General features: G+C 48.3%; 13 protein-coding genes, 2 long non-coding RNA genes, 2 other non-coding genes and 1 pseudogene across 66 annotated transcripts; 10 read left to right on the top strand and 8 right to left on the bottom strand.

The window, feature by feature from the left end:
- Positions 1–5,370: 5,370 nt before the first annotated feature.
- ELP6 (elongator acetyltransferase complex subunit 6) lies at positions 5,371–81,518 on the top strand. Of its 4 annotated transcripts, none has more exons than XR_011563145.1 (7): positions 5,396–6,399; positions 9,949–10,027; positions 11,054–11,124; positions 13,723–13,841; positions 14,809–15,010; positions 16,728–16,821; positions 16,902–17,040. XR_011563145.1 is itself a non-coding variant. In XM_070777237.1 (7 exons), exons 1-7 carry the CDS (start codon positions 6,346–6,348, stop codon positions 81,479–81,481), a joined length of 768 nt encoding a protein of 255 aa, XP_070633338.1. In that variant the 5' UTR covers positions 6,217–6,345; the 3' UTR covers positions 81,482–81,518. The 4 variants fall into 4 exon arrangements, 3 of the variants coding, with proteins under 3 accessions (XP_070633340.1, XP_070633338.1, XP_019840482.2); XM_070777237.1 differs by lacking the exon at positions 16,728–16,821 and adding an exon at positions 81,386–81,518 and having other exon boundaries at positions 6,217–6,399; positions 16,902–17,048; XM_019984923.2 differs by lacking the exon at positions 16,728–16,821 and adding an exon at positions 18,283–21,148 and having other exon boundaries at positions 6,217–6,399; positions 16,902–17,048.
- LOC139178735 (U6 spliceosomal RNA) lies at positions 71,200–71,302 on the top strand. Its single transcript, XR_011563229.1, has one exon. It is a non-coding gene; the product is annotated as a U6 spliceosomal RNA (small nuclear RNA).
- On the top strand, positions 81,403–131,483 carry SCAP (SREBF chaperone). 2 transcript variants are annotated; one of them, XM_019984621.2, is made up of 22 exons: positions 81,403–81,605; positions 104,250–104,379; positions 118,108–118,265; positions 119,023–119,243; positions 119,422–119,527; positions 120,059–120,231; positions 120,611–120,737; positions 122,238–122,350; positions 123,298–123,392; positions 124,655–124,753; positions 124,913–125,131; positions 125,854–126,230; positions 126,725–126,913; positions 126,995–127,196; positions 127,275–127,390; positions 127,473–127,995; positions 128,076–128,161; positions 129,621–129,703; positions 129,806–129,972; positions 130,539–130,619; positions 130,804–131,010; positions 131,088–131,483. In XM_019984621.2, the coding sequence occupies exons 1-22, from the start codon at positions 81,484–81,486 to the stop codon at positions 131,331–131,333; spliced, it is 3,840 nt and encodes a 1,279-aa protein (XP_019840180.2). In that variant the 5' UTR covers positions 81,403–81,483; the 3' UTR covers positions 131,334–131,483. The 2 variants fall into 2 exon arrangements, with proteins under 2 accessions (XP_019840180.2, XP_019840181.2); XM_019984622.2 differs by having other exon boundaries at positions 127,476–127,995.
- Positions 131,484–131,734: 251 nt separating this feature from the next.
- Positions 131,735–152,665, bottom strand: PTPN23 (protein tyrosine phosphatase non-receptor type 23). Of its 2 annotated transcripts, XM_070777236.1 has the most exons (26): positions 152,487–152,603; positions 149,664–150,547; positions 145,534–145,608; positions 139,534–139,661; positions 139,271–139,347; positions 138,731–138,780; positions 138,513–138,644; positions 138,246–138,326; positions 138,025–138,156; positions 137,894–137,941; positions 137,509–137,565; positions 137,369–137,427; positions 137,143–137,222; positions 136,916–137,030; positions 136,762–136,827; positions 136,325–136,470; positions 135,826–136,137; positions 135,596–135,750; positions 135,356–135,507; positions 135,105–135,284; positions 133,315–135,016; positions 133,056–133,240; positions 132,865–132,969; positions 132,657–132,795; positions 132,468–132,581; positions 131,735–132,397 (listed from the first exon to the last, which is right to left on the bottom strand). In XM_070777236.1, exons 2-26 carry the CDS (start codon positions 149,679–149,681, stop codon positions 131,918–131,920), a joined length of 4,788 nt encoding a protein of 1,595 aa, XP_070633337.1. In that variant the 5' UTR covers positions 149,682–150,547; positions 152,487–152,603; the 3' UTR covers positions 131,735–131,917. The 2 variants fall into 2 exon arrangements, with proteins under 2 accessions (XP_070633337.1, XP_019840179.2); XM_019984620.2 differs by lacking the exon at positions 149,664–150,547 and having other exon boundaries at positions 152,487–152,665.
- A 2,797-nt stretch (positions 152,666–155,462) lies between these two features.
- On the top strand, positions 155,463–155,535 carry TRNAW-CCA (transfer RNA tryptophan (anticodon CCA)). Its single transcript has one exon. It is a non-coding gene; the product is annotated as a tRNA-Trp (tRNA).
- Positions 155,536–165,954: 10,419 nt separating this feature from the next.
- LOC109576025 (15 kDa protein B-like) lies at positions 165,955–168,767 on the top strand. The gene is made up of 3 exons (XM_019984315.2): positions 165,955–166,134; positions 166,830–166,931; positions 168,606–168,767. Exons 1-3 carry the CDS (start codon positions 165,955–165,957, stop codon positions 168,765–168,767), a joined length of 444 nt encoding a protein of 147 aa, XP_019839874.2.
- A 3,909-nt stretch (positions 168,768–172,676) lies between these two features.
- Positions 172,677–230,032, bottom strand: KLHL18 (kelch like family member 18). 9 transcript variants are annotated; one of them, XR_011563156.1, is made up of 14 exons: positions 229,856–230,032; positions 203,840–203,970; positions 201,069–201,209; positions 196,661–196,859; positions 193,853–194,013; positions 192,510–192,646; positions 190,770–191,007; positions 184,646–184,750; positions 182,770–182,881; positions 179,589–182,044; positions 178,907–179,000; positions 177,663–177,938; positions 176,358–176,465; positions 172,677–174,065 (listed from the first exon to the last, which is right to left on the bottom strand). XR_011563156.1 is itself a non-coding variant. In XM_070777249.1 (10 exons), the coding sequence occupies exons 1-10, from the start codon at positions 229,982–229,984 to the stop codon at positions 181,658–181,660; spliced, it is 1,740 nt and encodes a 579-aa protein (XP_070633350.1). In that variant the 5' UTR covers positions 229,985–230,032; the 3' UTR covers positions 178,773–181,657. The 9 variants fall into 9 exon arrangements, 3 of the variants coding, with proteins under 3 accessions (XP_070633350.1, XP_070633351.1, XP_070633353.1); XR_011563155.1 differs by having other exon boundaries at positions 178,899–179,000; XR_011563152.1 differs by having other exon boundaries at positions 178,907–182,044.
- A 61-nt stretch (positions 230,033–230,093) lies between these two features.
- Positions 230,094–266,981, top strand: KIF9 (kinesin family member 9). Of its 2 annotated transcripts, none has more exons than XM_019984925.2 (21): positions 230,094–230,454; positions 233,623–233,720; positions 235,471–235,636; positions 237,426–237,532; positions 239,841–240,065; positions 243,575–243,658; positions 243,771–243,863; positions 244,595–244,742; positions 245,817–245,881; positions 247,821–247,898; positions 253,291–253,359; positions 254,179–254,283; positions 255,516–255,571; positions 256,312–256,402; positions 256,877–257,010; positions 258,560–258,751; positions 259,885–260,099; positions 262,164–262,340; positions 262,640–262,755; positions 263,152–263,256; positions 266,683–266,981. In XM_019984925.2, the coding sequence occupies exons 1-21, from the start codon at positions 230,094–230,096 to the stop codon at positions 266,731–266,733; spliced, it is 2,736 nt and encodes a 911-aa protein (XP_019840484.2). In that variant the 3' UTR covers positions 266,734–266,981. The 2 variants fall into 2 exon arrangements, with proteins under 2 accessions (XP_019840484.2, XP_070633349.1); XM_070777248.1 differs by lacking the exon at positions 230,094–230,454 and adding an exon at positions 231,521–231,696.
- Positions 235,635–294,795, bottom strand: LOC109576332 (uncharacterized). 21 transcript variants are annotated; one of them, XR_011563170.1, is made up of 10 exons: positions 294,409–294,787; positions 282,699–282,838; positions 281,716–282,428; positions 257,762–257,944; positions 255,950–257,641; positions 252,881–253,063; positions 251,299–251,380; positions 237,271–237,352; positions 236,668–236,784; positions 235,635–236,382 (listed from the first exon to the last, which is right to left on the bottom strand). It is a non-coding gene; the product is annotated as an uncharacterized lncRNA (long non-coding RNA). The 21 variants fall into 21 exon arrangements; XR_011563158.1 differs by lacking the exons at positions 235,635–236,382; positions 236,668–236,784; positions 237,271–237,352 and adding exons at positions 241,510–246,053; positions 260,840–260,912; positions 262,608–270,451 and having other exon boundaries at positions 294,409–294,795; XR_011563175.1 differs by lacking the exons at positions 235,635–236,382; positions 236,668–236,784; positions 237,271–237,352 and adding exons at positions 241,510–246,053; positions 260,840–260,912 and having other exon boundaries at positions 281,716–281,815; positions 282,295–282,428.
- On the bottom strand, positions 238,179–239,600 carry LOC109575812 (SRA stem-loop-interacting RNA-binding protein, mitochondrial pseudogene; annotated as a pseudogene).
- Positions 294,796–294,894: 99 nt separating the features above from the next.
- On the top strand, positions 294,895–377,924 carry SETD2 (SET domain containing 2, histone lysine methyltransferase). 4 transcript variants are annotated; one of them, XM_070777246.1, is made up of 21 exons: positions 294,895–295,114; positions 318,405–318,420; positions 320,073–324,433; positions 327,243–327,374; positions 328,881–329,009; positions 332,010–332,133; positions 336,372–336,449; positions 338,195–338,292; positions 340,421–340,547; positions 346,774–346,908; positions 347,976–348,095; positions 349,715–350,377; positions 360,706–360,754; positions 361,939–362,122; positions 363,819–364,488; positions 365,794–365,928; positions 366,987–367,126; positions 369,951–370,062; positions 374,874–374,954; positions 376,655–376,756; positions 377,098–377,924. In XM_070777246.1, exons 1-21 carry the CDS (start codon positions 295,041–295,043, stop codon positions 377,257–377,259), a joined length of 7,692 nt encoding a protein of 2,563 aa, XP_070633347.1. In that variant the 5' UTR covers positions 294,895–295,040; the 3' UTR covers positions 377,260–377,924. The 4 variants fall into 4 exon arrangements, 1 of the variants encoding a protein (XP_070633347.1); XR_011563148.1 differs by lacking the exons at positions 363,819–364,488; positions 365,794–365,928; positions 366,987–367,126; ... (2 more) ...; positions 376,655–376,756; positions 377,098–377,924 and adding an exon at positions 352,964–353,246 and having other exon boundaries at positions 361,939–362,028; XR_011563150.1 differs by lacking the exons at positions 363,819–364,488; positions 365,794–365,928; positions 366,987–367,126; ... (2 more) ...; positions 376,655–376,756; positions 377,098–377,924 and adding an exon at positions 352,964–353,131 and having other exon boundaries at positions 361,939–362,011.
- On the bottom strand, positions 363,662–369,952 carry LOC139178689 (uncharacterized). The gene is made up of 2 exons (XR_011563178.1): positions 369,158–369,952; positions 363,662–366,905 (listed from the first exon to the last, which is right to left on the bottom strand). It is a non-coding gene; the product is annotated as an uncharacterized lncRNA (long non-coding RNA).
- Positions 377,925–380,264: 2,340 nt separating the features above from the next.
- On the bottom strand, positions 380,265–384,021 carry LOC109575989 (death domain-containing membrane protein NRADD-like). 3 transcript variants are annotated; one of them, XM_019984257.2, is made up of 5 exons: positions 383,754–384,021; positions 382,382–382,537; positions 381,255–381,438; positions 380,997–381,139; positions 380,265–380,899 (listed from the first exon to the last, which is right to left on the bottom strand). In XM_019984257.2, the coding sequence occupies exons 2-5, from the start codon at positions 382,422–382,424 to the stop codon at positions 380,580–380,582; spliced, it is 690 nt and encodes a 229-aa protein (XP_019839816.2). In that variant the 5' UTR covers positions 382,425–382,537; positions 383,754–384,021; the 3' UTR covers positions 380,265–380,579. The 3 variants fall into 3 exon arrangements, with proteins under 3 accessions (XP_019839816.2, XP_070633355.1, XP_070633354.1); XM_070777254.1 differs by having other exon boundaries at positions 382,958–384,021; XM_070777253.1 differs by having other exon boundaries at positions 382,650–384,021.
- Positions 384,022–384,177: 156 nt separating this feature from the next.
- NBEAL2 (neurobeachin like 2) lies at positions 384,178–414,585 on the bottom strand. Of its 8 annotated transcripts, XM_070777244.1 has the most exons (55): positions 414,326–414,443; positions 410,206–410,401; positions 405,482–405,570; positions 405,275–405,403; positions 405,092–405,173; positions 404,885–405,009; positions 404,632–404,714; positions 402,833–402,918; positions 402,458–402,740; positions 402,197–402,303; positions 401,629–401,709; positions 400,121–400,204; positions 399,620–399,718; positions 398,716–399,323; positions 398,501–398,633; positions 398,303–398,422; positions 397,782–398,103; positions 397,482–397,564; positions 397,288–397,380; positions 396,929–397,103; positions 396,668–396,801; positions 396,148–396,307; positions 395,832–395,934; positions 395,506–395,659; positions 395,241–395,399; positions 394,894–395,053; positions 394,634–394,719; positions 393,957–394,463; positions 393,148–393,326; positions 392,908–393,067; positions 392,534–392,671; positions 392,086–392,442; positions 391,850–391,999; positions 391,550–391,707; positions 391,271–391,395; positions 391,049–391,184; positions 390,405–390,565; positions 389,987–390,303; positions 389,791–389,886; positions 389,301–389,425; positions 389,078–389,218; positions 388,780–388,910; positions 388,571–388,680; positions 388,356–388,473; positions 388,137–388,234; positions 387,950–388,066; positions 387,272–387,361; positions 387,084–387,193; positions 386,797–386,969; positions 386,562–386,656; positions 386,203–386,319; positions 385,949–386,107; positions 385,724–385,872; positions 384,737–384,872; positions 384,178–384,660 (listed from the first exon to the last, which is right to left on the bottom strand). In XM_070777244.1, exons 2-55 carry the CDS (start codon positions 410,209–410,211, stop codon positions 384,556–384,558), a joined length of 8,202 nt encoding a protein of 2,733 aa, XP_070633345.1. In that variant the 5' UTR covers positions 410,212–410,401; positions 414,326–414,443; the 3' UTR covers positions 384,178–384,555. The 8 variants fall into 8 exon arrangements, 6 of the variants coding, with proteins under 6 accessions (XP_070633345.1, XP_070633343.1, XP_070633344.1 ...); XM_070777242.1 differs by lacking the exon at positions 410,206–410,401 and having other exon boundaries at positions 405,279–405,403; positions 414,326–414,585; XM_070777243.1 differs by lacking the exon at positions 410,206–410,401 and having other exon boundaries at positions 414,326–414,526.
- Positions 414,586–416,872: 2,287 nt separating this feature from the next.
- CCDC12 (coiled-coil domain containing 12) lies at positions 416,873–453,323 on the top strand. The gene is made up of 7 exons (XM_019984259.2): positions 416,873–417,039; positions 444,694–444,761; positions 450,447–450,526; positions 451,429–451,490; positions 451,715–451,749; positions 452,748–452,824; positions 452,921–453,323. The coding sequence occupies exons 1-7, from the start codon at positions 416,944–416,946 to the stop codon at positions 453,007–453,009; spliced, it is 507 nt and encodes a 168-aa protein (XP_019839818.2). The 5' UTR covers positions 416,873–416,943; the 3' UTR covers positions 453,010–453,323.
- Positions 453,324–466,450: 13,127 nt separating this feature from the next.
- Positions 466,451–488,165, bottom strand: PTH1R (parathyroid hormone 1 receptor). 3 transcript variants are annotated; one of them, XM_070776786.1, is made up of 15 exons: positions 487,966–488,105; positions 486,822–486,944; positions 476,045–476,147; positions 474,072–474,206; positions 472,366–472,476; positions 472,138–472,256; positions 471,858–471,952; positions 471,492–471,684; positions 470,898–471,051; positions 469,310–469,370; positions 468,905–468,971; positions 468,521–468,615; positions 467,758–467,899; positions 467,613–467,654; positions 466,451–466,983 (listed from the first exon to the last, which is right to left on the bottom strand). In XM_070776786.1, the coding sequence occupies exons 2-15, from the start codon at positions 486,894–486,896 to the stop codon at positions 466,606–466,608; spliced, it is 1,770 nt and encodes a 589-aa protein (XP_070632887.1). In that variant the 5' UTR covers positions 486,897–486,944; positions 487,966–488,105; the 3' UTR covers positions 466,451–466,605. The 3 variants fall into 3 exon arrangements, with proteins under 3 accessions (XP_070632887.1, XP_070632886.1, XP_070632888.1); XM_070776785.1 differs by lacking the exon at positions 486,822–486,944 and having other exon boundaries at positions 487,966–488,165; XM_070776787.1 differs by lacking the exon at positions 487,966–488,105 and having other exon boundaries at positions 486,822–487,227.
- Positions 488,166–506,514: 18,349 nt separating this feature from the next.
- On the top strand, positions 506,515–512,291 carry MYL3 (myosin light chain 3). Its single transcript, XM_019984906.2, has 7 exons — positions 506,515–506,720; positions 509,124–509,151; positions 509,295–509,444; positions 510,217–510,390; positions 511,588–511,665; positions 511,802–511,844; positions 512,044–512,291. The coding sequence occupies exons 1-6, from the start codon at positions 506,580–506,582 to the stop codon at positions 511,828–511,830; spliced, it is 600 nt and encodes a 199-aa protein (XP_019840465.2). The 5' UTR covers positions 506,515–506,579; the 3' UTR covers positions 511,831–511,844; positions 512,044–512,291.
- An 11,416-nt stretch (positions 512,292–523,707) lies between these two features.
- On the top strand, positions 523,708–544,411 carry LOC109576503 (putative serine protease 42). 2 transcript variants are annotated; one of them, XM_070776790.1, is made up of 5 exons: positions 523,708–523,905; positions 540,216–540,372; positions 540,724–540,986; positions 541,890–542,050; positions 543,548–544,411. In XM_070776790.1, the coding sequence occupies exons 1-5, from the start codon at positions 523,803–523,805 to the stop codon at positions 543,779–543,781; spliced, it is 918 nt and encodes a 305-aa protein (XP_070632891.1). In that variant the 5' UTR covers positions 523,708–523,802; the 3' UTR covers positions 543,782–544,411. The 2 variants fall into 2 exon arrangements, with proteins under 2 accessions (XP_070632891.1, XP_019840715.2); XM_019985156.2 differs by having other exon boundaries at positions 523,794–539,922.
- Positions 544,412–560,920: the final 16,509 nt, after the last annotated feature.

Here is a 560,920-nt window from a genome sequence, read left to right on the forward strand (position 1 = left end):
TATCCTGGAATGTGAAGTCAAGTGGGCCTTAGGAAGCATCACTACAAACAAAGCTAGAGGAGGCGATGGAATTCCATTTGAGCTATTTCAGATCCTAAAAGATGATGCTGTTAAGGTGTTGCACTCAATATGCCAGCAAATTTGGAAAACTCATCAGTGGCCACAGGACTGGAAAAGATCGATTTTCCTTCTAATCCCAAAGAAAGGCAATGCCAAAGAATGTAAATACATTGGACCTTATCAAAACTGTAACCTTTTTTGCTTCAAAGAACATCATCAAGAAAGTGGGGGGAAAGTGAAAAGACAACTCACGGTTGCAGAAAAATGCATAAATTTATTCCTTCAAAATGAGTATTCTCATACCTCAGAGACAGTGTGGGTTCACTTCTAGACCACTACATTGAAGTGAATATCACAATAAAGGGAGTCACATGAATTTATTTGTTTCCCAGTGCATACAAAAGTTTAGTTTACATTATACTATTGATGCTGAAACTGAAGCTCCAATACTCTGGCCACCTGATGCAAAGAGCCAACTCACTGGAAAAGACCCTGATGCTGGGAAAAATTGAAGACGGGTGGAAAAGGGGACAACAGAGGATGAGATGGTTGGATGGCATCACCGACTCAATGGACATGAGTTTCAGCAAGCTCTGGGAGTTGGTGAAGGACAGGGAAGCCTGGTGTGCTTCAGTTCATGGGGTTGCAAAGAGTCAGACACAACTGAGTGACTGAAAAAATACTAGTCTCTTAGGTGTGCAATATCTTTTTGTCTAAAAAGCCAACGACTTGGCAAACCAGAGAAGCTAAAGGACATGTTAAAAGAACAGAAGTACAGAATCATTTATTAGAAATTGTTCCATGATTTGGAGGAGGGTTTGTATGGAATTGAATGCTGTGAATTACACAGTGGGTAATTTTGTTTATTGAAGTATATTGAATTGACATGCTTTCTGTTGTACAGAAGTTATTGATCTATCTACATATAACTAAAAATAGATAAACGTAACTAGATAGATAGCTTTTTCCATTATACGTTATCAGCAGATATTGAATATACTGACCTGTGCTACAAGGTAGGTCCTTGTTGGTTATCTAAATTATACATAGAATAGTATGTTAGGGTGCGGCAGTTACATCACAGTACTTTGGGTTGCATTTCCTTAACTGTTAGAGATAGTGAGCACGTTTGGTTGCACTAAGCTTGGTTCAGCTCTAGGAGGGCCCCCACGCCCATCCCCCATCCCCCATCTGGAGACTGTAGTTTCTTCTAGAGGGGACCAGGCAACACAGGTCCCCAGGGGAGAGATTTGCAGCAACAAGAAGGGAACTAGACATGATTCTAATATCTTTAAAATAGATAGGTGTATATCTATATACACAGACACACACACACACAAACACACACACATACATATTGTGAATGCCAGCCTTCTAACTTATTCCTCCTTTCCACTTGGTAATCTTAAGTTTGTTTTCTAAGTCTGTGAGTCTGTTCCTGTTTTGCAAATGATTTCAATTTATATCAGTTTTTCAATTCCAACTTTAAGTAGTAACATGTGATATTTGTCTTTCTCTAAGTTCCCTTGGTATGATCGTGTCCAGGTGATCTGGTTGTCAGTTTTGTTTGCGTTTCTTTAATAATTAGTCATGTGGATGGAACATGGTATTCTGTGCTATTTTTTAAAGGGTGTGAGTACAGTTTCCCCTCTTGAAATTGAATTCTTGAAAATTCTGATTTTATTTTTTAATGTTTCTTTATTCATGTATTTGGCTGTGTGGGGTCTTAACATGGCCTTGGGAGCTGCTGGGTCGTAGTTCCTGGACCAGGGATGGAACCAGTTTCCCATGCATCGGAAGGAGGATTCCTACCCACTGGACCACAAGGGAAGTCCCAAGTCTGTCCTCTTTTGAATTCTTTTTCGATTCCCTGCCTTTTGACACTTCTTGAGGGCTGCTGTCTGTTACAGCCCCACAGGCTTTGTGAATATGAAGGACCCTTAAGCGTTGGTGGTTGTAAGGTTATTATTAGGAGAAATGTCTACAAGGCGGCAGCACTTCCTTATGCCCCACTCGAACTCAAGCAAGCGGAACTTTCGAAGTCGTTCCTGGTGTGTAAACAAGACTGGAATGTGCCAGCATAAACACCCAAGGGCTTGTATTCCATTATTTCTTTACCCTCACCTTTCTCCCAATGCCCTGCAAGGAATCCCAAACCTCTCTATATTTGTTTAAATACCAGCAGCAACTTTAAGGAAGGAGGCTGACCATGGGAGCGTCAGGTCCAAGAGATGTGGAGACCAGGTGACTTTTCAGACCTCTTCCAGGCCAGGGGGTCCAGCATCCTTTGGGTGCACTTGGCTTGGTTTACCTTTAGGGGCCCCCCTATCCTGAGATAGTGGTTTCCTCCAGAGGGGACGAGGTGCTACCGGGGCATGGAAGGTGTCGCTCGTTTGTGGCACGTTCTCCACTGCTCCCGGTGCCCCAGGACACTCCAGGCTTGAAACCCAAACCCGCTCAGGCTTTCTGGAGGTGAGCCAGCACAGGACACTGAGGCCTGAGCGGAATACAGTAGGTATTTCTTTCTTGTTTCCCTTTCTGTTTACAAATTTGGGCTTTATATTGGAGTGTAATTGATTTACAATGTTTTGTTTGTTTTAAATGTACAGCAAGGTGATACATTTTTATATATACAGAGAGCTGTTCTTTTATGGATTCTTTTCCTGTTCAGCTTATTGGCCAATGTTGTGTAGAGTTCCCTGTGCTCACAGTAGATCCCATGTGACTGTCTATTTTATATGTGAATATATATATATATATATAAGTTCAGTCACTCAGTCATGTCTGACTCTTTGTGACTCCATGGACTGCAGCACTGCCAGGCTTCCCTGTCGATATATGTATATGTATATATATATACACACACACACATATATATAAGTGTGTATCTGTGAATGCCAACCTTCTAACTTACTGCTCCTCACTCCCCTTGCCCCTGGGTAATCATAAGTTTGTTTTCTAGGGCTGTCAGTCTGTTGCTACTTGTAAATCAGTTAAATTTTATCAGATTTTCAAATTCACACATAAATGGTAACATGTTGTTTTTTTTTTCTCTTAGTTAACTTTGTATGATCATGTCTCGGTCATTGTTGTTGCTGCAAATGGCATCATCTCACCCTTTTCTATGAGTAATATCGCATTGTAAATATGGGCCATATCTCCTTTCTCCATTCCTGTGTCATTGGGCATTTTGGTGACTTCCCTGTCCTGGTATTGTAAATAGTGCTGCAGTGCTCCTTGGAGTACATGCGACTTTTTGAATGATGGTTTCATCCAAATAGGCCCAGAAGTGGAACTGCAGGATCTTAATGTAGCTCTGGTTTTCCTTTCCTATGGTGCTTCCATAGCACCTTATCAGCTATTTACATTCCCATACAGGTGCAGGAGGGAAGATTTCCTCTTCTCCATGCCCCTCTCATATTGATTTTTGTAGATTTTTGCAGGTGGCCATTTCTGTCTGGTTGGAGAAGACACCCAGTTGTCAGTTTCACTTACATTTCTTAAATAATTAGCAATGTGGAGCATGTTATCCTGTGCTTTTGTATTAAACAGTGTGAGTGTAGTTTCTCTCTTGCAATTGGATTCTTGAAAGTCGGCTCTGTTTTTTAAAACATTTATTCATTTGTTTGGCTATGTCAGGTCTTAGAGTAGCCCCATGGCATGTGGGATCTTAGTTCCTGGACCAGGGATTGACCAGGTGTCCAGTGCATTGGAAGGCGAATTCCTAACCTCTGGACCGCAAGGGAAGTCCCAAGTCTGCCCTCTTTTGAATTCTTTATCGATTCCCTGCCTTTTGACATTTTTTTTTTTTTTTTTGACATTTCTTGAGGGCAGGTGTCCTTTACAGCCCCGCAGGCTTTGTGAATATGAAGTGCCCTTCAACTGCAGTGGGCTGTCCTGGTGGCTCAGTGGTAAAGAATCCGCCTGTAATGCTGGAAGTGCAGGAAATGTGTGGGAGACACGGGTTCTATCCCTGGGGTCAGGAAAATCCCCTGGAGGAAGAAATGGCAACCTTCTCCAGTATTCCTGCCTGGAAAATTCTAAAGAGACAGGGGTAGCGGGCTATGGTCCACGGGGATCACAAAGAGGTGGACACGACTGAGCACGCCCGCCTCCTTGCAGATTAAGCTGCGTGGTTGTCAAGTTGTTCTGCGACGTGTCCACAAGGGGGCAGCACTTCCTCGTGCCTCACTCTGATAACTCTTGTCTTGTTCAGCCGCCCAATCTTGTTCAACTCTTCGCGACCCCATGGACTGCAGCACACTAGGTTTCCCTGTCCTTCACTAGCTCCAGATATAAATGATATGGAGAAAAATAAAAGAGGGGTGAGGGGAAAGGATAAGAATTGCTGGGGAAGGGACAGTTAAGAACTTAAATAAGATGCTTAGGGAAATTCAGTTCAGTTGCTCAGTTGTGTCGGACTCTTTGTGACCCCATCCATGGACTGCAGAACACCAAGCCTCCCTGTCCATCACCAACTCCTGGTGTTTACCCAAACTCATGCCCATTGAGTTGGTGATGCCATCCAACCATCTTATCCTCTGTCGTCCCCTTCTCCTCCTGCCTTCAATCTTTCCCAGCATCAGCGTCTTTTCAAATGAGTCAGCTCTTCACATCAGGTGGCCAAAGTATTGGAGCCTCAGCTTCACCATCAGTCCTTCCAATGAACACTCAGGACTGATCTCCTTTAGGATGGACTGTTTGGATCTCCTTGCAGTCCAAGGGACTCTCAAGAGTCTTCTCCAACACCACAGTTTAAAAGCATCAATTCTTCACATTCAGCTTTCTTTATAGTCCAAATCTCACATCCATACATGACGACTGGAAAAACCATAGCTTTGACTAGACAGACCTTTGCTGGCAAAGTAATGTCTCTGCTTTTTAATATGCTGTCCAGGTTGGTCATAACTTTCCTTCCAAGAAGTAAGCATCTTTTAATTTCATGGCTGCAGTCACCATCTGCAGTGATTTTGGAGCCCCCCAAAATAAAGTCTCTCACTGTTTCCGCTGTTTCTCCATCTATTTCCCATGAAGTGATGGGACCAGATGCCATGATCTTAGTTTTCTGAATGTTGAGGTTTAAGCCAACTTTTTCACTCTCCTCTTTCACTTTCATCAAGAGGCTCTTTAGTTCTTCTTCACTTTCTGCCATAAGGGTTGTGTAATCTGCCTATCTGTATATCTGAGATTATTGATATTTCTTCTGGAAATCTTGATTCTAGCTTGTGCTTCATCCAACCCAGCGTTTCTCATGATGTACTCTGCATATAAGTTATACAAGCAGGGTGACGATATACAGCCTTGATGTACTCCTTTTCCTATTTGGAACCAGTCTGTTGTTTCACGTCCAGTTCTAACTGTTGCTTCCTGACATGCACACAGATTTCTCAAGAGGCAGGTCAGGTGGTCTGGTATTCCATCTCTTTCAGAATTTTCCAGTTTATTGTGATGCACACAGTCAAAACCTTTGGTGTAGTCAATAAAGCAGAAATAGATGTTTTTCTGGAACTCTCTTGCTTTTTCGATAATCCAGTGGAAAATTGGCAATTGATCTCTAGTTCCATGGAGGCTTGGGGAAGGCCTCGCTGATAAACTGACATGTGAACAAAGACCTGAAAGAAGTGGCGTTTTTTGTTTTGTTTTTTCTTTAACGGCTGCAGCCCAGGGAGGGTAAACAGTGCAAAAACCTCAAAGAGAAGCAGGCAGGGCGTGTTCCAACCCTACTTGGTCAGTGACCCTACCCAGATAACCTGTCTTATTCCAAAACCTACCCCATCCCACCGTTATTCCTTTATCCAGCTTCATTTTATCCCCCACACAGAATTTTTCAATGTATTATAACATGTTTATTACGTCTGTTTTCTGTTTTGTGCGAGAGCGAGCGTCTTTGCCTGTCTGGTTCGCCCATTGCAGCCAAAGCCTTTAGTAGTGTGAGACACACCGCAGAAGCTTGACAGGAGGCTCTGGGATGAGAAGAACGCGCGGTTGAGGTAAGGAAGAAGAGACCCGACCTCCTGATGCCTTGGTTGGGGGAAACTCTCTGCGAGTGGAATACAGGTAAGAAGCCCGCACGGCCCAGCGTCCAGATTCCCCCGGCCTGGTGCGCGTCTCTGCGCATGCGCCGAGAGCGGCCGATCCGCGCGTTTCATTGGCTGCGGCCAGGGGAATTGCGCATGCGCACTCCTCCCGCGTGTTCCTGTGTGGTGGGTTTTGCTCTCCAGCCTCCGCTGTATCCGTGGCAGCCCATCTTCCCATCCGGGGCCCCCGTGCGTTCTGGAGCTCGGAATGTTCCCAGAACTCAATAACCTTCTCAACACCACCCCTGAAGGGGCGGAGCAGGTAAGAGGTCGCAAGGTCGAGGAGGAGGTTGGATTCTGGGAGCGTGGCCCAAGACCGGACACCCGGATGAAGCGCGCGCAGACCCGTGGGAAATCACGTGATGTCCGTGGCCGGGGGGTGCCTGGGAGTTGTAGTCCGCAGAGGGCCCGCCCCCAAGGCTGGGCTGGACGCTTAGGCCTGCGAAAGGTGGGCATCCTGCGCGTTTTCGAAGGTCACGTGCGCCCTTGAAAGACCGCAGCAAGCACGTTATACGTTTGGGTTGACTTAAGTGTATAGGCGACCCTTGTGCGTGTTCACCGTGGTGGGAGCCCTAGCGCCCAAACAGAGGTTGGTGGTGGTGGTTTAGTCGCTCTGTCCTTGTCCGACTCTTTGTGACCCCATGGACCGTAGCCCGCCAGTCTCTTCTGTCCGTGGGATTCTCCAAGGAAGAATACTGGAGTGGATTACCATTCCCTTCTCCAGGGGATCTTCCCGACGCAGGGATGGAACTGCCTGTCCCGCGTCTCTTGCCTTAACAGGCGGATTCTTGACCACTGAGCCACCTGGAACACCCACCCCCCCGCCCCGCCCACCATCATAAGGGAGCAACTTCCTAACGACCTTAAGCCCCCTCTGTCCCGGGAGCACTCGGCAGGTTTCAGCGAACACTTCTGCTCGTCTTCCTCCTCATGTTTTTGAACAGTGCTCTCTGAAGCTGCTCGCAGCAAACGTTTGATTGCACAACCCCGCCTTTGGCACCACAGCCTCCCTACTCTGTTTTCTTCGCTCTCTCCTTTCCACGGTCTAGAGCAACTCAAAAATGTTCATGCGTTAGTCCGAGGGTTGCCTCTCCTAGGAACATAGGTGATTTATTTCATAACTCCTGTCTTTCTGATGAAATGGTAAGCTCGTCCAGGCGGCCAAGACACCTAGTGTGTAAAGTCTTTTTGTTACTCCATCAGTTCACTTCAGTCTCTCAGTCATGTCTGACTCTTGACTACCCCATGAATCACAGCACACCAGGCCTCCCTGTCCATCACCAACTCCCGGAGTTCACTCAAACTCATGTCCATCGAGTCGGTGATGCCATCCAGCCATCTCATCCTCAGTCGTCCCCTTCTCCTCCTGCCCCCAATCCCTCCCAGCATCAGAGTCTTTTCCAATGAGTCAACTCTTCGCATGAGGTGGCCAAAGTACTGGAGTTTCAGCTTTAGCATCATTCCTTCCAAAGAAATCCCAGGGCTGATCTCCTTCAGAATGGACTGGTTGGATCTCCTTGCAGTCCAAGGGACTCTCAAGAGTCTTCTCCAGCACCACAGTTCAAAAGCATCAATTCTTCAGCGCTCAGCTTTCTTCACAGTCCAACTCTCACATCCATACATGACCTCAGGAAAAACCATAGCCTTGACTAGACGGACCTTTGTTGGCAAAGTAATGTCTCTGCTTTTGAATATGCTATCTAGGTTGGTCATAACTTTTCTTCCAAGGAGTAAGCGTCTTTTGATTTCATGGCTGCAGTCACCATCTGCAGTGATTTTAGAGCCCCATGAAATAAAGTCTGACACTGTTTCCCTGTTTCCCCATCTATTTCCCATGAAGTGATGGGACTGGATGCCATGATCTTCGTTTTCTGAATGTTGAGCTTTAAGCCAACTTTTTCACTCTCCACTTTCACTTTCATCAAGAGGCTTTTTTGTTCCTCTTCACTGTCTGCCATAAGGGTGGTGTCATCTGCATATCTGAGGTTATTGATATTTCTCCTGGCAATCTTGATTCCAGATTGTGCTTCTTCCAGTCCAGCGTTTCTCATGATGTACTCTGCATATAAGTTAAATAAGCAGGGTGACAATATACAGCCTTGACGTACTCCTTTTCCTATCTGGAACCAGTCTGTTGTTCCGTGTCCAGTTCTAACTGTTGCTTCCTGACCTGCATACAGGTTTCTCAAGAGGCAGATCAGGTGGTCTGGTATTCCCATCTCTTGAAGAATTTTCCACAGTTCATTGTGATCCACACAGTCAAAGGCTTTGGCATAGTCAATAAAGCAGAAATAGATGTTTTTCTGGAACTCTCTTGCTTTTTCCATGATCCAGCGGATTGGCAATTTGATCTCTGGTTCCTCTGCCTTTTCTAAAACCAGCTTGAACATCTGGAAGTTCACGGTTCACGTATTGCTGAAGCCTGGCTTGGAGAATTTTGAGCATTACTTTGCTAGCGTGTGAGATGAGTGCAATTGTGCGGTAGTTTGAGCATTCTTTGGCATTGCCTTTCTTTGGGATTGGAATGAAAACTGACCTTTTCCAGTCCTGTGGCCACTGCTGAGTTTTCCAAATTTGCTGGCATATTGAGTGCAGCACTTTCACAGCATCATCTTTCAGGATTTGAAAGAGCTCAACTGGAATTCCATAGTCCCAGGCAAATAGTTTTCAGTAAATCCTTGTGCATTTTAATTGCCCCGCAGTTTTTCTCTGCCCAAGCCTCCAGATGGCGCTGCTGACCTTGCCAGTTCCTACTTACTAGCACCTCCAAAGACCAAACCGAGGGCTACAATGAGGGATAGAAGTGGGCACCAGGAAATGACAGTGCCAGGGGTAAACTTCCGAGTCTGCTAGTGTAATATTTCATATTTTATGAGAGGAAAAAATATCAGGACAACAGAGAGATGACCTTCCCTATCACTGACAAGGAACAAAGGCTGACTGGAGCGGGACAGCCAGCCCCTGCAAAGGCCATCTTTGGAGGTCTTTCCCGGGCTCTCCACAATGAGGGCTCTGCCTGACGCAGTTCCCAAGGCCACTGGGAGGAGGACTTTGATCCCGGCTGTCTCTTGGAACAACTGCTTTCTCATCCCCTGCCTATGGGACAGAATTGGCGTAAGGATTAGAGTTAGGGAGGACATTGGATTAAATGACCTTTTAGAAGACCCCTTGCAATATGGAAAGTCAGTGATTTTTATTGGGTTCTGATGGTAAAATCTTACTTTGTTCAGGATTTAATTTTCTCAATGGCACTCCACTCCAGTACTCTTGCCTGGAAAATCCCATGGACGGAGGAGCCTGGTGGGCTGCAGTCCATGGGGTCGTGAAGAGTCGGACACGACTGAGCGACTTCACTTTCACTTTTCACTTTTCACTTTCATGTATTGGAGAAGGAAATGGCAACCCACTCCAGTATTCTTGCCTCCCCTGTCCCAGGGACAGGGGAGCCTGGTGGGCTGCCATCTATGGGGTTGCACAGAGTCGGACATGACTGATGTGACTTAGCAGCAGCAGCAAGACTGGAGAGGAGTGAGGAAAAGAAGGGATTTTGTTCTCCGTTGCCTGGGGAAGATGATAGCTTGAGATAGGCTTGCCCAAAATAAGTACGTTTAATACAGATCACTTTCATTGTTGGTTTTTCTATAATTTTTACTTATTTTCTTCTTTTTCTGGTTAAATACACAAATACACACACACATGAGTCTCCAGGTATAGAAATTTAAAAGTAGACACAATCCACTAGATTTTGACACTCAGTTGACCTCTTTCCAGGGAGTCTAATGCATCTTTTTGTGTTCTTCTTAACTTTTAGGAGAAGCTGACTCTACTCTGTGATGCCAAGACAGATGGCAGTTTCCTTGTGCACCACTTTCTCTCCTTCTACCTCAAAGGTATAAGACTATAGAAAAAGAAAATCCAAGGCCGGGGCGGGGGATGGGGGCGGAAAGAGGCCTGTTTCAGGTAGCACTAGAAATAGTATTAACTAGTCAGGCCTTTGGTGTTTGGGTAACCAGATGGCTATTTGTTAGTTAATGGGATTCATGGCCCATCTTGTTCCCACCTCTACCATACCAGCGACTGCCGTGTATTCACTGTATCCAGTATTGCCTTCCATTTCTCCACCCCCTGTGCAGGCACTGACTCCCTTAGGGCCTTGTGTGGCCTCTTCATTCTGTTGATCCTTGGGCCTTGGGTGGTTTGAAGTCTCGAGGCATCAACCCGTTAACACTTTGCTCTGGCAATAGATGCTTCCTAAGGAACAGAGGCGGGAAAAAAACAGAAAACAGCTCTGCAGTTCACATACAGAAATCGATTAGAAGAAAACAGCCAAATGAAAAATAAAGACTTAACTGATTCTCCTTGAGTCCCCACTGAGCCAGGCCAGGATACAAGGTTGACCTTTGGCACTCTGAGTTGTAATCATTTACAGCTTTGAAAGTGATTTTCCTTTCTAGATGGTATTATTGTCAGCTTATACAGAGCAAGAGCATCTACAGATAAGTTCTTAGAATTAATTAAGTTCATAAGGTAGCTAGAGTTTCTTTGTGTTCTTCTTATATCCTCGGGTATTAGACTGGTTTAAAAATTCAGTTGTATCTCTATAACCAACAAGGAGTTAGAAAAATACAGCTTTTTAAAAACTATAACGTATTTTCAGGGGAACAAACTAAGGTTCCTGGTGATACATCTCACAGGTGAAGTACATCTCAGAATCAATGAAATAAGATATTATTATTAATATAAGGTATAATTATTAATATGAAAAAAGTACATCTTCAAATCAAATTGAGTATGTCAGGTTGCAAGGCATGGGTTCTCTAGATCTGCCTCAGTTCTTTTGTTTCCAGAGGCAAGAAGTATCTGAGACTGATTGTAAATAGAGAGTTGGTTAAAAATCAGTTTATTTTGTTTTCCAGCCAATTGTAAAGTCTGCTTTGTGGCCCTCGTCCAGTCCTTTAGTCACTATAATATGGTGGGGCAGAAGCTGGTAAGTATGTTAGACCTCTGTGATGAGACCCCTGAGTGAGTGTGTGCGCCAGGCATACGTATGCTGTCAGGCTGGGCTTCCCTGTTTGGGTTGCAGGGAACTTAGAAAGCGAAGGACTAAGGAAATCATGGGATCCTGAACCCTTTATCTGAAGGGCAAGGGCAGCATCTCTGCGTGTTTTGTTCATTTGTCAAGTGTTTAGAACCAGACCTGTTATGGATTAAATCAAACCCTTCTCCACTGAGTCTGGACCAGTTAAGGTTTCTTCCTTCTCAGGGTGAACATTAATCTTGTCCCCAGTGGGTTAGAGATCACAGCTTGGTCTCTGCCCAGCTGAGTATCTCCCACTGTCTCTCCCTTAGTCTAGGGCTTTTGTCACACGCCCCTCACCTCATCTTGGTTTGCCCCTTGTCTTACTAAATGCAGCCATGCAAGAGTAAGATGTCTGAGAGGCTGGTGACCCTCCTGGCACCTCACCTGGCACATTACTTGTGACCTGTGACCAGGTGAATTTCTGGGGCTCTTGTTGTTACGTGTTTTTGGTTTAAGTCAGGCTCAGAGTGGGAGAGAACCAGGCCATGCATCAGCAGTGATCTTCGAAATGACAGCCTTACTGTCAGTCCTCTTCTCTGATGGGGGGAACCAGTGAGAGAGCGAGAGGGTTTCCCATGCTTTGCAGGGAAGGGAGAAGTTCCTGTGCCAGAGGTCAGAGCACAGGCTCAGGGAGCACAGTCGTGTCAGGAACACGGTTGCATTCCAGGTCGGTGAGGCGTGTGTTTGGCCCTGGCATCTGTGAGCTAGGATGAGAAAGGCGTGTATTCTCATATCTGGTTTGGCTGCTTTTCCTGTTACCTTTGACTCACCAACCCGGCAGGAATGGCATGCACAGCTCTGGGTGTGCCCAGCACTAGAGCGTGAGTTTCCGTCCTCTTGCTGTAGTGCTGTTCTTACATCAGTACAGTAGTCATGAGCAAGAGCAAAGGAGACGGTCAGGAGTCCTTCTCTCTGCCAGGAGGGCCGTTGTTGCTAATGGTGCTGCACAGTGAACACCAGTGTGTGACTGAGCGATCAAGGCCTGGTCTGGGGACACAAGGAGTCTGAGTTCTATGTCACCTGCTGCTTCTGCAGAACTGCGGGTTGCATGTCTGGACAGTGTCACCATCACGGGATGTTGAAATGCAGATTCCCAGGCCCTGCCCCTAAGGCTTCTAGCCCTGGAGTAGGGCCCAGAGATCGGTATTTTAATCAGGTATCTCAGGAGATTCTTGTTTTTATTTTTAATTTTTGGTTATGTTGGGTCTTCATTGCTGAGGGTGCTTTTCTCTTGCTGTGGTGCGTGGGCTTCTCATTGCAGTGGGTTCTCTTGTTGCGAAGCACAGGCTCTAGGGCGTGTGGGCTTCAGTAGCTCTAGTTCCCAGGCTCAGAGCACATGCCCCACAGTTGTGGCGCAGGGGCTTAATTGCTCTTGACACATGTGGGATCCTCCCAGTTCAGGGGTCAAACCCGTATCTTCTGCATTAGCAGGTAGATCTTTACCACTCAGCCACCAAGAAAGCCCTCAGGAGATTCTTAATTACATGGTTCATAAAGACCCATGTTTACGAAGCACTGGTCGGGAGCAGGGGTTGAGCAGCCACAGTCTGCACCCCCTGTTTTCTGTACGTGAAGTTTTATTGGAGCACAGCCACCCCCATCTGTGGCTGCTATGAGAGCAGAGTTGAGCTGTTGCAACAGAGACTGTCACCCCACCACCACGTTACTATTTACTTTCTGTTTTTAAATGTACTTTATTTTGTAACTACATGCCCTTAAAAAGGCAACTTTATATTACTATCATAAAGTAAAAAGCAGTACTAGGTAAAAAATAAGTATATAAGCAAAAGAAAGTAAGTTTTTTAAGAAATGTGACAAGTAGAGACTTCCCTGGTGGTCCAGTGGCCAAGACTTTGTGTCCCCAGTGAAAGGGGCCCGGATTTGATCCCTGGTCAGGGAACTAGACCCCTCATGGTGCAGCAAAAGAGCCTGCGTGCCACAACTAAGACCCAGTGCAGCCAAGTAAGAAAAGAAGAGAGTTAACAAAAAAAATTTGTTTTAAGAAAATGTGAAAACTACATGTAAATGCACATCTGACAATAGAATACGGGTTGTGTGTGGGGAGCACCCAGGGGAGATAAGACCTGGGTTCCCGTGTCAGGCAGCCAGACGCACGTCCGCGGGGCTCCAAATGGGCCCGGCGCCCTCGCACCCAGGGGAGACAAGACCTGGGCTCCCGTGTCAGGCAGCCAGACGCACGTCCGCGGGGCTCCAAATGGGCCCGGCGCCCTCGCACCCAGGGGAGACAAGACCTGGGCTCCCGTGTCAGGCAGCCAGACGCACGTCCGCGGGGCTCCAAATGGGCCCGGCGCCCTCGCACCCAGGGGAGACAAGACCTGGGCTCCCATGTCAGGCAGCCAGACGCACGTCCGCAGGGCTCCAAACGGGCCCGGCGCCCTCTCAGGAGCTGGCGTCCTGGAGTCGTGAGCCCCTTGGTGCCAAGTCCTCTCCGATGAGGCCCCCGCCAGCCCAGGAACTCACTCTGCTCTCCGTGGTCGGGTGCAGGGTGTCAGCCTGACCACAGCGCGGGAACGCGGGCAGCTGGTGGTCCTCGAGGGTCTCAAGTCCGCGGTGGACATCTTCTTCCGGCCCCAGGAGGAGCCGCACCCCCTGCAGTTCCTCAGGTCAGTCAGCCCGCAGGTGGGCCCCGCCCCGGGTCTCCGTGTAACCCCTTTCTCTCTCCCCGACGTAGGAGGGCAGAGCCGGCTGCAGAAGGCAGGCACTGCCCAGGTGTCTCGGCATCACTCAAGGTCGTCGCCTCTGTCAGAGGCTGTGTGCCTGTCCCGGAAGCTGTAGAAAGCTAAGGAGCCCACGAAGATGGGAGATCCTGCATGCTGCAAATAAGAACCAGCACAGCCAAATCAATAAATAATGTTAAAAAAAAAAAGGCCAAGTGTGTGGCCTGTGTGTGTGGCCTTGCACACAGCCTGTCCCGTCTCTGAAGCTGGTGTCTTTGAATGGGTGGGCCTGGTCTCCATCTGAGCCCAGATTATATAGACAGCATCATTCTACCTGCTGTTAGCGGGGTTTGGCCCTGGAGTGTGGGGCCGTGAGGCCGGTACCTATGCCCCGGGCTCTGATTTCTGAGCCCACCTCCCCACCACCCCCATTGCTGGGAGACCACTGCTGCAGTCACTGGGGAGGCGGAGGTAGCGGGGCCAGTAGTAGGTCAGACCTGGTCCGAACATGAGCGCTCAGGCTGCTGCTCACACCTGGACGCGTGAACTGCTGTTGAGCTTTCATCCTCAGTTATGACCTCCCAGGAAGGCCTCTCCCTTTAAAGCAGAGGCCTTAAGCCCTTGGACTGAGAGGCTGTGTGGGCCTCTGGGGGGTTTATTTCTGTGTCCCTGAGTTGCTAGCACAGTGCTCTGTACCCAGCAGGCCTCAGGGAATAGTTGAACTGAAATAAACATGCCCACGGGAGCGTGCCTTTTCTTTCCAGGCAGCTCATGAGCCTCTTGGTGCCAAGCACTGGACCCACTTTTTTCCCTCCCCCATCCCCTCCACCCCTCACCCCCCGTGCTGCTGAGTTGTCTCTTGAACATCTGGAGAGCACGTGAGCTGTCTGGTGACTTCTGCCCTGTGTCCCAGGGAGGCCAATGCTGGGGACCTGCAGCCGCTGTATGCATTTGTGCGGGACGCCCTGGAGCCTGTGGACTGTGGGGAGGCCGCCTGGAGGTGCCCGGTGCTGCTGGTGGATGACCTTAGCGTGCTGCTGAGCCTGGGCGTGGGGCCGGTGGCGGTGCTGGACTTCGTCCATTACTGCAGGGCCACCGTGTGCCGGGAATGGAAGGTAATCGGGCGCTGCACCCCGAGGTCCTGCCGTGAACCCCACGGGCCCAGAGGGCCACTTGCTGGCAGTTATCTCTTCTGTCTGATGGCTCGGGGCTTTTTCTTTACTCCGGCAGCCCCAGAAATCTTCACCCCATGCAGCCTGCACTGTGCTACCTGCCATTGCTAAAAAGTAAGATCCTGAAAACTGAAGGGTGCCTGGCCCTGACTGTAGTGGGGTTGGCCACGTGTGGTCCTGCGTCTGTCCCCGCTCTGCCACACGACAGTAACGCTCTGAGTGTGTTTTGAAGGTCAGTTAAGATAATAGATGTAAAACTGCTTTAAGGATTGTGAGGTGAAGGGACTTGCCTGGCAGTGCAATGGTTAAGATTCTGTGATTCCACTGCAGGGGGCGTGGGTTCGATCCCTGGTCAAAGAACTGTGATCCTACGTGCCACACAGTGTGTCCCAAAACAAAAACAATATGAAAATTGCGAGGTGCAATGCAGGGGTAGGGTGTAACCTTCATTGTTAAGTTATGAGGCAAAAATAGAGATTTTGCCTCATAGGGATTTTAGCAAAACAGTAACACCTGTGGTACCCACCTCCCAGGAACCAGACCGCAAGAATTAAGTGAGGGGGAGCTTACAGACATCAGCTGAGCGTGTGTCCCACAGGGCCAGGCTGGGCACAGGGCAGTGGGGACGGGGGAAGTGGATTAGTCAGGGTGTGTGGATCCAGCGGTGCATGCCACTCACCTCCTGCGTGCAGGGTCCTGCCTGGAAGCTGGATTTAGGGGACCTTAGGCCATCCTGCCTACAGTCGCAGGGCCGGGCGCCAGGGTGATGGGGAAAGAATGGGGGGGGGGACGTGTAAGGGGCCTCAGGACACAGTTCAGCGGGGCTGGGGGAGGAGTGAAGCAGGCAGTCAGTTTGTGCAGCTCAGCCTGCCGTGTGGCCCACTGTGCTGTGTGCAGTCGCTCAGTCGTGTCCGACTCTTTGTGACCCCGTGGAGTGTAGCCCGCCAGGCTCTTCTGTTCATGGCATTCTCCAGGCAAGAATACTGGAGTGGGTGGCTGTTCCCTTGTCCAGGGGAGTCTTCCCAATCCAGGGATCAAAGCCAGGTCTCCCGCATCGCAGGCGGGTTCTTTACCACCTGAACCACTGGAGTGGTAGCCTATCCCTTCTCCAGGGGATCTTCCCGACCCAGGAATTGAACCGGGGTCTCCTGCATTGGAGGCGGATTCTTTACCAGCTGAGCTACCAGGGAAGCCCCGTGTGGGCCACTATCAGCTTCTTTTTGTAAAAATACTTATATTAATTAAGAAAGTAAAACTTGGAAATAGTTTAATAGAGAAAGTAGTTTAATACTAAAATTTCAATATTTTTATATTATAAAGTTTTTAATATTTTAATTAAAGTTTTAATATTAAAATAGTTTAATAAAGAAAAAAAGAAGATATAAACAGGATATAAAGTCTACTGTAGCAAAAAGTAGGTCTCTCCTTCCCTCCCTCATATATCCTTCCGGAGCGTCTGAGCAGTCATAAATGCATTTGTATGTATGCTCATCTCCCTGCTTTTCTTTTCACATTCCGAGTAACCCACCATCCACACAGTTTGGTACTTCTTTTCATTTACTAACACACAGTGTGTGTTTTGCTGTCCACTGCCCCCGAAACAGAACACACTGATCTGCTTTATTCTTTTTCACGACTGGATGCTCTTCCTTGCTTACAGACAAACTGAGCTGGACGTCCAGGCTGGGTGTGCTGGTGAAGCTGTTCCAGCAGACGATTGCAGGCCCGAGCCCTGAGCCCAGTCCCGTGAGAGGGTGTGCAGGGCAGCGGAGGCTCCCAGAGACCCGTATGTCTTGAGCCTGGCGTCCCTCCTGACAGCCTGTATCTGTTGCAGGGAAACGTCGTGGCCCTCGTACATGACAGTGGAGATGCCGAGGACGAGGAGAGCGACGTCCTGCTGAATGGCCTTAGTCACCAGAGCCACCTGATCCTGCGGGCTGAGGGCCTGGCCACCGGCTTCTGCAAAGACGTGCACGGGCAGGTGCGCGGGGCCCTGGCTCACTGGGAGCTGCTCACCTCCTCTGTGCGCCCCACTGCCCCGGGACAGTGTCGGGCACGGGCAGGTGCGCGGGGCCCTGGCTCACCGGGAGCTGCTCGCCTCCTCTGTGCACCCCACTGCCCCGGGACAGTGTCGGGCCTTGGGGTAGTCCACTAGGATATGCCCTCGGGTGGGAGGGAGGTCTCAGAAGTTGTGTGAATGCAGATCCGAGTCCGCTCCAGGGGTTCTTGGCCCTGTGCACCAGGGCAGGTTTTGCACGGTGGTCATTTGCGGCCAGAGGGGAGTTCTTGGAGAGGAGATGACTGTCCAGCTATCCCCTGGGGAAGGCAGTAAACAGCAGACTTCTACCACATGGTCATAGCAGGCTCTGTGTATTCAGGCCAACACCATTCCTTTTCAAATGGAGACTTGGGAGGCTATTCTCCTGGCTGGCGTTACTGCCACCCCCTAACCCCACCACCGGGATGTTTGGAGTACTTAGGGGGAAGCATGGAGTCCTGCCTGTGGCCTGGAAGGGAGGTCAGGTTCTCCCCATGCCCAGGGGCTGCCATGGTTCTCTGCCTTCTGAAACTTCTCTTTCGGGATCACCCCAAAGCCTTTGCCACCTCTTCCAGGTTAACTTCGCGTTGACCACTTTTGACCCATTAAGGGTGGGTGGGAGTTTTGGCCCAGAGTCATTCAGAGTCAGGTATGGAAATCAGAGCATTCGAGCAGGCTCAGAGAGGCTGTGCTGGTGGTATGCCAGGCACACCCCGAGGAGACCCTTCCACTGGCAGCGTGTGGCTCTGAAGCCGCTCAGCCCCGCAGAGCGATGTAGTCACTCAGGACAAATGTCTAGTCTTCGGAGCCTCAGAATTGAGTGTGTGCATTCTATTGCATTGGCCTTCCAAGTTCATCTAGCCCAAAAGTACAAAACCAGGCTCACAGAAAAGACCGAAAGGAAATACACGAAAGTACTTTCATGGTTTTTCTCTGGATGAGTGTTTTCTACTTTTCTTTGTCTTCCGTGTTTTCCAGGATGAGCAAATATTACTATAGTAATGGAGGGGAAACCTCTGTTTTAGGTGACGGGTAGTGAGCTTTGTTTCAGAGGTTGGTCCCATTTACCGCATCGCACCTGACCTCAGCTGAAGGTCAGTGAGGAGGCAGACAGGGTTCACACTGGAGCAGGTACTTGGGGGGCTTCTCCTCTTTCATTCTTCTCTTCGTCACTTAGCTGAGGATCCTGTGGAGAAGACCACTGCAGCCCACCACCCCCCGGGATCGAAGCCTCACGTACCAGTACAAGATACAGGACAAGAGTGTATCCTTTTTCGCCAAAGGAATGTCTCCTGCTGTTCTGTGACCTGATTTAGGGGCGGCTGAAGCTACCTGGACTATTTTTTGGTGGTGAAAGATCAAGCAACTGAGCAGAAACGGGGTCCTTTGGAGCCTTCCTCATTCAAAACGCTTTAGCTCCAACTCCCCATTTTTGGTTGTGGTGACTCAAAGCCGGAGTGGGTGTGAACGTGCCAGCCAAGAGGCAGTCCTGGATGGCAGGTGTCCCGGTGACATCTAGGATAAGTGTGGCCGATACACAGTGAGCTCCCACCTCGTGGCTTCCCGTGGATGGTCACGTTTACTTTGACCTTCATATTGCAAGGGGATTTTCTTCTTCTTCAGTCCATTGAGGAAGCAGGCTTCGAGGGGTTTGGAAGCACGCTCAGCATCATAGAGCAGGCTAAAGATTAGGAGATTAGACTACAGATTGCCAACTGACCCGCGTGGAAACCAGAGGCAGGCTCCACCCTGTTCAAAGGTTAGCTCCTCTTATTTCTGTGGTTGCTGGGTTCCTGGCCCAGCATGCCGTTGAGGCCAAGCCATCAAGGCCCTGGGCTTGGCCACACAGGGCCCCCATGGGGCACAGGTTTGCATGGCCTTGGTGAGGCCGGGAACGAATGTTCTTGCTTCCAGGCAGGCTAGGACCTTGAGGAGGAGCCAGTGCCTCGCTCTCATGTGAAGACTGAAGGCGGGGAGCTCTCGCCCAGCATCCTGTGATCCACTTACCACACTCAGCCCCTCAGTCAAGGTCACCTCAGCCTGTTTTCTTAAAATGGGTACATTCTATTGTATGTATGTTATGCTATGAAGAATTCGACCTTAAGAAATAAGTAAATGAAAAAGATAACACTGCTTTGCAGGGACTAAGGACATTTTCATAACCAGTGTTTACTTTTAACTCAGTGTGGACATGAGTTTGAGTGAACTCTGGGAGTTGGTGATGGACAGGGAGGCCTGGCGTGCTGCAATTCATGGGGTCGCAAAGAGTCGGACACGACTGAGCAACTGAACTGAACATTTTTTAGCTTTGTAAAAGGGAACAATTTATCGCCCTGCTCCTCAAGTCGTGCTGACTATTGTGTAGGTTTTTCCATTGACACAGTAGCTGCTTTTCTTCTGAAAATATGGCATTTGATAGAATATTTTAAAATTACGAGTGTAAGTCACTTAAAGTAGCTATTAAAGAATGCCATTCTTTTATTAGTACGTAAATATTTATACACGCTTCATATGAGCTGCAGTTCTGAATGGGTAAGGCACCGCAGGACACTTTTTACATGATATGGTATTTCTTCTCTTGGTATATAAATATTTTCAGTAAACTTTTAATGTTTAATAGCTACTTAGCATTTTATGGTATCATTAATTTCTAATTTGCATAGCTATTCTCTGGGCATGTGGGTTCTGATTTTTGTAATTATAAATTACGTTGTTATGAATTTTATATACTATGCCTGTTTGGGGATTGGGCAAGTACTTGTTTCCTTAGAACATTAATCCATTCCGCAAATATTGAGCACCTTCTGAGGGTGTGGGGCTTTCCTGGTGGCTCAGATGGCAAAGAATCTGCCTGTAATGTAGGAGACCCGGGTTTGATCCCGGAGTCCGGAAGATCCTCTGGAGAAGGGCATGGCAACCCACTCCAGTATTCTTGCCTGGGAAATTCCATGGACAGAGGAGCCTGGCAGGCTGCAGTCCATGTGGTCGCAAAGAGTTGGACACGACTGAGCAACTAACACTTTCTGAGGGTGTGACAATGACAAAATAGGTCTCTGCCCTCGTGGAACTGACATTCCAGGGGAGGAGACAGACAACAGAATTGAGAATTAAGGGATGTAGAGTTAGACCATGATCAGTGCTCTAAATAAAGCAGAGAGGAGGCCTACGAGGGTAAGGAATAATGACATTTGAGAGCCTACTCCCTGAAGTAGAATTTATGGTTGAAAGCATGGGCCGGCCCTCAGCTGTCATCAAGTCGTTCCATTCTGGATGCTGGCACCAGTTACCAGTCACCTGTTGGTTTCCTCCACCAACATCAGGTTGAAGAATAGATATGATTTTCTGAATTTTCCCATGTGTATAGGATCTATTTCTCACCCTTAATCATTTACCATTTAAAAGCTGGTGTCAACCTTCTTTTTTATTCTTTGTAATATTGGGGGAAGTCAGATTTTATCATTGCCTTTGTGTATGTTTTTCTACATTCTGGTTTTTAGAAAATAATCTTCAGAAACTTTTTTAATATTCAGATACACATCAATTCAAGAAATATTTTTCAAACACCTATTTTATATAAGAGTTTAATAAAATAATGACACCTGCTGTACTTGAATGGGCATAGAAAATAGGAACTAAATGTGATGCAGTGGAGAAGGTAACAGGCCCATCAAGGCAGTTCAAGTAATGTGAGGCTTATAGGCTGGTGGTCTGAGGAAAGAGCAATTATTTACCCTGACTTTTTTTTTTAATTGAGGGGGCAGAGAATCAGGGAGGAATTTATGGAAGCAGTACTATTTGAACAGGACCTTGAAATGTTCTTTTTTTTTTTTTCTGATGGTATGTTAATTCTTCAGAATTCAGAAATTTATGTTTCTTCCTTGCTGGAATGAAGGTGCTATTCTTTGTTTTTTTCCCTACTTTAAAATATCAACAGTTTAAAAAATATGCTTAAAATTTAGACTTGTTTAGAATTTCTTACAGTGTTGTAATTTGTCTTCATGTTGATAGCTATTAATAAATAACCCAATAGTATTTACTAAGAAGTAATGTTCTTTTCTCTTTATGTAGTTGTGGTTTATTTATGTGTGAAGTTCATAAATGAACCTCTCTGAAATTTGTCTTTATTAACTATTGAAAGGTTAATGTATGTCAGTATCAAGATTCTTCATTATTGGGAATTCCCTGGTGATCCAGTCATTAAGACTTGGGGTTTCCCTGCTGAGGACCCAGGTTCAATTCCGGGTCAGGGAACTAAGATCCCACAAGCTGTTTGGTGAGGCAAAAAAAAACAATAGTCTTCACTTAAAGGATATTATGCCCACTTCCTGGGTTGGCCAGAAAGTTCATTTGCGTTTTTTGGCAACATCTTATAGATAAATATTGGTCCAGCCCAGTATTTAGCCAGATGAAATTTACCAGATCTTACCAAGGTGTAAAATATTCTTCAGGAACTTTTTCCTCTCATGTAAAAAACTGTAGTTGTTTGAGCATAGAGCCGTATGTGTCTCATAAACCATGTTGAGGAATTTGCTGCTTTTTATATGTTTTGAAATTCTTAGTGCTTTTTATTCTGAGGACTTGGACTTGGGTTGGTCAAGGTCAAGTAACTTTTTGGAGGTAATTTAAAACTTTTTCTTTGTTATTGGCCTTTATTTATGGCTACTTTTCTTTGTTGTATCAGTGCTAGTACTATTTATTTCTGAAATAGTTACCCATTCTATTTGTTTTTCTGGAAAAAGCATTTGTAAACCAGATATACAATAAAAGACTTGTATCTAGAATATATAAAGAATTCTTACAATTCAATAAGAAGACAAATATCCCAGTTAAAAAATGGGGAAAAGATTTGAATAGACACCTCACCAAAGCAGGCATAGGAATAACCAACATACACCTAAAAAGTTGATCAGCATCTTTAGCCATTAGGGGAATACAGATTAAAACCACCATGAGATACCACCATATTACCACTGAAACAGCTATATCAAAAGAAAAAAAATCTGACAATTACAACTGTTAGCAAGGATAAGGAGAAATTGGAATCCTCACATATGCAGGCAGGAATGTAAAATAGTGTGGCCACTTTGGAAAACATTGGGCAGTTTCTTAAAAATGTTAAATGTAGATTGACTGTGTGACCCAGCCATTGAGTTCCTAGGTACTTACCCGAGGGAAATGGAAACGTACATCCACACAAGCACGCATGTGAATGCTCACAGCGGTGTTATTTACAATCAGAGAAAGTGCAAGCAACCCAAACGTGCATCAGCAGATGAAAGGACAAAGTCTGATATCTCCATACAATGAAGTACTGCTTGGCATAAATAGAAGTGGACTACTGATACATGCTGCAACATGGATGAACTTCCATAACTCTGTGCCAGACACAGAGATTACATGTCATACAATCCTGTGGGATGGGGGGCGGGGCTGTCAGGGCGGTGAAAATGAGAAACAGCTCCACTGGGCTTCTTTTTGGGATGATGATAATGTTCTAAAGTTACATTATGGTGATAGTTGCACTTTACTAAAAATCTTTATACCTAAAACAGGTGAATTTTATGGCATTTAAATGATGGGTACTGAGGTTAGCATCCTGACTCCTCTTCACTGAGAGCTCTGTGTTAGTAACAAACAGTCCCCCAATCCTAGTGACTTCCATTACCAAACGTAGTCTTCACTCGCATGGCATGTCCAGGGGCTGCAGCTCATTGCTACAGTTCTGCTCCAGGGCCTCTCAGTCTGGGACCCAAGTGGAAGGAGCAGTCCCAAAGCAGGACTGTTGCTCTTTCGTCCCAAGGGAAAGAACAAGAGGCTGACCCACACAAGCAATGGCGCTTAAAAAAACTTCTGCCAGACCTGTGGAGGTCACGTTCACTCACACTCCATTGACCAAAGCAAGACATGGCCAGGGCTGACACTGAAGTTGCTCACCCTACTGGGAGCGATCACCGTCACTTAACCGTGGGCAGGGCTGTGTGTAGGATCTGTTCACAGAGAAGGGAACAATGAAGTCATTGACTACAGTCTCAAGTGACTTAACCTTGCCAGCCCTCAGTTTCATCATCTACAAAATGGGGAGATAAGAAGAGCCTGTTTCATGGCGTTTAAAACATTGTCAGGATCAAATAAGTGATGAAAGTAAGATAGCCCTGGCATGTGGTTTAAGCAGTAGCTGTCGCTGCAAACTCTTCCCTTACAAGGCCCTGCTCATACAACATCCCCTTGGTGGTCCCTTCTCTTTGGTGTCCTGCCCACCAACTCCCACCCACAGCACTTGAAAGCTCAGTGGCAAAAGTTCGACTTCGGGCTTGTGCAGATGGCCATTTGATGCTGCCTGTCTGTGACCTCAAACAAGTTGTTATGGCTCTGGGTGCTTTCATTTCTGTATCCTTAAAATGAGGCGTATGTACCTGACCTGCCTCTAAAGGCCATGGTGAGGATTTTATGAGGTAGTAATAATATTGTAAAGCCCGTCTCTGGGCTTTACAATCAATAGTTGTCACTATTATTGGCAGCTATTATGACCTTGTAATATTGCCTGTAAGGTTTTGTTTGAAGGTGTGCACTAAGACAGCTTCTCCAGTGCAGAGAATTAACTTGGATCCCTGTCTCTGACACATAGGAACTTGATAGTTAATAAAGGCATTGATTGAATATTAATACAACTTGGAGATTTTGAGTATTTTTAATGACCGTTATCATGGTTATTCAGATGACTGCTGGCTCTAAGAATCTAAGAGTTTTACCTGTGTTCATAGTGATGTAAGTTTTTTGGAAACCAGAGAGGTCAGTTTTCTTGGTTGTGTCTTGGAACCTGACTCTGAAGTCCAGGTTCCCTGAGGTTAAGTTCATTTTCCCGACTGCAGAGCAGCTGCATGTCAGACCCTTAACTCAAATCCAAGGATTCTGGTCCTAAAGCGGCCTTTGTGCTCTTATCACGTTGCCAGCTGCTATCACTAATGCTTAATTCCACGTGAGCATGATCGGTAGTGCAAGTGATTGCAAAGAGAGCACCGTTTCATCATGAATACCCTTCTCCGTGTCCATGACAGGCTGAGGTGGCCGGGCAGTGGGCTGGAACTCAGCCAGAGTCCTGTGGCTGTTATGTGCTTGATCAGTTACCAGAATGACCCTGGGCAAATGTCCTCCCCTCTCAAGGACGTTGTCTTCGTTTGTGAAATAGACCTAGCCCTTATTTTTCAAGATTGTCGTGAGATTTGGCTCCGCGTGGAATCTCAAGAACTGGGAACTGTTCTTCTGGATGAACTCTTCAGCTCTTTTTTTTTTTTAATTTACCATGGGGAGCAATCCAAAATAAGGTTGAGCTTTGGGTAGGAAGGGCAAGTGGAGCTTGTAGACCATTTCAGTAAAAAATGTTGCCTGCCATTGAGCCATCAGCCACTGCAGCTGCCTACCTCCCACCAGTAGTACACCCCGAGGGGCACTCAGGATGAAGAAAACCAGGTACTAGCCCTCATGGTTAAGATGCATATCAGTGGAATGATTTCAGGGAGCCCAGACTCGGCATCTTCCCATACTTGAGATGTCTGTTTTTGTGATTAGCAGTAGACTTTTGGTGTTTGACTACATGTTTTTTCTTTGTTTGCTGTGTATCCTGGCTCATCTCTTACCTCTTGGAAACAGTTCCTCAGAGCTATCTGAGAGGCTGTTTCCAGGCTGTAGTTAGTTGGCTGTCATGTCCCCAAAGAAAACACCGTTCTCACGTCTAAGTTGTTTGTTTGTTTTCCAGTTGACAAGCTGTTCCACCTGAGTTGTATTTAAAAATGAAAATCAGGCATCTGCAACTTACCTGGAAATGCATAAGAAATAAGATTGATAGGTGGATAAAGGGATGGTGTTTTTGGTTGTTTCTAGAAAAACGTGATACTGCTTGTGTGCGCTCAGTTGTGTCTGATTCTTTGCAGTCTCATGGAGTGTAGCTGACCAGGCTCCTCTGTCTATGGACTTTTCTAGGCAAGAATATTGGAGTGGGTTGCCATGCCCTTCTCCAGGTGATCTTCCCGACCCAGGGATCGAACCCACATCTCTTGCGTGTATTGCACTGGCAGGTGGATTCTTTACCACTAGAAAATGTTAATAGTTGTAGAATCTAGAATACATAGTTGTTAACTATATGGTTCTTTCAACTTTTCCCCATGTTTTTATAATAATTTGTTGGAGAAGACCTAAGATCATGGCCACTTTACGTTCAACTCCTTGGGGGAGATTCAAGAGTGGATTCACCCTGGACCCATGAGCCTTAGGGTCCCCAGAGGGACCCCAGTGGTTCTTGTGCAGTGGGGGATTTGGGGCAGTGCTGCAGGGTGCAGAAGCACTTAACCAAGTGTCAGTTCTGGAGTCCCTTGTTTTTTGGAAGAAGGCATATAGATCTTGTTGAGAGTCAGTTCCCTGTAAACTAAGGTTGGGTGAAATGGTTGGGTGGGGAATGGATGGGGAGGAAGCAGGGTGACAGGAGTACCCAAAAGACAGTCTAGTCACGTACATCCCTGTGGTGGGGCTTGTGAAAAGACGTTTCCAGTGCTCTTTGGAGAGAAGACTTGGGTCCCGTGGGCCTGGGGTGGGGCTCAGGAAGACTCTGACTTAACTGAACATTCCCCCAAGATTTTCTGCTGCGAGCCAAGTTCAGAGCCATATTCTTTGTAGGAATTTGACGGTGAAAGGAAGAGACTGGGACTTGGTCACGCAGGGTGACATCACTCGGAAAACGAAAAACACTGGATAGACTTCATATTTGTCAAAAGGAATGAGGCAGTGGAGAGCAAAGGAAGACTGGTGACAGAGAACTGAGGTGCCTTTTGCCCAAGGCTTCCAAGGGGCCCGGTCATGGGTTATAAAGGATCAGACGTAGAGCGATGCAAGCTGGGTAAGGGTGTAGGTCAGGCTCCCCTACACTGCTCTGTTGTTGCCCCTCTAAAAATAACAAAAGAATATTTCCTTTATAGAATAAACATTCTCTTTTAAAGCCAAAAGCCAAGTCTGAATACAGGGCAAAATGTTAAAAGGTCACTCTGGGCCGAGGTCATTGTCCCCATTTGTACGGTCAGGCCACTCAAGATGGCTGTTCTCTTGCTCTTGGTACATTGGCCCTGCCTGAGATATGCCTGCTTCACCTGTACACTGCTCATGTGCCTGACCTTCCTAGTACTTGCCCCACCCCAGCTGGTGATTGGTCTGATCAAAGGGCCCATCTGGTACATGCTCCTCCCACTGGTTTCCCTGGTAACTAATGAGCCCACCTGACATCAATTCCCCTACAGCTGGTCATCAGGTTCCCTTTCTTCCATGTCTGCTTGGCACTGGTGGGGTGTTGCTCCAGGACCTTGCTTTAGACTAGGTAAGCTCCCCCATCCTTAAAGCAGGGGTCCCCAACCTCTGGGATCTAATGCCTGGTGATCCGAGGTGGAGCTGATGTCATAATAACAGAAAGAAAGTGCACAATAAATGTAATGCTCTTGAATCATCCCCAAACCACCCCTGACCCCCACTCCCCAGGCCATGGAAAAATTGTCTTCCATAAAACCAGTCCCCGGTGCCAGAGGTTGGGGACCACCTCTTCACACTGTCGATGTCTCTGTTGCTGACTCTAGGCTCATTCTTCTGTCTTGAAGCGGGCAAGCACAGGGCTTGTAAGCCTGTGGGGGTGCAGCCCAACACCATTATTGTTTAATTTTGCCATGACGGCGGTGTGGGCAAGGAGGAAGGCAAGGTTTTGGAGATGTTGGTACAGGGTTGATGGGAGGGGGCATGACTGGCTTGTGAGGGGTGATGGGGGCTGGAGCTGCCTGAAGGGCTGCCACTGATTTTAGCCTTGGTGTGGTTACATCTGTCCTTTATGCAACCCCAGTGATGCCACCCTCAAGGGCAGGACAGGGTTCGTCTGCATGTCCAGATCGCTGCAGGGTGGGTGTGGGTAAACTGAAGGGAGTGTGCCCAGGGTAGCATGATGGGGTGAGGCTGAGCCTTGACACTCGAGACCTGTGTGTGGCGTGATCAGGCCAAGCTTCCCCCAGACCTGCAGATGATCACTACCCATCCCAGGAATGGACGGGCAATGGGTCCACTGGGACCTGTACCCTTGTCTCGGGTAGAGCCTCTTCTTGTGAGACCTGGTAACAAGACCTAGCTCAGGGTTTCTTGGAAGGTCAGATGCAAGGACTGTGCAAATTGCTCAGCTCAGCCATGTTTTCCAACCCAAATTCACATGGTGGGTGCACAGTGAGGCCCGACAAACAGAAATGTAGGCCTTTGGAGCAGAGAAAGATAGATTCCAAGGGTCAATTGAGGGGAATGGGTGACTTGTTCTTGAAAGACCTGAATGTCCACCATGGTTTTCAGGGTTTTATAGGCAAAACTTGGGATGAGGGCTACAGTGTGTGTGACTTTCTTCTCATTCAGTTCAGTTCAGTCACTCAGTCGTATCCGACTCTTTGCGACCCCATGAATCACAGCACACCAGGCCTCCCTGTCCATCGCCAACTCCCGGAGTTCACCCAGACTCACGTCCAACGAGTCAGTGATGCCATCTAGCCATCTCACCCTCTGTCGTCCCCTTCTCCTCCTGACCCCAATCCCTCCCAGCATCAGAGTCTTTTCCAATGAGTCAACTCTTCGCGTGAGGTGGCCAAAGTACTGGAGTTTCAGCTTTAGCATCATTCCTTCCAAAGAAATCCCAGGGCTGGTCTCCTTCAGAATGGACTGGTTGGATCTCCTTGCAGTCCAAGGGACTCTCAAGAGTCTTCTCCAACACCACAGTTCAAAAGCATCAATTCTTCGGTGCTCAGCCTTCTTCACAGTCCAACTCTCACATCCATACATGACCACAGGAAAAACCATAGCCTTGACTAGACGGACCTTTGTTGGCAAAGTAATGTCTCTGCTTTTGAATATGCTATCTAGGTTGGTCATAACTTTCCTTCCAAGGAGTAAGCATCTTTTAATTTCATGGCTGCAGTCACCATCTGCAGTGATTTTGGAGCCCCCCAAAATAAAGTCTGACACTGTTTCCACTGTTTGCCCATCTATTTCCCATGAAATGATGGGACCAGATGCCATGATCTTCATTTTCTGAATGCTGAGCTTTAAGCCAACTTTTTCACTCTCCACTTTCACTTTCATCAAGAGGCTTTTGAGTTCCTCTTCACTTTCTGCCATAAGGGTGGTGTCATCTGCATATCTGAGGTTATTGATATTTCTCCCGGCAATCTTGATTCCAGCTTGTGTTTCTTCCAGTCCAGCGTTTCTCATGATGTACTCTGCATATAAGTTAAATAAGCAGGGTGACAATATACAGCCTTGACGTACTTCTTTTCCTATTTGGAACCAGTCTGTTGTTCCGTGTCCAGTTCTAACTGTTGCTTCCTGACCTGCATACAAATTTCTCAAGAGGCAGATCAGGTGGTCTGGTATTCCCATCTCTTTTCAGAATTTTCCACAGTTTATTGTGATCCACACAGTCAAAGGCTTTGGCATAGTCAATAAAGCAGAAATAGATGTTTTCTGGAACTCTCTTGCTTTTTCCATGATCCAGCAGATTGGCAGTTTGATCTCTGGTTCCTCTGCCTTTTCTAAAACCAGCTTGAACATCTGGAAGTTCACGGTTCACATATTGCTGAAGCCTGGCTTGGAGGATTTTGAGCATTACTTTACTAGCATGTGAGATGAGTGCAATTGTGCGGTAGTTTGAGCATTCTTTGGCATTGCCTTTCTTTGGGATTGGAATGAAAACTGACCTTTTCCAGTCCTGTGGCCACTGCTGAGTTTTCCAAATTTGCTGGCATATTGAGTGCAGCACTTTCACAGCATCATCTTTCAGGAGTTGAAATAGCTCAACTGGAATTCCATCACCTCCACTAGCTTTGTTCGTAGTGATGCTTTCTAAGGCCCACTTGACTTCACATTCCAGATGTCTGGCTCTAGGTCAGTGATCATACCATCATGATTATCTGGGTCGTGAAGATCTTTTTTGTACAGTTCTTCTGTGTATTCTTGCCACCTCTTCTTAATATCTTCTGCTTCTGTTAGGTCCATACCATTTCTGTCCTCTATCGAGCCCATCTTTGAACGAAATGTTCCCTTGGTATCTCTAATTTTCTTGAAGAGATCTGTAGTCTTTCCCATTCTGTTGTTTTCCTCTATTTCTTTGCATTGATCGCTGAAGAAGGCTTTCTTATCTCTTCTTGCTATTCTTTGGAACTCTCTATTCAGATGCTTATATCTTTCCTTTGCTCCTTTGCTTTTCGCTTCTCTTCTTTTCACAGCTATTTGTAAGGCCTCCTCAGATAGCCATTTTGCTTTTTTTGCATTTCTTTTCCACGGGGATGGTCTTGATCCCTGCCTCCTGCACAATGTCATGAACTCAGTCCATAGTTCATCAGGCAGTCTATCTATCAGATCTAGACCCTTAAATCTATTTCTCACTCCCACTGTATAATCATAAGGGATTTGATTTAGGTCATACCTGTATGGTCTAGGGTGGCAATAAGGAGTTCATGATCTGAGCCACAGTCAGCTCCTGGTCTTGTTTTTGCTGACTGTATAGAGCTTCTCCATCTTTGGCTGCAAAGAATATAATCAATCTGATTTTGGTGTTGACCATCTGGTGATGTCCATGTGTAGAGTCTTCTCTTGTGTTGTTGGAAGAGGGTGTTTGTTATGATCAGTGCATTTTCTTGGCAAAAGTCTATTAGTCTTTGCCTTGCTTCATTCCGTATTCCAAGGCCAAATTTGCCTGTTACTCCAGGAGTTTCTTGACTTCCTACTTTTGCATTCCAGTCCCCTATAACGAAAAGGACATCTTTTTTGGGTGTTAGTTCTAAAAGGTCTTGTAGGTCTTCATAGAACCGTTCAACTTCAGCTTCTTCAGCGTTACTGGTTGGGGCATAGACTTGGATTACTGTGATATTGAATGGTTTGCCTTGGAAACAAACAGAGATCATTCTGTCGTTTTTGAGATTGCATCCAAGTACTGCATTTCGGACTCTTGTTGACCATGATGGCTACTCCATTTCTTCTGAGGAATTCCTGCCTGCAGTAGTAGATATAATGGCTGGTGATGAACAGGGTGGTGGTCTAGGATGCTTGTACTCAGCCTGAAGTTACTATCATCCACCTGGCTGGGGGCCTTCCTTCAAGCAGAAGAATTCAAAGGGTTTTGTTGTTATATCAATCCCTGGCGGAGGAACCGGGACTGTTTCCCTCTGTTTCTGCATTCCCTCACTTCCTGGGTTAGTAACTGTTTGAGTTTGCCCTTTGGAACTCAGGGAAGGTCAAGCCTTTTTCCTACAAACAAGAAACAGGGACACCACAGAAAGGCTTTTTTACCCAGGAGTGTTACCTGAAAACCGGGTTTGCCTCTTGGTATTGAGGCAACAGACACAACCAAGTCGAAGTTTGTGAGAAGGAATGTTTGATGATTACTTGCAGCAAGTAAGGAGAACACCAGGCATTTTTCCCAAAGCAGTGTCTCCCCAAACAGCAAAATTGGGGAAGGTTTAAGCTAAGGGTGAGTGCCAAAGAATTGATGCTTTTGAACTGTGGTGTTGGAGAAGACTCTTGAGAGTCCCTTGGACTGCAAGGAGATCCAACCAGTCCATTCTGAAGGAGACCAGCCCTGGGATTTCTTTGGAAGGAATGATGCTAAAGCTGAAACTCCAGTACTTTGGCCACCTCATGCGAAGAGTTGACTCATTGGAAAAGATTCTGATGCTGGGAGGGATTGGGGGCAGGAGGAGAAGGGGACGACAGAGGATGAGATGGCTAGATGGCATCACTGACTCGATGGACATGAGTCTGGGTGAACTCCGGGAGTTGGTGATGGACAGGGAGGCCTGGCGTGCTGTGATTCATGGGGTCGCAAAGAGTCAGACACGACTGAGCAACTGAAATGAACTGAACTGAACTAAGCTAAGGGTGTGTGCACGTGTGCTCAGTCATGTCTGACTCTTTTCGACACCTGAACTGTAGCCCACCAGGCTTCTCTGTCATGGGATTTCCAGGCAAAATACTGGAGTGGGTTGCCATTTCCCTACTCCAGGAGTTTTCCTGATCCAGGGATTGAAACTGCAATCCAAGCTTTAGTTGATTGATGTCAGGAGGGTCAACACCATTTTTCCATCCTTCATTGGGTGCAGGCCTGGTTCCTGCAGAACTCAAAGATGTATGGTTGTGTGTATCTCTTGAGGGGGAACTAGGTCTCTGCTTTATCCCTGGACTATTGATTGATGGGCTTTTTTCTGTTCCTGCATTTCTCTCTTCCCTTAAGATCATTAATTACTGACACATGTTCAAGAGCAAGCATCGTGGTGGCCCTTACAGGGCCCTTAAATCATAGGATTGGATCATAAAATGTCAAGAAAGCCACATCTGGTATTCTTTTTCCGGGCACCCCCTAACTTACCTGCTTATTGGAGGGCACCACAGGGTCCTGGTCGGTTTCAATCCCCTCTTTACTCTGATACTCCTCAGTCTCTAGGGAAACAGGCATCAGACAAGAAAGGGAGTAACATTTTGGCTAGAGAGGTTAATCATAAACTGCACAGAGAACTTGGTTTTAGGGTGACTTGGTTTCAAGCACCTGGCACGGAGTAAACGGTGGACATAGATATTGCTATTACAACAAAGTGTTCCATGTAGAAAATGGTTGTGTGCCCATGAGCAAATGGAAAAATCTCAACACCCTAATCCTTCACCCAGAGGTGTCCACTGAGCGCACATCAGCATCACTCTAGAATCCTTTCCTTGGATTATTTTTTTAAATTGAGCTCAGTCTGAACCTTCTCTTAAGAACATCTTTCCACATTAGTATTCATAAAACATCCTTTTAAAGAGAAGGATGAAATGGTAGGATAGCATAACCAACCCAATGGACATGAACTTGAGCAAATTCTGGGAGATAGTGGAGCCTGACCTACTGCAGCCCATAGGGTCGCAGAGTCAGACACGACTTAGCAACTGAACAGCAACTTCGTTTTCAAAACGCCTTAGAGAAAGTCACTTTCATGGACATAATTTGACCCAACTGCATTTGTTGCATACTTCAGCTGCCTTTTAATTTTTCGCTGTTATAAAACAGGGAACACGGGCGTCCTGTAAGTGTTCTTGCTAATATACCCTGGAATGTTCTGTTAAAAAGCTCCGGTGCTGTACTCTGGGCTCTGTCCCAGCGTGACGCTCTGCCTCGCCGGCCCCGCCCGGACATCTTCCCTACCAGGGAGTCGTACGGCCCGGCGTCCGCCAGGGGGCGAGCGGGAGTCGCGGGCGGCAGGGCTCGACCACGCATGCGCGCGCCGCTGGGAGCACGTGCGAAGTGCGGCGGGGGCGGGAGCGGGAGGGGAAAGGTAGGAGGTGAGAGGTGAAGGGGCGGAGAGCTGCGCGGGCGCCGGGCGGCGGGGAGAGAGAGACTGAGAGGGAGGAGTGAGGGAGGGCGCCTCGCCCCGGACCACGCGGGCCGGGAGCGCGCACGCCGCGCCCCGCCCCCGTCCTCCCGCCGCGGCCGCCGCCGCCGCCGCCACCGAGAAGCTGTTGCCGCCACAGGTACCTCCGCGCGCGTCCCCTCAGCGTCCGCCGGCCGGCCCGGGCCTCACGCTGCGCGGCCCGCGGGGTTCCGGGATGGGGGCCGCGGCGCGCCGGCGTGGGCGCTGTCCAGCAGCCGTAAGGGCCGCGCCGGGAGACCGCGCCGGAGAGGGGGCCGGCTTGCCGCGACCCCACCCTCACCGCGGCCGCGCCCCCGGCCGGGCCCACCGCGCGTGCCTGCCGCCCTCCTCCTCGCCCCCCGGCGACCGCTGGCCTGACCGGGGGTCGCGCTGTTGCGCCCCCGGGGCCCCGCCGTGCCCCGGGGAGCTGCAGGTTCTAGAACCTGCTTTTGGACTGTCTGGGTGTTGCGGGGAGGGGAGAGCACGCTGTCCGCACCTGTCTCTTCTGTGAAATGTGCTTGAGAGGCAGCACGTAGCTAGTTGCTTCCCTGGGTTCTGCCTGGTGTCTAGTTTTCTGTTTCCCTCATAAATCAAGGTGCTCACTATCGTTGCCTCTGTTTATACTCTGGGTGGGCTTATCACCCCAGTGTACCATGCAGGAGCCTGAAGTCAGGATAGTTGTCCAGGTGGACATGCTCTTGGCCGTGGTGACTTTCCCCGGTCGTCTCGCTGCCCGCACCGTCTGTGGTGATAGAGCTGGGCGACTAAACTCCTGGGGATTTTGCAATGCATTTTGTGAAGAGGACTTAGTAAAGGTTTCTTTCACGATGCTAGCTTTGAGTGTGCTTCTGACCCAACGTTTGTGAAGTTGGGTTATGCAGTGTCCTTATGGGGGTGCTGCCATCTTAGGGTGTCGAGCTAAAAACTGAAGCTTTTGTAAGGGAGTCAGGGGCAAGGGTGTCCGGTTGGGTGTATTTTTAGGTGTTCCTCTAATTGACGACTAGTCTATAATTTTATGTTGATGAGTGTTGTAGGTGTCTCACACATTTGCAGCATTTCCTGTGGGGGACATGCGATGTAAAAAAAAATGTGTATTATATCTCTACAGTTATTCTTTCGGTGGTTTGTTGAAGCTGAAGTAATTCTCATTGATTATGAGCTCCTCTGGTGTTTGAGAGACCCCGCTTTTCTTTTGCTGTCGTGGCAGAAACAGCACCTCTCCCAGTGGTCTCCGTGCGGTGGTCTCCATGCGCTGTGTCATTACTGGTTTAGGTCTCCCCCACCCCCGCCCCGCTCCCTCATCTAGATTCGCCTATTGTCCGTAGGTGGGTATGAAAACTCTACTACTCCTAGTTTATGACAGTGGAGGATGAAGATTGTGAATTGCTTGAAGAATTCAAGCAGTTATGAAGAAGTCACCTGTCCAGTTGGGAAATGAGCCGTACCGGTGGCGTTTGGTACATGGGCATTTATTAACATTTGATGGTAGGCTTTAGAGGATGCTTACTCTTAGTGTGCATTTGAATGTGTCCCAAGGACTGTGCAATAACACTTAGTTTATGTGTTATTCGCTTACCCTCACCCTTGGTGGCCATTTGGTTCCCAAGTGTTGGAGAAGGAAATGGCAACCCACTCCAGTATTCTTGCCTGGAGAATCCCATGGACAGAGGAGCCTGGCAGGCTACAGTCCATGGGGTCACAAGAGTCGGACACGACTTCGCGACAAAGAGAGAGTTAGTTTTCTGACTCTGACAGGCACTTCGTGTAGAGTTTGTATCAACACTCCCATTGAACGGATAAGAAGACTCCCCCCTCATAGAGAAATGGAGTTGCCAGGGTCACCCAGCTTGTCAGTGGGGATCAGACCTTCAAACCAAGTCTGCCCGACAACACTGCCTGCTACTTCCACAGGAGAGGGTAGAAGTGAAAGCTGCTCAGTCGTGCCCGACTCTGCGACGCATGGACTATCCAGTCCATGTAATCCTCCAGGCCAGAATACTGCAGTGGGTAGCCGTTCCCTTCCCCAGGGGATCTTCCCAACCCAGGGATCAAACCCACGTCTCCCATATCACAGGCGGATTCTTTACCAGCTGAGCCCCAAGGGAGGCCTTCCACAGTAACATATTCCCTTCTTGAGTTGGCTGCTGAAACAAAGTCCAGGTGACTTCTTTTGCCTCCTGAAGTAATAATTCTGGGTAAGATATTTTATTGAGCACTTGGGCTATCTAGATTCTCTGCTGATGCTCTCATGGCAGCCTATCTCTCTTAACCATCATAATAACCAGGAGAGATGACCCTGTTATCACCCTCTTTACTCATTAGTTTTAGAAACGTTATCTGACTGGCCCTGGGTAACCCAGTGAGTTAGGAGCCGAGCCCAGTTGCAAATCCAGGTTTGTTTGAAAACAGAGTCCATGCTTTTATGCCCTTCTTGCGTCTGCTGGCTTCACAGTCTTCTCCACTACCCACCAAATGAGAGGTAGCAGAAGACGATGTTGGGGTGAAGGGAGGAGCCCGGAGTCACAGGCTTGAGTCAGGGATGGTCGAACTTAACAGGAAGGAGATATTCATTTGACCTCTGTATTCCATAGTTTCCCCCTTCAGTGGTCTGGGACACAGCTTGCAGGGCTGCTGGGCTGTGCAGCTTTGCAGTAGAGTCCAAAGAGGGTGTGTGTATGCATCACGGGGGCACATGGGTCTCAGGGAAAAAAAATAAAGCCAGTCTTTTTATTTCAGCCTTAATTTTTTTTTTTTTTTTGTATTTTATAAATACAGTTGGTATTATCACAGTAATTCAGTTCAGGCACTCAGTCGTGTCCGACTTTTTGCGACCCCATGAACCGCAGCACACCAGGCCTCCCTGTCCGTCACCAACTCCTGGAGTCTACCCAAACCCATGTCCACTGAGTTGATGATGCCATCCAACCATCTCATCCTCCATTGTCCCCTTCTCCTCCTGCACTGAATCTTTCCCAGCATCAGGGTCTTTTCAAATGAGTCAGCTCTTCGAATCAGGTGGCCAAAGTATTGGAGTTTCAACTTCAACATCAGTCCTTCCAATGAACCCCCGGGACTGATCTCCTTTAGGATGGACTGGTTGGATCTGCTTGCAGTCCAAGGGACTCTCAAGAGTCTTCTCCAACACCACAGTTCAAAGGCATCAATTCTTCGGCACTCAGCTTTCTTTATAGTGCAACTCTCACATCCATACATGATTACTGGAAAAACCGTAGCCTTGACTAAACAGACCTTTGTTGGCAAAGTAATGTCTCTGCTTTTGAATATGCTATCTAGGTTGGTCATAACTTTCCTTCCATGGAGTAAGCGTCTTTTAATTTCATGGCTGCAGTCACCATCTGCAGTGATTTTGGAGTTCAAAAAAATAGTCTGACACTATTTCCACTGTTGCCCCATCTATTTCCCATGAAGTGATGGGACTGAATGCCATGATCTTAGTTTTCTGAATGTTGAGCTTTAAGCCAACTTTTTCACTCTCCTCTTTCACTTTCATCAGGAGGCTCTTTAGTTCTTCTTCACTTTCTGCCATAAGGGTGGTGTCATCTGCATATCTGAGGTTATTGATATTTCTCCTGGCAATCTTGATCACGGTAGTACATACATATAATTTTTGCACAAAAATTGGAGATATGTACACACATATTGGGGATATGTACTTGAGTTTTTGTTGTTGGGAGTTCATAAAAACATTAAGAACCCCCTGGTTTATTTAATACTCAGCATTTTCTGAATTCATAAAATATGTAATGTGTCATGCTAACCATTTGTTCCTAAGTTGGAAGTCTAGTGAAGTTCAGTGTAATTCTACATAATCAGGGTATTTCATATTAATAACCAAGTATAAATTATTTTAGAAATTGTATTCTGAGTGTGAAAGATTTGGTTTTTCATTAGCCTTTATGTTGCAAATATAGTAGTACTCTTTACCTTTGAAGCTATAGTGACTGATATAGCCCTTTAGAAGTTAAAGCTTTGGGAATTCCCTGGCTGTCCAGAGGTTAGGACTCTGTGCTTTCATTGATGAGGGCCTGGGTACTTCAGGAAACTAAGGTACCACAAGCTGTGTGGTGTGGCAAAAAAAAAAAAAAAAGAAAAAATTTTGTTGAACCTCTTGTGTTTTTTTTCAGAGTTTAACTTTTTAATTTTATATTGGAGTATAGCCAAGTAACAATATTGTGGTAGTTTTAGGTGAGCAGCAGAGGGACTAGCCATACATACATATGTATCCATTCTCTCCCAAACCCTACTCCCATTCGGGCTGTCACATATTGTAACATTGAACCGAATTCCACATGCTATGTGGTAGGTCCTTGTTGGTTATCTCTTTTAAATAGAGCGGTGTGTACATGGCCTTCCTGAAGTCCCTAACTTTCCCTTCCCCACTGGCAACCATAAGTTCATTTTCTGTTTTGTAAGAAAATCCATTTGTATCATTTCTTTTTAGATGTCACATGTGAGGGATGTCGTAAGATATTTCTCCTTCTCTGCGTGACTTACTTCACTCAGTTTGACACTCTCTAGGTCCATCTGTGTTGCTGCAAAGACATTATTTCATTTTTTCAATGGCTGAGTAATAGTCCGTTGTGTTTATGTACCACAGCCTCTTTGTCCATTCCTGTGTTGATGGGCATTTAGGCTGCTCCCCTGTCTTGGCTGTTGTAAGCAGTGCTGCAGTGAACACGGGTGCATGTATACTGTTAGCTTATGTTTTCTCTGGATGTGTGCCCAGGAGTGGGATTGCAGGTTCATATGGTAGTTCTGTTTCTAGCTTTTTAAGGAGCCTTCATACTGTTCCTCTTGTTGGCTGTATCAGTTTGCATTCCCACCAACATTGTAGCAGGTGAACTTCTTCTATTTTAAACAACTTAATTGAGTTTGAAGCCCAAGAGACTAATCAGTGTACACAGATATGGCATTTATAATAGTTGTAGTTGTGGTATTCTGCAACCTTAGAATATTTTCGTATCATCTAAATGTTGAAATTCTAAGCATGTTGATTCCTTATCACTTTTTACAGACTAGATTCTTTAGTTCATTCCACTGCAGTGGTTAGTACATTATTTCAGAATGAGTGGTTTCAGAATTGTATCTAATTAAATCTTTGTCATCTTCCAGCTTATTTCACAATTGAATAGATTAGTGTTCTTCAGGAGTTTAGGTTAAAATAACAGAATGGGTTTTGAGCAAGAAATGTAGTTTCCTAATTATATAAGCTGGTATTATCCAGATGAGACAGTATTACTCATACCTAGGTTCTCAAACTTAAGTGTGAGTTGAAATTACCTGGAGGAGTTGTTTTAACCTCACCTCCAGAATCTGTAGGTCAGAGGTAGACCCTGGAATTTGAAATTCAAACAAGTTGCTCAGTGGTGCTACTGTTGTCTTGCATGCTTAGTTGATAAGTCATGTCTGACTCTTGTGACCCCATGCACTGTAGCCCACCAGGCTCCTCTGTCCATGGGATTCTCCAGGCAAGAATACTGGAGTGGGTGGCCATGTCCTTCTTCAATGGATCTTCCTGACCCAGAGATTGAACTTGCTTCTCCTGTGTCTCCTGCATTGCAGGTGGATTCTTTACTGCTGAGCCACTGCTGCCTGAGGGAACCACAGTTTGAGAGCCCTGGCTCTAAAACCAGAGCACGAGGTCAGTGTTTTCATGTTTCACTTAGAATCTCATCAGCATCGCCTTAGTTTTGCCAAGCTCGGGCAGTCCTCTGAATTAATGATGACTCGACTTACCATTTTTCAGCGATATGATGGTGCCAAAGCAATCATATATTCAGTAGAAACCACGCTCCAGATTGTGAATTTTTAATCTTTTCAGGGCTGTGATATGTTGACAGCAGCACTCTCGTGATGCTGGACAGCGGCATTGAGCCACAGCTCCCAGTCAGACATGTACTCGTGTTCAGCTCAGTTAAGTCGCTCAGTCGTGTCTGACTCTTTGGGACCCCATGAATCGCAGCACGCCAGGCCTCTCTGTCCATCACCAACTCCCGGAGTTCACTCAGACTCACATCCATCGAGTCAGTGATGCCATCCAGCCATCTCGTCCTCTGTCGTCCCCTTCTCCTGCCCCCTATCCCTCCCAGCATCAGAGTCTTTTCCAGTGAGTCAACTCTTCGCAGGAGGTGGCCAAAGTACTGGAGTTTCAGCTTTAGCATCATTCCTTCCAGAGAACATCCAGGGCTGATCTCCTTCAGAATGGACTGGTTGGATCTCATGAGGGTGCCCAATGTACTCATGAGGGTGAGCAACTAATACAATTAGAGCCATTCTGTATTCAGACAACCATTTTTTCATTTTGGTATTTTGGTATTTTTCAGTATAGTATTCAGTAAGTTACATGAGATATTCAACACTATTATAAAATAGGCTTTGGGTTAGATGATTTTGCCCAACTTTAATGTCAGTGATCTGAGCACATCTAAGGTAGGCTAGGCTAAGTGATGACATTCAGCAGGCTAGGTGCAGTAAATGTAATTTCGGCATTGCAGTGTTTTCAGCTTAGGATGGGTTTATTAGCATGTACCTGGAGGAGGGCATGGCAACCTGCTCCAGTGTTCTTGCCTGGAGAATTCCACGGACCGAGGAGCCTGGCAGGGTACAGTCATGGAGTTTCCGAGAGTTGGACACAACTGAGCAACTAACACACACACACACATACACACGCATTAGGATGTGCCTCCACTGTAAACTGAGGAAGATCTGTGCGTATCTGGCTCTTGGTTTTAGTCCGTTTCTTTCTTATTTGTAGATAATGTCATAATTATATTCTCAACTGTAGTGCTGTTTCTGCTTTCCCTGCAGTTTCTAGGTTGAGGAATTAGAGTTGTTGTTTTAATTCGAATCACTCATCTTCTTAAAAATTGATAAGCTCACCCATATGCGTGCACAGAATTTACATTGTCTGGAATCCCAGTGGTAACCACCTGCAGGGTTCTTCTCAGGCTTCTTTCTTGCTCATTCAGAAGTTTTCTTTCTCTGTGTAATGGGTTCATACTGTTCTATATCCATTTTCTGTGTGAACATTTTTTTCATGTATAAAACTGTTGTAGAACATTTTTGATTTTTTTTAAAAAAACATGGGCTCTCATTTATTTTGATGTTTTTCAGTGGCTTTCCCTTTGAGCAGCCTTGTCCAGTCCACCCTGCTGCATGTGGCTGTGGGCTTTGTTTGCACCTTTCAGAAGACTGTGCTGTCACTCACAAAGTCTTCAATCATGGTCTCTCTTTCTCAACAATCTTCAGTAGCTCCCCACTCTTATAATCTGCCCCAGGCTGGCACATCCACCCCTTCTTCCCTCTGCCAGGCAGTGTTTATGCTGCCTTATCTTTATTTTTTTTGTAAGAGGCCACTTGGATGGAAGAATTTTTAAAATAAATTTACTCATTCATTTATTTTTGGCTGTGTTGAATCCCCTAGTTGCAGTGAGTGAGGGCTACGCTCCAGCTGCCACGTGCAGGCTTTTCACTGTGGGGGCTTCTCTTGTTGCTGAGCACAGGCTCCAGGGCACCCAGGCTTCAGTAGTTGGGACACATGGGCTCAGCAGTTGAGGCTCTTGGGCTGCAGAGGACAGGCCCAACAGTTGCAGTGCACAGGCCCAGTTGCTCCACGGCACATGGGATGTTCCCAGACCATGGATTGAACCCGTGTCTCCTGCATTGACAATTGGATTCTTATCTATTGAGCCACCAGGGAAGCCCTGTGCTGTCCCAGCTTCAGGGAGCGATTAGTTCTCATCTTTCAGGCATGAGACCTGCTTGGGTTTGACATTCATTCTCAGTTGTCCCCCCAGCAACAGTGACTGTTAGGAATATCAAGACGTGCCTTCAGCAGGCCCCAGAGAATGTTGCATCTCATATTCTTGTCAGGAGGATAAAAGCTGTCCTGAACTCAACTGTGGTAAAGGATGTCCGTGGGATTGTTCTGGCACAGGCTTCGGTGCACCTGTTCTAGGCAGTGTTTTGTCTTTGAATGAAACTGGATCATTAGCATATTTCTGGCCTCCTTCCGCTTCACACGGCCCCATCAGCTTGTGTTAAGAGCTGTATAAGAAGCCTCCAAGAAAATCTGTGAGTCCAATTAGAAATTTCCTTCAGGTCCAGTGCCTGGGAGTGGTCATGCCTCTTCTGAACCATTGGTTTGATTTTGTTTAAACCATACCTCGCTTTGCCTTGGTCCCTAGGGAGCTCATAGTCTCATTTATATTCAGAGTTCTCTGGCTTGTGCGTTCTTCTGGCTTATAACATTGTTTTTTTTTTTTTCTTTTTTTCTTTTTAATAGCTAGACATTTTGCTTTCTCTCAAATTTTACCATAAAAAACAAATTTCATGTCTTTTCTAAACATTACAGTGATTACATTCTTGTCTCCAAATCTGTCTTGCTATCCTATATCCTTTCATTTTTTTTCATATACTTGAATCCCTCTGAAGCCTGCTTTTGCTTGCCCCCTGCCATTTCCTCATTGTTTTTTGTTGTTCCAGTTTTCTCTTGTGGTAAATATACAAGTTTCCATATTAACCATTTTAAGTGTACAGTTCAGTGATATTAAAGAACATTTCTAAATTTTCGCAACATCACCACATTCTTTCTGTGCTGTGGATAGTTGTGTCTGACTCGGCGACGTCGTGAACTGTAGCCCACCTGGCTTCTCTGTCCTTGGGATTCTGCAGGCAAGAATACTGAAGTGGTTTGCCATGCCCTCCTCCAGGGGATCTTCCCAGCCCAGGGATCGAAGCAAGGTCTCCCGCATTGCAGGCAGATTCTTTACTTTCTGAGCCACCAGGGAAGCCCAAGAATGCTGGAGTGGATAGCCTGTCCCTTCTCCAGGGGAGCTTCCTGAGCTAGGAAGCGAACCGGGACCTTCTGCATTGCTGGCGGATTCTTTACCAGCTGATCTACCGGGGAAGCTCATTCTCTCTGTATCTCTCCTCATTTTGCAAAACTGAAACTCTATATCCATTAAGTAGTAGCTCATTTTCTCCCCTCCCAAGTACCTGGCAGTAACCATCCTAAATACTTTATATAACTATGATTTTGACTAAGTATATCATGTAAATGGAATTATACCCTGTTACTCTCTTGTGACTGGTGTGTTTCATGTAGCATAATATTCTCATGTTGTAGCATGGGTCAGAATTACTTCCTTTTTAAAGCTGAATAATATTCTGTGTATATCTCATTTGTTTATCCATTCATCTGTTGATAGACATTTTTACTGTTTCCACCTTCTGGCTGTTGTAAGTAATGCTGCTGATAACATGGGTATACAAACAGTAGTTCAAGTCCTTGTTTTCAGTTCTCTTGGGCCAGTATGGAAGTGGAATTGCTGGATTGTATGGTAATTCTATGATTCGTTTTTTTGGAACCATCAGACTGTTTTCCCCAGAGGCTGTACCATTTTACATTCTTGCCAGCAATACACAAGGGTTCCAGTTTCTTCACATCCTTGCTAACACTTGGTGTTTTCTCCTTTTTTTGATAGTAGCCATTGTAATGCCTATGAGGTGATTATCTCTCTTTGTAGTTTTTATAAAATATTTTTTTGATGAACAAATTTCTTAAAAGATCACTTAAAATCAACATAGAAAATGGTTGCATAGTACAGATCTCAACTATTCACTGAGAATACATTTTAAGAATAATTTTCTTTTATTATATATAAACATTTATTTTAATAATACTCTTTATCACTTTAACTTACATCATTCCAGTATGAAAATGTTTCATTGAAGAGAGAATATTTCTTCAGAACTCTAAATAAAGAGCTTTACCTATCAAATGTGCAGCCGTACAGTCTTTAGAAATATGTAACTGTTCATTTCACAGTAATACTTCCCCTTTAAAAATTTGTCAGTTCGTCACAGGTTTAAAGTACAGGGTGCCTAATACTCTGAAGGTATATGTAGTGTAAGTGAACCAAAGCTTTTCTCAAATATCAATTCTTTGTAAGTCCTACAAATTTGTGTGAACATATTTGTTGTATAAAATAAATATTTTTTCCTGTTTTTAATTTGTAATATTCTATAAAACTCAAACATTTCATATCTATCATGGGCAGCTTATTTTAGCATTTTACCTGTAAAAAACACTGATCTATATACTTAAAATGATTTCTTGAAAAAACATTTTATGTAATATAGTCCAGCATTTAACAAATAATACAATTAAAATTTATCCCTTGATTAGTATTCAGATTAAGAGTAACTTTCTTAATGTTTGCAAGTGAAGACTTATGACCTGAGATAGGATCCGTTGACAGCATCATACACTGATTCAGAAAGGTATCTTCAGTAACTAAGGTGGAAGTGGAAGTATACTCTAGAAGATATGAGCCTAGAAGAGAGCAGCATTTCTAAATCTCATTTTACATGTGTACTTTGAAATTTATTATAGCATAAGCAGTTTAACAATTAAATATCATAATCACAGAGCTGACCTTTTTTTTTTTAATATTCCTGAAGTTCATGTACTCAATTTGATCTTAAAACCTTTTAAAAGTATTCATAATTTAAATGGTAAATACTCATATGTATACCCATGGCTGATTCAGGTCAATGTATGGCAAAACCCACTACAATATTGTAAAGTAACTAGCCTCCAATTAAAATAAATAAATTTTTAAAAAATGGTAAAGACTGCCTTAAATTTGTGCTTATACAGTTTATAAAATGGATGAAAGAGACAACAGAGGAGATGTCTAATAAATTGAAGTAAGGTCGCAGCAATATGTATTTAAGTATACTGGCATCTGCTTAAATTCACAAAGAAAGAAATGATGAATCTGTATTCTGAACCCACAACCTAGTATCGATTGTGTGTGTGTGCTAAGTCTCTTCAGTGTGTCCAGCTCTTTGTGACCCTATGGACTGTATATAGCCCACCATGCTTCCAGCCAAGAATACTGGAGTGAGTTGCCACGCCCTCCTCCAGGGGATCTTCCCCACCCAGGGATTGAACCTGCGGCTCCTGTGGTTCCTGCATTGCAGGCTGATTCTTTACCTCTGAGCTGCCGGGGAAGTCCAGTATTGATTGTATATTGTCTCAAATTACTAGCCCCCTGCTTCACTTCACGTTGCTAAATCCTGCCTTCCTAAATGTTTATAAATGGTCAGGAGTCTGGATTGACACAGTTCAGTGGTGGGTTTTTGTTTTTGTATTTTTAATCCCAGCAGCTGTAGCACTAGCACTGTCCTGGGTTCAGAGCAAGTTCTGTTAATATTTCTGAAGTGTTTTCCGTGGTTGCTATTGACTCATTGTAATTTCAGTTTGCATTTCCCTAGTGATCAGTAATGTTGAGCATATTTTCATGCTTTTATTAGCCATTTGTATATCTTCTTTGGGGAAATGTCTATTCCAGCCCTTTGCCCATTTTTTAATCAGATCACTTTTTAAAAATTTCTATTTATTTGTTTTTAAACTTTTAACTTTGTATCAGATTTTTCTGTTGTTGAGTTGTAGGACTTTTCTTCATATTCTAGATATTAATCCCTTGTCAGATATATGATTTGTAACTATTTTCTCCCATTCTGTGGGTTGCCTTTTTACCCTTTTGACAGAATCTTTGTGTTTTTGGTCCATGCTGCACAACCAGGGGTTGAATCTGGGGCCTCGGAAGTGAGTATGCAGAGCCGTAGCCATTGGATCCCAGGAAGTTCTCTGTCGATAGTTTCTTTTGATGCACACAATTTAAAAATTTTTATGAAGTTCAGTCTGTTTACGTTTCATTTGTTCCCTGTGCCTTTGGTGTTATACCAAGGAATTGCCAAATCTAACGTGAAGCTTTTGCCCTTTATTTTCTTTTAAGAGTTTTTATAGTCTTAAGTTCAGATCTTTGATCCTTGTGTATTCATTGCTGCCAAATTTTGTAAAGGGGTACATTCTGAAAAAGCCTTGTACATTTCAAAGGACTTCTCTGCTTATTAATGTTTATTATCATTAAATTGAAATATACACAAAAGCAGAGAGTAGTGATCCATTGTGATGTATCACTTAGTTATGTCTCATCCTTACCGATACTTTTTTCTTGGCTACGCCACACAGCATGTGGGGTCTTAGTTCCTCAACCAGGGATCGAACCTGCACCCCTGCATTGGAAGCGCAGTCTTAACCACTAGACTGCTAGGGAAGTCCCTTTTATTTTGTGGGGGGTACTTTAATCATTGTGCATTCACATAACTCCCAGAACCAGACTGAGAAGAAATAGTGCATTGATTATACATATACAGAACATACATACAGTGTATGTTGCATATAAAGTAATACAGCGATTTCCCTCCAAATTCCTTAATACATTTTCTCAAATAACATGTCTTAGTTTTTAGATGAATTGCAAGCACAGTCTTGTGTCCTGACACTTGTTATTTTTCTTTTTTTTTTAAGAAATAAGAGCCGACCTATTGGGTGTGAAGTGATATCTCATTATGGCTTTGATTTCTGTTTCTATAATGATTAGTGATGTTGAGCAGTTTTATGTGCTTTTTGACCATTTATATTCAGTGTATCTATTGAAGTCCTTTGCCCTTTTTTTTTTTTTGGCCATGCAGCGGGCACATGGGATCTTAGTTCCCCTACTGGGGATCAAACCTATGCCCGTTGCATTGGAAGCACAGAGTCTTTTGGATCCCTAGGGAAGTCCCTACTTACCCATTTTTGAATCGAGTTTTTTGTTGTTGCTGAGTTGTGGCAGTTCTTTCTATATTCTGGATATTAATCTCTTCTTAGATATATGACTTGCAAATATATTCTTCCATTCTGTGGGTTGTTCTTCACTCTGTTGATAGTTTTCTTTGAGGTACAAAAGTGATTTTGTTATCTGTTGTTGTTGTTTTTCTGTGCTTTTGGTGTCACATCCACAAAATCCTTTCAGAATCAGTATCATGAAGGTTTTGCCTCTATATTTTTAAGAGTTTTATTAGTTCTAGTTCTTTGTTTAGGTCTTTGATTTTGAGTTAGTTTTTGTATATGATACAAGGGTCCACTTTAACTTTTTTGCGTGGGGCTGTCATGCTTTCCCAGCACCAGTTGCTGAAAAAACTTTTACCAGGTGTCCTGTACCTGTACCATCTCCTGGCTCTCTTTGGCACTCTCTCCCTCACAAACAGGGCTTCTGCATGTTTTGTGTTTGGAATGCAACCATCTTCCATGTGGTGTTTATATTAAAAGCTCTTGAGACAGTAATAAAATCTAAACTCATCACACCTTCACTTTTGAGAAAACTCTCAAGAAGCATGGTACTTTGCAGAAGAACACACTTCTCTCAGGAAGCCACAGGCAAGAGGCTTCCGTTCTGTGAGGTCTGGACATACCCATGTGTGGCTGAGAGCAGGAATCTGGTCCTGGCCGTACTTCTGAGACCAAGGCTGAGGGCACCCTACCTCTGGGCCCGCAGTCTTACAAAATGACAGGGCTGCCCTATTGAACTCCTGCGTTGTTTCTAGCTTTAAAACAGATTCTTTGCCCATGTTCTTAGCAGTCAGTTCAGTCCATTTGTTAGTCATTGCTGACTACGTCAAGAAGGAATGAAAATGTAGGTTGCTGGTGTTGTGGAAGAAAGTCTTCAGTGTATCTGTTGATGCTGAATTGTGCAGAGGGGTCAGCATCCTGTAATGGTTATTTGCGATGATCATCACAACTGTTTAATTTAGTCTTCCTTCAATACGAGTATTGCTGCGCCATCCCAACAATTATCCTAATTGTGGCAATATTCATCCTCTTGAATATGATGTTTTCAGGCTTCAAATTCTTTGAAATCAGCTTTCGTTCGTTAACTGAAACTCCTTTCTTTTTTCAGTACTGTTAATTTAAGTCTGCTGAAAATCCTTCCAGCTTATTTGGGTAATTTTAATGCTTAGAGAAGCAGAATTTCCTGTCCTGATCATTGATCCACTTTGCAAATCAACTTGCCCTCCAAAGATGAATTCTTTGCACCAGTGGACTAGTTTAGCACAGTGAACAGACCTATAGTGACTTTCCTCTCGGCACCAAAGGAGGTGCTGACCACTCTAGGGAACACAAAGGTGATTCAGCCGTGACCTCCCAGGAGGGACTGCAGTCAGTCAGGGGAGGCTGGGGAAGTCAGAATAAACACAGGGCCAAGTGGAAATACAGTTGCAGAAGCTCAGAGTAGAAGGCTGCTGCTCCTAGAAGGAGGCTTTCACTTTTTTTTTTTAGTTTTAGCTTTTCAGGGCAGTACTGTATTCACATAGCACAAAATTTAAAAGGTACAGCAGGGTATACACCAGAACGTTTCCCTTCCATCTTGCCCCTGTCCACCAGATCCTTTTCCCAGAGGCAGCCAGAGTTACAAGTTCTCGAGTGTCTGTTCAGGCCTGTTCTGTGCATAATACAGACGAATACACAGAGAGCTCCTTTCTTTTACATGAAAAGTAGCACACTTGCTCTTTTCTCTGTTTGTGATAGATCGTTGTCAATACGGAAGAGCTTTTTATTGTCTTTTACAACTGGAGAATATTCCATTGTCAGGATGTACTTTTATTTAGCCAGCGCTCTATGGATGGATATGTAAGGTGTTTTACATTTTGCTAATGCAGACACCACTGAGGCGCGTTCTGTATACATCGGTCCACGCATGGCCAAGGGCGTGTGTCCATTCACTTACCTGAGGCAGGAGTGCTGGGTGGTGAGTATGTGCTTCTGTGATTTTGACAGCTCTTACAAGTTAAACCTCCGTAGAGGTTTTGTCCATTTAGGCTCCCAGCCAGTGTGGCAGTGCCTGTTTATCCACACCCTCAACAACGCTGTGATATCTCACAGTTTGGACTTTGCCAGTTTTTTTGTTTGTTTTTAAATTTATATACTTGGCCGTGTTGAGTCTTAGTTGCAGCACAGGGGATCTTTGTTGCATCATATGGTCTCTCTGGTTGTGGCACAGTGGCTCAGTGGCTGTGACTCGCAGGCTTAGTTGCTCCAAGTCCTATGGGATCTAGCTTCTGGACCAGGGATCAAACCCGTGTCCCCTGCATTGCAAGGCAGATTTTTAACCGCTGAATCACCAGGAAGTCCTGATCTTTACCAGTTTGTTAGCTTAAAAAAACTAGATTTTTTTCCTCCAAAACGTCATAGTTCATCCTGTAGAAAAGTTAATTTAAGGTTTAAGGGCCATTTCAGTTTTCTGTGAAGTCAGTTTGTATCCTTGGCCTGTTTTTCTACTGGGCTTTGGTGTTTCTTAATTTTGTAAAAAAAATTATATAGGAAGAAACTTTGCATTTTGTCAGTGATAGGAATTGCAGTTATATTTTTATAGATTTTTAAATATTTTTTATTGATACTTAGAATGGTTTTGTCATGAAAAAAAAAATTGATTTTTAATTGACTTTTTAAGGCTTATGGGTTCTCTGTCATACATAGAAAGATTTTCCCTGGTAGAAGTGTATGAAAAATTATCCTGTGGTTTCTTAAAGTACTTTTTATGTTTCATTTTTTACCTTTTATCCATTTTTTACCTTTTTACCTTTTATGTTTCATGTTTTACCTTTATCCATTTGAAATTTTTTTAGTGTGAAGTGTGGGTCCAACTTAATTTTTCCCAATTGGCTGCTCATTTGTTGAAATACCTTTTATTGAACAATTCATCTTTTCCCCACTTCTTTAAATATCCTTCATCATTTACTATGTATGATGTACTTTGCCACATACCATGTATATTGGGTCTATTTCTGGACTTTCAATTGTAGATATTAATCCATGTTTTAATGTGTTGGTATCATATTGTTTTAGTTACCCTAGTTTTATAGCATATTTCAGTGTTTGGTAAAGTAAATTCTAATTCATTATCTTTATTTTTCACAACTTTCCTTGCTGTTTTTTGTTTTTCTTTATGAACTTTAAGACAAGTTTGTTTGTTAAAAGTCCTGTTTGTTTTTATTGGGACTAAATTACAGTTTTAGCTTAGTGTAAGAAAAGTGACATTTTGATGATGAATCTTCCCTGCTAAGATTACATGCCTTTCTCTCTGAGTTTGGTTTTAGTTTTGATGGATTTCTTAATACACTTGGATTTTATGCCAAGTGTATTCTCAGGTCTTTCTTGTTTGTTTTTAATGCTGAAGCATTTTCCCTTCTACCTACTTGATGATAATGTATGTGGAATTGTTGATTTGTATATATTAATTTTCATCATCTTACCTGATTTTTAATTAATTATGATAGGTCTTCAGTTGCTTCTCTTGGATTTTTTAGGTTTATAATATTATCCACAAATAAATGTTTCCTCTGGTTGTATACCTGTGTTTTACTTCTGTTGTCTTTTGTGATTGGTGGCACCTCCACAGCAGTGGTAAACACTGGTGGTGAGGCATGTGGCTTTGTTTGGCCTCTGACTTGAGTGGGAAGTCTTTTAATGTGTTCCCACTAGGCTTGACTTTAGCTTTGAGATTGAGAAGGATGTAAATATGTGGTTGATGTCTGTATCTTACTGTATATTTTTAAATGTAAATATGTATATAAATATTCAAGCTTTTGTCAGTTTAAAGTGTAATTAACAAAATTGTGTTTATTTAAAGTATACAACATGGTAATTTGACATATGTGTATTTTGTGAAATAATTACCACAATCAGGTTAATGAACACGTCTATCACCTCAGTTGCCTTTTCTTTTCTTTGTAGTGAGAATCCTTGCAGTCTGTTCTTTCAGCAGTTTTCAGGCACTCACAGTATTGTTTACTGTGGTCACTGTGCTACATGTTAAATTCCCCAGAGCTTATTCATCTTATCAGTGAAGGCTTCTGCCCTTTGACCAGCATCTCTCCATCTCTCCCAGGCCCTGGTGACCACCATTCTACTCTCTGTTTCTGTGAGTTGGACATTTTTTTTTTTAGATTCCACTTACGAGGGCGATCATACAGTATTTGTCTTTCTGGCTGATTTCACTTATCTTTGTGTGCTCTAGATTCTTCCACGTTGCTGCAAATTTCAGAATTTCCTTCTTTCTTGTGACTAGTTAATATGTTAATACACACAACCCTACCTTATCTGTTTATCTGCTGATGGACAGGTAGGTTGTTCGCATATCTTGGCGATTGTGAATAATCCTGAACTGAGCCTAGGCATCCAAATAATCTCTTCAAGAAATGATATCTTTGGATGTATGCCTGTAAGTGGAATTGCTGGGTCATACGGTAGGCTGATTTGTTTTTGTTTTTGTTTTTTTTTAATTTTTATTGGAGTACAGTTGCTTTATAGTCTTATGTTAGTTTCAGGTCTACAGTGAAGTGGATCAGTTATACATATATCCACTCTTTTTTAGATTCTTTTCCCATATTTAGGCTGTTACAGAGTATTGAGTGGAGTTCCCTGTGCTCTACAGTAGATCCTCATTAGTTGTCTGTTTTATGTATAGTGGTGTGTATATGTCAATCCCAATCCTCCAATTTATCCCCCTGCTCTTACCCTCTGGTAACCATTAGTTGTTTTCTACATCTGTAGCTCTCTGTTTTGTAGATAAGTTCATTTGTACCCTTTTATTAGATTCCACATATAAGCAATATTGTATGATTGTCTGACTTCACTCATTAGAACAATCTATAGGTCCATCCCTGTTGCTGCAAATGGCATTATTTCATTATTTTGAACTGAGCTAACTGAACTGATTATTCCATTGTATATATATACTACATCTTCTAAAACCATTCATCTGTCGATGAGCATTTTTACATCTTAAAATGGAAGCAACATGGTTGCTTCCATGTCCTGGCTATTGCAAATAGTGCTGCAGTGAACACTGGGATGCATGTATCTTTTCCAACGGTTTTTTCTTTGTGTATATGCCTAGGAGTGGGATTGCTGGATCACATGGTAGCTCTGCTTTTATTTTTTTAAAGACCCTCCATACTGTTTTCCATAGTGCTGTCCACTTTACATTCCCACCAACAGTAGGAAAGTTCCCTTTTCTGTGCACCTGCTCCAGCATTTATTGATTGTAGACTTTTTGATTATGGCCATTCTCACCCATCTGAGGTGATACCTCATTATAGTTTTGAATTGCATTTCTCTAATAATTAGTGATGTTGAGCATCTTTTCATGTGCATTTTAGCCATTTGTATGTCATCTTTGGAGAAATGTCTATGTAAATCTTCTGCCCACTTAAAGTATTTGTTTTTGGCTCCGCTTGTTGTTGGTTGCGGTGCAGGCTTTCCTCTGGTTGTGGCTGGCGGGGCTACGCTCTAGTTGTGGTGCGTGGGCATCTGCAGGGGCTTCTCTTGGTGCAGAGAATGGCTTCTAGGGTGTGCAGGTTTCAGTAATGCAACTTGTGGCTCAGTAGCGCTGACTCCTGGGCTCTAGAGCACGGGCCCACTGCTCAGGCACGTGGGGTTCTCCCGCACTGGCACGTGGGCTCTTCACCATTGAACCACAGGGAGGCCCCATCTTCTGCCCACCTTTTGACTGGGTTGTTTTTTGATATTGCACTTCATGAGCTGTTAATATATTTTAGAGGTTGATTCCTTCTTGGTTCCTTCACTTGAAAATATTTCTCCCATTCTGAGGGTTGTCCTTTTGTTTATGGTTTCCTTTGTTGTGCAAAAGCCTTTTAGTTTAGGTTCCATTTGTTTATATTTGTTTTTATTTGTTTTCCTTACCCTAGGAGGTGGATCAAAAAAGATCTTGCTGCAATTTATGTCAAACAGTGTTCTGCCTATATTTTCCTCTAAGAGTCTTATAATATCCAGCCTTACATACAGGTCTTTAATCCATTTTGAGTTTATTTTTTGTGTATAGTGTTAGGGAGTGTTCCAGTTTCATTCATTTACATGTAGCTGTCCAGTTTTCCCAGCACTCCTTATTGAAGAAATGGTAGTTTGGTTTTTAAATTTGGGGGGAATTTCCATTGTGTTTTCCATAATGGCTGTACCAATTTACAGTTCCACCAGCAGTGTACAAGAAACCCCTTTCTCCACATCCTTGCCAGCGTATATTGTCTTCTTTATTGAAACCATCCTAATAGTATGAGATGACGTCTTACTGTGGTTTTGATTTGTGTATCTCTGATTAATGATGTTGAGCATCTATTCATGTACCATTTGTGTATCTTCTTTGGAAAAATGTCTGTTCTGGTCCTTTACCCATTTCTTAATCAGGTTATTTTGTTTTTTGTTTTGCTGTCGAGTGGTATGTTTTTGGATATTAATCCTTTGTCAAATATATGGTTTGCAAATGTTTTCTCCCAGTCCATACATTGTCTATTCATTTTATTGATTGTTTCCTTTCTGTGTAGAGCCTTGTACTTTAATGTAGTATTGTTTTGGCCAAAAAGAAGTTTGTTCTGATGTTCTCATGATACAGAAAAACCTAAATGAACTTTATGCCAACCTAATACTTTTTTCCTGTACTTTTTTTTTTTTTTGGCCTGTGCATTGCCAGGACCAGTGTCAAGGAGCATATTCTCTATGTAACCTTCTAGGATTTTTTATGATTTCAGATTTTACGCTTAAGTCTTTGATCTGTTTATTTTAAGTTAACTTTTGTAAGTGGTGCAAGGGATCACCACTGACATAGGGATCCAGTTTTGTTCTTTTGTATGTGGATATCCTGTTTTCCAAACACCATTTATTGAAGAGACTGTCCATTCTCCATTGTATATTCTTGGTTCCTTGTCAAAGATTAGTTGACCCTACATGTATGGTTTATAGCAGAACTTAACTGCTGTGTTCCACCGGTCTGTGTTTCTGTTTTTTTATGCTAGTACCATACTGTCGGATTATTATAGTATATGATGCCTATAACTTTACTGTTCTTTCTCAAGATTGCTTTGGCTCTTTGGGATCTTTTATGGTTCCACACGAATTATAGGATTATTTTCTTGTTTCTGTGAAAAACACCAATGGAATTTTGATGGAGGTTGCATTGAATCTAGATTGCTTGGGTAGTATGGACATTTTAACAATATTTTTCCAATTCATGAACTTGGAATTTTTTTCTATTTATTTCTATCTTCCTCAATTCCTTTCATCAATGTCTTATGGTTTTCAGTGTACAGGTCTTTTACCTTCTTGGTTAAATTTGTTCTTAAGTCTTTTATTCTTTTTGATCATACTGTAAATGGGATTGTTTTCTTGTTTCTTTTTCTGACAATTTGATGTTAATATTTATTGGGTTGGCCACAAAGTTCCTTTGGATTTTTCTGTAAGGCGTTACGGAAAAGCTCGAAACCTTTTGGCCAACCCAGTAGAAATGCAGATGACTGTTGTATATTGATGTTATATCCTGCCACCATACTGAATTTATCAGTATGAATAGTTTTTTTTGGTGGAGTTTAGGACATATGATCATGTTATCTGCAAGCAGAGACAGTTTTATTTCTTCCTTTCCAATTTGAGTATTAAAATTTTATTTTCCTGCCTAATTGATTTGACTAGGATTTCCAGTCCCATGTTAAATAGAAGCAGCAATAGTGGGCACCCATGGGACTTCCCAGGGCTTCCCTGATAGCTTGGTAAAGAATCTGCCTGCAGTGCAGGAGACCCTGGTTCAATTCCTGGGTTGGGAAGATCCGCTGGAGAAGGAATGGGCTACCCACTTGTGTATTCTTGGGTTTCCCTTGTAGCTCAGCTCATAAAGAATCCACCTGCAGTGAGGGAGACCTGGGTTCGATCCCTGAGTTGGGAAGATCACCTGGAGAAGGGAACGGCTACCCTTTCCAGTATTCTGGCCTGGGGAATTCCAAGGACTGTATAGTCCATGGGGTGGCAAAGAGTCGGACATGACTGCACAACTTTCACTTTGATGGGAATTCCCTGGTGGTCCAGTGGTTAGGACTCCATGCTCTTAATGATGAGGGCTTGAGTTTAATCCCTGGTCAGAGAACTGAAATCCCACAAGCCACATGGCACGGCCAGGAAAAAAAAAAAGTAATGGACACCCTTGTTTTGCTCCAGCTCTTAGAGGAAAAACGTTTGGCTTTTCACCATTGATGATGATGTTAACTGTGGGCTTGTCATATATGGCCTTTACTCTGTTGAGTACATTCCTTTGTTCCCAGTATGTTGAGAGTTTTTTCTTATCATGAAAGGATGCTGAGTTTTGTTACGTTTTTTCTGTATTTGTTGATGATCATAGGATTTTTATTCTGTGACTGTGTAGTATCACCTTTATTAATTTGCAAGTTGAGCCATCTTTACATTCCAGAGTAAATCCTCTTGGTCATGGTGTGTGATCTTTTTTAAATAATTAACTAACTGATGGCCGTGCTGGGCCTTTGTTTCTGTGCTCAGTCTTTTTCTAGTTGCAGCGAGGAGGAGCTACTCTTCGTTGGAGTGCGCAGGCTTCTCATCGCAAGGGCTTCTCTTATTACTGAGCACAGGCTGTGTAGGTGTTCAGTAGTTCTAGCACTTGGGCTTAGTAGTTCCAGCACATGGGCTCAGTAGTTGTGGCACATGGGCTCAGCTGCTTCGTGACATGTGGGATCTTCCTGGACCAGAGATCAAACCCATGTCCCCAGCATTGGCAAGCAGATTCTTAACCACTGGCCCACCAGGGAAATTCTCTACCAGGGAAGTGTGTGATCTTTTCAGTGTGCTGCTGAATTTAGTTTACTAAGATTTTGTTGAGTTTTGACTCTCTTTTTGTCAGGGATATTGTCCTATAATTTTCTTTTCTCACAGTGTCCCCTGTCTGGCTTTGGTATCGGGGTAATGCTGGCCTCTTAAAATGAGTATGGAAAACTTCCTTCCTCTTCAGTTTTTTTGGAAGAATTTGAGACCGATTGGCCTTAACTCCTCTTTAAATGTTTGGTAGAATTCACCAGTAAAGCCATCTAGTCCTGGGCTTTTGTTTGTTGGGAGGTTTTTGATTTCTCATTCAGTCTCTTCTGGCTTTCCTGGTGGCTTAGATGGTAAAGAATCTACCTGCAATGCAGGAGACCTGGTTTTGATCCCTGGATTTGGGAAGATCCCCTGGAGAAGAGAATGGCTGCCCACTCCAATATTCTTCCCACCCCTCCCCGCCAAATGTCATAAATTTTTTAGGCAAAAAATCATAAGTTTTTAAATATATATAAAATGCATATTATTTATGTATACAAAAGCTTTTCTACTATGCTTGATAAAGGCTTGAGAAAGAACATCAAAAACAAAAGAAATGATGGAAAATTTGTAAAATATAAACTAAATGAAATGGGAGCCCTGAATAGAAGAGGTGAAACAAACTAGATAAAAGTAAAAGGTCATCAATCATATAGTCCAGTTGTTCTTAAACATGGCCGCTCATTAGAAAGGTATCTGGAGCTTTGGAGAGGGAAAAAAGTAATGCCTGGGCATTTTTTTTTTTTTTAATCCAAGATGATTCTGATATGCATTGGGTTTTAAAAAGTGATTACAACTTTTTCTATTGAATGATAGTTTTAGTGATATAGAATTCTATTATTTTTCTGTTGACCAATCATGATACAGTGGTATTATGTGAGTAATAGTTACATAATCACAATAGTAAAAGATTTTTATCAGTTTTCACAGTCAATAGCCAGACAAAGAATAAAAGGTAGTTGCAGTTGCAGGCCATAATAGGAACATGATTAACCTAACAATATAAAATAATTACCGGAAATAGAACTGCCTTATGATCCAGCAATCCCACTGCTGGGCGTACACACTGAGGAAACCAGAAGGGAAAGAGACACGTGTACCCCAATGTTCATCGCAGCACTGTTTATAATAGCCAGGACATGGAAGCAACCTAGATGCCCATCAGCAGATGAATGGATAAGAAAGCTGTGGTACATATACACAATGGAGTATTACTCAGCCATTAAAAAGAATACATTTGAATCAGTTCTAATGAGATGGATGAAACTGGAACCTATTATACAGAGTGAAGTAAGCCAGAAAGAAAAACAATCCAGGATTGTTTTTGTTACACAGGTAACAATAACCCTGTGTACGAGACAGCAAAAGAGACACTGATGTATAGATCAGTCTTATGGACTCTGTGGGAGAGGGAGAGGGTGGGGAGATTTGGGAGAATAGCATTGAAACATGTATAATATCATGTATGAAACGAGTCACCAGTCCAGGTTCGATGCACGGTACTGGATGCTTGGGGCTGGTGCACTGGAACGACCCAGAGGGAGGGTAGGGGAGGGAGGAGGGAGGAGGGTTCAGGATGAGGAACGTGGGTATACCTGTGGCGGATTCATTTCGATATTTGGCAAAACTAATACAATATTGTAAAGTTTAAAAATAAAATAAAATGAAAAAAAAATTAGTTAAAAAATAAATAAATAAATAAAAAATAAAATAATTACCAACAACTTGTGGGGGGTGGTCAAGCAGAATGATGTGGTAAGTGGAAGTGCATACATGCACATTTTTTCATCTGCCCAGCCAGTCTATGTCTTTTGGTTGGTGCATTTAATCCACTTACATTTAAGGGAATTACCCATATGTATGGTCCTATTACCATTTTCTTAATTATTTTGGGTTATTTTCAGTAGGTCTTTTCCTTCTCTTCTGTTTTCTGTCTAGAGACGTTCCTTTAGTATTTGTCGTAAAGCTGGTTTGGTGGTGCTGAGTTCTCTTAGCTTTTGCTTGTCTTGAAAGCTTTTGATTTCTCCATCAAATCTGAATGTGAGTCTTGCTGGGTAGGGTGTTCTTGGCTGCAGGTTCTTCCCTTTTGTCACCTTAAATAAATCTTGCCATTCCCTTCTGGCTTGTACAGTTTCTGTTGAGAAATCAACTGGTAGGTTGTTGTCATGTTTCCCTCGGGCCTTTTAATATTTTATCTTTGTCTTTAATTTTTGTTCATTTAATTACTATGTGTTTTGGTGTGTTCGTCCTTGGGTTTCTCCTGCCTGGGACTCTCTACTTCCTGGACTTGGTTAACTATTTCCTTTCCCATGTTAGAAAAGTTTTCAGCTGTTATCTCTTCAAATATTGTCTCAGGTCCTTTCTCTCTTTTCTCCTTCTGGGACCCCTATAATGCAAGTGTTGGTGTGTTTTAGGCTGTTTCCTTTTTTTTTTCATTATCTTTTTTATTCTGTTCTTTGGCAGTGATTTCCACCATTCTGTCCCCCAGGTCATTTATCCATTCTTCTGCCTCAGGTATTCTGCTGTTGATTCTTTCTAGTGTATTATTCATCTCTGTTTGTTGTTTGTTCTTTAGTTCTGCTAGGTCTTTGGTAAACATTTCTTACATCTTCTCCATTGTTTTCCTGAGATCCTGGACCATCTTCACTATCATTATTCTGAATTCTTTTTCTAGAATGTTGCTTATCTCCACTTCATTTAGTTGTTTTTCTGCAGTTTTATGTTGTCCCTTCCTCTGGGACATAACTGTCTGCTTTTTCACCCTGATTCACTTTCTGTAATGTGGTTTTTGTTCTAGCTGCTGTGGGATTGTGACTCTCTTGCTTCTTCTGTCTGCCTTCTGATGGAGGAGGCTAAAGGGCTTGAGTAACCTTCTACATGGGAGGGACTGGCTGTGGGGAAAAACTGGGTTTTGCATTGGTGAGCTAATCCAGTTATCTGCTGATGGGTGGGGTTGCGCTCCCTTGCTGTTAGTTGTTTGGCCTGAGGTGACCCAACTCTGGGATCTGCAAGCTCTATGGTAGGGTTAATGGTGACCTCCAAGAGGGCTTACTCCAAGGGGAATCTTCCAGGACTGTTACTGCCAGTGCCCCCGTCCCTGTGGGGAGCCCCTGCTGACCTGCGCCTCCACAGGAGACCCTCCAACACTAGCAGGTGGTTTTGATCAGTCACCTGTAGGGTCACTGCTCCTTTGCTGTGGGTCTCGGTGCATGATTTTGTTTGTGCTCTCCAAGACTGGAGTCTCTGTTTCCCTCAGCCCTGTGGAAGTCCTATAATCGAATCCCGCTGGCCTTCAAGATCAGATTCCCTGGGGACTCCCAGTTCCCTTTGTTGGATCCGCAGGCTGGGAAGCCTGATGTGGGGTTCAGAACCTTCATAACTGTGGAGAACTTCTTTGATTTATTGTTCTCCAGTTTGTGGGTCGCCCACCTGGCAGTTACGGAATTTGATTTTATCATGATTGCAACCCTCCTTCCATCTCACTGTGGCTTCTTCTTTGTCTTTGGATGTTGGATATCAGGATGGTGGGTCCTGCCAGTCGATAGTTGTTCAACAGCTAGTTGAGATTTTGGTGCTCTGGCAGAAGATGAGTGCATGTCCTTCTGCTCTGTCATCTTGAACCGGAAGCTGGAACTACCCAGCTTCAGTATTTGTGCCAGAGAATTCTGTGGACAGAGGAGCCTGGTGGACTACAGTCCACGAAGTCACAAAGAGTTGGACACAACTGAGTGACTGAAACTTTCTGTCTTCTCACTAGTAATCAGCCTGTTCAGATTTTCTATTCTTGATTTAGTCTTATTGGTCGTATATTTCTAAGATTCTATTCATTTCTTTTTGGTTGTCAATTTTATTGGCATCTAATTTTTCATAGAAGTCTCTCAGTTCAGTTCAATTCAGTTGCTCAGTAATGTCCGACTCTTTGTGACCCCATGAATCGCAGCACACCAGGCCTCCCTGTCCATCACCAACTCCCGGAGTTCACCCAGACTCACGTCCATCGAGTCAGTGATGCCATCCAGCCATCTCATCCTCTGTCGTCCCCTTCTCGTCCTGCCCCCAATCCCTCCCAGCATCAGAGTCTTTTCCAATGAGTCAGCTCTTCGCATGAGGTGGCCAAAGTACTGGACCTATGATCCTCTATATTTCTGTGATATCATCTGCTTTCATTTCTGATTGAATCCTCTCTTTTGGTGAGTCTAGCTAAAGGTGTGTCAGTTTTGTCTTTTCAAGAAAACGAGCTTTTGGTTTCATTCATCTTTTCTGTTGTCTTTTTAGACTGTTTCCACTCTGATCTTTGTTATTTCCTTCCTTCTAAGTAGAAGGCTTAGTTTCTTCTTTTTCTGGTTCTTGAGGTGTAAAGTTAGGTTGTCTATTTGAGATAGTTCTTTTTTCTAAGCATAGACCTTTATTATTATAAACTTTCCTCCTAAAACTACTTTTGCTGCATTCCATAAGTTTTGGTATGTTGTGTTTCCATTTTTGTATCATGATTTTTAAAATTTTTTAGATTGTCTTTTGATTTCTTCTCTAATCTATTGGTTCTTCAAGAGTTTGTTGCTTAGTCTCCACATTTGTGAAATTTCCATTTTTCCTCCTGTTACTGATTCCTAGTTTCACACTATTGTGGTCAGAAGGATGCTTCCTTGTTTAAGTGTTGCTGTCTTGGCCGTGTCCGCCTTAGCTGCTTCTGCAGGGCCTTGCGTTGCAGCGCCAGCCTCTGCCTCGTGGTGGCGCAGGCTCAGTGGTCGCAGCGCACGGGCTCAGTTGCTCCTTGGCGTGTGGGGTGTGCGTTCCCTGACCAGGGATCAAACCTGTATCGCCTGTATTGCAAAGCGAATTCTCTACTGGACCACCAGGGAAGGCCCTCCCTCATTCTTAATACATTTTCTAAGACTTGTTTTCTGGCTTAACTCAGGATCTATCCTGAAGAATGTTCCGTGTGCGCTTGAGAAGAATGTGTGTTCTGGTGCTGTTTGCATGAAATAGTTTGTGCCATGTATGTCTGATGGGTCCATTTGTTCTGGAGTTTAGTTCAAATTCAAATGCTTCCTTACTGATTTTCTGTTTGGACAGTCTCTGTTTTGTTGACAGTGGGGTATAGAGGTCCCCTACTGTTACTGTATTGTCTTTTTCTCCCGTCAGATCTGTTAGTATTTGTTTAACATATTTAGGTGCTCTGATACTGGGTTCGTGTGTATTTGCAAGTGTTACATCCTCTGATGAATTGACTTTGTTTTCATTATATAGTGACCTTTTTTGTCTCTTGTCCAGCTTTAAAAAGTATTTTTGTTTGTTTTGTTTTCGTTTATCTTTGGCTGCGCTGGGTCTCCGTTGCTGCACATGCTTTTCTCTGGTTGTGGTGAGCGGGGGCTGTGCGCTTGTCGTGGCGCATGGTCTTCTCCCTGAGGTGGTTCTTTGGTTGCAGAGCATGGGCCCTGGAGCTCACTCTTGGTAGTTGTGGCTCATGGGCTTAGTTGCTCTGTGACATGTGGGATCTTCCTGGGTCAGGGATTCAACCCATGTCTCCTGCCCTACCAGGCAGATTCTTTACCAGTGAGCCTGCAGTGAAGCCCTCTTGTTAAGTTTTTATCTGATGTAAGTATAGCCATTTCTGCTTTCATTTGCATGAAATATCTTTTTCCATCCCTTTACTTTGAGTCTTTTTGTGTCCTTAAAGCTAAACTGAGTCTCTTTGAATAGATATAAATATATTTATAGATAGATAGATATAAACATATAAAATGTCATCTGGTTACCTGTGCTAATAAAGTTTCTCCTTGATGATGAAAAAAAAAAGCTAAATTGAGTCTCTTGTGGGAAGCATATAGTTCGGTCTATTTTTTTTTTAAATCCATTCAGCTACTCTACGCCTTTTGAATAGATGGATGATTTAAAGATTTAAAATTTAAAGTAATTATTGATAGGTAAAGATTTACTAGGTCTTTTCGTTAGCTCAGCTGGTTGTATCTTTTTATGTTCTGACTGTTTTGTAGTTCCTTTGTTCCTTTCTTCCTCTTGATATCATTTTTTTAATTGATAATTTTCCTTAGTGGTATAGTTTTTTAAAAGTATTTTTAGTGCCTTAATTGAGGTAAAATTGTCATACAGTAAACTGCACAATATTTAAAGTACAATTTGATGAATTTAACATATATATATATACATACACATCCTGAAACTATCACTGCAATCAAGATAATATACATATCTATCACCTCCCACAAAAAAAAAAACAAAAAATAAAACCATCTAATCAGCCTCCAATGTAAAGCAAAGAGTTGTATTTTAACAATTTTGTTTGTTTGTTTTTATTAATTGGAGAGTAATTTCTTTACAATGTTGTGTTGGTTTCTGCCGTAAAACAATGTGACTCAGCCATAAGTATACACACGCCCCCTCCGTCTTGAGCTTCCCTCCCAGCCCCCCATCCCACCCCTCTAGGCTGCCACAGAGCACTGCTGAGCTCCCCGTGTTATCAGCAACGTCCCCCTAGCTTCTGTCTACACGTGGTAATGTGCATGTGTCAGCGCTGCTTTCTCAGTTTGGCCCGCCTCCTTCCCCCTCTGTGTCCACAGTCTGTTCTCTCTGCGTCTATTGCTGCCCTGCTAATAGGTTCATCAGCACCATTTTTCCAGATTCTGTGTATATGCATTGTTATACCATATTTGTTTTTCTCTGACTTACTTCACTCTTTATAACAGGGTCTAGGTTCATCCACCTCACTGAAACTGACTCAGATTTATTCCTTTTTGTTTATTTTGTTCCTTTTTATGGCTGAGTAATATTCCATTGTATATATATAGCACAACTTCCTTATCCATTCAACTTCCTTATCCATTCATTTTTCAGTGGACATCTAGGTTTCTTCTGTGTTCTGGCTGTTGTAAATAGTGCTGCACTGAGCATTGGGGTACATATGTCTTTTTCAGGTATGGTTTTCTCAGGATATATGCCTAGGAGTGGGGTTACTGGGTCCTATGGTAGTTTTATTTATTTATTTTTTTTCTTAAATAAATCTCCACACTGTTCTCCCTAGTGGCTATGTCCGTTTACATTCGTACCAACTGTGCAAGAGCGCTCCCTTTTCTCTACATTCTTTCCTGCATTTATTGTTTATAGATTTTTTGATAATGGCCATTTTTACTAGTGTGAGGTGATACCTCATTGTAGTTTTGATTTGCATTTCTCTAATAATGAGTGGTGTTGAACATTTTTTCATGTGTTTGATGGCCTTCTGTATGTCTTCTTTGGAGAAATGTCTGTTTAGGTCTGCTGCCCATTTTTTAATTGGGTTTGTTTTTCAGATATTGAGCTGCCTGAACTGCTTGTATATTTTGGAGAATCCTTAGTGGCATGTTTTGATCTTGATCTTTTATCTGTCTGCTCTAGTTTTCTGTTTTGTGATTTTTGTGAGGGTTATAAAAAACACCTTACAGTTATAAGAATCAATTTTAAGCTAATAACTTAACTTTGATAGCATATAAAAATTCCGTGCTTTTCTCTCTTCTTCCACTTTATGTTTTTGATATCACACTTTACATCTTTTTATATTGTATATTCATGTAGAAATTATTGTAGCTATAGTGACTTTTAATACTTCTGTGCTTTATCCTTTATACTAGAGTTAAGAGATAACATACCAGCATAATACAGTACTAAAGTCATCCTCAGTATGTAGGAGATTGGTTCCATGACACCCCCTCATCCCTTGTGTATACCCAGAATCCATGGATGCCTAAGTCCCTTGGATAAAATGGAGTAGTGCTTACCTATAACCTGTAAGTCATTTGTAGATTTCTTATAATACCTAATGCAGTGTAAATATCATGTACGTAGTTGTAAATGCTATGTAAATTGTAGCTGGAGTAGTGCATATTCAAGGTTTACTTTTTGGAACTTTCTGAGACTTTTTTTCCTCAAATATTTTCATTCAGTTTCTTTCAGTCTGTGAATGTGGAATTCTTGAATAGGGAGGGCCAACTGTATTTTGAATTTGATTGTATACTTGCCTTTACCAGTGTGTTTTATATTTCCTTATGTTTTCCTGTTAGTAATGTCCTCTCATTTCAGCTGGAAGAACTCCTTTTAGTATTTCTTGTAAGGCAGATGTAGTGATGATGAATGCTTTACACACTTGTCTGACTGGGAAAATCTTTTTTTTTTTTAATTTATATATTTCTTTTTTGCTGCACTGGACTCTTTGCTATGAGCAAGCCCCCTGGTTGTGGCCAGTGGGGTGCGGCACTAGCTGTGCTGGGGTCTCGTTGCCGTGGCTTCTCTTGTTGCAGAGCCTGGGCTCCAGGGCACATGGCTCCAGTAGTTGTGGCCGTGGGCTTAGTCGCCCTGTGGATGTGGGATCTTAGATTCTGGACGAAGGATCGATCCCATGTCCCCTGCATTGGCAGGTGGATTTTTAACCACAGGACCACCAAGAAGTTTCCTGTGTGGAAGAGTCTTTATCTCTCCTTCATTTCTGAAGGGTAGGTTTGCCAGGTAAAGTATTCTTGGTTGGCAGATTTTTTTGCTTTGTTTTGTTTTATTGAAATATGGTTGATTTACAATGTGGTGTTAGTTGCAGGTGTACAGCAAAATGATTCAATGTTTTTTAGGTATCTGTTCTTTTTCATTGTTTTCCCATTTAGGTTGTTTCATAGTATTGAGCAGAGTTCCCTTTGCTATACAGTAGGTCCTTGTTGGTTATCCTTTTTCAGTATAACAATGTGTACATGTCAGTCCCAAACTCCCTAACTGTCCCTCCCACAGCCTGTCCTCTCTGGTAACCATAAGTTTGTTCTCTAAGCCTGTGAGTCTATTTCTGTCTTGTAAATATGTTCACTTGTATAATGTTTCAAAGACTCTGCATATAAATGACATCATACCATATTTCTCTTACTCTGACTTACTTCACTTAGTGTGACACTCTCTAGGTCCATCCTTGTTGCTGCAAATGGCATTATTTCATCCTTTTTAATGGCTGAGTGATACTCCATTGTAAATATGTACCATATCTTCTTTATCCATTCTTCTTTTGGTGAACATTTAGGTTGCTTCCATGTCTTGGCTATTGTAAACAGTACTGAAAAGAACATGGGGAGTGCATGTATCTTTTCAGACCAGGTTTTCCCTGGATACATGCCCAGGAGTGGGATTGCAGGATCTTATGGTAGTTCTATTTGTATTTTCTTTAGGAATCTCCATACTTCTTTTTTCCATAGTGGCTGCTTCATTTTGTATTCCCACTAACAGTGTAGGAGGGTTCCCTTCTCTACACCCCATCTCCAGCATTTATTGTTTGTGGATTTTGATGATAGCCATTTTGACTGGTGTGAAGTGATATCCATTTTAGTTTTGATTTGCATTTCTGTAATTAGCGATGTTGAACATCTCTTCATGTGCCTCTTGGCCCTCTGTAAGTCTTCTCTGGAGAAATGTTTGTTTAGGTCTTCTGCTTATTTTTTGATTGGGTTGTTTCTTTTGATGATACTAAGCCACATGAGCTGTTTGTAAATTTTGGATACTAATCCCTTGTTGGTCACATCACTGGCAAATATTTTCTCCCAGTATGTGAGTTGTTTTTCATTTTGTTTATGGTTTCCTTTGCTGTGCAAAATTTGAGCCTAATTAGGTCTCATTTGTTTATATTTGTTTTTATTTCCATTACTCTGGGAAACAGATCAAAAAGATATTGCTGAGATTTCTGTCGTGAGAGTATTCTGCCTGTGTTTTTCTCTGAGTTTTATAGTTTTCAGCATCATGTTTAGATCTTTTATCCATTTTGAATTTTTTGTGTGTATGTATAGTGTTAATGTTTTAATTTTATCTTTTTGCATGTGAGTTGTCCAGTTTTCCAAGCACTGTGTGGACTGTCTCTCCTCCATTGTGTAGTCTTGCCTCCTTTGTCTAGATTAACTGGCCATGGGTCCATGGGTTTATTTCTGGGCTTTCTGTCCTCTTCCTTTGATCCGTCTTTGTTTTTGTGCCCATACCATATTGTTTGGATAATTATAACTTTGTAGTGTGGTCTGAAGAAAGGGGGCCTTTTCCTCCAGCTCCATTTTTCTTTGTCAAGATTGCTTTGGCTATGTGGGATATTTTGTGTCTCCACACAAATTTTAAGATATTTTGTTCTAGTTCTATTAACAGTGCCATTGGTAATTTGATAGGGATTGCACTGAATCTACAGATTGCCTTTGGTAGTATGTCATTTTAACAGTATCGATTATTCCAATCCAAGAACATGATGTATCTTTCCCTCTGTTTGTGTCATCTCTAGTTTCTTTCATCAGTGTCATAATTTTCAGAGCACAGGTCTTTTGTCTCCTTATTCCTAGGTACAGTATTTTATTCTTTTTGATATGCTGGTAAATGGAGTTGTTTCTTGAACTTCTCTTTCTGATCTTTCATTGTTAGTGTATAGAAATTCAACAGACTTCTGTGTTTTAATTTTGTAACCTGTAACTTTGCCAAATTCATTAATGAGCTTTAGTAGTGCTGTTAGAATTTCCTGTGTACAGTATCATGTCATCTGAAATAGTGACACTTTAACTGGTTCTTTCCCTTTTCCAATTTGGATACCTTTTATTTCTTTTGTCTTTTCTGATTGCCATGGCTAGGACTTCCAAAAACTCTGTTGAATAAAAGTGACGAGAGTGGGTATTCTTGTCTTGTTCCTGATCTTAGAGGAAATGCTTTCAGCGCTTCACCATTTAGTATGATGTTAGCTGTAGGTTTGTCATAAGTGGACTTTATTATGTTGAGGTAGGTTCCCTCTGTGCCTGTTTTCTGGGGAGTTTTTATTGTAAATGGATGTTGTATTTTGTCAAAAGTTTTCTTTACATCTATTGAGATGATCGTATAGTTTTTAGTCTTCAATTTGTTGATGTGGTGTATCACACTGATTTATGGATATTGAAAAACCCTTGCATACCTGGGATAAATTCCACTTGATCATGATGTATGATCTTTTTAATGTATTGTTGGATTTGGGCTGCTAGAATTTTGCTGGGGATTTCTGTGTCTGTTCTTTAGTGATCTTGGCCTGTTATTCTGTGTGTGTGTGTGTGGTATGTTTGTCTGGTTTTGGTATCAGGGTGATGGTTGGCCTCACAGAATGAGTTTGGGAGATTTCCTTCCTCTGCAGTTTTTTGCAACAGTTTCAGAAAGATAAGTGTTAGCTCTTCTCTAAATGTTTGACAGAATTCGCCTGTGTAGCCATCTGGTTCTGGACTTTTGTTTGTTGAGAGGTTTGTTTTTTTTTTTTCAAGGTAGACACGTTTCTTTTTCTTTCTCTCTTTTTTTTAATATTAATTAAAAAAAAAAATGGTAGCCATTATTCTTTTTTCTGACTGCACTGGGTCTTTGTTGCTGCACGTGGGGTTTCTCTAGTTGTAGAGCGCGAGGGCTCCTTTCTAGTTGTGGTGAGTGGGCTTCTCGTTGTGTTACATTGCGGTGGCTTCTCTTGTTGCAGAGCACAGGCTCTCAGGCGTGTGGACTCAGTAGCTGTGGAGCACAGGCTTGGTTGCCCCACAGCATGTGCAGTCTTCCTGGACCAGGGACGGAACCTGTGTCCCCGCATTGACTGGCAAATTCTTAACCACTGGACCACCAGGGAAGTCCTGTTGGGAGTGTTTTAATCACGGTTTTAATTTCAGTACTTGTGATTGGTCTGTTCATATTTTCTGTTTCTTCCTATTTCAGTCTTAGGAAATTGTACCTAAGAATTTCTCCATTTCTTCCAAGTTGTCCTTTTCATTGGTGTACGGTTGCTATAATAGTCTGTTTTTAAAATATATATATTATGAAAGTATAGTTGCCTTACAGTGTTTTAGGTACACAGCAAAGTGATTCAGTTACACATATATTCATATATTATTTTTCAGATTATTTTCCATTATAGGTTATTAAAGATATTAACTACAGTTCCCAGTGCTATATGGTGAACTTTTGTTTCTTGTTGCATATCTATTTTTTTAAATTAGAAATCTAGCATTCTATTCATACTGGGTCAAACAAGTGGAATAAAAATGTCATAAATTTTTTAGTTAGACAAAAATTCATTAGTTTTCTAAAATATATATTATGCGTGCTATATATGTGTGTGTGTATATACTACACTTGATAAAGGCTTGAGAAAGAACGTAAAAAAAGAGAAGGGATGGAGAAATTAGAAAACATAAAGGAAATGGAAGTCCTGAATATGAAATAGAAAAAGTGGAACAAACTAGATAAAAGTGAAAGATCGTCATATAGTCCAGTTGTTTTTAAGCACGGCTGCTCATCAGAAACATTTCTGGAGCTTTGGAGGAAAGAAACAATACCTGGACATTTATATTTTTCAAAAATGTAATTGTCTCTTATGATTCTTTGTATTTCTGTGCTGTCAGTTGTAACTTCCTTTTCATTTCTGATTTCGATTTGAGTCATTTCCCTTTTTTCTTGAAGAGTCTGTCTAAAGGTTTATCAGTTTTGTTATCTTTTCAAAGAATCAGCTTTTAGTTTCATTGACCTTTCGTATTGTTTTCTTCATCTATATCTTTATTTTATTAATTTTTATTGGGATATCGTTGCTTTATATCATTTATTTCTGCTCTGACCTTTATGATTTCTTTCCTTCTACTAACTTTAGGTTTTGCTCTTTCTCTAGTTGCTTTTGGTGTAAGTTTAGATTGTTTATTTGAGATTATTTTTTCCTGAAATATGGTTGTGTTGCTGTGAAACGCTCTCTCGGATTTGCTCTGCCCGTACCCTGTAGGTTTGGGACCGCGTGCTTTTGTTCTCCTTCATCACTAGGTGTCTTCTGAGTCCTCTTTGAGCTCTTCCGTGCCCACTGCTTGTGTAGCAGCGTGTTGTCTTCTATGTGTTTGTGTTTTTTATAGTTTTTTTTTCTTGTAGTTTATTTCTAATCTCATAGCGTTGTGGTTGGAAAAGATGCTTGATATAATTTCAACTTTCTTAAATTTACCAAGACCTGCTTTGTGATCCTGTTTTTGTTTTGTTAATAAGATGGTTTGTATTATTTTTTAGACTTCACATTTAAGTGGTATGATATAATACTTGTCTTTGTCTTCACTTGGTGTGATGTACTCCAGGTCCATCCATGTTGCTGCAAATGGCAGGATTTCTTTCTTTTTTTAATGGCTGAGAAATATTCCATTGTATGCATGTGCGTGGGTATGTGTGTATCACATAAAGAACACATATTCTTTATCCATTCATCTTTTGAGGGGTACTTATCTGTTGTACATAGTACTGCTGAGAACATTAGGGTACATCTGTCTTTTCAAATTAGAGTTTTCAGCTTTTCTGGATATAAGTTGGCAGATTTCTTTCCTTTTTTTTTTGCAGCATTTTGAATAAATCATTTCATTCTCTCTTGGCCTGCAATATGTGAGGAATCCACTGGTAGCCTTATGGGAGTTTCCTTGTATGTGAGCAATTTTTTTCTCTAGTTGCTTTTAAAATTCTCTTTGTCTTTGATTTTAGGTGATTTCATTATGGTGTGTCTCGAGATCTTTTGGGGGACCTATAAAAACTTGGATGTCTAAATCTCTTCACAGATTGGGAAGATCTCATCTATTATTTCTTTAAATAAGTTTTCTGCCCCTTTCTCCCTCTCTCTTCCTTTGGGGACTCCAATAATGCTTAGGTTGTTTCTCTTCATACCCCATAATTTGTGAAGGCTTTCTTCACTTTTTCATATTTTCTCTTCATTCACCTTAACCTGGATAATTTCAAATGACCTGTCATTGACTTCATGGATTTTTTTTCTTCTTCTTGATTAAGTCTGTTATTAATACTTCCTAGTGCATTTTCATGGAGAAGGCAATGGCACCCCACTCCAGTACTCTTGCCTGGAAAATCCCATGGACGGAGGGGCCTGGTGGGCTGCAGTCCATGGGGTCGCTAAGAGTCGGACACAACTGAAGCGACTTAGCAGCAGCAGCAGCAGTGCATTTTCATTTCATTCATTTTAGTTTTCAGCACCATGATTTGTGTTTGGTTCTTTTTATGATCTATGTCTCTCTGTTAAATTTTTCCTTTTGTTCATGTGACTTCCTTGGTGGCTCAGATGGTAAAGATCTCACCTGCAATGCAATAGACCTGGGTTCTGTCCCTGGGTCAGGAGGATCCCCTGGAGAAGAAAATGGCAACCCACTCCAGTATTCTTGCCTGGGAAATCTCACGGACAGAGGAGCCTGGTGGGCTACAGTCCCTGGGGTCACAAAGAGTCGGACACAACTGAGTGACCAACACTTTTGTTCGTGTATTATTTTTCTGACTTCATTGAATTGTCTGTTTTCTTGCAGCTCATTAAGGATATCTTTAAAACAAATATTTTGAATTTTCTGTTGGGTACATTGCAGATCTCCATTTCTTTGGGGTCAGTAATTGAAGAATTGCTGTGTTCCTTTGGTGTCATGTTTCATGGAGTTTTCGTATTCCGTGAAGTCTCATATTGCTGTCTTTGCACTGGAAGCCATCATCTCTTCCGGGCTTTAGGAGAGATACAACTCCTATCAGACCTGCTAGGGATTTCTCAGTAAATGAAAATGTCATTAGCAGCTACTCCAAATGCTTTTTTAATGGTTATTAAGTTTTAGAATCAACCTGTAGAAAACATATGGAAGATTTTGTAAGAGTTGAAAAAGTGAATATTACATATCTTGACGATCTGTGAAGATAATAAGCATTAAAATAAGTAAAATCGGAACTGCCTTCTGGTACTTTTGATAGGAATCCATGTATACCACTTCTGTAATTGAAAAGTAATTGCCATTGCAACTCATAAAAGGTCACTTGGGGGTGATACTCTCATTCTTGATCGAGTGATATTTAGATCAAATGGCTGTGTTTACTTTCATGGAGCTGTGTGCTTATAATCTGTGTGCTTTTTTGTAATATTTTATGCTAAACTTTAAAAGTTTACTTAATGTTGACTCAATAGTCATTATAAAAAGGTTACAAGTACAGAAAGTTGACTTAAACTGCCTCTGCATGTAAGAATATCACATGGAGAAAAACAACCACTGTTACCAACGTTTCTTTCCATTCTCTTGTTGTGGTTTTTTTTTTGACCACGTGGCATGTGGAACTTCCCCAGCCAGGGATAGAACCCATGACCCTGCATTGGACGTGCAGAGTCTTCTGACCACTGGACCACCAGGGAAGTCCTGTTGTGCGTCTTTTGCCTATATCCTTTACTTAATTTTTTTTCTGATTGGAAACGTACATGTTCTCTTTAGAAAAGTTGCTGAACACAGAAAGGCCATGCTTCTCACAATGGAATAACGATATGATTGACAAAATGATGCCAAGGACCATAGTATGGAAAGTTTCATTAATGGCAAAGAACCTGAAAATTTAAGATGTTTATGTTAAAAATGTAAGGCTTCTGGAATTTTCCTGGCAGTTCAGTGGTTAACACTCCATGCCACCCATGGAGGGTGCACGGGTTCGATCCCTGGTTGGGAATTAAGTCTGCATGACATGGCCTTAAAACAAACAAGTGAAAATGTTAGGGTCCTGATTTTGTTCAGCATGTAGTAAGCACACAGTACCCTGGGCCTCTGGCTGCATGTGTGCTAAGTAGCTTCACTGTGTCCGAAACTGTGCGACCCTATGGACTGTAGCCCATCAAGCTCCTCTGTCTGTGAGATTCTCCAAGCAAGAATACTGGAGTGGGTTGCTGTGCCCTCCTGCAGGGGATCTTCCCAGCAGGATCAAACCAGGGATCAAAATCAGGTCTCCCGCGTTATAGACGGACTCTTTACCATCTGAGCCACCAGAGAAGCCCAAAAAACTAGAGTGGGTAGCCGCCTGTCCCTTCTCCAAGCAAACTTCCCGACCCAGGAATTGAACCAGGGTCTCCTGTGTTGCAGGCAAATTCTTTACCTGCTGAGCTACCAGGGGAGCCCATTCTCTATGTATCTCTTACATCTCCTGCATTGGCAGGCAGGTTCTTTACCACTGGCGTCACCTGGGAAGTCCTGGCTAAATACAATTAAATGACTAGGGCCGATGGCATGGGCCAGCGATTGGAAAGGAAACTGTTTTTGTTTTTTCTCTCCATAGAGTATCTTCTAGCATGGACTCAAAGGTAACCCAGAACCTGGAACTGGACACTAGGTTTGGACAGAAGTTCAAGAGAAGCCTGTCTTTCTAGTCTGAGGAGTGAGAAAGGGACTTCTTAAGAGATTAGAGGGTAGGGATGCAGGAAGAAAAGCTTGTGTCTTGTTTATTTGTTTTTCTCCCCTCCATTTTCTCCTGCTCTTGTCCCCCATGAAATTTTGTGGTGGTGAAGGCAATAGTGACATTGGCGGCCAGCAGGGAGAGGAATCCTTCTATTTACAGGGATTGTGGTCTCAAGAGCATGAAGAAATTTGCTGATTTTGTTCTTAATCCTTACTACTTGACCCGGGAAGCTGTCACAGTTGTGGGAGGTGCTCAGCAGTAGAAAGAAATGAAATTCTTTCCTTTCTTGCCAGTAGACCCGCAAAAGGTCCTCTGGGAGCTGGAATGTCTTGGAAAGGTTGTAAAGAGGAATGTGAAAGTCGCTCAGTCATGTCCGACTCTTTGCGACCCGTTGGACTGGAGTGGGTAGCCTTTCCCTTTTCCAGGGGATCTTCCCAACCCAGGAATCGAACCCAGGTCTCCCTCATTGCAGGCAGATTCTTTACCAGCTGAGCCACAGGGGAAGCCCAAGAATAATGGAGTGGGTAACGTATCCCTTCTCCAGAGGATCTTCCGGACCCAGGAAGCGAACCGGGGTCTTCTGCATTGCAGGCGATTCTTTACCAGCTGAGCTGTCAGGGAAGCCCTGGAAAGAGGAAGGAGCTCAACAAAGTGAACCCGTAATACTGTGTATGAACTCCTGGGTTCTCCTAAATATTATCTGTGCATTTGATCCTAAACAGCACACCAGAGGCTAGACTGCTGCCCAAGTCATGTGCCGGAATCTGCACAGTATGCTTGAGACAAGTCAGAACGGTACCACAGGGGCTTTGAAATGATCTGATGTTGGAAGCACAGCCCAGGGAGAGTGGAAAGGAATTTGTGGATTGGACCTAATCAGGGAGATTGCTGCTAAAACAAAAATGTGCATTTGCTTCAGCAGCACATATATTGAAATTGGAACAATACAGAGAAGATTAGCATGGCCCCTGTGCAAGGATGACACGCAAGTTCCTGAAGTGTTTGCTATTTTTTTCCTTAAAAAACTAGGAATAGAACTACCATATGACCCGACAATCCCACTCCCGGGCATATACCCTGAGAAATCCATAATTGAAAGAGACGCATGAACCCCAGTGATTGCTGCAGCACTGTTTACAATAGCTAGAAGCACCTAGATGTCCACTGACAGATGAGTGAATAAAGAAGTTGTGGTACTTGTGTGCAATGGAATGTTACTCAGCCATAAAAAAGAACGCATTTGAGTCAGTCTTAATCAAGTGGATGCACCTGAAACCTGTTATACATAGTGAGATGGGTCAGAGAGAGGACAAATACCGTACATCAGTGCCTATGTATGGAGTCTAGGAAGATGGTACTGATGAACCTATTTGCAGGGCAGCAGTGGCTACACAGACATAGAGAACAGACTTTCGTGGGCCCAGTGGGGGAAGGAGAGGCTGGGACGAATTGCGAGAGCAGGATGGAAGCATATACATTGCAGTATGTAAAATAGTTAGCTAGTGGAAATTTGCTGTATGAGGTAGGGAGCTCAAATCAGGGACTCCGTGACAACCTGGAGGGGTGGGTTGGGGTGGGAGGTGGGAGGAGGTTCAAGAGGGAGGGGGCGTATGTATACCTCTGGCTGATTCATGTTGATAATGGCAGAAACCAACACAATATTGTAAAGCAAATATCGTCCAATTAAAAACTAAAAAGAAAAAAGCCCACCATTTTCTATTGGACTTGAACAAGATCCAGAATAACGTAGCATAGTATCCAAACATTCAAAGTTACTCACATATAAACAATCAGGAAAATCTTACCATCTCCTAAGGGGAAAAGACAGTCAACAGATGGCCATCATGACATAACAAAGATGTTGGAATCACAAAGAATTTAAACTGTAATTATTAGTTAAAACCTGGCTCTAATACTTGAGGGTGCACATTCTTTTTTTTTTTAAGTTTGTTTCTATTTGGCCGTGCTTTGTCTTTGTTGCTGCGTGGGCTTTTCTCTAGTTGTGGCAGGTGGAGGCTGCTCGCTGGTTGCGGTGCACAGGATTCTCGTCGCTGTGGCTTGCCTTGTCGAGAGCACAGGGTCTGTAGCGCACGGGTCGCAGTGTTGCGGCTCCCACGCTCCAGAGCACAGACTCCACAGTTGCGGCACGTGGGCTTCGTTGCTCCGCAGCTTTGGGGATCTTACTGGACCAGGGGTCGAACCTGTGTCTCCTGCATTGGCAGGCAGATTCTTTACCCGTGGGCTACCACGTTATTCCTCGAGGGTGAACATTTCTGAAACAAATGGAAAGATAGACACTTAAATTGGAAGTTCTATAAGTGAAACTATATTTAAAATTCATTGAGTGGACTTAGTGACAGAATAGAGATATATTAAGAAGTCAGTTAACCTGAAGGTAGAAGGGCAAAACGTATGTATTTGAACAACAGATTTTTAAAATAAACTGAAGAAAAATGAAGGGATCTTCAGGGGCCCATGGGAAAATAACAAAACGTTTATCTTTCATGTTATCAAAGTCTCAGAAGGAGTGGAGATGGAGTGCAGTAAAAGTGTGTGTGGACATTATAGGAAGAAAGAAAGATGTTTCTTATGCAGTTGACATGATATTCTACTTAGAAAATCCCAAGGAATATACAAAAAGACTGGAACTAATTATTGAGTTCAGCACAAATGCAGGATACAAGAGCAACATATTGAAATCAGTTATATTTCTTTGTACTAGCGATTAACACGGGGAAACTGAAATTGAAAACAGAACCAGTCAAAAAAAATTGGGTGTAAATCTAACAAAACATGTATAGCACTTGTATGCTAAAAACAGTAATGATTAAAGTAATACAGTAATGATTAAAGAGGGAGTTCCTGTGAGTGGTTAGGACTCTATGCTTCCGTTGCAGGGGACATGAGTTCAGTCTCTGGTCAGGGAACTAAGATCCCATAAGCTGCAGTGCTGCCAAGGGGAAAAAAAATCAAAGATTAAATAAATAGAGATATTTCCTTCATAGGTTGGAAGACTAAACATAGCAGCAATATCATTTCTTCTCAAAATTGATAATGCAAGTTTATTGTAATTCCTATCAAAATTCTAGCAAGATTTTTTTTTAGACATAGACAAGATTACTCTAATATCTATATGGAAAGGCAAAGAAACTAGGAAAGGTAAAACAATTTTGAAGAAGAATAAAATGAGAGGAATCTCTTTACCCATTTCAAGACTTCAGAGCTACAGTCATCAAGACCGAGTGGTGTTGGGGGAGGGACGGACGCACAGATCAGTGGAACAGTTTAGAAAACTGGGGTCGCAGAGAGTCAAACACCACTGAGCCACTAATATACAACAATTAAAAATTTTAGGAGAAAACATCAGAGAATGATTTTAGAAGTAAAGCTTGGTGAATAATTCTTTTTAAAAAATTTATTTTTTATCTGTTGTAGCATTTTAATTTTGTTTTGGCTGTGCTGGGTCTTCATTGCTTTGGATGGACTTTCTCTAGTTGCAGCGAGCAGGGGCTACTCTTTGCATGAGCTTCTCATCGCTTCTCATTGTGGTGGCTTCTCTGGTTGCAGAGCACAGACTCTCTAGAGTGAAGGCTTCAGTAGTTGGGGTGTGCAGGCTCTAGGGTGCGTGGGCTTCAATAGTTGTGGCATGTGGGCTCAGTAACTGCGGCTTGCAAGCTCCAGAGCGCTGTCTCAGTGGTTGTGGCCCACCGACTTAGTTGCTTCTCAGCATGTGGGATCTTTCCAGACCAGGGATCGAACCTGTGTCGCCTGCTTTGAAAGGTGGATTCCTATCCACTGCACCACCAAGGAAGTCTGGTGAAGAATTCTTATACATGGCACCTAAAGCATGATCCATAAAGGGGGAAAAAATAGGATAAATTAGACTTGATCAAAAATTAAAAGCTTTGGCTCTATCATAGAGTCTGTGAAAAGAATTTTAAGAAGACAGGTTACAGATTTGAAGACAATACTTGTGAACAATATATCTGGCAGGGACTTACATCTAGAATAACTAGAATATATTATATAAGGAGATCTCAGCAACTCCTAAATACCTAGTGGATCAAAGAAGAAAGTATGTGAGGAGTTAGAAAATACTTTTGAGACGAATGAAAACAAAACAAAAATTCACAAATACAGATGCTGTGGGATACAACTACAGTTGCGTTTAGAGGGAAATTTACAACTGTTAGTGCCTGTATTAAGAAAGAAAAAACAGATCAGTAACCTTAAGAAACTAGAGAAAGAAGAAAAAGAAGCTAGAAAAGATAAAAATAAACCCAAAACAAACAGAAGGAAGAAAATAATAAAGACTAGAGTGTAAACAAATGCAGAGAAACTAGGAAAATAGTGAAGTACATAAAAGCAAGAGTTTGTTTTATTAAAAGATCAACAGAGAATAAGAGGAAGCTCAAATAACTGGAATCATTACAGAAAGTGGGAACGGGACAGTACCACTAACCTTCAGTAATAAAAATGACTATAATACTATGAACGGCAAATATTATGCTAATAAATAAGATAGCCTAGGTGAAATGGACAAATTTCTGGAAACAAACTAACAAAATTTATTCAAGAAGAAATAGAAAATCTGAATAGACTTGACAGATAAAGAGATTGAGTTAATAGTTTAAAAACTTCCCACACAGAAGGAAAAAGCCCAAGATCAGATGGCTTCACTAGTAAATTCTGTCAAATCTTTAAAGAAGATTTAACTAGTATTGACTGGACAGACTTTTGTTAGTAAAGTAGTCTCTGTTTTTTAATATGCTGTCTAGGTTGGTCATAGCTTTTCTTCCAAGGAACAAGTGTCTTAATTTCATGGCTGCAGTCACCATCTGCAGTGATTTTGGAGCCCCCCAAAAATAAAGTCTCTTCACTGTTTCCATTGTTTCCCCAGCTATTGACTATGAAGTGATGGCACTGGATGTCATGATATTAATTTTCTGAATGTTGAGTTTTAAGCCAGCTTTTTCACTCTTCTCTTTCACTTTCATCAAGAGGCTCTTTAGTTTCTCTAGGCCCTTCACTTTCTGCCATAAGTGTGGTGTCATCTGCCCATCTGTATCTGAGGTTATTGATATTTCTCCCAGAAATCTTGATTCCAGCTTGTGCTTCATCCAGCCTGGCATTTCGAATGATGTTGATGTATTCTGCATATAAGTTAAATAAGCAGGGTGACAGTATACAGCCTTGATGCACTCCTTTCCCAATTTGGAACCAGTCTGTTGTTCCATGTCCAGTTCTAACTGTCGCTTCTTGACCTGCATACAGATTTCTCAGGAGTCAGGTAAGGTGGTCTGGTATTCTCATCTCCTGAAGAATTTTCCACAGTTCATTGTGATCCACACAGTCAAAGGCTTTGGTGTAGTCAATAAAGCAGAAGTAGATGTTTTTCTGGAACTCTCTTGCTTTTTCCATGATCTAGTAGTGAATGTTGGCAATTTGATCTCTGGTTCCTCTGCCTTTTCTAAATCCAGCTGGAACATCTGGAAGTTCACAGATAATGTACTGTTAAGCCTGGCTTGGAAAATTTTGAGCATTACTTTATTAGCGTGTGAGATGAGTGCAATTGTGCGGTAGTTTGAACATTCTTTGGCATTGCCTTTCTTTGGGATTAGAATGAAAACGGACCTTTTCCAGTCCTGTGGCCACTGCTGAGTTTTCCAAATTTGCTGACATACTGAGTGCAGCACTTTCACAGCATCATCTTTTAGGATTTGAAATATGTCAACTGGAATTCCGTCACCTCCACTAGCTTTGTTCATAGTGATTCTTCCTAAGCCCCACTTGACTTCACATTCCAGGATGTCTGGCTCTAGGCGAGTGATCATACTACTGTGGTTATCTGGGTCATGAAGATCTTTTTTGTACAGTTCTGTGTATTCTTGCCACCTCTTCTTAATATCTTTTGTTTCTGTTAGGTCCACACCATTTCTGTCCTTTATTGTGCCCTTCTTCGCATGAAATGTTCCCTTGGTGTCTTTAATTTTCTTGACGAGATCTCTAGTTTTTCCCATTCTGTTATTTTCCTCTATTTCTTTGCATTGATCACTGAAGAAAGCTTTCTTATCTCTCCTTGCTATTCTTTGGAACTCTGCATTCAAATGGGTGTATCTTTCTTTTTCTCCTTTTCTTCTCACTAGCCATTAGGGAAATGCAAATCAAGATCAAATAAGATACTTATACACTCCTATTAATCCTGCTAAAATAAAGAATAGTAGCAATACCAAATGCTGGTAAGGATGCCAAGAAACGAAGTCGCGTCTGGTGGAAGTGTAAAACGGTGTGGGTACTCTGGAAAATACGTTGGCAGTCTTAGGTTGTATAATACGTTTTATGTTTCCTAGCAGTTTCACTTCTGGGTATTTATTCCAGAGAAAGGAGATAGTAAATATTTGTGGTAAGAATAAGCATGATGGGTCCAGTGTGGCTGAAATTTAGGGGAGATGGTAAGGCTTTTCAACAAATGATCTTGGAAAGCTTTGAGACAGAGCCTGCAGTCTATGTCATTTTTTGCATCGCTTGTCCTACTCTCTCCTTGGGGCTTTGACACATTTATTTTTCTTGGTTGAGTGTTTAACTTTTGTGAGTTGGCTGAAGAGAATTTTAAATGCTGAAAGTTTGGTGAATATAGGCACAAAATAGACCATCATCTCTTTTTTTAAAAAATAATGTTCTATGTTAATGTATGTTACGTGTATGGATTTTTCTAAAACTTGAGCATCTGTGATCTGGTTTGGGGCTGGTTCAGAATCACAGGTTCGGCAAGCTCGTGACACAGTGGCACCCGTCTGCCTCCCCAGCCTGCCCTCAGGGACTCCTCCTGTTCTTTGTGCCCTTTGTCCTCTGAGCCAGTGGGTCTGACTTGATCTGGGCTTGTCCTCTCTGTAGACTTCCTCCAGGGCTGTTCTTTGTTCTGGTTCCAGTAGTTTTTTTTCTTTATACATACAGCTCTATGCTGCTGCTAAGTCGCTTCAGTCGTGTCCAACTCTGTGCGACCCCAGAGATGGCAGCCCACCAGGCTCCCCCGTCCCTGGGATTCTCCAGGCAAGAACAGTGGAGTGGGTTGCTATTTCCTTCTCCAATGCATGAAAGTGAAAAGTGAAAGTGAAGTCACTCAGTCATGTCCGACTCTTCTCAACCCCATGGACTGCAGTCTACCAGGCTCCTCCGTCCGTGGGATTTTCCAGGCAAGAGTACTGGAGTGGGGTGCCACTGCCTTCTCCGACACAGCTCTGTAGTTTCGGTCTATAACACTGGAGTGGGTGCCACTGCCTTCTCGGACACAGCTCTGTAGTTTCGGTCTATAACACTGGAGTGGGTGCCACTGCCTTCTCGGACACAGCTCTGTAGTTTCGGTCTATAACACTGGAGTGGGGTGCCACTGCCTTCTCCGACACAGCTCTGTAGTTTCGGTCTATAACAACAGAGCCCTTTGTTTTTGCTTGTAGCAGGGCCTCCCGTGAAGGCGTTGGACAAAATCATTTACATTTTTGTGTAATAGGTCCACTCAGGCCCCCAGGGCCTCCATCCCTTCTACGTATTGTGTCTATTTTTAATTTTTAAAAATTATTTCAAGTCACTATTTTTTATTTTTTTTAATTATGTTTTTAATTTTTTAAATTATTTTTATTGTGTTAAAGTATGTATAAACATAAGATTTGCCATGATAACTATTTTTAATTGTGCAATTCAGGGACATTAATTACATTCACAGTGTTGTGCAGCCATCACCATTATCTATTTCGAAAACTTTTCATCAAGCCAGAAAGAAGCTGTAATTAGTAACTTCCTATCCTGTCTGTCCCCAGGCTCCTAGTAACCTCTAATCTGTCTTCTGTCTCTATGAATTTTCCTAATCTAGATGTTTCTTATAAGTGGCATCATATAAAGTTTGTCTTGTTGTGTCTGCCTTATTTCATTTAGCATGTTTGCAGGATCTATCCATGTTGTAGTGTATATCAGAACCTCATTCCTTTCTGTGGCCAAATAACATTCCACTGTATGTGTACATATCACATAAAAACTGTTGTGTCTCTTTAAATTCGAGAAGCTGAGTTCAGAGTGTAGATTTTGAGCTGAAGAAATTTATAAGTGTGGGGCAATGTAGGAAAGAGAAAATTTCAGTTCAGGTTGGATAAATTGGGCTTTGGAATAGCTTTGTGTCAAAGTGAACATAGTGGAGGAAAGATAAGTTAATTCTCTTGCCAGGTCCAGGTAGGTGGGCTGTGTAAGGAACTAGAATTTGGACTTCTTTTTTTGTTTGTTTCATGATTTTGTTTTCCGGGTGCTATGAAAATGAACAATTCAGTTCAGTTCAGTCGCTCAGTCATGTCCGACTCTTTGTGACCCCATGAATCGCAGCACACCAGGCCTCCCTGTCCATCACCAACTCCCGGAGTTCACTCAGACTCACGTCTACCGAGTCGGTGATGCCATCCAGCCATCTTATCCTCTGTCATCCCCTTCTCGTCCTGCCCCCAATCCCTCCCAGCATCAGAGTCTTTTCCAATGAGTCAACTCTTCGCATGAGGTGGCCAAAGTACTGGAGTTTCAGCTTCAGCATCATTCCTTCCAAAGAACACCCAGGGCTGATCGCCTTTAGGATGGACTGGTCGGATCTCCTTGCAGCCTGAGGGACTCTCAAGAGTCTTCTCCAACACCACAGTTCAAAAGCATCAATTCTTCGGCGCTCAGCTTTCTTCACAGTCCAACTCTCACATCCATACATGACCACCGGAAAAACCATAGCCTTGACTAGACGAACCTTTATTGGCAAAGTAATGTCTCTGCTTTTGAATGTGCTGTCTAGGTTGGTCATAACTTTACTTTGTAATAAAGATGAATGGGAACTGAAAATGACTAAGATCATGTCAGAAATGACTTGGACTTGGTGCAGAATGAAGGGAGATGTTTTTGTTTCCTCATATTAGTAATTTCATGTATAAGATAACAGAAGAGGCCTGAGAAGAAGATTAGGATTAGTAGGATCACAGTTTCCCGGTGGACTTGGTTTGGGGACCTTTAAGGGAAGAGACGTGGGGCTTGGCAGAGGACTGAGGTTGGAAAAGCTCCAGCTTGTTCCTGACAGTGTCTTTCCACAGACAGGCTTCTCATTAGTGTTTGTTTCCCCCTTGGGGCAGGATGGAGGGTTAGGGGCGTGGGAGCAGAAAGGTCGCTTCCCCAGAGTCCTGGGTTATGCTGGTGGGGAGCGCAGCTGCAGGGTCCTTCTGCGGGCCCTGGCCTGGGACCTTCGTGAGCTCTGGGGCTGCAGGTGAGCCTGGGGAATGGCTGGGCTCTTGTCAGCAGCTCTGCTACTTGGGCAGAGCTGTCACTTGCTGGCTCCCCTGCCCGCTGCCTTTTGAGTTGACCCACAGAGGCTCAGTGTCATGTTTGCTTAGAAGGTTCTTGGACTGGAGGATTGCACGCATGCTTGTGGCTTGTGCCTCCAGGAAGGCTGATGGAGTGAATCCCTTCTTGTTAACTGGCTGTGGTGTGACTGCTCTTGCTTCTCTTTTCTGGTCTCACACTTCTGAGGCATCACCTCTTTGGCCTGGGTTTCATCAGTGAGCCAGATCACGCTGAGACACACGTCCAGCACAGACTGGAAAATAGCAACACGGAACAGGAGAAGTAGTTTTTTTTTTTTTTAAGAAATATGGTTTTATTTGTTAATGTAGTGGCTGTGCTGGGTCTTTATTGCTGTGCGCTGGCTCTTTTCTAGTCGCAGCAGGTGGGGGCTGCTGTCTAGTCGTGCTGTGTGGTGTCTCCTTGCCGCGGCTTCTGGTGCTGTGGAGCACGGGCTGTCAGCGTGCGCGCCTTCCGCAGTTGTGGCTCATGGGCTTTAGTACAGTGCTCTCGGTGGTTGTGGCCTGCGGGCTTCGTTGCTCCACAGCGTGTGAAATCTTCCCAGACCAGGGATTGAACCTGTGTCCCCTGCATTGGCAGGCGGATTCTTAACCACTGGACCACTGGGGAATTCCAGAAGTAGATTTAAACGTGAATTTCATTGGAGAGCTCAGCAGGGAAAGGAATTCTAGATCTCTGGGGCTTTCTGTTAGAATTTTATATTCTGATTTTTTGGGGTGTAAGTTTCTCTGTTGGGAAGCAAGGCACAGACAAAACAGAGATTTAATTGGAAGGATATGGGATGGCCGGAAGGAAGACCTAATGAGTCTTCAGAAAGGACTGGAGCCAGAGCAGTGCAATGATCTGGGAGCTGGAACCTCTCAGGGAGGATTCAGTACCGCCATGTCCAGTTTTGCTTCTTTTTGTCAGAAGTCAAAGTCCAGAGAGACAGACATGACCAGCCTGATGGGGGTCAGGGAGAGGACCTTAACTGACAGTCCATACAGGGTGGATCTTGTGCAGAAAGCTAGTGTTCTGAGTCGCGCTGGGCGCTGTCCCTCAAAGAAGGAGACAGCTTGGGCAGCAGGAGCAGAAGGGGCCCTCTGCCCCACATGTTCCCAGAGCAACGGGGGACCAGAAGCAGAGACTTCCACCTTGCAGTGCAATTTGTTTTATGTCAGGGGCCTAGGCTTTTTGGTGTTTTTACGTTGAGGGCTGACCTCACTGAACGTTCTTTATCAGTGAATCACTGTTTGTGCAAGAAATGTGTTTTTTGAGGGGTCAGTCCTTGAAGGTTTTTCCCAAGGATTTCTCTTGGTCTGGCCTTTGCACAAAGAACAGGGGGGAGGGTTTCCAGAAAGTCCATTTGGCTGAGAGCAGCTGAAGGTGCTGTCGATTACACAGGCATGCTCTCCTGTGCCACATATGAGAACAATGCCCTCTCGAGGGAGTGGCCTTTTTAAGACAGTGCCTAATGTGGAAGATGGTTGAGAGTTTGTTACTAGAACTAGAGGGGCAGTTTTTTGGTTTCTTTGGTTAGACTTATTTGGACACTGCCCACAGTCACTAGGAGCTTACCAAGATTATGCACGTGTGTATATGCATGTGTGGGCTGGAGTTGATGTCTCCAGCTCTTGCCTGTACACATCCTGATTGGGTCTCCACATCCCCGCCACCTCCCCTGGGTGCCCTAGTGTTCACAGCCAGGTATTCTTTGCTAATTTGCTTTTCTCCCTTCTTGCCAGGTGTCTGCAAATGGTGTACATTGTCAGTTCCATCCAGCGTGTGCCAGGCTGATCCATGGTCACTTTCCGGGATGGCAGCAAGGTGACTTCAGCTGAGGATGACCCTGACTGAAAGGCTGCGTGAGAAGATATCCCAGGCCTTCTACAACCATGGGCTGTTCTGTGCGTCCTACCCCATCCCCATCATTCTCTTCACGGGGCTCTGCATCTTAGCCTGCTGGTATGTTTCCAAGGTGCCCTGTATGTGGTGGGCCAGTCGACCTCCTAACCCGGACTGTTGTGTAGCCCTTGGACTGGGTCTTTTTACACAGTGGAACTTGAGGCTCATCCCGGCCCACCAGCGGGAAGCTCTAGTCCTGGGGTGGAAGCCACTGCACTAGAACAGTCCAGGCTCGCCCTAATTTAGTAAGTCGCCAGATTTGTTCATATTATTGAGAATTTCTCAAAATAACGTTGAGATGTTTCTAAGAAACTGCAGGATGAATAAAAGTGTGATCTTTTAATTTTCCTTCTCAGCAGTGGTAGCTTCCTTTTGGTATCTGGTTAAGAGCAGGAGCCTTGGAGTGTTGCAAGAACAGTCCACTTCAACAATTCTTGGGATACCATCAGTGTTGCAGGCTAATCCCAGGATAGGGTTTTCTACATACGGGCCTGTCATTGCCTCTCGCGGGATCTTTTGTTGCATGGACTCTCTAGTGATGTGTGGGCCCAGTACTTGCAGTGTGCGGGTTCTCTGGTTGTTGGACTTAGTTGTCTTGCAGTATGTGGGGTCTTAGGTCCTGGACCAGGGATCATACCAGTGTCTTCTGCATTGCAAGGTGGATTCTTAACCACTGGATCACCAGGCACCTCCCTCTTCAGTCATTTTCTTGTGTTCCTGGGGAGCCTCCTTCTGACCTGGTTGGTCCCTGGGCCCGCCACACTCACCAGCACTGAGAGCTGTGCCGCCCTCTCTCCATGTCTGTTGTGCTGTCCCAGGGCCCCGGAGAACCCTAAAAGCTGTGGCTGATGAAGACACTGTAGAAGGAGAGGCTTGATGTAAGGTGATAACCAGGGGTCCCCTTTGGCTTGCAAACACTGACAAGAAAAGAGCCCACCTCGTTGTCCTTGTCTCTGGGAAGAATTCTGGTTTCCAGATTCATTGCACATCTAATGTTTATAGAAGTTTACATTGCTGTGCTGGAAGAAAGATGGTTTGGTTGTTAATGATCCCAAGTTCTTCCTTAATTAGGACAAGGAAAGATGAGCATATTCTTGAGAATTTCCTGCTGGGCGCTTCAGCAGGTATATAATTAAACGTCTCGTTGATCCTCAGAAAAACCTTGGGAAATGGTCCAGTTATATTTCCATTTAACCAAAGGGAGGATGGAGGTTTAAAGCTTGCCTAGTCTACACAACCAATGAGCAGGGAACCGAGTTCAGATCCAGGCCAGGGATCCTGGTGCCTGCACCTGTGGCACTGTGTCCCCCGCTCTTGTCACTCTGGTTCAGTGTATTTGTTTAAACTTTGTTAATTTGTGTTGTACATGATAAGATGCTTGTGGCTTTATCCTGCACATGATGAATTAGGAGTGTTCTGAGAACCCAGCTCTTGGTTTTGCTTGTATTCTTTCCTTTAAGTCAGTTTACACATCTCTGTCTTTGAGAATCATCCTTTTCTAGGTCTGGCTCATGTGCTTGGACAGTGATTCTTAAAGCTGCTCTAGCATCAGAATCACCAGGAGGGCCGGTTAAATGAAACTGCCGGGCTCTACCCCAGAGTTTCTCGTTCCTCAGGTCTGAGTGAAGCCAAGAATGTGCGTCTCTAAACAACTTCCCAGGCCAGGGGTCTACATGCTGAGAACACTAGACTGTGTGTCTGTCTTGAAAAGTTCTACCACATCTCAGCTAAAAGTACTTTTTATTCTGACTTCTGGAGCAGTGGTTTGTGGGGACACTCCTGGTCGTTATTGCTCCTGTCGCCTTCTGTAGGGGTGGGTGGTGCCCAGCTCCCCTGTCCTACATCCTCACTTGTGTGATAGCCTCTGTGCATGTGCCTCTGCACCTGGGAGGGCGCTAGGTAAATCTATAATGGATGAGCACCCTGAGTTCAGCTTGTCTTCTCAGTGGGCAGTTGAAGAGGTAGTTGTGACTCCCTTTCCACAAGGACAGCTCTAGTAACAGAAAGGAAAGGATGTTTCTTCTTGCCATTCACCTTTGGAGGATTGGATTTGGCCAGCCGGGTCCAGACAGCTTCCCAGACAGGGAGTGTGTGATGGGGGCAGCAGCTGTGAGTGTAGCTGGGTGCAACTGGGATTTATCTTTGAATGAATAATTTGATATCACACATGTGTTTCAAAACAAATTGTCCTTGGATTTATGATAGGGGCCTCTGGTATGAAAACTTTCTGACCTTTGTGGCTAAGGTCTCAAGTATGGAAGATGCCGTGACTCAAGGTGAATTCGAATGGGGCTGGGGATAGGGGAAGAGGCAAATGTGATAGTATTTAGCAACCAGTGTAGCCCAGTTGCAGAAGAAAAGCAAAAAGCAAGGGAGAGAGGGAAAGGTATGCTCACCTGAATGCAGAGTTCCAGAGAATAGCAGAGAGAGACAAGAAGGCCTTTTTCAAAAGAAATAGAGGAAAACAACAGAATGGGAATAACTACTGATCGCTTCAAGAAAATTTGAGATATCAAAAGTACATTTCATGCAGTGATGGACATAGTAAAAGACAGAAGTGGTGAAGACCTAATAGAAGTAGAAGAGATCAAAAAGAGGTGGCAGGAATACACATAAGAACTGTACAGAAAAGATCTTATTGACCCGGATAACCACAATGGTGTGATCACTCACCTAGAGCCGGACATCCTGGAGTGTGAAGTCAAATGGGCCTTAAGAAGCACTGCTGCCAGTAAAGTTAGTGGAGATGATGAAATTCCAGTAGAGCTACTTAAAATCCTAAAAGATGATGCTCTTAAAGTGATCCACTCAGTATGTCAGCAAATTTGGAAAACCCAGCAGGGGCCACAGGGCTGGAGAAGGTCAGTCTTCATCCCAATTTCCCAAGAAGACAGTACTAAAGAATGTTCAAGTTCAGTTCCGTCGCTCAGTCATGTCTGACTCTTTGCGACCCCATGAACTGCAGCACGCCAGGCCTCCCTGTTTATCACCAACTCCCAGAGTCCACCCAAACCTATGTCCATTGAGTCGGTGATGCCATCCAACTATCTCATCCTCTGTCGTCCTCTTCTCCTCCTTCCCTCAATCTTTTCCAGCATCAGGGTCTTTTCCAATGAGTCAGCTCTTCGCATCAGGTGGCCAGAGTATTGGAGTTTCAGCTTCAAAATCAGTCCTTCCAATGAACACCTAGGACTGATCTCCTTTAGGATGGATTGGTTGGATCTCCTTGCAGTCCAAGGGACTCTCAAAAGTCGTCTCCAGCACCACGGTTCAAAAGCATCAATTCTTTGACACTCAGCTTTCTTTATGAACGCTCAAACTACTGGACGGTTGCAGTTATCGCCCATGCTAGTAATGTTATGCTCAAAATCCTTCAAGCTAGGCTTCAGTACTTGAATCAGGAACTTCCAGATGTATAAGCTGGGTTTAGAAAAGGCAGAGGAACTAGAGATCAAATTGCCAACATTCATTGGATCATAGAGAAAGCAAGGGAATTCCAGAAAAACATCTACTTCTGTTTCATTGAGTATGCTAAAGCCTTTGACTGTGTGGATCATAACAAACTGTGGGAAACTCTTCAAGAGATGAGAATACCAGACCTGTCTCCTGAGAAACTTGTATGCAGGTCAAGAAGTAACAGTTACAACCTTATTTGGAACAACTGATGTTCAAAATTAAGAAAGGCGTACGTCAAGGCTGTACATTGTCACCCTGTTTATTTAACTCATATGCAGAGCACATCATTCGAAATGCTGGGCTGGCTGTTACAAGTGGAATCAAGATTGCTGAGAAAAATATCAACAACCTCAGGTATGCAGATGATACCACTCTAATGGCAGAAGGCAAAAGGAACTAAAGAGCCTCTTGATGAGGGTGAAACAGGAGAGTGAAAAAGCTGGCTAAAAGTCAGCATTCAAAAAATGAAGATCGTGACATTTGCTGCTATGACTGCATGGCAAATAGAAGGGGAAAAGGTGGAAGCAGTGACACATTTCCTCCTCTTGGGTTCTGAAATCACTGTGGATGGTGACTGCAACCTTGAAATTAGAAGACAGTTGCTTCTTGGAATGAAAGTTATGACCAAGACTGTGTTAAAAAGCAGAGACATCACTTTGCCGACAAAGTTCCATATAATCAATGCTGTGGTCTTTGCAGCGGTCAGGTATGGATGTGCGAGTTGGACCATAAAAGAAGGCAGAGTGCCGAAGAATTGATGCTTTTGAACTGTGGTGCTGGAGAAGAGTCTTGAGAATGCATTGGACAGCAAGGAGATCATACCAGTCAATCCTAAAGGAAATCAATTCTGAATACTCATTGGAAGGACTGACACTGAAGCTGAAGCTCCAGTTCTTTGGCCACCTGATGTGAAGAGCCAATTCATTGGAAAAGACCCTGATGCTGGGAAAGATTGAAGGTAGAAGGAGAAGAGGGTGACAGAAGATGAGATGGTTGGATGGCATCACTGATTCGATGGACTTGAACTTGGGCAAACTCCTGGAGCTGGTGAGGGACAGGGAAGCCTGGCATGCTGTAGTCCATGGGGTCACAGAGTCGGCCTCAGCTTGGTGACTGAACAGCAGCAGCAGCCCAGTTGCAGTCAAGCTGGGCGGACGCCTGTCTTAGATCCCACAGGTGTGTCTGGCGGAACATCAGTCCTGGGAACGGGTGGGGGCCCTCAGGGTGGACTGGGCTGGTGAGAGGGAGTGGAGACTCATGTTCACTGAGCACTGGCTTCGTGCGCAAGCACTTCCACACATGCTGTTTCATTTGCTCACCTGACATCCTTGGAGGAGGTGGTTATTAGCTCCTCTGCTGATGATGAAGCTTGTACGGCGAGATAGTAAGTGGTGTGCTGCAACTGGCAGGTCTGTGTGGTGGATCCACATCTGTGGTTTCTCCACTTCACTGGGGTGATGTGAACTTTATGAAGAACACTTTGGTGCTGTTAACTTTCACTGCAGGGGTCTGCTCCTTGACCAAGAAGCTGGAGAAAGAGAGTCTCAGTTGCAGTGTGCCAGGATCTGCCTAGACAGAGGACAGAGAGGCTTTTTGAGGTAGTGGCCCTACATAATAGACGTTGAGGAGAGTGTATGCAGTTGAGTTTTATAGCTACCTCAATGAAGATGGCTGTAGTATATACCAAGAGCTGTGCCAGACGGTAATGCCGAACACAGACCCTCCCATAGTCTCAGCCTGAGAGAAACAATTGCAGTGCCACTGGATTTTTTTTTTTCTTTTAAGTTTGTGTGTTTATTATTATTTAAAAAATAATTTTTGTATATTTCTGTTGGCTGCACTGGGTCCTCTTGCTGCACGGGCTTTTCTCTAGTCGCTGTGCGCGGGGCTACTCTGCAGTTGTGGTGTGGGCGTCTCATTGTATGGGCCTCTCTCGTCACAGAGCACGGGCTCTAGGCGCGTAACTTCAGTAGTGCTGGTGCACAGGTTTAGTTGCCCCTTGGCATGTGGCGTCTTCCTGAACCAGAGATCAAACCCACGTGTCACGCGTTGGCAGGTGGATTTTAATCCGCTGAGCCACCAGGGAAGCCCCTGCAGGGTGGATCCTTAACCACTGGACTACCAGGGAAGTTCCTGTAATTTTTGTTTTTAATTGAAGGATAATTGATTTATTATGTTGTGTCAGTTTCTACTCTACAGCAAAGTGATTCAGTTATCCATGTATACATACTGTTTTTCATATTCTTTCCATTATGGTTTGTTACAGGAGATTGAATATTTTTCGCTTTGCTGTAGAGTAGGACCTTGTTTTATCTATTTTTTAATATGGTAGTTTGTATTTGCTAATCCTAAACTCCTTATGTATCCTTCCCCTTTCCCCATTGGTAACTGGTTTTAAATTTCTATGTCTGTGGGTCTGTTTCTGTTTGTAAATAAGTTCATTTGTGTCATATTTTAGCTTCCGCATATAACTGATACCATATAGTACTTGTCTTTCTCCTGCTGACTTCACTTCGTATGATCATCTTTGGGTCCATCCATGTTGCTGCAAATGGCGTTATTTCATTCCTTTTTATAACTAATATTCCTTTTTTTTTTTTTTTTAATGTGCTACATCTTCTGTATCCACTCATCTGTCCATGGGCATTTAGGTGGTTTCCATGTCTGGGCTCTTGTAAGGAGTGCTTCTGTGAACCTAAGAGTGCCTGTTACCTTTTTGAATTAGCGTTTGCTCCAACTATATTCCCAGGACTGGGATTGCTGGATCGTATGGTAGCTACAGTGGAAGTGAGAAATAGATTTAAGGGCCTAGATCTGATAGACAGAGTGCGTGATGAACTATGGAATGAGATTCGTGACATTGTACAGGAGACAGGGATCAAGACCATCCCCATGGAAAAGAAATGCAAAAAAGCAAAATGTCTGTCTGGGGAGGCCTTACAAATAAGGCCTGTGAAAAGAAGAGAAGAGAAAAGCAAAGGAGAAAAGGAAAGATATGAGCATCTGAATGCAGAGTTCCAAAGAATAGCAAGAAGAGATAAGAAAGCCTTCCTCAGCGATCAATGCAAAGAAATAGAGGAAAACAACAGAATGGGAAAGACTACAGATCTGTTCAAGAAAATTAGAGGTACCAAGGGAACATTTCATGCAAAGATGGGCTCAATAAAGGACAGAAATGGTATGGACCTAACAGAAGCAGAAGATATTAAGAAGAGGTGGCAAGAATACACAGAAGAACTGTACAAAAAAGATCTTCACGACCCAGATAATCACGATGGTGTGATCACTCATCTAGAGCCAGACATCCTGGAATGTGAAGGCAAGTGGGCCTTAGAAAGCATCACTACGAACAAAACTAGTGGAAGTGATGGAATTCCAGTTGAGCTCTTTCAAATCCTGAAAGATGATGCTATGAAAGTGCTGCACTCAATATGCCAGCAAATTTGGAAAACTCAGCAGTGGCCACAGGACTGGAAAAGGTCAGTGTTCATTCCAATCCCAAAGAAAGGCAATGCCAAAGAATGCTCAAACTACCGCACAATTGCACTCATCTCACATGCTAGTAAAGTAATACTCAAAATTTTCCAAGCCAGGCTTAACAGTACATTATTGGTGAACTTCCAGATGTTCCAGCTGGTTTTAGAAAAGGCAGAGGAACCAGAGATCAAATTGCCAACATCCACTGGATCATGGAAAAAGCATGAGAGTTCCAGAAAAACATCTATTTCTGCTTTATTGACTATGCCAAAGCCTTTGACTGTGTGGATCACAATAAACTGTGGAAAATTCTGAAAGAGATGGGAATACCAGACCACCTGACCTGCCTCTTGAGAAACCTGTAAGCAGGTCAGGAAGCAACAGTTAGAACTGGACATGGAACAACAGACTGGTTCCAAATAGGAAAAGGAGTATGTCAAGGCTGTATATTGTCACCCTGCTTATTTAACTTATATGCAGAGTACATCATGAGAAACACTGGACTGGAAGAAGCACAATCTAGAATCAAGATTGCTGGGAGAAATATCAATAACCTCAGATATACAGATGACACCACCCTTATGGCAGAAAGTGAAGAGGAACTCAAAAGCCTCTTGATGAAAGTGAAAAGTGGAGAGTGAAAAAGTTGGCTTAAAGCTCAACGTTCAGAAAACGAAGATCATGGCATCCGGTCCCATCACTTCATGGGAAATGGATGGGGAGACAGTGGAAACAGTGAGAGACTTTATTTTTGGGGGCTCCAAAATCACTGCAGATGGTGACTGCAGCCATGAAATTAAAAGACGCTTACTCCTTGGAAGAAAAGTTATGACCAACCTAGATAGCATATTCAAAAGCAGAGACATTACTTTGCCAACAAAGGTCCGTCTAGTCAAGGCTATGGTTTTTCCAGTGGTCATGTATGGATGTGAGAGTTGGACTATGAAGAAGGCTGAGCGCCAAAGAATTGATGCTTTTGAACTGTTGGTGTTGGAGAAGACTCTTGAGAGTCCCTTGGACTGCAAGGAGATCCAACCAGTCCATCCTAAAGGCGATCAGCCCTGGGTGTTCTTTGGAAGGAATGATGCTGAAGCTGAAACTACAGTACTTTGGCCACCTCAAGTGAAGAGTTGACTCATTGGAAAAGACTCTGATGCTGGGAGGGATTGGGGGCAAGAGGAGAAGGGGACGACAGAGGATGAGATGGCTGGATGGCATCACTGACTCGATGGACATGAGTCTGAGTGAACCCCGGGAGTTGGTGATGGACAGGGAGGCCTGGTGTGCTGCGATTCATGGGGTCGCAAAGAGACACGACTGAGCGACTGAACTGAGCTGAACAATTAGTGCTGTCGAGCATCTTTTCGTGTGCTTATTGGCCATCTGTATGTCTTCTTTGGAGAAGTGAATAGAATGCTTTTAGTGGTTTCATTAGATGCCCAGGCTCCATTCAATTGCTTACCTGTATTGTACATGGAACGAGAGACTTATTCAGCTTGATGAAGGGACTGCTGCTTTTGTTCCCTCTGTCTGGCTCTAGCAGCTTCCTGAGCTGTGTGCCTGTTCATCACAGGGTCACCCTGGGAGCCATGAATGCTCTTTCCTTTGGGAAAATCTGATGAAACTTGTAGCAAGTAGGCACTGTGGCGACAGGTGTCTGTTTACATTTCCTAGAGCTAGTTAGGCCACCAGGATGCCCAGTAGCGGCCCAGCAAGGCAGAGGGTGCTGTTGCTTGGGCCTGCTGTGGGAAGTGGTGGGTGCACCGTGGCATGAAGGAACAGTGTCTGGGTGCCAGGCCAGCTGGGTTGCCGTCCCTGTGGGCCAGAGGTTTATGTGGGGGTCAGTGTGTCACTTGTGATTCCATAACGTGCTGCTCGTGGTTACAGAGGGTGAATTTTACCTTAGAGAGCAAGTTGGAATCACCATGAGACCATTCCAAACCCCCTGAGGGAGGTGAATCCTGCAGAGTGTGTGGGTATCCGAGTGCAGACATGGCCCTTTCCTCCTCCCTTTTCTCTGGAGCAAAGCAGCCCCTTCAGGCTGAGACTGGACGTCTCGGTTGTGGTGGCCTCTGCTCTCAACCTCTCTCTCCCGGTTTTCCCATGATTGTTGTGGACCCTTTGCAGGTGGGCACTCAGGGGCTTATAGAGCAGGCTCCTTCTTTCTGTACCCTGTGACCACTCTGAACATGATTAGATTGTTTTCATGAATGAGAAAGAAATCTGAGTAACAGAAGCCAGGTCTGCACCTGTGCTTTGAGACCTGGGCTGGTAGGCTGGGAAGGACGTCTGAGCACCGTGGACCTGTGTCCCCAAACCCAGATGCAGGAGCCCAGGGCCCAGCTACAGCAGCCGCTCCTGGGTCCTGTTCAGCACTCCGAAGCCAGAGGCTCCCTCCAAGCAGAAGTTACCTCTGGCCCTGCACACAAACTCCGGAAAAGCTCTGAAGGGCTTGGAGGAGATCAAAGGCGCCCTTATCAACCCAGACTTCCTCAAACAGAAGAGAGATCAAGAGATCTCAGAAGTTTCCCTTTGTAGACTTTCACCGCCCCACCCTAGTTCTGTGCTGCTCTCCCCTGAGAAGGGGAGAGAGGAAGCACGTCTGACTGCTGGTGCCTCCGGAGGGGAGTCCTGTGCCACGCCCCCGCGTGCCATCTTTCTGGGTGCTCTTCCTGTGTGTCTTCAGTGTCGCCTGAGCTCCCATCGTAACACCATCGTTACCCAGTGCAGCATGAAGGTGCAGGGCTGCCTCCTCAAAAAGCAGGGGAAAGTACCACTAAAGGTGCTGCAGTACGCTCAGATGCGCGTGGGTGAAAGGCTTGCTCCTGCCCAGTTGCTCCTGCCATCCAGTGTGCTGTGGTGCAGCCAGCCTGGGATAAGCCACGGCCGACGCCTCACCCAGCTCCAGGACCCAGCAAGGTGTGCGCTGCTGAACACCTACTGGTTTTGGTCGGGCGCCTGTAGGCAGCAGCAGCAGCACATGGATACCTGGACTGGGAGGGGATGGCCAGATCCTGGGACACAGGTGAGCAGGGGCGCTGGTGGTCACGCACCTGTCCGAGGGTGGAGGGACCACCTGTGAACCTGTACTCCACATCATGTGCCGTTGTGATGGATTTGGTTTATGAAGCACAAATCAAAAGATAGATTTGTTAAGAATTTCTGCATATCTACTGCAGAGCATTAAACCCCAAGCTCCAGGCCCTTCTGAACGTGGGGCCTTACGCAGCCACATAGGTGCACACCATGAAGCTAGTCCTTGGTACAGCGTCTGGTAGGTTAAAAATCAGCCTGCACATCTTGAACATCTTCCGTGTGGCTGGTATGAGGATGCGAAAGTTAGAGGGACATGTTCCCACCTCATATATCTTACATTAATTAAGCAGGTGAATTGAGGAGCAGTGTCTGCAGGTTGTCGTGGGAGTGTAGAAGAGAGGTGCCTAACTGCTTGGGTTGGAAAGATGAGGTGGCCTTGAAGGATACACGGGAGTTTGGTCAGCATTTAGTGGGTAGAGGGCATGTTTTAGTTTGGTCTCCCTGAGACAAGGATTTGAGTGCAGCTTATGCTTATGTAACTTATATGCAGAGTACATCATGAGAAACGCTGGACTGGAAGAAACACAAGCTGGAATCAAGATTGCTGGGAGAAATATCAATAACCTCAGATATGCAGATGACACCACCCTTATGGCAGAAAGTGAAGAGGAACTCAAAAGCCTCTTGATGAAAGTGAAAGTGGAGAGTGAAAAAGTTCGCTTGAAGCTCAACATTCAGAAAACGAAGATCATGGCATCCGGTCCCATCACTTCATGGGAAATGGATGGGGAGACAGTGGAAACAGTGAGAGACTTTATTTTTGGGGGCTCCAAAATCACTGCAGATGGTGACTGCAGCCATGAAATTAAAAGACGCTTACTCCTTGGAAGAAAAGTTATGACCAACCTAGATAGCATATTCAAAAGCAGAGACATTACTTTGCCAACAAAGGTCCGTCTAGTCAAGGCTATGGTTTTTCCAGTGGTCATGTATGGATGTGAGAGTTGGACTATGAAGAAGGCTGAGCGCCAAAGAATTGATGCTTTTGAACTGTGGTGTTGGAGAAGACTCTTGAGAGTCCCTTGGACTGCAAGGAGATCCAACCAGTCCATTCTGAAGGAGACCAGCCCTGGGATTTCTTTGGAAGGAATGATGCTAAAGCTGAAGCTCCAGTACTTTGGCCACCTTGTGCGAAGGGTTGACTCATTGGAAAGGACTCTGATGCTGGGAGGGATTGAGGGCAAGAGGAGAAGGGGACGACAGAGGATGAGATGGCTGGATGGCATCACTGACTCGATGGATGTGAGTCTGAGTGAACTCCGGGAGTTGGTGATGGACAGGGAGGCCTGACATGCTGCGATTCATGGGGTCGCAAAGAGTCGGACACGACTGAGCGACTGAACTGAACTGAACTGAGCTTATGTGTCACACACGACTGAGCGACTTCTCTTTCACTTTTCACTTTCACGCGTTGGAGAAGGAAATGGCAACCCACTTCAGTGTTCTTGCCTGGAGAATCCCAGGGACCTGGGAGCCTGGTGGGCCCCCGTCTATGGGGACACGACTGAAGTGACTTAGCAGCAGCAGCAGCAGCAGCTTATGTGCAAGATGGAATGAACAGTGGTCAGCGGGTGGGAGAAGGAGCTGGAAGGGGAGGTACATTATCCAGCAAGTTTACACCACGGGCCACCCCAGAGTCACATTCGGAGACACTGAGGAACAGTGCAGGTCTTCCGCCTCAGAGCTCCCCCTCGGATCAGGGGAGCTGCACCCTCTGCCAGGTCAGCAGACTCATTCCCTGCAGGGCCGCATAGGAAGGCCACATGGAGCCTCTGTCACAAATTTTTCTTTGGTTGTTTTGTTTTATATGTTGTTGTTCAGTCGCTCAGTTGTGTCTGACTCTTTACGACCCCATAGACTGCAGCACGCCAGGCTGCCCTGCCTTTCACCATCTCCTGGAGTTTCCTCAAACTCATGTCCACTAAGTCAGTGATGCCATCCAACTCTCTTATCTTCTGTTGTCCCCTTCTCTCCTCCTCCCATCACTCTTTCCCAGCATCAGGGTCTTTTCCAGTGAGTCAGCTCTTCGCGTCAGGTGACCAAAATATCGAAGCTTCAGCATCAGTCGTTCCAGTGAATATTCAGGGTTGATTTCCTTTAGAATTGACTAGTTTGATCTCTGTGCAGTCCAAGGGACTCTCAAGAGTCTTCTCCAAAACCACAGTTAAAAAGCATCAGTTCTGCGCTCAGCCTTCTTTGTGATCCAGCTCTTACATCCACCATGACTATTAGAAAAACTATACCTTTGACTATACGGACCTTTGTCAGCAAACTGATGTCTCTGCTTTCTAGTAGGCTATCTAGGTTTGTCATAGCTTTTCTTCCAAGGAGCAAGGGTCTTTTAATTACATGGCTGCCGTCACCATCTGCAGTGATTTTGGAGCCTAAAAAAATAAAGTCTCTCACTGTTTCCATTTTTCCCCATCTGTTTGCCATGAAGTGATGGGACCAGATGCCATGATCTTAGTGTTTTGAATGTTGAGTTTTAAGCCAGCCTTTTCACTCTCCTCTTTCACCTTCATCAAGAGCCTCTTTAGTTCCTCTTTACTTTCAGCCATTAGGGTGGTATCATCTGCATATCTGAGGTTATTGATATTTCTCTTGGCAGTCTTGATTCCAGCTTGTGCTTCATCCAGCCTGGCATTTCGCATGATGTACTCTGCATATAAGTTCAATAAATATGGTGACAATATACAGTCTTGACAATATACTCCTTTCCCAATTTAGAACCAGTCTGTTGTTCCATGTCCAGTTCTAACTGTTGCTTCTTGACCTGCATACAGATTTCTCAGGAGGCAGGTAAGGTGGTCTGCTATTCCCATCTCTTTCAGAATTTTCCACAGTTTATTGTGATTCACACAGTCAAAGGCTTTTGCATAGTCAATAAAGGAGAAGTAGATGTTTTTCTGGAATTCTCTTGCTTTTCCTAGATCCAGTGGATCTTAGCAATTTGATCTCTGGCTCCTCTGCCTTTTCTAAATCCAGCTTGAACATCTGCAAGTTCTCAGTTCACATACTTTTGAAGCCTAGCTTGAGGGATTTTGAACTTTACCTTGCTAGCATGTGAAATGAGCGCAGTTGTCCAGTAGTTTGAACATTCTGTGGCATTGCCCTTCTTTGGGATTGCAATGAAAACGGACCTTTTCCAGTCCTATGGCCACTGCTGAGTTTTCCAGATTTGCTGGCATATTGAGTGCAGCCCTTTAACAGCATCATCTTTTAGGATTTGAAATAACTCTGCTGAAATTCCATCACTTCCACTAGCCTTGTTTATAGTAATGCCTTCTAAGGCCCACATGACTTCACACTCCATGATTGTCTGGCTCTATGTGAGTGATCACACACCTATGGTTATCTGGGTCATTAAGACCTTTTTTGTACAGTTTTGTGTATTCTTGCCATCTCTTAATATCTTCTGCTTCTGGTAGGTCCCTGCTGTGTCTGTCATTTATTGTGTCCATCTTTGCATGAAATGTTCCTCGTTAACTCTGATTTTCTTGAAGAGATCTCTAGTCTTTCCCATTCTGTTGTTTTCTCTTCCTCTTTGCATTGTTCATTTAAAAAGGCTTTCTTATCTCTCCTTGCTATTCTCTGAAACTCTGCAGTCAGTTAAGTATCTACCTTTTTTGCCTTGCCTTTCGCTTCTCCTTTTTTCAGCTATTTGTAAGCCCTCTGCAGACAGCCATTTTGCCTTCTTGCATTTCTTTTTCTTTGGGATGGTTTTGGTCACCACCTCCTGTACAGTGTTAAGAACCTCCATCCATAGTTCTTGAGGCACTCTATCAGATCTAATGCCTTGAATCTGTTTGTCACTTCCACTGTATAATCATAAGGGATTTGATTAAGGCCATACCTGAATGGCCTAGTGGTTTTCCCTATTTTCTTCAACCTAAGTCTGAATTTGGCAAGAAGGGGCTCATAGTCTGAGCCACACTCAGCTTCAGGTATTCTTTGTGTTGACTGTATAGGGCTTCTCCATCTTTGACTGCAAAGAATATAATCAGTCTGATTTTTGTACTGATCATCTGGTGATGTCCATGTGTAGAGTTGTCTCTTTGTATTGTTGGAAGAGGATGTTTGGTATGACCAGTGCATTCTCTTGGCAGAACTCTGTTAGTCTTTGCCCTGCTTCATTTTGTACTCCAAGGCTAAATTTGCCTGTTCCTCCAGGTATCTCTTTTTTTTTCCCCCTCTAGGTATCTCTTGACTTCCAATTTTTGCATTCCAGTCCTCTATGGTGAAAGTGGCATCTTTTGGTGGCGGAGGGGGAGGAGGGTGGTGTTAATTGTAGGTCTTCTTGGTTTTATCCCTTTTAAAATGTAAAAATCACTTTGAACTCACAGACCACATGAATACAGGACATGGACTGTAGTTTGCCGACCCCTAATCTGTACAATAATAACATGAACCACCAACTGGGCTGCTTCCAGCTAGCATTAATCCTCAGTTGGCACTTGGGGCCCGTCTCTGTGAGGCAGAGAGGCCTCCAGCAGCAGTGGAACACTCTCAGGTGAAGAGATGCCAGTGCTGGCAGCTGGAAATTGAGCCAGCATGTCCAGAGATCAGATGAGGGGGATCAAGGGTAGGGCAGCAGCAGGCCCTGGAGAGGTGTTGGGTGGCCAGCCGTGGGCTCTGCGGGCACAGCAACAGAGAGGTGTGTGGGCTGGGAGGTGGGGAGATTCAGAGTGTACTTGTACCTGATGAGGAAACAAGTGATTTCAGCAGGAGAAGCAGGAAGTCTAGCTAGACTAGTGCATTACTCCAAATAAGAGTTGATAGCTGTTGCTCAGTCTAAGGGGAGGCCCTGGAGGTGGTGAGATGTGGCCAAGTCTGGATGTATTTTGAAGATGGAGTCTTGGGATTTTTCTGAGCACCAGGTGTGGAGTGTGAGAGAGTGCAAGCTCAGAGTGCTTGGTCTGAGCAGCTGGATGGGTGGAGCTGAGACAGGAAATTCAGGGAGGGGTTTGGAGACTTGGTTCCTTCCTTGTGCCCCTGTAAGGTCAGAGTAAGCCACGACAGAATCTGGCTTACTGAAACGAGTTTGCAGAAGCAATGTGGGGTGGTGGTAGAAACCTCTAGTTTCTATCTTTGGTCTTTTTTTTCTGACCTTGATAAAGTGAGTGCTTTTGCTTGTAAAATTGCCCGACACTTTTTTTCCAAGCATTCCTTTTGGTCTCACATTTGGTAGCCATGGATGGTGATGATTACCTTGCATTTTGTATTTCTGTAGAATCTTTTTCTTGTGCTTATATTAAAAGGAATTTATGGTCATTTTTGAAAAAAAAAAAAAAACTGTAATACCAGATAGTATAGCATGATATTAAGAGAGTGGACTCTGGGCCCAGACTGCCTGTGTTCACATACTTGTTCTGTCACTTTCTTGGGGGAGATATAGCTTCTGCGTGCCTCATTGGGCTGTGGTGAGGCTTAACTGAGCAAAAAGATGGAAGGCACTTGGCACATCGCAGGTTCTCAGAGACGGAAAGAGGCAGGTTCATGGTCAATGGTAAGGACCGTTTTGGGATGAGTATGGGGCTTTTTGGTAGCTCCTAGGAGGGGAGGCCAGAGAAGGCAATGGCACCCGACTCCAGTACTCTTGCTTGGAAAATCCCATGGACGGAGGAGCCTGGTGGGCTGCAGTCCATGGGGTCGCTGTCAGACACGACTGAGTGGCTTCCCTTTCACTTTTCACTTTCATGCGTTGGAGAAGGAAATGGCAGCCCACTCCAGTGTTCTTGCCTGGAGAATCCCAGGGACGGTGGAGCCTGGTGGGCTGCCATCTATGGAGTCGCACAGAGTCGGACACGACTGAAGTGACTTAGCAGCAGCAGCAGCAGGAGAGGCCTTATTAACCTGGACTTTGGGGGGAGCGGAAGGACTTCCTGTGGAAGGAATACTGCAGCTGAGGCTTGAAACTGAGTTATCTTGAAGAAGAAGGGGCAAGAGCCAGGTGCAGCGCCTCAGAAGCAGAAGGGGAGTTGTATGTGGCTCCAGGACAAAGTTGGAGAATGACCCACCGTGAGCCATTTTAAGCATTTCAAGGTCTGTGGCTGTTTCCGAATAGATTTCATCCTAAGAAAGTGAATGCTCTGGGGTGTGCTGCCCTTCTTTTTTTTTCCTGCTAGAATGTTTTGTTGTTGTTTTTGTTTAGTTGCTAAGTCACGTCCAAGTCTTTGCAATCCCATGGACTGCAGCATGCCAGGCTTTCCGGTTCTTTACTATCTCCCGGAGCTTGCCCAAGTTCATGTTCATTGAGTCAGTGGATCCTATCTAACCATCTCATCCTCTGTCACCCCGTTTGCCTCTTGTCTTCAGTCTTTCCCAGCATCAGGATCTCTTCCACTTAGTCGGCTCTTCGGATCAGGTGGCCAAAGTATTGAAGCTTCAGCATCAGTCCTTCCAGTGAATATTCAGGGTATTGATTTCCTTTAGGATTGACTGATTCGATCTCCTTGCTGAAATGTTTAAACTCCTGGAATTCACAGATGTTTTAAATATTTCACATCTTGAGAAACAGGCTGCCTTCAGTTTAGTGAGTGTGTTTTGAGCAGCTACTGTGTGGAAAGTGAATGTAGATAAATACAACATATGGCCCGCCTTCATCTCTAGTAGAGCTAGAGCTCCAGCAGCCTTACCTCTGGGCCCTGGACTCCTCTCTACACCCAGGGCTCAGCCCAGCCCTTGTGCAGAGTTTTCCCCAACAGAACCTTAGCTAAGTCCAGAGACAGCTCTTGATACCTGCTTCCAAACAGGTGAACCTTATAGCTTTTGGAAGCAGCAAGAGAAAAGCAACTCTTCACATAAAAAGAATTTTCAATAGATTAATGGCTGATAGAAACCATCAGTTTAGTTCAGTCACTCAGTCTTGTCCAACTCTTTACGACCCCATGGACTGAAGCATGTCAGGCTTCCCTGTCCATCAGCAGCTCCTGGAGCTTGCTCAGACTCATGTTCATTGAGTCGGTGATGCCATCCAAGCGTCTTATCCTCTTTCGTCCCTTCTCCTCCTGCCTTCAGTCTTTCCCAGCATCAGGGTCTTTTCCAATGAGTCAGTTCTTTGCAGCCAATGGCCAAAGTATTGGAATTTCAGCTTCAGCATCAGTCCTTCCAATGAGTATTCAGGACTGATGTCCTTTGGGATTGACTAGTTTGATCTCCTTGCAGTCCACTGGACTCTCAAGAGTCTTCTCCAGCACCATAGTTCAAAAGCATCAGTTCTTCAGCACTCAGCTTTCTTTACAGTCCAACTCTCACATCCATACATAAGTACTGGAAAAACCATAGCTTTGACTAGATGGACCTTTGTTGGCAAAGTAATGTCTCTGCTTTTTAATATGCTGTCTAGGTTGGTAGCTTTTCTTCCAAGGAGCAAGCGTGTTTTAATTTCATGGCTGCAGTCACCATCTGCAGTGATTTTGGAGCATCTCTTACTGTTTCCATTTTCTCCCCATCTATTTGCCATGACGTAATGGAACTGGATGCCATGATCTTAGCTTTTTGAATGTTGAGTTTTAAGACAGCTTTTTCACCATGGAGGCATTTAAAGTCCTGAAAGGAAAAAACTCAACCAAGAGTTCTATCTTGTGCAAAACTGTACTTTGGTAATGAAGGAGAAATTAAGGCATTTTCAGATAAACAAAAGCTGAGCAAATTTGTTACCACTAGACCTGCCCTACAGGTTGAAACCATAAGAGAAAATAAACACTAGTAAAGATGATCAGTATTGCTGTGCTTTTGGTTTGGTTTGTAATTTCTTTCTTTGTCTTTTGTGATTTAAAGGGCAAGTGTATTAAGTGTAACGTAAAAGCTGTGTTGATGAGAATAAATGTATAAAGTGTAATCTGTGGCAGTAACAGTATAAAAGGGAAAAGATGGGATGTACTGTCAGAGTGTATACTGTGGATGCTAAGCTCTCAGTCAGTTGTCTTATTTTCACGATTGCTGATCCTTTCTTCTGTCTGCTCAGATTTGCTTTTGAACTCCTCTGTAATAATACTATTCAGCCTAGATTGTTACAAGGTTTTGTTGTCTTTTTTTAATTTTTGGCTGGGCTGAGTCTTTGTTGGTGTATGTGGGCTTCTCCCTGCACTGGGTTCTCTTGTTACAGAGCGTAGGCTCTAGGGCGCATGGCTTCAGTTGTTATGGCACGTGGACTCAGCAGTTACAGCTCGCAGACTCCAGAGCGTGGGCTCAGTAGTTTTCCTGCAGCATATGGAATCTTCCTGGACCAAGGATTGAGCACGTGTCCCTTGCATTAGTGGTGGATTCTTAAGAACCACTGAACCACCAGGGAAGTCCTATAAGTTGTTAATAGAACTCCCAAGGTAACTACGGACTTCCCTTGTAGCTCAGCTGGTAAAGAATCCACCTGCAATGTGGGAAACCTGGGTTTGATCCCTGGGTTGGGAAGATCCCCTGGAGAAGGGAAAGGCTACCTGCTCCCGTACTCTGGCCTGGAGAATTCCATGGACTGTATAGTCCATGGGGTCCCAAAGAGTTGGACACAACTGAGTGACTTTTACTTTCAAGGTAATCACTAAGAAAATAACTTCTAAGATATATAGAACAGGAAAGTAGAAGTCAATCAAAGTGGCACACTACAAAAAATCAACCCTCTCCCTGTTTTTTTTTTTTTAAAAAGCAATGGAGGAATTGACGAGCAAAAATCATTTGACAAACAAAACAAATAGCTGTACAGCATAAGTCAACCCTTCCCTGTGGGTATTCACATTAAGTATAAGTGGATCAAACTCGCCTACTAAAAGACAATTTGATTTTTAAAAGAATCTAGACTTCCCTGGTTTTTCATGGTGAAAAATCTGCCTGTCCAGATCTGTGTTTCTGTGCACACCTTTTCATGTCCATACGCAGGCTGAAAGCACCTTTTTGTTGTTGTTTTTTTTTTTTAATGCATTGCTTACTCTGTCTTAGTGTTATGCACGTTTTGTTGGTAAAGCAAAGCATGTTTGTTTAAACTTGCATTAATTTTTAAATCAACACTGATTCTGGACAGAGCTAACCTCTCAAGCTTCAACTTAATTTATATTGATTTTTTTTGACTTCCTAATGTACAGCAACCTGTGTCTTTCTTATAGGCCAAAAAACAAAATGTATTCAATGTAATACTATAATATATATATTTTATATAATACTATGTAATACTATAATACAATGTAATACTATAATTTGCAATTTAATTACAATAAATTTTTGATTTCCCAAATTAATTCTTACCATTTATATAAAATTATATTTTAGGCAATTTAAAAATATTTAGAAATAGTTTTATTCTCTGATACAGGCACTGTTATACTCCCTTCAGGAAAGAAGCCTGACAGTCTGACATTTAAAAGATATATGACTGAATAGAAACCCTATGAAGTTAATGGATTTAAATTTAAACCATTTTCAAGGATTATTTTTTTGGAAAGTTTTCTTAAGGGTCTGATTAATAACTGCTAATAAAAAAAATACCATTGAAAATTTATGAAAATACCGTTGAAAATTCTATTGCTCTCCACACATTTGAAAAATCCAGATCCAGTTATATACAGAATTCCTACTTTATTGCTTAAAGTGCCTTGGATTACCAGTATAATCCTTTGGAGTACCTGGGACCAAGGATCTGTTGCTAGTAAAAATAATTATTAAATTATCTTTATAACATTTTACCTAATTGTTTATTATTTAGAATTCCTTCTATATGTGAGGTAAAATTTTATAAATAAAATATTTAAATAGTAAAAGAAAAGAATGTGCCTGCTAATGCAGGGGACACAGGTCCGGGAAGATCGCAAATGCCGTGGGAGAATCCCACATGCCGAGGAGCAGCTAGGCCCACAAGCCACAACTGCTGAGCCTGTGAGCTGCAGCTACGAGGCCCACAGACCTAGAGCCTGTGCTCTGCAACAGCCATGAGAAGCCTGCGAATTGCAAAGGAGAGTAGCCCCTGCTCGCTGCAACTAGAGAAAGCCTGTGCGTAGCAACGAAGACCCAGTGCAACAACAACAAAAAAGGCAGCACGGTTTGTATATTTAAGAACAGTGTCTGCGTGCTCTCTGTTTTTGCCTGTGCTGGGTCTTTGTTGCGACACCTGGGCTCTGGGCTGCGGCACACAAGCTTCTCTTCTTGTTGCAGTGCACGGGTTCTAGAGTGTGTGGGCTCAGTGGTTGTGGCCCGCAGGCTCCAGTTGTGGTGCCTGGGGAGACACTGTAGGCATCCGCTACCCTTTGGACATTAGAACACAAAGAAGTTGCAAGTAAAAGGATGGAAAATGATATTCCATGCTAAATGATACCCAAAAGAGAGCTGACGTGGCTATATTATTATCAAACAACATTAAAAAGCTTATTAGAGATCAAGAAGGAGGACACTATATATTGATGATATATTGATCATATTGATATGCTGACACTATATATATGCTTCAGTATAACAGGAGGATATAATGATTATAAACCTCTTAACACCTAACAGACTCCTAAAATATATAAAGCAAAAATGGACAGAATTGAAAAGAGAAACACACAGTCTCCGTGACAGTGGATCTCCGCTTTCAGTGATGGATACAACCAGACAGAGTCAGCAAGGAAAATGGAGGACCTGAGCAACCCTGAAACCGACGGCACTAGTACCTGTTCTTCCCAAGTGAACACGGAACATTCTCCAGGCCAGACCCTGTGTTACATCACAAGTCTCAATAAATTTAGAAAGACTGAAATCATACAGAGGATCTGTTCCAGTGACAGTGGAATGAAACTAAAAATCGAGAAAAGAAGGAAAATTGGAAATACGTGGAAATTGTCCAGGTGGCCAATAAGCATATGAAAGATAAGCATACATTGTTTGCTGTATATTGAAACCACAGAGCTATACCAGCACCTCCTCCTTTGCTATGCTATGCTATGCTAAGTCACTTCAGTCGTGTCCGACTCTGTACGACCCCATAGACGGCAGCCCACCAGGCTCCCCCGTCCCTGGGATTCTCCAAGCAAGAACACGAGTGGGTTGCCATTTCTTTCTCCAATGCATGAAAGTGAAAAGTGAAAGTGAAGTCGCTCAGTCGTGTCCAACTCTTAGCGACCCCATGGACTGCAGCCTACCAGGCTCCTCCGTCCATGGGATTTTCCAAGCAAGAGTACTGGAGTGGGGTGCCATTGCCTTCTCCACCTCCTCCTTTAAATGGTTCCAATTAATTGGACTGACAAGATCAAGAGGTGGAGCAGTTGGAACTCCCATCGCACCGCCAGCGGGAATACAAATTCAAATAAGTACTTTGGAAATCTGGTGTAATCCACAAAGCTAAACATGTGTAGGCTCCACAACCCAGCCATTTCGTTCAAGGGACATACCTTACAGAAATGAGTGCTTACATAAGAATGAGTGTATACATAAACATTTCCATTATTTCTCTTCTTAATAGTTTCAGCTGGAAACAGCCAAATGTTCCTCAACACTAGAATAGATAAATGCACTGTAATATGTTCATTTGGTGGAATAGCGCGTATGCATGAAACAGTGCGTATATATGAAACTGCATGCACCAGTGTGGATGAATCCGGTAGATGTAAGTTGAAACAGCCAGTCACAAAGGAGTACGCAGTGGAATGGGTGATTTCAGTTATATGCCAGAAGAAACAAGCAGAGCTAATTTGTGATTATAGAAATTCTGATAGCGGTTTGTGGTAGACGATGCCCTTCACTAGTGCATAACGCCACCTTCTAAGGTTCTAAAAATATTTTGTAGCTTGATCTACATAGTGGGTACACAGGTGTATGTATGTGTAAATACTCATTGCACTCACTGTATGCTTAAGATTCGTGCGTTGTATTACATAAAACTTAATTCTCAGTTAAAAAAAATTTTTTTTTGACCACGTGTGGCATGCAGAACTTCCTCGACCAGGGATTGAACCTGCATTTACTGCAGACTCCGGAAGCTCGGAGTCTTAATCATTGGCCCACCAGGGAAATTCTAAAAAAAAAAGTTTTGAAGACATGAAGTCAGAAACAAAAGCACATCCATTTGCCAACTTTTTGATGTTAGTCCAAGCTTTTTCCTTTGCCAGTGGTGGATCCATTGTTTTCTATTCAGCCTGGTCTAGTGTAAACCATACCCTCAATGTGTTACACAAAATGTTATGGTCTGTCCTTTTAAACTGAAGCAGTTTTCGCAACAGTCTGAATCAGGATCCTTCTGGATTTTTGGTTCCCTGGTTTTTTTTTTTTTTCTTTTTTGGCCACACTGCCTGGCATGTGGAACTTCCCTGACCAGGGATCGAACCTGTGCCCCCGTGGAGTCTTAACTACTAGGCCACCAAGGAAGTCCTTCCCCAGTTTTTTCTTGTTGTCTTACGTGTATCCAATATGACCAGAAGTTTGTTTAGCATCTTGCCTTTATTACATTTCTAAAAATTTTCAGCCAGTAACCTATTTCATTAAGTAGTTTATGAATTGGGTTTCCTGTGACCAAAAAGGAGCTTGAAAATTCTAATTTAGAGGCTCCTGCGTTTCCTTGTAGCCCTGAAGTTTGATGACTGGTGTTTCGTACATTTGTGCAGTTCTCCTAGCACAGGAGGTGAGTGCAGCTGCAGTGATTCCCATGTCACTGTTATCTCAGCATGGATTCTACCTGCCATCATGTCCTGACTTTTCTCTCCTTTTTGTCCATTCCAGCTACCCACTGCTGAAGCTGCCCTTGCCAGGAACAGGACCTGTGGAATTCACCACTCCTGTGAAAGATTACTCGCCCCCACCTCTGACCTCTGACCACAAGCCTGGAGAGCCCAATGAGCAGCCAGAGTGGGTAGGTGCTCAGCATGTCCTGAGGAGCACCCTGGGCATTGGGTGCGGATTGGCCGTGGCAGGGGTTCTACGTGGAGTGAGGGTGGTCAGCTTCTGATGGGCGAATGCTTAACACTTGAACCACTTTATAAAGGCACTGAAAATATTTAGTTTACATTTAATAGTACATCCAGTCACACATTCCTGTTTTGAAAGGAAACACTAAATGGCATGGCAGGAAGGTGACTGTCCTGGAAAAGCTGGGTTGTGGTTGCCGTAGCTCCGGCTGGCTGGGTCTGGGTCCATACTGTGGGTACTCGGGCCAGGCAGTGCCCTGGCAAACGGACCTCTCCTCCTTGAGCCCAAGTGGTTGCGGGAACCACTGACTATCCCTGGAGAATGTTTTATCTTCCGAGTCCCATCACCATTTAATGTTAGCAGTGAGCGCTTAGCTTTTTCAAATCTGGTAGGTGCTGTTTTATCCTCACAGTGCAGTCAGGTAAAGCGTGCAGGTTCTGCTTGTTCGCCTGTTGGGCGAACTGAGCCGAGAATGGCAGTGTGCCTCAGTTTCAGTTCATTTGTCATGGGGTCAGCACTGGGTTAGAACTCCAGATCTCCTGACCTGAAGCCAGCTGCTACTTTTGAATCGTGCTGTCCTCAGCCAGCTGTCTCTGAGCTGAGCATGAATGCAAAACAGGAAGAAAACCTACAGGAATGCAAAACCTCCAGGTGAGGGTCTGGGCTGCGGGATGTAACCCGCGGGAACTCTGGACTCATTATTTGGAAACCTTACAGGAAATGATAAGCTCGTCCTGCTGGCTTGTACCTGCCAGCTGTGGATGACATGTTCTTCCCTCACGTGCTGGGCCCTGGTCCCATGGGTTGGTGCCGGGCTTGCTGAGTCTGTTGTTGAGGAGCAGAGCCCAGCTCAGGGCACACTGCTCCTCTTCTCCCACCCTCTCTGTGCCAGTGATTGCACATTCCTTCCTGTTGCCTTTCTGGGTAATGTAGCAGCCAGGTAACTTGATGTCAGCTTTGCTCTAATGTTGCTAAAGTAGAGATCTGGTTAGATAGGTGTGTGTTATGACTACACATGGTTTCAGGAGGAAGTAGAGAACACAGGCTCAGTGGTACTCAGCCACGAAGGTTAGGGTGAGCTGATGAGGCAGAAACCAGTTCATAGCTTCATGTCTCAGCTTGACACTTTGCTCATTGTGGGATCAAGCCTTTTGTCTCTTTTACTCTCTCTTAAAAAAGAAAAGTATTTATTTATGGCTCCACTGGGTCTTTATTGCAGCATGCGAGGTTCTCTCTAGTAGAGGTGCACGGGCTCAGTTGCCCAGCAGCATGTGGGGTCTTAGTTCCTCAACCAGGGATCGAAACTGCGTCCCCTGCATTGGAAGTAGAATTCTTAACCACTGGACCAGGAGGAAAGTCCCTCCATTAACCTCTTGATGGGGTTTTACCACATAATGGAGTTGATGGTTCCTGGTCACATTGGGGTAGTCTGCGTTTGTGAGTGTTTTGTGACTAGTAGAGTTCAGTGGGCCTGATGGTACAGCTAGGGGTCTATCCAAGGTCAGGGGTTCACTTGTTTGTGAGCCCTTTCCACTTCTTGATGTCCTCTTTTGGCCTGGGATGATGATAGTGTGGGGGTACAAAATAGCTTGAGGGTTTCTCTTTCTCACTGGGGTCTGCAGCCCCTGAAAGGTTGAGAAAGAGATGCAGGCCCTGGCTCAGTCACCTGGTGTCAGGCCTCTCTGTGGTCAGTTACCTCACCAGAATTGACTGTTGTAACAGTAAAGGTCAGCAATGCAGAACTTGTAAGGATTGCTTTAAGTATAAGGAACAGAAAACTCAGCCCAAACCTGGGGAAGTGAGAAGGGCATTTTGGGGTCATAGAGCTCACCCACAGGCAGGACTTACTAACCGACAGCATGGGTTAGGCCTCAGAAGGAGTCCATCCCTCAACTGTACCCGCTCCGGGTCAGCTCACTGTCCTCTTCCTAATGGGGGCTACAGCAGATTCAGCCCTGTGGGTGCCCGCTTGGCTCTGCATGGGATTACCTACCTGCTCCCACCCAAGACCCTGTGAGCAGGGAGGTGCTTTGCTGGTTGGCTTCATCACCACACTGCGGGTGAGAGACTGTTTCCAAAGGAAGATTAGGAAGTGCAGGCCCTGGGCAGCACAGCGCAAGCGCCTGCTGCTCACAGCAGGAAGCTGTGAGGTCCTTCATTCCTCATCCATTCCTTTATTATTCAGCACGTTTATTCCTTGTCTTCAGTGTGCCTGGCAGAATGATCGTGGGGACACATGGAGCCTCACTGCCCTGGAGGAGACGCACGGTGATTGGGAAGAGCACATGGAGATATGGGTTCTTTTGTCAACAGCACACAGGAGCCAGCCCCAGGAGCTTCCAGTGGTCAGTGCTGAAAAAAAAGATACATTTTGCAGCAAAATACATACATAGCTGAGTCCGTGTGCTTGAATAACTAAGTGGAGGAGAATAGACAGATCTGAGCAAAAAATTCTGAATTTATGTGGCCGCTCTGCCTTCAGAGAGGTGGAATCTAATCCCCTTCCTTCATTGTGGGCTGCGCACAGTGACTTCCTTCCAGAGAGTGCCAAGTGGAGAGGGGAGGAGAGAGTGGCTTTCCAGCGGAAACCCTGACAGATAGCTCTCGACACAGTGTTCAGGGTCACCATCAGCAGTGGCAGATCAGGTATGTACCTTGATGTGTGACGAGAAGGGTGCTTTACCTCTATGTTCTTCCTCTGCAAACACCGTAATCCCAGTCTGATCACGAGAAGAACATCAGACAAATCTGTGAGGAGTGGTCTACACAGTACCAGCACTCCTCATGACTGTCAAGGTCATCAGAAAAAGAGAGTCCAAGAAACTGTCCCAGCCAAGAGAAGCCTCACAAGACAGGACAGCTGGATATAACATGGTATCTTGGATGAGATCTCAGGAGAGAGAAAGGACATGGGGACAAGCTGAGGAAATCTGGTTTCCTTACTTTGCCTTGGTGATAGTTTCTCAGACTTGCCTTGTTCTCGATGAGCTTGACAGTTTCGAGGAGTGTTCCTCAAGCGGGGCTTTGTTTCTATCTCTCTAGACTAGTCTCAGCTTGTGGGGTTTTAGAAGGAAGACTGCAGAGGTCAGGTGTCATTCTTTTCACATCTGTCAGCCTCCTAAAGTATTTTTTTTTTAATTTCTGTAAAGTTTAGTCTTTGTGCTCTGAAGTTCTTGGCACCATCAGGGGTTTTCTTGTGGTTTTTTGTTTTTAGTCTTTTTTACAGAAATATGAAACATCTAGTTGTGGTTTTCTTTTTTGAGAACTGTATTTATTTCTGGTTGTGCTGGGTCTCCATCGCTGCGAGTGGGCTTCTCTAGTTGCCTCGAGTGGAGGCTGCCTTTTAGGCGCAGTGTGCGGGCTTCTCAATGTGGTGACTTCTCTTGTGGAGCACAGGCCCGAGAGTGCTCAGGTTTTGGTAGTCGTGCCTCTCGGGCTCAGTAGTTGAGGCGCACGGGCTTCGTTGCCTCGCAGCATCTGGAATCTTCCTGGACCAGGGTTTGAACCCATGTCTCCTGCATTGGCAGGTGAATTCCTAACTACTGGACCATCAGGGAGGTGCTTAGTTGTGGTTTTAAATTTGCATTTTTCAGATGAATATTGTTGAGGTCTTGTTGTATTTGCACATCTTCCTTTGTGAAGTGTTTCAGTATTTTGCTCATTTTGAGCTGAGTTGTGTGGATTTTTTTTAATATGCAAAGCTATTCAAAGAAGTATATTGATAATGGAAAAAGTGCAATAATCTAGATATCCTTATATAGAGAAATAACTGAATTATACTACACCCATAAACTTGAATGTACCCATTAAATAGATTTTTAAGCTCAACAAAGTAGATTAAGTAGGAAAAGCCGAAGATAAAACAGTATGTGTACTATACCAACCATTTAAAAAATACATGCATAGAAAAAGTATTAATTGCTTAATCATGTCCAAGTCTGTGACCCCATGGACTGTAGCCTGCCAGACTCCTCTGTCCATTGAGTTCTCCAGGCAAGAATTCTGGAATGGGTTGCCATTTCCTGCTGCAGGGGATCTTCCCAACCCAGGGATCAAAACCAGGTCTCCTGCATTGCAACCAGGGAAGCCCTGGTGCGTGGGAAAAAAACTAGTATCAAATCCATTAAAATGCAAACAACACTTACTTTTAGGTTGTGTATTACAATAGACTTGCATTGCTTTTACAAAAAGAAAAAAAAAAGATAAATTTTCAAAAAGATTAAACGCTAGCACTTTCTCTAACAAACTTTCCCTGTTTCTTGTTTAATGTATCTTAGAAAGGAGTTTGTACCAAGAGAATAGTTTATCATTCTTCTTAACAGGTTAAACATGGACAGGTACAGGTTTTCAGGGATATGTAATTGTAACTGGCATTTTTGCCTCTTAAGTGATTTTCCCTCCCCTTAGGAAAAGTTTATATTTAGAATTGTTGCAGGATAACTGTGATGTCCCTATTCTTCCCATGTGAAGCTTATAAGCCTTTACTTTTTAAAAATGTATTTTTAATTGGAGGATAAATTGCTTTACAGTGTTGTGTGGGTTTCTGCCATAATGTTAGTCACTCAGTTGTGTCTGACTCTGTGCGACCCCATGGACTGTAGCCTGCCAGGCTCCTCTGTCCATGGGATGCTCCAGGAAAGAATACTGGAGTGGGTTGCCATTCCTTTCTCCAGGGGATCTTCCCAACCCAGGGATCGAACCCTGGTCTCCTGCATTACAGGCAGATTCTTTACCATCCAAGCCACCTGGGAAGCCCATACATCAGCTTTCTGCCATACATCAGCATGAATCAGCCATAGGCAGGCATATGTCCCCTCCCTCATGAACTTCCCTCCCAGCCCCCACCCCATCCCACCCCTCTAGGTTGTTAGGGAGCACTGTTGAGCTCCCTGTATATACACAGGGACTTCCCACTAGCTGTCTGTTTTACATACGGTAATGTTTCAGTGCGCTCTCTCAATTCGCCCCACCTTCACCTTCCCCCGTCGTGTCCTTAAGTCTGTTCTCTGTGTCTGCATCTCTGTTGTTGTTCAGTTGCCGAGACATGTCTGACCCTTTGTGACCCCATGGACTGCAGCACGCCAGGCTTCCCTGACCCATACCATCTCCCAGGGTTTCCCCAAGTTCATGTTTATTGAATCGGTGATGCCACCCAATCATCTCCCCCTCTGTCCTCCCCTTCTCCTTGTGCCCTCAGTCTTTCCCAGGATCAGGGTCTTTCCCACTGAGTCAGCTCTTTGCATCAGGTGGCCAAAGTATTGGAGCTTCAGCATCAGTCCTTCCAATGAAGGATCGATTTCCTTTAAGACTGACTGGTTTGATTTTCTTGCTGTCCAAGGGACGCTCAAGAGTCTTTAGTACCACAGTTCGAAGGCATCAGTTCTTCTGTGCTTTGCCTTCCTTATGGTCCAGCTCTCACATCCATACATGGCTACTGGAAAGACCGTAGCCTTGACTAGATGGACCTTTGTTGGCGAAGTGATGTCTTTCCTTTTAAACACACTGTCCAGGTTTGCCATAACTTTCCTGCCAAGAAGCTGTCATCTTCTAATTTCATGGCTGCAGTCACCATCCACAGTGATTTTAGAGCCCAAGAAGAGGAAATGTGTCCCTGCTTCCACCTTTTCCCCTTCTATTTGCCATGAAGTCATAGCACCAGATGCCATGACATTCGTTTTTTTAATATTGAGTTTTAAGCCAACTTTTTTCACTTTCCTTTTTCACCCTTATCAAAAGGCTCTTTATAGTTCCTGTTTGCTTTCTGCCATTAAAGTAGTATCATCTCCATACCTGAGTTGGTTGATATTTCTCCCAGCAATCTTGATTCCAGCTTGTAACTCATTCAGCCTGGCTTTTTGAATGATGTGCTCTGTGTACAGTTTAAATAAACAGGTTGACAGTAAACAGCCCTGTCATATCCTTTCTCAGTCTTGAACCAGTAAGTTGTTCCATACAAGGTTCTGACTGTAGCTTCTTGACCCGCATAAGATTTCTCAGGAGACAGGTAAGATAGTCTGGTATTCTCATCTCTTTAAGAGTTTTCCACAGTTTGTTATGATCCACGCAGTCAAAGGCTTTAGGGTAGTCAGTGCTGCTGCTGCTAAGTCACTTCAGTCGTGTCCGACTCTGTGCGACCCCATAGACAGCAGCCCATCAGGCTCCCCGTCCCTGGGATTCTCCAGGCAAGAGTACTGAAATTGGGTTGCCATTTCCTTCTCCAGTGCATGAAAGTGAAAAGTGAAAGTGAAGTCGCTCAGTCTCTCCTACTCCTAGTGACCCCATGGACTGCAGCCCACCAGGCTCCTCCATCCATGGAATTTTTCAGGCAAGAGTACTGGAGTGGGGTGCCATGTAGTTAGTGAAACAGAGGTAAATGTTTTTCTGGAATTCCCTTGCTTTCTCTATGATCCAGAGAATGTTGGCAATTTGATCTCTGGTTCCTCAGCCTTTCTAAACCCAGCTTACAAATCTGGAAGTTCTCATTTCACATAATGCTGAAGCCTACCTTGAAGGATTTTGAGCATTGCCTTGCTAGCACGGGAGATGAGGGTGTGACTAGTAAGATACATGACTCGTCTCCCGTGCATCTCTGTTGCTGCCCTACAGACAGGTTCACCTGTACCATTTTTCTAGATTCTGTATATATGCATTGCTATGTGATACTTGTTTTTCTCTTTCTGACTTCACTCTGAATAACAGGCCCTAGATTGACCCACCTCGCTGGAACTGACTCGGATCTGTTCCTTTGTGTGGCTGAGTGATACCCATTGCATATGTGTGCCCCAAGGTCTGTGTTCGCTCACCTGTCAGTGGGCATCTAGGTTGCTTCCAAGTCCTGGCTGTTGTAAACAGTGCTGCAGTGAGCATTGGGGTACACGTGTCGTTCTCAATTATGGTGTTTTCAGAGTGTATGGCCAGTAGTGGGATTTTGGGTCATATGGTAGTTTTATGCTTAGTTTTAAAGAAAAGCTCCACACTGTTCTCCACAGTGTCTGTGTCAGTTTACATTGCCATCAACAGTGCAAGAAGTTTCCCTTTTCTCCACATCCTCTCCAGCATTTATTGTTTGTAGATATTTTGATGATGGCCTATAGTTCCTTTGCTGTGCAGAAGCTTTTAAGTTTAGTTAGATCCCATTTATTTTTGTTTTTATTTCCATCATTCTAGGACATGGGTCATAGAAGATCTTGCTATGATTTATGTCAAAGAGTGTTCTGCCTAAGTTTTCCTCTTAAGGGTTTTATAGTTTCTGGTGTTACATTTAGGTCTGAAATCCGTTTTGAGTTTATCTTTGTGTGTGGCATTAGGAAGTGTTATAGTTTCATCCTCTTAGGGGTGGCTCTCCAGTTTTCCCAACACCACTTACTGAAGAGACTGTCTTTTCTCCTTTGTATATTCTTGCCTCCTTTGTCAAAGATAAGGTGCCCGTAGGTGTGTGGGTGATGGATTTCTTTTACTGAGTTATAATTCTTTCTGTGTGCTGGAGGTGTCTCTCTGTGTAGCCCTCTTCTCCCCTTTTACTGATGTGTTCCCGCACTGAGATGGAGGCTGCACCCTGCGGTTGGGCCTCGTGCGTGTCTGTCCTCCAGAAAGGACTCTAATCAACTCTGCCGGCATCTTGTGCCCTGGGTTAGGCCTGGCGTGTGTTGGAGTCACTGATCACCCCCATGTGGGGGTGCGGGGAGGTCAGTTCCCACTGGGAGGAGGGGTGTTTTTACCAGGGCAAAGCAGAAAGGTGAAGACTTCCCGTTTCTCAGCTGTGTGACCTTGGGCAGCTTATGTAACGACTCTGTACCTTAGTTTCCACATTCGTAAAATGGGGATAATAGTTACACCTGCATTATAGTTGTCACAGGATGAAGTGAAAGGATGCAAATTCAGGTCGGCGTCTGGCCCATCGCTGGCATCTGTAAATGAGTCTGGCTGTCACCACTGTCCTTGCTTACATCTGGCCAGGGCGGAGGGCCGGGTGGAGGTTCCTGTGCTCAGAGGTTCAAAGTGCACTGGGCGTGTTCTCCGTGTCTGTCACCAAGAGACCGAAGTCTGAAGTGAGGCTTTCTTCTTGGAGCTTGATAGGTGATCAGGTAGTTGGGACCAAGTTAAATCCTGGGCTCTGGAGTTTAAATGAATCCCCTCAGCAGTGGGAAGCTGAGCCCTTAGAGGCAGCGACTTGGTGTGAGAGTGGTGGTAAGATGGTCAGTCTTAGAGAAACCTGGAGATGGGGATGATGGTGCCTAGGAGGAGGGTGAGGGGGCCAGAGAGGGGAAGGGGGCTTCATTTTATAGGGATCGCAAGGCTACCTGTAAGAGCTTTAGGACATAATGATACACTAGATGGAACTGGCGTGCATCGGGCTACATGCCTTACTGGCTGGTTGCTTGTGTTGTGTTGTTTGGTCCGCACAGTGATCTGCCGAGCTCTGAGGGTCTGTCCCCGTTTCCCTCAAGTCTGGGACTGAGGCTTGGAAAGCATAGAGACCCTTGTCCAAGGCACGCAGCTGGGGGTGGAGCTAGAATGTGAAGCCCAGCATGGCCCCTGCGCCTCCCCCCACAGCCATTCCCCGCCTGTCCAGGGCTGGGGAACAAGGAGCAGGAGCCCTGTCCTCAAGGAGCTGAGCGCTGGGAGTGCTGTCAGGGGCCCCTGGGTATGTCAGCGCACAGGCAAAGGGCCTGGAGCTCTAGGATGTTTTCTCTGAAAGTGAAGGATGGATTGTGTGTGTGTGTGTGTGTGTGTGTTTAAACAAGCTTTTTTTTTTTTTAATTTATTTTTGGCTGTGCTGTATCTTTGTTGCTGCGCTGGCTTTTCTCCAGTTGCCGTGCGCAGGCCTCTCATTGCAGTCGCCTCTCTTGGTGCGGAGCTAGGGTGTGCGGGTTTCAGCACCCTAGGGCTCCCGGGCTATAGAGCACAGGCTAAACAGACATGGTTCACGGGCTTAACTGCTCCACAACACGTGGGATCTTCTCAGACCAGGGATCAAACCTGTGTCCATTGATGGGCGAATTCTTTACCACTGGACCACCAGGGAGGCCCCGGGATCGTGTTTAAAGCAACAACAAGCCTGAGATGTCCTGCTCTGGCCTGGCCCTGCTAGACTGGATCACCATGGGAACCTGGGCCTCACGCCAGGCCCTGCCTGCCGGTCCGCCTGGGTGCCTGGGCTTCCAGGCCAGCCCTGCAGTGTGGGCGGTGGCGACCTAAGCCTGAATGCGAGGTTTCCGAGGAGCCCAGGTCAGGGCTCTCATGCTGAGACGGTGGCAGCTGAGACCCCGCGGGCCCTAGGACCTCAGCTCCCCTCCGGCACTGCTGTGCTGGGCCTTTGCTTCTGCTCCCTGTTCTCCATGGGATCCACATGGGTCAGAACCACCCCGGCATGTAGGACTCACAGATTGGGAATTGGGCAGCCCCGGGCTTGACTCCTGCCTGTGCTGCTGTGTGGCCTTGGGCATACTCTTGCTATCTCTCTGAGATAACAAGATTTTCTTATCTGGGTCCTCTAGCTCAGGGTCCCTTACTATGAAGGCTGCAGTTGTCTCAGAGCCTGCATCCACATCAGACAGTGAGGGAAGCACGCCCCCTGCAGGCTGTGGGCTGGGGCCTCTGGTCCCTCACTGGGTATTGGCTGGAAGTCCCCTCAGTTCCGTGCCTTGTGGACCTTTTTGGAGCGTCTCACAATTCGGCTGACATCACCAGAGTGGTGGCTGTAAGGACGGGGCCAAGGAAGAGTCAGTATGTTTTTTCCTTCCATTTAAAACAAATTGTGGCAGCAAAAGCACCAAGTCCTACCCCCTGGCGCACCAGGGAATTCCCTCTCTTAACTAAGCGTACCGTTCAGTGGTATTAAGTGCATTCACATTGTACAACCATTACCACCATCCTTCTCTATAATGCTTCATCTCACAAAACAGAAACCCTGCACCAGTCAAACAATAACGCTGTACTCACCCTTCTCCAACCCCTGATAACCATCTTTCCGCTCTCTGACACTCTGGATTTGACTCCTTCAGGCACCTCATACCAGTGGACTCAGGTGGTGTTTGCCTTTTTGTGCTTGGTTTATTTCACTTAGCATAATGGCCTTAACAGTAATAGTCTTTTGTAGCCCAATCTCAGAAATAAAGAGCTCATCATTTTGCTATATTCTGTTTTTCAGAAGCAAGTCACCAGGTCCAGCCCACTCTCCAGCGGAATTACGCTTGAGCGTGAGCATGAGGAAGTGGGGCTTACTGGGGGCCACGTTAGAAGCCCCATCTGTGAGGGCCCCTCCCTCTGTTCCCAGAGGCACCTGGACTCCACTGGCCCTTAGGCGCTCTCCATCAGCCATTTAGGATACCTTGTGTCGTCTGTTTCCGTGTCGTAGGCTTCCATGTCTGTGTCTTACTCGAGTTTCAGGCGGGGATTATGGTAAGGCCCAGCAGTAAGTGGTAGGTCCTGCCCACCTCTTCTGCTCCCACGTTCATGCCTGCCAGCTACCAGCATCCGCATCTCATTTGTCAAAGATATCTGGCACGGAAGGCCTGAGGTGCTGGAGAATTCACATCCCCTAGGAGCTGCCCTTATCCTGTAACTGTAGGAGGAGTTGGTGTGTAACCTCAGCCGCCATCCTTTATGTGGGGTAACTCAGCTAAACCATCATCCACAAGGGTCACTTGCTCAGCAGCCCACCCTTGGTGGTGGCCTTCCTTGCCCTGCCCTGTCCCTGCTCCCCTGCCCGTGTTCACACCACCTCCTGAGGACACCATGTGTCCAGGGTGTGCTGCTGGGGGAACCCCAACCGAGACAGTGAGTGGGACAGTGAATGAATGACGAGAGTTAGGCTCCTGCCTGTTAGGTAAACCACTGTAAGAGAGTTGGGATGCCTGGAAGAGGGGAGTTGAGGGCACATACACTGGACGATGAGTTTGATACAGACATGCTAAACTGACCCAAGATCCTGAAAGAGCTGGGCAGATGTGGGATAGCCGCTTGGAGAGTTCAGCTGGAAGTCGGGAAGGCGAGTGAGGGCTGGCCTGCAGACGGAGGGCCAGGCGAAGCGCACGGCTGTGCATGGGCTCTCCTCTCTGTGGTTTTGCCTGGTGAGCCTCACCTGCTGAGGAGTGGGAGCAGATGAGCAGGGGGGTTTACCTGAGCAGATGGAAGGTCAAAGGAGAGAGAGGCGTGTGGGGCCGAGGGGGTTCAGATTCTGTGCAATCTGAAAGCCGTGGATCCTCTCCCCTAACAATGACGAGGTTATGATAGTAGAGACACTTCTGAGAAGAAATGTGAGTTGGTCAGGGTGCTTACAGAACTCCTGGGGCCATCCCAAGAGCCCTGATGGAGAACTCTGGTTCTGAAGTACATTCTTTGTTGCTCTGCTGAAATGGAGGCCTGGTGGGGTCTGGGTTTGGACTGGAGGGCCAGGGAGCAGTCCTGCTTGGAAACTGAAGCTTCAGTTGGGCCCCGGGTTGAGGGGTGGAGGAGGTGGTCTCTGCGGTCACAGCCTCGTGCCCACTGGGAACAGTCTGGCGGCTCTACCGGGCCAGCTGTCCCTGGGTGCCATGCCATGTCCTTCGCGGAGATGCTGGAGGGTGCTCACCCCAGTGTCGCTCTCCCTTTGGAGCTGCGAGCTGGGTCGAGTCGAGGAGCTCAGGTGGCGTCCGTTCTGTGCAGGTCCCTCTGCACCTCCTGACATCGTCTGCCAGGTCTGGTCTGTGCAGAAGGCTAAGCTGGTGAGGCTTCTATCCCCAGCGCCTGTCAGAAATGCACATTTCACCAAGGCTCAGGTGGTGCCTGGGGTGCTTTGTATGATCAGTATTTTGGCCTGTGCTTATGCTGGAGCACCACGTTGTTGCTGGTGGATGGCATGCTCTCCTCACACCCGCCCTTCAGAGTTCCTGACAGCCGCACAGGTGTCGGGACGTCCTCCCATCCCCAACCAGGCCCAGCTCCCTCCAGCCGGCACCTCACAGCACCCCATGGCTGCAGGCTGGCCTTCCCTGTCTCCGGGTAGATGATGGTCTAACTTTAGTGTTCCCTGGAGCGCTGCTTTGTAAGGTCGCCCTTCCCTCTGAGACAGTCAGGGCTTTTCTTCGTCACCTGGTTAAAACCCAGACAGTTCAGTCAGGCGTCATCCCGGCCCCCTCATTGCCCTATGATTTCCATTACTCCCATCAGGACACCCCTGTGCTGTCTGAGCTGCCCCTGCCCCCTCCTGCCCCCCGCCTCCTGACTACCCCTCCCGCCCCTCCACTACCCGCTCCTCACCGCCTCACCTCCCCTCCCACCCTCCCACTACCCCTCCCACCCTCCCACTACCCCTCCCACCTCACAGCCCCCACGCAGCTCCTCCCGGCCATAACCCTGCCGCGGCCAGTCCAGTCTTGTTTTGGGGCTGCTTCTCGACATGTCCACCGCTGGGAGTCGTTCCTTGCCTGTTATGTGTGTGTCACTTTGTCACTTAAGTGCATTTAAGGATATACGGCAGGTTCTGGTGAGGGGAGTGTGGTGTTTCAGTGAGATCTGGGTAGGAATCCTCACATCCTGCTCAAGTCCGGAGACCTGGAGTCACTTTGCGTCTCATAGGAGAGTCGTGCTGGCCAGTGAGAGGACACGCCACACCTGTGCTCGCTTACATGTCCATGGACACTTAGTCTCTGCTTGCACTGTGTGTGTGCACACGCGTCCTAGTGATGCTGCAGTGTGAACGTCATTATCCCCATGTCACGCTGAAGAAACTGAAATCCAGAGACGTCAAAGTTATTTCCAAGGCCACACACTTCGGAGAGCAGAGATTTAAGACTGGGTCTGCTGAGCTCAAAATCCACTGACCTGCAAGTGGCAAGACCAGGGTCAGCACGGTGGGTTCTGCCCTTGGGGAGCTTGTGGCCTCTTGGCAGGTCCTCAGGCGTTTGGCGTCAAGGGCTGGGTGATACAGGTCTTGTGCAGGCTTTGAGGGTCACTCTGTCTGTTGTGAACTCTCACCTTTCATTGTTGTGTGAAAGCAGAACAGTGTGGAATGGGGTGGCTGTGGCTCTGTTCCAGGAAAACTTTCTTTAGTAAAACAGGTGCCAGACTCAGTTAATGGCCTGTGGTCACTGTTCTGTTGAGAAATAGGTAGGAAAGTGGTTTATTCAGTGGTGAGAAGGCCCTTGTGAACGTCTTCATTATTTAAAAAAAAATTTTTTTTGGTCACCCCACGCAGCATGTGGGATCTTAGTTCCCTGACCAGGGGTGGAATCCACACCCCTTGCGGTGGAAGGACAGAGTCTTTTTTTTTTAAATACTTATTTTGCCGTACCAGGTCTGAATGGTGGCACGCGGGATCTTCCGTCTTTGTGGGTATGCAGGATCTTTACTTGTGGCATGTGGGATCCATTTCCTGACCAGGGATCCAGCCCGAGTCCCCGGCTGTGGAAGCTCAGAGTCTTAACCACTGGGCTGCCATGGGAGTCCCTGGGCGTCTTCGTGTTTGAAGGGCTGTACGGTTTTGCCCATACTGGGTGCTCAGCCAGTCCTTGCCCAGGACCGGCCGTGCTTCTCCCTCTTGTGCTGAGCTATCTCGCTGGTGGTGGTTCAGTCACTCAGCCGTGTCCGACTCTTTGCAACCCCATGGACTGTAGCCCGCCTGGCTCCTCTGTCCATGGGACTTTCCCAGCATGAGTACTGACCTTTCTACCATCCCCCATCTCTTCCGCAGTACGTGGGGGCCCCGGTGGCTTATATCCAGCAGATATTTGTGAAATCTTCCGTGTCTCCCTGGCACAAGAACCTCCTAGCAGTAGATGTGTTCCGCTCACCTCTGTCGAGGGCATTCCAGCTGGTGGAGGAGATTCGGAACCACGTGCTGAAAGACAGGTATCCATGCCAGGCCCCAGCCTCCCCGACCCAGCTCCACACCTAAGGTGGGGCACAGCCCTCAGCATAAATCTACCGAGCTGGCTAGCTCTGCGAGACTAAGAGGGTGGGTGAGCTCGCTTCGCCTTTCTCAGGGGCGAAAGTCCACACAGCTGCTGGGTCCACTGCAGCTGTGTTCCCCTCAGACCTGTGCCGAGAGCCCTGAGCGTCGTCCCCAGGCCTCACACAGACAGATCCACTGGGCTGACCCTGGGACAGGCTCTCCGAGACCCGGTTGACTGGTGGCCCTGAGGGCTCACTGCCCAGAGCTTGTGAGATGCGAGTGTGATGGTGGCCAAGCTGACGAGAAGCCAGCTGTGCCCAGAGGTCCCCTCCTGGAGTCCCAGCCCACCAGTGCTTCTCTGGGGCGTGCTGCCCTGCAGGCTGCCTCAGTGCTAGTTGAGGTTAGCTGAGGGCTTGGGCCACACACAGCCCCTGGTTTTCATCCTGCCTCCTCTGCCTGCCGAACTGCAGGGGTTCTAGTGAGGGAGCTGTGCTCACTCCCAAGCACGCCTCTCCTCGGAGGGGCTGGGCTTTGGGGCTCCACGTGCACTTGGAAGGTCAGGCTGCCTCCCCATGTGGTGGCTGAGCCCCTGGAAGAACTTCCCCGGCTGCCCTTGTCCTCGGCCCTTTGAGACACCAGGCACCTGGGAGCTTCACGCGCGGGGCTGTGTGGGGCCGGCAGACTCGGCAGCGCCTCGTCCTGTCCCCCGCACAGCTCCGGGACCAGGAGCCTGGAGGACGTGTGCCTGCAGGTGACTGACCTGCTGCCAGGCCTCAGGAAGCTCCGCAACCTCCTGCCCGAGCATGGATGCCTGCTGCTCTCCCCCGGGAACTTCTGGCAGAATGACAGGGAGCGCTTCCACGCAGATCCCGACATCATCAGGACCATCCACCAGCACGAGCCCAAAACCCTGCAGACCTCGGCCACACTCAAAGGTGCCCGGGCAGTCCCTTGAGAGCCATCGGGGGCCTGTCAGTCACCACATCCTCTTTGGAGGCTGCTCTGGCAGATCTGGGGTTGCCCTGAGTTTCTCAGGGTTGGGTAGAAAGGGGTCCTTGGTATCCCTACGTAGCTGCCGGTCCTTTGTCAGCACCTGTTGCCCTCTGTCTGCAGACCTGCTGTTTGGCGTCCCTGGGAAGTACAGCGGGGTGAGCCTGTACACCAGGAAGCGGCTGGTCTCATACACCATCACCCTGGTCTTCCAGCACTACCACGCCAAGTAAGGCTGGCCTGCGGCACAGCAGGCAGCTTTTCCATTTGGAGTGTCCACAGTGCTCCCGGGAGCTTGGAGTTCTCAGGCCTTCTGCTGAAATGTTCATGTCCCTCAGGGTGCTGTCTGCTCACGCTTGAGGGGGGCCACCTGACAGCTGACTAAGAACAATGGGGAAGGCAGGCCTGGCAAGCTCAGGGTCCTGGTGCCCCCATGGTCTCTCTGGAGCCTCGGGTGGGGGTCCCAAGCTGGTGACTGCCAAGCCCCATGTGACTTGGGAGAGCGCAGCAGACAGTTCTCCAAGGGGCGAGGGCACGGAGGGGGCCCCCGATGGGCTGTTCTGGGCCTGTGGCAGTCAGAGCGCAGTGATAGGTTGGGAGTGGGGTCCTCAGGGGCGTTCTGAGACAGCTGGGCCAACCCCCTCAAGACTGGAGGGAAGGTTAGACACCGCGAGGAGGGAATCCCCAGCCGACCTTCCTTCAGGGATTGCCTTTGTCCCCCGGACAGAGAGGGACAGGCCATCTCCCACCCCCCACCCAGGTTCCTGGGCAGCCTGCGGGCCCGCCTGATGCTCCTGCACCCCAGCCCCAACTGCAGCCTCAGAGCAGAGAGCCTGGTCCATGTGCACTTCAAGGAGGAGATTGGCATCGCTGAGCTCATCCCCCTGGTGACCACCTACATCATCCTGTTCGCCTACATCTACTTCTCCACACGTAGGTCCACAGCACAGAGGCCAGGGCTTTCTCCCAGCTAATTGGGGCGTTTCCAGATCCCTCCTTCCCTGCCTCTTCAGGGGCCCAGGCAGAGATGTAGAATGTGCCAGCTGGTCACCGAAGCTGGGGCTTCATCCCCCAGCGGGGCCTGAGGGGCTTGGGTAGGTCCAGGGTTCCTCCCACTACTCACAGAGTCCCTTCCTGGGAAGGTTTTCAAGGACACTGTGCCCTGAGACTGGGAAGGGTACACATTCTCTGCGCAAACCAGGGCCTTCTCTTCCTTGAATGTCAGGCACACCCCCTCCCAGCTCCCAGGATACAGGGCCCAGTGAGCCAGGCTCTGGGGAGAGGCTGCCCTGATGTATTCTTTGCCCTCCAGGTAAGATCGACATGGTCAAGTCCAAGTGGGGCCTGGCTCTGGCTGCCGTCGTCACGGTGCTCAGCTCGCTGCTCATGTCTGTGGGGCTCTGCACACTCTTCGGCCTGACACCCACGCTCAATGGCGGGTAGGTCCCAGCAGGCTCCCCTGGGGGGCAGGGTGGGCCCGCAGGCCGGAGCATCATGCACCTCTGGGTGCTTGGCCTGCCCTGCCCTCGACACTTGCTGTTACCCTATATTTTCACATGGTAATTTTGACACTTAAGAGGTATGTGTTTTTTCTTTTTTGAGTTACCTGGCTTACGATCATACATATTTATATACAAACCATATGTATATTTACATATAATACATCCATAGGTGTGTGTATGTGTGTGTATATTCATGTGTATGTTTGTGTGTATATATGGGGTAAGTATTTATATGTGTGTATGTATGTGTTTACGCATATGTGTGGGAATGTATTGTGTGCGTCTGTGTGTCTGAGGGTGTATAGATGTGTGAATTGTTGTTGTTCGTTGCTGAGTTGTGTCTGACTCTGCGACCCCATGGACTGCAGCACGCCGGGTTTCCCTGTCCTTCACTGTCTCCCAGAGTTTGCTCAAACTCGTGTCCACTGAGTCGGTGATGCCATCCAACCATGTGTTTATATATTTTAAATACATGTGCACGTTGCTTCTCAACAGCTTAAGCCATAGATGAGTGTGACATAGAGACCGTACGTTTCGTCCTTTCTTAATATTAAAACATTTAAATTGCTTGGTAGGTCCCTTTGGAGTAAGCATTTTAAAAGATACAGGCCATAAGCACACTCTGATTTGTCACCTTCCCACCGTTTGCTTCCCTTCCGTTTCTCTCAGAAACATGGTCCTGCCCTGGACCCCGCCAGCCTGTTAGTGATCACGGCCGACTGGCCTGTGCCCTGCCTTGGCTTGTCAGGCTGCTCCCAGGAACAGCGATCTTGTGTTTCCTCTTCCTTCCCTTGCTTGTAGAACATTTGCTTCCTTTCCTAGACCTGATGATGCTAATCACCCCTCAACGATAGCTGTCTGCTCTGCCTCCTCAGAGCCCCCCCCCCCGCACCGCCCCCTAGCGGAGATCCCAGCGCCGTGCTCGGCTGGTGTTCCCTAGTCAGGGAGCGGGAGCCTGTGGTCTGAGAGAGCTGGGGGAGTTTTCTCTAGAAACGATTGCCCTTCTCTACACGCAGCTTCTCTTCAGAGGCGAGTAGGGCTTCAGGCTGGCCTCATCCCCTTCCATTTAGTCCTGATGGCCTGGCCTGGCGTGCTGTGGTAGGGGCTCCTCTGGCTGATGGTGTGGTGTGGGAAGGGCCGGGGAGCTGTGCTCTGGCAGCTGGGCAGTGGGGGCCTCTTCCCACGGTGCTGGACAGATGGAGAGCAGGATGGTGGCTGGCTCCTCGGCACGACTTGGAAGCCAGCCTGAAAGCTGCGAGCCATGTAGACAAAGGCCTCCTGGAGGGTGGGGTTCCAGTCCTGTGATGTGGGAGTTGCTTGGCAGCCCCCACTGTGGGCCAGACCCCGCAGGGCCCCAGGAGCCAGGCCTGCTGAGGAGCAGCCGTGTGTTGGGGACCCCCTCAGCACCCTCCTCCCCCCACCCCGCTCTGTCCCCAGGGAGATCTTCCCCTACCTGGTGGTGGTCATCGGGCTGGAGAACGTGCTGGTGCTCACCAAGTCCGTCGTCTCCACCCCGGTGGACCTCGAGGTGAAGCTGCGCATTGCCCAAGGTAACAGGAGGGGAGTAGGGGGCATGGCGGCGGGGGTTGTGCTGCACCTCCTCCTGCTGAGGGAACGGGGAGCCCAGGAGCCTCCCTCGCCCCGGCCTCTACTAACACGCCCACTTGTTAGCGTGAGCCCTGTGCAGCCATGGAGCCCAGGGCCCTGTTTTGTCCAGGTCCACATGTCAGTAAGACCACAAACCGCCTCTGCTGCGGGCTCACGTGTTTGGCCCTTTGTCCGGCTGGCAGCTGGTCTTTTCTCTTCCTGCCCAACTCTATCACGTGAGGCCCAGACCCCTGGAGCGGGTCAGCTCAGAGACGCTGCCTCCACAGCTGCCAGGAAAGACCCGCGTGGCCTTAGTGGCAGGAGCTGGGGAGCTGGGTTCTGGGGAAAGTGGGGAAAGAGCCTGGGCCTGGAGGTCTGAACTCTCACATCTCCTCTTCCTCTTCCACCTCAGCCCGTATCTGTGGGAACAGGGCCGGGGCAGGCTGTTCCTTCACTCAGCAAAGCTTTGTGAGCCTGCGTGAGAGGCCAGGCCCTGCACTAGACATGGGGTTCCGAGGAGACCGGGGGAAACGGCCGCTGCCCACTAGGCGCTCAGAGCTTTAAATGTGCGACTGTGTGGTGGCCCGGGGCCCAGCAGGGGCTGAGGTAGGACACAGCCGGCTCTCCTGTCCCTCGAGCCCTCTGCCACATGTGAGGTTAGACATGCCGGTCTGGGTGGATGTGGCTCTCCTAGGTCTGCTCAAGTCAGCAACCCGCTTCTCCCTTCCTCAGATGGTCGGAGCTCTCCTCCGGACCTTCAGGCCCCACTTCCCTGTAAAGCTGTGCCCATAGCAGGGTCCTTAGGGTTGGAGCATTTGGTGGGCAGCTGTCTTGTGGGCCATGCAGTCGTCAGCCCACATGCAGTGGACAGAGGTTATGTGTTGCCGTATGGCCCCGTTGTCCCCTGCAGGCCTGAGCAGCGAGAGCTGGTCCATCATGAAGAACATGGCCACAGAGCTGGGCATCGTCCTCATTGGCTACTTCACCCTAGTGCCTGCCATCCAGGTGAGGCCTCCGGGTCTGCAGCTTGGGCCGCGTGGAGCCCATTACTGAGCCTCCCAGCTGTGCAGGGCACACCCTGCCTTGCTGCTGCCCTCTCCTGTGAGGTGGCCCCTCTACTGGCAGGCTGGCTGTCACTGTGCACAGAGAGGCCCTGGTGGAACTGGCCCAGGAGGAGGACTCAGTAAGCCGAGCTACAGCCTGGCAGTCTCAGACCCATGACCCCTCACCCATGACCACTCACTGCCGTCCCTCACTCAAGTGGCAGGAGAGGAAGCTGGCTGCCCGCAGCACAGTCCAGTCAGGCCCCGTTTCCCAGTTCTCAGGCAGAAAGTGGTGAGGCCCCCCTGCCTTTCAGGGCCTGAGCCCTGACCCGCCCCTGCACCCTCGAGACCCGTGGCCCGACCCTGGGAGAGCCACCAGCCATTGCTGAGCCCTGGGGCTGCGAGCAGGAAGCCCACTGTTGCTGCCTGGAAGTTTTGTGAAGGGAGTAAGGAGTTGTTGCCTCCTGTCCTTTCCCCACGACTGGCAGGCCAGCTGAGGTTTGGGAAGGAACCCAGGGCTCCCAGGCTCCCCACCCTACCCCACCAGAGGGCGTCTGCAGGACGCGGACGGTCTTGGGACATGAGGGCTGATGTGCCACTGTGCACTCCATTCTTCATTTTCCTCACATTTGAGTAGAAGCCATGGTGATGCACCAGAGGTCTCAACAAGGGCAGAGGAGGAAAACCTAAACCCGAGAAAACTGCATCTGTCCACAGAGCCTGGGGAGGAAAGAGACTCCCCTTTTCAGTTGCTGGGTAGAATTCATTCTCCCCGTGCTCTTCCTCTCCTTTCATTGGTCCAGTGTAGTCATTGGCCAGGAATAAGGAATTTCTGAGAGCCTCCAAACCAGGCCAGGCCTGGGCTCTTGGTAGGTGTTGGTCTCTGGTACATGAGCAGGGCTGGGGCCTCAGTTAGGGAGGGCTTTTGGAGTACTGCAGGCTGCTGGGGCATCAGTGCCAGGGGTCTCTGCTGCCCCTCATGGGGAGGGAGGGAGCTGCTGCTGCATCCTCCTTGGTGGCTCCTAGATGTCAAAGTTCCAGCATCTCTCCTCCCTGCTGTGCCTCGCAAGAAACTGCCCTCCAGCGTCCAGGGTGCCAGCTGTTTGGGGTGCAGTGGTCAGGGCCCATGAGGCTCCCATATGGGGCTGCGGCCGCAGCAGGCAGGGAACTGGTTCTCCAGTGCTGGGCCCTGAGGTCAGTGTCCTCTCATTGCCTTTTTTCCAGGAGTTCTGTCTTTTTGCCGTCGTGGGGCTGGTGTCTGACTTTTTCCTTCAGATGCTGTTTTTCACCACTGTCCTGTCCATTGACATTCGCCGGATGGAGGTAGGAGTGGGCTGAGCCCTGCCCTAACCACCTCCTCCTCAGCCCTGGCTGTGCTCAGGGGTCTCTGGGCAAGACAGGGCAGACCTAGGGCAGGGCCGCAGCCCCAAGTGGGAGCTTCTGGACCGCGGCTCCAGGCCCTGACCACTGCACCCCCAACAGCTGGCGGACCTGAACAAGCGGCTGCCCCCTGAGGCCTGCCTGCCCCCAGCCAAGCCGGTGGGGCGGCCAACACGCTTTGAGCGGCAGCCGACTGTGCGGCCATCCATGCCCCACACCATCACACTGCAGCCGTCCTCCTTCCGCAACCTGCGTCTCCCCAAGCGGCTGCGTGTCATCTACTTCCTGGCCCGAACCCGCCTGGCACAGCGCCTCATCATGGTACCTGCCACCCCCACCCGCAGGCCCGCACTCACAGTCCTCTTGCCGTTTGCATTTGTCTTGGGGGGGTGCTCCCCAGGCCCTTGTGGCCCCTGGAAGCCTAGCTTTGGGAAGCCTCCCCTTCTCCCCTTCTGCCCAGACCTTGTGGTTTCTGGGGTGAGAAGCCTGTCTCTGGAGAAGCAGCTGGTGTCATCAGGGAGAGGAGTCTGCCCAGAGTGACCAGGACAGATGCTCTGGGATGGAACCAGGTGGTTCCCCAAGTCAGGGTTCACTGTGCAGGCAGCAGGAAATGCTGGCTGGGCAGACGGAAGAAGGAGCAAGGTTGGCTGAAGTGAGAGGGGAGCGGGGCTGAGGCCCTCTGAGGACTGAGACCCGTGGTGTCCCTGGAGCAGGTCAGGCAGCTGGTCCCTGTGGCTATGCTGACCATGGGGGCCCAAGCTGAGGGAGCGGTTAGGGTGGGAAAGTTCTGTATCAAACCCAGGGTGCCTCTCTCTATTTCGGCCAGGAGTCTCAAACCCGAGCATGGAAAGGGAGCTTGGTCCGTCCAGGGGGGCAGTTGGTCTTAGTCATAGAGGACTTGAGGCAGAAGGGAAGGACAGGTGGCCTGTGTCCTCTCTCTACCCTCTGGCCTGCCGCTTTCCAGCGTGAGGGCCGAGTGTACAGCGGGTGAAGGCTGCCCCTTCCTCCCTGGGGTCCTGCTGAGCCCCCACTCCCTGCTGCAGGCTGGCACGGTGGTGTGGATCGGCATCCTTGTGTACACGGACCCAGCTGGGCTGCGCACCTACCTGGCCGCCCAGGTAACGGAGCAGAGCCCGCTGGGCGAGGGTGCCCTGGCTCCTCTGCCTGTGCCCAGTGGCGTGCTGCCTGCCAGCCACCCGGATCCTGCCTTTTCCATCTTCCCGCCGGATGCCTCCAAGTTACCCGAGAACCAGACGTTGCCAGGGGAGCCGCCTGAGCCCGGGGGTCTCGCCGAGGGCGTCCATGACAGCCCGGCCCCAGAGGTCACCTGGGGGCCCGAGGACGAGGAGCTCTGGAGGAAACTGTCCTTCCGCCACTGGCCCACGCTCTTCAGCTATTACAACATCACACTGGCCAAGAGGTGGGTGGGCTGAGCTGGGTCCCCCCTCCCACCTGGTCGTGTCAGCTCACTGCCCCCAGAGCACCCCTTCCCTCAGAAGGGAGACCCGTGGGTTTGAATTCTGAATTTTCTTTGAAATAAACACCCATCAGGTTGTGGGGTAGGAAGCAGTGCTCTCAGTAGCCACAACCTGAGTCCCTGGGCCCCGCTCTATGAGGTCATAGGTCGCTGTCAGCTACTTAGCCAAAATGAGATCCACACCTCACTTCCCCCCACTCTGCCAGAATTGGTGACAGAGGGACAGTGATTGGCTAGGGTGGTGGAGTCTGTGACAGGGCAAGGTTGGGGTGCCAGAGCTGGAGCGGGGGAGCCTACTGCTGGGAAGACTGTCTTGGGAGGATGTTCTTGGAGCTTGGCAGAGCAGGCCGAGTCCCATGGGGAGAGTAGAGGGGGCCCTGGGCAGCAGCAGGCCCTCCGAGGGCGTCTCCGCTGAGGCTGAGCGCTGCCCGGCTCAGGTACGTCAGCCTGCTGCCTGTCATCCCCGTCACGCTCCGCCTGAACCCGCGGGAGGCTCTGGAGGGCCGGCACCCTCAGGACGGCCGCAGCGCCTGGCCCCCGCCCCGGCCCGGGCAGGGTGGGCTCTGGGAGGCCGGCCCCAAGGGGCCAGGCACGGCGCAGGCGCACAGAGACCTCACCCTGTACAAGTAAGGCCCATGAGTCGGGGGTGGGGCGGCCGGCGGGGTCGGGGGGTCGGGGCAGGTCTCACCAGGCTCTGCCCGATGCAGGGTGGCGGCGCTTGGCCTGGCCTCAGGCATCGTGCTTGTGCTGCTGCTGCTCTGCCTGTACCGTGTGCTCTGCCCGCGCAACTACGGGCAGCCCGGCGCGGGGCCCGGCCGGCGGCGGCGGGGGGAGCTGCCCTGCGACGATTATGGCTACGCGCCCCCCGAGACGGAGATTGTGCCCCTGGTGCTGCGCGGGCACCTCATGGTGAGTGGACGGGGCCGGGGGCGCGGGGGGCCGAGCCGCGCCACCGCCAGTGCCCATGTGCATGCCGCGCTCCCGCAGGACATCGAGTGTCTGGCCAGCGACGGGATGCTACTGGTGAGCTGTTGCCTGGCAGGCCACGTGTGTGTATGGGACGCGCAGACCGGAGACTGCCTCACCCGCATCCCGCACCCGGGGTAGGTGCTCCGCCCTGCCCTGCCCTAGCCCCTCCTTCTCCCAGGCCCCGCCCTCTCCCTCACCCAGTCTCCCCGCCCCTAGCAGGCAGCGGCGGGACAGCGGTGTTGGTAGCGGGCTGGAGACTCAGGAGACCTGGGAACGGCTGTCGGACGGCGGGAAGGGTGGCCCGGAGGAGCCTGGGGACAGCCCTCCGCTGCGGCACCGGCCCCGGGGCCCTCCACCCCCTGCCCTCTTTGGGGACCAGCCAGACCTCACCTGCTTGATTGACACCAACTTTGCAGCGCGGCCACAGCTCCCCGAGCCGGTTCAGCCCGAGCCCCGGTACCGGGCGGGCCGCCGTGCTCAAGACTCCGCAGGCTACGACTTCAGCCGCCTGGTGCAGCGCGTGTACCAGGAGGGGGGCATGGCTCCCGTGCACACGCCAGCCCTGCGCCCACCCTCTCCCGGGCCCACGTTCCCCCTGGCCCCTGAGGACGAGGCTGGCTTTCCTCCCGAGAAGAGCTGCCCGTCCCTCGCCTGGGCCCCCAGCGCAGATGGCTCCATCTGGAGTCTGGAGTTGCAGGGCAGCCTCATCGTGGTGGGGCGGAGCAGTGGCCGGCTGGAGGTGGGCAGCGGGGGCTGGAGGGAGGCAGGGGGGTCGTGGGTGTTCCCAGTTACAGGTGCTCACAGCCTCTGGGCCCCCAGGTGTGGGACGCCATCGAGGGCACCCTGCGCTGCAGCAGTGAGGAAGTGTCATCAGGCATCACGGCCCTCGTTTTCCTGGACAAAAGGTGGGAGCGCTAGGAGGCCCGCCTCACCCCTAGACGCCCAGCTCTGCACACACTGAGGTCGAGCCCTGCTCCCCCTTCCCTGGTGTGACACAGCCCACACCTGTGAGTTGCAGGAAGTCTGCCTTGATGGGAGGTGACAACTCAAAAGGGTAAAGGTGGGGAGTGAAAGAAGGCCCTTCACCACTGACAGTCTTCCTCTCAGCCTTTGAGGTCAGACTCGTCTAGGTAGCCGTCACTACTGACCCTTCTGGGTTTTCAGTTCCAGAAAAACGCATCTTTAGAACTACTGCCTTGTAAAAACTCGCCTTCCCCTTTGATGCTGTAGACTCTTCTTGCCTGCCTCTTCACCATGCCTTTTGGCCAGGTGTTCCCAGCACGCCATCACACCATCGCCTCCATGGTGGTGGTGGTGGGGGGAGGTCCCAGCTACTCAGACTGGGCCCCCGCACCTCTGGGCTGATAGACCCAGGGCTCACCCACCCAAGTGCCTCTGGTGACCGCCTCAGCTGCCCATCATGCTGGCTGGCTCTTCCTTCCAGGTCCCTGAGCGTGTGTGGCCCGGCATCTGAGCTAGAGCAGAGCCTTGTTTTCTGCGGTGGGGACACCCCTCGCCCTGAGTTGTCAGTTTCTGGTGGCTTTCTGCTTAGGTCTCAGCTGACATCCTACTGTGTAGCCTGGCCAAGTTCACTGGGTTCCCCCGAGCTTGGAACTCTCCCCCACTGGTGGTTTTTTGACATTTTAGGGAAAGCCCACGTGTCTCAGCCTAGCTCTGCGTCCACGGCTCTGCCCTCTCCTTCCTCTGCCCCAGCTCTGCTGTGGACCATTCAGCTTTATGGGCTGAAAACTTGTGAACCCCACTCGCCCCAAGGCTTTGGGGCCACAGAGCACACACATCTTCATCTCTGCCCATCAGCCTGTGCCTAGGAATGCCAGGCGGTGGAGAGAATCCTTATTTCCTTGTGGAAACAGGAAACGGAGCAGGCAGTGCCTGTGTTGGAGCTGCCTTTCTGTCATAGGGCAGCAGTGCCTTCTGCGGCTCCTCACAGCCCTGCCTCAGCTCCTCTCACCTCCACTGAAGCCTCTCCTATGGCTCCAGGCTGTGGAGGGGGACTCCCCTCCCCCAGACTTTTAAATTTCCAGTCTTACTCATGTTCCCCAGGTACCACTTTACACTATCATCAGCTCACTTACTCTTCACGACCACCCGCCCCCACAAGGCGCACACGGTTGTTCCCATTTTCACACATGAAGTATCTGAGGCACAGAGGGTGGCACTGGGGTTGCAGGGCCCTCCTGCTCTGCACCTGGTCCCAGCACCTGTGCTTCCGTCTGGGCTGAGGTCTCTCGCGGCCTCACTGCTCCCCGGCCAGTGGGACGGGCCTGTGTAGGCCCGTGGCGCTCAGCCCCACGGCCAGGGGCTCTAAGGGCAAGCCCCCTGGCAGCCACTCTTGTCTTTCAGGATTGTGGCCGCCCGACTCAATGGCTCCCTCGATTTCTTCTCTTTGGAGACCCACACTGCCCTCAGCCCCCTGCAGTTCCGAGGTCAGCGACCTGGGCAGGCCAGGGGCCTCACCTAGTGGGTGGAGCGCGGGGGCCGCTGCAGGTGTCTTCTCCGAGGCCCCTCACCTGGCCTGTTGTCCCCAGGGGCCCCGGGGCGGGGCAGTTCCCCTGCCTCCCCCGCGTGCAGCAGCAGTGACAGGGTGGCTTGCCACCTGACCCACACCGTGCCCTGTGCACACCAGAAGCCCATCACAGCCCTGAAGGCCGCTGCCGGGCGCCTCGTGACTGGCAGCCAGGACCACACACTGAGAGTAAGTGTCGGCACCATCTCTTGGGCACGCGGTGGCCCAGCACAGGGGTCGGGGGAGGGCATCTGGGGTCAGTCAGAGAGAGGCTGGAGGTGTCTTGAATGAACTGTGGAAGGGAATTCCTGACCGAAGTGTGATTTGGAAAAGCCCAGAGAAGTCAGAGAAAAATGAAAATGACATAATCACACGTATTTGTGGAATCCAGAAAAATAGTACTGCTAAACCCATTTGCGGGGAAGGAATAGAGACGCAGACATAGAGGACAGAACTGTGGACACACCGGGGAAGGAGGTGGGGTGAGCTGGGAGAGTGGCACTGGCACCCAGCGCCGTGTGTGGAGCAGCTAGTCGGGGGAGCTGCTGTGCGACACAGCGTGCGCAGCCGCACGCTGGAGACCACGAGGGGCGCGGTGGACAGCAGGAGGTGTGGGGGACACAAAGGAGGGGACACGTGGGTACTCGCAGCTGATTCACACACAGCAGAGACCAGCACAGTATTGTAAAGCGGTTCTCCTCTAATTAAAATAAAACCCCAAGGAGCCCAGCACCTGAGGCCTGTTTCTGCCGCAGGTGTTCCGCCTGGAGGATTCGTGCTGCCTCTTCACCCTGCAGGGCCACTCGGGGGCCATCACGACCGTGTATATTGACCAGGTGAGGGCCGTGGGTGGGCTGTGGGGGCATTGAGCCAGACCCACCACGGCCTTGTTTCTGAGTCCTGGGAGCTGGTCCCCAGGGCCTCCGAGAGGCAGGCGAAGGTTCCCTCCCACCCGGGCACTGGGACACCTTGGGGACAGAGGTGGCACCAGTGACCAGGCCCCCACACCCACTCCTGCAGACCATGGTGCTGGCCAGCGGAGGCCAAGACGGGGCCATCTGCCTGTGGGACGTGCTGACCGGCAGCCGGGTCAGCCACATGTTCGCTCACCGTGGGGATGTCACCTCCCTCACCTGCACCACCTCGTGCGTCATCAGCAGTGGCCTGGACGACCTCATCAGCATCTGGGACCGCAGCACGGGCATCAAGCTCTACTCCATCCAGCAGGTAGGCGTGGGGGCCACGGGGCCTCTGGCTGTCGGGAAGGGCTCCAGACCCCGAGCCCGTCTTGTCCTTGTCTCCAGGACCTGGGCTGTGGCGCGAGCCTGGGTGTCATCTCAGACAACCTGCTGGTGACCGGCGGCCAGGGCTGTGTTTCCTTTTGGGACCTGAACTACGGGGACCTGTTACAGACAGTCTACCTGGGCAAGAACAGCGAGGCCCAGCCGGCCCGCCAGATCCTGGTGCTGGACAACGCTGCCATTGTCTGCAACTTTGGCAGCGAGCTCAGCCTGGTGTACGTGCCCTCTGTGCTGGAGAAGCTGGACTGAGGGTGGGCCTTCCCCACCCCTCTGGCTGGGGCGCTCGGTTGGCAACGCATGGGACCTGGACGGGGGGAGTGCTGAGTCTTGGGAAAGCTGCTTCTGACTGTCCTGTCCTGCCTCATGACTGTAATATTAAATCTGTTTTTTTAAATGACATCAGCCAGGGGCCTTTTGAGCCACTTGTGTCTTCCCTTGGACGGGCTCTGCCATCACTCACACCCTCCTGGTGCCTGAAGTGCAGCACTGGGTTAGACCTTGCTCAGCTCAGAGCGGCTCCTGCCAGGAGCCACATGAAGTCAGGGCAGTTACAAAGTTGGGGCGGGGGGCAACCTGGCGCCAGCTCTAGACACTCCTTGCATAAGCAGGTCGGAGTGGCCTCCCAGGAGCAGCAACGGGCAGACACCGGCCACAGAACAGGTTTGTTTATTCGATAGCAAAGAGCTGAAAAACAGGTCCCACAGAGGAGCGGAGCCTGACCCAAGACCCGCTACCCCACAATAATGCAGGCCAAGGCAGGCAGGGCTAAAGGCAGCAGGAATGAGAGACGGGCCCAGGAGACGGTGTAGTGAGGACCAGGTGGGCACGCCCGGTCAGGTCTTGTTGAGCGTCCAGAGCGGGTCCAGGAGGCTGAGGGGGTCGTCGGTGGGCCTCGCAGCCCGCAGCCCCTGCCCGTTGTGGGCCTGCAGGAAGTCCTGCTTGCTCATGCGCTGCTTACCCCGCAGGGAGCCGTCCAGGGAGAAGGCCTCAGGCGTGAGGGAGGCCAGCAGCTCCAAGGAGGAGGAGGGCGGCCCCAGGCTGGGGGCCTCAGGGACCGGCTGCTCCTCCTCAGGCTGGGGGGCCTCGGGCAAGGGGGAAGAAAGGGGGGGTGGGGAAGAGGAGGGGAGTTGGGTGGACTCTGGGAGGCTGGGAGGAGGCAGGCTGGGGGGCTCCACAGGGCCTGGCAGGCTGGCCACTGGGGAGTCCATGCCCCCAGGAGGCCGGATGCTGAGCTTGGCAATCGTGGCCTGGATGGAGCTGATGGGCACGTCCCCGCCGAGGACCAGGTCCTGGGAGTCCTGAGGAAGGTGATTCTGGGGAGACAGGAGTGGGTGAAGAGGATGCATGAGGTGCTCAGAGCCCCCGGGAGGGGCCCCCCCTCACCTTCTGAGTGATGCCGGTGCCGGCCGTGGGCTTGCTGGGAGGGGGCACGCCATGGCGCTGTAGCACCTGCTCCACATGTCTCACCACTGCCTCGTGGCAGAACTTGAGGTGTAGCTGCGGGGGCACACGACTGGTGAGCTGGGGGCCGTCCCCTGGGGGGAGGGCGCATGCCCGCCCGCTGAGCCTCACCTTCTCCTGCAGCATGTGCTTCCTCTGCTGTCGCATGCGCCGCACCAGCTGGGGCAGCTGGGGGATCCCGCTTCCAGCCTCCACCTCCTGCACGGCCGCGTAGAGCAGCGCGAAGGCCCCCGTGCGGCCCACTCCCGAGCTACGGCCGGAAGATGGGGTCAGGCCGGCCCCCGGGCCCGCGAGGAGCCCATGAGCTGCCCGCACCTACCTGCAGTGGACGACGACGGGCGTGTGCAGCGGGCGCTGATGCAGGCAGTGGGCGTGCACCTCCTGGATGAAGCGCAGCAGGTGGCTGGGGCTGTCAGGCAGGCCTCTGCCGGGGGATGGGGGCTCTGAGCCAGACCCAGTCTGAGCCCACATCACCCCCCGACCACCACCCAGGGCGGCAGGCAGACGCACAGCTCGGGCCACGTTGGGAAGTGCAGGTGCACGAGGGAGCGCTTGAGGCTCTGGTCACGGAACTGCAGGCTCAGCACCCGCTCCACGTGCGTCTCGGTGGTGCGGACGCTGCTCAGGGCCAGGCTCAGGGCCCCGTGCACCATGGGCTGGCCCCGCTCGGTGGGGAAGTAGCGAGCCACCTTTTGCTGTGGCACAAACAGGTAGTTAGGGCTGGTGTTCCAGGGTCCCCACCGGTGCCCGCCCAACCTCTCCCTCTCACCTTCTCCATCTCGGCCTCCGACACAAGCATGACAATGACCGACACTTTCTGCTCATGCACCATGAGCCAGAAGTCGGCCGCTGTGCCAGGCAGGGGGGCCTGGGTGGCCACCAGCGGGGGGCAGTAGGGTGAGAGCCCCTCCACGCGGCTGGCGTTGATGTAGTCGTCCTTGCCGGAGCGCAGCACCACGCGGTTGCTGTCATAGGGCATGACGTCCTGGTGCCGGTTCTTGAGCGAGTAGCAGCGGGCAATGGCGATGGAGCGGCCCCGGGCGTCGAGCTCCTGTGCGTCTTGTAGCTCCCGCCACACCGTGTCCAGGGCCCCCGCAGCTCCCAGCTGGCCCCGGAAGGTCTCCAGCTCCTGCCGCAACTGCTGCAGCCTCTCAGGGCGCTCATAGGGGTCCCGCTCTATCAACCGCAGGGCCTGTGGCCGCCGGCCCTCAGCTGCGTCCACCTTCGTGGGCTGCAGCAGGGGCTGCCCACCCCCAGGAGGCTGAGGGCCTCCGTGCTGGCTCTCAGGGCTGGAGGACAGCAGGTCAGCAGCAGCGGTGCCTCGGCGCAGACAGGGGGGCGGCTCTGCTGCAGGGGGCCGAGGGGGCACGGGGCCGGGGCCCGGGGAAGGGGCGGGTGAAGGCACCAGGTGGGGAGTGGGGGCCGGCTGGATGGCAGGTGGGGGGCCTCGAATGGAGAGAGGGGCTGCCTGCGGGCCCAGGGGTCTGGGGGCAGGGGCAGGACCATAGGCCAGGGTGGGGTGGGGAGGCTGAGGAGGCCCTGCGCTGGCGAAAGGCAAAGCCCCGGAGTGGGGGGGTGGAGGGTCCTGAGAGGGGCCGGGGTACAGCTGGGTGTGCAGGGCAGGTGATGGCTGCCCCAGGACCCCAGGCTGAGGGGCGAAGGGGTAGGAGGCCTGGGCGGGCACCAGGCCTGGAGCCTGGGGTGGGAAGACATGTGGGTGCTGGAGTGGAAGGGGCTGGGGGGGAGGCTGGGGTGCCATCCTCGGGGCTGGAAAGCCTGCAGGCACCCCGGGAGGGAAGTGGTGCTGGGCCGGGGGTGCTGTGAGGGGCTGCTTGGGCCCCATTGGGTAGGTGTAGGGCAGGGGCAACGGCTGTGGTGGGGGGCCCGGGAAGCAGGCCTGGGGAGGGGCCGGGGCAGGGTTTGGCCGCGGGGCTGTGTGGCTGGAGATGGGGGCCTGGACACTATCTACGGTGGTGGTGGCTGGCCGAACCCCCACGACCAACTCGTGGCCTGAGAAGTGGGGAGGGGGCGCTGAGGGGAGGCCAGCGAGCGGAGGGGGTGGCCCCACCCCCCCATAGGGGCTGCTCACCATGCCGTGCTGGGGCGAAGACCGGGGCACGAGGCCCAGCTCTGGGGCATAGGCGGGGGCCGTGTAGAGAGCCGGTCCAGGGGCCACAGCCACCCCTGGGTGCCCCGGGGGCTGGGGGGCCCTGGGCTGCAGCATGTGGGTGGGACCTGCATAAGTACCAGGCGGTAAGGCGCCAGAGAGGTAGTGGGGTCCTGGGCCTGCAGAGCTGGGGAAGGGGCCAGGAGGGAAGTGGAGTGGGGCGGCAGCCCCCAGGAAGGGCTCTGGGGGCAGACTGCGTAGCTCCTCAGGCAGGTCCCCGGCCTCCATCGCCTCGCCCTCCTCCCTGCGGGGCAGCAGCGGTTTTGGCGCTGTGGGCCGTGGCGGCGGCTTCTTCTTGAGCTCCCTGTGGGGTGAGCGAGGGAGAAGGGGAGTCAGAGCCCCCTCAGCCCGGCCTGGCTCTGCAGCTGTGCCCAGGGTGTCCCCACACTCACCTGTCCAGGAGCTGCTGGCGTGTCGCCTCGCGGGCCTGGCAGGCGGACTGTGTGCGCTCCAGGAGAGCAGCCACTTTGCTCTCCAGGTCTGCGTAGAAGTCCTTCCCCTCCTGGGACTTCTTCATCAGATCCTCGTAGGCCTCGTAGGAGGCCACCAGGCTCTGCAGTGTGGAGTTCCACCTGGGGCAGAGGGCGGGAGGTGAGTCGCTGCAGGCCGGCTCCGGGGCGTGGGCCCAGGGCTGGGTACTGACTTCTGGTCCAGGTCGCCGAGCACGCGCCGCACGGCCGCGTACTGCACGTTGGCCTCGGTCAGGGCCCGGAGGACGTTGTCCTGGGCGGCCAGGTTCTGCTCCAGGTACACCCGCAGCTGGTCGTACTTCTTCAGCTGCTCCTCAAACAGCTTCTGTGGGGGTGTGGGGAGGACAGGCGCTCAGGGCCTTGCCGCTGAGGTGGGGTGCCAAGAGCCAGCCCGCCGCCCACACCCGGCCCACCTTCATCTCTGAGTGGTCGGCCGTCACCAGCACCGCCGTGATGTCGTCTTTCTGGATGAGCTCTCGCAGCTGCTGCTCCAGGGACACACGCTGGTCCCGCATCTCCTGCACCTTGGCCAGGATGCGCTTCAGGTTCTGCAGCACCGCCTTGTCCTCTGGGAGCGGCGGCAGCAGTGAGGCCGGAGCCCCACCGCCGCGCCCGACCGCCCCGAGGGGGTAGGAGGGCTCACCTGCGCTGAGGGCCGGCGAGGGCAGGGCGGCCCGCACCTGGTCCAGGGGGCCGCTGAGCAGCCGCAGGTTGCCAACGTGCAGGTTCATGGCGCGGTGCAGCTCGCTGTTGGTGAAGGAGGCCTTCTCGTGGACCTCCATGTACTTGGCCCACTCTCGCCTCACCTCTGCCAGCTCAGCCTTGGACGTGGCTGTGCTGGCCGCCGCCGGGCCCACCGCCTCCTGCAGCTTCTGTTCCAATGCCTCGTCCTCCTCCAGGAGGTCCCTGACATCCTTTAGGGAGGCCTCCACGTCGGTGAACACCCCTGACAGCACTGTGCGTGGGCACAGAGGAGGGGGTCAGCTCCTGGGGCACAACTGCCCCGTCCCACACGCGTGCAGCTCAGTGCGGGCTGAGCAGTGCAGCCCCAGGGCACGGGGGGTACTGTGCCCGCGGAGGTGGGAACCTCCGACCCTGCCCAGCAGGGGACAGCAGGTGACCTCCACCTGCTCTGTACTTACCCTGCATGGACTGGACGAGGTTCCTGACAGTGTCGGGGCGGACGCTGAGAGCCGCACACTTCTCCATGAGTTGGGGTGGGATGTGGTTGTAGGCGTCGAGGTTGTCTACTGTCTCAGGATCCAGCTGCAGGGAATCCATGAACTGGCTGTGGGGCAACAGGACCAGGTGGGTGTGGACTCAACCCCTCACGTGGAAGGAGCCCCCCCACAAAATGAAGCAACGTCCAAGGTCCTACAGCACAACAGTGTCCCAGCCACCAGCACAAAACCTGCCCTAGGCACTGCTGGAAACGCACACGAGGCCCTGGGCAGGGAGGCTGAGCCAGGAGCCTGCTGTTCCACGGCCATTCACCACCCTGCTCCCTCGCTCCCTCCCTCCCTCTGCTGCAGACTGCACTAGAAGTTCCCACCCCACCTCCCCACAGCTCTGCACTCACTCCAGGACCTCGTTCTTGTCCTCAATCTTGGCCATCATCTCCCGGAGCAGCTTGGCCTTCTCCTCACTGCAGGGAGGGGACAGACCAATTTGTTGACAGCCCGTGTCTCTTGAGACATCCCAACTTGGGCTAACAGGGTTGTCTGTTCACTCGCCTGTACAGTGATGAGGCTTCATGCGCTGCCATTGGTACAAGTTTGGCAAAGATGTCAGGGCCCGTAACAGCAGGGTCTGTGGGGTTCACCGGCAAAGGCTTCACCAAGGGGGCACCTGGGAGGGAGAGGCAGAGAGTCCTGGAGACCAGGCCCACCCAACCTTAACTGCCTCCGTTGTGCGACATCTTCGCCCCCTACCCCATCCCAGGCTCCCCTCAGCTTCAGACCTTTCACAGGCTGAAGGGTGTCCAGCGCTGGGACGGCCTCGTGGTAGATGAAATCATTGTCCTTCTTGGCAGAATTGTACCTGGCATGGGAGGGGGGCAGTCTTGAGTGGTCAGCAGGGACCTAGGACCTCGCCCCTGCCATGTGGGCCCCTGCTCTCTGGCCCTGGTGGCTTCCTCCCAACGATGCAGGCAAAGAACCAGAGCCCCTCGAGGCCCAGAGACTCACTTTCCCCCAATGACGTCCATAGCGAAGCGCAGTGCGTCCTGCACGGTGTCGGGCTGGCCCTGTGCAGGGAGCGGAGCTCAGTACACCCACGGCCGGCGCCAGAACCCCCTTGGCCCGGCCAGGCTCTCCCCCATCATTACCTTGGCCAGCTTGATGGCTTCGTTGAGCTTGTCCAGGGCACTCTGGAAGTACGCAACCTGCAGGGGCCAGCAGAGCCTGGTCCAGCCTTCTGGTGGACCCTGCTCCTCCTGCCTCCCCGACCCAGCCTGTCTGACCAGCAGGTAGCCCAGACGAGACAGGAGGCTGAGCGGCCGCCAACGCCAGCCAGCCAACAGCACCAAGATTAGTGTCCGCTTGCGGCTCTGCCCACAGTGCCCACCTCCAGGCAGCCACTCAGGGGAACCACCGCGCCTGTCCCCTAGGGTGGCAGAGACCGAGGGGTGAAGGACAGAGGGGACCACTCCCCACCGGGGATCCAACGGGGCTGGAACAGCCTGAGCACCCCCCTGACCCCAGCTCGCTCACCTGCTCCCCGAACTTCTGCTGCTCCTCCGCCTGCTTCCCCATGTGCAGCTGGACGGAAGACACAGCCCTGCTTACTGAGGGGGACACCCCAGCGCCGCCCCACCCCACCCCCACGCCCACGGCGCCCTCACGTGGGCCACAGCTGCGAAGTAGTAGATCTTCATCTGGACCAGCTTCTTCCAGTCCTTCTGGATCCGGCCCAGCAGCGAGGCAGTGTCGGGGTTCTCCAAGGCGCGGCAGGCCTCTTTGTAGTAATCCACCACCTGGGGGCCAGGATGGGCTCCAAGTTGGGGACTGGGAGGCGGCCAGGTCCGGCCCCAGTCCCTAGAGGGCCACGGTCCCCTGGGCCTACCTGTGCACTGATGCGCGCCACCAGGAAGCTCTTCCTGTTGTCCAGCATGGACTTCTCCAGGAGGCACTCCTGCGCCTGGCCCTGGAACAGTGGGTGCAGAGGCCCTCCTTCCTCACCGGGACAGACCGCACACACCCCTCTCTGCCCAGCCTCCCCTCCAAGCAGCTCCTGACCCACCTGGAGCTCAGAGGGTCGCAGCCCAGGCCCCGGCTTGTCCCTCCCTGACCTGTGCGCCACCGTCCAGCCCTAGCGAGGGCGGCTCCTCACCAGCATGAGGTTGACGTTGAGAGTGAGGATCTGCCGGCTCATGTCCACGCTGTAGGCCTGGGGGAAGTGCTCCCTCAGATAGGAGAAGGCGCCGGCCGCACACTGGAAGTGGGTGCAGGAGACCTTCATGCCCTGGGGGGAGGGGCTGTCAGAAGCGGAGCCGCTCCAGGGGATGGGGTTCACTCTGGAGCTGACAGCATGCCACCCTGCTTCCTCACCTCCTCAGACACCCGTTTGTCCATGGCCCCCAGCATGGAGTGCAGTGCCCCTAGGGAGGCAAGGAACATGGGTCAAGGCTCAGCTGTGGCTCCTGCCCACGTTGGCGCCCAGGGTGAGGCGCGGGGTGGGCGGGGACCCAGTGGATCTGGGGGACGGAGCTCCAGCTCTGCGCCAGGCAGGGACCAGGGGAGAGAAGGGGCCCTGACAGGACTCTGCTCCCCAGGCTGAGGCTGCACCAGCAGGGTTGATGGCTAGGCCAGCCTTGGTCTCCTCCAGCCAGAAGCAAACCTAAGCCACCATGGGGGTGGGGGGCGAGATGGGGTGTCCAGACAAAGAGGAGAGGCCAGCTCTGTGCCTGGAGCACAGCAGCAACTCCAAGAGCAGGCAGCCTAGCAGAGCCTCCCACCAGGGGGCTCCCTGCGGCCCAGGAGGCGGGCAGAGCTGACGGAGGCAGGACAGGGTCAGGATTTAGGTGTCTTCTGCTGAGAGGGGCAGGGCCGGGAGCGAGGGGGCCCCAGGGAAGGGGAGAGGCAGCTCACCAAGGTTGTAGAGAATGCAGGCCTGCTCGTACTTGATGTCCTCGTGGGCCACAGACTTCCCAGAGAAGATCTCAGTCCTGGGGACAGGCCACCACAGTTGTGAGGGGGCAGCTGGTGAAGCGAGCCCCCTCCCAGTGCAGGGCGGGAGGGAGGGGGTCTGGGGAAAACCACCCCAAGCAGCTCCCCATCCTCTACAGCAAGGAAACGGGGAGGGGGAGAGGGGCACCCTCCAGGCTCCCCTGGCTCTGCCCGCCCGCACTCACCAGGTGACAGAAACGGCGGCCTCCTGACCCGAGCCCATGGGGACCCGACTCTGCAGGTAGTGGAGCTGGCCCAGGTACTTGCGGAGGACACTGCAGCCCTCGAAGTCACGTGGGACACGGACGGCATTCTGCGGGAGGGTGAGAGGAGGCCGGCCATCATTTGGAGCGGAAGACGCGCCTGTGTGCCCACAAAGGCCCAGACGGACACGTCGGGGCTGGCGGACTGCGCAGCGTAAGAAACCAAAGGAAGGCAACAGCTACCTGCAGTCACTGCACAACCATCCCGCCAGACGCTTCCACCAAACGGGCTCCACTTTTCCATAAAACATGCCTTAAAATGTTTAATGTACTTAATGTTTGACCCGTATTTCTGTATCTAAAAATATGAGCTACAAGAGCCATGACAACTGAGGACAAGGCTCTCTACTGACATGTCAACATGTCCATAACACGCTTACTGCTGGGGAGAAAGACGCATCTAAAAGATAAGCAACATAATTCACAGAAACAGAGCCAACTAGTTATACAAAGAGAGAAATCTACACAGTTCCATCTGAAGAGATGATCCCTGGGTAGGTTTCAGGAGTGCATCCTACTCTGTACATACATACAGGGACATTTTGATTTTATTGGTAAGTAAACTCTCTCCTCAAATGTTAGAATGGTATAAAATATAAAGAATCAGGTTGCTATAACCTAAAGCAACACTGCTAATCAATCCACTATACATATATAAACTTTTTAAACAAAGAAATAGAAGAAGAAAGGCCTGCAGTATTCCCCTCGGGCCTCGGTGACCTGGGCTGCTGCCATCCTCACAGCCTGAGCAGGTTTGGGTCCCAGGGCTGGACTGTCCCAGGGCTGAGGGAGCTGGGGAGTCTGGGGCAGCCAGTCTGAGCCATCCTTGGATCTGTACTGCCTGGTCCCCTCTCCACGGGACCCCAAACTCCAGATCCAGGCCGGCCCTCCCACAGCTACTGCAAGTCTACAGTCTGCAGCCCACTTCCAGCCTCCTCCCTTAAAGTCCATCCACAGACCTTTGGCAGCACCCCCAACAGAGCACCTTTCTGGGGTTGCGTTGACTGGTGGGTGAAGTGTGAGGAAGTAGTGAGGAAGTAGTGGAAGGGTGAGACGCAAGCCCTTGCATATTTCTCTGTGCACTTTGCACTCTAATTACAACCCAGGAACCCAACTCTTTCTCCTGAGACTCTGATTGCTCCAGTGACTAAAGCTGGGTCTGAAGAAATGCTGCCATCTTATGGCCGTTTCTGGTAACAACAACTGGAAAACCTGTGCTCAAGAACGCAAAATACTCACAAGGCCTGTGAGACTAAAAAAGACACGTATGCTCTAGAAATAGCGGTAGGTAAGAATTCATTAGCAATGGCTTTCAAAAGCCAATTTCCAAAGTAAATCTTACTCATCCTTAGAAAGTAAAAACGCACATAAACATACCTTCACCACTCCTAATTCTTAAGAGAAGTGCAAATCAAAATGACGATGAGGTATCATCTTTCAGTACTCAGCACAAAGTCTACAAACAGTTAAATGCTGGAGAAGCCATGGAGAAAAGGGAACCATCCTACACTGCTCTGGGAATGTAAACTGCTAAGAGCCACCATGCTACAGATGCGGGTTCATGAACGGAAACAAGCGACCAACCCGTGCGGCAATCCACTCCTAGGAATGATGCAGCGAACACCATCCTTCAAAAGACATGGGAACCCCAAAGCTCACTGGGACATTGTTTACAACAGGCAAGGATGCAAGCGTCCAAAACCTACAGCCACACAGCGGACAAGCAGCCATAAAAAAGAATGCAGAGTGTCACTGGCAGCAACCTGGATGGATCTGGAGATGATAACACACAGTCAGTCAAATATGGAAAGAAAAACATTCTGTAATATCACAGATAAAGAACTGGATACAAACGAACTTGCCAAACACCTACTATTGACTTACTAAACAAATTTAGAGTCATAAAAGGAAAGCTGGAGAAGATGGAGATATAAACATTTTGAATAAGATATACATAATTATACATACATAATCTATGTATGCTTTATACTATCTATAAAGTATATATTATGTATACATATAACATTAAATATGCTCATCTACAAGCTGAACAGAAAGGTCCAACTGAATAGTACATGGAAATCTGCTCACCACTCTGTGATGATGTATATGAAAATAGAATGGGAAAAGAACTGATACATGCATATGTGGATCATGTTCCCTTATCTCAAGCACATGCACAATTGTAAATGACTCAGAGAATAAAATTGCATTAAAACAAAAAAACCTGAACCAACTGCCTGCTCTGTTCCCCTGAGGCCTCGGTAGCCTACACTGGGTCCCACATCGCCCAACCTGGGCAGGTCAGGGTTCCCGGGTGGGAGTGCACTGGGCGTGAGGCACTGGGAAGTACATGCCAAAAACAGCAGCCCCTGCAGATGGAGAACCTGGTCCACTCTGGACAGCCCAGTAACTCCAGATCAGCACGGGGGAACCTACTCCAGAATGTAATAACAGCGTGCGAAAAAAATAATCCCGGGGAAGAAAAACATGCATGTTATCGCACTACATCAATCAATCAGAGCTCAGGAAAAATAAACATTAAAAATATTCTCTATGCACTGATAAGTTTGAAATGAAATTTAAAATGAACAAAACAACAGAGTATAAAAATACTGGACAAACATGCAGCACAGCTTTACAATGTAATAATATCAGCTCCTGCCCACCCACAAAAAAAAAAAATTAATTTGGGCCACTGCTATCACCATACAGAGACCCACACACAACATTACCAAGTGAACGAAGAAACAGAAAGGGACCCATCACAGGGTAACCACAAGACGTGATGTCTCAAAACCAGTGACAGGACCTACGTGACGAAACGCATAGGCACGGGGATAGGAAGAGAGCGAGAAATTCAAAGGGTAGACACAGGTACAACCCTCAAGTAGGGAAAATACATTATCTGAAAAAAGACGCATGCTACAGCAACGGGCAACCTATTCTACACTGCGGAGTCACAACATACAAAGGCAGTGAACCAGTGGAAAGTAAAAGACAGTTGCATATATCCGGCTACCTCATTTAGGTACACTTAACCAATAAAAAATATGTTTAAAATATTCTACGCATTGATCAGCTCCAAATGAAATACCAAATAAAGAACTAAATAACAAAAAGAGTCTACTACAAGGCCTTCAGGCCTCAGTGACAAGGTCTGGCTGTCGCGTGCCTGGGTCTGGGCAGCTCTGGAATCAAGGCGCGACCGCATGGCTGGCTGGGAGAGCTGGGGAGGACAAGTCAGCCAGTGAGCCTGCGATCTGCCCCTGGAGGGCCTGAACCCTCTGGACGGAACCACCAACTGCAGATCCAGCTGGGCCCTCAAGCACTTAAACCAAGCAGGCACTCCCAAAGGATGGTGGAACCTCTGAGCTGAAAGAGGACCTGCAGGCTGCCTCCTTGTGCTGGACGTCCCGCCTCCAGCCTGAGACTCGGCCCACCTGGGAACGACAGCACCTAAAAGCACCTTGATTCCACGGGGTGGGATGTGTCTTGAGGGTGAAAGGTGAGGGGAAAGGGACCACAGCCCTTCAGGGTTTTTCTGGGACATCCCCCTCTATTTGACAGCCCAGGAGCAGGACTCCTTAAGGCTTTCTGCCAGAGGAACCAGTAGGGCAAGAAAGGTGCTGCTGTCTTGTGGCTGTTCCCTGGAATAGCAGCTTGAAGACCTGTGTGTGCGTGTGTGCTGGGATTGTCAATGACACGTGCCCTCCAGCAATGTCCTGGGGTGGGTGATCGAAACAGAATTCAAAAAGAGGCCCACTTTCCAGAGCTCCTGCTCATGGGGTACAAATTGGACTCGGGCTCTTTTAAATGAAAACTGCCTCTGCATGGCTAATCAGCAGGGAAATTCACATCCGGCTCAGAATGTATATCAACAAAAAGTCTACTGACTAAAACCGGGAGAGAGCAGGGGGAAAATGGAAGGCCCCAAAGATGTGGAGAGAAACGGAAACTGGCAGCAGGCGCTATGAAAACCCGGAAGGAGGGTCCCCAAGGGCGGAACTTGACATCCGTTTCCATGATCTGGCAGGCCCACATGAGGCTGGATATCAAGGGGACAACCATTGATCAAACACACCCATGGATGGTGTCCTTTCCTGAAGCAATAGTACGAATAATGGGACATAGGAGAAAGCAAAATTTCCAAGCACAAGAGCCTGGAAAAACAAATTAGTACAGCCTTACAGTGTAATATCAGCCCCAACACCCCTTCCCCCCAAAAATGAAATTGGGCCACCCATGAACACCACCACCTAAGCACCTTGATTCCAGGGGCTGGGAGGTGTCTGGAGGGTTAAAGGTGAGGAGAAAGAAGCAAGGGACCCCAGCCCTTCAGTGTTTTTTTTTTGGACATCCCCCTCTATTTGACAGCCCAGGAGCAGGACTTTCTCCAAGGTTCCCCTTGCCAGAGTCACCAGTTGGGCAGGAAAAGTGCTGCCATCTTGTGGCCGTTTCCTATAACAGCAGCTTGAAACCCGGTGCTTTGGAACACACTCAGGATTCATTTTCAAGGCTTGCCGGGCTCTCAATGACACGTGCCCTCCAGAAATGTCCTGGGGTGGGTAATCAAAACAGAATTCAAAAAGGGGCCCACTTTCCAGAGCTCCCGTTCACCAGGTACAAACTGGACTGGGACTCTCTTAAACGACAGCCTAGGAACACTGCCTCTGCATCGCTAATCAGCAGGAAAATTCACATGAAAACTGCAACGGGGTACCTCCTCGCCCGCTCAGAATGAACATCAACAAAAAGACCGCTGACAGTAAAACTGGGACAGAGCAGGGAGGAAACAGAAGGCCCCAAAGATGTGGGAAGAAACGGAAACTGGCAGCAGGCACTATGAAGACCCAGAAGGAGGGTCCCCAAGGGCGGAACTTGACATCCGTTTCCATGATCCGGCACGGCCCCATGAGGCTGGATATCAAGGGGACAACCATTGATCAAACAGACCCACGGATGGTGTCCTTTCCTGAAGCAACAGAATAACTGAGACATGGGCAGAAGCAAAATTTCCAAGCATAGGGGCTGCAGGAAAGAAGCATGCAGCAGAGCTTTACAGTGTAAGAAGATCAGCCCAGCCCAGAGTGAAACGGCGCCACTGGCGACACAGACCAAGTCAGAACGCTACAAAGCGACCAAGACGGAGAAGGGACCGTCCAGACAACCACAAGAGGCGGCGTCTGAAAACTGATACACAGGAGCTTTGTGGCAAAGGGCGCCGATTGTCACTCATAGAAAACGAGCTTATTTTACCAGAGGTAGACCTAGAGGAAATGAGGGATATATTCAAAGGGTAAGACATAGCTACACACACTCAACTAAGGAAAACAGACCACTGGAAAATACCTGTGCTACGCCGTAGCGCAACCTACTGTGCACTCTGCAATCATAACTTACAAAGGCAAATTGTGGGTCGGGAAAAAGGTACATTTATTTATTCAGTTAAGTCAGTCCCATTCAGCTAGTCAAAATAAACATCAATCCAGGAGATCAAACTAGTGAATCCTATTGGAAATCAACCCTGAATACTCACTGGAAATACTGTTGCTGACATTGAATCTAAAAATCTGGCCACCTGATACAAACAGCCGACTCACTGCAAATGCTCTGATGCTGGGAAAGACTGAGGGCAGAAAGACAACGACTCAGAGAGCAGGAGACGGCTGAACGGCATTATCGACTCAATGGACGTGAGTTTGAGCATCCTTCAGCAGACAGTGAAAGACACGGAAGCCTGCCGCAATGCAATCCATGCGGGCCCAAAGACTTGGATACGACTGAGCAATGACAACAGTTTATATATTTTCCATCATTTTGCTTTTACAGAGGAAAAATGATTGAATTTAAATAAGAACAGTTTTATCTCCCAATCAAACCAATTTTGTTCACACCTGTGTAAAAACACTGTCTTCCTACCTGTCTGAGCAACTCCAGTTTCTTCAGTTCCTCATTGTAGGCTTCTGGATTCTCTCCATAATTCTTCAGGACAAACTAGAGAGAGAGAGAGAGAGAGAGAGAGAGGGAAGGCTGTGAACCAGGCACAGAGCATCCTTCCTGCTCCCGCTTCTGCCCTCGGAATCCCCCGCAAGCACCAGCCATGGCTCAGGATGGAGTCCAGACCCTCTACCACCATCTCATCTCCTGCCCCACTGGGAACTCGGCCTCCGTAGCAAGGCAGCGCTAAGACACTTTCTGGGGCACCCTCCTTTTTTGAGCAAAATGGAAAATATGCCTGCACAATGTGGCTGGAATCCCCTGGCTGGCCCTCACCATGCTGCCGTCCTCCCTACCAAACCCAGAACTGGGCCAGCTCAGGAAGCCGGGGAACTCAAGTCGGCTGAAGTGGGATCCTACTGAGCATTCGTAAACTGGCCACGACTTCAAGCCTCCCTTGTGTCTGGGACCCTGCTGGGGCCCGGGATCACCATCGTAATCCCAACCCGCCAGCAAATGTCAGAAAGAGAGTCACAGAAGAGTGGGTGTGCAAAGCCTTCCCTGCCAGCCCGCCCACCTGGGGAAGGGGCGCCACAGAAATAAGGAAAGGCCTGTGGCGGTGTGATGGGAATGATCCGGGGGAAGGGAGATGGGGAGGTCACTCCGCACATCAGAGGCGGGGCTGGCACCCCCGCCCACGGCAGGGCTGACTCTCAAGACGGTGGGCACACTCGCCAGCCTGGAGGCGGGGCCTGGACCACCAAGACCAACACATCGTGGCAGCTCCACCACTCGTGCTGGGGGACCTGGCGTCTGGGTCTGCAGTCTGGGGGCCCAGATCCATCACTCCACATGCACTAAGGGCACGGACCCCCAACTCCCAAGGCTCCTTAAGGCCCCAGCCAAGGTCTGTGAGGCGGAGAAGGGAGGGGGTGGCCTGCGCTGTCCAGCGGCGGCCCACCCGTCTCCCGGGCCCGTTCCCAGGGACTGTGACACGTGGCCACGCGGTGAGCCCATGGGAGCCTGGGAGGCCGTGTCACCTCATTAGCTGCCTGGCAGGGAAGCGAGAGGAGGGGCAGGCAGAGGGAAGCGAGTCCTGAGCTTCCTTCAGCTCCAGATCTCTGAGCCCAACCCTCTTCCACTGGTTTTACCTCCTGCCAGTTCGCTATCCCCGTCCACCTCTGGCCCGGACTCCCCACCCCTTCAATCCACCCCTCATCCAGTGGTCAGATTTGTCTTTCTAACATGACTCCAGTGTTATTCCTGACTTTATATCCTTCTGAAACATACACACTCCTGGGGGGGAAAAAAATAAAGCCCAGCTTGCTTTTCTCAGGACAGTGAGATTATGGGGAAAGAGCTGTAATATAAAGGGTGGGGGGAAGTAATCCGAGAAGAATGTGCACAACAGTGCTTCCCCAAACCTCCGGGGCCAAATCTCATCTTCACAGTCAGCTCCCAACAGCCTTCAGCTCCCAGGGACACCCAGCCAACAGTACTCTGCAATGACCGCTCTCAGCTCTCAATGCTTGTCCACACGTTGCCCCCACCACCTTCTCGGCTAAGGCTCAGCTAAAATACCACTTCCCAGAGCACCAGCGGCTGCTCTCCCCACACTGAGAAAGTGTGCCTCCCAGCAGCGTCACATCAGCGACCACCCCCACCCCAAATAACGAGTCTATCGGGAATGGCAGGGGCCTGATTCAATGTGTTCGATCCTCAGCAAATGGCTGCCTTTACAGGAAATGCACAGGATGGATGAACAGACTGAGTAATACCAAAGAAGACACTCAGAAAATTTGAGACGATGTAACAATTTACCCAACACTTATCTCAGTCTCTTTGAAAAACAAGTATCATTTAGAGGGCTAGAGGGCAGGAGACTATTGTAGATTAAAAGAGATTAAAAAAAAAAGAACAATGACCCTATGAAAACCATGATTGGATCTGAGTTTAGAAAAAAAACAGTTATAAAGGATGTCTGGGGATAACAGGTGAAATTTAAATATAAAACATAGTAGAAAATGTTTGTGGATTTTCTAAGGTGTGATGATAACAGTATAGTTATACAGGAGAAAATCCTCTTAGGACCTGCTGAGATGGGCACAGCTTACTTGCAAAGGTCCATGGGATGTACGTGTGTGTGTGTTTACAGACAGAACACACATACGGTGCAAGTGAACTATTACCACTGCTCTTGTCTACTCGCTAAGTCATGTCCAGCTCTTTTCTGCATGACCCCATGGACTGTAGCCCATCAGGCTCCTCTGTCCATGGGATTTTTCAGCCAAGAATACTGCAGTGGGTTGCCACTTCTCCAGGGATCAAACTCGCTTCTCCTGCGTTGGCAGGCGGATTCTCTACCACTGAGCCACCAGGGAAGCCCAACTATCAAAATTAAGTAGATAGAGTTTGGGTGAGCACTGCATTATTCCTTCGACTTTTCTGTATGTCTGAAATCTGGAAAACAAATGTCTTAAGAGCTGCTGAGGGAACTCCTGGGTGGTCCAGCGGTTAGGACTTGGCACTCTCACTGCTGTGGCCTGGGTTCAAGCCCTGATCAGGGAGCTGAGATCTCACACGCCAAGCAATGTGGCCAAAAAAAAAAAAAAAAATGAGTTGCTGAGCTAAATGATACCTAAAAAAATACTTTCTTTACATCATCATTTCTTAGCCTCTTGTTGGATCCTTTGAGAACGTGATAAAAGCCACAAAACAATCTCCCTACAAATATTCATCTATGCATAAACACAAGAATTTGCCAACATGTTCAGGGGGTTTACAGACATGCTGAAGCCCGTTTATGGGCTCTTGGTTTATAATCCTCGCTGTGATCTAGCCAATCCCTCACCCCGCCCGTCCCCCAATTCACAGACATAAAATGTGACCTGAGCTACAGGGTTAAACTTGACTATCTAAATGGGAACATGTTCTTTCTCTGATTAACTCCCTTCTCACAGGAGGCTTCTGTTCGTCACCCCAAGGCGACAGTAAAAGTGGAGCCCAGAGGCCCTGTGGGACAAAGGCCGAAGGGATCTGAGTGACATCCGAGAGTCCCAGAAACAGGGCTTCAGCTGCCATCGCTGGGAACACCTGTCCCTGCGGTCACGCAGTGGGGAAGGGGTGAGAGATGATGCCTCTGACCGCAGCAAACTGTCCCTGAAGGAGGCTGTCTACTTGTCTTATTCCTCCTCCAAGATCTGCAGCAAACACAGAGCTCCCACCCACGGGCCAGACACTCGCCTAGTGCCTAGGAAGTCACTCAGCCCTAATAACAACCCAAAGAGGTAGACAGCGTTGTCGCCACCATTTGACAGCTGAGGACACTGAGGCAAGGAAGGTGAGACACTCGCCAAGGTCACAGCATTAACCACCGACAGAGCACCGATGCGAAGCCTGGCGTTTGGGCTCCAGAGCCCATATTCTTGACCACACATCAGACCAATCCATTTCTATTTTTTAAACACAGTTCTCATAAAACACCAAAAAAATGGGAAGTGAAAACGAATCTCCGGCCACAAGGTGAGTCAATGGAGCCGAGAGGTGATTTTTTAAACTCTGACGAAATCCTCTATGGCTTGATCACTCACTCCCCCTACTACACAGAGGTAAGAGGCGGATGAAGGTTCAAGAGTAAAGGACAGAGACCATCTCTCGGACAGTGTCCCTACAGCACAGACTTCTGCAGGGCGAGAAACAAGGTCTGGTCAGGACGTGAGGGTCGCCATAGAGCCTGAGAAGGCAGGCCCTGCAGCAGAGCCTGGACCTCGGCAACACGGATTCGGAGTAAGATACAAGAAGGCACCGCCAGGACCCCAGCGCACCCACACAAACGACAGCCAGCTGGGGCTGAGGGCCAGGGGCCCCCCGAGCCCAGCCAGGCTTTGGAGAAGCTGGGGTTCTTTTTTCCTGAGCGAACAATGAGACCTGTGAACAGTTTCATGTTGAAAGCATGTCCAGGGTTCAGAGCCACTGGGAGGAAAAAGCAGGGAAAGAAGTTATAAGTTAAAAATACACAGGCTGGAAAGACTTTTTCCAAAGAGAAACACCAAAACACAGCAAGTCCTGGCTGTGCCCTTAGGTTGCTGTGAGGCCAGGGCTTGGCTTTTCACCTGTAATATGGTGTTCATAGTAGCTGCTTTTGAATTGTGGTGAAGACTCTTGTGAGTTCCCTGGACAGCAAGGAGATCAAACCAGTCAATCCCGAATATTCATTGGAAGGACTGATGCTGAAGCTCCAATACTTTGGCCACTCGATGTGAAGAGTTGACACTGGAAAAGACCCTGATGCTGGGAAAGACTGAGGGCAGGAGAAGGGGCGACAGTGAGAAGGTTGGATGGCATCACCAACTCAATGGACATGAGTTTGAGCAAGCTCTGGGAGATAGTGAAGGACGGGGAAGCCTGGCGTGCTGCAGTCCATGGGGTCACAAAGAGCTGAACAAGACTTACCGGCTGAACAAGGACAATTACCTGCTATGTCTAACTCACAGACTGTCATAGGACTTGAGCTATTTCCTAAACAGAGAAAGAGGATGCTAAGCTGAAAGTACTGTTTACAATACGCCAAGGCCTGTACTAGGGACTCAAATGCATTATCTCATTTTTTTTTAAGTATATCTTGTTTTTCTCTCTTTATTTATTTTATTTTTGGCTGCCCTAGGTCTTTGCTGCTGTGCTCCGGCTTTTTGCAGTTGCTCCGAGCGGAGGCTACTCTGCTGCAACGCGTAGGCTTCTCCTTGTGGCGGCGTCTCTTGATGCAGAGCACAGGCTCTGGGCCCAGGGCTTCAGGAGTTGCGCCACGTGGGCCCTAGAGCGCAGGCTCAGTAGCTGTGGCACACGGGCTTAGCTGTCCCAAAGCATGTGGAATCTTCCTGCACCGAAGATCAGACCCATGTCCCCTGCATTGGCAGGCAGATTCTTAACCACTGGACCAGCAGTAAAGCCCCTGCGTTAACTCTTGATGCCCATAAGCTTATAAGGTGTAGTATTAGTCCTGTTACAGGTGAGAAAAATGAGGCCCAGATTAGTGAGGTAATCATCTGTAACAGCTGAAGTCACTCAGCTAGTAAGTCGAAAAGGTGGGACTTAAACCAAAGTCTGCCTGATTCCAGTGTCTATACTATTTCTGTGACATTACTCTGCCCTTTTACCAAGCAACCAATGGCCCAGAATTCTGTAGGCAGATGAAAGTGAAAGTTGCTCAGTCATGTCCGACTCTGTGTGACCCCATGAATTATACAGTCCCTGGAATTCTCCAGCCCAGAATACTGGAGTGGGTAGCCTTTCCCCTCTCCAGGGGATCTTCCCAACCCAGGGATGGAACCCAGGTCCCCCGTATTGCAGGCAGATTCTTCACCAGCTGAGCCGCCCCAGGGGTAGATGAGATCACCAGATCCTGCCATTCTTTTGCAGGTTAGAAAAATGGGAGAGAGAGATCAGCAACAACAGCAGTTCTAGAACTCTGAGCCAAACTTCCTAATTCTTGACCCAGGGTCAAGATTTTGTCTCACCTTCTCTAATATTAACAAGGTCTCCTTCCTCTATGTATTCTTTTTACCCTCTGTGGGTGATGGGAGTGTTTAGCTTCTGTTCTGAATTTGATATACATCTTGGAATTAAAACAGTAGATGGAAAGGAGACCAAACTTTGGCGAAGAAGTAAAATTTTGGAACTTTAGATCAATTAACCTAATTTCTGGGAAGTCTCCATTGGAGCCTGGGGTTTGATCCCTGGTCAGGGAACTAAGATCCCATAAGCTGGGAAACTCGGCCAAAGTTGTGTTTTTTTTTTTAATCTAACTTTCTGCTTTTACAAATGAGGGAAAAGATGCTCAAAGAGATTAAATGATGGACTCAACGGAATACAAACTGTTAGTGTCTGAAGGAAGGCAGTGGCAGTGTGAACAGAGAAAGGGAGACCTTCTTGGAAAACTTCTTCCCCAACCCATTTTCTTTCTTTTTTTTTCTCCACCACCTTACTCAGTGGGGCACTGTCAAGATTCTGGCAGCAGCTACATTAAAACCACAAGGATGTCAACCTGCAGCAGCCTCCTGGTTGTTCCTTTTCACTTCTGCTCTGTCTTTCAATGGTACCAGACGGTCCTTCCCAAGGCAGATGTCTCACAGGGTACCTGATGCCCAGTCGACACACCTGATCTCCCAACAGCGGTCCCTTGCCTCCCTCAACGCCAAAACTGCCTGTCTCTTCCATCCAACTGAAGAGTCAACAAAGGACTGCTAGCGTTGCTCTGGCAGCTACAATACTATCTATCCCCTCTGTGCAGTCGCGAAAGCAGTTACGCTCCCCTAAACGACAGAGTTGTATCTTTCGGTCCAAAGGGGCTCCAGATTACGGGTCTTCTTCTGAGACCAGACAGAATTGCACCAAGTGTTAGAGCGACTCCAATCGCAGAGATCAGGCTGGCCGGGGCCTTAAAACACATCCTGAGCCATCCTCGGCGTCCGTCCCAGTCCGGTCGTAGACGGACAGCACGAGGGCCAGGCACAGCCTTTCCACCAGACGGTTAAAGGCCACCCACCGATCCCCCAGGGCGGTGCTGGCGTGGATGAGGGGAGGAGCAGAACTAGGTCCAAAGCGTCACACCGAGGAAGTGAGGTGCCTCGGCGGGGATCGCGGATGGCCGGGGAAGGAATCGGAAAGCAGGTTCCGATCAGACAGCGGGGGCTACCCGGGGCTGGTGGGGTCGAGGGGTGGGGGGGGTGGGGGGAGAAGCTCTGCGAGCGCGCAGGGGTCAGCAGGGTGCGATGGGGGGTGCGCCAGGCGAAGGAAAGCCAGCGGAGGCCCCTCCTGGCCTCACCCGACCCTGCGACAGGGCCTGGGGAGATGATAGACGCGCAGGGGGCGTCACGAGCCGGCGGACGGAGAGACGCGGGAGAAGAGGGGCGGGGGCGGGGAGGAGGAGCTGCCCTCACCTTCTTTACGGCTGGCTGAAAGTGGAAGTCACCGGCCTCTTTCAGGTCCAGCCAGATCATGGGCATGCGGGGCACGGCCTCCATGGCCGCAGGCACCCGCCGGCCCCCCGGCCGCTCCCCAAGCTTTCTCAGCTGCAGGCTCAGCCACGCACCCCGCCCCTCCACGCCGGAAGTCACTTGTCACGCGGGGATGAAAAAAATGCCCCTACTGCCTGCTGGGAGAGGCGGTCCCCTCCCGTGCAGCCTTTTGCGCAGGCTCATTTTCCGGTGCGCATGCTCAGTTTCTTGCACGCGGGCACGTGTAGAGGGCAAACCTCCAGCCCGAGGCGAAAGGGTTTCTGGGAGTCGTAGTCTATCTGCATCTAATTGCTAAGCAGGGAGGTAACTGGTTTCTTCTTCCTGGCCTAAGTAGACCGCAGGGACCTGGCTCGGGCTCCAGGCGCTCCCCACTCAGGGGAAGGACATTAGAGAACGTAGCCATAGACTTGTAGACCCTAAGTAGTGTCGAGGGCCTTGGTAGATGTGGTCAGATGCTATGGTAGAGATAACGTGGTGGCAGGCCACCCCCAGAAGTGACTTAAAAACAGCCTTGGAGTAGGGGCTGCCTGGCCAAGGAGACAGGGCTAAGAAGCAAGCAAGGCGTTTCACCCCAGGTGTAGAGCTTTGGAACAGAGGAGTGACTGGTTGGAGACTGGCACGCTCGGCTGAGCCTGTAAGACCAGGCACTGCCTAAGAGACGGCCAAGTCCGTTTTTGATGATGGGGAGAGAACTGGTAAATGAAGTGTAAAGCGGAAGGGGAAAAAGAGAGAGAGGCCTAGAGCGATGGGGGTGGGGATGACTCTATACAGCCACGCGAATACTTTTCAGTCTGGAAGGGGACCAGGGAGCAGAGAACAGTTATTAGCTCTGAAGAGATGACCTGTAGAGCAAGGATTTTAAAATTATGTGTATATTACCTAGCTTTAAAAACACATAAAATGGAGAATGTTAGGGCCAAAGTAGAAGCAAGGAAATGAGCGAGGAACCTTTTGTAGTCTTGCAGGAGACAAATGTTGTCCGGTTGGGGCAAAGGGGAATGAAACACGGGCAGGTTTGAGAAATGTTTGGGGGGAAAAAAGTGGCAGAACTTGGGATGAATGGATGTAGGAGATTGAGAATATAAAAGATTATTTCCAAGTTTCTAGCCAGTATATACCTGGGTGGCTCCACAGCTGTTTTCTGACATGGTAAAACAGGGAGGAAGAGGTTTGGAAGAGAAGAACAAGGGTTCAGGACTGTCTGTGTTGAACTGGATATAGATTCCCTTAAGTCGTTCAAGAGAAGATGTGGAGGAGACCATGGCTCAAAAGAGAGGGTTCACTCACAACCAAGGGCCCAGGTCCCCTTTGCAATCCAGGATCTACCTTCATGCCAGCTGGAGTTAGAGCAAAAGAAAATGCAAGTACACAAATGTTCGCAGCAGCATTATTTATAATATCCAGGAGGTAAAAATAAATCAATAGATGAATGGGTAAGGGAGATGTGGTACAGCATACACTGGACTGTGTCCTTCAGCCTCAGAAAGGAAGGACATTCTGATACATGCTCAACATAAATGAACCCTGAAGACACGATGCCAGTGACGTAAGCCAGACACCAAAGAACAAATACTGTGTTAGATTCTGTGTTAGTCCCTCAGTCACGTCCAACTCTGCCACTCCGTGGACTGTAACCCACCAGGCTCCTCTGCCCATGGGGATTCTCCAGGCAAGAATACTGGAGCGGTTGCCATTCCCTTCTCCAGGGGAATCTTCCCAATCCAGGGATTGAACCTGGCTCTCCTGCGTTGCAGGAGGATTCTTTAACATCTGAGCTGATTCCACCTAAATCAGTTAACTTAAGAGTAGTCAAATTTGTAAGAATAAAAAGTAGAATGGTGATTTCTCAGGGACTGGAAGGAGGATGGAATGGGGAATTAGTATTCAGTGGGCACAGAGTTACAGGGTGGGATGATGAGAAAATTCTGGAGACAGATGACTGCACAACCATGTGAATGTATTAATACCTAATGCCACTGACCTGTGCACTTAAAAATGGTTAAAATGGAATTTTTTTTAATGTAAGATCTTGCAGGTAATTTTTTTTTTTTTTTAAAGGAAAAAGAAAATTTTACCAGCATCTTAAAAAGCCTGTTTCTGGAGGACCATCTTGGGACCACCTGCTCAGAGGTGGAAAAACAGACTACGGTGTCAGCACGGCTGGTTTGTCCTGAACCCTTGCTTCTTGGTTTGTAGGTGGATGTCTTCTGCCTGTGTCTTCACGTGGTCTTCCTTCTGTGCATGTCTCTGTTGTAATCTCCTCTTATAAGGACCCCAGCCACCTTGGATTAGGGTCCACCCTCATGACCTCGGATTCATTTAATTATCTCTTTAAAGATTCCATCTCCAAATACAGTCAGCCTCTGAGGTACTGGGGGCTAGTACTTCAGCATATGAATTTTGAGGGACATAATTCGACCCATAACACATGGTCTCAGTGACATGAAGGGCAGTTAGCATGAGAGGCATCAAAGAGGCACCAAGGGGTGAAGGGGCATGGAATACTGAGGCACTGGGGTGAGGATGGCTCACTGGAAGCGATACAGCAGAAAAGATGTCTCTGGGGTGAGTGGCGCCCTCCTGCTGCTGCTGAGTCGCTTCAGTCGTGCCCGACTCTGTGCGACCCCAAACACGGCAGTCCACCAGGCTCCTCTGTCCCTGGGATTCTCCAGGCAGGAACACTGGAGTGGGCTGCCATTTCCTTCTGCAACGCATGCACACATGCGAAGTCACTTCAGTCGTGCCCGACTCTGTGCGACCCTATGGACAGCAGCCCACCAGGCTCCCCGTCCCTGGGATTCTCAGGCAGGAACACTGGAGTGGGCTGCCATTGCCTTCTCCAATGCCATTGCCCTTGTAGTGCACCTATTTCCTCACAGAGATGGGCAGCGTTGAGCTTCCCTGGTGGCTCAGAGGTGAAAGCGTCTGCCTCCAATGCAGGAGACCCAGGTTAGATCCCTGGGTCAGGAAGAGCCCCTGGAGAAGGAAATGGTAACCCACTCCAGTATTCTTGCCTGGAGAATCCCGTGGACGAATCCCTGGAGAATCCCATGGACTGAGCGACTTCACTTTCTTTCTTTCAAGACTCACTTGTACTGCTGAAGGGTAGGTCCCGTCACTAGGGGGCAGCAAATACCCCGTTCAGCCAAGGTAAACTGGCCTGTTCACCCTTCTCTCAAGACAACTATCTTGTCAGAATTGGAATGACCTCAAAGACAGACACCCTCCCCCATTTTATTAATGTGGATCCATTTTAATGATGCAGAAACTGAGGCCTGGGTTGGGGAGTGGACCACTCAAGTCTGCCAATAAGTGGATGAAGAGTCCAGGTTGGGCCTGGGTCTCCTCCCTTCTAGTTCATTTATTTAGCTAGTGTCCGTCCAATACCCACTGTGCCCTAGACACTGTTCTAGGCACTGCTGAATAAAACAAGCAAAGATGTCTGCCCTCATGAGATTACAGTCTAATGGGGGAGTTAGATATTAACACAATGAACAATATACAGTATATGAGATGGCAGTTAAAACAGGACACCATAAAGACAATGGAAAGACCAAATCGAGATAAGATATCTGTGAGACATAAGCAAGAAAGAGGACCATCTACAATATATAAATCTCAAAAGTTCTCAGCCAAAAACTCATGGAAAGATGTCAGACCTCATCAGTAACCACGAGGATGGGACCCAAACCGCAGGGACAGTTCACTTTGTGCTCATGGGACAAATGAGCCTAATGGACGAGTATACGTCAGTGTTGGTGAGGACGTGGAGCCACAGGACCTCTCACGCGCTGCAAACGAGGCTGGAAATTGGTGCCACCGCTACAGGAAACTGACATGATTTAGTCGTGTTGACGCTGTGAACAAAGACTGTCACCTGCCATTTCAGTAAATGAAGAATGTTGTGACCACAAAGCCATCAGCCACCACGGCCCCCTGCGTGCCCCGGGAGAGATTCAGGATGGAGAACAGCAGGACACTGGCCCTAAAGAGCATGCTTATCAAAGGAAAGATTTCAACAAGCCCATCCTCTGGCATCTTCCCATGTAGAAAAGCTCTCAAATCATTAACTTGAGATTTTTGTGTCCGTTTTTGTGATTAGCGGTAATCTTTGGATGGCGTGCATGCGTGTGTGTGTCTGTCGTGTCTGTCTCTTTGCAACCATGGACTGTAGCCCACTAGGCTCCTCTGCCCCTGAAGTTTTCCAGGCAGGAATACTGGAGTGAGTTGCCACTTCCCACTCCAGGGGAATCTTCCCAACCCAGGGATCGAACCAATGTCTCTTTCATCTCCTGCATTGGCAGGAGGATTCTTTAATACTGTGCCACCTGGGAAGCCCTTGGATGGCCAACTGCACATTTTTTCCTCAGCAAAAAAAAAAAAAACAAAAAAACTCATACATTCTGGCTCCTCCCTTACATCTTTAGAACAGTCCCTCCGAGCTGAGCGACTACATCGCAGGCTTAAGTCTTCAGTGAGGCTTCTGAATAAAACATAATTGTCAACTTTTAGGTTGTTCCTTTTTTTTTTCAGTTGACAACTCCCTATGTTTCAGTGCCCCAGCAATGGAATTTCTGGGTGTGTGAATACAGGGTATTCAGGACATCCGACCAACTCCTGCCCAGGGAACACCAGGAGGTGTGTCCAGAAAGAAGGGTCATAGCCACCAAACAGGAAACATGGAGTCCTCCCCCGGGGCCACCTTTCTTAGATGTGAATCCAGAATCACTGCATTACAGGTGGGGAAACTGAGGCAAGGAGAGGGGAAAGAGGCTGCCCCAAACACCATGGAGCCTCTCAGGGAAGGTCAGAGGAGAGGCCTGGTGTGGCCAGGGAAGGGAGAGAAGAAGGGTGAAGGGAAGATGGGAGGTCTCCCAGTCTCAGACCTGGCAGCCTAGAGGCCAGAGGCAGAAGAATCCCACTGTGTCTCTTCTGTCTCAGCCAACAGCCGTGTTCCTGGCGCTCGGGGAGGGGACACCGAGGTGGCCCCCCACTCCCCTGGTTCAGAAACAGCAGCGAAGAAGTAGCTGCTCCTCCCTCCAGAGTGTCCAGAGCCCTCCAGGAATTCGTTACTTTCTCCCTATAGAAAAGGTTCCAACAAGACAGGTTTGCAAATATGAAGAAGGTTGGGGATCTCTGAGGCCCAGTCACGAAACCGAACCTCTCCCGAGTGCCAAGTTACTTGGCCAGCAGATGGCAGCAAGGCCACAGGGTTGTAACGACGCAGCTGCACTCCTGGGAGTCACTGACGGCACCAAAGCCCCGTAGATTGGGAATTAGGGACGTGTTTTGTTTTGCTCAGAACCAGGTTTACTTCTTGGGGTGCCTGTGAGTGGAAGGAGGGCAACGGGGAATTTGTTCCTCCCCTGCCGAGGACAGATGTCCTCATTCAGGCGTTGCCAGGGAGCGCCTCAGGGTAGATAGGGCCTTCGGGATGCCCCAGACACACCCTCCCGACTGCATGGTGCCAGGCTGTGAGTGGCAGCACTGCCACATGGGGCAGAACTTTGAGACACTCTGGCCTTGGCAGTGAGAGCCTGGAGGCTGGGTGGCACCCCCTGGCGGGGGGGCGGGGGGTGGAGCAGGACAGGGGGTAGAAACCTGCCGGCTCAGGACTGAGGCCACAGTCTTCCCAGGTCTCTGTGTCTCTGGGGCAGCTTATATCCAGATTGCTGGTTCCAGAACATCAGATGTGTGTCCCCGGGGGACCAAGGTGGCCACAGCAACTTTCTCCACACGCTATTGGACTTGCACAGGTCACTTGGGCAAGGGCTAAGAGTTTCTGAAATCTGTGTCCCCTTCCTGACCACCCTGTTACAGCAAGGAGAAAGCTGAGGCCCGTGAAGGGCAGAGCTTGCCCAATATCCCACCAGGCTTCTTTCTTCATTATTTAAGACCTTGGGAAAGCTTTTTGCTCCAAACATCGTTTCAAGGAGGCATGGAAGCCATGGGGTCATTCAGGAGGAGTTGAGGGTCTCAGCTGTCTGTGGTTCTGGCCAGTAGAATGTGCAGTGGAAACGGTCACTCAAATGGGATCTCGTACCTCCAGCAGGTGGAAGACATTTCCCTGGAGTGTCCACTTCCTGCTCCCTGCACCCCCAACTGCCCTCCAGAGCCTCACCCATGCCCTGCTCCAACCTCGGGCCCCAGGGTCCAGTCACAGGCTGGGTGGGTCTTGGAGAGACCTCCTGCTGGATATGTGGAATCCTGCCCTCACCCTCTGCAGCTCAGCTCCCAGCATCCAGGGAGTAAGATACGCAGCCCCCAGGCTGAAGGCAGAGCGGCACGGTGGAGGACACGACCCTGGGACCTGGGGCTGGAATCCTGGCACTTTCACCGACCAGCCCTGTAATCAGGATCTCTCTGCAAAATTGAGTCCCACTGTCAGAGACTGGAGGGTTAACAGCTCCGGGCTTACTAATGGTCTCAGCTGCATCTGACTTATCACTGCCTTAAAAACCACCACACCTGAGCTGCCTCCACTCACATTAGCCTTAATCCTCTCACGGCACTTACAAGGTAAGGTTGTTATCTCCGCTGCAAGGATGAGACATACTGAATACCAGCAGTGGTAAAGAACCCACCTGCCAGTGCAGAAGTGGGTTCGATCCCTGGCGCGGGAAGATCCCCTGGAGAAGGACATGGCAACCCACTCCAGTATTCTTGCCTGGGAAATCCCATGGACACAGAAGCCTGGAGGGTTACAGTCCGTGGGGTCGCAAAAGAGTCAGACACAACTCAGCAATTGACAACAACACCGAATCCCAGAGAGACTGGCCAAGAAGCAGTGGAGACACGGCAGCAGTGGGATGTGAACCCAGATCTATGGAATCCTGAAGCTGAGGCAGGGCTCAGACAGCTGTATTCTGCATTGCTCTAGGTCAATTATTGAGCACAAATTATTGAAGGATTTTTATGTGGCTATCACAGAGTGTGACCTTTTGAACTCATACTCTGTAAAGTCTACCTGTCAAAAAAAAAAAAAAAATCCCAATTTTTTTTTCCCACTGAAGAGCCCCCAACCTGAGTTCCCAGCCCTGACTATGCCATCCAACCTCAAACCTCTGGACATGTCAGTCTTACGATTTGATGGGATTATAAAGGCTACTGTCCTTATGCCTCTATACTGGATGTTTGAACCCTAAATTTGTTGTAACATGTTGCAAGTAACAGAAAAGCCCATTCAAAGTAGCTTAAATGGTAACATCCAGAGGCCCTCCACCTTCAGGCCAGGTGTGACCCAGCAGCTCAGTGATGTCATAAGGAGCTGTTTTTCTCTCTGTCTTCTGTGGTGCTGACCTCATCCTTAGGGGCCTACCTCACATCCCAAGATGTTTTCTTTGTCTCTTCCTTGTTTATTTCCAGGAGGAGGGCAAGTGCCTAGTATTCCCACCGAAAGTTCAGAGATGCATTCTAAGTGGGGCAGCTTAATCACATGCACACCCTGAATCAATCACCAGTCGTGGTGGAGAGATGACAGGTTCTCTCGACATGGACCAAGTTGAGTTTTACTCTCCCAGAACCATGCAGATCCTCTAAGGGGAACTGGGCCTGACTGGCAGGAAGAAGGGGTAGGGGAAATGGATGCTGGAGAAGCCAGGTGTCAAATGACCCTTCAAGTCTCCTACAATTTCCCTGCCAAGTGGTCTTCCAGACTCAGTTCAACGTCTCCCAGGCCTCCTCCACCACGCCACACTCCAGCTTTTGTCAAGGGGACCTGTCTTGGATTTGAGACCTTTCTTGTTGACATGTCTCCTCCTGGGAATCCAACCTTTGGTTCTGTCTCTGTCCTCTGAGTCCACAAAAACAGTCTGGTCCTCTTGTTCGTGGCAGCCTTTCAGAGACAGAGCAGGGAATCAAAGTCACCCTGTCAGCCCTCTCCTCAAGGTAAAACTTCCCAGTTCCCCATCGTTCTACACAGGACTCAACTGTGTAACTTGGGCATGCTTACTAACTTCTCCAGGCCTCATCAGCCTCACTGATTAGGGCTGGGGACAACCGGAGCCTCTCAGGCTTATGGGGAGCCGTGGGATGGGGGTCTGCAAAGTCCCTGAAGAAATATTCTACACATCTAAAGCCTTGGTTTTACTGGAGGTATTTTTCCCTCCAATGGAAATCTAAAACATTTTAATTTTAAAAACATTATGTGAACAACTCCACAATATAAGGACAAGCAACCCAATTAAAAATTGTACAAAGGATTTGCAGAGACATTTCTCCAAAGAAGATATATAAACAGACACGAAGAGATATTCAATGTCATTAGCTCTTAGGGAAATACAAATGAAAACCATAATGAAATATCACTTCACACCACTAGGATGGCTATAAGAAGAGAGACAATAATAATTGTTGGCAAGATGTGGGATACCACAGACTGCTGGTGAGAGTGTAAACCAGTACAGGCTCTTCAGAAAACACTTTGATAAATCGTCACAAAATTAAACCGAGTTGCCATATGACCCAGAAATTCCATTCCTAAGTATAGGCCCAAGGTAACTGAAAACATATGTCCACATAGAAAACTAGTATGTGAATATTCATAGTAGCATGATTCACAAAAGCAAAAATGTGGAAACAATCCAAATGTCTATAAACTGATGAATGGATCAACAAATGTGGTTTATCCATATGATGAAATCTTAGTCATAAAAAGGAATTAATGTACAACATGGATGAACCTTGAAACCATGATGCTAAGTAAACAAAGCCAGATACAAAAGACCACATATTTTATGATTTCAATTACATGAAATGTTCCAGTAAAGGAAACCCATAAAGACAGAAGGAAGATTATTGGCTGCCAGGGGCAAAGGGGAAGGGAAAACAGGGAGTGACTGCTAACTGGCACATGGTTTATTTTTAGGAGGATGAAAATGTTATAAGTTGTACACTTTGAAAGGGCACATTTTATGATATGTGAATTTCATCTCAATAAAAAGAGCTCCATTCATCTTTAAAAAATAACAGTTGCAGATATGGAATAAAACATAGACTCCATATGAGTATTTTAACAATATTTTTGTTGTTTTCCCACTACAATATTGTAATGTAATTAGCCTCCAATCAAAATGAATAATTTTAAAAAATAAAAATATTTTTGTGGTTTTTGTAAAACAAAGATGTTTATTGTAAAAAAAAAAAAATTCAAATAATAAAGTTGAAAAAAAAACACAACAAACCTCAGAATCCTTTGCCAGCTCCATAAGAGAAAAGCACAGTGGTAATCATTACTAACATTTTAGCAAACATCCTTTCAGGCACCTTGCTAGTGATGTTGTCATGGATACTGACCAGTGTACACTTTTCTGTAAAAGGAACCGAACCTTAGTGGGGGCTGTGTTGGTCTGTGCAAGCCCCCTCTCTGCCTTTTTTCCCTCCCATACCATTTCCTGCCCTCTCAACCATCATTCATTTTTACCTCGGCCTTGGAGGTGTTATAAAATGTTTATCAGTTTCAAGGATGTATTCTGATGTATTTTCCACGCATACACATGGCTAGAGAGAAGTGGGCGGGGGGGTTGTTACAGATCTCATTCTATTTCTTTCCTCTCTGGCCAAGCACCGTGTGTTTAAGACTGATCCATCCAGTTGCTATGTGCTCGTCAGGTGTGCTGCTCTGTCTCAGGATTTCTCAGCCTCGGCACTGACATTTGGGGCTGGACCGTTCTTCCTTGGGGGGGGCTGCCCTATGCACTGTGGGGTGATCAGCAGTATCCAGTAGGTGCTGGTTGCGCCTTCTCCTCAGCTGTGTCACTCAAAACTGTCTCCAGACATTGACAATTGTCCTGGGGGTCCAGGGGCAAAATCTCCCCAGTTGAGAATCCTTGCTTCTTGTCCATTTGTTGTACCAGAAATGGAATACGTGCTGCAGCTAGACACCCAGAAAAAAGAGGCCTGGCTGTAACAAAATTCCATTCCGGATGCTCTGAGTGTCAGAGAAGCTTGCTGCCATCAAGCTGAGCCACACTGGGTGGAAATGTGTGGGGTACGAGGAACTGGTCTTTGAGCTATGCATAAAATCCTTCAAGGGTAAAATCATTTATTCCCTCAGCCAGCATTTACTGAGCAGCTACTATATGCCAGATACTCGTCTTAGCGCTGGGTAAACAATCAGCTTTCAAGGAGCTTACCCTCAAAGTGGGAAATAAAATAAACAATAAGCCACTGTTGCTACTCAACAGCAAGTGCTATGAAGAAAGTTGTGTCTTAATAAGAAAGCAGAGATGGGGGCGTAGGAAGGCCTGGGGAGGAAGTCCTCCTGAGGACTTGAAAGTGAGATAGGATGCCAGTGTGAAGGTTAGGTGCCGGGGTCCAAGCCTCGGCTGATCCAGGGTATTCGAAGCGGGGACGGCGTCGGTCGGCGAGGATCAGGATACAATAGCTTCAATTAGATATTAATTAAAGATATAAAGAGTAATAGAATAAGGATAGCTCAGTAGGAAAATTCAGTGGAGAAAAGAGGCTGAGTAGCTTGGTTTATGCGGGAGACCAATAAAACTTCAAGACAAGAAGTTTGCACCACTTACGTAGGCCGCAGGCGTCCTTCCGTTCTCCCGAAGGAGAGGAGACACTGAGGCCTCCCCGGTTGGATCTTAGAAGCCCAGGCATAATTAGTAAGCATGGCGGGTTCCGCGCTCCAGAGGGAGACTCAGCCAGAGTGAGAGAAAGCGCGACATGGGGAGACCAGTATTTCGAGAAACTGATCCCAATTCTTTATTTTCCGTGGTCTACTTTTATACACTGAGATGTTATGCAAAAGTCACACGGGGTCAGCAGTCCTGACTTTTATCAAAGTCAGGTGCTTCATACAAATGTATACAGAGGTCTTAGGGGTGTTACATCATCTTCTGGCCAGGGGGCCTGCTGACAATTTATGACCCTCTCCTTGTGACAGCAGTCAGTCAACCAGGACACTTATTTCTCCAGGGGTGATTATTCTTAAAACAGACGCCACCCAAATAAAGTTACATTCCTATAGGGTGAGGGTATAGTGGGTTTTATTTAAGGAAAGATTTTACTTAGCCTAAGGTCCAATGTGATTAATATCAAAGGTTAATACTTATTTCTTCTATATATTCATTTATGTGTGTAAGGGCAGGGGATGTGGAGACTTAGCAACAAACATTGGCTAAACAAATGAAAAACCCTTCACCAATACAATTTCTAATCAGCCCATTATACTTATACTAATAGGTTTCTAACTTTTCTAAGGAACCTGTTTTTAGAAGGTTTAAAGCATCTCATGCCTCTCACGGTTGGGAGGCTGTGAGCAATCACATGTGGCCGGACAAGCCTGTCAGGAAGGCTAGAGAACCTTCAGAGGAGTTTGTAGGTTAAAACACTCTTGTCACGCCCAGGAGTTTTTATTAAATGGAGCTCTAAGTTAACTCCTTCTCCGAAAGAGGTGGTGGGGGACAGCCCCCCGTAAAGTCAGAGGTGTAGATGAGCACAAAGTAGTAAAGTAGGCAGGCTCTGGTTATGGGGGTAGATGCTCGAGGATTTCCAGGGGGACTCCTGAGGCTCGATCCCGCCTTTGCGTATGTCGAGCCTCCTTCCTCATGACCTTTGCCACGGGCCGAGTGCCTCACTCTGGCCCCCAACAGTTAGGGGAAAGCTTTCTTGAGAGCAAGAAAATTAAAAATGCACTTTCCTTTTTACCACACAGATTCTCATTGCATTTTAACTCGGAGGAGAAATTAGGACGTTTCATAGGAAGAGCATAGGATTCTACAGTGAGCACCTGCCGTCTCGCCTTATCACACTTCCTGGGACGGACACGAGATCAGCTGCAGCAGAACCTTCATTCTCCAGCTAAGAACCTTTGATGAATGCAATCCCACTAATAACTGGATACATATTCCAACAAGTAGCAACAGTATTCCATGAGTAGGAATACCCCGAGTGCTCTAACCAAACTGCTCTTGAAGCATGTTTATATTGTCTCTAATTTTTCACCATTATACGCCACGGCTGCATGGATCTGATGATGAGACTCAGGCCTTTGAGGACCTGTTGGGTCTGCCAAAGACTGTTCTGTGCTCTGCCCCCTCTCCCTACTTCCGGCTCTGTCCTTCTCAGCTCCACCCTTAGCTTTTGGAGGAAGGGTGGGCTGCTCTGTGCCTTGGTTTCCCCACTGGCGGGCTTCAGTGAGAACACCGTAGCCGCTCCTCTCCTCCCCAGTTTCTGAGTCTCCTGTGGAACAGGAACCCAGAACCAAGGGCGGTTGGCAAGTCAACACCCTGGCCCCAGTAACAGGGAGCTGAGGAAAATGGGAGCCCTCGGAGGAGGGGGAGGCTCCTGCGGCTCCCCTTGTGGGCTGCTGCCTGGGGCCGCCTGTGTCAACAGCCAGGGGTCCCTACCCTGATCCTGTTGGGGACAGCCTCCCCTCTTTGCCCTGCAGGGATTGGCCTGGGGGATGTGGGCAGCGAGGCTCTCCCTGGAGAGGTTGCTGCCATCAAACCCAATGACAGGGACTAGTGAGCCATGAATTGTCAGATCTTATGATTTTTTTTGAATTAAATCAGGCATCCAGATTTTTAAGGACTGACAATCAGTATTTTAGGGCTTCCCCAGTGGCTCAGCAGTAAAGAATCTGCCTGCCAACGCAGGGGATGTGTGTTCGATCCCTGGGTGGGCAAGATCCCCTAGAGGAGAAAATGGCAACCCACTCCAGTGTGCTTCCCTGGGCAATCCCATGGACAGAGGAGCCTGGTGGGCTACAGTCCAGGGGGTCACAAAAGCCTTGGACATGACTAAGCAACTAAAACAACAACAATCAGTATTTTAAAAATATATGCAACATGGTAGGTGTCAGCCAGAGTACAGACCATCTGTACTCGTCAAGAGCAGTTTGGTTAGAGCACTCGGGGTATTCCTACTCATGGAATACTGTTGCTACTTGTTGGAATACGTATCCAGTTATTAGCGGGATTGCATTCAACCAGACCATCTGTCTGTGCTCTCAGCTGAGAAGTGGTCACACAGAGAACTCATGGATCCCAGGCAACTATTTTGGAACCAAACCACACCAACCAGGCAAGAGACGGCACAGGGTCCTGGAGTGTCAGAGCCAGAGGTGGCCTCCCCGTGGCACAGGGTTGGGGGAGAGATGGACACTGAGGCCAAAGTGAAGGGACGTGCCCAGCATCGCACCGGTCTCCTGCCCCCAGCTCGGGGCTGCCTCCCTCCTAGGCCTATTGCCCAATCCTCCTTGCCTCTTAGTCACTGGTATTTTGGACTGTTGGCTAACACCGGGTGCCTAGCAAAGGAAAAGAGAAGCCCCTTTCAGGAAGGCCTCAGCCCCCGCATGTCACCAGCAGGCCTTGGGCAAGGCTGCGTGATTACCACCTAAAGGGGTCACAAGTGGCAGAGGATCCGAGAAGGGACGATGGCAGGGGCTTGGAAGGCACTGGTACTGGTGGCAGGCTTGGCAGCCGTGGCCTGTGTGGCCCAGCGTGGCCTGAGCTATGAAGAGATCGTCACCCAGGCCCTGAAGTTCTTCAACCAGGGGAGGCGAGGACAGCGCATCTTTGGCCTGCTGGAGAGCACCCCGCCACCACCTGATTTGGTGAGGGTCAGGGGCTCAAGCCCGGGGAGTGGGTACCACCTACCTCACAGCATCCTGTGAGGCCAGCAGGCAGGAGCAGGTGCCCCAAACAGGCACAAAGTGCTCGGTTAACAGCAGATGCTGCTGTTATTACTATGATGTTTCTCCACTCAGAAGGTAAAACAGAGACTGGAATCTCTCTCCAGCCTGACAGCTGGCTAGCTGATCAATTCTGGGTTTTGCCCAAGGGTGGAATGTGGGGTCTGGGAGTCCATTCTGCACTCAGGCCCTGGACTTGAAGGAGTAAGCAGAGCTGTTTCAAAGGATGGACAGGAGCCAGACTGGTCCCACCAGAAGGCACCTCAGCAGGGCCTTCCAGGGTCCCCCCTTCCCACCCCCTTACCTCTCTCCTGGCAGTTGAGCGTGCAAGGCAAGTATTCTAGGTCCTTTGTCCCAGAAGAGGAGATTGAGGTGCAGAGATGGGAGGTGACCCCTCAAGGTGGTCCAGCCATGAAGTGGTGGCCTCCGCTGGTTTCCAGAAGCCGTGCGCACCTTCAGTCTCTGCTGAAGCTGTTTGAAGCAGCCGCCTCTCTTAGGTGGGAAGTGCAGACTTTGGGCAAGCCCTGTCAACTTGGAACTGTGATCTCTCTCCTCCCTGCCTTTGTTCTCTCCTGTGTAAAAGGGAGATGACTGTGACTCTTCTCCTGCTTCTTTAGAACTCCACCACGATCCCGCTCAACTTCAGGATTAAAGAGACTGTGTGCTTCCTGCTCTGGTACCGCCGAAGGCCCCGACAGTGTCCTTTCAGGGAGGGCGGGGTGAGTCTCCCATCCATCCCCTGGCTCCCCGCCCCAATGAGCAGGACAAGGAATCTCCCCTCTCTCTCACCTCCTTCCCGGAGGCCGAGTTTGCTTCCACCCACCCACAGACAGGTGAGGTTTGACTGTGGAAGCTTTTTTAAAAAATTGGGTTTTTCCTTATGGCTTTTTCTTACTACAATTTGCCCATCCTTATTAGAAAAGCAATACATGCTAAAGAAGCAACTAAATATTAAAAGAGAAAGAACAAAGGGGGACCATAATCCGCCTCAGTTCAGTTTAGTTACTCAGGTGTGTCTGACTCTTTGCGACCCCATGGACTGCAGCACACCAGGCCTCCCTGTCCATCACCAACTCCTGGAGCTTACTCACACTCATGTCCATGAGTCAGTGATGCCATCCAACCATCTCATCCTCTGTCGTCCCCTTCTCTTGCCTTCAATCTTTCCCAGCATTGGGGTCTTTTCCAATGAGTTAGTTCTTTGCATCAGGTGGCCAAAGTATTGGAGTTTCAGCTTTAGCATCAGTCCTTCCAATGAATATTCAGGACTGATCTCCTTTAGGATGGACTGGTTGGATCTCCTTGCAGTCCAAGGGACTCTCAAGAGTCTTCTCCAACACCACAGTTGAAAACCATAAATTATTTTTTAGTTTTTGTTGATGCTTTTATAATCCACCCAGATAACTGCTGACTTTATTTTTCTGGGCTCCAAAATCACTGCAGATGGTGACTGCAGCCATGAAATTAAAAGACGCTTACTCCTTGGAAGGAAAGTTATGACCAACCTAGACAGCACATTAAAAAGCAGAGACATTACTTTGCCAACAAAGATCCATCTAGTCAAGGCTATGGTTTTTCCAGTGGTCATGTATGGATGTGAGAGTTGGACTATAAAGAAAGCTGAGCGCCGAAGAATTGAGGCTTTTGAACTGTGGTGTTGGAGAAGACTCTTGAGAGTCCCTTGGACTGCAAGGAGATCCAACCAGTCCATCCTAAAGGAGATCAGGCCTAGGTGTTCATTGGAAGGACTGATGTTAAAGCTGAAACTCCAATACTTTGGCCATCTGATGCGAAGAGCTGACTCATTTGAAAAGACCCTGATGCTGGGAAAGATTGAGGGCAGGAGGAGAAGGGGACGACCGAGGATGAGATGGTTGGATGGCATCACCGACTCGATGGACATGGGTTTGGGTGGATTCCAGGAATTGGTGATGAACAGGGAGGCCTGGCGAGCTGCGGTTCATGGGGTCGCAAAGAGTCAGACACGACTGAGGGACTGAACTGAACAGATAACTGCTTTTCTAATATTAGGAAAATATTTTATTATAGCAAACTAACAAAATTTAGAGAAGCGACGTAAACAACAAAAAATCTGCAACCCCACTACTCAGGAGACAACATTAACTGTTGGTGTATCATCTTCGGTACCTTTTTGATGTACACACGAGTGTTTTAAACAATATAACTCCCTCTCGGCTAATTTATGGAGACCCTTTCCCGTGTAAGAACTTGCATGAAAGTCCTTAATGCTATCGGGCGCACACGGAGCCTGCCCGGGTGTCCCCAGCGGCCGCTGCTCCCTCCGGCGTCTAGCGGGTGGATTGGAGCTCGGGAGTCGGGGGACCTGGGCGAGGGCGCCGTCTGCTACAGCCTGTGTGCTTGCTCCCCGGCAGGAGGAGCGGAACTGCACCGGCTCCTTCTTCATGCTGCGGCAACTCCGCCTCCTGTCTCTCAACTGCGTTCCGGACCGTGAGCTGGAGCCAGAGGTGAGCCCCTGCGCCCTCACCTGCCCCAGTTCCCGTCTCAGCGGCGCTCTGCCTGGTGACCGCCAGTGATCGAGGGTCCCTCATCCGGGCCACTGACTTAGGCGCGTGGAACATCAGTTTTGGAGGTCCCAGACCTTAGACCTGGAAACTGAACCGGTCTAAACTCAAGTAGTCTGGAGGGGAGAGGCGTGGCCAGACCTTGATGATTGACTGCTAGTCGTCTGGCAGAAGGGGTTGGGGGCAGGAACTGATGGTCTCCTCCTGGGGCTGGGAGGGGACTCAGTCTTCCACCGGCTGTTCTCTGGGCCTTGAGCTCTGGTAACCCGCCTCCCCATCCCACTTTTGGGAAGACCAGCCGGAGGTGGAGCCTCCTGGTAAGTGAGTGCAATAGCCGGGGTGGACAAGAGTGGCAGGCGTTTCTAGCCCCTCTGGGCTTTGGGAGTGGGCCTGACTGGGGACCCCTCCAGCACCATCACCAGGGTCACTGCCTGGACCTCAAGACTCATCCCCACCTGGGGAGAGAGGGGCCGCACGTGGGACAGGAAGGGGGGGGGGGCGATCGATGAGGGCGCTAACCGCGGCATCACTTCTGCAGCCCCACCGCCGGGAGAGGCGCTCTGCTGGGTCTGCTGGGGAAGACCCTCCAGAACTTGACAGCTCCAATCTGCCACCTGCGGTCAGGGACATGTACGAGAGAGCCAAGTACGATATCATCTCCAACATCCTGAGGAATTTCTAGGGCTGGAGAAGGGAAGGGATGCCCTGCAAGCCCACAGCGACCTGCGATTCCCACCCATTCTCTGCCTCTGCTGCCCTTAGCACTCCCTGGCCTGCAAATGAGCCCACCCATATTCCTCAGCCTTTGCACACCTGCTTCCCTCTGCCGGGGAATTCCTGCCCATCCCGTGTCTGTGGATGCTCCACATCCTTCCAGGCATAGGTCCAAAGTCACCTCCCCCAGGAAGCCTCTCTGCTCTTCCCTGAGCAGCACGTGTCCTTCCCTCGACTGTGGTGCAGTCACGATCCTCAAACCACGCTGGCAAGTACCAGCTGCGTCCTGGGCTACAGAGCACTGTCTCTCCTCCCAGCGGGGCCCTCCTGTGCCAGCTGCAGGGGGCTGGGGAGGGAGTTTCTCTGCCAAGTGCTCCTGAATCCCGGGAGGACAGTTCTTTCTGGGCAGGACCCTGAGTGTCCCTGTTCCCTGCTCAGTCACTGTGATAATGAAATGTCCCTTCATGTATCTAGCACCCCCAAGAGGGTGCCAGGGCATCCTCTGCTGAGAGCGCCAGGAGTGAAACTCAATAAAACGTTTCTAAGTTGAACGATGATGTGAATAAGTGAATGAATCAAGTGCCAGGGATGAACCAGCTGGACTTAGGAGGAAGAGACCAAGGAGGCAGGTCCTGGGGGTGAGATTCCACCGTGCACCTTGGGCACACAGACTCCCTGCGGTCAGGGCAGTGGCAGTGACGAGAAACGGGATAATGAGGGGCGCCATCTGAGGGCCATGCTGGGAGCTCAAAGGCAAAGTAACCTGCCCCCAGGTTATTCTGGAACCACCTCTCCTTCCTTTCGGCTACTTTTATTCTTCCTTCTTTATCATGAAGCTCCAGCCAGAACCTCTTCTGGATCCCCAGACTCGCACATCAGATGGCCTCATAGACGCCTCCCCATGGATGTCCTGGGGTGCCACCCACTCAGAATCTTCCCTCCAGACCGCCCTTCTTAGCGCCCAATCCAGCTGATGGCAGCCTCATCCACCCAAGGACGTGAGCCCTGCTCAGACTCTCTGCTGTCTCTCAGGGAGAGTCTGGTTTTGGAGAGTTGGTCTCAGTTCCTGATCCATCCAGCCCTGTGAAGAGGGCCTGGCACATGGCAGTTGCTCAGTAAATACTTGAGTGGACGAGAGCCCTTTTCTTCTCACCAGTAGGCCCCCTTTTTCAAATCTTTGCTAGAGAAATATCTGTGGGAAACCCTCTCATTTGAGGGGCCATAGTGTAGAGCCCCTCGGGGGAATGGGTTTTTTCAGCCAGGGCTTCCCTGGTAGCTCACCTGGTAAAGAATCCGCCTCCAATGCCGGAGACTCTGGTTCACTTCTTGGGTCGGGACGATTCCCTGAAGGAGAGGCCACAAACTCCAGTATTCTTGCCTGGAGAATTCCATGGACAGAGGAGCTGGTGGGCTACAGTCTATGGGGTTGCAAAGAGACGGACATGACTGAGTGACTAAGCACAGCACAGGGAAGCCAAAGACTCCTGTTAATGATAATAGCCATGATTTATGAACGCTACTTCCCAGTGAACCGAAACACACTTCTCAGGTCTTAGAACAGTATTGCAAGGTGCATGCGTCACCAGCAACTTTTAGTGAGAAAACTACGCCTCAAGGAAATTGGTTGACTCGACTGTAGTCCACACTCCAACCCCCTTGTAATCTAAATCTAGGAGCGTGTAATCTAAATCTAAATTGAGGGAGTGACCCTCAGGTGGGAAATGGGCAGGTTTGGGTGGACCAGGATAAACTAGACCTCAGACCATCTCTCCCTGTGGTGGGGTGATGATGTTCACCTGGAGAAGGCCCTTGTAGCCCCACAGAAGGTGCCAGCAGCTAAGGCACACCGTCTACCACTCTCTTGCCTGACCTCCACCCCCAAGAGAATACTCACAGGCCTCAGCCAGGTCTTCTGTGGGGCCCTGGACAGTAATGGGGCTCAGCAACTTCTCCCCGGAAGTTCAAGACTCATCTGTGGCGGTCAATGCTGCATCACACGCGGTCTGGGGAAGCTGGCCCATCATACTGTACCCAGTGAGAGGCAGGCCTATGGGACCAGCCACCAGGTTCTGCTGGGCTGCCCTGCTGCATTCTCCTAGTCCTAGCATGATCAGGCCCTGAGACAGCACCAAGGCGCCAAACACAGCTCAGCCTCTTGGCCTTGGCAGCTTCTGAAAGTCTTCAGAGCCATTAGAGCAAGACTGAGAAGGGAGAATTCACCGGGGTTGGGCATGGGAACACAATGGGTGAGCAGACCTCTAGGTTAACATCTAAACGGCTGCGGAAATCAACTTTCGCTCCCTGTACAGATACTTGTAGCTCAGCTGGTAAAGAATCTGCCTGCAATGCAGGAGACCCAGGTTCAATTCCTAAGTCTGGAGAAGGAAATGGCCACCCACTCCGGTATTCTTGCTGGAGAATCCCATGGACAGAGGAACCTGGCAGGCTACAGTCCATGGGGTCACAAGAGCTGGACAGGACTTAGTGACTAAACCACCATCACCATAGACAGATATGATGTGAGCTTTATTTTTAAAAGAAAAAATGACCCTAGTCATTTTATGTCCCATTTTACAACCAGCTTATTTTCCTTTAACCTATCAGCCAATACACTTCAGTCACTATTGGGTCACATTTTTTCTTTTTTTCTGTCTTATGCTCCATTGGGTGACTAGACTTCCATTTATTTAAGTTACTCCTGCTGTTGAAGTTGTTCCCGTTTTTTTGTTTTGTTTTTAAACAATGTTGAGATAAAAATAAGTTCCTAGAATGGAAATAGTATCAGAGTGTATGAACATGTTAAGAACTTAATGTATTGGTAAATTACTATCTAGGATTGTAGACAGTAATTAAGCAATATTGCTGTTCTGGCAGTTTTATTTATGCTACTTGGAAATAGGGAATGGCCTGAGTGCCCAGCCAACAGAGGAATGGTTAAGTAATCTGTGTTATACTCACTGGATTGCATATTGTACAGCCTTTAAGGTAAATCTGAAGACAACGTTATATCAAGGAAAATGCTTGTGTTAGACTTGAGCAAAGGACCTGCTAAGTTGGGTTTATCTCCACGTGATGGAGACCACAGAGCCCTTGGAGTCCACAGGTCCCCTCATCATCTCGGCCTGAACTGCACCCCAGGATCTGGAGCCCCAGAAGAGACAGTAAACCTTGGGGCCTTAGAGGCCACAATGCAAATCAGTGTCCAACTTTCTTTTTTAAACAGCTTTATTGAGCTGCAGTTGACACAGAATAACTTGCACATATTCAAAGTATACATTTGATAAGTTTGACATAATGTACATCTGTGAAACCATCCCCACAAGATAGTGCACGTACCCACCACCCCTCCAGAGTCTCCTCACACCCTTTAAACTCTGAGTCCTCATCGCCCTGCTGTCCTCAGGCAATCCGCGATCTACTTCTGTTGCTGCGTTAGTTTGCATTTTCTACTTGTTGTTCCCTCAGGCGTCTCTGACTCTGTGTGACCCTATGAACCGCAACGCGCCAGGCTTCCCTGTCCTTCAACAACCCGCAGCTTGTGCAAACTCATGTCCATTGAGTCGCTGATGCCATCCAACTGTCTCATTCTCTGTCGTCCCCTTCTCCTGCCTTCAATCTTTCCCAGCAGCTGGGCCTTTTCTAATGAGTCAGCCCTTCCCATCAGGTGGCCAAAGGATTGGAGCTTTAGCATCAGTCCTTCCAATGAATATTCAGGACTGATTTCCTGTAGGACTGACTGGTTTGATCTCCTTGCAGTCCAAGGGACTCTCAACAGTCTTCTCCAATACCACAGTTTGAAGGCATCAATTCTTCGGCGTTCAGCCTTCTTTATGGTCCAGCTCTCACATCCATACATGACTACTGGAAAAACCATAGCTCTGACTAGATGTCTGGACCTTTGTCGGCAAAGTAATGTCTCTGCTTTTTAATATGTTGGTCACTGCTTTTCTTCCAAGGAGCAGGTGTCTTTTAATTTCATGGCTGCAGTCATTGTCCACGGTGATTATGGAGCCCAAGAAAATAAAGTCTGTCACTGTTTCCATTGCTTCCTCATCTATTTGCCATGAAGTGCTGGGTAGAGTTCTGTATAAATGGAAATCTGCTATAGACTGGAGGTTTGTGTTCCCTCAAAATTCACATGCTGAAATTCTAACCTCTAAAGTAATGGTATTTGCAGACTGGGCATTTGGGATGTACTGATATTAGGTCACGAGGGCTCTGGAATAACTGATGTTATAAAAGGGACTGTGGAGAGCTCGCGTGCCATCCCCGCCATGTGAAGACACACAGCAAAAAGGCGGCTGTCTGTGAGCCAGGAAGCGGGGCCTCACTAGACACTGAATCTGCCAGTCCCTTCATCTTAAACTTCCCATCCTCCAGAATTGCAAGAAATACATTTCTGCTGTCTATAAGCCAGTCAGTCTTTGGTAATTTTTATAGCAGCCTGAACAGACCAAGACACAGCACACAGCAATGTCCTCCTTTTTTGACCAGCTTCTTTCACTAAGCATCATTATTTCGAGATTCTTTCATGCTGTATCGAAACATCAATCATTCCAATCTCCTAAGAGAAGTGGGTATCCACCCTCAGGGCACCTGGAGACAAGTGAAAAAACTGAATTATAAATTTAGAATCATCCTTCAAATAATAGGCCCAGATGGCTTCACTGGTGAATTCTATCAAATATTAAAAAAAATAATACTAATTCTTTACAAACTCTTACAGAAATAAAGGAGGAGGAAACACTTCACTCGTTCTATGAGGCCAGTACCACCAGCCAAGGACATCACAAGAAAAGAAAACTACAGAATATAGCTCTAGTGAACACAGATGTATTATAAAAAACTCCTTTAAAAAATATCAGCAAGCCATTCAGCAACACATAAAGGATTACACACCATGACCGAGTGGGATTTATTCTAGGAATTCAATGTTGTATCAGTATCTTGAAAATCAATTAATGTTATATACTGTATTAACAGCTGAAAGGACAGGAAAAGCTGATAGGTGCAGGAAAAGCATCTTATGAAATCTAATACCTATTCATGACAAAACAGAATGCAACTTCCTTGAGAAAGGTCTCTGATGAAAACCCCACAGCTTGACATATTCACTGGTGAAAGACCATGTTTTCCTACCTAAGACTGAGAACAAGGCAACCATGTCTATCTGTGGCATTTATACACCACACTGTACGGCAGGTTCTTTTCTATTTTTTTTTTCAGCAAAAGCATGCAGCTTGTGGGATCTACTCCCCAACCAGGACTGAACCCAGGCCATGGTGGAGAGAGCTCTGAGTCCTAACTACTAGGTTAGCAGGGAACTCCCTATACTGGAGGTTCTAGGCAGTGCAACAAAGCAGGAAAAAATTAAAGGCATCTGTATTGGAAAGATAAAACTATTTTTATTCACAGATGGAATATCATATGCATAGAAAATCCCAAGGAATACACATATGTGAAAAATTTTTTTTAAAGATAAAGACTTTAAAGGGAATTTCCTGGTAGTGTAGTAGTTAGCAGATCCCCGGTGGTCTAGTAGTTAGGATTTGGGGCTTTCACTGCCATGGCTCAGGTTCAATCCCTGGTTGGGGAACATCCTTCAAGCTGTGCAGCACAGCCAAAAAAGAAAGAAAGAATAACTAATGGATGAGTTTGGCAACGTCACAGGATACAAGATCAACATACAAAAAACCAATGGTATTTCTATATACTAACAAAAAACACCTCCCCAAATAAAATTAAGTCAGTGTAGTTACACCCACACAGCATAAAACACAAAAGCAGTTAGGATCAACTTAACAGAAGGCAGTGCAACCCTTCAAAAATGAGAAAATATTGCTGGGAGAAATAAAGGAAGATCTAAACAAATGACAAATATTCCATGTTCATGGACTGGAAGACTGCATTGTCAGGATGCTAATTCTCCCCAAATTGATCTCTACATTCAACACAGCATCTATTAAAAACCCGGGAAGCTTTTTGTAGAAACTGACAAGCTGGCCTATAAAAGCTAACAGGAATGCGAAGTGCCTAAAATATTCAAAAGGATTTTTAAAAATAACAAAGCTGGAGGACTTACATTATCTATTTTTAAGATTTACTTTAATGCTGGAAAACTCAGTACCATACAATCAGCATAGTATTGGCTCATGGACAGGCATATAGATCAGTGGAACAGAACTGAGAGTCTAGAAATAAGCCCTTATATTTATGGTTAAGTGATTTCAACAAAGGTACCAAAGCAATTCAATGGAGGAAGAGATAGTCTTTGCAACAAATGTGCTGGGACAAATGGATACACACACACAGAGACACACACACACAGACACACAAACACACAGACACACACAGATACACACAGACACACACACACACAGACACACATACATACAGACACACACACACACAGAGACACAAAATGAAGTTTAAAATTAACTTGAATGGATTACACCTACACAAGAGCTAAAATTATAGAACTTCTAGAATTTCTTCATGACCTTGGGCTAGGCAAAACTCTTAAGATATGACACCAAAAAGTACAATCCATAAAAGAATTTATAAAACTAAACTTAATCAAAATTAAAAGCTTCTACAACACTATTAAGATATTATTCTTCAATACTATTAAGAAAATGAAAAGATGAGCTATAGGCTGGGAGAAAATATTTGCAAATCATTTATCTGATAAAGGATTTGTATCTAGAATATGTAAAGAATTAACTCAATAAGACATATGACCCAACTTACAAAGGGTAAGTTTTCAGTAGATATTTTATTACAGATATACAAATGGCTAACAAGAACATGAAAAGATGCTCAAAAACCATTAGCCATTAGAGAGAAATACAAATTGTCAGTTTCTTAAAAAGTTAAACATAAGCTTACCGTATGTATGATCCAGCAATTCTGCTCCTAGCAATCTACCTGAGGAATGAAAATGTATGTGCACAGAAACTTGTACGTCAGAGCAGTACTGTTCATAAAAGCCCCACGCTGGAAACAAATTAAACATTCATCAATTGGTGAAAAAAAATGGATAAACAAAATGTGGTATATGCATACAGTGGAATCTATTCACAGGAACAATAACATAAAAAGAACAAACTACCAATACCTTCTATGCCATCAATGAATCTCAAAAACAGTATTCCAAGGAAAGAAGCCAGACACAAAGGACCACATATTGTATGATCCTATTTATACAAAACATCTAGAACAAGGAAATCCATAGAAACAGAAAGCAAAATAGTGGTTGCCCAAGGATGAGGGTGAGAATGAGGACTAACTGCATATGGGCATGGGGAAAGTTTATGGAGTGATGAGAATATCGTAACATGGGGCAGCGGCAATGGTTGCACAACTCTGCACGTTTACTACAAACTATTGAACTGCACACTTAGAATGAGTGAGTACATTACACCTCAATAAAATTATTTTTAAAAACCCAGTGATTCAAAACAAAGGGAAACTAGGAAGCATGATTAGGTGAACTTTGGATCTGCATATACCTGACTGCCCTCAAGTTCTTCAAGAAAATAATGGTCGTGTCTCTTCTGTGTGTCTGGGGCTGGCACACAATAGGGGTGACTGTTAAGGAGCTCACCATCTCGTGGGTGAGACAAGCACAAGGCCACTGTCCAGCTGGGGTTGTTAGAAACAAGCGTGGAGGAGACGTCCTGGGCCGGCCAGAGAGGCCAGACCACAGCAGCCTTCTCTGCCCTGCTAGGTGGTTTGCATTTTCACCCTGAACTGCAAACCTAGAGTGAGTGAGTTAAACAGGGAACCGAGCTCCATTAGAGAAAAACATTTTGTGTCATCACTTGAGATGAAAAAGGAACAGTAAGCCTGGGAGATAACTGGTGAGAACCGTGAGATTCCCCTGCCATTTTCCGGTTGGGTAAAACTATGTTATTGTGAGCAGCAGTAAAAACCAGTGCTGCTGGTCTTTGGGGTGAAGAGGAGTGGGCTCTGTTGCTAGTTGTGAAGGCAGAGGAGTTCAGTGAACAACAACAGAGAAACGGAAAGTCAAGCAGATGAGCCGAGCTAGAGCTCCCTGGGCCACCCTGTGGTTCTGAGCAAAGCGGTGCAGGTTACATGGAAAGGGCTGTTAGCACATCACAGGCATTTGGCCTTTCTCCCACAGCCCAGAGCCCACAGCTAATCTGGTTTCTTGTTTCGACATAAAGGTACCTGTTTCCATAATTACAACACGGTTTCTTCTCTCTCCCTCGCTGCTCAGCCTGCTTCTCGAAGACCCGTCACGGTACTGGGCGGCAGACCTCCACGCTGGGGGCTTGCAGGATCAGCTGCTCCAGAGGACAAAGACACTGCTCCCCCAGCTGAACTGGACAGTGAGCGTGGAGATCTGGCCTCGGTTCTTGACAATACTATCGGTTAGTTGATGAAATCAGGTCAGTTGCTCAGACTTTTGAGATCATTTCTTTATGCTAAAATGAGCCACGTTACCTGGAAGTAACAGGCACAAGGGCCTGAGCATGGAGGTTACTTACTGAGAGGCCCGAGCGAGAATCAACAGTGCTGGTGGGGGAATGTGGGTGACATACCCTTCCAAAAACTTCTAATTGTCATCCGAGAGTGTAACCATCACCCCCTGGATGAGACTCGCCAACAGCTGACTTTAGGAAGAGTGTGAATGCAGAGTTTCCTAAGACCCACCGCCACAGTAACCAGCGTGCAGTCTCAGGAAGACAGATGTGGAACGTGGCTCCATCCGGGGAAGTGGAAACTGCACACAGGGGCCCGGTTCTCACACATGGGCGAGCCTATGAACCACGGCGGAGACTTGTCTGCATAAGGACCTGAGCTGCACTTCAGTCCAAGGGAACCAGTCTCTGGGGAGGGGTCAATCTGTGGTTTAAAAACTTTCCAGTGACTTCTACGTGCACCAAAGCTAAGTACCTCCGGCTTGGAGTATAAAAAAAAGAGCTGGGTGTTTTGGTTCCAGGCACTCACAGGCCAGTCACATTCTGCTGAGGAACTCTTGTGGAGTTTTAGGGCAGGGAGTGAAGAAAAGTGGGGAGATCCAAGAAAGGGGTGATCTGGACAGGAGCAAACATGCAACATGTTCATGAAGTTTTTTGCGTATTTTTTCATCGGAACCCATTCTTATAAAATACACACACGTCTCTTTGAAAACTACATCTGCCATCCAGTTGGGCTTTTTTCTTATTTCCACAGAAACGTTTTCACTTTGTCCAATATTTTTTCACTGAATTACAATAAAAATATGATTTACCTCTAATTAAAAATAAATAAATAAATCAGGGAAGGGCAAGAAGGTATTAGGAGTGTACTCTTTATTTCTCTTTGGTTTCTTAACACAAAAGACATGCGTTCTATAAATAAAAGGAATGAAGGTTTTCTGGGAAACAATAAATTGGGGGGAGGGAGAGTCAGAATTCCTACCTACTCACATCTCTGTGGCCAAGTCAAAAGGCTGGTCTTCAGCTCCCATCCTGGCTTTGCTCTCAGATGAAACCCAGAAGAGAAGGCTCCTTGTGTTATTACCTAAGGGGAAATACCCAAGGACAGCTGAGGCCACAACCCTCTGCTCAGAGCTGGGCTGGACCCCAAGGCTTACTGTTCACAGTGTCTGTCCCACATCCCTTCCACAGTATCTCTGGGTGATGTCTTTTCATGGTTTTCCTGGAAAGGCTCCAACACCAAAGGGTCAGACCAGCCACCTGTGAAAAGTTATGACCGTCGGACCGAGGAACCTACTGTGGAGAGCGTGAAATGTTGGTGTCGGCTCGCTTGTGCTCAGAACCCAAGTCAAAGCACTGGCTCCACCTTACTTGGAAACACTGAGCCCAGGTGCGGCAGTGTAACTCCGCCCCGGGGAAGTGGGGGTAGGCATAGGAAGGTCACCGCAAGAGTGGCAGATGGTGGGAAACTGAGCTCTCAACCCCGATGGCAAAATCTGGGTCAGCATCCTAAGGACCTGGCGAGGCCCCCTTGCTGATTCTTAACACATTCACAACTCAGGCTTGTCAGTGCTGTTGCAAATTCACAAAAGGAAGGGGCTTATAATAAGATGTGCATCGGAAACTCCTCTCTTAACAGGAAACACGGACCCCACCCTCCTTCCAAGTCTACCTTGAGAGGCAAACAGGGAGTGAGAAATGCTGGAGCTCCACCGTGAGCCTGGGCTTAAACTGGATCAGACTGTTTAGTCTTTTAAAATAAAAACATCATTTTCGGGTGCTTTTAGCAAAGGCCCAGCTCCACCTAAGTGGCAGGTGTCAAAGGTACTTCCTCTGGAAACATGGCGATTGCACACATTGGTAAGCCTCCTGGTCCCAGGGTAGGAGAGATGTCTCAGAATGCCACATTGTGCCTTTCTGAATGGGCTTCCAGGACACCCGGGCAGATGCGGCGATGGGCAGGAGACCAACCAAGTAGAGACTGGGACCCTGAGACCCAATCTCGCGTTGGAAACGTATCCTCTCTTAAGTCTCTACTGGAAGCATTTTAGGAAAACCTGATTTTTGGCAGCAGCAGTTGAGGAACAGCTCCCCTGCCCAGCGCACCGATCACAGAAGTGTCCTCCCGTCGGTTTTCTGCTGTGCAACGTCAAGGTCCTATCCAGGGAGGACGAAGGAGGAGCATGGAGTCTCTTCAAGAGGTCGTTTGCTAAGATCATAGGAAGAAATATAAAATCTGTTCTTTGCAGCAGCAAGAGATTCTTTCGGCTTTTACTTCCTTGGGTCGTAAAGCCGGCTTTGTGAGAGTGTAAAGGTCCACCTTGCTGGTCGGTCTGCCAAGGGCTGGAGGGGAGGCCAGACCCCTGGAGTTGGCGAGTGGATGGGGGAGCAGCCGACTGGCGGGGGAGAGGCGGCGGCTGGACCAAGCCAGCCCTGGGCTGGTGGAACGACCAAGTCCCTGGTTAGGTTCTCGAGGTACGAACGGTCGACGTGCCCCAGAAGCGTCACGAAGAGGAAAACTATCCGAGGAGGACAGGTGGGCAAATGAGCATCTGGCCAGACCTGCTGCTTCCTGCCGGCCAAGGGAGGGAGGGGCGCGGGGGGGCGGCGCTCTGCACGGGCTCCACGGTGGCAGCGGGAGGGGGCCACCGGGCATGCGGAGCCCCGGCGATGAGTTGGGAGCTCCCACCTAGAAAGGCGGCGATAACTCAGCCAACTCGCTAAGCCTACGATTAAAAGAGTCCTCTGACAGTGGGTGTGGAGACAAACCCCGTGAGCACCGTGCTACAGGACTGGGTAAGAGTGCACTGGTTCCAGACGCGCGGAGGGGCTCAGAGGGAACCCCGCGTGCCCTGCGAGGCCTCGGGACCCTGGGATCCGAAGAATGTGGGAGCAGATACCACCCTTTTCATGGCGGGTGGCGGTTTTCCATTTAAACACGTAACTGCCTTTAGTGTCTTTTATGTTTTCTTCTTGCAAAAAAAAAAAGCTCACTTGAAAAAAGTATTCTTCCTTCCAGTTTCTTTCAAGTGTTGCTTTAACTTTCCTTCAGTTTCTTTCAAGTTATCTTTTTTTTTTCCTTCTCCCTCGGTTTCTCTCGAATAAGATGAAAAAGACCTCATGGCAATCCCAATATTAGACACAGGAAAAGCTTCTGTTCTCCCTGCTTGCTCAGCAATGTAGACAAGAATCCTCGGGGCCCTTGGATGGAAAGAGGCACAGGGGCCCGTGTGCAGCTGGCCCTGCCATGCTGCAGGCTCGAAGTGAGGACCTCTGGCCTGTGTCCCTCTCCCCCGGCCACATCCCACAGTTACCAGTGGCCTCGGCCACTGCAGCTGCCCCATCGCAAACTGGCCACGATACGGCTGGCGTGCGGTAGGCGAGGACTGTCAAGATGGAAAGCCCTCTGCAGAGGGGCGGCCCACGGAGCTACAGCAGCTTGGAGGTGGGCTTGGATGGAGCCCGTGGATGTGTGGACCGGCCGAGCCGCTCTGTCACCGGCCGGCGGCGGGACCCACAGGGGCTCTGTCCCCCGCTGTGTATCCTGGTCACCCAGGCCTGAAGATCACAAGGGCTGCACAGCCAGGGAGGACTCAAGCACCTGAAACCCTGGACCTCCGGCGAGCTCCCGTTTCACCCTGTCGTCTGGCCAGCACCTCTCCCCAGGGGGACGGTCCCCGGGAGGGAGTGCTGCCCGTGTTTGTACCAGATCCCTGCCCCACCACGGCCCACCCCTGCGCCTTAGATGGTGAGCAGAGGGATGCAGCCCACACCGACCCCGCCCTCGTGACAGGCCATGGGGGCCATGAACGTCCAGCGGTCTGTGTCTGGGTCGTACATCTCCACCGAGCTCAGGTTGGACTGTCCGTCATAGCCCCCTACAGCGTAGAGCCGCCCGCAGCTGGCCACCAGGGAGACCCGGCTCCGGCGCGTGAGCATGGGCACGATCAGGCACCACTGGTCCGCCACTGAGCTGTACACCTCGGCGATGCTGAGGAAGCCCGAGCCGTCGTAGCCCCCGCACACGAACATCTTGCTTCCCAGGGAGGCGGCCCCGTGGCGGCAGCGCTTGTTGAGCATGCTGGCCGCCGGGTGCCACGTGGCCGTGTGGTGGTTGTAGTGCTCCACCTGCAGCAGGGAGAGGGGCGGTCAGGCCCAGGCTCGGCCGCCGGCGGCCCGGCTGCCCTCAGCGCCCGGGGAGAGGCTCGGGGGACGAGGAGCTCTGCCGGGCTGGGCCCTGGCCCCCAGGCCCACGTTCCTCAGCTGCACACGGGCTTGTGAGATGACAGGGATGGGCGACAGGGAGACGGCCTGGCCTCACCAGCTCTGTCTACACCCACAGAAAGAAATCGAAGAGCTGCCCGTGATGCGCTCGCTCTGTGTGGTGACAGAGCAGCGGGAGTGCGGGGTCTCCCGAGATCCCCACTGTGTGCTCCCCCGCAGCCCTGATGGACGGTGGAATGACACTCAATGGCTCTGGAGCTCTTTTTAAAATAAATGCAATTTCAAGTCAAATGGCCAGAAGAACGCAACTGTCTGAAAGTTCCCACTCTGTCTATGACTGCACTTCCTCTGGGCAGGAATTTCAGCAGGTCTCATGCGCTGCTCACTGAGGAATTGACCAGGGTGGGGGTGAGAATGCTAAGGCCACACTCTAACCCTCTCTGTGCACATGGGTTCCCACACTCGGAGGCAGCATTTCAGAGCACATGGCAGATGGCCTGAGGCCCCAAGATGACACTTTCCCTAGCAGTGGCCAGGCTGAGCCTTTTTCCAAAGAATGCCCTTTCAAAATAACACTCGCAGGTAAAGGGAGCGTAGGTGCCCTTAGCCCAGGAGGAACCCAGACTCACGCTGCTGAAGATCTGCAAACCGTCGTGGCCGCCCGACACGTAGATCCTGCCCTCAAAGACTGTAACCCCCGCAGCACTGCGGTTCGAGCTCATCGGGGTCACCACTGTCCACCTTCAGGAAAGAGGCAAAGGAGAAAGGGAGCCATGAGATCTGGGGATCCTGCCCTCCCAAGACAGCAGAGGATCTGGAGGAGCTGTGCTGTGTTCTGTCCTACCCTGGACGATCCCCCCAATTCTTATGGCCTCCTCCACCACCTCTGCTCAGGTCACTCTGGCTGCCGCCCTTCGCTTAAGCTTCAGGCCGACACACTCAAAGTCAGGACGCCCAAGCAAGGCCTTCTGACAGATCTGCTCCTCCCTGATACCTCTGGTCTTGTGAATGGGACCACCAGCCATCTAGCTGCTAGATTTACAGTTTCGGAATTTTTTAAGACCACTTCTCCATCATCAACATTCTGTGGTCACCATATCTCCGCTGGTTTGCCTCCTGGTCATTGCTTGTCCGCATTTCACTTCCGTTGCGCTGGCTGTGGCCTCCTGTGGGACCACTGCCACTGCCTGCTTTTGGGGCTGGCTTTCAGATCATTCCCATCCCCCCTGGGCACAGAATGTCCTCTGACAACTCCTATTTCCTCTACGGCGACTCCAAGTTCCTTAACGTGCTTCTTTGCCACTGGGTCCTCATCCTCTTTCCAGCTGTGCCTTCTGCCATGTGCCACCCACACCTGCTCCTCAACCTCACACAGCAGCTCTTTCTTATCTGCAAGCCTCTCTCCCTGCTGTCTCTTCTCCTGGGATGTGCATTTCCCCTCAGAAGGTATCTCTGCAACCTGACTCTGCCCCCTCAGCCGTGGGAAGATGGAAGCCCTCCCCACTCTGTACCCAAGAGCTCTAGACACAGGCCCCCAGAGGAAGACCATCGCTGTGTGCACTGGCCCCGGCAGACGAGGTGCTGCTTAACCATCTTAGAAATCCTGCTCGCTGCCTGACACTTAATAGGTTGGTTAAGCGTGTGGAATAAAGGCTTAAACGCTCTGTGATGGATCCAATGTGTTTATACTGTAGGATTCAAATACTGAATACAAGCAGATTAAAATACTGAAATGAAAAGCTTGGGCTAACCTTGCTGGTGTTTTTCAAAGAGTGTTCCGCAAAATGAGACCACAGGATGATGACAGATACAGTGAAATTAAAGAGGTTTCTCTACTGCAGAATTTTTCAGTCTTTTAAAATGCTAATATGTGTTATGGGAAGACGAGGCCTCTGGTGGTACAGACATCAATGTTTCCCAAGCTTCTTTAATTTAGTGTATAATTTTTTCCCCCAAAATCATATATTACCCATTCTGGAAAGTGCTATTCATCTACTTCCCATGCCATTTCACATGCATTTCCATTAAAATGAGTTGATTTATTTAAGTGGTACAGAGCATTAACAGGTGTTTCCAAGTACCTATGCAGACTATTTATTTTTAAAATTTAATTATTCATTCATTTAATCAAAGGTTATTAAATACCTATTACATGCAAGGAAGTACAGGTGGTAGACTTCCCTGGTGGTTCAGACAGTAAAGAATCTGCCTGGATTCTTTACTGAATGCAGGAGACCAGGGTTTGATCCCTGGGTTGGGAAAACATCCCGGAGAAGGGAACAGCAATCCACTCCAGTATTCTTGCCTGGAGAATTTCATGGACAGAGGAGACTGAAGGGCTGTAGTCTATGGGGTTGCGAAGAGTCAGATACAACTGAGCAACTAACATACACCACAGGGGCTGAACAGGAGAAATCTTCCTTAACCTCGAGAAGCATGAGGAGAGCACTTTTGATCTTCATACTCTAACAAGCTCCAATGCCCCAGGGGAGCTGGACTCCTTACTTGTCTGTCTCAGGTGAGTAGGTCTCCACAGAGCTGAGAGAAGAGTTGCCATCGTAGCCACCACAGACGTAGATCTGTCCGTCCAGCACGACCGTCCCCATGGCACTGAAACAGACACAGCTGTCATCCCGAGGGCTTCAGACTTTCCGAGGCAACCTCTCAGGTGCAGAGAAGTAAGCTGAGCCCCCAACTGCCTCCTTCTAGAACAGACCTAAATCCCAGGTATGTGCTTAAGCAACGGTGTAAAACGGAAAAGGAACCGCCCTGGGGTTCCTCTTGCCTCCTGCCCGGGGTGCCTCCTCTACCTCCTTCTCAGCCCTTGATATGCTCTTCTGCCCTGCCGTGCTCAGGGTAGGATTCACCTTTAAGGCCTGGGTCAAATTCCTCCCTATGCTCCTCCAGAAGCCATCCTGGATTCCTCAGCAAGAATGAGTCCCTCCCGACCCCGCCCTCCCAGCACAGCTCCTTTCTCACAGCTGTCCGTCACCCATTCGTCCAGCACACCAGACCTTCACCAGGCATACCGTCCAGGGCACCGGGTCTAGAGAGCCGAGCGAGCCAAAGGCCCTGCCCAGAGGGGTACCAGACATCGACCCACCATCTCTTGACAAGTGGGGACCTCCTGGAAGACGGGGGTCCTCACAGTGAGACCCTGACACTGCTGAGTGTGGTGCTTTGTAAGGAACAATCCCTTAACATGTGCGTGACTGTGATCTCCCCACACATTTCACTATAAGGTATGGCAGACATCTTTTTGTTACATACATGGCCCTGCATGTCCCCTAACTTGTCTGAGGGGTCAGGCAACAGCTCCTGTTTATTTCACACCCACTGCACACAGCAGGTGCTCTCTACTTGCTATTTCGTACCCTCAGCACATCCCATGGGAGGCATCACCATCACCCCTGCAGAGACGGGCAGCTGTGGCTTGAGGAGGCCAGGCGATCCTCTCAGGGCTGCCCAGAGGGCCTGTCTCCCACACTGTTCATCGTGCCAAGCTCTCCTAATACCAAAGAAGCAGGGATCTGGTGTAATCATACAGTCTTCTGGTCTACACAAAGCCTCATGAAAATGAAACATGAGTGCCAAGCTGCCCGATTCACTGTGTTCAGACCTGATGCTGAAGAAGATTAAAAGCGAATCTCGGTGTCTAACAAACAGTAAAATAAAGGATGCCAGGTTTTACAGCCCCCTTTCTAATGTACACAGCAAATCACAGTGATCCACATGACATCCCTTAGTCAGCCTGAAAGAGGACAGGACTTGCCTGAGGAGAGGACTGTGGGAAGGTCACAAACTCACTAGACATGTTACTGTCCTTCTAGAAGTAGGCAAAAGTAACAACTGTGGAATTGAACAAAAATGTAAGAAGGACTGAGAGGTGCCACAAAACCATGTGACATTACCTTTTAATGAAATGGTAAAGACAGTGTGAAGAGACAAGGGGAACTACCGCACAACTGCACTCATCTCACACACTAGCAAAGCAATGCTCAAAATTCTCCAAGCCAGGCTTCAACAGTACGTAAACTGTGGACTTCCAGATGTCCGAGGTGGATTTAGGAAAGACAGAGGATCCAGAGATCAAATTGCCAACATCTGTTGGCTCATAGAAAAAGCAAGGCAATTCCAGAAAAACATCTACTTCTGCTTTATTGATTATGCCAAAGCTTTGGACTGTGTAGATCACAACAAACTGTGGAAAATTCTTCAAGACACGGGAATACCAGACCACCTGACCTGCCTCCTGAGAAATCTGAATGTGGGTCAAGAAGCAACAGTTAGAACTGGACATGAAACAACAGACTGGTGCCAAATTGGGAAAGGAGTACATCAATGCTGTATACTGTCACCCTTATTTAACTTATATACAGAGTACATCATGTGAAATGTTGGGCTGGATGAAGCACAAGCTGGAATCAAGATTGCTGGGAGAAATATCAATAACCTCACATATGCAGATGATACCACCCTTACGGCAGAAAGCAAAGAAGAACTGAAGAGCCTCTTGATAAAAGTGTAAGAGGAGAGTGAAGAAGCTTGCTTAAATCTCAACATTCAAAAAACTGAGATCATGGCATCTGGTCCCATCACTTCTTAGACAATAGATGGGGAAACAATGGAAACAGTGACAGACTTTATTTTCTTGGGCTCCAAAATCACTGCAGATGGTGATTGCAGCCATGAAATTAAAAGACACTTGCTCCTTGGAAGAAAAGGTATGACCAACCTCAGTTCAGTCGCTCAATCGTGTGCGACTCTTTGCGACCCCATGAGCTGCAGCACACCAGGCCTCCCTGTCCATCACCAACTCCCGGAGCCTACCCAAACTCACGTCCATTGAGTCAGCAATGCCATACAACCATCTTATCCTCTGTCATCCCCTTCTCCTCCTGCCCTCAATCTTTTCCAGCATAGGATCTTTTCCAATGAGTCAGCTTTTGGCATCAGGTGGCCAAAGTATTGGATGCTTTAGCATTAGTCCTTCCAATGAATATTCAGGACTGATTTTTTTTTTTCGTTTCATACATGATATTTTACATGTTTCAATGCCATTCTCCCAAATCTTCCCACCCTCTCCCTCTCCCACAGAGTCCGTAAGACTGATTTCTTTTAGAACTGACTGGTTGGATCTCCTTGCAGTCCAAGGGACTCTCAAGAGTCTTCTCCAACACCACAGTTCAAAAGCATCAATTCTTCGGCGCACAGCTTTCTTCACAGTCCAACTCTCACATCCATACATGACCACTGGAAAAACCATAGCCTTGACTAGATGGACCTTTGTTGGCAAAGTAATGTCTCTGCTTTTGATTATGCTGTCTAGGTTGGTCATAACTTTCCTTCCAAGGACTAAGCGTCTTTTAATTTCATAGTTGCAATCACCATCTGCAGTGATTTTGGGGCCTCCAAAAAACCGTGGGGGCTCCCCACTGTTTCCCCATCTATTTGCCATGAACTGATGGGAAACAGTGGAAACAGTGTCAGATTTTATTTTTGGGGGCTCCAAAATCACTGCAGATGGTGACTGCAGCCATGAAATTAAAAGACGCGTACTCCTTGGAAGAAAAGTTATGATCAACCTAGACAGCATATTCTGGAGAAGGCAATGGCACCCCATTCCAGTACTCTTGCCTGGAAAATCCCATGGACGGAGGAGCCTGGTGGGCTGCAGTCCATGGGGTTGCTAGAGTCGGACACGACTGAGCGACTTCACTTTCACTCTTCACTTTAATGCATTGGAGAAGGAAATGGCAACCCACTCCAGTGTTCTTGCCTGGAGAATCCCAGGGACAGGGGAGCCTGGTGGGCTGCTGTCTGTGGGGTCGCACAGAGTCAGACACGACTAAAGTGACTTAGTAGTAGTAGTAGTAGACAGCATATTAAAAAGCAGAGACATTACTTTGCCAACAAATGTCCGTCTAGTCAAGGCTATGGTTTTTCCAGTAGTCATGTATGGATGTGAGTTGGACTGTGAAGAAAGCTGAGCGCCAAAGAATTGATGCTTTTGAACTGTGGTGTTGGAGAAGACTCTTGAGAGTCCCTTGGAGTGTAAGGAGATCCAACCAGTCCATTCTAAAGGAGATCAGCTTTGGGTGCTCTTTGGAAGGAATGATGCTAAAGCTGAAACTCCAGTACTTTGACCACCTCATGCAAAGAGTTAACTCATTGGAAAAGACTCTGATGCTGGGAGGGATTTGGGGGCAGGAGGAGAAGGGGATGACAGAGGATGAGATGGCTGGATGGCATCACTGACTCGATGGACGTGAGTTTGAGTGAACTCTGGGAGTTGATGATGGACAGGGAGGCCTGGCGTGCTGCGATTCATGGGGTCGCAAAGAGTCGGACACGACTGAGTGACTGAACTGAACTGAACTGATGGGACCAGATGCCATGATCTTAGTTTTCTGAATGTTGAGCTTTAAGCCAACTTTTTCACTCTCCTCTTACACTTTTATCAAGAGGTTCTTTAGTTCTTCTTCACTTTCTGTCATGCGGGTGGTGTCATCTACATATCTGAGATTATTGATATGACGAACCTAGACAGCATATTAAAAGCAGAGACATTACTTTGCCGAGAAAGGTCCATCTAGTCAGAGCTATGGTTTTTCCAGTAATTATGTATGGATGTGAGAGTTGGACTATAAAGAGAGCTGAGTGTCAAAGAATTGATGCTTTTGAACTGTGGTGTTGGAGAAGACTCTTGAGAGTCCCTTGGACTGCAAGGAGATCCAACCAGTCCATCCTAAAGGAAATCAGTCCTGAATATTCATTGGAAGGACTGATGCTAAAGCTGAAACTCCAATACTTTGGCCACCTGATGCAAAGAACTAACTCATTTGAAAAGACCCTGATGCTGGGAAAGACTGAAGGCAGGAGCAGAAGGGGGAGACAGGTTGAGATGGTTGGATGGCATCAGCGACTCAATGGACATGAGTCTGAGCAAGCTCGGGGAATTGGTGATGGACAGGGAGGCCTGGCGTGCTGCAGTCCATGGGGTCGCAAAGAGTTGGACACAACTGAGTGACTAAACTGAACTGAACTGACCGCTGTGGACTGGAACAGTCATGGGATAGGGCTCTGGGCAAGGAGCCTGCAGGACTAGAGGAGGGCAGGGAACAACGGTAGAAAGGAGGCTGTCACCAGCCAGCAGGAGAGAAGGCATGTGGTTCATCAGGGGAGAAGTGACCATGCACATTTTAAGGCAGTTTGTCACTTCAGGGGGATGCAATGGAGCTGGGCCTGTGCGCCTAATAACCACAGTGAGAGAAGGTGCCACCCGGCGGGCTCCTCCCAGACAGCATTCCAGACCTTGTGACGTCGAAGCTAGCAAGCAGCCCAGAGCAGACACGCAACGAAAAACAACTCATGGCCATTAAAGCGAAAAAGGCCCTCCTGATGGGGGATATTGAGCAGTGAGTCACTTGAGGCCATAGAAAGCTGCAAAGGACCGAAGGAGCCAGAAGGGGAAGCCCCGAGGCAGAGGCAGGAGGAGAAGGAACCACTAGAGGGCAGATCTTTTCTACATATATTTTCTTCCAAAAACGAAGCTCTTTGGCCTTTTGTGAATCTCACTGATACAAAGGCAGGTTCCTCCCTGCTCGAGGTCACACACAGACACAACTGAATGAGGACAACGTGTATCATGGCTGTGACACTTCCATGTGGCAAAGGACTTCCATGCTGAAACATGACTCCTCTTCCTCACACACACAGTGACTGGCATCTCTCTCTTTTTTCACATGAGCTTACGAGGACAAAACCCAAATCACAGCCAGACAAAGGGGTCTGTGAGGCAAATACTCAGGCCACAGAACTACAAAAGTAGACAAGGCCCTTAAAGGGCAGCTGGTCCAGGGCTTTTCAAAAATAATATCATCTTAACTTTTTCCTTCCAAAGTTGGGCATATGTCCAGGAGGTGCAATACATAAAAAGGATCAACGCAGAACCGTTCTGGTTAAACGAACAGGGCACCTTGGATGTCCTCTCATCTCTCGTCTTACTCAGGAAACGTGGGCAGAAGCAGACAAGTGGCTGGAAGGCGTTAGGAGACACAAGCTTGGTCCACCTCACAGCCAGCTGTGTGCTCAGGCCTGGGGACCATGTGGAGCCCCCAGGTAAAGAGCACTGCTGTGCTCCACAAAGCCCCTGCCAGTGAAAGCATGTGGGGCAGGGATCCTGGGGGGAAAGAGAGCATAGCGAGGAATTCCCTCCAACTCCCTTGTGTGACTGACAGAAGTTAAATCCTCCTTACTCTTCAGCTTTCAAACTGTGGTCCCGGCACCTCTTTGCCGAAACCTTCCCGATGTTCCAGCCCAGCTTCTCTCCCTCCTCGCGTCTTCCATAATAAAAACCTTCAGTCCTTATCTGGCACTTAAGTTACAGTACAATGTCCACACGCCCCTGTGTCATCTCCCCAGGTTCCTCAAAGGACAAGGCAGGGGTTTTACCACAAGCAGACGGGGGTGCTGGCTCCCAGGAGGTACGGGCAGCGGCTGCAGGGATCCCCAGGCGGAAGCCTGCGTTTGTTTTACTTCGTGTCCTGCTGATCTAGGATGGCGCCACCATCCTAGACCATGGGGTCCCAAAGAGTGACGCAGGACGTGCAGCCTGCTCCCGGAATACCTTCTCTTGCTGTTCATGCTTCTCACTCGCGTCCACGTGTCCGTCTCCGGGTTGTAGACCTCCACGGTGCTCAGCCGAAGCTGACCGTCGTACCCGCCGATGGCGTAGAGGAGCCCATTCACCACGGCCACGCCGACGCGGCTGCGGGCTGTGCTCATGGGATGGCACTTCTCCCAGCGGTTGGCGACGGGGTCAAACACTTCCACCACATTCAGGGAGTCACCTGCATAAAAATTTGCTACTCAAATTAAAACAAATGAGACCGCTCGTTTAGATCACGGCTGCTGGGCAATGATTACATGGCATGTTCGACTTGATCTTATCAGCTCTTCCCACACAATCACTCAAGGCTGGAGGGCCCCCTGTGGAACTGGAGCCGGGGATAACCTCAAACCTAATTCTTTAAGGGAAATCAGAAGCAGACTGGAGGCACTTGTTTCCTTTCTAGACAGGGCGCTTTTAAGTGGCAAGAAGGTTCTTCACCTGCTGAAAGGCAAAGGTGAAGGCAAATGGGGTCCACTATTTCCCCGACCCGGGCGGCATGCCCACAGAGCAGGGCATGGCTCCAGTGCGACTGTTGCTTCCTAGCAGGGGGCCCTGGGCAAGCTGCTTGGCATCCCCATCTTCTGTTCTCACACGTGAGATCATTTCCAGGGCAGAGTTCCCACGAGGATTACATGACAGAACACCTAGCAGAGTTCTAGACTATACCCCGTGCTCAACAAATGGTAACCACGGCAGCAGGAGTAACTCCAACCCCACCATTTTCACTATTGTTGTTGTTTTTTTTTTTAAAAGATCAAATAAAATAACCCCCTCCCTGTTTTCTTCTGTTTTGGGACACTCAGCACCTGCCATGCTCTACGTTCACTAGTTGAGGACTTACCTTTTCCAGGTCATATGGTTAACAAGCAGCAGAGGCCAGGACCCATCTCCCCACGAAGTTTCAATCAAAAGCAAAACTGCCCAGGACTGCCCACCAGCTCCCCACCTCCCATCAGCCTGGCGGCCTCTGAAGAGGCCAGGCCTTCACATCCTAGGTGACAACTCCCTGTGCCTCTGCACTGCAAGGACTCAGCAGTCTCCACTGCCCTCTCCTAGAGTACTCCCGCCCGACAGTGACACCTGGGGTGGGCAGGAGGGGCCCGGGCTCCAGGGAGCGTTCCTGAGAGCCTGACTGTATGACACAGGAGTGCCAAGAACACGAGGACTATAAGGCACGTGTATTTCACTAGAGGCTAAGAGTCCAAGAGTGAAAAGTACTGACAGTGCAGACCCTGTGTACTTGGAGAATCTGGCTTCTTACACGGTGACATCTCAGAGTCTAAGCCCAGAGGGCCACACGACCCGATGTGATTAGCCTGGTAACAGAATTGGGTCTCTGATTATATCCTATCCAGAGCCAAGTAAATCCCGTAGCTGACAGGATATTAGAGAATGAGTGTGGGCCCAGGAGCCAGGCCCTTGCTCAGCCCAAAGAACTTGTGTGAACACAGATCAAGTTCTCTGAGCCTCAATTTCCTCACTGTGAAGGCCAGGCCTGCAGGATTTCTAAAGACCTTTTGTGCTCTGATATTCTGTTTCAAGAGTATTAATATCTGACATGCCCTAACAGCAGAGCGATGATATAAAATCAAGAGGCACCAGGGAGAGGAAGCAGGGGAGCCAGGCTAGCTTGTTGGGTGCTTCTTCAAGCACGGCGGCCAAGACGGGGCTCTATGAAGGGGAGCTGCAAGATACCTGCTGAGTTGAGGCCCCCCACAGCATAGATGAGCCCAGCGATGGATGTGCAGCAGCGAGGCCGAGTTCTGAAAGCCGGCAGGTGGGGCCGGCGCTCTGGCATGAGGTGATAGTCCTTTGCTTCATCTACCAGGTCCCTGGAATAAAGTGCAAGAATCCAGGACAGGAAGGACTCTCTCCTCTTGCCCCACATTTTCAGGTCCCACCCACAACTGCATGGGAAGCCTAGGAGGAAGGTTTGGTCTCAAAGAACGCAGGCGAGTCCAGGGAAACTACACACAACCACTGAGACCCACTCGACACTGGAGGGACAAGATGAGTGGAGCCCACCTCCGCTAGCTAAATAGAAGAAAAACAGTCTTGTATAAACTAGCTGGGCTTGGGGAGGCTCAACAAGCTGCCTGCATCCTGTTGCCACTCAGACCCAGCTCTTCCTTTTCTTTCCTGTAACTCACACCCTGCGATGAACCATCTCACCTGGACTGAGGCGGCAGAAGCCAACTGCTCCTGAGAGACCCCCTGCCTCCAGGCCGGCCTCCACCCTGCCGTCCAGGTTGGTTTTCTAATTAAGACCCTTCCGTAACTACCCACTGCCTACAGAACCAAGCTCAAACTCCCCAACGGCACCCTTGAGACTGCTCATTCCAGGGGCTCAGCTGCCTCCAGCCACACCTCCAGCCCAACCTGACACACACCTTCACACTGCTTGCCCCCCCACCCCCCGACTTCCTCCTGAGCCAGCTGCGAATGTGGAATGTGATGAGCAAGAAGGAAGACGCAGACGCTCCGCTGCTGCTCTACTTTATAACCTCCTCCCCCGAGGATGGCGTCTCCTGAGCTGTTTTGGTGGCTCTGCCGCATCACAGTCTCTTTGGTTTACCCTGGGTACCATTTCTGCCTGCTCCTAAACATGCCCCACCCACCCCGCCCAGTACTGCAGCTGGACAAACCCACCCAAGGCCAGCACACTGACTAATGTTTACGGAGGAGCACAAGGAGCCCCAGGAAGTCACCACTAAGTCAGCTGCTGGTGAGAACAAGGTCAGGGCACGCAAGACAGACGTCTGTAAGCTCATAACAGCTCAGTGGATGGCGATGCTAGAAAATCCTCAGATAACTTAGGGGAGGAAGACCCTTCTGCCTTGATGCTTAAACAGGGCACATTTCTCTGCTCAACGTGACAGACTTGGACCCTTCTAGGTTCTAGACAGAAGGCAGATCAACCTGTGTGCCACAAATTCAGAATGACCACTCCAAATGCTTCTTCCCCTGAACGAAGCGGCCAGGTTCTCTTCCCCACCAGACCCTGGGCAGCATCTGTGTGCAGGCCCACCTCCACTTACCTGCACTTGTGGCAGCAACGCACCAGGTCATCCTGCTGTACGCGGTCCGACAGGAACTGGGGCCGGCAGAGGGGCAGGCGGATATTGGAGAGCAGCTCGGGCAGGCAGGGCCCCCTCTGATCCCGGTCATACCTGACCCAGGTCAGCACGGCCTCGAAGACCTGCCACAACAGAGAGGGGAACGCTGGTGGCAACCCCTCCATCCAGAGCCTGCACCCCGGTACCCCCCAATCTCAAACCCTCCACTCCCTTGGGCCCACCCATTTTTCCTCTGACTTGCCTCCTGAATCCACCACCTTCTCTCCACGTCCCCAGCTACCCCATCCGGTCCAGTCTCTTGAGGGGCAAGCCGAGGCTACTGGAACACCATCCTCGCTTTCACTATGACTTCCTAATGAAAACCTGCCCGAGGTTCCTTCTTCCTCTCTCTCCTACAACAAAGCACTGTCGACCTTAATTCCCGCAGCTCCTGCATCCTCTTCTCTAGGCAGGCCGGCTGCCCCCTTCACCTAGAATGCCCGAATCTCTTCCTTTCCATCTAAACTCATTCCCATTTCTTTAAGGCCTGGATTCAGAAGTGGGTTTTCCAAGGAGCCTTCCCTGGGGGCTCCAGTCACAAGTATCTCTCCCTCTGAAGCCCAAAGGCCCTTGAAGAATGTACCACAGCACATGTGAGCTGCCCTGGGCCATATTAACTAGTGGACGAACCAGTGCAGGGCCCCTTGCTCCTGGGATGGGGTGTGCTCCTCTAAATCTCAGGGTCCATGCTGCTGAGCTCAGGCTTTGCTTCTTTGATGGTCACTAACATGCAGGGGAGAGGACTCTTCAGACTTTAAGGAAAGGAGCTGAGCTGGGACTAACATCTCTGCTGAGTGTCTGATGGAGCCTGGGGCTCCTTCAGCCAAGGTACAGCTTCATGATACCCCCAGACCTGTGGCCAGTTGAGCAGAGGCCTTGCTGCCATGGTGCTCCGGGTGTCTGTAGTGCTGGGTCCAAATACACCTCCTCTCAACCCTGTGGCTGATGCCCTTCACTGCCCAGCCCTCATTGCCCTCCAACTCACTGTCCTCTTAAGACACCCTGCACCAACAGAAAGGATGACCTTCACTCCTCTCTGGCTACTAAAACCATCCGCTTTCATTTAAGATTTTCTTTTGTAATTAATTAGGCTGCGTGGGATCTTGGTTGCAGCATGCAAACTCTTAGTTGTGGCCTGTGGTACCAGTTCCCTGTGGTACTGGCTCAGGGATCAAACCTGGGCCGTCTGCACTGGGGGTGTGAAGCCTTAGCTACTGATCCACCAGGGAAGCCCCTCATTTAAGCTTTTCCTGATTACTCTAAGGTGTTGTCTTTATCCTGAGAGGACCCTATAATCACCTACACCTCGCTTGGCCAGTACCTTCCATGATTTTAAGTATACTAGCACCTGACCCGGAGAAGGCAATGGCACCCCACTCCAGTAACCCATGGGCAGAGGAGCCTGGTGGGCTGCAGTCCATGGGGTCACGAAGAGTCGAACAGGGCTGAGCGACTTCCCTTTCACTTTTCACTTTCATGCAGTGGAGAAGGAAATGGCAACCCACTCCAGTGTTCTTGCCTGGAGAATCCCAGGAACGGCGGAGCCTGGTGGGCTGCCGTCTATGGGGTTGCACAGAGTCGGACACGACTGAAGCGACTTAGCAGCAGCAGCACCTGACCACTGCCTCCAGTCCTTCCAGCTCAGCAACCAACTCTACCTAGCCTTGGGCACGGCTCTCCCTCACCGCACACCTCCCTCTCAGGTCCCACTCCAGCCCATTTCCTTAGCTCTCTCACCTACACGGGTTCCATGGGTTATCACGCCCATGTTAGTCTCCTATTTCTCTGAGTCACACTTACCTAGAAAAAACCTGAGTACCCTGATAAAGCCCAGCTCTTTCAACGCAACCCACTCTCTACCCTGCAGCAGTACATACAGCCGACAGACAACACACAACAGGGCCGACCAGCTTATGTGACACTTGCGACTGCAGATCTCACCCGGCCCTACCTCCTATCCAGCCCTCTCCAAGTCCCGAGCTTCGTCTATTTACTCTCCCCTCTTTCCTTGATGCCTAGCTCGTACCTTTTCATCTCTCCTCAGACGTCTAACATTCTTCCCTCACCCTCGCTCTCAGTTGAGAACACAGGAACAAACCAGAAGACAATGTAAGCAGACTCTCTCAGCACACCGCCCTTCCTGCTGTGCTAGGCATGGGCTCTCCTTTTCGCCTTGGACATGAGGGGCCCGAGCTCCTCTCAGACACCCTCCCTGTACCCTACACTCTGTCCATTCTCATTTACCCCAGGACAACAATCTCCCCTTTCTCCTACATTTCCAATTCTTCCCTCTTCTGGAAAATTCCCATCAACAGTCCAATTGTACTGTAATTTCTCTCATCGTAAAACAATCAAGACCCTCTTGACTTCATATGCCCCCTAGCCACTGCCCCTATCTCTACTCACCTTTAGAGTAAGATTCTTTCAAGAAGTTATCTGTGCTCATTTCCAGTTCATGGAAACATTACTTCTAAGAGTAAATTTTGGAAAATAACCCAAACATCGAAGAATGAGGACCACGCAGTTGATAAAATCAGCTGAGTATTATTTAGACGCTAAAATGTGTGGGAAAAAAGTTCTCGTGAAATGTGCAGATGGTATGATAAAGTGAACCCATGAGCAGCAACGGGGCACACACACCACGATCTGCACTGTCTTCTGTTTTACTTTTTCCAAAGATGAGGAAGAACAGCAGCCCCCCGTGTCACCTGCAGACTCTGCTCTACAGACCTGCTCCTCCGATTTCACGTTCAGCTCATCCCGAGACACCAGCTCAAGCACGTCCTCCAAGGGCAGGGCCAGGAACTCCTCTGACATGGACACCTCCACAAAGTGCTGGTGGATGAAGCTGTTGGCTGCGTCATACAGCAGGGCGCACATCATGGTCTCGGCAAACTGGCGCACGCCCAGGCAGTTTTTGGGGTGAAGCCTTTTGGCATAGAGAAGGTGAGAAGAAGAAAGTTAAGAGGAGGAACGTGATCTTGCGTCATGCTCGAGTTGGTTCTGAGCAGAGCTACAGAATGGGGAAAATACACAAGCTTGGCCCTCAGCTTTGTTGGAAACTCCCTGGGTGACACAGGCCGAGCCTCTCTGGGACTCCACTTGTTAAAGGTATAAAACTAAGGCAGATTCTCTTCAAAAACGTCTGCCTCGTGGGACTCGGGTGTCGCCAGGGTGGACAGCTCTATGGGAAGCCCTGTGAAGCACCTTTCGGGAGAGAACGGAGCACATTCTGGGAAACTGTGCTTTCCTTCAGGCGTTGACATTCTTGGTTGAAGGTCCACCTCTGGACACCGGGAAGGCCCTGAAGTTGCAGAATGAGAGTTTAAACCACATGCAGAGATGACTTCTCTTACGTCAGGACCCTTCCACGTTTTTCCTTTTTTAATTTTTTTTTATAAACAGAAAGAGGCTCCCTGGGCCTGGCTGCTCAGACAACAGTGACATGCATTACTTATGTGGCGCCAGGCCTTCCATACGTATTCTTTAGGATCTCTTTTTTTTTTTAAAAAAAATATTTATTTATTTGGCTGGGCTAGCTCTTAGTTGCATCATGAGGTTCTTTTTCAGTTGCAGCACGTGGGATCTAGTTCCCCAACCAAGGGATTGAACCTGAGCTTCCTGCATTGGGAGCAGAGTCTTAGCCGCTGGACCATTAGGGAAGTCCCTCTCTAGGATCTTTTAAACAACACCCCAAAATAACAGTAATTGCGCTCATTTTTAGGTGGAAAACTGAGGCTCAGAGAAACAAAGAAATGTGCTCACAGTCTCTCTACAAGCAAGTGGGGATGCTGAGACTGAACGTTCCCAAAGCCCTCAGGCAGACGTGTGCTCATCAGAGCCAGGGAAACCTGGGGTTCAATTCTGACCCTGCCACCCTGGGCGACTTGGGGGGATTCCTTAGGCTCCTCAAGTGTCAGTAGTAACCTCACCTAGAAAAAGGTGATGCCAACAGCTACCCACCTCCTGGGGCTGTGGCCATTAGGCAGGAACATAGGAAATGCACTCAGCATGGTGTCTGGTATGAAGTCAGCTGCAGGTTTAATTTCTAGTACTTTCTAGTATGCTTGTTTTTCCAACTATTATTGCATCTGAGAAAATTCCCACTGAGCTCAATGTGGTTCCGAAATCTTGATGGTACCAGTAGACCCTGAGGGACAAGGCTTTTCTTATTTTGGTTTTGTGACTGATAGTCTTGTGGTAGGAGATGGTAAATATTACATTAAAAACTGCCCAGGTTGACCTTTCCTTGTGAGAATGCCTTCTCTCCTCTCCCACCCCTATTGATTTAAGGGTTACAGTAAGCTATACTTACCAACCAATATTCAGCACTGCCCCCCAGCAGCAGACCTGTCAGGGACTGAGAAGGCGGAGCATCTCGGGAGCCTGGTTTATGACTAAATTCTATATAGTTGTTTTTTGTTCCAGCCTGAGCTGGCTCTGTCCATTGCTTTGCAAAGCTAAGTGTAGTTTCAAAGGCCAAGGAAACATGAGCACGGAGCACCTATGGACAAGCAGCATGGCCAGGGGGGAACACAGGGCTCAGGGTCGGAGTGTCAGCTCAGTCATCTGTCAGATATCATTAGCCTTTCTCAGGATGAGACCTGCTCAAAGCACCTCATACCATTTGGCAGATGAGATACGAGGAGAGACCCCCTACCCCACTCCAGCCTCTATAAGCACATGGTCACTCAACTCCATTGTTCTGACATCAAGAAGAGGGTTCAAATGCCATGGACAGGGAGCTGGTAGAGTCCATAGACGTGGGAAAGGACGATCCACACTGCTGCCTGGGACACGTCAACCCCTCCCTCTGGTCAGGATTCTTGCATCTCACCTTTGACTGGCTTGCCATGATACTGAGTGCAAAACACACCTTCCATTGAAGTGGGTCTTCACATCTAAGAGGATGGGATGTGGGGAGCCTGTCTGAAAGCCAACTGGTGGGGAAGGAGGAGGGAGAGCTGTGCAGGAGAGGGGGCCACTCAGGAGAAGGAGGGAGACAAGAGGGACAGTAACCCACAGGGCCGACAGAGGCCCACATCTGTCAAGAGCCGCTTCCCAGCCTCCTTCTGGGCTGACACTGTTTAACCAGGATAAGATGCAATGCTTTATCGGAGGCAGGAAGCGGCGACTTGAATTGAGTAAGTTACTGGCTTGGTTTACAGGTGCATCTGATGTTCCGATCCAGTTCTGAAAGGAGATTTTGGAAAATACCCACTTCTAATGTCCACCTAAAAACAAGGAGGTCCATTCATCTGAAGGCTGGAAAAGGGGTCAAGAGAAAAAAATCAACCCCAATCTCACGGGGAAAAAAATATCAGCAGACTGCAGACCTCACAGGCAGAGCGGCCTCAGGAACTACTGCTCTAAGAACTCTGATGGCTTCATACATTCTCTGTGCTCTGTCAAGCCCTGGCCTTTCCACTACCGCTCAGGATGGCTTCCCTCAAGTCTTTAGTAATCAGACCTCGAAAGTGAAGGGCCCACGTACTTGTCGTCAAGGGGGCAGCTGGGAGACCCCATCACGCTCTACAGTCAGGCTCAGGGAGAATCACCCCCCAGAAACTTGGGCAGTGATGGCAGTCATTGAAAAGAAAACAGAAAGGAGGTCAAGCCTCAGGGGCCTGTGGCAGGGAATAAAAAACAGGAATAAAGTGTGAGCTTAGGCTTCAGAAGGAGGCTCCCAGTGCTGAACAGAAAAATGTCAAGGATGGACTCAACACATCAGGCTTTGTGTTTAAGCACCTTTTCCCGAGATGTCATTACTGGTGCATGTAAAAAGTGCACTGGTCTAAAAATCTTTTCAGTGACACTAATAGAGCCTGGATCCAGTGTTGACAGCAAGGATCTCAAAGGCCACTAGGTGGCGCTCTTGTCCCCTCGTGAGAATGGCCACCTTTCCTCCCTTCCAGAGGGCCTTAGTCAGTCTCCAAGTTCTGTGGGAATATAGGGATGAATCAAGTCCAGTCCGTGTCCTTAAGCTCACACAGGAGTAGGACAGACAGCGAGTGCCCCACGGCCTGCCACACGCAGCTTGACCCAGAAGGCATCTTAGGGCTGGTCAAGTCAGGCTTTGGGGCTGCACTCACTACATGGTCTCCACTGCAAAACCCAAACAGGACCACCCACCTCCCAATGAAACCAGCGAAGGGTGCCCCTGCCTGTTAGCATCGTTCCCACAGTTGCTGAGACCAGCTGCACACACAGCAGTGCTCACTAATGCCCCTGAGCACCACATGGGCAGGATGTGGATAGCAGTGGGGGTCCACAGAGCTGTTAAGAGATTTGGGCTTGTGGAGTAGAAATGGGAGAGGGAAGGGGGGGTTTTCAGAGGGGATGAGGTTCAGGAGGGCAGGTGTGAGGCGAGAGGAATGCTGGTCTTGAGACCAGGGGCCCCGTATCAGGGGAGCTCAGCTGGAGCCAGGCCCTGGAGAGACCACAGACAGAGGAGTGCTGTGGGGTGCTGTTCTGGTTTGTCTCTGCCTGTGTGTGGCCCAGCACTAACCCTCAGCCCTGGGCCTCCAGTGTTCAGAGTCGCCTCTACTTTGTGACTAAGATCTCTGCCTCTTGAGGGGAGGAAGAGCCTTTTTATCTGCCAAGTCCTCAAAAGGTCAAGGCCAAGCGCTGGACTTAGGTAAGGCCATAATGCATGGCCCTGACCCTAAAAGCACACAGTGACTGTTCCCAGGGGATTAAAGGTTAAAGGGGACAGAGAATTCTAGGAGGTGAAGTTTGGCAGGGGTATTTCAGAGCAGAAGGAAAAAGGAAGGCTAAGAAATTCAAGCAGGGGAAGGATCCACACAAAGACGGAGACAGCTGTGGAACCGTTAGGCAATGCTGACCAAATCTGGAGGTGGCTGGTCAGACTGCAGAGGACCAGGAGAGGACATACACATCAGGCCAAGGGAGAATGCAGGCAGGGCTCCATAAATCCTGCTCCTCAAAGGTGCATCCCAAAGAACTGGGTACTGCTTCAGAATGATTTCAAGAAACGTCATTTCTGCAGTTATCTTCCCAGCTCCTCACTCCCTTCATAAGACTTTCCACGCCCCCAACACTCAGCAAACTGGCAGAGGATCCCAGAGATGAGACGGTCCGCTCGCCACCACGGGCCACGCCCATCGCATCACCTCACCGTTCTCGGAGGAACGTGCAGCAGGCGTCTTTGATGCTCTGCAGCTGCAGGAAGCTCGCCCCCATCAGCAAGGACTGCACGTTCTGCTGGTCAATGGCGAGGTGGCCGTTGTAGGCAAAGTTGATCAGAGCTTCCAGGGCACTAGAGCAAAGAGGAAAGATGCTCTTCAGAGATGGGGCTTGGCTTACAGGAGACTCGTGCCCTCAGTGAGCTGATACTGTTAGCTGAGAATGGATGGCCCCCCACTCGCAGATACAATTAGCCTGTGTCCTTTGAGAATCTACCTGAAAAGGATAATCATTTTACCGTAGCTATACTTCTACTTCTTAGGGTGTCCTTACTGCCCAAATATTTTTATTACAGAAAGTTCTACAAAGAGAAAGCAACAACCCAGAATCTCACCACTGAATGAGTCAACTGTAGTCATTTCTAGGTTCGTTTTCATTTCCTACTTGCCTGCATGCTGAAGTTGTATGGATATAATCATTATGAAGCCCTTTCCGATGTTTCTACACTGTATTCATGGTTTTTTGGCTGCACTGTGAGGCTTGCAGGGTCTCAGTTATGCAATCAGGGACTGAACACAGGCCATGGCAGTGGGAGCACCAGGTCCTAACCGCTGGATCACCAGCAAACTCCCCATGTTTAACATTTTTAACGGGTGCTAAATAGTAGTCCAACACATAAATACGCTATAATTTCTTTCTTTATTGGTAAGCATAATAGCTATTACAAATAATGTTTTCCGACTATTTCCTTGGGATAAACTTTCAGCATGAGGCTTTTTCTGCCTTCCAGTTCACACCAAGAATGCAATCCAAGTTCTGTCTGTAGGGCTGTATATGGTCTGGCCCCTCCACCTCTGACCTCATCACCTTCCACTCTTCCCCTTACTCTGTTCCAACATGTTGAACACACTCTGACCTCAGGGCCTTTGCACTGGCGGCTCCCTCTGTTTGGAGGGCTCCTCCCCCGGATGGCTTACTCCCTCACTTCACCTCATATGTCACCTCAACACAGAGGGCTTCCCTGATCACCCTGAGATAGCATGGACCCCCACCATCATTTGCTAGCCTTTGTCTGCTTTTCTTTTTGCTTCCCAGCTGTATCTGGCTGTCTACTACCAGATTGCTGCTACCAGAAAGCTGGCGTAATAAGAGGTGCTGTTTCCTCAACGCTGTGTCTCAGTGCCTACAGCAGCACAGATCACAGGTGCTCCGTCTACCTGTTAAATGAGGTGCTTGGATGGCATGTGGCGATTAGCATGGCTCCATCAGACGCAGACCTCAGAGAAGAGCATGTTCAACTGCCCGTGGAGATAGACACGTTGCTGTCTCTCCTCACAGGTAGCTGGCCTGGGGCTGCTCCCCTGCAGTGGGTATATAAACCCTCGCCATGTGCTAGGGCAGGTCACCTTCAGTTATCCACAGGACACTGCACAGTCTCCTAGCTGCTCCTTCGAGTTTTCACCGCTGGCAGATTAAGAAGTCGGGTGACAAAGGATAGGTTGTGGGATAATATTTTAGAGTCACTGGTTTGTTTCTCGTCTCCCCCAACAAGAGTCATCCTGTGTGTCCTCTTGGCTGCTATGTGCCCAGACCCCAGCACAACGCCAGGCAGAGTAGGTGCAATGGACCTCTGCATGTAGCTGAGGTTATGAACAAACAGCCCCGATTCACAGACTTGCAGTCTACTCTTTTACGTCATATAAATACACCTTTTTCCTCTCAAGGCCCAAAAAAGGCATAAGAAAATGAAAGTCGCTCAGTCGTGTCTGACTCTGTGATCCCATGGAGTTCTCCAGGCCAGAATACTGGAGTGGGTAGCCTTTCCCTTCTCCAGGGAGAAAAATAAAAAAGGCATACTATGAAATATGTCCCATCTAAACATCTTTCAGTGTCCCAGAAAGCCCTCCATAACAAAGAATCATTGTCCCCAGATGTCAGTAGTGCTGAGGCTGAGAAATTCTGCCCTAGATGAATTTTAGGGTCAGGAGGCAGAACTGGAAGCACTGAAAGTGCATCATTTATGCACTATTTAAAGTTGTCCTTACTTCTAGATTCTCTTCATGGAAAAACTCTCCTGATCAGGAGAGTATTTAAATCACACATGGCTATTTAAAACTACATTTATTATTATTTATTTATCTTTTTGGCTATGCTGTGTGGCTTGCAGGATCTTAGTTCCCCAACCAGGGACTGAACCTGGGCTCCTGGCAGTGAAAGTGTGGAGTGCTAACCACTGGACAACTAGGGGATTCCCCTAAAATTAAATTTAAATTAATTACAATTAAATAATACTTAAAATTCAGTCTCTCAGTCCTACCAGCCACATTTCAAGTGCTCAACAGCTACATGTGCTAAGGGCTACCATTTTGGAGACAACAAACAGAACATCTCCATCCATACAGGAAGCTCTAATGAATAACGCTGTTCCTGACTGAGGAAAAGGGTAATGAATGAAGACACTTATTGGAAAGACTACTTTGTCAGCTTAAAAGGCTGGGAGAAAAGTGAAGAGAATAATACACCACCATCTCTGTACTGAACCCTAGTTCCTATGAGACCTGTTACTCTAATAGAGGAAAAACACATCAAAACTCCTTATTTTAACCCTGTCTCAGGCCAGTGGCTGAGGTTCTAGCTTGTTTACTGGGCACCTACTATGTGTGTGGAGCTGTGCTAGATCCTGGGTCCCACTGGAAGGCCCTCAAAGGGCACCAAACACAAGGCTGAAAGCAGGCTGTGGAACCTGAGGGACAAACTTCGCACCTTGGGTCCATTCCTTGCATTACAATCTCATCCTGCTTGCACTCCATCATGTCATTTGTAAACATAGCATGGAAATACGGGATAGAGGCTGCTAAGACGATCCGGTGAGCACTGAATTTGTGGTCCCCGATCTGTGGGCAAAGTAAAATACAAAGACAGACATTGAGCAACGCAAATGTGAAAACCCACCCTATTCCTTCCACAGGTCAACTGTCTGCCCAGTGGAGGGGTACTGAGGGCATCCCAGTACGTGATGGCCGAGGCATTCCACAAAGACCCTGAAGTACTTTAAACTCAGCATACTCAGTTATAGTAGGAGAATGCAAATAGCACATTTTTAAGAGGTATTAAAGTAGTTAGAAGTTTTTATTTACACAGCAGTCTTCACTGCACCCCTCCACACATCTAGCAACTCAAAGACCTGACTTCCCGAACCCTTTTTCCTGATCCCAATATTCAGATGGAAGACACAAACTAGCCAAGAGCCCTGAAGCACCTAACAGGAGGCTCCTCAAGAAGAGTAAACACATGAGAAATAAGACCAGGCTTGAAAAGTGCTGGGGGGTAGGGGCACATGTGGGGATCAAGGACAGAGCAAATACCATGGGCACAGTTATTATGGGGTCCCAGGGTGCCAAGCAGGCTGTGGTAGACCACAAGGAGCCCAGAGTTCTCCTAGGAACGTGACCCTGGCAGCAGCTGGAAGGACTCGGGCTGTGGACTGGCTGGCGTTCTGCACAGCTCACAGGGCTCACAGGGACAGAGGCCGACTCTTTCTAATCTGTACCAAACCCTCACGGACACATCCTTAATCCTGGGGAGTTCTCCAAAGTGCTTTCCCACTGTCTGCCAAAAGGATATTCCTTTTAACAAGCTTTGCCATTTATAGCTCCAAGACACATAAACATTTCCACTTAAGAACTTTCTACTCATCAGAAAGAGCAAAACAGTCTGGTTTTTTCCTTCCTTTTTCATCCAAGTCCCACATTAGTGAAATGCCAAAGCCATTTCACTACCTCATACTCATCTCTTTGGGTCACATTTATTCAAGGATTCTAGCTCAGGCTGTGTCACCGTGTCCTCTTTTTCACTGAACTTTAGGTTTATTATCCGTTAACTGCTTCAAGAACAGGCACACCACCTTCTAAATACCAAAGGATCCTTAACCAGATTCAGATTCTACATCTTCCTCATATAATCCACGTGTTGTTCTACTACCAGCGTTGGTGACATTATATGGCTGCACACTGAGGGTTTTTCATAATTAAAAAAAATCACACCAATACACACAATATTTCTTAAAATTGTTCTACAAGGCTTGTAATGAAAACTAGAAGTTTCTGGTCCCCCGATTCCTGCTCCTAAGGGCAGCCTCTTTCTTGTGGTATTTCTTTCCACCTTTCTAAGTAATATGCCTATAATATTATTTCTTGAGGCCTCTCGGGTGACTCAGTGGTAAAGAATCGCCTGACAATGCAGGAGACGCAGGTTCCATCCCTGGGTCAGGACGATACCCTGGAAGGGGAAATGGCCACTCACTCCAGTATTCTTGCCTGTGAAATCCCATGGACAGAGGAGGCTGGCAGGCTATAGTCCATGGGGTCACAAAAGAGGTGGACACGACTTAGCAGATAAACAACAATTATTTCTTTAATTTTCACTGTTAGTTATTACTTGTGGTAGTCAGCCTCTGAACAGCTCCTAACTGACCCCTGTCTCCTGGCATCCATGTCCCTGTGCAGGCCCCTCCCACAATGTCTCAGGGTCGGTCTGCATGACTGATGGAATGTAGCAGAAGTGATGACGGTAGGTCACATTTGAGGCTGGATCACAGAACACACTGGAAATTCTTCTGGTTCTCTCTCCTGGATCACGTACTCTCAGGGAAGCCAGGTAACAACATATCCAAAGGAGAGGTCCGGGCTTCCCTGGTGGCTCAGATGGTAAAGAATCCGCTTGCAATGCAGGAGACCTGGGTTCAATCCATGGGTTGGAAAAATCTCCTAGAGAAGGGAACAGCTACCCACTCCAGTATTCTGGCCTGGAGCATTCCATGGGCTGTATAGTCTATGGGGTCACAAAGAGTTGGACACGACTGAGTGACTTTCACTAAGGAGAGGTCCACAGGACTACAGCCCAAGGTGACACCTGGACTGCAACCCCATGAGGGCTTCTCAACTCATGACCCACAGAAACTGTGAGGCAATAAATATCTGATATTTTAAGTCACTAAGTTTTAGGGTAATTTGTTATGCAGCAAAATATAACTATGATGTTATCTATTTAATTCTAATGATGGAAGATTAGGATTTTGTTCTAATGCTTTTGTCACATACTACTCTGCTTACTCTCAATTTTTCTATAGAATTATGACAAATTTTGGTTAAATTAGCATTAAGAGTTGCATTATTAGGTCTATGTGAATACTATTTGTAGCCAAGCCAAGATGTATACTATGATTGCATTTCTTTGTTGGTATAAAGCCTATTTTCCCTGAAGATAATAAAGTATTGAACTCCCTTTAATATGTTCCATCAACTACTCTATCAGTTTGTTCTTGTGATATATCTATACTAGATATATATAGGGGAATTCCTTTCCCCTAACCTGTATTGGAATCCTTGTTTCTTGGATCCCATTTAATTCTCCTTTAAATTAGTTTCCTTTTTCTGGTGAAAAGTGTCTTCTAGCAGAGCGTCTTTAAAAAGGGTGTACTATGAACTGTTTTTAACTCACAGCATATCTGACACCAAATGCGTTGGCTCTGTTCTCACACCAACCAATTCTCCAACTTTCCAGACACCAACTGGTATCCTACAGTTCAGTTCAGTCACTTCTGACTCTACAACCCCATGGACTGCAGTACGCCAGCTTCTCTGTCAATCACCATCTCCTGGAGTTTGCTCAAACTCATGTCCGTCGAGTCAGTGATACCATCCAACCATCCCATCCTCTGTCATCCTGCTCTCCTCCTGCCTTCAATCTTTCCCAGCATCAGGGTCTTTTCCTATGAGTCAGTTCTTCGCATCAGGCGGCCAAAGTATTCTACAATTGAATTCAAATCTGACACCATGTAGAGTTCGTGTGGACCCCTAACAGTTCCACCAGACTGCTCGTGCTTCAGATGCCAACTGCAAGTCTGGGCCACTTGTACTTCTGACCAATCAGTTATAAGGTCAGAAGAGCGGTGGGGTTCCCCACAATTCCCCTCTTCAGGTTTGAGAATTTGCTAGAATGGTATTTTTAAGTAAGCATGACTGATTAACTCATTGCTCACTGGTGATTAACACCATCTCCAGTCCCTCTCCCCTCTCTAGAGGCAGCAAGATGGTGCTGAAAGTTCCAAACCTCTAATCTCACGGTTGGTTCTTCTGGCAACCAGTTCTCATTCTGAAGTTATGGAGGGGCCCACAAAGAGTTACCTCATTAGCATAAACACAGGTATGGCTGACTTCTCCTCTTACCCCTATTACTTAGAAAATTCCAAGGGTTTTAGAAGCTCTTGGGTTGGGAACTCAGAACAAAAGGCAAGTATTACAACAGAAGAAGCTCGTATCAGCCCTACAACTCAGAAAGTTACAAGGGTTTTTGGAGCTCTGTGTCAGGAATCAGGGACAAAGACCAAATATATATTTCTTATTATATCACAATATCTAAGGGCATATGCACAAAATGTCTGAAAATGTCTTTATTACCCTTAAACTTGGGTGGTATTTTAGCTGGCTATAAAATTCTGTGTTGAGAATTTTTTTTTTGAGGGTGGGAGGGCAGTGCTGTGGGATCTTAATTCCTCAACCAGGGATCTACCACAGGATTCACTGTGCCCTTGACAGTCAAAGTGTGGAATCCTAACTACTAGGCTGCCAGGGAATTGCCCTCTTTCAGAATTCAGAGGTGTCGTTCCAGTGTCTTCTAGTTTGTTACTTTCAAAAGTTAATGCCATTTTGAATACTAACCCTAAGTGTGTGACTGCTCTCTCTAGAGGCTTTTGGGACTTTCTCTTTTTCCTCAGAGATCTGAAACCTCATAAGGTTGTAACTTGGAGTCAATTTTCTTTTATTTACTGTGCAGCATCATTCTATAGACATTATTTCAGTTCTAAGAACACCTTTTCATACAATTTCTTTGATAATTTCCTCCTGTCTACTGTTTATTTCATCTCACATTCCCATTAGTTAGGTATTAGACCTCTTGGAATGATCCTCTATAATTTCTCTCTTCTCCCCAATTTTTCATCTCTTTCATTTGGTCTGTCTTCTGAGAATCTACTTAACTTTACCTTTCAATATTTCTGTGTGGTATTTTTCATACTTGCTATCATACTTTTAATTTCTAAGAAGTCTTGTTTTCTGGAGGTTCCTTTTATTTATTTTTTAAGAATCTAGTTCATCTTTTATGAATGCAATATTTTCTCTAATCTCTCTCAAGATATTATAGTTAAAATATTTCCTTCTCCTCCTCCCTGCTTTTACTGTTTCTTCTGAGTTCTTTTCTCTTCCATTTGTTTTAGACTGTCTTTTATATCCTTTAAATGTCTTATAACACCTGGCTATCTGCTCAGACTTTTAAAGCTGCTGGAAAGCTCTGTTTATGACAGCTAAGCTCATCAACTTGAGCACTTCACATTAGTGTAATCAGGCAAGAAGAATCTGCCATTTTTTGAGGGTCCCTCAAAGTAGGCAGTATCTTTAGGACTTCTCTGGAACTATATTTATCAGAGAAAGACCTTTCAGTCTTTTGCATGGGAGCATCTGCCTGCAAATATTCTGAAAACTGTGAGAGAGAGGAATTGTTCTACTAATCACTATATTTATAACTTTGTCTTAAAGCCCCTATTTTCAGTTTTGCTCTGTACTCCATCCCATCTTCTGTGCTTGGTGTACCTCTGATTCAATACCTAAGACTCAAATTTTTGTCTCCTGTGAGAGTAGGGGAGGGGCTGTAGGCATCTGTTTTTTACACAGACTTTCAACTAATCTTCCTGTTTTCAGTATTTGGTTTCTCCAGTTCTGGAGCTAATCCAGGGTTCCGCATTACAAATCCTCTTTCTTGTTAGTTCTCTCCCCACACCTTCAGCAAGAACTTTCAATTCCTCAGGTCCACTAAGTTCATCACACTCACTTCTTGGCTTCGACATTCCAATGACCTCTCATTTGCTGATCTCTCTTCTCCCTCTTCTGTGTGCTAAGTCATGTCTGACTTTTTGCAACCCTATGGACTGTAGCCCACCAGGCTTGTCTGTCCATGGGATTTCCCAGGCAAGAATACCAGAGTGGGTTGCCATTTCCTCCTCCAGGGAATCTTCCTGATCCAGAGATCTAAATGAGTGTCTCCTGCACTGGCAGGTGGATTCTTTACCACTGAGCCACCCAGGGAGCCCCCTTTTCCCTCTTACTACCATTTTAACAGTATTACAGGAAGGAATGGAGGATAAAATGTGTATTCAATTTGCTGTGTTAAAACTCCTGTGCATTTATTTTTCATGCAGAAAGTAAACAGAAGACAAAAGGACGAGCTGTATGTGCACGAACTGGGTGACCTGATTTCCCAAAAAAGCTCAGCTAAAGAGACGACAGGCCTATCTTGGGATATGCTAGCCAGATTACATCTGAATTCTGTGCTCAGTTAAGGGGAACAACTAATTTGTCTTTAGGTGATGGCACCTACATGCCATTTGAAAAATAGCTGTACCTACACCTAAACAATATAATTTATCTGGCCCACAGACTGGTGCAGGTGTTGATTTGAGGGCCCTTTGCAACAATTCTGCAGAATCCCTTTAGCATGGGAACCCCTGCACCAGAGGTACCTGGAGATCCCTCCTAGTTAGTGGTGTCTGAGACCTTGACTGAGCAAATGCAATCAGAAATCCTGAGCACCTCAGCTCTACCTAAGTTGTGACTTGCTTACACACACACACACACACACACACACACACTTTCCAATTTTCTTCCTTGGAAAGACTAAGAAATCTTTCATTCCTGACCCTGCCCAGGTATCTTTGGATCAGCACAGATAGTGTAGCATGATACCATGAACTCTGTTCCTGTCAAAGGCAGGTGAGACTCAAGATTCAACTAGTTGCTTGTTCAGGCAGGCAAAGCAGCAGGGCGAAATCTGAGTTGGGAGTAATCGGAGACAGGCGTCCCCAAAGAAAGCAAGAAATCTAGAATTGATTTCTGTCTGATGGGAAACATTTTGATCCTATTCCTCCTACCTTCAAGGAGCCCACAATAAACATAAATAAAACAGTAAGTGAATAGTTAAGTGCCTTGCCTGTGCAGACAGAATCCCCTTGGGATCAGTGAGGTTTAAGACTAAGCTTTTAGGCAGTCACAAGAGATGCTGAAATTGCATGACAAGTAGTAATCCATAATTTCACTAAGGCACACATTTGAATCATAAAAGCTATGAATCTTGTGGGTAAGGATGAGCCTATAAAAATGAGTAGGCATGGGTTAATCTGTAAAATTCCTTCTAGCTAGAAAGTCAATAATTGTCTCTTTAAGAGAGACAGTTATCATGGTAGATAAGAACAGATACTCTGGAACTAAATTAACAGCTAAATTATTAATTACTCTGAGTTCAAATCTAAGTTCTGCCACTTACTAGCAATGTAACCCTGGGCTAGTCATTTAACTTTACTGCCTCAATTCACAAATCTGCAAAAGTGGGGTAAACAGTACCTCCCTCATGGGGTTATTGGGAGGATTATATCGGCATTTAATGCAAGGCATTTAAAAGTGCATGGCACATATGATGTGCTACATAAGTGCTTGTTAAAGAAAGAAAGAAAGAAAGAAAGAAAATGTCCTTATATTGAGAATTTCACAGAAGTTATTTTTAATTCCTTTAAAGAAGGGGTCAACAAACCATGGTTATAGGCCAAAATCTGGCCTGCCTACCTGTTTTTGAACTAAGTATAGGTTTTACATTTTCAAATGGTTGATAAAAATCAAGCCTCAGATTTCATGACATGTGAAAATCATATAAAATCCAACTTTGAGTAACCATATATAAAATTTTTGTTTTTGAACACAGACATGCCCATACAATAGCAAACTGAGTACCTGAGATAGTGACCACTGGCCCGCAAAACCAAAAAACTACCTGCTTCTTTACAGAAAAAGTTTGCTGACCTCTGCTCTAGAGTCATAGGGAACAAATATTATGAAGAGGGAGGTGAACACATTCTCTAGAAAGGGAAAGATGCTGACCACTTATTTAAGACACCACCCCATGCCCCACCCACATCACACCTGATTTTCAGAGGTCACACCCTGCTGAACTAGGATGAACTGTCTACACCTTGTGGAACCCAACACTGGGATATAGTGTCTAATACAAAAACACTCGTTCCTTTCAAAAAGGAAGTGAGCTCAGCCTGAAATAGAGGCGTTCACACAGGAGTCATGAATGGCCTGTATGGGCCTGCTACCACCAGTTGCCTTTTTTTTTTTAAACTTCAGTTTCTTAACCATAGTTACACAATCAATCATCCTTTCTTCAACACCCCCATGGAGTTTCAGTGCTAATTAGCCTCAGCAAATAACGCAGCCTTGTGCACCAGCAATGCAGGAGGTGGACTGCCTGGAGATGCCCTGAAGCACTTGCCTTCAGACCTCAGGAACCTACCAATCCCCCACGTTATTCAGCAACCACCCAGCACAAAGCCAGTGAGGCCCAGCTGTCCACCCAAACCAGAATCTTATTCACGTGTCAGACAAGTAAGGCTACTGCATGTTTGAGATGTGACGCCTCAGTCTTAAGCATGATACTTTTCTGTTCTGAAGTCCAGTGGACTTCAAACTCCTTGAGGTAATAACGGTCTTGCACATCCCCTAAATAGTTCAGTAAATATTTATTGAAATTAAAATACCAACTCCATCCTTAATGGCTACCCAGAAAATCAACGAATCTTTGCAAAAATAAAGTAATATGGTAGGAAAAAAATGGCAGTTTCGCTAAAAGTGATAGCCAAAATGGACCACAGTTTCCTTCAGTTAAATTTAGAGAAGGATATGGAAGACTGAGCAGAGGGCATTGTGAATTTTCTACTCATTTCATTCAAAACTTTTTTACATATATAAGTAGATACAGTAAGGCTTCCCTCATAGCTCGTTTGGTAAAGAATCTGCCTGCAACGCAGGAGACCTGGGTTTGACTCCTGGGTTGGGAAGATCCCCTGGAGAAGGAAATGGCAACTCACTCCAGTATTCTTGCCTAGAGAATTCCAGGGACAGAGGAACCTGGCAGGCTACTGTCCATGGGGTTGCAAGAGTCGGACTTGACTTAGCGACTAAACCACCACCACCAGATACCGCAAACCTAGAAATAACCACACGCTTGATGGCTAGTACAACAACAATCTATCATGAATATTCATTATCATCTAGATATACGATGACCTCTATAGCTATGTAATATAAAGTTATTAGCTATGTATGAATAATGCTTAATAATATATTTGCTACGAATCCTCTGTAATAGCGCAATGATGATGACAACAGCTCCAGGTAACAAGGAGCTGGCGGGGGCTCCACCAACTTCTGTGTGTGATGAAGCAGTCTGCGGTGGGAGGACGCTGACCACACAGGGCAGGGGCCTTGGCAGCACTTCAGCTCCCCATCTTTTTTCCTGTTTGATTACATGAGACAGTGAATGATTGGTCTAGACTGCTGAGGCTGGTTCTGCATTTAAGAGTTCTGAGCACTGTGGTCTGGAGAAAGCCCTGGAAAAATGCAAGAAAGGGGGACCTTCCTTCCTGGTCTTCACAAACGGGCTCTAACCAAAGGTGGTTTCAGCTCTGACTGGCCCCTGGTGGTTACCTGGAGGCCCCCACTCAGCTCATCAGTTAGGTCTTCAAGGACCCCAGGTATGAAAACGCCACAGAAGCGGCGTCTGCTGCAGGCATCAAAGGGCAGAGCAAACACAGCGCTGAACTGACTGGGAACACACTGCAGGGGACGCAGAAATGGTCGACAGCTATCTGCCGTGAAGATAACTCACTTTTTGAATCGGGGAAAATATCCTGACTCTGGAAAGGGATAAACAAACCCAGCGTCCGACTGCCCCTCGTAACTGGAGCGTGTGACCCCCCTGAGGCCAGGTGGACGGGAACTAGGGCCACTTGGTGTCCTCCTCTGTAAGTGTGAGCGGTGGATTCCAGAGCAATGTGACTCCCAGCTCACCTTGCTCTCTCTCCCTCACCCACCAAAATGAGACCATTATAATAGCCCTAGAGCTAATAAGGAAATTGATTTTGTAATTTTAAAAGTCTCGAAAAGAAGGTCTGTCTCCAGGCTGAGACCTGGAGGATTCCACCAAACACTTAAAAAAGAACTAATACCAATTCTAAACTATCTCTTATAGAAAATAGAAGAGAAAGGGACAACTCAAACTGAAGTCAGTATTAGGCTAATACTCAAAGTAGACAACAGAGAGTACAAAAGAGAGGAAACTACAGACCAATATCCCTCAGGAATATAGATGCAAAATCCTTTAACAAAATACAAAAAGAATCATATACTGCAACCAAGTAGGGTTTATTTGGGGGATCCAAAGGAAATTCAATATTCAAAACTCAATCAATATAATCCACCATAAAAACAGGTTAGAAGAAAAATAAATCACATGACCCTCTCAATCAGGGATGTACAACAGAAAAAGCATTTGACAAAATTCAACACCTATTCATGATAAACACTCTAAAAAGACTAGAAATAGGGGGAATTGCCTCAACTTGATAAAGAACATCTACAAAAGACCATCAGCTACCTGCATAGTTACTGGTAAAAGACTGAATACTCTTCCCTGAGAAGAGGAGGAAGGCAGGGTTGTCTACTCCTACCATCGCTATTATGCATAGTCCTGAAAGTTCCAGCCAGTGCAGTGAGGTAACAAAACGAAATAAAAGGAATACACATCAGAAAATAAGAAATAATAGTATCCTTATTTGCCAATGACACAATGGTCTAGGTACAAAATCCAAGGCAATCTACCAACCCCCACAGTCCCCTCCCCACAAAAAAAAATGCCAAACACCACCCAGAAATAACCTAGAACCAATGAGTGAGTTCAGCAAGGTCCCAGTATATAAGGCCACAGGACACAATATCATCATAGAAAATCAACTGTACTTCCACATACTGTTAACATGTGTAAGTCAAAATCTAAAATATAATTACGTAATTGCTCAAAAAAATTAAATGATGCGAATTTAACAAGTCGAGCTAACAGGATTGATGTGCTACAAAATGCTGATGAAAGACATCAAAGATCTAAATAAACGGAGAGACATACTGTGTGCAAGGATTGCAAGACACAACGCAATAAAAATGTTGCTTCTCTCCAAATCAGTGCATAGATTTAATGCAATTCCTACCAAAATTCCAGCAAGAGTCTTTATAGCTATAAACAAGATTATTCCAAAATTTATACAGAAAGGCAAAGGAACTAAAATAGCTAAAGTAGTTTTGAACAAAAATTAAGTGCAAAGGGCCAAACAAGCACATGAAAAGATGTCTAACATCATTAGTTGTCAGGGAAATGTAAATCACAGCCGCAACGAGATGCCAGTTCACACTCGTGAGTGTAGCTGTTATTAGAAGAAAAAAAAAAAGGAAGAAAAGAAAAAGAAAAATCAAACAGAAAGTCCCAAGCGTCGATGAAGATGTGACCACACTGGGACCCGTGAGCACTGCTGGTGAGATGCAAAATGGCGCAGCTATGATGGAAGGCAGTCTGGCTGTTTCTCAAAAAGTTAAACACAGACCAACAATATGACGCAGTATGCATCCGAAAGGACTGAACACAGTCTCAAAGATTTATTTGTACACTCGTGTTCACAGCGCCAGTATTCACAGTGGCCGAAAGATGGAGACAACCCAGGCGCCCGTCAATAGATGAGGGGATAAATAAAATGCGGCATATACATATAACAGATCACCGCTCCGCCCTAAAAAGGATGGAATCAAGAAAAAGATAAGCCACAGATTGGAAGGAAATATTTGTAAAACACGTGTCTGAGAAAGGACTGTTATTCAAAAGATGCAAGAAACTTTAAAAAATCCATCAATAAGAAAACAGCTGAATTTAAAAATGGGCAGAAGACTTTAACAGACATCTCCCCAATACAGATGGCAAAAAATAAGTGTATTAAATAAGCGTATTAAGACACTCCACACCATGTCATCAGGGAAATGCAAATTAAAACAATGAAGTAACAATACATATCCACTAGGATGGCCAAACCCCAGAGCACTGCCGACACTGAATGCTGGCAAAGATGCGGAGCAACAAAAATGCTCACTCATCACTGGTGGGAACACAGGACGGGACAGCTGCTTTGGAAGGCAGTGTGGCACCTCGGACAAAGCCACACATATTCTTAGCATGTAACCCGGCAATCACGCTCCCTGGAATTTTCCCAAAGGAGTTAACAAAAGAGCTATCAAGCCATGAAAAGACATAGGCGACCCTTACATACATATTTAAGTGAAAAGAAAAAAAATCTTTAAAAGGCATGCATCCAACTACCTGACATTCTGGAAGAGGCAAGAACTATGGCGACAGTACAAGGCTCACTGGTTGCCAGGCTTAGGGAGGGCCCAGCAGGTGCAGCACAGACGGTCTTCTGGGCCATGAGTTGCTCTGTGACACTACAGTGGTGGGCATGTGCCATTCATTTCTCAAAACCTTGGGACATACACCACCAAAAGTGAACGCTAATGTAAAGTACAGACTCTGGGTGGTACTGACGTGTCGATATAGGCTTACTGACTGTAACAAGTGTACCAGCTGGGTGCAGGATACTGATGGTAGGGAGGCTCCGTGTGCAGCATGAACAGGGAGTGTATGGGAAATCTCTGTCTTCAGTTCAGTTATGCTGCGAACCTAAAACTGCTCTAAAAAAAAAAAAGAAGACTTTTTTTAAAAGGGGGATGAAATTCTAATACACACTACAACATGGATGAACCTTGAAAACATTATACTAAGTGAAATAAACCAGGCACAAAAGGACAATATTATATGATTCCACTTATGTGAAGGGTGTGGAATCGTGAAAACCACACAGACAAGAGAATACTGGGTTCTGCAGTACGTTTGTTTGGGTTTTCCCATAAGATGTCATGGAAAAACTCAAATGAACTTTTTGGCTGGCTCTATAAAACGAAGGAAACCAGGATCTGGGGGAGGGGCACTGGGGACTTGTTACTCAATGTTTATAGAGTTCTGCTTCAACTGATGAAAAAGTTTCCAAAACACACAGGGGCACCGGCTATCCCACACTGCGAATGCACCTAAGGCCACTGAACTGTATGCTTGAAATGGTTCAAATGGGGAACAGGTGAGACAGAACAAATACAGGGGGAGGAGCAGCTCTCCCCATCTCACTACCTGTCACACGTAAAGCCAGAGTGAGCACAGCCGTGCTGTCCCGGAGCAGGGAGAGAGACACTGACCAATGAAAGAGAATGCAGGACCCAGAAGAAGCCCCATCCAGGGACAGCCAACTGATTTCTGACAAACGCACAAAAGCATCTGCGCACCTCACATGGGAGAAAGACAGGCTTTTTAGCAAATAGGACTGGAGCAATTGGACACTCTTAGAAAAAAAAAAAAAGAACTTCGACATACACCTTGGTTTTTATAAAAATTAACTGCTATCTTGAGAGCAAGCCAGCAAGCGGGAAATTCAGGAAGCATTTCTATGTTGCAATCTTGAATAATCGTTTCTTCTTTGGGAAACCTCAGTTTTTGCTCTTAAGACTGTCGACTGATTGGATGAGGTCCACCCCATCTTGGAAGGTAATCTGCTCTACTCTAAGTTCACTTTTTAAACATTAATCACATCTTAAAAAAATACGCTCAGAGCAACATCTAGACTGGTGTTTGCTCAAACAACTGGGCACCGCAGCCTAGTCAAGCTGACACACAAAATTAACCATTGCACTCAGACAAGCTGGCAGGAATGTAAGATGGCACAGTCACTCTGCAAAACAATTTGGCGATTTCTGCTAGAACTGAAACTCAATTTACCACGTGGCATGGCAATTGTACTCTTCGGCACTTATCCCAGAGAAATGAAAACTGACATTCATACACAACCCTGTAAATGAATGTTCACAGCACCCTTTCTCGTAATATGTGAAAACTGGAAAGAACCTAAAGGTTCAGTGGGTGAATGGTTAAACAAAATGTGGTACATCCATCCACACCATGGAACACTCCTCAGATATATTAAAGAGCACACTACTGATACAACAAATTAGATGACCCTCAAATGCACTATGTGAGTGAAAAAAAGCCAATCTCAAAGGTCACATACTCTGTGATTCCATTTTATACACCATTCTTGAAATGAGAGGTGGGGAACAAATCAGCAGTTGCCAGCAATTAGGGATGGTGGGCGGGAGGGGGTGGACGTGATGATGAAGGGGCAGCACGAGGGACATCTCTGAGGTCACGGGGCAGCTCTGCACTGAGGAAGCGGAGGTCACCGGTAACCCTGACAAGAGCAGATGGTGGTTCCCTGACATGAAGAACTTACTTATCCTGAGTTCCACCAAAGGAGCAATCTTTCTCATGTTTCCTGAGATTGTCTAGAAATTAACACCCCTTATATGTTAAATGAATGAAGCCTGTGAATGAATCAACTCGATTTAAAATTGAGTCTGGTCATGTCAGTCCCCATTTTGTTGAGCTCCTTACTGCCTGCTGCTGCTGCTGCTGCTGCTAAGTCGCTTCAGTCGTGTCCGACTCTGTGCGACCCCATAGACGGCAGCCCACCAGGCTCCCCCGTCCCTGGGATTCTCCAGGCAAGAACACTGGAGTGGGTTTCCATTTCCTTCTCCAATGCATGAAAGTGAAAAGTGAAAGTGAAGTCGCTCAGTCCTGTCCGACTCTTAGCGACCGCATGGATTGCAGCCTACCAGGGTCCTCCATCCATGGGATTTGCCAGGCCAGAGTATTGGAGTGGGGTGCCATTGCCTTCTCCGCCCTACTGCCTGAGTCAGATCCAAATTCTAAACTGGCCCCCATGTACCTAACCAGTTTTATGCCTCACCAAGGCCTCTCTTCTGGGCTTCCCTGGTGGCTCCGACAGTTAAGAATCTGCCTGCAATGCAGGAAACCAGGATTCAATCCCTGGGTGGGGAAGATTCCCCTGGCGACGGGAATGGCTACAGACTCCAGTATTCTCGTCTGGAGAATTCCATGGACAGAGGAGCCTGGCAGGCTACAGTCCATGGGGTCGCAGAGTCAGACAAGACTGAGCGACTCACACTTTTCATGCCTCTCTTCTGAGCTGCTGCCAATTCCCTTACATGGCCCTATTCCCTTGCCTGGATCCTTATTCCTTACTTTTCTGCCTGGTGATTTCCTCCTCAACCTCTGAAGATCCAGCTCAACTGCTCCCTCCTCTGAGGGGCTTCCCTGACCCCCAGGCAGTAGGCTCCCCCATTCCCGCAGCACTTGATAGGAGCCTCCAGCACAGAAGATACCGCACTATGTTGCCCCTAATGAATGTCTCCCCATCCAGGCTGAAGAATCTTCCCATGGAAAGGAAAGATTGAATCCTAGCACTTAACACAGTGCCTCATTCTTGAGTCTGCCGAATGAATCCTAAAATGATTTCATCTAAAAGGTGAGAGCTCTCAGTCCTTCATCTGGGGTACAAGTCACACAACTTTTCAGGAGTTTCACCTCATCTTTCTGGCTCAGGGCTGGGGGAGCCAGTGGAAGGAAGACACTGGCCCTTGACTGAAGAGAGCATAAGGAGCGTTACTCTCTGACCGTATTTGAAAACTCGTCAGCTGAAGTAAAAGCCTCAAGAAAAAGAGGATCAAGCTTGGGGCCAACCCGTGGAGGGCTTGCCTTCCACACTAACAGTGCATCTTGGACCCTAGAAGAAATAAACAAGCCTCGCTGTAGATGTCCGGTTCAGGGCCATATCCAACAAGGGGTGGGGCTGTGTCCCTGGATAGCTTGCCTGCCAGGCCTGGACAGGGGCAGAAGGATGCTCATCCCACTACAAGCAGAAATGCTTAGTCCTCACAAACCCACGGGGCTGGGAATGAGGCAAGTACAACAGAATGCACGGAACTGGTTCAGTCTGGGGGTTTGATGCTGTTTTAAAGCACATTCTGTGAATGGACAGCCAACAAGGAGCTACTCTACAGCATATGGAACTCTGGTCAGCGTTGTGTGGTGGCCTGGATGGGATGGGAGTTTGGAGAGAATGTATATGTACAGGTATGTACATGTATATGTATGGCTGGGTCCCTTTGCCGTACACCTGAAACTGTAACAGTTTGTTAACTGGCTAAACCCCAATCCCAAAACTGGCTTCCTTGATAGCTCCGCTGGTAAAGAATCACTTGCAATCCAGGAGACCCCGGTTCGATTCCTGGTTCTGGAAGATCCGCTGGAGAAGGGATAGGGTACCCACTCCAGTGTTCTTGGGCTTCCCTTGTGGCTCAGCTGGTAAAGAATCCACCCGTAATGCAGGAGACCTGGGTTCGATCCCTGGGTTGGGAAGATCCCCTGGAGAAGGGAAAGGCTACCCACTCCGGTATTCTGGCCTGGAGAATTCCAGGGACTGTATGGTCCATGGGGTTGCAAAGAATCAGACATGATTGAGCAACTTTCACTTTCACCAATACAAAATAAAAATTAACAACAACAAAAAAAGCAGTGTGAAACCCTCTGTGATGAAGCTTGGGTCTCTCCGCTTTAGGGGGCCTCACTGGGTAAGTGATTCAGGAAGGGGGTGAGGGAGGAAGTGGTTGACCAGCTAGCACTAAAAAAAGACCTGGGGCTATGGTCCCACGGAATGAAGCAGTCAAGAGCTGGCTAAACATTCAGGCCTGTCCCCACCTCTTTCAAACCCACCCCCGCCTCATCCGCGTCCAGTAGGGAAGGATGGGAGGAAAAAGGGAGACGGGAGGGAGGAGCCCTCAGAAACCACTGAACATCTAACCATACCAACCACATTCGATCTGCAAATGTTTCTCACCAGCTCAGATGCCTGACCATGAGAATTCAAGGACTTCAGTCAGCATTCCACCCACCTTCCCAATCGTACCTTCCGCCTGGCTCCCCTGTGTCTTACTTGCTCAAGAAACATCCTGCATACACTCCTGCAAGCCTGGGCTCTTGAACCGGCTCTCCCCAGGCTCTTCCTACCATGTCTGTCTGTCAAAGTCCTATTCATCTTGCAAGGTACCAACGAGACACCATCCTCTCGACGAAACCATCACAAACCCTCTTAACTGAAGTAACTGCCATCCCTCAGGCCTCTGGTGATATTGGTGCAGTTACAGAACTTACCACCCTCTGCCTTGTCTCACAGTTAACTGATGGCTATCTATTTCCCCTACCAATCTTTAAAGTCCAAAGAAAGAGGCTGACTCCCACTCATGGCAGGGTGCCTCACACACGCAGCAAAGCATCATGCACAGCTAAATGCACTGCAGCAATATGCTGACTGAAGGAGTATCTCCAACCTAACGCCAGAGGCCCTGGAAGGGCACTCAGCAAACACTTTTGAGAGCTTGAAACATGCCAAGAACAGTGTTAGATAAGAGATGCTTCCCATGCTTCCGAAGCTCAACGTCTAGAGGGAGAAAGACGTTCTCACATGTCTCTGTGTTAGTGTGCTAAGCAGGGTTGGGGGGTGGCAGGTGCACAGGACACACCAGAGTCTACTCAGAAGCTCCAGGGTGGGGCCTGAGTCTGCACTGCTTACAGGCTCTTAGGCAAGGCTGAGGCCGATGCCATGATGCTACTCCGAGTAAGCAGGGGTTGAAGTAAAGTGGGAGAGATTAACTATACCTGGAAGGACATGAGAAAACTGTCATATCTCACACAACATCTCCCCACCGTGATAGGGCAAAAGAAAGCAGATGGCACGGGTCTCTGCCCATACAGGTTGGCAGGGAGTCAGGTGTGCAAATTTAGGACCACAAGACAGTGCTGAACAGACACAAATGCAAAGTGTTTTAGGAGAACAGAGAAAGGAGTGTCTGGTCGCTTCTCTCCCTTTGAGAAGGGAAAACTGCAAAAGGAGCTATGAAGCGTGGGTAGGACTCTGCTGGCCAAGGGGAGCGGATACTCCAAGCCCCGGGAATATTAGAGCGGAGGCCCAGAAGATGGAGAACTGACGTCCTAAGACACAGTCAGCAGCTGAGACTGTGGGCAGCTAGGAGAGAAGGGCAGAGAGGGGCCGGGTCTGAAGGAACTGGAGTATCGAGAACACAGGTGGAGATCTAGAAAAGTTGTGCAGGGTGGCCCCTAGAACATCCTTAAGCTTCTTCCTCTTAAAGCTCCCAGGAGGCAGCCACGGATTTCTGAGAGCAGCTTAGGATAATCAGAGGTTCAGTTAGATCAGCAGTCCTTCCATCCATCCTACGGAAAACCAGCCACCGTCTGCTGCTCCTGGGCTCCACCACCCCACGGCTCTCCCCACGTCTCGCCGACTTAGAGTGACGAGACGGCCTACAGACACGCAGGACAAAAGATGAGCTTCACCCAACGTGGGCAGGAGCGCCTCTGAAACCCACCAAGAGCTGAGCAGCTCTGTTCTACCTTCCTGCTCCACCAACAAGTTTCTAACCTCTGATTTTCTTTGTGGTGTGGAAGAACAGACGTTCCTTCAAGAACAAGCCAGAGCTGGTCTCTTGCTCTGGCTATTAGCATTCTCCCTCCTGAACGGGAAAAGAAGAGGAAAGTGCAAACGATACCGTGTGCTTGCTTCATGAATTGTGGAAAACGCATCCTACCTTAGATACACCTGCAGCCTTAGATACATCTCTAAGACCCACTCTGCCTTGCCTTCATTGCCCCCCTCATTCATTCATCCGTAGATAAATAAATGATATCTGGCTTCATTCATTCACTTGCTCATTCAACACGTATCTGTGAGCCGTACTGTACTGTGCAAGGAACTGTGCTGGGCTGGGGGCTGCCTCTCTGATCCTGCGTCCTTTTACTATTTTCCTGGGCCACTCTATTCTCATCACACCAGCTGCCTGCTGTCCCCACAAACGTGAACTATGCTCCTGTTTCACTTGTGCTGATCATTCGCTCTGCCTAGAATACTCTTCCCTCAGATACGCTCATGGATTCCTCCTTTACTTCCTTCAGGTCTTTACTCAGATAGACTGGCTCAGGTCCCTCCAAAAAAACCCAGCACCCAGTCCCCTTACTATTCTTCTTGACTTTTCTGTCAATGTCACCGCTGGGCATTTTATACTGTTCATTTGTTCACTGTGCCCCGCTGGGGAAGGTAGTAAGCTCACACCCGTAGGGGCTCTGCCTGCTCGGCTCCTGCCCCGGCACTTTGGACAGTGCTCAACTCAGGGAAGGCGCTGACATTATCTGCTGATACCCTGTTGAATGAGAATGAAAGGGAGGCCACTCAGGACAGACCTGAAAACCAATCCCCTGGCTGCACCAAGACCATCCCATAAAGGGTCTGCAGCGATTCTCAGCACGCTGCCAGAGTTAAAGAATCCCCAGGTTAGGAAAAGGTGAAAAGGGTCTGAATTGGGACAGTGGGTTACTGAGCACCTGCTCTGCAGACGCCTCACTAAATGCTGCACTCACAGCCCGTTTTCACGGAGTTATAATCCTGTAGATAACTATGTAATTATCATTACTGATAAATGTCACAAAAGGCACCTGAAAGAGAGAGGACGAGATAAAACCAACCTGAGAGTTTCAGTCCTACACGACTAGACGGGTGGTGTGCCATCTTTAAACAAAGCAAACAGAAGAAGAGATGGTTTAGAAGAGGCCTCATTTTAGACTCAACGAGCGTAAGGGTCAACAGGACAAATGGGAATGCAGATCCAGTGCTCAGGAGAGAAACAAGAGGCTGAAACCTAGATCTGAAAGGCATTTGTAATTTGTAGACTATGCCAAGAAAGATGCTGTTGGAAGACAGGTTAGCATAATGTGTTTCACTGATCCTCTAGCTCTGTTAAGATGACATGACTTTTACATTTTACAAATAAAAAGCTTATAACGTGTATGCCTCACTTAAATGTACATCTCTTAGAAGTTGATTCCTTTTAAGTGACCATTTGAAGTGCAGTCATAGGGCTGAGCTAATAAAAAATGTGGTTCCTAATGAGTGAAGTGACTTACTGCAAACACTGAAGATTAAGGACGATTACTCCTTAGCATGAAATGTTTCTGACCAGGGGATCTAGGAAGAGAGACAAATTCTGTTTTTAGTGTCTTTCCAGTTACAAAGCACTGTAAGCAATCTCAATGGCCCACTAGCTAACAAGTCTTCAGCTTGTCTCTTCTTTTTAAATTGTAGTAAAATATACATAAAACTTACTGTTTTAACCATTTTTAGGTGTACAGTTCAGTGACACACTGTTGCAGAACCATCACCACCACCTATCTTTAGAACCTCACCTTTCTAAACAGAAACTCAGTACCCATGAAACACTGACCCCGATTCCCTCCTCCCAGGCCCTGAGAAATCGCCATTCTACTCTCTCTTTTTATGAAGTTGACTACTCTGGTTACCCCATTTAAGAAGAATCATACAATATCTGTCCTTCTGTGACCAGCTTATTTTGAAACGTAGCGTAATGTCTTTAAGGTTCATCCATTTGCGCTTAGGGTCGGAATTTCCTTCCTTTTTAAGGCTGAATAAAAGATGGGCTCGATAAAGGACAGAAATGGTATGGACCTAACAGAAGCAGAAGATATTAAGAAGAGGTGGCAAGAAAACACAGAAGAACTGTATAAAAAAGATCTTCACGACCCAGATAATCACGATGGTGTGATCACTCATCTAGAGTCACACATCCTGGAATGTGAAGTCAAGTGGGCCTTAGGAAGCATCACTACGAACAAAGCTAGTGGAGGTGATGGAATTCCAGTTGAGCTATTTCAACTCCTGAAAGATGATGCTATGAAAGTGCTGCACTCAATATGCCAGCAAATTTGGAAAACTCAGCAGTGGCCACAGGACTGGAAAAGGTCAGTTTTCATTCCAATCCCAAAGAAAGGCAATGCCAAAGAATGCTCAAACTATTGCACAATTGCACTCATCTCACATGCTAGCAAAGTAATGCTTAAAATTCTCCAAGCCAGGCTTCAGCAATACGTGAACTGTGAACTTCCTGATGTTTAAGCTGGTTTTAGAAAAGGTAGAGAAACCAGAGATCAAATTGCCAACATCCGCTGGATCATGGAAAAAGCAAGAGAGTTCCAGAAAAACATCTATTTCTGCTTTATTGACTATGCCAAAGCCTTTGACTGTGTGGATCCCAATAAACTGTGGAAAATTCTTCAAGAGACAGGAATACCAGACCACCTGACCTGCCTCTTGAGAAATCTGTATGCAGGTCAGGAAGCAACAGTGAGAACTGGACATGGAACAACAGACTGGTTCCAAATAGGAAAAGGAGTACGTCAAGGCTGTATATTGTCACCCTGCTTATTTAACTTATATGCAGAGTACATCATGAGAAATGCTGGACTGGAAGAAGCACAAGCTGGAATCAAGATTGCCAGAAGAAATATCAGTAACCTCAGATATGCAGATGACACCACCCTTATGGCAGAAAGTGAAGAGGAACTCAAAAGCCTCTTGATGAAAGTGAAAGTGCAGAGTGAAAAAGTTGGCTTAAAGCTCAACATTCAGAAAACGAAGATCATGGCATCTGGTCCCATCACTTCATGGGAAATAGATGGGCAAACAGTGGAAACAGTGTCAGACTTTATTTTTTGGGGCTCCAAAATCACTGCAGATGGTGACTGCAGCCATGAAATTAAAAGACGCTTACTCCTTGGAAGGAAAGTTATGACCAATCTAGATAGCATGTTCAAAAGCAGAGACATTACTTTGCCAACAAAGGTTCGTCTAGTCAAGGCTATGGTTTTTCCTGTGGTCATGTATGGATGTGAGAGTTGGACTGTGAAGAAGGCTGAGCGCCAAAGAATTGATGCTTTTGAACTGTGGTGTTGGAGAAGACTCCTGCGAGTCCCTTGGACTGCAAGGAGATCCAACCAGTCCATTCTAAAGGAAATCAGCCCTGGGATTTCTTTGCAAGGAATGATGCTGAAGCTGAAACTCCAGTACTTTGGCCACCTCATGCGAAGAGTTGACTCATTGGAAAAGACTCTGATGCTGGGAGGGATTGGGGGCAGGAGGAGAAGGGGACGACAAAGGATGGGATGGCTGGATGGTATCACTGACTCGATGGACGTGAGCCTGAGTGAACTCCAGGAGTTGGTGATGCACAGGGAGGCCTGGCGTACTGTGATTCATGGGGTCGCAAAGAGTCGGACACGAATGAGCAACTGAACTGAACTGAATATTCCCGTGGATATATGGAATATTATTCCACTGAATGTATGGAACAAAATAGACCACATCTTGTTTATCCATTCAGCAAATGATGCAGCACACCACTGGGCTGCTTTCGTCTTTTGGACACTGTGAACAATGATGCTATGAACTGGCTTGTACACATATCTGTTCTTGAGCTTATTTTCCAAAAAAAGCATTTCTGTGTTCTCATCAGATATGCAGCACACTGCCCAGACATATTGAGCCGCACCTGAGCTACTGATCTACCTGGCCTGCCACAAGCCCGAACTCTGGCCTTTACCTTCCCAGCCCTGCACACAGCCAGTCAGGTCCATGGGAACACAGGAGCCATCACGGTCTCCTCTGGCCTGCCCCTGTACAAGCAGCTAAGCATCCTCAGCTTCCACTGAGACAGAAAGGGACCATGGTGTCCTCGGTTAATATTTCGGAAGAGTCAGCTTCAAGCTTCAACAGAGCTGCAAGGCTTTAAAGACGAGATACTGGGACTTCTCTGGTGGTCTGGAAGCTGAGGTGCTCCCAACACAGGGGGCCCAAGTTCGCTTCCTGGTCAGGGAACTAGACCCCACGTGCTGCGACTAAAAAGATCCCTCAAGGAAGACAGAAGACCCATGTGCCACACAGAGACCCAGCACAGCTCAATAAATAAATATTTAAAAAAAAAAAAGATGAGATGCATAACGTAACAGTAGCTTCTCCTATGTCAGTTATCGGTCACAGACCAGGCCAGTCCCTTGATCAACTGCTGTGAGCTGGAAAAAAAAAAAGTTTTCCATTTCTGGTTCACCTGTACTCTTTAACAAGAGCTGCTTCCAATCTCTGAAACCACAGAAGTAGACGCTGGGGCAATAAAGCAAGTGTAACTTACTCCACAAGTCTTAAACTTTACAGAGGCTGTATCAGTATACAATAGGGGTCAGCCAATGGGTCTGGCCAACACATGTTTTTATAAATAAACTTTTACTGGACCACAGCCAGACCCACTCCTTTATATTCTATGTACAGCTGCTCCTGTGCTACAACACCCAGAGTTGGAGAGCTGCAACTGAAACAGTGTGACCCACAAACCCTAAAATATTTACTATTTGGCTCTTTACAGAATATGCTTGCCAGCTCCTGGTTCACACATCTTGGTTCATTCTTTCTCCTCCCCAACTAGAAACAAGTAATGATGTGATCCACTGTTTGGGTAGAAAAGGCCTAGATGGACTGTGAGGAAGTTGGCTGGTTTCTATGCCAAGGAGACAATGGGAGTGCCAACAGTCAACAAACCTAAAGTAGAAAGGCAGATGCCATACTTGTAATTCAGGAGGAGCTAGGAACACATCTTTGGAGAAAGGACATGGTCTCATTTTCCATCAATCAGCCCACAAGTTGAACCAGGTGTGGCCAAGGGGCAAACAATGGAGTCTCATGTACAAAACAATAAAGGAACCACCTGCAGTACGAAGCATCCCCAAAGACAGGCTTCTGATGTTCACCCAGATGGCTGGCCAAGCGCCAGAAGCCACAGGATGAACCCAGTGAACGTTGCTCGGTTAGGAACTGATTTTCCCAGATACCTCAGTTGGGCTGCACACAGCAGTCCTACAAGGCCTGTATGTGCCCAGCTTTAAGACCAAAGGAAGAACCTGAAGTCAGCAACAGAGCCATCAACGGTTTAATGGATAGCAGGGATCTTATACGTCTGAAACAAGGTCCTGGAGGGGCATCCCACTGTGTGCAGAAGGCAGGCAGGACATGGGGGTAGTCTTCACTCCCAAGTGGAAGGAGATGACCAGTAGTAGGGAACCTGATGTCAGGTGGGCTCATTAGTCACCAGGGAAACCAACGGAAGGCACACCCCAAACTGTGAGGGGTGAGGGGGGCAGGCAATAAGAGGGTGGAAAGGCCAGTCATGTGAGCAGGATATAGATGAAGCAGGAACTGGTTGGGCAGGAGATGTTCAGAGAGCAAGACAACAGCCATCTTGAGTAGCCTGACCATGTAACTCTTTTTCTCCACCTACAGTCAGGCAGCATCAAGCGCTTTCATTCATCTAAATCAGTGTCCAAATTTAACAACACCCCCGACATAACTCACAAAAGAAAGAGCAAAACTGACTTTTTGATGAATATGAATTCATAGCACAGGTGCCCACTGTGATATGTGAACATGTGCTCTAATGGAACACACTCTTCCCCTTAATTTTAACTACTCATCAAAAAGAGGCAAGGCTGAAAAGGAAACACAGCTACCTGAAAAAAGTGAGTAGAGAGCCCCGGTAATGAACAATATTCAGAAGCACAGGATTTCCCAATACAGGGTCATCTCCACATCAAGAGTCAAGAAGTCTTAGGTCCAGAAGACTAGCAGAAAAAGCCCGTGTCTGTCTCCTGTCTTGAAATAGAAGAGCGATACTGCACCTGGCCGTACACATCACTGTCCTTTGTGCTCACAGAGGACGCTGCTGACAGAGGACAGCTTGTTTCCTGTTCTGCTTTATACACCATTAGCAGGTAAGTAATCTGACAGAGAATGCAAAAGCATTGCTTCCACCAACCAACAGCTGTGTTGGATCTCAGATAATACAGCTTTGTGCCTTAGGCAATCCCTTAATATCGCTAAGCCCCAGGGTTTTTTCATCTGTGAAATGGATGGCTTTGTTAGAAGACCTCGATGGCTCCTTTTAATATGATTATTTTAGCTCTCTAATGGGAGAAGGCAATGGCACCCCACTCCAGTACTCTTGCCTGGAAAATCCCATGGATGGAGGAGCCTGTCGGGCTGCCGTCTATGGGGTCGCACAGAGTCGGACACAACTGAAGCGACTTAGCAGCAGCTCTCTAAATATACTGGTATAACTCAGTAATGACACATAACATAAAAATGGCGCGCACCAACAAGTCCTTACCTCACTTCCTAATATCCTCCTCCACCTACTCTTTCATCACAAAATTAGTATGACAACAAATTAGGCAAGATTCCAGATTCAAATGTGTGGCCCTTAAAGTCAGCTTCAGTGAAAATTGTGTACTTGGGTTTAGTGGGTTAGGGTGAGGGTTATTTAGTGTGACCATCTTACTCCATCACGTCCTTTTTGCATCTCTGTGTCTTAGAAGCTTTCCCTGGCTTACCCTTACAGCCTAAATCTTAATCCGAAAATTCACCCCCATTATTGCTTTTCACCAGTCTCTACTCACCCCAAGTGTTACTGCCACAAACAGACCATTCTCTTGCTTACAAATCTCTAGAACCCTCAACACCTGCTTCCATGTGATCACTGTGAACAAAAAACCTCTCATTTATATTTATTTTGTTTCCTTTAGTCCAGCTCATTTTTCTCAAACCACTCGCTCCCCACAAAAGATGCTGTCCCCTTGCTGTCCACTTCACTCCTCTCCTGGAAAACTAATCTCCTTCAGGAGGGCTTTTTTTTCTATTAAAATTTTTTTTAAATTTATTTTTAATTGAAGGATAATTGCTTTACAATACTGTGTTGGTTTCTGTCTCAGAAGGGGTTTAGAGTGACGAAAACCTTGGCTGGGCATTATGCAAAGAATACCGCAAGTTTTCTCATTTAATCCTCATATGAATACTAAGAATTAGAAATCATCCCTATTTTTACATTTGGAAAGCTGAAGCTAAGAGAGCTTAAGTAACTTGCCCAAGGATTTTAATCCAAATCCTTCTTCTGTCTCCAAAGCCACACTCCTAACCATTCTACTTAACTGTCTCAGGAGGTCTGACTCAGAAATGTGGAAGAGGAAGTTTCCTTAACCCTGCGGAAAACAAGAAGAGCACAAAGATCTCTGCATAGTTTTATTTTTTAAACAGGGGCCTTCGCAGATGCTAACATCCTTCTAGCCAAAGCCCAACAGGGAACAGGATTTCCAGCAGCATCTCCACCTGGAGAGCTCCACCTGGCTCAGCAGCTCGGCCGCAGAGCAGGACAGCATGCCTCCGCAGCAGGAATGGATACAAAAGCACGGGAGGAAGGCTGGGTCTTGTGCCCAGAATGCCAACAAGGAACAGGTGGTTAAGAGAGCCCTGTCCCCACGGGAGGCCATCAGTCCATTCTCCGGGACCCCTGCGGTGCTGGTAGCGAGCCTTCCAGTGTGGGGTCAGGGGAGTGGCCCACCTCAAAAGATTTCCAGATCCGATTTTAAAAGCTCTTATTACGAGACAAGGCAGGGGGAGCAATGACTCCTCAGGAAGAGCCCACGCCTCTATCACACCGCAGCTAACTAGGAGGGGGCACGTCTGTGGTGACAAGAAAAGGTGCTTTTCCGTGGTGCCCATCAAAGGTAGAAAGAGCCGCCGCCCCCTTTCTCCACAGAGCGGCTGCAAGTCCGTTTTTTTTTTTTTTTTTCCTCGTCTGTGTGACAGAAAAAGGAGGCGGGTACCCCAAGGTCTCCACTCCGAGGGCCTCAGCGGCGCACCTCTTAGCGTTTCCTTCTAAGGTCTGAGACTGAGAGGCTGACCCTGTCCGTCTACCCCCTCAGCCCCAAGCCCCCTCTGCCGCTCGGCACCTCTCTTTCCCCGCCGGTCGCTCTCACTCCCACCTCGTTTCCCCACCCCTCAGCGCGCTAGACCTCTCTTCCCCGATCCCCCCATCTCTCTTCCCTCCCCGTTCGGCCCCCGGCCCTTTCAGCACCGCGCTGCCCGACCCCTGGGACCTTGAGCGTCACGTCGCACAGCTTGCCCTGCCGCCGGATCTCCTCCATGACGCCGTAGCCGCGACTAGGCAACTCGGACACGGAGAAGTGCACCAGGTCATCCAGCTCCTCCGCGCCGTCCTCCACCATCTTCCCCGGCCGCCGAGACTGCGCAGGCCTGGCTGTGCTGGCTCGGAACTAAACTGGGCGGGGCGAGGGCGCGGGCGGACGGCGGCCCGGGGCGCCGGGCCGGCGTCGAATGGGCCTGCGCGGCCGCCGTAGTCTCAAATTGCTCTGCGCCGGAAGCCGGGCCTCGCAGTTTCCCAGGTCTTGCGGCTCCGTTCCCCAGCTACCCCGACCCTGGCTTCGTGCCTGCAGCTCCCGCAGTCTTTCTGGATTAATCGGTCCCATTGCTCGTCCTCCTCTTTCGGCCCTGACCTTATTCACATCGCAACAGAGGACCGCGGACTTCGTTTCCGCCACCACCTCGTACTTCCGGAATAGCCAGAAGCGGCCCGTTGCCACGGCGACCGTATACACAGACTGGCAGCGGCGCTGCCGGTATTCCGTAGCTGCTAATGCAGCGGTCCGGCTGGGAGAGGGCTCCTGCCTCCCGAGCGGTGAGCAGGGGTCACGCGCGCTCGGGATGTGGAGAAGGGAGGCTGGAAAAGGGGGTCTCCGCCCGGTGACGGGCAGTTGCTGGAATCTGAAGACCGCTCCTCGTGGGAGTTCCCCGACTTGGCTCGCTGGTCTCCTCCACCGGGCGGAGGAGGGTGCGGTGTCAAGGGGATTCTTTCAGCCTTTTTGCCGCTTAGGGCCTTCGGATCTAATATTCCCTGGTTTCACGAAGGTCCTGCGTCGCGCCTGAGGTTCAGGGACCTCTGCTCTTCTGGACCCTTTTTTATTTGTCGGTTTTCTAACTCGGGAAGCCTGGCGTGCTGCAGTCTATGGGGTGGCAAAGAGTCGGACATGACTAAGCGACTGAAATGACTTACTAACTATAGAGAGCTTTGGGATTACCAGTCCCGACCCTTTGCTTTATAGATACAGAAACCGCTCCAGAGAGACACAGAAATGGTCCCAAGGCCCATTGCCTCCCAGACTCCACACAGAGGTCCAGCCTGTTGGGTTAGAAAAAGGAGAAAGGCCAGTTCGGCTTCGGTCCGAATTTGGGGACCTAAGATGCTGCTGCCTTTTTGGTGGCTGTGATTGTTCTTGAGAGTCTGTTCTGGACAGGAGCGCTGAAGACAGGAACCCACCTGAACCTCTGCTTTTCTCCAGTTTTTAGGGGTGCTGGGTGGCAATCTGTTCACTCACCCCTAAAACAAGTGAGGAAACTGTGAGCCTTTAAGCAGAGAGGGCTCCTGGTGACTACTCAGAGGTTCACTTATTTACACCAGAGATATCTAAGGGTGGTGTCCATGAGGGAGAGGCATTCCCCACAAGATCCTAGAGAGAAGGACTCTACTAAAAGGGAGAGCGTGGTAAGGAACTGAGACGGCTTTTTCCAAATGGTGCCTGGAAACCTAGTGTCCTCCTGGAAGGGCTGTGGGCTCAGGGGTTGGTGGTGGTGAGGGAAGGGAGTGACATCTTGTGCCCTTTGGGACTCTCTCAGTAGTGACTGAAGATGGACCCAAACATGGAGATTCAGCCACCCTCTGACTTCCAGCCATGACCACCACCATCACCAGTCACCATTTCTTAAGCATCTGCTCTGTGCTTGGCAGTGTTCTGGACTTAGAGGGGGGGATTCAAACGAGATACAAGGCACCATCCAGTCCTTCAAGCAGCTTGTTATTTAATTTGGGAGCTGAAACTGTCTCAAATGATGCGGTCTAAGAACAGTAACAAGCATTATTTCAGTAAGTGCAAGATGGCATGCATGGGGTCCCTAAATGTCTGGTGTTTGAGGGGCTGCTGGCTAGTGGACACAAAGGAGGCATGCAGTTAATAGAGGAGGTTTGTCTGGGGAGAATATAGCTCCTGGCATGCCTGGAGCAATGGCGCGAGCATGGGGAGAATTGGGAAGCACAGATAGAATGGCTGCATGTGCATGTTGGCAAATTCCTGGGCAGAAAGGGGGCAGGCTCTGAGGGGAGGGTGATGCTTGGAGCTGGCCTGTGCTGCTCCTGGGCTGTCTGTGAGTAGGGGCTGCCAGGAGGGAGTTTTAGGCACCTGCCCCCAGAACATGCTCCCTTTCAGAGGGCACCCTGGACAGCATCTTAACTTCCCTGAGCAGGAGGACGGGCCCTCAGACCGGAATGGGGAACTTTAGAGAGTGACACTGCTTGCCTAAGTCAGCACACCTCCCTCTACTCTCCACTCTCCCAATATCCTAGATCAAAGTGAACCTGGAGATGAGATAATCTCTTCAGCTTTCTCAATTCGGCAGTCCTGTTAGAGCTACTTGGGACTTTTTATTTCTAGAGCTCAGTCTTACAAACAAAATTTTTAGACCTGAAATGGGACAAGGCATGATCCTTACCCACCTGAATACCTTTCACATTCATTTTCTAAAAATGGAAAGATTTTTAGCTTTCCTTAGAATTATTTGACATTTTCTCTCAGTACTTCATCTTTTGTCATCGGTGTATAAGAGGCACCTAAAGAGCTGATTACATTTTAAGTTCCCCCTTAAAGCAGTAAAAATCAGTGTGATTATTACTTCTATTTAATAACTTTCTTTGCTTTTCCACTCGATCAATGTTAGAACCAGAATTTACTAGGTGACAGTATTAAATATATTTACACAGACGTTCTCAGGAGAGAGAACCTAGTGTGATTTGACCAATGAGACTAGTATCCAATAAAATGTGAGATTTCTTAGTTATCATTTGGAGGGTGGTACAATTCAGTTTTTTTAAATGTTTGTGAAATACTTTAGTTATACAAGATATTAGAGATCTAATTGACAACAGCCCCTTTTCTAGCATCTCTGCTAACTGGTGTCTTGCTTTACTGTTTATGATGTTTATAGTCCTTATTTTGAGAGTCTTCTCCACTATAGGAAAATTCTACATAATAATAAGGTTATTTACCTAAATTTCCCTCCCTGTCACTTACAGCTTTAAGCCTTCATCCTATTTGATGAAACTACATTCGGTGTTTAACATTTTATTACACATGGTAATTATTCATGGTAGTATGAATGAAGGAATACAGACATATGTGTGTCTACCTGAAAATGATGAGAATGCACATAATTAGGTTTTAGGGAGGCAGAGGAGGTAGGGGACTGATTTTTCTCTCAATGGAGTGGTGGAGAAGAAAGAATATTTGACTGCAGGCTCCATTAAATATACTTCCAGGAAATCTTTTTTTCTGATCTGTTAGTCTAATGGAAGTAGAGGAGGAGGTGCTACATCTCAGGTAAGGTATGTTAACGAAAAAAAAATTAGTTCTAATGCATTTCATAGTAAGTATTTTAAGAGGAAAATACAATGAAGAAGGCAAAGTGTAGGTGGACTCTGATACAGAACGTTTCTAGAATCCACATCTGAACTTAGGCCCACTGAAGGGAGCATTCTTTTTGTTTTGTACTTTGGTCTCTTAGGGGGTCGGTGGAGAACGGTGAGGCACCTGAGAAAGTTGGAAGTACACAGACTTGTTGAGCAGGATCCTGTGGGCAGAGCACTGAGATGCTAGGGGGCAAAAAGAAGGCTGGCTCTCTGAGAGAGGAAAACATGGACCACACATCATGCTTTCGGATCTTGTTGATCAATGACATCTCCCTTCTAATGGTTGTTTGAGGATGACTACTGAAAATGTTGCTGTTTTCTTCTTTTTAGCTAAAATGGGTTCTAGGAAAAAAGTTCACGCATTTGTCCGTGTCAGACCCACTGATGACTTTGCTCATGAAATGATCAAATATAGAGATGACAACAAAGTAAGTACAGTTGTGTTTGCCTTCACCTGCCTGAGAATCTCTCAGTGCTTTCTCACTACTCTGTTTTCAGACCACCTTGTAAGGACCAGGACAGAACTGGTAAAAGTTCAGATGGAATCTAGAGTCCTTCAAGTCCAGAGTACTCCCCCACCAACGCTGTCGATGAGGAAGCTCATGAAACTCCCATTTTTATTGGCTTTTTGGTTAATAGTTTGCCTTTATCCTTGTATCTGACACTAGAAGGTGACATTTGTCCACACTCATAAAACTTTCTGGTGATCAGATCTCCCACTGTACAATCTCCCAGGGAGTACAGTAGGAATGTCTTCAGTTGATTATTGTTAAACTTACCAAAGAGTGGGAGAAACTCTTACGGTGAGAACGCCCCATGTCCTCACCAATGCCTGAGGACTATTCTGAAGCCTGAGACAGATTTAGCACACCTTGAGAGTTACGGAATATTTTTATTCAGCAAACATTTGTGGATCTACTATGGGCAGCATGGAGACATTGTTCAAGGGAGCAATTCAAAGGTCAACTTTTCAAGCTTCTAAAGTCCTAGCAGTCAGAAAGAAACTCAGGTGCAACCCTGTGACGTGCACCCTGCTGGACGTGGATTCAGTGACCCTGAAGCACAGAACGTTTAACGTTATGAATGGACCAAGCCCTGCTCTGCTGGTCTTGTTTTTTCTGCGTGTGGCTGTGTCTTGGCTTCTGGATTAAGGCAGCCAGTGTAAGAGTCCAGTGAGAGTCCATTTACATCAGAAGTCCTCATTTCAAAGATTGGAATCTACCATTAAGCTGCTGCTGCTGCTGCTAAGTCGTTTCAGTCATGTCCGACTCTGAGCGACCCCATAGACGGCAGCCCACTAGGCTCCTCTGTCCCTGGGATTCTCCAGGCGAGAATACTGGAGTGGGCTACCATTTCCTTCTCCAGTGCATGAAAGTGAAAAGTGAAAGTGAAATCTCTCATCCAAGTACTAACCAGGCCCGACCCTGCTTAGCTTCCGAGATCAGACGAGATCGGGCGCGTTCAGGGTGGTATGGCCGTAGACGAAAGTGAAATCTAACCCAATATATTTCTAAACCAGCTGCTGCCAAAGAGACTTGCCATAGAGGGATCTAAAAATCTAAAAATAAAGTTTTTAGAAATCTTTGCATCTGAAAACGTGCTGATTACAAGTCAGCAGGCACGCTTGATTTAGTGCCAGCGAGTTACTATGTCGGAATAGACCAGTGCCCTTCCTGTGGCTATCGTTTCTTCACTGCTCACTGTGGCCCACAGTGTGTGAGGGAATAGTTGCTCACCACAACGCTGAGGGAGGCCTCACCTCCAGTCACCAAGGAGCTAGGGCTCTAGCCCAGGCCTCCATTCCCAAGCACACTGTTCTCTCTGGCCTGTTTGAAGGCATTCCTGTGCTTATTGGACTTCCCTAAAACTTGTTTAATGAGAATGTGATAAATGTGCTTCACCCCATATCACAGATGAGGGAACCAAGACAGACAGCCCCCTGTCCACGAGGGTGAGATGTGCTGAAACCAGCATGTGCTCCTGTCTCCTGCTCCTTCCACCCTGAGGGTGTGCGGCCTCCCTGAAGTGGCTCTCTTCCCCCCATCCTGAAGGTCTTCCAGGATACATGCAAGTCCCTGTTGTTCCTCAAGTTCACCTCCTCTGTTTCCTCCAGGTCAGGCCTTGGCTGCCATTGACTTTTTTATACCAGTTTCTTAACAAGTCTTCGTTTCTTCCTAGACCATTGATATTCACTTAAAAAAAGATTCTCGGAGGGGAGTTGTCAATAACCAGCAGACAGATTGGTCATTCAAACTGGACAGAGTTCTCCATGATGCCTCCCAGGACCTGGTTTACGAGACAGTTGCGAAGGATGTGGTTTCTCAGGCCCTCAATGGCTTTAACGGTAATTTAGTTAATTAACTGTTGTTTTAACGTAAGAACCTGGGGAACATCCCCACCCAGGAAGAGGTACAAGGATTTTATGGTGAATAAAATAAACTACAATTTCTCTTACTAACTTTTGTTTGTCTCCATGTTCTTATGATGGAAAACTTTGGTGACATGGTGGTCATGGCTTGACCCATGGTTCTGGGTTCCTACCTTCATAGGACGATTTAATGACCCTGTCTCTCTATAGGTCACGGGGATTCAACTATTATCCTGTTTCACATTCCTCGAATATAGTTTTGAAACAGTGTCTTTATGATAAATTTGATGGAGTCAAAACATTTTTCTCCTGGCTACCTGCTAGGAGCTATTTCCATTTATCCTACCAGCACAATCGATCTGTTCCATTCCAGTATTAAATTATTTACATATATCACTAAAAACTTGAGTAGAGTTTGATATTCTTAAGGTAAAAGCTTAACAAAAAAGCCATTTAGCAAATTAACATTTATATTGAAATTTGTACAAACTTGTTCGGTCTAAGATTGTTGTAAAATCTTAAGAATCTTAAGATTTTAAAGTCCTTAGAAAAAATACATCACAGTCTGTAGACTGCCTGTCTGGCGGCTCCTGACAAGAATGTTCCCCGTTTGCAAGTTTTAGGTCTTCTGTTTAAAAGTCAGTTGAGTGTAGATGCCCGAACACTGTAGCCTGTGTGTGATATATAGGTGTGGTCCTCATTCGTCCTGAGGGGATGTGGCCCTGAGGAAGTAGAGACAGAGGAGCTAAGGCCCAGGGAGGCTGAGTCATGGGCGCTGGGTGCTGTGGAGCCACAAATGGGCTCTGTGTCCCAGCTAAACTGATTCCTTCCTGCACATTCCTGCAGGATTAAAGATAACTGTTTCTGACTCCAGTGCAAATGCTGAATTCAGGCCCCTTGTGTTAAAACCTACCAATCCCAGGAACTAGAGCATCGATGTGGAAAAGGCGGACACTGATTTCCACCACCCAGTGTTGCCTGGGCATTTCTGCTGTGTGAATACCTACAGAAGCAGCCTTTGGGTTGGGTCTGGTTCAGGTTGCCCGAGTCGGGAGGAAAAGCAGGTGGGAACTGGAGCCCAAGGTGACTGGTTTGCGTCCCACAGCCTGGTGGTGATGGTAGACCTAAAGCACGAGTGAGGTGCAAGTGAACATCTTTCCAGAGAGGGCACTGGGACAGATCAGGACCTAGTCACAGTATTCGGTTTCTGAAAGTGGCCTGGGACCAACTTTGGTCTTGTGGGAATGTGCTGTCTACACAGAATTCTCACCAGTAACAGAAAATGCCCTTCCCACTCCCATCTCTTCCTGGGGATTCTGAAAGCTCTTCTTTCTTTCTGTCTGGGCAGCCTCACTGGGAGACCTAGCCCTGGGAGCCTAGCTGTCCATGGTCTTGCTGAAGAAGGGCTGAGTTCAACGCTCTCATCACCCTCATCTTGCTAGGAAAATTCCCAGGTCCTCTGTAGCCCAGAATTCTCTGCTCTCCTCAGAAGCCCTAGGATCAGATCCCCTCTTGGAAGGGGAAGCAGTAGAGCCCTCCATGGACCACAGATTCAGAGCAGCTGTCTGTGTTTGACCCTTTACATCCTGTTTCCCTGCTTAGCCACTCACCCTACATGGCAGGAATTCCCGATGTCCTTAGCTGCTCCTGATGGCCACCTTCACACCAGGGTTCTGGCTGGTGCTGGGCGTGCTGGGGGAGGGAAAAGCTGTCCTTAGATCTATTTTCCTGGATGTCACCAAAATGTGTTTTGAAATGTTTGCAGGCACCATCATGTGTTATGGGCAGACAGGAGCTGGCAAGACGTATACCATGACGGGGGCAACTGAGAATTACAAGCACCGAGGGATCCTCCCTCGTGCCCTACAGCAGGTAGAGCATGGGCCCGTGGGCAGGATGGCACATAGAAGCTGCCCATCCCAGGCCAGCTCCTGGAGCCAGTGGGATCCAGGCCTCCAAGGAGCTGCAGCCTGTAGGGGAGACAGGTTATGCATGGTGGAGTGTGTGTGTGTGGGTGTGTGACCAACTCGAATGCCAAGCTTGTTTCCCATTTGGTAGAGTGAGTCAGATGTGCAGACTGGCTTCTTGCTGCTCTGCTGGTCTGTGGCCCTGTAACAGAGGATACGGAGGACCTAGTTCTGTTCCTTCCTGGTTTTAATGAGGGGGAGGGACCATTGCAGAGCTTCCTTACTGGCCTGCTCTGGCTTCTTCCACCATCATCACACGACATGAGCTTTCAGGACCGAGTCAGCCCTGGGGGTCTGGGAAGTGTGACTGAAGACAGGACAGGAGGGCCTTCCTTTGGAGTCTGCTAGCCTGTGTTCTGTGAGGACCCTTGTTTTGGAAGTGGGAGGCAGAGGATTTTTCCCTAAACAGCAACTTGAAGTTTTATAGCCCTGTCCAGTAGGAAGTGAAGTTGCCCCTCTTGTGCATAACCATCCATGCTATAATTTTTTGAAGCAATATCCTTAACATCCCACTGTCAATGCCTCGGCATCTTAGACCTTTTTTCCCCCCCCCTCTTTTATTTACTTTATTCAGTAGGCAGTGAGGGTCTCAAAAATCTTTCTCTTCATCAGATGTTTGGTCTCCTTGTAAAGCTTTGGGTTTTTGAGGTTGAACATGGGGCTTTACTCCATCAATAACATGATTTTCCTGTTGTAGTGCATTGTGAAGTTCTTCTGAAGAAAAGTGAATCCAACCCATACCTTTGTGAAAGCCAGTCTCTTTGTCAAAAGGAACAGTGCACTTTCTTACATGGCCAAGTTGTGCAAAGTGTTCTCTCAGCTCACTTGAGGCTGCCTTCCCTGAAATTTTTCTGACAAACGCAACCAGCCAGCCGATATTTGTACGCAGAGCCATAGTGCCCCTCGCTGCCGAAGCCCCCCCATCTTTAGCATCTTAGACCTTGATAATCTAGCTCGGTGCGGCCCAACAGAAATATAATGTAACTCATATATGCAGGTTTAGGTTTTCCAGTAGCCACATTTTAAAAAGTAAAGCAAGTGAAATGAATTGTGGCTTAGCTGGTAAAGAATCCACCTGCAATGCGGGAGACCTGGGTTCCATCCCTGGGTTGGCAAGATCCCCTGGAGAAGGGGAAGGCTACCCACTCCAGTATTCTGGCCTAGAGAATTCCATGGACAGAGGAGCCTGGCAGGCTACAGTCCATGGGGTCGCAAAGAGTCGGACGTGACTTAGCGACTAAACAACAACAACGTATTTTATACTTAACAGCCCATTTCATCCTTTTTTTGGCTGCACTGCACAGCATGTGGGATCACAGTTCCCTAACCAGGATCGAACCCACACTCCCTGCATTGGAAGCATGGAGTCTTAAGCACTGGACCACCAGGGAAGTCCCCATTTCAATTTAGACCCTAAATATTCATCAGAAATAGTTTCTCTGTATTTATATTTCATGCAATTGACAGTTGAAAGGGTGGACTCATAAATGCAAATTGTTCCAAACATACTTAAAAGTTTACCAGTAATTGAATTTAGTATCAGTTTTAATTATTTAGTCAAAGTTAAGTAAAATTCAATTCCTCATTTGTGTGAGCCACATTTCAAGTGCTGAGCAGCCATGTGGCTAGTGTCTGGCATGTGGCACAGCACAGATCTAGCCTGTTAGGATAAGGGGGGACTTCAGGGATCATCCAGCCCAGCTTCCCATTGAACAAATAAGAAAGTTAAAGTCCAGAGACAGGGAAAAGACCAGCCCAAAGTCACCTGCTGATAAGCACTGGAGTTGAGAAGGCTGAGTTCTGGCTTGGCTTTTTCCCTTATTAGCCGAGCCACCACAGATGGGTGTGACCCCTGCCCTGCTTCAGTCACAGTGGAGTTAGGAGGACAGAATCAAATAATGGATGTGAAAGAAGCTTCTGTGTGGTAAAACTCCACAAAATGATATTTTCACTTCACAGTCTTTTCCGTTCATCATGCCTCTACTTCTTGAGACTGTATAATTATTAGCCAATCTGTAAGTCAGGCCTCAAAAAACTACAAGATGATAGTGAATATCACCCGATGAACTACTAGCTGTTGATGAAGACCATCACAGTAACTAGACCGTAAATTCTTCCAGGGTGAGGATTCTCTCCTGAGCTAAGAACTCCCCTAATCCTGGCTGGTCATTGGAGTTCTGCTCTTGGTGACGGCTGTCCAATCTCCCATCTAGGTCTTTAAGATGATTGAAGAACGTCCCACACATGCCATTACTGTGCGCGTTTCCTACCTGGAAATCTATAACGAGAGCCTGTTTGATCTCCTGTCCACGCTGCCATATGTTGGACCCTCAGTCACACCTATGACCATCGTGGAGAATCCTCAAGGGGTCTTCATTAAGGGCTTGTCGGTCCACCTCACAAGTCAGGAGGAAGATGCATTCAGCCTCCTCTTTGAGGTGAGATGATCAGGACCACAGGTGCCTTCTTCCTAACCTTTTCTCTCTCCCTTCTTTCCTTTTGTTCCCCTTTTCCTCCCTCCTCCTCAGTTTCTTACTTACTTTGATAACCAGAATTAAAGTTAATATATACTTGTTTAGCAAGTTCAGATAATAATGAAAAAATATAGAAGCAAAAAAGAATTCACTCATCTGTTTTCTACATATGGCAATAATAATGTGTCTGTGTGTATATATATATATATAAATATTTATTTATTTGGCTGCACCAGGTCTTAGTTGCAGAATATAGGATCTTTAGTTATGGCATGTGGGATCTAGTTCCCTGACTAGGATCAAACCCTGGGCCTCTGCATTGGGAGTGCAGAGTCCTAACCACTGGACCACCAGGGAAGTCCCAATAATATATATTTTGGCTTAATAAATTTGACTTCTAGTCTTTTTTTCTCTTGAAGTTTTTTCTTTATTGACAATGTCCTTTAAAAAGTTAACCATGGGCATTTGTGATATAGAAAAAATTAAAAATTAATGTCCTTGAAATATAAAGGCTCTTACAAATCAATAAAAAAATTCCCTGGGATTTGTTATTCTTTTTAAAATCATGTAGATTAAAATTCTTATGCATTGCTGGTGAACTATAAAGTGCTGTAGCCATTTTGGCAGTTTCCTAAAAAGTTAAACATTAATTTTTTCATTGAACCTAGCAATTCTGCTCCTAGAGATCTATCCAAGAGAAATGAAAATCTATGTGCACACAAAGACTTGTACACAGATATTCATAATAAGATTATTCATAATAGCCAAAGACCAGAAATAACCAAAATATTCATCAACTGGAGAATAGATAAGCAAAATATGGTACATCCAAACAATAGAAAACTAGCGATAAAAAAGAAATGAAACATTGGTACATGCTATGACATGGATGAAATTCCTCCTCCCTCCTCAGAAAAATGCTAAGTAAAAGAAATTTTAAAAGGTCACCTAATGTATGACTCCATTCATTTGAAATGTCCTGATAGCCACATCTATAGAGACAAAAAGCAGATTAGTAGTTGCCTGGGGTAGGGGAGCAGGAAGTGACTGTAAATAGGCCTGAGAAAACTTTTTTGGAGTGATGCAACAATTTAAAAATAGAATTGTGATAGTGACACAACCCTGTAATTTTACTGATTTAAAAAATCACTGAACTATAACACTTAAAATGGTGAATCTTAGGGTATTTAAAATATATGTCAAATAAAAGTTTAAAAAAAAGTCACTTAGGTGTCCTCAGAGGTGATTTAAACACAGAACCCTTGCACGTACACAGAAGAAAGAGCCTGCCAGGAGGCAGCAAAAACACATTCTCATCTTATTGCTGCTCCTAACATTTCACCATGAAGAATGATGTTTGCCGAAAGTTTCTTGGCTTAAGGTTAAAGAATGTCCAAGTTTGTGAAGAGTTTATCATGAATAAGTATTTATTCATACCCGTAGAAGTAACTGGGCTTCTAATCCAAAGAATCCGCCTGCTAATACAGGAGACGTGGGTTCAATCCCTGGGTCAGGAAGATCCCTGGAGGAGGAAATGGCAACCCACTCCAGTATTCTTGCTGGAGAATACCATGGACAGAAAAGTCTGGTGGGCTACAGTCCATGGGGTCACAAAGAGTCAGACACAACTGAGCAACTAACACTGGAAGCAAGCACTCTCCTGACTTGTAATCATTTCCTTGGTCTTCATGAGGGCTTAACCACCTGTAGCATAACACTTACATCTCCTCAAATAGTATAAGTTAACCTTTTTGGAAATTTATATAAAAGGAATCATGTAGGATGAATTGTCTTATTTCTTTTACCTACTGTTTATGTGCAATTCATCTGGTATTCTACGGTTTTCACTTTTATCATATTACATTGTGTGAGCATACTGCAGTTTAGTTATCCATTCTACTTCAGATGGACAGTTGGGTTTTACTAATTTGGGGATATATAAGACAATGGCACTAGGAACTAGAACTGGGAATGTTCTTGTATGTATATCTGATGCACATAAGCATGCATTTCTCTAGGTAAAGCCAAGAACTGTAATTGCTAGGTCACAGAGAGTATGTGTCTTAAGCTTTCTTAAACGATACCAATAATGGCATACTCCCTCAACAGGTTGTCAGAATTCCCATTATTCTGATCCTAAAATTTTGACCAGTCTGGCTGGTGTGTATTATTTCCCATTATGGCCCCACTCATTGGGTTTTATTTCCCTGATTACCAGTGAGATTAGGGACCTAATTATGTGTTTATTGACCGTTTGGATTTCCCTGTTCATGTCTTTTGATTATTATCTTTACAGATGTCTTTTTTTTCTCTTGTTTGTATAAATTCTTTACAAATTCTGAAAACTAGTTCTTTTCTCAGTTGTATGTATTACAACTGTTTTCTATCTCCTGTGACTTGTCTTTTTTTCTTGATATGTCAATTTGATGAACAAATATTCTTAATTTTAGGTTAGTTGAATGTGACAATGAGACCTTGGGGATGTAGCCTGGGAGCCAGCCGGGCCTCCTCCACAGCCCAGGGCCTCCCCTCCTCTTTAGGTGCTCCACTCTCCTCAGGGGAAGGCAGTATCACTGATTGGGGTTTCTTCATAGCATTTCTCAGGGTCCTTTAAGGAGACAGGAGTCCCTCCCATAAGAATCTTTTTCTCTAAGTACAGCCGTTTCTACGTGTCTCCTTTTAAGTATATTCTGGTCATAGTGCCTAATCCTGTGAATTAGAGGCAAGGGCTGTCTGTTTAAAGATACAAATTACTGATTTTTTTCCTAATGTTTAAATGTAATTCATGTTCATTTTAAAAATATGGAAGCATAACCTGTATATAAAAGATCCACCTATAAACTCTAACCCAGAAGTGACCATTATTAACATCTTGGTAGCACCGTCTGTTTATTCCTTCTTCTATGAATGCTTCTGCATTCCTCAGATTGTACCATCATATGATTCTGTCCTTCATTTTGTTAATGAGGTAGATTACATTGATTGATTTGTGTATGTCAAACCATCCTTGCCTCCGGGCTAAATTCCATGTGGCTGTGGTGGATAGTCCTTTTATTGTGCTGTTGAAGGCAGTTTGCTCTGATTTTTGGATTCTGCATTATTGTTATTAAAAGCTATTTGTCAGCATTCTTCTGGTCACATAACATTGTTCTCCAGACAGATCATTCCTGAATTGTTGGATATGTAGGTTGGTTATGACTTAATATCTATGAACATTTTTTAGGCTCATAATTTTTGTTGCCACTTTGCTTTTCAGAAAGATATTATACAAATTCACATGTCGCTAGCAGTGAGTGAAAGTATAGGTCTGGACTCCAATATGTCTTCTGTTCTACTAGTTTATAAATCAGATTTCCCTGGAAGGCCTGACCAAGAGCTGTATGTAAAGATCATTTCTGTATAGTTAAAAAATGACTCAAATGCCTTGTTATTTCAATATGTCAAAATGTCTACATGTTTTCTCTCTTCTTTAGGGAGAGACCAACAGGATTATAGCCTCCCACACAATGAACAAGAACTCATCCAGGTCACACTGCATTTTTACCATCTATGTGGAGGTAAGTACAAGCTCTTTGAATAGCTTGGGAAGGGAGGTCGATTCCCATGGAGCCTGTTCAGTAAGAAGCTTTTCACTGTGACAGCCTAACCTCTGTTTTGGGTGTTTCACAGGCCCGTTCACGGACCTTATCAGATGAAAAGTATGTGACTTCCAAAATTAACTTGGTGGATCTAGCAGGCTCGGAGAGGCTGGGGAAGTCTAGGGTAAGTGGGGGAGCAGGAAGTTCCTCCTCAACAAGCCATGGCCCTGTTTCCAGCTTTGTGTCTGTGTATGTGGACTGTCCCTCACTGGGCATTTGTGAACAATGTTCCTAGCTAGGCGCAGTTCAGCTTGGGGGACAGAACTAGCAGAGGTGAAACAGCTGCATCAGAGAGGCAATTCCTACCTGGCAGGACTGTTGTAAACGCTAAATGAGATGATGGCTCCTAAATTCTTAGCAAAGTACCTGGCAGTCAGTGCTCAGTCAGTGCTCCATGCTCATATTAGCATTTCTCTGTGCATGAGTGTTCATGTGATGAATATTTACATGAATTTTTCATCTCACATAAATATTCATATGAGTATTAGCATAAGTATTCACAAGAGCATTCAGATGAGTGTTTGTATTTGTGTGTTGAATGAATGTTTGTATATTCCCAGGATTATTTGCTCAAATATCTGCACAAATATTCCCCTGTGTGTTCATAACAGTGTGACTCTTAAGGGAGTATTCATATGAATATTCACACAAGTATTCATATTCATATGAGCATTCACTCATATGAATATCTGCATCAGCATTCCTGGGAGTGTTCTTATTAGCCCAACGTGGAATACAAGGAAGAGAAGACCCTGCTTCTGGGCAGGAGGCTCTGGCCTGGCCACAGACCTGCAGTGTTTTTTGTGGGGCAGCCTCTCCACTTGGCCTGAAGCAGAACTGACCTTTGGTTTGTAGTCTGAGGGCCGAGTCCTGAAGGAAGCCACCTACATCAACAAGTCGCTGTCATTCCTGGAGCAGGCCATCATTGCCCTCGGGGACCAGAAGCGAGACCACATTCCCTTCCGGCAGTGCAAGCTCACCCACGCCCTCAAGGACTCATTAGGTGAGGGGTGGCTGGTGTGCGGGGAGGAGGAACAGGACTGGCGTGTTTGCTACTGGTGGTAATGGACTTGCTCCCTCCCGGTGGCATGGACTTGCCTGCAGCCTTTTCACAGTGACCTCAGACACACCTGGAAAGGCAAAATCAAGCACAGTGCCCTCTCGTGTCCCCTATGCCATTCTGCTCCCTCCTCAGAGGCTTTGCCTAAGCTTTGGCCTCTACCGGGGGCACCCTCTCATGTCCTGCCATCCCTTAACCAGCCGGCAGAATCCTTCGGCGCCTTGAAGCCCCAGGTGGAGGGCCTCTCCTGTGAGGTCTTCCCTTTCCTTCAGCCTCCCTGATGGAGGAGCAGGGGCTGTGTCTTGTCATCCTGTGTTCCCAAGTTTTTGCTTTGGGCCTGAAGGTGGGTGTGTGATTATTAACTGTGTGCCCCCCATAAGCAAAGCCCTGGCCACAGGCCTCTGCCCTGCCCCAGCCATCTTGCCTCTGCTTTCTCCCCAGCTCCTCTTTAAAAGGTACATTTGGCGGCCTCTCCCTCTTCTCTCCGTCTTCCCCCTGCCTCCCAGGCTTGTGCATGCTTTCGTGTGTCTTCTCTGGCCCTCAAACAGGTCAGGCTGCTAGAACAAAATACTATGGACTGAGGGGCTTACACTATGCAGATATCTATTTTTCACCCTCCTGGAGGCTGGAAGTCCCAGATCAAGGTCCAGCAGGAATGGTTCCTGGTGAAAACTGTCTTCCTGACCTGTAGATGGCCACTTTCTCCTTGTGTCTTTACATGACCAAGAGAGAAAGAAAAGAGATCACTAAGAGACAGAGCTCTGGTCTCTCTCTCTCTTCTTCTAAGGGCGCTGATCCTATCATGGGGCTCCACCCTCATGACCTCATCTAAACTTAATCACTTCCTACAGGCCCCACCTCCAAATGCCATCACCTTGGGCACTAGGACTTCAACATATGAATTTTGAGGGGACACAAGCGCTCAGATAATAACAGATCACCACCACCAGCCTCAAAGGAATGTCTTGGCAGAAAACCCACATGGTTCACGGACCTTCTGTGTCTTGCTTTCTGCAGGGGGAAATTGCAACATGGTCCTCGTGACAAACATCTATGGAGAAGCTGCTCAGTTAGAAGAGACGGTATGTAAGGACAATCAGTGCAGCCGGGTTAGCATCCATCCTCAGGCGTGCCGGACTGGGTAAACTGACTCAGTAGCCGCAGACATGGTCAAGAGTGGACGGATCCAGGGGATGAGTCTGAGCCAAAAGGGCTCCAGCCAGGATCCAGATACCAAGTCCCAAGGAGCAGAAGCTGTGTCAAGGGAGAGGCAAGGCAGGGGGCAAGCTCAGTGTGGAAGCCTTTGAGGAGACGAGGCTATGCGTCAGCTGGGTGGGGCAAGCACTGTGTTTTCTGACCCACGCAGTGGGAGGCTCAGGAAAGAGGAAGGAAAAGGTGAGTGGCTGGAGGGGCCCTGGTGGCCATGCTGGGGCCTTGGCTGCTCTCCTGAAGATGGCAGGGGTTGTCACGGGGCTTTAGTAAAAGAGGGTTGTGGCCAGACTCGTGACTCAGGGAGATGAACCCAGCAGCAAGGAAACAGGTGATCTGAGGAGGCGAGAGGCTTATGAGAACCAGAGGCAGGAATACAAGCTGAGCTAGTGACACAGGAGAGTCCACATAGCTGGGGCTCCCCGCCTCTCCTCCCAACTCATCTTAAGTGAGATAGGACTGGAAATCTCTCCCTAGACATTTTGCTCAAATGTGGATGGCTCAGGGCAAGCTTCAGTCATATGCAGAATCCACTCGGTGAAATAGGTCAGACACTGCAGGGCGAGACGCTCCTGCAGGGCCTCCCAGCTTTGTGCATTAGTGACCGTCCCACCTTCCAGGGGGAGTTCTCCTGCTGCACACTCAGCGTCCTGGGACGTGGGAGGCCAGGGAGGGGAGCTCCAGCTGACGTGCAGGCAGCATCCCCAGAGGAAGGCTTCAGGACCTACTAGTCTCAGAGTATCATAAAGCGTGAGTGAACCCCAAGAGGAGTCATGTGACTATTGGGCCTCCTGGCTGCCTGGTTTAGAAATCTGTCCTCCTAGACCATGGAAGACCCTCTCTCCCCGTATGCCCACCTCTGAGATGGTCACACAGGGAGCAGCTCTCCTGGCACCTGCTGTCCCCAGAGGCTCGTGCCCATACCACCTGGGATCTCTGCCCAGGACCGAGCCCAGAGGAGCCCCAAGGAGCTGCTGGGAAGGGGTGTTGGGTTGGGACAAAGGCAGATTGGCAGTGTGGAAGGTCATGATTCTCTTCTCCAAATTTTCTAACTTTAAAACAGTGCCTGTCGTGATTCATGTTGCTTTATGCAGTGACCCTGCCTGTGTGTACAAGGGAGTCGTGGCCACACGTGCTGCTGTACTTGCAGCAGGAGTCTGGTTTCACCCCACATAGAAGTAACTCTAATGACAGGGGCCTCTTTGAGGGCTGACTGTGGGTCAGTTCTGTCCAGAGCACATTACACACCTGAGCACTAAGTCTCCCAGTGACCCTGTGAGCCAGGTCTCCCTGATTTTACAGAGAGGTTATAAGACCCATCTGAGGATGTACAGTCGGTTGGTCTGTGCAGAGCTCTTAACCACTAGGCAAGACTGTCCAGTGGAAGAGGCCTTTCAGGCCTTCCTCAGGCTATTTCTGGGTGACCCATCCCTCCTCTGAGTCTGCCTCCCTGCTTCAGGCCCTGAGTCAGCCCAGCATAGTCTGAGGCTGAGATGTCAGGGCCTGCCCCATGTGCCTCTGGCTGCTCCTCACACCAGGGAGCAGCCCCCCACTCTTCATGGAACATCAGTGCTCTGGGGCTGTCTCCCAAGTGCCTACCCATGGGCCTCCAGCCATAACCACCCCTGGCTGGCTGTGCCCCTAGAGGGACACAGACAAGACCCCCCGGATGTCACTTCATGAGCTCATGGAGCATTCCTCTCTTTGGGGAGATTTGTTTTCTAGTGGACTCCTTTAGACGTTGTTTAGCAAATGTCTCTAGTCACAAGTAATTTGCCAAGAACATAGAGGTCTGTCTGATCTGTTTTTCAGTTGTCTTCACTGCGGTTTGCCAGCAGGATGAAGCTGGTCACCACTGAGCCTACCGTCAATGAAAAGTATGACGCTGAGGTATTAAGGGTGTAGGCAGGTGTCTCTCTCTGGGGAAGATGTATGGGTTTGCTCCCTGGGTCCCATGAGCCTGGCTTCCCTTCCTGCTTGCATCAAAGATACCCATGCTATCCTGAGTCAGTCACTTTCTGTTCTGGGGTAGGTCCCCTTGGGGGCTGCCACCAAGGTGAAAGGGCTAGGTCAGGCCCCCACCCAATGCATGGGGCCTCAAGGCTTCTGAGTACCCCGGGCTTCTGCATGGGAGCCCTTAGAGCTGCTTCTAAGCTTAATCCGTGTGGGCTGTCTCTCAGACTCATCTGGCTAGGTCACTACTGAACAGCTTTCTTCCCAGCCTGAGTGATCCCTCTCAGCATACAGCTGACCAATCAGGAGCAATGCTCAGCATCAACACTAACCAGGGAAATGCAATTTAAAACCTTAGTGGAATTCTACCTTCAAACTAGCAAAAATTAGACATTTTCTGACAATGTAAAACATGGTGAGTATGTGCAGAACAACAGATCTTATTTATTTCTGGTCAAAGGGTAACTGCCAACCACTTTGGAGAGCATTTTGGCAACATCTACTGAAGTAAAAATACATTTACCAATAATTTGCTTTTCCTTTAAGATGCTTATGCAATCATAGTTATTGGAGAGGAGCACATGTGTGCCCTAAACCCATGACAAATCACCTAAACTTTCTAGACTCTAAATCCTGAAGGAAAATAACAGTTCCAGGGCTCTGTGTATCTAAACCATGGTTTGGAGGTTGAGGAAGAAGTAGAGCTTAGAGCTTACCCCAAGGGCTCATTGAACCACAGGTCACTGGACCTGTTCCCAGAGTTCCTGATTGCCTCGGTCTGGAGTGGGGCTGAGGGTTCAGACTTCTCCTAAGTGTTCGCAGTGCTGCTGTTCTGGGACCTCACTTGGAGAATGACTTGCACCGTAGTTAAGAGCCCTGGCACGTGCACTGGGCTATCCTGGTTCAGTAGCCTGTTCTCTCAGCTGTCTAGCCTCAGTGAGATACTTGTTCTTTCTAAGGGAAGAATAACAGAGTCCACCCTCAAAGAGATGTTGTGAAGAGTAAGGTAATGAGTAGAAATCATTTAGCACAGTGCTGTCATGGCATAAATGTTTAGGAAATGTGAGTTAGCAGTCCACTCAGTTCTGCAGACCAGCAGCCTCACTCCTAGGTGTACAGTCCAGTGGTATTCTCACATATGCACAGAGAGACTTACAGAAAACGGTGCTGCACCGCTTACTGCGATGGTGAAAAGTTAGGAGCGCAATTAATAGCCTTTAACGGGAGAGTAGCTAAATAGGTTGTGGAGGGAGGGAGCAGAGCTTGAGCTTTGAGCATGGATAATCTCTAGGGAGAAAACAACTTGGGGATTGAAATGGTGGCATCTATCATTCATACCAAGGATAAAGGACATAAAAAGCAATGCTGATTGTTCTTGGTGCATACGTGTGCGCGCAGTCAAAGAAAAAAATGTGTGGGAGTGAAAAGACCAAAGCAAGCTGGGGGTTCCCTCTGGATGTCAGGGTGGGGAATGGACTCAGAGTGGGGTCCAGGGGCTTCACATTTATCTTAAATGTTTTATTTCTTTTAAAAATAAAAAATACCTGCAGCCAGTATTTAGCATGCTGTTAAAAAGTCAGATTTTAGGGTGGTCTTCCCACAGTTTCATGGCATTATTTTCTATGCTTTTCTGTAGCTTGGAGCTTTTCTTATTTATTTTTCTTATTTTCTTATTTGGTATTCACTTAGCTTAGGACTACAACATTACCACCTGTGAACCTGGCTGGGTGGGCATTGCACCTGATGGCAGGGACTTTCATTTTAATGTAATTCCTGTTCTGAAATCTGCACTGTTGGTCCTGGACAGCCAAGTTGCCCTGTCACCAAATGCGAATGTGTTTATAATCTTTGCGATGAGCCTTTTCCTTTCTGTGCACGAGTTCTTGAGAGAGACCTGGCAAAGTATTTTAGTGCCGCCTTTCCTAGACTGTGATCAGTATTCCCAGGTTGTCGCCAGCACAATATTCAGTACTGATGCCTGTTTTCAAGGGAGTGGAATAGCTTCTGTAGGGTTCCTTGGCTGGCGGGGCTGGCTGAAAGGTGGGAGACTGAGTTCCTCCTCTGCTACCAGCTCTCTGCAGTGAGTTGCTCAGAGTCTGAGCCTCAGGGTATTCATCTGTGAACTAGGAAGTTGGACTGAAGACCTCCAGTGACCTTCCCACTATGTCTGTGATTCCATGAGGTGGTGGAAGGGTTGTGAGTCATGGGTATAAACAGACAGCAGAAAGACTTGGGGTATCCTAGTCTGCCAAGAAGAAATGCACTTACACACTGCAGTGAGGTCAAATAGGGCAACTTCTTTGGCTGAGAGCTGTTCCCAGCCTGCTGTGAACTTAAGCAGAACTCTCTGAATTATCCTCATTACATTTATAATGGAAACACCTAACCATCAAGGAACTTACATGGGGTCTGTTTTGTCTCCAAGGTGTTTTTTTTTTTTTTCCATCCAGAAAATGCTCCTTTGTCTTACAAGGGAGCTGGTCCGCCAGGAGGTGCTGCCAGACCCTATTCTGTGGGGTCTGCTGTTCCAGCTCTGTTTCTAGGCAGTTTCTTTCCAGTCAGTCAGTAGAAGAGGACAGATAGAGGCCACTAAGCCTGCCAGGCAGTAAGAAGGTGGCTTCTATGCTCTCAGGGTGCAGCTTGGAGCCTGGTGACCCAGGGAAGCAGATGGCCCATTCCCGCCATCACCTGACTGGCCCAGAGGTCTCAGCCTGGCTCCTCACACCACGGTGGACGGAGGAGTCATCGAGCTGGAGGTCCCCCGCAGCTCAGCCAGTTTCCCTGGTTGGGTAGAGTGCATTTTCTAGAACTGAGATCCCTCAGCTGAGACGAGGGGATGAATATGAGTAGGGGCTGGCCACCAGCCCTCTCTCATAGGACTTCCCTCAGTCACCTCATAGGAATCCACTGAAGGACTATCTTGAGGTTGCCCAGAGGGGCAGAGTCAGAATTTGGACCCTGGTCATGTGTCTTGAGTTCAGGCTTTGTGCTCTGATTTGCCAGTGAGCCACCAGGACCCCTTGCTATAGACTGGTCCCTGCTTTGGTCACCAGATGGACAGAGGACCCTGACAGGCTACAGTTCATGAGGTTGCAAAAGAGTCAGACATGACTTAGTGACCAAACAACTAAACCTGAGACCCAGCTGGCAGGGGCTCCCTCTAGTGGGCATTTTGGACAACTAAAAGAAGCCTGTTGTTCATACTGAAGGTTCTCAACATGAAGTCCTGGGCTTATATGAAAGACTCAAGGATAGTACCAGATGTAAAATGACAAAGCAATTCTGCTTCTAGAAATGTATCATTTATTCATTCAGCTAAAATTTATGGAGTACTTACCATGTGCCGGGCACTTTTTGAAGCACTTGGGACACGTCAGTGGACCAACAGAAACACAAATCTGTCTTGAGCTGACAGTTCGCTGGAGATGGGAGAGACAGATGTAATAAACAGAAGAAATCAGTCAGTTCTAGATTCTTCCATTTGCGACAACATGGATGAACCTAGAGGACATTGTACTAAGTGAAATAAGCCACATACACAAAGAAAAACACTGCATGATCTCACTTACATGTGGAACCTAACAAAGCCGAATTCACAGAAGCAGAAAGCAGAGCAGTGGTTACCAGGAGTGGGAGCAGGCAGGCTGAGATATGGGAGATGTGGGTCAAACAGTACATATTTTCAGTCCTAAGATGAATGAGTTCTGGGGATCTAACATATAGCATGGTGAATATAGTTAATAGTAGTGTGCTGTATACTGAATATTTGCAAAGGAAGTAGATCTCAGAAACTGTACCATATACACAAAAAATGGTGACTAGTGGATACGTTAATTAGCTTGATTATAGTAGTCATTTCACTGTGTACATGTATATCAAAACATATGTTGTACACCTTATATATAATTTTTCTTAAAACTAAAATAGGTTAAGTTCTAGAGCTTCACTGTCCAATACAGTAGCCACTACTCACACGTGGCTTCTGAAATCAGTAAAAAAACAAAAACAAACTTTCTTTTTGGTCACACCTCATGCCACAGGGATACTAGTTCCCCAACCGGAGATCAAACCCATACTCCCAGCAGTGGAAGTGCGGGGTCTTAACCATAGGACCTCCAAGGAAGTGCTCTGAAATCAGTAAAATGAAATAAAATTAAAAATTTTTTTAAAAATTCACTTCCTCTGTCCCACTAGTCACATTGTAAGCGTTCAATAGCTTTATGTGGCTTGTGGCACAACAGAACCTTTCCATCATTACAGCAAGTTCTGTTAGCACCGCTCTAGGGTATGTTCTATGAAAAAAAACTAGAGCAAGATTTTTAAAAAGAGTGGTGTGAGAGTGGGAGGGGACTGCAGTTTTACATGGGGTAACTGAGGGGCGCCTAATTTAGCAGTGTTTGAACAGAGACTTGAGGGAGGTGAGCTATGCGAATACCTGGGAGAAGAGTGTCCCAGGCAGAGGGGACGGGCAGCACAGAGGCAGGAGTGTGGTCATTTGGTGGGAGTGGCGTGAGCAGGGGCAGAAGCATAGGCAAGGAGTAATGGGGCAGATCACAGCGCATTGCTGCTGCTGCTGCTAAGTCACTTCAGTCGTGTCCGACTCTGTGCGACCCCATAGGCAGCCCACCAGGCTCCCCCGTCCCTGGGATTCTCCAGGCAAGAACACCGGAGTGGGTTGCCATTTCCTTCTCCAGTGCGTGAAAGTGAAGTCGCTCAGTCGTGTCTGACTCCTAGCGACCCCATGGACTGCAGCCCACCAGGCTCCGCCATCCATAGGATCTTCCAGGCAAGAGTACTAGAGTGGGGTGCCATTGCCTTCTCCGACATAGTGCATAGGTCACTGTTATCCTACACAAAGATGTAAGAGCAAAGGTGTTCTGCAGCATTGTTTATAGCAGCAATAAATGGAGGTGGCATACCTGTCAGTAGGGAATGGTGATGCTTTGTGCAGTGGCTGGAGAGGATGAGGGTGACAACATCCTGGAGGCACAGGCTGCACGGAGAGGGCAGTGACCCTGGTGGACTGAAGTATGCTGGAGCTTCTGGATCGGGCTTTAGGGTGGCCCTAGTGGTGCCCATATTCACTCTGTTCTCAGTCTCCCCTGCAAGTAAGAGGCAAAGGACAGAGAAGTGCTGAAACCTCTTCAAACCCTAAACTCACCCAGTTGAGGAAAAGTCAACAGCTGGGAGGGAATCGTCCAAATGCTGAGATCACACTCCATGGATCACCTGCAAGGGCCAGGATGCCTGAGGACAGGGTAGGGGATTATAAGTGGCTTCTCTGACTGTCCTCCTTGCTACCACCCACCTCTATATGCTTCCTTGGCAGAGAATGGTCAGGAACCTGGAGAAGGAGCTGGCACTGCTCAAGCAGGAACTAGCCATCCATGACAGCCTGGTAAGGGGCTAGAGGTGGTGGGTGGAATACTAGAGGGACTGGGGTCAGGGTACCAAGTGGGAAGAAGGACTAGGTGGGAGGGGGCAGTGGGTCAGGGCAGGGGTGGATCAGAGGGTGGGCTGGGTGAGCAGAGGGACTGGGTGGACAGGGGGCCATGTGGGTCAGGGGCTGAGTAGACAGGGGACTGGGGGAACAGAGACTGCAGGGGCAGAAGGGATGTCTGTTGGGCAGAGACCCTGGAAGAACAAGATGTGGGCAGGGCTGTCAGATGGTCAGGGAGCAGAGCCAGGCAGTAGGCAGGGGGATGAAGGGCAGGGGCCACAAGCCTGGCAGGTGGGGGTACAGAGGCAGACAGCCTGATGACGGCTCTAAGGTCAGGGAGGTGGATAGGCTGGATGGTTATTAGGGGCAGCAGGGAGCTGGAAGGCAGGGGTGGGGGGGGCAGGACACCTCCAGTGCTGGTCTGAGCTGATGCTCATGGTCCAGAGGGTCTCAAGGCAGAGGCGCCCCCTCCCTCCTGTGGCCCTCATCCCACAGTCTGCTGAGACTCAGCCAGCAGAGCCCCCCGGCTTGGAGGAGCAGGCCCTTGTCTGGCAGCCTTTCCTTCCCTGTCCCACCTGGTTGTCCCGTGCTGACCCAACTACCTAGCCTGTGAGTCAGGCCCTCCCTACCAGGACATGGTGATGAAGGGAGTGGAGTGGCTTGGGTAGCCAGGCTCTCTGCCCAGCCTCCCCACTTTGGTCCTCAGAAAGGTCCCTGCCACCCTGCTTGGGCTCGGGCGCTTGGAGCTTAACAGTACGTCCCTCTTCCTTCTCCAAGGCCAACCGTACCCTCGTGAACTATGACCCTATGGATGAAATCCAGATTGCTGAGATCAACTCCCAGGTGCGAAGGTACCTGGAGGGAACGCTGGAAGAGATTGACGTAAGGAGCCCCTCAGGACCACCATATCCGGCTGGCCAGGGCCTCTGTCTCCATCTCTGATGTATGCTCTGCTAGCCTGGGAACCTCACTGAGAGGGTGCAGGGGGTATAGGGTGGGTGGTGCTGGACTCCTGGCCTCAGGGCCCTTCAGCCCACTGAGGCTGCAAGGCTGTGGGTGCCCCACAGAGTGGCCTACAGCCTTGAACACAGGGGAGGTGGTCCAAGCCTTGACCACGTGGGAGGTAGTCCAAGCCTTGACCATGTGGGAAGTGGTCCAAGCCTTAAATACAGTGGGGGTGGTCCATCATGGGGCCACCAATACAGATCCTAGAGTCAAGCTGCTCTGGGTCGAATCTCAGAGCTCAGCAGTCTCCCTGCTGAGTGGCCTCAGGAAAATGCTCAAGCTCGTGTACTCTGGTGGCCTGACCTGTATGGTGGGGAGGGAAACCGAGCTGGGATGAACTGAGGTACAACACCTCGGAGGCTTATCTGTGGCAGGCAGAGGGAGGGCATTAAAGGATGACGGTCATGCTGGTTGTCTGCAAGGTGGACCCCTCCAGGGCCCATGCTGGAGTGGGCCAAGGAGGAATAAAGCAGCCACAAAGGGAAGGCTCTCAGGGGGAAAGAGGCATTCTGTTTTCAGAGCACATGCTGGCAGACTTCTCATCATGGGGCTCACGGACAGAACCTTGTCCAGCCTGTTACTGTCAGCAGCTGCCAGAGGCAGGCCTGGGACAGCTGAGGGCTCTTCTGATCTTCCTAGGAAGGGCAGCCCCAGAATGACCGAGGCGTCAAGGCTAATGCTAGAGGGCATTGGGGTCAAGAGAGGCTGATGGTCTTCCTTCAGCCGCAGGTGTGTGCATTTGTCTGTACCCACACAGAATGGTTCATGATGGATCCTTTTGGAAGCAGGAGAGAGCTGAGGACAGTTAATTTTATTTAGATGTTTTCTTAGAACCTTCAAGAACTAGAGTCATTTCAGTTTTATATAAATCTTCAGTCAGAAAAGGTGATTTTTTTATAGCCTCAATAAATAGTTTCCAAACTACTAATCAAGGGTTTCTCTGTTCTTGAGGAGGGCTTGACTGCCACTTTGCTGAGAGGGTGTTGGTACATGTCCCCTTCTTGAGACATATGGTCCAAGGCTTAGTCAAGGGGTCCTGATTTCTCTACAGACACAGCCTTAGTTCCGTGGTGCCCCTGGTCTAACCTCTGCCTTGGTATCCTCTCCAGATAATCAACCTCAGACAGATCCAGGAGGTGTTCAACCAGTTTCGGGTGGTGCTGAGGTAAGGGACCCCACCACACCCACCCAGTCCTGCATCAGGCTGCCATTCTCCTTTCCCATGGTCTGGGTGCCGGCCTCCAGGTGCTCTGCCTTCTGTCTGGTGTGCGCAGAGCCGGATCAGAGGCCTCTGGGTATGGCAGCCCCGGGTGACCCCAGCAGTCTGCCACTGAGCTCTCAGGTCCTCCTACCCTTCCCTTCCCCTGGAAGTGGGGACAGCCCCCCTTTTGAAGGCTATGCAGAGAGGAGGTAGTCACTGGTTTCCTGAGTTTGTTCACTGGACAGGAGGTTTTTATGTGGCCAAAGCAGGGTGTTTTGATGCTCCTGGCACCCTCTTCCCCACCTCAAGAGGGATTTGTGGTTTTCTGGGGTACAGACATACCTGTAGCCTGACTGGCTCATGCTGGGTGTTATCACAGAAGCTGGGCACGTGATTCCGAAGGGCCAGTTAGAGACAGATCGGGATGCATGATGCAGGCTTGGGGTCCTTGTCAAAGGTCATCTTACAGCAGCTGTCCTTGACACATAGGGTGACCCCTGTGGATTTGGAGACTGGACAGTGGGTACATGCTTTGGGGAGTGGGGAGCGGGGAGTGAGCGTGTTCTGTCTGGTCTGGTTCACGATGAGGGTGTGGCTCTGTCTCAGGGGCCACACACAAATAGTTTCTAACTCCAGAACTTGGTGCTGCCCAGGGGGCTCAGCTTGCCCCAGGTGCGAGGGGTTCTTTCACTCTGTCTCCCAAGCCAACAGGAACAGGAAGTGGAGTCCACTTTGCGCAGGAAGTACACCCTCATAGACAAGAATGACTATGCAGCTATCTCTGCTGTCCAGAAGGTAAGCACGCCTGCCTCTTGCCGACAAGACTCACATCAGAGTTTTGCATTCCCAGATCTTGCCAGAGGCAACGAGTGTCCTACATTAAAGCAGATCTAGGGTTGTAACAGGTAAAGGTTAACACCAGCATGAGCATGGAATGACCCATGCAAGAGTCAACCACGTATGAATTCAAAATGATCTCTATAAATTGGAGATGTGCCCAGCAGCAAACAAGACAATTCCCACAGTTAGGTTGGAAATGGGCCTCAGGAGTCTCAGAGTATGGATGAGACACCCAGCTATGAGAACAGTTGGTGAGACACTGGATGTTTGGTGGGGTGGTCAGAGACAGCTGGCGTGGGGACAGCCTGAAGTGACATCCGCAGGAGCCACATCTTGGTGTGTGGGTTGAACATGTCCATATACACCAGGGTCCCCCAGGGGCCTGAACACTTGATCTGACCTGCAGACCTGTGACTGGCCTCTGTCCAGGCAGGGCTCGTAGATGCTGACGGCCACCTAGTGGGTGAGCCTGATGGACAAGGCTTCGGACTTGGAGTCGCCCCTTTCTCTACCAAACCCGGGAAGAAATCCAAGTCCAAGAAGATGTTTAAAGAGCAGCTTAGGTGAGTAACGTTCCTGATGCTCCTGCTGATCAGCACCTTGCCCTCCTTGGCTGGTGAAGTGAGGACACAGCTGTCCCTCCCTTCCCCCAGTCTTAGTGATGGGGTGGGGTGGTCACAATGGCCATCACCCCTGCCAATACTAACAGTGTCTGTTGGGCCCAGGCTGGGACTGCTCATCTGTCATGCTCACAGCGGTTCTGTGAGGTGGGAGTTGACATCTCCAGTTTACTAATGAGGAAACCAAGGCTCAGAGAGGGGAGGTCATTCCAAGGTCACACTGCTGAGAAGTGGTAGAGTGGAAATGAGATGCTGGGCTGCCACTTGCCCATTGGTACTTCACGTGGAAACCCACCCCACCACCACATTCCTTCTGTGACCCAGCTAATTGGCACCCATGTCGCATAAAAACCCCAGCTCACCTTGCAGGCAAGACACATTTGTGGGTGCAGGGTGGGAGGAATGTCAAGCTTCCCTTAATGAGCCAGCGTCTCTGGGAAGTGCTGTGTTGTGGTGGACACAGCCCCCACTCTGAGGGTAACTCCTGGGCTCACCTCCTTGCTGTGTACTTCTCTCACCCAAGAGGGTCACCTTCTGTGAGGCATAAGAGCTTCTCTGCCTCGGTTTCCTCCCCCTAAGTGGGAATAATAATAATAGCAGCATTAGTCACTGGGGTGGTTTTGAGGATAAGTGAGTAAACGCAGTCCCCGTCCCTGGAAGACTTCAATACCAACATGTTGTTAACCATCATTACCTTTTCCTTGGGAAAGGACATGGGTCAACGCTGATGGTAGCAAACCGTCACGTGCAGGACTGGCGTCGGGTAGCGGGGCATCCTGGCCTCTTCCTGCCTCTTCAGGCAGGGCACTCACCCCCTCTGTGCGGCTGTCAGGCAATCAGTGTGACAGTTGATCGAGGCTTGGGCCCCAGGCCACACCTGTTGCAAGAAAACCAGAGAAGGAAGCAGTCACAGAGGGAGCCACGCATCCTTCCTTCAGTTCAGCCCTGCTCTCACGTGCCTCTCGGGAGGCAGGGCCCTGGGCACCATCACGTGGAGAGGGATGGCTCTTTTCCCGGGAGCTGGTGTGGGCACTGATGGTAGGTGGGCGAGCGGGTCGTGGGCTGGTCAGAGCAGGGGTGCAGACGTGTCTGTCTTTATTGCTGGGCCTCAGACAGACGCGCCCAGGGTGAGGGCTCTGCTTTCCTTCCCAGGGGCACCTGTGTGACTCCTGCCTCAGCAGCCAGGATGTTCCTTAGAGCCTGTGGCCCACCCCAAGGTCCTCATGCTTCCAAACTGGAGACTCCCCGTTCCTCCCAGGTTTCTCCTGGGAGGAATGCGGAGTCTCCTGGGAGGTTTCTCGCCAGGAGACAAATGCTCCCCTCCTCCTCCCCACGTGCATGGCTTAGGGCTGTACTCTCCGCCCTTTGGCTGAGGTGTGTGTTAAGACCGGAGCTGAGTGGGATGGGGCTCTGGTGTATGAGTGTTGAGCAAGATTACTCCCCTCAGCATCAGAGACACTGAGCCCGGGGTCTCCCTCCCTTCTCCTTCCAGCTCCTCAGCAAGAAAGGAGGGTGCCAGCAGCCCTCTGAGTGGCAAGGACTTGGATGTTTCCACCTCCAAGACCCAGCTGACCCCGTCCTCCAAGGATGGGGATGTCAAAGACATGGTTGTGCGGGACCGGGAGACCTCCAATACTGAGCCCCTGGCCTCTGACTCCCCAAAGGAGGAATTACGCCCACCCAGGTGACCATCTAATGCTAGCTCCTGCGCCAGATCATACAAAAGCAGACTATGACGTGGAAAGAGCACCTGCAGAGAGAAGAGAGCTAAACAAGGGTGACAGGCAAAGACTAGGAGCATACCCCCAAGGAGAAACGTGGTGGCTTATACAGGCGCACACTGGCTCAACCTCAGGAGCCACCCAAGGTGCAGGGACACGCAAAATCATTTTAGACCCTCCAAACAGCAATTATTTAAATAATTAAATTTGCACGTTATGGCTAAGTACTGTATTCAAAAGATACAAAATTCTCAAGTGTGAGACCCTTCCTCCAGCTACCCAGTTCCTCTCCCCGGTCAGTCAGTAATTGAGTTTTTAGGAATCTGTCCTGAGGAAATAATAAAGAGATTTAGACAAAAATTTATATTAAAAGATTGTGTCATTAATTTAAAAAGCAAAAGGAAAATTTTTTTGGTAACACCTTCAGTAGTCAACATTAGGGAAAGGGCACCAAGTGAATGATTCTCTCTGCCCTTGAAATGTACACAGATGTACATGAAGAATTTTTCTCTAGCTTGTGAACATTTCCAAACATTCAGAGAAGTTGAAAGATCTGTATAGTGAACACCCTCCTGATTGTACTGTTACTGTAGTATTTCATCATGTGTCTTTCTTTCCATCTTTTCATCCATCTTTTTTTTTAAAACGGATTTCAAACTCAGTTGCAGACAATCTACCTTCACCTACATGGCACTTCATCTTACATCTAGTTAATAATAACTAGGATTCTCAAAGAGTTTTTAATAGCATGAAAGAATGCTTCTGCGAAGGATGCAGAATTATATATACTGCATGATCCAAATATTAAAAAGTGTATCAAATAAATTCCTGAAGGAGATACATTAAAGTGTGGTTGCCAGTAGGTAATGAGTGGTATTTTGTTTTTTTATTTTTCCTTATTTTCATTTTCTGCAGTGGGCTGAATAGAACAGAGATGAGAGAATGATTCCTATACAGTTTACCTCTCATTTAGGGTAGGTGGTACCCAGGAATTCTGACCTCCAGCTCACAGAAGCTCCAGGGAAGAAATGTAAAGTGCCCGGTGGCTCCAAGACAGCTGCCCCTTTTCTCCCTTCATCTCCCTCTCCATCTTCAGGCCTAGCACCCCACCCGCCAAGCCTGTGGCCTTTGAGGACTTTAAGAATGAGCGGGGTAGTGAGATCAACCGCATCTTCAAAGAAAACAAATCCATCTTGAACGAACGGAGGAAAAGGGCCAGCGAGACCACACAGCGCATCAATGCCATCAAGCGGGAGATCGACATGACCAAAGAGGCACTCAATTTACAGAAATCACTACGAGAGAAGCAAGGTGAGCATGCTGAGAAGGTAGTTGGGGGACAGTGGGATCTCAGTCATCCTGCTTGGGATGGGCAGACGTGGGCACTGGAGGACCAAGTTGGAAGGGAGCCGCAGGGGATGCTGGGGTGCACCCTTCATCCCTGGGGCATCACTTGGCTCTGGCCAGCCCTGGGGAGCTAGAGTCCTTCTTTGTCCCTCTGCCCACACCTTCTTTAAATATGTGCTTAGTCGCTCAGTCGTGTCTGACTCTTTGCAACCCCAGGGATTGTGTGTTGTCCATCAGGCTTCTCTGTCCATGGGAATTCTCCAGGCAAGAATACTGGAGTGGGTTGCCACGCCCTTCTCCAGGTCTTTGAATATACAACTCCTTATTATATATTTGAACTCCGGGAGTTGGTGATGGACAGCGAGGCCTGGCATGCTGTGATTCATGGGGTTGCAAAGAGTCAGAAATGACTGAGCGACTGAACTGAACTGAACTGAACATATATTTACATATTTTAAATCATATGCATATTATGCTGATATATCACTTACTCCTCAATATGCCTGGAAAATGTTTATTTTTAAAGGATGGGAAGAAGAAAAAATAAGCAGTATTTTTAAATAGTTAAACTTTTATGAATATCAGAAAACATTTTTGCCCTTCCCTACCCCCCAAGCAGTTGTTTTCCCATTGGTTGGTAAAATACCAAGTAAAATAACTTTTATCTTAAGGGAACAGATCAAGTAGTTCATTTTTTAACATACCTGCTAGGTACCTTGACTGGCAGCCACTTGTCAGCCCAGAGTGGTCATTTGGGACATTAGACATGAGACATGTCTTCCATGAAAGAAAAATGAAAATCATCTTAAGTTCAACTCTTAGAAATTTTTTTCTTTGGAGATAATCAGAGAACCTCTGGGAAGTATAAGAGATGTTGTCACTCCCTATCTCAACAGAGTGCCGTAAAGTCTCTGTGATGGATTTTTGGGCCTTTCCTGGCAGTCCAGTGGTTCTTCAGTGCTTCCAATGCAGGACGAGTGGGTTTGATCCCTGGTCAGGGAACTAAGATCACACATTCCCCATGGTACAGCTCAAAAAAAAAAAAAAAAGATTTGTGTCTATCAAGTAACCACACTGGGACTGGCCCACAGCCCGCTGATCAGGTTGCTCTGCAGTGAAGGTGAGGGAAACTCTGGCCTCCCCGCTGCAGACACCTTGAATTGGAGCCCTTGCCTCTCCATGGATGGTGTCAGTGACACCATGTGCCTCACTTCCCCTCTGTAAACATCAGCGGAGGTGCTAACGCCTTCCCAGGTACTGGGGACCGCCTCAGGCACCCTGGCCACACACCTCAGTCACACACAGGACTAACTCTCCAGGAGCCTGGGCTTGGTGTATGACTGTGATGCCTTTGCTGGACTTTCAAGTGCTATAGGCAGTAGACCGCCAGGTGAGTGGCTCCACAGGTAATTCTATCTTAACCCAACAACCCTCATCAAACTGACAGCCCTTAAAAAGGACTGTGCAAAGAGACCATGAGTGGAGGACATAAGACTCATAGGATGACCGACCCCTCCCTCCTGGAGCCCTCTGTCAGCCACCAGACACAATACAGATGTCTGATGCTTTCTAAAAGGTAGCTGGTGAATGCTGAAGTTAAGAGGACAATTTGAAATTTGGGTTTATATCTACTGTTAATAAGGAATCTTGCCCAACTGCCTTGTGGTACTAGCCAGTCGTGGCAGCTTGTTTATATAACTTATGAAAAAGATAAACACCTGTATAATAGAGGTATTTACTGGATATTCTGGTTAATGGGGTTTAAGATCAAAATAACCATAGAATGTGGGCCATCTGTACCATTTCCTCTACTCGCCTCTCCTGTGGTCCCCTCACCTGAGCTCCCTCTCCCTGTGAGACCTGTCCTGGTAGCCCAGCCTTCTCATGCCTTGTCCACCTCTTCGCTGCACTGCCAGCCCTTCCCCTCGCCCTGTGTTCATGCTTTGCCAGCACTGCCCTCTCTGACCACCTTCTTTCCTGCACCCCAGGTGGGCCCCTCATTCCCTGACCTCCTCCATCCCCTTGCAGGTGAATATGAAAACAAAGGGCTGATGATCATCGATGAGGAGGAATTCCTGCTGATCCTGAAGCTTAAAGACCTCAAGAAGCAGTACCGGACGGAGTATCAGGACCTCCGTGACCTCAGGGCTGAGATCCAGTACTGCCAGCACCTGGTGGACCAGTGTCGACACCGCCTGCTCACGGGTGTGCCATTTGGGGAGGTTGGCCAGCCACCTGGGGTTCCAGGAGGCTCAGGGCAGGGCCACAGCCTGGATTCTAGAAGTGGCTTCTGAACTTCTCTGTGGCAGAGGCAGGGGGACAGGGCTTTAGATGTGTTTCCAGGACTCTGAGGGCAGGAAATGGAGATGGGAAAGGATAAGACCTGGGAGCAGGAAGTGAACAGCGGGCAAGCCCGTGACAGGCACAGGACAGGCACACATAGCCTTGACCTGCTTCCTCGAGACTACCCACCCTCATGATGCTCTCTCTGCATTTCCCTGAAGAATTTGACATCTGGTACAATGAGTCCTTCTTCGTCCCCGAGGACCTGCAGATGGCAGTGAAGCCAGGTGGCAGCATCCGGCCAGGCATGATGCCTCTCAGCAAGATTGTGTCTCTGGTGAGTGGCACAGGGTGGGGGTGGGGATGGTGGACGAGCACAGGGCAGTGCCCCCTGCCCCCTCCACAAGCATAGCAGTGGATGGGCTGGTCCTGGCCTTCCTACAGCTGCCCCAGGCAGGTGGGCAGGCACAGCTCTCTCCTCAGTTTTGGGGGATGAGGACCCAGGAAACACCATGTGCTGCTGCCAACCTTCTTGAGTGGCTCATCTTGTCCTGATGGTGGTTACAGGCATCTGTGATGACACTGGGAAACTTGGGGCTGAAGGACTGTGAGCTCTCCTGATGGAGGTTTGCCAGCCCGATGAGGGTCTGCCCTGATGCCCACCACAGGCCCCGTCAGAGCAGATCCTGATGATGCCAGGCAAAGGGTCTGTGCTGAGTTGGGCTTCTTCTAGGGAGAAGACGACCAGGACAGGTTCAGCCAGCTGCAGCAGACGACGCTGCCCGAGGGCCCTGACTCTGTCTCCTTCTACAATGCCAAAGTCAAGATGGAACAGAAGGTAACTTGGGGGATCTGGGTCTCCAGGAAGGCAAGGCCTCAGGGACCTCAGTACTGGGACACCCAGGATGGCCCTCCCCACTTTAGAGGCAGAGGGGGAAAACACCAGCCCAAGGAAATCCAGTCACCCAGAGTCAGTGGGTATCTTCTGCCAACTCCAGAGTGGCACACAGTAGTGGTCCCACAGACCTTGGCCAGGCGTGGACATGTCAGTGAGTGCTAAGACAGCCCGTGTGTGGTTCACATGCCAGGTCAGGGCCTGGGGCTCCCCTGAGGCCACTGCCTACTGGGGAGAGCCTCTCCGATGGAGGTCTCCGATGGAGGTCTCCGATGGAGGCACGGGCCAGTTATGCTCTCCTTGTGTTAAGTGTGCAGTCTTGGTTCAATCAGCTGTGGCTTGGGGCAGGGTCACCTGCCAATCCTAGTTGCCTGGGCCCACTCCTTCAGCAAGAGGATGGCTTTTCCCAGGCAGCCACTTAGCCTTATGCTGTGAGCATTAAGCTTTATTAACCCTGGCCCCTGAAGGGAGGCCCAGATCAGTGAACAGGGCCCTGCCTCTGTGGAAAGGCAGGGCTCTATGAGAGAGGATGGAGTAAGGTCAACTAGGCGTAGGCAGCCCAGCGGCTTCAGAGATCATTTGACTGTGGCCACTATGCAGGAGCTACCTTATCTGACCACAGAGAGGCCTACCCCTCTCGGCCGAGAGGAGGGGGCATATGAGGTGAGGCAGGGGTTCAACTTTATTCTTTTCCATGTGGATATTCAGTTTTCCCAGTACCGATTGTTGAAAAAATGATTCTTCTGTTGAACTGTTTGGTACCCCTGTTGAAATTCAGCTGACCAAAAATGTGATTGAACTTAAAAACTCTAGGAGTCCTGAATAAGTTGAAATTACTTGGTTCCACTTAGATGGAGTAAGTTGAAATAAATAGTTCCTCTTATATGAAGTAGTCAAAAATCATAGGGGCATGGAGAAGGAAATCGCAACCCACTCCAGTACTCTTGCCTGGAGAATCCCTTGGACAGAGCCTGGTGGGCTATAGTCCATGGGGTCGCAGGGTTGGACCCGAATGAATGACACACTCACAAAATTGAGGAGATGCTTGATGGCACAAGGGTATACTTTATCTACTCTCCCATCTCCTGCAGGAAGCAGGATGGGGCAGGCAGCACCTGGGAGGCAGGATGGCTTGCTCCCCCCATCCCTTCTGGAAGTCTTGGGGTCTCAGTGCCTGCAACAGCTGGCCTTGGACAAATAAAAAACTAAGTTGTTTACTGGAAAAAAAGAATCGTAGGGGCAGAAAATCTAAATGAACATTTCTCCAAAGAAGACATACAGATGGCCAAAAACCATATGAAAAGATATTCAACATCACTAATTACCAGAGAAATGCAAGTCAAAAGTACACTGAGGTATCACCTCACACCAGTCAGCATGATCATCATTAAAAAGTCCACAAACAACATGTTCAACTCATAAAAACAGAGATTAGAATAGTGGTTACCAGGGAATGGGGGTGGAATGTGGGAAACGGGAGATGTTGGTCTAAGGATACAAACTTCCAGTTATAAGATGAGTTGGTTCTGGGGGTCTAATGTATAGAATGGCTATTATAGTTAATAATGCTGTTAATAATATGTCAATAGCTGAAAGTTGCTGAGAGTAGATCTTAAAGGATTTCACCACAGAAAAAGAAATAGTAATTATGTGAAGCGATAGAAGTGTTAGCTAATGCTGTGGTTGCAGTCATTTTGTAATATGTAAGTGTGTCCAGTCAACACATTGTATACCTTAAACGTATGCAGTAGTATATTCTATGGCACTTATATCTCAATAAAGCTGAGGCGGGGGAAGTCTACAGACAATAATGATAAATGCCAGAGTGCGTGTGGAGAAGAAGGCACACTGCTGCACTGTTGGTGGGAATGTAAGTTGGTACAACTGCTGTGGAGAACAGTATTGAGGTCCCTTAAAAAGCTAAAAAAATGTAACAACCATGTGATTCAGCAATCCCACTCCTAGTGGTATATCCAGAGAAAAACATAATCCAAAAGGATACACGCTCCCCAATATTCACTGCAGCACTATTTACAACAGCCAAGACATGGAAGCAACCTAAATGTCCATCGACAGAGGAGTGGATAAAGATGTGGTACGTATTACTCAGCCATAAAAAAAGAATGAAATAATGCCATTTGCAGCAACATGGATGGATTGTCACATTAAGTGAAGTAAATCAGAGAAAGACAAGTATCATATGATATCACTCATATGTGGAATCTAATTAAAAATGATAAAAATGAACTTATTTACAAAACAGGAACACGCAGATATCAAAAACAAACTTATGATTACTAAAGGGAAAACACAAAGAGGGAGTGATAAATCAGGAGCTTGGGATTAACATACACACACTACCATATATAAAATAGATAATCAGTGAGGAGCTACTGGATAGCACAGGGAACTCAATAGTCTGTGATAACCTATATGAGAAAAGAATGTAAGAAAGAATGAATATATGTATACATAATGTATAACTGAATCACTTTGCTGTATACTTGAAACTAACATAGTATTGTAAATCAAGTATTCGCCAGTAAGTTATTTTAAAAAATAAAACGACTTAAAAATCATAAAGGGAGAAAGTATAATAGTGCTTTTCAGGGTCTAGGGGGAGAGGAGAATGGGGAGTTATTGCTCCATACATATGCCGTTTCAGTTTGGGATGATGAAGTTAGGGAGATGGGTGGTAGTGATGGTTGTACATTATGAATGTATTCAGTACCACCAAACTGTATACTTAAAGATGGCCAAGGCAGAAATTTTTATTTTATGTGTATTTTACCACAATAAAAAATAATTCCAGCTTCAAGTGGAAGTTTCAGTTTCAGTTCAGGTTCACCATGTGGGGAATCTAGCACTCACCCCCACACTCCAAGTTGGTGGGTTTGGCATTTGCTTGCTCACTGCCCTGCCCACTGATGTTGTTTCAGCTTCCTTTCCCCACCTGCTTCCCAAGAGCCTAGCAGTGCGTTAAAAGGTAGGATTCATGAACACCTAGTTGATTTGCAGAGGGAAAGCCCTTCAGAGTACATGGGTCCCCCTCCCTCTGGAGAGAAAGCCCTCTTCTTTTCTTTTTTTGAACCTAATTCTTGTGAGAAACTTTCAAGTGAGCCCTTGAAATACGCATGTCTGCTTTTCAACATTTAAAACATTTTATACACTTTAGGATGAAAGAATGAGACAGACTGAATGGAACATTTTTTTCTCACAGAACTGGGATTCATCAAAGGGGGTCCTTGTCCCCAAATGGTGATATCTGCAGGAAGAATGTTGGGTGGATATAGGTGGTGTGGCTTCTGAGGCCTTGCTAGGTCTGCAGGTCCTGATCAGTTCCTATTTTCTCCCCCTTTCTGTGTCCAGCACAATTATTTGAAAACCATGATGGGCCTCCAGCAGGCACACAGAAAATAGGGACTCACGGCCAGTGCATTGAAGGATGAGATCCCCAGTAAGTCCTGCCTGCTCTAGAGAAGCTACCAGCACTCCTGCCCAGACTCCAACCCCTCTGCTCCGAGACTGGGGCCCAGTCCAGGGAACACAGTGGCCTGCCTGACGGAACAGCCTTCAAAGGACACCCTTGACTACCTTCACAGAATGCTTTCGGTTTCAATATGCTGTCTGATATGCAGGGACAGGATAAAACAGCTTTTTGGTTTCGACTTTCAGTGCTCATCCAAGAACTTTTATTTTTGGTCATGCCACATGGCACGTGGGATCTTGGTCCCAATCCCACCCCCAGGGATGAAACCTGTGCTCCCTGCAGTGGAAGCACCTTAACCACTGTATCACCAAGGAAGTCCCCAAATAACTTTATTTCCTATCTGGGAGGATGTCTTCCCTATGCAGAGGTGGGGTCCTAACAAGTCTCCAGTTAGAAAGTGGACAAGTAGCCCCTGGCAGGCCTTGGTCCCACTGGTCAGCCTCTTTCCTTTTCTGAATGGCCATCCTGGGGTGAGCTGGGTCTGAGGAGCCCTGGTTCTCATGGCTCAGGCCATAGCTCTCTGTGTTCCTGAGCCAGTTGAAGGCAGAACTCCCTTCTTCAGCAACACGTAGAGGATGGGGTGTAGGTGGAAATGACTGAAAGGCAGGTTTTTATCACAAAATAAGACGACGCTTAAAATGAGATCATTCCTGCCATGAAATTAGTAGTGAGAACCCCATGGTGAGAGGCTGACAAGGAAACTGCAGAACCTGCACTATTTGCAAGACTGAACTAAATAGTACCTTTCCAATCAAAGGCCCCATGATTTTGCTCTTCAGGCCTTCAGTGAGCAGCTGGATGGGGGCTTCTGTTGAGAGAAGGCTGAAAGGCTTTCCCTGAGGGCTGTCCCTTCTCTCCTGTCCAGCCCCTTTCTCTTTCACTGACTGGCAGGTGCACAGTGGTCCTAAAACAGATTCCCAGAACAGTTGTGAAGTCCCCAAACTTCATTCCCCTTGATGATACATGGGGGCTATCACTGATTGATTAGCACTGACAGTGTGCACACAGCCTTGATGGTCAGTCCTCATGTTTCCTTTAAATGTGGCCAAACGGCAGATGTGTCCAGGCAATATGCATTGTCCCAGCAGCTGGAGGCCTTAGAGTTCAGATTCTTTCCCTTCTCTGGTTGCCCCTGCCATTACCAGGACTTGTTTGGGGTTCCTGGGTCTTTAGAACAGCTCAGAAAATAGAACGTAGTAAAGGTGACTCGGTGGTAAAGAATTTGCTTGCCAATGCAGGAGACCTGGGTTCAGTCCCTGGGCCAGGAAGATCCCCTGGAAAAAGAAATGGCAACCCACTCCAGTATTCTTGCCTGGGAAATCCCACGGACAGAGGAACCTGGCGGGCTATAGTCTAGTTGGTTTTACAAGAGTTAGCAACTAAATAACAACAGAAAACACAGGGGTACATTTTGTTGGGTGCCAAAGGAAGTAGCCGTTTGTAGCATTACAAGCCCCTCTCCTCTTCCCTTCATTTCCCATATGCTAGAATAGCATATGGTATCCTGAACGTCCATGGACAGAACTCCTGGGCAGCCAGACCTGGGGCCTGCAGGCCAGGGCAGGCTTGGCCTCTGTCACGGCAGTTGGTCCCGTTTGTTTCTAGCTCATTCATCATTACACAGGCCTCTTTGGTCAGTTCTGGCACAAAAGGAAACAAGTAATCATCAGTGTGGGCAGAGCCACAGGAATAAGCCAGGATGGTGCTCAGTCAACCACCCTCCACACAAACTCCTTAGAGGAGCAGATGCTTCCAACATGACAGGGAGCTAGGGGCATCATGTCCACTCAAATGTGCCTTTTGTTCTAGAAAGTAGTTCCTTCTGAGCTAATCTGACCATCATGGCCATCCCTGAAGGGGACTTCCAGTTCCATCAATATGACAGAATAAGATAACCTGAAGATACTCTGACTACGAACAGAGATGCTGTCTAAAGTATACCATTCTTTTAAATGCAAAGCTAAATTTGTAAAAGAAAGGGAACTGCCAGGACCTGGAGAACTGAAAACCAGAGTGGTCAGTGTCAACCAGCTGTGTCTGGGAGGTGTGTGAGTGGATGGTTGCTCTTGAGTGTTCATGTCCACGTAAGTGTGAGAAATAAGACTTGGCCCCTGGAAACCCACTCCAGTACTCTTGCCTGGAAACTCCCATGGATGGAGGAGCCTAGTAGGCTGCAGTCCACGGGGCCGCTAGGAGTTGGATACGACTGAGTAACTTCACTTTCACTTTTCACTTCCATGCATTGGAGAAGGAAATGGCAACTCACTCCAGTGTTCTTGCCTGGAGAATCCCAGGGACTGGGGGAGCCTGGTGGGCTGCCGTCTCCGGGGTTGCAGAGTCAGACACGACTGAAGTGACTTAGCAGCAGCAGCAGCAGCAGCAGCAGGAGCAGCAGGAGCAGCAGCAGCAGCATGCCTCATATGAAGATGGAAATAGAACTCCTTGCAGAAAGGTGGCGTTATCTGATAAAGAGGTAAGCTAGAAAAAATTTTCCCACTGCATGGAGAAATAATGAGAGAAATCCAAAAGGGACATTTTTTCTTATTTTAGGAGGCAAAAATGGAACACGAGTTTTCCAACTGCAGAATGGATGATCTTGGTACAAATTGGGCTCCCAGTCCCTGGAGCAGATAAACTGAGAGCATAGAGAATGTGGTCACAGATGTGGCCAGGCACATGAAATACCCATTATTTGTTCCTGTTCATAACTTCCATGAAAAATTCTCTTTTAACAAGAGATAAATGGACATTATTCTTCAGTGTTGGAGAATCAACTGGCTCATGTTTTCTGGAGGACAATTAGGCAGTGTATTTCCAGAGCCTTAACAACATATACTGGTACACACTTTATGCACTAGACAAAAATTTGGCCATATCTTTAACAACTGTGTGTAACAGATGTGTACCATAAACATATTTTGTCAAATGCAAATGTAAATTATTTTATTGTAAAATTATTTCAAAATATTATTATATAGTAATCATTTATTTTATAGATAATTATAATTTTATTTATTGCCAGATTTTGTAAGTTTTACATTTTAATACTCATGGGTACCATGATTTCCAAGTACCATGGGCTGGTCAATTACTGTGTGTACTTCTGAGATACTAAATAGTCATTCATTTTCAGCATTGAGTAAAGAAGCCAGACTTATTTCTGTAGGTTCTACAGTAAAGTGTTCAGCTGACAGTGATGCTGTCATCAAGTTATTAAAGTTTCCTTCCTTTCTAATAGTGAACTGACTGGGTAAAGATTTATCTCCTTTTCAATTCCTGGACTTGATGCTAGGTTGATGATACAATTTCACTGAAGCAAACACACAAACTGAAGCGTTTTGCTTTACTTGAAGGAAACACTAAATATCAGAGGTAACACTGCTATTTTCACTTACATATTTTTATTTCTGATGTATAGATTCCATTGACTTTGGACCTAGAACTGTTGCTGTGGAGCAAGGGGATTTGAGTTTAAGAAAACAAAATTGTCTATGAATATCTACGTGGTACTCAGCTTCCATTGCATACACACCAACTGCAGCACTTTTCCTGGAGTGACAACATAGGAGAATCTTCAGAGCAGGGTTTCTGCCGCCAATACAGGAGATGCAAGAGATGTGGGTTCGATCCCCAGGTCAGGAAGATCCTCTGAAGAAGTAAATGACAACCCACTCCAGTATTCTTGCCTGGAAAATCCCATGGACAGAGGAGTCTGGCAGACTACAGTCCATGGGGTTCACAAAGAGGCAGACATGACTGAGCGCACGTGCACACACAGTAAGTAGCACTCTCAAGGTTACTTCTATTGATTAAGTAAGTGAAGTTGCTCAGTCGTGTCTGACTTTGCGACACATGGACTGTAGTCTACCAGGCTTCTCCATCCATGGGATTCTCCAGGCAAGAATACTGGAGTGGCTTACTATTTCCTTCTCCAGGGGATCTTCCCGACCCAGAGATTGAACCCGGGTCTCCCACATTGGAGGCAGACGCTTTAACCTCTGAGCCACCAGGCAGTAAACCTCTCCAAAGGACCCCCTGAAAATCTGTTCAAGTAAAGTTAAATTTAATAAACTTACAGCATTAAAGAGACTGCCAAAGTGTCATAACAATTTCTCAGAAGGGAAAGTCAGAGAGGATATATATAGAGCTTTAGGGCCCAAACGTGGAGGAGGGCATGGCAACGCAATCCAATATTCTTGGCTGGAAGATCCCATGGACAGAGGAGCCTGGTGGGCTACAGCCCATGGGATCACAAAGAGCTGGACACGACTGAGTGATGGCCGAGAGGAGCTACCCCACGCCTGAGATCAGGGGCAGTGGCCAAGAGGAGCAACCCCATGTCCAAGGAGTGGTGGCTGCGCCGGCGCAGGAGGGCCAAGAGGAGCTACTCCACGTTCAACGTCAGGAGGAGCGGCTGTGAGGAGATACCCCTCGTCCAAGGTAAGGAGCAGCGGCTGTGCTTTGCTGGAGAAGCCATGAAGACATACCCCATGTCCAAGGTAAGAGAAACTCAAGTAAGACAGTACGTGTTGCGAGAGACATCAGAGGTCAGACAAACCATAATCACAGAAAACCAGTCAATCTAATCACACGGACCACAGCCTTGTTTAACTCAATGAAACTAAGCCATGCCTTGTGGGGCCACCCAAGAAGGGCAGGTCAGGGTGGAGAGGTCTGACAGAATGTGGTCCACTGGAGAAGGGAATGGCAAACCACTTCAGTATTCTTGCCTTGAGAACCCCGTGAACAGTATGAAAAGGCAAAATGATAGGATACTGAAAGAGGAACTCCCCAGGTCGGTAGGTACCCAATATGCTACGGGAGATCAGTGGAGAAATAACTCCAGAAAGAATGAAGGGATGGAGCCAAAGCAAAAACAATACCTAGTTGTGGATGTGACTGGTGATAGAAGCAAGGTCCGATGCTGTAAAGAGCAATATTGCATAGGAACCCAATCCAATGGAATGTTAGGTCCATGAATCAAGGCAAATTGGAAATAGTCAAACAGGAGATGGCAAGAGTCGACATTCTAGCAATCAGCGAACTAAAATGGACTGGAATGGGTGAATTTAACTCAGATGACCATTATATCTACTACTGCGGGCAGGAATCCCTTAGAAGAAATGGAGTAGCCATCATGGTCAACATAAGAGTCTGAAATGCAGTGCTTGGATGCAATCTCAAAACGACAGAATGATCTCTGTTTGTTTCCAAGGCAAACCATTCAATATCACAGTAATCCAAGTCTATGCCCCAACCAGTAATGCTGAAGAAGCTGAAGCTGAATGGTTCTATGAAGACCTACGAGACCTTTTAGAACTAACACTCAAAAAAGATGTCCTTTTCATTACAGGGGACTGGAATGCAACAGTAGGAAGTCAAGAAACACCTGTAGTAACAGGCAAATTTGGCCGTGGAATACGGAATGAAGCAGGGCAAAGGCTAATAGAGTTTTGCCAAGAGAACGCACTGGTCATAGCAAACACCCTCTTCCAACAACACAAGAGAAGACTCTACACATGGACATCACCAGATGGTCAACACCGAAATCAGACTGATTATATTCTTTGCAGCCAAAGATGGAACTCTATAGAGTTAGCAAAAACAAGACCGGGAGCTGACTGTGGCTCAGATCATGAACTCCTTATTGCCAAATTCAGACTTAAATTGAAGAAAGTAGGGAAAACCACTAGACCATTCAGGTATGACCTAAATCAAATTCCTTATGATTATACAGTGGAAGTGAGAAATAGACTTAAGGGACTAGATCTGATAGAGTGCCTGATGAACTATGACGGAGGTTCGTGACATTGTACAGGAGACAGGGATCAAGACCATCCCCATGGAAAAGAAATGCAAAAAAGCTGTCTGGGGAGGCCTTACAAATAGCTGTGAAAAGAAGAGAAGTGAAAAGCAAAGGAGAAAAGGAAAGATACAAGCATCTGAATGCAGAGTTCCAAATAGCAAGGAGAGGTAAGAAAGCCTTCCTCAGTGATCAGTGCAAAGAAATAGAGGCAAACAACAGAATGCGGAAGACTAGAGATTTCTTCAAGAAAATTAGAGATACCAAGGGAACATTTCATGCAAAGATGGGCTCAATAAAGGACAGAAATGGTATGGACCTAACAGAAGCAGAAGATATTAAGAAGAGGTGGCAAGAATACACAAAACTGTACAAAAAAGATCTTCAAGACCAAGATAATGACAATGGTGTGATCACTCACCTAGAGCCAGACATCCTGGAATGTGAAGTCAAGTGGGCCTTAGAAAGCATCACTACGAACAAAGCTAGTGGAGGTGATGGAATTCCAGTTGAGCTATTTCAAATCCTGAAAGATGATGCTATGAAAGTGCTGCACTCAATATGCCAGCAAATTTGGAAAACTCAGCAGTGGCCACAGGACTGGAAAAGGTCAGTTTTCATTGCAATCCCAAAGAAAGGCAATGCCAAAGAATGCTCAAACTACCTCACAATTGCACTCATCTCACACACTAGTAAAGTAATGCTCAAAGTTCTCCAAGCCAGGCTTCAGCAATATGTGAACCGTGAACTTCCTGATGTTCAAGCTGGTTTTAGAAAAGGCAGAAGAACCAGAGATCAAATTGCTAACATCCACTGGATCATGGAAAAAGCAAGAGAGTTCCAGAGAAGCATCTATTTCTGCTTTATTGACTATGCCAAAGCCTTTGACTGTGTGGATCCCAATAAACTGTGGAAAATTCTGAAAGAGATGGGAATACCAGACCACCTGACCTGCCTCTTGAGAAACCTGTATGCAGGTCAGGAAGCAACAGTTAGAACTGGACATGGAACAACAGATTGGTTCCAAATAGGAAAAGGAGTACATCAAGGCTGTATATTGTCACCCTGCTTATTTAACTTATATGCAGAGTACATCATGAGAAATGCTGGGCTAGAAGAAGCACAAGCTGGAATCAAGGTTGCCGGGAGAAATATCAATAACCTCAGATACACAGATGACACCACCCTTATGGCAGAAAGTGAAGAGGAACTAAAAAGCCTCTTGATGAAAGTGAAAGAGGAGAGTAAAAGAGTTGGCTTAAAGCTCAACATTCAGAAAACGAAGATCATGGCATCCGGTCCCATCACTTCATGGGAAACAGATGGGGAAACAGTAGAAACAGTGTCAGACTTTATTTTTTTGGGCTCCAAAATCACTGCAGATGGTGACTGCAGCCAGGAAATTAAAAGACGCTTACTCCTTAGAAGGAAAGTTATGACCAACCTAGACAACATATTCAAAAGCAGAGAGAAACATTACTTTGCCAACAAAGATCGGTCTAGTCAAGGCTATGGTTTTTTCAGTGGTCATGTATGGATGTAAAAGTTGGACTGTGAAGAAAGCTGAACGCCAAAGAATTGATGCTTTTGAACTGTGGTGTTGGAGAAGACTCTTGAGAGTCCCTTGGACTGCATGGAGATCCAACCAGTCCATTCTGAAGGAGATCAATCCTGGGTGTTCTTTGGAAGGACTGATGCTAAAGCTGAAACTCCAGTACTTTGGCCACCTCATGCGAAGAGTTGACTCATTGGAAAAGACTCTGATGCTGGGAGGGATTGGGGGCAGGAGGAGAAGGGGACGACAGAGGATGAGACGGCTGGATGGCATCACTGACTCGATGGCCGTGAGTTTGGGTGAATTCCGGGAGTTGGTGATGGACAGGGAGGCCTGGCGTGCTGCGATTCATGGGGTCGCAAAGAGTCGGACACGACAGCAACTGAACTGAACTGAGTGACTAATATACACACAGGACCCAAACTGGGTAGATTTAAGGAACGTCTTGCAAAGCAGGAAACTGACTGAAATTTGGCAGAGTTTATAACAATAATTTTGGATTGATAGGCACTGTGAGGCAACAGCCTTTAAGCAAGTATTGATGAGTAAAATGCTAGTTTTGACAAGTAAGCTCTTTCTGTTAGTTCACAGTCTTCTAGGATCAAGTATTTACTGAAGCAAAGAGCCAAGTTATTTTTGTGTGTTCTCAGTGTATAAGGACAGGAAAGTATGCCTAGTCCCATTTTTTTTTTTTTTTTTAACTTAAACCCAAAGAGAGGAAATTAAATTGGTTTCAGTTCCCTTTATCAGGTTCCTGCAAACTATTTTTGTTGTAAGCAACCATTGGTTGTTATTAAGTCCTACTATGCTGGTATTATCAAAAAATAGTGATAAGGCTTCTTGTTATCCTGTTGCACCTAATGGCTGCAGTTTCTTGTTTGAGCAAATTGTGTATGTGTGACAAGACAGTTCCTGAATCTAAGACAGGTCAAGTAATTCTTGGCCTAAAGAAAAGTGATGAAAGTCGTCCATTCTCTGCCTTTCACCAACACATCCTTACTCTGAAGAAACTGCTGAAGGCTACAGACAAAACACTATATGCTTATGACTCCAAAACTGCCCACGATCTTTACCATGTGTGTTCCATTGTCGAGGACACTTATCAGATATTTTCTTCATTGATTTTCCATGCTACTTACTTAACCAGATTTGCTGTTAGCCCAGAAACCTTTTGATCACTATATTAGTTTTCTACTGCTGTTGTAACAGATTGTGTGTGCGTGCTCTGTTGTGTCTTACTCTTTGTGACCCCACGGACTGTAGCCTGTCAGGCTCCTCTGCCCATGGAGTTTTCCAGGCATGAGTACTAGAACCAGTTGCCATATCCTACTTCAGATCTTCCCGACCCAGGGATTGAACCCACATCTCTTGCATCTCCTGCACTGGCAGGCGGATTCTTTATCATTGAGCCACCAGGGAAGCTCTGGTAACAAATTACCACAAACTTAATACCTTGAAACAATACAACTTTACTATTTTATAGTTTGAAGTCTGATATGGGGCTAAAATGAATGTAACAAAAGGGAAGAATCCATTTCTTTGCCTTTTCCAGTTTCTAGAAGCTGCCTATATTCCTTGACTTGTGGCCCCTTTACTCCATCTTCAAAGCCATCTGTCTGACTGTTTTTCCATAGTCTTGACTCCCTCTGACCCTCCTTTTCAGCTTCCTTCTTGTCCCCATCCAGATAATCCAGGATAAGCTATTTTAATATCATCTGATTAGCAAACTTGATTCTGTCTGCATCTTTGATCCCCTTTTGCCATGTAAATTACCATATTCACAGCCTTCAGATATTAGAAATGGACATCTTTGGGGGAGGGCATTATTCTACAAACCAGAGTCAATAGTAAAGCAGGAATTTTGTTGACATCCAGGCTACCACTGATGAGAAGGTTAAGGAAATCAGAAGTGATCACAAGGCAAGCATTTTGATATTTGGCTAAAGCCAAACTTAAAAATCAGATTTTGGTAGAATACCAACACTGAGACTGAACTTCAGTACATTCCTAACACCTAGAAATCCACTTCTAGAAATTTATCCTACAGAATTACACATGTGAAAGTTCTACTAACAAGAGGTATTTACTGCCACCAAATTTATGAGAGAAAAACTGTAAGCAACTTAAATGTCTGTCCACACAGAATGGCTGACAAAATAAACCTATATTCTGGAATATTTTGCAACTTAAAATGAGGTAAACTTATACACCAGGAGGATATTCATGATCTACTGTACTTTTTATAAAAGAGCAAGCTTTGGAACAGTATGCATAATAGGATACCGTTTTACCTTTTATGAGCATGTGTGTGTGTGTGTGCGTGCACACACATAGTGTGAGAACACGCAGAGAAAAAAGGCTGGAAGAGTATATACCTATCAGCAATATAACTTCTGTGTTGTTTGAATTTTCACCATGAGCAGGCATCACTTCAGTTTATCCCTTGAACCAGAAATTCTAATTCTAGGAAATTTACTAATGAAAACATCATGGTGGTGAACAGATTTCTCTGCAAGGATAAACACCCCTGTATATGAGAGCGAACAACTGTTAGCACCCAAAATGAAGAGGGGATTGATTAAAGGAGTTGTACATTTATACTACGGAGGAGTATATAGCCATTAAAAATAAAGATAATTTACAAAACAGAAATAGACTCACAGACATAGAAAAAAAAACGTATGGTTACCAAAGGGGAAACGTGGGGGAGGGATAAATTTGGAGTTTGAGATTAAAATATACACATTACTCTATGTAAAACAGATAAACAACAAGGGCCTACTGTATAGCACAGGGGACTATACTCAATATCTTACGTTAGCCTATAATAAAAAAGAAACTAAAAGACCATATATATATATATATATATACACATATATATATAAATATATATATATGGCTTCCCAGGTGGTGCAGTGGTAAAAAATCTGCCTGCTAACGCAGGAGGTGAAAGAGATATGGGTTGTGGGTTCGATCCCTGGGTCAGGAAGATCCCCTGTAGCAGCAAAGAGCAACCCACTCCAGTATTCTTGCCTTGAAAATTCAATGGACAGAGGAGCCTGGTGGGCTACAGTCCATGTTGCAAAGAGTTAAGACAAGACTGTGTGTGTGCACGCACATGTGTGCGCACACACACACACATATCTCTATATATATCTCAATCACTTTACACTTGAAACTAACATAACATTGTAAATCGATTATATTTAATAAAAATTAAATTACCCACACTATAAAGACTGACAGATATACTATTACATAAAAATACTATAAAACATTATGTATAATGTATGCCATTTCACTCAAATATATACACAAATAATTATTATGCAAATCTGATCAGCAGCTATCTATGTAGGGTGGAATGATGGGTGATTTTTACTTACGATTTTTTTGGAAGAGAGGAGGATGTCAGAGATGGGAGCTCTAGTTCTACACTTCTCTCAGTGTTGAATTTCTAAGGACAATATACATATTAAGGACCCACAGTTTTGAAGCGTGACTCATTTGAAAAGACCCTGGTGCTGGGAAAGATTAAGGATAGGAGGAGAAGGGGACGACAGAGGATGAGATGGTTGGATGGCCTCACCGACTTGATGGACATGGGTTTGGGTGAACTCCAGGAGTTGGTGATGGACAGGGAGGCCTGGCATGCTGCAGTTCGTGGGGTTGCAAAGAGTCGAACACCACTGAGCGACTGAACTGATACCGAACTGAGAAATCCTAGAGTAGACATTTTGTCCTGGGTTCCCTGGAGCAGCCACTTAGAAAGCCTGTGCAGCACTCAGTAATCCCTAAGGGCCCACCAACATGCCCCCTTCTACTTGGTTCCACCGCCTACATGGTGCTACATCCAACATGTATTGCTGCCAACGAGGCACTCTGTCTAACGTGGAATTCCTTTTACGTGCTGTCACCACCAGCACAGTGGTGCATCACAGGACAGCTGCACCACACCGTGGCACTCTGTCCAACACGGTGCTACATCCAACAAGACATCAGAACCAACAAGGCAACTGAGCTGCAGAGTAACTGTGGCTTGAGGAAATCTCCCAGGCAGTGGAGCTTGAGTTCAGCTTCACTGGCCAGCACATCCCAGTGAGGTGCCAGAACAGAGGCAGAATCCAAGTAGTATACATAGGTTAACAAGGAAGGACCATCCACTCCCCCATTCAAGCTTCCCTACCTAGGATCCCAGAAAGGAGGGTAAGACGAGGAGAATCCCTGGGAGGGGGGCAAATGCTGTAACACAGAGGCAGAGATTTACACACATTTGATATGTGGTTGTTGAGCTTATATACACTACATTTCCCTTTGCCATGTCTGGTTTTCTCCCTTTGTGTGTGGGGGGAATGTCAAAATATTCAAACTTATCAACAGCAACAGGTCCTTGGACCTGCATTATACAGATCTGTTGATTACTCTGGGAGCCTCTTACCTTGGCCTTTCTTGAATTTACCCTCAGGAGAGAGGTTTTTCGGGTCTTTCCGGCAGGCTTTTGCGGAATACATTTTTTCTATAACCAACTCTCCCTTTTATAACTTAAGCTCTTTGCCCTTTTAAAGTCCTTTTCTTTACTAATCAATTTTCAAGGAATATTTTAGTTTACTCATTAACAATGATCACTGCTCTTGACATACACTGCATATTTTTATTGTGTAACACATATTTTAACCACTTTGAAGAAAACGATTTAAGGGAAAAATTCCTCATGTTTCTCCCAACTTAATATGTTAAATTTTTCCAATTCAACTCTGAACTGAAATAATCTGACTCACTCTAATCAGTGTTCTAGTTTCTGCGTTTAAGATGCTATTTAAGCTTGGGATTAATATACACACAATACTATATATAAAATAGATAACCAACAAGGACCTACTGTATAGCACCAGGAACTCTACTTAATATTCTGTATTAACTTATATGGGAAAAGAATCTGAAAAAGAATGAGTATATGTATCACTATAACTGAATCACTATGCTGTACACATAAAACACTAATTTGTCCATCAACTATAAAGCAAAACAGTTTTAAAAAAGATGCTATTGTGCAAGTCCATATTGTTTGCCTTCAACATTGCTGTTGACTGCATGGTATTTCATTATGTTGATAAATGAGCGTCTCTTGAGCCATTTCCCAAGTCTAATAGTTTAGGTAGATTGAGCCTTTAAAAAGTGTTCGTAGTAGTCTCAATAAAGGAACTTAAAATCACAGTGATTACAGATCAAACAAAACAGTTCTAAAGAGAAAATAAAATTCTGGCTAACTATTAAAATAATTAAAAGATCTCTCAATAATTTTAATGTCAAATAAACATGAAAACCAGTGTGTATGACGAGCACTAGACATAAATAATAAAAGCAACAGTACATAAAAATAAAGTGTATTCATGAAAACCATGTACAAATTAAGAAGAAAGGTATTATTAATTACTCATTAAAAAGTCATAGTCCCTCCCTTTTCTGGCCGATGAAGGGACTTCTCCAATTCTTTCTGAATTTGGCAGAGTGAAGAGGCAACATCACTTCACCAGTTCCACTGTGACTAAGATGTGTGGTCTTGCAAAGCAGGATCTGATTCCCCTGGGGGCATGAGAAGGCCTTCCTAGGGCTTTGATACATGTTTCCAGGTCCTCATTGCCCATAAATTTTCTAACAGTGGTCAGATCTAGGTCTGGATCACCAACAGCTCTTTATCCCTTTATAAGAAAAAGGCATACACCTTACCCTTCTCTACTCTTGGAGGGGGTTTCCTGTCTCTCTTTCTGTCTTGGGCTCATCTCTACTGTAAAGTTAAATTAAGAACAGGGCACTCTGCCCCAAGTTCTGAATTCAGATAAATGATAGAGTGAGGCAGTGGGAGTATTGGTAACTTTTACTAAATAAATTTTGTCTCTTCTATCCCCTATTGCCCAAGAATGCCTAGCTCTTGTTAGATAATCACTTGTGAGCAGACCACAAAAAGCATGAGTGTCAAGTCATAAAAAGGAATGAAATATTGCCATTTGCAGCAACATTGATGGACCTAGAGATTATCATACTAAGAGCTTATATACAAATATCATATGATATCACTTATACATGAAAACTAAAAATATGATACAAATGAACATATTTACAAAATAGACTCACAGACCTAGAAAAAAAACTTATGGTTACCAAAGGGGATAGAGGAAGGATAAAATGGGAGATTGGGAATGACATACACACAGTACTATAAGAGAAAAGAATGTGAAAAGGAATATATATGCGTATATGTGTGTGTGTGTGTGTATATAACTGAATCACTGTGTTATACACTTGAAATTAACGTGATATTGTAAATCAACTATACTTCAATTAAAAAAAATAAGAAATTCTGTCCTGTATGCCAAAAATATCTTTCTGTATTTATGTAATGTAAGCAGGTCTTTAAATGATCGTTTCTGAAAGAAAAAAAGCATCAACTATTGACAGTGATTCTTTTAAATATACCTGGAATGTTTTAATGGGACTACTAAGTCTCTTCAGATACACTGGATAAAATTCCCAGATAAGACTTTTAAGTGATTTATTTTAGAGTTGTTGTGCATTACTTGACTAGTTAAAATTTTTATCAAATCATATCATGAAATATTTGTTATTATGGTAAATCTGTGTTGTTTTAAAAACTGAGGGGGTTTTTTTGTTTGTTTTTTGGCCTGGGGTGGGGAAAGAAATTACATGCTAGTTTAATCAGTTTTTAGTAATAAATACTTTTCTGCTTCATTAAATACGAAAAGATCTCTTGTAATGAAAATAATCGAGTTATTTACTATTTTCATACTTGATTTTTTTTTTTTTTAAAAGTTAAACGCCAGAATTTGCATCACATCCATATGTATATTCTACCCAGGGAAACCATGCATTTATCATACTCTGCTTCATAAGTGATTTATAATTTTAGCTATATATTACACTGTATTAGAAATTAGTTAAGAAGCAATATATTTACATATTTAAAATATTTCACCCCTTTACTTATTTGGCTGCGCCAGGTTCTTGGTTGGGGCACGCAGAGCCTTTGGTGTTCGTTGTGGCATGCAGCATCTTTAGAACTCTTAGTTGTGGTGTGGGATCTATTCCCCGACCAGGGATGAAACCTGGGTCCCCTGCATTGGCAGCACAGAATCTTAGTCACTGGACCACCAAGAAAGTCCTAAGAAAAGTATATTAATATATTATCTGGTTTTTAATAATTATAGAATGGACAACTTAATTATATTAGATCTGTATCACTTTAAACTAAACCTGATGGATTTTAAAAATCTTATAAGGTTTATTTCCTAGTGGTTACTGTCATGTTCCTTGAAGTAAGTATTAACATATTTGTTTCATGTAAAAAATAAACTCAGATGTCTTCTGACAGTAAGTAATTCCGATTTAATGGCAAAGAGGAAAGTTGTTAACAACTGGGTTATATAGCTAGCATTTTCCATCTCTTAAAGGAATGAAAGTTGCAGTTCCAAGGTTATGAAGAAAACACACTGATGACATGTGCTGTATTTAGGCGCACAGTTCAGTGGCATTAAGTACCTTCACATTGTTGTGAAACCATCAGCACTGTTCATCTCCAGAACTTCTACAGTCTAGACACAGAGCAGCCAGGTTTTCAGTCTAAGAGCAGGAGAGCTTCCTAAAGGGAAGAAAGCAGATGCCAGGGTAAAGATAAAGGAAATTTTTGCAGTAGTTGACCTGTGATTCTCTGAGGAAGTAAAGGGAGCAAGTGAGTTTACAGTGTTCAAGGATAGGAGGATGAACCTCCACAATTTTAAAGGAGCACCACTGCTGTGATGAGGTCAAGCATGGAGCATGGTATGGAATTTCAGAAGCTCTATGTCCTGTGATTAGAACCCACGGGCTGCTAGTGAGGTAAGTGCCTAGTAGGTCCAGAGGGGAATTTGGGTGATGTACAGCACCCTTTGTGCTGTTCAATTCATCAGCTTCATGCAGTAGATCTAAGCAGTTCAGTGCTAACTTCTCAGTTCTGATGAAAATTCCATAAAATCAAGTTTCAACACACATTATTTCTGTTCCTCCTCTGAATAAGTTCATGCTGTTTCTGTCTCCCAGAGATCTATCAGCCACTGGCAGGGTTGGAAGTGTCTCTCATACTTCTTTCATAAGCAGTGTGGACTGATGCTAATACTTGGACTTGGGTGGTAGGTGGCCCTGGAGTTGAGGCCTCTTTCTGTGGATCTTTGGCAAAGGTGTCAGTCCTTCTCAGCCTTGACTTGCATGCAGATTCTCTATAAAATGGGATCGAATATTTGCCTCACTGGACTGTTGGGAAGATAAGGTAAGATGATGACTATTCCCCATTTCTATTAACCCATTCTAGAGCTTTCATGTAATTAAGATAATTGTGCCCACTTTACATGCTATATCACTTGGCCTCTATTATTGATATTTTTGCATCCTATGAGGAAGGCTGGCTGTCTAAGAGCATCTCCACTGTTAGCCCCAGACTCCAAAGACCAGTCATCACTGTTTTTTCTTGATGCTAGTACCTCTCTCACCTGTGCATTCTTGACTGCTTTGATAAATGGAGTGTCCTATGGGCTCTCCCATGAACAAGGTTAAATCAGAGGATGGGTTGAGAAAACAGTCCATGGATTAGACACAAGTAGATTCAGCACAAGAAGGAAATGAACGCCATCTGAGATGGGGAGAATACACAAAACACTTTTGGTATCAAATTTAATAAAACACTGACAAATTCGTGGTCAAAAAGACTTATGCCTATGTTTTCATCTAAGAGTTGTACAGTTTTATTTAGGTGTTTAGTCCATTTTGAGCTAATTTTGTGAGGCAGTAGTTGAAATTCACTTTCTTTTTTGCATTAAAAATTTTTCATTGAAATATACTCGATTTATAATATTGCATTAGTTTCAGATACACTGCAAAGAGATTCAGTTATATATATATATATTTTTTTTTTATAGTCTCTTCCATTTTAGGTTATTACAAGATATTGAGTATAGTTCCCTGTGCTATACAGTAAGTCCTTGTTGGTTATCTATTTTACATATAGTACAACAGTTTGTATATTTTAATTTGAAACTCCTAATTTGTCCCTCACCCCTCTCTCTCCTTTGGTAGGCTTGTTTGCTATGTCTATGAGTCTATTGCTGTTTTGTAAATAAGTTAATTTGTATCATGTTTTTCAGATAAAACATATATATGATATTTGTCTTTATCTGGCTTACTTCACTTAGTATGATAACAAACTCATTCTTTTGCATTTGGATATGCAGTTTGTCCCATGATCAACTGCCTGAATTAATGACCTTTCAGACTTCTTTTTGTGGTCCAATTTGCAAGGTTTTTTTAAATTTATTTTTTTTGCATCAAAAATTCAGTCAAAGCTGAATTTAGTCACTTTAAGTCTCAACAAGATACCACAAATTCCCCACCAATTGTACAAAATGTCCCCTAGGGCCAGTTTTAAATTAGGTTCACACAACAAAATGCACATTTCATTTGAAAGCTTTTGTGCAGGTGTGCCCAAGCCATCAAATCCAATTAAACAGGAGCAAATGCATTAATAGCTGAAGACTTAGTTTTACATCAGGCTGTCTCTAGAGATGTTCCAAGCAAATAAAATAGTGAAATCCCAAGAAACCATTTTTTTTAAAGACTAGCCAAGATAAACTGGTACTAAGTAATTTGGAAGAGTGTCAAGTGGGATTCATTACAGCACTGATTCTGAGAAGAGGGTGCCAACTGCATTTGCCCTTGAAGGATAAGTTGTTCTTTGACCTCTGGCAATGAACCTCAGGGTCTTTGGCTGATGGGACAGGGCGGGCAATAGCTCTAAAGTAGAAGAGAGTGGTATGCGTAGAGAGTAAGGGCAGAGGGCAGTTCGGCTTACAAAGGCATGCTGGGACAGACAGGGGTTGGGTGGGATAAGACAGCTCAAATGCCTGGCTTTAGAAACATGAAATGTTAAGAAAAATTACTTGGAAAAAAGGTAAGAAGGTAGGTGGCACGTACTTTCAGTGCATTACTAGAAACTAAGAGGGCTGGTGGTCTCGTCCAAGAGTTATTTCATTACCTAGCCTAAGGGAATAAAGCATTGTTATTACTATCAATTATGAGCTTAGAATCTCAAATTATATGCTTGATATTATTCAACAGAAAAAATAACCCCAAAGGGTACAGTTTGAATGCTCTCCTCTTTTATATCAAATCTAACATTTTAATTCTAACATTCCTTTTTTACTCTTAGTTTTCTTTTCCAAATCTCTATGAATACCCAATTCTTCAACATGCTCTTATAACCAGCTTTACCTAACTGGCTCCCTTATATAAGTTATTACAATAAATCTTTGACACATATTCATTCTGTATTTGTATGAGTCATGTTTCCAACATTTTAAAAACTTTGACAAAATTCAACCGTGATGACCCAAATGATCCTTTAAGCATCCTTTGAGGAAAAAAGCAGCCCTCACTCCACCAAGGAGCCCAAGTATAAATGATCATTGGATTCCTCATTCTGCATGAATTTGTAAAAGACTAAAAAATTTTAAAGCTGTGAAAATGTATTCCAAGGGAACAGGAGGCTCATTCCTGATGGCTGTGACACTACACCACAGTACAAACCCTAGGAAGCCAGACATGGCAGGTGAGCCAGACGTTCTCACGTGATAAGCATGTATTAATATTTAAGAATGATTGCAGGTAGTCTTTCACCTTAGCTAGCTGCTGCTCCATTGTTGAAAGTCCATGTAAAGACATTCAGATTCTCATCAAAGTGAAAGTCGCTCAGTTGTGTCTGACTCTTAGTGACCCCGTGGACTATACAGTCCATGGAATTCTCCAGGCAGGGAACTGGGGTAGCCGTTCCCCTCTCCATATCTTCCCAACCCAGGGATTGAACCCAGGCCTCCTGCATTGCAGGAGACTTCTTTACCATCAGGGAAGCCCTCAGATTCCCATAACCTAGCATATAAAGCTGTCTAAACACTGCTTTGGTTCTTTATAGCAAAGAAAACCCTTCTTCAAGTATGATCCATACTTGGCTTTAAGTATGATCCAAAGTTACTAAGAAACTCGTTAATGGGGCTAACGTTCACTGCCTAGATTGCCCTCATCTGCCCTCTTTTCTGTCAGATGATTATTAATCAGTGCTCAGTGTATGTATCACATCCTTTCTAAACTCCTCTAGGCATAAAGAGTTACTTCCTTTTCCCATAGCACTCTGGTTCCGTTTTTACAGTACTTTCAATACAGTACTGTCCCTGAACTATTTGAAGTGTTTTCCCAGTTACTCTGAGAGCCTCCCAAAGCCAGAGATTACTTTATCTCTGTATACCCTGTTTCTACCCACAAGTTTTGGCAGATAGAGAGGAGTCAAGAAATTGCTGTTCAGAGAGTACACTTTTTAAAAAGTTCTCTAGTGCCATCATAACTGGTAAACCAAAAAATAAAAACAAAAGATGTTCATAGAGGGAAGAAGAGATTACTAATTTCTTACTCCAGGCTTGGGATTAATTTCAACTTCCTTAGGTCCTTGGGTTAGATGAAACAGTAGCAAAGGGCACCATTTGTGTAACTCAATACAAATGAGCCTTTTCAGTAGATCTGAGCATCAGTTCTCTAGACACAAACCATTCCTCAATTTTAAAAAAGCATGGAAAATTACTGCATGAGTTTCCTCTCTGAGTCGTGAATGCTGTCTGGTGAGGCAGAAATTAGACTGTATAAGGGACAAAATGACAAAAAAAAACTGTCTCTACCATATGGAGTACTTGGCTATGTTGAATTATGTTCAGTCATATGCTAGGGTTAAGTAGTATGAACCAAACAAACAGATGCTCTGCATATTACAATAGGGTTAAAAGAGTCTGTAAACATTGGACAATCTCTAATCTCAAAAACAGTTCACATTCATTTGCAATGGACAATGGTGCACATTTACAATTTTTCCCAAAGCTACTTTAACTCTTTGACTGTGGTCAAACTATAAAATGGAGAAATCCAAATAACATGGACATTCTTCAGAATATCACATTGGTTCACTATGTTGATGACATCATATTAATGGACCAAATAAGCAATAAATGGCTAGCATGGAGGATTCTTTGTTATGTGCTACAATGACTGGAAGATAAATCTTATGAAGAATTGGGGGCCACCACATCAGTAAAAAATGTTAGGAGTTCTGTAGTCTGGGATGTCACCTCCAAAACAAAAGACAAATTATTGCATCTTGAACCTTCCACCAGCAAGAAGAAAGTAAAATGCATCTTGGCCCATATTGGAAATAGTCAACCTTTTTGACTTCAGCTGTTCTGATAGGTGTGTAGTGACATCTTGTTTCATTTTAAATTTGCATTTCTTCAATGGCTTCCCTGATAGCTCAGTTGGGTAAAGAATACACATAACAGTGCGAGACCGCAGCTCGATTCTTGGGTTGGGAAGATCCACTGGAGAAGAGATAGGCTACCCACTCCAGTATTCTTGGGCTTCCCTGGTGGCTCAGCTGGTAAAGAATCCACCTGCAATGCAGGAGACCTGGGTTTGATCTCTGGGTTGGGAAGATCCCCTGGAGAAAGGAAAGACTACCCACTCCAGTATTCTGGCCTGGAGAATTCCATGGACTATATAGTTCATGGGGTCGCAAAGAGTTGGACACAACTGAGCAACTTTCACTTTCAATGTCTAATGATGTTGAGCACTTTCCATGTTCTTCTTTGCCATCTGGATATCTTCTTTGATGAAGTGCCTGTTCAGAACTCTTACTCATTTAAAAAATTGTGCTGTTTTCTTATTGGTGATTTTTGACAATTCTTTGCATATTCTGGATTCAAGTTCTTTATTAGATATATGCGTTGCAAAGATTTTTCTCCTAGCTTGTGCTTTGTGTTTTCATTTTCCTAACATTGTCTTTTAAGAAGCAGGAATTTTTAACTTTGGTAAAGTCCATTTTGTCAATTTGTTGTTTTATGGACTGAGCTTTTATTGCCTAAGTCAGGGTCACAAAAGGTTTTTCTGTTTTTCGAAGTTTTATAATGTGAGGATTGACATTTAGGCCTATGACTCCTCTAGAGTTAATTTTTGTTTATGGTGTGAGATATGGATCCGAGTATATTGCTGTGGCTAGCGGGTTCTACAGCGCATGCTCAGTAGTTGTGGCGCATGGGCTAAGCGCTCTATGCATGTGGAATCTTCCGGACCAGCAGTTGAACCCAAGTTTGCTGCACTGGCAGGTGGACCCTTAACCACTGGACCGCCAGGGAAGTGTTCTATAATGTTTTGAGTGTATCTCTTGCACAGATTTTTTTGGGGGTATTTACTCTAAATATTTAAATTACTTAACAGTCTACTGGTTTTAATATTTTACCAGTTCAAATTAAGTATAGAAACCGTAGCTCCCTTTAAGTCCCTTTAGCCTCCCCTATTTATAACTGTCTTAAATATTTCTTCTATAGTCACTGCAAACCAAATCAGATATTATAGAGAGATATTTTTTTGTTTCAACCATCAAACATAATTTAGAAAAGGAAGTATATTGTATTTAGTAATATTTTGTTCTATTGTGCTTTCCTTTTTCCTTATAGCTTAAACTTCCATCTTTCATTATTTCCTTTATATTTGAAGAACATTTTCCAGAAATTTTTATAGTAGGTTCAGTGGTGACAAATTCTTAGCTGTTCTAAGTTTTCTTTCATTCCTGAAGGATAATCTTCCCATATGTAGAATCTGGAATTGGCAGGGTTTTTCTTTTCCCATAGGTTTATTTTATTATTGTTGTTATTTATTTTGGTCGCACCAGGTCTTAGTTATGGCATACAGGACCTTTATTTGCCGATGTGGTATCTAGCTACCTGAACAGGGATCGAAGCCAGGCGCCCTGCATTGGGATTGCCAAGCCTTAGCCACTGGACCACCAGGGAAGCCTAACAGTTTTCTTTCAGAAACTGGATAATGTGCTACTTCCTTCTGACCACCATGGTGCTGATGAGAAATCTGCCATCCAAAAAATGTTTCCTGTAGGTGTTATTGCTCTTTCAGTTTTCAAGATTTTTTCTTTTTTTAGTTTTCAGAAGTTTAAATTGGATGTACCTGGGTATAGATTTCTTTGGGTCTATTCTGTTTTGGATATGTTCAGCTTCTTGAATATGTAGGTGTATCTACTTTGACAAATTTGTAAGTCTTCAGCCATTGTTTCTTTGAATACTTTTGACCTTTCTTTCTTCGCTTCTTCTGGGACTCTGACTCTGATTTATAGATAGGTTCATTTGTGGCATATTTTAGATTCTACATGTAAGTGATATGTTATTTGTCTTTCTCTTTCTGGTGTCAGCATCTTTCAAAATTGTATTTTGTCATTCCGTTTGTAATTCTCCTGATGAATGATTTTTTTAAAATGGCATCCTGGACTGTCAGAGCATTATGAGACTCTGGATCTTTTGTAAACCTTCTATTTTAGAATGACCTCTCTGACACTAGGCCAGATGGAATAGAGTGTCATGTCCTAAGTGCCAGTGGGGGTGAAATTTCAGGTTTCCCATTTCACCTTCTATGATACCCCAGAGGGGAGTGGTGCCTTGTTCTTGTTGGATAGAAGTACAGATTTCTGGCTTCCCACTAGGTCTGACAATTGAGAACCGATACAAGGATAAACGTGCAAAGTAGCTGAGAGCAAAAAGCAATATTGCTTCTTAATTTGTTAATTCATTTAGAAGCTTTCTTTTTATGGCCTCTGTGTGGCCACACTCTCCTGTTTGTTATTAATTTCACCTGTGTCCCTTTGCTGGCTTACTATTCTTTATAACTTGTAAAGGCTAAGTCTCAAATGCTCAATCCTGAGTACTGTCCTTTTATCTGCTTTTCTTCTTTAGTTGTACTTTTTCCCTAGGAAATCTTGTGCAGTCCTATAGCTTTAAATATCACTTGTATACTGAGGACTCCAAAATTTCTATTTTCTTATGAGGGATCCTCTAAATTCCTGATGGGTATTTTGAACTGCTCACTTGATATCTCCATCTGAATGTTTATCAGCATTTCCTGCCTTAATACATTGAAAGCATAATTATTAATTCCAACCTCTTTCTCCTGGTCTCAAGTCTTCACCAGTTATCTAGGTGTTGAGGTAAAAATTTAGGATTCATCTTTGATTTCTTTCTTTCTCTCATACCTCACATACAAAACACTGGTAATATTAACAAACTCATCTGTATCATTCTGCACCCTTCTCATTGTTTGGATATACTTACACAAGCACTTATTAATATATTAGTATGCACATCTTGGGCTTCCCTTGTGGCTCAGCTGATAAAGAATCTGCCTGCAAAGCGGGAGGTTGGGTTCGATTGCTGGATTGGGAAGATCCCCTGGAGAAGCAAAAGGCTACCCACTCCAGTATTCTGGCCTGGAGAATTCCATGCCATACAGTTCATGGGGTCGCAAAGAGTTGGACACAACTGAGCCACTTTCACTTTCATGCATATCTTGGTTTAATAGACATAGACTCCAAATACTTAAAGTTAACACCCCTTTAAGCCAGTAGATACACACTTTTTTCTCCTAATTTCTTAAAGGCGCTCTAAATATATACAAACATCTATAGATCAATATGTATTTATCAGGGTATGGTAGTAGTAATTTTTCCTTATTTTTTTTCTCATTCCCTCCTTCAACTCTCAAAACAACTTGACTAAATGGCATATATTTGTTCATATCTTTCATCATCCTCACAAAATCAAATAAATATATGCATGTATATATGTATATTTATATATGTCTAAAAATCTTGCTTTTCCCATTCAAAAAAATCCCCAAACCTCATAAAAATTCCTCCAGAACATCTAGTACAGTGAAAATTCTTTCTTTTTAATGACAATATTCTTTGGTATGAATAGTCTATGAAGTAGAATTTCAGAAACAGAATTTGCTGAATCAAAAGATACACACACACACACACACACACACACACAGAGTTTTTATTAAATGGTGTGTGCTAAGTCACTTCAGTTGTGTCCAACTCTCTGTGACCTTATGGACTGTAACCCGCCAGGCTCCTCTCTGTCCATGGGATTCTCCAGGCAAGAACACTGGAGTGGGTTGCCATGCCCTCCTCCAGGGGATCTTCCCGACCGAGGGATTGAACCCTAGTCTCTTATGCCTCCTGCATTGGCACACAGGTTCTTTACTACTGGCACCACCTGGGAAACCCTATATAACAGCTTGAAAGTGAATGTGTTAGTCACTTAGTCCTATCTGACTCTTAGGGACCCCATGGACTGTAGCCTGCCAGGCTCCTCTGTCCATGGAACTCTCTAGGCAAGAATACTGGAGTAGGTAGCCATTCCCTTCTCCAGGGGATCTTCCCAAACCAAGGATTGAACCCGGGTCTCCTGCACTGCAGGCAGATTCTTTACCCTTTGAGCCACCAGGGAAGCCCATATAACAGCTCATTGATAACCAAATCATGTTTCTATTTTAATGTTAGGATGTACTTGTTTGTAGTCATGATGTTATGGTTAATGTGCAACTACAGTAACAGCCAGTTTTGTTTTTTCATTACAAATAATGAAAAATACATTTCTGGAAAAATACATTTCTGGAATATGTAACACGATTCCTCTGTTTAAAAGTACACTGGACTAGAAAAAAACAAACTCATGATAGGATCATTAACACTAAGGAATAGATTCAAGGTAATAGATAAATAATCAAGGAAAGTAATTAGGTGTCTTACAAACTGCTGTGATCTTCATAAACCTTGTACTGGCAAGTCTCAACTTTCAAACATTTGATCTTGATATAACCCAGTCTTGTATATCATTCATGTATACTCCCAAACTGCCTCTCTGATATTAAATTCAACCTTTTATACACCAGCGGACCATTATTAACCACGGGCTATAGCCATTAAGAATGGGCCTAATTTTGCCAATGTGAAGATATTTGTGGGAGCACATGGGTAGAGACAGGGTTTCCCACATTGCCCTGGCTCACACTGCCCACACTGGATTTGTTGCCACTGCCAACCTTGTCCCCTCTTGACAAAGACAGGAACTCTGGGGAGCCGTAGGACTGAAGGCCTAGTTCTTATATGTCCTTCCCAAGTTGGCATTTCTCGAGGAAGTCTTCTGAGAATCCTCAGGTGGGGGTAGGATTTGTTGCAGGCAGAATGGGATGGTAGGAGAGGAGGTTAAATAGGTAGGGGCAGCTTCCTCACTCAGCTCCAGCTACTTTGAGGGGGAAACAACCTTTTCTCTCTCTCTCAGAGCCTTAGCCAGGTTCTCATTTGAAGCAGCAGAGCTTTGGCCTGGCACACTGAAAAGAGGAACCACCCAGTGGTACCTCAGAATAGCTGGCTGTCTTGATCTTATTGTTTCTGAGTTGTACCAGTCCTAAGAACCGCCTTGTCAACACATTACTTCAAAAATTATGTTTACACATAGTAGTTCTGGAAAATGTGCTCAAGCAAGCAACTGATACTCTCTCTGAATCCCAGGGACGGGGGAGCCTGGTGGGCTGCCGTCTGTGGGGTCACACAGAGTCAGACACGACTGAAGTGACTTAGTAGCAGCCACCTTAAAAAATGATTTTTCTTTTCCCATCCAGGTACCAAGAGCGTAAATGAGGGCAATGTCTGATCTTTGGCCTTCCACCTCCCCTAAGGCAAGAAATGCCTGAGTCAACTTTGTTTCAGGGTCACTACTGGCTTCATTTGGGTTCCCTGAGATGGAGTGCTCTGGGCCTACAGGCGCAGTAATGGCAGGAACAATTATGAAGGATTTTATGGAATGCCTTTTATAATAATGTTTCATTTTAAAACTTTTGACATTTTTCCTTCAAACTTATTTGTAGGCAGTCTTAAACAAGAAACTGGGAGATGGTCAGTTATAGACCAAATTATTCCACAGCTTTGATCAAGAGGCCAGGCCTAAGTATACATTTTGTGAACACATTCTCTTTGAATTTAAAATAGTTGTACAGAGAACTCCTAGTACAGTCATAGATGAGGGCATTTAATAGTATTCAATCTTGCCTGTAAAAACTTGGTTCATTTATTTATGTTTGGGACTTAGTATTTCCCACTGAACCCCACAGGTCAGCATGCTTATTGCTTTGGTTTCTAACCAGACTAATGCTATCCTAAGACTAGGTATTAGAGATATCAACTGGTACCTCCTGCAAGAGAGCTATCTGTTTTGTTATTTAGGAAACAGGAGACCTGTAACTGACTGCTTTTTTCTCATTTATCTCAGTTTGGGTCTTTGTCACCTCACACTTAACATTATTTCAGCCACCTTCACCTATATTTATCATAGTCCTTTCCGGTCTGTCCAATGTGAAGTGGCTCCCAATAGCCTATGTGGTACCCAAGGCATAGGGCTCCAATTTATTCTTTCAAAGCCTAAAAGATAACTTTACTCGGGGAGAGGCATTGTGCAAGCACGTTTTATACAATTTTAATAATCACAACACTCTGTGCAGTAGATAATACCTCTATTTTACAGATAAGGCACTGCAAGCATGAAAAGTAACCATGCCTCATGTCACACAGCTAGAAAGTGGCAGGGCGGGTATACAGTGCTAGGTAGCTCTTCATCATTGCACTCTGGTAAGTGCTGACATTTATTGAAAGTTTAAAGCTTTATAGACATTATCTCATTGTATCCTCGCAACAGTGAGGTCCTGTACACATTAATATTCTCATCTTACAATGAGAAAAAGCAGAAAAATTAGGCAATATTCATAGTTTGTAAAGAAGTGGCCATGAGAGACTTGAACCAAGGGAGTCAGATGGGGTCTGGATATGCTGAAAAGCCAACAAAAAACCAAAATAATCCTCAAGTGAGAAACAATGATGATAAAGCACTAATAGACACTAACATAAATATGTGTGTGTAGAATATATAAGATTTTATATCCTTTTATATAGGATATAAAAAAGAGCTAGGAGAGGCTTTATACTCTCATATACTTTGGTTGCTAAAATGGAATACCATAGAGTGGGTAGCTATCAACTACAGAAACTCACTTCTCAGACAGTTTTGGAGGTTGAAAGTTGGAGATTGAGCTGCCAGTATAACTGAGTTCTGACAAGGGCCACCTTCTGGGTTGCAGACTGAGTTTTCTCCTTATATCCTCAGAACTAACAGGAGAGGGCTCAATGGGCTTTTGAGTGAAGTGCAAGTTGCTCAGTCGTGTCCGACTCTTTGCCACCCCATGGGCTGTAGCCCACCAGATTCCTCTGTCCATGGGATTCTCCAGGCAAGAATACGGGAGTGGGTTGCCATTCTCTTCTCCAGAGGATCTTCCAGACCCAGGGACTGAACCCAGGCCTCGCTCATTGCAGGCAGATTCTTTACCATCTGAGCCACCAGGGAAGCCATGAGCAATAGGATCATGAAGAAAGAGGCAAAAGACAGAAACTCTGCAAGGCTATTGCAAAAAATCTGTGTGTGCTCAGTCACTCAGTTGTGTCGGACTCTTTGCGACCCCACGGACTGTAGCCTGCCAGGATCCTCTGTCCATGGGATTCTCTAAGCAAGAATACTGGAATGGGTTGCCATTTCCTTCTCTCAAGGGCTTTTTATAAGGCCACTAATCTCATTCATGCAGGCTCCACAGTCCTGTCCTAAACACCTTTTGAAAGCCCCACATCTTGGGGGATAGAATTTCACATATAAATTTAGGGGATGGAGTACACATTCAGTTCCTAACACATACCTCCATCCAGTTGCTTGCTAGTAAAATCCGGTTCAAAATTACAGTGGAAAAAATAAAACTACAAAAAAATCAGATCTTATGAAACCCTCCCCACCCCCTTAGCCTTTAGCTAATGGCTTTATACACTCTTTATCCTTCCAAAAATAAAACCCACAGCCCTTTCAAGTTATCCTACTTAATCTTACTACGTCATTAGGGCAGGAAAGCGATTCATAACCTTTTCTTAAAGGACATTTCCTCCAAGGTCGTAAGAACCACGCAGAACACGGGAGCCACCGCTCCCAGATGTTGGGGTGGAGGGTAGAGGTGGCGGGACGTAGCCGGGCGGTGGGCAGACTGAGCCCGGCCGACCCGGCGGGGGCGGGAAGGAGGAAGGGGCGTCCCCGGAGCTCGGCTTCAGCGCGAATCCCCGGCCTAGCTCTACTTCCGTGCTTGTCGACGGGACGAGATGAAGAGGCGAGAGGAAGAGAAGGCGAAGAGGAATAAAGGAGAGAGGGGCGAGAGACTAGGGAGAAGAGGCGCCCGCCTTACCTCAGAGCCCGCAAGCCCAGGGGAGGGGCCCTCGGCGCCGCTGAGGACTCCGGCGCTCCGGGAGGGCAGGTCTTCGAGGGCGGCGGGGCAGGAAGGCTCGTAGTGTCTGGGCGGGCTCGGGCTGTTCGCCCGCAAACAACCCCGAGGCGCGCCGTGTCACACCTCAGCGCCCCAGCCGCCACAGCAAGCCCGAGGGAGGGGTCGCGGCGCAGCAGCTTTCGGCCCCGAGCTAGGCCGACAGCGCTAGGGCCCGGGGCTTATTGTTCCGGGAAGTCGCAGGCGAAGTCGGGCCGGGTCGGCGGGCTCCGCACAGCTGCTCCCCACGCCGCTCCTCTCAGAGGACTACCGGCAGCTGCCGGCGCGCCGACTGGCGGCGGAGGCGCGGCGGGTGCGTGTCCCTTTAAGGGGCTGGGCCTGTGCGGCTAAGGGGCAGGCGGGGTAAGCGTCGCTCCCCGTGTGAGTGTGTGGGGGAGAGAGCGGCGGGCGGGCGCCGGAGGGAGGGAGCGAGCGGGCCAGCGACGCGGGCCGCCCCTGCCGCCGCCGCGGTCGGACCAGCGGCCTCCTCCCCTCCCCTCCCTCGCGTCGCCCTGCCGCGGGGAGGGGGCTCGAGTCGCGGTCTCCAGCGGCTCCCGATGAAGCAGCAGCTGCCGCCGCAGCCGCCTCCAAAGATGGGGGATTTCTACGACCCCGAGCACCCAACCCCTGAGTAAGTATCAGCTCCGCGGCCTCCCGCTGCCCTCGGCCATCTCAGCCCGAGCCGAGGGCGGCGCGTCCTGGCGGATGGCGCGGGGAGTAACGGGCCCGCGGTGAACTCGCGCGGGCGGCGTGCAGAGCGGGCCCGCGCCGCCGCCACGGGCCCCTTGTCCGGGCCGCCGCGGGCCGGTGGTTGGGCCCGGCGTTGGCGCCGCTGCTCGCGTCGCCGCGGCGGTTGGGCCGGGCCGGTGGGGGAGGGGCGGCACGGCCGCGACCGCCGCCGCGTCTGTACCGATCCGGCCCGCCCTAGGATCGGCGGTCTCCCCCGGATCCTCGTGGCCCACTTGGGCTGCGCTACCTACGAAAGGGACCGAGTTGGAGAAGCAGCCGGTGCCAGACTCGGCGAGGGGGCACCGGCAAGAGTAGGCCGCGAATCCCCGGGCTCAGGTGGAAGCCCGGCCCGTCGCCCGGCCTCCCGGCGACGGCGGCTCTGACCGGAAGGGCCTACGTGCGTCGTTCGGCCCAGGGCGGCCGAGGGGCCCGCGCTGCACTCTCGGTTTTGATTTTTTTTTTTTTTTTTCCCTCTTCTCCTGGAACTTGATCCTGGCGTGGTAGTGCTTCCGGCTTCACATTCTGCACCTTTGGCACTTCGGTTTTGTAATGGTGGCGAGGTTTGAGTGGCCCCAATGTGGAGGTGACACCGGGTTTGTTTTTCCGCCCGAAAATGAAAGCCTCCGGAGGGGTATACATTCTCTACCAGATTATGAGATTTGCACACTTTCGGACACACAACTTCCTCGGTAACAGCAACCTCTTGCCGTGAATAGATGACTTTCTACTCCTTGTGAAGACTTTGTTAAGAAGCAGGAATCGCTTGAGGAGTCTCTAAAGAAGACAGTGGTCTTGAAAACCGAAATATCTAGAAACCAATAGTATATTTTAAGCCTGGGACATTTTTACTTTGCTGTTGAGGGCCGTATCAACTACTGTATCTGGTTTCTTGAGAGCTTCCACTCCAGAGCCTGGATTCACTTCTTTCCCTACGTCCTCCCAAGACTATTGTTTTGAAACTTAAACTGCATTTGCTGGTGTTGGCTCAAGTCTGGACCTACAAATGTATGGCATATTTCAAACCTAAACAGTTGATAGAGATATCAAATGAAATTCACTTTTATGACCGGAATGCTTCCAAGATATTTGCTCTCTTGACACATTTCAGCTTAGTTCTGCTATGACTCTTTACAGGCTCTTGGTTTGAGACTTGGAAAACCTCACAAAAAGGAAAATTCTGTATCGTGATCCAATAACTGCTCATTGAGCACTTGTCCTGTCCAAAATAACATGCTAGTTCCTGAATGGTCTTAAGTGCTTGCTTTTCAGTTTTTTTACCAGGTTGTTTGGTGAAGTACAGAAGCCTTAAGGATCACATTCTTAAACTTCTTGAAAGAAAATACAGCTTTTCATATTATATGGAATAATGGACTCAAGTGCATCTTTGATGGACATGGGGAGGAATGTGGGGAGGAATCAGAAGTGTTATATTTTTTTATATAAGGTCTTGGAGTTTTTTTTATTTTTATTGCTTTTCTATCTGTCCTGCTTCCTAACAGTGGAGATTTCTAATTTCTGTAGTGACTAAGTGCTAAAATGTGTGTGTGGTGTGTGTGTGTGTATTAATCTACAAGGAGTATGTAGAGAATTATAAAACGTTTTATTTTGTAATACTGTAAGAACTGGGAGGGGTCTTGGTAGGAAGCATCCTGAATGATATCACCTGCTTTAACAGATGCAGAAACAACTGAACAACAAGAAGTGACAACAAATCCCATGAAGTAGTTTGTATAAGCTAGTTAGGGTGTATAACCCTGGAGAGAGAAAAGTGGTATAGTGGTTAAAGAACTTGGATTTCAGAGCCAGGCATACCTGGGTTTGAACATTCGTTGAACCTTGAACAAGTGACTTCATCTCTCTAAGTTTGAGTTTTTCTTATCTTTGAAATAGGTGTTGTAATGGAAGCAACCTCATAGGACTTTTGGGAGAACCAAATGAGAATAATAGATGAAAAGCACTTGACACAGAGTGTGACACATGTAAGTGCTTCTAGCTGGGGTCATCAAGGAACGCTTAAGAGGTAGGATGTTAAGCATGAAAAGATCAGGTGGGCTAGAGAGGTGGTGCCAATGGCTGGGGGGAGGAATGACCAAGGGCCCTTTTCAGACTGTAGCTGGTTTGAAATATTTCCTAGACACATGAAGAAATGAATCATGAAATTTACATTCAGTTTGATTGAAGTAACAGTTGGAACTTGATGTTCTGTTTGTCTCCTACCAACTATTTAATGAGACACAGCTGTAAGACCTAGCTTTTCCTCAGGCATCTAGGATTATGTTTCAGGTGAAAGTGACTAATCACCTGAGTATCTGTGCATTAGGTGTCTGCTGTTGAGCAGACCCAGGGCCAGGTGTTGACACTGCAAATTAAAAATCCAGCTGGAGACGTCAAGGAGTTCTTCTAATGAGACACAGGCAAATCCTTTACAGAGATTGCTGTCCTTTGATTGTATGCATATTTACTTTGTGCCAAACATAGGCATGCTGGGGTGAGCGACGTACAAAACAATTTTGCTTGTGTTTGCACCCTTCCTAGTGAGGGGTGATAATACATAATATAGAATGTTCAAAGGTTATTACTTTGGAAAGTGGAGCACAATAAGGGGAATCCAAAATTTCTGGGGTAGATGTTGAAATGTAAAATGAGGTGCATTGGGTGAGCCTTCTTGAGAGTAATGTTTAGGTAGACTTAAAAGGGAGGAAGTTAGAGGGAATAGTTTGTTCCAAGACACTGAGGCAGACCTAGAGAGTTCTGCTCAGTATGGCTAGAATGGAATGAACAAAAAAGTAATAGTATTAATACATTATGTTAGGATGGGGTACAGATTTCACAGGGCTTTGTAGAGCATTTATAAGTTCTTTGCCTGGAGTTTTCAACCAAGGAGTGACACGGTCTGCTTTCAGCTTCCGAATGATCACTGAAGTTTGCAGAGAGGAACAAACAGTAGAAGCAGGGAGATACATATAATTATAAGGAAGCTGGAAGTTGAGAGAGATGCTCATGACTTCTATCAAGGTGGTAACAGGAGATAGTGAAAAATGGTTGAATTCTGGATATATTTTGAAGACCATACCAATGTGAATTGTTGATAGATCAGATGTAGCATGTGAGAGAGGAGTCAAGGATGATTCCAAGAGTTTGGGTCTGAGCAGTGAGAAGATGGGGTTGCCATCAACTAGAATAGGGGTGACTGTGAGAAGAGCACGTTTGGGGAATAGAGTTCAGTTTTAGAAGTGGTAAGTTTGAGATGCCTTTTAGATATTCTGGTTGAATTGACATTCAGGTGTGGACTTTAGGAGAAGGGTCTGGACTAGAGATAAACTTTGTAGTCAGCCACTTAGGTAGTATTCAAAGCCACAAGACTGGATGAGAGCACCAAGGGATCCAGTGTGGACAGAGAAAAGGACACGAGATTACTGTTGTTGTTCAGTTGCTAAATTGTGTCTGATTCTTTGCAACACCATGGACTGCAGCAGGCCAGCCTTCCCTATCCTTTAACAGTCTCCTGGAATTTGCTCCATTTCATGTCTGTTGAGTTTTTGATGATCTAACCATCTCATCCTCTGCTGCATTCTTCTCCTTTTGCCTTCAGTTTCCCCAGTATCAGGGTTTATTCCAGTGAGTTGGCTGTTCGCATCAGGTGGCCATAGTATTGGAGCTTCAGCATCAGTCTTTCCAGTGAATATTCAGGGTTGATTTTATTTCACATTGACTGGTTTGATCTTGCAGTCCTAGGGACTCCAAAGAGTCTTCTCTAGAGCCATAATTCTAAAGCATCAATTCTTCAGCGCTCAGCCTTTTTTATGGTCCAACTCTCACATGTGTACATGAATACTGGAAAAACCATAGCTTTAACTACACGTTTTGGAGCCCAGGAAAATCACTGCTTCTACTTTCCCCCCTTCTACTTGCTATGAAGTGATAGGACTGGATGCCGTGATCTTAGTTTTTTGAATGCTGAGTTTCAAGCCAGCTTTTTCAATCTCCTCTTTCACCCTCAACAAGAGGCTTTTTAGTTCCTCTTCACTTTTTGCAATTAAAGTGGTATCATCTGCATAACTGAGATTGTTGATATTTCTCCCAGACTGCAATCTTGATTCCAGTTTATGATTCATCCACCCTGGCATTTTGCATGATGTACTCTGCATGTAAGTTAAACAAGCAGGGTGACAATGTACAGTCTTGACGTACTCCTTTCCTAATTTTGAATCAGTCTGCTGTTCAATGTCCGGTTCTAATTGTTGCTTCTTGACCTGCATACAGGTTTCTCAAGACGCAGGTAAGATGGTCTCGTATTCCTATCTCTTTAAGAATTTTCCAGTTTGTTGTGATCCACACAGTCAAAAGCTTTAGTGTAGTCAATGAAGCATATGTTTTTCTATAATTCCCTTGCTTTCTCTGTGATCAGCAAATGTTGGCAGTTTGTTCTCTGGTTCCTTTTTCTTTTCTGAACCCAGCTTGTACATCTGGGAGTTCTTGGTTTACGTATTGTTGTAGCTTAGCCTTACTAGCATGTGAAATGAGCACAATTGTCGGGTAGTTTAACATTTTTTGGCACCGCCCTTCTTTGGGATTGGAATAAAAACTGACCTCTTCCAATTCTGTGGCCACTGCTGAGTTTTCTGAATTTGCTGACATGTTGAGTGCAGCACTTCAACTGCATCGTCTTTTAGGATTTGTAAGTAGCTCAGCTGGAATTCCATTGCCTCCACTGTCTTTGTAGAAATACTTCCTAAGGCCCACTTGACTTCACACTCTAGAATGTCTGGCCCTAGGTGAGTGACCACACCACCATGGTTATCCTAGTCATTAAGACCTTTTTTGTATAGTTCTTCTGTGTATTCTTGCCATCTCTTCTTACTCTTTTCTGCCTTTGTTAGGTCCTTACCATTTATGTCCTTTATCATGCCCATTCTTGCATGAAATGTTCACTTGATATCTCCAAATTTTCTTGATCTCTAGTCTTTCCTATTCTGTTGTTTTCCTTTATGTCTTTGTGTTGTTCATTGAAGGTCTTCTTTTCTTGCTATTCTCTGCAACTCTGCATTCAGTTGGGTGTATCTTTCCCTTTCCTTTGCTTTTTGCTTGTCTCCTTTCCTCAGCTATTTGTAAAACTTCCTCAGACAACTACTTTGCGTTCTTAAATTTCTTTTTCTTAACTGCAATGCTAAGAGGATTGATATAGAAGGCAGTGTTAACATGGATACCATCCATAAACTTAGGGGGAAAATTATGTCCTCACTAACCTCTAACTAGAAGTTAGCATTTCTTTTAATTACTAATGTAAACAGAAAACTATAGTAGTATTAACCTGTGATTTTATTGGCCTGTAATATAGTACCTGTGGTTTTACTGCTAGTACAAATCACAGGTTTTTTATGTTTTGATTATTGTAAATACTTCATTATCTACGTTCATCATTACATAGAAATTTCAGTAGATTGGAGATCCACCACTAGATTGTTGAGAAGCATATACAGTGCTGTATCATACATTTGGGGTTTTTGTCCCAAAGGTAATTGGTGCCCTTTGTTTATTTCACATATTTAAAAATATTAAGCTGAAAAGGAATTTGCAGGCTTCACCTGACCCCAGAATGGTCCAAGGCACAAAACATGTTAAACCATTGGACTCTGTATCCTAACTCTTGGTTTAGAATCTCACCTCTTAATCGCTGTATGAACCTGGGCAAATTTTGTAATGCCTTGGTGTCCTTGTAGGTAAAGTAAGAATCATAACAGTATTTTCTGCAGAGGGTTTTATGAGGATTTAAGAAATAGGACAGTGTTAAGTTTTTTGAAAAATCTGCTTATTTTTAATTGGAGGAAGATTGCTTTAAACTTTTATTAGTATTGGCTAAAAAGATTCAGCTAGAAAGAACAGTACTTTATGAGGCACTGTGATATGAAAAGCATGGTGAATTTGGCAAAAATAAAGTTTATTAGCTGGCAAAAATACTTTAGCATGTTCAAATTAAATATAAAGCAGTGGCGATAGTCATGTTCTTATAACATTCTCATAATTCACCTAAGTTATGGTGGGGTTAGAGATGCCATAGGAAGCCAACTGAAAGATTCCACATAGAGTCTGGACCTTTAGGAGCTTTGCAGCCAGTCCATAATTCAGTTTTTGTTATTTTATAAGAGAAAAATAGCTTTATAGTGATTGAGGTATGTTCTTCAGGCCAAGGTATAGTCTTTCGGCTACTGAGGTATATGGGAGGCCAAACTACTGCTTGGAGGGTTTCCTGGTGATCACAGTAAGCCTGACAGTGACTTTGGCTCAGAGGTTAAAGCATCTGCCTCCAATGTGGGAGACCTGGGTTCGATCCCTGGGTGGGGAAGATCCCCTGGAGAAGGAAATGGCAACCCACTCCAGTACTCTTGCCTGGAGAATCCCATGGACAGAGGAGCCTGGTAGGCTACAGTCCACGGGGTCGCAAAGAGTCAGACACGACTGAGCAACTTCACTTCACTTCACAGTAAGCCTGATGGAGCTATTCTCTTGCTTAGGATAGAGTATGTGTGTGTGTGCTAAGTTGTGTCTGACTCTTTGCGACCCTATGGACTGTCCATGGAATTGTTCAGGCAAGAATACTGGAGTGGGTTGCCATTTCCTACTACAGGGGATCTTCCCAGCTGAGGGATCAAACCCATGGTTCCTGCATTGGCATACAGATATTTTACCACTGAGCCACCTGGGAAGCTCAGGATAGAGTATATTTCTCCAGATTTCATGTCCCTATTTTTGCTCTTGCTTCATCTAGATTTCCGGCCAACGAGTCTTCCTACTGACAGATTATATCTCTAAAAGGGTATCGAGTAACTGTTGATGAGCAGTTGCTGTGTTTCCCTAAGAAATGTTCAAACTGCCAAGACATACCTATCAGTTGTCCCTTTCTAGTTTTAGTGGAACTTTGGTGTTGCAAATCTTTTCTGCCACTTTTCACTGTAGTGACTAATTGATTTAATCTATAAGAGCTGACTCATTGGAAAAGACCCTGATGCTGGGAAAGATTGCAGGCAAAAGATAAGAGGGCGGCAGAGGATGAGATGGTTAGAGAGCATCACTGATACAATGGACATGAATTTGAGCAAACTCGGAGATGGTGAAGGACAGGGAAGCCTGGTGTGCTGGAGTCAGTCAGAAAGAGTTGGGCGTGACTTAGCAACTGAAGAACAAATTCCCCTTTAAACTGTAATGCATTGTGATTTACTGTTTAACAGATATTGATGATAATCTTTCTTAACCCTGATGTTTAGTGTTGTTCTGTGAGCATTGTCAGTTTTTGCAGAGAAGCAAGAATAGTCATATGCTAGAATAAAAAGTTGACCAGCTTCATAATTTCTTTTAATTCTTGTGAGATACTGTAGAGTATCTTATTTTGTAACGTATGTACTGAGGGCTATTGTAAGACCCTGAGAGACGATTCATATTAGAAACTGAAACATTTACACCTGTAGTCACTGAAATTCAGGCTTAGAATTCTTTCTTTTCCTTTCTGAGAGAGATCGCTCTCTAGGGGGAAAGAATCTTTTATTTGGGGGAAAAAAAAATTCAAACTTTCAGGGAAGTTCTAAGAATAGCATAGTAAACTCCCATATTTTCATCTAGATTGACTGGTTGTTGAAATTTTGCCACATTTGCTTCATCTTTCTTTATAAAATATATATATACCTGTGTTTGTTTTTAATCTATTTTTAACTGAAGGATAGTTGCTTTACAGAATTTTGTTTTCTGTCAAACTCTGTGTTTGTTTATTTTGGGCTAAACCATATTCTTGCCTGGAGAATCCCATGGACGGAGGAGCCTGAGGGGCTACAGTCCACGGGATCGCAAAGAGTCAGACACAACTGAGTGACTTCACTCACTCACTCATTCATTCATTTGAGTGTAAGGTGCAGGCACCATGACCCTTAACCCCTACCTAAATAGTTGATAGTATAACCTGAGAACAAGAATGCTCTTAGGTATAACCAACATGCAGTGATCAAATTCAGGCAATTTAACATTTATAATACTACATTTGATATATAGTTCATATTTAAAGTGTGCCAGTTACTTCAATAGTGTCCTCTTTTTTTGGCCTGGGGTTACATACTGCGTTTAATTGCCATTTTTTTTAATCTCTGAAGATAGGGCTTTAAATTCAAGATACTTTACTACTATTAACTCTTTGTACTAAACATAAATATTTTGAAAACAATAACAATGTCTGGTATTGATTTGAACTGTTTTCATTTTTTCTTTTTATTTATTTAGGCTGCACCCGGAGGCATGCAGGCAGGATCTTAGTTCCCCTAGCACAGAAAGTTCAGGGTCTTAACCACTGGACCACCGGGAGAGTCCAGAGATGGCTTCTTAATTACTAGAACAATAAATGCTTATTGCAAAAGGCAAGATAATATACTTAACAGAGGAAAAAGTAAAAATCTACCTTTAGCATCTCTTCTTGGCTCCATCTCTTCAAATCCAGCTCATCCTAGAGGTAACCACTACTCACAGTTCAGTGTATACCTTTCCAGATCTTTTTGTCTACTACACATACTGCATCATCTGCCTGCTTGCATTTGTGTGTAAGATGTGCTTATCTTTTTTAATAGGGAATACTCTATATTGTGAATGTGCCATGTTAAGTTGCTTTATTTTATATCATGTTAAGTAGTTTAAAAGCCTTAGGACACGAGCTGCATGGAAAGTATCTCCTTCCAAATGTTTTCCCACAGGGTGAGTTTATCTGGTAATTTATGATGGTGTTTTCGTGATTCTGTTTAGAGTTTGATTCCTACACTTCTCTCTTTCCTTTTCTTTTTTAAAATTCTATTTTATTGTCCATATTTATTTGTTTGTCTTGTCTGGTGTTGATGGATTAAAATAGCTTTTATTCCTGCCCTACTTTGATTAGTTGGTTTTCTCAACTCAAGGTATTTAAGAGCAGTTTCTTGAAAATGGTTAATTTGAAGCTAGCCAACAACCTAGTCAACTGAAGATTCAATAAGTTGTTTTTTTTTTTTTCATAATGGGATTTATATTTGTAAATGTACTTTCATGAATTCAAATGAGGCAATTATTTTGTATAATTTTTGGTTATTGTACGTTAATTGGGTGTTTTGAGTCCCTCAGCTTTGGAATTCATGTATAACATTGGTAGGTTGTTTTTTAATTAAGCTTAATGATTATTTCAGTGTCTTTTCCAGCTGAACAAATACTTTGGTCATTTAGATGGAGGTTTAGAGTTCGTCTGAGGTTCTTAGGTGTTTTTATTTTAGAATGCCTTTTCTGTCCCATTTTAACATCTCACTAGTGAAAATATCCTTAGGATGGTGTGAGTAGTGATAGGGATTTGATCCTGCTGGCAGGCTTCTACCAGGTCTGCTTACTGAGAGCACTGCTGTGGGTGTATAAGAACCTGGAGCAAGTGGTCGTTTCTGATTGTAGCTCTTCCGGCTGCCTACTTCCTGCCAAATGCAGTTAGACTCTTTGGGGAGGGCTATACAGTAATCACCACTATTTGCTTCATAATTACCTCTTTGGAGACTCATGGACTAACTTGTGTTTTGAGTCTTTTGTGTGATATTTCGCTTCTTGTTGATTAATTGTTAATTACACATGCTCTACTTTAGTAAGCAGAAGATGTCATGTTTAAAATTTTTATGAATTTTTGTATGACTGTAAAGTAGGGCTAACGTTTTTTCATAAGTTATATAGATGACTGCAAAAACCCTTTCTTGAGAAGTCTGTTTTTCTGATGCTGAACACACAGACTTTCTAAAATTGCCTGGTTAAATGTATATTTCTTCAATTAATTCCTCAATTCTCATATCTATATCAATTCTAAAACATAAGCTACACTTTTTGTGGTACTGCTTCTGTGCTAAAAATTTTAAAGATTATCTGTAGAAAACGGATGAGTTTTGAGGTGTACAATAAAACACTTTGTTAGAAATAGGTTAAAATGGACTCCTGAGGTTTTCCTCAGGGTCACCGTAATAGGTATCTTATTTTCGCTCAGGTTTACCGTATCCATTAAAAAATAAGTACGAGAGTATAATTATTTAGGAAACCAGTTGTCTAAATTATGAAAACTACAGTATGTAGTCTTCTTGGCAGATTAACAGCAGTTTGTATAAAGAATTAAGGTTAATAACTAAATAGTAAATTGAAACAGTGATAGTTAAATATAAAACCAGTATTTCCCCAATTATAGAATACTCTTGTGTATTATAGAGAGACAGTGAGTCTACCAAAAAATATTTGGGGCTCATCTTTCTTTGGCTACTTTTCTTGATTATTGGAGAGGATAATGATAGTGTCAGAGGTTATGAAATTGGAGCAGAAGTTGGAATCTCTGATAGTAAATTTTTTTCAGATATGCACATACTAGCTGTTCAGTTTGTTAGTTGTGTGCTTTTGTGACATGTACTTATTCAGTTCAGTTCAGTCACTCAGTCGTGTCCGACTCTTTGCGACCCCATGAATCGCAGCACGCCAGGCCTCCCTGTCCATCACCAACTCCCGGAGTTCACCCAGACTCACGTCCATCAACTCAGTGATGCCATCCAGCCATCTCATCCTCTGTCGTCCCCTTCTCCTCCTGCCCCCAATCCCTCCCAGCATCAGAGTCTTTTCCAATGAGTCAACTCTTCGCATGAGGTGGCCAAAGTACTGGAGTTTCAGCTTTAGCATCATTCCTTCCAAAGAAATCCCAGGGCTGATTTCCTTCAGAATGGACTGGTTGGATCTCCTTGCAGTCCAAGGGATTCTCAAGAGTCTTCTCCAACACCACAGTTCAAAAGCATCAATTCTTCGGCATTCAGTCTTCTTCACAGTCCACCTCTTGCATCCATACATGACCACAGGAAAAACCATAGCCTTGACTAGATGGACCTTTTTTGACAAAGTAATGTCTCTGCTTTTGAATATGCTATCTAGGTTGGTCATAACTTTCCTTCCAAGGAGTAAGCGTCTTTTAATTTCATGGCTGCAGTCACCATCTGCAGTGATTTTGGAGCCCCCAAAAATAAAGTCTGACACTGTTTCCCCATCTATTTCCCATGAAGTGATGGGACCAAATGCCATGATCTTCATTTTCTGAATGCTGAGCTTTAAGCCAACTTTTTCACTCTCCACTTTCACTTTCATCAGGAGGCTTTTTAGTTCCTCTTCACTTTCTGCCATAAGGGTGGTGTCATCTGCATATCTGAGATTATTGGTATTTCTCCCGGCAATCTTGATTCCAGCTTGTGTTTTTTTCCAGTCCCTATTAAGTATTTTTATTACTAATTTTTCATACGAATATTTTAAAAGATATATTTTTATGCATGTGTATTTTTTATAATTCTCTAACTTTTAAGATACTTTGGGTAGTTCCTCATACAGACCATCAAAGAAAGGCTGACATTTCATTGGAGCCTATCTTAGCATTTATCTGTTCTGTTTCATGATTTAGACATGTTGGTTCTGTTGTTAGGACCTAAGGGATTTTGTAGTCCTGTGCTTAGTCATGTCCGACTCTTTGTAGCCCCATGGACTGTAGCCCGCCATGCTTCTCTGTCCATGGGGATTCTCCAGGCAAGAATACTGGAGTGGGTTGCCATGCCCTCCTCCAGGGGGTCTTCCCAACCGAGGGATTGAACCCAGGTCTACCGCACTGCAGGTGGATTCATTAATGTCTGAGCCACCAGGGAAGCCTTTTGTAGTCCTAGTTCTAGAAAATCCAAGGACCATGATAAGTATGTTTTAGAGACTTACTCTTTTAAATGGAGGAATCCCAGTAAGTAGCATCTGGGAACATAGTCATATGTGCTTAGTTAATGTTTGAGTTGATCTGATTGGTCATAACTCTATTTATGCTGTTTTCCTCATAGAGTGAATGAGGAAAATTATAATCATACTAACATTGATGGTAAGACTGTCTTAAATAACTATTAGATTAGGAGAGGGGGGTCAGGGAATTGAGTTGTATGTATTGAGCTTATGAAAGTGGTTGGTGCTCAAGACACTTTTTAGGCTTTTTCTGTTGATCTTGGTGAAGACAAACCAATGAAACCCAGAGATCTGGTGATGGTGGTCTGAGAGAGATTATGACTGCTGCCTTAGGTAGGACAGTGTATTGTGCTTTGTGTTAGAACTTACTTCACTTAGTATGGTAACTTTAGGTCCATCCATTTTGTTAAAAATGGCATTATTTCTTCTTTCATGGCTGAATAGTAGTTCATTTTATATATATATATATATACACACACACACATGTATTGCGTGTATAAACACACACACACACTACAGCCTCTTTAACCATTCTTCTTTCGATGAACATTCAAATTATTTGTATGTCTTGGCTACTGTGAATAGTGTTTCTATGAATATAGGCGTGCCTGTATCCTTTTGAATTGCAGTTTTGTCTGGATATATGCCCAGGAGTGGGATTTTTGAATCATATGACAACTATTTTTGGCTTTTTGAGGAACCTCTATATTGTTTGCCATAGTGGTGGCACCAGTTTCCATTCCCACCAACAGTGTAGGAGGGTTCCCTTTTCTCCACACCCTCTCCAGCATTTGTTGTGTGTAGACTTCTTAATGATGGCCATTCTGACCAATGTGAGGTGGTAATGGTAGTTTTGATTTGCTTTTCTCTAGTAATTAGCCATGTTGAGCATCTTCTTGTGTACCTGTCAGGCATCAACGTGTCTTTTGGGAAAAATATCTATATTAAAGATCTTCTGCCCATATTTTGATTGGCTCTTTCTTTAATCAAGTTGTTTGTATGTTTTGAGTATTAGCTCCTTGTCAGTTGCATTGTTTGCAAATATTTTCTGTGTGAAGAGTTTTATGGTAAATAGATGTTCTCCTTTCATTGTCTTTGAAGTAATTACAGTATTACTATTTCAGTTCTTGGTATTGTAGTTGGTTTTCAAATCCAGTTTAACTGACTTTTCTGACTTTTAACCGACTTAACTGACTTTTGAGAGTCCCTTGGATTGCAAGAATATCAAACCAGTCAATCCTAAAGGATATTAGTCCTGAATATTCATTGGAAGGACTGATGCTGAAGCTGAAACTCCAGTACTTTGGCCACCTGATGCGAAGAACTAACTCATTTGAAAAGACCCTGATGCTGGGAGAGATTGAAGGCGGGAGAAGGGGATGACAGAGGATGAGATGGTTGGATGGCATCACCGACTCAGTGGACATGAGTTTGAGTAAGTTCTGGGAGTTGGTGATGGACAGGGAAGCGTGGCGTGCTGCAGTCCATGGGGTGCAAAGAGTCGACACGACTGAGCAACTGAACTGATGACTCTGTTATGCCTCTCCATCAGGTGTTTTGGAAACACATAAAGGGGGAGAAGGGGGATTAGAGCATGCCTTCTGAACAAAAGGCCCTAGAAAAGAAAACTTTGGCTCAGTCATATAGTACTTTTTTCATTACACTGTACTAGTTACAGTGTTTACGCAGTGTCAGCCTTGATTTTTCAGTGTTCTCATAGGTGTTGATGGCAGACATGAAAACCCAATTGCCTAGTCGCACTTCTGGATATGATATTAGTTACTGTTGTTAATTCCAAGTCATAGTCCTTCTATCCTTTTATTTTACTCTTTGTTGTTTCTCTGAGGTGGGCATCTCCCTTGTCAGTTTGAAGTATTTCATTGTTAAAGAGCATAAGTTTTGACCTCATACAGTAAGCTGTTGACTGCACTCCCCAACCCTCTGTGATGACTAGAATATTTTGGGACTTGACTAGGTCTGTGGACCAACTACATTTTCAAAATTGTAATTTAGTGTAACTTGACTTTTGAGATACAAGTTAAAACTAGAAACACATGGTATAGAAGTTATTATGCATTATTATAGTATGTATCTGGTAGTGGAAATTGTACTCAGATTTCTCATTTGCAAAATGACATACAGAATACTGTTTTTATTAATAGATTTACTTTGAGAACTCAAAAGATAATTTTCACAGGAAGTGAAAATTTAGCACCATGGTGCCTTATCCAAAGAGATTGGCAAATGGGTGGAAAATAGGTTCAAATATTCAGAATATTAGTATTCTCCTTCCGAAACACAAAATTGCTTTATATTCACTGTTGCTGATCTTTTTTTTTTTTTTTTTTAAGTTTCTCACCTTAACTATTTTAAAAGAAAATGACTCTGAAGTAGAACTGTGTATTGATGTTATTTGGCAAAAGTTAATATATAGAAAATATTTCCATCATACATAATGTTTGCTATGGTTACATATTTATGATTTTATTTTGGTTTATTATTGGGGAGTTAAATCTTAGAACCATAGAAATAAATTCTAAACCAGATGGGTAAATCCTGGTGATGATTTTTGCTTGGGTCAAGGGTTTAATGCTCAGCCACAGCCAGGTGACTAGGCCCTGATTGTGGGTAGATGGGTGATTGGATGGTAATGGGAATACATATCTTTTGCCAGCACTTTGCTTGCTATATGTGCACACATGGTTTCTTGTTTGCAGATTGGTTATCCTCTTTCGTATTGCAATTAAACCTTAAGCGTTTTTTATTATGAAAAACTTCAAACGTTCATACAAGAGAGAATGGTATAATGAATACCCTTTGCTCTGCCCAGTGTACTCATCAAGCTTCAGCAGTTATTAATGTTTCGCCATTCTGGTTTCATCTGTCTCCTACTCTTCTGTTGCTGCTGCTGCTGCTACTGCTAAGTCGCTTCAGTCGTGTCCGACTGTACAACCCCATAGACGTCAGCCCACCAGGCTGCCCTGCCCCTGGGACTCTCCAGGCAAGAACACTGGAGTGGGTTGCCATTTCCTTCTCCAATGCATGAAAGTGAAAAGTGAAAGTGAAGTCGCTCAGTTGTGTCCGACTCTTAGAGACCCTTGGACTGCAGCCTACCAGGCTCCTCCATCCATAGGATTTCCCAGGCAGGAGTACTGGAGTGGGGTGCCATTGCCTTCTCCGCTTCTGTTGTTTCTGGAATATTTTAAAGCACCCCAGGTATTCTATCATTTCATACTTACAGAAATAAGAGAGGCTTTAAAAATAACCACAATATCATTGTCATATCTAGTGCCCGTGCATACATTCTAATTTGCTTCAGTCATGTCCAACTCTTTGTGACCCCATGGATTGTAGCCCACCAGGCTCCTCTCTGTCCATGGGGATTCTCCAGGCAAGAATCCTGGAGTGGGTTGCCATGTCCTTCTCCAGGCATATCTAGTGCAACTGGCAGTAAATATTTAATGTTATTTAGTATACTGTCCTTGCTCATTTTTTAAAAAAAATATCAGGATCTAAATAGTCATATGATTCCTAGATTTCAAATCTCAATCTGTGATAGTCTTCTTATACATTTGCTACATTTTTTTGAAGACTGGTAGTTATATCAGGCCTTTTACCCCACCTATTTCCTGCTAGTAGTTTTTCAGTTACATATTGTATCATGTTGGCTGCAGGTAGGGGAGGGCATGTACCTGGTGGTTTTAATTTTAGCAACGTCAAAATTAATCATCGAATTCTAGTGTAGTTGGCTTGATCCATTCATTATAAAAGTTCCTCATCAACCTTTCATCTGCTAGGTTTTGCTGCCATTGATGATTATTGCATTTATTAGCTAAAATTCTCCTATAAAGAACAGCTATTACTCACCATCTGTTTGATTGCCCTGAAACACAGACACATGATCAAGACTCTAGTTTGAACACTTCTGTTACTCTTTATTTCATGATGCAGCCCCTTCTGTTGCTAGGCAGATACATTTACTATTACACTAAATCAAAATATGTTTCTCTGAAACATTTTATTCTTTTTCTCCCATTTCTGTGTCAGTTCAGTTCACTCGTTCAGTCATGTCCGACTCTGCGACCCCATGAATAACAGCACGCCAGGCCTCCCTGTCCATCACAAACTCCCGGAGTTCACTCACACTCACGTCCATCGACTCAGTGATGCCATCCAGCCATCTCATCCTCTGTCGTCCCCTTCTCCTCCTGCCCCCAATCCCTCCCAGCATCAGAGTCTTTTCCAATGAGTCAGCTCTTCGCATGAGGTGGCCAAAGTACTGGAGTTTCAGCTTCAGCATCATTCCCTCCAAAGAAATCCCAGGGCTGATCTCCTTCAGAATGGACTGGTTGGATCTCCTTGCAGTCCAAGGGACTCTCAAGAGTCTTCTCCAACACCACAGTTCAAAAGCATCAATTCTTCGGCACTCAGCCTTCTTCACAGTCCAACTCTCACATCCATACATGACCACTGGAAAAACCATAGCCTTGACTAGACGAAACTTTGTTGGCAAAGTAATGTCTCTGCTTTTGAATATGCTATCTAGGTTGGTCATAACTTTTCTTCCAAGGAGTAAGCGTCGTTTAATTTCATGGCTGCAGTCACCATCTGCAGTGATTTTGGAGCCCAAAAGAATAAAGTCTGACACTGTTTCCACTGTTTCCCCATCAATTTCCCCTGAAGTGATGGGACCGGATGCCATGATCTTCATTTTTTGAATGTTGAGCTTTAAGGCAACTTTTTCACTCTCCACTTTCACTTTCATCAATAGGCCTTTTAGTTCCTCTTCACTTTCTGCCATAAGGGTGGTGTCATCTGCATATCTGAGGTTATTGATATTTCTCCCGGCAATCTTGATTCCAGCTTGTGCTTCTTCCAGTCCAGCGTTTCTCATGATGTACTCTGCATATAAGTTAAATAAGCAGAGTGACAATATACAGCCTTGACATACTCCTTTTCCTATTTGGAACCAGTCTGTTCCATGTCCAGTTCTAACTGTTGCTTCCTGACCTGCATACAGATTTCTCAAGAGGCAGATCAGGTGGTCTGGTATTCACATCTCTTCCCGAATTTTCCACAGTTTATTGGGATCCACACAGTCAAAGGCTTTGGCATAGTCAATAAAGCAGAAATAGATGTTTTTCTGGAACTCTCTTGCTTTTTCCATGATCCAGCGGATGTTGGCAATTTGATCTCTGGTCCCTCTGCCTTTTCTAAAACCAGCTTGAACATCTAGAAGTTCACGGTTCACATATTGCTGAAGCCTGGCTTGGAGAATTTTGAGCATGACTTTACTAGTGTGTGAGATGAGTGCAATTGTGCGGTAGTTTGAGCATTCTTTGGCATTGCCTTTCTTTGGGATTGGAATGAAAACTGACCTTTTCCAGTCCTGTGGCCACTGCTGAGTTTTCCAAATTTGCTGGCATATTGAGTGCAGCACTTTCACAGCATCATCTTTCAGGATTTGAAATAGCTCAACTGGAATTCCATCACCTCCAGCTAATAAATATTTGACTTAAAGAGCAAGGGCTCTGCAGTCAAACAGCCTGAATATTTGGCTCTGCCACGTTACTAGCTATAACTTAAGTTTCTTCATTTGTGAAAATGGGAACACAAATAGCTAGTATACCCTTCTTAGATTTGAGGATCAGATGAGCTAGTTGTATGTAAAGCATTTAATGAAGTACCTGGAAAAATGGAAAATATTCTGTTAGCTACTTATAATGGTGCTGGCAGTCTTAATTGGCTGTAAGATAGTAGTATACATAACGTGGTCCAGTTACTAAGAACTTAGCCTTCAGCTCTTTCTGTTGTGATTCATTGGCTAGTACTAAAAATGAATTTCAGCATTTATGCATAATGTCTTTTGAAGGTTATTTGGTAATGGTTATACTTTCTCCCACAATTTGTTAATGAGGAAAATAAAACAGGTAATTTAAGAGATTTAACTCAAAACAGAGAAAAATGTAGTAAAACTCATTTGTATATAGTAAGCCCTAAAATGTTCAAATTACTGCCCAATTATGGGTTTTGGAAAACAGATTACTTTAACTGGAGAACATAATTCAGTTCATGCAAGTGTTGCTGGAGGCTAATTTGGAAGACCAATTTAGAAACATTTCAGGTATACATACTATTGTTAACATTTGGGATGATATTCTTAGCTTTCCTCACTGACTAGAAACTCTTCAGTGATACACTGGAGATCAGCTGTGTTTACAAAGTGATTTCTTGTTTAAAGAAGATAACTTTACTATCTATATAGACACTCCACATTAAACTAAAGTTTCAACTATTTGGGGATATAAGAGTAATTGATGAATATGACATGGGAGAGAGAAATACTGTTTTGATCTATATTTATTTATATAACCAGAGATAGCTTTGAAAAGATGCCATACTGTGAGAATATTCTTGCTGTAATTTTAATAACATTTAAAAATAACATTTAATCTGTATACATGAAACTCTTATCAGTTAAAACTCTCTGTTTGAGATACTATACTAGTTGAAGATGTGGGCTTTAGAGCAAATGAGAAATAGCGCCTACGTTTATCAAGTCCGTTGGCACTAGTTCAGGTTAGTATATTCATTCCAAACTGCTTTGCCTGAAGTTTCCAGGCCTTTGATAAAAAGCAGTGATATTCATGGCTATTTTTTTGTCCACATAAATCATATATATATTTCTCATCAGTGTCTTTATTCACTTGTCCTCATGAGTTCCATTACTTGGATGAGAGGATGGCAAATGTTACAATTTATGACTTGTATGTCTTGTTTTTTCTACAGGTCAGTTTTGAGGTATTGACTTCTTTTCCTTTGAGAATTGTTTAAAATGAGAAAGCTAAAACCTGATGTTATTGTTAAGAAATTTCTTTGATTCAAAAAGTAATGAGAATTTATGCTAGGAATGGGATTGGCAAACCCAAGGAGATTGTACAGTAAGGACAAGATGTTATTGATACCTTTGTCTCTTTGTAATTTACACTGTTTTAAGGAAAACAGGCACAATAAATGCAAATCAAGACTATATATGTGATTGTCATTCTGCAAAGTTTATGATGTAGGAGGAGGCTGGCTGCAGCTGTGAAATTTTGCTTTTTTCCTAATATTGGAGATAATCACTTAGTACTTGAGAAGGATTCCTTGCCAGTATTTCCTATGGCTCTTACTTGGGCCTTGGTGTGTATAGCAAACCAGTTTTCTCCTGGAGAGCTCAGAGTACTGCTTGAAGTCAACTTCTGGGCTAAGATGTATTATGAAATACTAGCCTTCCGTTTTGTCAGTTATCTTCCTTCCTTTTGTTATCAGCCAGTTCTCCTCTCCTTTCTCTTGAGTTTTCATCTCTTCACAATACTACCTCTGTAATTTGATGGAATTCCAGTTGAGCTATTTCAAATCCTGAAAGATGATGCTGTGAAAGTGCTGCACTCAATATGCCAGCAAATTTGGAAAACTCAGCAGTGGCCATAGGACTGGAAAAGGTCAGTTTTCATTCCAATCCCAAAGAAAGGCAATGCCAAAGAATGCTCAAACTACCGCACAATTGCACTCATCTCACACGCTAGTAAAGTCATGCTCAAAATTCTCCCAGCCAGGCTTCAGCAATACGTGAACCGTGAACTTCTAGATGTTCAAGCTGGTTTTAGAAAAGGCAGAGGAACCAGAGATCAAATTGCCAACATCTGCTGGATCATGGAAAAAGCAAGAGAGTTCCAGAAAAACATCTATGCCAAGTCAATAAAGCAGAAATAGATGTTTTTCTTGAACTGCCAAAGCCTTTGACTGTGTGGATCACAATAAACTGTGGAAAATTCGGAAAGAGATGTGAATACCAGACCACCTGATCTGCCTCTTGAGAAATCTGTATGCAGGTCAGGAAGCAACAGTTAGAACTGGACATGGAACAACAGACTGGTTCCAAATAGGAAAAGGAGTACGTCAAGGCTGTATATTGTCACCCTGCTTATTTAACTTATATGCAGAGTACATCATGAGAAACGCTGGACTGGAAGAAGCACAAGCTGGAATCAAGATTGCCGGGAGAAATATCATTAACCTCAGATATGCAGATGACACCACCCTTATGGCAGAAAGTGAAGAGGAACTAAAAGGCCTCTTGATGAGAGTGAAAGAGAAGAGTGAAAAGTTGCCTTAAAGCTCAACATTCAAAAAACGAGGATCATGGCATCCGGTCCCATCACTTCAGGGGAAATTGATGGGGAAACAGTGTCAGACTATTCTTTTGGGCTCCAAAATCACTGCAGATGGTGACTGCAGCCATGAAATTAAACGATGCTTACTCCTTGGAAGAAAAGTTATGACCAACCTAGATAGCATATTCAAAAGCAGAGACATTACTTTGCCAACAAAGTTTCGTCTAGTCAAGGCTATGGTTTTTCCAGTGGTCATGTATGGATGTGAGAGTTGGACTGTGAAGAAGGCTGAGTGCCGAAGAATTGATGCTTTTGAACTGTGGTGTTGGAGAAGACTCTTGAGAGTCCCTTGGACTGCAAGGAGATCCAACCAGTCCATTCTGAAGGAGATCAGCCCTGGGATTTCTTTGGAGGGAATGATGCTGAAGCTGAAACTCCAGTACTTTGGCCACCTCATGCGAAGAGCTGACTCATTGGAAAAGACTCTGATGCTGGGAGGGATTGGGGGCAGGAGGAGAAGGGGACGACAGAGGATGAGATGGCTGGATGGCATCACTGAGTCGATGGACGTGAGTGTGAGTGAACTCCGGGAGTTTGTGATGGACAGGGAGGCCTGGCGTGCTGCGATTCATGGGGTCGCAAAGAGTTGGACACGACTGAGCGACTGGACTGAACTGAATTTTATACTCTATTTATTATAGAGTCGAGTTCAATGCCTACCTGAATACAAATTTAGAAAGATTTCAGGTAGTGTTTTTCTAGCTGAGGCTCTAGGATCCCCAAGAGTCCTTTAGTCTCTTAAAAAAAAAAAATTCTTAAAGGATGAAGGATTCTGTGAGGATATTTAATATTTTTTCACATTTTATTATCTTATGTTTAAAAATAATTAAATTTTTGAAGTAATTTCAGGCTTATAGAATGATTTCAAAAGGAATAGGGATTTCTTATATACCATTCATCTGGATCCCCCAAATATATATAGCACAGGGAACTCTGCAGAGTGTCATGTGCCAGCCTGGATGGGAGGGGGCTTTAGGAGAGAGTGGATATGGGTGTATGTGTGGCTGAGTCCCTTCACTGTTCACTTGAAACTGCCACACATTGTTAATTGGCTATCCCTGGATACAAAATGTTTTCAGTGTTTAAAAAAAGAAAAGCAAAAAAAAAAAAAAAAAAAATCTACTGCACTGAATGCAAAAGTAATACAGATTCACATGTAATAGCAAAGAATAAAATAAAAAGAGGCCCATATATCACTCAGATATGAGAAATACCAGCTTTAAGTATTTGAGGAATATTTGAGTTTTAGTAAGAAAGCATTAAAGATTAGGAAGGAGTGACTCTTTAAAGCCTTTACTTATTAAAATCAAGATAAAATGCTGTATCTGATGTATGGTTCAGGAAATTCAATAAACTGAAATCCTGGATTGAGACCTTCTAGGGCCTCACTTTTATAACCTTATATCTAGATTAAGAATTGTGTCTGATCTTAGGTAAGTTCTTATCCAGATTTTTCTTAAATGTTTGTGATGACAAGGAAATTAAAGTACCCAGTACAGAGGCACATTCCAGTTGCAGCTACCTCATATTTTGTTTTCATAAAGCAGTAAGAAAGACTAACAACTCAGTACCTAATCAGTGGCAAAGGAGCTGAAAAAAGCACTTCCCAGAAAAAAGAAAAAAAAATGCCAATGACGTATAGATATCTGTTAGGCTGGTAGAACTACAACTGAAGCTATATCTTAAGTACGTTGATGTGTAATTATATCCAGGGCTTTCAGCCCAGAAAAGGTAGAGAGGTATAATTTCCATTTGTGTATGTCTTTTCTCTTTTAAAAGCAATGTGTGTGCCCATATAAGCACACACTTTTTGAAAGGATATGCAGAAGATAACAATAGTCGCCTCTAGGTAGATCTAATTTTAGTTGTATATCTTTTTGTAAATTTTATGTTTTTCCCTGTGTACAGGTATTTTTCAAATAAAGAAAACTAATATGTTCTAACTTAAAATGAGGTAAAATCTGTCATTCTGTACTTTTGTTGGTCACAGGTCCAACTTTTGGAATTGTGCAAAAATAAGCCTATTTTATCTTCTAAGTTTCCTTATACTTTGAGATGCATTGCTATGGTCCTGTAACTTGTCTTTTTCCAGAGTAAATAAAATTATATCCTTTTAAGTATAACCATTTCCTGTGTAACATGGTATCTGAAATACATTTCCTTACTATCTGACTTGTTTATATTTATGAATCTTGTTGATATGGCCAAATCTCTCTCATTATATGCGTCCTCCCTTTGGAAACTTCCTGTGTTTCCTGAGAAGTTGGTTGATTGGTCAATTTGAATAATCATGTCATTCTTTGGTTCTTTGAGCTTGCTCTGACAAAAACTGTTAATTAAATCTTTTTCCACATGTGTCCTGTGACCTAACAGAGATTTGTCTTGGTGTGGACATGGATAGTCAAAATTCTTTAAATACAGTTCTTCAGTAAGCTGCAGATCTGCATACTGTACATTTTTGACAGAAAATTGGGTGCATATTCCTCTGGTTTTTCTTCTGTAGTAGATTTTCCAAAGAAGAAACAAGGCATTCTAGCATGATCTCACGTTGGAGAGTTAAATGCATGTTTTTGCATTATGTTTTTATGTTTTATGGCGAGGGCACAGGAGACTCAGTACTACCTGTGACTTCTTACCCCTATTCTATCAACTTTCCTTCAAACTTTCCTATTTTTTGCTCTTGACATTATATTATTTACCAAAGCAAGTGTTCTATTAAAAACATTTGTGGCTGATTCCTGCTATTAATTATGGCCTAACAATTTCATTACTGTCTTTAAAAAGATCTTTTAAAAACAATTCTTTGCATTCCTATCCTTCCACTGAACTAAGTTGCTTATCTTCCTCTTTACTGTTATACTTGTGCGTACTTCTATCCTTGTATTTATTTGCTCCATTATGTTGGAATTACTTTTAGAACAATTATATTTTATGTTTACAGAGAACCATAAGAGCTGCTTGAGGGGAAGGACTCTGCTTTAATCACCTTTTCTCTCCATCACCTAGCACAGTGCATAACACTATCTTCATTGAATATTTGCTATACTAAATGTAACTAAGGCTATGAAGGGACAGATAACCCATTTAGAATATACCTGGAGGTTGTATGTATCCTAAGCTTTAATAAAAAAACTTACATTTCATTCCATTTTAAGTATTTATGATTTCTTTTTTATTCTTTTGCATGCTTTCTTGGCTGGATGACAATAGAGAAGAAGAAAATGAGGTAAGTGTAATTTAATTAGGTATTCAGTGATTATGAGATTGAAAACATTCAAAATTTAGCTATCATTTTGAATATGAAATGAAGTAATAGTTTTTGCTTAATTTTGTTTTTGAATCTGTAATAATTCATTCCAGTGGGGATGTTGTATATTTCATGAAAATGGTTTTTAAACTTTCAAGCTTCAAGACCTTTTGTCAAGGTAAAGGAAGCTAGCAACTTAAGACAGTTTTTATGCACTGAGCTTCCGTTTAAGATTTAATTTGAACAGTGAATTCTCTTTCTTAAGAAATATTTGAAGACCACTGCTCTGTGATAATGCATGTAAAAATGTTTACTTTCCCACCTGAATGGTTACTGTATAATTTTTGAAAACTGATTTCAGATTTTTACCACGTTGAAGTAGAAAACTGTTCTCTTAAATAGCCAGAGTTGATTAAAGAACATCAATTAGAAAAATGTAGATGGCAAGTGTACTATCTTTAATTTAGACTTGAGTTTGTTGCTGTAGAGTTTTCTGATGTTCTGTCTACAACCGAGGTTAAGCCTTTAGCTTCTGAAGCCCACCAGTTCCTTTGGTGGTTTGGCAAATAATGAAGGGTAGAGCCTTCTTAAATATATACTTTGTAGTTGTTGCTTATAGTAGGGTAATACGATAAGTCCGCTTGGCCTGGGTATGTATGGGGTCCAGCAGATGTAGTGGTAATGTGCCAGGACAGTAATTTCCAGGAAGGCAGAAAGGCCTGGTTCTCATTTGGTTTGGTTACCTCATCTGTAAAATGAATGAGGTGGGAAACTGCTCTGTACCAGCGGTTCCCCACATCTAGGAAGTCCCTCAGAATTGCCTGAGATGCTTGTTTTCAGAAAACAAAACAAGCTTCTTGTTCACTTTAGAGCTATTGAATTGATATTTCCTGAAGTTTGGACACAGATCTATATTTCTACCAAGTACCCAAGCGACTCTTTTTTTTTTAAATCTGTTTGTTTCTTTGGCTGCACTGGGTCTTAGCTGCAGCACATAGGATATTTGGTGGAAGCATGTGAGCTCTTACTTGTGGCATGTGGGATCTGGTTTCCTGATCAGGGATGGAACCCGGGCCACCTGCACTAAGAGTGTGGAGCCCTAGCCACTGGACCACCAGGGAAGTCCCCTCAGGTAGTCCCTTCAAGTGATGATTCTGTGTGATGCCAGAAGACCACTAGTTGTAATGACTTACGATGTTTCTTACAGGATAGGGACAAGAACAAAGTATTTTCATGTTGGAGATGTTAGCTATTGCTGTCTATCCACATGTCCTCTTATAGTGTATGTTGAAATACACATCAGATTATTTTTAAAATTCTGCTTGGAAAATAGTTCTAAAACTGTAAAATCCTTTAAGAGACAATAAGAGTAGAAAAATATGGATAATTTTTGGATTAGTTGAAACTGGGGATGGGTACTTAGAGGTTTATTAAACTATTTTACCTATGGGTATGTTTAAAATTTTCCATAATAAAGAGGATTTTTTTTAATACTTTTATAGCTTAATGAAATTCATGCTGTTTTTGTCATTAAAAAGGACTTTTCGTTTCTCTGACATTGTAAACTGCGATGCTAGCCATTTAAAAGTAACTTTATTGTAGTAGTAACTGCTCTTTTTGTTCATTCCTAGGCAAAGATTGAAAATGTGCCGAAAACAGGTTTCATCAAAGGACCAATGTTCAAAGGTGTTGCTTCTAGTCGGTTTTTGCCCAAAGGCACCAAGACAAAAGTTAATTTGGAGGAACAGGGACGACAGAAGGTGTCATTCAGCTTCAGCCTTACAAAGAAAACTTTGCAGAACAGGTTTCTGACTGCACTTGGCAATGAAAAGCAAAATGATACTCCAAATTCCCCAGTTGTACCTCTTCAAGTAGACTCGACCCCTAAAGTTAAGACGGACATTGGAGATACATTATCTACTACAGAAGAATCTTCGCCACCGAAATCAAGGGTAGAATTGGGCAAAATCCATTTTAAGAAACATCTGCTTCATGTAACATCCAGGCCACTGCTGACTGCCACCACAGCAGTGGCATCTCCATCTCCTCCCATGGCACCATTACCAGCAGTCAGAGCAGAATCAACAACTGTAGACTCGCCACCCTCATCTCCACCTCCACCACCTCCACCTCCCCAAGCCACAACACCCTCATCACCAGCACCAGTAACAGAGCCAGTGGCCTTGCCACACACACCAGTTACAGTTCTGATGACAGCACCCGTAGATGTAGCTGCTAGAGCCTTGAAGGAGCCACCAGTAACAATTGTACCAGAATCATCAGAAGTGGACACTAAACAGGACCCTGTATCTAATAGTTCAGAAGAACACATAACTCACAGTTTGAATGAGCAAGCAGATATTCCTTCACAAAAAGAAGATTCCCATATTGGGAAGGAAGAAGAAACTCCAGATAGTTCTAAGAGTAGTCTGGGCTCTAAAAAAACAGGTTCTAAGAAGAAATCCTCACAATCTGAAGGCACCTTTCTTGGTTCAGAATCTGATGAAGATTCTGTACGGACTTCCTCAAGTCAAAGATCGCATGATTTAAAATTTTCAGCAAACATTGACAGAGAAAGAGATTCAAAAAAGAGCTTAGCAACTTTAAAAAGTGAGGATTTAGGGAAATCTTCACGATCTAAAACAGAGAGAGATGATAAATATTTTAGCTACTCAAAACTTGAAAGAGATACTCGGTATATATCTTCTCGCTGTAGAGAGAGAGAACGAAGGAGGAGCAGATCTCGGTCTAGATCTGACAGAGGCTCTAGAACTAGTTTATCTTATTCTCGGTCAGAACGATCCCATTATTATGACTCTGATCGTCGCTACCATAGGAGTTCCCCCTATCGAGAAAGGACTCGCTATTCTCGGGCATATACAGATAGCAGGGCGAGAGAGAGTTCTGACTCAGAAGATGAGTATAAGAAGACATATTCAAGGCGCACCTCATCTCATTCTTCCTCTTACAGAAACCTAAGGACATCATCATCCTATTCTAAGTCTGACCGAGAGTGTAAAACTGAGTCCTCTTACTTAGAGACTGAGAAAAGGGGAAAGTATTCTTCCAAATTAGAAAGAGAATCCAAAAGGACTTCAGAAAATGAAGCAATGAAAAGATGCTGTTCTCCCCCCAATGAACTCGGATTCCGACGGGGGTCATCATATTCCAAGCATGATAACAATGCTTCCCGTTACAAATCTGCCCCTTCAAAACCTGTATCCAAGTCTGATAAATTTAAAAATTCTTTCTGTTGTACAGAATTGAATGAGGAAACCAAACAGTCTCATTCTTTTAGTTTACAGACTCCTTGTTCAAAAGGTAGTGAATTAAGAGTGATTAGTAAAATTCCTGAGAGAGAGAAGACTCGGTCTCCGTCTCCATCAAATCGATTAAATGATTCACCTACTTTTAAAAAGCTAGATGGATCACCTGTTTTTAAGTCTGAATTTATAGGACATGATAGCCATGATAGTATTAAGGAAGTAGACTCTTTATGTAAAGTGAAGAATGATCAATTAAGAAGTTATTGTCCCACAGAATTAAATATAAATGGGTCTCCAGGGGCAGAATCTGATTTGGCAGCATTTTGCACTTCTAAACATGACACTGTTTTGATGTCTTCTGATGATAGTGTGACTGGATCAGAGGTATCCCCCTTGGTCAAAACATGCATGCTTTCATCAAATGGATTTCAGAATATTAATAGATGTAAAGAAAAAGACTTGGATGATACTTGCATGAAGCATAGTAAGTCAGAAAGCCCATTTAGAGAAACAGAACCTCTAGTGTCACCACACCAAGATCAACTCATATCTTTGCCAGTTATGACTATGGATTATTCCAAAACAGTTGTTAAAGAACCAGTTGAGGTGAGAGTTTCTTGCTGTAAAACCAAAGATTCAGATATATACTGTACTTCAAATGACAACCACCCTTCTTCATGTCATTCCGGAGCTGAAAATATTGAGCCTTTAGTCACGAAGATGTCTTCAAATAGCTTTATGAATGTGCATTTGAAATCAAAAACAGTTATATGTGATAATGGAAATCTAATTGATCAGCACTCAAAATTTGCATGTGGAGAATATAAGCAGAGTGTTGGTAGTACTAGTTCAGCTTCTGTTAATCATTTTGGTGACTTATATCATACTCCAGGGAGCTCATGTATTGCTTCATCTCTTCAGAGTCTTCCCCCAGGAATAAAAGTGAACAGTTTAACTCTCTTGCAGTGTGGAGAGAATATATCTCCAGTTTTGGATGCTGTGCCGAAGAGTAAAAACTCAGAGTTTTTAAAGCATGCAGAGAAAGAAACAGTAATAGAAGTAGGTAGTGACCTTCCTGATTCAGGAAGGGGATTTGCTTCATGGGATAACAGGCATAATAATGGACTGTCTGAGAAATGTGTGCAGGAGGCTCACGAAGAAGGGAATTCTTTATTGCCTGATAGAAGAGGAAGACCAGAGATCTCTTTAGATGAAGAAGGTGGAAGAGGACATGCACATACTTCTGATGACTCAGAAGTTGTATTTTCTTCTTGTGATTTGAATTTAACTATGGAGGACAGTGATGGTATAACATATACCTTAAAATGTGACAGTAGTGGTCATGCCTCAGAGATTGTATCTACTGTCCATGAAGATTATTCTGGTTCTTCCGAAAGTTCAAGTGATGAAAGTGATTCAGAGGATACAGATTCTGATGATAGCAGTATTCCAAGAAACCGTCTTCAGTCTGTTGTGGTTGTGCCAAAGAATTCTACTTTGACCATGGAAGAAACTAGTCCTTGTTCTTCTCGGAGCAGTCAGAGTTACAGACACTATTCTGATCACTGGGAAGATGAGAGATTGGAGCCAAGGAGACATTCATATGAGGAAAAATTTGAGAGTATAACAAGTAAAGCCTGTCCTCAAACTGAGAAGTTCTTCTTTCATAAAGCAGCAGAGAAAAATTCCGAAATTTCTTTTATACAGCCCAGCCGAAAACAGATAGATAATCACCTGCCTGAAATTGCTCATCCGCAGAGTGATGGGGTTGATAGTACAAGTCATCCAGACATAAAATCCGACCCTCTAGGTCATTCAAATTCTGAGGAAACAGTGAAAGCTAAAATAGTTTCTCAGCAGCAGGAAGAGCTACCAGTTTATTCTTCTGATGATTTTGAAGATGTCTCAAATAAGTCTCGGCAACAGACTACTTTTCCTAACAGGCCAGATAGTCGACTGGGAAAAACAGACTCAAGTTTTTCTTCTTGTGAGATCTCCCGAGTGGATGGCTTCCGTTCATCAGAGGAGCTCAGAAACCTGGGGTGGGACTTCTCTCAACAAGAAAAGCCTACCACCACGTATCAGCAACCTGACAGCAGCTATGGAGCCTGCGGTGGACACAAGTATCAGCAAAGTGCGGAACAGTGTAGCGGGGCACGCAGTTACTGGCAAGGCAACGGCTACTGGGATCCAAGATCAGCAAGTAGACCGCCAGGAGCTGGGGTCGTGTATGATCGAATTCAAGGGCAGGTACCAGATTCCTTAACAGATGACCGAGAAGAGGAGGAGAATTGGGATCAACGTGGAGGATCTCACTTTTCAAGTCAGTCCAGTAAATTTTTTCTGTCCCTTCAGAAGGACAAGGGTTCAGTGCAAGCACCTGAAATAAGCAGCAATTCCATTAAGGACTCTTTGGCTGTGAATGAGAAGAAAGATCTTCTGAAAAACTTAGACAGAAATGATATGAAAGATCGAGGGCCTCTTAAAAAAAGAAGACAGGAATTGGAGAGTGATTCTGAAAGTGATGGTGAGCTTCAGGACAGAAAGAAAGTTCGAATGGAGATAGAGCAGGGAGAGACAGCAGTGCCTCTCGGCTCAGCGCTGGTTGGGCCTTCCTGTGTCATGGAGGACTTCAGGGACCCCCAGCGGTGGAAGGAATATGCCAAGCAAGGGAAGATGCCTTGTTACTTTGATCTGATTGAAGAAAATGTTTATTTAACAGAAAGGTAAGCCAAATTAATACTTGTCTGAGAAGTTTTAACCTCTTTTTGTAGGAAAAAACTTAGCTTTCAAAAGTTAATATATGAGCTCAGTTTTGTGAAATATGTTGTGTGATAAAATGTAAATTAAAAAATCTAAAAAGTATATTTGCCTATTTAGATTTGGTGGTGTTAGAGTCCCTCCCTCAATTTTTTTTTTCCTCTCAGGGAGGGGATGTCTGCTTTTTTTTTTTTTTCCTCCTTTTACCTCTTTGGTTCTAGAAGTACATTAAAACCAAAGTATATAGAGCAGCCCAGTTTTTCTTAAATTTCTTTTTACATGTGAACCTGGAATAGAAAGTGGAACAAAGCTCCAGAGAAGAAAAAAGTTATGCTGGATTTTTTTTTTCTTCATTGTGAAGATTTTTGAAAAATATCTTTAGGTACTTTACAAACTAGAACTAGATTGAAACACAGTGTTCTTTTGTCATGTTTTAAAATCTGATGATAATAGATTAAACTTGGCAATAAGATGAGTTTTTAGGAAATAAATGGTAAAATCCCTCACATGAAAAAAGGTGTAATGAGAATAGGCTAATGAAAACATAATCCTCTAGAGCAGAGCTTTTTGGTCAACTTTCTTTCACCTCTTTCTGACAGTCTTAATTTTCTCAATGTAAATATATGTTGAATATGTGTTTAAAAAGTTTATAGTCTCCTAATCACCTACCTCCTTTTGGAAATTTCTCCTCTAGTTGAGAATCAACTTAGCCATCATCCCTTTAAGCATTCAGAATTTTTTAAAATGAAGACATTTTCCACTGTGGAAAAGGTAAAAGACTTCATCTTAACGTTAGACCCATCAGAAGTTTTTCCTATTAAAAAAAAACAAAACAAAACTTTATTTTTGAAGGATAAAAAGAGCCTCTTATAGTAACATTCATTTGTATCTAGTTGTAAATTAGGTTTAACTTCAAAATAATGACTATTTTAAGTAGTACTCCTTAGGTATTTTGTGAGTAGAGTCATGCAACTTACATGATCTTTGTACAGGAATAGAAATAAAATTAACCCAACTCTCTGGATTTTATTTAGCAGTGAGTTTCAGATACATATAAGACTATACACAATAAATTTGGTTGGTGAGAGGCATTTGAGGGCCTTCTAGAGGGGGAGGCATTTATATATATATATACAACATTTTAAATCTTGGAGAGGGGCATGGCAACCCACTCCAGTATTCTTGCCTGGAGAATCCCTTGGACAGAGGAGTCTGGCAGGCCACAGTCCATAGGGTTGCAAAGAGTTGGACAGAACTGAAGCAACTTAGCACATATGCAACATTTTAAAGTGCTTGACATATGCTGGGCATTTGTAGAACCCACTGAGAAAACAAGTTACTGTCAAGTATGAGCATTCTTATGTGTAGTGAAAATAGGTTTACCTGAAAGAAATCTGGGCTCGTTAGTCCTCATCTGGCCTTCTGGAGCAATGCAAAATAAAACTACTGCTTTTATATATAGCTTTTAAGTACTTGCAAGAAGGTATTTTGTTTATCTTTAGTCATCTTTCTTCAGGCAAAGCATATTCTTATGTGTATTAATGAATTATGTCTTAAATTGATCCAGATGAATCATTCTTATTATTGCAACTTGGTGAAAACTCTCATGACCCTGGTTAGGTACTTTCTAAAACTGGGACTGTAGAAGAACTAATGTTGAAGGTGAAAGCAGATTAGTTAGGAGATTAAGACAGTCTCCTAGAGCAGCAGCTGTGCTTCACTTGTCTGTTAGTTGAAGAGTAAGTCATAGTTCCCTGATCTTAAGAAGGGGAACTTATTCATCTGTCCTTGAATTTTTTTTAAACAGGATTTGCACAAAAATGATGTTGCTGAAGGAGTCTCTAAAGGGTTTGATTGAGGTAGATTCTTGATTTAAAACTCCTATTTTTGTTTTTTTTAGTTTGTTTTGTTTTTTAGCAGCCCCTTATCTTCCTCAGCCTAGTATCTCAACTATTATTTGTATAACCATGAGGACTGATTGGTTTTTTTTTTTGACCACATGGCAGCATACAAGATCTTAGTTTCCCTACCAGGGATCGAACCTGTACCCCCTTGCAGTGGAAGCATGAAGTCTTAACCACTGGACCACAAAGAAGTCCATAAGGACTGATTCTTAAACTTAACTTTAATTAATCAGCTGTGTTATTACCTGATATTCATGAGTTTTCCAATTTTCCTCTGGAGCCAAATATGAGTACTAACTTGAAACTGCTCAGAATTTAAGGCTTGGGTGACAAGGACTAGGAAAGAAGACGGAGAAGGCAATGGCGCCCCACTCCAGTACTCTTGCCTGGAAAATCCCATGGACGGAGGAGCCTGGTAGGCTTGCAGTCCATGGGGTCACTGAGTCAGACATGACTGAGGGACTTCACTTTCATCCATTGGAGAAGGAAATGGTAACCCACTCCAATATTCTTGCCTGGAGAATCCCAGGGACAGAGGAGCCTAGTGGGCTGCTGTCTGTGGGGTCGCATAGAGTCAGACACGACTGAAGCGACTTAGCAGCAGCAGCAGGAAAGAAGACGATAGACTTGAGCTTATCCCATCTTCCCATTTGCCAAGACTGAGGTTGCCTCTCATCTGTTTTGTAACACAGTTCTTTGTGTTTTCAGTCTCATAAATGCTTAGTGGTTCAACATTTTTTCTTTTTAAATGATTGACTTAACCAGAATCATTAAAGGGAAAACAAATGAAATTTGGCATTTTTTGACTGTGTATATTGTATCATTGCTAGGACATTTATTTAACCAATTTTAATAAAATTTTACCTAATAGAAAGAAGAATAAATCCCATCGGGATATTAAGCGAATGCAATGTGAGTGTACACCTCTTTCTAAAGATGAAAGAGCTCAAGGTGAAATAGCATGTGGGGAAGATTGTCTTAATCGTCTTCTCATGATTGAATGGTAAGTAAATCAGAATGCTCTGCTTTTGCTCAGTTATTCTATTAAATGTCTCTAAATATTGAGAAGAATTATTAAGAGTAAAATTTTGACTTTTCTCCTCCTACCTACTGTTGAGTATTTATGAGCCATGAAATCTCCCATGTGAAACTAGAGATGAAAACTCCAGTCTCCAGTTTATAAGGAGACAGATTTCCCTCACATTGTGCATTAGATTATGATACACACTGAAAGTGCTCTGTAAGGTAGCCCTAATGCTGACATAGCAATATTAATTTTTACCGAGTCTCCTTTTATCTCTTGTAAGGTTCATGTCCTGAGAAGTCAGTGTTGGTATTTTTAAATTTTTACTATAAAATGAAGTAAAATCCTAACATTTCAAAAGTGCTTCAAGTAAAATGTCTTGTTGTAAGCCTCAATCCCTCTGTTTGTAGTCTTTCCAGATAATTTTTATGCCTGTAGCAGCAGAGGTAGACATTTCCTTTTTTGTGTGTGTAAAAATGAAATTCTTACTGTATGTAGTTTATGAAACTTTGTTCCCCCTCACTTGCCACCCATGCTTTTAATATGTTTTGGAGACCTAGTCAGAGCTACATATTTTGACCTACCCAAATCTTTCCCTTGACTATATTGTGTATTCTATTCATAGTTAATGTGTAATTATTAATCTTCTATTGATAGACATTTGGTTCAGTATTTTTCATGTAAATAGTAAATATCTTTACATTAAAAAATGTGATTTTTAAAAAACAATCAGAATGAAAATTGTATCATTTTTAACCATCAAAAGATTATTAAGGTGCTTTATAGTATAAGGGGGCTTCCCAAGTGGCGCTAGTGGTAAAGAATCCACCTGCCAGTGCTGGAGATGCAAGAGATGCAGGTTGCATCCCTGGGTCGGGAAAATCCTTGGAAGTAGGAAATGGCAACTCACTTTAGTATTCCTGCCTGGAAAATTCCATGGGCAGAGGAGCCCGTCAGCTTTGGACTATTAAGAATTCAGTAAATTTTTTATTTTATTCCAGAATCCATTATGGAGGAACCTTGCTTCTTCATGTTGTGCTTACTCTGAACAAGGATATGTTTAACAATGACTTTGGTTTTGCTTACATGTAGCTCAAGTAGTTAGGTACATTCAAAAGATGAAATCAGTGATGAGTGGAATATAAGAGAAGGCGCACCGATTGAGAATAAGTTAGCTCTGCATAGTTGTCAGAGTCCCGCAGGCTTCCATGCAGTCTGGAAATGTGTCTTAACACTGAGGGAGGGGTAGTGACTAGTTGAGAGACTGTATTTCGGGTACCATGTGTTTAACTAACAGTGTAGGCACTCAGTTCTAAGGAGTCCCTTCATAATGGGAAGAATTATTGAGGAAGGGTCACTTGGAGATTTACCACACATATGCTGATTATGCCATAAAGATACAGATATATTTACATAATTCTAGTGAACACGTTTTTAGTTCTTTTGCTGCTTTGGAGAATTAATTTTCTCGCTGTCTCTTTTCAGTTCTTCTCGGTGTCCAAATGGGGATTATTGTTCCAATAGACGGTTTCAGAGGAAACAGCATGCAGATGTGGAAGTCATCCTCACGGAAAAGAAAGGCTGGGGCTTGAGAGCTGCTAAAGACCTTCCTTCGTAAGTTAGGTTTTGATCATCTTTCATTTCATTTGTATTGTTGAAGTTGATTAGATACCTTTTAGGAAAATAATTTGCCTATTACACTAAAGTTTAATAATGATTATTGTGCAGAATGACGCTTGGTAGCTAGTTTTTTTTTTTTTTTTTTTTTAATTCACTTTAGGAAATTAAATAGAAATCTCTTCTCTATATATTTGAGAGAGCAGTTTGTCCCTTGTGATGTTTGGAATAGGCAAGTCCTTCTTTGTCTGATAGTCACATTACCTTTAATTCCAAGTAATTACCAAGTATTTGTGTAGACCCCCAAAATCCCCATGAAATTCTGTAAAAAGGAGTTAGGACAGAATCTATAACAGTGAATCTATATAAGTTGGGATAAGAGTGGTGAAGAGTGTCTAAGGATATTAGAATAGAGAATTAAAGCATACTTGATAAACAGTAAACATTTTTGAATGAATACATGTTGCCTTCTAACTCATGTTACTTTTATATGTAATGTAATAAAACAGTTTATTTTCTACCATATTCAGTATTTCCTTTACCCACTCATTTTTTATACGTAGTATTTAAGTATTCTTATGAAAGTTGATTGTCTTTTTCTTTAAAGTTGAGTATATATAGATTACATGTGTTTATGATGGAAGAATTTTTTAAAATACATCAAAGGAATAAAGGAAGAAAATAAAACAGTTGCTGGCTTCTGATGACTAAAGCACAGCTATTCTTTCAGAATCCTAAGCGTATGGCCACATTTGAATGGGAATTGGAATGGGGTGAGGGGTTTTAATCTTTTATTGTGAGAATTCAAAGCAACCAGGTACTTTAGTTTTCTGACAGGAATCCTCATGTATCTTTTGAAAGGTCGGAATTGATATTCATATCACTCTTATCTTTTTGAGAACCAATCAGAAAAACATGTTTCATTAAAAAAAAAGTAAATAGTAGAAACGTCATATTTCTCTTTTCTACAAAGTATTATCACAATATCTTGGTTCATAACCATTTTTAAATTGTTTCTTTGAAACATATCTCACAGAATCATCTAAATATATTCCATATCCAAACTCAGTGGATCCATTATAATATTTTAAATAAATAATAGACAAGCTTCTCTTGTCTATTATTAGACATCACACTCAGTATTTCCCAAGGCGGTCCACTGCGTTTCTAAAGTCACTAACTCTGATCTAGATGCAGATTTTATTCTACTGAAGCTAGCCAGGGTTCTCTTTTGGAGAATCTTTTTTTTTTTTTTTAATGTATTTATTTTTTAAAGAAACTCCAGTTTGGACATAAACTTCTGTTATGGGGTAGTAATGGATACTATTGTCTTTTGGCAGAGTCTGCACTAACATAGCTTCAACTTAAATATAAATTCTTGTTATATGCAACAGAGACTATTCGTTGGCTCAGAAATCCGTTTCTTTTGTGAAGAAGGAAATGGGAGAGGAGAAAGTCCGTGACTGGTTCACATAGCAGGTTAAAATTTCCTAAAGCTCTTGAGCTTTCCTCAGCTACTCACAAAGAACCCTGCTTTGGTAAAATATACTAGGACTTAATGTTGCCATGTTTCTGACACCTTCACTCATGTAACTTCCATATGCTGATGGTAATACCAGTTTTATAAACTTCTGATTCCAAGCTATTTAGATGTTCACTTTTAGAGTATTCCCACTTAACAAGGACATACTGTCAGATGTACACAGTGTAAGTAGGTGTTTGGAACAAAACTACTAGTTAGTGTTAAAATATGACAGACTCCACCAAAAAACCAAGCAAATCCCTACCAAACCCTCCAGTTTTAGGTTGTAGAAATGGAAGGCAGTGCTGTCCAGGTTGAACTAATGTTGTTGTGTGTTTAGTTGCTCGGTCATGTTTGATTTTTTTTGTGACCCTCTGGACTGTAGCCCACCAGGCTCCTCCATCCATGAGATTTTTCAGGCATGGACAGAGTCCAAAGGCTTGCAAAGAGTCTGATACAACTGACCAATTGAGCATCACCAGATGTTGGGCAGCTATCACCTTTGTCTAGTTACAGAAATTTCTATCACCCCTAAAGGAAACCCCTTAACCCAATCAGCAGAATCTCCTTGTTGCTCCCTCTTCCCAACCTTTGGCAACCTCTAAATCTGCCATTTCTGTGGATTTAACTATTCTAAGTATTTGTTTCCGGCTTCTTAAAGAAAGTTTTAAGCATAGCATTTTTTTTTTTAAGCATAGCATTTTTTTTAGCATGGCCCCCCTCCCCGAAAAAAAGAAATATACTGATTTTGTCAGTATATCATAACAAATACAAATGATTTGCATTTTTACATTTAAAAAGTCTCTTGGGTATTTGTTGTGGTTCAGTCGCTTAGTCGTGTCTGACTCTTTGTGACCCCATGGACTGTAGCCCACCAGGCTTCTTCGTCATGGGATTTCCCAGGCAAGAATACTGGAATGTGTTGCCATTTCCTACTCCAGGGGATCTTCCTGGACCAGGGATGGAATCCATGGCTCCTGCATTAGCAGGTGGATTCTTTACCACTGAGCCACCAGGGAATGCCAGTGGTTAATGTTAGGGCATGTTCGTTTATTTTTTTGCTTTGTGTCTTGGGGGGTCTTAGTTCCCTGACTAGGGAATGAACCCCAGGCTATAGCAGTGAAAGACCAAGTCCTACACACTGGCCCAGGGAATTCCCAGGGCATATGTATTTTGCAAGGATTAGAGAAAACTTCCAGGTAGGTCATTTCTTGTCAGAACTTGGGAGTAAGGCATAGAGAAGTATTTGTTTACATGGAGGTAATACTTGAAATCATTGGTGAGAATGAGCTTTTATAAAGGGAGAGAGAAGAGACTGAGAATTAATACCTTCAATAGAGAAGAAACAGATGAGTAACTACTAAAGAACAATCAAGGGTAGAAGCTAACTGAAAGAAGCCAAGAAGGGAGCTTAATCATGACTATTGATAAATGTTAGAGAAAACTAACAGACTTCTTTTCCTTTTTTTGGCCAGGAACACCTTTGTCCTGGAATATTGTGGAGAGGTACTTGATCATAAAGAGTTTAAAGCCCGGGTAAAGGAGTATGCACGAAACAAAAACATCCACTACTATTTCATGGCCCTGAAGAATGATGAGGTAAGTGGCATGAATATGTTTGTTTTGAAGCAGATCTGGAAATTGTTGAGTTTGAAAGGGATCATTGATATGGACTATAATATCAATATAATATTGCCACTGAAATATAAGTGGCAAAAATAAGGAGCTGAACAATGTGTATAGTTTTTTTCTATTTGCTTAAAAAAAGGATGAGGGAGAAGTATTTACATGTATATGTAAATGTAAACATGCATGTTTCACACTACAATTCTTAAAAATCACTGTCTCCTAAAGAGCTTTTGTTTATGTGGATTATATTTATCAATATATTAAAAGCTGAGAAGTTGAAAATATTTTTTTATTAAACCATTTAAAAGTGACAATAGTTCAGTTCAGTCGCTCAGTCGTGTCCGACTCTTTGTGACCCCATGAATCTCAGCACGCCAGGCCTCCCTGTCCATCAAAAACTCCCAGAGTTCACTCAGATTCACGTCCATTGAGTCAGTGCTGCCATCCAGCCATCTCATCCTCTGTCATCCCCTTCTCCTCCTGCCCCCAATCCCTCCCAGCATCAGAGTCTTTTCCAATGAGTCAACTCTTCGCATGAGGTGGCCAAAGTACTGGAGTTTCAGCTTCAGCATCATTCCTTCCAAAGAAATCCCAGGGCGGATCTGCTTCAGAATGGACTGGTTGGATCTCCTTGCAGTCCAAGGGACTCTCAAGAGTCTTCTCCAACACCACAGTTCAAAAGCATCAATTCTTCAGCGCTCAGCTTTCTTCACAGTCCAACTCTCACATCCATACATGACCACTGGAAAAACCATAGCCTTGACTAGACAGACCTTTGATGGCAAAGTAATGTCTCTGCTTTTCCAAAATCACCATCTGCAGTGCCTCTTTCACTCTCATCAAGAGGCTTTTTAGTTCCTCTTCACTTTCTGCCATAAGGGTGGTGTCATCTGCGTATCTGAAGTTATTGATATTTCTCCCAGCAATCTTGATTCCAGCTTGTGTTTCTTCCAGCCCAGCGTTTCTCATGATGTACTCTGCATATAAGTTAAATAAGCAGGGTGACAATATACAGCCTTGACGTACTCCTTTTCCTATTTGGAACCAGTCTGTTGTTCCATGTCCAGTTCTAACTGTTGCTTCCTGACCTGCATACAAATTTCTCAAGAGGCAGATCAGGTGGTCTGGTATTCCCATCTCTTTCCGAATTTTCCACAGTTTATTGTGATCCACACAGTCAAAGGCTTTGGCATAGTCAATAAAGCACAAATAGATGTTTTTCTGGAACTCTCTTGCTTTTTTCCATGATCCAGCAGATGTTGGCAATTTGATCTCTGGTTCCTCTGCCTTTTCTAAAACCAGCTTGAACATCTGGAAGTTCATGGTTCATGTATTGCTGAAGCCTGGCTTGGAGAATTTTGAGCATTACTTTACTAGCATGTGAGATGAGTGCAATTGTGCAGTAGTTTGAGCATTCTTTGGCATTGCCTTTCTTTGGGATTGGAATGAACACTGACCTTTTCCAGTCCTGTGGCCACTGCTGAGTTTTCCAAATTTGCTGGCATATCGAGTGCAGCACTTTCACAGCATCATCTTTCAGGATTTGAAATAGCTCAACTGGAATTCCATCACCTCCACTAGTTTTGTTCGTAGTGATGCTTTCTAAGGCCCACTTGACTTCACATTCCAGAATGTCTGGCTCTAGGTGAATGATCACACCATCATCTTGGTCTTGAAGATCTTTTTTGTACAGTTCTTCTGTGTATTCTTGCCATCTCTTCTTAATATCGTCTGCTTCTGTTAGGTCCATACCATTTCTGTCCTTTATCGAGCCCATCTTTGCATGAATATGTTCCCTTGATATCTCTAATTGTCTTGAAGAGATCTCTAGTCTTTCCATTCTGTTGTTTTCCCCTATTTCTTTGCATTGATCGCTGAGGAAGGCTTTCTTATCTCTCCTTGCTATTCTTCAGAACTCTGCATTCAGATGCTTGTATCTTTCCTTTTCTCCTTTGCTTTTCGCTTCTCTTCTTTTCACAGCTATTTGTAAGGCCTCCCCAGACAACCATTTTGCTTTTTTGCATTTCTTTTCCATGGGGATGGTCTTGATCCCTGTCTCCTGTACAATGTCAGTAACCTCCGTCCATAGTTCATGAGGCACTCTATCTATCAGATCTAGTCCCTTAAATCTATTTCTCCCATCCACTATATAATCATATGGGATTTGATTTAGGTCATACCTGAATGGTCTAGTGGTTTTCCCTTTCTTCAATTTAAGTCTGAATTTGGCAATAAGGAGTTCATGATCTGAGCCACAGTCAGCTCTTGGTCTTGTTTTTGTTGACTGTATAGAGCTTCTCCATCTTTGGCTGCAAAGAATATAATCAGTCTGATTTCGGTGTTGACCATCTAGTGATGTCCTTGTGTAGAGTCTGCTCTTGTGTTGTTGAAAGAGGGTGTTTGTTATGACTAGTGTGTTCTCTTGGCAAAACTCTATTAGTCTTTGCCCTGCTTCATTCCGTATTCCAAGGCCAAATTTGCCTGTTACTCCAGGTGTTTCTTGACTTCCTACTGTTGCATTCCAGTCCCCTATAATGAAAAGGACATCTTTTTTGGGTGTTAGTTCTAAAAGGTCTTGTAGGTCTTCATAGAACCATTCAACTTCAGCTTCTTCAGTGTTACTGGTTGGGGCAAAAACTGTGATACTGTGATATCTGGGGCAAAATTACCATGATATTGAGTGGTTTGCCTTGGAAACGAACAGAGATCATTCTGTCGTTTTGAGATTGCATCCAGGTACTGCATTTCGGACTCTTGTTGACCATGATGGCTACTCCATTTCTTCTAAGGGATTCCTGCTGGCAGTAGTAGATATAATGGTCATCTGAGTTAAATTCACCCATTCCAGTCCATTTTAGTTCGCTGATTGTTAAAATGTAGACGTTCACTCTTGCCATCTCCCGTTTGACCACTTCCAATTTGCCCTGATTCACGGACCTGACATTCCAGGTTCCTGTGCAATATTGCTCTTTACAGCATCAGACTTTACTTCCATCACCAGTCACATCACCAGCTGGGTATTGTTTTTGCTTTGGCTCCATCCCTTCTCTCTTTCTGGAGTTATTTCTCCACTGATCTCCAGTAGCATATTGGGCACCTACCGACCTGGGGAGTTCCTCTTTCAGTATCCTATCATTTTGCCTTTTCATACTGTTCACGGGGTTCTCAAGGCAAGAATACTGAAGTGGTTTGCCATTCCCTTCTCCAGCGGACCACATTCTGTCAGACCTTTCCACCATGACCCACCCTTCTTGGGTGGCCCCATGGGCATGGCTTAGTTTCATTGAGTTAGACAAGGCTGTGGTCCTAGTGTGATTAGATTGACTAGTTTTCTGTGAGTATGGTTTCAGTGTGTCTGCTCTCTGATGCCCTCTTGCAATACCTACCGTCTTACTTGGGTTTCTCTTACCTTGGACGTGGGGTATCTGTTCATGGCTTCTCCAGCAAAGCACAGCCGCTGCTCCTTACCTTGGATGAGGGGTATCCCTCACCGTCTCCCCTCCTGACCTTGAACGTGGAATAGCTCCTCTAGGCCCTTCTGCTCCCTTGGACGTGGGGTTGCTCCTCCTGGCCGCCGCCCCTGGCCTCGGACGTAACAATAAGTGACAATAAGCCCATTATATATTGACACAAATATGCTTTTATGAAAATTGTTTTCCAAAAAAGTTGTTTTTTAGTGAGGAGCACCATTTACAATTTCTTTAATGACTGGCTTAATAAATTTAGCTAGATTCTCATGTCTGCCTCTGTTCAGTCTAGAAATGCAAGTTGTAGGAACTTATCCTTGGATCTGCTGATTCTCACTGTTAGAGTGGATCCAGCAAGAGTTTTAACAAGCTCTCCAGTGGATTTAGATACATACCCAAACTTGAGAGCTACATACTGTGGTATTTCATGCATACATTTTAAAATGAAGTTTTATACACATGAAGTAAGTTTGCAGTATAATAGGATGTAAGAAATAGCTAAAAGAAAATGAGACATTGGTCAATATGGAGATAATTTGACCCAGAGGTGAAATGTTTATAGCAGATCTCTTGAGAATTAAGAAGCTGGATATTTGACACTGTGATGTGTAAAGTTATGTGAGAGAGTTCTCTAAAGGAACAGGATATTAAGGGTGTTTAATTTGCCAGATGCTTTTCTTTTGCAAAATGCACATATATTTAAGGTCTCATTTTTAACTCTTAAATTATCCTTTTCCCTAGATAATAGATGCCACTCAGAAAGGAAATTGCTCCCGGTTCATGAATCACAGCTGTGAACCAAACTGTGAGACTCAAAAAGTAAGTTGAGGTAGATATGAGTTTGAAATATTTGTTCACGACTGCTGTTCTATTAATTTTAGATCTATATCAAAGATACCCATGGATATTATTTTTAATCAGTTTTTCTTACTCTGTTCTTAAAATTTATTTTTAAATAAGTTTAGATTTATAGAATAATAAATAGTGAGGACTGAGTTCCTGTATGCTATCCTACATTAGCTTCCCCAACTGTCTACTGAATGTAACCATAGTACAGTTACCCAATCCAGGAAATACTATTAACCATTAACTCTTTTAAAGACCTTGCTTAAATTTTGCCGTCTGTCATTTTTCTGGTCTAGGATCCCATCCAGGAGCTCCAATTGCATTTAATTGTCACATCTCTTTGCCTATAAGTTTTATATATTGTTAAGGTGCCAAAATGAGAAACTAAATTTTAATTTTGATGAAGTCCAATGTGCAGTATTCAGATTTTATATCAATTATATATCCGTCTTATCCAGGTGCCAGATTTGGTGGTTTTAATATTTGTAAGGGACTGAGTGGCTGCAGATGAGAAAGATAATATGTGGTGTGCATGTAGGTATTCTTCTCACCCTCAACAAGGCCAGACTTTAGGTCTTGGTTATCTTTAGGTCCCTGTGCCTGGCACATAGTTGACATGCTTGATAAATCCATTTACTGAATTTGATAAAACATTTTGAGATAATTAATGATCTCCATACCCTCTGATTTGTGTTTTCAGCTTAGGAAACACACACACGTGTGTGTGTGTGTGCGCGCGCGCGTGTGCATGTATGTACATATATGTGTGTGTATATGAATATATACATATGTACATATATTCACACACATATATCCACGTTAGAATATTGTGGTTCTGTTTTAGGTTAAGAAAGCTATGGATTCACTCCCTAGAAAAATACATCAATAATTTCCTCTCATATTGAAATAGTGGTTTTGACTCTTGGATATTTTTTGCTCTTTGATCTCTGTACTAATAGATGTAGCTCTCCCAAGAACCGAAACATATAATGAATAGGAGAACCCAGTGTGGAATTATTTAATTAAGTTCTGGTTCTAGTTTTGACTGCAGCTGGTGGCCACATGTCTAGCCATGAGACTCTAGTTTTACTGTGTCCCTTCACCTCTTTAAGCCTGGGTTTTTCATCCATAACATGCTCAGATGGTCTAGACAGGAGCTCTCCAGTCAACTTACATCTTAGATATTTTGGAATTACAAGGTCCAGTTCTGGCATATTTACCCCCAGTTTAATTGTCGAGTTTTATGCTCTTTTCTGATGCTTTACTTTCTGTACACTCAGCATTATAACCACGGCTTCATGCAGTTAAACTTTGGCATTATTGTTTTCCTGTTTCCACGCCCCATCTTATCTTAGAAAATAGTTACTTTTTACGTAGTATAAAGTAATACAACTTTGTCTGGTACTCATTGATACCAAACATTCCCTATATGCCTGTTTTTAGTACAAGTGAATCCTTACTGTATGGAAATGTATTTTTAAACAAGTTAAAATAGCAGTTAATTTTATTAGAGATAAATTATAGATGATACTGTATTGGTAGCTCATTAAGTAAGATTGATACTTCTTTTTTTTTTTTAATTCCTCCATTTGCTGTGTGGAAAAGCATTTATTGTCCAAAGAGACACATACATAATTAAGGCAGATAATGATGATCTTAAAAAAGAAAAAAAGATTAACCAGTCATTAATTTATTTTCTTTTAAAAACAACACCTTAGTGGACTGTGAATGGACAACTGAGAGTTGGGTTTTTTACTACGAAACTGGTTCCTTCAGGCTCAGAGTTAACATTTGACTATCAGTTCCAAAGATACGGGTGAGTATTGATTCTGTTCTGTTCTGCTGCTTCTGACGGGGAAATACTGTTCAGATGTAGGAGTCTAAAACTTAGATGTGAATTACTAAGAAGTTGTATGCGCTTTCAGCTCTTAGCTCTAGTGTTCTCTTGTAGTGTTTTCCTTTTACATGTCACATCAGGCCATTAAGGGATATTGTGCAGGAACTACAGGTTCCTCTGAACCTCATTTATATAATTATGTTTCTAATGTAATTTTAAAACTTTCTGTTATAGAAATGTCAACAGGGTGTGGATGTGTATAAAGAAAACAATATAATAAATCCCTGTGTAGCCATAATTCATCTGTCAATTATCAGCTCATGGCTAATCTTGTCTCATCTATATCATATCATTCTCTGAAAAAATATTTTTGTTACCTAGTTCCGTCTACCAAAAACTGATACAATAGCACTGAATACCCCTTGCATTTATATTGTGGTCTTATAAAACCGCACTAAAAGAAAGGTGTCAAGTTTGTGACAGGTATTGACTCTGGATTATCTCCTCATGCCAGAAAACCAGTTATAAACGATTATGAGGGTCATGTCCAAAGGATTCAGGACTAATTTGAATAGAATCTCACTTACTGAAAGTGGGAGAGTTTTTATTTAGACTTAAGCATCAATAAGAATAACTACCAGTGGTTTGAAACACAGTATATAAAACCCATGAGTTTAATAATTCTTTAAAACTGCATTAGTCATAATTTAAAGGAACCAATTCGTGATTTTGAAAACTAATTTATGGTTTTTTAAATTGAAATATAGTTGATGTGCAGTGGTACAGAAGTTACGTGTGTACAACATGTGTTAAATCACTTCAGTCATGTCTGACTCTCTGCTACCCTATGGTCTGTAGCCCACCAGGCTCCTCTGTCCGTGGGATTCTCCAGGCAAGAATACTGGAGTGGGTTGCCATGTCCTCCGCCAGGGGATCTTCCCGAACCCGCATCTTCTGCATTGGCAGGTGGAGTCTTTACCACTGAGCCACTGGGAAGCCCTTGTAGCCTATTTATTTTGTGCATAATCGTTAGTACCTCTTAATCCCCTATCCATCTTCTGCCCCTTCCCCTTTATCTCCCCTTACTAGTAACCACTGATTTAAAAAATAAAAGAGGGAAAAAAGTCAAGTATTTATCCTTCCTTTCTTAAGTGAATTCTATTTCAGATTCAAGCAGTTTGTGAGAGGAATTCTTTATAAAGATATTTTAGCTAATAAATGAGGTGGTGATGGTATCACCGTTTGCAACACCTAATGAACTAATCGATTTAGGCAATAGTCAGATATGCTGAGATTGACCGAGTTCCACATAGGGCTCCATTTTTTTTTCTCTTGTCCCCTTTGAAAGAAGGGAAACTAGAAATTAGATCTGTTTGTGATCCCTGGCTGTATTTATCAAATATTTTTGTGCCTCTGATTGTTACTGTTAAATACTAAAATCTATCAGTTTGCTTTTGGAATAGTCCTTCACGTTTTCCTTAGGTAGCTCTGGTTGCCAAGTAAATAGTTGGCAGAGATGATTTATACACAGGACTGTAAACTTAGGCCTGTTCTTTCTTCCACTTCTCCTTGACTCCATGGTTACATTTATTTATTACTGTATGTATTAGTAGTGTCTCATCCTTACGTAATGATAACTTTTAATAGCCACGTGTTTCCTAAGTGTCCTTTACTAATTATGCATTTTATTATCTATATATGTATTCATAAGAATACATCTTGTTCTGTGTGCCAGTTAAATATTCATGTGTAAGTAATAGATACTGATCTATTTAAGCTATTTTGTTCTTAGCCCAAACAGATACATGATTTCTTATTTTCATACATTAGTAGGAACTCTCATAAATGGAGAAATTACTTATTAACTTCTTGGCTAGTTTTGTCTAGCTAATAAAAGAAGATTGGGAAAAAATGAATTTTTTAAGAGCAATTTTCAGGCATTTCCATTAGCTAGTATCAGATTTGTTGGTATCTCTTGAAATAATTGTTTGGTTTTTTTCTTTAGGTTGGATTGACTTCTCTCTTGTATGTAATTGCTATACTACTATCAACAGTTTTTATGGTTTACCTTCACATAACAGACATCTTTCTTGTGTTCCTTGCACAGGAAAGAAGCACAGAAGTGTTTCTGTGGGTCAGCTAATTGCCGGGGTTACCTGGGAGGAGAGAACAGAGTCAGCATCAGAGCAGCAGGAGGGAAAATGAAGAAAGAACGATCTCGTAAGAAGGATTCAGTAAGTTCCATTCTTCTTTCAGCTTTCACCATACACATTTCGAGAAGGAAGGTAACTTGACTGATTGAACTTTGAAAAGTTAAACTACAACCAGAGAAAGTCAGGGTTAGTAGATGAGATAATTTTGGAAAAGTACAATTGCTGTTTTTAGTTCATAGAGATTACACTTGAATCCTAAGAACTGTTGAAGTCATCTTGAAAACACATGGGCTAATAGTTTTTAAAAGCCTGTAAAATTTGTAATTTTACGTATAAGTAACTTGTTAATCTGTCATGTTAATCTGCTCACATAAGTCTGATCTACATTCCTAATCTTTTAATACTAGTGTTTTCATTTGTTTGCAAGTGTTCTTAAAATCTCTAATCCTCTTTGGGAGCATAAGGTGAGTTTTGAGAAGTAACAGGTGACTCAGGAGTGAGAAAGGGATAGTCTCAGATGGTCTTTTTATTTAATCCATTATACCAGTGGTTAATAGCCTTTTTTCTACCTCAGTTCACACCTGAGACAACTACTGGAGGTAAGTGGTATCTTGGTACTGAAGGGACTCTTAACTGGGACAAGAATTTTGTGTTGTTTTTCAAACCTCCCCTGTCTGAGGATCCCTTTGTGAGAGCAGTGTTTCTTCACCTCAGAACCACCTGCAGGGTCCGTCCTAAAGATGCACATTTTGGGACCTAACCCTAGACCTGCAAATCTTCAGGGAGGGCTGGGTGAAGGAGCCAGGGAGCCTCAAGTGTCAGCCAGCAAATCTATCTGTGATTCTTGCAGCTAGCTCATTTCTAGGCTTTTCAGAAACCCATACTACTAAGAATCATAGATGACAGCCATCTTACTATTTAGATGAGCAGACAACAGACATAAGACACGGAAGGGATAATAGTTAAAAGGTGATTTCAGTAAACCCAAATTAATTGCAGAGAATGAATTGAGAATCTGAATTCTATAAGAAGATTTAGATAGCAGGAAGCATTGAAAAGGGCCGTTTAAAAATTCCCAAAAAAAGGGTCATTTAAAAAATGTAAAAAAGGAAAGTTTATAAGAAACAGTTTTGCTTGTACCACCCAGGATGAACAACTGCTCTTTAGAGTATTATCATTCAGCTCTGTTTTAGAGAGCATACGTGTTATAATTGTGTGTCACGCACTTTTCTAATCACCTGACACATTAACTCATTTGCTTCTCACAAAAAGCTCTTTTAAGTTAGGAACAAAGATTTTCCCTCTACAGATGAGAACACTAAGGCTCAAAGAGGTTACATGGTCATTCCGTAGGCAATAGAAAAGAGCTTACCTGGTTCTTTTCTTTGCTCTTAACCATACTGAGTTCCTTTGTGTAGTTTTAGAAATGATATATATGTATTTCTGCAATTTGTTTTTACTCTTATTTTAAAATTTGATCTATGTTGAGGTATATACATACACATTTAACTGTTGTAAAGTTTTTCATCATGTAACTGTTCATTTACATATATTTGTACTCATGAACACTTATGTTTTCAATTTTTACTCCTCATGTCACCATTAAAGTCTTTGCACATGTCTCTTCTGTATATGTTTCTTTAAAGTGTATCCATGAAAGTGGGGTCACTGGGTTACAGCCTTTTAGCTTCTGGACTTTACTGTTAACAGGAAATTTTTCTTAAGACTTCAGAATTACTTTTGTTATTAAGGCTTATTTCATAGAATTGGTAGTTTACCAGAACAACCACAAAACTCATTAAACATGCTTCAGTTCAGTCGCTCAGTCGTGTCGGACTCTTTGTGACCCCATGAATCGCAGCATGCCAGGCTTCCCCATCCATCACCAACTCCCGGAGTTTACCCAGACTCATATCCATCGAGTCGGTAATGCCATCCAGCCATCTCATCCTCTGTCGTCCCCTTCTCCTCCTGCCCCCAATCGCTCCCAGCATCAGGGTCTTTTCCAACCTAAGCTAAAATCTACATAAAGGCTTTCATTTGGCTATTTTGTGTTTCCAAAACTTGCATTAAAAACTGTCTTGTTGGTGGGGAATGTTCTTATAATGTGATGGTTTCTTGGGTGGTATTATGCTGGCATCATAATGATAGCAGATGACTTTCTGCCTTCCTGATAAGATTCAGGAACAACTCCAAGGGACCAAGATGTAGATACTCCTGGTTTTTGCTTGTTTTTATTCTTACAGTAGTGTGTGCATATCAGTGTTTTGTATTAGTGTAGACTAAAGTAGATGTAACGTGAATCTAGTCATTTGGTGGGTTGAAGTCATGGGTTGCTCCTGATGTGAATTTGAAGCTATTCTCGAACAGAAATGTTTTGGATGAAACTTCACCCTGATAGAGGAATGACCCAGAATGAATCTGAATCCCAAAAAGTTCATCTGTCCTTGACTCTCATGAAGAGCTTCACTCTACTTTTGGTTGGTTTGTCTGTTACTGAAATTCTGGCAGAATGCCCTGTTCGATTCTGAATTCTGGTCAGATATAGTTGAATAGAATCACAAAAATAGCACCTCTTGAAATTTCCACGTTAGGGTATTCCCTGGCATTCCAGTGGTTAGGACTCAGTGTTTTCACTGTCGTAGCCCTGGGTTCCATCCCTGGTTGGGGAACTAAGATCCTGCAAACCACGTGGTACAGCTGTCACCCCTCCCCGCCCCTCCCCACCCCAGAAAAAGAGAAAGAGAAAGAAATTCCCAAGTGTTAGTTTTTGGAAGTCTGTTGGATAGGGGATGCCAAGGAGAGGGAAAGAGAGGAGCAGTCTCAAACATAGTTTTGTGCATTTTAACTGTTAACAGGGATATGCTAATGGCACTGTAGTCTGTACCTGTCCACCCCATATTAGCCCTTGATTGGTGAACAGTTCTTATTCCTTGCTCTTATGATTGCAGCTATATACATATAGTTTATCTGCTTAACAAAACTGTAAGCTCTTCCAGAAGAGATGATTGCCTTCTTTGGGTGTGTCATAAACTGCTGCTGCTGCTAAGTCACTTCATTCATGCCCAACTCTGTGCGACCCCATAGACAGCAGCCCACCAGGCTCCCCCATCCCTGGGATTCTCCAGGCAAGAACACTGGAGTGGGTTGCCATTTCCTCCTGCAATGCGTGAAAGTGAAAAGTGAAAGTGAAGTCACTTGGTCGTGTCCGACTCTTAGCGACCCCATGGACTGCAACCCACCAGGCTCCTCCATCCATGGGATTTTCCAGGCAAGAGTACTGGAGTGGGGTGCCATCGCCTTCTCCGAATTTACACAATAAAGAGCATAAAAAGCCATGTAATAGCCATGTAATAGAGGAAATAGTTGTTTTCAGCAGCTAACAATCAAATCGTAGTGTCCAGAATATATAGAGAACTCCATCTAATCAATAATAATAAAAAATAGCCCCAAAGGAAAAATAAACAATTTCCACAGACACTTCAGTATTCCAGATAGCCAGTAAACATATGAAAAGATGTTCAATCTCATTAATCAGAGGAGTACAAATTAAAACTACTCTCAGGTGTTTGAGATCTCATAAACTAGTGTTGGAGGTGTAAATGGCTTTAGTCCGTTTTGAAAACAGTTTGGTGTTATTACTAAAGGTAAATGTACGTATACTGTATGAGCCAGCAGTTGCACTCCTAGGTCTATAACCAGAGAGAGATTTGTTTAAAATGCACATCAGGAGCCACAGCAGCACTGCTTATATTAGAAAAAGTGAAACAACTCAAATTCTCATTAACATTAGTATGACTACATTAAAATGTAATCGTGTGATGAAAAAACTAGTCATGAAAATAATATGGCTACATGCAACAGCATTGACTCTTAAACTGTAAAGTTGACTGCAAAAGAATCATGGCACAAAAATTTTGTCCAGTGTGATTTCATTTCCAAAAAGTTAAAAATAGACAAAATTATAATATTTAGTGATTTATATATATGAAGTAAACCTATTTTAACAATCAGTGTACTATTTCCTAAAAAGTTAGGAGACATTATCTCTAGAGTGGAGAAGAGAAGGTATTATAACAAGGAAGTGGCATGCACAGCCCTTCACGAACACTGGTGGTGTTCTCCCCATCACCCCACCCAACCCTTTTACCTGAGTGTTGGTTGCTATGGATGTTGCTCCACTGCTTGTATACCTATTTAGTTGCTAATTGTTTATATCTTAGGTTGGTGCAAAAGTAATTGCGGTTTTGCTGTTGACCTTTGCTGTTTGATATTGGTATACATTCTTAAGTAAGTGTGGTTATATTATACATCATTTTAATGAGCGTTTCTCACTTTTTTTGTTTTTGTTTTTTTTTTTTTTTGCTGATGACTTATTGCTTGCTCTTTATTTTAGACTATGGAAATTATTTTAGACAAAAAGCAGATTCAAGCAATTTTTTTTTTATCCAAGTTCAAAATCGGTCATAAAGCAGCAGAGACAACTTGCAATATCAGCAACGCATTTGGCCCAGGAACTGCTAATGAACAGTGCAGTAGTGGTTCAAGAAGTTTTGCAAAGGAGATGAGAGCCCTGAAGACGAGCAGCATGGTGATCAGTCATTGGAAGTTGACAATGATGAGTTGAGAGTAATCATCAAAGCTGATTCTCTTACAGCTACGCGAGAAGTTGCTGAAGAACTCAGTGTTGACCATTCTATAACCGTATGGCATTTGAAGCAAATAGGAAAGGTGAAAAAGCGCAATAAGTGGATGCCTCGTGAGCTGACCCTAGATCAACAAAATTGTCATTTTGAAATGTCATCTTCCCTTATTGTATGCAACAACGAACTATTTCTCTGTCGGATTGTGACACACAACAAAGAGTGAATTTTCTACGGCAACCAGCAATTACCAACTCAGCGGTTGAACTGAGAAGACGCTCCAAAGCACTTCCCAAAGCCAAAACTTGTACCAAAAAAAAGATCGTGGTCACTGTTTGGTGGTCTGCTGCTGATCTGATCCACTACAGCTTTCTGAATCCCAGCAAAACTATTGTATCTGAGAAGTATGCTCAGCAAATCAGTGAGTTGCCCTGAAAACTGCAACACCTGCAGCCAGCATTGGTCAACAGAAAGGACTCAGTTCTTCTCCATGACAGTGCCCAACTGCATGTCACACAACCAACACTTCAAAAGTTGAATGAACTGGGCTATGGAATTTTGCCGTATCTGCCATATCCACCTGACCTCTTGTCAACCAGCTACCACTCATTCAAGCATCTTGGCAACTTTTTGCAGGGAAAATGGTTCTACAACCTGCATAAGGCAGAAAATGCTTTCCAAGAGTTTGTCAAATCCTTAAGCATGGACGTTTATGCTCTAGGAATAAACAAACTTATTTCTCGTTGGCAAAGATGTGTTGATTGTAATGGTTCCTATTTTCATTACTTAAGATGAATTTGAGCCTAGTTATAATGATTTAAAATTCATGATCCAAAACCACAATTATGTTTGCACCAACCTAGTACTTTTCTATATGTATATTATATTTTATCAGAATGTATTAAAAGTGGTGCCTGGGCCCATTGAAGATAGTTCATATCCCAAAATAGTAAAGTATTACTAAAGAATAAGAATTTATAAATATTGATAAATTGTGTTGCATTTGGTTGCACTTGATTCCTTTCATTGTGGTATATTCCAGTATGTGAACATGCCAGTTTATCCAGCCTGGCCATGGGCATTTGGGTTGTTGGCAGTGTTTTGCTCTTTTGAATGGCTTTTCAATGAACATTCTTCTGATTCTCTGATGCACAAGTGCAGAAGTTTCTCTTGGGTTTATTCATAGGTGTGCAACTGCTAGGCATAGAGGATACAAATATTTCATTTTTCAAGCTAATGCTTTATTTTTTTCTGACCTACTTTTCACCTGATACAGTTTTTTTTCCTCCCATAAAGGCAGATTTCTTTGTTTTGCTTTCTTTCAGTGTCTTCAGCACCTAAAACTGTACTTGACATATAAGTGCTTGATAAGTATTTGATGACTGAATGAAGCTTTTCAAGTTGATCATACCAGTTTGTTTTCATTATTAGTGTATAAAAGTTCATTTTTTTAATTTAAAGTTCATTTTGATCCACGTCTTTGCCTAGACTTAATATTATCAAACTTCTTACAACAAGTATAACATGGTTTCTTATTGTGGTCTTAATTTTGTTTTCCTTATTACTGGTGAGATTGAGCATCTTTTCAAATTGATTATTAGGTTAGTTGGAGTTTTGTTGTTGTTCTTGTCTTATAACCAGATTTTTTTCCCTTGCTGTCGCAGGTGGATGGGGAGCTAGAAGCTTTGATGGAGAATGGCGAGGGTCTCTCTGATAAAAACCAAGTGCTCAGCTTATCCCGGCTAATGGTTAGAATTGAAACTTTGGAACAGAAACTTACCTGTCTCAAGCTCATACAGGTGAACACTTTGATATTACTTTATTTATTTCTGAATTTGAGGTGGGACATTTAAACTACAGTCCAGAATGATGAAAAGGAATAATTCTAATAAGAGTTACTCTTATTTTTAGAATGGTTTTGCAAGTTCTATATGACATTGAAAACTTGTACTCTTAAAAATGTCTTGAGTTCAGCATCACTTACTCTATTAGTAGATATTGTTTTCTTTCTAGTCAAAGAACATGGTGAGATTTTTTTTCTGTGTGTGTGTGTAATAGTTCTTAATAGAGGTCTTCCCTCCTCACTTGATTATTAGCATGCCCTTGTGTGTAATAGTTCTTAATAGAGGTCTTCCCTCCTCACTTGATTATTAGCATGCCAAGGCCATTTTTACCACATGATCTCAAAGCAAGGAATTTTAACAGGAATATGTTTATTCTTTTTTTTTTTTTAATTTAAATTTATTTATTTAAATTGGAGGCTAATTACTTTACAATATTGTATTGGTTTTGCCATACATCAACATAAATCTGCCACGGGTGTACACGTGTTCCCCATCCTGAACCCCCGCCTCCCCACCTTCCTCCCCGTACCATCCCTCTGGGTCATCCCAGTGCACCAGCCCCAAGCATCCTGTATCCTGCATCGAACATGGACTGGCAATTAGTTTCTTATATGATATTATACATGTTTCAGTGCCATTGTCCCAAATCATCCCACCCTCTCCCTCTCCCACAGAGTCCAAAAGATTGTTCTATACATCTGTGTCCATAAATTTTTTTATAGTTTTAGCTTTTCCAGTAAAAATGGTGAATGTAGTTTTTTTCTTAATCCCTCAGAATTGAACTTTAGTAAAGTCCAGGTTGACATTTTAGGTATCAAAAGAGATTATAATCTTACTCTAAAGCATTTATTAATTGCACAATTCTAATTGAATTAATCAAAACAATTTCTAGATTTCTTTTTGAATATAAACAAACTTTTCAGTCCTCTCTATGGGCCCTTTTTAATGCTGTCTCTGGTGTTATTTGTCTCCTTCCTCCAATCCCCAATACCCTGCATCCTGCTTCCCATCCCGCATGGAAGAACACACACTCACAGTCTTGTCTGAAGTCCTTTCTGGAACGTCACGGGCTGTCTTTGCTGTGGATCTGGATGGCAGAACTAGGTGATGGCCGGGAAAGTAACCAGAAGCTTCAGGAAGAGGTCAGTTCACATTCAACCTGCTTGTTTCTTTAAACTACTAAATTTATTATTTAGGTTGAGGGCATTCTGATAATATCAGTGATAATGAATTTGTTGTTGTTTAGTTCCTAAGTCATGTCCAACTCTTTGAGACTCTATGAACTGTAGCCCTCCAGGCTCCTCTTGTCCATAGGATTTCCCAGGCAAGAACTTTGGAATGGGTTGCAATTTCCTTCTCCAGGGATCTTCCCGACCCTGGGATCGAACCCACCTGTGTCTCCTACATTACAGGTGAATTCTTTACCACTGAACCACGTGGGAAGCCAGGTGGATAATGAATTTAGCTGTGTAATTATCACCCATATTAAATAATTGCATAAATTTTATCATCTCGGTGTCATTTCTGTAACTGTAACTTTACACACACCTTCCTTGAAGTAAGTTTGCCCAGTGGTTTTCCCTATGGTGTCTTTTAAAGTTTAGTACTGCATAGTTGGGAATTGCAAGAGCAAGATATAATAACATTGTTACATGAAAGACCCAGTGTGTTGCTAAAACCATAGTTTTTAAAAGTTAGGAAGCTATATGGAAGTTGAATTCTGAGGTTCTAAAAAATTAGTAAAGAGCTGAATTTTGATGACAAGAGTAAGAACATTTTGAGGAGTAATCAAGTGTTTTTAAAGATCTAAATAAATGTTCATTGATAGCATCATTAGACTTGTTATATTTATACCTTTACACACAATATTTTCTAACTTGGTTTAAATGTAGTTCTTTTTAATCATAAATTCTAATATCCCAAAGTCATTTAATAATATGCTTTTAAAAGCGTAAATATGAGAGTGGTGAATTGAGTGATTGCCTTGCTTCCATCCTTCTCTCAAGAGATTCAGCAATAAATAGGAATTAGGGAAGCCTTGGGGTTTCTATAAAACTACAGTGGGGAAACACTTTGGAAAGAATTCTTGAATTTCAGAGAGTGGGGATGGATGATTATCTTGGAATGAAGAGAGAATCTCTTTGCTATACAGCTGTTTGTCAAAGACTAAGGAAGTTAAGTAATATCTGTGTTTTTGTGTGTATATAAGACATTTAAATGTATATTTTTTGTTGCATAGTTTCCAAGCATTTATCACAGTCACTTGGGAAATTTTTTAGAAAAACATACTTAAGATGAGGTCCAGTAGTGTTGATATTTTTTTTTAAAAATCCATTTGGGTTTGAGAACTACTGGTGGAGAATATTAATCAAATTAGTCCTAGTAATAGGTGAGCAGTTACCTGCTCCATCCACATTATATTTTTGCTGGTCAGTGTTACTAAAACACTTTTTCGGGACTTTGCTGGCAGTTTGGTATTTAAGACTTTGTGCTTCCACTGTAGGGGGTGCAGGTTTCATCCCTGGTTGGAGAACTAAGATCTCATATGCCTTATGGTGCAGCAGAAAAATATTAAAAAATAAAACACCTTTCCTTCCATACTAGAAGAAAGTAATATTATGACATGTAAATCTGTCTGTGATTATAAGACCTAGATCTTGATTTAATAAGACAGCAAAAACCACTGTTTCTACAGAGTTGATCTGAGTCTCATGAAAAGTCAGCTGTACAAAGTGATTTTTTTTGTATTGTGTTTAATTAGATTATAAAGACTCTGGAACATTTACCTATTCCTACTAAAAATATGTTGGAGGAAAGCAAAGTACTTCCTATTATTCAACGTTGGTCTCAAACCAAGACTGCTATCCCTCAGCTGAGTGAAGGAGACGGGTATTCTAGTGAAAATACATCACGTGCTCACACACCACTCAACACACCTGATCCTTCCACCAAGCTGAGCGCAGAAGCTGACACAGACACCCCCAAGAAACTCATGTTTCGCAGACTTAAAATTATAAGTGAAAATAGCATGGACAGTGCGATCTCTGATGCCACCAGCGAGCTAGAAGGCAAGGATGGGAAAGAGGACCTGGACCAGTTAGAGAATGTCCCCATCGAAGAAGAGGAAGAGCCTCAGCCGCAGCACCTACTCGTGCAACAGCTGCCCGAGCCTAAAGTTGACAGCGACGTTGCTGCGGAGGCCAGCAGGCTCCCCACGTCCGAACTGGAGGCTGACGCTGAACTAGAACACAAAGAGAGCAGTGGCGCGAAACTTGACGAACCTATTGCTGAGGAAACACCATCCCAAGATGAAGAGGAGGGTGTATCTGATGTGGAGAGTGAGAGAAGTCAGGACCCGCCAGACAAAACAGTAGATATAAGTGATTTGGCCACCAAGCTCCTGGACAGTTGGAAAGACCTAAAGGTAAGAGAACATTTCTGTTCATTTTAATCTGAATTACCCAGGTTTAGAGTTCCATAAACTTTCAGTTGAATTACCTACTTTTCTAGCTGTGTGTACTTTTGAAAAATGGAATGCTCTCTGTCAGCCAATTATAAGTATTTCTATAAATAACGTCTTTTAAACTTTGACCAGAAATACCAGCCAAACCAATACACAGATATCCCCTTTTTCCTTGCTTGCAAAAGTATATCATGATAGTAAACTTAGTCATTCAAGTGGTCTTCACATTAAAAACAAAAGTCCTTTGAGTAACAAACATGAGTCTACATTTGAAGAGTCTATGTAAGAAAAAAAATGAATGTTGAAAATAGTTTGGAATTAATTTCTTGGATTAACTAGAAATTAGTTAAAATTAATTGGAAAGCCAGGGTACTCTAGCAAGTTCTGATCAAAAATGACTGAACATAAATTATCTGTTCCAGTAAAACAACTTTATATGGAGCTAATTCATATCAATTTTATTACTGTTTCTGAACTAGGCCTAGTTTTAAAAGCCTGTTTCTTTGGCCAAAAGAAAAAAAACAGAGTTCTGGAACCGTTTCATCTAATACGTATATAATCGTTTGTTCAAGTATGTAGCGTGATGTGCAGGGTTTTCTTTGCAGAGAACCCAGTCTGGGTCTTGAATAAAACACAGAAGTGAATAACAGGATAAGCCTAGGAGAGGTGTGGTAAATTTTGATTGTAAGTGATTTGGATCTGGGATCCAGGTCTTGTGGACTCGTGGGAATAGGTTGCTACCCAGCCACTTTTTCTGTTCCTCCTGTCTTCTACCAGCGGTGAACAGCCAGATAAACCAGGAGTCCTCTCAGTTCCCAATTTTATGACTACAAAACTCACTCGTTATATCCTACCATTGGGCCTGTAGGGAACTGTCCTTACACTGAGCAGAATGAGTAGTCGGTTGTTTGTGCACTGTGCCTGTGTTTGCATTTGTAATTTACTGTGTTGAGACCCTTCTTTAAGGATGGTGTGGTTTCAGCTCTCATTTACCCATTTGAGCTCTTACTCATGCTACTCTATTTGATCACTTACAGCTCAGCATAAACTCAGCCTTCTTAAGCCTTTTGAAATCTGACCTTTTATAAATACAAAAGGAAAGATTCAAAGTTAAATCTGTTTTTGATACAGCATGTGAACACAGGGACTGGAATTGCAGTTAATCGAAAGAGTTCCTGGGACAGTCATATGTGTGAACCTTTATTTAAGGCCTGCTTTGTTGAGGGCAAAGGAGTCCCTGGAAGAAGTCCCTCCTGTGTTTGGAGACTACTGTTAGAGCCTGTGTGAAGACTGACTCAGTAAGGGGGGTGGAAATGGAGACAGGCACGCAGGTGAAGACAGGAAGGCCCTGGCAGACACAGCTTGTGAGAGCGGGCTTGCAGACCTGGTAGTTCACTTTTGCCTGAGAAGGCGCTGATTGACGTAATTTTTTTAAAAAAAGACACAATCATCTTAATTTCTTAAAAACCTGTCTCTTCTTAAAATCTAGAATAAGTATTTTGTTTCTTTATATGGTAGTTTTTTAAATTATAATCGTAATGATATAAATTATTCTCTGGGATATCTTTAACTCAGATATGACTGGTATTTTAAACTCATTCTCCAGACATACATTTTTTTGAGTCCTACCAAATTATTTCTTCCCCTGCTTATTATCGTCCCATCTTAAAGATCAGTGTGGTTACACAGTACTATCTGGAATGATTCTCTTGACTTGAGATTTAAAATTTTACTTGTACCTAAAGCATATCCTTCTTCACCTTCATACTTTGGATTTATCCCAGTTCTTAGCATCAAGGAAGTCATTAAATAAAATCTTCCTTCTTCAAACTTTATAATTTGCTCTGGAATCATTACCCATCTAGAATTGCAGTACTGAGAAATGTTTTTGCTTGACTGAACTGTGATGTTGTGGTATGCATTGGTACTGGAGTTCTTAATTCATCTGTCATTCTGATTAACATTTACCATGGTTCTAATTTCAAAACTGATTGTAGTTGTCCTTAAAATATATATACTTTAGCTAGGGACCCATAATTTGAACATGTTTTAGAGAAACACCTTGCCTTGATGTGATTTGTATATATCCATCCTATTCCCGGCATTGAGAGAGTTAACTACTTCTGTCTGACTTCCACCTATGTGTTCAAGTAAACGTTGGCAGAAAAGAAAATGTTATTCAACCAACCTTTTTTAAGCACCTGTTTGCAAGCACGTGTTAGTTGCTGGTGTTAATTCCAAGATTACACTAAAAAGCCTTGCTCTAAGACTGTGGTTATGTTAGCCACTCGAAGCTTCCTTGACCTTCCTGGGCCACTGTAACATTGCTGGACGTGTGTTCCACTTGGCCTGTCTACGTACTGGATGGAGTGAAGAACTCAAAGAGGTTGCCTCAGGTTTCTTAGCCCTTTAGCTGTGAAGGCAGACAGTAGGGACCACCAGGGAATGAAAGAGGGTGGGAGGGAAGGGAGTGGAGCTTCGGGAATGACTCTTTGTCCTCGCAGGCCTAATGATGACCCCCCTTGTAACCTGAACCTTTCCATCCAGCTTCTCAGGGCAGCACGGAGCTTGTTAACATCACCAGCTGACCATGTGTCTCCTTTTCTCAACTCCATTTCCAACTTCGTGCTGAAGAAACACAAGAACCTAGCGTGCATTCTGTGAAGAAACAGGAAGATGGTTGGGAAGTTGGATGATGCATGAAAAATAAAATAGGTGAAAAGAGGACAGAGGTGGTTAACTCACTGGCGCCGGCGTTATTTTGGTGCGTCCATTGCCGACAATGGATGTCGTTCTGGGAAAATCCCGACTCCTGGCGAGAAAGGATTAAGTGAGCTACTTTTTCTATACCTCTATACACAGGACCACTGCCTTGGTTCCACAAGGCTTACACATTTTTGACTCCTAAAGTAGACCTCAACAAGAAACATCACTTAAGCACATTGCTACACATAAGCATGTATTCATTTTCACATGCAGATCAACTGGGCAACGTTTTCAGCAGGGGTATGTGCATATATTTCTGTTTATAAAAGGAATTCTTGTACATCACCCCTCGTGCTGAAAATATACCCTACGCTTCACAGGGCAAAACAGCTGGTTATAAGTGATGATTAATTATAATTTGACTGGAAAATCTTCATTCATTTGGATCATGGGAAGAAGAGGTAAGGTTCCTGTGCATTTGGCGGTATCAGTTGCAGTTAAACAGCTGAGAGACTGCGATGGCTAGTGATTCCAGAGCCTCTTTTATGAACACTTAGATCACAGGATGTGTGTCTCTTTATGGTGAAATTTGAGTAGTTAGTTACCTCGATTAGATGATTTAAGGAACATTTTGTATATGTGATAAGGTGGACTTTTCTTGAAGACCATCCTTATTATCGTCTTTATCTCAAGACATTATCTTTATTTATTTATCTTTTAAGTTTTGGTTTTCTGGCCAAGAGGCATGTGGTGTCTTAGTTCCCCAACCAGGGATCGAGCCTACACCCTCTGCATTGGAAGGCGAAGTCTTAACCCCTGGACTGCCAAAGAAGTCCTTCAAAACATCTTTAATTAAACATTATTTTCCTAGAAAGTTAAGCATCGAACTCTCTACAGAAGTTTTAAATAATATAGAGTTACCTAACTGGAAAGTTTTGAGCTTGAGGGAATTCCCTGGCAGTCCAGTGATTAGGACTCCGTACTTTCACTACTGAGGGTCCTGGTTTGAACCCCAGTCGAGGAACTAAGATTCCACTAGCCTTGCGGCCAAAAAAAAGGTTTTGTCACTGCTTGGAATTTTGGTTCCTAACTAATTTTACATGTGAAGTCTACTGTGCAACATTTCAAAATGAATGATGTGCCCTGATTTTCTATAAATTTCAGAATCCTTAGTAAAGATTATTCTGTATCCATAAGGATCAATATTAGTTATCCTTTTCATTAAAATTCAGAATTGCCCCCGAAGAGCACTATTTTGGATACCACTGTGTTGAATTTTTGTAATAAATATCTGACTTGATAAAAGACAAGCACAGTTTAAAACTTATTAGTAGTCTGGGTTTTTTTATTATCAGATAATTTATCTAAGTTATGGGCTGGCTCAATCTGCCACACTGCTGTTTTTTGTAAATGAAGTTTTAGGGAGAGCAAAGCCAAATTCATTTATTTACATACTGTCTGTGGCTGCTTTTGCACTGCACTGGTAGGGTTAAGTAGTTAGTTGCACCAGACTGGATGGCCAACAGAGCCTAAAATATTTACTGTGTTGTTCTTCACAGAAAAAGTTTGCCAACACCTGATCTAAGTGACACAGAATCTGGCTGCTCTAAACATTCCGATTTTGAATGAAGTCATTTTGACAGTTTATTCTTTTACGTGAGCTCTTAATTCTGTTTCCCTAAAGACTTAATGATCATGTTTCCATAGCCTGTGAAGTTACTTTTTTTAAAAAAAGCCTTGACTCTGTTTAGGATAAGTTACTTTGAGTGATTTGGATGTAGGACTTATCTGAAGAAGATTATATACGGTATGGAATCTCTGGGCTAGAAGATACCTGTAATGAATGTTGTTTTTCCCTGAGGACCGTGATCAAGTTAGTCAGAAACTTAAGAAGTTTTTCAAGTACAGATAAGTTGGTATAATCCACTTTATATATAACCATAATGAGACTATATAAATTTTCCTTCTTAATGTTCTTTTAATTCTGATGTAATTTCAGATTTATAGGAAAACTGAAGGAATACTATTCTTTATGTATTCTTCATGTAATACACATTCCAGTGACAAATGTAGTTAAAAACAGTAAAACATTCCTCTAAACCTTTCATTCAGATTCCCCAATGTTAGCATTTTACCAAATTTACCTCATTATTTTCTCTTTTTTTTTAACTTTTAAAGAGTAAGTTAACAGATCTGACGCCCACTGTGCCTAGATATTTTTAAATGTTTATTTCCCAAATACAAGGATATTCTTCTGTATAACTTCAGTGTTACAAAATCAGCAAATTGCGGTGACACAATACTATTAATCTTTTAAAAAGGCCTCATTCACATTTTGCCAGTTGTGCACATGCTGTTCTCTATAGAAAAAAAAAGTTGTGATTCAGAATGTAACCTGAGATCAAGTATTACATTTTTATCTCTTTAGTATCCTTTAATCTGAAATAGTTCCTCAATCTTTGTCTTTTACAATTTTCACATTTTTGAATACTTTAAAATTTTTCTAGAATACCCCTCAATTTGGTTTTGTCTGGAGTTGTGCTTGGTTCATTTATCTCATTACTGGCATTGTCAACTTTGATCGCTTGGTTATGGTGGTGTCTCCTAGGTTTCTATTTTCCCCTGTATAAAAAAAAGTGTCATATAGGAGCACCTTTAGAAATTACAAATACTTTGTTTTTTGTGAAATTTATCCGCCCATTGATTTGGCCTGAATCTTGTGCAACTATGATTTTTAACAAATGGTGATTTTCTAATCCAGCCTTCCTTTTTCTGTATTTCTGTACAGTGGTAGCAGATTTACCAGGTTTCTGAAATTACTTGCTTAGATGCCTGTTTCTCCTCACAGGACCATGAGATCTTCAATGGCAGAGACTGTTCTTTAATCTTATAAGAGTTACTTTTATCTTGGTGTCTTTGTAATAATAGTTGTAATAATGTTACCACTTAAGAATAGTGAATGATACTCTATGCCCCTCCAGTCTGTGCTACATTCAGTCTCCAGAGTTATCCTTTTGGAAATATACCTGCATTCATGTCAAAGTTGTACTGAAAACTTTTAAATGGTTCCTTATTACGTTGTTAAAGTTAAGTCCATTTTTCTTAACAAAGCTTGCATACTATGGCATAATCTGGTCCTTATTTATTTATACATTCGCACTGCAAGCGTTTCTGATCTTCCAGTGGGATGATACTACTAATGTTCCATGCACATACACACACACACTCTCTGACTCATTTCTGAGAAGACTTTTATTTAGATGTCTCTTCTCACTTAAGTTTCCTCCTTTGCCCTGAAAGTCATTCCTTTCCTCGAAGATAGAGTATTATGCCTTTCCTTTATGCTCTCATAACATCCTTTCCAGTCACAGCAGATAACCATTTCGTAATTGCACATTGTGCGGAGGCAGGGACTGGGTCTGCCGTGGCCACTCGAGTCTGCCCAGAGCACTGAGAGAGTATAGTGTGTAGTTTGGCACTTCAGAAATATTTGAATGATGAAGGTCCTTTTTCCGTGGTACCACACTGCTGCTTGAATCCATAGTATGTATATTTTATTTGATGGGTGGTCAGAAACTAGAATGAGTGTCATGTAATCTTTACAGCCCTGTAAAGTAAGTGGTGGTGTTTTTATCAACTATAAAATGGAAAGAAACATGCCTATGAAGTTGTAATTTAACTTTAAGCAACGTAGTAGAAAATTAATTCAGGGGGTACTCTTTCTGCCCCCTTCTGATGCCTATGTCAGAAGCTTTCTCTATCTCCTTTATACTTTAATAAAACTTAAAAAAAAAAAAGAAAATTAATTCAGGTCTTCTGATTTAAATCCTACATTCTTTCCACTCCTTTTTCTGATCCAAAAATAGTGATTGCTATAGCCTTCCTGGACAACCCATGTTATGTACCTTTGCTGAATACTTTTCAGACTTCCTTCAATCCCAAAGTGTTAGTCACTCAGTTGTGTCCCAACTCCTTGCGACCCCATGGACTCCTCTGTCCATGGAATTCTTCAGGCAGGAATACTGGAGTGGGTAGCCATTCCTTTCTCAGGGGATCTTCCTGACCCAGGGATTGAACCCAAGTCTCCTGCATTGCAGGTGGATTCTTTACCATCTGAGCCACCAGGGAAGCCGTTCTTAAATCATAGAAATGACCATTTTAGTGTTTTGTTCAAGTATCTTTTCTCCCTTAATGCTGCAAAGATCAAACTATGATCCATGATTGAATTTAAAGGAATTTTTCTTCCCTTTCCCTTTCTTTTTTCTCTCCCCTTTTCTCCCTCCCTTTAAAAATGTGCAAAGCCATTCTTAGCTGGGGTTGAAGGGATACTTAAAGAACCAGACTGCAGGTCAGACCTTGGGGTGAAGTTAGTAAAAATAATACTGAAGAAGTTGGAAAAGAAATACACAAGGATACTAGTATACGAGAAGCATTTTCAGAGAAAATAATGAAAAGATTATTTTATTGTTTCATTTCATTATTTCACATAATGAAAAGATTCTCATGTACATCTTGGGTAAGTGTGTTGCATCATGTTATCAGTTAATTGTTTGGAAAAAGTATAACAAAAACGTCACCAATTGACTCATCTTTTCGGGGGAAGAGTTGTTGAAGTTTTCTCTCAACATAATGATTTCGGAATTACAAATAAATGTTAGTGAGCTGGTTAATTTGCAGATACAGAATCTCTGGATAAAGAGGATAGATAGAATTATGAAATATGTGGCTTTTTGTGTCTGAGTGCTCTTACCTAGCATAGTGTTTTCAGACTTTATCCACGTTGTAGCATGTATCAGTAGTTAATTCCATTTTATGGCTGAATAATACTCCATTGTATGGATGCAGTTTTCTACCTATCTTAAAATGAGCCAGAATGAGATTGGGGGGAGAAGGCAGCGATAAACCCAGATGCAGACTTGCTAAGTCATCATCTTTTGGTTGCCTATTTGATTTGTTGTTCAGTTGCTCAGTTGTGTCCAGCTCTTTATGACCCCATGGACTGCAGCACTCCAGACTTCCCTGTCCTTCACCATCTCCTGGAGTTTGCTCAAACTCATGTCCATTGAGTTGGTGATGCCATCCAACTGTTTCATCCTCTGCCGTTCCCTTCTCCTGCCTTCAGTCTTGCCCAGCTTCATTTGATGTTCTTTGCCTTTTTAATCAGAAGTATTTTATATTTCTTTAATCCTGAAAGAAATCACCTTGATTATTTCTCAAAATAGTTCCTTCTCTCCTAGAATTCCTTTTACCTGGAGTTGGCACTTTAACTTCTAGCCTCCATATCTCATAACTTTGCTTTCACATTTTCTTTTTTTGTGCCCTTCCATCAGTAAAAATGGCACCTGGCTCAGAGTCTTTCTCTTTTTTATTCTTAGTCTTGCCATCATTTAGGAAGAAAGATTTGTTTGATGCATACTACACAATTCTGTCTGTACTTGCTAACAGGGAAAAATAGTCTTAGTTGTAAAAAAAAAAAAAAAAAAAAAATCTGTTATTACAGAATATATAATCTGATATCTATATAATAAAAGGTAAAATTTAATTATACTCTCATTGTAAAGTATTTTGTTCTCAAAGTCTTGTTGAGCTAAAGAACAGTCTCATCAGTGCTAAATTTTTATACTTTCCAGAAAAAGTAATCTTACAAAGTTTTGTAATTTTGTTTTAATCCTTTTTCTACAGTCTATTCTGTGAGTTCATTTGAAATGTGTTTAAAAAAAAAAAAAAGAATGTGCTGGAGTGCTTTGCCAATAAATTTCCCATGTGTACTTTTTGAAACTATTGGAAGAAAATGACCTATCGGTAGTAGGTAACTTAGTCAAGGAAGAGGGATAGGTTGGAATGTGGTCTTCTCTAGGCAGATGCAGCCCAAGAGGAGGAAGAGCCTAGATGGCACTGAACTGAGGATATAAACATAGTTCTTTTGTCAGATTCTCCCTTATGAGGAAGAAATGAGTGAGGCCTGTTAAGAGAAGCCAGTAGTTCAGTGGTTGTTAATCTTCTCTGGACTTCAGAATCATCTGGGGAGCTTCTAAAAAATACAGATGCCTGGGACTCATTCCCAGAATTTTAGGTTCAGTTTGTTTGGGATAGTACATCTATAAGTTTCCTGGAGTGATCTAATCATGCTGCCAGAGTTGAGAATCGCAGCTCTAGTGGAAATCCTACGTAGGAAAGGCTAGGTGGATGGTGGATTTTTACTACATTTGTGCATAAATCCACAAAACGGCACTCCTTTCCAGAATATGCCACTTCGTCATATGGACAGATGTACTCTGGAGTCAAAGCAAAAGTGCTCTGAAAGCATCAGTTGCTAAACTTTTTAAGTAAGTTTTCTCATTTGTAAAATGGAGATAACAAACTATGGGAGTTGTTTTGAAACTCAAATAAGATTATGTGTTTGAAATGCTTGGCATGACACCTGGCACACAGGATAAGTGCACATTCAATAATGTCATCATCTTTATATTAGATAATTTGTCAGCATGCATGGAGTATTATTAAAGGGTTCTCTTAAAAATCTATATTCTTATAGATTGCCATGTATGTGTATAGTCCACTTTGGCATTTTTAATGGCAGCTGAATATTATATCTTGACCTTTCTTCAGTTGTGTGATATATGGGTTATTTCCATTTTCCACAGATGTTGTTAGAACCAAAAATCATGTAGAAAGATTTTCCTTGGAGTACAGTTCCTTAAAAAAATGGGATTACCAGGTCACCTTGTATGTGGTCAGTATTTCAAAAAGACTCGAAAGCAAGGGTTTTATCTGATGTACTGTTGAGAATGTGTGGGTGTGCTGTTGCCCACTCAGCCAGGCGACTGGATAAGGAAGAATGTGTCTAAGAGCTGCTTGATGGACTTAAAACAGAGAGAGATTTTCAGGAAACAGGTTCATTTCTAGGCTCTAGGTTCATACAGCAAGAAAAGTTACCTCAAGACTTAGTTTATATTTCTCAAGAAGAATCTTGATAGAATATTAGATGGTATTTGAAGAGCCACAATGATCCAAAACTTTTCTTTTTAAAAATAACAGCAGGAGTGTAAGAGTAAATTACATTTAGCCATTAGCTACATTGATTCTGTATTTGTAGGAAAATATACTGAAAAGCAGGAATTATCTTTACACATATAATTTTTCTGAGATGTGAAGCTGTTATTCCTAACCTTTTCTTTCTATAAGTAGTGATGGCAAGTGAGATGTTCCAGTTGTTCATATGAATACTCTCAGTAGAAAGAAACTATAGATGACTTCATTTTATATGCAGACAGTTTATGGAAATTAAGATTTTTCAGGAGGTGTATTTCTGCCAGAAATAATGCCCTAGTTACTTAATCTGCTCCTTGGCTAATGAGGTCATGCAAGCCTGGTAGATGTTTAAAAATAAATATGTATTTGTGTTATATATTTTTTAAGGGACCAGGATCTATTCTTATTTAAAGCCAAATATAAGTAAATTTTTGAAGAATAATTAAATACCAGACTATTCCTCCCCATTTCTTTTTTGCCAGTGTGAAATCAAAGCAATTATCGCTTCCACTCATCACTAATAACCCTTCTTTTGGTTTGTGTTTTTGCAGGAGGTATATCGAATTCCGAAGAAAAGTCAAACTGAAAAGGAGAGCACGAGTAGGTATTCAGAGATATTTTGTGCATGAAAAAGGTGAAGTGAAAGTGTTAGTCGCTCAGTCATGTCTGACTTTGCAACCCCAAGGACTGTAGCCTGCCAGGCTCCTCTGTGCATGGAATTTTCCAGGCAAGAGTACTGGAGTGGTTTGCCATTCCCTTCTCCAGGGATCTTCCTGACCCAGGGACTGAACCCGGGTCTCCTGCATTGAAGGCAGATTCTTTACCATCAGAACCACAAGGGAAGCCCATTGATTTCCTGTGTTACCCCTCAGTGTCAAGCAATTAAAAAGCTTAGAGCTGTTAACATTCAGAAGAATTGTGAAATACTTTGGGAAATACGTAGTCTAGCTTTTTCCTCATTTTAAAATATGAGGAAATCAGCTTCTATATGTAAGATGATTTCTTTGCTTCACATATTCAAAGGTACAGAGTCAAAATATATACTACTGCTATGATTCCTTTTCTTATTTTACACATATATAGTGAAGAAATAGCCACATTTTAAGGAAATTAACACAAGGGAAAGGAACCTAGATTTGAAGGGGGAAATAGTCATTGGGCAGATCAAAGTGAGAGCAGATACTAATGCTTCTGAGTAGTACTTTAGAGCAGGTTTTGGAGCAGTGGCAGTGGAAGAGGGTGAGAACCATTCTAGAGACTGAGTGAAGGTTAGCTTCCATCTTTGAGGAGCAAGCTGGCATTTGTTTTTTTGAGATGTAGCTCTTTGGCTTTGATAACTTTCTTAGTTACTGCCAATTTTTTTTTTTTAGTAAGAGACTTTTCTATTGAGGTGGTCATGCTTTAGCCTACCAGGCTGTTCTACAAATTGTAAATATGCAGCATTATAAGGGCAGTGGAAGGCTTTTGCATTTTGAATCGAAAAGCCTTATTAAAGGTATCAGGAACATCGTGCATGTATGTGTTCCACAGAACTTATTAGAAATGATGAAAGCTTGAACTGAGACTTTGGTGGAAAAAGGTAGAAAAGGGCATTCTTGGAAGAGTCTTTTAGGGAGTAAAGCACACAAGCATACAAGACCTTGTGTTTCATCCAACTTCAGGACTGGGTATGTGAAGGAGAGTCCATTGATCCATTTGTTGGATAGAAATTTTATTATACAGTTATACACTATCATGTGGAGAAAAGTCTTCAAGTAAATTTTTTTAAAACCCTTTTCCCTTAGTAACCGAACGAGGAAGGGATGCTGTAGGCTTCAGAGATCAAACAGTTGCCCCAAAGACTCCTAACAGGTCGAGAGAGAGAGACCCAGACAAACAAACTCAAATTAAAGAGAAAAGGAAACGAAGGGGCTCCCTCTCACCACCTTCTTCTGCCTATGAGCGGGGAACCAAAAGGCCAGATGACAGGTAAGTGGCTTCTGTGAGTTATTCTCTGTCTCGAGCAAGTCATTTTTTGAGAGCCCAAGCAACACACTTCTGATTGGGGGCAACATGGGCTTTTATAATAAAAGTATTCATGGATATTGAGATAGTGTCTTTTGACAGTAATAATATTGTAAAGACTAATAGATTTTTGTTACTTGAATGGCTTCGACTTCATAACATTTAAGTGCTATTTGAGGAGCCAAAGATTTGTTCTTTAAAGGGTTGTATCGGTTGATGGGAGATAACCTTTCAAAGATAATAGTAATTCTTCTAAACAAAAGTCAGAACTTTTGTTTCTAGTGACTCTTGTGCCATACTTGTTCAAAATGGTTGATCCCTGTGGCAGAGGCTGTCTTTGTCCTGCTGGTAGAAAAACAGGCCCCATGATCACCTCCTGGGAACTAGAAAACATTTGTTCACAAGTTCTTTTTAAATTAAATATACTTTAAAAAAAATTGAGATGCAGTAGTTATGTAATGGAGTTGTCAATTTTTTTATTATGTGTTCATTAAATTTTGTCTTTTTAAGTTCTAGGGGTTCTTTTTCTATATTCTAAATATTCTGCAAGTATATTTCCCTAGTTTATGACTTATGTTTTGATTCTTTCTGTGTATTTAAATATTCAGGATGTATTAATTATGATGTTATTGAATATATCATAGTATTGTATGTTTCTTTTATAGTCAACGTTTACAATATTTTAAGAAATTCTTCCCTACTTTTAAGGTGATTCTGTGTGTGTGTACTTTTTTTTTAAATGAGATTTAAGTTCTTAATCCATTGGGAATTAATTTTTGTATATATTTTACTGTAGGGACCTGGTCTCATTTTTTTCTAAGTGAATACCCAGTTGCCCCATTATCATTTACTTCTGAAAGTTCCTCTTTTTCCCAATGATCTGCAGTACCGCCTCTCTCCCAACAGGTCTTCACATATGGGAGGATCTGTGACGAGGCTCCTATGCCTGTCTTATATTTAAGTCTTGATAGCAAGTAGGACAGATCCTTACTTGATCTTCTGGGATGTTCCTGTCTTTTTCTCACATTTATTCTTCCTTAGAATCTGCTTTGAGTATTTGCATATTCTCTGTCTCGTTAGGTATTCTTTAATATTTTTGTAAAGTTTTTTGTTAATGTTTTTAATTGTTTATAGTTTTCTTTAGGAAAACTTAAAAAATACACATCTTTTGGTGTATTTATTTCTGAGAAACATACCTTTTGTTACATATTCAGTTTGGTTTTAGTGTTCAGATATGCAGTTGACCATTGCATATGTTGATCGTATGTTTGTTAAGCATATGAAATTCTTACTAATTTAAATAGTGTAGATTTTTTTTGCCCATTATGCCCCACCCTCTCCTTTTCTGTCCTTGTCAACAGTCTGTCATACGAATTTGTTTTGGTTTTCCTTTCTAATTCTTACGCCTTGTTCGTGTGACTGTGCTAGTAATACCTTCAATGCAAATCATAGAATGAAAGCATTTTTTATCTTGGTAATTGATTTCTACTCATATTTATCATGGGGTGTTTTTTTTTTTTGTATGATATTTAGCCAGTGCCAAATTGGAGTTGGTGTGGTTAATGGTTTAGCGTTGAGTGACATAACATTTACTAGTGCTTTGGTTATGTCTCTGATTTAGGGAAATACTTCTTGTGGTGCTTTATTGTTTTCTTTCTAGATATGATACACCAACTTCTAAAAAGAAAGTACGAATTAAAGATCGAAATAAACTTTCTACAGAGGAGCGTCGGAAGTTGTTTGAGCAAGAGGTCGCTCAGCGGGAGGCTCAGAAACAACAGCAGCAGATGCAGAACCTGGGAATGACGTCTCCACTGCCCTATGACTCTCTTGGCTACAGTGCCCCTCATCACCCCTTTGCCGGCTACCCACCAGGTTATCCCATGCAGGCCTATGTGGATCCCAGCAATCCGAATGCTGGAAAGGTGCTCCTCCCCACACCCAGCATGGACCCTGTGTGTTCTCCTGCTGCTTATGATCACTCTCAGCCCTTGGTGGGACATTCTACAGAACCCCTTGCTGCCCCTCCACCTGTGCCAGTGGTGCCACATGTGGCAGCCCCTGTGGAAGTTTCCAGTTCACAGTATGTGGCCCAGAGTGACGGTGTGGTACACCAAGACTCCAATGTCACTGTCTTGCCAGTGCCAGCCCCAGGCCCAGTCCAAGGACAGAATTACAGTGTTTGGGATTCAAACCAACAATCCGTGAGCGTACAGCAGCAGTACTCTCCTGCACAGTCTCAAGCAACCATATATTACCAAGGACAGGCTTGTCCAACTGTCTATGGTGTGACATCACCCTATTCACAGACAACTCCACCAATTGTGCAGGTAACTAATTTTGGAAACCCTCTTTTCTGTAAATCTGATGAAGGTGGGTGTCCTGCCTTTGAGCACTTTTAGGCTGCTAATTTTGAATATACTAATTATCTGTTTTGTCACAAGTATTTAACAGCTTAAGACAATAAGTAATTATCTCATAGTTTCTGTGGGTCAGGAATTCAGAAGCACTTTTGCTGGATGGTTCTGGCTCAGAGTCTTTGATAGAATTACAGTCAAGCTGTTAAGCAGGGCCATAGTGATCTGAAGGCTCGACAGAGGATGGAACATTTACTTTCAAGCTCACTCACATGTTGTTAGCTGCTCTTGGTTCCTTACTCCACCCTAAATAGGACTGCTGACAGTATTCCAGCTGGTTTCCCCCAGAGGGATTGGGGGAGGGAAGGTGACTATTTTTGTGGTTTTTAATCAAGTCTTAAAAAATCTTTTGTAAAACCAACACATTTTAAGCTTTTCTAAAAAAGAAGACTGTTTTAAGGCATCATCTTCATCACATTCCTGTGTCCCTCCCATCATTCCTCATCACCCCTTAAAGGTGAATTGTTGTGATGGCAGAGACTCCCTGACATGTTTCCTGTAGACATACTTAGTATTGAAGTCAAAGAAGTAATTTTTACTTGTTAGTTTTTTTTGTGTATGATGAAGCTGTACCAAAATTTTGCTCAGAAGACTATGACAAAGTATCCTGCTTTTTTTATTTCCCTTTTTAAAGTGTCCTGCTTTGATTATGAAAACCTAAACTGTATTAACTGCCTTCATTTGTTATGATCTCTTTTACCACGTTTATATATTTTAAGTATTTTGAATTTGGACGCTTTTTATCATGTTTTTCTGTGTAACATGATTCTTAGCCATTTTTCCAAATTACTCTGTATTTTTTGTATGTGTTTTGATGACTATATAATACATTTGCTTGTAAGGTTATTGTTTATCCGTTTTCCTGGAGTAGTTGTTTAAATTGAAAGTTCTTTTTCAGAATTATAAATATCACTGCACTGGACGTTCTTACGCTTAGTTTTGTCTGTGTGGTTTTCCTTTCGTGTTTGGCTTAGAATTAATGTTACAGTGCTAAATACAGCTGGTAAGAGAATGGGCATTATTGGGTTTTGGCTGTCAATTTTCTTAGCTTTTTACAAAAGATTGTTTTACAAATTTGTAGTAAAATACTCACATTGAAAGTTCAAAAAAGTTAATGGATGTTTCTTCCAGTCAACATCTATGTCAACTTGAAGTCAGATACAGCTTTATTAGAGCTAGAAATGTATGAATTGTGAATTTCTTAATTTTATCTTTTAGAGTTATGCCCAGCCAAGTCTTCAGTACATCCAGGGACAACAGATTTTCACAGCTCACCCACAAGGAGTGGTGGTACAGCCAACCGCAGCCGTGACTACAATAGTTGCACCAGGGCAGCCCCAGCCCTTACAGCCAGTAAGAAATATTTTAGTTGATAAAACTGTCATCAGTAACACCTGTTGGCTTAGGGCCCCATTCTTATGACCTCATTTAACTTTAATTACCTATGTAAGGGCCCTGTCTCCAGATACAGTCACATTGGGGGTTGGGGCTTCATACGAATTTGAGAGAGGCAGAATTCAGTTTATAACAGTGATTATAAAGTTTTTGGGCTTCCGGGTGGCCCAGCGGTGAAGAAATCCTCCTGCAGTGCAGAAGATGCAGGAGACACCACAGGTTCGATCCCTGGGTTGGGAAGATCCCCTGGAGGAGGGCTTGGCAACTTGATCTAGTATTCTTGCCTTGGAGAATCCCATGGACAGAGGAGCCTGAAGTTTTTCTGTTTTTTCATAATGTAGCATTAAATTTTTAAAAGCTATTTGTTTAGAAAATAATTTTTAAACTGGAGGAAAAAAAAACCACCAACCTGGTCACCCATTTCTATATTTTTAAAATGTAAATATGAGATTTCAAACATAGAAAATAAATAATGGATAAATGTTAACATTCTATCACATGTGTTTATGTCCTAAGTCCATTCAGCTAATCAGTACCCTGGAGTTGGTTATATGCCATTTAGCATTGGTTTTTTTTAAGATCAAAAAATATTGTTCTAATGAGCTGCTGAATATTTTTAAATATGATGCATTGGATAGTGAACTTGGAGCCTGCTCTAAATTTTCTGATAGATTACTAAAAGCTCTTCATGTGAACCATCTCTGATCATTCCCCAGGTTGTACCCTTCTGTCTTTTTTTTTTAAGAATACATGTAATGTTTTTATTGAAACATACTGCTTAAGGTAACTACTTTTGTCCTTTTCAGCCAAATTAAAAGAAATGTCACCGGGACTTCCCTGGCAGTCCAGCAGTTAAGGCTCCGTGTTTCCAGTGCAGGGGGTGCAGATTTGATCCCTGGTTAGGGAACTAAGATCCTACAAGCCATGTGGTGTAGCTGAAAAGTGAAAGAAGAAAAAAAAAAAAAGGAATGTCACTGATCAACTGATCAAGACCTTTTATGTGTCTTTCTTTTTAGCCTGAAATGGTTGTGACAAATAATCTCCTGGATTTACCACCCCCATCTCCTCCCAAACCAAAAACCATTGTCTTACCTCCCAACTGGAAGACAGCCCGAGACCCAGAAGGAAAGATTTACTACTACCATGTGGTCACCAGGTAAGAAAAGCTGCTGGCACCCCCACGTCGGCTTTCAGTTGGTCAAAGAAGCTGCCTCCACGAGGGGGGTTTTCTGTTTATAGACTTGTCACTAGCTGTTAACTGTGCTTGAGGGCTGCTGGCTTTCCAGAAACACATCATAAATGTCGGAACATATGTTAGACTTCTGTCCTTTTTTGTTAACATTCTGGTGTTTTTAATATGCAAGACTCTTGAAGAAAATTAAGGAATCTTTTTAAAAAATGGTAATAACTTCATCTAGCGTAGTAGATTTCTCGGGTCACGGGCAGACCTTTTCTGTAAAAAGCCTGAGAATAAGTATTTTAGGCTTTACATGCCTAACAGTCTTTGTCACAACTGTTCAATTCTTCTGTTGTTGCGTAAGCAGCCATAGACAGTACATAAATGAATGCGCGTGTCTTTGGTCTGAGTAAACTTAATTTGGTTCGTGAGTCATAGTTTGACCCCTGCTGTATATAAAAAAACCTGATTTATCTTATTCTTAGAATTTAAAAATATATTTTAGGCAGATAGCTTTATGTGAATATATATGTGTTCTCTATACATTGGTATATAATGTAAGTTGTTGGGGTGTGTGTTTTGTCATCTGCTTTATTTACCAGTCTATTTATAGAACTTCCCTTATCCATTAATATAAAACTACAGTATTTTTAATACTTGCTTATGTGTTGTAGGGGTCAGTTGACTATGCCCAGCCCATGGGCTACTTGTTTTGGCAGATAAAGTTATTTGGAACACACCCATTTATTTAGGAATTATCTACAGCTGCTCTCATCCTCCAGTCACGGTAGACTAGTTGTGAAAGAGATCATTTGGTCCACAAGGTCACAGATCCTTTATAGAAGTTCCCCTAACCCCTGCTCTTCTGTCTGACTATACCAAATTTTATTTAACCTATTCCGATGGATGGATTTTTACTATTTTATATATAGCTCTAAAGCTAGACATTCTTACAGACGCTAATAATTACTGCCTTCTTCAGGCAGGTTCTTAGAGGCAAAATATTTGGTCAAAAGTGATATACATTTTAAATTAACATGTATTGTCAGCTTATCATTTAAAGAAAAAAAATCATACCAGTTTTGCCTCCCACATAATGTATATACAAAGATACCTTTTTTTTCATGTAGGTTTTTTAACTCATGTAAGAAAGTAGATAAGAAATCTTACTTTCATTTTCAGTTCTTTTATTTTTGAGATGGAAAGTCTTCATTAGATTATTGACCATTTTTATCTTTTGTGAATTGCTTTTTTGGGGCATCTACAATTTTCTGTTAGCATCGTTAGATCTCTTAATCCAAGAATATTGCAAGTTCTTGTTGGTAACGTCTTGTGACAGAAGGAAATGAAAAATTTCATACACTCAAGTATTTTCCCTTTCTACTTAGGTCTTCATTACTTCTGTAAAAATATCTTTATAAAACAAGCTCTTGTTATACTGCTGACTGAAAGTGTTGTGACTTTAAAAAATCAGTGCCTGCAAATTTTATCAGGACTTTGTTTTTTTCCCAATACCAAAGCAAACTTTACCACTTTTTTCCAGGAAAAAAAAAATTGTATTTCTTATTTATGTCTGCACTTTTCTAGCTTTTCTTCAGCTAGCACCTAAGAGCATAATACCTCCCTCTCTGTTTAATTCCCATAATAAAACCCACAACTCCATGTGGTTCTTTGATTACAATAGAAATCTTGAGCCCTTTTTTTTAAAATTAATTCTGTCGGTTAGAGATACTTTCATAATCATCTACAGAACTGATTTACATCAAATGCTTTTAATGTTGCTGACTAAAAATTGCTGTGGGAGAAAAGCACAAGACTGTAACGACAGGATAGACCTGTCAGGCATGTTGCTAGCTTCTTGGAGGCTTTTGACATTTTAAGTGATTCCCCTTAACAGCATTTCTTGTGACAACTGACTTCTGACTCCTGAATATGAGTTTCCTTAATTCTACTTGTTACTTTACAGATCTAGGTTTTTTAACAAAAACAAAGCCACTTTTGCCTGCTTACCTTCAAAACAACCATAAACATGCAGTGAGGTAATTTCCTGGCAATCCAGTAGTTAGGACTCTAGCCCAGGATCCCAGGGTTCAATCCCTGGTTGGAGAACTAAGATCCCTGCAAGCTTTGCAGTGCAGCCAAAAGAAAAAAGAAAACAACATGCAAAGAGTTAACATGGTTGAACTCTTTCTTTTTCTTTTTTTTTTTTGTAGTCAGTTGAGACTATTTTTAGCAGAAGGCACAAGTTTTTAACCTGTTCATCACATCTTTTCCATTTTGTCAATCATCAAACCAGAGGAGCAAAACTATTATTAATAATACAAACAAGAAGACTCCTAAAGCAGGAAAGAGTTTTCTCACATGATCAAGGATTGTGAAGAGGGTGTTGTGATTTATTTTCTTTTCCTCCACGTACATGCTAGGTACAGTTATGATTGATCTCTTCACCTGCAAAAGGGTGGCGTAGGCAGGCGCCTACTGCATGTACTTTCCTTAGCCTTTGTTGAATCCTATTTGTAGGACATTAAGAGCCAGATGAGAGCCAGACAGAATATTTGGTTTTACTGTTGTCTTTGATACTTAGTAAACGTTGCCACAACGTTGGCTATAGAAATACAGTGGCCTAAACAACATGTCTCTGGGATAGAGTTATTGCTTTTGGGAAGAATGTCCCTCTCATGGAGCTGACCTACTCTGTGTTTCATTGCATGTTATATTTTTATGAGTATATGAGCAGAGATACCTATGCCAGAGTCCTCTGTTTTCTGGCCATGACAGCATAGCTGTTCTTACCTTCTTCTAGGCAGACTCAGTGGGATCCTCCTACTTGGGAAAGCCCAGGAGATGATGCCAGCCTTGAGCATGAAGCTGAGATGGACTTGGGAACCCCAACATATGATGAAAATCCCATGAAGGTGAGTGTGGCTTACTTGTTTCCTGGTCATTTGGGAGTCTTTGTCTTGTCATTTTTTAGTACCATTAGCCACGTTATCTTGGAATTCTGTTTTCCTTATTGTCCTGGAGAATTAGGCATGTGAAACATTCTCGGAGGTGGTAGGGGATCCACACAGGGCAGAGTAGGTATGGTAGAACAAAACATAAAACCCTTAATTTCTTTCTATTGCTCCCATTTCGTCAGTCCCGCTCTGGAGATAAATACTGTTAGCTTTTTAATGCAGGGGTTCTCAACTAGGAGCAGTTTTGCTCCTTAGGAGACTTTTGATAATATTTAGAGACAGTTGTACTTGCTACAGCTGAGGGGATGCTCCAAGCTTCCAGTTGAATTAGGAATAGAGGTCATGTAAAATCAGTGTGACTCTAAGCAATTGAATTAACAACTTTATCCTTTTTCACTTGGAACAGGACTCATTGTCTCCAAGGAGGTGGTGTCTTGAATGAAATCAAAGATAATATATTTGTGTTCTAAGATTTGAATAGTATTTAATTTTGAAAATAAGAGGCACTTAACTAGTTAGGTCCAGAGAAGGAAATGGCAACCCACTCCAGTATTCTTGCCTAGAAAATCCTGTGGCCAGAGGAGCCTGGTGGGCTGCTGTCCATGGGGTTGCACAGAGTCGGACACAAATGAAGTGAGTTAGCAGCAGCAGCAGCAACTAGTTAGGTCAGTGGAGAAACATGAGAGAGAAAAGTAGGGAAGGAATTGGAGTGAGAGAGAATTAAAGTGGAAACAAATCCATAGCTCATTTTATTTTTATTCACTTTGAAGGATATGTTTTTCTTTGTTCAGTGTTATAGTTAGCATTCCTTTAGTCTGAAGAATTTCCTGTAATATTTCGAGTATTTCAGGTCTAGTGGTGATGAGTTCTCTTGTTTCTGTTTGTCTGAAAAGGTCCTTATCGTAACTCTTATTTTCTTGGTAGATTTTATTTTTCAGAGTAGTTTTAGGTTGCTATCAGCGTTGAACTGAGAGTATAGAGTTTCCATACATCTCCCGTCACCACACATGCACAGCGTCCTCCACTGTAACAGCCTGCCAGGGTGTGGTACGTTTATCGCAATCGAATCTACATTGGTACATCGTTATTACTCAGTCTGCAGTCTGCCTCCGGGTTCTTGGTACTTCCGTGGGTTGGACAAGCGTGTAGAGGCGTGTGTCCCCTGTTAGAGTGCACTGCGTGGTCTCACTGTGTTGAAAGTCCTCTGTGCTCCCCTCTTCATCGTGTCCTCCCTCCCCATCCCCCGTCCCCATCCACCACAACCTCTGAGCTTTTTACTGTTCTCCAGTTTTGCCTTTTATAAGATGTCATATATTTGGACTCTGTAGCCTTTTCAGATTCACTTCATTCACTTAGCAGTATACATTTAAGGTTCTCCGATGCTTTTTCATGGCTTGGTAGCCTGTTTCTTTTTCGCATTGACTAATATCCCTTTATATTAGATGTGCCACATTTTATTTGTCCATTCACCAATTGATGGACATCTGGGTTGTTTTCACTCTTTGACTGTTATGAATAATGGTATATGAACAGTGGTGTACAAGTCTTTGGACATGCATTTTCATTTCTCTTGGGTAGATACCTAGGAGTGGAATTGCTAGGTCGATTAGACAATGTTAATATGTGCGTCTGAGTTCTTAAGCAGCTGCCCAGCTGTTTTCTCGAGTTGCTACGTCACTGTGCATCTGCCAGTAGTGCGTGAAGTTTCCGTGGGAGAGTTCTCATAGAGGCAGGTGCCTGTGCGCTCAGTCGTATCCGACTGCGACCCCGTGGACTGCGGCCCGCCGGGCTCCTCTGTCCATGGGATTCCCCAGGCAAGAATACTGGAGTGGGTTGCCATTTCCTTCTCCAAGAGGATCTTCCTGACCCAGGGATCAAACCCGCATGTCCTGCACAAGCCTTAGTCTCTGTCATGGGGACCTGATCTGACTGTATGATAATCAGGAACTTATTTGGATCTCACCTTCCTCACCGGTATCCTGCTGTGTTCACCCAGCATCTCAGAAGGATGCCTGTGGGGCATGTGTTTATTCTGTTCTTTTTTTCCCCCCCCCATCTTTAGGGTCTTCATTTCGATTTTAAAGCCCTTGGAAGTGAAGACCATAATATTGTAAATTTTCATTAATTCATGAGGTATTACACATAGAAGGAAAAATAAATCTGAGTACTAGTCTTCATGAAGTTCAGTCTAAGAAAATAGCCACATCTATAAACTTGAAATACAATGGGATAATCGCTGTAGTTGAAGAATGTACAGAATGCTATAGGAATACAGTGGTTAATGGTCTTAAGAAAATGCACCAGTGATATGTCATAGAAAACATGAGTTGACCTATAGCTAAGCTGAGCAGGAAAGAGAATTCTGGGCAAATAAAGTAGTTTTTGCAAAGTATAAAGTCAGTACAAGACAGAGCATATAGAGAGAGAAAGAGAACAATACAAATAATTGATTATGGTGAGAGTTTGGGTACATATTGGGTAGTGAGCCAGACAAAAATATGGAAAAGTATATCAGATGTTAATGGTCTAAGATCTTGGTGTCCTCCCAGTGTGATTATTGTATGATTAAAAGCCATGGATACTTTTAAGGCAGTGAGTCCGGCAGTCAAGTGTGTCCCCTGAGTGAAACAGGCCCGTTTGAAAAAATGAGGTTGGCAGCAGTGGAACCCAGATTGAGGAGTATTGTAATAGTTTAGGCAAAGTGAGGAACTCAGAATGGAGATGTTGAAGATTCATGCAAAGGCATCTGAGAGGCATCACTTGGGGCTAAGGACACAAGTGGATATGAAAAAGGCCAGGAACAGCCCCTGTTTGTTGAAAGTGCTGTGGAAACACTTTGTTCCTGTATCCCCACTTCCTGCCCTCCTCCCCCGACGCCTCTTTTTGGTATATAGTGCCTGGTCTAGAACCAGAGTTCTTTTGCTCTTTTTGTGATCAAAGGTGGCAGGAGCTTCAAAACAATATATTGAGTTTTGTATTGTTTTCAAGGATGTTTCTTTCTTAACCTTTGAATTGGCATGTACAGGTTGGTGTGTTGCAGAATTTAGGTTGAATCACATGCAGTGTTTCTGATAGCTCAACTTCTTCTGGACCAGGCTCCTAGACAGAGCTCAGGACATTGTGCTCAGTAATTGGTTTTAAAGCCCTGCAGCCTCACCAAGTCAGAGATTAAATTAGAAATGCACTGGAATTATTTTGCTTTCTGAACACATACCCCATTCAGAGGGAAGCAGGACGTGCCTGTTTACACAGTGCCCTCACTGAGAGCCTGGCCTCCTCTATAGGACCCAGAGCCTTGAGGTAGTTGTTATACCTTGAGGGGTTTTCTGTACTTACTGCTGTTGCTACTCATTTCCGAGATCCACAAGAGAATAGCTTAGGGTGTGATGAAATTATCTTGGCTTACTCAGGGTGTAGTTGATCCCTTGCTACGTGAGGTCTTATTGTGGAGCACACCTATACTCTCTACTGCTAGAAAAAAATAACCACAAAATCTCAAAGCAAAACATTTGAAAATTTGCGTTTTGTTTCCTGAAACCAGAGGTTGAATCTGTGTGTTCTTTCTACCTTGCCCTCCCTTTCCTGGTCCCACAGCCACAGAAAGTAGAAAAGGGGAAAATATGCAAAGCGTTTATAACAAGTCAGAGAAAGCTGATTTACAGAAGCCAGGGGGTGTGCCACCTTTCTCTGGAGCCAGTCCAGAGCAGAAGGGGTTGAACTGTCCCTTCATCACCAGTACCTTCATACTGAAAAAGAGGAATCAGAACTGGTGATAGGCTGGGACTAGAAAAAACTGTGCTGTAAGCAGCCAGCTAAACCCTGAAGTACCTGTAATGCCAACTGCAGCTCCTGCATCCACCTGAAGCGAGTGGTATTCGAAGGGGGACGCTCATAATCTTTTCCATGGACAAGTACGCTTCTAGGAAGGGGCTTGATGACTGGCAGTGATCTAAAATGTGGGAAAATGGCCTTGCCCAGCGGAGGCTCTGAATGCCAGGGCTGCCAGCCCCTTCCCTCTCTGCAGTGCCTGATTGGGGTGGGGGGTGGGGGGCAGGGACTGGCAGCTTCCCCGCTCGCAGTGCTGGAGGGAAGTATTCCTAAGTGTGTCATCATTTCAGCATCTTGAGACTGAGGATCTTCTGTCTTTGAATCTAGTCATCTGGTCAGTGACTTGGATAACTCTCATCTCCTCCCCTTCCCACCCCTAGTACCTTGATACCTCTTCAGTCTTTCCATTCCTGGACTGAGGCTACCAACCTTGAAGGAGCCTCTCCTGCATGCTGAGACTGTCTCCTACAGTCTCGGAGACTAGGATGCGGAGCATGGTATTTGGACCACCATCGGGTGGGCAGCGCATTCTGCCTTTGTCCCAGAGTCCTGGGATGTCAAGAGATGGGAGAGGTGGAGTTGGTGAGCCTGGGGCTAACTTCGCGATGTGGGGTGCTGCATCTCACAACAGGGACCTGAGTGGTCCAAGTCACACAGCACACTCCCTTGCAGAGGTGACCCGGAAACAAAGGGTTACCAGCTATACCCAAGATCTACTTTCTCTTAGGATAGAGAATTAGAACTTGCTTTATAGAAATGAGGCTGGAGCCAGATGGCTGGATTTAGACATGAAGTGAGAGTGGTAACAACAGCTCGGCTGACTCCAGGTTGTGTCCCGTTAGGATCCTATAAAGAATACCAAGAGTTGGGTATCCCATCTGGGGACATCACTGACCTGACCTCTCATCCTTGCACTGTGGTGTTTTCTTTACCATTTCTAGACCTCAAAAAAGCCTAAGACAGCAGAAGCAGACACCTCCAGTGAGCTGGCTAAGAAAAGCAAAGAAGTATTCAGAAAAGAGGTAAGGTTGGCTGGGATGTGGGTACTAAGCTTGGAAAACTTAAACTTGAGCCCCATTCCTTCTTGTCCAAAGTAGGCACAGCTGTTTGCAGTGCTGGGTGGCCCTGCCTTTGGGTGTTCCCTTGCTTCTGTGACTGGACTGTGTAGTTGTTGTTTGGTGACACGTGGGTGTGGTCCTTCGCAGCTGGATAATAAGCACTTTCATGTCCATTGTATCATTTTACCCCCACAACAGCACTCAAGGTAGAAGCACCAGAATTGTCATTTCTCTTCTGCTTGTGGAGGCGCTCTTGAGGTTCAGAGAATACAGGCTCTAGACAGAAGACTTGAACTTGGGCCTTCTGGCTCAGAGTCCCGATCCCCGTGATGGCTGTTTTGGTGGTGATGGAGAAAAAGCAGCTCCTCTATATGCTGTTAGAAGTATATGTTTCCAGTTCTCAGAACACTAACCTTTCCTGCCTCGGGGCATCCAGATTCTAAACTCTAGTCTTCATTCATTGAAGGGGCTCATAGTCCATTGGAGGAAGCAGACCTGCAAAGAAGTGATGGGGCTCGGAGGTCACTACTCAGGGTGTGAGGAAGGGCTCTTGAGTCAGAGGTCGGGATTGACCGGATATGCAATGCAGGCAGAAGGCGGCATCCCTTTCCTGGACTCTGGGGGCTGTGGCTCAGGGTGTGGCGGGGGTGGGGGAAGATGAAGCTGAACAGTATTGTGCTGCTTCATACTGAATTACAGGGAACCACCGCATGATTTTAAGCTGGGAATAGTGAAATCCCCTGTTGTACTCAGAGAAACAGATTGAAGGGAAAGTATGGAAGCAGAAGACCACAGAAAAACCGTTGATCAAAAGCCTTCCTCAAGGATAAACCTTAGTGTTTCACTGTCACCGTGTAAAATGATCGGCAGGCGTTTCAGCTCAGCCAGCTAGCAGCTGTTTATTTAGTGCCAACCTGGTGACACAGCCTTGTCGTTTGAGTGTCTGACAGCTCACTTTCAGGAATGGGTAGACCCTGTTCATGGTGCTCCTTGATGAAGTGACTCACCGCCTCGCTCCCTTTGTCCTCGGGAGTCAAATTTGTGGCTTAGTGCCCCAGATGCTTCCAGAGGTCCTGCGCCTAGATCACTCTTGAGAGCTACGGGCTAGGACAGACACTAGAGACAGCTCAGGAGGACTTGGGAAGTTGTGTAGTGACCGGGGTCTTATCCCAGATCGTCTCCAACCAGTTGCTCTAACATGCGACCATCCATCTGCTTTACACTGATGTGTATAAATCCCATGAAGTGCAACGCTTACAGAATCTAAGCAGTCTTCAGTAACAAAACACCTGCATTCCTGGGGTTACTGAGCCTCCTGGCAGCACAGAAAGGCCCTTTCTGCCCTGCCTGCAGGAGCCAGAGAATTTAGCTACAGTCTCTCTATGAGAAGGACAGGAGACTTCTTAGCTGAAACCTGGGGCTACCATGAGGTTCAGCGTGGAGTCCTGCTTTTCTGTCCCTCCATTGCCCAGCCCATCCGAGGGAGCCCTGTCTCTCTTGGGGCTACCCCGATCCTTATCTCTTGTCCCACTGGCAGACTAGACTCCTTCTACCCACACCAGCCAGCCCGAGTAAGGGAAAGGGAAGGACGGGCTGGCTCTGCTTGCTGCCTTTCTGCATTTCCTCAGTACAACGTTCTTGCCTTCTTTTCCCCCTGCCTGCAGATGTCCCAGTTTATCGTCCAGTGCCTGAACCCTTACCGGAAACCTGACTGCAAAGTGGGAAGAATTACCACAACCGAAGACTTCAAACACCTAGCTCGCAAGGTATTCTCCCCTGCTTGTGGTCTGACAACGTTCTCGGCACACTAGACCTTCTAAAAAGGTTCCTTTCATCATAAAAGGGTTTCCTTGCCACATGCCCAGGCTGGAGACCCAGGAACATAAGGGGAAGATTTGGGAAGGGAGGCGACCCTCCTGGAGGGTAGTGGTTCTCTAACAGCTGAGCTTCCTGTTTCTGATCTCAGCACCAGCCTGCCCCAACCTCCCTGCGTCTAATTCACCTCCTAGTTTCACTGAGAAGGGTCCTGGGGCAGAAGACTGCCTTCCCCCTTGAATCATTTCCACTCTGATTGGTGGCCTGTGGTCTCTTTCTGTGTCCTGGACAGCTGACTCATGGCGTTATGAATAAGGAGCTGAAGTACTGTAAGAACCCCGAGGACCTGGAGTGCAATGAGAATGTGAAACACAAAACCAAGGAGTACATTAAGAAGTACATGCAGAAGTTTGGGGCTGTTTACAAACCCAAAGAGGACACTGAGTTAGAGTGACCTACGGGGCCAGGGTGGGAGGCCCGGCAAGCTGGTAGGAGAGACTGTGGGGAGAAGACATCCTGTGGGCCCTCTCCCCACCCCACCGTCAGGGCTGTGTGCTGCTGGTGACGCAACACCCTGGGGACTTCAAACCTGCGGATTAAACTGAAAGCCACAATACTGAGCTCCATCTACAACACGTGGTCCCTGGTTGTGAGCTGTTGGTAGAGGCCATCAGAGGCCAGGGGTTAGGCCCTTGAGACCTTCCTTCTGAGACCTGCTCAGCCTGACCCCACTCCAACCTGGGTCTCCTCCTTGGCGGTGCTGTCAGCGCACAGGCTTATGCGCATCCCCACCCACAATCCCCGACCCTGACCATCTGTATTATATTTTAATGTATATGTGAATATATTGAAAATAATTTGTTTGTTTTTTTCCTGGGTTTTGTTTTTTGTTTTGCTTTTAAGCCTCTATGTGCTAGGATCACAGAAGACTTTGTAAGGATGGTTTAAGTTCTCCTGCAAGGTTTAATTTGTTATCATGTAAATACTCCAAAGCAGGCTGCCTTGTGGTTTCGGCCAGCCTTGTGCTATGTTGATAAGATTGATTTACTGCTTAAAATCACTTTACTTTATCCAATTTTTACTGAACTTTTTATGTAAAAAATAAAATCAATTAAAGAACTTGGCGTGTTTGTCTATAGTGTTGTGCTGAGAGAGAAAGGAGATGGTGGCCCTAAGTGTGTGAAGTCCAAGGTTAATCCTTGAGATTGGAGTTTATCCCAGGCCTTCCCCACAGGTCCTAGGCATCTTACCACTGCATTTCCGAGCAAAGGAAGTAGACCTGCCACCTCGCTGGTGCTGGGCTTCTTCACTTAGGTTAACAGGCCACTCAAGAGAAAGGCACTTGTCTTTGCCTTTGTACCTTGTGGCTGGCGAGAAGTGACTTCCCAGCCGTGCTCTTCTGATGTCTGGGTTCCCTGACTCCCCACCACGCCCCCTGCCAGTGGGCTTGGGTCCTAGAGGGAGTCCCCATCAAAGGGGGACATCACTGAGGTGATAAGAGGACACAGGGCTCAGTGGAGACACACCCACCCTTGATAGACCACTTGCCCGGGCGGTAAGAAGGGCCAGAGCGTTCAGCCTCTTTGTAGAGGCTGATCCCACCTCTTCCTCACTGGGGTGGTTTTGCTCAATGCAGCATGCCCTTGGGGAAGAGGCTGGGGCCTGCCAGATCTTGGGGGCGTGGAGCAGTTGGAACACTCACTGCCTGCTGGGCACTGAGCGCTCTGGTTGGGTTCCTTTGATCCTCTCAACCCGGAGGCACAGGAATTGGCACTTTCTTGGATGAGGAGACTGAGGTTCACGGAGGCTCAGTAACTCTTATCTTTGTATCAAAGGTTGTGGAGAGAGACGTACATCTATTTTAAAGGCATACCCATTAAATATGCTATTTAACAAGGTAGCCAGAGTATTTCCCGTGGGGTTACAGCCTTATACCATTAACCCTAACTCAAGCATGTTATATCAGATGGAGGAACCCTGATTTAACCCCCTTAACATTTTAGTGTTATTAAGGAAAATGTTTCAGCTAATGTATTTGAGCACATTAAAAAGAAGTGTTTCTCTTTGGGGTAGGTTTCCCACACAGAGGTGCAGCCATATGCACTGCAGCCAAGCCCAACTCATGCTTTTACACAAGGCTCCAGGTTTCACATTTTCCCAGGAAATCTAGGCAGCCTTTTGTTAAAGGGTGGTGACCAGGGAGTTGCCAGGTTTTAGAAAGGACCACTTTGACGAGGAATTCTGTTACTTCATTTCTCCTGGAGTGTTTTGTTGTTTTTGCTTTTTGTCAAAATCCTTCCCTTCCAGTCACCCTTTGAAACCTTTAGGCTCAAATCCCCTCAATGGTGATGAGGGTTACTGGCTAATCCAGGGCTGGTTCATTCCTCTCAATGCAGGATTTCACACTCATTGCCGATCTAATCCTCCACAGTCCTCTGGCCAACTCCCTGCCTGTACGATGTCTGCAGTGCTTTGTCCTGTTTAAAGCTGACCGAACACCAAGCCTTTCTCTTCTGGGTTATTGCCCAAGGGTCATCTCCGGATGAGGGTGGCTCCAAACCTGCCCTGATCTTAAGGATAAGAGTTAGAGGGTTAAGCAGCCCTGGTAAACTCTGAGGAACAGCAGCCGCAGCGGTCTCCCAGCACAGCCAACACTGGTCACATCTCAGCGAGGGGACGGGGTCTAGCCTGGGCACTTGGATGATGACTGGATCCACGTCTGCTGAGCTTAGGTGGCTGTATTTCTTCAGCACTCTGATCCTGATGGATGCCAGGATATAGCATTTTTCCTTCCTAGGCAGGGCCTGTCTGCTGTAGCAACACCCTGGAAGCACAGTGACGGACCTGCCGCTCCTGCATTCAGGGCGGCCATATGCGAGGGGTGCAGGTGGTCTGGCTGCAGCTGCCCTGTCCTCAGGTAGGTGGGATGACCTGCCTGTCCTTGGCTTGTGTGGAAGCATCTTTGGACCTCCCTCTCCCGAGTCTGGAATGTGGGTCCTGAAAGGAGAACACTTTCTTCCTTTTTCTCACCTAAAGATGCCTGGAGGCCCTTGGGAACAGAGTCCTAGTTCCCCAGGACCAGTCTGCCTCTTACTGCCTGCCCAGGAGGGGGCAGGCTTCCAGCCTCCCCTTGAGGCTAGTCACAGCCCAGATGAGGAAAATGGTCTCAAACCTAAGGCCTGAGAGTCCTAGCAGGTGGGAGGCTTCTGAAGGTGCCAGTCTATTGTTCTCCAGCTAAGGAAGCGTAAGTTCAAAAAGGAAAGTGCTTCCTAACACACTTCAGCTGGGGAATAGCAGATGCAGGATGTGAGCTCGACTCTGCCCACAGAACTCACCCATCTTCTGCGGGTACACACTCTGTCTCGGGTGCCTTTCACCTTAGGGAGCCCAGCCTTTTCCTAGGCCTCTGCCACATTAGCTACCCAGCTGTCTCACAGGCCCACGGAGCCAGACAGAGCCTACAACAGTCCAGAGTTGCCTTTAATATGGGGTACAAAAGTAGAAAAAACAGTTGAGACTATGGGGAGGTGGGTGGGGATCGGGGCAGGGCAAGACTGCTGCTCCCTGCCTGGCTGTCTCCCGCCCACGTCCTGATCCCTGTCCTGGAAGAAGGCAGGGGGAGGGGAGGTGACTGGTGTTTTGTGTGTCCCCCCAAAACAGAACAAGCTGAGGTCACCAATGCCAGGAAGCCCATAAAGGGGAAGGTATATGAGGTGGGGGTGGTGGGGAGCACCAGAGCAGGTTCCCTGAGAGGCCAGGCTGTGGAGCCACAACTCACACCACAGAGCAACCCTCAGCCGGGGAGCTCAGAGCCCGAATCACGTCTTCACGGCCCATGGCAGCAAGGGCGTCTGCTAGCGCTCTGAGGGTGGCGCCACTGCCTTCCTGGACAGCCCAGTCCCTCAGCAGGGCAGAGGCGGGCCCTGGGCTCCGGGCCATGGTCTCCACTGCCTCAGCCTGGTAGCCCAGGCGGCCCGCCAGGCCCCGCCAGCCGTTGGCCGGTTCACCCGACACCTCCAGGAGCCGTTCCACTTCCTCCTGCTGCTGCCGAGGAAGGTGGAGGTAGAGCCGGCAGCCAAGTTCAGGCGGCGGCCCTGGGATGGGAGATGTGAGGGGCACGCGAGGGTTAGACAGACTGGTACGACGGGGCCGGGCAGGTCTAAAGGGCGACAGGTAGGGGAAGGGGCTCACCTTGGCTGGGGGCACAGGGCTCCAGGCCAGCTGGAGAGTCCCGAAAGACACTGCTGTCCCCATGGAGCTGGTCCCTGCTGAGGGCCCCCAGCTCTGCGGTCCGAGCTTTGGCCAGCTGCTGCCTGTGTTTGCGTGAGCGCCAGCTGTGGGGAGCAGGGGGAACCTGCCAGCCTGCTCCAGCCTTCACTGAGATGGCGAGCTGGCTGGGAGTCCAGATGGGGAGGAGGGGTACCCCAGGGCAGTGCCCAGACCACCTACCACTTGAAGACCACGTAGGCAAGCAGACCAAGGACCACGGTGGCCAGGAGGGCACAGTAGACAGGGATGATGCTGCCTGAGGCCCCTGGGGGCTCAGGGGAGAATGGGGAGGAGGTGCTGGGGGCCAGGGCTCCCCCTGCCGCTGCCCACACCCCTTCCCTGTCCTGCTCCCTCCGGGTCTTATCTGTGGAGAAAAGTACAGACAGGGTCAGCGGCAAGGAATCAAGACCAGGGGTCGATTTTGCTGCTAGAAAAGCTGGAAATCATAGCCCCTACTATGGCGTGACAAAAGCTCATACCATGACAACAAAAGCTGACTGGCTCATTCCCTACCATCACCTCCCACAGCCTCCCCTTGGCTCGCCACGCTTGGACACCTAGCCCCGGATGTACCTTCTCCAGGCTTCCAGACGTCTGCCCTTGCTGGTTTACCTTTGCTCCCAGGCAGCAATCTCCTGCTCTGGGAAGTCATCCTTGGTGACTCCCAGTCTCTCCCTTTCCTGGCTCCTGGGGCACCTCCTCTGTCTACAGTGGCACTAAACCGTGTCCTGTCGCCCCCAGCAAGTCTGGTCTGTGCACGCACAGTCATTCACGCTAGTCCCTGTGGAAGCCTCTGTGCACGGGAGACCTTGCAAATTTTTACAAAATAAAAGTGAACCAGGGGCTTCCTTGGTGACTCAGTGATAAACAATCAGCCTGCCAATGCAGGAGGCATGAGTTTGAGCCCTGATCCAGGAAGACCCCACGTGCTGCAGAGCAACTAAGCACATTGTGCACCATTATTGAGCCTGTGTCTAGAGCCCGTGCTCCACAACAAGAGAAACCATTGCAATGAGAAGCCCATGCACCACAACAGAGTAGCCCCTGCTTGCCACAACTAAAGAAAAGCCCTCACAGCAACACAGACCCAGCATAGCCAAAAATAAAAACTGAACCAGAAGGCAAGTAAATGCTGCTGCTCACTTCTGCCGGCAAGTCAGTTGTCCCTACAATCCAGTGCAGGCAGGGCACCAAAAACAAAATGCTCCAGGGCTGTGACCAGACTTGTATGTGGTCTGCAAGGCCAGGGACCCATGGATACCTCCCATCCTACCCAGTGCCCAAAATCTGGATCGAAAAGTACTTACCCACATGGACCATGGCTTCCCTGTGGCTGGAGTTCTGCAGCATGGTTCTACCAGCTAGCAGTGCTCCCAGTGGCTGCACTTCTTAGAGAAGGTTTTTGGAGTGTCGTGAGCAGCGCACAGAAAAAGGAGCTGGGAGACCTCTGAGTCCAGCAGGGGCTGTGTGTAGGAACAAGGAGGAAATCCCTCAGGCTGCAAGTCAGGAGTCCCTTGGGGTAGTCTGCCCCCTCTGCTGGCTCATGTCATCCTGATTCATTCCAGGGCTGCGCACCTCCCCATCTTCCCACTCGCCAATCTGGACCAGTTTCCTCCGGTGTCAAATGGGGTGGAGCTGATACTGCTGGTCCCAGCTGGCCAAAGCTGGAGGAGACCAGAGTGCAGCTGTCTCAAAGACTTGGCAAACCCCGGGTCTGAGTCCAGAGCCAGCACAGGAAGACCAGGGAGACTCCCGTCCCCCATAAGCCAGAGCCAGGCGGAGACTCACTGGCTGATGGAAGCTCCCCAGAGTTCCTAGAAGAGCACAGTTCCTGGGGTGACTAACTCTCACTCCTGCCTCCAGGGTCAATGTCCAGCCCTTACCTCCTGGTCAGGGGCAGGATGGGAGGCTTCCTTGGTGGGTTCAGCCAACACAGTGGGCCCAGAGGTACCCGGGCCCTTTCTTATCTGGGAATTTGGAAAGGGCCTGCAGGCTGGAAATCTGAAGAACACACAGTTCCAGGACCCATCTGCCCTTACAGGGCTGATCCTGCTGGAACCTCCCTCCTGAGGCCTGGATAGAGAGACCCTGGACTGGGCAGAGAAGGGGAGCTTGCCTGGAAAAGGGATGGAGATGAGACCTGGGCGAAAGTCCTGTAACTCCCCAACATCCACATCTGGCCCAACCCCTGCACTCCAAATTCACTTCCCTCCATAAGGCCAGGGGCGGATGTGGACAGCAAAACGCACACTAGACAAGTGGGTCTGGCGTGGAGCCTGTGGAGACCTTTGCAACATGAAGGATGTGTATGTACAGTTGTGTCACTTACCACATAAGGAACCCTGCCTGGATCGGGGTTGGCGGGTGAGCCTGTGACTAACGCTAGCTCGCAGAGACAGCCAGGCCTTGTGCCCGACCCACCTCGAGCTGCAAGACTGGAGCCTCTACCAACCCCTCCTCCACACACACCCATCTGGAGGCCCACAAATATGCACACATGCGCACACAGGAACACCCTAAACGCCCACACTACCCTGACTTCCCACAGGCATCCCAACCCAGATGCTGGCACCACAACCGCGCAGGATTTTGGCTCCAGAATGGGGGAGGTACAGAGAGGCAGCCACAGCTCCCTCCTTCCAGGAAGACCCGACGCTATGTCCCCAACCCGCTCCTGACCTGTGGTGGCTGACCCTCCGTCGGTCCCAGGATCGGTTTTGCCTGCAGGATGGGGCCTCCCGGCCTTAAGCCAGCAGGGAACACGCAGTGGAGTCCCTGGAGAGGCCAGGTTTTCACCCGGCGGAGACGAAAGCGGGCGGCAGAGGACTGGACACCGAGGGGGCGGGGCGATGACGGGGGGCGGGGCCGCCCACGGTCTGGCCCCGCCCGGACCAGGAACTCGCACATGCGTGGAGGTGAGCCTGAAGCGGAACTGGGCGTGAAGCTGCCAGAAAAACAGGCCCGGGCCCCTAGGGACAGGGGCGGCGTAATTGGGGGGCTAGGGGCACGGTGCGGTGTGGATGCTCATGGACCAGGGGACGCCAGCCCAGGGCGGTGGCCAGTGCCAGTTAAGACGCGCACACATGCTCGGAGGCAGAACAACTACAAAACTAGTCCATGTTTATTGCTGAGATGCGAGAGCGGGAGGGGTCGCCCTTAGGATTAAGGCCACAGCCCGGCCCCTGTGCTCCGCCAGGACCGGGGATCGGGAGCCTGGGCTCCCCACCCCAGACTGTGCAAAAAGTGCTGTGCGGCCGCTGGGGCCAGTGCTGGGACTCCGGGCGGCCCCTCTGCCGGCGAGGGGCAAGATTTCCTGGAGTGACATCGCCCGCCAATCCCTGAGCTGGGCAGAGGTGGGGCCCCGCCCACCCCCGCCTGAGTGTGGGCGGGGTGTCCCCCCGCCCCCCGAGGGCTCTCGGGCTGAGCCTACTGGGGCGAAGCCCGCTGGGGGCGGGGCGGCGCGGCAGGAGGAGGCGGGCTGTCAGCGGGCCTCTCCAGGATTGTACTCTGTCTCCCCAGAGGACACCTGGGAGATGCGCCGGGAGGAGGACCGCCACAACTTCCGTGCAAACTGGCTGCTGCGCACCTAGTGGGAGCAGGCATGGGTCAGCCAGAATCAACGCTCCCACCCTGTGCAAGGCCCACCCTGCCCGCATTCTCACCTCTGAGGGCTGCCCTGCGCCCACCACGATAAGCTTGCCGTCTTCCAGCCCCACGAGCACGTGGCTGCGCTCCTTGGTCACAGCCACGCTGCGGATCGGCACCTTCATGGGCAGGGGAGGAGCGGCTGGCAGCAGTCTGGAGGGAGGGAAGGAGGTGATATATACAAACTTGCAACTGCAAGGAGTTTTGCATCCAGCACATAGTTGTCTCTTCATTCTCCCATCCACCTCCCAGTCCTCATTTGAAGGATGGCTGGAGGAAAATCCTGACAAAAGGGTCCCACACAAGTGTGTGCCTAAAAGAGGCCCAGGGCAAGATCTCCCCATTGGGGGATGGGAGGACAGAGACAGGCCTTGAAGAATGTGTCCATAGGGCATTTAAAGGGGTTAGGGTCCACGGAGCACCTCCTAGTGTCCCTCTGCCAATAACTACCACCTGAGGGATCACGTGACCAACCTAGACAGCATATTAAAAAGCAGAGACATCACTTTGGCAACCAAGGTCTGTCTAGTCAAAGCTCTGGTTTTTCCAGTAGTGGATGTGAAAGTTGGACTATAAGGAAAGCCAAGTGCCAAAGAATCGATGCTTTTGAACTGTGGTGATGGAAAAGACTCTTGAGAGTCTCTTGGACTGCGAGGAGATCCAACCAGTCCATCCTAAAGGAAATCAGTCCTGAATATTCATTGGAAGGATTGATGCTGAAGCTGAAAGTCTAATACTTTGGCCACCTGATGCGAAGAGCTGACTCACTGGAAAAGACCCTGATGCTGGGAAAGATTGAATGCTGGAGGAGAAGGGGACGACAGAGGATGAGATGGTTGGATGGCATCACCCACTCGATGGACATGAGTCTGAGTAAGCTCCAGGAGTTGGCGATAGACAGGGAGGCCTGGCGTGCTGCAGTCCATGAGGTTGCAAAGAGTCAGACACGACTGAGCAACTAAACTGAACTGAGGGATCACAAACCCATAAACAGTGAGGCTCACTTGTTCAAGTGGAGGATGTGCAGGGCACACTGGGCCGTGCCCAGCAGAACAAAGTCCTCTGTCACCGCGAGGGCTGTGGGCTGCTCCACCAAGGGCAGTGAAGCCCGCAACCTCCCATTCACTGAGTACAGGTGCAAGGAGTAGGTGACCTGGAGGAAGCAGGACGTGTTAGCAAGGACAGAATCCCAACTACCCCTATCTTGGCTGGGCGCCCCTTTCCCATACCTGAGCCCCCAGACGCTCCCACGCTGAGCTCTGCACCACAATCTGGCCCTCAGACCCCAGCACCAGGTGGGACACAGGTCCAGGCAACGTGCTTCCTGGAGGGCTGAGTGTGGCCACAAACTGGCCACGGCGCACCGTGTGGATGATCACAGTTCCGTCCTGCAGGAAGGCAGCTTAGGGTGCTAGGCACAGGCATCTGGCTCCAGGGGCAGGGCCCAGCAAACAGCCTCCCCTGGGCACAGGCAGACACACACCTCCGATCCGGACACCGCCATGTCAAGTTCAGTGCTGATGGCCACACAGCTCACGGCAGCCTCATGCCCATACAGGATCTGCACGGGCTTTGATGCCAGCCCCATTGAGAGACCATTCTGTGGGGAACACCAGGGCTGGCTCAGGACTGAGGCACCCCACCACCTTGGCCCCAGAGTGAGAAGGCTAAAAGCTCAGAAAAGTGAAGGTCTGATCCAAAGTTAGACAGTTGGAGCCCCAGACTCACTCACGGTAGTAGTAGGAAGGGGAAGAGAGCAGGGTAGGACTGGAGGCCCACTAGAGGGGCAGATGGGCCGCAGATCTGGACCAAGGGGGCCCACGGGGCTGCCACCCAGCACACCTGCTGCATGAGCCGCCACACCATGCATGTGGTGTCTCGGGAGCCTGAGATGAGGTAGATGCCACAGGTGTCCAGCGCAAGGCAGGTTACTACATCTGCACAGGAGAGGGGAGGAAACGGGACGGGAAAGAGAGAGGGGAGGGGAGAAGAGGGAAAATAGAGCAGTTACCCCTCCCTGGCCAGCTCCGGAGCCCTGCTCCCACCCGCATAACCTGAGCTCCCAGGCAGCACGTACCAAGGTGGCAGCGGAGCTGGCTGAGCAGCCTGCCCCGGGGCAGCGCAGTCACTCGCAGGCTGCCATCCCAGTGGCCACCACTGAACAGCAGCTTTCCGTCCGGGGACACTGCCAGGGCTTGCCCACTCACACCACTGCCTGGAACCCACGGACCGCTCAGCAGTCGCTGCATCCTGACCCAGTGAGGAGGACCACAGGTGAGGCCAGGCTACACAGGAGACCCTCGCCTTCAGAGACCTTGGCCAGAGCATTTAGAGCCCACCCTGGCCCACAACCCTCTGTCCTACTTGGGGTTGCCCATGGTGGGGTCTTTGCTGAAGCTGAAGTAGTTGCTTATGTTTCGGTCATAGGGCAGCCAGCTGTGGGTCCCCAGCAGCCCACTGGCACTCACGGTCACCTGGGCAAGAGAGGACAGAGGTGGGTTGGGGCAGAGTCGGGGGTGGAGCTGAGGTGGGGCCCGGCCCGGTGCACTTACCAACAGGTCTGCAGAGCCCTGGGTGATGAAGGAGTGGGGTTGCCGGTGGGGAACCAGGGCCAGCACCAGGGGCACGCCATCGCTGATGACCTGCGGGGGCAGGGCGGGACTAGCTACCCGAGCAGCCGGCTAGAGCCCCCACCATGCTACCTGCTTCTTGGCCCTCAGCCCCGGGGCATCACGTGACAGGCAGAGGTCACTCTGAGAGACATGCAGAGAGCAGTGGGCCTTCAGGGCATCTCAGGAAGTGAGAGACCAGATGGACAAGGAAGATCCTTCAAGCTTGGTTTCAACCTTGGTCATCCCACCCCACAACTCCACATCTCCGAGTCGGCTCGCATGAGGAGAGGAGAGCCTGAACACCTTGGAGCTGGGGGCCTTCTGGGATGCAGGCAGGAAGGTGAGGAGAGTATTGAGGCCAGACTCCCTCCTTCTGTTCTCCCTAAGGATGACCAGGGGAGTCAACCTGGCCTGACCCTCCCTCATGAAGATGGCACCCAACCCTCAGTGATGTTTACCTCATATTTCCTCTTATTTCCTCGATATTTACCTCTTATTTCTAAGATGTCTTAATATCAGGGACTTTGATTTAGGTTTTCCATCTCCAAGAGATTGGCAAGGACCGTGGAATTACATGAACTTCACTGGGTAGGTAGTTGAGACCCTGCTTCCTCTCACCTCTGCAAAGAAGGCCTTTAGCTGGCCCAGGTGCTGGAAGATGCTAGGTGAGTTAGTGTCCAGACGTGCAAGGCGCTGGGCTGCTTCCTCCACGGAAAGCCGAGCTGGATGGGGCTCCTGTGGGCAAGGAACCATTCAGCACCGCGGCCAGGGCCTCCCTGACCACGGTCTTCCCAGCCGGCCTTACCTTCAGCAGCTGACAGGGTGTCTGCCCGAAGTTGCTGATGATGCCCTCCAGCGCCTTCCGCTCCCGCTCATCTGCCACCTGGTCCAGGTCCACAGCCCCTGAGCATCGGCAGGTTGGGGGGGGGGGGGGCGGGGGCGGGCAGTCAGGACTCCTTCTGTGCCCCCTGCACGCCCCATCCTCTGCACCCCAACCCTCACCGGCGTCCAGGGCACCGCTCACCCTCGTAAGTGCAGTAATAGAAGACATTGAGGGCCTCCTCTGCAGCTGGCCCCCGCTGCTTGTAGCCAAAGATGAGGTCGATCCACTCATGCAGGTGGGCAGATACATACTCTGACTCCTAGGGGCAGGGAGGTGGCCGTCAGTCCAGGAACAATGGACCCTCCGCCTCGGCCCTCCCCTCTGGCCACCTGCCGGTATCTGTGCGCACATCTCACCAGTGCCCGGCGGTGCTGCTGGATGAAGTCCTCAGGAGAGCTGGCCCATGGGGGCAGTACCACATCACCCACCTTCTCGTTGGTCAGCTGGAGGCAGCCCAGGTCAAAGCCTGGCACAGAAGGCTGGGTCAGCTGTCTCGCTGTGCCTTCTTCACCAGCTCCCCGGCCACCCTCCATCTTCACGCCTCCCGCCCCCACCCAGCGCCTACCGTTCTGGTTCTCCAGGAAATCGGGGAAGTAGAAGAACTCTGGGATGAGCTCCTTCACATCAGCGGGGCTCTCCAGGCGGGCCTGCCAGGCTGCTGCCACTGAGTGGAACTGCCGGTCCGAGCAGTCGAAGCTGGGGAGGGGCACGGGCCAAAGTGAGGCAGTGAGAAGGGAGACAGGGAATGAAAAGGTGCAGCCCTGGACAAGCAGGGAGCCAGCCTGTCCAGGATGCCTGGAAGACCCACCCTTCCCTCATCCACCCTGCCCACCGCCCCACACCATCTGCCTGCCCCTCCACACCGGCCACTCTGCAGCTGGACATGCAGGGAGGTGAATGGTTCCACGCGGATGAGGTAGTGCATCACGCCCGCCGCATTGGAATAGTGGGTGCCATAATGGAACTTGTCGATGGTGCCCGCTGGGTCCTCGAAGCTCTCATACCTAGAACCACGGTTGGAGGGAATCAGTGGAAGCCCTCCCTGGTCCACCCCAGCCCCGAGCCCAGCCTTGCTCACGCACTCACTTCTCCTTCACAAGCTGGGCGTGCTTGGGGTTCACCACACCAATGGGCTTGGACAGGTCCCGGAAGACGGCTGGGTTGCTGAGGTCCAAGGTTGGGGACACGTAGTCCTGTAGGACCCAGGGGAACTGGCCGCCCACCCGGGCAGGAGCTGCATGAGGGTCCTGATGGCCTACATGGCCAGCCTGCCCTGCCTGCACCCTCACCCTCAGGAAGATGGGTGGAGCCCACAGGTGGGGGTGCACCATGGGGAGCAGTAGGGATTGTCTGAGACAGGATTTCCTTCAAGAACAGAGGCCAGGAGGGGAAGGGAGTGGGGCTGGGTGTGCGTGGGGGCAGCAGGGCGTGGGGGACTGAGCCGAGAACAGAGGCCAGGCCTCAGGCAGCACCTGCCCAGGACTGAGCTCAGGGCTTGGCCCTCTATCAGTACCCACACTTGGGTGGACCAGGGCTGGCGGAGCAGAGGGTGGGTGGAGGGGTAGCAGGCCCTTACCACAGGGTACTGAGACAAGTCATTGTAGGTCCGCCCCGCAATGGTGTTGAGCTGCATCAGGTACTCAAAGTTGGAGATCTCTCGCTGCACCCATTTCTGGCGGGGCAAGGATACGAGGTGAGCCGGTGGGCTGCCAGCACTCTCCCCAGTGGCGGGGCTCTGACCTCACCTGACCCCCACCCTCCAGGGCTCTCACCTGCGTAAGACCTGAGGCGCGCAGCATCTCCTGGGGAGAGCGGCTACTTAGGTAGCCTTGGGTAGGGGGTCGCAGACGCAGGAGCCAGGAGTACACCTGGTTCCGCACCTGGGTGTGGGGTGGAATGAGGGAGGGCTGGGGCCTGGGCACGGGGGAAGGGGATGAGGCTGCGGCCCCGCCCGTCTTGCATGGGAAGTTGAGGAAGTAGTTGGCCTGATCAATGAAGAAGAGCTCAAGAGCTGAGCGGCGCAAGTTGAAACGCCGCAGGTGGACCTCGCGCAGCTGGGCCAGTGGGCGCCGGAAGTCATGGCCGATGCCTGTAGGGATGGAGAGCAGGTGCTGGAGCTACCCGCCCCAGCCCCACGAGACCCCAGCCCCCATCCCTGCCGGCCCTCCAGCCCGCTCCAGCAGAACACACCCTCCTCAGTTTCGACCCGCTCGGCACTGCCATCGTAGAAATACACGTGCTGCGTGGTGACCTCCAGCAGCCCTGGGACCACAGCCACCACGGTGACCAGTTGGCACTCAGCTGACAGCACCAGATTCTCATGCTGCTCATCCAGCTCTGCGGCCTCCAACCTGGGGGCCAGCACCCACTTTAGGTACTAGGCTCTGGGACCCCCATTCCCAACCAACCCAAGGACCACACTCTCAAAGTACCACTAAGTTAGGAGGCACGCTGCTCATGATCCCATAGGAGAAGGAGGAGCTGCCCATGGTCCAGACTGGCCCCAGTCCATGCCCTGAAACCTGGGCTTCTAAAGTTCCTGCCAGGACACCAACCCCTGTCCCCAGCCTCCCCTCACTCAGCACCTGCCCACTCCCATGGGCGCACATCCTGGTCTGGCTTCTCAGTCCTGCTCTGGGGTGCCTGGCCATCAAACAGCAACTCTCCATCCTCTTACAGATCTGCCTAACCCTTCCACCTGACTTTGGACTGTCCCTTCAGGGTGGTTAGCCCCACAGCAGGAGGGCAAGTACACTGAGAAGCCCTCTGCCACTGGCAGGCACACATTGGACAGGCCCCCTTGCCCTGGGCAGCTCTTTCCCAGCCCCACTCACGGGGTCTCCAGTGCAGCCAGCTCGTCCTCGCCCAGCTGGTCTTCCTGTAGCTCCTCAGGTAGGCTGCTGACTTTGGCCTCTTTGGTCACAGCGAGAGGCAGTGAGGCCTCCTCGGTGGGTGTCAGGGGGGCCTCACCTGCAATGGGCCCAAGGGTGCTCAGCCAGAGCTGGACAAGACAAGGCTATGAGGTTGGGTGGACACAGCTCGGCACACCCTCTCACCCAGGTTGTCGCGTAGGGCACTGGCCTCCAGGTGAGGGTTGAAGTGATGGTTGGGCACCAGCTTCAGACGCATGCGCGAGTAGGTCTCAGCACTGGAGAGCTTCCAGTGGGGGGTGGGCGGATCCCTACAGATATGACCCCACTTACGGTCATGAGTGGGAAGCAGCGGGTTGCAGACCCCTCTGCCTTCCTCCCAGGCTTCTCCTCAAAGACACTCTCCTGGCCCCTCCCTCCCAAGACCCACCCACCCTACGAGACTCCTCCCAAAGCCCCGCCCACCTCAGGGCCCAGGCCCCACAGGGGCTGGCTAGCTGGCGCCACAGCGCCCCCCAGTGCAGCAGGGCAGTGGAGTGCTGCGCTGCCTGCTGCTTCAGCGCCGCCGCGTATCGCAGCCCCTCGAAGCGCGCCCGCCTCTGCACAGGGTCCAGCACCAGCTCCTGCGGGGTGGGGGTGGAGGAACAGGTGAGGCCCGCTGGGTGCTTCCAGCTCCTCTCTCCTCTCAGTCCCAGCAGCCGTCCTCTGGGTCCACAGAGGGCCCAAGTGTGGAGCTGCTCCCGGCCCCCAGGGCAGGTCGCACACCTGGAAGGCCCGACGGCTGCGCGCGCGCTCCCGCTGGCGCCGCTGCCCACTGCTCATGAGCATGTCGTAGCAGGCGTTCCAGAAGCCCGACATGAGGTCGTGACTCTTAGCATAGGTGTCCATTTCGAACTGTGACATGGTGGGCTGCACCTGGAGGACCGGACAGGGAGAGGAGACCGCGCTCGATGTGGGCCCCCAGCCCCCACTACTTTGCCCATGCCCCCGGCCCCAGGCACCTGCTTGTCAATGAAGTGACGCCATTCGGGGGTGGCACAGAAGGCCTGGAAGTCCTCGAAGAAGGTGGGGCTCCCGTTGGTGGGCGGCAGGGAAGGCAGGCCCCACTGTAGCCCCAGTGGGCCGTAGGCGCGGTCCAGCAGCGTGCGCACCAGCGGCACCAACCACGAGCAGCGCTCTGCAGCAGCGGCGGCGACTGGGGGCTCCCCGTTCTCGGTGGGGGTCTCTGATTGGGAGGTGTTCAGCGCCCGCGCCAGCGCCGCCTCCAGCTTGGAGAGCACGTAGCAAGCCTCCTCTCGGCGCATGGGCACTGCGGTCTGCAGCAGCGCGTGCAGCTTCACGTAGGCTTGGGCGTGCAGCTGCGGACGGAAGAGTGGGGGTGTCACCAGCTACTCCCTGAGCTCCCTAGATCCGCTGCGCACCCTCCCCCCACAGCCGCCCTGCGCTCACCTGCGGGTCCTCCAGCAGGATGTAGCCGAGCACCAGGCGCAGGCCGATCTGCGCCATCTCTCGGAGGTCCGCTGTGCCGTTGGCCAGGTGTGGCCAGGCTCCCAGGCGATCCAGCAGGCTACACACTCCTTCGAACAGCTGCCGCACACCATATATTCCAGGTGGCCATCACCAGATGAGGCCAGAAGCCCGTGAGGAGAGAGGGAAGTAAGGTTTGGGCTGGGGGCCAGAGAGGGTTTCCACATACAGATAGACCTCTGCTCACAGATACCAGAGCTGAGGTCCCCATGATTGCACATGTGTACTCAGCCACTCTGCAGACCAAGAGCCCTCGGGGCATGTGAACACAGTGCTCCTGCCCCGAGCTGCCATACCTTCTCACTCCACAGCTCCTGGTTACCATGGCCCTCGGCACACAGGAAGTCCTGCAGCAGACGCAGCAGCCAAAGCGCCTGCTGGGTGAGGCTGGCCAGGACCCCAGGGGGGGCCTCTTTGATGTCGGTCAGGGCTGACTCCAGCATCATCTCCAGGAGGCTGGAGGGGAATGAGGGACTCTGGTGTCTACCTGACTGCCTTCTGGGCCCCCAGGCTTCCCCACGGCCCTGCTCCCTCACCTGCGCTTGATGCAGTCTGGTGGGCGCACCAGCGTGGCTGAGGACCCCAGCTGCGTGAGCACGGAGAAGACCTGGCCGCGCTCCCGCCAGGCGGCCTCATCACTGCCATCCACACCCCGCCACGTCACTGAGAACAGCACGTTGGTGAGCAGGTTACAAAGCTCCTCCTCACAGGTTTGCTGTGGACACAGGGGGTGTGTGGAGTGCAGGCTGGGGAGGGAGGGAATCACTGCCCCAGCACCATCCCTGTTCAGCACCTCTGCCCACCCACTAGTAGGCACAGCAGGAGGCTGAGCCTTTGGCCAACGGCCCAGCCAGTGTGCTGCTGAGGGCCTAGACAAACAGTGTGGGACTCGACCACCACCTGAGTTCCAGGGAGGATCCTGGGGTTCCAGGATTCCTAAGAGGAGATGAGGCAGTTCACATAGTTACCTCACAGGCCTCAAGGACTGTCCCAGAACCCTCTGGAATAATGCCATTGAATAAGCAAAGGCCCCTCCCCAGATCCAGAAGCACAAGGCAGGACTCTTAGAGCCATGCTGCTCACCAGCCCTGAAAAGCCCGTGTCCCACAGGCTCTCAAGGGCCTTCCAAAGCCTGGCAAGTGCCCCCAGCTGTCTCAGCACAACTTGCCCTGTTCTGGAATATCCGCCACCCCTCAGAGAACACACTGCAGAGGAAAGTTATGAGGGGGCAGCGCTGGACCTGACCGGCCGTCACAGCCCTGATGTCAAACAGTACCACACCTCTGGAAAAGTTCCACTGGCTGCCCTGGGCCCCCGAGGAGCCCTACCTCAGAGCCCGCCTCACCTGAGGGTTGCTGGTATTGGAGGTGTCATCCCCACTGATGGTGGGCTCTGGCAGGCTGCCGTCCTCCAGCACGTTGGAGAGACTGGAGCTGTGGCGGCCCTGGGCCATAGGGAAGGGCCGGGGTCCATCGAGTGGGGATGGTGTGCCAGGCTGGCTGGCTGGAGTGACAGTCCCGCTGCCGCTGCCACCACCGGCAGTATTTCCTGAGCTCACACTGGCCCGCTCCAGGCCCAGCTCAAAGGGGGTGGCGAACGGGGAGAGGGCGTGGTAAAAGGCATCAGGGTCAGGGGCCTCTGGGGGCAGGAAGACGTCTGAAGACTCAGGCGACTCGGTGGGTGGCTTGTGTGAGGCTGGCTCCGGGGAGGTGGGTGGCTCAGGGGTAAAGGGCAGGGGACTGCCGGCTGTGACAGCTTCCAGGACAAACAGCCGGGTCAGCACATCCTGCCAGCCGGCCTGGCGGGCCAGCAGCCGCACTATGTCTGGCTGTCCGTAGATGAGGTGGAAGAGCTGCCAGGCCAGGGCACAGGAAGTGAGGGACTCACTCGACAGCCTGCCCCAGCACCTCCTCAGGGGGCCTTTGCACGGGAGGCCTGCAGAGACCCCTCATCCCAGGCAGGCAAAGCCCTCAGGGTGGAAGCCACCCCACACCCCCAACAAAGCTTTCACTTTCCACTCACCTGACGACAAATGTCCAGGCGGACGCTGAGGTCAGCCTGGAGGGACAGTTGCACCACAGCCAACAGATCAGAGAGGTTCAGGCAATCTGGGAAGATGGCCAGAAAAGGCCTGAGGGACTGACCCCAGAGGGGAACTGTGCCCCGTTGCTGGGTCAGCCTCGGCCCTTGGACCAACACCTTCCTGATTCCCACCTGCCCTGTCTCCTGGATCCATGTCATCCCTCTACCTGGCCTGCCTCTTGGCCCCGCCCAGGTTGTACCTGCCCCCAGAAACAGCTTGTAGAGGCCCTGGCAGAGCTGGGGGGAAACGGCGCCGTCTGGCAGGCAGGCAACGAGACCCTGGAGACCACACTCTCGCAGCCGGAGCCGCTGACGGCTGCGCTCAGGTAAGCGCTCATTCTGTTGCAGTCTGCGCAGGATCTGTGTGGGGTCATCATCAAGGGGAAGGAGTTACTGTAGGAGGGTAAGCCACCACACAGGGGTGGGGCTCCAAGAGAGGCCTGCAAAGACAGCTCCACCCACTAGCCCAGGGCCTTCTGCCTATCCCTGGACTCAGGCAGGAGCCCCAGTGAATGAGAATGCAGGGTTCGGGGGGAGCTAGATGTACCTTGCAGACTCGGTCGGGCAGCAAGGGCATGGGCCTCGGCCTCACCAGCAGTGCCAGCAGCACCTCAAGGTTCCCCGGCTCCAGCAGGAAGACAGCCAGAGACTCCTGTGCTGGGGAGCCTTGCAGCAGCGCCAGCAGCAGATCCAGCGCACCCACCACCTGGGGACACAAAGGCTTACGCTAATCGCGCCCAGCCCCAAGGCCCGGAACATGGTCCACGCTCCACCCCTCATCCAGGCTTCACCTCTGCCAACCTCTAGCCTACCTGGCCATCATCACCCAAGGCCGCCAGAAAGTTTAGCACCACCTGCAGGTCATCAGCGGTAGAGCTCCGCACCAGAAACTCCCGGGCCAGGCCCAGGAGTGACGTCTGCACTGTGCGCAGGTCGTCGGCGGGTAGGGGGCGCTCGCGCTGCGGACTGGGCAGGTCCCAGCAGAGAGGTCACCCAGGGCCAGGGAAACCACCAGGACATGGAAGGGAGGCGAGAACACGGAGGGCCGGCAGGTGAGCTGCGGGGCTGAACAGACCTGCCCCCAAGGCCCGAGGCTGGAGCATCAGCACCCCACCCCATCTGTCCCCACCAGCCTCACCTGTAGTGGACACGCAGGGCATCAAGGATGAACTGGACCCCATACTTCTTCCGCAGCTTCTGTCTGTGCTCACGGACTATGCTAGACACATACTGGATGTGGCCTGAGCGGGCATCAGCAGAGGGCTCAGCCCACCAGGCTGCGCTAGGTTCCTTCCATCATCCAGGACAGGGCCATGCCACTGCCAGACCCCCACCCCCACCCCGACCAGGGGAGGGTCGTCGTCCCCTCAGATCAGCTACAGGGCTGTAGCCTCTGAGAACGTCCACTGCCACCCTGGCTGGCGGCATCTCCTCACCCAAGTCGGCACACCTACCCAGGCGCACAGCGAAGTCGCTGAGGGTCCAGAGGTGAAAGTTGAAGAGCAAGTGCTGGTAGAGCAGGTACAGGAGGGGCCCACTGCCCTCGGCTGCCACCTGCTCCATCAGCAGCTGGGCAGACATGAGCACATTCATGTCCATGGCCCAGCTGGGGACCTGGGTGGGGGCAGGAGCTGGGGTGAGATGTCAGGCCTTGTCCACCCACTATCAGGCCTCCCAGTTTCCACCCTGCCCTGCACAGGCAGATGGACACAAACATCCTGCCTGCTCCAAACCCTCTGGCGGCTCCCTGCCCTCTGAAGTACAAGCTCCCAGCCTACTGTGCGGGTGTCCTGCCCCAGCCTGTGCTGGTACTTCCCCAGACCCTCTTGGCCCAACCCTGCCCCGCCTTTCAAATGCCACCTCTCCCAGGAGGCCCTCCCTGACTGATGGCATCAGGCACCCCGGCTTGGTCCCTCCAACAGCCCCTTGGTCAGATGAAGGAGTCCCCTCCCCGCCTGCCCCAGCAGGCCTCACCTTGCGCAAGAGGGCCCCGATGATGGCGGGCCCCTGGCAGTGCATCAGGCTCTCCTGATTCACGGGGTGGCCCTGCAGGAAGTTCCGCAGCATCAGCAGAAAGGCAGCCACTGCATTCTTCTCCATTCGCTCCTCTGCCACCACCAGGAAGGGGACAGGTGTGCGTCAAAGGCCTGTCAGGGGCTACAAGACCTCAAGCACTCCAGCCCCCTGCCAGGCCAAGCTCTTCTCTCACCAACACAGGCACCAGGGACACTTTACCTGAGGACTTGCCCAGTGGGAGAAGCAGGCCCTGGGCACTTTGGCCAGAGGTCAGTTCGGGCCCCACAAGGTCATGTGTTTCTGCTGGACCTGCCTCGGCTTCCTGGGGTTGTGCAGCCACTCGCTCCAGCAGGGGCAGCAGGGCACCCATGCCTCCCACGCAGTTCACCACATCCTGTGGGCAGGGGGCCTCCGTGAGGGCAGCACCCCATCATCTCCTGCCCCCTCCACCCTGCAGACCCTCCAACCTGGAATCCTGGGTCTCCTTAAGACCTCCCAGGGCACGGAGCCACTCCAGCCCACCCTGCACACTGCCCGTGCTCACACTTCCTGCACACACTGTCCACGTGGGCACACACCTTCACGTCCCAGGTCTCCACTCTATGGCCCGTAAGGCGGCCATCCAGCCCATGGCCAGGGGACAGGTCCAAGCAGATGTTGTTTTTACAGGCCTGGGAACAGGGGGTGAGCAAGGCTCAGTGTGGGTAGGGGGAGGCAGGCGATAGAGGGTGGGAGCCAGGGGAGATTGAGCCAACTGCCCAGCCCCCCATACCTGAGGTGAGTAATGGAGGAGCAGTTTGGTGCCAAGTTCATGCAGTTCACCCTCAGGCTTGAAGGGTGCTGTCTCATTGGGCCCTGGAGGTGGGCAGGGGGCTTCAGACCTGGCTGGGCTTGCAGCCAGACCCCACCCAGAGCCTGCCTCTTCTCTGCCTGATCAGAAGACAGACCCTTGGGGATACCCACTCCCCACTGGAGCCCTACTTTTGGGCCTGGACACTTTGTGAGACCCAACCTCTTGGGTCCTGGGAACAGGGATAGGGCTGGGGCGGGGCGTGGGGAGCACGCTGCATACCCAGGGCGCACAGGACGCGCAGGGCGGCCGCCTGCAGGGCTTCATGGAAGATGGCCACAGCCCCCAGTTCGCCCTCCAGGGAGGTGGGGCTGCCCCACCGAGTGTCCTGCGTGCCAGCAAGGGTGGAGCTGATGCTGCCCTCCTGCAGGGGGGCCACCAGCCCGGACCCCCAGCCAAGCCCTGTGGTGGCCGGGACTGACTGGGAGCGGGTGAGCGAGGGGTGAGTGTGAGCCAGGGCGGCGGGGCCCGGTGGTGCAGGCAGCCCCGTGGTGGTGGTCGTTGTGCGGTGCCCAGCAGACCCGATACAGCAAGACGAGAAAGGCTGTGGGGGCCAGGGTTGGGGGGCGGTCGGTCAGGTCACGTTACAGCCTGGGGTTCCACCTTCCTCAGGGACCCCCAAGGCTGCACAGACCCCAGAGGCTGAAGCCTGTGGGGTGGGGGAAGGGAAACAGGGGCTCCAGGGCCCACCCTGTCCAAGGCTGCCCAGCTACCCAAACCTCCCCAAACCCCGCCTGGCACACCTCACTAAGGGACGGGCAGCGAAGGGGTGCTGTCTTGACCAGATGGCCGTCTTTGTAGACGTGGACCAGGTTCTGGCTGAAGGGCCGGCGCCCGGGCACGTGGACTATGGCCACACAGTGCTACAACAGAAGCCACGAGATCAGGTGAGGCCCTGGTGTCCCCTGCACCTCCCGGGCCACGTGAGGATGGAGGCTCACCCAGGCGGAGTCGGCAAAGGACACTTCAGGCAAGCTCATGGTCAAGTATTCCTTCCGGGTGCACACAGCCACCACCAGGGTTCCAGCCGCCGTGAAGAAGGCTTCAAACCCCGAGCCACTGCTGGTGAAGAAGCTGAGGGCCAGCCAAGCCGGTTAAGCCTGCTGGTTCTCCCGCTTACCCTGGCAGCCTGCCCTGACCCCTGGCAGTCACCTACCTGTACAGCTGCTTCCGCTGGAGCGGCCGGGTGGGGGTGGGGGCGGGGGCAGGTGCTCCAGCCATGGGGTGCAGACAGAGCCAGGCATGGAAGGTGAAACCAGGGCCTGGCCAGCGCTGCACAGGGGGGACCATGATGCCCGCCATACTGGGTGTTAGGTCAAAGTAGCGTAGGGCTCGTGCTGGGCCCTGGTGCCGGGCCATGCCAGAGAGCGCGCGGATGATGGCACCTGCGTGGCGGGCCTGCCCAGCCTCTGCTCCACCTGGCCCCGAGTCCAACCCTGGCGGCGGGCGAAGCAAGCGCCGCAGCTCCGAGGGCCTTAGCGACACGTGGCCCAGTGCTTGCAGCAGTGCCAACAACTGCTCCTGGCAGCGGGCCCCCAGGGCCACCCCCTCGCTGAGCGTCTCCAGAAGGCAGCCCACCAGACCCGCCTGCACGCACGTGGCACGGCTGGCAGGGCAGCTGTCACAGAGCCACCAGAGGCGCTGTGCTAGGAAGAGCCGCAGCTCAGCCGTGGGCAGGCTCGGCAGCCACCTCATCAGCACCAGCACTGGCTGCTCGTTGCGGATCGGCGGTGGGGGACACGTGCTGTGGTCGCCCTCCACAGCCTGTGGGGGGAGAGGATGGGCTAGCCCCCAGGCATCTGGCATGGAACAGGCCACCCTCACAACAGTGGGACTTCCTGCGTCGTCCTGGGACTTGCTAACAAGCAATAGCTTCTGGACCCCATGCAGCTCAGAGTCCTCGCCCCAGTGACCCCGACACACAGGATCAGGACACAGGTCACACTGTGTACGGGCCACAGTCAGTATGGTCCCCCAAAGCGGACAGCTCATTTTCTGTGCTTGCCCTGACTCAGTCCTGGCTGCCCACAGGGACCCTGACCCCCAGCCCCTGCCCTCACCATGTTGAGCAGCTCTTGCAACAGCCGATGGGTGGGGGGACCGTGGCTCTGCAGGACCTCGTGCAGGTGAGGGTAGCCAATGCGCTCCTTAAACACCTCCTGTGCCAGGATGGATGGGAAAGGCGCGAGCACGGATGTGGGCCCCAGGGCATGCTCACAACCCATGGGAACCTTGGAGGAGGTTCAGGGCTCCCTCGCCCAGCTCTGACTCTGGATCACAGTGATAGTAGGGGTGGGGACCCATGGCAGGATCGGGGGGAACGGCTCTGCCTCGGAGGGCTGCAGATGGTGGTCAGCCACAAGCATCCGTTCCCCTCCAGCCAGGACACCCAGCTCCCAGGACTAATGACGAATGACCATACCTGCCCCATGGGCTGATCTGCACCCCAGAGGACAGGATGGCCACCTCCCCAGCTCACTTGCTCTGACAGCCATCAGCCAGACCCGTTCTATTTAACTCCACCCTATGGCCCTACTGTAGTGCGACGGCAGCATCCTCACCTTGGCGGAGGGGGAGCCACTCATGATGCAGGTCAGCACTCTGACCACGTGGACTGCAATGGCGTCTGTGTCCTGGTCCAGTACCTTGGGGTGGGGAGGGGCAGTCAGGAGAGGCAGGTGCCAGGATGTCGCAGCTGGCAGCACCCTGCAGTGAAAGGGGTGCAGGGACAGGAGGAGATGCCCCCAGGCCAGTAGCTGAGTGGGCTTGGGGCCCCAAGAGGCTGGCACCCTGACATGGACACCAGCGTGTCTACCTTTGCCCAAACTACTGTGACCTTCACCCTGACCTTAGGGCCCCCTCTGAACCGCTTGGCAAGACCCACTCAGAGAGAGGCCGGAAGAAGCTGAGGCTGGGAAGATCACCAGTGAACGCTTTTGCTGCAGCCCTCTGCCCACCACAGTCTGGTGGGTTCATAGGCCTCAGTCTCCACCCATCCCCACCCAAGCTAGACACACGTGCAGGCAGGCTGGCAAGTGCCCCATCACCCATGATGATTGACAGGGGGTCTGGGGATTTAGGGACAATCAATCACAGGATGTTAGAACCAAAAGAACCTTCGAGACCTTTAAGTCCTACCCTGCCCCTTTCCCCTAGATCCAGGTGGGAACAGAGGCTCAGCCTGGACAGACCTGACGACCCAGGGCATGTGACTCCTTCACCCGGCCCTACGGAGGCGTGAGGGGTCAGGAGGGCTTGACATTGTGTCAGCAGCTGCTAGACTATTTCAGCTCCGTGGGGCCCTTGGCCCCAGCTCTGCCCGACTCCCCAAGGGATCTCAGGCAATCTTCTTCCCCTGTCCAGGCTTCAGATTCCTCATCTGTAACAAGCAGGGGTCTCACCAGCCTCGCCTGCTTTGTAGAGGAATGGACCTGCAGGTTCTCAGAAAACAGCCAAGTGCAATAGACACACGGGGCTGCTTCATGAGGCCAGAGCAAGGGCAGGGCTCCGGACACGGGGGCCCAGGTGTTGAGCCACAGAGGGGGTGCCCCATGAACAGCCCCCAACCAACACCCTACAGCCTCCTGGAGCCCGCAGGTGAGGTGAGCAGGGGGCACGGCATGAGGTCATGAGGGGATGGGGAACTCCCAGGGACCTGCTTAGGGCAAGTTCAAGGATTCAAGCAAAGAAGTGGCCCCATGTGAGGGACCCCCTCTGTGAGCGCCCACAGCCAAATCCCTGAGTATCTGGCCTCCTGTTTCTGCTTTGGTGCAATGGAGCTGGGTGGTTGAGTATCGAAGGTTCCTTCCGGCTCGGCAAAGCCAAACCCCAGCTCCCAGGACTAACACCAGGCAGGGCACAGATCCCTCCTGTGTGGCTCCCTGGGCTGGGGATCTGGAAGGCCGGTGAGACAGCGTGGGGGACCCAGCCCCATCGCTAGGCTCCACCAGGCCTCACACAGATCTGCTTGCTCCCCCTGCAAACTGCAGAAAGACTCAAAGAGGGAGCCCCAAGGGGTACATGCCCAGGGACGTGCGTGACTGAGGTGGTGTCGGCCTGAGGGTGGTACCTTCTGGACATCGGGCTCAGTCAGTAACCAGGTAGCCAGGTCACTGTCCCCCTCAGGGGGCGCCCGGGCCTGCAGGTACAGCTGTGGGGATGCGGGAGGGCATAAGGTGGAGGGGGCAGAGGAGAGAAAAGATGGGGGAAGGGTGGGGTTAGAGCAGGACCTGGGGCGGCTGCCAGGGCTCCCCCCACAGGCAAGGATGTGCCCTGAGCCCCAGGCCAAGTGCCCCCCGGCACAAGGGCAGAGCAGGGAGCTGAGCCACCCACACCTGCCCAGAGGGACAGCGCCGGGGGCAGATGAGTGGGCAGGAGTAGACACTGCATCCGAAACAGCTGAGCCTTCCCTCCTGCCCAACACCTGGGACTGGGGAGAAGGGAAACGGGGGGCCAGGGCAGCTCCCGTCCGTCTACGACACCCTCTTCCTATGGGGTCCAGAGCATCCTGACTCCAGGCCCTCCCACTGAAGAGCAAGCCACCCCACCAGCCCCAGCGCATCCAGCCCATTTGCTCAGCATCCGTACGTGGTGCCCCTAGCCTCTGGTTCCAGGCCCCTGACCTGGGCCCCGCCCACCTTGCTGTTCTGGATGAGGCGAATCAGGTGTTCAAAGCAGTTGTTGCTGAGGAAGGTGGCCTGCAGCACTGGCCGGTCCTCGCATGCCAGCATCATGGGGATGGCATCTGTGGAGGGGTCAAGGGTCAGCCCCGCCAAGCATCTTGCCAGCACCACCTCTGGTCAGCCTGAAACCTTCCTCCCATGCTGCCCAGGCCGGCCTTTCCATCACCACTTGGGGCTTCCCCTGCTAATGCCACCTCCCCGAGAGGCCATACACACCAAGCATGCTGACCCGCAGGGTGACATGGGCTTCTCCAGGGTCCGGGCTCGGCCCGGCTGGCCAGTCGGTATTAAGGATGCGGAAGTAGCCCTCCAGCAGGGCTCGGAGCTCTGGCCCCCGCGGGGGTGCGCGGCTGGCGTGCAAGACGTGTACAGTACCCACCAGCACCTCCAGGGCCAGCGGCACCAGGCGGGGGTCCTGGGCTGGCCTGTGGCCCCAGCCCCGCACCACATCCAGCAGACCCTGCACAGAGCCGGCACTCACAGCCTTCTGCCCGTTCTCCTGTAGGTGTGGGCAGAGATGGGGAGTTGGTTCACCCAGCAGAGAAACCCCGAGACAGCCACTCCCTGGCCCACAGTCTCCTCCAAGCCTACCTTCCCTCCCGCAAGAACAGCTCCAAAGAGGTGAATGAGACGCAGCAGGAGCACAGAAGGCAAGCGGTCTGCATCTCGCAGGCTCTCTGGACGGGGGAGGGGGCAAGACAAGGTCAGCAAGCTTGCAGGGCTGTGGGTCCAGGGGCCACACAAGAGGTGGGTGCCCTGGGGTGGCAGGGGGAGACTGGGAGATCACATCTCAAGGAGAAGACTGGCTCTGCGCTGGGAGTCTCTGAAGTGTCGTGACTCTGTGCCAGGGGTTCTCAGGAGGACACAGCCCTTCTTTGGGGAGCTTATAAGGGGCATGGCCCTGCCCTAAGAGCCTAGCCAGATCCCTGGATCCTTAATCCTGAAAGTGAGGACCCCAGGGTGAGCGCCCCCCATACACACTTCCCCACGGCAACCTAGGGTTTAGTTTCTTAGATGCAAATCTCCTGGTCCCTTTGCGCTGTGACGGTTGGAGCTTGCCGTGAGCAGCTCTGGGGGCCCTACAGTGTCTACTACACAGATACCCCACACACCATCCCCCACACCCGCACTGGGACTTCTAGGGGCTTTCACAGCGTCATATCTGGGAGGCCCACCTGGCCCTGCTCCAGCCAAGCTGGACAGGATGCCAGGACATGAACTGAAACCCAGAGAGCAGAAAGGACCAGCTCTGGGTCACATGAGTGTGTAGGGGCTGGGACCATGCAGGGCTGCCTTGACCGGTGGGATGGGGAGGGAGGCTTCCCCAGGAACAGCACCATGGCTGGAGAGCAGAGAGTGAGTGGGGCTGAAAAGGAAGGCTGTGGGGAGGAGCAGGATGGGATTCTGAGGGTGTCAGGCCCCCATAGAGGAATTTATAGCACAGAGAACAAAATCCTGCATGTATTAAGAAGAGTACTCAGGCTGTGGAACAGCAGAGCCAGGAAACTCCCCAGGGGCATCTCCCCTCTTGGAGGTGTTGCCCCCACTCCAGACCCAAGCCCACGGCTCCCTGGGGCAACCCAGAAACACTGAGATATTTTCTAGCCCAATACGCCACCGCCTTCCCAAGCTGGCCTGCCCCTGTCCAGGCAGCACCCTGCCCTAGTAGTGGCTTAGTGCAAGTCACTCAGTCATGTGCAACTCTTTGCCATCCCATGGACTGTAGCCCGCCAGGCTCCTCTGTCCAGGGGATACTCCAGGCAAGAATACTGGAGTGGGTTGCCATTTCCTTCTCCAGGGGATCTTCCCGACCCAGGTCTCCCACATTGCAGACAGATTCCTTTATCATCTGAGCCACCAGGAAAGACCCTGCCCTAGGCCCATCTGAGATCCTGGCCAGTCTCCCTCCAAAGAGAGGAGAGGGGAGACCCAGGGGCATAAGGTGCCCAGGGAGAACAGGTGCCCAGAGATGTCCTGAGGGGTTAGCAGGAAGGGGGGACACCTACTGTAGAGACTGTCATGCGGAAGTGAGGAGACTGGGGGGAGCTACAGGGACAAAAAGACTGGACCAGACAGTTTGAAGATGGTCCAGGCCAGAATGGGGTACAAGTCACTGGGGGGATCCAGGAGATAGGAGAGAAGCAGGGAGGCAAATCAATTCCCCCCTCAGAAAAGAAATTACTCATTTTGTGCAGACATGCCCTTCCTCTCCTCTCTGCCCCTCAACTCCCATTTCCCTATAGAGGCCCATTCACATTCCTTCTCCCAGCACCAAGTGCAGCCACAGTAAATGGGTCCTTACTACATGTGCGATGGGGAAACCACAGGAAGGGGCTCGGGTATGAGGGCGGGGCCAGATGGAGCCGAGTGGGATGGGGGTGGGGCCTGACCTCGGAAAAAGGCGCTGAATTCAGAGGGCAAAGCAGCTGGAGGGAACTTGTATTTGCTCTTCTCCTTGGCGCTGATGACTTCCCTGGTGGGGGGCGGGGATGGGGTAGGGGCCAAGGTGAGGCCAGCGCGTCACTCCTCCTGGGTCACACCCCCTCAGGGGCCTGCACCCCGGCCCCTCCCACCCCTGCACCTGGGCCACCCCATCCTCTCCCCGGTCTTCTCTGGGTCCTCTGCCAGTGGGCCACCTCTCACCCCCGGTGCTGGCGCCGCCAGGTCTGGTATGGGTCGAAGAGGCCCTCACAGAGGAGCAGGGCATGCAGGGCTACATTCTCTAGCTGGGGCCCACGGTCCTCCTGCGGTGGTGGGGGTCCTTTCAGCTGTAGGCAGACGGAGAGGGTGGAAGGCTGTTAGCTGGGCCGTGGCTACCACCTGCCACCCCCAGGGTAGAGGCCACCTCACCTCGGCCACCAACTGGGTCAGCAGCGCCAGCACCCGGGGCGCCAGCACCCGGCCCCAGCCCGCCTCTACGTTCTCAGGGTTCCTGATGAGTGAATGATGGGAGAGGTCCCAGTGATATGCCAGTCCCTACCCTGGGCCCCAGCTCCATGCCCTCCCACCGTGGAGAAGACAACAGGGACCCACCTACAGAGGATGACGAAGAGCTTGAGCAGCAGCAGGGCTTGTTCCAGGTCCCCAGCATCCAGCTGCTCGGCCAGCACATGCAGCACGTCCAGAGGGAGCAGCGGCACCTCGGCACCCACCTCCTCTGGCCTGCGGGGGGTGGGGGGAGGCGTCACTGGGCACCGAGGACCCCTCAGTCTCCCACCCTCTGAGGAGCTCCAGCCTCACCTGCGTGGCTCCAGAGAGGAGAGTGAGATGCTCTTCTCGAAGGCACCCACAAAGGCCTTCAGCCACTGCTGCAGGTAGCCCAGGTCCTTCTGCAAAGGAGGGCGCAGGAGGGGCACAGTGGACACAGGCGGGGAGTGAATGGGGGTGGAGAGAGATTGCAGGCAGAGCAGGAGGGGAGGTTACGGGTGGGGAGAGAAAGGGGGGAAGACAGGAAGTGGAAGGTCAACATCAGAGGACTGCCTGACATACTGACCACTCTCCCAGGCACCCCCGTCTGCACTTCTTGGCCTCCCAGTCTCTGCTCCCACTTCCTAAACTCTTGGGGATCCAGGCAAGCCTGACACCAGCAGGGGAGGAGCTTAAGTGTGTACATGTCTAGAGTGTGGCTGTGGCCCACAAGGGTGCTGGGGCTACAGGTCTCCAACCCACTAGCCTCCCTGAACCCAAAGCTCTGGGCTGGGCTCTCGCTTGCTACCTTCTCCCAGCTTCGCAGGCACCACCTCCAGGAAACCTTCCTGGACTGTACATCTCAGGATGCATGTGCACCATCGACCAGGCAGAGCCATGCACACACAACACCCCACCCACATGTGCAGGCGCAATGCCTGACCTCACCCCAGGAACCTCCACCCACCCTGGCTGGTTACCTGGACCCCAGGTCCCAGAGCTGGTTCCATGGGCAAGAGCGACAGCGGCTGAGCCCAAGTCTGGGCGCCACCAGCCAGGGAAACTTTGGTGTGAACGGGAAACGTCCCCTCCCGCCCTGGCCCCTGGGGCAGGAAGCGCAGAGTCACGGTGGGGGAAGGGGGCCGCTTCCTCCCGGCAGACCGCAGGGATGTGGGGGGGCCTGGGGCACCCAGGGCCCAGCAAAAGAAGCTGTGAAGGACCCAGCCTAGCGCCGGGGGTGGGGCCTGCAGCACAAAGGGGCGGGGGTCACACTGCCCTGGGTGGAGTTTGTGGACAGAAACTAGTTGTACAGGCGTGAAGTTCGGCCTATCTAGGGACAGGCTGTGGTCCCTACTACAATAGTGCCCTTCATTCAGGGCACCCACAGCTCCCTGAGCAGGGTCTGAGGCCTCTGGCCCAGGAAATGATACTGGAAGACTCATCCATACCTTTGCCCTGCCCTCAGGCCAAGTCTTGTCTTGGCTCCCCATCGGCCCTGCAGGTCTCTTTGCTTCAGGGACACAGGTAAGCCCCAGACAGCCCTGACCTCTAAGCTCCTCCCAGGGCATAAAGTGGGCGGTAGCCTGGAACTAAGCTCCTCCTTCCGTCCCTCCACCTTCCCTCCTTCCACGAAGGCGTCATCTGGAGCTCCCATCTAACAGTAGGGCCCAGAAGGCAACTTTCTTTCCCAGGGGCAGAGGGGAAGGACAGGGACTAAAGTGGAGAAACTTTACGGGCCAGGGACTCATCACAGGCAACACCCCGATACTGTTCCCCTGCTGCCAAGACCTCAACTCCAGGCCCTGCACAACTATCTTTGCATGGACAGCTCATTTTCTGGCCACTTGTGGGCCTCAGACCACAGGGCCAGGACTGAACGGGCCCCAGGGAAGAGGGCCTGACCCCAGCAGACTGGGCCAGGCCCCCCAGAAACTGCGGCAGAGCAGCCCTCCACCCCGTGGTTGAACCCTCTCATACATTTTGTCACAGAGCTGAGACCCAGGCAGCTCAGAGAGAGGGTGCGGCCACCCAGGTGCACACCATGAGGACTTTCTGCCGGTCAGTTCTCTTTGGTGACCTCGCCACCCTATGCTGCTGGCCGCCTCCCTGCTCACCTACCTCTGTCCATTCCATACCTCTCCTCTCCACAGACCAGCAAGGACCCAGCATGCCCAGCCCTGAAAACACCAGAGCCGGCCAGGGCTCTCAAGACTATTTCTTCTGAAGTCTTCCCATGGCAGATGGGAAAACGGGGGGCCCCTGAGGGGATGCCTCATGCACTACCGCAGCTGCAGCTGTGCCTCTGAGGATGCTAAAAGCCAGACCCGTGTACTAGGCCAGGCCCACTTACGGTGGCTAGAGTCAGTCAGCCCAGCTGACCACACAACTCACGACTCTGCCTTGGTGATCCCACAGATCCCAGTCTACCTGCAGAACTCTCCCAACACCATCCTCCCTTCTACTCCTAAACCACCCCTAGTCAAGCCACCGTCTCTCCCACCCAATACATGAGTCTCTTTTGCCCACTGTAGCTCTGATGAGCACCTATAAGCCACATATGATCATGTCCTCCCTCCCTGGACCAAAGATAAAGGCTCAATTGCTAAGGCAGGCATCCTGGGTCCCTAGTCCAAGCAGGGCCTGCTTCTCCAGCCTGTCTGGCCTTCGTATCTGTGATGCATACTCTCCTGTGCAGGCCTCTGCTCCCCACCCAGGCCCCGCTGCCGTCTGTGACTTGTGCTTGTGGTACTTAAGCAGGAATCCTTCACCCTCTTCATATCCATCACCTCGATCGGCCCTCCCAGACCCGGACAGGCCCCCTCAAACTCTGCACACCTCCTGCTTCCTGTCCCTAGAACCATATCCTCTGCCTGTCCGGTCTTGCAGACTTCCAGCAGGTCCAGGCTGAGGCAATGCAGGCGGCAGCCTCGGTGGGTTCTGGAGGGGTCTCTGAAGCACAGGACTAGGCAGGGGAAGGGGTAACTGCCTGTCTTGGCTCTGTGGGTCTCACCTCTTTACCCCTGGACGCCTCAGCCTGGCTCTAACCCGGGTCCTATGACTTGAGGCTGCAGTGCTGGGGACTGGGAGGCTGAGCAGAGCAGGGGCCTTGTGCATGGAGGCAGTGCCACGTGCAGAAGTTTCCAGAGCCTGAAAGAGGCCGCTGTGCTGCCTGGGCTCCCACACTCCTCTCAATGCTCCGCCTCGCCGGCTCCTCCTTCCCACTCCAGCTCTGAACAGGAGCATGGGCAGGCCAGCCCACTCCCTACCCCACCTGCCTGGCCCGGGGTCCCAACCCTGCCCCTCCCGTCAGGAAGGTCAGGAGCAGCCACACTCCGCCCTGGGCCCTGCAGCCGGGAGAAACTGTGGGTGTGGGGGAGGTCAGTTTCCCGGGGCGGGGGGGGGGGGGCGGTTCTCAGAGTCATCCCTGTAGGGACCCCAATTTATGCCCCACCAGCCTTGAGGACACTCAGTGCTGAGGGAGGGGAGCTCCCGAGGGCTGGTGAGGCCCTGGATGGGCAGGGAACCACCACTTCCTCAAACTCTGAGGTAACTGGGAGGATGGGTGGGCATGGCTGTCTGTCGGGGGGACAGGGACCACTGAGTGCCTGGCGCCATGCTGAGACCTGCCTGCCCTACCCCAAGCCTGACAACTGCCCCGGCTTACTCTGTGTCCCAGGCCCCAGACTTTGCCCCAAATCCCCCATCACCATCAAACACGAAAGTTCTTTAAACAGCACCCAGCGCCCGCCAGGGCACATCGGTTACACCACTGTTGGGGCAGCTGGCCGGCCGCTCTACCACAAGCTCAGGGTATGTCCACTGCCGCCTCCTCCAACTGAAGCCCCACTGGCATGGTGCCCACCTCACCTCCAGCCTCACGTGCCACATTCACTGGATGCCCCGCTGGGTATTACTCACTGTCCCCACCCCCGCAGGTCTGCATGTGTTTGGCTTTCCGTGCTTCCTCTGCCTGAACATTCCCTATCAGACTCAGCACCTCCCGCAAGATGCAGCTCTGTCTGGAACTTCAGAGTTCGGGGGTCCCACACTGAATGTGGGTAAGGGCGTGGGTTCTGGAGTCCAGTCCCGATTCTTACACTTGGTAGCTTACTTAACAGTAATCTCTCAAAAGGGAACCCTCCTACACTGTTGGTGGGAATGCAAATTGGTACAGCCACAATGGAGAACAGTAGGGAGGTTCCTTAAAAAACTAAAAATAGAGCAATCATATGGCCCAGCAATCCCACTCCTGGGCATATATCTGGAAAAAAAAAAAAAACAAACATTCTTTGAAAAAAATACATGCACCTCAGTGTTCACTGCACCACTATTTACCATAGCCAAGATAGGGAAGCAACCTAAATGTCCATCAACAAAGGAAAGAATAAAGAAGATGTGGTATATATATACAATGGAATATTATGCAGCAATAAAAAGGAACAAAATAATGCTATTTACAGCAACATGAATGGATCTAGAGATTGTCATACTAAAAGAAGTCAGGCAAAAAGACATATTATGTGCTATCACTCATATGTGGAATTTAACTTTTAAAAAGTGATATGGATGAACTTATTTACAAAACAGAAATAGACTCACAGGTTTAGAAAACAAATTAATGGTTACCAAAGGGGAAAGGTAGAGGCGAAGGATATATGGGAAGGTTGGGGTTAACATACACATACACACACATATACACATACATATATATATAATAGATAATTATAAAGGAGTATAGCATAGGAAACTTTATTCAGTGCTCTAAAATAACCTATATGAGAAAAGAATAGACATATGTACATGTGTAACTAAATGACTTTGCTACACACCTGAAACCAACACAGATTGTAACTCAACTATACTCCAATACAAACAAAAATCTAAAAAACAAAAAAAACAAAACATTAACCTGTTTCAGCTGCCTCTTTAAAAATCCTTGCTTTGTTTAACAGGTAAAGGCTCCCCAACCACACCCACCAGCATGTGGTAAGGTGAGTGGGCTCTGCCTTCCCAAGCCCTTGGCATTCTATAGCATCCCTCTCTTCTTCCCCACCCACCTCCATGAGTGACAGATGAGAGGCAGACCTTGGCTCACTGGCTGAACCAAGGTCCCAAGGGCTACTCCCCAGCTGGGTTGTCCAGGCAAGTGGAATCGGAGGATCATGGTGGACCCTGGGTTAGTGTTAGGAGCAGGGTAGGGAGAGCAGACCGAGGCTCCATAGTGGTGACTCCTCCCAGTCAGCACCCCTTCTCCTGGAACAGGCAAACAGAAATGGGATAAGGTGGATGGAGCCCGATCAGGATGACCTCTTTCAGGCCTGGGTGTCTTCCCAGTCAGCATCAGGAGGGGGATGGCAATGTCAAGCTGAAAGTGGCTTTGGGCTACACCAGGAAGACTGGAGGCCAGACTCGGAGGACCTCAGGCCAAGGAATGAAACGAAGATGGGGACTTCTCCAGGGCCAAGGCAAGTGAGACTAGTGGTCCAAGGGCCTAGGTGGCTGGGCAAGCTGCTCCCCTTACCTGGGGAGGGGTTCTTGAAAGGCATGGACCTTCTGGTCTCCGAAACACCCCTAGGGCTTAACCTTCCCCTTGTCCTATCACTATGGAAACCAAGAATTTCCTTTCAGGGTCCCCATAGTAACCGACCTGTTTCCATGGGGACCCCACACTTCCACATCAGCTCCCCAGTTGCCATAACAACTCCAGTGATTACCAGCCCCTCCCCCAACTCTGGGCTCTGTGCTACTCTCCCCATTACCTCAGTCTCTCCCTCTTCAGTTGCCTCAGTAATGAAGGCAGGGAGGAGGAAACCCTGGTTGCCCCTATGAGGTATGGAAGGGGATTGGTGTGGCCAAGCAGGTCCTTTTCCTCATCTCAAGAGGGTGAACTGAGGCATAAGAAGAAATATGGCCCAGCTAAGGTCCCAGAGGGAGCAGAGGGCCTGACTAGGTTTCCATGATGCAGTAGAGCTCATCGGTCAGGGTGAGGGACCAGGAGGGGTGGGCAAAGCAAGGTCAGCTGGAGTTCTCACCTGACCTCCCTGGAGCCCCGTGTCCTCAATGACATAAACGGAGTTCAGCCTGGGGTCCACACCTGCACCCTCAACATCTGTCCCGACCTTTGGGTCCCCAAGTGCCCCTCAGCTCTCATGCACCCCAGTGCTCCCTTTCACTGGAGGGCTACCGAGCAACACTGCTGCTCCAGCTGCAAGGGGGCCGCTCATCTGCAACATTTGCATCACCTTTACACACCAGTTGCTAGCCTTTGGGTGCTGTCCCCAGTCCCCTTATCCTTGCACCCACTTCCTAAGCCCTCACTGGGGAAGCCCTGCTGGGGGGGTCCTCTCGGTGTGCTGCCACCCGTCCCTCTCACTCCTGACATCCTGCCTCTCATATTTCCCATGGCCATGTGCCTGATCCTCCCTGTCCTGCGCCCTCAGATCTCAAGGCCCAAACTCCGTCCTCTGGCACCACATCCCTGACCAGTCACTGCTCTGGGGCCTAATGCCTCCATTCAGCTATTCAGCTAATACCCAGGGAGCACCTACTAAATATGAGGTGAAACTGTGGAGCAGCAAGCACAACGGGTGTGCAAACGAGGACATGCCTGGGCTTCAGTCCAGCTCAGTCAGGGTGGGGGGGACAGGGCGCAGACCCACCTGAGTCCTGCCCACGGGGCTAGATCTTTCCTGGGCAAAGGAGCACAGGACGGAGGCTGGCTGGAGCTCTGCTGGACAACCTTCCTACGACCCCGCCTTGGTTTCCCCGCTAAGGCCCTGGGAGGCTTGGACTGAATGATGTCTAGGGCGCACTCTGCTCCTCCTTCAGTAGCCACCCACAGCCCCCTCACCCACTCGTGGCCCCCAGAGGTACAGGGTGAGTGGGGCTGAATCTAGGGTCTGTGAGGGGAAAGGAAGGGCAGAAACGGGGGTGCTCCCTGGGCGGGCCCAAACCCACAACTGGGGAAACAGGTTTGCCAGCTGATGTCAGCTCTCACTGCTGAAGGGAGGGGTGAAAGTATTGGGGGACCTACTGGCTGGGTGGCTGGCCAGCTCAGGGTTTCTTAATAGCCTCTATCAGTTCAACCCCTTACCTATCTTCCCCTCCCCTGAGCACACACACAATAGGTCCCTGCAGGGCTCTGATGAGGACAGCCACCAACCACTCCAACCACTCCCTGGGAGCTCAGTGCAGAGGGTGGAGACCACGTTCCGGGAGCAGGAGCAGGACCAAGCCGGCAGGAAGGCCGTGCTGGGAGGCTGGCTGGAGCTTCCTCTCCCCAGGAAACCTGGCCCCTCCCGGCTCCGGGGTTCACACTCATATCCTGGATTTGTTTGCCTGGCCCCAGGCTGTCCCCTGCCTGCCCAGGCTTCCAAGGCTACAACCAGCTAGCCTGTGCCCCACACCTTCCAAATGAGGTGAGGAGTAGGAGGGGGAGAAGGGACTCAGCACAGGTGAATTCTAAACACCTGTGAGGGACTGCCTGCCTGCAGAGCTCAGCTAGAAGGGGCAGCAAGAGGCACCCATGTTGGAGGTACAGTTCTGGGAAACCAAGACACACCTTCCCCCAGCAGCATGCCACCCTGCCCGAAGACCCACCATTAACAGCCCTCAGACTCATCACCTCATTCAAGCCCTTCACCTGATCACGGAGAAGAAACTCACAACCAAGAACCCGCCCACGACCACGGGGACAATCAGAAGCACAATTAACATCCCGCAGATCAAGCCCCCCTTCACCTGGTTACAACTGAAGGAAGTGAAGACCAAGAACCTGCCCGCAACCACGAGGGCAATGAGAAGCATAAGGGCCAGTGGCAAGTTTCCTCCTAAAGCTTTTCCCCATCACCAGGACCAGTCTTTGGACATAGAGACAGATAAGCCGGGGGAACAGGATCCAATGAAGCAGGGAAGCAGGAAACTTCTCTGGCCTAGACCAGTCATACTGGCTACCCCAGTCATACTGGCTACCCCTCTGCAGAGTCCAGGCCACTCCAGGCCAGGACTGTGCCAAATTTACAGATATGGAAACGGAGCTCAGGGTGTAAACAGTATGCATGCCCTGAATCACACAAAAGATGGACTCTACTCCGTTCACTGCCTCCTGCCAGATGCCTGGATTTCTCACCACCCAAGCGGGCTCAAGAAGCTATGGCCTTTGTGGCCTGGATTCCTGGTCCCTGGGGCCCCAGACCTAGCCTACAGTCCCGAGAGACAGTGGGCTAGCCTCTTCTCAGAGGGCCCGCTGATATGAGCATGAACTTCCCCCCAGCGCCCAGATCAGGAGCATACAATGGTCCATTGTGCCCAAGGTGCACCTGAGCCAGGAGTGTGATGCCAGGCAGGTGCAGGGAGGAAGGTTGGTGCTGGGTGAAGGGCAGAGGGGTGTTGCCCTGGGTTCTCTCCCTGGTTCTCTCCCAGAAGGAAAATGGGGCCCTATGTGTTCGATACAGTTTGGGGGACACCTGTGTTGCTCCCATCACCTTGAGGCCACTTAAGGTAATCAATGAGGCAGGATGAGAATCTCAGGAGACAATGGTATCCCTCCATCCCTTTCAAACATCCCTCCCAGCTTGTCTGCATTCCCCGTCTCCACCCTCAGCATCCAGAGAAAATCTTTTCTTTGGGCTGGACCCCCGGTAACCCACACCCTCCTCCGCGCCCGGGGTTGGGGTGGGGCCGGCTGGGGTCAGGAACTCACCACGGTCAGTTCGCTGCAGCGGATCTGATGAGTTGACCCAAGACCGAAGTAGGGACCTCCCACCCAGCCCACTAGACCAAGACTACCCAACTGGGCGCAGCCGTCAGGAGGAACAAGCCCAAATGTAAAGTAAGCCTCCCAACCCGGCCAGTCTCTTTCCCGCCCCCGCCGGGGCCTCAGTTTCCCCATCTGTAAAAGGTAAAAGCCGGCTTGGTCCAGGCCCCTCTCCTCCGGCACAACCGATGCTACCCAGTCCGCACCCATGAGGCTCCAGTGTGGCGCGCGCCCGTAAGGACCGACCCCCAGGTGTAAACGCCAGAGGCACCAGCGGGCCGGGGGCGCACACGTGCGTGCGGAGCCGGAGCAACCCCGGCTCGCGCGCAGATACGCAGCCCAGGTTGTGCCGGGCGCAGGTGCAGCAGGCGCCGGGCGCGCGGAGCTGGGGGCCCGGCGGGCGCGGGGCGGGGCGGGCTCACCTGCGCGTAGTAGAGCAGCCACAACTCGTAGAGCCGCTCCGAGGCGGCCATGGCCCGATCGGGCTCCGGCGCTGCCGCACACCACCTGCCGCCACCGCCTCCTCCTCCGCGCCGCCCGCCAGTTGCCCACGGCCAGGCCCATGAGCGGAGGGCGTCACTCCAGGGCGGAGCGGCGCGGTACTACTGGGGGAAGTAGTACTGGCCCCCGCCGCGCTCCTCCTCCTCCCGGTCGGCCGCCGCCCGGCTTCCTGCACTTCGGCGGCTGCCACCGCCGCCCCGCCCCTCCCGGGACCGAGCAGAAGGCGGGGAGCCCGGCGGGAGGAGGAGCCTGAAGTCAGGGCGGCCCGAAGGGCGCCCAGCGGCCCCGCCCCCTCCCAGTGCCTCGGGTAGGGCCAATCTGAGCCTTCCGGACTAGGGTCGGGGTCTGGGATTCCAGGCTTGCCCCAGGTCTAGACCTGACCGACAAGCAGCCCGCCTGGCTGGAACGGCCACCATTCGTGCAAGGGAGAGGCTCGCGGGCTTGGGGGAAGGGGCTGCAGGCCGCGTGTAGATGGACAGTGCCCTTCAACAAGTTGTGAGGACAGTAACCGTGACGACCACTTGTAGAACTTACTACGTGCCAGGTGCTGGTCTAAGAGCTTTATGCGGAGACCCAAGTGCCACCTTTTTTTTAATCCTATTGTTAGTGGAGCAGGATAGTGTGACAGGAGTGTGGAGTGGGGCGAGGGGATAAGAAAACTAGGACAAAACTCAAATAGCTCTGGGCGAGCAGTTTCCTCCACCTGTTTAGCAGTAGTCTTCACCTCGCCTGGATCCCCTCCTTCAGGAAGCCTTCCTAGATGCTCCAAGTGGAGGCAGCCTCCACTCCAGGGTTCAGCATTTGGTTCACATCTTTTAACTTCAAGAGGATAAAGGCTAAAGGGTGCCTCGTGTCTCTGTTTGACAGGCAGAGAAACTGAAGCCCCGATGGACCAAATGAGGACCATTTGGGCAGCATGAACAGGGACAGATGCCGGACAGTTTTCAGACCCAGTGCCACCATCACCCCTGGGCCTCTTTCTTTCCCTACTTCCGCCACCCCCAGCTCCCTGAGAAGTGAGGAGGGCCCTTGGTGGCCAAGGGTAAGGCCCTCTATTGGGGCTGCGGGGGGTGGGGGTGGGGTTGCAGGACCCAGAGAGTTACCATCAATTGGAGGAATTGACTAGTCTGGAGCCCACTAGATCCCTGATGCCAAGAGGAGACAGACTCTGTCTCCATACCCATCCTATTCTGTCCTCGTGGGTTCACGGGCATCTCCTCCACTCTGGCCTTTTCCCCTGCCCCATCCATCCTACTTCTGACATTTCCTGAGCACTGACTACCTTCGTATTGTGTATCACCTGGATACCTGGAAGGACACCCCACACAGTGCAAGGGAGAGAGCACCAAAAGGCCCAGGTTACAGAGGTCAAGAGGGTCATTTGTGGGGACAGGCTAAAAAGGGTTGTGTGGCCCTGGAGATCTCTGTTGGGAACTGGGAAGGAAAGGAGTGGGTGTCCACCTGCTGTCAGACTGGGAGACCGCAAGCAGGGAACAGCCTTGTTGAGACAAGTCACCAGTGTAGGCGGGCGGGTGGGGGGCATGGCCTCCTCTCCTCAGATGGGAGGAAGTGTGGCTCTGGGAACCTGGATAGGCTATCAGAAGGTACTGACTTCGACCAAAGAGGTCTGTCTGTTGTAGGTTGTCAGGGCATGTTAATTAACTTGGGAAAGGATACCTGGCAGCTCCAGCTGCGGAGCGGTGCACCTATTGGTGCACCACTGTGTGCGCCACACCGTCAGCTTAGTTCTCAGGAACTAAGCTCAGGATGGTCTCTTGGGGCCCCCTGGGCCAAGCTGGGGTTTGCTCTTCTTCAGGTTAGGTAGTCTGGCTCTAGGTACTCTGCCACCCCATGAGGGATTAGGGGTGGGAGGGGAGCAACCTTGAACCCAGAGAAAAATGGTCATTCAGCCAAGCCCTGCTCTGCTCAGGCTCTGTCTGAGCTGACAGCGGCCAGAGACGGGCCCAGGGGCCCATGAACAAGTGTATCATGGAAGCCACTGGTATCTTTAGAGGAAAGGAAAGGCAGACCACTTAATCTGGGGTCGGAATGGAGTCAGGGAAGGCATTCGAGCCTTGAAGAATCAAAGTGGACAAAGATGGGTCAGTTCAGTTCAGTAGCTCAGTCGTGTCCGACTCTTTGCGACCCTATGGACTGCAGCACGCCAGGCCTCCCTGTCCATCAGCAACTCCCGCAGTTTACTCAGAAAAAAAAGATGGGTCAGCGAATTGCAAAGGGGCGCCTAGGTAAAAACCAGAGAGAGCGATGCGCTCTATCCTCCTTCACTCAGGTCTGGCTGCTCTTGCCGCTTTTCTTCCTAATTGGCATTGGACGAATCGAGCCTTGGAGCCTTCTTCACCGGCCCCGAAGAGTTCGGAGAGTCGCGAGGGAGGAAGAAGGCGGGTCCGTTGGTTGGCTTTCAGGTCTTCCTGCTCTCCCATTCTCGTCCCTGGATTGGCCGCGAGAGGCTCATCTACACCTTGGGCCTGCGCGCTGAGGGGCGAAAGAAGGTTGGGGGAGGGGGTTGTCTGTGGGCAAGATGGCGGCGACTGCAGCCGGTGTGGGCCGATTAGAGGAAGAGGCGTTGCGGCGAAAGGAACGGCTGAAGGCCCTACGGGAGAAAACCGGACGCAAGGTGAGGAATGCCCTGTGAGAGCCGTGGCTGAGGTAACCAACGTTTGGATCCGGCATAGCGACGAGAGGGCAGGGGGCTGCTGGGAAAAGGCAACGGCCGAGGTCACGCATGCGCGCTGTTGGAGCATGCGCACTGCGTCTGTGCCGGCCCAGTGTGGCGTTGCTAGAACTGTTAGTCCTTCGCTGGTGCTGTCGCGCATGCGTAGCGACGGGTAGGGCAGTGGTCGTCGCTCCGCAGTCCCTTTGGCCTCTGTGTTTTCCGTATGGGACTCCAGGGCCACTACGAGTTTCGCATGGTCATTGGTTTAGGCGTGGTTTGTTCGCGTCTGAACACGCTGAGTGTTCCGTTTTCCCATGACCGTCCGGCCTGTGTGCCAGAGCGCTCGGAAAACGGCAGTACGTACTGTACTCTGGGCGCCCAGCTGAAAGCCTTGAGTGCAGAAACCGACAAGAACGATCCATTTCTAGATTAGGGTAGACTTCGGGGAAAGAGGCGGGCGCTTAGTTGTTTACCAGACTCTTCTTTGGGGCTGGACCGTCTAGTCCTACTGGTTGCCAGACTTGGAAGCGTTGTTCCTTTGTCTTGTTTGACACCAAAATGGCCTGGTTCTGTTTCTACTTTGTTCATCTCGAAAGTAATCGAGGGAAAGGAGAACTCTGAGGCTCACTGCTTCTGTGCGAACCCTGGACCTGTCACTTGGGGTTGTGGGATGTGGGACAAATTGCTTCATCTCCGTGAGCCTCGGTTTCTTCATGTCTCCAGTGGAGGGTAACAACCCCTAAACGTTCGTTCTCACTGGGTTATTTACTGTTAGATTATCTATATGCAAGAGCACTGGAGACTGTAGAGTACAGAGGATGGACGTTGTTTATTCTGCTGTGTTTGGATGGGCAAAAACTTTGTCCTCAAGTGTGCAAATTACAAAGGATGTTAAATATCTAGACCTGCAAGGGATTGGGGAAAACAGGGAGGCCATTTTCCAACTAAAAAAAAAAAAAAAAAGGCAGGTCCCTTTTGTTTGTTACCTTTCTGCATGGCTCTCTGATGTCCTGCTAGAAAAGAGGAAGGGGAAGTAATAGAGAGTGAAAGCCAGCAGAATTGCCTTCTGTGTTTATTGGCAACTTTTCGGTCCTGTCCGACAGTCATCTCTGCAAATTTCATCGCCCAGGCATGCTCAGGACCTCAACTTTATTATTATTTTTTTTTAGGACCTCAATTTTATAAACATTAGCTAGTCGACTGGAGCTGTTGGCTTAGATTTAGGGCCCAGATGATTGAAATTTGGGTTTGAGGGCAGAATACAAAGAACAAAACAGCATCCTGAATGCCCCTTACAATGGGAAGGAGGCCTAGGCTATCAGAAAACTGACCTTTAAATACACTATATATTTATTTTTGGCTGTGCTGGGTCTTTATTGCTGAGTGGGCCTATCTCTAGCAGCAGCGAGCTGGAGCTACTCTGTGGTGCACAGGGCTTCTCATCGAAGTGGCTTCTCGTTTTGTGGAGCTCTGGGATACAGACGCAATAGTTGTGGCACCCGGGCTTAAGTTGCTTCGCAGCATGTGGGATCTTCCCAGATCAGAGGTTGAACCCATATCTTTTGCATTGGCAGGCTGATTCTTTACCACTGAGCCACCAGGGAAGTCCAAAACTCAGCTTTTAAGAGGGATTCTCTCAATGGGCTGAAAATACGAGCCTATTTTTTCCCTTTGCTTTAAAAAAAGTTGTGTAGAATATACATAAACACAAAATTTACCATTTTAAGTGTACAAGTCGGTGTCATTAAGGACATTCAGAATGTTATATAACTATACCACTATTTCCAACACTTTTTCATCATCCCAAATGGAAATCTGTGCCCTTTAAACAATGTCTCTTTCCCCTGTCTCCCCAGCTCCTGACAACCACCATTCTTTCTGTTTCTTTACTATTCTAGGTATCATATAAGTAGAATCATGTAGTACTCGTCTCTCTGTTTAGCGGCTTATTCATTCAGCATAATGTCAGGGTTCATCCATGTTGTAGCATGTGTCAGGATCTGTTAGCAGGCAGTTGGATTGCTTCTGGGTTTTAGCTGTTGTAAGTATGTAGAGGGTGTACAAACATCTATTTGGGTCTCTGTTTTTGCACTTATATCCAGGAGAATTTGGGGATCCTACAGTAATTCGGTGTTTAATTTTTTGAGGAACCGCTGTGTTTCCCATAGCAACCACATCATTTTACATTCCCAGTGGCAGTGCTTAAGGATTCCGGTTTCCCCACATTCTTGCCAATACCTGTTATTTTCTGTTTTGTTGATTATATACATACTAATTGTGGTTATAGTTTTGATTTGCATTTCTCTGATGGTTAGTAATATTGAACATCTTCTCATGTGCCTATGGCTATTTGTGTGTTTTTTTTTTTTTTTTGAGAAGTGTTTATCAATCCTTTCCCCATTTTTTTTTTTTCTTTTTGCTATTGCTTTGCTCATTTTTTAATTGGGTTTTGACTGTAGTTGTTGAGTTGTAGGAGTTCTTCATGTGTTCTGGATATTAAGCCTATATCAGATAGGTGATTTGTAAATATTTTCTCCCACTCCCAAGGTTGTATTTTTACTTTCTGATAATGTCTTTTGATGTGCTGAGACTTAAATTTTGATGGTCATTTTCCCTTTTTCTGTTGTTGAGGCTGCTTTTGGTATTGCACCTAATGAACCATTGTCAAATAGAAGATCATGAAGCTTTTCCTCTGTTTTTTTCTAAGAGTTTTATAGTTTTAGCTCTTTCATTTAGGTCTTTGATCCATTTCAAGTTAATGTTTGTATATGGTATAATGTACTTTCTTTTGCATGTGAAGGTCCTGCTTTCCCGGTACGATTTGTTGAAAAGACTGTCCTTTTCTCTATTGAATGTTCCTTGTACCCTTGTTGAGAATCATTTCACCATATATGCAGGAGTTTATTCCCGGGCTCTCTCTCCTGTCCCATTGGTCTGTTGTTTGTCCTTAGGGCTGTATCACACTGTTTTGATTACTGTAGCTTGGTAGTAAGCTTTGAAATCAAGAAGAATGAGTCCTCCAACTTCATTCTCTTTCAAGATTCTTTTGGCTATTTGGGATTCCTTGAGATTCCATATGGATTTACTTTTATTTTTTCTGTTTGTGCAAAAAGCACCATTGAGATTTTGATAGGGATTGCTCTGAATCCATAGATCATTTTGAGGAGTATTGCCATCCTAACAGTATTGTCTTCCAGTTCAAGAGCAAGGGATGTCTTTATGTTTATTTACATCTTCAATTCCTCTCAGCAGTGCTCTCTAGTTTATACTGTACAAGTCTTCAGCCTCGTTGGTAAATCGGTATTAATGTTCCTCAGTATTTTATTCTTTCTCGTGCTGTTGTAAATAGAGTTGTTGTCTTAAATTCCTTTCAGGTTGCTCATTGCCAGAAGTGCTGCTGATTTTCATCAGTTGATTTTGTACCCTGGAACTTTGCTGAATTTGTTATTGTTCCTGAGTTTTTTGTTTTTATTTTTATTCTTGTTTGTTTTTATCTGGCTGGGTTGTTTGTCTGTTTTGGTCGACTCTTTGGGGTTTTCTGCATATAAGATCATGTCATCATTGAACGTCCTTTTTTGGCAGGTCTAGCTAGGAGCTCTTGACTATTCCACTCATATAGGCCTTTTCCCGCTTACAAAGGGAAGTTAGAATTTTTAGTTGATTCTTCAGTTTCCACACAGTGGTGTCAATGGTGCAGCAGTGGTAGGCGATGAAATGTTGTTTGGTTTGTCTGCACATGGGTTATTAGAGCTAGTACTCCTTTCGTTCAGCAGATGTCTATTGAGCGTGCACTGTGCACCAGTCATTCAGACGCTGGAGGTACCACAGTGAACCAAGCAAACAGAAGCCTGTGCCCCGGGCAGCTTCCATTTAGCTGGGGGAGCACACAGTCGAGCAAAATGTATCTCACGTTAGATGGAGATGGTGTTATGAAGAAAAGGAAAGAAGGAAGAGAGATGGGGCATAGATGGTGCTCCTGTTTTACTCAGTAGCTCTGGCAGTTTAATTTCTTTATTAAAGGCAACAGTATTTTCAGATTTAACATGGTTAATGATACCACCTGCCTGGCTTATCTTATCTGGTGTTGATGACAACCTTGAGAAGAAGGAAGAGGGCTAATTTGTAGGTAGAAGCACTGAGACCAATAAACATGAGGCGGTTTTATTTGTCAGGTAACGAGGAGGTACCCTAAATGAGCGCCGGGGTGGAGGGACACGAGAACGGGGTGGCTGTCTTTACTCACTGAATGGGACTGGTTTCTCTGAGGCAGAGTGGGGAAGGTTGAGAAACCTTCCTATGTATTTGTGATTCCTTGAGGTTTTATGAATTACATCCCCCCAAAAACAACAGTGGCAAAAGAGTATAGACCTCAATCCAAGCTGCCCACATACCTTAATCTTTTCTGGTTAAGACCCTAACTAGTCCTGATTCTGGCCCTTCTTCACACCAGCAAGGATGGGTGTGGCCTTATTTGCCACAGTTCCTTTTCTTTCTTTTTGATATATTTTTTTATTTTGGTAAAATCTGGGTGACCTAAAATTTGCCATTATACTGTTTTTCATCGGCATTAAATATATTCACAAATGTTGCGCAACCATCACCACTATTTCTGCAACGTTTTCATCACTCTAAACAGAAACTGTGCAGCCATTAAGCAATAACTCCCCATTCCTGTCTTACCGCAGCCCCTTGTAGCTGCTAACCTACTTTCTGTCTCTCTGAATTTGTCTAATGTAAATATCCCATATAGAAAGGAATCTTTCAGTATTTGTTCTTTGTATTTGGCTTATTTCACTTAGTGAAATAATGCTTGTAATTCTGGGTCCATCCATTCCAGTATGTAACAGTTTCCTTTTAAAAGCTGAATAATATTCCATTATATACATATATATATATATGTACACACGCACACTCACCTTATATATATACACACAACACATTGTCTAGTCATCTGTTCATGGACACCTTTGGACAGTTGTGGTTAGTACTGCCATTGGTATATTGGTGTACTTTTTGGTGTATAAATCTTTGAGTCCCTGTTTTTAATTCTTCTGAGTATCTATCTAAGGAGTGGAATTACTTGTAATTCTGTGTTTAACTTTTTGAGAAACCGCCGAACTACTTCCCACAGCAGCTGTATCATTTTCCACTACCACCCGCAATGCATGAGGATTCCAGCCTCTCTACATACTTGCCAAGACTTGTGATGTTCCTTTAAAAAAAAAAAATTCTAGCTCTCCTGGTAGGTGTGAAGTGGTGTCTCATTGTGGTTTTGGTTTGCATTTCCCTGATGATTATTGCTGTTGAGCACCTTTTTATGATTTTCCATTTGTATATGTTCTTTGGAGAAATAGCTATTCATGTCCTTTGCCCGTTTTTAATTGGGTGGTTTGTCTTTCTGCTGTTGAGTTGTGGTTGATTTCTTTACATATTCTGGATATTAAACTGTGGTCAGATATGGGATTTGCAAGTATTTTCTCCCATTCTGTGGGTTGTCTTTTCACTTTATTGGTAGTGTCCGTTGATCCACGACAGTTCTTAAAATTTTGATGAATGCCGATTTATCTTTTCTTACCTTTTGTTACCTGTGGTTTTAGTGTCATATTTAATCTTCACAGTTCTTGAGTGACGTTATTGTTGGGGTAGATGCCTGGGAAAAAGACAGTCAAGAGTCTACAGTCAGAGTTAATTTTCCAGCCCACAGTCATTTCCTGTGGGACCTGTGAGTGGGAAGGAAGTATAGCCTGCCTGCTGCTGGCAGATAGGAAGCGAGGGGTCTCCTCACCCAGAGAGGAAGTGGTGCCCCGCTTTTATAGTTCATTCCTCTGATGTGAGGACGAGGCCGCTGTGGGGCAGACTCCAGGCTTGAGCACTGCCTCAGCCTGTTGGTGGAGAGTGCCTGTCTGCCCCTTGGGGGTGGCTCCCTGCTGGCCCCTAGACTCAGTGGTAGGTCCTTCATTGATACCATCTGTGCGCATGGTTTTGCTGGAGGTATCATGGTTTCAGGCATGAGGTTGATTTTCCTCATGGTGTATCTTCTCCCTCACAAGACTGTAAACTCATAATGTAGTGTCGTCTGGAGGAATCCGTCCTGAGAGTGTGACAGACGGACTCAAGGTTCCAGTCACAGAGTTTCCGTGTATTATTCAATAGTAAAGCTCCATCATGGTTGTGCAGCTTGGCAGTTTTCCAGAGTGCTTCCTTGCTAGCCCATGTGATGCCACTGATTTGAGAAGGGGCAAGACAAGATGGGGTTCAGAGGTGCTGGGATGCCCAAGGTCATGGAGCCTAAGTAACTCTGCTGGATTCTAGCTCAAGCAAGACCCTCTGCTAGAGGGGGCTTTTATTCAGGGGCAGCCTCACTTGTAGCAGCATCCTGCAAGTCAGCCAGTCCAGGGTGACAGGTGGAGAGACCACATACAATATTCGACCGTGCTCCTGGGGTTCCTGGGAAAGCCAGGCTGGGTCCAGAGATGCTTCACGGGAAGGCAGAGTGGAACATGAGCTGAGTTGTGATGGATGGGACTGAGGTTGGAGTATTAAAGTAGCTGGAAAGGAATGTTCCAGGGGAGCATTTCAGAGGTGGGGACATCAGGGGCACAGAGAGGCCAGCAGGGGATGCTCCAGAGGGTTTGACAGCACACAGTTGGCAGGAATGAGGTCTAAAAGTGCCGCTGGACAGTCTGGTGGCCAAGTTCTACAGGAGCCAGGGCTTCCGGCTGGGAGGGCGGCCAGCCTTCCCCAGGCACATATTTCTGTATTGTAGCATTGGAACCTCGTTTCCTGATGCTCATCCAGAAGTTCTAAGCCAGGTGAGTAGGTGAACAGTTCAAGGCTGTCGATGAAGCTCTATGTCATTCTCTTCCGTCCTGGCCACCAGGGCACCTTGAGGCCACTTTCTTCTCTAATCTCATCCTCATCAGCAGCCAGATGGAGGCTTCCAAAAGTGATTCAGTTGGCACAAACATTCGCCCCTTGGCTGTTGGTTCTTCTGACATTTGGCCTGGATTGGACTGTCTCTTTCTGCCCTGAGACTTGGAGACTGGTTGTCTGCTCAGCCAGCCCCTCAGGGATTGGGTGTGACCTCAGGCCCAAGGTTTGGCTGTCAGCTTTCAGGTTCAACAGCAGTTCCTGTTTTTCTCTCTAGAGAGAGCAGAGCAGCGCTGTTCAGTGTTCTCCGTACAATCTGTGCCGTCTAGCGCTGCAGCAGTGAGCCACATGTGGCTCTTGAACCCTTGAAATGTGGCTAACATGCGTTAATTTTATTCCATGGGCTTCCCTGGTGGCTCAATGGAAAAGAATTCACCTACAATGCAGGAATCGCAGGAAACCCAGGTTCGATCCCTGAATTGGGAAGATCCCCTGGAGGAGGACATGGCAACCCCACTCCACTATTCTTTAGTCTGGAGAATCCAATGGACAGAGGAGCCTGGTGGGCTACAGTCCATGGGGTCGCAAAGAGTCAGACACAACTGAAGCGACTTAGCACGAATGCAGATTAATTTATATTTAGACAGCCATCCTTAACGTATGACTGCCTTATAGAACAGTGTATCTCTGGAGGGCTTGCTCCATTTCATCCAACTCATAAGAGACCATAAGTGTCTCACCTGAACGCCCATTTATTAAGAGCCAAGAGGGAGAGGGCAGGTGGCAACCCAGGTGACCATCACGTCAGCCTCGGGGTCTAGAGTTGGGGCAGAAGGCTTTGAAGTTGTCAGTCTTTGTGGCCAGCATCTCCAGCCGATGTATATTCCTGACCTTTTGAGTGTGCACCCAGTGGAGTTGAATGCTGACCATTCGGTGGTACAGTTGTGATCTTCACACTCAAGACACGTGCATGTGGAGAGCGGAAGCAGTGCCAAGGCAGAGGGGAGCAAGTTGAAACTCTCTGACTTGGGTGTTGTGGGTAAAGTCCTAGCCAGTGTGGGGTGAGGGCATAAGAGGGAGCTGGAGGGAAGGGCTTGCATGGGTTGTGGGCAGCAGAGGGTGGCAGCAAGCGAGGGATGATGGAGGAGAGACGAGCGAGCTGGGGTGGCAGGGGTAGTCCAACTTGTCCGTGACCTGCTCATCTCTCAGAAAGCTGTCTCTGTCCCCACCCCATATGGCCGCATCCCCATGCCCAGCAGCCTGATTGCTAAGTCACTTGAGGCAGTCATGTCTCCTGGGTTGACAGCCTTTTGCAGGTTGGCAGACCCAACATTTACATGACCGCTTATAGGGTCTCATGACTTGTTCATTCCTGAAGCAGTCCTTTAAGATAGATGTTGATTACTCCCTATTTAATAGGTCAGGAGACCTGGGGCTGTAGGGACCTCTCATGTCTGTGCTTTGTCATGTTGTCAGTCCCGGGTGGTCCCTTAAGCTCTGGCTCTGTGTCCCTCTCCACTCCTCACCCCCTGAAGAAGAGGTCACCTTCCCATCACGTACAGAAATTGCCACCGGGTTGCCTGGAGGGATCCACAAGACACAGCAGAGAGCATGTGCTCTGTGTGTGTAGACTGTCCGGTTCAAATCTCAGCTCCACTCATAACCTCTTTCAGATGAGAGCAAATCTTTAAAGCTCTAGACCTCCCTACCTCTGTCTGTAAAATCCAGACCTTGTCCGTAGCCAGGAGCACAGAGAAGGGGTCCAAAAGAGTCCATCTTAAAGTCTTGCACACGGGCCTTTTACCAACGTGGGCGTCTGTCCTGTCTCTACTGCCCTCCTGGAAGCGGGAGTTCAGGTGGTCCTCCAGCCCTCTTTGCTGGGTGACAGTGGGTAGAGCCCACCCTGTTTCCAGCGGAAGCAAAGAGGACATCCTCCTGGTCCCCTGACTTTACTCAGCCCAGCCCTGATTCCTTGAAGGTATCAATAGAATTCATTTTTAGTGCAGAAGGTTGAGATTAACCAAAAAAAGAAAAAGTGAATTTGCAGAGCTGCACCCTCAATGAGGTGTGCAGTACCCGTTCATCCTAAGGACCAATCTTCACTTCCCCACCTCTGCTCGGACCCTGAGGTCTTAGAGGCCAGTGAAAGGGAGAACCTCGTGGGTGGGAGGTTTGGGCTCCCCACACAGACACCTGTTGATGAACCAGTATTGAAACCTTGGATTGAGTCATCCCCTCAGAGGGCCCTGACTTGTTCATTTGTCAAATAAAGGTGTTGAATCAGTCAGAGGTCCTCACACCTACTGGTGCCCCAGGATCACCTGGGGACACAACTTGCAGTTTCTTCCCTGGCTCCATCCGAAACCTCCTGTCGGGATCTTAGGATAGTGGCTAGAAATCTGAGCATTTTTGAAGTTCCCCAGATGATTCTGATACGGTATTTATCTGGAAATCCCAGATCACTCCCTGGACATCCCCCCTTGACAAAAGGAAGTGGAACACTCCTTTTCCTGGAGCCCTTCCTCACTGCAGAAACTCTGCAGCCAGCCACCCAACAAGTATTTATTGAGTACCAGCTGTTTGTCAGACCCTGGGGATCTAACCTGTGAATAAGACTGCCTCCCTGCCTCCAGGGGCTTCCATGGGAGGGGCGGGTAAGGGGTGGGTACGGGCCCTTGTTCCTGAGATAAGTCCAGGGGAGAGTGGTCTTGCGGAGGAAATCAGGAGTCCAGTTTAGGCCACTTTAGTTCAGAGATGACTATTAGACACCTAAGTGGAGAGAGACTGTTAGGCAGGCATCTGCTCTGCTGAGAGATTCTTGTGTAGGAGGATTCGAAGCCCTAGACGAGATCCCCTGGGTACCGAGCTTAGACAGCAGAGGGGGTTAGATACTGCCTAACAGTGTATAACTTTATTGCTACTTCTGTCTCAGGTATTCCTTTGGAAAAGGTGTATGGATTCATTACACATTTTAATGTATTATCTATAGATTATAAGATAAAGTCAAACATGTATCTGCTGATAATTTTCAACTTGACTTGTCTTTATACTTAGAAATGTCTCTTAATAGTAGGCTTCCCTGATGGCTCAGATAGTAAGGAATCTGTCTGCAGTGCAGGAGACCTGTGTGCGATCCCTGGGTCAGGAGGATCCCCTGGAGAAGGAAATGGCAACCCACTCCAGTATTCTTGCCTGGAGAATTCCATGGACAAAGGAGCCTGGCAGGCTATAGCCCATGGGGTCGCAAAGAGTCGGACACAGCTGAGTGACTGTCACTTACTCAACAGTTTTCCAAAGTGCCTACACCGTTTTACACTCCCACCAGCAGTGTATGAGAGTTCTTTCCAGTACTTGGTATGGTTAGTCTTTTTCACATTAGCCTTGCTGATGGAAGTGTAGGGGTATCCCTTTGTGGTTTAAATTTGCATTTTCTTCCTAATAAAATTCTGTATCTTTTCTTATGTTTATGGGAAGTGCCTGTTTATGCCTTTTATTGGGCTGTTGTTCAGTTGCTTAGTTGTGTCCAAGTCTTTGCGACCCTATGGACTGCAGCATACCAGGCTTCCCTGTTCTTCACTGTCTCCCAGAGTTTGCTCACACTCATGTCCATTGAATCGATGATGCCATCCATTGGGTTGCCTGGCACTTTTTCCTATTGATTTTGGAGAGTTCTTTATTCCAGTCCTGAGCGGGTCTTTTGTTCTGTATATGTACTATAGCTGTCTCTCTGGATCTTGACTTTTCTTGCTTTAATCACATTCTTTGATGAAGAGAAATTCTTCATTTAACATAGGCCCGTTTATCCATTTTTTCTGCTAATGCTTCGTGGCCCATTTAGGAAATGGCTGCATACTCTGGGTCATGTTGATATCCCCTTGTGTTGTATTCTAAAAGTTTTATTGTTTTAGATTTATTGATTTAGATTTAGTTTTATCACCTTTAAATTGCTGATCCATCTGAAATTTATTTTTATGTGGTTTAAAGTAGATGTCAAGATTTTCTCCCCATATGGATATCAGTGACTCAGCACTATTTATTTTTTTAGAAAGAAGACTATTTTTCTCTGAATGGTTGGCATGCAGTGTCCTTGATAAGACATACTGCTAATCTCCCGCAACTTCTTTTTTTTTTTTAATATTTATTTATGTGGCTGTGCCAGGTCTTAGATGCAGAACGTGGGCTCTTTAGTTGTGACATGTGGGATCTGGTTTCCTGACCAGGGATCAGACCCAGGCCTCCTGCACTGGGAGCAGACTCTTAGCTTCTGGACCACTAGGGAATTCCCCTGCAGCATCTGAGAGTAGTGGTAGTTATTATAATAATAGTAGTAGTGATTTTTTTTTGCTTTAAATGTTACTGAGTCCCAGTTCATGCCAGCCCCCCAAGAGATAGGCAGCTCCTTGGAGCAGGGACAACTCAGATTTATTTTGACAAGGATTTAGACATTCCATGGCCTGGGCAGTTGTCTTGCGCATTCTGTGTCCCATAACTGAGCCTGTTGGCTTTGTGCACAAAAAGGGACTTATTTCGGACTCATGAGGAGGGCGGGGGCCTGTCAACTGGCTCCCCAAAGCCACTTAGACTCCATCCACTCTGTCCATACTCTGGAGCAACTAGGGGCTGTTCTGACTAGAAATACGAGTTGCCTCGAACAGTTGCTTCTAGGTCAGTTGTCTAAACTTGGGCTTTGTGTTTTCCATTCACGCCTGCTGACCCTTGGAGCAGGATGTGGTTGCTCTGTGGTACTAAGTATTGTAATCCAGGATTGAAATGCGATCTGTGCTATTATTATTATTTTAAAAAATTTGTTTGTTGGAGTCTAGTTAATTTATAATGTTGTGTTAGTTTCAAGTGTACAGCAAAGAAGATCAGTTATGCATAGACATATGTCCACCCTTTTTTAGATCCTTCTCCCATATAGACCATTACAGAGTATTGAGTGGAGTTCCTGTGCTATAGAGTAGGTCCTTATTAGTTACCTATTTTATATATAGTAGTAATGTGTATGGGTTTCTCTGGTAGCTCAGCTGGTAAAGAACCCCACTTGCAATGCAGGAGACCCCCGTTCAATTCCTGGGTCGGAAAGATCTCCTGGAAAAGGGATAAGCTACTCACTCCAGTATGCTTGGGCTTCCCTGCTGGCTCAGACGGTAAAAATCCGCCTGCAGTGCGGGAGACCTGGGTTCAATCCCTGGGTCTGGAAGGTGCCCTGGAGGAGAGCATGGCAACCCACTCCAGTATTCTTGCCTGGAGAATCCCCATGGTCAGAGGAGCCTGGCGGGCTGCAGTCCATGGGGTCGCAGGGTTGGACGTGACTGAGAAACTAAGCACAGCACAGCAGTAATGTGTGTGCATCAGTCCCATTTTCCCAGTGCATCTCTTTCCCCCTTTTCCCTCTGTGTTCTTGTTTCAGGAGAAGATATGCCCCATGTTTCATCCTGAGATACTGAAGAATACCTCCCCCCAACACACACCCTCATATTTTCCCACCCCCCCAGATACCCCAACTCACCTCCACATACACACAACAGTATACCCCCAAACCTCCCACCCCCGTGGACTCCCTTGCATCATTGCACCCCACACCTCCCCACACACCCCAAACAGCAACCCGCCACACTACGCCCACACCTCCTGTACTCCCAACCCTCAGTCCCCTCATCCCACCCCTGTACACATCCCATAATTCCCCAAAGCACACACGCCCCACACCCCATGCCCCACGCCCTTAACACTGCCCTCCCCCCAGCACACACAACCCTGAACAGCTGGGAGGACTCGCGTGTCTAGCTTCTAAGCCCCCGCAGAGATATGGGAGACCCCGTGGCGGAGCTCGCTGTGGCTGGGGGTCACGGCTGGCCCTGCTTCCTCCAGGGCCCTTCCCTCACTCCTGGGCGGCCTGGCTTCTCCCCGGTTTTGTTGTGGAAGGAAGCAACAGCTTGTACTCTGGAAAGAATTCCTAGAGGAGAAACAGTTGCTATGGTAACGACTCCCAGTGGGGAGTAAAATCTACACTCCAGGGCTATATTGACTCCAGGCTCTCAAGAGCTGCTCTGTCTAGAGAAGGTGCGAGTGGCTGTCCTTTCAAGGACAGCACTCTGTCTCCCTCCAACCAACCCACCTCTCCTCGTGTTCAGGGCAGGGCTGCACACAGGGTCTGGCAGGGCGATCTGAAAGCTAAAAAAGAAGTGTGTGTGTGTGTGTGTGTGTGTGTGTGTGTGTGTGTGCGCGCGCGCGCATGCATGCACGATCTGAATACTAAATAGAGAGAGTGTGTGCGTGTGTGTGTGTGTGTGTGTGTGAGTGTGACAGCTGGAGAGGCAGTTCTCCGCTGACAGAGCCTTCCTGCCCTGGGTCCAGGAGTCCTTGCGAGCCAGGCTCTCTGGGGTGAGCAGCAAGTTTCCGAGCCCTCGCCTCACTCCTGCTGAGGAATGCTGGCTGTGTGCTGGGCCTGTGATGGGGGCCAATTTCAGCGAGGCTGGGCCCAGTGGGGCGATGGACCTGTGCACACCGGTTGCAATCCTGCTGACTGGCGTGCACTGTCCTAGGGCCGGAGTGTGTGTTGGGGGGTGCCCCGAGAGAGCTGTGTGGGCTCGCAGGAGGGGTGAGGAGGAGGGAGTGTGGAGGAGGGAGTCCTGGACCCACTGTGAATCTCCTGTATGTTATTGACTGGCCTGTGGGTCACATCTTCATTTGGGCTTTGTGCTCCAGGCGGCCTAACTCTGACCTGGTGGAGGTGCTGCAAAAACCCTTGAGGAGGGGTGTGAGGGGCTGGCTGTCTGGAGCCTTGGGAGAAGGAGGGTGGGGTTGGAGCAGAATAGGCCGGTGGGAAGGTGTCTGACTTCAGGGAGACCGCCTGTGGAAGCCCCCGCCCCAGCAACCCCGCACACTGCGGCTGGCTTTTCTGACCTGGACTCACATCCCCTGCACGCATGATGGAGCTGCCCTTCTAAACCGTGGTCAGCTCAAGGGCAAAGCCTAGGTTCTCCTCGGGATGAAGGGAGGGGAGGGGAGAGGCGTGCGTGTGGGGTCAGTCATGTGCCCCTTTTCAGCGATGGGGTGAGGGGAGCAGGCCTCACTTGGGTGATGGAATTTCAGGGGCCTCGTGCTCAGGATGCAGGTGAGAGCGTCCGGCGTCGCCGTCATCATCATCGTGGTCGGCGCCTACTGTTCATGGTGTGGCCACAGCAGAGAGCTCCGCACGTCACAGACGCTCCCTCATTTAACACCCCTCTGCACTTTTGGAAAGTGCTGCTCAGAGAGGCCCACGAACTCAGAGGAGTCCCACAGCTCTGCTTCCTTGTGCGGTTCAGCTTCTCAACCTTTCAGCCCAGCACATGGTTAAAAGAAAAACTGCTTTGCTTCCAGAGGAAGTATGTGTAGGTGAAAACCGAAAGACCTTGTTCAAGCAATTTTTTCCCCCACAAATAAATGTGCCACTTCTGGCTTGTAGTTTAAATTTGGTTTTAATGAGGACTTTATCACTTGGAGATCACACCAGAGAGGAGACAGCTGTCTTCCCTGTACTTCTCAGACTGTGACACTCTGAGAAGCAGCTGATCAGAGGTTAAAATAGCTTCTAGTCTCCTAGGAGCTTCAGCGCACTTTGTTGCTCTGTAAACCTGACTAGCCTGGGAGTTGACTTGTCAAGAATTTGCTGTTTGAACCGGGGTGCCAGGGTGGGGGCCCTGCACATTTCAAGCTCACCTCCAGTTTGGGATGGAGGGATAGTGGGATAGTGAGAGGAACCCAGGTGAGACCCTTGGCTTGCCTGCATCTGCCGTCGGCCTTTGTGGTGGACCTGGTGGGATTCTGGAAACACATCCACAGAACACTTGACATTCCGAGCCCAGCTGCTCCATTTGCAAACTGGGCCTCAGGACCTTTGCCTGGCTTGCATCCAGGGTTTCCCTGTGGATCAGATGAGTCAGGGTATTTAAGAAACTTGGAGTGCTTAAAGTGATGCTCATGATGTGTTCTTGTGCTGTTCTTATATGTGGTCACATGAAGCCAGGGTACTTAATTGCAAGCAACAGAAATCTGTTCTGGCTGGTTAGTTCATTAAAGAAAAGAGAGCATACCTTGGAGATAGGCAGTCAGAAAGAAGCCCAGCGTTTCACAGGAAAAGGGCTTGCCCTCAAATGTCTAGACACAGCAGCTTGCTTGCTGCCAACACTTCCAGAGAGAAGTCTGTTTGCTGGCCCCTCTCCCTGCTGGGACAGCGAGTAGTGGGCACTTTCAGCTTCTAGAGCGTGAAGCTGGCTCGTCCTCTCCCAGGACTCCACATGGAGCCTTCCCAAGTAAGAGAAGGGTGTGGGTGGGCACTGGGCAGCCCATAGAATGACCTGGGAATTCAAGTTCCAGTCACCTTCTTGCGTGGCTCCAGGCAACGTGATAAAATAGACAACATACCAGTCTGATTGAAATCAAGAGACCCCAGGTCTAGACCAGCCCAGCTCTTGGCCTTCTCATGCTGCGCTCTGCCTGGGTCTCTCGTGGCCTGTGTTTATGTTGTATGAGAGATTTCTCTGTTTCTTCTCATCCTGTCTACTCTGATGCAGAGGCCACCCCGATGACCACAGTAAGCCCTCAGGCAGCTTGGGGTGGCCTCATACAGGTCACTTCCCCCCACTGGTCATCCTCTTTGAGAGGAGGGATGTGGTCTGACTCAGAGGCTCCTCAGCTGGGGCCATTCACTGGAATCGTGACCCCAGAGTGGGCCAGCCCTTGAAACATGCAGATTCCTGGGTCTTACCCTGCAAGATTCTGATTGAACGCGTGTCCTGGGCCTCTGGATGTAGTTCTTGTTGGACCTGAGGTCTTTGCAGCCCTAGAGTTGGTGGCTTTGTTACTTTTCTCACTCGGTAATGGACGTGGTGATCCTTCGGTGGCTCCTGTGCGGAAAGCACTCCCAAGCCTTGAGGCTGTTTATTTGAAAGAGTTTTGGGGGCGTGCTGCAATCAGAAACCTCTGTTTAAAAGCTGACCTGTCTTTTATTAGCTGTGAACTGTTGAGTAAGCTCCTTAGCTGTTCTGAACCTCGTTGGCGTCGTCTGGATGGGATGATAATGCCTGACCCCAGGGGTGGCTGTGGGGGCCAGAGGCCCCGTGTGCACTGGTGAAGCGTGGGCAGCTGTGTGAGCACAGCCTGGCACCGTGCGGCTGGCAGGGGCTGTCCCTCCAGACACACCCAGGGGGCAGCTGCCATCTGCCAGCCTTTTTAACCCATTCCTGGCTTGTTTTTCCTGTGGCCTCAACCAGTGACCGCTGCCCTTTCCTCTCTGGCCCTTCCCGAATGTTCTTTGTGAACACCCCATCACACTGTTGCCCCCTGCCTGTCCTCGACTGCTCGCTGGTTTCACGCTGCCTGTGGATGAAGTCTGTAGCCCCCGGGGCAGGCCTTTCCCTGCCAGTTCCTCCTCCAAGGGCACCATCGGGGTCTCTGCCCGCCCCTCGGACACAGGGCCCAGCCTCACACGCCCACTGTTTCCAGTAACTCTGGCCCTCCCTGCGCTGCCCTGCCTGCTCTGCTTTGACTGACTGTCCCTCCAGGTCAGCTTGAATTTCATCTTCCGCCCAGCTGTTAGTCACCCTGCATTCCCACGGCTCTGCGGGAACTCTCCATTCACCTGTCTGCTTCCTCTTTCACCTGCCCCTCAGCTCCCTGAGGGCAGCAAGTCATGTCTTAGTCACCTCTGCCAGGTTACAGGACTCGGGGCACTACATAAACATCAGAACGACGAATTGAAGCAGTTCAACGGGCACGTAATCTGGGAGTTGGTTCGGCTGAGATTTTCCTGGAAGAAAAGCAGGAGTTTGGGAGGAGTTCAGGGGAGAAGGCGATGGCACCCTACTCCAGTACTCTTGCCTGGAAAATCCCATGGGCGGAGGAGCCTGGTAGGCTGCAGTCCATGGGGTCGTGAAGAGTCTAACACGACTCAGTGACTTCCCTTTCACTTTTCACTTTCATGCATTGGAGAAGGAAATGGCAGCCTACTCCAGTGTTCTTGCCTGGAGAATCCCAGGGACAGGGGAGCCTGGTGGGCTGCCATCTCTGGGTCGCACAGAGTCGGACACGACTGAAGCGACTTAGCAGCAGCAGCAGGGGCTTATTTAAAAGTCTGCGGGCGGCAGCCATGCCAGCAAGATCAACCTAACGGTGTGTGAAGTCTAGTGAGTCTGTTGCTCAGTCATGGAGTGGGCTTGCTTTGACTGCTGTGCGCATGAAGAGCTGCTCGTTTTAGGGGGTCACAGGCTTGTAAAAAGCCAGCCACGTGACATTGGTAACAGGAGCCCTGATGTTGTCCTGTTGGTGGCTGTTGGGAGAACCATTTGGGGGCACCACCGTTGGTGTGAACGGGCATGTGTGCTTAGGTGTCTGGGGGAGGTGGGACAGTGTCATTTCAGGGGCCACTCCCAGTTTTCAGGCCCTGTTTCCATGGAATCCAAGATGGTGAACACACAGGAGATAGGCACCCTCGGGCCTCCCTCCAGGACTCCACTTCAGAGCCCCACCCATCAGCCAGAGTTCAAGTGCAGAAGCTGTTTGTTCTCCAGCCTGGCCGACCTGGAGAGGGTCAGACACCATGGGGTTCCAGGGGGCTGTTCAATTCCCCACAGCTGATCAGCTGGGCCTGGTGACTCTGACTGTCCCCTGTGGCCAGTCCCCCAGAGCCGCATGTGGCTGTCCCATCCCCAGGCAGGGGGCCTTTGGGGACCTTACCATTTGCCATTGGGATTCGCTTGCTCTGGCTTTAGCTGTGAGCCTCGCACGGTGAGGAAGTCCCGGGGGCTGTGAGTTCTGCTTTGTGGCGGGGGAGGCGTTTTCCCCCTCCCTCCAAAAAAGGGAAATGGTGGGGCCAGGGAGGGGAGGGGGGTGACCTCACGGATCACCACCTGTTAACTTCGTAACTGAAATCTTCAGGCTGATTATTCACAGGGAGACGTTTGGCCTGATTGGAGGCGCTCGGCCTGCAGCCTGGCTGCTGGTTGGACCGCCGGGCCCTGTCCCTGGGCGCTTAGGGCCGCAGTATGTGCAGGCCTCCATCTGCCCTCCTCTCTCCCCAGCAGTGCTGGGGTTTTTGTTTTTGTTTTCGGCTTGAGAAAGGTCATTAAACCCTGACCGGGCTGGGTCGGGCCTGAGGGCTACCTATGGTTCCCTGCTGGCCCGCTGGGGCAGGTGAAGGTCAGGAGAGTCCAGGGTGAGAGCACAGGCCAGACAGGGAGCGGCAGGCAGCTGGGCTCCTCCGGTCGCTTATGTCTTTAAGTCATTTCGTAAGTCATTTGACAACAGAAGGAAAGGAAATGGAGGAAGCACTGCCCACAGCCTTGTTGTGTGACCGTCCCGCGTCAGTGTCACCATGGCTTCGCTCACGCTCACGTGTGTGGCTCCACGCCCCCTGCATCCTGTCCTGTCTCGCGGTGATGCCCGTCAGGTGGCTACTCCAGTGACCGACTGGCAGGGGGCGTGAGCCGCTGGCCTGCCTCCCTGTGCCCGCAGGTCACAGCCTCCTCCGGGCCCCACTGCTCCGTATCACAAGAGACACAGGGGGAGCACCTCTGTGTATGTCGCCCTTCTGTCTCCGTGGTGCTTTCCTGGGACGGGAGTTCCTGACCCAGAAACAGCCGTACCTGGGGCTCCTCGTAGTTTGGTTGCGTTTCCCAGAGATGACACCAGGAAGGGATGTCAGCCCTATGATGTGAGGTGGAGTGACGTTAGACGCCAGTGAGACCCTCTGAGTGTTTGAGGTAGGCGGAAGGAGGGTCAGAGCCGAGGTTCTGTGGAGACCCCAAGGCTGGAGGCCCACCCTCCCCTTGGGGCGCCGGCAAGCCCGAGCAGCAGGACTCCGGGCGAGTTACTTCACAGTAACATCCCCAGGCCTCCAACTTTCTTATCTGTGAGAGGAGAAAGCAGTGCTGACCTTACTATTTTTTATGCTGATGAATTAAATAATGTTATTTCCATTCATTGAATAGTCAGTTGCTTGGCATCCTGTTATGACTGCTAGGAGATACAGTAGAACAGAGTTGAAGAACAGCTGGGTCCCGCCCTCCCCAGAGCTCACCTGCTATTGGGAAGCCTTCTAATGTTGTGTGGAACCTTGTTATATTCGATCCTTCCCACTCTCTTAGGAAGTGGGCACGGTTGGGGTTTATTTGCCCTCATTCTCCAGGAAAGAGGAGGTGCAGATAATTGACAGGGGGAGGGTAGGACAGACAGCTAAGGGGTGAACAAGCAGATGTGTTGGTAGAAGGAACCATGTATGTAGCAGCAGGGAACTGGCTTCCAGTTGTCTGTCTGTCTCAAACTGACGGAAAGACCTTGGGGTCCGACACGCACAGAGACCTGTGTTAGGTGTCACCAGGCCTCAGACCCTGCATCCTTGGAGGCAAGGATAGTGATGCCTGGTGCGTGAGTGCAGTTTGGCGGCCCAGACCACGTGGGGAGGAGAGCCTTGTCTGTCAGGGGGTGAATTACCATGTGCATCCTGCCTCTCCCTGCCCCCACCCCAGGTTGCCCATTCATTTGTTCTCCATTGTCACCTGCTGCCATGTGTCAGGTGCTGGGGAGCAGTGATGGGCAAGCCTTTTGTAGCTTAATCTAGGAAGACAGATGACAAGCAAAATCTCGAATAGGCAAATCAAGGTAAAATCAAATGTCTGGGACAGTTATCACTTGATGGCCTGACTGGGAAGAACGCCCTTCTGTTAAAAAGGGGTGTAACCTTCAGCCTGCCCACAGCCGGGGGGGAAAGTGCCGCAACCTACCAACTGTCTTCCAGCTGCCGTGGAGCTCTGTGGTGGATGCAGAAAGAGGTTTCTGTAGGGAAGCCTCACAGATGTGGTGTCTGCTCTCCCAGCCTGGGGCCCCTGAGGGAATCAGACAGGCCATTCTTCATTTGAGTCTCAATTTTCAAAATGAACAGTTGGTCACTTACAGAAACTTGGCAGAAAATAAAGAAGCACTATCAGAAAAGGATACCGAGGGCTCAGGGAAGCGGGTGGTGGCGAGGAAAGGAGAGGATACGCCTGGTTTTCCAGGCCCCACCGCTGATGGAGGGCAGGGCTCAGGACATCCCAGGATGCCAGCGGTTCTCTCCCACACTGGGTATCATGTAGGGTTCTGCCCCAGATGGCGGATCCCGAGTTAGTGTCTTTAATCCTCAAACACCCTGGGACAGAGCACCAGCCCCACTTTAGCGGAGTGGGGAGAGCCTCTAGCGGAGGCTCAGAGAGGTCCTTTAGGTGCCCACTGTCTCACCACCAGTAAGTGATGGAGAGGGATTTTCCGACCGCTGGTCTGTCCAGCCCTGCCGCCTGGCTTCGTGCAGACCACAGTGCATCCATCCTCCGGGGGGCTGGGCAGGAGCTGGGAGCCTTGCCTCGCTGCGCAGGGGGACTGGTCCAGGCTGGCTGTGTGTGAAGGAAAGGAGGGGGTTTGTCTTTGCTCTGCCCTCAGTGTTTCGTCCCAGTGGCTTTCCTGCAGGGGCCGTGGGGGCCGTGGGAGGGTCCTTGTTAACCCTCTGCACACTCAGGGTGCTCGTCCCCTCTGCTGCCCTCCTCCCAGCCCCAGTCCCACTCAGCCTTTAAAGTGCAAGGAAAGTGGGGGACTTCCCTGATGGGCCAGTGGTTGAGATTCCACACTTACACCACAGGGGACACGGGTTCGATCCCTGGTTCAGGAACTAAGATCCCAAATGCCACAGGGCCCCCCAAAAAAAAGAAAACAAGAGAGAAAGAAAGGTGGTATTTCCTTTGGCAAGCCTCCTCAGACACCTCAGGTGCCACCCAAAGAAGCCCCTGTGACCTTTCCTTTCCTCCTCTGGGCCACCACCCCGCTGAGAATCTGAAGAGCTGTGGATTCTTCCTCTGGAACAATTAGCCTTTGCACAGCGGGCCTGCGTGTGTGTCTGATCATGAAATCCTGTCCATGGACCCAGGCTGAGTGCCCACATTGGCTGCGAACAGGCGGTACCTACCGGTTCTTTTTTTCCCTTCTTGGCACCCAGTGTGGAGTGCCTAGCAAAAGGGAGCCAGTCAGTATTTCTTGACTGGTAGACTGCTGGACAAAGGTCTGTGTAGTCAAGGCTATGGTCTTCTCAGTGGTCATATATGGTTGTGAGAGGTGGACCGTAAAGAAGGCAGAACGCCAAAGAATTGATGCCTTTGAACTGTGGGGCTGGAAAAGGCTCCTAAAAGTCCCTTGGACAGCACAGAGATCAAACCAGTCAATCCTAAAGGAAATCAGCCCTGAATATTCACTGGAAGGACTAATGCTGAAGCTGAAGCTCCAGTGTTTTGGTCATCTGATGCGAACAGATAACTCATTAGAAAAGTCCCTGATGCTGGGAAAGATTGAGGGTAGAAGAAGAGGGTGTCAAAGGGTGAGAAGGCTGGACGGCATCCCCGATACAATGAACATCAACTTGGGCAAATTCCGGGAGATGGTGATGGACAGGGAGGCCTGGTGCGCTGCAGCCATGGGGTCACAGAGAGCTGGACACGGCTGGGCGACTAAACCATAACAACAGACTGCTGGAGGACATGCCGCCTCCTTTGAGCGTGACTAGTTCCCCGTTTGCACTTGTGACCAGAATAGGACCAGACTTGGCTTGGGGCCATCTCCCCATGTTTCTCTGCCACATGCAGGACGCCAGCGGTCGTCCAGGGCAAGGCTGTGCGCTGGAACCTCGGCCTATGTCTGCGCCAACCATCATCAGAGTCCAGGCATCGGACCTCAACCCTGGACAGCCTGAAAGCCACTGCACCCTTTCTCTTCGTCCCCTCAGCCCTGGCACCGTTTTTGTCTCAGGCACCTTCATTCTCCCCTGGTCAGGACCTCAGTCGTCTCTGACTCCTCCCGCTTCAGGCACCCCCTTGTTCTGTCTCCCCCCCAACCCCACCCGCTCTGGCCCTGACCTAGTTCCGGGCTCTTATCAGCAGCCTTATCTCCCTCTCCCTTTCTGTCCTCCCAGCCCTCCGCTCCCTGTAGCTTTGTTCTCTCCGCTCACAAGCCTTTAGAGAATGTCCGCACCCTTAAAAGCTTGGGCGGCTCTGGGGCCGTTAGTCCCCACCCTCCCCTGCTGACCTCTGATTCCTGGTGGAGCCCTGAACCAAGGGGAACAGGAGACCTGTCCCCCCCATGCCCGTTGTCTGACACGCCTTCTGACGTGTTTGTGAAGCAGACATTTTAATGCTCTGGGGACTGCAGAGAATGCCTGGTGGAGACAGTGAAAGTGAACAGTCCTCATGGCCTCCGCAGGTGCCGGCAGTCTGGGCCTGTGGCTTCTCCGCAGCCCTTCCTGCCCTCAGGGTCTGCTGTCTTGTCACCCAAGCTGCAGGCCTTCCTCTTTCTTCCCTGATCATTTCTTTCTTATAACAGGGCCATGATGTTGGTGTGATCATCACACTTCATAGATGAGAAAATCCAGACCAGAGAGGTTGAATGACTTGCCCAAGGTCACACAGCAAGGTGAAATCAAGGCCATGAGCTGTGCCTTCTGTAGGCGGTGTCAGGCCCAAGGGTAAGACAAGCATCTGCCTTCAGGGATCTCCCTGTCTCCTGGGCAGACAGTGGGCACACAGGCCAGGTGGTCCTAGCAGCAGGCTGAGTGCCAGGGCGCAGAGTCAGGGCCCCTACAGCCCACGAATATCACTGCCCACGAGGCTCAGACCCTCCTGCCCACTCCATTCCCCATCTCTGGGCAGTAGAGCGCTGTGCAGCGTCTATGTCCAGGCATGGTGGCTCTTATCACTGGCTCCGCAGGATGAGTCAGACTCTGGGTGACTGCCCTACCCTCAAGTGCCCTTGGCACACAGCTTCTGCTGCAGCTGCCCCTGACAGGAAGTCCCTGTGCCTTCCCCCAAGGTGCCCTGGCTCTGAAGATGTGTGGCAGGGTGGTGCAGTGGAACATGCCCATTCACCCTCCACGTTGTCAGTCCCCTTCTGCTCCCCAATCCTGGCATCTGAGCCCGTCTCTCTGTGACTTTTCCCCATCCTGGGCCAAGTCGGGGCTGGAATGGCTCAAACCAGGGCCACTTTCCCCTCTTCCTAGGGGACTAAGGTTTGGAGCCTATTTTCTTTCTCTCTTTTAAATTTATCTGCACCACATGCCATATGGGATTTTAGTCCCTCAATCAGGGATGGCCCACAAATTAAGAACAACCCCCCACCAAAGCACCAAGTCTGAACGTATCCCCAAATTGATAAATCTCTAGCTGGTCTAATAAGGAAAGAGAAAAAATGCAAATTATCAGTATCAGTGGATATCACCATAAATCCTGCAGACATTAAAAGGATAATAAGAGGATATTATAAGTGACTTTGGCCAGTAATTTCAGTATAAATGGAAATTTCCTTGATAGACACTATGTAATAAGATTGACTCAAGAAGAAAAAGGAAATCTAATGAGCCTCTTACCTAAAACCTCACAAAGGAAAACTTCAGGCCAAGATGAATTCTTATCATATGTGTAAAGAAAAAATAACACCAATCTTGCACAAGACTAATTTTATTTGTAAAAGTGTTGTTTCTGGCAAAAGGATTTCAAGCGTTATGAAACAGGTTAGTCAGGCTCCGTTTGGGGCAGGCCTGTTTTTGAGAACCCCTGAAGTCCTGCCTCCGCGGCGCCTTCCTCCTATGGGCTGTGAGGAGGGTGAGAGCAGGGATGGGGCTCTAGTGTGGAAACCTGGGCTGGGGTCAGAAATGTGGGGCACCTCCAGGAACGGACAGGTGGGCTGTGGGGAGGACCCCGGGCCAGGCCAGGACTTCCCTGCCCTGAGCCACTGGTGTTGTAAGAATTTGGCTCTTCTGGAGTTGGTGAGGAGAGTTGAAGAGTTGGTAAAGTTGGCAAAGAGTTCATGAAGGTGATCTAGTCCCGGCTCTAGGCTATGCCTGGAGGGAGTCCAGGAGACACCCCCCCACCAAGAGGGACTTGAGGAAGGGGGCCGATGATGAGTAGGAATGACCACAGGCCTGTGTCCTGGGCCCAGAGGGGTGACAGAGCTCAGTCACCTCAGAAGGTGGCCTTGAGAAGGTGGCCTTTGAGCTGGTGTCTCGACTGGCCAGGTGGGCCGTCTTTGGGGTTATCAGAATGGACAGGACTTGAGACGAAGGGTCCAGTGTGTGGATGAGGCCAGTGCGGACGGGCTACGGGCAGTGGGCTGGGCCTGGGGAGGCTGCGAGGGGGATGCTGTAGTCCTGAGCTTGTCCGGAGGGTGTGGGGACCAATGAGAGCTTTCAGAAGAGCGCACGCTCCATCCATGTGGATGGACAAGGTGCAGAGAGAGGTAGGGGAGGGGGATTAGAAAGACAAGGGGAGAACGCAGCAGGCCGTGGTGTTCTCCAAAGCAGAGGGCGTGTAGCTGTGGGCTTGGCTGCGGTGGGGACCATGGGGTTGGAAGAAGGGGAAAGGGTGGGGTTTGGGGAAGGTGTGTGTTGGAGGGGCTAGGCAGTGAGTTGGATTTAAGGGTCTGGGGGGCGGTGAGGAGTCTCCAGATCCCCTGGGACGCCGTGCACCTCGGGCCTTCTGCCTGCACACCCTTGGGTGTCCTCCAGGGTGTGGACGTTGGCCCAGCTGGCTGTGACTGGTCTGATCTCACAAGGCCAGGTCTGATCCGCGGGGGGAGCGTGGCAGAAGAGCCCGAGGCCAGAGCTGTTTTTAGAAAGTAAGTGCCTCTCCCATCTCCTTGGCAGGAATGCAGGGCTGGGTTCAGGAAGACCTCGACCCAGACCCACAGCCAGCGCTGACACGTTCTGTGACCCCGAGCCAGACTTGCCTTTCCCTGAGGGCCATTTGGCAGCTTCCCCCATGGGTTGAATTGAGGGCTTAAAAGGCGGCGGTCCTGAATCCTTCAGATCTGAGGGTCTTCAAGAGTCTCTCGGGCTGGGTGGACCATGAGGCTGGTCAGTGCCTCCTATCACCCTGCCTAGCAGTGTGAGCGTTGTGAGCCAGGCCAGGGTCTCCCCAAGCCACACCCTTCTCATGGACGCTTACCGTGCTACCCGAGTTGCCTTGAACGGCGACTGCAGCGCACCTTCATGTGGCCTGCTCACTTGTTCACCCGCTCCCACGCCCCACACACACGTGGGTACCATTCCTGAGCCCCTGCTCTCACACAGACCCTGCTCTCCCGACTACAGGGGGCTTCCTTGACCTCCGCAGCCTGCACCACTGCCGCAGCCGCCCACCAGACTGCGGGACGTTTTCTGTAAATGTCATTTAGATCGTTGGGTGTTTTCTCACTTATTAATGAGTAACTTGGCCTTTGCCGAGACACTTGAGCGTCTCCGGGACCCGGGGAGGGTGGTGACAGACACACTGCTGAGTTTGTTCTTGCTCGGGGGCTGGGAAACGGGCATGGGATTTGCAAAGGACTGGCTCCCAAAGGCTGTTCCCACAGCCCCCACCCTTTGCCCCGAGCTGGCCAGGTTAGCAGAGCCCGCAGGGAAAGAGGTCTTGCTGGGGGCTTGCCCACCAGCCCCCTTGAGGGGCAAGCTGGGCCTTTGCTGTTCTCTCCTCTGTCCTTGCTGTCGGGTGTGTGTGTGTCCATCACCTCGTCCCCTGAGGCAGGCCCGCTGGCCATCTGGGAGTCCATTGGCTGCAGCTAGGAAGGAGTTTGAATGTCCTGGCTTCTGGCTTGTGTGCGTGTGTTCTTCTTTCAGTCACGTCCGACTCTTTGCAGCCCTTTAGACTGTCGGCCGCCAGGCTCCGCTGGCTTGTGTAATCACTAGCATTTGTCAGGGAGGGGTGTCCGCAGGTGGGAAGCCACATGGGGAACCCTGACTTCTGTTTTAGTTAAGAGTTTATACTCTGCTCTCCCATCTCTTTGGCCATCACCAAATCTGCCTCTGCCTCTGTGCCTCCCTTCCCAGCCTCATCAGCAGGCTTCTGGGAAAGGCCCCTGGTCCTTCCGCCTGTAGTTCCCGCGGTCTCCTCTGGCTCCCGTTGCCTAAGAACCCTGGCCAGAGCCCTATGTGACCGCCCCCCCGCCCCAACCTTGACAACCTCACCTGTGTGTATGTGCTCCAACCACCTGTGTGTTCTTCAGACCACACCCGCTCTTTGCTCAAGCTTGCTCCCCTCTGGGAACGCCCTTCCTGCTCCTATCTCCCCATCCTATGACACCTGCATTCTGCCCACCCCTCAGTAGGAAGGTAGGAAGCCCCCCACCCCACCCACCCCACAAACCCATGTTGACCTCACTCAGGTAGCTGCTGTCATTCATTCCTGCCACCTCCTCCCCAGGAGACTGAGCCACCCGGGTTGAGAGCTAGGTCAGCATCTTGCCCTGTTCACATCACAGAAACCTTTCTCTGGGCCAGACCTCCCAGCCGGGGTTGGTGGCTCCCAGGGTCTCCATGACAAACACTGGCAGGAAGTGACTCATAATGTGAGTGCCACCCTCAGGGAGGCCGTGTCAGTAGCATAAACAAACCTCTAGGAGAGGTGACACGAGCAGCTGTTTTACTTAGACTTTATATGTTCTTATCTCCCTGGCAGCAGGTTCCCCGTGGCAGGAGCTTCCGATCGTCTCCTCGAAACATGCTCCAGAGAGTCAAAGGCAGGTCATGGCTGGTAATCAGGGGCACAGGGACTCCCTCTGAAGGGCCAGCCCTGGCGTGCAGGGAGACCCCCGACAGGGCTGTGTCCCAGGGCTTCTCAGGACAGGCACTGGGGGCGGGGGCCCACGTATGCGAGAGCATGCTCCGTGTTCACTTGTCTGCGGGCAGGTCTGATCCAGCGGCCGCGGTCTTGTGGTAAGGAAGGAGTGGAAACAGCACAGGGTGACTTTCTGCCGTGCTCTCGGCGTACCTGGAGAGCAAGCGTACTCCGTCGGGGTTGAGATGAACGTGGCTTCTCTAGACCTCCAGAGAGGCTGGGGAGGATGGTGGTGTGGGGGAAGGAAGTCCAGGCGTGCCAAGGAAGAGAAGAGAACCAGATTTAGGGATTTCCCTGGTGGTCCCGTGGCTGAGACTCCACGCTCCCAAGGCAGGGGGCCAGGTTCAACCCCCAATCAGAGAACTAGATCCTACATGCTGCAACCAAGAGTTCACATGCATGCCACGGCGAAGATGGAAGATCCCACGTGCTGCAACTAAGACTCGTCACAGACAAATAAATACGTTTTTTTTTTAAAGAACCAGATTTAGAAGAAATTGTTCCCATAGAAAGTTCAAACCAATTCCCCTCCCCTCTGCCCCTCTTAATACATTGCAAGAATGAACTTGTACAAGCCTGGTCCTAACTTGAGTGATACTTCTCCTGCAGTGAGCCAAATAGGTATCTCTGGAGAAGCCTCTGGCCTGGAGGGGTTTCAGGAGGCCTGAGCTTTTGTCCTGCCCTGGCTCCTGGTGACTCGTCTTCGCTCTGTCCCTCCCGACTCCTGAGGGTGGCTCCATCCAGACCCATGAGGGTGGCTGGTGGCCTGCCAGCGTGGGCCCTCCTCGACCCTGACCGGCATCATCTCAGCACCCATGACCTTCCAGCTCTTCCAGCGCATGCGATCTGAGGGCTCCCTGGGTCTGGGCCTGGGCTGGGGTCAGGGGCTTTAAATTCTGCTGGGGGAGCCGAGGGGTGGAAGGGCGGCTCCAGCACCGTGCCTGTCAGCTACATCAGGCATGTGCTTGGCTGGAACCCCAGGCTGGTCCTCGCCAGGCCGTCCTGTTCTCCGTTAGTTGCCTGGGTGGTGTGGACTGGAAGGAGGGGTGTTCATCTGAGCAGTGGTTTCTCCCTTCCTTTGCAGGACAAGGAAGACGGGGAGCCAAACACCAAGCAGCTCAGAGAAGGGGAGGAGGAAGGCGAGAAGCACAGGTAACGCCTCGCACTCAGCTCTCTTCCCGTACCTGTTGGTTTCCACATCGTCCCAGCATCGTCCCGTCCACATCTGTCCTGTTGCTGCCTCTCCACCCCATGGCCACTTTGTTCAGACAGGATGGTCCTCCTGTTGGAACCTTTTCTGCACCCTTGCCCTCACTGGCTATCTGACTCTCAGCCACCAACCATTTTTTTAGCCACCAGACCCCTCACATTATGTCTCCTCACTCTCTTCTAAAATACTTGGGGTGACATGGTTCTACAGCAACCCCAGAATCAGGTCCAGACTCTCCCTGGTGTGTCTAGCTCTGCTTCAGCCATCAGCCTGGGTTCCTGCTCCCTGTGAGGACTGGAGCTTTTTTTTTTTTCCTTAATATTTGCTTATTGGGCTGCACTGGGTCCTACTTGCGGTATATGGGTTCTAGAGCTCCATGACCAGGGATTGAACCCCGGGCCCCTGCGTTGGGAGTGCGGAGTCTCCGCCGCTGGACCACCAGGGAAGTCCCCGGTACTGGCTATTGAGGCCCTGAGAAAGCTTATCCCGGTGAGCTGTGCATTGAGGGGGTGCAGCAGGAGGGGGCCACTGGGCCGGCGACTTCCCGACGCTGCAGCCTGCCCTGGCCTCCTCCGCCAGGGTGAGTGGAGCCCTCTCCGGGGACCGGTGCCTCGTCTGCGCCTCTGTGTTCAGGCGCTGACCTCAGATGAGATGGGGCCTTTTCAAGCCCACAGGGGCGCATGTGTGTCTGCGTGCTGTGACTCCACAGTTTGCAAAGTGTGTTCACACCATCCCCACGGAGGCCCTGGGGCTCTCGCCACCTCACTTGTTTTCAGAGATGGCGACGGCCCTGCGCTGAGGAGGCTGGTGATGCTCCACGCTGGTGCAGGGACCCTGGTCACCTCAGCTCCGGGCTCTGTGGTTTCTCGTTGGGGCTCAGCCCCCCAGCACGTTGTGCAGCCCGCACCGGTGACAGAGATGAAGGCCAGGTCGTCGCTTTTATTTGCCAAGTGACCGCAGGCTCAGGGGCTTGGCGGTGGGTGCCTGCAGTTTCCGCCTTTCTGTGGTAACTGCTGAGAGACCCTTTGGTTTCCCCTGGGTTTGTCCTCAGGTTTTTGATTGCTGGCTGGAGCCTGAGTCATGTCTCAGATTCGGTCATCTACCCAGATACAGTGCAGGGTCAGGGGTGGTGGCTGAGGAAATGGGAAAGTCCAGTAGGACTAGAGGCAGGCACCCTGGTACCTCACCCCTCACCAACCTTGCTGGGGAGTCACCCACCTTCCTCTCTGCCCGTCCTCTGGCCCATCTGTCCACAGAGACCTTTTTGGAATCATGGCTGTTTTAGTTCCTTTGGCTTTCCTTATAAATTTTAGAGTCAGCTTAGTATCTATTTTAAAAGCTTGCTGAAGGTGACAGAGTAAATCGTGACCGAGGGGGACAGTGGCACGCTGTGGAAAGCGGCAGAGGAAGAGGGGGCTTTCTGGATGTGGTGCCCTCCCTGTTATCTTAACCCAGTCCTTAGTGGCCCCGCCTGTGGGTATTTCAGAGGCGGTGGGAGGGGCACACTGTCTCCTGTCAGTTCCTCTCAAAATTTCAGAATGTCGTCATCATCTAAGCGTATGTGTCTATTGTTGCCTACTTATTAAAAATAATGATAAGCTAATATAAATAAAAAGTTTGCTAGAGTTTCCATTTGTATTACATGGAATCTATAGCTCAGAATACCTTAAAAACATTTTTTTTTTTCTTACTCTCTTCAGGATAAATCCTGCCCCATTCCCCTACAACCAAATCCCCATTTAGTGAGAGTCAGTTCCCCAAAGGCCGACCAGGTACTGTGTGAAGGAAAGACATGTTCCTACCCCCAGGAGGACCCCCGCTTCTCCTCTGGGCTGGGTCTTTCCTCTCCCAGCCCTCCTTCCCTCATGGCCCACCTCTAACACAGCCCCACTGCCTGCCGCCTAGAGGAGAGGTGATCCCGCAGCCCTGGAAACCTGGCCTCAGAAAGGGACACTCATGTCAGTTGCTTGTGTTTTTCATAAGCCCTCAGTCACTTCCTCCTGATGGCACGTCGGTTGGTGTGTGCCGTGGAGGTATGTCGAGGGTAGGGCTTGTGGCCAACAGTCATGGCCACCCGGCCAGGTGGGAGGGAACGGGTGGCGTTGCACACTCCGTTGGGCACGGGGCAGGGAAGCGTGTCCTGTTAAGTGTCTGAACAAGCCAGCCCCAAACCCTCAGCCCCCACAGCCCCTGGCTTAAGATCGTGGTCAGCACCCAGCCAGAGCCGTCACCGCTCGGGGACGGCGGTTCACCCTGGGTGAGCGTCATGTACCGCAGAAGGAACTAGGCCACTCACCTTCCTTCATGGGGATGGAAAACCGGTTCTGCAACTTCCATGTGGAGAAAGGTCCCACCCCAGCTGAGGCCCGGCCCAGCTCTGGCCCAGTGCCCGAGCCCTTTAGGCTGGCCAGTGCCAGGCCTTCTCCCGTCTGTCAGTTGGGTCCCCAGGATGGCGGCTGTGTACCAGAGCGTCTCACAGACCGGGTGACGCAAGCTTGATTCAGCAGACATTGCTCCACTGAGCAATGTAGCAATGTGGCAGCGCGGATCAGAGCGGCCCCCACCCACAGCCCCTGAGTCGCGCCACTCCCGCTCCAGGACTCGCTAGGGAGACACATAGGAGGCTGTTTTCTGGCTGGCCTCAGCCACTGGCCCGCCCTGCCACTTGGTGTGTGACAGGCACATCCCTGCCACGCTGTGGGCCACTTGCCACGCTGTGGGCAGTATTTCGAGAAGCCTCTGTAGGCTGTACGTGTGTCTGCTGGGCTGTTCCTTCCCATCTGCCTTCGGGACAGTCTGCCTTCATCTCATCCTAACAGGCAGAGAGCACTCAGGGTTTGGGAGGGGGCTTCCAGGGCAGCAGTGGGACACCCCTGTGAGATTTGACCCCTGCTCTGCAGAGCACCACTCTGTTCAGGGTTGATGTCCACAGTCTATATCATCTACAGCCTCAAGAGAAATGAAATCCTTGATTTTCACGTGGAGGCCAGTGAAAGCATGAACCTGCCCGTCCTGTCTCAGAAGCATCAGAGCTGGGATTTGGGCCCAGGCTGGTGCCTCAGATGGTAAAGAATTTGCCTACAATGAGGGAGACTCAGGTTCGATCCCTGGGTTGGGAAGATCCCCCAAAGAAGGGAACAGCTACCCTCAGCATTCTCTGGAAAATCCCATGGACATAGGAGCCTGGCGGGCTACAGTCCATGGGGTCGCAAAGAGTCGGACACAACTAAGTGGCTTCCACTCTTTCACTTTCATGGTGTTGGCAGAATGGGGCTCTTTTCACCCCCTCCCCTGAGCAGCTACTTCATTCTAAAATGGGGGTTAAAAAAAATTTCTAAAAACATGACATTGGAGTAGCAGAACCAGCGTGTGCCTCTAGTGGCCTCCAGAAGAGTGAATTCCGCACCCCCCCCCTTTTTTTTAAGTTGCAGAAGGAGGGAATTCAACCTTGGTCCTTTGTTAGAAAGGCTAGACCCTAGAGCAGCACCAAGTGCCCCGTGAACTCTGTCCAGAGACTTTCGCCATTTGGCAGTAATCGGGGTGGGGCGGGAGGAGCAGTTAATTGGACATCAGTGTGGGTTAGTCTCCTCATTAGCTCTCAGCTGAGTGAATCAGGGCTTGAACCGCACTCCACAGAGCTCGACACACCCAGCAGGCCTCCTTGTTTACAAGTGTGGAAATCTGAGTTCAGGATGGGGTAGTCCCACAGAGACTGGGACCCAGGTTCTTGACCGCATGACCAGCGCTCAGCTCTAGGGGAGGACAGGGACGGCGGGCGGCTCGGCTGCTGGGGGCAGTGGTCGCTGAGCGGCCAGCCCACTGGCTGATGCTGCTCTTGCCTGTTGCCGCTGGCGCCCCCCTCCCCTGCTGTGTCCCCCTCATGCCAGCCAAGGGGTGCTGGGGTGTGGGTGCTGTGATCTCAGGGCTCAGCTTCCACCAGACTCTCCTCTCTCCCCTCATCTCAGGGCCCAGGCCCCTGGAGCCGGTTTCTGAGAGTGGCAGGGTGTTTTTTCATTCTCACTAATCCCTGCAGGTTTCTTCCCATGCCCAGTTTCTCTTCCGCTTTTCTCCCCACCCTGTTATAAATGAAAGTCAGCATTAGCGATCCTGCCCCACTTTCCCCGCCGGTGCTTCAGTGACCTGGCATTTACCTCCTGGCCTGAGGCAGGCATTAGGGGATGGGGTTCAGGGCAGCGTCCCTGCTTCATAGAGAAGGCAGACCGTGGGAGTGGGCAGCAGGCTTCTTCCACACCAGCCCAGCTGGTATGGCCCTGGGACATGGGGGTTTAGCCAAGCCCCAGGACTGCAGGCCATGGGGGCCCTGGCAGAGGGCAGGTGAGGCTCACAAAAGCCCCGAGTTGAGACCGTGCCCCTCGCTGACTTGTGTAGCCACACACACCTTGTGGACTCCTTCACTTGAGCTTGCCTGTGCCGCAGCTGGAGAAATCAGCCACATTTCCCTGGCACGGACACAGGGTCCCCTAGATGAGAGACTGCAGGAGGCCTCCTGTTGGGGAAATGTTCCGAGGACTTCCGAGGGGCCAGCAGTGCAGAGAGGGCTCAGAAGAGCTTGTGGGGAAGAAGGACCCACATCTAGTCCCATCTGGCTGACAGGCTGGCAGGTGGGGGGCACTTCTGCCTCCCCCAAGGCGTGGGATCTGTCCCAGTGTCTCTCTTGCTTTTATTAAGCAGCAGCTCCCAGGACCTCTCTCTCTTTGCTGCCCTGTGGAGTTAGCTGAGGACCCGGCCTCTATGTGGGCTGCTGTGTGTGGAGCTTGGCATTTGATGAGCTGCTGAGCCAGGGAGGCCTCCAGGGAGCACTTGGTACAGCCCGCCCTGCCCAAGGAGATGCAAGGAAAACAACTGACCACAGTGGGTGGCCAATCCCCGTGTGCAATTCTGGCTCCTCGTGGCTGCCCCCCCTTCATAGAGGTCATGGGGTCCACCCTGCTTGATTTTCAAGCCCTTTTGCAGGAGTGAGGTGTGTCAACTTATGGCTGTCCAGGCGGATTGTGGCTTTCCTGCCCTCGCACATTGCCATGCCTGTTCCCTCAGCCTTGGCTGGCAACTCCCAGTGTACCACACCCTTGCCACATGTGTCTGAGGCTCCGGGACACGAAGGCTGTGAGTGGGAGGCAGGCTTGGGGAACCAGTGAGTGACCGCTGGTTTCTCTTTTAGAAGTAACTCAGCCCAAGAGCTCTGGTCCTCGCTTGGAGTCATAGCTTGCCTTGTCTCATGCTGCAGCCACTGCTGTGTGACCCTCTAAAACTTGTGCAAACTCTCTGACCCTCAGTTGCCACAACTGTCAAGTAGAATATGCTGGAGAGACAAAGTGAGTGCTCTCCGCGTGCCCCTGGCCCCAGCTCTGTTCGAGAACCTCAATTGCAGGTGTGGCTTTGGGAGAGCACGCAGCCTGGCTGCTAACGGGAAGATGAGGGGCTGAGGCTCAGAGATGCTTCTATCCCCGTGCTGTCCGCCTGTCCCAGGTCATCTGCAGAGAGAGCAAAGTCAGGAAGTGACCGGCTCCTGTGCCTCATCTCGCGCCAGCCTGCAAGTGTAAGAGATGAACGAGACTGTGTCCCGCACGCACTTTACTTCCTCTATGCTTGTCCTCACTGCCCTTTAGGGAACTCAGGCTGCGGAACTACGTCCCAGAGGATGAGGACCTCAAGAAGAGGAGGGTGCCCCAGGCCAAGCCAGTCGCAGGTAGGTAGGCTCTGTGGCCCTGTCAGCCGCCTCCTCCTTGGCAGGCATCACCCTCTCCTGGAGAATAACTGGCAGTGCCCGGGCTGGAAGCTGGGCCTCTGGGACCCTCCATCACCATCACAGCGGATGGACAAATAGAAGCGGTCAGGGCACTGAAGCGGCCTGTCACGCCTGCTTCGCCCCGCTCACACCCTGCCTTGCAGGCCTTCCAGGGACTGCAAGGGAAGGTCCCTCAGAGGACTCTCTGAGCTGGGAGGTGGACGTGGCCCTGGGCCCTTGGACGGCAGGAACAGGAGGAGGGGTCCTGTGGGCCCTTGGAGGGTCAGAGAGACCCTGAAGAGGGGCTGACTGTCCAGGTTCCTGGAGAGCACTGGGCAGGCAGACACCCGCCCAGCTCTGGGAGTGGCAGCACTGGGGCACAGACGGTGGGGAGAGGTGTCCTCGCTGGTGGGCTGAGGGGCCTGGCCCAGTCACGCCTGGATGGGGAGCATCTGGCCAGCTGTGGCCTGTCCACAGCCATCCACACGGAGGGTGCTGGGTGCTTCTTATGATGCAGATCCCTGACTCTGGCTCGGTTTTTATTCTTTGGTTTTTAATTTTAATAATAAGCATATTTATCCTATAAAAAAATAAAGTGTTAGCTACTCAGCCACACCCCACCCCACCCCACCCCACCCCTGCAGTCTTCTTCCCCATCTCCTTGGGCCCTGAGAGCACAAATCTAATCCTCCAGAGCTGCCTTGGCAAGGTCTTTGCCTCTAGGGAGTTAGGGGCTTAGGGGAGAGGCAGGGGTAAGAAAGCGCAGACCGCCTGGCGACCTGCGGCTGCCGGCTGCAGTTGGCCACATCGGGGAGTGGTGGCTGGTTTCCGACCGGCATCCGTTGGTGTCTTGCGCCCTCTAGTGGAAGAGAAGGTGAAGGAGCAGCTGGAGGCCGCCAAGCCAGAGCCGGTCATCGAGGAAGTGGTGAGTGCTGGGGGTGGCCCTGTCCTCTGCTGCTTCCGCGGGTCCTTTTCTCCTCCCCACCCGCTCTCCTCACTCACCCTTCCTTCTCCTCACTTCTTTCTTCCCTTTCTACCTCCCTGCTTCCCCTCAGCCCTCTCGCTCCCCCCTTTCCTCCCCTTTTCCTACCTCTGTCCCCGTCTTCTCCTGAGCCCCTCCAGCACTGACATGTGTCTGCTCCCTCCCAGGACCTGGCCAACCTCGCGCCCCGGAAGCCGGATTGGTGAGTGTTGCCCGTGTGGGACCAGTGCAGACTGACCGGGTGTTCTTGGTGCCCGGCATGGGCTCGCAGCAGGAGGCAGGCAGTGGAGACAGACAGCCCTGGGGTATAATTGCAGTCTGACGTATGTGCTGAGAAGGATGTAAGTGGAGAATGAGGGACGTGGCGGGGCAGGACACCTGAGGGTGGGGAGTGGCTCAGGCAGAGGGAGTTCAGCAGTCCCCTCCAAAATGTCCCTTCCGAAAGGATGAGGGCCCACTGCGCCTCAGAGAGCTCCATCTGAACAAGGCTGACCCTTGTCCTCAGGGAGCCGGAGGGTGGAGGCAAGATGGCAGGAAGGGCAGATGTAGGCTTCTGCCCCACTTCCGCCACCAGCTAGCCTGTCCCCCTTCGATCCTGGTTCCCTCTTCTCTGAAATGGGAATCTTCACTGTCCTGGCGCCCCTGTGACTGGGCTGAGACAGAGGATGAGAGAGGGCCAGGTGTTCACCTTGGGCCAGAGGCACCCGTCCCCCACCCTTCTCGCTTGCAGTTCTGTGTCAAGTGGGCACCAGCTGAAGGTGTTCTAATTAGACGAGACAAAGGATGGGGCGTATGTCCTTGGAAACCCCGAACCAGGGGGAAGAAGCTGTGTGTGTGCTTGTGGAAGTTCCTGGGGGTGAGGGGAACTGGGGCCAGAGGAGGAGCAGGACCCCCCGCGGGCCGGGGCGCGTCACTCCCTGGCGGTGACCAAGGGGAGCAGACCGGGAGGGGGCCCTGGGGGCCATCTGGCCTGCGCGCCTCGGCTCGGCCCCCTGGGTTGGGTGGGCTGTGGTGCTAGCCCCTGCCTCCCTGGGGCTGCAAAGGGCAGCTGCTGCTGGGTTTTGGAGGATGCAGAAAGGGAGAGAGAGGAGGCACACCACCATGGTTCCTAATGCCAGAGGGGCTGTTGGAGGTGAGGGAGCCCCAGGGCCGCGCTGGGCCAGCCTTCAGCCTCCGCCTCCTCCTGCCTCCCTGCTCCAGGGACCTCAAGAGAGACGTAGCCAAGAAACTGGAGAAGCTGGAGAAGCGGACCCAGAGGGCCATCGCTGAGCTGATCCGTAAGTGCGGGGCCTGGCACGGCGGGGCCCCCTGCCCTCCGGGCGGTGGCGCAGGCGCGCGGCCCCGCTCCACTCCTCCCATCTGCCCCCATCCAGGCGAGAGGCTGAAGGGCCAGGAGGAGAACCTGGCTTCTGCAGTGGCCACCACCGCCGCCACCGAGCCAGAGGCTTGTGACTCCGACTGAGCCGTGCCGTCCCCTCACCCGCTACCAGGCCTGTCTTACAGGAAGATGGTCTTGGGCCGGGGTGGGGGCTGGACTTGCCACCACCTCCAGTTTGCCTTCAGAACTGACTCCCTGCCTCGAGTCTGAACCCCATCCGTCCCACTGGGTGAGGTCAGCTCCTTGTCTCCTGAAGGGCCCCCTCCATGCTGAGTGGGGGCAGAGGCTACAACAGCCCTGTGGGCATGCTGTATCTGTGCTTGTTCTATGTATTTTGAACTTCTTTTTCTATCTGGAAATAGAAACACACTGACCCATGTGTGTGGCAGAAAACCGTCTGAATATTGTGGATGTTTTGAGTTTGGGCCCCAAGACAGGGCAACTGCAGAGGTGATGCTTACTATGAGGAAGCCCTGTATTGGGCTCAGTGTGCTGAGGTTGGAGGGGTGGGGAGGGCCAGGCCTGACCTTCAGATGTCTAGGTCCTGGCCCAGTCCTTGGTTAGCGGTCATCATCTCAAAGCCCTCGGGTGATGGCTGTGGACCTCACAGTAATCTGTGGGACACCTTGCAGAGGTTCTCGCTGTGGTCCTCTGTAGACCCCCTGACAGTGAGAGAGAGAGAAGAGACTGGGCCCCTGACAGGGGTGCGCTGCATCCTGGCAAGCCTCAGCTCTGGGCTGCCACAGATTCGAGGTCCTGGCACTGTTCATTCACATCCACTCAGCCCCAGAAAGCCCTCTTCCCCCTTCACCCGTCAGAGCTGAACTCTGGCTTCCCCGGGACAGGGCCCCTGCGTGGGGAAGGCTGGCCCATTCTGCTCACCACTGGGGTATTATAGCCTGGATGTTGGGAATGGCCTTGGACCCTGGGCCCCCAGGGTCCTGGCTTTAGGACCATGAGCCTCCCCTGTGGAGCTTACTGTCCAGAATGACCGGCTGACCACAAGGCTGACTCCAGGAACCTGTGACCATTTAGTTTCATCTCCTCCAGGATCCTGAGTTTCCTTCTGGATTACCCTTGAGCCTCCTGCCCCAGTCATGGGTCACATCGCAGTGTATTGTGTCCTCTGTGCTAGTTTTCAGGGACACAGCGGCCTGGCTCCAGTGGACGGTGCTGAGAAGTCAGGCGACGGAGGGCAATGAGCTTGCGCACAGACTGCCACACTCGTACGATAAAGCAGACGCTTGAACGCACAGTGACGCAACTCCTCTAAAAAGGCAATTCTTAGGATAAGGGGCAGAAAGTCGCAGCTGTAGGTAAGGGCCGAAGTGGTAGGTGGCTGACAAGGCCAGAACGGATTCCCCCCACAAGGGACGGGGATCAGACATGACCCCCAGGTGTCAGGGCTGGAGCCAGGCTCCCTCTGCATAGCCAGGGGTCTTGAGCTGTTTCCCTTTCTAGGCATAAAGGATGAAAAGATGCTCACACCTCCTGGGATTACAGTTGGAAGCAGGATGCAATCCAACAAGTGGGAGAATTTCTGCTGGAAGAAAGTAAAACAGTAACATCCTCATGGGCTTTGAAATGAGCGTTTGTTTCATCACCAGAGAGATCAAAGAGGGACTGACCCCCCTCACAACTCAAGCACAGGGATTTGTTATAAGAACATGAGAAATCTTGAAAATAAAGAATGTTTATTAAAATAAGAAACTCACTGAATGAGTTGAATGATAACTTATAGTCGAAGAAGGAATTAATACATCAGAATTAAAGCTGAAGATCCAAAAGGTGGCAGAGAGAGAGAAATAAGGACTGTTTAGAGAAGCATCATGCATGCAGAATGATCCAAAAGTGAAAGCAGGGGCGGTTGTGACCAAGTCTTGGAAGTGGCATTCCTCCACGGTCTGTTTGTTGGAAACAAGTCACTCCATCCAGCCCACACTCAGAGGGAGAAGATGGAGATTACACCTCAAGGTGGAATCTTTAAGAATTTGAGGGTGTGTTTTAAAACCAACACATACCTGGGCACAGTGTAAGAAACTGTCAGAACAAAAAGACCAAGAAACGATCTTTAAATTAGAGATTATATCATCTTGCAAAGAGCAAGCGCACAGCAGATGTCTCAACCACAGCCGGCGTTAACTGGAATGGTACCTTCTAATATCAGTGTTGACAGACAAAGGTAATTGTTGAAAATTCTATACCTGACAAGAACATGCCTGACAAGTGCAAAATATGTTTAGACAAAAACCAGAGATTTTTGTCACCAGCAGACTAAAAATCTGTTTTGAGGTAATGAAAATATTCCCAAATGGACTGTGGTGGTGGTTGTATGAGTCTGTGAACATGCTACAAGCCCTTTGTATTGTACCTTTATTTTTTATTTTTTTTAAATTATTTTTTATTGAAGGATAATTGCTTTACAGAATTCTGCTGTTTTCTGTCAAACTTCAACATGACTCAGCCATAGGTATACATATATCCCCTCCTTTGTGAAACTCCTCCTCATCTCCCTCCCCATGTATTGTACCTTTAAATGGGTGAATTGTATGAGGTATATATTATATCTCAATAAAGCTGTTTTGTTTTTTTTTTTAAATGAATGTCTTCAGACTGTAAAGCTGGAGATCCATTTTCTTAAAATGCATGTCTTCAGACTGAAGGGCCACAATTCCAGGTGGAAAATCTGAGATATAAGGAGAAACTAAGAGAAAGAAAATATACATTTAAGTAGGCACTGACCTTATAAAACAAATAGGCATTGTGAAGTAAAAAAAAGAGCTACTTAGAATACATAACAACCATGGTGTGTATGTCCCGAAGTGAGAGGTGACTGAATTCTAGCCATCAACCAAACTCACCTAGGAAGAGAGAAAAGACTCTAGTATATGGGTAGGCTGACATTTCTAGAATAACCCTAAAAATAAACATAGAATGTGCTTCCTTCCAAAGAAATTGAGAAAAAAATAGAATGAGAAAAATTATCCAAAAGAAGGCAAAGAGAAAAAGAAGAGGCAAATACATCCAAATATGTCATATATTACTATTAATGTATCTTACTGCTTTAAAAAAAAAAAAAAAACACCTCGGTCTGACGCTATTTAAAAAGAAACCTAAAGCCAGTCTTTCAAGGAGAAAGACTGAAAGTGAAGGGCCTCTCGGGTAGCTGAAGTGATACCGCACCTGCATTTTCACTACAATGGTCAAGATGGGTAGAGAAAAATCCTACAAGCTACAGGAGGAAAACAAAACTAAACACAGAAAGATTGCCTACTGATGAGTGAGTTCCGCTTTCATCAGTAGGAGAAACGGAAGGAAAAATTTTCCTAAGTGCCGAGGAAACATAAATGTCAATTATGTCATAATGCTCCATTATAAATAATAAGGGCAAGACAGATGTTTTCAGGCTTATGACACTGTTTACTATGTACTGAAATTTGCTGAAAGGATACTCCATAGCAGGAGTGGGGTGGGGGCAGGGATGGCATTTGACAGGTGCACCTACAGATCTTAGGGAGAGGTCTGTTGTTCTTGTGTTACATCTAGTGACTCCTTGAGACCACCAAGGACATGAGTTCCTTCTGGGTCCCCAACTGCCATCCTTAGCTCCCCTAGGAGCCTCCCCCACCTCCCTCCAGCTTCAAGCTCCAGGTGGGGGGGAGTGGTGGGGGGAGAGAGAGTAAAGGGCAAACCAGCTGAAGAAACCATGGCTTTAAGCCCAGTCAGTCCCCCACGATTGCCTTCACGTCTGATCAGCCATCACTGTGTCAAATTCAGTCCTAACTTCAGACATGCAGGAGGAAGGGTATTTTAAGCTGGGCACATTGCCACCGTGATTGATGTTGAGGTTCCATGAGAAAGGAAGAAGGGCAGAAAGAGTGCTGGAAAGGCAGCCAGCAGTGCCTGCCACAGGATGCAGGAAGAAGTGGTGAGCAAAGAAAAAGTAAACCGCACAAAAATCAGTAATCGACTAAAGAAAGACCAACAAAGAAAGAGGAGACGTACATTAGGAATATTAGGAAATGAAATAAGGCAGTCACTGCAGACCCCGTGGACATCAAAAGGACAATAAAGCGAAACTGTAAATAACTACCCACATGAATTTGACAGGTTGATTCAATGGACCAATTCCTTGAAAAGCACAAACTGCCGCAACTCACCCCAGATGAAAAGATAATTTGCATAGCTCTGTAACTATTAAGGATATTGCATTAATAGTTAATAATTTGAGACCTCTTGAAGTCTCCAAGCCCAGGTGATTTTACTGGAGAATTGATACACAGGTTTAATGCAATTCACATCAGAATTTCAATAAGATCTTTATATATGGACAAGAATATTCTAAAATGTATCAGGAATGTTACAAGAACTTGAACAGCTTAAACAATTTTTAACTAGATGAATGAAGCCCCTAGTGGCTCAGACGGTAAAGAGTCTCCTTGAAATGCAGAAGACCTGGGTTCGATCCCTGGGTGGAGAAGATCCCCTGGAGAAGGGAATGGTAACCCACTCCAATATTCTTGCCTGGAAAATCCCATGGACAGAGGAACCTGGCAGGCTACAGTCCATGGGGTTGCAAAGAGTCGAACACGAATGAGCGACTAACACTTCCACTTTCATAAAGCAGGAGGAGCCAATCTACCCATTTAAAGACTTACTGTACAGCTATGGTAATCAAGATAGTGGTATTGGTGGAAAGATAGGCACATAGATCAATGGAAGGATACAGAGAACTCAGAAGTAGCTCCACACAGGTACAGCCAACTAATTTTTGGCAAAGATACTCAGTGAAGAAGGATAGTCTTCAGCAGATGGTGCTGGACTGATTGGAAATCCATCCATAGGCCCCTCAAAAAGGAACCCTAAACTTCAAACCTTATTAAAAAAGTTAAAGTGGATCATAGGAGGAAACCTTTAGGACCTAGAGCTTGGCGAACAGAGTCCTCAGATGTGACAAAGCATAATTCATAAAGGAAAAAAAAGCAAATTTGACTTTTGCTCCAACAAAGACCCTGTTAAGAGGATTAAGAGAAAAGCTACTGAGACAATATTTGCAAACCCCGTATCTGACAAAGAACTCATATCTAGAATAATAAAGAACTCTCGATTGGAGGGAGAGGTGGGAGCTCTCAGGCCCCAGCAGCCCCTCTTATCGGGCAGAAGAAATGGGCTGAGTGGCAGTGCCCAGCTCTCGGGATGAAGCCTGGTGTGCCACTGCTACCCAGCCCACCAGGCACTCCTCTGGGACAGCCCCGACTGACCTCCCAATGCTCCACGCCCCTCCTCCTGCTTAAAATCCTCAAGGACATCTGACCTCTGGGTCATTGCAGGACAGGTGTCAGGCCTGAAATGTCCTGCACCAGCATGGATGCCCCTTCGCCAAGCAGTGGACAGGAGCACAGGGCCTGCTGGCCTGGAAACTCAGGCTGGGTGCCTCTGGGTGATGGGGGGAGAGGGGGGAGGACAGCACAAGGGCTGAGAGGAAGTCACACCTGGGATTGCAGGAACAGGACCCTAGAGGCCAGGTGGACATCCTGGCTGGTACAGGGCCTGTACCATGTGAGGAACAGCGGACTCTGGGTCAGAGAGAGGCAGAGCCTCCAAAGTTATGAGGAAAGTTCTGTCCCGCCTAGTGGACTGCAGGTCAAGTGTGTGAAATTGGCCAGTTTGGGCAAATTGAGTCCCCTGGACTCCGCCTGTACATCCTCAAGCCCCTGGCATCCTCCAAGCCAAGTCCCCTGTTGGGGTTCCATGCTGCTGCTCCCCACCCCTGGGCTCCACTGTGTGAGACTCCCGCTCACCTTCCAGGGGCCTCTCCATGGGACTCTGAGCTGCAGCTGGGGCCTGCTGCAGCACCCCTCCAGGAGCTGGGGATTCAGGCATTAATTCATCCTGTTGCCTGAGTATCTGCCTTGTGCTGACAACTTCCCTGGTAGCTCAGTGGTGAAGACTTCGCCTGCCAATGTAGGCAACACGGGTTCAATCCCTGGGTCAGGAAGATCCCCTGGAGAAGGAAATGGCAACCCATTCCAGTATTCTTGCCTGGGAAATCTCATGGACAGAGGAGCCTGGCAGGCTATGTACGGTCCATGGGGTTGCAAAAGAGCCGGACACGACTGAGCAACTAAACAACAGCAGCCTTGTGCTGAACACTGTTCCAGTGAACCTGACGTTGCCTTGCTATCCGGGAGCTGACCTTCCACATGGTCTTGGGGTCTGTGCCAGGAGCCATATCCCTTCTGTCAGACCAGTCTAAAAGACTTTCCTTTTCCCAGACTATCTGACTGGGCATCACAGCGAGCCTTAGTGAGTAGATAGGACCCCGAGGGCCCAGCGATTCTGTTCAGCCAAGAGACCTTTATGGAGAAGAGTCAACCTGTAGTCTTCATTTCCATGAACTGTCCTCACATGGCCGCTGGGGGGCAGCAGAGGACACCGACCCAGGGCCCCTGCTCGGTGTGGGTCAGCATAGCCTGCTTTTCGTGCTGCTCAAGTGGGTCTTCTGTAACAAACCTCACCCACCAGAGAAAGCACCCCTGTCTTTTCCCTTGGGGCCTGTGTCATTTAAGGGGCTGGCATCAGAGGTGATCCCAAGAATGGGGCTCCGTCAACCTGAAACCCAGAATAGTGGTGGCTGTGTCCTGGGGAGCATCAGTACCCTCCACTCGCACCCCCATGCCAGCCTTCCCCAGGTCCCAGGCACTTTCAGGGTGTGGGGGCTCCAAGTGGAGGGTATGGAGTGCCCTCACAGCCCTGAGGGGAGTGCCACCCCTGTCTCATCCCTCCCGAGGGAGGGTCTGCACGTGTGGACACACCCAGGGATGTCTGTAGCCTGGCTGGGGAAGGGGCCCCGCCTGGAGACTCAGGTCCCCATAGCCCCCGGGGCTTGTCCTGAAAGTCTGTTCCTCAGAGCCAAGCTTCTACGATGCCTTGATCTGAGGCACGTGGGCATCCATAGAGCAGAGTGAGTGTGCACACTGGGTCCCTGGGCTGCCTGCCTCAGGGCCTCTGGCAGCCGTGGGCTGGGCAGGGGTGTCCAGCCTATTTCCCGGCCAGCCTGCCCTTTCTTTATGTATTTACTGGTTTTCTTTAAATGTTCCCATTACTCAGGCCTCCGGTCGGCACTGAGACAGAAATAAATCCCACAAGGCCGCCCAGCCAGAAGGGCGGAATCCGATTCCCCCTCAAAGGCCGGAAGAAGCTCCTATGCGGATCGTGCTCAGCCCGAGGTGGCCCACACATCCCACATGGCACGAATATGTCCACGCACCCCGTGTGGGTGCCTGTACACCCATGCATTCACACACCTAAACTCCTACATGCACAGATGCCTCACAAACATGCACACACACCCGTGTCCCACACACACTCAGATTTGCCTAATACACATACCGACTCGTTTGTACATGCACTCAGCCCAGTCACACAGATTGGCCTCCTATGCACACATGAACACACCCCATTGCAGAATGGATTTATACATACACATACACACACACCCCTACATACACACATGAAAACTCACCCCCCTCCCCCTAAACACACAGACACACTCATGCACACATTCCCTGACAGGCAGGCTTCTACTCAGTTGTGACCACAACACTCTGGGATCACAGCTCAGTCATCCTCAAGGTGCTGGTGGGCGAGACAAGTGGTGAGGCTGTGGAGGGTGGGAGGACGAGGCAGCTCCCGTGCAGCTCCGGAGGAGAGTGGCCTCATGGGAACACAGGCCCAAGGCTGCCAAGGCTTCTGAATTTTTAAGAGAAATTGAAAAGCTGAATTTTTATGTGAAATATCCTGATTTTTAAATGTTGGCTCGAGATGTTGAAAATACTCTGTGGGCCAAACCAAACACATCTCCAGGCCAAATTCCACCCACAGGCGGCGTTCTCAGACCACGGGTCCACACAGACACACACACACAAATAGACACACATATATATACAGACATACACACGGATAAATACAAATAGACACACTGGTGCACACACGATACAGTCGCATACACACAGACACGTGAAAATGCACACATGCAAATGGACACAGATACATATACAAGCATGAGCACATCTACAGCACACAGACCGGGTACAAATAGAACTACAAACTCACAATACAAATAGACACAACAGACACACGAAACTAGATGCATACAAACACACGTAGACAAAGACACATGCACAAATACAATTAAGCACATAGACACAACACAAATACACAGGCACATATACCCAAACATACATAACAACAGACACACAACACGTCTCTCTTGTCTCCCTGGTGGGGGTGAGCTTGTGGGAGCAGGTATCCTGACAGTGCGGCCTCTGTGCAGGGCCAGGGCGCGGCTCACACCAAGACTGTCCCCTGACTCATGTATGCTGCAGCAGGAACAGGGTGCCAGGGCAGAGGCCCCCAGGAGGGCTGGCTGGAGAGCGCAGCGTGGGGAGGGGAGAGGAGCAGGTGGTTGGCCTCGTGTGCCAGGCCCTGGGAGTCTGGAGCCACAGGTACTGAAGCTCTGAGAAGGGAGCTTGCAGCAGCCACAAGCCCAGCGCGCCATGCCCGGAACCGTCCTCCCAGCCTGGCCTCGCCCGCTTCCTCCTCACCGCTGGGAAGCAAGGCCAACAGGAGCCCCATGGGGCTGCTCATCAGCAGAGACCCCCACCAGAGCTGCTGGCCGAGCAGGCCTTCCAGGCAGGGGTCGTTTGGGGGAACTGAAACTCTCCTCTCTCCTCTCCCCTGCAGGTGGTGGAGGAGCATAATTAATGCAGGAACACGAAGGGCCCCACCTCCCCAGCCCTGCCCTTCACTCACAGATGGAAGGCGGAGGCCCAGAGGGATGGTTTTAGGCCTCTATTTTCTGCCTCCCAGCCCCTGGCCCCTTTCCTGACCCCCAGCCTTTGGATGGGGAGAAGCTGCACAGAACTTGCACCCACCCCCTTGGGCCCCCCGCTCCTCCCCCCCGCCCCCCCCCCCCCCCCCCACCGCCTGCATGACCCAGATGCCAAAGAAGGAGGGAGCCTGTCACTGGGGGCTGTCCTTGGGAGCCTGTCACTGGGGGGTGTCCTTGGTCTTCCATGCTGAGGGCTCCTAGTTGCCCAAGAAAAAGTCCTGGTACAGGAAGCTAAAACCCAGCCTGGGGACCCAAAAGGGGTACTGAGACCACGCGGGTCAAGAGACCTAGATGGGATCCTGGTCCCAGAAGTGCAGCTGAGGCTCAGAGAGGGCAGGCAGCTTGCCCTAGATCACACAGCGGACACCAGGAGCCAGCCATGGCCCAGACCCCGGCCTGTCTCTGGAGTCCCAGCCCCTCTGCCCCAGGCAAGGCTTGTTTCAGTTGGCCATGGGAGCCTCAGGCTGGAATCATTCTGGAGTTGGCTGAGGAGACAATGGGGATATAGCTGAACGCAATCCACCTAGCCTTCGTGGCGATGAGAGCCGCCCCACAAGCACCCTCTGACCAGGTCCCCACAGCCAGACCTCACATCTAAAAATGAAGGCAGAGCCAGGACCCTATCAGAACCCCTGAGAGAGGGCCCATGTCCACCACCCGCCGCCCCCCTGCCTCCCCGCCCCACCACAGCCACAGCTGGGCTGTGTCTCCTCAGACCGCCTCAGGAGGTCCATGCTCCTCAGGAGCCCTCAGTGTAGGGCTGTGCCCACTCAGTGTTTCTCTCCCCAACTGAGTCATGTCCCCTCACGCACACTCAGAACAGGGCTGTCTCCCCTCAGACTCCCACGGAAGGTCCATGTCCCCTCAGAAGGATTGTGTGTCTTTAGACCACACAGGACCAGTCTCATCTCATTCACCCTCAGAACAGGGCTGGGTCCCCTCACACTCCCCCAGGAGGTCCGATGTCCCCTCAGACGCCCTCAGACTCCTGATAAAGGTGAAAGGTTCTGTCTCCTCAGGGCAGGTGTTGTCCCCTCGCTCCCCCTCGGGGCAGACACCCACAAAAGGTCCATATCCCCTCAGTTGCCCTCAGGGGAAGATTGTGTCTCTGTAGCCCACACAGTGCAACTATCATTTCTCAGTCTTCCTCAGAACCCCTCAGGATGTCCAAGCAGAGCTTGGACCTTCTGAGCAGAGCTCTATTCCCCTCAGATCCCAGAGGTCCATGTTCCCTCAGGTGCCCTCAGAGTAGGTCTTGCTCCCCTCAGGCTCTGTCAGCACATGCCCTCAGAGGGGAGCTCTGTCCCCTCAGGCACCCACAAAAGGTCCATGTGCCCTCATGTGCCAACAGGGAAGGGTTGGGTCTCCTCAGAGCACACGGAGCAGGTCTTGGCACTTCCCTCACCCTCATCAGGGCGGCTCCCCTTGGACCCTCACGGAAGGTAAATGTCTCCTCACCTGCCCTCAGAGCAGGTTGTGTTCCCTCAGACTCCTCAGGCTTAGGGGTCAGGCCCAACATAACCTTTGAGCAAAGGTCAGGCCTCTTAGGGCCTCCTCACAGAATTGTATCCCCTTAGACTCCCCGGGCAGGGTCCGGTCTCCTCATTTGCCCTCAACGCATGGTCGCAACCCCTTAGTCCTCCAGGGAAGCCCACGTCCCCCTCGCACGCCGTCAGACCAAGGCTCTCCTCAGACCTCTGGGCTGGGTCCTATGCTTTTCATCTTCCAGGGAACTGAGTCTCTGTTCTCCTCATTCTGTCTTCTCTGTTACCACCATCCCAGACTGAGTGCTAGTGGGAGTACACAGTGAAAGCTTGCTCACTCCGGGCTCACGTATGGGCCCCGTTCAGTCATTTCTTCTCCACAGGCTTGCATGTGAGGGTCGTCAGAGGCCGGTCTTTGATACCCCTGAACCCTTCAGACCTGCTCTGAGCTGGGAACTACTCTGAACTGGGACTCACCCAGCTTCCCCATCAAGCCTGGCCTGTGTTTCAAGAGCCCCGGGGGTTGCATTCCTTTCGCGTCTTCAGAGGTCCCCCTCTCAGCCTGGGCTGGAGGCAGACAAGGCCAGAGAAGGCAGGGCCCGTGCAAATCCAAGACAGGTGGGAGCTGCAGCCCATCTATTACTGGCCCCAGTCGGAGTCCAGAGCAGCCCACGAGGTGCCCAGACACTGTGGCCAAAGAGACTTGACGAGTCAGGGTCTCCTGGTGTCCTCCGCCCTGCCTGCCTGCTGCCCGGCTCGGCTGCTGTTTATGTGTTCCCTGCGGCTTGGCCGGGCTACGCAGCCTTGAAGGGAGAAATGACCACCTGGCTCCAGCCCCTGTTCAAGGCAAACAGGGTCCTGACCGCCTGCCAGGCCCTCTGAGGGCTCCCACTTCCTCTGCCAACACCTGGATGCCCCAGGCGGGGCTCAGGGCCCCTCTGAGTGGGGAGGCCAGCCCTGGCCCAGGAGCTCCAGGTCTAGGCGAGGGGACCTTGTCCTGGACCAGGAGCTTAGACTGATATCAGAAGTCCAGTTCTATCCTGGACATCCGGTTAAGGAGGAACATGGTGCCCAGTCTAGAAGAGGAGGCCTGGCCTTGTCCTGGGTCTAGAAGAGGAGGCCTGGCCTTGTCCTGGGTGCGAAAGTCCTGAGGAAGGAGGGCCAGCCCTTGGGAAGGAGGCATTCAAGGGGATATGAGAGAACCTGGCCCTGTGTGGGGATACCAACTTGAGGGGGTACCCAGCACGTCTCAGGGACATTTAGTCCAAAGAAAAAGCTCAAAGCACTTGGCGGGGGGTTCATCTGAAGGGCCAGTGGTAACAAGTCTGAGGGGCGAGCGCCACCTTGTTTTGGGGGGTGGCCGGTCTGTTGGGGGCAGGGCGTGGTGTGAGCCACCTAAAAGATGAACACAGCCCAGTCCTGGGGGAGTCCAGTCTGAGGGGTAAGCACAGCCCTGTCATGAGGTGGAACAGTTTCCCGTCTGTGGGAAGAGGCTTCCCCTGTTCAGAGGAAATCTGAGGGAGGCTCCACTCTGTGCTGGGGGTACCCCATCTGAAGGGAAACACGGTTTTGTCCCAGAGGTACCCAGTGTGAGTGTTCTGGGGTGAGGCCTTGTGGACTGCACTTCGGAAGCCTCCTGAGGAATCTGGGCTGGAAGATGGGGCCCTGAGGCCCAGCTAGCTGGGGGGTGAGTGACTCTGCCTGTGGGGTTGGTGGGGTGAGTTCCCCTGAAGGCCCAGTGATCTGGAGGTCCCATGGCTAAGCCCTGGAAGTAGTTGCGGGGGGGCGGGCATCATAATCCCCTGGGGACAGGGGGCGGGAATGGGGCTTCTGTCCTGCTTAGGTCTCCTTCATCCAGGGCCCTTCCTAACAGTAGTACCTCTCACCCCTATCCCCAGCCCCCCGCGAGGGAACCTCTCCCCTGACCGCCGTGTAACCTCTTCGGGCCTGGACACTGGAGCACGTTGCTCAGACCTTGCTGCTCTCCCTTCAGAACACCCAGTGGCTCCCAGCATTCACAGGAACCCTTGATGCTCAGCCTGGTGACTCAGTGGCCTTCAGGTCCTGCCCTGTGCCTCTCACACCATTCCAAGCAGATGGCACTCCATGGGCGCATCAGGCCTTTGGACAGTTGCTTGTCCTTTCCTTCCATCTAGATGGGCAGGCCGGCTGGACCTGAAGCCGCTCACAGCACAGTGCCTGGCACCTCAGGGAATTTCTGGTCATAGCCTCATGACCTCTCTCCTAGCCCTTGATGGTGGGAGAAAGCAGAAGTGGGGATAAGAGACAGGGAGCATTCCCCAGATGCCGAGTCCATGGAGAACAGAGTTGGAACTGGAGATGAGAGAAAGGGTGGGCTAGGCAGGGGCACCAGCTCGTGCACAGACCCAGAGGCAGGGGCGTCTTCGGGTCTGAGCAAGCAGCTTGCTCCAGTCAGAACACACGGTGGAGACGCAGTCGGGTCATTTCTCAGACTGTCAGGCTGAGCAGAGCCTGTGCCATTCTAGACCCCAATACTGGGGGCAGGCAGCAGGGGCTGAGGGGGCAATGTGGTGGGTGGGTGGGTGTCGGGTGGGGATGCTAATGACCACGCTAGATCCATGGTGAGTGGATGTGTGGAGTCTCGCAGACACCCACCTGGACGCCCACCCTAGCCAGCCTCTGGGCTCAGAGCCCTGGCTCCCCCCACAGTTCCTGCGCCAGAGCAGGGACCCCAGCCCGCTTTTCACCTGATGGCCTTGGCACTGCTCCTGCACCCTCTGTCTGGTGGCCAGAGGGGTGTCAGGTCCAGGGTCAGGACTGGGGGTCACGTTTGGAGGGTTCCCTGCATGCTTCAGCCTCCAAAGGGCATAGTGTGGCCACTAGACTGGCAGAAGGGGGCCCTGTAGCAAGGTCCAAGGCTTGGGGACATGGCCAGGGACCCAAGGGGTCTACTGTCAGCACTGGGTGACAGAGACTGGGGGCCAGAGCTTCTCTAGGCTTAGACAGTGGCCTCTCCTGGGCCCTTTCTGCCCCCTGTGCCCTGATACCCCAGGGGCTGGCCCACGGTTCCCAGACCCCGCTCCTGAGATGAGACCAAGAACTCCCCCATGGCTCCCAGCCCCTCCCCTCCTGCAATGAGTCCCCAGTTCAGACCTCAGGAAGCCAGACACTGCTTCCTTTTCCCTTTTCTTGTTTTTTTTTTTTTTTTTTTTTCTGTTTTGTCCTCCCAGCCCCAGCCCTGAGTGGGCAACTGTCCAACAACCCGTCTCTTGGTCCGCCTGTCCACGCTCACGTCCACAGGTCCAACCCTCGGGTCCCTGATCACATAACTGTCTCCCACTCCTCCTGCAGCAGGACAGGTGGCCTCTCTGGCGCACAGGCCTCCTCATCCAGCCCCGAGCAGGAGCCGTTGAGGAATCCATCTTCCTTAGGAGCAGCCACGGCAGGTGGTGTGGCCTGGAGAGCCGGGGACCCTGACTTGGTGTGGCCAGGCAGCGGGGGGTGGCCATTGGTGGTGGCCGCGGGCAGCAGGCGGGGACTGAGGGGCAGGCCAAGTCCCGTGCGGGGCCCTACATTGGTCACGCTCGTGTGAGACACCATCGGACCGTAGCTGTAGCTGCTGCTCCCGCTGCGTGCCTTGCGCTTGAAGTCCAGTGCCAGTGTCCAGCGGCTCCAGGATTTCTTGATCTCAGCCTGTACCTTGGTGGCAGTAGGAGGGCAAGCAGTCAGGTGTGCCCCAAGCCCTTCTGCCACATGTCCCCAACCCCAGCAGTGCCCGCATCCCTGCCCCTAACGACGCTCAGCACTATTACTGGAAAATTTCAAGGCCAAGAAAAATCCCGTCATTCTCAGAACATGGTGCCTGGCGGCAGGCAATTGACACACCCAGCATGTAGAAGGCTCAAATGACCCCAAGGGTGGCTGAGTGTTCAAACTGGATGACAGACAATTCAACCGTGGGGTTGAGAAAACGCTTGGCTATGCCCACACATCCTGAGCCTGAATCATCTGGAAAGACTTCTCTCTGCCTTCAGAATGTCCTCTGGGATGCTCTTGGAGGAACAAAGTGAAAACCAGGCAGGAGGATGAAGGGACAGGACTTGGGCAGCCCCTGGCACTCCTTTTTTTATTCTTTTTTTAATTTTTAGATTTTTGGGCACACCACACGCCTTAGTTCCCCAACCAGTGATCGAACCCAAGCCGCCTGCAGTGGAAGCGCAGAATCCTAACCACTGGACTGCCAGGGAGTTCCCCCCACCCCACCCCACCCCCGGCCCCTGGAACTCCTGCGGCCTCCCCGTCTTGCCCCAGTCTGGCCCACCGCTTACCTCGCCATTGCAGAAACAGTATATGATGGCAACAAAAAATCCCTGTGGAGAGAGGGTCGTGGGTCAGGGCCCAGAGAGGCATCTGGAGAGGGTGGAAGCAGCCTCCCCCACCCCACCCGTCCCTCCCACCCTCAAGGCTGCACACCTGGAAGGAGTTGAAGAGCATCTCGTAGTGCATCTGGACTTGCCAGAGCGTCCCTGAGACCTCGGTGTACGGCGTGGCCATGAAGACGATGTAGTGGACGCCAAAGAGCGGCATGAGCACCAGTGTGGATTTGAGCAGCTTCCTGGGCCAGTGGGGCAGGCGGGTCAGGGTGGAGTCACTTCGGCCTCAACAGGCACTGTGCACCTCAACCTGCCAGCCCCAAGCTCCAGAAGCCCCTAAAAGGCCCAGAGCTCTGGCAGTTCACCTAAGCCAGTGACACTTTGCTATCTCAGCAAAGTGTGAATAGGGCCCCTTGATTCTGAGGTGCCCCAGGGTGGACCATAAGCTATGTCGTCCTGTCCCTGCACCTGCTGGTCACTCTGCTGGTGCTCCCCTCACTTATCCCATTGACCCTCCTCAGGTTTCAGCCAAACTTCCACCTTCTCAAGCTCACCCACTGCCCACCTGTCTCTCAGACTCCCTGGGACCAGCTCTCTGAGGAGAGGTCTGGGTTTGTCCTGCCCTCACAGACCCCAGCTTGAGTGCAGGGGCCTGGCACCAAGTGGCCCAGGCTGGCTTAGGGGGTGCCCCCAGAAGCCAGGCAAGATCCCATCATGGCCAGCAGGGCCAGCCAGGGAGACAGGAGCTGAGCCCTTCCTTCAGACAGGCTCATCCCTGGGGCCTCTGCCTGCTTTTGAACGTGCTGCTGGGCCCCAGCGACCCCTGGGCTCTGAGGCGTATAGGCACGGTGGACGTGGCTCACCGGTACTGCTGCCGCGTGTCACACCGGCCAGCATTGGTCTCTCGCAGCTTGGTGGCGAGAACCCGGACGATGTTGATGAAGAGGATGAAGTTGAGCTGTGGGAGTGAGGCAGGGCTGCATGGGTCTTGAGGCCGCAGCCCCAGCAGGGAGGGGCGAGGACTCTGGGACCCACAGCCCCGCCCAGGCTCTGCTCTGCCGAAGTATGTCTCCAGGTGGCTCCTGAGGTCCTTGGTTCCCCACGTGGACTGGGGTGGGGGTCAGCTGCCTCTCTAGCACTGTGGCTCTAACCTTGGGGTACAGAGGAGCCCCTATAGGTCCCCACAGGGGCTGATCACCGGGACCCAGGGTCCACACTCCCACCCGGCCCTGAGGTCCCCTGCTCACCACAATGGAGGCCAGGATGGGCACCTGGATGATCCACTTCTTATTCCCGGAGCTGAGATCCCAGCACCTGAGAAGGCCGAGGCCGTCAGCCCCCCACACTCCCCACAAGGAGGCTCCAGGGCAAGTCGGTTCTGACATCAGCTGCACTCCCCCACCCCAGAGCACAGGACAGGGGAGTGGGGATGTGGTTGGGCCCGAGGCCACCCACAGAGCCCCTTCTGCAGTGGCCTCTGGTGACCCTGAGTGGGCACCCAGCTTGAAGTTGGGCTGAAAACTCCTGAAACTGGGGCCGCTCAGGGCCAGGGGCAAGAGGTGCCCCCTCATATGTTCTACAGAGAAAGAGGGTACCAGGGGTTTCTCTGGCCCGTGTCCCAGCCTCCTGCTCCCTTCTCCAGCTGGACCTACCCGGTGTTGGCCAGGGTAGCTCTCACACCGACCCACACAGCCACAAAGATGGCAGGCAGACCTGTGGGCAGAGCGGGACAGAGTGTGAGGGGCTCTAGCTGCTGCCCACTTCTGTGCCATTCCCGTCATCCCTGGTGACCCCGGCTTAGCCCCCCCCCACTGTCCCTGACCCCCCTCACCCTGGGCAAATGGGCTGCTTGGTGACAGCCCTGCTCTTACATGTGCTGCCCTGCGGTCCCCACAGCCTCCCCTCAGGGCTCCAGCCCCCAGGACCCAGCTCAGCCCTCTGCCCTCATCTTGGTTCTGTATCTTATACCACACACATGCACTCCTGTTGGGCACTTGGTGAAATAAGGGATCACTAATTTATTCACACCTAGTCTATTCTGCCCTCCCCTCCCCTAAAGGGTGCTGTTCTGGGCTGGGGGCTCCTGTGGAGGGGAGCTTACAATCAGGGGTCTTCTATTCCAGCATATCCCCTGCTTTGAAAAGTCCCCATGGATGAGGATGGATAGTGTGAGGGTTGTTGATCCAGGAGCTACAGAGGAATCTCAGTGTGCCTAGGCTCGAGCCAGTTCAGATGGTACGTGGTACTTCTGAGTGAGTTTTGCTCTAGGAAGGAGCCCCATTCCCCACTCTCCACCCCCTCCCACTTCATTCTAGGTCAGGTGTACCCTTGGGAGGGGCAGGGCATGACCTGGGTTTGCACAAGGAAAAGAGCTGTGATGTCCCTGTGCCACAAAGTTCTGTCTGTTCCCTTATCTGTGTGCGGACACCCTCTACCCCAGAGCCTGCATCAGCCTGCAATTCTGGGGCTTGCCATGGGTGAGGTCAAGGTCAGAGTGTCCACCAAGGAGCAGGGAGGCTAGGATTATCGATCTGAGGGCCTTGAGGTGCTGAACGCAGGGAGGGCTCCACCCACCCAGCCTGCCCCTCTGCAGTCTGGCCAGTTGCCCCGGAGCCCGGCCAAGCTCTGGAGCTGCCAACAATAATGGACAATTATCGGTAACTCAATCCCGGAGCCCATCGGGGAGGAGGGCAGAGCCCCAGCAACCCATTCTGCAGAGGGGCTGTCGAAGCCCAGAGGATGCTATAGAGCCAGGGCCTCCAGTTCTGGGCCACAGACCCTGTGCACGGGGGTGGCAGAGGCCTGCATAGCTCCACACAGTGTGGGGAGTGGCGGAGAAACGGGACTCAGGGTGGAGGGAGGTGTTCCGGATCCCAGCTCCAGTACTGGTGATACAGTGACAAGCATAGCCGCCTTCCAACGCCAGCCCCATGCTGACCTCTGACCCAAGGTCCGCTCTGATCCTGAGTGGAGTCTTGACCTGAGAATTGCCTGCCCTTCCCTCTACTGGCCTGAGCCTCAACTCCAGGTGAACCTGCCTCCAGGAGAGCCCCAACTTCAGGCTGAGCCAACCCCAAGTGAACCTCTGGCCAAGCCCTGCTCCCTGAGCCTGGGGGGTCAGCCTGGGGGGCATCTCCTGCCCCACATCCAGCACAGGATGTGCCGTGTGGGTGCCCTCCCCGCAGTGGCACTCTCTGACCCTACTGTCCATGGTCCCACCCCGCCCGCGTGCCGGCGTACCCCAGCCGAAGACTGTGAAGCCCCAGAGGTACTTCTTCTCTGAGAAGAAGGCCATGAAGATGAGGCTGTGCAGATACAGCCCCTCCACCAGAATCCAGTAGTAGTTGGTGGCCAGGAAGTAAAGGAAGAAGGTCACAGCCACCCGGCAGCCCACCTAGGAGACCAGCTGGTGTTAGCCAGAGCGCAGGGCCTGCATCTGGGGAGGGCTGGGAGGGACTGAGGGCAGGCAATGGTAGGGGATGCCCGTAAGATTGGTAAGATCAGACAAGCTACTCTAAGGGCAGGGGCCGAGGAGTGTGTGCTGAAAAGATAGGACACTCAGAGCAGTGGTGGGGACGCAGGGATCATGGAGAAGAGGTGGGGTGGTTGGGGGCCTGGGCTGAGGCAGGAGAGTTGATGAAAGTGCACGCCGGGCGGGGAGGGGATTCACAAAGCCCTAGGCAACAGGGGTTGGAGGGGTGCAAAGGGTGGGTGTGAGCGGCCCGAAGCGCGTGCGTGGTCGCAGGAGACGGGTGAGGGTGAGGGTGCGTGGGGCTCCCGCGAAGCGGGCGGTGGCGAGGGGCCCAGGGCGGGCCGCCAGAGCGGGGCACTCACGTAGCCGGCGGCGGCGGCGGGCGGCGGCGGTGCCTGGGCGATGGCTCGCAGCTCTTCCTCCGTGAGGCGCTCAGCCTCGTCGAGGGCGGTGCCCGAGTAGAGAACCGCGTCCTTGACGAAGATGCTCACGGCGCGAAGCATGAAGGACAGGAACAGATGCATGTGGATGTAATTGCGTGTGCAATGCAGCCTCCTGCAGGGCGCGCGACAGCACGGTGGGTGGGGGGCACGGGGGCGCGTGCTGGGCGGGCAGGGGGTACAGGGATGGGTAGGGAGGCCCAATTCTTCGGCCCCACCCAACCATGCCCTTGGCCCCGCCCACGTCCCCTCCCCAAGGACCCGCGTCCCATTCCTCGCCCCGCCCACCTAAAGTAGGCCAGGATGAGGACCGCCACGGTGAGAGATGCCAGCGAGACGGAGTAGCCCACGGTGTAGATCATGCCCAGGCGGTCAAACACCTCCTGCGCAGGTGGGGAGTTACTGTCAGAGCCCTGGGACTCGGGTGAGCACCAGGTTAAGGGTCGGAGAGAGCAGGTACGTTTGCTGGAGGAGTCAGGACTAGGTCAGAGGTCATCGGGGGGGGGGTGGTGGTGGGGTAGCCTGATCCTGGTCAGGTGAGGGCGGGGGAGGGGGGGAAGACTCGCACCCGTTCGCGCGTCTCATTGGTCAGGAACTTGACGCACTCGCTGTAGTTGGCCCACGTGCGGTTGTGCCCAGGCACCAGCTCCCAGCTGCCATTGCGGTCACAGCGGCGGTAGGCATGGCCTGCAGGTCCGCAGCGGGGTCAGGGCAGTCAGGTCTGGAACCCCTGAACCCCTAAGCTTCAAGTCCTGACGGTGCCCGGGGTCCCCCACCCTACTCCAGCCTGCCTTACCTTTGTGATTGAAGTCATAAATGTAGTCGGGACAGGGCATGGCCACCACCTCCCCTGGAGCCCCCAGCGGCCAGCACAGGATGTGGTCCCACTCCGGCAGGCAGGGGCGCCCTGTGCCCACAGAGACAGACAGAAAAAGGTGGAGGACACCTGTCTAGATCCAGTTAGTGACCCAGAGGAATACACACACCTGTGGTCGCTGGCTCCTGCAGGGTGCACCCTAAGACTGGAGAACTCAGGCTTGGAGCATTCTGGAGAGAATGTATTGAGCCCTTACTCCCGACTGTGCCCTGCACGCCCTGGCCTCGTAGAATTCACTACAGCCCCTCCTTGTGGGTGTTGGCAATGGCCCCATTTTCTAGATTGGCTAGCAGAGGCCAAGAGAGGCGAGTGATTTGCCAAGGTCATACAGCCCAGGGCTCTGCCCTCCTCAAGTTCTCAGCCCTGGCCAGGCCTCCCTCTTTTCTGTTCTTGGTCCCACCTTCCAGGTGTCCCTGGAGAAGGGCAAGTTCCCCAAGTAACTCTCCTTCAGCTGAGAATGCTTCCAGCATGATCCATGCCCAAGGACCATGGACTAGAGGCAGGAACTCTCGTTTCCAGTGCCAGCTGGACTCCTGAAGAGCTGCCCACCTCATGCAGGTGTCCACCTTCTTTGCACTTCAGTTCCCTCACTGGGGAATCAGGATTGATATGCACTTCCACCACTACCCAAGACCCGCCCTGAGCACCTGCTCTCAGACTTTGGTGACCACTCCTGGAGGGACACATAATCCCCCAAATCTATAAGTGCTAATTGTGGGATTCAAGGCAGGGCAACACATCCCACTTTGGGGCTCCAGCCTCACAGCAGAGATGCTAAGTGACCTTGGAAAGACTCCAGCCTCTGAATTTTCCACTTCCCACCCCCAGCTCCCTTCTCTCTCTCCGCAGGGCTCCAACCACAGGACTCTCCAGCCACCCTGGAAGGTTGCCTTGATGGCTAGACCCACCCTGGCTTGGTGAAAGGCTCTCTGTCCTGGGCACCATATTCCCAGCCCCGCCTGGCCAGGCCTACAATTCCCTCTGATCCCCGGGGAGCCACAGGGTGACCACAGCCTCCCAGATGTGGCCCATCTGGAATCTGCTGCCCACCCAGCCGGTTCAAACCGGCCCTGTGGCTGCAGCCTGGGTTCCACGTTTGTCTCTCCTTACCTCCCCCAGGGACAATGCAGGCCACATGTCCCTCCCTCTCTTCTCTTCTGCCCTCCTCCTCCCCCTGTCTGGCCCTACCCCATTCACAGCCACCTTCCTGTCCTGCCCCGCCTCTCCTTACCACCCCATGTGTCTTGATGCACCTCCTCCGACATACTGAGTCCCGTCCCGGTGCCTCTTGGTCCCCTCTGTCCCCCCTGCCTCTCTTTATTTCTGTGTCTATGTCTCCATGTCTCTCCCAGCCTCCCTAGCTCCTCTCTTTCCCAGATTCTCTGTCATCTCTCTCCATGGGAGGGGCCATAACCCAGAGTCTACCCCTGAGGTGTGTGGGTCAAGTTCTCTGCCCACCTCTCGGTCCAAGCCCATCCAGCTTGCCTGCCCACTCTGCTCCATCTCCTCCCAGCACCTCCCTTCCACCAAGAGCCAAGGAGTGTGACGTCACATGGAGGCAGCAGAGCCATGGGGCAGGCGGGTCCGAGTTGGTCTCAGATGGTTGCATGGAAGCACAGACGTACCTCGGGGCCTGCTGCCAGTGGGCACCTCCTTGTCCTCCTCGGACTCAGGGTGGAGCTTCCCAGATGGCTTCTCTTTCTTGGGCTTCCCTGATGTGGACGCGGATGCCCATCCTTTGTCTGATTCCATTATGTCGGCTAGATAAATCAGGGCAGTTATGGCTGTCAACAGTGCCGCTACTGCAGGAGACCCAGGGTCCCCTCCTGCCTCGGACGCCCCCTCCACACAGTGAGGGTCGTCCCCTGCCCTGCTGACACCCAGCCTGACGACAGGTAGAGACATGCTTTACAAACAGCAAAGTGCTTGCCAGGTACAGAAGTAATCAGCAGGCATGTAGACTGTCAACAAGGGGTTCAAAGGGGACCGAACACCATTCAGGTGTGGGATCAACTAGTAGTTTGAGCAGTAAACGCAGGCAGAAGTGTCTGATTCAGCAGTTGTAGCCAAAGCCCACCAGGGGGCGTATGGCAAAAGCAGACCGCGGTGGTTATGTCAGCAGAGAGGTGAGAGAGTAAAAATGAAGTCTGGCCAGAGCGTCTCTGTAGGTCTAGCAGCTGGTGGTGTGAAACACAAGGGCAAGAGTGTGCAGTTGTCAGGAGAGGGCCGATGAGCCCACCTACCCCATCCCCTGCCCTGGGATACCCGAATAAGGGGCTCACAGCTTCCACAAGGGACCCTGGAGCCTCTCCATCTCAGATGGGACCTGGCCTTTCCCTCTGTTAGAAGTCTGAGGTCTCTATTCCTCGCTGAAAAGTCTTCCTCCTTATCTGACCTTCAGCTGCAGCCTCCTGGCCTTCCCATGTTGGGTTTTGGGGCAACAGTGGGATGCTAATTGCAGACACCCTGGGCTGAGACAGAACGGCTGTGCCCATTTTCCCACCTGAACCTGAGGGCATCAGTAGGGCAGGGGCAGCAAGACGTGATGGAGTGAGAAGGGAAGGCCTCCATGGTTGAACAGAGACAGCAGAGGGAGGTGCCTCCAGGCTTCCACAACCAGAAAGAGGGCTGGGTTCAGACACCCCCAGCCCCTGATGTGACTGGGGCAGGGGACCAGGGACCCGCTGGTGGGGCCAGTGTGGGCAGGGCTCTGACAGCAGAGACCATGTGAGTTCCTGTGAGCGGAAGCAGGGGCTGTGGGCTCCAGGGGATGTCACTGTGAGCTTGCGTCCGGGGTGTACGTCACCACCTTCTCCCAGGGGCTGAGGGCCAGTGCAGGGAGGCCAGTGCCCGCCAGTCAGGTGGGGTCTGGGTCTCTTCCAGGTCGAGGGGATTAATGAAATAGAAGTCAGAGGCTGTGCTGGTTACTCATGAAGCCCTGTTTCCGCTTCCAGGAAATGGACTCAAGGAAGAGACCAGCTTGAGACTGGGGCGGGAGCTGTGAGGTCAGGTGACTGCCCCTCCCAGCTTGACCATGGCTGGGGTTCCCTGGAGATGCCGTGTTGGTAGGAGGGAGCGTTCCTACCCCTTCAGGAGACCTCTACTGGACAGTGACCATGACTGACATGGATACCCATCCGTATTCCTCTATTCTCCTTCCCTTCCAGCCCCATTCTCCTGAGCCTGGACACCCTGCCTTGCTCTGTGCCCAGGGGTCCTCTTTCAAAGACGTATTCACGCTTCTGGACCTGCACTGGGTACTGCTTCCTCCTCTAAGAGTCAGTCCTGGCCCACTCCGGCGCTCCTGCTCCTGACGGGCCTCACCACATCTACCCATTAGAGATAATTCAGACTGTAGCTACCTTCATGCCCTACTATCCCAGCCCTGGGAGGGGAGGCTCAGGGCATCTCGGAACCTGCTGACTTTCAACTCACCTGACTCACCCCACTTTTGGTCTTCACTGTGGCCTGGCCCCCTTGACCTGGGCCCGCCCTCCCTTGGTGCCACCCGCCTTTGCCTCCTGGGCTCCCACCTTCCTCTGGCCCCTCTGTGTCTCCTGCCCTTGCCCCCCAGACCCTCCTCCGGCCCCGCCCCCACCTGGCCTCTGCAGGACTTCTTTGAGCCGCTTCTCACATTGGGCCTGGGCACGGTGCAGCAGGAAGATCTGCTCCTCTTTGGTCATGACGTCATCTGCATCCACCTACCGAGCGGAAGGTCAGATTGCAGGCAGCACTTCCCCGCAGAGTGCTGGACGCCACAACCATTGCAGCCTCCTTGAGGGACACCCCCCCCACACACACACACAAGAATGTGGGAAATCCGCCTTATGTAGCTCCATTTTACAGACAGGCAGCCTTGGCTTCAAGGGGAACGGCCTGACCTACCAGAGGGAAAAAAGGGGAAGGAAGAGGGGCTGTCCCCCACTTGTCCGATAGTAACCCCATAGAAGGCAGCTTCTGATAGTCGCTGTCCAGTCTGTTCCCCAAGGGTGCGTGGGAAAGGGATGGAATGTCCCAGGATGGATGCTCACCGGATCTTGCCGTCTGTTGGGGGCCCTGGGTAGGGAGGGGGTGGGTAAGCGGTGGCGAACTCTGGGGAAACAAACGGGGGCCTGGATTCCTGCAAGTCCTAGTGCCCGTGGGACCTTAGGAGTCACCGATTTCCATCCTGGCCCTCTCCCCAGTCAGTGCTTTCCGCGTGAATGGCGAGTGCCTCGGCCCCTCCCACCCTTGAGGTCCCAGGAGGGAGGGGATGGAGAAACTGCTGGCAAGTGGTCTGGGTTGGGCGGGGCACTCGCGTGCAGGCTGTGGGTGGGAGTCACCCACATCCATCACTTATCTGGAAGCTTTCCTCCATCCCTGTAGACCCTGTGTTCTGATGATGTGGACAGACCTTGGTTCCTGCTCTCTCCTCTGCCCGGGATGTCCTTCCTTCCTTTCCTTCCAACACTGCACACCCTGGGTACTGGCTGCCACCCGCTAGGTTCACTGGCAGTATTTTAAGGACGGAAACAGGAACATCATGGTAGGGGGGAGTGGGGGCGGGACTCCCTCTGAGCCTCTGTTTCCCTGACTTGGGGTTGGGAGTCAGAGGTTAAAGGCAGCACCCTGCCCCGGGAACAACTCAGTGTGCCCCGCCACTGCCATGGTTAATACATCCCCTTAGGCCCCACCTTCTCCTTCCAAGACAGGGCCGCGTCCCTGCCAGAGCCCCAGAACTAGGAGACGTGTCCCATGAGACTACTCAGACCCAGAGCTGGGCTGTGACTCCTCAGACTCCACAGGGCAGAGCCGGCTTCTCTTAGACCTTCAGCGGGCGGAGCTGCATCCATTCAGACATCCCCCGGGAGGACCGGGTCCCTCCAGTCTGCGCGGAGCTTTGCAGGGCGGGAGAGCCCAGAGGAGGAGGAGGAGGGAGGCGGCGGCCGGGGAAGGGGCGGGTACCCACGCTAGGGGGCGGGCCGGCCGGCCGGGCGGGTCAGGGAGCCCGCTGCAGGGAGAAGTTAATTGACCGAGTCTCTTGGTGGCAGCAGCAAGGGCTTCTAGAGCCAAGGAGTCTCCAATTGGCTCGGTCGGACGTGGGTTCTGCTGGTTTCACTTAGCGGAGGCGCGTGCGCGTCTTCGCGCGTGCGCGTGCGTGGCTGCACATCGTGAGTGGCCGCGCACACGCCGTCTGGCGATGTGTGCACTTGTGTGTGCCCCCGTCTCTGTGCATTCTCACGTGGGGATCTCCAGCGTGCACGTTTGGGACGTAAGCCTGAGGTGTCTGTGAGGGTGTTTCTGGGCAAAGGTCCGCCTGTGCATGTCTGCGAGTGTTTGATAACGGTTGCTTATTAGCCTGCATGTTTGCGGGTATCCGTGCTTTTTGCGCCCGTATCACTGGCATCTGCATTGGACCCTGAGATCTCAGCTGGACCCAGTGCCCAGGAAGGGCTGGAGAGATTCTCACGTGTTTGCTGCTGGCCCCTACAGCTTCTCTCATTTCCCCCACCTCCAGCTATGACTGAGCAGACTAGGGCAGAAGTGGCCCTGAGAACTGGGGTTTGAGGGAGGCAACTCCGGTCTGCCCTAATTCGGGGAGCTCCCAGACTAACCTGAGGTTCTCTCTGTGCCTCTGGCATTGGGGACCCAGGCTGCTGAGGGGTCTGAGCCCACCCCCACTACAGCACCCTTTCACCACCATTTCCATTATTCCAACTGGCACTCTGTCAGCTAGCACCATCATCACCTTGACCACCAACACCAACACAACCACCCCCATCACCAGCAGCAGCACTAACCACTATTAACACTGGCAAAGCCATGATCAGCACCGTGACAACTGGTCGCACATCATGACCATCACCACCACCAGTGCCTTTTCCACCAGCACAAGGACCACCACGACCGTCACCACCCTCACCAGCACCATAGCCACCAAAGGCAACATGAGCACCATCCTTGCCACCAGCCCCATAGCCACTGTCAGTACCATCTTTCCGGTATCTTAGTCTTACTCCCTCAGCCCCCCTCCCCACCACCCCTTCTCCTTCTGTCCACCTTTATCTCTTTCAAGACGAACAGATACTCACCATACTTGTTTTTTTTTTCTCCCAGCTGACAGAAACCTCCCAAGTAGCTGACAGACTTCCACCAGTCCCCAAAGCCTGGCACACCGGCTCTCTCCACAGACAGACTAGCCCGCTGATGTGACTGAATGTCACAACTGGTGCCCTGGACTAAAGGCAGGCAGGCAGTCGTGGGTTGAAAACTGCCCATTTGGCAGACTGACAGACAGACAGGTGTGCAGCTGGGCAAGGACCAGGAACTCACTCCTTACCCTCTCACAGGCCCAATGCATCTGCTCAGCCTCTAACTACTGCACTCTCTCTGTGGCCAAGAGGAGGCACATTCTCTGCCCTGAACTCTCATTTCCCGGTGGGTCTGGGAATGCCCAGGAAGGGGGAGGGTATGTGCTTCAGGCATCAAATAGCCCCCAGATTCCTTCACCCACAGGGTCAGGGGCATCATCTCTGGCCTCCCTAAACTGTATGACCCATTTGCCTGTCACCCAATCACAGCAGAACTGCCACTGCAGCAAGAAGAATTCACGTCAGTCAAGAAAGCACTTGCAGGACTTCCCGGGTGGTCCAGTGGCTAAGACTCTGCTCCCAATGCAGAGGATCTGGGTTCGACCCCCGGTTGGGGAACTAGATCCCACAGGGCACAACTAAAAGATCCTGCATGCCACTGCTAAGACCTCGTGCAGCCAAATATATATATATATATAAGCGTGCGCGCGCACACACACACATATAAGCACTTCCCCAAGGAATGGAGGGCAGCCCTACATCAAGTGCACCCCCACTTGCTTTAGAGCACAGCACCCCTACCTGGGATGTCTCCCTGCACCTGCACCCTCTCATCTAAGGAGATTCTGCCACCAGCACTGGAGCGTGAATCCCGCATCCACCACCAACTGGCTTTGTATCTTTGGTACAGTTGTTTAACCCGTGTGCCTTAGCTTTCCACCTGTAAAATCAGGACAATAAGAGGGCTGTTTCAGGGACTTCCCTGGTGGTCCAATGGTTAAGACATTGCACTGCCACTGCAGGGGCCATGGGTTCGATCCCTGGTTGGGGGACTAAGCTTCCACATGCTGTGCAGCACTGCCAAGGATAAAAATAAATAAATAACAGGGTTGCTGTGAGAGTTAAACAAGGCACTGCAGGAAAAGCTCGGAGGTGGAGCTCCGAGCTCCACCCTCATGGAGGTGGAGGAGCTCCACCTTCACGGAGCTTCATGGAGGTGGAGCCCATGGAAAGCTGTTGGCTACCATTGCTACCAGGTCAGCAGCACCACCAAGTCATGGCTTTCCAAGTCTGCTTATGGACCCCTGTGCTGCGGGACACCGTGGGTGCCCCCAGGCTGGGGACCTAGAGAGATAGGGGAGATTGAGTAGATGACTGAGTCCACGGGGCCACAGTGAGGGGCACGGGCCGGGGATGGGGTTCCAGGGAGGATTGGGAGGCGGGGAGTACAGGACAGCCTGCAGGGTGAGGTGTGCCTGGCAAGCTTTGGGGGTGAAAGGCATTCCAACAACTCCAGATGTGGATTTCTAGATCCATCCTGGACTCACACTAAGATTCCAGGTCACTGCCAGACCCCCCACACTCGGGCTTAAGGGGCAGGAGGGCCCCTTCCTCTGCTTCTGCTCTGAGTGAGGAGGTTGTATCTCCTGGGACAGATTCAGAAAATGCTGATAGCTCTGATTCTCCTCCTGGCCTGGCCACTCCATCTGCTGCGCCCTCCTCAACCAGCCCCTTTCCCCCTGCAGAGTTCAGATCTCCTTGGCCTGGCTCCTGGTAAGGAGGACTCAGACTTACATCATTTCAGATCCAGAGAGTCTGTGCATCTTGGGTCTCATTGGTGAGGACTGAGGGGCCGCAGGCTGCGTCATGGCCAAGGGGGCAGTTAATTCATACGTACCACTCATAGGGTCACTGAGCCCTGGGGACAGGTGTCCCGAATCCCCCTTCCTCCCACACCCCTCCTAGGGTCTTGGGTTAGGGCTGACTTCCCCTGACCTGACCACTGTAGAGCTTGGCTGCAGCACTCTCCCCACATTCCATGCTCCCACATGGAACCTTCCTGGGTGCACACATGTACATGATCTGCAGTTTGTGAATAGGCAGGGAGAGAGGTGGCCTGGGAGCCCAGAGTTGGTATCTCTGGGGCTCCAGGCAGGGTGCAGAGCGGGGCTGAAAGCCAGTATGTTATTTACAAACATAGAAGCTGCTGTCTCAGGGAGAGAGTAATGTGTGGTCAAGAAGCCCGGATGTGTTTCTCATTTCCTGAGTTCAGAAGCTCACAGGCAGAGAAAAGCCATCTGCTCAGTACCCCTCCTGCCGAGGGGTGGGGGCAAGCAGCTCCTTCTAACTCAGCTCCCGGGGTGCCCCCATGGAGGATGGTACTGGAGCTGGGAAGGCAGGGATGGTGGCAGTAGGGCTGGAGATGCAGACAGCGAGTGGGGCGATGTGGAGGCCGGTGATGGCAATGGAGGTGTGATGGTGCGGAGTGGTGGACAGCCAGCTCCATGCCACTGACCAAATGAGGGCTGCTCCTCTCGGTCCATCTCCTAACTGCCAAATTCCACACATTTGCTGTCTGTGATCCCAGACATGCGTACAATTCTCCTCCTTCGGGCAAAATGAAGGAGGAAATACAAGGGATCCTTCTTCAGCTGCTGACACCCCTGTCTCTGGGACAGAGGCTCCTCTACTGATGGCATCTGCCTCAGGATGACCTTTTGGGTCATCTTATCCATCCCTCTGCCTAGGGTCAGCTTGGTTCCCTGCGGGGGCAGGCAGCTGCTGGCTTCTTGATCACCTCCAGAGAAAGCAGATCTACCTGCTGTTCATCACTGGGTGTGGCCAGTGTCTCCCACCCCATGACAGCCCCTCTGCAGGCTGGCACCCACCACTGCCCCTGGAGCTTTAACCACCTCTCCTCCACCTTCCATCACATCTCCGTCTTACAAACGCCGCCACTGAGGCTGAGAGCACAGTTAGAAAGAAGAGGGCCAGGAACGGAGCCAAGGTCTGCTTGATACCAAAGCAGCAGCAACTCCAGAGGATGGGAAACAAAGGAGGAGGTGCCCTGCCACATGGATCCGCTAGAGTCAGCCTCAATACCAGTTTTCCTCAGAGCCTTTCTGGATTGTATCTTTCACTGTGTCAAGCAAGAGCCTCTTTGCAGAGCATCTAGAGCAGCTTCCACAGAGGTAACTTGGGGATGCTGATAGATGTGGAGGTGATCAGATGGTGATGGTGTTTATTGGTGATGGCAGCTTCCGCTCAGCTCTGACTGGGCAGAGGACAGCTGCTCGCTCACACATTAGGAGGAAGGGGAGTTTGCACCTCCAGAAAAGCCACAAGGAGAAAACCTTGGCTAACAGGAGACCCCCTGGTGACCTCCTGGCCTTCCTGCACCTCTTCTCCAGGTTCCACTACTGGGACCTGTGCTGGCACCCCTCGATGTCTCCCATGCCAGCTGGCTGGGGATTGCTCCCTGCCCCTTGCTGCCCTCCGTCTGTCTGGCTGGCCGGAGCAGGCTGGGACGGGTTCCCTGCCGGGGACACTCCTGCCCCGCCACGCCACCGCTGACAAGTGCTGACTTTTCCTCCCCCTCGCCTGGCCTTCCTGAACAGGCTGCCTGTGTTCGGGGCTGGGAGGGGCTGGGGGGAGGCACTGTGACGCCTCTCATCCTGGCCAACGTGGAAGCCTTCAGGGCAGGCAGTGGGATGGAGCCTGGGGTGGCAGAGTTGGCTGCTAGGACCTGGTGGATCTTCACAAGCAGCCTCTACTTGGGCTGGGGGAGCGAGGCCCAAAAGGATGGTATGAACTAGCCTAACCCTAAGGTGGTCAGCAAGACAGAATCCTTCCAAGTCTTACCTCTGCACAAGGCAGGTTCCAGAGCTGGGGGTTCTGAAAGGTTTGGGGGCTTCTGATGTCTCTTAGAGTCTGAGTAAAACTCTGCACCCTCTCCCAGTCGCACTGTATTTTGCAGACAATTTCTGGCGTCTGCAAATCCCCCACCCCACCCTTTCTTTTTCCTGGGGACTTTCTGAAAGAGCTGCCTTCCTGATGTGGTGGCCGGACCAGGGAGTGTCCCCAGAAGGCCCACAACAGGAATCTGGGGGAGGCCTCTTGACGCCTCATTAAAACATTCCGAAGAAAACCCAAATTCCCGGGAGGGTTCAGCCCCCTCCTCCTGCTCTGTCCACAGGCGCTCCCAGAGCTGCGGGTGGAGGGGTGGGGGTGTTTAAGGGCAGGTGATATAAAAAGCTTCAACAAATCAATACCAAAAAAAGACAAATAACCCATAGAAAGAGGGGTAATGGCTCTGAGCAAGCTCTTAGAAGATGGACCATAAACCAACGTACAAGTCCAGAGGCTCACTGGTCATTAGCGAATTAACATGACAAGAGACACCGTTTTTCATGTCGTTCTCGTTAAAATGACAAGAGACACCACGGCAAACATGAGGAAGAGAATCTTCAGACTATCCCTTGGAACAGAGAGTGTGCGTTAGAGGCCTGCTGGTCACTCCTAGGGCCGAGAGTATAAACCCGCACGGGCATTTTAGAGGGCTATTTGGCCATGTCTCTTGAAGTAAAAAAAATATGCATGTTCTCAGACCCAGCAATGATAGGATCTAGAAATATCCTACAGGGAAATGGTTGCACAAGGGCACAGGAGGGCATTTCAAGGGGCTTCCCTGCTGCCGTCTGAAATCTCTCTCTCTCTCTCACACACACACACACACTTGAAAATTATGCAGAAACGATCTAAATGTACATTTCAAGGGACTGCTAATGAATCTCAGGCTTTGGAAATACTACGCAGCATTAAAAAAGACAGATTTATATTTACTGACATGAAGGTCTCCAAGATACACCTTTAAGTAGAAAAATGCATATGGCAGAGCCCTTATCTACCAACTGCCATCATTTACTAAAAAAAAAAAAAACAGAAAATGACAGACTAAAACTATCTCCTTTGTATGGACACCAAAGGGACCTTTTTGGAGAAAAAGCTCTAGGAGAACATCTCCCACCCAGACTGTTTTAAAAAAAAGCTTTTTCTCTAAAACGGAGAATGGGGTTTGGGAGGAATCAAGGTTAACGTCTCTTTAATCTCTATTACTTGAATCTTCTAAAAGAAAGAACATATTCAAGTATAGTTCTGAAATTAAAATAAGAAAATAAAAGTAAAATAGCCAAAGGATTCTACTAGAAAGAAAGAAGAAAGAAAAGGAGGGAAAAGGAAACCAAAGGGAGATACAGGGGTCTCCTGCCAGCAGAAGCCCTCACCCTACTTTGGAGGAAGAAGCTCAGTGCAGGTGTCTGAAGACCTGAGTTGAAATCCAACCTGGGGCACAGACTCACTGTGTGACCCTCAGGGCCCTTTCCCATAAAATGGGTGGCTGAACAGATGGAATGAGAAAAGACTTGTGATGGTTTCTAGCTCAGAATCCGGGGATAGCCACTGTTCAATACACGTCAGTTCCTCCCCATCTATAAAAGTGAGCCCCTGTGGCTAGCTGACCTTGGAGCATGCTAGGAGTGCTTCCGTGGAGTCCCACTCACCGTGCCCTCTCCTGAGTCTGACCCTGAGGTCATATCTCTACACTCTAAGCCTGCCCCTCCCAACCCCACAATGCCGACCTTCGGCTGCTCCCACTGCAGTTTCTCCTTCACAGTATGCATGCCGAGGGTGTCCTTAGGATGAGGCATCCCCGAGGACAAGACCACCCCTTTCCCCGCTCCCCCACTCAAAATCTGTTGGCCCATCTCTCCCTCCAAATGTCACCCCACCTGACCCTCAACCTTACAGCTACTCTTTTCTGGCACAGAAAAGATGGAAGGCACAAGAGGGACCAGCTGAGTCTGGCTACAGCCAGTGTCCTCCCACTGGGAGACCTCTTGGTCCTGCAACTGTGAGGTCCCTGGACTGGGGCCAGTTGGGTGGGCAGTATGTCGGTTTGGTGATGAGAATCTATCTGCTGAGGATGAAGCGATATCCACTGGGTGTAGGAGAGGATGTAGGCAGACTGAGTTTCTTGCTGGCTCCAGCTGAGCCCAGGGGGCCCACAGGCTGTTGGGGGAACCCTCAGGCCATATCCTCTACCCCCAGAGCCAGCAAAGGTTCAATGTACTCATGTCCCACGTGTCAGCCACAGATGTTCCAAAAAGGTCCCAGGGCAGACCCAGCCCTGGCATCCTTTCTCTTTCCCTACCCTCAGCCGTGGGCCAGGGCTAAGCCAGGCAAATACTTTGCATGTGCTTCAGCTTCCCTGGAAAACAGTGTGGGTCCCCATGGGTCCCTGATAGAGGCACAGAGCTTGACCATGGTGGACACGCAACAAATAATGGTCGTTATTGGTTGTGTGAGCGTCAGTTAAAGGAGACAAAAACAACCCTTTCTCAGAGGGTTGTTGGAAAGACTGAACTAGCTAATATTGTAAAGTGCTTAGAACAGTGTTTGGTAAGTAGACAGCGGTAGAGAAGCATTTATTAAATAAAAACAAGGAAAAAAAAAACAGACCTGGATGCAAGTGTGATCACAAATACACAACACATACGTATGCACAACCATGCTCCTGCAAGTCACGTGCAGACCCACAGCCTCAGACACACGTGAACTCACACAAGGACTCGGACACTCGCAGTTGCACAGACCCAGGGAATACCACGCTCCGAGTCCCACTGTGCCCCTCCTGGAGACACAGATATACTCATAGGTCACCCACGCCCATGACCCCGTCTATTCCTCAACAGTCGCTTGCACACATGCATGTCCACAGACCACGCTGGCTGGCTCTGCACAGTGGCTATGCTCATGCACCTTGGAAGGGGCCCTGGGAAGGGTGACCCTGGCCCGAGGGGAGGCTGGGAAATAGCTCTGGACCCTGGCATTCACCAGGGTTTTGCAGCACACCTGCACAGGGTGCTGATCATCTCTGAACCTCGGTTTCCTCATCAACACATCCTTGTATGCAGCGATGTGTCTGGCTTTGGGGTGCCATGCTGTGTGGGCATGGAAAACAGTGAATGGGATGTGCTAAAGCCAACAGAGAAGAGGAGAGCTGCAGATCAGGGAATTCTTAGGCAGATGTTTCTTTCTTGGTGTCTTTTTACAGATAGGGAAACTGAGGTGGGGACCAGGATAACACAAGGTTACATAGGCTTTGGCAGAACTGGAAGAATCTAAGAGCTCCCGCCTTCCCACCTGGGGCTCCCTCTGGACAGGGAGCCGGGCAGGAGGGGGCCGTTTGCCTGTCTCTCCAGAAGGCAAATGCCCGCACCTGGGAGGTGAGGGGGAGCAACTGGGGCCTTGAAGTCAGACGCACAGGCGGACAGTCTCCTCAGCAACGGCGGGTCCCCCGAGACAGGGCTGCTGTGGAATCCGACTGACGCCCCAGGAAATGATCCCAGACCTGGCCCAGAATGAGGAGGGTACTCACGCTTCGTGCCTCCAGCCCTCAGCCCCTGCCAGTCTTCCCCTATTTTTCTTTGCTATTCTTGGTCTGTCTACTCCTCTTGCCCTGGGGAGCTCTCACTCCCACCCTCTTTGTCTCTGTCTCTCTCTTCTCTCTGTCTAACCTCATCTCCTATTCTGTCGCTTCTTCTCCCCCTGGTCCCCTGTTGGCCTCTGCTCTCAGGAGGGTACAACGTGGGTCCCCTCACGCACCCGATCGAGTTTCTCTTGTGGGAGTGTTTTGTGAGGTCAATCTCCTTCAGGGGACCTCCATCCCTTCTCCATATACCACACACCATACCCGCCTCCCTGGGCAGACATCTTCCAATCTGGGTGAAGCTGGACATGAGTGCAAGCCTGCATGTGTGTGTGCAATGGTGCAAACTGGAGGGGGTCCCTGAACCCTACCCCTGACGTCAGACCAACAGCCCTGTGTCCCAGATTGCAAACAAAACTTAGAGAAAACACAGGCCCCCAGAGCAAAGTCTGTGGGATCCGACCTCAGTCAGGGCCAAAGCCCAGTCTTCTGCTAGATCACACTGTCATCTTCAAGGGAGACACAGAGCAGAGATGCTCTTAGAAGCAGAAGACAGGAGAACCCCAAACACAGATATCCAGACCTGGGACCCCAACCCCAGGCTTCAGAAATAAGGAAACCTTTATAGGCATCTGCAACCCAGAGTTCAGACATCCCAGAGACAGCAGGCACCAAGGATCCCGGGCTGGAGGAGACCCCCACCCAAAGTTCAGATTATTGGGGAGAACTCAAGCCTCTGAGCTCTGGACACACATCCCCCCTCCAGGGACCCCAGAGCAAGCCCGAAGCCTGTCCGGGAGTGTGAGCGGGTGACTTACCAGCGCGTATGCGGAGCTGAGCACTGGGCAGCAGAGCAAGAGCGCCAGGCCGGGCGCGATCCGGGCGGCCCCCATCGCCACCGCCTAGGGCCCCGTCCCTCGGGGCAGCCGCCGCCGCCGGCCCTGGTGGTGGTGGTGGTGGTGGGGTACAGAGCTGCGTCAGGCCGGGCTGCCCCGCCCACGCCACGGCCTAGGGGACCCCGGAGGCCCGGCGGCCCGAGGCCCCGGGGCCCGGCGCGGGGCCCATGCGCGGAGGGCTAGCGAGCGAGCGCAAAGGAGAGAGAGAGAGGGAGGGAAGAAGGGAGGCAGCCGGGGGCCGGGCGGGCGGCGGGCGGGCGCCGAGAGCTGCGGAGCTGCCCGTCTGCCTCCGAGCGGAGAAATCACATCCATATGGCCGGGCCCCCCGCCCCCGGCCCGCCCCCCGCCCCCCCACCCCCACCCCGCGCCGCCTTTTCTTTCTTTTTTTTTCTTTTGGGGAACTGGGAGCTGTGGCTTTGCCCCCACGCCCAGTGGGGGAGGGGTCGGGGGAGGGGTTGGGGTCGCGGTCTGCGGGGGGCGAACGGGACTGTTATTTTTAGCTCCGCGGCTAGCGCAAGTCGGGGGGCGGGGCGGGGCAGGGGGCGCGTTTTGCGCAGCTCGGGGCGTGCAGCTTGGATACTCAAGCCCAACTTTGCAACGACGCTGAGCCCTTCGAGGATCAGGCCGCCAGCTCCTCGCCCCTTCAACCCCATCCCGTCGGCGGCGGGCTCGGGCAACTCCCTCTCCATCCTCGGCCGGAGCCCCGCCTGCGCCCGCGCCGCTAGAGCGCGCCTGCGGCCGGGACGCTCGGTCTGTCTGCCTGTCTGTCAGTCCGTCTCTAGCTCCCCCGGCCTTGGCCTCCGTTCCTCCAGCAGCCCCGAGCTCCGTTTCGGTCACTCCCTCGCTCCTTCCTTCCCCTCCCCCTTTTCTCTCTACGAAAACATTTGCAAGTTTCCAAAAAAGCCACGGAGCCGAGCGGCGCGGGGCTGACGGCTCCACGGGGCTCAGAAGAGGCGCCGCCGACCCCGAGACAAACCAGCCCTCCCGCCCGCCCGGGTCGGGCCGGGAGTCACCCTCCCCACCTCCATCCTCCTCCCCTCGCTGCTGGCCCCCAACCCCGACTTACTCCGAGCGCGCCGCCGCGGCCCCCGCCTAGCCATGGGTGTCGGGGATCCCCCGACAGCCTCCCCAGGACAGCGCCCCGTCCACGGCCCCGGGGAGACTTCATGGAGCTCTTGGGATCCCCCCTGGCCGGCCTGGTCTCCAGCGCCCCCCGCCCGGCCGCTGCTCAGAGCCGCCGCCCGCCGCGCGAGTCCCTCGCCTCGGCGTCTGCCGCTCCCCCTCCCCCCGCGGCCCGGGCGCCTCTTCCCTCCCCCGCGCCCTCCCTGGGCCTCTCCGCCCCCCGCTCCCCTCTGCCGTCTCCAACGCGGGTGTGCGGAGCGGCGGAGAGGAGCCCGCGGCCCCTGCTCCTGGACGATTCTCTAGAGGCCGCTGCCAGGGGTCGCACAGCGGCGGGATGTGAGTGTGCAGGGGACGGGGCCGGGAGCTCTGACATCGGGGCCCGAGAACGTGGCGCGAGCCGCTGCCGCCGCTTCATTTTCCTCTCCGGGAAGGCACAGACGTTATTTATTTTTTTTCTGATCGTCCGGCCCGGGCCGGTGAATAGCGGCCCTCAGCCGCGCAAACAGGCTCTCTTCACGGGCGGTACCCCGCGGGCCCCCGGCTGCAGCGCTGTCTGTTCGCCCGCGGGACTCCCGCTCAGGCTGGACCGGGATCCCCGGGGAGGCTGCTCGGCCGCCAGCCCCTAAGCCTGGCTCCGCCGCTGCCGCCCTCCCGCCCGCCCCGCCCTCGCCTGGACCCCCAGCCTCAGGCAGCTCCCGAGTGGGTCGGTGTGCTGTGCCCTAGGCCCGCCCCCGTCCCTCCCCGCGTCTCTGGCCTCACACCCCTCTCCCTCCCTCCCCAGTCTCTCTCCCGGGTCCGGGTCTCTCCGAATCTCTACCCATCCGGACGCCGGCCGGGCCTCTGTAGCTCCGCCCCTGACTCCACCCCGGGCGGCTAGAGGCTGCAAGACCCTAGACTCAGCTGAGCCCCCCACCATGAGGTTCCGCCTCTCTCTTCCACCCTTTCACACCCGCAAAAGCTCTTGGCCGGCTCTGGCGCACTGGGGACCCTCGACTTGGGAAAGGGCGGGAGGAGGCTTTGGGGGCGGGGGCCAGGCGGGGGCCGGGCTTATGTGCACCCGCCCCGCCCTGGAGAGGAGTGCTCAGAGGAGGGGGCCTTGGACCCCAAACCTACGACCTCGAAGTATACAGTGGGCAAGCTGAGTTTCAGGGAAGGCCGGGGGTGCCTGAAGCAGAGGGCTTTAGGCATCTTCAGGAGGAAGCTAATGTGACTGTCGGGACCCTAAGTGGCAACCCCAGCTCAACCACTTACCAGTTGTGTAATCCTGGACACGACGACTCTCCTGCTGTCTGAGCCTCAGTTTCTTCATCTGTAAAATGGGAAGCTGACCAGCTGATTCAAAGGGCACTTTTGACTTTACTGTTTTAGTGCCTTGGAGGGTGGGTATCTCTTGGGGTTTCCCAGAGACCGTGGACTCGAGGGCTCCCCAGGCTCACCCTGTGGAAATTGAGCTCCTCAGAGCCCTCAAACTGTCCCCATGTCTCAGGGTTGGCCCCTTTCTTCAAGATGAATGAGTGCACAAGCCCTAAGGCCACTGGAATCCAGTTGCTGCCAACTTTCCTGGCAACCCATCCCTGCTGCTGCTGCTGCTGCTAAGTCGCTTCAGTCGTGTCCAACTCTGTGCGACCAGGCTCCACCGTCCCTGGGATTCTCCAGCAAGAACACTGGAGTGGGTTGCCATTTCCTTCTCCAATGCATGAAAGTGAGAAGTGAAAGTGAAGTCACTCAGTCGAGTCCGACTCTTAGCGACCCCATGGACTGCAGCCTATGCCTGCTCAAATTCACCCATCGCCCAGACTGTACCCACAGCGGTCTCCTTCACGTTTCTATGGCCATACTCTCTTCCATGCCCACTACCCTCAAGTTTCTCACCCTGGTGTTTAAGGACTGTGCTGTCGGAGGCAGTGTCCTCCAAAGGTGACTCTCTAGTTCACTAGACTCCTGGCCCTCTTTCTGTGTTCACTCCCCTGCATTTGCCTTTGTAGTTTCCTCTTCCAGGCTCATACTTCTTTGCCTGACATAAAGGACATCTCTGTCTCCTTGCGTCTCCATCTCTTCCGTTATTGGGGAGAGTGAAGCCGCTGTGGTTTGGGGGCTGCTCCCTATGATGAATGGGCTCTTCCGGAACAAGAAGAGAGAGGCTCAGGTGTCCAGAGCAGGCATCTCAAGAACACTCCAGAGAAGCTTTATGTCTCTGTTTCTAAGCAATTCGATTCCAAGTTTTATGATTGGATGACCCACAGCCCTTGATGATAGGAAAAGCACGTTCACGGAGGGACTGGAGGCACTAAGGGGTAGCGCTAGCGGCTAACGCAGGGGGTCCTTCTCAGATCTGACACCAGCAGCCTTGAGATTGAGAAACAAACAGTATTTCTGCTTGGGAGGACCAGGATGGGCTATGGATAGGGCTGCAGAGAAGGATCTAATGGGCTCTGGGCCCCGTAAGGGTGTTTCCTTTGCTATAACTCATGCGCCTCAGTCCAGACTTCTGCTGGACATTCCATCACTGTGGGTGGGGCCTCTGACCCCCCTGAATCAGCCCCAGGCCTCTGGTTAAAGTGCCACCATGGGGGTGGGGGGTGTCACACATTAACTGGTAGCACCCCAGTGCCTGGCAGAGCACAGCCCACCCTTTTTGACAGGCAAGCCCCAGGGCCCCAGGGTCAGTTTCTGGTCAGTTTCAGGTCAGTTTCAATGGTGTCTGGAAAGGCCTGGTTGGGGGTGGTAAGTGGGAATAAGTGCGGATAGGGTCTCCCCTCTTTGACCCCCAGGCTGGGGCCTAGGAGGAGGGGCTAAGGCCGGCTGGAGCTCAGAACGGGAGCAGGGGCCGGACTCCGGTTCAGCAGCCCTGGGCTGACAGGCCTCTGCTGCCGTCACTGCCACCATGAGTAGGGCTCTGGCCAAGGTACACAGACCCTGAGGCCAGAGTGGGCACCAGACTCAAACGGGAAAAACAAAGGCTCTCTGAGACCTCTGCAGCCTGGCCTCACTCCCTCAGAAAACCCCTTGCCCTAGCCTGGAGGCTATCTGGGAGAATTAGCCCACAGACAGAAACACCCCCACCCCCATCTTTCTTCAACCCTAGCCCCAAAGTCAGCCTGAATCCCAACCTCTGACCTGACCCTAGAGTTAGCTTAACCCCCGTGCCTTACCCCTGCATGCTTATCCCAGTCTGATCTCTAACCCCTGATTGAACCCTGACCTCAAGCTGAGCCTCCACCAGGCCTCAATGCCAGACCTCTTTCCAGGTTCCTAGGCCCCTCTGGAAGCTGTTCAATGCAAGGGGCTGGCTGAGGAGGGGATGGCCAGGCCATAAGTGAGCCGAGGTGCCACTTTTACAGCCATTTCGGCTGCTCATAAACACCCCCCACCCGGATGAGTCACTGGAGGCTCCCAGGCAGCTGGTTGGGCAGCCCCCTCCCCTTGCAGCAGAAGGCCTGGCTTTCTCACTTCTCAGGGAGGCGAATGGCAGGAAGCTGGGACACAGGGGGATGGGCTGCCCCGTCCCAAGCAGAGAGCACTCCTGGGGCAGGGGCAGGGGCAGGCGGCTGTAGTTGTGGGATTTCTGTCCCTTTTGGTCACATGATCACAGCCCCCTGCTGCAGTAACACCAGATCCATAGGTGTCTCCTAGTAGGCATACCTTGTCTGCCCCGCGGGCACAGGGACACACGCACTAACCAAACGAGGTGTCCCGAGCCCCCCCTCTTCCAGCTACACTCAAGTCCCAGGGCTCCCCTGGACCCCACTCACCTGGAACACATAAGACCGTCCAAGTAGGGCCTGGACCCACAGAGCAGATTCAAATTGGCCATGAGAAGGTCATGGATAGCCCTGAGTAGCTTCTGCGGTTCAGGCCTAAGCAAGGATGTTGCTGTTCGGGACAGGAAAAGGCCTGAGTCAGAGCTTTCACTTGAAAAAAAAAAATTAATTATTTTTTTTTTTTACCAAACTCTGCACTAGCCCAGGACTTTGTCCCAGACCCCTGGTCAAGGAGCAGAGGCAGGTCCAAGCAAATCAGTGTTCAGGTGTCCTGGGTTGGGCCTCTCTGCTACTGTCCCTGGGTTTGCCTGCCAGGTGCCCAGGCCAGTTCAGCTCTTCAGGTGTGTGTGTGCTTCAGTGGTCTCCTTGCCTTGCCAAGCCTTCCTCTGATTAGCTGTCCTTCTGTCTGCTCCTGTGTACCCACTGCCTGCCCCTTCCAGCCTTTTCCGCATCTCAGAAATTTCAGGCCTCCATGAAATATGAGCACAACCCCTATGAGTGACTTCATTCAAGTTTTGGACACCTGGAGAAATCAGGTGATGGCCCAGAGTGGTTCAAACCCAGGCCACAAACAGGAAAACTGAGGCTGGGAAGGTCTGCCCTCCAAGCACTGGGCACCCAGTGTCCCCCAGATAGGAGAGATGGGGACCCTCATTCTACCCAGCCCTTGTCTTGATCCCTGCAGACCCACGCCTCTCTCTCTCTATCTGACTCTTTACTCCCTGGAACATGGGCTCCTGATGTGAAATCAGCCAGGAAGCCCTGACAGGCTGCTCGCTCCCACACCGCCCCCTCCCCGCCCCTGCCGGTCCCCAAGCAGGCCCCCGCCAAGGCTCAGGGCCTGCTTCTGCTGTTGCAGGTCACAGGGAGGTGGTGGACAGAGGACAGATGACCTCCCTCTGTGGTTCTGCAGAATGAACTGTAGCAGAACTAGGGCTGGACCTGGATGCTAAGGGTGAAGACGGTGAGGAGGAGACCGTGTAAGATCTTGGAACTTCACCTCAGGGCTCAGAGGCTGCCCTTCTGCCGGAGCCCAGTCTGAGCTGGTTTGAGTCTGGAAGTCTCAGGCTCAGCCTGACGAGGTGTAATGATTCACGTGGTAGCTGCTGCTCCACACATTCCAGCCACAACCCCCAGTGCTTAGCACGTGAGATGACTGGCCCGGAACCACACTTAGTGGCTGGGGCATGTTCCTAGGGCCCCCCCACCTCAGGGGCGACCTCTCCCCAGGTCTTCCCAGCTCCTGGGGGAGGAGGGTAGCACACTTTATAGTTTCGAAAGTAACTCTCTAGTTCACAGGCTGGAAAGAGGGGTGGGGAGCTTGTCAATACCTGGTCTCCAGGTAGGGAAAACGAAGCTCGGCGGGACTTCCTGGTGGTCCAGTGGGTGAGACACTGCACTGCCACTGCAGGGGGCGTGGGTTCAATACCTGATTGGGGAACTAAGATCCGGCATGCCAAAAAAAAGAAGAAAAAATGAAACTTAGAGAGTAGACTTGGACTGGCCAGGGGCACATAGCGAGACTATGACAAACAGGGTTCTTACGGGAACTTACAGGGTTCCTGCTCCTGGCCTGGGCAACTCCCAGTGTCTGACTCCAAGGAGTATCCCAGGGCGAGGAGTAAGGCCATTGGAGGGGCAGGGGGCCGACTTCAGCTTTACAGGTCAGCGGGCAGCTGTGTTCAAGGGGGAAGACCTCCTGTGCCCTCTGTCCCAAACTTCCCAGCGCCCTGAGCTTTCCCCCACGGAGTCTGTCCGCCCTCTGAGCCCACACACACCCCCCTGCTCCCATCCCTCCTGGCCAGGGAAGCGAGAGGCTGGGGCTCAGCGCCTGTTCTGTTCTGACTTGTGGATCCTGTTCGTGGCCTTGGTTTCTCAATGTGTCATTAGCAGATGGGCAGTTCAAGGCCGGAATGGGCCACATAAAGTGCCCAAGCCCTCGGGTCCTGGATATAGACCTGGGAATCTGAAAACCTGAGGTGCCTTCTCCCCATCAGCCTTGGGGGCTTGCCTGTGCAGGTCAGGCCGTATTCCTCCAGTGGGCCCCAGCCCAGGGTTCTGAGGGGCGAGTCTAGCTCTCAGCTCCGGGGACAGGAAGTCATATTTTGGTCCCGGGTCCTGAGGAAGGAGGCAGGGGGAGAATGGCAGCTCAGACCCAGTCATGTTTACTCGGGCCCGGCCCCCTCTGAGCTCAACAGGCCCATTCATTGGGAGCCCCATAAACCCTTCGGGGCTCCCTGAGGTGCACAGCGCCTGGACGCCAGGCCTGGCTGCCCCCCAGACCTGCTGGAGGCTGTGGGCAGCATGTGGGGCATGAGGGAGGCAAAGCCGGGGATGGCCATGGGGGACCCAGACATGCCTCGGCTGCCAGAGTTTTGCCTTGGGATAACGGTTTCTGCCCACGCGTACTGTGGAGCAGTTGGGGAAATCGGAGTGGTCTTCGTGGCTGTCTCCCCTAGAACCAGGCTCCCAAGAGCATGTCCTCCAAGCATATCACCTTCAAGGCAAGCCTGATGCTATGGTGGTCCAAACCAGAGCTGACTTCCTGGTAAGGACCCCACGCCTGTCCTTGGGTTGTCCACAAGCCACGCCCTGGCAAGGTGGGCATGGGTGTGCAGCCCTCCGGGGTGGAGAGAGGCCCTGGCCGTCTCCAGCGCTCTCTTCCTCATCTATTCAAAGGCAGATCTTCATGAGAAGTGGAAACGTGGGGACTGGATGGGTCACTGAGCGATGAGGTCCTAAGGTCTGCTTACTCGCAGATCAGGAGGGGTGGTTCATATCAAGAGTCCCACCACACGATCCTCCCACTCTGCTTAATCAGATGGGGTCAGATATTGTCCTGTGGTCCCTTGAGATGGAAGGAATACAACAGCATTTAGTGAAAACAACTGTGGGTTGGGGGTCTGATCCCACCTGACTCATGTGTGACCTTGGAAAAATCCCTTCTTTGCTCTGGGCTTGTGCTGACCGGACTCAGAGGGGATGCAAAGCAAAACTCTGCTCAGCCGCTGGGGTTCCATGCTGGCCAGGGAGGATGAAGGTGGGAGCAAGACTTCCCACCACAGACTCCTTTCAGTAGCTCCCCCACATGCATGGGGGCATCCTGGCCATCCGCTCAGGGACCCTGGCTGGGGGCAAGAGCGGAGTCTCCTTTCCCTGACGCCTTCCAGGTGGAGTGTGACTTCCCGCTCCAGCGGTTGTAAAATCCCCTGAAGCCTGGTGGGTCCCTAGTGGTGGTGGGGGTGGGGGAAAGGAGGGGGAGGTGGAGGGGGACGGGGGTCTGTGCCTCGGAATACCCCCCTCCCAGGCGTGTTTGACACGTGTTTCCGCCTCTCCCGGCATGGGCTCCTGCTGCTGCTATTTATAACCTTTAAGAGCTCCTGCCGACTGCAAAGTTTTCTTAAACTCAAAATATCACTGAGGTCCTGGGCACACGTTCCAGAGGCCGGCTGAGCCCTGCGGTTTGAAGGGACGAGGGGGCCGGGGAGGAGGAGGGAGGAGTGGGAAAGGGGTTAGCTCAGACCGTGGGTCTCGCCTGGGGGCAGTAGTGGGGAGGCCTGGGGTGGGGGAACCCCTAGTTGTTGCAAGTGGGGGTTCTCCTTGGCCTGGAGGGACCCTCTATGTGGGTGGTCCTTGTTCAGACCGGGCCATTTGAGGACTGCTGGGCCATCTCTCTCTGGACCTCAGTTTCCCCTCATCCTGAAAGCCTCAGGGCCCGCTAGCTGGGCGAAGCGATGAACTGGCAGTGACACTGGGAACATCTCGGGCTGCGACCAGAGCTGTGTCTGCCTGGCTGTCCAACACCCGGCAGGCACAGAGCCTGGCCCAGAGGCGCCGTGGACGTTGGCTGAACTGGCCAGAAGGGGAAGTACTTTGGGGAAGTTTATAAAACTGTGTGGGAGAGCGATGTTCAGAGAGGGACAATGGCAGGCCAGAGGTCACCCAGACCAGGTCCCCAAGCCTTCCCAATACCCAGGGCCCTCTCGGGCTGTGGAAGAGGCTGAAGGGTCCCAGCTGGGGACAGGTGAGTCACCACCTTGGAGGAGAATCCAGGGGTGACCGAAGAACGGCTATGCGTGGCTCAGCGACCTCCCTGGAGCCTGGAGGGGGCACTGCTCACCAGCTGGATCCAGGGAGGACTGGATGCAGTTCAGAGCCACACACCCAGCTCCTCCTGTCCTGGGCCACTATTCCATCTCTGGGGCCCCTCTGCCTCCTCAGGAGTGAATGAAAAGCTCAAGCCCCGTTTCCCAGGGGGAAAGCAGAGGCCCCGGGGACCATGGACTCAGTCATGCTCTCCACCGGGAGGCTGGTAGTTAAGCTTCCTCTGCCTCTGCGGGACCCCTTTCCTTTCCTACCTTCCTGAGCTGCTGTTGAGGGTGCAGAGGCAGGGAACAGGAGCACTGACCTCTGGGCCACCTAACATATCCCACCCCTCCTGCAATGCCCTTTGCCCCACAGCCGGCTCCAGAAGCCATTTCTGGCCCAGGGAGCAGAGCTGGGTCCCAGATGGAAGGGTGGCCACCCCCGCCCCTCCCACTGGGAGCTCCACATACATTTTCCAATTTAAGCATGACCACAGAGGGCTATTTAGGGGTGGACAGGGGCAAAGAAGTGATGACCTAGCAGAGAGAGGAGCGGGATGGGAGAAAAAGGAAAGTATTTTTGAGGGTCAGGCCTCATGGAGCCTCTCCTTTGATCAGATGCCTTTCTGTGGCCCTCCTGAATCAGATCACTTACTCCTCAAACGTTTGAGTCCTTATTGTGTGTTGGGCTGGCTTCAGAGGCTTGGAGGCCCTGCCTTTGGGAGCCATTTCCCTACAGGCCCCACTGCCCCGGGGTTCCCATTGACTGAACCCCGAGGAGTCTCTGCCCCTTACTGCCGGACTTGCCCTCCTCTTCATTGCTTGGTGGGGGGGTTCATATGCTCTCCAATGTCCCCTTTTCTTCTAGGTCTTCCTGCATCTGCTTCTGTGAGACCTCAGGTTCTTGATTTTTGCCCCTCTCTTGAGAGACTGCAAGCCCTGAGAGCAGGGACTGGGTCACCTCTGTGGGTCATCTCCAAGCCCTGTCTCATCCTGTATCTCTGGGGGAGAGGAGAATTACTTGCTGGAGCTTTGGACTGCCCCTTGCCCCTCTTATCTCTCAGTTGCTGTGGAGACGGCCTTCCTCTTCTGAGCCTCAGTTTCCCCACGAGGAGGGAGGGAATCCCAGGATCTCAGAAGGAGCCTCCTCCAGCCTTTGGACACATCTCTTGTTCTGCGGTGTTAGAAAGTTCTTCTCCAGGGAGTCTTATGAGATTAAACCTGATGGATTTGGGGGAATAAAGTGTTAGTTGCTTAGTCACGTCCGAGTCTTTGTGACTCCGTGGACTGTAGCCTGCCAGGATCCTCTGTCCATGGAGTTCTTCAGGCAAGAATATTGGAGTGGGCTGCCATTCCTTTCTCCAGGGGATCTTCCCAACCCAGGGATCAAACCCGGATCTCTGGCATTGCAGGCAGCTTCTTTACAATCTGAGCCATCAGGGAAGCTAGGGGACAGCTAGAGGGGCTGGAGTCCAACACCTCGATAGGAGACTGAAGCTTGGGCGGCCTGGGTCTGCATGGAGTGTCCACTCCAGTGCTCCAGGCCAGACCAGCCCAGCTGAACCTGTGGCCTCTGTCCTCAGTACCTCAGTAGGAAGATGGGTCTGGGGAGATCCCAAGGCCAGCAGGGGGCTGTGGAAGGGGAGAGGGCTCCTGGCTGGAGCAATTGATGGTTCCTCTTGGTTCCTGACCCCAAACTGCATCTACATTGATTATGGGGATTTTGAGCACGCTAGGTGGGAAGTGGGCTGAGGGAGGGGCCTGCTATGCCTACCGGAGACCAAGACTTCAGAGGAGTGGGGCTTACAGGCAGGCAAAAGTCCCAAGGGGCACAGGAGCCCCCCAGACCCTCCTCTGTTATCTGCAGCCTTGCATGAGCCCTGTATTCATGCAGAATTCCAGCCGATTGTTCCCTTGTTGACTTGGTGCTAAGCTCTAAGCTCCCTCAAAGAAGCTCCAGCCTTCTCCGAGGCACTGTGACCTGGGCAAGGGGCAAAGGTTGGTGCGAGTTGGGGAAGGAGGAGACTCATGTCCAAAGATGTCCCAAACTGACTGCCAGAGGGGTTTGTGTGTCTGCCGAGCTGACCCAAGACCCCATTCCGTTGTACAGGATGGGCAACACTGAGGTCTCCGGAGGGGAAGTGTCTCCAGTAGTCAGTGAGGGGCCAGGATCAGAACAGGGGTCCCTTGCTGGCTCTGATAACCAATCCCAGGACCAAAGCCTGGATCAGCTTTGGATGGGATGTAATGCTTTGATGTTCCCAGCACTCCATCCATCACCCTCAAAACAGCTTCTCTAGCCAGCCAGGCTGCAGACTTCTCAGACACAGTCTCTGACCATTAGCCCTGGCTCCAGAATATAAGAGGCTTCCTGGACCCAAGGGTCTCAAATCTAGATTTTGCAGAGAGCTGGGGACTGGGTGTCCTCTCTCTGTCTCTGCTCCAGGCCCCCACGCTTGGAGGTCCCTGGGCTGGTTTGAGGGGTTCATTGCACATTCCCGGGCATTTGTGAGTCTGAATCTGCTGTGGTCTCCCTGCAGCTCTGTAGCCCAGCGCGATGGCCCCTGCCTGTTCCCCGTCATCCCCTTTGCCCTCCCACTGCCTGCTCTGGGGTCCAACATCTGGGAAAAGAATGGGTCGGGAGCCTTCCAGAGAGTCCTTTCCCACGAGAGCCGAGCTCTGACCCCGGTCCTTATCTGGCCCAGGCGTTCCAAGAACAACACAGATGCTAAGGCTCGCAGGCCCCGAACCTGGGGACGCTGACCTCCCCAGGCCCAGCTGCTCTGCTCTGGCCTCTATTCCCCTCTGTGAATGGGGTGGGGGTAGGGATAGCTCTCCAGGGGGTTCAGAGGGGAGGCCGTGGAAAGGTTCCAAGACTGTGGACACACTCAAACTCACATGCATGTGCACTCACACTGCCACCCAGACCTCATCATCAGGCAGGCCTGCTATGGGGCCCTCATTGCTCTCATGTTCTGCCTTTCTCCTACTTCCTAGAGCTTCTAATTCCCACCCAGAGCTCTTCCTACACCATGAGTTTGAAGGTGTGAGGTGTTAGGGGTGTGTGTATGCAAAGGCACGTGAATGAGTGTACACTCGCGTGCAAAGGGCATGTGTGGGCAAAGGGTATGTGCACCTGGGTATGAGGGTGTGTGCAAAGGCATCTACAGAGTGTGAGGGTTTGTGTTTAAAGGTGTGTGCTTAGGAGTGTGCCGGCTCATGGTCCGAGCACCTGTGGACGGGCTTCCTGAGTGACTGTGAGCCTGTTGAGTACGTATGAGTGCATCAGTGCACGCACACACTTCGTTGTGATTCTAGTCGGCCCCAGAGTTGAAAGGGATCAGGTGGCTTGGGGGTGCGTCCAGGGACCAGTGGGCGTCTTCGGACACACACAGACACACAGTGAGGGTGGGTTAGCCTGACCAGGGGACCCTGTGAATGTGTGTGTGTGTGTATGTGTGTGAACGCGCATGTGTGTGTTATACTTCAGACATAAATACAGTGGTTAGGCGGGCTGCAGGTATATAAATACCCACACCGGCAGGTACGGGAATTGACCCTAACTATTCTTGGCTGGGGGCTTGGGCCATTTTTAATGCAGCTCCACACCCTGAGCCACAGAGGGTGTTTGTGTGGCCACTGGAGGCAAGGACACAGCTGGTGCTAGGTAGGTGGGGTGGGGACTGCCGGGGTCTGGTGGGGACAGCCGGGGTCTGGTGGGGCCACCAGCTAGGTGCGGTCTGCTAGGGGACGGGGAGGGCGGCCCTCCCGGCCACCACTGCCTCGGCTTCTCTCACCCCCACCTCACCTCCTCGTCACGCCCTGCTTTCACCTGCCCCCACCATCCTTGTTCCCTGCCCTACAGTCCTACCACTGCCTCCTTGTAGCACCCATCCCACCCTCTCTTCCTGCATCCCAGTTTGATGAGTGCTTCTTGTCCACTTGGGGCGGCCTTAGGGGGAGTGGAAGGGAAGAATGAATCTGCCTTATACTCGGCGCAGGGCTGAGGTTGGGGGCGGGAAGGCTGTGTGCACATGCATTGTCCGCAGGCTCTGGGCAGCTCCATCCTGCCCTGGACGCTCCCTTTGTCTCTGGCCGACCTCAACGACCCTCCCGCTCCTGTCTCCTCCTGTCTCCACCTCAGGGTCGTTGGGTCCGTCGCCGCCTCTCTGTCAGCCTCGGTGGCTCGTCTCTGCCACAGTCAGGGTCCCTGGCTCCAGTTTCTCCATGACGGCCCAGGGGAGCTGGTTCCTCCCCGCAGCCAGTGTGAACTGTTTGCCTGAGACAGTCGGTCCATCCAGTCAAACAACCACCCAATTCAGACTTCTCGTCTGACTGACAGGGTTTTTTTCTCTCCCTGCTAAATTTACTTGCATTTTTGACTGAATTGGCCATTCAACAGAGGTTGTGTCCACATGCCCCTACCCCGCCCCACGCCAACAGATGAACGGGCTCCCAGATGGACACGCACACAGATCCAGGCGCGCCCAGGCATGCTTCTTACACACGTGGGGTCACAACCTCGTGTAACACACGTGAGCACACGAGACAACATACGCCCGTAAGATCACACCCCGTGTGTGTTCCCATCCTCGTGCACACAGGGATGCGTTTTGTTACACACAGACTGCACACATCCACCCGCTCACACACACGTTCATACCTCATGCCGTGGGGTCGGCGACTGTACCTCCTCAGACCCCTTCTGGGGCAATCTTGGGGAGACGGAAACCTGGGCAGAGCCCCCTCCCAGTAGCAGCCTGGGGCAGCCGGCCCCTCTCCCCTGAGGCCAGCTCACCCTCCTTCCTCTGCCCTCAGCCTCTAGGTGGTCATCTCGGGCCGCTGCCGAGCCCCTGCAAGCCTCAGTAGCAGCTCCCAGACCCTGATCCTAAAAGGGGACTCTTTTTTTTTCTTCCAAGGACAATAAATATTTGCTCTTTGGGAAGCTGCTGGTGGGAGGGTACAGGGTTTGGCCCAGCGGCGGGGAATGTCCAGGGCAGTTCAGGGAGGCCGCAGGCCATGCTGGGGGAGGGGCCGAGCCCCTCTAGAAGCTCCACCAGCAAGGAGAACGGGGGAACCAGAGCTAGGCTGCACCTCACTCCCTTCCCTGGGACCCCAGCATCAAGGCTCTGTTTTCTCCATCCCTTTGCGTAGCATGTTGGCACCCTCTTCTCCTATCCCTCCCACCTCAGACTCCTCTCTCCAAAACCTCACCCCGTGAAAGCCGTTTTCCCACTCCTATTCATCTTGTCACCCCCCCACCCCTTTCTCACACACTCAGATTTCCAATCTACCTCCTTAGACCAGCCATTGAGGGCATGGCTGATGCCCCCCCAGGCTGGGTTCCTGACAGCAGAGCACGCCGCCCCCCAAAGTGGACCCCCACAGCCCAGGCTGCGCCCTCCTGCAAGGAGAATCAGCCTGGACAACAGTGTCCCCCGCCTTGTCCCCCATGAGGCGCTGGTCCCTGGAGGCTGCCTCCCTCCCACCCCTCCCTCATCCTCAATTGGGCTCCCAAATATAGCGGCCGTGGCCACAGCCGGCCAGGACACCACAGCCCCAAGCGTCAGTCCTGGGCCGGGATCAGAGGGGCAGGAGCTGATTATAGGTCCCTGGGCCAAACCCAGGGCTTGCCTGCCAGCCCGCTGGGCCCTGCCACCCCCACCCCCAGAACCACAAGTTTGGAGCATCTGGTCCCCGTCAGCACAGTGGGCAGAGGGAGGGGCCTGAGGGGTGTGTTTGGCCTGCAGAGGACAGAGTTGTCTGTGTGTGGTGTGGGGGTGGCGAGGATGGGCTCATCACTGCTCAGGGCCAGTGACTGTCCTCCAACTCGGGATCACTGGGCCCCACCCACGGCCATTGTACAGATGGGGAAACTGAGGCCCAGAGGAACCAGGACCAGCCAGGGTGGGTTACAAGAGCAGCAGAAGTCTCCGGCCTCCCCCTTGGCCGCTGCTTCCCATCTTTCAAGGCCTGGGGCTGTGCCTCCGGGAAGCAGGCCACATCCTGTTGGTGGCAGAGCAACCCTGCTGGGAAGTCCTCCCTGGAGTCAGACTTTCACCCAAGGCTCCAGGAGCGTGGGATGGCGCACAAATTCCTCTCCTTCTCCGGGTCCTCGTGGCTGCCTCGTGCCGCCTCTAGCCAGAGAGCCTGGGCAGCTCCTCCTGCCCCTCCTGGGGCCTCGGTCGCCTCATCTAAGCAGCTGGGCAGGGACTAGGGGCTCTGCATAGGGTTCATGTTTATGCGCGCCAAGCACGTTGTGGTAAGCGCACATCCGTGTGGGTACACGCGTGTGCCCTGGTGGGTGAACTGCCGCCCACGGGCCTGCCCCCGCCCAAATGGGGTCCCCGGGACCTGCTGCACAGCAACATTTGACCTACTTCTAAGGCTCTGGGTCTGGCCCAGGCCGCGTTCTTGACTCCTCCGGGAAGTTTGGGCCCAAGTCCCAGCCCAGGGGCCGCGGGCCAGGAGAGGCGGTCCTGGGCGGGCCAGGGCAGCCTGTGGAGCCTGCGGCCTGGGGGACAGGGCACGTGGGGAGCCCGACCCTCCTTCCCTGCCTCTGGTTCCTGGCCCCCAGGGACAGCCAGGCCTTCCCCATCCCTCCCTCTCCCCATTCTCCACTGCTCCCTGCATGTGGCCACCATATTCTGAGCTCACTAATTGGCTGTGACAGGATGAGGGACATTCCTCAAGCCCCTCTGAACACTGGTGGGAAGGTCTGCCAAGCTCTCCCCCTCTGCTGTTTGCCAGGAGCCCACCCCTCCCCTGGCCTGCCCCTGTCTACACCGGGCAGCAGGCAGTGTCTATCTGGAAAACCAGTGGCCCCTTTCATGGGTCTGGGTTCTGGGGTCTGGGTTTGGGTTTACAGGTCTGGAGTCTGGGTTTCGAGTAACTGGGTCCTGGGTGTTGAGTCCTGGATCTGGACTCTGGCTTCAGAGTCTTGAGTCCTTGGCCTAGGGTCTGGGGTCTGGGTGGCAGGTCTGGATTGGACACCCTGGGTTTTGGAGTCTGGGTCCTCAGAGTGGGGTCTGGTCGTGGGTTCGGGGTTTCAGGATCTAAGTTTGGTCAGATCCTGAGGCCTGAGTCTGGGGTCTGGGCTTGGCATTCCAGGCTCCAGATTTGGAGTCTTGGGTCTGAGTTGGGATCCTGGGTTCCGAGGTTTGGGTTCAGGATCCCAAGACCAGTTCCTGTCCCTTCTACGCCCCCTGCTGGCTGGTCATCATGGTCAGGTCACTGCCTGTACCTTCCGACCGTCCCCACAGCTTCAGGCTCTTGAGGGGAGGCTCAGAATGGATGCAAGTGTCGTGAAGAGCAGGCCTGAGCTGAGGGGGTGGCAGGTGGGTTGAGGGGCAGCTGCTGGCTGCACTGCTGTCCGGGGTGCCCCCGGCAGACACCAGAACTGTCGCTCCATCAGCAAATCTCCCCTGGCCCTACTCCAGGGATGGGGTGTGGCCAAGGGTTCCAATCTTCCTGTGAGAGGTCGGTAAATTGAGATGTTTGGGACATCGGCTCATCCAACATTTATGGAGTGCCTACTGTGTACAGCAGGCTCTGTTCGAGACCCTGTGGATATACAGCCCTGGAAGACCAAAAATTCTTCCTATGCCAACTGACATTCAAGGAAAGGGGCTCACATAAGAAACAAGGGAACAGCCTCATATTAGGGTGCAAGAATGGGGGCTCAGGGTGAGAGATAAGGCGGGTGGAGCTGGTCCGGAGCAGTCTGAAGAGGCTGCTAAGTGGAGGTGATATCTCACTGAGGCCTGGAGGTGACAAGGAGCAAGTCTTGGCCAGGGTTGTAAACAAGGACACCAGGAGGAGGAAATAGCAAAGGCATGGGGGCTGGAAAGAACTAAGAAGGAAGCCAGTGTGGCCAGGGGTCTCCTGCCTCTCTCCATGGGCCCCTCAGAAGTCGGGGCCACGTGTTCCTCAGCTGCGGGGTGGGGGGTGGGGAGGATAGTAAGGTGGCTGCCCCCAGAGAGGTCTCTGGAATGTGCCATATGCACTGGATGGGCCACAGCTCAGACACTGGAGCTGGGGGAGTCAAAGGAGAAGGATCCAGACTCCCTGTCTTCCCGCAGGCTCTGCCGGGATCTTGTCTGCTGGGCTGTCGTTCTTGAAGGGCATGGCGCCCAGGCTGGGGCTTGGGAGAGAGGCGTGAGTGCCAAGCCTTGTGTGGCTTGTCTTTACTCTCCATGCCTGTCTCTCCCTGTCATAAAGCCCCCGCCCCTGTTCACCTACCTGCCCACCGCCCACCTGCCTGCCCCACTTTCCTCCTGTCCTCCATAGTCCATCTTGCTGGAAGTCAAGGGGGCTGATCCCTGCAGAGTCCCTGCTGGGGGCTGGGCATTAGTAATGGGTTGAGAGTGGCCCTCTGGGGAGAGTCTGGGCACCGCTGCTCCCAGGAATCAGAGCTCTGACAGTCAAAGGCCCAGGTCCCGACCTCCATCTGAGTCCTGGGGAGGGAGTGGAGGATGGCTCTGTATATGATCTCCCCACTGCAGGACCATATCTGCTCTGGGCTTGAGGGAAGGGGACCAAGACCCCCCTTCCCTGACCCCCTCTCCAGGCAGAGGGAGGCGGTGCTGTGTAGCTCTGGTGGGCCTGCTGAGTCTGCACACCCCATCACAGACATGGGCCCCGAGGCTCAAGGAGGCGCACGTCACTCATCTCCTCTGGTGCTCGCTGGTGTTGGGAGGTTTCCGGCGGGTGGCAGTTGTGTATGGATGGATCAATGCGCTTGGGAGTCTGGGCGCCCCTGTGTATGTCCGCCATGTTCCCCCAACGATGAACGAAGCGGGGTTGGGCAGTGTCTTGTTGGCTGTGCCTGTGGGTGGCTGGACTCCCCGTAGGACGTCCAGAGTCAGTTGTCCTGAGGTCAGCAGAGAGATCTCTCTCTCTGTGTCCCCCTCTGTCTGTCTTCTCCTCTTGTGGTATTTCTGACTGGTCTCTGAGGACCCTCCCCCACCCCTTTCTTTCTCAATACTCTTGCCAAACATCTGGAAGAAAAGTGAAAAACTTGCCTCCCCCCCAGCGCCGGATGTTGTCAGATTTCCAGATGTAGGGTGTTCTGTCCTCCAGATGAGGGGAGGACTGTCCTGTGTTCCAGCAAGGAGGGGACCCGGCCCCACCCCTGGACCGCTGTCCCCCCCCACCGTGAGCCCGATGACGGGATGAGAGGGGACCTGGGCTCCTCAGGAAGACCTGGGGGCACCCAGGTGGAGTGAAGCCTCCCCTCCGGCTCTACCCCCCACCACCTCCCTACACTTGGGAAATCCCCGGGGGCCTAGGGGGAGGGGGGCAATGCCTCTGAAGTTTCTATCAAAGGCTCCAGGCATTTAAAAATAACAGGGAACACCTCCTTCCCCCGCCTCCCCCCGCCCCAGCACAGACTCCCGGCAAGGAACCGAGCCCAATGTGTTTGCAAGATGTCCCAGCGCTCTGAGTTCTGTGCCTGGAAGGGCTTCCTGCCACCTCCGCCCTCCCATCTCTCCCAAGGGTCACCCAGCCAGGCTGCCCAATGTCACCGCCATCCGCCGAGGGCTAGCACTTCAAGGTAGCACTAGGGGGTAGGACAAGGTGGGGCACCCCGGGCTGAACACCCCGGGGGCACCCCTCCCAGCCCCCTGGGATCCTTGAGAGACACAGACCCTCTCAGGGCCCCAGCTAAAAGGTTGGCAGAGGGCAGCCTGGGGCGGTGGGACCGGGAGGGTGCAGTGAGGCCATGCCTTGAATGTGCCAACCAGAGGAGGGGCAAGGGCAGAGGGTATATGGTGTGTGAACGAGGGTCTGGTGGGGAGCAAGCCCTGAGGTGTGTGGGGAAAGGGGTCATGGAAGAGGGGCCGTAGGAAGCGAGGGAGAAACCAAGACGCTGACCTTGGGGCCAGGCAGGTGCTGAGGCAGGAGGCGGTGGACGCTGTTGGGCTGCTGAACTGGGCTGGGTGCCGGCCCTCGAGGGAGCAGACCCCCTTTTACTGCCATTTAGGGTATTCCCAGAGCCGGGGGCCGCAGCTGCTGGCGAGCCAGACGCTCACACAGACGCAATAAACACCCAACCCAAACACACAGAAGCAACACTCACGGACCGGAATGGGCCCCACAGAGACACGGACCCTCCTACCAGAGATACACGGAGACCCTCCCCACTGCATGCCAACACCCAGACAAACAGACAACGCACGTGGACAGACACGGCCCTCCCTCTCCACCTCCGTGTAGACACAGGGAATTCGAGGTGCAGATGGGAAGTGTAACCCAAGGGGTGCCCTTAGGTAATCCCCGTCCTTCGGCATCCAGCACAACGCCCAACATGCCCCGGGTCCATCCTCCCGCACCTGTTCAGTTTATTGGCCTTCCAAGGGACAGCAGGCCCTTGTGTGTGTGTGTGTGTGTGCTTTTCGGGGAATGCATGCGGGCTGAGCAGTGGCCGCTGTCTACCCTTCCCCCTTCTCTCCTCAACAGGTGACTGGGAGGCCTGGAGAGCCCTCCCTCTCCCCCACCCATTCCTGAGCTTGAACAATGCCCTTCCCAGGCCCCAAAATAGCCCCTGAGTCTATCCAATGTCCTTTTATGGCCCTGTCCCCATTGTGCCCTGCAGGGGTGGGGCCGGGGTCATGAGGTGTCCAGGCGGGATAAAGGCTGGTTGCAGGAGGCTCACCTACCCTGTTCTCGGCTTCCTTCTCTACACCCCCGCCTCTGTGCTCACAGCCTCCATGGCTCCCAAAAAGCCAGATCCCAAGAAGGATGAGGCCAAGGCAGGCGCCAAAGCAGCTGCAGCTCCGGCTCCCGCACCTGCACCCCCACCTGCACCCGAGCCCTCCAAGGAACCTGAGTTTGATCCCTCCAAGATCAAGGTGGGTGCGGAGGCCATGTTTTAGGTAGGAAGGGAAGGGTAGGTAAATGAATCCCAGAGTGGACCTACCCAGTGGGAGAGTGGGCTCCAGAAAGTGAGTACCGAGCTCTAGCTGGAAGCTTCGGCATCAGGAGGGCTGCAGCAGGAGAGACGGTGGTCAGACAGCAGGCAGGACTGCCCCAGTGTTGCTGAAGGGGCTGTCTTTTTGGTGGTTGGAAACTCACTTTCCCCTGTCCTTTTCCTTGGACCTTACTTACATCCTTCGGGAATTCTGGGCCCGCCAGTGTCCCCCACCCCTGCAGCCAGGCAGGGACTTTTCTTGTCATACTGTGGGGTTTTAAGTCCCCTGGGGGGAGACAGGGTGGGAAGCAAGGCTCCTGCCCAGGCTGGGTCACAGTCACCCCCGCCAAGGTCCCTGAGCCCCAGAGCTGGTGGGGCCTCAGCTTTGAGGTGGCGACGCTGAGCCACAGTCTGGGTAGGTCATGGAGAAAGTTGGTCGTGGAGCTGTGACCAGTGGCCCCAGGAGCCCTTCCCCAGCTTGGCTCGGAAGTCTTTCTCAGAGTCTAAACTTGGAGAATGCGCCGTGACTGCCACCTGTGGCATCCACATAGTGGCACGCACCCGGCGTCCCGCCTGCGTCTGTTCTTGGCTGGCTACTGGCCACCGCTGCCCTGGCTACTGGCAAAGGGGCCCTGTGGAGCCATCCCAGCCCTTCAAGGTTCCCAGCAAGACTGCAGCCAGTCCTCACAGATCCACCTCCACTTCCCAGATGGCGCCAGTGGTAAAGAACCTGCCCGCCAACGCAGGAGACACAAGAGACTCAGGTTCGATCCCTGGGTCAGGAAGATCCCCTGGAGGCGGGCATGGCGATCCACTCCAGTATTTTTGTCTGGAGAATCCCATGGACAGAGGAACTTGGTGGGCTACAGTCCATGAGATTGCACAGAGTTGAACACGACTGAAGCGACTTAGCACAGCACAAAGGTTCAAATCCCAAATCTGCTCCATTGCCATCGCTGCTCTAAGGCTTGGTTTCTTCAGCTGTGAAATGGGACAATGAGCCCTCCTCACAGACTGTCGGGAAACATTCATAGCAAGTGATCCCTGGAGTCTGCCCCCACCCCGACCACCCTCAGACCCCAAGTGTGTATCCCACAGGCAGAGGGTTGGACAACCCCAGGGCCCATGGTGGCTTTGTGTGGTCTCCACAGATCTGAGGTTGCAGATTTGCCCTTGAGCAGAGGAACTCATGAGGTCTCTCCTGCGAACTCTGCAAAAAGCCAGGCCAGGACCCCAGGGCACCTAATCTCCGCGGGCTTCCTGGCAGAGGGAGCTTTCAGGTGGCCAGAAACAACTTGGTCGGGTCTTCCCAACACAAGGTTGAGCTGGAGGGCTGGGAGGGGCAACCCAGCAGGGTGGCTGGGGCAGGATTCTGCTCTGCGCTGGGGTGCACTGGGGCGGGGACTCCATGGGAGCCTCAGTGGGCGAGGTGCCAGTCAAGTCCCCCTCCCCCAAGCTCCTTTCCCTGGTGCGCCCTTGACCTTGGGCTGAGTGACTGCAGTGATAAAAATAGACCTGGTATCGAGTGAGGAGGGGGAAACCGGGTCCCAGGAGGCCTTCTGACCTCAGGTGCCCCTGCCATGGTCTTGCAAATGCTCAACAGCTCGGGCCCTGGCCCCATCCTGTGCCACGCTGGGGGCTGCCCTGGGCTTGTAGATGGGGGTGTGTGAGACTCAGGTGTAGGCGGGGCCAGGTGAGTGACAGTGCTCAGCCTCGAGGGCTCTGGGCGGGGGGGGGGGGGGGGGGCAGACACACGCAAACAGGTGCACACACAGGTGTGTGAACGCACATGTTCATCACACACACCCCTCCTGTAGATGAGCTCTTATGTTGCAGGGCTCCCTGGCCTGTACCCTCAGCTCAGCCCCTCCTGCCACCTGCCACCCACTCCCAGTGAGATGAGGTGCCCCCATCTCATAGACAGACTTGCCCACTGGGCCCCAGGCCCAGCAGAGCTGGCAAAGCCAGTGTAGTTAGATTCTGTGGCTTCAGGCACATCTGTCCAGGACTAGGGGGTCTCAGGTAAGGCCCTGGGATGGAGATTCAGGGCACAAGGCTTCCCTCTGCATCACTTCCCCGGATGAGGCCTAACTGGTGTCAGGTCTGGGTACGCACAGACCCAATGCCGTCAGGTAGGACAGGTGAGGAGGGGTAAGGAGGTGGGGGGTGGGAGTCAAGGTGGACGGCAGGAGGTCCTGGGCGGTGGAAGCTGGGATCCTGAAATGTGGACAGGTCGGGCAACCGAGGGGTTGAGGCCCCGGCTGGCCATGGAGTGGAGTGACCAGGAGGAGGCCTGGCCCCATCCTCTGAACTCGGCACTCAGAATTTGGGGGTCTCCTTTCAGATCGAGTTCACTCCGGAGCAGATAGAAGGTGAGTGTGTGTGTGGGGGTCTTGAGCCCTGGGGCTGCAAGGCTGGGTCCCGGGTCCCCAGGCTGAGAGTCCTGCCGGCAGTGTGGGACAAGTTGGGTGGGCTGCCTCTGGAAGTGTCCACAGCTCACGCCCCCTCCCGGCAGAGTTCAAGGAAGCCTTCACGCTGTTCGACCGCACGCCCAAGTGCGAGATGAAGATCACGTACGGGCAGTGTGGGGACGTGCTACGGGCGCTGGGCCAGAATCCGACACAGGCCGAGGTGCTCCGTGTCCTGGGGAAGCCAAAGCAGGAAGGTGGGTGCACTCAGCCTGAGATGTCCCCATTAGCGCCAGTCCCTGGGGGAGACTGCCCTCGCTGGTGGGGGGGCAACATGGGAGTCTCCCCACTGTGCACTCCTCTGACACCCTCCCGTTGTCTGGAGGAGGACCTGAGCCCAGCCTCAGGGGATGCTCACAAGCAGCGATGGCTCCTGTATCATCTGGCCGCATGCTCATTAGCCGGGCTTCCTGGTCACAGGGACTGACAACAGCACAAACCAGCTCCAGTGGAGTTGTGAGACCTGGCCTGGGTCTCCAGCATGCTCGCCCTGTCCCTCCTGGCTCCCTGGACATCCCTCTGGGGAGGGGACAGGGCCAGCTGCCCTCACCGCCTTGGCCAGAGACGGTTGCCCACTTTGCCCCAAGGAAGACTGAGACCCAAGCCCCCGCCGCAGGTACAGAAGCCCCAGACAAGGTCTCTGACCTGTCCAGCTGCTCTTGTCCCACCCTAGGTAGTGAGGAGAGTGGCATGTGTAAGAAAAATAACAAGCTGCTAGGAAGAACTGCTCCCCCAAAGGAGAACAGAGGGGCTAGACGGCCCACAGTGGTGCCGCTGTCCTTCTGAACAGCAGAGGACCATGCATTTCTCAGCTGACTGTAAAGTGCCTGCTGGAGCGCTTGGTAAATGGCAGACTGGTGTAGAGTGCACTGGGGAGCTGGGCGAGGGGAGCAGGTCCTCACTGTCAGACATGGCGAGGGGGCTGCCTGCCCGCCCCTCAGAGCCGGGTGCTTGGCCATCTCTCCGCAGAGCTCAACTCCAAGATGATGGACTTTGACACGTTCCTGCCCATGCTCCAGCACATCTCCAAGAACAAGGACACCGGCACCTATGAGGACTTCGTGGAGGGGCTGCGGGTCTTCGACAAGGAAGGCAACGGCACAGTCATGGGCGCTGAGCTCCGCCACGTGCTGGCCACGCTGGGTGAGGGCGGCCTCCCCCCGCTCCCGGCCCGCCTTCCGGGGACATCTGGGAGGAAGCACGCCGTCCCCCGCCTGCTTCTCCCTTGTGAAATGGAGGGCGATGCTGTCAAGGTGCCTCCACGGCAGGAGCCCTAGAAAATCTATGCAGGGAATTTAGAAATTTAGGTGGGGGATAAAGAAAGCCAGTGGGTGCAGCTCACAGAACTGGAAGGGCTCTGGGGACGGGGCGGGACGGGGTGGTGCACCCAAGGAGGGTCGGTCAATCCAGTCCTGGTGTTTGTTGCCTCAAGGTCAAATTCCGGAGCTGAGAAGGTACTGTGCCTGCCCCTTGGGCATCCTGACTCCCACCATCAGGGCCCTGGCTGGCAGGAATGTCCCCTTCTCAAACAGAATTTTTCCTACAGCAAATATTCATTGAGCTCAGATCGTGTCTACTCAAAGCGACCCTTCCTGCATCAAATATTTATTGAGTGCAAATGGCAACCCACTCCAGTGTTCTTGCCTGGAGAATCCCAGGGACGGGGGAGCCTGGTGGGCTGCCGTCTATGGGGTCGCACAGAGTTGGACACGACTGAAGTGACTTAGCAGCAGCAGCAGCAGCACTGTGTGATCAGCCCTGTGCCGGTCGCGGAGGTTATGTATGTGTGTGCGTGTGTGTGTGTGTGTGTGTGTGTGTGTGTGTGTGTGGCTGGGGGAGGTAGGAGGTGTGAGGGATACTGCAGTGGGCGTTCCACTGGGGGGACCGGCATGGCACACAAAAGCACAGAGTCAGGAAAGGGAAGGGCCAGCCTTGTCTGGGCAGCAGTGGTGGTGTCTCTAGAGCTCCTCCCTGGTCATCCCCAAGGTCCCCAGCTCTATCCTGCACATCTTCCCTGGTCTCCTCTTGATGGAGGGAGACCTGCCAGACTACTGAGGACAGGGGACAGTCTGTGCCGGGGACCTGAACAGCAAGATGGCGCTGTTATGGACGGAGCCTAGGCTCAGAGCGGCACCAGGCTTGCACCCCAGGGCTTGTTCTTTTTGACTAGTCACTGATTCTCCTGGTTTCAGAACTGAGGGGTGACAGCTCAGGCTTTGGGGTATACCAATCTGAGGCATGGGGAATACTGGAGAGGCACACCCACCGTCCAGAGGCAGTCAGGGGTCCACCCACCCTTCACACCTTGACAGTGCTGACTCAGCTTCCCACTCCTGCTAGGTGAGAAGCTGACAGAAGACGAGGTGGAGAAGCTGATGGCGGGGCAGGAAGACTCCAATGGCTGCATCAACTATGAAGGTAAACTCAGCAGGCAGGGAGTCTGCTGGGGGGACGCATTGGGGTCCTAGGGTCCCACCCTTGGCTGCTGGAGTGGGGCGTCATCACCCTTGGCTACCCAGGGCCAAACCCTGCAGCTCACTCTCCTTCTTTCCAGCGTTTGTCAAGCACATCATGGCCGGCTGAACCTCTCACCCCAGGTGAGACCGCCCTACTCCCTTCCAAACCTGTGACCACCTTTGCCACCCCTGCTGATGTCGGTCCTGTGGTCCCCCTCCCACCTCTTTCATCCAGCTTCCCTGCTGCCCCCTCCCCAGCCCCAGCAATGCCAGTTCTCAGCTGACATCCCGCTGCCCGGCTCCCCACTCTGCAGTAACCTGTGATCACGTTTGTTCTCAGGGAGCCCGGGGGGAGACGGTGCTGGGGCAGCTCGTCTTCTATTCGTGATGCAGACACCAGAGGCTTGGAGTTGTGAAGGGCCGGAGGGGAGCTCATGGAAACGCCTACACAGGCTCTCTCTGCACAACCCTGCAGACCACCCTGCAGGCCGTCATCACTGCCATCAGGCTACCTTGGCCAGTGACTGCATCGCTGACTCCACCCCTTGGGCCTCATGAATAAATGGCTCCTTTACTTCCTCCTCCTAACTTCCTTGCTTTCTTCTTCCTTTCTTTCTCTCCTTCCTTCTTTCTTTCTTTCTTTTTTTTTCCCTGGCTGTGCTGGGACTTCATTGCAGCACACGGGCTTAGTTGCCCCACAGCATGTGGGGTCTTAGTTCCCTGACCAGGGATCGAACCCACGCCCCCTGGATTGGAAGGCAGACTCTTAAATCACTGAACCACCAGGGAAGTCCCCGCCCTCCCCCTTCCACCTTCTTTCTTCTCTATAGCCTTTTGGTTGACTTTTGTAAAATATCTATGTGCCACACAGGGTGAGCTCTGGACAAAATGGTAGGGGGGAATCATTTTGAAATCTCTCTTCCTGGCTTATCCCATCGAAACTGTGCCATCTGGTGTGCCAGACCCTCAGTGCCTGCCCACCAGGATGCTGGGCTGAGCTGGATGAGGACTGCCTCCCCTCCCCTTTCCCACTTCTGCAGATAGCAGTCATGCTCTGGTCTCTAACACAAGGATGCACCAGCAGCCTGGGAGCTCTGTGCGGGCTATCTAACATGGCGACCAGCCATCAGGGGACTGCGGGGCGCTGGCCCAGAGCCACCCATGTCACAGGTGGGGAAACCAAGGCCCAGAGCGGAGAATGGCTCTGCCTGAGTCACAGTGGGAACAGGTGGTGGGGAGGAGCCAATATTGTCCCCAGGCTTTCAGGGCCGAGGAGGCCTTAGACCCCCGCCTGACACGGATGGGAAGTTGTTCTCTGCTTGTGGTGTGATTCTCGGCCAGAGGGGTAGCACCCCAGGGCCACCAGTGGTTCCTCAGCCCTAGGCTTCTCAGCAGGAGACAGGTGTGGAATGACAACCGGGGTGCACACGCCACCCCCAGCAGTGCCAGCTCCACTGCCAGCCCTGTCCTGGGGTGAGGCCCTCCCCTCCTTTCAGAGCCTAGTGGGATGGGCGAGGGGAGGCTTCCCGGAGGAGGTGATCTACTCTGATTTGATGGGGAAGAAGAGCAGTGCTCTGCAGGGAGGGTTGGGGGCCCTAGAGATAAGAGGTGTGGGGGACATCAAGGGCCCAGAGTGGAGAGGGTGGGTCACACAGTGGGGGAAACAGCCTGCAGGCCAGGAGGACGCGGGAGGTCAGGGCAGCCCCCCAGGGTGCGGGTGGATGCTAGCGCACCTGCCTGTGAGGTGAGTGCAGGCATGTGAGAGTGGGTGAGAGGGCTTGCATGGATCAGGCTGCCTGGGAGGATCGGTGTGGTGTGGGGAGAATGGCAGGATTCTGCGTGTGAGAGCATGTGTGTGCAGGTGTGTGTGGCAACTGTTGGCAGTATGTGTGAGAGTCTGTGAGGGCCTGTGAGTGTGTGTGTAGGAGTCTGTTTCGCCTTCCCGTCATCTTTTCAGCATTTATTGAGCACCTACTGTATGCCTTTAGGCCCTGCTTGTTGGCGCTCATACAAACCTGACAAATCGCCAAGCCATAGAGTGTATCAACCAGTGATCAAGGCTGGGCAGGAACCCAAAGCAGGGGAGGGGCTGTGCGGTGCGTGTGTGCTCAGGGTGTGGGTGTGAGTGTCTGTGTTGGGAAGGAGGTTGGCCTGTTAAATAATCAGATCAGAGATTATCTGAGAAGGCAATGGTTGGGCAAAGACTGAGAAGAGAAGAGTAAATATCCTGAATATATAAAGGATTCCTACAATTCAATAACAGCAACAAAATGAACAGGCCAATTCAAACATAGGCAAAGGGTTTGAATAGACATTGCTTTAAATGAGATTGGATGCGTTTAGGGTATAGCCATAGACCTGAACAGACATTTCTTTGAAGAAGATATACAAATGGACAATAAGCATGTGAAAAAATGCTCAACATCACTGATTAAGGAAATGCAAATCAAAACCACAATGAGATACTACCTCACACCCGTTAGGATGGTTATTATCCAGAAAACAGAAAGTAACAAGTGTTGGCAAGAAAGGAGAGAAATTGGAATCCTTGGGCACTCTGGGTGGGAATATAAAATGGTGCAGCTGCTGTGGAAAAAGTATGCAGTCTTCAAAAAATTAAAAACATAATTACCATATGACCCAGAAATTCCACTTCTGGGTATATAGCCAAAAGAATTGAAAGCAGGGACTTGGAGAGGTATTTGTAAACTCGTATTCACAACAGCACTATTCACAATAGCTGAAAGGTGGAAACAACCCAAGTGGCCATCAACAGAATGCATAAACAAAGTGTGGTTGGTCTATACATACAGTGGAATATTATTCTGACTTAAAAATGAAGGAAATTCTGACACACGCCACAGCGTGGATGAACTTTGAGGACATTATGCAAAGTAAAAGAAGCCAGACACAGAACGACAATTACAGCACGATCCCACTCCAAGGAGGTTTCTAGAATTCACAGAGACAGAGGATAGAATGGTGGTTGCCAGGGGTTGCGGGGAGGGAGGGATGGGGAAGTGTTGTGGAAGATAAGAAAAACAAGACCTATGGCTGATTCATATCAATGTATGGCAAAAACCACTACAATATTGTAAAGTAATTAGCCTCCAACTAAAATAAATACATTTCAAAAAATAATAATAATAAAAAAAGGAAAAACAAGAGAGGCTAGATGGTGTTGTCTTAGGCTGGGCTTTCCCAGCAGCAGAGATGAGACAAGGACTTGAATGCAAATAGTGTTCCTGGGAGGTAGCCTCAGGGAGCAGGAGAAAGCATCTGTGCAGGGAAGGAATTCCCCTGGGTATATGAGAGCAGATCATCCTGGGGGTTCAGCCCTGCTGGGGACCTCCAGGAGATGGTGGTGTTGTCCCACTGAGGGGGTGAGGGAACCAGACCACTCATTCACCAGGTCCCACCTTTGCTGCTTGGGGTGGCGCCCCAGAGGTAAGCTGGCACATCCATGTGGGGCACTATTTCAGCATCTGCTCCAGGGAGCCATGAGGGCATCAGAGGGAAGAGACATTCCAGTGGAGACAGGAGCAGAGAGTGCGGTGGGACGGCGACAGGATGCGAAGGAGTGTCCTTGGGCCATGGGAACGGCTTTGGTGTGTGCTCTGGGGAGATGGTCTATTAGCTGCCGTGTGGAGAACAGACTGGCAGACAGGAGCTGAATCAGGGACCCCAGGTAGGAGGGTCCAGGAAAGATAAGAGGCACGCTTGGTCCAGCGGATATGGTGCAAAGAGATCAGATTCCAGGTTATTTTTGAAAACACTCTCAGCAACACCTTGGGCAGATTTTGAGGCTTTCTTCTTCCTTTCCTTATCTAAACACAATCCAGTCCAGCCCCTGATCTGGTGAGGGCTGGGGAGCATGGTCTGCCCTTCCATCACGCACAGTCCAGCTGGCTGGTGGGGCAGGAAGCAGAGGCTCTAGTTGGGGGTGTCCATATGCGCGTGTGACTCTGCTGGATGGTTGAGGACCTCCACAGATGACAACAGGGTCTCCCTTTGGCCCCAGTCAGGGAAGAGAGCCCCCTGATTGGCTGATATCCTTCTGGGCAGGCCACAGCTCCTGTCTGTCCTAGCCACCTTGCTCTCGGACGTCAAGTCCAGGAGCAGCTGAGATTCCCTTCAAAGGTCTCCAGAGGCCGCCTGGGTGAATGGTCCAGTTTCTTCTTTCCAGGGATGCCTGTCCTGGGCTGAGTCCCATCGGCAGGGATCACACCTGCTGTCACCATCCCCAGGCAGGAAGAGGTCCTGCCTCCAGGTTTCCAGGGGTGCGGGATCTCAGGGGATATGTGTTCTGCTCTCCCAAGAAAGCCCGCCTCTCCTCTGGTTTCCAGGATGGTCCTGCAGGGCCCCAAGCCTTCTCCCAAATACACCCTCCGTCCTGTAGGCTCCCCTAGTTCCTGGGAGTTACTACCCTACTTGGCTTGGCCTGGAGGTGGAAGGGAATACCTCACACATTCTACAGGACACGTTTCAACTCCCACCCACCAGTCTTCCAGGGTGGGCCGAGAGTGGACAGGCTGCAGGGGCTGGCAGAGGCAGAGCTGGGGCCATGGTGTCTGCTGAGCCCTGCCTGGGACTGTTTGGCGCCCTCTTGTTGGGGCTCTACTCCACTAGGAATGTCTCTGTCGCACTCATGGCCGTGGTGCCACTCTGGGGGCATTCTGCCTGTTGTATGTGGCTGTGCTGACCCCATGTGGGTTTGGGTCACTGACTGTGGGTCTGAGTGTCAGAGCGGAGGGGGCCTGGAGGGTGGAACTCAGCTGTGGGGGTGAGGCTTCTCGCTCAGCAGCCTCCCACCTGCCATGGCCGGGTGACATGCGTGTGTGTTTCTGTGTGTCCCTGTGTCCATGTGTGTGTGCGTCCACAAGTGTGCCCGCCTACTTGTGTCTGGGACTGTGTCTGTGAGTGTGCGTGCATACCCGCGAATGCAGGTGCCTATGCGTCTGCGCATATGCACATGTGTGTTTCCCTCTGTGTATGTGTGTGTGTCTGTTTGTGTGCACGTCTGAGTGTGTACGTGCTGGGGGGCTCTGCTGAGTCAGTGCTTGTGTTGGGCGGGCAGCGCTCCCTGCCAGGCTGTGGCCTCCCCACAGTTGCATAAACACTGGTCCCAGCTCCCCCCTCAAGCAGGGTGGTCCAGCCAGTGTCCCTGCGGCCAGTGGGAAGTGATGGGTGGGTGGCAAAGGGCTTGCCCTTGGGTCAGCCTGGTCTCCTCCATACCTCAGGTGCCAGGTCATGTGCCCCGTTTGGCTGGAATGTGGTTTGGGGTCTCTCTATGCCTTTCTTCCCCCATCTGGTCCGAGGCCTTAGCTCTGAGGTCTCTGTGAGGTGACAGGAGTATTCACCACTCCAGTCCTGGTCCAGGCAGAACCAGAGGGTCAGTGGGGCAGTCAGGTGGCTGGGGAGCCAGGGGCAGAATTCAGCCTCAGGACCCCAGAGCTAAGCAGCCCTCTCTGCTCTGAGGTCTCAGCTCTCCAGGGAGCTTGGCAGCCTGCCACGGCTTGCATCTTCTCGCCAGACACCATCTGTAAGGATCTGGGGGCCACCACCGAGATGTGGGGCAGATAGCACTGAATGGGAGGCCAAGAAGATCAGAAATTCAGGCTGGGGCAGAATGAAGTCAGGCAGGGTCTTGAAGAAATCAGGTATCAGAGGAGCCTCTTACCAGGTCACAAGGAGGAAGGAAGTCAAACTGTGGGCGTGAGACATTGGACTCTGGGGATCAAAGCACTGCGGCAGAGAAGCTGACAGAAAGCTGATAGAGATCTTAAGAGAAATTGGGTCATGGGGGGCGGGTAGGGTAAAAGGATCTAAGCGAAGGCATGCACAAAGTCAGATGTGGGGTGTGGAAAGGAGGTGGCGGAGGAGGGCGGGCAGCAAACGGAAATTGGGCAGCCCTCACCCTGTGTAAGGGGGGCTTGGGGTGCCAGGCTGGAGTGCTCTGCTATTGTTTCTGAGGTTTTGGGTGGTGAGGAAGGCTTAGGGGAGGGGGCAAGGATGAGCCTTGCCCTTGGGTACCGGGTCAGCCACACCCCAGGGAGCCCAGGCACCTCAGGGAACAGTAGGCAAACCCCAGACCTTGAACCCCAGTGACCCAGCACAGAAGAGCCTCCCTGGGGTTCTCTCAAGCCCCTTCCAGCCAGCCCCAGGCCCGCCCTTGCCCAAGTTTAGGGGTTATTTGTTGCCGCCCTCCCAAAGCCACACAATCCTGGTTTGCCTGAATGCTGACAGAGCACAGCTGGAATGTGGAGTGTGTGTGAGTGTGTACACGAGGCTCCCCAGGGTCGCCCGCCCAACAGGCCCCTCCAGTCTCAGTGGCCAGGGCCCAGGTCCCCCACGACAGGGAAGGGCCCCTGCCCGCTGCTCCTCCCCAGCCAGGCTGTGGACACCTGAGACTTCACCATTTTCTTCCAACCTCCAGTGTCTTCTTGGGTCTGTGGATCTGGATACCTGGCGTGTCTACTGAGGCCTTGGTGAGCATGAGAGCCTTTCTGGAGGGCTGGGAATGGGGAAAGGCAGTGGAAGGCTCTGCAGCTCCCGAGGTGGGGTAGACAGTGCTTCCTGGGAAGTCTCACATCTTGGCCAACTTCTTAATTTTTATACTTTGGTCCAGCTGAACATGAGCACCCCTCTTCCCTACTACCTGCTCTGGGTCTGGAGGCCTGTCTTCTCTCCTCTCAGTACCTCGTCCATCACTCCCCTCCTCATCTCTTTCCTTCTCTCCCATACTAGGCTTGCTTGGAAGCCACTTAAAGTTGCTCTAGAATGCCATCCTCAGCTCCCAGGTTAACTGGGAGGGGTACTGAGCACCCTGTCCCAAGGGGTGTGTAAGCAGAGGGGAACCAATTCCAATCAGAAAGGCTGCAGAAGGGATTCTTGCTCTGCTGGAGATTGGAAGCACTTGGGTGTTTCCAAGTCCCAGGGTGCAACACATGACAATATGCAAGACTGCTTTCACTGGAGAAAAATAAGGCCCATGTTGCATGTTATCCATGAAACTCAATTCATGCATCTTCAGGGCCTGGGTGTTTTTTGTCAAAGATTACATTCTGCCTTTTTTTTGCCTTAAGAATATTATTTCGTTTATAAACATCGGGGATGGTAGCTGGTAGCAGTTGTTTTCCATGTCTTAACTTGGCACAATAAGACCTTACAAGTCCATTTCTGAGTTTTGAGGAAATCTCAGTTTGTTGCAGTGAAAAAAATCTCCCCCAATACCCAGAGAGAGGCCCTTGAATGGGACAGGTCCTTTTCAGGTTCAAGGCTCATTTGAATCAGGTGCCAACTGGGCTGTACCGTGATGACTAACGGAGACCTGGCCAGTTGGGATGGAGTGGGGAGTGGAGGCTTGGCAGGGGCACTGCATGAGCCCTTGGGACAAGCAGGCACTGGTGAGGTTGGGGCTGGGGAGGGTGAGCACACAAGTAAAGATGCCTCAGCTCCTTGCATTGGAATATCTGGGATCCTGAGATTCCAGGTATTTCCAAACCGCTGGATGCCCATAACTATGTGTGCTTCTGGTGGGAAGTCAGCGTGGTAGTGACCTCACCTCCCTTGCTGCAGCTCAGGGCTGGGATGGTGGCAGCTGGGGCAGAAAGGCAAACACTGAAGGCCTTCCAGCTGGCGCAGAGCAGCAGTGCTCAGGGCTGAGGGGTGAGAAGGGAAGTTGGGCACATCCCGGGAGCCTCGGGGGGGTTCCTCTGCAAGGCCTGGGCTGGGAGCCCTGGAGAGGGTGACACACCCGGACCCCACGGCTCTCGGTGGAGACGGCTTGGGCTGCTAGTAGCCAGCTTCTCCCTCTCTCAGGAGCTCAGGTACTGTGCATTCCCTTGCCAAAAGGGTGCCTTGGTCTGGAGGGTAGAGCTGGAGGTGAGGGACACCCCCAGGCTTGCTGTGGCTCCAGGGTCACATGGCAGAGGGACTCCAACCATCCTGGGCACCTGGGGATCCAGCCATCAAGTCCTGGACTCAGGGTGGACAGGCCTCGCTCTAGGGTCAGCAGGGGCAAAATGGTGAGAGCATCAAGAGTGACCTTGAAATTCAGTCCCCAGCACCCCTAGGTTGCCTGCCCTGGGCTCCTGCCTGGGTCTCCTGTGTGGTCAGAGTCCCCCTCCCAGGAGGAGGCCCTGACCCCTGCACCTGCCTTCCTCCCCTGATTCTCGCAGGGCCCATTTAACTCATCACTGCACAGTGACCACGCATCTACTGTGTTCCCTGTGCTTCACCAGGTGCCAGCACCTTGTAGTGAACTAAAACAATTCCCTGGCCGAGTCCAACTCTGGCTCTGGCCCAGCTCCTGTGGCCTGTGATTTCCGACCTGAGTGAGCAGGGAAGAACCCTGATTCCACTTATTGGTGCCTGCCAGCCCGACTCCCACCTTAAAGTTGGGCAGGAAGAGGTCTCAGACATCAGAGCCAACATCTGTTCCAGGACAAGTCTGATGAGCTGCTGCTTGCTTGAATACCCCCAGCAACATGGAGCTCACTCTCAGCTGAGCCCGCTCAGCCAGGCAGGCAGCTCTCTGATGTAGGGTGAAAACCTATCCAGGCCTCTCTAGTTCTCAGAAACTGGGTCTTTAGAAGTGTTCCCCATCCCACCTGACCCTTCTGTGATCCACTAGGCTGACCCCAGTCTTGCTATTCTCTAGGTTGATCCCTTGCTCCAGGATGGGCCTTACCCTCTGTAAAGCTGCTGGGGGCTGTTTTCTTGGGCCCCGAGAACTGTCAGAGCACCTGCTCCAGGTGCCATAAGGCAAGGGCTGTTTTTGCACCACAAAGGGCTCTGAGGTCACCTCTGCGGAAGGAGGCCTGGAGGGGTGAATCCAGGCAAGGAAGGCAGTGTTGTGAGAGAGGGGGGTCCCCTGCAGGTTGCTCTGGGGCTTCTTCTTTGGGCCTGTTTCCCTCCTGTATGGGGCTGGAGGTGTGGGAACCTCAACTGTTCTGAGCCCTGGAGAGGCTACTTCTGGAGTCTGAGCTTCGGGTTGGGGGGGTTTGGGGGCAGTCAGGAGCAAGGGTGGGAGGGTGCGATGGGGGTAGGGGAGGCGACAGTTGCTTTGAAATGTGGAGAATAATAAAGCAAGGAATGTCTGAGCTCAGGGGAAAAAATAACCCCCACCCACTGGGCCTCCCACCCTGCACATAATTAATTAAGTACAGTGAGGCACGTTTCATGTGGGGGTGCTGGCTGGGGAAGGCTAGAAGGCCCCTAATGAGAAACAGGGTCCTGAATGGGCCACTGGGAGCTCGGGGTTCGAGGTCACCTAACCCTACCCCTGGGGGTACTCTCACTCCCCAAAAGCTTCCTCTCAACCTCCCTTTGTCTGCATGGGTGAGGGGAGGGGGTCCTGCCCAATCTCCGCGCTGACCCCTGTACGGGGCTGCACCCCAGTGCTGGCCCTGAATGGTCAGTGGGGGAGCTGGTATGGCTGACTTGGATGGAGCTTCTCATCCTCGCCCTTCTGCAAGCATTTACTGAATACCTGCCGGGTAGGTGTCTCCTGCCTGCAGGATGGTGGGGTCAACACTGGCTCCCTGCTGGACCGATCAAATCCACGGAGCCCACCAGCATCCGACCAGCAAGCCCCCAAGCCCCAGGCCACTTCCTGTCTCCAGTCTCCACAGCCCTTCCCCTTGCTCTGCCTATTCCTGTTTCCTGTGGCCTCACCTCCGTCCACTCCTATGTTCCTGGCCCCAGCTCAGTACCACCCCTGGCGCCTTCACCAGAGCTCGGACCTCAGCAGGCCCTGGGACCAGCTCCGCCTTTCCAGCCCACCAGTCTGGGGCATTTGGCTTTTTTATGGGTCACTTCCCCCTACCTCCTCTCCCTCCCTCCCCAGTAAACTTAATGTTCCCCCAACAAGGTCTACACTCTCCATCTTCATTCATACTGTTCCTTCTGTCTGATGGACCCCTACTCACCTACTCCCCAAGACTGCTTTCTTAAAAAAAAACACCCCTTTCCTGAGGGGCCCAGGAAAACAGTGGGTAAGTGAGTAAACCATCAGCAAAAGAGTAAACGCCCAGAAAGGGAGCTGTAGAGGGTGAAGTCAGGTAGGCATGTTTTTAAGGCTCCCCAAGGATCGGGGCCTCTCAGCCTCTGCCAGCTTGGAGCAAAGACCCCATTTTATTTTTAAGAAGTCTGACTAGGGCCTTGGAACTTGCAGTATTCTCCCCCAGCATCCCTTCTCTCCCCCACCCACTGTAATTAAAACCATTGTTTTTCAAGCACATGTTAATTAAAAAGCAAACATGTTTTGCTAAGTAATTTGGAATCTCTGGTTATGCAAACCAGAGTCATTCCAGTTAAAAAAAAAAAAAAAATATCTCACCCAGCTGGCCCCAGTGTCTTGGGAGCTGAGGACCCTTGGGGACACAATAGATGCACAGCCCTTTACAGTTTACATTCCCGTGAAGGCCTAGCCAGGGCAGGATGGCCTCAGTGTTAAACAGGTGGCAACACAGAGTGGTCACAGAGGCCCAGAGCTCCCAGCAAGCCCAGCATCACCAGCCCCTGCAGATGTGTGCTTTGGGCCCAGGGAGCAATAGTGAGCAGGCTGATGGAGCCCTGTGGCCCGTCCTGCAGGCAGGGTCTTTGTTTCTGAGCCTCTGCCCAGCTGTGGGGCAAGGAGAGGAGGATGTGGGCATGACAGAGCTTCAAGCCCAGCCAGGAAGGCTGGCGGGTGCTGGGCCACGTCCCTCGTTTCCAGCACAGCTGGCGCAATGACCACCCAAAGCTGGGACAGTAGGTGCCTGAGGTGAGGGCCCAAGGGAAGGACCAGCCTGATGGGTTAGGGGAACCCTGGATCCTCAGAGCTGCCTGCTCCAGCCCTAGCTTCCCCCTCCGTCTGGTGCAGCCCACAAGTGCCCCCACCCTGTAGGGAGCTGGAGCCCCCAGGATGCAGGGTTCAGTGACCTCCAGCCCCTCCTGTTCCCTTGGTGAGATGGGGGCATCTCACCAAGAGGCCCCTCCAAAGCTTGTCGCCACTTTGCAATCTGCCTGTTGGCCCTCCCGGTTCGGGGGAGCCCTGACAACTGAAAGTTTTCTCTTATGTAGTGTGTGCTCCACGTGCGAGTCTGGACCTACGTGTGTGTCACTGTTCACCAGGGTTCTGTGTGAAGGAGTCTCTCCCTGCTTCCTGAAGGAAATGAATGCCAAGGTCCTGCGCGGATCGGGGTGGGCAGGGGATGGGGCAGGGACCAGGAAGAATGTCTTATGGGGGGAAGGAACCCCGCCCCCTGGCCACCTCCGGCACTGACCCTGGCATTGTGGGACACGATGGGCCGGCTCATCGCTGGTGCGCGCGCGCGCGCGCGCGCGGGCACACACACACACACACACACACACACACACACAGACACACACGCACACAGACGGACACAGGCTGAGGGGCGGGGCACCTGGAGTCATAGCCATGTGTCACCCAGCCGGCCCTCTCCTCTCTCCCCTGCACTCAGGCTTCTTTTTTGTAAAATGAGGAGTATGTGCTGTGATGTGTGCAACTTATCATAGGCAATCTCTCCTGCGGGGACACACACACACTACTGCCGCCCTGGCTCACACCCAATCACACCCACATCACCCCCACACACATCACACACACCCACCCACATCACACACACACACACACACACACACACACACACACACACACACTGCCGCCGCCCCGGCTCACACCCACATCCCAGAGGAGCTCGGCTCCCGCCGCGCTCCCCCGGGGGGCCAGCGGCGCAAAGCTTCTGTATTCTGCTCCCTCCGCCGCGCCTGGAAACCGCAGCGGGCCGGCCGGGATGAGCTCACGCCGCCGCCGGCCGCCCAGGTCTAACGCGCTCCAGATGCCCGGCGGCCGGCGCCCGGAGCGTGGAGCACGGCCCTCTGCCGCCCCCTGCAGGGCCCGGCGGCTCGCAGCCGAGTGGGCGCCCGCGGGACGGGGGGCGGGGCTGCACCCGGAAGGGGCGGGGCTTAGCAACCCGCCCGCGTCTCTGGCGCTGCAGGCTCCCGGAGTTTGGAGCTGAGGTCCCGCTGCCGGGAAGCCTGTCACGTCTTCCTCGCGCGCGGTGTCCGGTCCCGGCCCCTGACCCAGCGGTCATGTGCTGGGTGGCAGTCCCCTTACCGGCTGCCTTCGCCAAGACGTGGGAAGCCAACCCCCACCTCACTCCCGTTCCTCAGGCCCGCCTGGACCCTCCGCCAGGTACCGCGGCTCTGGCCCCCGCGCGGCCCTGCCCACTCTTGTTCCTGTTGGAACAAACAGCCTAGTTTCTACTGGGAAAGCAGCAGGGGCCTGACCACCGCCTGTTTTTAATAAGGAGCTGGTATTTCCCCGAAATCGCGGCCCCGTGGCTGACCTCACGGGGATGACGGCTGGCGGTGGGCCAGCGGGCGGGGGAGCCGCCTCAGGGTGAGCCCCTGACGCCTGGCCTTGCAGAGAGGAGGCGTTCTGGTTTCCAGCCCCAGCCGAGCGGCTGGCTCATCCAAAAATCTGTCCCTCCGTCTGTCTGCCATGTTGTGCACCCCAGGCCAGTGCTGCCGGCGCCACTCCTCCTCAGCCCTGCCCAGGGTCCCGCTTCCCTCCTGCCTCCTTGTGTGGTCCTGGCAAAACGCTTAACCTCTGACCTCTCATTTCCTCCCCTGTAGGATGGGGCTGTTGTGGGATTAGAGAGAGGACCAGCAAGGGGGAGCAAATGGACCCCAGGAACAAGTAATTTCCAGGGGGTTGGAGGCGGGGACTCTCAAGAGCTAAGGGGCCAAGGGTCAAGTCTAGGTCTTCTGGAGCGGAGTTGGGGAGGTAAAGGAAGGGCCTGTGGGGAGATAAATAGGGCAGCACAGATGTCCTGATGGAATGAGAGTGTTCAGTGAAGGGCCAGCATAGACAGCTGAGGACACCCCGTAAGGGAAGGGTGTCAGGAAAGGCTTTGCAGAGGAGAAAGCGAAGAGTGAGGTGCAGTTAGTCAGGCTGAGAGATGGGGGCCCAGAATACTTAGGCAATGAAGAGGTGGGGTGGGGGCCAGAATGGAGAGTGGAATCAGACGGTTGGGTACCAGGCATCCCTGGCAGTGAGTAGGGACTCTGTTAGAGGCACTGGAGGGGGCGAGGGCCCCTGGGAACTGGTCCTGAAGCCCCGTCTGTAGCTGAGGGACAGAGAGAGCCAGAGGAGGACACAGATTTCAGTGGAGGGACAGGAACCCTCTTGGGGGACAGGGAGAGGGGTTGTAGCAGGTGGATAGGTGAGCGATGGATGCATCTGGTGGCTGGAAGATTTGTTTGCTTTGGGGCTTACACTTTCTGGATGCTTGGGCCCCCGCTGAAAGGAACAACAGTAACACTAATACCGAGCAAAGCATGTGCCAGGCAGTGCTCTGATCTCTTACAGGTGCCTGATCTCAACTCTGCTCATTTCTCTTCCCCAGAGTTTTATTCATTCGTTCATTGATTTAACAGATGCTTATTGAGTGCCTGCTGTGTGCCAGTCCTGTTCTGGTGCTGGGACTCCAGCAGTGACAAGACAGATAGAAACCCTGTCCCCAGAAAGTTTACGTATGGAGGGGGAAGACAGCCCACATATACTGAGTAAAACATATAGTATTTCAAATTGTGAGAAGTGCCACAGAGAAAATTAGAGGATAAGGGTGATCAAGAGGGCAGAGAAGAGGGGCACACTTTTTGAGAGGGTGTCCTGGGAAAGCCTCAGTGAGGAGACATTTGCTGCTGCTGCTGCTGCTGCTAAGTCGCTTCAGTCGTGTCCAACTCTGTGCGACCCCATAGACATCTGGCAGCCCACCAGGCTCCCCTGTCCCTGGGATTCTCCAGGCAAGAACACTGGAGTGGGTTGCCATTTCCTTCTCCAGTGCATGAAAGTGAAAAGTGAAAGTGAAGTCGCTCAGTCGTGTCCAACTCTCAGCGACCCCATGGACTGCAGCCTACCAGGCTCCTCCATCCATGGGATTTTCCAGGCAAGAGTACTGGAGTAGGGTGCTATTGCCTTCTGAGTACACCCCAAATCTGGTTCACCACCTCTTAGCCAAGAATAGTTTTTCCAGAAGAGCATTTGCAATCATTTCCATGATAGGGAACACTAATTTTGATGTTATCCCCCTAAAGAATTCCATTCTTCTTAGTAGACCTGTATTACCCCAACCAAAACCAAAAGAAAAAAAAACCCAAAACAAACCCAGTACTCAGTTCTTCTGGTTGTGTATTAAATTTCATCAATATACATTTTGTGGAAATTCATTTTCTTTCTTGTTATCTAAGTACCTGCATACACTAGATTTTTGTCTCTCAACCCACAATGCCTAAGATATTGACTATCTGGCCTTTTACAGGAAAAATTTACTGATCCTGGTATAGATCCAGGAGGTGAGGAAATAAGCTGTGTGGTTATCTGGGGGCAAAGGGAACAGCCAGTGCAGAGGCTAGGAGGCAGGAGCCAGTGAGGCATATGGAAGAGGCCAGTAGGGTTGGAGCCCTGTGAATGAGGAAGAGAGAGGTAAGAAAGGGTCAGAGATACAAAAGAACTTACTTACAAAACAAATAGACTCACAGATTTAGAGAATGAACTTTCAGTTGCCAGGGAGAAGGATGGGGGAGAGGATCGGGAGTTTGGGATTGACATGTGCACACTGCTATACTTAAAATGGATAACCAACAAGGACCTACTATATAGCATGTGCAAGTCTGCTCACTGTTATGTGGCATCCTGGATGGGAGGGGAGTTTGTGGGCAGACTGGATAAATGTATATGGATGGCTGAGTCCTTTTGCTGTTCACCTGAAATTATCATAACTTTGTTAATTGGCTATATCCCAATACAAAATAAAAGTTAAAAAAATAAAAAGATCAGAGGAACACAGGCAGACGGTGCAAAGCCTTGTGCCAATTCCTAGGTATTAAAAAAAAAAGTGTGCGGCTATCTTTAATGCAATATCTTTTTTTTTCTATTACATTTTCTAATTTATTATTGCTACAGATAGCAAGTTATTGATTTTGTATATTGATCTTTTCTCCCAGCCCTCTTAGTTTGTTTTTGTATAGTTTTATTAATTTTTCAGGTGGTTTGTTTGGATTTGTTTTAGAAAGCAATTGTATCTTCTGCAAATGATGCGTTTTGATTTTCCTGTGTATAAATAGTTCAGCTTCTTCCATTCTTTCCCTCCCTGCACCCCCTCTGCTTGCCTCCCTACTGTCTCCCCTTATGTCCTTCCTCTTCCCTCTCCACAATGCACAGGGTTTCAATTTCTTCACATCCTTACTGACACGTGTTATTTTCTGTGTTGTTGATTTCAGATTGTTTATTTTTAGCCATCGTAATGGGTATGAAGTAATATCTTGTGGTTTTGATTTGTATTTTCCTAATAATTAGTGATGTTGGGTAAAAGACATGATGTCTTTTCATGTGCTTACTGGCCATTTGTGTATCTTCTTTGGAAAAATGTCTACTCAATTTCTATGTTCATTTAAATTTATTTATTTTTAATTTTAATGGGAGGATAATTGCTTTACAAAGTTGTCTTGGTTTCTGCCATACAATAATGTGAATCAGCCATAAGTATGTGTGTATATATATATATGTGTATATACTGCCTCTTGAGCCTCCCTCCCACCCTCCCCATCCCACCACCTATGTTGATTTTTGGATTGGGTTGTTGGGGTTTTTGTCATTGAGTTGTAGGAGTTCTTTATGTTTTTAGATACTAATCCCATATCAGATATACGATTTACAAATATTTTCTCTCTTTCTGTGGACTATCTTTCAACCCTACTAATAGTGTTCTTTGTAAACCAAAAGTTATTTTGATGAAATCCAGTTTATCTGTTTTTTCTTTTGTGTCTGTGCTTTTGGAGTCATACCCAAGAAATCACCATCAAATCCAATCTCATGAAGATGTTTTCCTATGTTTTCTTTTAAGAGTTTTATAGTTTTACCTCTTACATTGAGGTCTTTGATTCATTTTGAGTTAATTTTTGTGTATTGTGTAAGGTAAGGGTCCAACTTCATTCTTTTGCCTGAGGATATACAGTCGTACCAGCGCAGTTTGTTGAAAATTCTATCCTCTTTTCACTGAACGTTCTTGACACCCTTGTTGAAAATCATTTGACTATATATGTGAGGTGTTTTTTTTTCTGAGCTCTCAGTTCTATCTTCCTATTCTTCAGTATAGGATGCCTTTCTGTTTAAATCTTTAATTTCCTTAAAGGAAGTTTTTGTAGCTTTCAGTATACTTTCACCTTCTTGGTTAAATGCATTTCTAAGTATTTTATTCTTTTTGATATAAATTGCAAGTAGACTTGTTTTTGTCATTTCCTTTTTTTAATCCTGATTTTATTTATTTTTAAAAATGAATTTTAGCAAGGTGTATTTTTAAGTGCAGTAAATTGCACATAGTTGACTAGCTTTGAGAGAGATATATTTGTAAAGCCACAATAATCAAGATGCAGAACAATTCCATCCCCTGTAAAAGTGCCCTTGTGTCCCTTCACAGTTCATTCTTCCCTCTGCCCCCTGGCCCAAGGCAACCACTGCTCTGCTTCCTGTCACTAGTATTTGGCTTTTGTTGTTTTTACTGGGCCGTTTGTCTTCTTACAGAGTTGTACGAATTCTTCATGTATTCTGGATACAAATATTTTGTCCTATAGATGTACTGCAAATATTTTCTTTCAATCTCTGCCTTGAATTTTTCATTCTTTCAACAGTAGTTTTCAAAGAACAGAATTCTTTAATGTTGATAAAGTCCAATTTATCAATTTTTCTTCTATCAGTTGTTTCTGTGTCTACTTCACAAAGGGGCTTCCCCTGTGGCTCAGTAGGTAAAGAATCTGCCTGCAATGCAGGAAACACAGGAGACACAGGTTCAGTCTCTGGGTGGGAAAGATCCCCTGGAGAAGGGAATGGCAACGCTCTCCAGCATTCTTGCCTGGAGAACCCATGGACAGAGGAGCCTGGCGGACTACAGTCCATGGGGTCGCAAAGAGTCAGACATGAATGAGTGACTAAGCACGCATTACGTCACAAAAGTATTTGCCTACTTCAAGGTTACACAGATTTTGCCCTTATAATTTTTTCTAGGAGTATGAAAATTTTTATTTCTTTATTTTTGGCTGTGTTAGATTTTTGTTGCTGTTCGAGCTTTCTCTAGTTGCGGTTTGAGGACTTCTCATCGCGGTGGCTTCTCTTGTTGCTGAGCACAGGCTCTAGGGGGCACGGGCTTCAGTAGCTGCAGCACGTGGGCTCAGTAGTTATGGCACACGGGCTTAGTTGCTCCGCAGCATGTGGGATCTTCCCAGATCAGGGATCCAACCCGTGTCTCCTACATTGGCAGGTGGATTCTTTACCATTGAGCCACCGGGGAAGCCCTAGGAGTTTTCAGTTTGATATTTAAGCTGTCATTGATTTCTGGTTAATATTTGGTTTAATTTCCTTGTTGATTGTTCACTATTAGTGTATAGAAATGTGACAGATCTTTGCATGTTGATTTTATATCCTGCAACTTTTCTGAATTCATTTGTTATCTCTATTAGGGTTTTTCTTTGTGTGGAATCTTTAGGGACTTCTATATATAAGATCATGTGAACAGAGATGATTTTACTTTTGCCTGTCCAGTTTGGGTGCCTTTATTTTGCCTAATTGCCTGGCTAGAACCTTCAATACTATGTTGAATAGAAGTGGTGGAAGTGGGAATCCTTGTCTGGTTCCTGATCTTAGGGGAAAAGCTTTAGGTCTTTTGCCATTAAGTATGGTGTTCATAGTGGGTTTTTCTCTTTTATATATAATTTTATGTGTGTATCTTATTTCTGGCTGGGCTGGGTCTTCACTGCTGCGCGGGCTTTCTCAGTTGCAGTGAGTGGGGCTCCTCTCCAGTTGCAGTGCTCGGGCTTCTCATTGAGGTGGCTTCTCCTGTTGTGGGGCACAGGCTCTAGGCATGCGCGCTTCAGTAGCTGCGGCACACGGGCTCAGTAGTTGTGACTCCTGGGCCTAGAGCACAGGCTCAGCAGTCGTGTCACACAGGCTTAGTTGCTCCATGGCATGTGGGATCTTCCTGGACCAGGGATTGAACCTATGTCTCCTGCATTGGTAGGCGAATTCTTTACCACTGAGCCACCAGGAAAGCCCCTCATTGTGGCTTTTTCATATATGGCCTTCATCATATTGAGGAGGTTTCTTCCTATTCTTAGTTTACTCCTTTTTTTTGATCATAAAAGAGTATTGAAAAGTGAAAGTGAAGTCGCTCAGTCGTGTCAGACTCTTTGCAACCCCATGGACTGTAGCCCACTAGGATCCCCCATCCATGGAATTTTCTAGGCAAGAGTACTGGAGTGGGTTGCCATTTCCTTCTCCAGGGGATCTTCTCGACCTGGGAGTCGAACCTGGGTCTCCCGCATTGCAGGGAGACACTTTACTGTCTGAGCCACTAGGGAATCCCAAAGAAAGGAATGTTCTTGCCTCAGTTGAGATGACATGTATGTATGTATGTGTGTGCATGCTTATTTTGTTTTTCTTCTCTGAACATATTTAAAATAACTATTTTGAAGCCTTTGTCTACTATGTTCAACACATGGGGTCCCTAAAAGATAGTTTCTGTTATCTGCTTGTTTTCCTATGTATTGGTTAAACTGTCGTGTATCTTTTGTTGATAAAAAAAATTAATCAGTCAGTCTAAGAAAGAAATGGAAACTTTTGTTTGAGCCAATTTGAGGATTATAATCCAGGAGACAGTCTTTCAGAAAGTTCTCCGGACTGTGTTGTTCTGCCTCTTAGAGGTCATTGCACAGTTATATAAGATTTGAGACAAAGGTTTATGCACAGAGTCACATATTGACAATTTACGTAGTCCAGTAAGGTTAGAGGGTTACTGCGACCTCTTACAGGATTGAGAAAGGAATGTTATCTCCTAAGGAGTTACCTTCTGGTGTCAGGAGGAAATTGCTTTTGTTTTGGTGAGTAGGCATTCCCGTGTCTTCTAATGGACTTAGTTATATGATGCAGATACACAGTGCATGCTAAAGATGAGGGGGTAGTGGCTCAAACAGGTGGAGAAAGAAGTTTATGTTCAAAATTTTATTTCATCCCTTTGTATGCTTTGTAATTTTTTCATTGAATAGCAGACATCACAGATAATGTGGTACAAACCTGGATACTGATTGTGATCATTTGTTTACCCTGGTTACCCTGGATTGTGATCATTTGTCTGTTTGTTTAGTATTTGTGTGAGATAATTTTGTGAAGTCTCTTTCCCTCTCAGTTTGCAGCCTCTGATATCCCTGCTCATGTTTTTTTTTTTTTTTCCTTATTTTTATTTTGTAGCCTGGCTTCCTAGTGTTAACTCGTGGATCAGCATAAGCCTCTTATTGGTCACTGGTTGTGTGTAAGCCCCTTTGGTTAGTTTTATTTTCACTGTTTACCTTTGGAAATGTGTGCATGTCTTGGAGACTGTTTTCACCGTTTAGGGAATTTACTTTTCCCCCACATGTTCATCTGATGACTAGAAACTTGGAAATTCCCTGTCCATTCATTCCTAAAAGATACAGCCTTTGGTATGTGCACTGCCTCTCAGCCAACTATGGATGAGTGTGATTTTATTTTTAAGCTGGGCTTTTTAGGAGTTGCCTCTGGGTCAGAAAAGCTCATTGTGCAGGCTGTGCTTTGATCCGTTGAACTAGCAAGGGTTCTGCCCTCTGCTGATAGATCTGTGTTTGGTTTGGGAAGCACATTTATATTTGCTCTACTTCGTGCCCTTATGTTTTTTATCATTTTATTTATTATTTTGGTTGTTCTAGGTCTTAGTTGGAGAAGGCAATGGCACCCCACTCCAGTACTCTTGCCTGGAAAATCCCATGGACAGAGGAGCCTGGTGGGCTGCAGTCCATGGGGTCGCTAGGAGTCGGACACGACTGAGCGACTTCACTTTCACTTTTCTCTTTCATGCATTGGAGAAGGAAATGGCAACCCACTCCGGTGTTCTTGCCAGGAGAACCCCAGGGACGGGGGAGCCTGGTGGGCTGCCGTCTATGGGGTTGCTCAGAATCGGACACGACTGAAGCGACTTAGCAGCAGCAGCAGCAGCAGGTCTTAGTTGCTGCACGAAGTTTTCCCTAGTTGCCGCAAGGGGGCGCTACTCTTTAGTTGTGGTGCTTGGGCTTCTCATTGCGGTGGCTTCTCTTGTTGAGGAGTATGGGCTCTAGGGTGCGTGGGCTCAGTAATTGCGGCTTCCCGGCTCTAGAGCACAAACTCAGTAGTTGTGGCGCAGGGGCTTAGTTGCTTCGCAGCCTGTGGGGTCTTCCCAGATCAGGGATCGAACCTGTGTCTCCTGCATTGTCAGGCAGATTATTTACCACTGAGCCACCAGGGAAACCCCTACTTCCTGCTCTTATTGTTCCTGAGTTGGCATAGCCTAGCACATACGCAGTGTTTTAGACCGCCCCCCCGCCGCCCCGCCGGGGATGAGTGTGCCTCCAGGAGAACTCTTCTTGGCCACCTCTTTCACTGGTTTTCTCTTTTCAACTTCTGGTTAATCTGCTGTTAATCTGTCACTAGCATCATGGAGCTACTGCCGCTCTCTTAAGTGCTCACCAGGAAGATGTCTTTTGTTCTTAACAACTCCATTAGGCATGAGTTTCTCCACCCTTTGTTCCAGATAATAATAAATTCAGTTATTTCAACCAGAGTCACAGAGCCTGTTCTCCTGGGCAGGATGTTTGAGCTATTGCAGCAGAGCTAGGGAAGTGGATGGCAGCCTGCTTCTCTTGGAGTGAAACTCCTGTTCCAGGAGTGGGCACTGGAGAGTGAGATGGTATCTCCCTTGCTCCAGCTTGGAATCTCTGCTCTGGGAGGGAACTGGGAGGGGGCCGTTGAAGACTTGGGATTCTTAGCCTGCTCTGCCTGGACTAGAGCCTCTGCTCTGAGCAGGAATTAAGTGAGGGAAGGAAGGTTTTCTTAGTCGTGCCTGCTAGAATAGAGCTTCTGCAGTTGGTCTTGGGAGAGTGAAAGACACAGCTATCTACTTCTGAGTGAAACCATAGTTGGGAGAGAGGGAGACCCAGTTGACTTGGCCACTTGCCCAGAGCACATTTCCATAATATGAAGCTAAGGAGTGGGGATAGGAGCTGGTCATGGCTCACATACCACAGACTCTTGCCAAGAACTCTTCGTTCTCACCAAGATTTTTTAGATTTTCTTGCATAAATATTTCTCAATTTTCTGTGTCCTCTCAGGCCAATTTCCAGAGAACTTAGTTATTTTTTAAATAATTTTCACCAGCTATAAATAGCTTGCTCTCTAAAGAGAGAATCAATCAAGTTCCTCACGCAGCCATTCTGGAAGTACAAAATTAAAGTTTTAATATCTGTCTAAACATTTTGCAATTTTCTAGATATTTTTATATTATTGGTTTCTAGCTTAATACTGTTATAATCTGAAGACATATTTTGTACAATTTTAATTCTTTTGAATTTGCTGCCATTTGTTTAATGGCCCATAATATGCTGTATTTTGGTGTATTCTACATGTGCACTCAAAAAAAGATATATTCTGTTGCTGTTAGGATAGAGTATTCTATAAATGTCAATTAGGTCTAATTCACTGATAGTGTTTTGCAGATCTTATATATGCCTACTAATTCTCTGTATACTTTTTCTATCAATTATGAAAGACATGTTAAAGTTCCAAATTCTAATTGTGGTCATAATATCTTTTTTTTTTTTGCCCTTGCTCTGTAAATTTTGAAGATTTGTTACTAGCTCCATTTAGGATCCTAACATATTTAGATTTTATTACTATGCAATTACTGTCTTTATTTATCCCTGACAATATTCTTTGTTCTGATGTTGACTTTACCTGATAGTAATCTAGCCATTTCTTCTTTCGATTAGTATTTGCATTATGTATTATATTCTATACTTTCCCCTATAACCTGTCTATATTTAATGTGGATAAATAGTTGTGCTTTAAAAAAAAATCTCTGCAGTCTGTCTTAATTCATATAATACGACATGAACATGAATTAATAAAACTACTAATGTAATCTAATAGATTCATTTACCTTTGGTGTAAGTACTGTTATTGTTGGATTAAAATCTACCAGCTTGCTTGTTTTTTCTATTTCTCCTGTCTCTTCTTTCTCTTTTCCTCTCTTTCCCCTTCTCTTTACATCGATGGAGTCTTTTTTGTGATTCTGTTTTTCCCTCACTATTGTCTTCATGCTCTGCTCAATCACTCAGTCGTGTCCGCCTCTTTCCAACCCCATGGACTGTAGCCAGTGAGGCTCCTCTGTCCATGGAATTTTTCAGGCAAGAATCCTGAGTGGATTGCCATTTCCTCCTCTAGGGAATCTTCTGGAACCTTGTATCAAATCCGTGTTCCCTGCATTGCAGCAGATTTTTACCTCTGAGCCATCAGGGAAGGCCCACTGTTGTCTTACTTGCAGTATTTACCTTTTTTGGTCTCCCTTGAGTTTACAGTGAGTATCTTGAGATGAGTCCTCTTCTTTCAAATACTGGTATTCGTTTCTCAGGTAGTGCAAGTGCCTTGTGACAGTGTTTCCCAATCCTCGATTAGTTTTGTGTCGTTGTCTGTGTGTGTGTGTGTGTGTGCTGCTGCTCAGTTGTGTCCAGTTCTTTGCGACCCTATGGACGGTAGCTCACCAGGGTTCTCTGTCCATGGACTTTTCCAGGGAAGAATACTGGAGTGGGCTGCCATTTCCTACTCCAGGGGACCTTCCCGACCAAGGGATTGAGCCCGTGTTTCCTGTCTCCTGCATTGGCAGCTGCATTCTTTAACATTGTGCCACCTGGGAAGCCCATTATTATCTGTATTATGGTAAATCACTTTGATGATAAGTAACATTTTTTGAATCACAAGTTGTATTAGCTACTTTATAAAGTCCCTGTGCTGTCCAAAGCTAAAACAAGATGTAAGACAGGCATTTCCACGCACATTTGCAGTAGATATATTTTCTGAGTTTTCTGTTACTGTTCCAGAGGCAGTTTTTGTACCTCAATGTCAGTGCAAAGGAGATTTACATATTTCAAAAATCTACTTAACATGGTGGTTGAGTGGCTTCCACCTAAACTTCAATGAAGTGATTAATTTGCAATGTAATGACAGGATAAAAGGCAAATGACTGGAGAAGAATCCAAAAGAACTCAACAAATACCTTTCAAGTGAAGATTTTTTTGCTTCAAGCCCTATGTTCATGGGTTAATAGCATTTGGTGACACTTCTCCGCATGAAATGTACTCTTAAAGATGAAATGTATAGGGACTTCCTTGGTGGTCCAGTGGTTAAGACTCTGCACTTCCAATACAGGGGGGCGAGTTTGATCCTTAGTTGGGGAAGTTCGGTAAGATCCCATATGCCATGTGGCAAAAAAAAAAAAAAAACGATGAAACACATAAAATATCATTGTAGTTCACCATTAATAGAAAATTTGCAATTGGTTTTTCTGTCTTAAAATTAATTAATTTAGCTTTGGTTGCACTGCATCTTCATTGCTGCACATGGGCTTTCTCCAGTTGTGCCGAGTGGGCTTCTCAGTGCAGTGGCTTCTTGTGGAGCACGGGGTTTAGGGCTCATTATTTTTGGGTTTGCTGAATTTCAACATCAACTGAATTAAGAGATTCATCAGCACTCTTATGAAAAAGTTAGGCCATAGATTTGGGAGTGAGACCCTGAAAATTTACAAGGGGGTATACATTTGGATAGATTTAGGACACCCTGACGCCCAGCCACATTGAGCCTCTCTTGCTAACAGAAACAGCACCTCCTCCCATTTCATAAGGCTGGTCTCTCTGCCTTACAGACACTGTAATGACCTCATGTGAGTAAATTACATAATAAGGGCACACCAGTTCTCTGCCATCATGGTCAACAAAAGAGTCCGAAATGCAGTACTTGGATGCAATCTCAAAAACGACAGAATCATCTCTGTTCGTTTCCAAGGCAAACCATTCAATGTCACAGTAATCCAAGTCTGTGCCCCAACCAGTAACACTGAAGAAGCTGAAGTTGAACGGTTCTGTGAAGACCTACAAGACCTTTTAGAACTAACACCCAAAAAAGATGTCCTTTTCATTATAGGGGACTGGAATGCAAAAGTAGGAAGTCAAGAAACACCTGGAGTAACAGGCAAATTGGGCCTTGGAATACAGAATGAAGCAGGACAAAGACTAATAGAGTTTTGCTAAGAAAATGCACTGGTCATAACCAACACCCTCTTCCAACAACACAAGAGAAGACTCTACACATGGACATCACCAGATGGTCAATACTGAAATCAGATTGATTATATTCTTTGCAGCCAAAGATGGAGAAGCTCTATACAGTCAACAAAAACAAGACCAGGAGCTGACTGTGGCTCAGATTATGAACTCCTTATTGGCAAATTCAGACTTAAATTGAAGAAAGTAGGGAAAACCACTAGACCATGCAGGTATGACCTAAATCAAATCCCTTATGATTATACAGTGGAAGTGAGAAATAGATTTAAGGGACTAGATCTGATAGATAGAGTGCCTGATGAACTATGGACGGAGGTTTGTGACATTGTACAGGAGACAGGGATCAAGACCATCCCCATGGAAAAGAAATGCAAAAAAGCAAAATGGCTGTCTGAGGAGGCCTTAAAAATAGCTGTGAAAAGAAGAGAAGCGAAAAGCAAAGGAGAAAAGGAAAGATATAAGCATCTGAATGCAGAGTTCCAAAGAATAGCAAGAGAAGAAAGCCTTCCTCAGCGATCAATGTAAAGAAATAGAGGGAAACAACAGAATGGGAAAGACTAGAGATCTCTTCAAGAAAATTAGAGATACCAAGGGAACATTTCATGCAAAGATGGGCTCGATAAAGGACAGAAATGGTATGGACCTAAGAGAAGCAGAAGATATTAAGAAGAGGTGGCAAGAATACACAGAAGAACTGTACAAAAAAGATCTTCATGACCAAGATAATCATGATGATGTGATCACTCATCTAGAGCCAGACATCCTGGAATGTGAAGTCAAGTGGGCCTTAGGAAGCATCACTACAAACAAAGCTAGTGGAGGTGATGGAATTCCAGTTGAGCTATTTTAGATCCTGAAAGATGATGCTGTAAAAGTGCTGCACTCAATATGCCAGCAAATTTGGAAAACTCAGCAGTGGCCACAGGACTGGAAAAGGTCAGTTTTCATTCCAATCCCAAAGAAAGGCAATGCCAAAGAATGCTCAAACTACCGCACAATTGCACTCATCTCACACACTAGTAAAGTAATGCTCAAAATTCTCCAAGCCAGGCTTCAGCAGTACGTGAACCGTGAACTTCCAGATGTTCAAGCTGGTTTTAGAAAAGGCAGAGGAACCAGAGGTCAAATTGCCAACATCTGCTGGATCATGGAAAAAGCAAGAGAGTTCGAGAAAAACATCTATTTCTGCTTTATTGACTATGCAAAAGCCTTTGACTGTGTGAATCACAATAAACTGTGGAAAATTCTGAAAGAGATGGGAATACCAGACCACCTGACCTGCCTCTTGAGAAACCTATATGCAGGTCAGAAAGCAACAGTTAGAACTGGCCATGGAACAACAGACTGGTTCCAAATAGGAAAAGGAGTACATCAAGACTGTATATTGTTGCCCTGCTTATATAACTTATATGCAGAGTACATCATGAGAAACGCTAGGGTGGAAGAAGCACAAGCTGGAATTAAGATTGCCAGGAGAAATATCAATAACCTCAGATATGCAGATGACACCACCCTTATGGCAGAAAGTGAAGAGGAACTAAAAAGCCTCTTGATGAAAGTGAAAAAGGAGAGTGAAAAAGTTGGCTAAAGCTCAACATTCAGAAAACGAAGATCATGGCATCCGGTCCCATCACTTCATGGGAAATAGATGGGGAAACAGTGGAAACGGTGTCAGACTTTATTTTTTGGGGCTCCAAAATCACTGCAAATGGTGACTGCAGCCATGAAATTAAAAGACGCTTACTCCTTGGAAGGAAAGTTATGACCAACCTAGATAGCATATTAAAAAAGCAGAGACATTACTTTGCCAACAAAGGTCCATCTAGTCAAGGCTATGGTTTTTCCAGTGGTCACGTATGGATGTGAGAGTTGGACTGTAAAGAAATCTGAGTGCCGAAGAATTGATGCTTTTGAACTGTGATGTTGGAGAAGACTCTTGAGAGTCCCTTGGACTGCAAGGAGATCCAACCAGTCCATTCTGAAGGAGATCAGCCCTGGGTGTTCATTGGAAGGACTGATGTTGAAGCTGAAACTCCAATACTTTGGCCACCTCACTCGAAGAGTTTACTCATTGGAAAAGACTCTGATGCTGGGAGGGATTGGGGGCAGGAGGAGAAGGGGATGACAGAGGATGAGATGGCTGGATGGCATCACTGAGTTGATGGACATGAGTGAGTGAACTCCGGGAGTTGGTGATGGACAGGGAGGCCTGGCGTGCTGTGATTCATGGGGTCGCAAAGAGTCGGACACTACTGAGCGACTGAACTGAACTGAATTCTCTCCCTATACCACCCAGTCTTCACTGCTTCTAGACCTAATAACTAGTGTAAGATCCCAGCATGTTCTAGGATAGGGGCAAAGTATAACCCAGGGTAGAAGGCTTCCTTACAAAAAGAACTGCAAGATTTTGCTGATCTACATGGGAACAAACAAGGGTATATGGATACGACTGGATTTGAGGGGTTCTTGATTGGGTAGGGTTGGGGCCAAATTTATGAAGAGTGCACTTGCTAGAAATTTGGAATTCAGTTTGGTGGTTCAGGCAAGTAGGAATGCTTCTATGGATACCTGTTTATTGGGTTGTCTTAAACCTGAATGCAGTAGTAGACTGTACAAAAGGAAGTTGATATGCCAGAAATTTCCTGGCTTAATGTAGAGAGAAATGCAGAGAAAGAGGAATTTAGATAATAACCCCCTCAACAAGACATTGAAAATAAATTGTGAGAGGAACACCCACATCCTCAAAAACATTGTAACTGGCAATCCTCTTTTGGCTGGGAAAAGTGGGAAGTACTGAAACTCAAGCATTAGTATTGTTTTTCCCCTGACTTGGACAGGAATAATGAAACCCAGAGAGGCAGAGGCCTGGTAGAAGCATTTAAGCAACAAAGACAAATAGATATCAGGGACATAGAGCTAATAAGAATGGATTGACCCACAGGTGTCTTTGCTGGAGGCTCATTTTTAAAGGTATCCATCCTCATGATGGAAAAAGCCATGGCAGCCAGGTCCTTTGCCCAGCCCACTTCATCTGCAGTCCCCCTACCTCCAAGTCGAGGTCTGGTGAATGAGCCGTGCCTTGAGAAACCGTTATGGAGAATTAGGGCTCCTCAGCAAATTCCTAGACTGCCCATCCTCACCAGCTCCAGGCCAGGTACCACACCAAGAAGGGCAGGGGTGTCAGGAAGCACCTGCCTTTAAATTGTTGTTGTTCACTCGCTAAGTGATGTCCAACTCTTTGCGACCCCATGGACTACAGCATGCCAGGCCTCCCTCCCTCACTGTCTCCCAGAGTTCGCCCAAGTTCATGTCCCTTGAATAGGTGATGCCATCCAACCACCCATCCTCTGTTGCCCTCCTCTCCTTTTGTCTTCAGTCTTTCCCAGCATCAGGGTCTTTTCCAGTGAGTCAGTTGTTTGCATCAGGTGGCCAAAGTATTGGAGCTTCAGCTTCAGCAGCAGCCCTTCCAATGAGTATTCAGTGTTGATTTCCCTTAGAATTGACTGGTTTGATCTCTTTGTTGTCCAAGGGACTCTCAAGAGTCTTCTCCAGCACCACAATTCAAAAACATTAAATTGGCAGGCCCCTAGCAAGGACAGTCTCCTCAGATGGACTCTAACCCTTCGGTCTTGGGCTGATTTCTGGGTGGAGACTGTCTCGGATGAGGATCTGAGAGCGAGAGCGTGACTGCGCTCTCAGGCCGGCTTGCAGCAGCCAGATGCGCCGTGGTCCCCATGCTGCTACTCAGCCGCCAGCCGCGAGGGGGCGCCGCAGAGCGCGGAGGCTATCGCGGAGCCCATGGCGTCCCTGGGCGGCCCCCACACCCTCCTGGTCTGGCTTCTGCTCCTTCAACCCTGGCTCACGGAGGCCTCGGAGGATGGGTCGGCTACGTCCTTGCCCCCTCCAGCTCCCTCGGGAGGCGACGCGAAGAACCGCACGGTGGCCCAGCCACCCCTCAGAGGCGCTTCCGAAGTCCCCAAGTTGGTGGAGTTTAGCTTAGGTGACTCTCAGCGTTGGGCGTCCGGAGGGGCGGGCTGAGGCGCCAGGGTGGGAGCTGCTGCTCCTCAGGAGCTTGGGAGGATTGGGGTCTGAATCAGCGCAGCCCTGCTGTGGAACCCAAGGCGGGGGAGGGGGGGGGTGGCGGTGAGCCTCGTGTGCGGATCCAAGGCCTGCGGGTTTGGAAGCGCTGCCCTGGAGCCTAAGAGGACATGGCCTTCTTGGCTGTATCGGAGGCTCCCGGGGGTCAGGGCCTGTTTCTCAGAGGTTCTCCTTGCCACCCTGTCCTCACCCCAGCGTGCGGCCAAGTGTTCCTGAAAATCTTGGGAGGACACGACAGCGAGGAAGGGAAGTGGCCCTGGCAGGTGAGCCTGAGGGTCCGTAACAGACATGTGTGCGGAGCTTCCCTCGTCACAGAGAGGTGGGTGCTGACTGCAGGCCACTGTATTTTAAGGTGAGTAATGACAGTGGAGATGCCAGAGTCCTGCCCTCCTCAGACACCCTTTAGTTTCTATTGCCCTGCAAGTTGATAGAAAACCCAAACCAAACCAAACCAAAGCCCGCACAATCAAAATGGGAGAGATTCTGCATTTTGGTAGTCTTGTTACCAGGAATGCTAATTTGATGATCAAATCCAGTTGTAGCAAATCCATTTTGAAAGTCATTAGGAGGGGATTTTGGGGATAGGGGCATGGAGAGAGTGGTGAGGGAGGTTGGGGCCAGATTGGGAAACAGCTGATGTGTGTGGAAAGGCACAAAGGATGCTTCCCAGGGTCTCTATGAGGGACATGTCCTCTTCCCACAGCCGTTACCAGTACAGTGTCATGATGGGAGATCGGAAACTCCAGGGTACATTATCAGGGTTGGTGGTCCCTGTCAGCCGCGTCGTCGTTCACCCTCAGTTCTCAACAAGTGGAACCGTTAAAAATGACCTTGCTCTTCTCCGGCTCCGCTACCCTGTAAATTTCACTGGCGTTATCCAGCCTATATGCATCCCTGAGAAGACTTTCCGCGTGCAAGCTGGGACCAGGTGCTGGGTGACCGGATGGGGAAGGAAGCAAGAATTTGGTGAGACGGTGAGGAGGTAGTAACCTTGGGTAGAGGGGGGCAGCCTTATCCCTGGAGTAAGCAATAGCACTAAAGTGGTGGGGTGGGAGAGGCTACCACCTGGCGGGTGGGTAAGGGAGCAGCCAGGTTAATGGTTCCCAAATGGCTGGAGCCCAGAAATTGATTGAAATCTTTTGTTGCAACACAAATATTTGATGCCAGCCATTTATGAAAGGCACCAGTCCTGGGAACCAGAGCTGTCCTCTGAAGAAAAAATACATGGGCAAAGTCTCCTGCAGATTTGTGGGCAAGTGTGTCTGACTGGTTTGGGGGTATTTTTAGGTTCCTTGGGGACAGAACCGGATGCTCTGGAGTTCTCTCCAGGGTTAACTCTTCAGGATGTGATGAGTTGTCTGCCAGTCAGAGCTGTCTGTTGCTGGAAGTACTTGCCTTGGTGTGTAGGGAACTTTCTGTCCTTGGGCATCTTGGCAGAGCCAGAAGACCCCTGTTGCTGAGGCTATAGGGCCTCTTATCTCTGGAAAGAGCCTGGATTGTTGCTTTCGGGTGCTCCTTGTCTGAGCATCTGTGATTCTGCTTTAAAGTAAAGGCATTTTGCCAATGTATGCGATGCCTTTCATGATTACTATTGATACGCAGAGTGGCAGATGCTTGGTTATCATTTCTCACAATGGTCAGGCTTGCCTCTTCCTGTCCTGATCTGTTCTTCCTTATTTTGTTGTGGATTTGGTTCCTACCTTCTCTTCTCCCCTTGCCAGCTTGGGGCTTCAGTTTCTTCCATTGTCAGATGGGGACAATGACCTCTATAATGCCTTCTTCGGGGGGGAGGTGGGATTTAAGGTGTTTGGGGGCTTATCACTCACCTGTGCAGATCTATCACCTGCCGAGTTTCTTCTTTGTTTGTAGAAGGCCCACTTGTGTCTGAAGTTCTCCAGGAGATCGACCAATATATCATGTACTATGAAAAATGTAATGGGCTGCTCCAGATGGCCCTACGAACAGATAAGGATTTAGTACAAGAAGGAGTGATCTGCGGCTATAATAGTATAGGAAAAGATTCTTGTCAGGTAAGTTCATGGGTCCCTTGCCACGTCTGTATCCTTCTTCCCCAGTGACAGGGCCTGGGTTATTTCCCACCTTATCTTTCAGTCTTTACTTAAGGAGATTCAGGGGAGAACCCCTCATGATACCTATGAGCCGGCCTGGCCTGTTTCTCCAATAGGGAGGAGCCCTACATCCTGGGGGTGCTGCCAGGATGCAGTGAAGTTGGGGGTGATGATGATAATCATGTAGTTCCTGTAATTGAGTTCTTTCTATGGGCACTTCTGTGCCAGTTTCAGCATTCACCCACATTAGCTCAGTCTCCCAGCTCACAACCCAGCCACCTAGACATTATACATCTTACTATACAGATGTGGGCCCTCCAGAGACAGAAGTTCCAGGGCCTCTGGGAGTGCCTGTAGGAGCCCTGGGCCCACAGCATCCCCTCTGCCCTGAGCAGCTTCCTGAGCGGGGGACAGGTCTCAGAGGATGAGTGTTTGGATCCTGGCAAGAGGAGAACATCACTGTGGGAGAGGGAGCAGTGAGTTCGAGGCTCAAGGTCTGAAGCACCGGTCTTGTTTAGGGAATGGGTTTCCAGTCTGGAGCAATGAGGAGGCCAGTATGGCCAGAGTAGGGGCTGGAGTCAGAACGTGTGGCCTGCAGTGCTGTGCTGCGCTTCTTGGTCCTGTCCAGGCAGGCCTGTAGGCCGGGAGTTTGTTTTCTCCATGTGGGCAATGGTGCTGAGCCCCAGGCAGGACCTGGGCTCATGGAGGGGTGGAGGGGATCTGAAGCACATTGTCATCAGTTCTTGGTAACCGATTGCATGTGAGGATGGGAGTGAGGGAGAGCTTGAAGAGGACTCTGAGTTTCTGACTGAGCTGGTTGGTGGGGGGCACCAGAGCAGTTTTGGAAAAGGATGTGCAGTGTTTGCATGAGCTGGGATGAGTATGTGGGATGTCTTGAGAGTGTAGCTTAATATATGGAGTCAGCTGGCTGTATGGTCAGGAGCTCTACAGAAACTTAGGCTAGGTGTACGGATTAAGGGGCTCAGTGCAGAGGTCGTATTTGAAGTGTTTAACAACCACTGTAGTATAGGAGGGCTTCCCTGGTGGCTCAGTGGTAGAGAATCTGTGTGCAGTGCAGCAGCCGCAGGAGACCTGGGTTCGATCCCTGGGTTGGGAAGATCCCTTGGAGGAGAGCATGGCAACCCACCCCAGTATTCTTGCCTGGAGAGTCTCATGGACAGAGGAGCCTGGCGGGCTCGAAGAGCTGGATATGACTAAAGCAACTTAGCACACATGCACGTAGTGTAGGAAATGACCAGTCATAATGTCTTCAGAGGATACTAAAATTTTCCAGTTGACTTTTCAGTCCTCAGTTCTTACCATCACGGAAATCTGGGCCTGGGAGATGTCTGGGGAAGGCTCACAGATGCCCGTCTCTCAGTGTCTTGCTGTGCAGTCAGCCTGCCCTGATGTGGGTGCTCTTCCATTCCTGAAGTTTGATTTCTTTCTCTTTTTCAGGGAGATTCTGGGGGCCCTCTGGTCTGTCAGTACAGTACCACATGGGTCCAGGTAGGGATTGTGAGCTGGGGCGTTGGCTGTGGTCGTAACAATACGCCTGGAGTTTACACAGAAACTGCTCTCTACGCTAAGTGGCTAGTTGCAGTGGTGAACAAGGCTGCCTCTTTGTATCCAGTGGTGCTCCTCCTGTTGCTGTGTGTGGTGTTGCCCCTGGGCCTCCTGGTGACCCTGTGATCACCCTGGTCCACACTTCCCGCTGTTTCTGAGTCTCACACCTAGCCCTGCCTCTGACCTCCCACTCCTACTTTAGTGCCAATTCCTGAATTCCATTTGGTATCCACTGATCTTGTGGAGATTCACATGACAGAGAGCTGGCAGCAAGAAGCCCTGGAAGTTTCCCTGCCTCATCCATGTCTACCCCTTGGCCGTGCTCTGCTTGCCAGGAAGGAGTGGGTGAAAACATCCCAGCTGGATGGACAGCGATCTGCCAGGTGGACATGATGCTTCATCCACATCATGGGGAACATCTGGCAAAGAAGAGACATCGTCACTGGTGAAGCAGTGTTAGATCTGACACTTTTATCAAACCGGTCTGTGTGGTGATTGTTGGGAGAGAGCGAGGAGGCCCTACCATGTCTTCATGTGACTCAGTTATCTAGGTTTGGAAAAGGTCCCCTGCTCCCCAGCGTAGATCCACCTGTGAGTATCTGCCTCTGCCACACAAGCCCTCCGGGGGCAACCCAGTCTTGGAACCCCCTTTCCAGGGCTCCAGTGGCCACATCCAGGCTCACCCCAAGTTGTGTTGAAGTATTACAGAGTGTGGAGACTTCTGATGTCAACCCAATAAATGTTTGGAGAATCATTTGTGTGTTCTGCATCTCTACTGGTCTGGGGTCACTGAAGAGAACTTATCTCACATTTAGCTTAGGAAAGTATTCATGGTCTTTTAAAGCCCTGGAGTGAAGTGATCTGATGTGATGTGAGTGGACAGATGGCTTTAGAAGTTGGGTCCTGCTTCTGTGTCCCTCATAGCCATTAGCATCTCTGCAGGGACCTTTGCAGGTGAGTTTGCTAGCCACTGCATCTGGGAAGGAGGGAGTGAGAGAGAAGCCTGGAAGCCGGAGAGGGGTCAGGGCGTTATGCCTAAACATCACCCCACTTTTCTGTGTGATTCTGTTGCTCCCCTTCTAGGTTTATGGAGCCTGGAGCACCAGACTGCCTTGGCCAGGCTATGGAGAACAGCACTGAGACTCAGGGAGGGGACAGTTTGGGTCGCTTACTGGGGTTCAGACGGTAAAGAATCTGGCCGCAATGCAGGAGACCTGGGTTTGATCCCTGGTTCAGGAAGATCCCCTGGAGAAGGAAATGGCCACCCACTCCAGTGTTCTTGCCTGGGGAATTCCTTGGGCAGTGGAGCCTGGTGGGCTGCACTCCATGGGTCGCAAAGCATTGGACATGACTGAGCGGCCAACACCACACACAGTGTGTCTCTACTGGCCTGTTTCCCTCACTACCATGTGGTCCCAGATTACCTCTCTGTCATTGTGCAGAGCACTTCACTGTTTCTTGATTTCTTTCATGAAAGTTTGAGTTTGCCTTCTTTTAGGAGAGGATCGTGCATTTTGCATATGGGGAGAAGGTGCATATGAATAGTTAGGTGAATAAAAGAGTCAACTTGATGGTCTTATGGCTTCTTTCAGACCCTTCCTTCTGGGCATATATGGTGTCAGGATAAAGAATACATTTCCAACCTTCCCACCTGTCTTAAGTTTGGTAATAAGTTCTGGTCAATAAAATGTAAGTAGTGATGTTGAGTATGAATTTTGGAAGGTATTAAAGATACCTTTCAAAGAAAGGAGAACAAGCCCTTTGTCACTTTCTTCTTTGCTGGCTAGAGTATATTCATGGTGACTGGAGCTTGAGCAGCAATCTTGGAACATGAGGAACATGTTAAGGGTATAGAACAGAAATTCAGAAGGAACTTGACTCTCTGGAATTTATAGAGCAAATATAGATGCCATCACATCTCTTTATGCAAGAGAGAAATAAACTCTCTTAATTGAGCCACCATCATCTTCAGTTTCAGTTACTCATAGAAAAATCTCACTTTAATTCAGTTGGTATTATAGCTTTATTTCTGGATTGTTATGAATAGAAGCTTTTAAAATCATTTCTTATTTAGACTAAATTATTTTTATTTCTACTTTGCTACGTGCCGTTGCTTCCTTCTCTCAGTTCAGTTCAGTTGCTCAGTTGTGTCCGACTCTTTATGACCCCATGAACCGCAGCATGCCAGGCCTTCCTGTCCATCACCAACTCCCGGAGTCCACCCAAACCCATGTCCATTGAGTCGATGATGCCATCCAACCATCTCATCCCCTGTCGTCCCCTTTTCCTCCTGCCCTCAATCTTTCCCAGCATCAGGGTCTTTTCCAATGAATCAGCTTTTCACATCAGGTGGCCAAAGTACTGGAGTTTCAGCTTCAACATCAGTCCTTCCAATGAACACCCAGGACTGATCTCCTTTAGTATGGACTGGTTGGATCTCCTTGCAGTCCAAGGGACTCTCAGGAGTCTTCTCCAACACCACAGTTCAAAAGCATCAATTCTTCTGCACTCCGTCTCTAGTCATATTTAAAAACTGATGAGGTTAGAGGTTTATGTTGATGAATGACTATTATCTCAATGTATTTCTCTTATTATTTTCTTTATTGAGGTATAATTTATATATAGTAAAATGCACATATTGCAGTGTACTCTTTTATGAGTTTTAACAAATACATACCCATGTTAACATCAAAATCATGATGGAGAACATCTCCATCGATCCAGATGCTGCTTTATATTCCTTTCTATCATCCCCTCCCAGAGATAACCTTTGTTCTGTTTACTGTCACATTAGAGTTGCAGGTTATTGTATCTCACATTAATGGAACCATACAGTCTGTTCTTTTGGGTCTGCCTTCCACATACTGTTTTTGTCTTTTTTCCTTCCAGTTTTATTGACATATAATTGACATATAGCACTGTATAAGTTTGAGGCGTACAGCCTAATGATTTGACTTACATATGTCATGAAATGATTACCATATTAAGTTTGGTGAGCAGCCATCATCTCATAAACACAAAATTAAAGAAATAGAAAGACACTTTTCCTTGTGAGAACTCTTATGATTTGTTCTCTTTGCAGCTTTCATATGTAACATATGATATTGTTAATTATACTAATCATGTTGTACATTACATCCCTAGAATTTATTTATCTTATAACTGGAAGTTTGTACCTTTTGACTGCTTTCATTCAATTCCACATACTGTTTTTGAGATTAAACCATGTTCTCATGTGTATCATCAGTTGATTCCTTTTTATTGCTAAATAGTTATCCATTTCATGAGTTTTCACAGTTCATAAATTCTCTTGTTGATGGACATTTGGGATGTTTCTAGTTAGGGGCTATTATGAATAAAGGTACTGATAAACACGCAGGTACAAGACTTTTTGTGCATATAAGCTTTTGCTTCTTTTGGGAATAAACATAGGAGTGGAATTGCTTGTTCATAGAATAGATGTATGGTTAACTTTATTAGAAAATTCCAGAGTTTTCCAAATTATTTGTAAAGAGGCTGAAGTTGAACAGTTCTATGAAGACCTACAAGACCTTCTAGAACTAACACCAAAAAAAGATGTCCTTTTCATCATAGGGGATTGGAATGCCAAAGTAGGAAGTTAAGAGATACCTGGAGTAATTGGCAACTTTGGCTTTGGAGTACAAAATGAAGCAGGGCAAAGGCTAACAGAGTTTTGCGAAGAGAATGCATTGGTCATAGCAAACACCCTCTTCCAACAACACAAGAGATGACTCTACACATGGACATCATCAGATGGTCAATAGCAAAATCAGATTGATTATATTCTTTGTAGCCAAAGATGGAGAAGCTCTATACAGTCAGCAAAAACAAGACCAGGAGCTGACTGTGGCTCAGATCATGAACTCCTTATTGCCAAATTCAGACTCAAATTGAAGAAAGTAGGGAAAACCACTAGACCATTCAGGTATGGCCTAAATCAAATCCTTTACAATTGTACAGTGAAAGTGACAAATACGTTTAAGGGACTAGATCTGATAGAGTGCCTGAAGACCTATGGATGGAGGTTCATAACATTGTACAGGAGGCCATGATCAAGACCATCTGCAAGAAAAAGAAATGCAAAAAGGCAAAATGGTTATCTGAGGAGGGCTTATAAATAGCTGAGAAAAGAAGGGTAACGAAAGGCAAAGGAGAAAAAGAAAGATCTACCTATTTAAATGAAGAGTTCCAAAGAACATCAAGGAGAGATAAGAAAGCCTTCCTCAGTGATCAGTGCAAAGAAATAGAGGAAAACAATAGAATGGGAAAGACTAGAGATCTCTTCAGAAAAATTAGAGATACCAAGGGAATATTTCATGCAAAGATGGGCACCATAAAGGACAGAAATGGTATGAACCTAACAGAAGAAGAAGATATTCAGAAGAGGTGGCAAGAATACACAGAAGAACTGTACAAAAAAGGTCTTCATGACCCAGATAACCACAATGGTGTGATCACTCACCTAGAGCAGGATATCCTGGAGTGTGAAGTCAAGTGGGCCTTAGGAAGCATCACTATGAACAAAGCTAGTGGAGGTGATGGAATACAAGTTGAACTATTTCAAATCCTGAAAGATGATGCTGTGAAAGTGCTGTACTCAATATGCCAGCAAATTTGGAAAACTCAGCAGTGGCCACAGGACTGGAAAAGGTCAGTTCATTCCAATCCCAAAGAAAGGCAATGCCAAAGAATTTTCAAACTACTGCACAACTGTATTCATTTCACACACTAGCAAAGTAATGCTGAAAATTCTCCAAGCTAGGCTTCAACAGTACGTGAACTGAGAACTTCCAGATGTTCCAGCTAGATTTAGAAAAGGCAGAGGAACCAGAGATCAAATTGCCAACATCCATTGGAACATAGAAAAAGCAAGAGAATTCCAGAAAAATATCTGCTTCATTGACTATGCCAATGCCTTTGACTGTGTGGATCACAACAAACTGTTAAAATTCTTAGAAAGATGGGAATACCAGACCACCTTACCTGTCTCCTGAGAAATCTATATGCAGGTCAGGAAGCATGGAACGATGGACTGGTTCCAGATTGGGAAAAGAGTATGTAAAGGCTATATATTGTCATTCTGCTTACTTAACTTATATGCAGAGTACATCATGTGAAATGCCAGGTTGGATGAAGCACAAGCTGAAATCAAGATTACCAGGAGAAATATCAATAACCTCAGATACACAGATGACACCACCCTTATGGCAGAAAGTGAAGAAGAACTAAAGAGCCTCTAGATGAAAGTGAAAGAGGAGAGTGAAAAAGCTGGCTTAAAACTCAACATTCAAAAAACCAAGATTATGGAATTCGGTCCCATCACTTCATGGCAAATAGATGGGAAAACAGTGGGAACAGTGATAGATTTTATTTTCTTGGGCTCCAAAATCACTGCAGACGGTGACTGCAGCCATGAAATTAAAAGACGCTTGCTCCTTGGAAGAAAAGCTATGACCAACCTAGACAGCATATTAAAAAGCAGAGACATTTCTTTGCTGACAAAGGTCTGTCTAGTCAAAGCTATGGTTTTTCCAGTAGTCGTGTATGGATGTGAGAGTTGGCTCATAAAGAAAGCTGAGCACCAAAAAATTGATGCTTTTGAACTATGGTGTTGGAGAAAACTCTTGAGAGTCTCTTGGATTGCAAGGAGATGAAAGCAATCAATCCTAAAGGAAATCAGTCCTGAATATTCATTGGAAGGACTGATGCTAAAGCTGAAACTCCAGTAATTTGGCCACCTGATGCAAAGAAGTGACTCACTTGAAAAGATCCTGATGCTGGGAAAGATCCTGAAGGCAGGAGGAGAAGGACGACAGAGGCTGAGATGGTTGGATGGCATCACTGACTCAATGGATACGAGACTGAGCAAACTCCAGGAGTTGATGATGGACAGGGAGGCCTGGCATGCTGCAGTCCATGGGGTCTCAAAGAGTCAGACACGACTGAGCGACTGAACTGAACTGACGCTCCTACTAGCAGTAAATGGTGGTTCCGCTTGATCCATATCCTCCCTCCTCAGGACCTGGTGAAGATCGCCAGTTCTAACAGGTATGAAGTGGTCTCTCGCTGAGGTTTTAATTTGCATTTCCCTGTAACTAATGATATTGAGTGCATTTTCCTGTACTATTGCTCATATGTGTATCTTCTTTTGTGAATCAACTTTCTAATTCTTTTGCTCATTTTAAATCAAGAGACTTATCTTTTTATTCGTTCCTAAGTCTGTGGCTTGCTTTTTTTCACTTTTTAACTTGTGGTTGCAAAGATTTTTCTTCTATTTTTTCTCCCTAAGCTTTATAATTTTAGCTTTTACATTGAAGTCTGAGGTTTATTAAATTTGGGGATGCAGTGTGAAATAGGGAACAAGGTTTGATTTTCTCTAATGTTTATCCAATACCAGTACCATTTGTTGAAAATACATTTATTTTCACATTGATTTGCATTGGTGCTTTATCAAAAATTAATTGACAGTATATCAGATCAGATCAGTCGCTCAGTCATGTCCAACTCTTTGCGACCCCATGAATCGCAGCACCCTGTCCATCACCTCCTCCCGGAGTTGACTCAGACTCACGTCCATCGAGTCAGTGATGCCATCCAGCCATCTCATCCTCTGTTGTCCCCTTCTCCTCTTGCCCCCAATCCCTCCCAGCATCAGAATCTTTTCCAATGAGTCAACTCTTCACATGAGGTGGCCAAAGACTAGAGTTTCAGCTTTAGCATCATTCCTTCCAAAGAAATCCCAGGGCTGATCTCCTTCAGAATGGACTGGTTGGATCTCCTTGCAGTCCAAGGGACTCTCAAGAGTCTTCTCCAACACCACAGTTCAAAAGCATCAATTCTTCAGCACTCAGCCTTCTTCACAGTCCAATTCTCACATCCATACATGACCACAGGAAAAACCATAGCCTTGACTAGACAGACCTTTGTTGGCAAAGTAATGTCTCTGCTTTTGAATATGCTATCTAGGTTGGTCATAACTTTCCTTCCAAAGAGTAAGCGTCTTTTAATTTCATGGCTGCAGTCACCATCTGTAGTGATTTCGGAGCCCAGAAAAATAAAGTCTGACACTGTTTCCACTGTTTCCCCATCTATTTCCCATGAAGTGGTGGGACTGGATGCCATGATCTTCGTTTTCTGAATGTTGAGCTTTAAGCCAACTTTTTAACTCTCCACTTTCACTTTCATCAATAGGCTTTTTAGTTCCTCTTCACTTTCTGCCATAAGGGTGGTGTCATCTGCATATCTGAGGTTATTGATATTTCTCCTGGCAATCTTGATTCCAGCTTGTGTTTCTTCCAGTCCAGCATTTCTCATGATGTACTCTGCATATAAGTTAAATAAACAGGGTGACAATATACAGCCTTGACGTACTCCTTTTCCTATTTGGAACCAGTCTGTTGTTCCATGTCCAGTTCTAACTGTTGCTTCCTGACCTGCATACAAATTTCTCAAGAGGCAGATCAGGTGGTCTGGTATGCCCATCTCTTTCAGAATTTTCCACAGTTTATTGTGATCCACACAGTCAAAGGCTTTGGCATAGTCAATAAAGCAGAAATAGATGCTTCTCTGGAACTCTCTTGCTTTTTCCATAATCCAGCGGATGTTGGCAATTTGATCTGTGGTTCCTCTGCCTTTTCTAAAACCAGCTTGAACATCAGGAAGTTCATGGTTCACATATTGCTGAAGCCTGGCTTGGAGAATTTTGAGCATTACTAGCGTGTGAGATGAGTGCAGTTGTGCGGTAGTTTGAGCATTCTTTGGCATTGCCTTTCTTTGAGATTGGAATGAAAACTGACCTTTTCCAGTCCTGTGGCCACTGCTGAGTTTTCCAAATTTGCTGGCATGTTGAGTGCAGCACTTTCACAGCATCATCTTTCAGGATATATGTGCACCTATTTTGGGACTCTGTTCAATTCCTTATCTATTTGTATATTTTTATGCTAACTTCACAGTGTCCTAGTTACTATAGCTTTGTAGTTAGTCTTGAAATTTGATAGTGTGATATTTCCAAATTTGAAAAAATTTCATGTTTTTCAAGCCTGAGCTTTTGTTGTACAAATTGAAAAGTTGATTCTAAAATATATGTGGAAAAGCAAAGGGCCTAGAATAAGCAAAATAAAGAACTACAGGATAGTCAAGACTTAATATATAGGTATAGTAATCAAGACAATGTGGTATTGGCATAAGGGCAGACATATAGATCGAGAGAATATAATCAAGAGTTAAGAAATAGATCCACATTTATATGGCCAGTTGATTTTAACAAAGGTGCAAAGATAACTCACCTGGAGATAGGATAGTTTTATTTTTACAAATGATGCTGGAACAATGGGACATTCCTATACAAAATAAATAAAAAATAAAGCACCTCAATCCTTACCTTGAAGTATATAGAAAAATTAACTCAAAATGGATTATAGAACTAAATGTAAGAAACTTGGAAGAAGAATCTCTGTGACCCTTGAGTAGGCAAAGATTCTTTATATAGGGTGGGAAAAGCATGAACCATTTAGGAAGAAAAAAAGATTGGGTTTCATCAAAATGAAAATCTTCTATTCTTTCAAAGACACTGTTAAGAAAATGAAAATAAAAGCCACAGACTAGAATAAAGAAGCAACAATGTATAGTCAAAGACTTGCGAATGTTCACAGCATCTTTATTCATAATAGCTCAAATCCGGAAACAACTCAAATGTCTGTCAACAGATAAACGATAGTCACTAAAATACAACTTGGCAATAAAAGAGAATAAAGGGCTGTTATATACAGGAACATGAATGAAATTCAAAAACATTATGTTGACTGAATGAAGTCAGACCTGGAAGAGTGCAGTATTCATATTCCACTTATGTGAAGACCAAACAAGCAAAACAGGTAACCTGCAGTTGCCTGTGATGGATTTGAAGAGGGCACACAGACACTCTCTGGGGTTTTGACATGTTCTATACCTCTTTTTAAGATTACTTATTTACTTAATATTTTTTTGGCTGCACTGGGTCTTCATTGCTGCAAGCAGGCTTTCTTTAGTTGTGGTGAGGGCTTCCCTGGTGGCTCAGACGGTAAAGTGTCTGCCTGCAATGCAGGAGACCTGGGTTCGATCCCTGGGTCAGGAAGATCTCCTGGAGAAGGAAATGACAACCCACTCCAGTACTCTTGCCTGGAAAATCCCATGGACAAGAGAAGCCTGGTAGACTACAGCCCATGGTATTGCGAAGAGTCAGACATGACTGAGCGACTTCACTCACTTCTCTTGTTGCAGAGCTTGGGCTCTAGGCACGCTGGCTTCATTAGTTTCAGCTCTAGGGCTCTAGATCACAGGCTTAGTAGTTGTGGCGCATGGGCTTAGTTGCCTTATGGTATGTGGAATCTTCCCAGACCAGGGATCAAACCTGTGTACCCATTGGCAGGCAAATTCTTAACCACTGGACCATCAGTGAACTGCAAAATGTTCTATATCTTGATTGAGATGGTCGTTACAGGGTCCCATATATTCATTAAAACATTAAATCATGCATTTAAGATCTGTGTATTTCACTTTATGAAACTTTTGCCTCCAGCTTTTAACAAAAATAGGCCTATGTGGCATTCTAATTAGCCCCAATATCCATTCTCTTCTCCTTTCGTAACAGTAGATGTCTTATGCAATGACCTGATGCCTTAGGTAATTCTCATAAGGTACCTGAAAATTTTTAACAAGTTGCTCTGTAGGGGAAAAAAGTCCTGATCTGTAACATTTGCACATTTCTGTGATAGAAATACTTCCATCCAGGCTTATTTCAAACTATTCAGTTCAGTTCAGTTCAGTCTCTCAGTCGTGTCCAACTCTTTGCGACCCCATGAATTGCAGCACGCCAGGCCTCCCTGTCCATCATGGACTCCTGGAGTTTACCCAAACTCATGTCCATTGAGTCGGTGATGCCATCCAGCCATCTCATCCTCTGTCGTCCCCTTCTCCTCCTGCTCCCAATCCCTCCCAGCATCAGGGTCTTTTCCAATGAGTCAACTCTTTGCATGAGATGGCCAAAGTATTGGAGTTTCAGCTTCAACATCAGTCCTTCCAATGAATACCCAGGACTGATCTCCTTTAGTATGGACTGGTTGGATTTCCTTGCAGTCCAAGGGACTCTCAAGAGTCTTCTCCAACATCACAGTTCAAAAGCATCAATTCTTCGGTGCTCAGATTTCTTCACAGTCCAACTCTCACATCCATACATGACCACAGGAAAAACCATAGCCTTGACTAGATGAACCTTTGTTGGCAAAGTAATGTCTCTGCTTTTTTAATATGCTATCTAGGTTCGTCATAACTTTCCTTTCAAGGAGTAAGCATCTTTTAATTTCATGGCTTCAGTCACCATCTGCAGTGATTTTGGAGCCCCCCAAAATAAAGTCTGACACTGTTTCCACTGTTTCCCCATCTATTTCCCATGAAGTGATGGGACCAGATGCCATGATCTTCGTTTTCTGAATGTTGAGCTTTAAGCCAACTTTTTCACTCTCCTCTTTCACTTTCATCAAGAAGCTTTTTAGTTCCTCTTCACTTTCTGCCATAAGGGTGGTGTCATCTGCATATCTGAGGTTATTGATATTTCTTCTGGCAATCTCGATTCCGGCTTGTGCTTCTTCCAGCCCAGCGATTCTCATGATGTACTCTGCATATAAGTTAAGTAACATGACATTATTGAGTCTGGAGTTGGGAAGAGATGTGCACCATTATACAGAATTTCTACCATACAGCTACAGTAGACATAACCCCAAGAGCACAGGTAAATACAGTAAAATAATGCAAAAGTGATGGCTTTTGATTATTTATTACCTTTGTTTTTAATGTAATTTCTTTAACTGTAGGCTTTATACTTTAATTTTCAACAATAATAGTAATTTTAAACAACTAGCTCACAAAATTGCTGCAAATTAACTACTGGCTCTCGTGAACTGGTACAAGCCAGCTCCAGCACCCACTGGATCATTTCTCTAGAAGCAAATTCTGAGACAGGGATTCATGTTCAAACACTTAAGAGGGTTATTTTCAGGGGAAACCTGTATGAGTGTGAAGGAAGCAGGATAGGTAAGGGGAAAAAGTTTAGTAAGAAAGTGATGATAGGTGACGTCTATGCTTAGCATAATTCTGGGATCTGTGTTATACTAGAGAATTCTTCCAGTTTTAAGGCACAGGAGCTGGGCTTTTGTGCCCTAGTACCACTAAATCACTGGGCACACTGGAAGCCAGGATGACTGGAAGGATCAGAAGTAGGAATGCAACTCCTTGTCACCTCCTGTAATGAGACTCCATGTTCTCAAAGGTAAACCTCCTGAGAATGATGCAAGTGTGAGTTCTTAGTAGCTGTAACCAGAGCAGTTTGGGGATGGGTACACCAAACTGGTAAAATGGATCCTGAGTGATCTGGGTGGTCACCCACTTAAAAATTACCTTTGTCAGCTTCCCTTGAAGCCTAGGGGGACCATGTATCTAATTTATGTTTCATTAGCAATGGCAACCCACTCCAGTGCTCTTGCCTGGAAAAACCCATGGATGGAGGAGCCTGGTGGGCTGCAGTCCATGGGGTTGCTAAAAGTCGGACATGAATGAGCGACTTCACTTTCACTTTTCACTTTCATGTATTGGAGAAGGAAATGGCAACCCACTCCAGTGTTCTTGCCTGGAGAATCCCAGGGACGGGGGAGCCTGGTGGGCTGCTGTCTATGGGGTCGCACAGAGTCGAACATGACTGAAGCGACTTAGCAGCAGCAGCAGCAGATGTAAATAGAAGTAATGTGTGCTGTTGGAGGGATGTGCCTTTCAAAGGGACATGTGCAGGGAGCCAGCGGGAGGCACTCCGCCAATGGCAAAGGTCATGAGGAAGGAGGCTCGACATACACAAAGGCGGGATCGAGCCTCAGGAGTCCCCCTGGAAATTCTCGAGCATCTACCCCCATAACCAGAGCCTGCCTACTTTACTACTTTTGCTCTCACCTACACCTCTGACTTTACAGGGGACTGTCCCCCACCACCTCTTTTGGAGAAGGAGTTAACTTAGAGCTCCAGTTAATAATAATTCCTGGGTGTGATAGGAGTGTTTCAACCTACAAACTCCTCTGAAGGTTCTCTAGCCTGCCTGACAGGCTTGTCCGGCCACATGTGATTGCTCACAGCCTCCCAACCGTGAGAGGCATGAGATGCTTTAAACCTTCTAAAAACAGGTTCTTTAGAGAAGTTAAAAAACTATTAGTATAAGTATAGTGGGCTGATTAGAAATTGTATTGGTGAAGGGTTTTTCATTTGTTGAGCCAATGTTTACTGCTAAGTTTCCACATCCCCTGCCCTTATACACGTTAATGAATATATAGAAGAAATAAGTATTAAACTTTGATATTAATTACATTGGACCTTAGGCTAAGTAAATTCTTTCTTTAACTAAAACCCACTACACCCTCACCCTATAGGAATGTAACTTTATTTGGGTGGCATCTGTTTCAAAAATAATCACCCATGGAGAAATAAGTGTTCTGGTTGACTGACCACTGTCACAAGGAGAGGGTCATAAATTGTCAGCAGGCCCCCCTGGCCAGAAGATGATGTAACACCACTAAGACCTCTGTATACATTTGTATGAAGCACCTGACTTTAATAAAAGTCAGGACTGCTGTCCCCGCGTGACTTTTGTATAACATCTCAGTGTATAAAAACAGACTCTGGAAAATAAAGAATTGGGATCAGTTCCTCGAAATACTGGTCTCCCCATGTCTCCCTCTCTCTCAAACTCTGGCTGAGTCTCCATCTGGAGCGTGGAGCCAGCCATGCTTACTAATTATGCCTGGGCTTCTAAGATCCAACCGGGGAGGCCTCAGTGTCTCCTCTCCTTTGGGAGAACGGAAGGATGCCTGCGGCCTACGTAAGTGGTGCAAACTTCTTGTCTTGAAGTTTTATTGGTTTCCCGCGTAAACCAAGCTACTCAGCTTCTTTTCTCCACTGAATTTTCCTGCTGAGCTATCCTCATTCTATTACTCTTTATATCTCTAATTAATATTTAATTAAAGCCAGTGTATTCGCTGACGCCGTCCCCGCTTCGAATACCCTGGATCAGCCGGGGTGGACCTCGGCAGACATGGGCAGACTTTCTTGGCTCTTTCCCCTTCCCAAAGTGGAAGGTGAGGAAGATGGAGGTGCCATCTTGGATGCAGGTGTATGCCCATTTTAAGGGTGGCAGAAACTGACCTGGGTTGCCTATAGGTGGACGGGTATGAGAGAAGTAAACTTTGTTATTTTTGCCACTGTATCTTCAGATATCTCTGTTACCACATTTTAGCCTGTACCTTAACAAATAAAGTGAGCAAAGAAGAAATAACAGATATCTAAAATCATGACTGTGTAAACAATTTATAATTTTTAGTTTTTTTTTTTTTTAAGCAAGACAGGACTACCCAAAACAGAATGAGAGAATGTTCATGAAGAGCAAAGAGAACATGTTCATTACAGAAAAAATATAATTATTTGTACATAACCTGGTTGTCAGTATAGAAACCCATCAAAATCTACAAACTTTCCAAACTGATAAAGTAATTTGATAGAATTATTAAATAAAAGAATAACATAAAATTGCATTTCTGAAAGATGTGCATGACTTTATGGGAACATTTATGAAATTTTATTGAAAGATGTGAAGGAAGATCTAAATAGGAGAGATACCCCAGGTTCATGAATAGGAAAGGGTAATACCATGAATATGGCAGTTCTCCCCAAAATGGTCTTTAGATTTAATGCAATTCAAATAGAATGTTCAACAGTTTAAATAACTGTCAAACTTATTTTAAAACGTGTATGGAGTACCAAGAGTAGCCAAAACCCTAATGAAGAAGTTGAGGTAGGAGAATGCATTCTCTCATATGTTGATGCGCAAAAGCTCTGGTGGTCAAGAAACCATAGTACTGGCACAGAGATAAGTAAATTGAATGATGGAAGGACTGGAGAGGCCAGAAACAGACTCAGTATCTATGGACACGTATATATATATAAAAGAGGTGGCACTGTTGATGAATGGGGGCATAGTAGGCCACTCAGTACATAGTGTTAGGAGACATGGTTAAGTAGAAAAAAATGAAACTGAATTCCTGTCTCATGCTATGTATTTAATAACTACATGGATGAAAGACTAAACATGAGAAACAGAAGTTTAAAACTTTTAGAAGAAAATATAGGACAGTACCTTTAAAACCCCAGGGTGTGGAAGGCTTTTAAAAATAAGACCCCAGAAGCATAGATGATAAAGAAAAAGATGGTTACTTCTGACTGCATTATAGTTAAATAACTTTTGTTCATCAAAACATGTAATCAAGTGAAAAGACAAATCATGATTATGAATGATACTTGAAATACCCATTACTAACAAAGGATTCAGTTCAGTCACTCAGTTGTGTCTGACTCTTTGAGACCCCATGGAGTGCAGCACGCCAGACTTCCCTTTCCATCACCATCTCCTGGAGCTTGCTCAAACTCATGTCCATCGAGTCGGTGATGCCATCCAACCATGTCATCCTCTGTTGTCCTTTTCTCCTTCTGCCTTCAATCTTTACCAGCATCAGGGTCTTTTCCAATGAGTCGGTTCTTCGCATCAGGTGGCTGAAGTATTGGAGCTTCATCTTCAGCATCAGTCCTTCCAATGAATATTCAGGACTTATTTCCTTTAGGATGGACTGGTTGGATCTCCTTGCAGTGCAAGGGACTCTCAAGAGTCTTCTCCAACACCAACACTCCAACAAAAGATTAGGACGCATATAAAAAAACTAAACAGAAAGTACTTTAAAATCAGCTCAAATGTAAAACTGAGTAGATATTATGAGCAAACATTTTATAGAAAGAAGGCACAGATGACAAGTAAGGATATGAAAATACACTGAACTTCAGAAGTCTATCTTTCACTTCTAATGGATCTTTTGAAACTATGCATAATTTTGTAAATCATTGAAAAATATTGGTTCACTTTGTTATATAGAATTCCCAAATGTTGACACATTTCATTACATAATAAAAAATCACACTCACTCATGTTACCACTACTGTTGTCAGAAAAGTATTTAACTATTGGAAAGGTGTTGAACTCATGAGAGCAAATATAAATTTTCCGAAACTTTTCACCTCTAAGCTCAAATCTTATCATTGGCAACAAATACTGTCACTTGTTTTCTTAAAAGTTGCAGACTCTTTAAAAAAACTTTATTCTTGATCATATGTCTGCCAAATATGCAAGTCTAAATTACCACAATTTATTAGTCACTCTTTTAAGTAAAACTGATATCCCATGATAAAAGCTGATAAGTCAGCTTAACAGATGTACAGTTTGCTTGAGTGAACATCCTACTTTTTTTTCCCCAGAGCTTTATTGATGGGTAATTTACATAAAATGCAATTCATATATTTTAAGTGAACAATTAAATGTGTTTTGATATATATAAAAACTCTGAAACAGTCTCCACCATTCAGATAATGGAAATAATCCATTATTTTTAAACATTTCATCTTGGACCTATTTGCTGTTTGGTGTATTTCTGCTCTTTGGATTTTTTTTTTAATTTATTATTTTTTTTCAGGTTTCTGAAAACTTTTATTGAGGCATAATTTACATATCATAAAATTCACTCACTTTTAGTGTACAATTCAATGATTTTTTTTCCATTTATTTATTTATTTTATTTTTTAACTTTACAATATTGTATTGATTTTGCCATATATCAATATGAATCTGCCACAGGTATACACGTGTTCCCCATCCTGAACCCTCCTCCCTCCTCCCTCCCCTACCCTCCCTCTGGGTCGTCCCAGGGCACCAGCCCCAAGCATCCAGTATCATGCATCAAACCTGGACTGGCGACTCATTTCATATATGATATTATACATGTTTCAATGCCATTCTCCCAAATCATCCCACCCTCTCCCTCTCCCAAAGAGTCCAAAAAACTTTTTTATACAGCAGAAGTGCTTTGTGCATAATTGTCATTTCATCACCCCGAATCTTAAATAAATGTGGACCAAAAGGTCACTACTTAATAAAATTAGTCATTTTTACTTCCCCATCAAGGAAATTTGAAAAGTGAATCTGATTGATTGATTTCAGGAGTGGGATGTCACCCTTAACATTATGTTGCAATATGTAAAACTCTTACCTTGCTGAGGACTCATTCTGTGTCTTTCTCGCCCTGGCTAGCTTTGGAAAAGCAAGCTGCCATGAGTTCCACAACAGCAGAAAACAAATTCAGGCAACAACTGACTGAGCTTGGAAGGAAACTCTTCTCCAGTCGAGTCTCCCGGTGGATGAGAACCTGGCCCTGGCTGACACCTTGACTGCAGCCTTACAGAAGACCCAGGTAAACTGTGCCTGGACTCCTGGCCCACAGGAACTGTAAGATAGTAAATGTGTAGTAAATGTGTTTTAAGCCACTGAATTTGTATTTGTTACAGAACAGAGAAAACTAATACAGAGGCCATTCCAGTATTTGATCAATCCTCTAACTTCTATATAATGAAGTTTATGACTGTTCCAGTGATCCTTTAACCATGTACCTACTTGGCACCTTCCTGATCAAAAAGCAGGCCCCTGTATGTCAGGTGATGTTACTCAGGATTCCATGATGGCAAGTTACATGTTTCTTGAGTCCACTGAGAGTGGTGTCAGCAAAGGCATTATCAGCAGGCAATGCTGGCTATATAAAGAATGTACATGTGTATATGTAACTACTCAATGAGGTTCTAGTGCCACAGCTGTCTCTTTTCAGCTGGCACTAAGATTTTGAGCCCATCTGTGAACCAGGCCCAGGTTTTTTCTTCTTTCATCAATTGGTCATAGGATCCTGCCTATCAGGCTATGAGTGTGAACTGATGGAGAAGCTTCAGTTCAATACAGATAAGTGCCATGATGGGGGATGGTGGTGTCTACGCCTTTTCTTTGCACAGCTTACTTGTGTCTTCAGGACCTGCCATGATCTAATCCCAAATATATGGCTTCCAATGAGTGGTGAATTTGCTTTTTCTAACTGAGTTTATGACTTAATTTGGCTAAATATTCACCTTATGATAGGAGGCACTGGTCTCTTAGTCACATAATGTCCTGTGGTCTGGTATTTAGTTTCTTTTTAGGATTCAGTAGTGTGCCAGAAGTTGCTTTTCAAAGAATATAGTTTCTTTGCAGCAGAGTGTGTGGTCTTGCTTCAGAACTGTAGGGATCTATACAGTGACTCTCTAATTAGGACATAG

This window comes from Bos indicus, chromosome 22 (assembly GCF_029378745.1).
Source record: "Bos indicus isolate NIAB-ARS_2022 breed Sahiwal x Tharparkar chromosome 22, NIAB-ARS_B.indTharparkar_mat_pri_1.0, whole genome shotgun sequence".
Lineage (NCBI taxonomy): Eukaryota > Metazoa > Chordata > Mammalia > Artiodactyla > Bovidae > Bos > Bos indicus.

What these genes read in the sequence shown, in the direction of transcription:
- LOC109575989 (XM_019984257.2), bottom strand. Translation starts at nt 382,424, where the DNA reads ATGCTGCAGAACTCCAGCCACAGGGAAGCCATGGTCCATGTGG. An exon ending in GGAAGCCATGGTCCATGTGG is followed by an intron (nt 381,439 to 382,381) that starts GTAAGTACTTTT and finishes TTTTCTCCACAG; the next exon opens with ATAAGACCCGGAGGGAGCAG. An exon ending in GCCCTGTGCCCCCAGCCAAG is followed by an intron (nt 380,900 to 380,996) that starts GTGAGCCCCTTC and finishes CTCCCATCCCAG; the next exon opens with GGCCGCCGCCTGAACTTGGC.
- ELP6 (XM_019984923.2), top strand. Translation starts at nt 6,346, where the DNA reads ATGTTCCCAGAACTCAATAACCTTCTCAACACCACCCCTGAAGGGGCG. An exon ending in TCTCTCCTTCTACCTCAAAG is followed by an intron (nt 10,028 to 11,053) that starts GTATAAGACTAT and finishes TTTGTTTTCCAG; the next exon opens with CCAATTGTAAAGTCTGCTTT. An exon ending in CCGTGTGCCGGGAATGGAAG is followed by an intron (nt 15,011 to 16,901) that starts GTAATCGGGCGC and finishes TATCTGTTGCAG; the next exon opens with GGAAACGTCGTGGCCCTCGT.
- MYL3 (XM_019984906.2), top strand. Translation starts at nt 506,580, where the DNA reads ATGGCTCCCAAAAAGCCAGATCCCAAGAAGGATGAGGCCAAGGCAGGC. An exon ending in TTGATCCCTCCAAGATCAAG is followed by an intron (nt 506,721 to 509,123) that starts GTGGGTGCGGAG and finishes GTCTCCTTTCAG; the next exon opens with ATCGAGTTCACTCCGGAGCA. An exon ending in TGGCTGCATCAACTATGAAG is followed by an intron (nt 511,666 to 511,801) that starts GTAAACTCAGCA and finishes CCTTCTTTCCAG; the next exon opens with CGTTTGTCAAGCACATCATG.
- LOC109576025 (XM_019984315.2), top strand. Translation starts at nt 165,955, where the DNA reads ATGGCAGGGGCTTGGAAGGCACTGGTACTGGTGGCAGGCTTGGCAGCC. An exon ending in CCCCGCCACCACCTGATTTG is followed by an intron (nt 166,135 to 166,829) that starts GTGAGGGTCAGG and finishes CTGCTTCTTTAG; the next exon opens with AACTCCACCACGATCCCGCT. An exon ending in GTCCTTTCAGGGAGGGCGGG is followed by an intron (nt 166,932 to 168,605) that starts GTGAGTCTCCCA and finishes GCTCCCCGGCAG; the next exon opens with GAGGAGCGGAACTGCACCGG.
- SETD2 (XM_070777246.1), top strand. Translation starts at nt 295,041, where the DNA reads ATGAAGCAGCAGCTGCCGCCGCAGCCGCCTCCAAAGATGGGGGATTTC. An exon ending in TACTACCATGTGGTCACCAG is followed by an intron (nt 367,127 to 369,950) that starts GTAAGAAAAGCT and finishes ACCTTCTTCTAG; the next exon opens with GCAGACTCAGTGGGATCCTC. An exon ending in AAGAAGTATTCAGAAAAGAG is followed by an intron (nt 374,955 to 376,654) that starts GTAAGGTTGGCT and finishes CCCTGCCTGCAG; the next exon opens with ATGTCCCAGTTTATCGTCCA.
- CCDC12 (XM_019984259.2), top strand. Translation starts at nt 416,944, where the DNA reads ATGGCGGCGACTGCAGCCGGTGTGGGCCGATTAGAGGAAGAGGCGTTG. An exon ending in GGGAGAAAACCGGACGCAAG is followed by an intron (nt 417,040 to 444,693) that starts GTGAGGAATGCC and finishes CTTCCTTTGCAG; the next exon opens with GACAAGGAAGACGGGGAGCC. An exon ending in GCGCCCCGGAAGCCGGATTG is followed by an intron (nt 451,750 to 452,747) that starts GTGAGTGTTGCC and finishes TCCCTGCTCCAG; the next exon opens with GGACCTCAAGAGAGACGTAG.
- LOC109576503 (XM_019985156.2), top strand. Translation starts at nt 539,721, where the DNA reads ATGGCGTCCCTGGGCGGCCCCCACACCCTCCTGGTCTGGCTTCTGCTC. An exon ending in GCAGGCCACTGTATTTTAAG is followed by an intron (nt 540,373 to 540,723) that starts GTGAGTAATGAC and finishes CTCTTCCCACAG; the next exon opens with CCGTTACCAGTACAGTGTCA. An exon ending in GGGAAGGAAGCAAGAATTTG is followed by an intron (nt 540,987 to 541,889) that starts GTGAGACGGTGA and finishes CTTTGTTTGTAG; the next exon opens with AAGGCCCACTTGTGTCTGAA.
- KIF9 (XM_019984925.2), top strand. Translation starts at nt 230,094, where the DNA reads ATGGGCCTGCGCGGCCGCCGTAGTCTCAAATTGCTCTGCGCCGGAAGC. An exon ending in AATATAGAGATGACAACAAA is followed by an intron (nt 233,721 to 235,470) that starts GTAAGTACAGTT and finishes GTTTCTTCCTAG; the next exon opens with ACCATTGATATTCACTTAAA. An exon ending in ATGAAAAGTATGACGCTGAG is followed by an intron (nt 247,899 to 253,290) that starts GTATTAAGGGTG and finishes CTTCCTTGGCAG; the next exon opens with AGAATGGTCAGGAACCTGGA.
- KLHL18 (XM_070777249.1), bottom strand. Translation starts at nt 229,984, where the DNA reads ATGGTGGAGGACGGCGCGGAGGAGCTGGATGACCTGGTGCACTTCTCC. An exon ending in AGCATGAACAGCAAGAGAAG is followed by an intron (nt 184,751 to 190,769) that starts GTATTCCGGGAG and finishes TGTCTGTTTCAG; the next exon opens with TGCCATGGGGACGGTCGTGC. An exon ending in TACTCACCTGAGACAGACAA is followed by an intron (nt 182,882 to 184,645) that starts GTAAGGAGTCCA and finishes TCTTTCCTGAAG; the next exon opens with GTGGACAGTGGTGACCCCGA.
- NBEAL2 (XM_070777240.1), bottom strand. Translation starts at nt 406,716, where the DNA reads ATGCCCTGGGAGGAGCTTAGAGGTCAGGGCTGTCTGGGGCTTACCTGT. An exon ending in TGACCCAGTTGGTGGCCGAG is followed by an intron (nt 405,010 to 405,091) that starts GTGAGGTGGCCT and finishes GTCTGCCTACAG; the next exon opens with CTGAAAGGACCCCCACCACC. An exon ending in CAGCGGAAGCAGCTGTACAG is followed by an intron (nt 398,634 to 398,715) that starts GTAGGTGACTGC and finishes GCTGGCCCTCAG; the next exon opens with CTTCTTCACCAGCAGTGGCT.
- SCAP (XM_019984621.2), top strand. Translation starts at nt 81,484, where the DNA reads ATGACCCTGACTGAAAGGCTGCGTGAGAAGATATCCCAGGCCTTCTAC. An exon ending in CTCTGCATCTTAGCCTGCTG is followed by an intron (nt 81,606 to 104,249) that starts GTATGTTTCCAA and finishes TGTCCATTCCAG; the next exon opens with CTACCCACTGCTGAAGCTGC. An exon ending in AGAGACCTCACCCTGTACAA is followed by an intron (nt 126,914 to 126,994) that starts GTAAGGCCCATG and finishes TGCCCGATGCAG; the next exon opens with GGTGGCGGCGCTTGGCCTGG.
- PTH1R (XM_070776785.1), bottom strand. Translation starts at nt 488,067, where the DNA reads ATGAAGTCTCCCCGGGGCCGTGGACGGGGCGCTGTCCTGGGGAGGCTG. An exon ending in CACTGGCAGCAGGCCCCGAG is followed by an intron (nt 472,477 to 474,071) that starts GTACGTCTGTGC and finishes CTGTGGGCACAG; the next exon opens with GGCGCCCCTGCCTGCCGGAG. An exon ending in GCTACCCTGGCCAACACCGG is followed by an intron (nt 468,972 to 469,309) that starts GTAGGTCCAGCT and finishes CGGCCTTCTCAG; the next exon opens with GTGCTGGGATCTCAGCTCCG.
- PTPN23 (XM_019984620.2), bottom strand. Translation starts at nt 152,570, where the DNA reads ATGGAGGCCGTGCCCCGCATGCCCATGATCTGGCTGGACCTGAAAGAG. An exon ending in TGGCGCGCATCAGTGCACAG is followed by an intron (nt 138,157 to 138,245) that starts GTAGGCCCAGGG and finishes CCTGGCCCCCAG; the next exon opens with GTGGTGGATTACTACAAAGA. An exon ending in CACCCTTCAGCCTGTGAAAG is followed by an intron (nt 137,031 to 137,142) that starts GTCTGAAGCTGA and finishes TCTCCCTCCCAG; the next exon opens with GTGCCCCCTTGGTGAAGCCT.